Here is a 576,716-nt window from a genome sequence, read left to right as displayed (position 1 = left end):
CTGGCACCTGAAGTAGAGTTCTTGGGAAGGAGGATTGCGGCGGTCAGCATCAGGCTCACCAAGGCGAAGACGGAGGCAATCGAGAATGCATCGAGGCCGCAGAACGTGAAGGAGCTGCGGTCGTTTCGGGGACTCCTGAACTACTTTGGTAACTTCTTAACAGGTCTTAGCAGACTGTTAGAACCACTGCATGTTTTACTACTAAAAGGGGACGAATGGGTTTGGGGCAAAAGCCAAGAAAATGCCTTTATAAAAGCGAGAAAATTATTATGCTCAAACAAATTGCTTGTGTTGTATGCTCCATGTAAGCGTTTGGTACTAGCATGTGATGCATCGTCATATGGTGTCGGGTGTGTATTGCAACAAGCTAATGATTTCGGGAAACTGCAACCGGTTGCTTATGCAAACAGGAGTCTGTCTAAGGCTGAGAGTCTACAGCATGATTGAGAAAGAAGCGTTAGCTTGTGTCTATGGGGTAAAGAAAATGCATCAATACCTGTTTGCGCTAAAATTCGAATTGGAAACTGACCATAAGCCACTTATATCCTTGTTCTCCAAGAGTAAAGGGATAAATACCAACGCATCGGCCCACATCCAGAGATGGACGCTCACGTTGTCCGCATACAATTATGCCATCCGCCACAGGACAGACACAGAAAACTGCGTCGATGCTCTCAGTAGGCTGCCATTGCCCACCCCGGGGGTGGAAATGGCGCAGCCCGCAGATCTAGCCATGGTTATGGAAGCATTTGAGAATGAGCAATCACCCGTCACTGTCCGGCAGATCAAAACCTGGACAAGCTAGGACCCCTTATTATCTCGAGTCAAAAGCTGTGTGCTTCATGGGAGCTGGTCCAGTGTCCCAGTGGAAATGCAGGAAGAGATTAAGCCGTTCCAGTGGTGCAAAGATGAAATGTCTATACAAGCAGACTGCCTTCTGTGGGGCAATTGAGTAATGGTCCCCAAGAAGGGCAGAGACACCTTCATCAATGACCTCCACAGTACCCACCCAGGCATCGTAATGATGAAAGCGATAGCCAGAACCCATGTGTGGTGGCCTGGTATCGATGCGGACTTAGAGTCCTGCGTTCACAGATGTAATACATGCCGGCAGTTAAGTAATGTACCCAGGGAGACGCCACTAAGTTTATGGTCTTGGCCCTCCAAACCGTGGTCTAGGGTACACGTCGACTATGCAGGCCCGTTCTTGGATAAAATGTTCCTTGTGGTTGTAGACACGTATTCCAAGTGGATTGAATGTGAGATAATGTCGGCTAGCATGACCACTGCCACTACTGAAAGCATGCGGGCCATGTTTACCACTCACGGCTTACCCGATGTCCTGGTGAGCGACAACGCGCCAAGTTTTACCAGTGCTGAGTTCAAAGAATTCATGACCCGTAATGGGATCAAACATGTCACATCTGCCCCGTTTAAACCAGCATCCAATGGTCAGGCAGAGAGAGCAGTGCAAACCATCAAGCAAGGCTTGAAGAGGGTAACTGAAAGCTCGCTGCAGACTCGCCTATCCCAAGTCCTGCTTAGCTACCTCACGAGACTCCACTCGCTCACTGGGATCCCACCTGCTGAACTGCTCATGAAAAGAGCACTTAAGACAAGATTCTCGTTAGTTCACCCTGATCTACATGAACAGGTAGCGAGCAGGCGGCTTCAACAAAGTACATACCATGATAGTGCAAATGTGTCACGTGAGATTGAAATCAATGATCCTGTATTTATATTGAATTATGGACAAGGTCCCAAGTGGCTTCCCGGCACTGTCATGGCCAAAGAGGGGAGCAGGGTGTTTCGGGTCAAACTTTCAAATGGACTCATTCACCAGAAACACTTGGACCAAATCAAACTCAGATTTACGAACTATCCTGAGCAACCCACCTTGAACCCTACCGTTTTTGATCCCCCAACATACACTCCAGTGGCAACCGGCACCACGGTTGATCACGAAGCAGAACCCATCATCCACAGCAGCCCAGCAGGACCCAACACACCAGGCAGCCCAGCAAGGCCAGCTGCACAGCAGCCCAGCGAGGGCCCAACAAATGATTCAACAATACCAGCTTTCATTTCGAGAGGATCAACCAGGGCAAGAAGGGCCCCAGATTGACTCACATTGTAAATAGCTACACTATTGACTTTGGGGCGGGGGCAGTGTTGTTATATATGTGAACTTGTATTTACTCTGTACAGCCACCAGAGGGCTCATCCCCTGGAGTCCCAAGGGATCCCATAATCCCTTGGGAGCATAGGTATTTAAGAAGGCTTCACAGGTTGGAGAGGCACTCTGGAAACCTGCAATAAAAGACTAAGGTCACACTTTACTTTGAGCTCACAGTGTTCAGTCTGACTCTTTCTCCATACATAACAGTTACATTGGTCTTTTCCTAGATTTTTGTCGGCTAAACTTGTCAATGATTTTCGAGAAGTCAAGTCCTCTTAGTCCTTCACTCTCGATGCTCATGATTGAAAGACTTTATTAAGTCGATCTTTTCCCATTCGGTTCCTGACCTCATCTTTGATGCATTTTAGTCTTGAGAAAGACCGCTCACCATTGCAATTTGATACTATCATCGACAGATTTTAGAAAAGGTTTGGGAGAGGGCGTGTACTTGGAAGAATTGGTGCATTCTCAGCTCTGCTGACCTTGTTTGTTTGACATAAATTGAGGTTTGAAGCTCTGTTGAGTGTGCCACCAAGCTAGAAAACTGGATGAATTCACTTTCAATCATAGGTTCCAGATCTATGGGATAGGAACGGGCAGATTTACTGCGGCTTACTTGATCTCATAAGTCAAGAGAATGGCTAGCTTGGACAGGAATCCAAACTTACAGTTAATTTCCTTATATGTTTCAAGGCAACGTTTCAAGGTACTGATTAGCTGATCAATGATGGCAAGGAACACTTCAGTTTTGAATTGCTCCTTGGGTGACAGCACAGTGTTTTCAGCCTCTCTGTTATGTATGCAATAAAGGTACAAACTGAGTACTGTTTAACTGAACAAGGTACAACCTTGGCTCTGCATTATTACGGCCCAAAGTGCCTGACTCACAAAATGGCTGGTCTTTTATACCAGATCAGCACCATGTGCGTGCTGCTCAGTGGCCTCCAACAATGACACTATCTGGTGGCTACAAACAGCATGTACATACAGAACAACACCCTCCTCTGAGATCTTATCATAGTCTTTCATAGGTTGAAACGGTCCGGTGCTTTACGCTCTCGGGTTGACCGTCTCAGTTTGATTCCGGCTTTGGGTGAATGTTACATAGAAACATAGAAAATAGATGCAGGAGTAGGCCATTCGGCCATTCGAGCCTGCACCACCATTCGATAAGATCATGGCTGATCATTCCCTCAGTACCCCTTTCATGCTTTCTCTCCATACCCCTTGATCCCTTTCGCCGTAAGGGTCATATCTAACTCCCTCTTGAATATATCCAATGAACTGGCATCAACAACTGTCTGCGGTAGGGAATTCCACAGGTTAACAACTCCCTGAGTGAAGAAGTTTCTCCTCATCTCAGTCCTAAATGGCCTACCTCTTATCCTAAGACTGTGTCCCCTGGTTCTGGACTTCCCCAACATCAGTAACAATTTACCCGCATCTAACCTGTCCAGTCCCGTCAGAATCTTGTATGTTTCTATGAGACCCCCTCTCATCCTTCTAAACTCCAACGTATAAAAGCCCAGTTGATCCAGTCTCTCCTCATATGTCAGCCCGGCCATCCCGGGAATCAGTCTGGTGAACCTTCGTTGCACTCCTTCAATAGCAAGAACATCCTTCCTCAGATTAGGAGACCAAAATTGAACACAATATTCCAGGTGAGGCCTCACCAAGGCCCTGTACAACTGCAGGAAGACCTCCCTGCTCCTATACTCAAATCCCCTTGCTATGAAGACCAACATACCATTTGCATTCTTTACCTCCTGCTGCATCCGAATGCCAACTTTCAATGACTGATGAACCATGACACCCAGGTCTCATTGCACTTCTCCTTTTCCGAATCTGCCACCATTCAGATATTATTCTGCCTTCGTGTTTTTGCCCCCAAAGTGGATAATCTCACATTTATCGACATTATACTGCATCTGCCATGCATTTGCCCACTCACCTAACCTGCCTAAGTCACCCTGCAGCCTCTTAGCATCCCCCTCACAGCTCACACCGCCACCCAGTTTAGTGTCATCTGCAAACTTGGTGATATTACACTCAATTCCTTCATCCAAATCATTGATGTATATTGTAAAGAGCTGGGGTCCCAGCACTGAGCCCTGCGGCACTCCACTAGTCACTGCCTGCCATTCTGAAAAGGACCCGTTTATCCCGACTCTCTGCTTCCTGTCTGCCAACCAGTTCTCTATCCACGTCAGTATATTACCCCCAATACTATGTGCTTTGATTTTGCACACCAATCTCTTGTGTGGGACCTTGTCAAAAGCCTTGTCAAAATACACCACATCTACTGGTTCTCCCTTGTCCACTCTACTAGTTACATCCTCAAAAAATTCCAGAAGATTTGTCAAGCATGATTTCCCTTTCAGAAATTCATGCTGATTTGGACCGATCCTGTCATTGCTTTACAAATGCACTGCTATTTCATCCTTAATAATTGATTCCAACATTTTCCCCATCACCGATGTCAGGCTAACCGGTCTATAATTAGCCGCTTTCTCTCTCCCTCCCTTTTTTAAAAAGTGGTGTTACATTAGCTACCCTCCAGTCCATAGGGACTGATCCAGAGTCGATAGACTGTTGGAAAATGATCACCAATGCATCCACTATTTCTAGGGCCATTTCCTTAAGTACTCTGGGATGCAGACTATCAGGCCCCGGGGATTTATTGGCCTTCAATCCCATCAATTTCTCTAACATAATTTCCCACCTAATAAGGATATCCTTCAGCTAATCCTTCTCACTAGACAATCGGTCCCCTAGTACTTTCGGAAGGTTATTTGTGTCTTCCTTCGTGAAGACAGAACCAAAGTATTTGTTCAATTGGTCTGATATTTCTTTGTTCCCCATTATAAATTCACCTGAATCTGACTGCAAAAGACCTACGTTTGTCTTCACTAATCTTTTTCTCTTCACGTATCTATAGAAGCTTTTGCAGTCAGTTTTTCTGTTCCCGGCAAGCTTCTTCTCGTACTCTAGTTTCCCTCTCTTAATTAAACCCTTTGTCCTCCTCTGCTGAATTCTAAATTTCTCCCAGCCCTCAGGTTTGCTGCTTTTTCTGGCCAATTTATATGCCTCTTCCTTGGATTTAACACTATCCTTAACTTCTCTTGTTAGCCACGGTTGAGCTACCTTCCCCGTTTTATTTTTACTCCAGATAGGGATGTACAATTGTTGTAGTTCATCCATGTGATCTTTAAATATTTGCCATTGCCTATCCACCGTCAACCCTTTAAGTATAATTTGCCAGTCTACTCTTGGCAATTCACGCCTCAAACCATCGAAGTTACCTTTCCTTAAGTTCAGGATCCTAGTTTCTGAATTAACTGTGTCACTCTCCATCCTAATAAAGAATTCGACCATGTTATGGTCACTCTTCCCCAAGGGGTCTTGCACAACAAGATTGCTAATTAGTCCTTTCTCATTACACATCACCCAGTCTAGGATGGCCAGCTCCCTGGTTGGTTCCTCGACATATTGGTCGAGAAAACCATCCCTAATATACTCCAGGAAATCCTCCTCCACCGCATTGCTACCAGTTTGGTTAGCCCAATCAATATGTAGATTAAAGTCACCCATGATAACTGTTGTACCTTTATTGTATGCATCCCTTATTTCTTGTTTGATGCTGTTCCCAACTTTACTATTACTGCTTGGTGGTCTGTACACAACTCCCACTAGCGCTTTTTGCCCCTTGGTATTCCGCAGCTCCACCTATACCAATTCTACATCATCCAAGCTAATGTCCTTTCTTACTATTAATTTCCTCTTTAACCAGCAATGCCACCCTGCCTCCTTTTCCTTTCTGTCTATCCTTCCTAAATGTTGAATACCTTTGGATGTTGAGTTCCCAATCTTGGTCACCCTGGAGCCATGTCTCCGTGATGCCAATTACATCATACCCGTTAACTGCTATCTGCGCAGTTAATTTATCCATCTTATTCCGAATACTCCTCGCATTGAGGCACAGAGCCTTCAGGCTTTTCTTTCCAACACACTTTGCCCCTTTAGAATTTTGCTGTAATGTGGCCCTTTTTGCTTTTTGCCTTAGGTTTCTCTGCCCTCCACTTTTACTTTTCTTCTTTCTATCTTTTGCTTCTGCCCCCATTTTATTTCCCTCTGTCTCCCTGCATAGGTTCCCATCCCCCTGCTGTATTAGTTTAACTCCTCCCCAACAGCACTAGCAACCACTCCCCCTAGGACATTGGTTCCAGTGTGGCAGAGTCGGGAGAGGACGACCGATCCAGCGAGGATCACGATGAACGAGCAGGAGAAGCAAATCAACCTGAGGATGAAGAGGAAGTCTATGGGATGCACACCTCCGATAATGTTAAAAGTTGAACTTAACGGCACTCCAGTCTCCATGAACTAGACACGGGAGTGAGTCGATCAGTTATGAGCCAGAAGGCATTCGAGAGGCTGTGGAGCGACGAAGCACAGCGACCCAAGCTGATCCCGATTCAGGCAAAGCTGTGCACCTACACCAAGGAACTGATATCAGTTATTGGTAGTGCGGACATAAGAGTATTCCATGAGGGAGCAGTGCACGATTTACCACTATGGATTGTTTCAGGTGATGGGCCAACGCTGTTTGGTAGGAGATGGATGGGGAAGATTCGATGGAACTGGGAAGACCCCTGCGTACCTTCTCCGATGAACGATGTCTCCCCTTCTCAAAGGCTGAGCAAACCCTCACCTTCAGCTGAAAGGCATTGAAGTGCAGATCTATTTGCAGATCCCCGAGGCACAGGCCGCTCATCACGACCACGAGGAGGTAAAGTTCAACCGAGCAGTGGTACAGGTGCGGTACCCACTACCCGAAGCCAACAACCTCTTCACGACGATGGAAGAGGCTCCAGGTCGACCATGCGGAATGGGACTCCGGCCGAAACGATCAGGATGCGTTTTCCCGAAGCCAGAGGCAAAATCCCTGGAGAAGAAGATTGCGGCAGTCGGCATCACGGACACCAACGAGAGGATGTTCAGACCACGGGGCGAGTGTGCGTCCAGACCACGGGACGAGAAGGCGTCCAGACCACGGGACGAAGGTGTGTCCAGACAAGGGGACGAGAGTGCGTCCAGACCATGGGACGAAGGTGCATCCAGACCACGGGACGAGAGAGATTCCAGACCACGGGACAAAGGTGCATCCAGACCACGGGACGAGAGAGATTCCAGACCATGGGATGAGAGAGCATCCAGACCATGGGACAAAGGTACGTCCAGACCACGGGACGAAGATGCATTCAGACCATGGGACGAGAGAGCGTCTAGACCACGGGAGGTCGCTGCAACGGAACGGAGGAATGTGTTGCCCACCAAGGAAGACGACTGGGTTTGGGGCAAAGGTAAAGGGGCGGCCGCTGAGAAGGCCAGGAACCCACCATGCTTAAATACGTTGATTGCACTATGTAACCCATGTGAGCGGTCTTTCGCGGCCAGTGATGTACCATTACAACAAGCCAAAGTAGCGGGCGAACACCAACCGGTCGTATATGTGTCTGACAAAGTACTTATAACAAGTGATGTGTTATCACACGGGGTCGGGTGTGTTGTACAGCAAGCCGAAGTAGCGGGCGAACCCTAACCAGTTGTATATGTATCTAACAAAGTATTCGTAGCAAGTGATATGTTACCGTACGGGGCCAGGAGTGATGTGAGCAAGCAAAAGTAACGGGCGAGCTCCAAACGATTGAACATGTATCCAATAAGTTAACCAAGGCAGCAGCCTGTATTCACGGGACTAAAGAGATGTAGCAAAGAGTGTCCCAATATGTGCTCGAGTCAGACAAGCTGCCAATCCACAAGTTTGGGAGAGCAGAGGCAGCACTATCGATGCGTTGTTTCGAGAATGTTTAACAGTGCCTGTGCACTGTAACATAATCCGCCACGGGCCAGGCACTGAGAGCGGCACTAATACCCTCAGTTGGCTACCGTTGCCCACCACTAGGCGGAAACGCGCAACCTGCAGACCCCTCGCGGTCATGGAAATGCTAGAAAGCGAGGGTCCAACTGTAACGGCCCCCCAGTTTAGGACCTGGACCAGCCAGGATCCCATGTTAGCGCCGGCCAAAGGTGAACTGCTGGACAGGATGTTGCAACCTATACATCGCAAAAACAATAGGCCCATCCCAATGTTGCAAAGTAAGACAGGGCGGCAACACATAGTCGGTGGTCCCATACTACGGCCCAGGATCCATTGGGACCACTATGCCTCCCGCCACTACCGAAAGTCTCAAGCCCATTGTGGCCATTCTGGGCTTGCTAGACCTCATGGTCAGCGACAATAGCCCGGAGCAGCAGCCCAAATCACTAAACCAAGCACCATGAGTGTCACGGTAGACTCCCTACAGACCCAGCTATCCTGGTTGCTACACTGTCACCAGACAGAATCACTCAGAACCGAGCCTTCCGTTGGTGATCAACAGAGAATGCACCATGATCGCACGGCCCACCCCCTCCACACGACATCAGAATAAGTGATGTAGACTGAGTTCAGGGCCCCAGTTGGGCTACTAGCACTGTATTAGCCAAGGGGGGGAATGGAGTGTAGCTGATGAAAATGGAGCGTTTGATTGTAAAACCGTGTACTGGGCTAACACGTAAAGCATTTGGACGAGATCAAACTGTGAACTACAGATAACCAGGAACCACTGTAAAAGGACCTGGTCCCTCAGCGACCCACTAACACGATCGACTTCGCCGTCAACCACAAGGATGAACCCACCACGTCAGGACTTCAACCTAGGCGATCGACCCGGGGACGAGGGGCACCAAGTCGCCTCAATTTACAAATAACTTGCACGTAAGACTTTGGGGAGAGTGATGTTATGTATGTATGTAAACCTCACCAATGTGTAAGACTTGCAACCAGGGGGCACACCTGTGGGAGACCAAAGGATCACCTCTGCACCCTGGGACAAGCAGGTATAAAAGGTGATTCACCATGTTGCTTCCTCACTCTGAAGTTTGAATAAAGAGACCAAGGTCACAACAGTTTGAGCTTACAATACAGTCCTGTGGGTTTATTCTGAACATAACATCCACCACCACTAAAAACATCTTGCCCAGGAAGGGACCTGAAAAATCGACATGAATCCTGGACCAAGGTTTAGATGGCCATGACCACAGACTCAGCGACGATTCTGCTGGAGTTTTGCTGAGCTGCATGCAGGTGTTGCACTGATGCACACATGTTTCCAGCTCAGAATCAACTCCTGGCCACTATACGTGGGACCTGGCGATGGCCTTCATCATCACTATACCAGGATGTGTGTTGTGTAACTCACACAGAAGACGCACTTCGAGCATTTAAGTCTGAGTCCCACTCTGTCCAAATGCAGTAGAACCTCTTCCAGGTTGTTCAGATGTTCCTTGGAGTCACGACCGGTGATCAGGATGTTATCTTGGAACACGACGGTTCTGGGACGGACATCAGTAGACTTTCCATATTCCTCTGGAATATTGCTGCAGCCGAGAGAATTCCAAACGGGCACCGTTGGTAAATAAACAGTCCTTTGTGCGTGTTAATGCACATAAGTCTCTTTGACGTCTCGACCAACTCCTACGTCATATAGGCCGACGTCAAATCCAGTTTTGTGAACGACTTCCCTCCGGCTAGCGTCGCAAACAAGTCATCAGCCTTTGGTAACGGGTAATGATCTTGTTTCGAAACCTTTTTGATCGTAGCCTTGCAGTCTCCACAGATTCTGACTGTGCCATCACTTTTCAGCACAGGAACAATGGGGCTGGCCCATTGATTAAATTCGACCGGTGATATGATCCCTTCACGCTGGAGTCTGTCCAGTTCAATTTCGACCTTCTCCCTCATCAGGTGGGACTGCCCGAGCTTTATGATGGATGGGTCTTGCATCTGAGTCCACGTGGATCTGCACCTTGGCTCCCATGAAGTTGCCGATACCTAGTTCGAACAGCGAGGGAAACTTGCACAATACTCGGGCACGTGTATCTTCCTCCGACGACAACGCCTTGATGTCGTTCCAGTCGCATCTGATTTTCTCCAACCAGCTCCTGCCGAGCAGCGTTAGGCCATTGCCTGGAAAAATCCACAGCGGTAACTCGTGAACCGCATCGTGAAACGACACATTAATTTATGCACTGCCAATCACCTTTATCAGTTCTTTGGTCTACAAGCGCAGTTTGACGTTAACAGGGCTCAGCCTGGGCCTCACAGTCTTAGTATCCCACAGCTTATTAAATGCCCTCTCGTTCATGATCGATTGACTCGCCCCTGTGTCCAGTTCCATTGATACCGGTATCCCGTTAAACTTCACCTTAATCAAAATTGGTTTGCTCTTGTTTATGAAGGAGTACAGTCCATACGCTTCCTCCTCTGGCATCTCGGATTGCATATCCGGATCCGCGCTAGTCTGACTCTCATCCTCCACATGGTGCACCGCAGCTCGCTTGCTCACCTGTGGACACTTGCGCTGGAGATGCCCTACTCTCACACAGCCTTTGCAACTATATTGCTTAAATCGGCACTGCTGGTCCCGATGATTTCCCCCATAATGCCAACATGGAGAAGTCGGATACATTCCCGCTGGCGGACTTTGGGCAGCCACAGGTTTCGTGAACGCAGCCGGATAGGCCCTGCCATGTGCCGTTCTGCCGAACGCTGTATCATTCGCGAAAGCAGCCGGATAGGCCCTGCCATGTACCGCTCTGCCGAACGCCGAATCAATTGCATTTACAGTACTTGCCGAGGTTCGGTTCTTCACCGATATTTGCTTTAAACTCCTGTCCGTCGTCATACATGATTGAGCGATCTGGATGGCCCTTTTTAAATTCAACTCCTCCACCACCAGAAGTTTGCGCAGGATCAGCTCGTGGTTGTTACCGATAACAAAGTCGTCCCGCAGCATGTCTGCCAACACCGTCCCGAACTTGCACGGTCCAGCTAGATGTCTCAGGTCAGCAACAAATTCCACCACGCTCTGGTGCTCCGATCGAACGTGTGTATAAAACCTGTATCTCGAGATGATGATGCCATCATCTGGCTTGAGGTGCTCCCTTACCAATGTACACAACTCTTCATACGTTTTCTCTGTTGGATCACTAGGCATGAGTAGATTCTTTATCAGACCGTAGATCTTTGAACCGCACACAATGAGGAACACGACCCCGGCGCCAATCTGCATCGCCAACCTCCTTCATTTTGTTGGCCATGAAGTACTGGTTCAAACGGCTCACAAAGTCTTCCCAATCTTCTCCCTCCACGAATCGTTCAAAAATCCAATCGTGCTCATTTTGCAAACAAAGGTTCTTGTATCCTCATCGCCAAATGTTATGTCGGCAATAAAGGTACAAACTGAGTACTTTTTAACTGAACAAGGTACACCCTTGGCTCTGCTTTATTATGGTCCAAAGTGCCTGACTCACAAAATGGCTGGCCTTTTATACCAGAGCAGCACCATGTGTGTGCTGCTCAGTGGCCTCTAACAATGACACCATCTGGTGGCTACAAACAGCATGTACGTACATGACAATTTCCATCATCATAGCAGCGGTTGTGTACACGGACATGCCTCTGAGCTGAATTGTACTTGTTGTGGCCACACAGTTTAATCCGTGGGTCTTCGAACTCCTCAAATTCCATCTGCTGGGTCTTGACAAAATCGAGAAGGGACTCGAGTAAGGACAGCATGACATTCAGATCAAGCCGGTCTCTTGAAGCGAGAGATCGGTCAGGTGAAAGCGCTTCAAGACTTCTAAATAACAATGAGAATAACTGAATCCAGTTCACCCAGTTTGTCAAGCATCAATTGAGCTTCATTTCAGCATTCAACTTTCTGTTCCACTTCGCATATGGGAGTGTAACCTTTGAACAGGGTTGTCACTGCTTCAGACCTTGCTGACCATCGAGTAGCAGAAAGCTGTTTGATGACAGACAGCCCTAAAGGCTTTAGTTTTTTATAAAGCAGTCGCCAGCAATACGTCGCTGCAGAGAGAAAAGTGTACAACTTTTGTACAAGGTCTAAAAATCTGATGATCACTGGGCTGCATTTGGCACTGTTTTTCCCCACAAGGTTGAGTGAGGACGCTGCGCATGGTATAAACATCGCGTATGGGCATTGCTCTTTGATAATAGTTTGGGCACCAATGTATTTCCCACTCATATTTGAAGCATTATCATATGATTATCCGCCGCCAATTTTGTATGTTGATCCCTTTCTCATCCAGAAAGGCCAGTATTATTTCTACTATTTCTTGTTCAGTATGACCGATTATCGGCAAGAACTTTAGGAACCTTTCCTCAGGACAAGTCGGTAGAACATAGCGGATGACAAATGTCAGCTGATCTGAGTGTGTGACATCTGGCGTTGAATCAACAAATATTGAATATTTCGCTGATTTCAATTCCTGGATAATTGTCTCAAGTACTTTGCCACACATCAGACTAATCAGTTCTTCACAAGTGGTGGAAGACAAGTACAAAGTATGCCCCTTGCCTTTGTTGGCGAACCGCTTGATGTGTTCAGCAAGAAATGCATCGTAGTTTGCAAGAACCTCCAACAGACCCAGATAATTACCATTACTTGGAGACCCAATGATTTTGTCTCTGCCTCGCAATGAAAGACCTCGTTCACAGAGAAACGTTATCACACAGACAGCCTGCTCTAGCACCGCGCGTCAGTACTGCCATTCATTTTCAAACTGGAAAACAATATGACCATCCACACAATCAGTGCCTGCATGTCTAGTGCACATTATTACCATGGCTTCTCTATGCTGGTGGCTATTTTCGTGAGATGAAATCCTCGCATCTCCATGCTTCCAGCCATTAAATCCATGAGTAAAGTAGCTACGTGTTCGTGCTGTGCCATTGCAAACAAAGCAGTATTCTCTACCGTTTGATGGTGAATAACAGAGGCACATTCACTCCACATGTTCCCCTGTCAGCAGGTGCACACATGTGAAGAAGGACTTCGAACAGTATCGGCGACATCGGCGGCATGAATCACGCCGGAGTTTTGGAAGTCTTTATCACAGTTTCGGCAGTCCTCACTCCCTTTTGCAATCCATTGGGCCCAAGTTTCCACACGATAAAAAACGGGTGCCCCTCCGAGCTGGGCGCCCGTTTTTCGCGCCTAAAATGGTGTCAGAAAAAAAACGCGCGATTCTGGAGCGCTTTGCAGCTCCTTGTCTGTTTGGCGCGGCGCCCAGGGGGGCGGAGCCTACACTCGCGCCGATTTTGTAAGTGGGAGGGGGCGGGTACCATTTAAATGAGTTTTTTTCCTGCCGGCAACGCTGCGCGTGCGCGTTGGAGCGTTCATGCACACGCAGTGTGAAGGAAACATTGGCACTCGCCCATTTTTGTAGTTCTTTGTAGCTGTTTAATTTTTGAACATTTTTTAATAAAAGCACATTGCCATCAGCACTGAGGCTTCTAGCAGCCTTCTCACTGTCTCCTTCCCCCCCTCGCCCGCGGGAACGAACGGGCGCCTCCTCCCCCCCCCCCCCGCGCGGGAACGAACGGGTGCCTCCTCCCCCCCCCCCGCGGGAACGAACGGGTGCCTCCTCCCCCCCCCCCGCGCGGGAACGAACGGGCGCCTCCTCCCCCCCCCCCCCGCGCGGGAACGAACGGGTGCCTCCTCCCCCCCCCCCGCGGGAACGAACGGGCGCCTCCTCCCCCCCCCCCGCGGGAACGAACGGGTGCCTCCTCCCCCCCCCCCGCGCGGGAACGAACGGGCGCCTCCTCCCCCCCCCCCCCGCGCGGGAACGAACGGGCGCCTCCTCCCCCCCCCCCCGCGCGGGAACGAACGGGCGCCTCCTCCCCCCCCCCCGCGCGGGAACGAACGGGCGCCTCCTCCCCCCCCCCCCGCGCGGGAACGAACGGGCGCCTCCTCCCCCCCCCCCCCGCGGGAACGAACGGGCGCCTCCTCCCCCCCCCCCGCGGGAACGAACGGGCGCCTCCTCCCCCCCCCCCCGCGGGAACGAACAGGCGCCTCCCCCCCCCCCCCGCGGGAACGAACGGGCGCCTCCTCCCCCCCCCCCCGCGCGGGAACGAACGGGCGCCTCCTCCCCCCCCCCCGCGGGAACGAACGGGCGCCTCCTCCCCCCCCCCCCCGCGCGGGAACGAACGGGCGCCTCCTCCCCCCTCGCCCGCGGGAACGAACGGGCGCCTCCTCCCCCCCCCGCGGGAACGAACGGCTGCCTCAACTTGTGAGGCTGACTGCAGAATTCTCCGTGGCTGAAGCACTTTCACACAGGTCGGAAGATGGTTTATTTAATCTTTTCTTTGCTTATAAATGTTTATTCAGGTTGGATTTATTTGTATAATATTTGTAGAAGTATAAATAAGTATTTATTGTCGAATTTAATGACTTCCCTTCCCCCCCCCCCCCCCCCCACCTCGTTCTGGACGCCTAATTTGTAACCTGCGCCTGATTTTTTAATGTGTAGAACAGGTTTTTTCAGTTCTACAAAAATCTTCACTTGCTCCATTCTAACTTAGTTTGGAGTACATTTTCACTGTGGAAACTTTGAAATCAGGCGTCAGTGGCCGGATACGCCCCCTTTTGAAGAAAAAATTCTGTTCCAAAGTGAAACTGTTCTAACTGACTAGAACTGCAGAAAAAAAAATGTGGAGAATTGCGATTTCTAAGATAGTCCGTTCTCCACCAGTTGCTCCTAAAAATCAGGCGCAAATCACGTGGAAACTTGGGCCCATTATCTTATCATGTCTTCTGAGATATTGTCTCCACACAGCCCAATGTCATCTGCTCCCCCGCCGCCCCTTAATTCGTCCCTGCCTGGGACTGATGCTGGTGCATCCGGATTGCTCACTACAAAAGACAGAGGGAGAGCCTTCTGCTCCCACAGCATTGAAAATAAACATTGTGCAGCCAACAGCCCTGCTATACCTCCATGTATCATAGCATGTAGAGGTAGATTAGTATCCATAAGTTTGCTAAAGAATACTAATACCATAAGAGCTCAATGACATACAAAGACACAGTAAACTTGTCTCATTCATGCACTTGGTGGCACCCATTTCCATTCTATTATGCATGTGTGATACAACCATATTTTCATGCACAGATTTATCTTTTCACATCACAGTTCTGTACATGTACTCCATTAAAGACATAGGACACAATTAGCACACAGAAAAGGATCAACACAGTAATGCAAATTATTGTTGAATAAACGTTGCCATTGATTAAGGCATCATGCTCTCTATCGCTGTTCTCTAAACAATATGGATTTGTTAAAGGCAAATCATGTTTAACTAACTTGATTCAGTTTTTTGATGAGGTAACAGAAAGGGTTGACGAGGGCAATGTGGTTGAGGTCATATATGGATTTCCAAAAGGCGTTCGACAAAGTGCCACATAATTGGCTTGACAGCAAAGTTTAAGCCCATGGAATAAAAGGGACAATGGCAGCATGGATATGAAATTGGCTAAGTGACAGGAAACAGAGAGTAGTGGTTGTCATGTAAGTAAGCTTGGGGTTACTAGCCACTGGGTGGCGCCACTGTCGGAAGTCATTGGGCTGTACGCACGTGTGTGCTGCCCCGGTATAAAAGGAAAGCCATTATTTAATGTAATCACTTTGGGCCCTAATAAAGCAGAGTCAGGTTTGTACCTGTGTTAGTTTACAGTATTCAGTCTATCGAGTTATTACATACATAACGTTTGGTAATGAGGTAACTTAAGAACATTCGCATGCAAAAATGTGCACAATTGGAAATCTGGAGAGATTCGTGGAGAGAGAGGACAGGGCAGATTTTGTAGCTCGCCTGAACAAGTACTTCGTGGCCAACAAAATGGAGGAACCCACTGACGCAGTTAGGCACAGGGTGGTCTTCCTCACGGTTTGCGGTCCGAAAATCTATGGACTCATAAAGAATCTTCTCTCACCTGCAAGTCCAACAGACAAGGACTATGAGGAATTGTGTGCTCTGATACGTGACCATCTCAAACCAGAAGAAGGCATCATCATCTCACAATATCGATTCTGGGGATGTTGGGGAAGTCCAGGACCAGGGGACATAGTCTAAGGATAAGGGGTAAGCCATTTAGGACTGAGATGAGGAGAAACTTCTTCACTCAGAGAGTTGTTAACCTGTGGAATTTCCTACCACAGAGAGTTGTTGAGGCCAGTTCATTGGATCTATTCAAGAGGGAGTTAGATATGGCCCTTACTGCTAAAGGGATCAAGGGGTATGGAGAGAAAGCAGGAAAGAGGTACTGAGGTGAATGATCAGCCATGATCTTATTGAATGGTGGTGCAGGCTCGAAGGGCCAAATGGCCTACTCCTGCACCTATTTTCTATGTTTCTATGTTTCTATGTTTACAAGCACGTTCGTTCTGAGGACCAGGATGTGTCGGAATTTGTTGCCAACCTAAAATGTCTAGCTGGACCGTGTAAGTTCGAAAACGCATTGGGAGACATGCTGCAGGACTTCTTTATAATCGGCATCAACCACGAGATGATCCTGCATAAGCTACTGGTGGCAGAGATGCTGGATTTGAGCAAGGCCATCACGATTGCCCAGACATGCATGACAACTGACAAAAACCTAAAGCAAATATCATCGAAAAATCGGAACTCGGCAAGTACTGTAAACAAGATTGTGTCGTCGTTTGGCAGAGCTGCATATGGCTGGACCGACTCGACTGTGTATGCGAAACTTGTAGCTGCCCAAAGTCCGCCAACGAGAATGAATTCGATTTCACCGTGTTGGCGTTGTGGGGTAATCATCGGCCTCATCAGTGTCGGTTTAAACAATACATTTGTAAAGGCTGTTCAAGATTGGGGCATCTCCAGCACATGTGTCCACAACTGAGCAAGCGTGCTGCGACGTACCACATGGAGGGTGATGACCAGTATAGCGTGGATCCGGACATGCAATCCGAGATGCCAGAGGAGGAAGTGTATGGACTGTATTCATTCCTAACAAAGAGCCAACCGATAATGATTAATGTGAAACTTAACGGTGTGCCGATACTGATGGAGTTGGACACGGGTGCGAGTCAATCAATAATGAGCCAGAGGTCATTCAACTAGCTGTGGCATACTAAGGCTGTGAGGCCTAAGCTGAGTCCAGTCAATGCCAAGTTGCGTACTTACATTAAAGAACTCATAACGGTGATTGGCAGTGCAGTAGTCAAGGTGTTGTATGATGGTGCAGTTCATGATTTACCATTATGAATTGTTCCAGGAAATGGTCCAATGCTGTTCGGCAGGAATTGGCTAGAAAAAATCAAATGGAATTAGAACGATATCAAAGCGTTGTCTTCGGAGGATGATACTCCATGTGCTCAAGTGCTGAGCAAGTTCCCCTCTCTGTTTGAACCAGGCATCGGCAATTCACGGAAGCCAAGGTGCAGAGCCACATAGACTCGGATGCAAGACCCGTCCATCATAAAGCTCAGGCGGTTCCGTACATGATGAGGGAGAAGGTCGAAATCGACCTGGACATACTCCAGCGTGAAGGGGTCATATCACGGGTCGAATTTAATGAATGCGCCAGCCCCATTGTTCCTGTGTTGAAGAGTGATGGCACTGTCAGGATTTGTGGAGACTATAAGGTTACGATCAACTGAGTTTTGAAACAGGATCAATACCCGTTACCGAAGGCTGATGACCTGTTTGCAACGCTAGCCGGGAGGAAGTCGTTCACTAAACTGGATCTGACATCGGCCTACATGACGCAGGAGCTGGTCGAGATGTCAAAGAAAATTATGTGCATCAACACTCATAAAGGACTGTTTATCTACAACAGGTGTCCTTTCGGAATTCACTTAGCTGCAGCCATATTTCACAGGAACATGGAGAATCTACTGAAGTCCGTCCCTAGAACCGTTGTGTTACAAGATGACATCCTGGTCACAGGTCATGACACCACCGAAGATCTGAACAATGTGGAAGAGTTCTACATCGTTGGGACAAAGTGGGACTCAGACTGAAATGTTCGAAGTGCGTCTTCATGGCATCGGAAGTCGAATTCCTGAGGAGGAAAATTGCTGCTGACGGCATCAGTCCTATGGACTCGAAAACCAAGACCATCAAAAATGCATCCAAGCCTCAGAATGTGACGGAGCTGCGTTCGTTCCTTGGTCTACTCAACGACTTCGGTAATTTCCTACCCAGATTGAGCACTTCATTAGAGCCACTGCACATGCGGCTAAGAAAAGGCGACCACTGGATTTGGGGTACGTCTCAAGATAGAGCTTTTGAGAAAGCTACTAATCTGCTTTGCTCTAACAAGCTGCTGGTACATTATGATCCATGTAAGCGTCCAGTATTGACCTGTGATACTTCGTCATATGGAGTTGGTTGCATGCTCCAACAAGCTAATGCGTCGGGTAAACTACAACCTGTTGCATATGCTTCTAAAAGTTTGTCAAAGGTGGAAAGAGCCTACAGCATAGTAGAAAGAGAAGCATTAGCCTGTGTGTATGGGGTTAAAAAGATGCATCAGCACCTGTTTGGTCTTCGGTTTGAACTGGAAACAGATCACAAGCCACTCATTTCATTGTTTTCGGACAACAAAGGTATAAATAGCAATGCATCGACCCGCATCCAGAGGTGGTTATGATTATGTCATTCGCCATAGACCTGGCACCGAGAATTGTGCCGATGCACTGAGCCATCTGCCGTTGCCCATACCGGAGATGGAGACGCCACAACCTGCAGACCTACTGTTAGTTATGGGTACCTTTGAAACTGAAGGAATCCCTGTCATGGCTCAACAAGTTAAGACCTGGACCAGCCAGGACCTGATATTATCAGTTGGGAAATGTTGTGTCCTTAGTGGTGATTGGTCTGCCATACCAAAGCAAATGGGTGATGAGACCAAACCTTACAACCGTCACAAAGTCGAACTATCCATTCAGTCAGATTGTTTACTGTGGGGTAATCGTTTTGTTATGCCTAAGAAAGGCAGAGAGAAATTTCTACATGATCTACATAGCACTCATCCTGGTATTGTGATGATGAAAGCCATTGCCAGGTCTCATGTATGGTGGCCTGGAATTGACTCTGATCTGGAATCATGTGTGCATCAGTGCAACACTTGCATGCAGCTAATTAAAGCACCAGGAGAATCGCTGGGTCTGTGTTCGTGGCCATCTAAACCATGCTCTCGGATCCACATCGACTTTGCAGGTCCCTTCCTGGGAAAGATGTTTTTAGTTGTGGTGGATGCATATTCCAAGTGGATAGAGTGTATAATCCTGTCATCCAGTACATCCACAGCTACCATTGAGAGCCTTCGTGTCATGTTTGCCACTCATGGTCTGCCCGACATCGTTATAAGCGACAACAGAACTTGCTTCACTAGTCTGGAGTTCCAAGAGTTCATGAAACTCAATGGTATCAAACATGTGAGGTCAGCACCATTCAAACCCACATCTAATGATCAAGCAGAGTGTGCTGTCCAAACCATCAAACAGAGTATGAAACATGTAACTCAAGGTTCACTGCAGACTTGCTTGTCATGCATATTGCTTAGTTACATGACAAGACCCCAAACGCTTACCAGGGTCCCCCCCTATTGAACTATTGATGAAGAGAAGTCTCAAGAGCAAGCTCTCTCTTGTCCACCCTGACTTGAATGATCATGTTGAATACAATTGTCAAAGTCAGCAGTGGTATCATGATCGTGCTGCTGTGTCACGTGACATTTTTGTTAACGTTCCTGTGTATGTACTAAATTATGGTCAAGATCCCAAGTGGATCACCGGTACTTTTACGGCCAAGGAGGGTAACAGAATGTTTATCGTCAAGCTCAAGAATGGGCAAACATGCAGGAAACATGTTGATCAGATAAAGCTACGGCACACGGATGAACTGGAACAGTCTGAGGAAGACACAATCAGTGACCAACCACCTACCCTCAGTCATCAGAGGACTCTGCTGTCTTCAATGAATCTGGACTTTCACTCACTGACATGATCATTGCCACTCCCATCAGATCGGCTACCCAGCCCCCAGTCTTACAGACTCAGAACGCTCGCCCAAGGCTGGAGTTAAACTAAGACGATCAACTCGGGAGCGGAAAGCCCCGGACCGTCTCAATTTGTAAAAAGATTGTTACTAACATCTTAAAGGGGGATATTGTCATGTATGTATGCTTGGGGTTACTAGCCACCAGGTGGCACCACTGTTGGAGGTCATTGGGCTGTACGCACGTGTGTGCGGTCCAGGTATAAAAGGCAAGCCATCATGTAATGTAATCACTTTGGGCCCTAATAAAGCAGAGTCAGGTTTGCACCTGTGTTAGTTTACAGTATTCAGTCTATCGAGTTATTACATACATAACAGTGGTGACTGAAGGAAAGTATACAGTAGTGTTTCCCAAGGGTCAGTTCTAGGACTACTGCTTTTCTTGATATATATTAATAACTTGGATGTGGGTGTACAGGGCACAATTTCAAAATTTGCAGATGACACAAAACCTGGAAATATAGTGAACAGTGAGGAGGATAGTGATAGATTTCAAGAGGACATAGACAGGCTGGTGGAATAGGCAGACAGATAGCAGATTAAATTTAATGCAGAAAAGTGTGAAGTGATACATTTTGGTGGAAAGAACGAGGAGAGTATATAATAAACTAAAGGGTACAATCATAAAGCGGGTGCATGAACAGAGAGATCTATGTGCACTAATCGTTGAAAAGGTGGCAGGGCAAGTCGAGAAAGCAGTTAAAAAAGCTTACGGGATCCTGAGTTCATGAATAGAGGTATGAATAATAGTACAAAAGCATGGAAATTATGATGAACCTGTATAAAACACTGGTTCAGCCTCAACTGGAGTATTCTGGGCACTGCACTTTAGGAAGGGTGTGAAGGCCTTAGAGAGAATGAGTCCAAGGATGAGGGACTTCAGTTAGGTGGATAGACTGGAGAGTCTGTGGTTGTTCTCCTTAGAGCATAGAAGAGTGAGAGGAGATGTGAGAAAGGTGTTCAAAATCTATGTGTGTGCAGCCGATGATGCCAGGCCCTGGAGGAAGCCCGTAATTCGTGCATAACCCTGTCTTTGTGCTTCATAGTATCCACGGGGAAGAATATGAAGCCACTGAGTTTGGAAAAGAATGTATCTGCAACTTGGTGACTGCAGACCTGCACAGCTGATTGGCTGACACTACGGATGCAGTCCAGAATGACCCCAAGGTATAACAATTCATGGCCACAGTGGCTTTGACAACCATAGGCAAGGATATACATGAGCTTGTACTGGGCTGCAGTTGGTGCTGCAGCCAGTGACACAGCTCTATGACAGCCTCCCTGCTAATGCAGTGACTCCTGATACACTGCTCCTCAGTGAACTGCAGTTCTGGCTGGGTTATGTATGCATGTAAACCTTACCAATGTGTAAGACTTGCCATTAGGGGGCACACCTGTGGGAGACCTAAGGGTCACCTGTGCATCCTGGGGCAAGCAGGTATAAAAGGTGATTCACCATGCTGCTTCCTCACTCTGGAGTCTGAATAAAGAGACCAAGGTCATAACAGTTTGAGCTTGCGATATAGTCCTGTGGGTTTATTCTGAACATAATAAATTGGCGACGAGTAACGGATCATGAACTTTCACGCGGTAATGGCTGCCGTTGGTATTCTTGAGAAATTTGTTGAGGGTGATGATTGGGAAGCCTTCTTTGAGTGCCTCGACCAGTACTTTGTGGCCAATGAATTGGACGCGGCTGAAACAACGATCAAGCGCAGGGCGATTCTCCTCGCCGTATGTGGATCATCGGTATATGGCCTCCTCAAAAATTTGCTGGCACCGGTCAAACTAATGGACAAATCTTACGCAGAGCTGTGTACGCTAGCTAAGGAACACCTCAAGCCAAAGGAGAACATCCTGATGGCCAGGTACCACTTTTACATGCACCATCGCTCCGAGGGCCAGAACGTGGTGAGTTTTGTCGCCGACCTAAGACACCTTGCGGGGCAGTGTGAATTTGCAGGATCCTTGGGGGAAATATTGCGGGACTTTTTCGTGCTTGGAATTGGCCACGAGATCATCCTTCGCAAACTGCTGCCTGCCGAATCCCTAGATCTGAGCAAGGCCATCACGATAGCCCAAGCTTTCATATCCACGATCGATAACACGAAACAGATATCTTCACAGAATCGAAGTTCACCGGCAAGCACCGTGCACAAAATAATGTTTGCAGCAGGCAGAACAGCAGAGAGCAGGGTCCACACGACTGCAGAGGCCAGACCTAGGCCTAGAGTGACTCAGAGTCTGCCATGGGGCGTGAATGCGTATCCATTTGCACCATATTGGCACTGTGGGAGTAGCCATATAGCTCATCAATGTCGATTCAAGCCCTATGTGTGCAAGGGCTGTGGAACAATGGGGCACCTCCAGCGAATGTGCAAACAATCTCTGACTCACCACGTGGCAGAGTCAGGAGAGGACGACTGATCCGGCAAGGATCTCGATGAACGAGCAGGAAAGGCAACTGAACCCGAGGATGAAGAGGAGGTACATGGGATACACACCTTCACCACCAAAAGCCCTCCGATAATGTTAAAAGTTGAACTTAACGGCACTCCAGTCTCCATGGAACTAGACACGGGGGCGAGTCAATCAGTTATGAGTCAGAAGGCTTTTGAGAGGCTGTGGAGCGATGAAGCACAGCGACCCAAGCTGATCTCGATTCATGCAAAGCTGCGCACCCACACCAAGGAACTGATACCAGTTATTGGTAGTGCGGACATAAGAATATCCCATGAGGGAGCGGTGCACGATTTACCACTGTGGATTGTTTCAGGTGATGGGCCAATGTTGCTTGGCAGGAGGTGGATGGGGAAGATTCGATGCAACTGGGAAGACCTCTGTGTACCTTCTCCGGTGAACGACGTCTTCCCTTCTCAAAGACTGAGCAAACCCCCACCTTCAACTGAACCAGGCATCGAAGTGCAGATCCATTTGCAGATCCCTGAGGCACAGGCCGCTCATCACGACCACGAGGAGATAAAGTTCAACCGAGCAGCGGTACAGGCGCGGTACCCACCACCCGAAGCTGACGACCTCTTCGCGACGATGGAAGAGGCTCCAGGTCGACTAGGCGGAGTGGGACTCCGGCTGAAATGATCCGAATGCGTCTTCCCGACGCCAGAGGCAAAATACGTGTGGAGGAAGATCATGGTAGTCGGCATCACGGACAGGGACGAGAGGGTGTCCAGACCGTGGGACGAGAAGGCGTTCAGACCATGGGACGAAGGTGCATCCAGATCACGGGATGAGAGTGCGTCCAGACCACGGGACGAGAAGGCGTTCAGACCATGGGACGAGAGAGATTCCAGACCACGGGAGGTTGCCGCAACGGAACGGAGGAATGCGTCGCCTGGCAAGGCAGACAACTGGGTTTGGGACAAAGGTAAAGGGGCGGCTGCCATGAAGGCCAGGAATCCACGGCGCTCCAATAAATTGCACTATGTAATCTTTGTGAGCGGTCTTTCGCGGGGTTGGGGGTTGGGGGTACCGTACAACAAGTCAAAGTAGCGGGCGAACACCAATTGATCGTATATGTATCTGACAAAGTATTTGTAACAAGTGATGTGTTATCCCATGGGTTACAGCAAGCCAAAGTAGCAGGCGAACCCCAACCAATTGTATATTGTAATGTCTGTAAGCTTGTAATGTTTGTAGCTCCACACTGTGAATGTGGAGGTATTGTGTACTGCAACTGCAGGGTTAATAATAAATAGAGATTAAAATGGCAGGTGTAATTGGACATTTGGGGGAATATAGACATGACCGGGAACATTTTAAACCGTATGTGGATCAGCTAGCAATGTATTTCACTGCAAATAACACAACTGAAGTTCCGGACAATGCAGTCCAGAACTGGGCTGTGTTGGAATGTAAGAAAGCGATCTTCTTATCGGAGGCAGGTCCGACATTGTATGAAACCCTTGTAAATCTGCTTGTGCCTGACGAGCCAAAGGACACAACGCTCAAAGAGATTTCAACGAAGCTGGAGCAGCACCATAACCCCAAACCATTAGAAATTGCTGAAAGCTATCGTTTTGGGATTTGGAATCAAAAGGCTGATGCAAGTATCAGTGATTACATCATAGCATTAAAAAAGCTATCGATGCACTGTAATTTTGGAAACTTTCAAAACCGAACATTACGGGATCATTTTGTTTGTGGGGTGAAAAATGATGCGATCAGAAGAAAGTTATTGACGACGAATGAATTGACTTTTGAGATTGCTTGTCAGACAGCGAGGTTGATGGGCATGGCCGAACAATATTCCCGAGAATTAAATAATAATTACTGTCGTCAGTCAACCGAGGTAAATCACCTGCAGGTTCAAAGTAAAAGATGTGGGGGCCCAAAGTCTCAGAAACTGGAAATTCTAACAGAGCGTCGAAGTCGTGCTTTAGGTGCTTGGGACAACACATTGCTCAAAGTTGTCCATACGTGAAGGCAGAGTGTTTCTTCTGCAGGAAGACTGGGCATCTTGCGAAGGCATGCCGACTGAAGGGTAAACCAGCTTTCAAAGCTATGAGTCCAGTGTTCAAAGCTATGAGTAGAAATCCGAAGAGACTACATAGCTTGGAAGAACAACAACAGGACGAGGAGATGTTAGAGTTACATGTCATCAGGAGCACAAGGTTAATGAACAGCGATTCGGAAAGCATCAAAATCCACATAGATGTTGCGGGATTCAAGATACCAATGGAAATTGACACGGGTACATCCGTGAGTGTAGTACCGGAGTCACTGTACCTCGACAAATTGCGTGATTTCCAACTGGAGAAATCCAAGATAGAGCTGCGAGGCTACTCGGGAGAGAAAATTCCTGTGGTAGGTCGTATCACCGTACCGGTGAAAAATAAAGATCAATTTCAGAACTTGCCTCTAATAGTAGTGAAAGGAGACAAGTCTGCCTTAGCAGGAAGAAATTGGTTGAGCTCATTGAAGCTGGATTGGAGTAAGATTTTCTGTGTGGAAGTGACATTTTCATCAATGGATGAGGCTATCAAAAAGTATCCAAAGGTGCTCTGCGAATCGGGCAGTCCGATCCAAGACCTCAAGGCGAGTGTCAGGGTACAGAAGTATGCTAGATCGGTTTACTACAAGCCATATGCACTCGAGGAGAAAGTTGAGCAAGAACTCAAAAGACTAGAGACTGAGAACATTATTTGTAAGATAGATCGATGTAATTGGGCTACACCCATTGTTGTTGTAACTAAGTCCGATGGTAAGGTAAGATTGTGTAGTGATTATAAAGTAACTGTAAACCAGGTTCTAGAGGGTAATGTCCCCAATACACTGCCGAATATAGAAGATTTGTTCACAACACTGACAGGTGGTCAGATCTTCTCAAAACTGGATCTTACGAATGCCTATTTACAGCTTGAACTAGATGAGGAGTCCAAGTCATGTTTGACTATAAATACTCATCTCGGCCTATATCAATTTAATAGGCTACTGTTTGGAGTGTCTTCCGCCCCTGCCATATTCCAAGGGGTGATGAACCAGATTTTGCAAGGTATTGAAGGGGTAGTATGTTATTTGGATGACATACAAATTTCAGCACCAAATAGGAAAATTCATAAAAACATGTTGAATGAAGTCCTCAAACGGCTAGAGAAGCACAGAGTACGAGTGTCTGCTCGTAAGTGTGAGTTATTTAAAAACTCAGTGGAGTACTTAGGGTACAGAGTAGACAAAGATGGTTTACATCCAACCATGGAAAAATTGAATGCAATTAGAAATGCACCCACTCCCAGGAATGTCACTGAACTTCGTTCATTCTTGGGTCTTTTGAACTATTATGGGAAGTTCCTACCAAATTTGGCTACAGTATTACATCCACTGAATGAACTATTGAAAAAACAGGTCCATTGGAAGTGATTAAAAAAATGCGATACAGCATTCAAGGAGTATATTGCAAATGGATTGTCAAACCAAATAATAGATAAAGATACACATCCATTCTTCATTCGTAGGAATGAATTATCAGTCGATAAAGATTGTATCATGTGGGGTGCAAGAGTGGTTATACCAAATAAATTCAGGTCCAAATTATTAGGAGACCTCCATGACCAGCATCTGGGAATGTGCTTGACCAAGAGTTTTGCACGCAGTTATTTATGGTGGCCAGGTCTTGATAAAGATATAGAGTACATCGTGAGTCAGTGTACAACATGTCAAACAGTAAGCAAGCAACCACCACCAGTACCATTACAGCCATGGAAATGGCCTCATATTGATTTTGCTGAGTTGGAAGGACAACAATTGTTCATTGTGATTGATAGCCATTCGAAGTGGGTTGAGGTGTTTCCAATGTGGAAAATAACAACAAGTAAAACATTGGACATTTTACAAAAATTATTTTCTTCATTTGGCCTCCCTGAAGAAATTGATTCGGATAATGGACCACAATTTCGTTCAGAAGAATTTGCACAATTCACGAGCAAAAATGATGTGAAACATACCAAGGCTCCACCATACCATCCTGATTCGAATGGTGCAGCAGAGTGCAGTGTACAAATTGTAAAACGTGCCCTCATAAAACAAATGCTAGATGCAAATCCAAGGAAACGACAGTTGTCATTGGATCACAAATTGACTAACTTTTTGAGTACATATCGAAATACTCCTCATAAAACTACTGGTAGAACACCAGCAAACGACAGCCACGAATCAGATTCTCGTTGTTAAAGCCAAATTTAGCACAGTCTGTAGAAGAGACACAATTAAGACAGAAAGAGAATCATGATAGAGGTAGAGTAAAAGAGAGAAGTGTGAAATTAAACCAGAAGGTGAGAGTGAAAGACCATCACCCTCAATGGTTAAAGTGATTACTAGGAAGAGTGGTGAAGATATGTGGTCCTCGCACATATTTGGTGAAGATGTTTGATAATGGACAGGTTAGGTTTGTTCATATTGATTATATTTTACCTACAGATATGGAAGGAGTTGAAGGTGGGAATGATTCAATTATTTCTGACTCATCAGATAGTTTTGATACACCAGTAGCAAATCCTAAATCCAATGTACTGGAAACAAATCCAGGAGAGAATCAGAATGAAAGTCTGAGTCCGAGTCAGGAAAACAAAGAGCCTGAAGTTAGAGTGAGTTCAAATGAAAATCAAGGAAATTCCACGGAGGAAAACGTTCCTCAGGATGAGCCTCGAATGAATTTAGATTCAACACCATGTTTGGAAGATTCTGTTCGAGTGTGAAGGTATCCTCTTCGAAACAGAAAACAAGTGGTAAAGTTAAATTTGTAAATATGGAAAATAAAAGTTTATATCCTGTGTTATGTATAAACATGAAAGTTATGTATGATGTTTGTTATAATAACTTCTTCATTAAGGAGGGAGAAGTGTGATGTCTGTAAGCTTGTAATGTTTGTAGCGCCACACTGTGGATGTGGACGTATTGTGTACTGCAACTGCAGGGTTAATAATATAAGAACATAAGAACATAAGAATTAGGAACAGGAGTAGGCCATCTAGCCCCTCGAGCCTGCTCCGCCATTCAAAAAGATCATGGCTGATCTGGCCGTGGACTCAGCTCCACTTACCCGCCCTCTCCCCATAACCCTTAATTCCCTTATTGGTTAAAAATCTATCTATCTGTGATTTGAATACATTCAATGAGCTAGCCTCAACTGCTTCCCTGGGCAGCGAATTCCACAGATTCACAACCCTCTGGGAGAAGAAATTCCTTCTCAACTTGGTTTTAAATTGGCTCCCCCGTATTTTGAGGCTGTGCCCCCTAGTTGTAGACTCCCCAACCAGTGGAAACAACTTCTCTGCCTCTATCTTGTCTATCCCTTTCATTATTTTAAATGTTTCTATAAGATCAGCCCTCATCCTTTTGAACTCCAACGAGTAAAGATCCAGTCTACTCAATCTATCATCATAAGGTAACCCCCTCATCTCCGGAATCAGCCTAGTCTTTGTACCCCCTCCAAGGCTAGTATATCCTTCCTTAAGTAAGGTGACCAAAACTGCACGCAGTACTCCAGGTGCGGCCTCACCAATACCCTGTACAGTTGCAGCAGGACCTCCCTGCTTTTGTACTCCATCCCTCTCGCAATGAAGGCCAACATTCCATTCGCCTTCCTGATTACCTGCTGCACCTGCAAACTAACTTTTTGGGATTCATGCACAAGGACCCCCAGGTCCCTCTGCACCGCAGCATGTTGTAATTTCTCCCCATTTAAATAATATTCCCTTTTACTGTTTTTTTCCAAGGTGGATGACCTCACATTTTCCGACATTGTATTCCATCTGCCAAACCTTAGCCACATTCGCTTAACCTATCTAAATCTCTTTGCAGCCTCTCTGTGTCCTCTACACAACCCGCTTTCCCACTAATCTTTGTGTCATCTGCAAATTTTGTTGCACTACACTCTGTCCCCTCTTCCAGGTCATCTATGTATATTGTAAACAGTTGTGGTCCCAGCACCGATCCCTGTGGCACACCACTAACCACCGATTGGCAACCTGAAACGGATCCATTTATCCCGACTCTCTGCTTTCTGTTAGTTAGCCAATTCTCTATCCATGCTAATACATTTCCTCTGACTCCTCGTACCTTTATCTTTTGCAGTAACCTTTTGTGTGGCACCTTATCGAATGCCTTTTGGAAATCTAAATACACCACATCCATCGGTACACCTCTATCCACCATGCTCATTATATCCTCAAAGAATTCCAGTAAATTAGTTACACATGATTTCCCCTTCACGAATTCATGTTGCGTCTGCTTGATTGCACTATTCCTATCTAGCTATTTCTTCCTTAATGATAGCTTCAAGCATTTTCCCCACTACAGATGTTAAACTAACCGGCCTATAGTTACCTGCCTTTTGTCTGCCCCCTTTTTTAAACGGAGGCGTTACATTAGCTGCTTTCCAATCCGATGGTACCTCCCCAGAGTCCAGAGAATTTTGGTAGATTATAACTAATGCATCTGCTATAACTTCCGCCATCTCTTTTAATACCCTGGGATGCATTTCATCAGGACCAGGGGACTTTTCTACCTTGAGTCCCATTAGCCTGTCCAGCACTACCCTAGTGATAGTGATTATCTCAAGGTCCTCCCTTCCCACATTCCCATGACCAGCAATTTTTGGCATGGCTTTTGTGTCTTCCACTGTGAAGACCGAAGTAAAATAATTGTTTAAGGTCTCAGCCATTTCCACATTTCCCATTATTAAATCCTCCTTCTCATCTTCTAAGGGACCAACATTTACTTTAGTCACTCTTTTCAGTTTTATATATCGGTAAAAGCTTTTACTATCTGTTTTTATGTTTTGCGCAAGTTTACTTTCGTAATCTATCTTTCCTTTCTTTATTGCTTTCTTAGTCATTCTTTGCTGTTATTTAAAATTTTCTCAATCTTCTAGTTTCCCACTAACCTTGGCCACCTTATACGCATTGGTTTTTAATTTGATACTCTCCTTTATTTTCTTGGTTATCCACGGCTGGTTATCCCTTCTCTTACCGCCCTTCTTTTTCACTGGAATATATTTTTGTTGAGCACTATGAAAGAGCTCCTTAAAAGTCCTCCACTGTTCCTCAATTGTGCCACCGTTTAGTCTGTGTTCCCAGTCTACTTTAGCCAACTCTGCCCTCATCCCACTGTAGTCCCCTTTGCTTAAGCATAGTACGCTCGTTTGAGACACTACTTCTTCACCCTCAATCTGTATTACAAATTCAACCATACTGTGATCACTCATTCCGAGAGGATCTTTTACTAGGAGATCGTTTATTATTCCTGTCTCGTTACACAGGACCAGATCTAAGATAGCTTGCTATCCAGAACCAACTATATACAGAACCAGACAGATTCCGGAGAATTCCAAGAGAGCTGCCTGCCATGTTAGGAGCTGTGTGTGCTTGTGCTCTGTAAAGATATCACATATATGTATCTAACAAAGTATTCGTAGCAAGTAAGATGTTACCGCACGGGGTCGGGAGTGTTGTGCAGCAAGCAAAAGCAGCGGGCGAGCCCTAAACGATTGAACATGTATCCAATAAGTTAAACAAAGCAGCAGCCCATATTCACGGGACTAAAGAGACGTACCAAAGAATGTTCCAAAATGTGTTCGAGTCAGACAAGCTGCTCATCCCACAAGTTTGGGAGAGCAGAGGCACCAGTATCGATGCGTTGTTTCACGAAGGCCTAACACTGTCTGTGCACTGCAACATAATCCGCCACGGGCCAGACATTGAGAATGGCACTAATACCCTCAGTTGGCTATCGTTGTCCACCACCGGGGTGGAAACGGCGCAGCCTGCAGACCTACTCACGGTCGTGGAAGTGCTTGAAAGCGAGGGGTCAACCGTAACAGCCCTCCAGCTTAGGACCTGGACCAGCCAGGATCCCACGTTAACGCCTGCCAAAGTGGAACTGCTAGATGGGATGTGGCAACCTATCCGTTGCAGAGGCAAAAGACCCATCACTTTGTTGCAAAGTAAGGCAGGGCGGCTACACACAGTCGGTGGTCCGGGGCCCCCATACTACGGGCCAGGATCCACGGGGACCACTAGGCCTGTCGCCACTACCGAAATTCTCAAGGCCATTGCGGCCATCCTGGTCTTGCCAGAGCTCAGGGTCAGCGACAATAGCCCGGAGCAGGCAGCCCAAATCATTAAACCTAGCACCACACATGTCACGGTAGACTCCCTACAGACCCGGCTATCCTGGGTGCTATGCAGTCACCAGACAGAACCGAGCCTTCCGTAGGCCATCAGCAGAGAATGCACCATAATTGCATGGCCCCTCCACACGACATCAGAATAAGTGATGTAGACCGTGTTCAGGGCCCCAGATGGGTCGCTAGCACCGAATTAGTCAAGGGGGCGGAATGGAGTGTATGTGATGAAAACGGAACATTTAACTGTGAAACCATGTACCGGGCTAACAAGTAAAGCATTCGAACAAGACCAAACTGTGAACCACAGACAACCAGGAACCACCATGAAAGGACCTGGCCCCCAGTGACCCACTAACATGATCAGCCTCGCCATCGACCACGAGCATGAACCTACCATGTCAGGACTTCAACCTAGGTGATCGACCCGGGGACACAGGGCGCCAGATCGCCTCAACTTACAAATAACTTGCACATAAGACTTTGCAGGGGCGGGGGGTGTGATGTTATGTATGCATGTAAACCTTATCAAAGTATAAGACTTGCCACTAGGGTGCACACCTGTGGGAAACCTAAGGATCACCTGTGCACCCTGGGGCAAGCAGGTATAAAAGGTGATTCACTATGCTGCTTCCCCACTCTGGAGTCTGAATAAAGAGACCAAGGTCACAACAGTTTGAGCTTACGCTATAGTCCTGTGGATTTATTCTGAACATAACACTGGTCCTGTACACTTGTGTGGGGCAAGGCCTCCTATGAGCTTCTCTCCTTCTGCCTCTTCTCTCTTCAAATCTGCAGCCAGCTGGACTCTAGCCTCCTCCTCCTCTTCCAGCCAAAATGGCAGATCGAACACATTGAAACCAATCAGAAGTTGGCCAGAAGCCCCTGGTCAAAGATCCTCTGCTGTCTCAACAACAACAACATCTTGCATTTATAGAGCACTTTCAAAGGTACTTCACAGGAGCGTTATCAAACAAAATTTAACACCGGGCCACATAATGAGATATTAGGAAAGGAGATCAAGAGCTCAGTCAAAGAGGTAGGTTTTAAAGACTGTCTTAAAGGAGGAGAGGGTGGTAGAGAGAGGCGGAGAGGTTTTGATGAGGGAATTCCAGAGCTTAGGGCATAGGCAACTGAAGGCACGGCCACCAATGTTGGAGCAATGAAAATCAGGAATGCGCAAGAGGTCACCATTGGAGGAGTGCAGAGATCTCAGAGGGTAATAGGCAAAGTTACCCCTCATTTTTGGGAGGTGCACGGCCCCTTTAAGGGGCTATGTGGCTCATTCACAGTTGAAACTTGACATTGAAAAAGCTGGTCCCGGGCTGCACGGAACTGGCTGAGAGCTGCGCAGCCAGTTAGAGGGAAGGTTGGGCTGGAGGAGGTTACAGAGATAAGCAGGGGTGAGGCCATGGAGGTAATTGAACACAGGAAGAGAATTTTGAAATTGATGCATTGTTGGTCCGGGAGCCAATCTAAGTCAGCGAGCCCTGGGCTGATGGGTGAACGGGATTTGGTATGAGTTAGCATATGGGCAGCAGAGTTTTAGATGGGTTAAAGTTTATGCAGAGTGCAAGATGAGAGGCCAGCCAGGACTCACCAAATTACTTTGACAAACTATTAGGGGGAGAAATTAGGGGCATTTGCACCTCCGGTTAGTGGGGTGCTAACGTGGCGCAAATGACTTTTCGCCCGGGTCCAGCACCGCTACTGACACCTGCGAAATTCCCACTCCTACCGGTAGCGTCCTGCTCCGCTGCGGCCGTTCGCAGGGCGATAATTAAAAAGGAGGTTAGGAACGTAAAGAAATGGCCGACTTACCGGTGGGGGCCTTCTTGCTACTCGATCGCGGGGTCTGTGCCGCGATCGTGCAGCCCGGCACTCCGCTCCCTGATGGTCTAGGGATGGCCCTGTTTTCCGCCCATAGAGTCGACAACTTGGCCCTCCCCTTTATTGAAGGAGAGGGCCCTGTCTACGTGGAGCGTTATGCGTCCCACCATGTAGCAATGCGAACTTCACAGAGGATTTCTGCCCCGCTCCCAGCCCACTGAGCAAGTGAAGCATGATATTTTGCCTTCCACTTGCTCTCGGGGGCAGTAATCCAAATATTGGACTTCCGCGCCTGATGCTGGAACTCCCGCCTCGTGGCTGTTGCCACCAGCGACCCTCCCCCCTCCTCCCCCCCTGGCCTCAAAAAAAATCAAAAGCAGCACTGGCAGTCTGTAAAAAATGAATTAGTGATATCGTTGACAGCAGCTGATAATCCCTTTCAATAGCACTAGAAATGGTGCCCTTCAGCTGTTCTCATCCATGATCTCTGTGACTGATTTAGAATTGTTGAATAAAATGACAGAGGGGTTGAAAAGGGCATTTGCGTCTGTAAACATGCGCAGGACTCCAATTAGCATAATAGGGACCTGGTGATTTCAGGTGGGTTAACTGGATGTCTAAAAGGAACAAAGTGGCAACAGACGAACTCTGTGCGCGAAATGTACGTGCAAGATCTAGGGTTGCTTGGACCTATTCTTGGAGGTTCATGACATGACTACCTGCCTCCAATCAAACAGCCTTATTCAATTTGTTTTATACAAGTAATAAACAGTAGTGTTCAAAGAAAATGAAAAATTAAATCACCATTTTTTTAATGCTTCAATGATTTTCCTTCTGGGTGTTGCTCGCTGCACTGTCCAGGAGATTGATTTTTAATTCCCAGAGACACAAGGACAATCCTGGAGGGTTGGCAACCTTTGCAATTCACAACCCGATTTTAAGTGCCAAAGTGCTCAGTTCCTGGAGGTTAAACGAGTATTCCCGAATTGAAAATCACCTCCAGATCAGACCTGATATTATTCAGCCGAACAAAGAGGAAGATTCTGAATTATCAACATAGCACTGAAAGAAGGGAACACTAAAAGGCATTATTTAAATTGCTGACCTGCCACCAGGGCTATCCTCCCCACTAAATAGCTTGCCATTTGTCGACTATGTCATCTGGAAGGAACCTGCTTCATGACTTTGCTGCTCAGTCATTTCTCAACAGTTTTCCATATTCCAGCGTTGCATTCCTGATTTTTTTAAATCATCTATACGGGCTACGTTTAGCTGCTTCAGAAGTTGTTAATGGTGTAACACAATCAGGTGATATTTTGCCACTCAAGGGAATTTTGCATAAAATCACACTTAAAAGTTTTGTGCACATTTTATTAATGGGTTGGAAAAATTATTGACTCGTTTTGCCAAAACAAAGAGCAAAATATAGCCCTAAAAGCCTGCCTGATTCATTCACTCATTCATCATGGATACTGGTGGTATCCCCCACACAATAATTTATCATTGTTTATATGCTATTAATATACTTTTGCCTCCAGAAAACAATGCACACTGCTGATTATCTGTATCACCATATCATTATAAAGTTTATGATTTATTTATGCATTTGCTCATTCAACTTGGTGACTGACGCATTTTTTAAAGTCATTCATGGGCTTTGGGCGTTGCTAGCAAGGCCAGCATTTATTGTCCCTCCCTAATTGCCCTTGAGGAGGTGATGGTGAGCCGCCTTCTTGAACCGCTGTAGTCTGTGTGGTGAAGGTACTCCACGAGTATTCCCGAATGGAAGGTTAGGGAGGGAGTTCCAGGATTTTGAACCAGCGACGGTGAAGGAACATCGATATATTTCCTCGTCAGGATGGTGTGTGACTTGGAGAGGTCTTGGAGGTGATGGTGTTTCCATGCGCCTGCTGCTCCTGTCCTTCTAGGTGGTAGAGGTCACGGGTTTGGGAACCCTTTTGACAGTTCTGACGAAGGGTCATCGATCTGAAACGTTAACTCTGCTTCCTCTCCACAGATGCTGCCTGATTTGCTGAGATTGCCAGCATTTTCTGTTTTTATCCCTGCTTCTCTCAGTTGTGTGTGGCATTTTTTTTTTAAATTGAAGCAGTTCTAAAGGATTATGATGATCTTTAGCCTATTTGGGAACTGAATGATGCAGTGGATCTGACAGTAGCCTTTCACCTCTGAGTTCTGGGTTCAAATTCCATGAGGACAAATGGAATGAAAACCTCCTGGCTGTAAGAGTCCGATGTGAAACGTGTTTTGGCAATCCAATCCCCAGTGGAAATGGGCCTATAGCACCAAACTACTAAATGGCAGTCGTGCTTGGAGAGGCCAGAGTGTGCTGGTGTGGAAACGGTAAAATAGATCACACTGGTGCAGTAGGGGTGCTCCTCTGAGCTTGGGACTGAATCATGTTGTTGGGGAAGAATACAAGGAGCTTTATTCTGCATCTAGCAGTGCTGTATCTGACTTGGGAGTGCTTGATGCTGACACATGGTACCTGAAACGAGAAGTGTCCCATTCCCCAGCACTGACATCACTCATTTGGGTGAGCACAGAATTTTAAAATAAAATGTTTATCATTTTGCTTCAGTTTCTAATATTGTTTATTGTTTAAACAGTAATTACTGATGACATTTTGTTGGGAAACTGACTGGGTAGATTTGCACATGCTGATCCCCACATAATGGAATTGATTTTGACTTTGCACGATTCAATCTGTTTAAGACTTTGAAAAGAAAGAAACAGAACATGACCACTTTAAGTGTAAAGAGTTCTCAATGTATGATCAGTGTTGGCAACGGATAAAGATTTGTTAACAATAAAACATATTTTTAAGTGCAAATTATGTTAACTTTAATACAAGTCCTCTTAAAGCTTAAAAATTGCCACATACTGACTATAAGTGGAATTACTTAAAAATGAAAAATTTGTTGAACACTATCAGGTTACAGGTGAAAAGTTAGGGAGCGAGAACAAGATATTACATGGATTCCGTCATATTGGATGTGCAAAACTAATTGTTATTAGTTATTCAAGTCTGTTCAGCACACAATGCTAGATACGTTCACATTTGACCAATTCCTTGCACATTGTACCAGTATGAGGATTATTACATCCCTTCAACACGAAAAACAAAACAGGTGAATTAACAGACAAAATGTTAGGGTTTGAAGAAGGGACTCAAAGGAAATTTACAGACAGGGAGCAGGAAATAGTGGTGGAACCTGAATCTGCAGTGTTTCCGCTCCTTCCCAAATTGCCTGGGAATTCTTCATGCCCAAAAGAACTCTTGTCAGTTGACTCTTTCAATTAATCATTAAAAGTCAACCATTAAAGGGGCACAACCAATAAAACCTCCAAATTAACAAAAATTCAAATGAACCATAACAAATCAAACTAATATTTTGTTTCCGGTTGTGATGATGCACTCCAGTCCCTCCAGTGCCCACTGGTCATGGAAGGCTTCAAGCGTGCCGACGGACTCTGTGTGCTCCATCTCCAGGAACACCTGGCGTGAATGTAGCTGGGGAAAAGAAGCAGGCTGTTGGGCCGAACGACCCTCTCAACCGCCCTCTGCTTGGACCTGTTAATGGCCACTTTGGCCAGGCCCAGGAGTAGTCCTACGAGGAGGTCCTCTGACTTACCTGCTCCCGCGCACCCCCTGCCCCCCTTCCCCCTGCATCAGGTGCCCAAAGATCAGGAGCGCGGGACTGAAGTGCAACCAAAAATCGAGAAGCAGCCCCTTCAAATAGTAGAAAAGCAGCTGGAAACTCTCACACTCTGTGTATATATGGAACTCGGACTCCTCCAGGCCGCAGAAAATGCAGCCGTCCTGGTAGTCCGTGAACCAACTTAAAACTTTATTGCATGGGTGTTGTCAGCTGAGAGCTGATGTGAGTGAAGGGTAGTTGATCGCAAAGGAAATTGATTATCTTTCTATAAATACCCCTTTAAACCCTGTGGGGAAAGGATCACTTTTAATGTTTTTCTTGGTGCCACTCTGATTTTCCATACTGCTGTCGAGACAGGTGCCTCAGTTGCACCTGTACAGATGTGCGCCTCCTGTCCAGATAATGATCTCATCCCTGTGATTTGGGCAGAGCCTGCATTGCTGGTCATGGGCAGGGTCATGTTACTCTGCCACACTTCTGCCAGAATCCTTGCTCTCTGTCAGAGGTAGATAATACTGACATAGAACAGGAGAATGGTCAATTGGTGCAAAGAAAGTTTGTATGATCTGACTTTTGACTTCACATTGGTGTCAAGTGGGTTCATTACTCACATGGTTGACTAAAAAATTGTGCAAGGCACGATTGCCTGGTGATAGACAACTTTCACTGGGATCTCATAAATATTCTGTTTAGATTCCGTTCTTATTTAAGATTAAGATTACTTCCATGTTTGACCAAGCTTTTGGTCACCTGTCCTAATCTCTCCTTATGTGAATCGGTGTCAAATTCTGTTTGATAATGCTCCTGTGAAGCACCTTGGGTTGTTTTACTACGTTAAAGGCGCTATGTAAATGCACGTTGTTCTTGCTGTTGTTCTCCTATATTGTTCATTGTTACTGTAATGTATGTAGCACTCAAATCACTGACTCCACACAGTCTGGTGTTGTAGTAACTGCTGTGACCTTGGTCCTTTACTGTGTAACTCCAGAGTGCCCCTCAGGTGTGGTGGGCAGCCTTTTATACTCTGTCTCGCAGGTACGTTCGGGTCTCTCACCACAGTGCCCCTTGTGGCGCACCATTGTAACTGTACATTTAATGTACATGGACAATACATAACATCTCACTCCCCTCCCGCCAGTTCCAAAAGCAAATTGCCGGTAACCTCGGCCTGGTTCGTCCTGGTTAATTTGTGAGTGTGAGTCCATGACCATCCACTTCCATCTTCCCCCCCGCCCCGCCCCACCCCATGTAGATCATGCTTGCGATCCGGTGCAAGCATGTGGTATTTGCAGTCCTTACATGAGTAATATAAGTACACAAACATAATCTCCAGTAGAAAGCAGGTACACATGGACTGTACATTTGTATGCACTGAAGAGTTATATCAAAAGATTGCAGATACACTGAACAGTTATTAAATCCCAGCTCCAATTGGTGAGGTGTGGTGGCGGCATACTGCCTCTTTTTGTCCGAGGTAATGGGCTGTGCTGAGACAGGGTATCGCAACTGATGCATTGCCTCTGTTCTCAGAAAATAGTTGCCTTTTGCAGTTTGTCCGCAGCCGCTGAACAATTGCATAAATCACATAAAATCAGAAATCGCATTAATCAATTAGTCATGTTAGTCACAGATCCATTAACCCTTTTAACTGTGCATTGTGATATTAACTCTTTTTACCAATCATATCAATCATTTTAATCACAGTAATTATTTTTGTAAAGTCCTGTCCCTGCAAGCCAGATTCACACGAGGCACATACTGAAGTTAAGGTCACTCAGGACCTGCACCTTTATTACACAGCTCTCAAATGCCTCACTTAACTGAGACCTGTCCTTATATACCTGTCTGGGACAGGTATCCAGTGTCTCCTGCAAGTGCACCCCTGGTGGTAAGGTAAGCTTGTGGTTACAGGTCATCTCGAGTTACTGTCATGTATAGCATGGTAAGATACAGTTATGTACAGTAGTGTGAGATACATGACATCACCCTCCCCCAAGGTCTTATTGTCTTTATAGGTTCAGTCTCTCAGGTGGTCTATGCTCTCGCGTGGAGCGTCTTAGTTGTGGTTCAGTTGTTTGCCTTGGTGTCTGTTTTTCTTTCGGTGTGATTGCTGGTATCTCTCCTGGGCTGTCTGTTTCGTCCAGTATGATTGCTGGTATCTCTCCTGGGCTGTCTGTTTCGTTCAGTATGATTGTTGGTATCTCGCCTGGGCTGTCTGTTTCGATTGGTGTGATTGTTGGTGTCTCGCCTGGGCTGTCTGTTGAGATTGACCTTTCCTCAGGTTGTTCCCTCTTGTCTGTCCACCAGGTGTGGTGTGAGTTCCACGTTGTAGTCTGCTTCTGGTTCAGCAGTGTTGTTGGTAAATCTGCTTTTGACTTGGTCTACATGCCTCCGGCAGGTTTGGCCATTGTCCATTTGTATCACCAGTAGCCTGTTTCCTTCCTTTCATGTTACTGTCCCTGCAAGCCATTTTGGACCCCTGCCATAGTTTAGCACAAACACTTTGTCCCCTATCTCATTCCACCTCCCCCTCGAATTTCGGTCATGGTACTCTGTTAGCTTACGGCGCTTTGCCTCAACGATTTCATGCATGTCTGGGAGGATTAATGAGAGCCTTCTCTTTAAGGTCCGTTTCATCAATAGTTGCGCAGGGAGAACTTCAGTCAATGAATGCGGACGAGATCTGTATGCCAGCAGCAGTTGAGATAGGTGGCCCTGCAGCGTGGGACCTTGGATTTTAAGCATGCCTTGTTAAATGATCTGCACTGCTCACTCCGCCTGGCCGTTGGAGGCCAGCTTGAACGGTGCCGTCTTGACGTGATTTATGCCGTGGTCACTCATAAAATCTTGGAATTCTGCGCTGGTGAAGCACGGACCATTGTCACTGACCAATATGTCAGGAATGCCGTGCGTTGCAAACATAGTTCCAAGGCTCTCCACAGTGGTGGAGGTGGTGCTCGAGTTTAACATGGTGCATTCGATCCACTTTGAAAATGCATCTCCAACTACGAGGAACATTTTGCCCATTGATGGGCCCGCGTAGTCTACGTGTACCCGCGACCACGGTTTGGTGGGCCAGGGGCTCAGGGGGGCCTCCCTGGGGGCATTACTGAGTTGGGCACAAATGGTGCACCGTCGGACGCAGAGCTCCAAGTCCGCGTCAATGCCAGGCCACCAGACGTGGGATCTGGCTATGGCCTTCATGAGAACGATCCCTGGGTGCTCGCGGTGGAGCTCACGGACAAATGCCTCTCTGCCTCACAGAGACATAACTGCTCGGCTGCCCCACATCAGGCAGTCTGCTTGTCGTGACAGCTCATACATGCGCCCATGGAAAGGTTTGATCTCCTCGGGGCAGGCATCGCGAGCCTCTGCCCAGTCACCAGTTAGGACACATCTTTTTACTAGGGATAACGTGGGGTCGCTGGCCGTCCAGGCTCTGATTTGGCGAGCCGTCATGGGCGAACCTGTGGACTCAAAGGCATTGATTGCCATGACTATCTCACAGTCCTGTTCGTCAGACCCTTCCGTGGTCGCCAGTGGTAGCATGCTAAGCACTTCGGCACAGTTGTCTGTGCCTGGTCTGTGCCTTATGGTGTAATCGTAAGACGCCAGCATGAGTGCCCACCGTTGAATGCGCGCCGAGGCATTGGCGTTTATTGCCTTGCTCTCGGATAGGAGGACGTGAGGGGCTTGTGGTCGGTTTCTAATGCAAACTTGGCGCCGAAGAGGTATTGTTGCATCTTTTTGAGCACCTCCTTCTCCACCATTCCGTACCCGCGCTCCGCCCGCGAAAGTTACCTGGAGGCATAAGCTATGGGTTGTAATTTACCCGCACTGTTGACATGTTGTAAAATGCACCCGACCCCGTACGCTGATGCATCACATGTAAGAACTAGCTTTTTACCTGGATTAAAGAAAGTCAAAACACTGTTGGAACACAGAAGGTTGTGTGCCTTGTTGAAGGCGCGTTCTTGGGCGTCCTCCAAAACCAATCGCACCCCTTTCTGAGTAGCACGTGGAGATGCTCCAGCAGCATGCTTAAGTTCTGCATAAAGTTCCCAAAGTAATTGAGCAGCCCGAGAAAGGCGCGCAGGTCTGAGACATTCCGGGGCCTGGGTGCCAGGCGAATTGCTTCTGTTTTGGACTCTGTTGGGCGGATTCCATCAGTGGCAATCCTTCTGCCCAAAAATTCAACCTCGGGCACGAAAAACAGGCACTTGGATTTCTTAACTCTTCGGCCTACCCGATCCAACCGCTTTCGTACTTCCTCCAAATTGCGGAGATGGGAGTCGGTGTCCCTGCCCTGCCCGTGATAAGTATATCGTCTTGAAATACAACCGTCCCCGGGATGGACTTGAGCAGACTCTCCATGTTGCGCTGGAATATAGCAGCTGCTGACCTGATGCCAAATGGGCATCGATTGTACATGAAAAGGCCTCGATGTGTGTTGATGGTGGGCTTAGACTCGTCGGTCAATTCTTGCGTCATATACGCAGATGTGAGATCTAGTTTTGAGAAAAGTTTTCCTCCAGCCAATGTGGCAAATAAGTCCTCCGCTCTGGGCAGTGGGTATTGGTCCTGTAGGGAGACTTTGTTTATGGTAGATTTGTAGTCCCCACAGATTCGTACAGTTCCATCAGGCTTCATGACTGGGACGATGGGACTTGCCCAGTCGCTAAATTCCACGGGTGAGATAATGCCTTCCCGCAGAAGCCTGTCCAGTTCATGTTCAATCTTTTCCCTCATCACATCGGGCACAGCTCTAGCCTTGTGATGGACCGGTCTAGCATCCTGTGTGATGTAGATTTTGACTTTAGCCCCTTTGAAGGTGGCTGAAAGAGATGTTCAAATCGACTTAGAACTGTTGAGCAGGAGGTCCGTTCCTCTGATGACATGGCGTGAACATCATCCCATTTCCAGTTTAGTTTAGCCAGCCAGCTTCTCCCCAGCAGTGCTGGCAGATCTTCAGGGACAATCCACAGGGGGAGTCGGTTCACTGTCCCTTTGTGTGTGACTGAGAGCATGGCGCGGCCAAGGACTGGGACGATTTCTTTGGTATAGGTCCTTAGTTTGGTGTCGACCCTTGTGAGTTTTGGTCTGTTGCTTTTGTGCGGCCACAGCTGTTCAAATTGTTGAGCGCTCATGAGAGATTGACTCGCCCCCGTATCAGCTCCATGTTGACGGGTATCCCGTTGAGTAGGACCCTCATCATTATTGGAGGCGTCTTGTTGTAAGAGCAGTGGCCATTGATCGTGTTGATCCGCTGTACCTCGGTGTCCCGGGTACTGTCCCCACCGTCTTCTGGTCCGCTTTCCGACCCTTCCGATTCATATACCGTTTTTCTGCACATGCGGGCCAGATGCCCTGTATAGTCGCAGTTTCTGCAAACAGCATGCTGAAATCGACATACCCTCGATGAGTGCCTTCCCCCACATCTCCAGCACAGACCACTTCCATTGTTTCCACAGGATGAGCTGCGTCTGGCTGATCTCTCTAGAGCATCTCTCAGTTTGTAGTTGATTGCTCGCATTGTGGGTTGATGAGGTGTGAACGGCCGTTCATGTGGCCCTTGATGGCTTCTGGTGCCAATGCCTGCTGTTGAGGGCCTGTTCTCCTGCCTTTGTCTATGTGTGGGGGTAGCGGGTTGTTTCACACTGTGAACTCCTTGTTCCGATGTTTCGTTAGTTGTCGTACCCGCAGTGTAGATCAACCTCGTTTCTTCTTCTCCTGTCAAGAATGTCTGTGCAACCAGAGCTTCTGCCTCTAGGGTCAAGTTCTTGGTCTCTATGAGCTTTTGGAATATGCCTGCATGGCCTATTCCTTCAATAAAAAAGTCTCTCAGTACTTCTCTCCTTAGTTCATCAGAGAACTCACATAAGCTAGCCAACCTCCGAAGTTCCGCCACGAAGTCGGGTATGCTCTGGCCCACACAGCGTCTGTAGTTGTAGAACCTGTGTCTAGCCATGTGTAGGCTGCTCGCTGGCTTCAGATGGTCTTTTACCAGTGTGCTCAACTCTTCAAACGACTTGCTTGCTGGTTTCTCGGGTGCCAGCAGGTCCTTCATCAAGGCGTATGTTTTCGAGCCACAGCTGGTCAAGAGATGGACTCTTCTCTTGTCTGCCTTATCGTCACCTAACCAGTCTTTGGTTACGAAGCTTTGCTGGAGCCTTTCTATAAAGTCCTCCCAATTATCTCCAGCATTGTATTTTTCATCTGAGCCATTGGACGCCATTCTGTGGATTCTGTAATCCCGTAACTCGACGCCACTGTAAAGTCCTGTCCCTGCAAGCCAGATTCACATGAGGCACATACTGAAGTTAAGGTCACTCAGGACTTGGACCTTTATTACACAGCTCTCGAATGCCTCACTTGCCTGAGACCTGTCTTATATACCTGTCTGGGACAGGTATCCAGTGTCTCCTGCAAGTGCACCCCTGGTGGTAAGGTAAGCTTGTGGTTACAGGTCATCTCTAGTTACAGTCATGTATAGCATGGTAAGATACAGTTATGTACAGTAGTGTGAGATACATGACAATTTTAGCATCAAAATATTAACTCTTGTCATAAATCACGTCATCATACAAATCACAGTAATCATTTTGACTCACTCTTGCCCTTACAAAAGTCTCTTTGTGTGGACCGCCAACGGCATAAGGCCCCTTTAAGACTCCCGGGTACATTTCCCTTTTAAGACCCCATTTTGATTTTTCCACGAGGTTTCTACTGGGCGCCGCCATTTTAGGTGCTCTGCTGGTGCCTGCCTACCTCTCTCTGCAGAACTCTGCTGCCACGAGTCTCGCCTCCATCTTGAACTCGCTGTTCTGCTGCCTGTTCTCCCGCTCTCTCTCTCCCCGCAAACAGCTGCCGACCAAAGCGGCCCAGAGGAGTGCTCCGGCCACAGGCGGAGTGAAGAAGCCTCATCGCTACACACCCAGCACCGTGGCTCTGAGGGAGATCCGCCGCTACCAGAAATCCACCGAGCTGCTGCCTGCTCTCCCTCTCTCTTCTCCAGCTCGGTCGGCTCTGCTGCTGGTTCCAGCACCTCTTTCTCACTCTCAGACTTTGCAGAGGAGAGTCGATGGCTGCCACTGCTCTGCCCAACCCCACACACGCTTCCTTCGCTGCCATCCGATCCGAAGGTGGAGGCCTGCTCTGCCTGTAAACATGGGGGACAGCGGTCTGTGGAGGAATGAAGTCTTCCCAGCTCCCATGGACCTTCCCCATCCATCTCCTGCTGAGTAGCGTTGGCCCATCACCTGCAATGATCCACAAAGGTAAACCGTGCATCTCGCCACCGTGAGGTACCTGCACATCCACTCTGCCAAGAACAGGTATCAGTTCCTTGGTGTAGGTGCGCAGCTTTGCCGTGACCGGGACCAGCTTGGGTCGTGCAGCTGGGTTGATCCACAGTTTATCAAAAGTTTCCTGACTCATCAGCGACTGACCCGACCCCGTGTCCACTTCCATACTCACTGGGACTCCGTTAATCTTTATTTCCATAATCACTGGGGCCGAATCGTCGGTACACGTATACAGTCCAAACGCCTCATCTTCTTCTACCTGGGGCTGGGATGCCCGTCGAGCCAAACCGCAATGCTCCTCGCTGGATAGCAGATCATCTACCATCTCCTCAGCCACACGGTGAGTCGTGTTTCTTTTGCACATATGCTGAAGGTGGCCTTTCAGGTGGCAGGTATTGCACGTATACTCCGCAAACCTGCACCGGCGAGCCCCATGGCTTCCTCCGCAGCGCCAGCATGGTGCTACTCGATTAGCCCCCCTCGGCGGAGTTCCAGGACCCTGGGGTCCATGCTCTCTGCCCTGGGCAGAGCTATGTTCTGCAGTTTTGTCCGTGACGGGCGCTATCCTGTGAATAAAACCTGCCGGGTTCGAGACTGTGTGGATCATCTGCTTGGTGGTGCAAGTCGAGGTCATAAATGCCCGGCTGATGTTGATGGCTTGCTGCAGGCTGACTGTAGGTTCAGTAGATAGCAGTTTGTGAAGGAGACCCTCATGGCCAATCCCCATAACAAAGACGTCTCGTAATGCCTCGTCAAGATGTGTGCCAAAATCGCACGGCGCCGCAAGTCTCCTGATATCCGCAGCATATTTTGTGACATCCTGGCCCTCAGGTCTGCAGTGGTGGTAGAATTTGTGCCTGGCCGTGAGGATGCTCTCCTTCGGTTTCAGTTGGTTACGAATGAGTTCAATCAGCTGCTCATTGATTTGTCCTTGGCGTTCGCGGGTGTCAGCAAATCCCTGACGAGACGGTAAACTTCCTTGCCACAACTGGACAGCAATATCGCCTTACACTTCTCTATCAGTGCGTTCGTGTTCCCTGTCAGGTTGTTTGCTATAAAATAGTACTTGAGCCTTTCCGTAAAGGCATCCCAGTCATTACCCCTCTGTGAAATCCTTTAGCGTGCCCAAAGTAGCCATGATTGCGTGAAGAGCTCGTCCGTGTCCTTGTCGCCAATTTGTAATGTATGTAGCACTCAAATCACTGACTCCACACAGTCTGGTGTTGTAGTAACTGCTGTGACCTTGGTCCTTTATTGTGTAACTCCAGAGTGCCCTTCAGGTGTGGTGGTCAGCCTTTTATACTCTGTCTCGCAGGTACTTTCGGGTCTCCCACCACAGTGCCCCTTGTGGCACACCATTGTAACTATACATTTAATGTACATGGACAATACATAACAGTTACGATGTCCAATTTCAGGTTAATTTAATATCCTCCTGGACCACGACCCTGCTGCTGGTCTTGTTATGTACGTATATAAACTTCACCAATATGTATGACTTGCCACCAGGGGGCACACCTGTGGGAGACCTAAGGGTCACCTGATTTATTGAGGGTGATGATTGGGAAGCCTTCGTTGAGTGTCTCGACCAGTACTCCGTGGCCAACGATCTGGACAAGACTGAGACGGCGGTCAAGCGCAGGGCAATTCTCCTCACCGTATGTGGGTCATCGATATATGGCCTCCTCAAAAATCTGCTGGTACCAGACAAACCAATGGACAAGACTTACACAGAGCAATGCACGCTGTTTCAGGAACACCTCAAGCCAAAGGAGAGCATCTTAATGGCAAGGTATCGCTTTTACATGCACCATCGCTTTGAGGGCCAGAACGTGGCGAGCTTTGTCGCTGACCTAAGACACCTTGCGGGACAGTGCGAATTGCCGGATCTTTGGGGGAAATATTGCGGGACTTTTTCGTGCTTGGAATCGTCCACGAGATAATTCTTCGCAAACTGTTGTCTGCCGAATCCCTAGCTCTGAGCAAGGCCATCACGATAGCTCAGGTTTTCATATCCACGAGTGACAACACGAAACAGATATCTTCACAGAATCAAAGCTCACCGGCAAGTACTGTGCATAAAATAATGCTTTCAGCAGGCAGAACTGTACATGGCAGGGCCTACACGACCGCAGAGGCCAGACCTAGGGTGACTCAAAGTCCACCACAGGGCGTGAATGTGTATGCATTTGCACCATGTTGGTGCTGCGGGGGCAGTCATAGAGCCCATCAATGTCGATTCAAGTACTGTGGGTGCAAGAGCTGTGGATCAATGGGGCATCTCCAGCGAATGTGTGATAGAGAATTCAAGCAGGCTGCAAAGTTGAGAAAACACAAACCCTTGCCTACGTGAGAGCGAGCACATTGCATTAAGACATCAATCAACTTGACATTTCAGGGCTTTTGGCAGCGAATCAATTATGGGCTAACAACATATCAATTAAGCCAATAAGGTCAAAGGGGGCGAGGTCACGATTGTAAATTGACCCAGGATAAGCACAGCCATTTTTTGCCATGTGTTTCAGAAGGACAAAGGACCTGGCATAAAGCCAGCATTTGGTTGCAGCTGCCAGAATAAAGTTATGTTAAACTATCACCGGAGTTCGCATCTCATTGAAAATTAAGAGATCTAACAATTTTGGCGTCACGAACAGGATCGCTGAGGGAAGAAACTGAATTTTGGACATCGGACCTACATACTGAGGTAAGGACTCCTCTTTATAAAAGTCCTCGGTCAATTGTCTAAATTCACCTCCCCTTCTACGTGATTCCGAAAGCCTCCGGTTTGCGAACCCTCCGGCTGGTAGTCGGCTCGAGGTCCCATAGACGTCTAAACTTTGGCGGTGTGTTAGTTAATTCATCACCGACCCACTGATCGGCTGGAAAGCCTACGACTCGAGATCCCAGTAAAGAAATTAGTATTATGGCAGCAGAAGATAAGAGCAAAGAATTGCCTACAACTGTTAAAGGTGGGCAGGCACCACCTGAGATTTCGATAGACGAAATTCTCGAACAGTTGACAGAATACATAGAGCAACAATTCGACTTATCTAAAACCTGTATTAAGATCGAACAAAAATACGGTACCTCCAAAGGACAATGGTCCTTGGATGAGATCAAACGGGTCTGGGGAAAAACGACCCGTATGAAAAGTAAAGAGCGAACCAGATGGTCCCTAGCTGTTATGGGACAGATCCGACAGCGGAATGAAATTATAACACATTCCCAACATAATAGGGACCTGACCAGTACAAAGGACCAATTGCAAGTGGTTTTGAACAAATGAGACAGAAAAAGCTTGAACTTGAAAAGCTGGAAGCGGAAGTTAAAGATCTTAAAGGTGAAATTAAAGAATGGAAAAAATCATTAGGTCAAGAGACAGTAATAGGAAAAGAAAAATGTATCGGTCAATTCCCAGGATACCCATGTTTGGATAAATTAAAAGCGCAAACCCGAAGACACGACCAAGGAATAGATACGGATTCTGAATCCTCCGACAATACAGGGTCGGAGGATGAAGAATTAGGGGTGCGTTTTGCCCCGTTTAAAAAAAGACGAGTTGTGGTCAAATCAGAAGAGACTGCGGATGAGGGCGGATCCAAAAAAACAAAGAGAAGGGTGTATGCAGAATACTTAGTTCATGATCCGGCAGACCCAGAGAAAATTGATAAATGGTCCAAGGAGTTGCTCAATCCAAAGAAAGAGGGAGTGAAAATGTGGGACCAATTGGACCGCTTAAGAAATATATATCAACTTCATCCCTGGGACGGAGTGCAAATTTTGACCATAATTGTGCTAAAAACACAAGGAAGGAAATTGCACGACAAGGTAAAAGAAGCTTTGGGGCGGGATGAGCAGGAATTAAACGCAGGATGGGAGGCGATTAAACACTGGCTGCAAGCCTTCAGTCCAGCTAAGACAGACTGGGGAAAAATTGCAGCCTGCCAACAGAAAGGAACAGAGGAGGTCCAAGAGTATGACGAGCGGTTTAGATGCACGTGGCTAGAACATTCGGGTATGAATAATACGGATGAGGAAATGGATGAACAAGAGCTTGGACCCCTGAAAGCAGCTTTCGTGGCAGTTCTAAAGCCAGAACTGTCCAAAATGCTTAAGGTAGTGTTACCGGACTGAGAAGGTAGAGGAACTACCTTTGCAGCATTGGTGGATCGATGTAACCAATTAGATCGGGATATGGGAGCTAAAGTCCAAGCTGCGCAGGTTATGGAATGGAAATCCCAGGATTCCGATAAACAGTCATTAGGAAAATTACCCGGAAAATGTCATTATTGTGGGAAAGAAGGTCACTGGGCCAAGACGTGCAAGGCGAAACAGCAAGGTCACGACCGGGGAAGAGGACACAGCCAGGGATACAATTCAGCCAACAATCCAGGCTTGTCACAAGATAACGACCCCATAGAAGCATTTAAGTGACTGACAATACAACAACAGAAGAATTTACTTGGGATAGCAAAAAACGATTAGAGCCCATCCTGGTCCACCTCCTCGCACTAATACAACAAAGGGGAGATGGGCTATATATAACTGTGAGGGTGGGCGATAAGGATGTGGACTGTCTTTTAGACACAGGGGCAGAATTAACATGCTTACCCCTACAATATGGAAACTTTTTGCCGTTGGATGGTAGGGCACGTACAGCCTATGGAGTTGGGGGCCATAAAATGGAAATTAAAAGGACAACACCGGTACTTATAGGGCTGGGTCCACATGAACTAACCACGCCAGTCTGAATAGGCCTAGTAGATCATCCCCTTTTGGGAATGGACATTCTAATCCAAGTAGATTCATCGTTGCATTTCGAGGATGGTCGGGTGACATGGTCAATTAGAACTTTGAAGAAAGAAGAATTGAAGGAACACCCGATATGGGCTAAAGATAAGAATGATTGTGGCCTACTCCAGATGGAGCCTGCGTCATTTACCGGGACCAAGCCTCCATGCACTAAACAGTATCCCATCAGTCCAACTGCCATCGCGGGAATCTTACCGGTTATTCAGCAATTGGAGAAACAAGGGGTGCTTATTAAAACGCATAGCTCCTCCAATAGCCCCGTGTGGCGTTTGACCGTCAATTATAGGAAAGCTAACCAGTGTATTGATCAAAAAGCTCCTTTGGTCGCAGATCCCTCCACCATTTTTAATGCCCTCAAACCGGAACATAAATATTTCTCGGTTATAGATATGGCAAACGGATTTTGGTCGGTGCCTCTGGCACCGGAGGTTCGACAGTGGTTTGCTTTCACTGTCCAAGGACAACAGTATACTTGGACCCGGTTACCGCAGGGTTTCCACAACAGCCCTCCGGTATTCCACATGGCTTTACAAAGTCATTTGCGAGAATTACCTCCCCTGTCATCCACAGTCATCCAATATGTAGACGATATCCTGCTAGCTTCAAACACGGAAGAACATCATGAACACGATTAACGAGCTTTGCTGGACCACCTTTGGCTGAAAGGACATAAAGCCAGCATCGACAAAGCACAAATATCCCAAGAAGAGGTTCTATACCTGGGACAAAAGATTTCACAAGGAAAGAGAGAACTTACCCAGAAGTGAACTGCAGCCATTTGGGCTGCTAAAAAACCCACCACTATTCAGGAACTAAGGCCTTTTTTGGAATTGTGCAACTTTAACAGAAATTGGATTGACTCCTTCACACAGCTTGCTCAGCCATTGAATGATATCTTAAAGGGGAAACGTGCCTCTAAAGAAGCCATCACCCTCACTAAGGAACAGCAAGAGGCCTTCCTGAGTTTGAAAAAGGCTTTGTGTTCGGCACCGGCTCTGGGAATCCCCGACAGCGGTAAGCCATTTACCTGTTTGTCCATGAGAAAGAAGGATACATGACAGCTATACTGACACAAGAACATGGGGATCGACAAAGACCTATTGGCTATTATTCGGCAAAACTGGATGCGATAGCCCTCAGATGGGGAAGTTGCCTAAGGGCCATGGAAGCGGTAATGATCACTGCGGGTCTAGTCCTTGACCAAAAGCTGATTGTCAAGTATCCCCACACTGTACACACTTTGCTGTCTATGAATAGAATGTCTCAGGTGACGCCAGCTAGATGGACCCGCTGGACAGCAGTTTTGGAAGCTCCTAATCTCCATATCATCCGGGCCAGCCCGGTTAATCCCGCAGCTATGCTCCCGATGTCAGAATCGAGGGAGCAAGATGGGGGAGAATGTGAAGAGCATGACTGCGTGGAGATTTTAAAAGAAACAGAAGAAGCAGCCTTAGCAGCAGAGGAGCCTCTGCACAACCCAGACCTCATCCTGTTTACAGATGTTTCCTCCTTTGTTGACAGTGGTACCAGAAAAGCAGGATGGGCAGTTACAACCTTATATGAGGTAGTGGCAAAAGGATGTTTACCCTCAGGAACGTCAGCACAACAGGCCGAGTTACGGGCCCTGTCAGAAGCATGTCGAATAGCAGAAGGACAGACAGCTAATGTCTACACAGATTCGCGTTATGCTTTTGGAGTCGCTCACGACTTTGGTCTGTTATGGCGAAAAAGAGGATTCCTCACTGCTGCTGGTACACCTATCCGAAATGGAAAAGAAGTCCGAGACTTACTAGAGGCCATACAATTACCTCAGGAAGTGTCCATCCTGAAGTGTAAGGCCCATACCAAGGAAAATACCATGGAAGCACAGGGAAATGCCCTAGCCGACCAGGCAGCTAAAGATCCACCTCACATCTTCTGGGGGAACGCCCCCAGGACGCTCCCCCAGAAGAACCAACACAGATGTCCAGATTGAAAGCACTCAGGACTCTGACACGAGACCTTCAAACAATGCAAGGCAAGTGCTCCCGAGAGGAAAAATGGACATGGATTGGGGCAGGAATTAAGCTATGCGAAGATGGTGTCTGGAGACAAAGAGTTACCGACAAGCCAGTCGCGCCACAAGCGCTTATGCCTTTTTTAGCCCAACAGATCCACTCGTGGGGATACTTGGCCTCACAACAGATGACGGCACGGTTCCAGAAAAGCTGGTGGGGTCGGGGATTTAAAAAACACGCCCAGCTGGTAGCAGACCGCTGTGTGGTCTGCCAGAAAAATAATTCCGGACCCATCACGGTAATGCCCTAACTGAGGCCCCCTGCCCCTGTCGGACCATTCCAGCATCTGCAGGTTGATTATATATCTCTCCCTCCATGCCAAGGATACACTAACATTCTTGTCATGGTCGACAGATTCTCTAGATGGGTAGAAGCTGTCCCAACGAAAAGAGCCACAGCCAATCATACTGCAAAGGTCTTGTGTAAGGATTACATTCCCCGATGGGGAGTCCCGAGTAGCATTGACTCAGATCAGGGAACACACTTCACAGGTGCTATGTGCCAAGAAGTCTGTAAGTTACTGAATATTACGTGGGATTTACACTGTCCTTATCACCCACAATCATCAGGACAAGTAGAGCGAATGAATCGAACTCTGAAACAACGGCTTGCCAAATATCACCAAGAAGGAACACCATGGCCCCAGGCACTACCAATAGTGCTATGTAGCTTTTGGGCAACCCCGAACAGAACTACAGGTCTAAGCCCATTTGAATTTATAACAGGAAGACCCATGTCGCTGCCAGGAACTATCGATTTACGGAAAGCTGATGTTCACTTAATGAGTGACACTTTTTTATCATACTGTCAGGACCTAATCAATGCTATTAGTTCTGTTTCCCAACAGGCATCGGCAGCTTGGGGTAATCCACCCGAAGGAGGACACGACATAATCCCGGGAGTCTGGGTTTATGTGAAAAAGTTGCATAAAGAACCTTTGGGTGCCAAGTGGGAGGGACTTTACCAAGTATTATTGACCACCCAGGCAGCTGTTAAAGTCCAAGGAAGTAAAGCCTGGATCCATGCCTCACAAGTTAAACGAGCACCCGTAACTGAAGCTAAAATGTATAAATTTACTGTACTACTGACTAGGTATTCTAGGCATTTGCCTACTTCTTACTAGCCGACCCTCTGCACCAAAGGGAAATAGTAGAGTACCCAGGGAATTACACGTAAATACTTTTTTATATATGTCATACATTTATGCCAAACAAAGTAATATTTCTAGTTGTTGAGTGTTGCACATATATCTCAGATAGCTCCGAACAAATTACCCACTTAGCGGAGCATATCCAAAAGGAGGTAGAAAAGCTTAAGCAACCCCATCATTCACTTTGTGGAGCGGAGCCACTGAATGGCTAGATTCAACAGGAACTTCATTGGTGGAAGGTTTAATTCTATTCGTTGTAATTATTTTACTTTTATATTGTTTGTTTATATTGATTAAATGTTGTTGCAACCAGGCGGCTGTAGCTGCTGTCCCGCAGGTGAGACACCTTGCAGGTCCCAGCAGATCGTCTGTATATGGCACAGGGGTATGTTATGCTTAAGGGAAGGTTGTTTACTGGTTGAATTAAGATATTGATTTGGATTCAATTGGAATGAGGTTAATTAACCTACTAAAACCAGATTTTCATTGTGCCCACGATGGAATTCGGGTTGATGTAAATTTGTGTGGAAGCTACTAGTCCAGACATGTGGCGAAACACATCAACAAATTTTAGAAGGAAACTCTATTAACATGTATGAAATTATTTTGTAGAATGTTTAACCAGTGATACCTGATGTTTTATGATTCAGTTTGTGAAAGAATCAAAGTGGGGATTGAAAGAGAATTCAAACAGGCTGCAAAGTTGAGAAAACACAGAACCTTGCCTACGTGAGAGTGAGCACATTGCATTAAGACATCAATCAACTTGACATTTCAGGATTTTTGGCAGCGAGCCAATTATGGGCTAACAACATATCAATTGAGCCAATAAGGTCAAAGGGGGCGAGGTCACGATTGTAAATTGATCCAGGATAAGTACAGCCATTTTTTGCCATGTGTTTCAGAAGGACAAAGGACCTGGCATAAAGCCAGCAGTTTGTTGCAGCTGCCAGAATATAGTTATGTTAAACTATCACCAGAGTTCGCATCTCATTGAAAATTAAGAGATCTAACAATATGCAAACGACCTGTGACTCACCACGTGGCAGAGTCAGGAGAGGACGACCGATCCAGCGAGGATCACGCTGAACGAGCAGGAGAGGCAACTCAACCTGAGGATGAAGAGAAAGTATATGGGATACACACCTTCACCACCAAAAGCCCTTCAATAATGTTAAAAGTTAAACTCAACGGCACTCCAGTCTCCATGGAATTGGACACGGGGGGCGAGTCAATCAGTAATGAGCCAGAAGGTATTCGAGAGGCTGTGGGGCGGCAGAGCACAAAGACCCAAGTTGATCCCGATTCAGGCAAAGCTGCGCACCTACAGCAAGGAACTGATACCAGTTATTGGTAGTGCGGACATAAGAGTATTCCATGAGGGAGCGGTGCACGATTTACCACTGTGGATTGTTTCAGGTGATGGGCCAACGCTGCTTGGCAGGAGGTGGATGGGGAAGATTCGATGGAACTGGGAAGACCTTTGTGTACCTTCTCTGGTGAACGATGTCTCCCTTGTTCAAAGGCTGAGCAAGCCCCCACCTTCAATTGAACCAAGCATCGAAGTGCAGATCCATTTGCAGATCCCCGAGGCACAGGCCACTCACCACGACCACGATGAGGTAAAGTTCAACCGAGCAGCGGTACAGGCACGGTACCCATCACCCGAAGCCGACGACCTCTTCGTGACGATGGAAGAGGTTCCAGGTCAACCAAGCAGAGTGGGACTCCGACCGAAATGATCCGAATGCGTCTTCCCGATGCCAGAGGCAAAATCCCTGGGGAGGAAGATCGCGACAGTCGGCATCACGGACACGGACGAGAGTGCATCCAGACCATGGAACGAAAGAGCATCCAGACCACGGGACGAGAGTGCGTCCAGACCACGGGACAAAAGTACGTCAGACCACGGGACGAGAGAGCATCCAGACCACGGGATGTTGCTGCAACGAAACAGAGGCATGTGTTGCTCAGCAAGGAAGATGACTGGGCTTGGGGCAAAGGTAAAGGGGTGGCCGCTGAGAAGGCCAGGAACCCACTACCTTCCAATAAGTTGTTTGCACTGTGTAACCCATGTGAGCGCTCTTTCGCAGCTAATGATCTATTATCACATGGGGTCGGGGGTACCTTACAACAAGCCAAAGTAGCGGGCGAACACCAACCGGTCGTATATGTATCTAACAAAGTATTTGTAGCAAGTGATGTGTTATCACACGGGGTCGTGCGTGTTGTACAGCAAGCCAAATCAGCTGGCGAGCCCCAACCGGTTGTTCATGTATCCAATAAGTTAACTAAGGCAGTAGCCTGCATTCACAGGACAAAAGAGATGTACCAAAGAGTGTCCCAATATTTGTTCAAGTCAGACAAGCTGCCAATCTCACAGTTTTTGGAGAGCAGAGGCACTATTATCAATGCTTTGTTTCGAATATGTCTAACACCATCTGTGCACTGTAACATGATCCACCACGGGCCAGGCACTGAGAACAGCACTGATGACCTCAGTTGGCTACCGTTGCCCACCACCGGGATAGAAACGGCGCAGCCCGGTGATCGTTGTTATGGAAGTGCTAGAAAGCGAGGGGTCAACCGTAACGGCCCCCCAGTTTAGGACCTGGACCAGCCAGGGTCTCATGTTACCGCCTGCTAATGGTGAACCGCTAGACAGGATGTTGCAGCTTATCCGTCGCAAAGATGAAATGCTCATCCCATCAGATTGCCCCCTATGGGGCAACCCTGCAACTTTGCAAAGGAAGGCAGGGGGGGCTACACACAGTCAGTGGTCTGGGGCCTCCATACCATGGCACAGGATCCACGGGGACCACATGGCCTCCCGCCACTACTGAAAGTCTCAAAACCATATCGGCCATCCTTGGCTTGCCAGATCTTAGGGTCAGCGACAATAGTCCGGAGCGGGCAGCCCAAATCATAAAGCCAAGCACCACACATGTCACGGTAGACTCCCTACCGACCCGGCTATCCCGGGTGCTACGCAGTCACCGGACAGAATCACTCAGAACCGAGCCTGCCGTATGCTATCAGCAGAGAATGTATCATGATCGCACACTCCTCCACGCGACATCAGAATAAATAATGTAGATCATGTTCATGGCCCCAGATGGGCTGCTAGCACTGCATTAGCCAAAGAGGGGAATGGAGCGTTTGTGATGAAAATGGAATGTTTGTAATGAACTACAGATAACCAGGAACTACTGTGAAAGGACCTGGCCCCCAGCGACCCACTAACACAATCGACCTCGCTGACAACCACGAGGATGAACCCACCATGCCCGAAAGTCCGATCAAACCACTCATGCGGTCTGATCCGACCAACTCACCCATGCCAGGTCTTCAACTCGGGCGATCGACCCAGGAACGCAGAGCACCAGATTGCCTCAACTTGTAAATAACTTGTACATAAAACTTTGGGGGCGGGGGAGTGATGTTATGTATGTATGTAAACCTTACCAATATGTAAGACTTGCCACCAGGGGGCACACCTGTGGGAGACCTAAGGGTCACCTGTGCACCCTGTGGCAAGCAGGTATAAAAGGTGATTCACCATACTGCCTCCTCACTCTGGAGTCACATTAAAGAGACCAAGGTCACAACAGTTTGAGACTACAATACAGTCTTGTGGCGTTATTCTGAACACAACAGGTCTACGCTGCGCTGCTCCTGGGCCACAACCCTGCTGCTGTCCTCCGACCTCCCACTGTCCTCCGACCTCCCGCCGTCCTCCAACCGCTGGGCTCTCGCTGTCCTCTGACCTCCCGCTGTCCACGACCTCTCGCTGTCTTCCGATCTCCCGCTGTCCTCCGATCGCCTTCTGTCCTCCGATATCCCGTTGTCCTCCAAACTCCCACTGTCCTCTGACCTCTTGTGGGCCCGACCCTGCCGCTGGGCTCCACCCCACACCACCTCCTCAACATCTTCACCGAAGCGTACGAGAGCACGAACCTTACACTAAACATCCGTAAGACAAAGGTCCTCTACAAACTTGCCCCCGCCACATAGCACTGCCCCCCAGTTATCAAAATCTACGACGAGGCCTTGGACAACGTGGACCATTTTCCATACCTCAGGAGCCTACTGTCAACAAGGGCAGACATCGACGATGAGGTCCAATGCCGCCTTTAGTTTACCTAAGCAGCCTTCGGTCACCTGAGGAAGAGAGTGTTTGAAGTCCAGGACCTCAAACCCAGCACCAAGCTCATGGTCGACAGAGCAGTGGTGATACCCGCCCTCCTATATGGCTCAGAGACATGGACGATGTACAGCAGGCACCTCAAGACACTGGAGAAGTATCACCAATGCTGCCTCTGCAAGATCCTTCAAATGCATTGGCAAGATAGGTGCACCAACGTCAGTGTCCTCGCTCAGGCCAATATCCCCAGCTTCGAAGCACTGACCACGCTCGATCAGCTCCGCTGGACAGGCCACATCGCCCGCATGCCTGACACGAGACTCCCAAAACAAGCGCTCTACTCGGAGCTCTGACATGGCAAGCGAGTCCCAGGTGAGCAGAGGAAACGCTTCATGGACACCCTCAAAGCCTCCTTGCAAAAATGTAACATCCCCACCGACATCTGGGAATCCCTGGCCCAAGACAGCCCAAAGCGGAGGAAAAGCATCCGGGAAGGCGCTGCATATCTCGAGTCTCTTTGCCGAGAGCAAGCTTCGACAGCAGGAGGAGCGAGTGGCAACCCAGGCACCCCAACCTCCTGTTCCTCCAACAACCATCTGCCCCACCTGTGACATAGACTGAAGGTCCCGCATCGGACTCTGCAGTTACCTGAGAACTAATTTTTAGTGTGGAAGCAAGTCATCCTCGACTCCGAGGGATTGTCTATGATGATGATGAATTTAATACAATTGATTTAATATAAGTTGATTCCGGAGATGAGGAGGTTGATTTATGAAGATAGGTTGATTAGGTTGGAGTTCAGAAGGATTAGAAGTGATCTTATCAAAACATATAAGATAATGAGGGGTCTCGACAAGGTGGATGCAGAGAGGATATTTTCACTCAGAGGGGAAACTAGAACTAGGACGCATAGTCTCAGAATAAGGGACCACCCATTTAAAACTGAAATGAGGAAGAATTTCTTCTGGTTGTAAATCTATGGAATTCTCTGCCCCACAGAGCTGTGGAGGCTGGGTCATTGAATATATTTAAGGCGGAGTTGGACAGATTTTTGAGCGATAAGCGAATAAAGGGTTATGGGGAGCAGGCAGGGAAGTGGAGCTGAGTCCATGATCAGATCAGCCATGATCTTATTAAATGGCGGAGCAGGCTCGAGGGGCTAAATGGCCTACTCCTGCTCCTATTTCTTATGTTCTTATGTTCTTATTTGGTGCTGTGGGACATGCTGAGGACATGAAGGTGTGATATACATGTTTGTTCTATCTGTCTATCACTGTTGAGTGTGGTTATGTTGCTATTTTGGGTAGGCAGGCCCTCTCAAATATAACTCCCTACTTCTAGAGGCCTCCAATGATGACGATGTTTGAGTAACATTGCAAATAATATAATCTCGACTGAAACTGCCCTGAAACTAATGTACTTTCTATTGAACACAGCACCACTTAACACAAAAGAACTCAACTACTGAATGGACTCGTGCTTGGTTTCTTATGCAAGTTGTTGGTAAGGTGGAGACTGGGTGGAGTCTTTTTTTATTAATTCACTAAATTTGGGCGTCGCTGGCAATGCCAGCATTTATTTTTGATGTGACTATTTGTACGGGCCTTTTTCAGTCCTTCTGTGCCTGCGAGGGGAGAGAGAGAGCTTTGGGGCGGGGGTGGAGGGTGAGGGGTGGGGGGGCAGAGAGAGAGCCTGTGGGGGAGAGGGGTGGGGAGAGAGCCTGGGGGTGGGGGGTGAGAGCCTGGGGGGTGGGGGGGGGAGCGGGGGGAGAGAGAGAGGGAGAGCCTGTGGGGGAAAGAGAGAGAGAGTGAGCCTGGGGCGGGAGTGGGGAGGGGGGAGCGAGCATGGGGTGGGGGGTGGGGGGAGAGAGAAAGAGAGAGAGCCTGTGGGGGAGAGAAAGAGAACGAGAGAGAGCCTGGGGCAGGAGTGGGGAGTGGGGAGCGAGCATGGTGGGGAAGGGGAGAGAAAGAGAGAGAGTGTGTGGGGGAGAGAAAGAGAGAATCTGTGGGGGAGAGAAAGAGAGAATCTGTGGGGGAGAGAAAGAGAGAGATAGAGAGCTTGGGGCAGGAGTGGGGAGGGGAGAGCGAGTCTGGGGGAGAGAGAGAGAGAGAGCTTAGGGGGTGGGGGAGAGAGAGTCTGGCGGGGGCGGAGAGAGAGCCTGGGGGTGGGGGTGGGGGGCAGCTGGTAGGCAGAGGGGAGAGAGAGTCTGGGGAAGACAGAGACAGAGAGAGAGAACCTGGAGGGGAGAGAGAGAGAGAGAGAGCCTGGAGGGGAGAGAGAGAGAGAGAAACAGCTGTGGGGTGGGGGGCGGAGAGAGAGCCTGGAGGGGAGAGAGAGAGCTTGAGGTGCCGGGGGGGCGGGGGGAGGTGGTGGTGGGGAAGAGGGAGGGAGAAGAGAGAAAGAGAGTCTTGTGTCGGGGTGGGGTGGTGGTGGGGGGAGAGAGGTTCTTCCAATCCAGGTCACGACACTGTCACTATTCACCATACCCAATAAACCTGTTAACAATCCGTAACCCACACACAATGCCCCATTTATGGGGGGGGGTAAGGGGGGGCAGTAAGGTCATGCACTTGCGCTGGGGTAAGGGACTTTGGCTGGCACTTGGTGGCTTTTGGGAAGATCTATCCTTTGTGGCTTCTGAAGTCAAAATGGATTGAGTTACAATTTGTAAAGTCAGTCAGAACTTGGGCTAGGCAGTCCCAAGTACACACTTCACAGAAAATTCAGGGCGTGGCTTATCCTCCAAAAGGGACCAATCAGCAACAGTTGCAGTGAAATTGGAGAGCCAATCAGAAACAAGGGTAGTACAAATAGGCACATGAATTTCTTTGTCCATCCCTAATTGCCCTTGAGCAGGTGGTAGTGAGTCGCCTTCTTGAACAACTGTGATCTGCGTGGTGAAGGTACTCCCACAGTGCTGTTAGGGAGGTGTCATGTATCCTACATGGTTACTGCTTGTACTATTACACGGTGTACCACCAGAGAGCACCGCAGTGGGAGACTTGCAGGTTACCTGTACAGGTGTGCCTGGCTTAGTATAAAAGGCAAGCCACCAGGTGTGATCCTCACTCTGGAGTTATCAATAAAGGACTAAGGTCACTACAGTTCAAGTACAACACATTGCCTCATGGAGTCATTATCAGAGCATCTAAAGACGTAACAATTGGCGATGAGATTACGGACCTTCATGCGAAAATGGCTACCCTTGGTACGTTGCAGCAGTTCGCCGATGGTGAGAATTGGGATGCCTTTGTGGAGAGGCTCGCACATTTCTTCACAGCAAACGACCTGGCAGGTGATAATCCGGCCACACTGGCTGATAAGCGCAGAGCTATCCTGCTAACCACTTGTGTGCCCACTGTTTATGGTTTGTCAGAGACTTGCTGACACCAGCAAAGACATTGATCAAGATGTACAAGGAACTCGTAACCCTGATCCAGGAACAACTCAAGCCCAAAGAGAGCATCCTCGCAGCCAGACACCGGTTCTGCACCCACAGATGGCCCGAAGGCCAGGAAATCGCAAAATATGCTGCAGACCTCAGGAGGCTGGTGGCACCGTGTGATTTCAGCAACCACCTCACCGAAGCGCTGCGGGACATCTTTGTCATTAGAATCGGCCATGTGGGCCTTCATAAGCTACAGTCTGCAGATACCACAGTCACACTGCAGAAGGCCATCTCCGTGAGCCAGGCATTCTTGACCTCGACCTGCGGCTCTAGGCAGATGACTCATCCTCAGGACTCAAATCCAGCAAGTACTATGCACAGAGTGGCACCTTTTAGAGGCTGGACTGTAGAATGTGAACCTTCTCAGGGGAGAGAGAACAGGCCCCCGAGTCCCTTAACTCAGAGTCCATCGAGGGGGGCTAATCGAGTAGCTCCATGCTGGCATTGCGGAGGGAATCACAGGGCTCACCAGTGCCGCTTTAAAGACTATGTCTGTAAAGGCTGCAGCACCAAAGGGCCATGTCTAGTGAATGTGTAAAAGAAATATGACTCACTATGTTGATGAAGAGTCTGCAGATGGCCATGAATCCAGCGCAGATTATGAAACGATATGCAGAGAGGCAGCTCAGCCCCACGATGAGGTATATAGCATGTTTACCTGCACCACCGAGTGTTCCCCATTGAGGATGGAAGTCGAGATGAATGGCGTTCCAGTCTTCATGGAAGTGGACACGGGGGCGAGCCAGTCAGTAATGAATCAAGAAGCCTTTGAGAGGCTATGGGACAATCAAGCTGAACAATCCAAGTTGGTCCTGGTTCAGGCAAAGCTGCGCACCTACACCGATGAACTTATCCCAGTCGTTGGTAGTGCGGATGTAAAGGTACTCCATGATGGCGCGGTGCACAAGTTACCTCTGTGGATTGTTGCAGGTGATGGACCAACACTACTCAAAAGAAAGTGGATGGAGAAGATCCATTGGAGTTGGGAAGACTTCATCCCTCCAGTGATCGACGTCCTCCACGCTCAGAGGCAAAGCAAGCCCTCACCTGATACCCGGCACCGGAGAGCAGGCCAGCACAGCGCCCGAGGCACAGACCGCTCAGCACGACTGCGTGGAGAGGATCCAGCTGAGACGACCCAAACGCACCTTCCCGGCTCCAGTGGCAGGACTCCGGAGAAAGAAAATCGGATCCAAAGGCGACTTCCCAGCTTCGGTGGCTGAACCCGGGGAGAAGAGGATCGTCGCAGTCGACATCGTGGTTGGAGGAAAGATGGCACCCAAAACACGAGGTGAAGCGCTGAAGAAAAAGATGGCCGCGGCCAGACCACGAGGTGCAGCGCTGATGGAGCAACACGTGGCACCAAACGGAGAAGAGGATTGGGGTAAAGATAGCAAGGCTCTCTTAAAGGAGGCCTGCAACCCACCACACTTAAAGGGACAGTTCCACATTTTCAATCAATGTAAGAGCAACTGTGAGTTAGATTTAAGATGTGTAACTGATGATCAGAGTTGTGTCCATGCAATAAGCAAAGAAAAGGCGCGCGATCGCGATTGGAGCTACAGGTTATTTACAATGAGTAATGAAACGTTGTGCGATGTAAGATTTCAACTGCATTCAGTCAATGCAGTGGGCAGACACCCATCGGAAGCACACAGTCCAGTGAGCTACTCTGTTATATATGCATGCTTGTATTGTTATATGATGTCTGTAACACTGACATACTCACTTAGCTATACTCACCGCATCACTAAAGAGTTGGCTGATCACCAGAGCTCCGACACAGATGAAGATGAAGCTGATCAACCCCTGGAAGAAGAGTATGGAATTTATACCTGCTCCACCGAAAGTTCTCCGTGGACGATGGAAGTAGACATCGACGGGGTCCCAGTTTCCATGGAGATTGACACAGGGGTGAGCCAATCTGTGATAAGCCAAACGACCTTTGAAAAAATTTGGATGAAACCCGCCACTCGACCAAAACTATCTCCTGTCCAGGCGCAGCTGCTCACCTACACCAAAGGTAAAATCCAAATCGTTGGCAGCGTGGCGGCGTGATGAACAGACTCCCCCTGTGGATCGCTGCCGGCGACGGTCCCATGCTGCTGAGAAGGAATTGGATGAACCCGGTCCAAATCAGTCGAAGTGGCGACAGCCTCCGGGCTCCAGCTATCGACATCGAACATGGATCCATCGCTGCGCCCAGAGATCCCACTGTCCAGCTCGACTGCGCGGCAAAATCTCCAGGACCAAACCACGGCGAAATCTCCAGGACCGAAAACCCAAAATCCACCTTCCGGGCTGGGGTAGGACTCCAAGAGGCGAAGATCATCGAAAGAAATAGATTCCTGACGTCCATGGCCGAATCTGAGGAAGAAAAGATCATCACAGCCTACCTGGAGGAAAGCCAGAAGATGGCGGCTGCACCATGAGGAGAAAAACCTACAATCAAAATGGCCTCGACCAGACCACGAGGGGCAGCATTGGAGGAGCGACACGTGACACCGAGCAGCCAATCGGATTGGAAAGCGCCCTTAAAGGAGATCGGTAACCAAAAAAATTTAAAGGGACAGTTTCAACTTAAAGATGACAAAGACTTTAAAGCTAAAAATGCAGTAAAAGGGTGCAAATATGATAATGTAACCATGAATTGTGATGCTGGTGTAACTAATGTGAAAAATGAAATGAATGCTTGTGTAAGTAAGGTTAAGAACAAGCTTGTTATGTGTGATGATTATGACAGAGAGTTTGAAATGCCGAATGTGACCATGTCTGGTGAGACCATGATACCAAAAAGTGATGCAAATGCTGTTATTAACAATGTAAAGGCAGTCAATAATGTAGGCTCGATTATGTATGACCAGAGCCGTGGTGTCATGTATACAGGTAGAACACTGTTAAAGGACACTGGGTTCTACAAGGACCATGCAAATGCTAGAGGAATCCCCCCGTTGGAGACCTGCAAGTACAGCTGGCTACCAGACCATGTAGCCTGGACCTTTGGAACCAGTGTGATGCCCCAGTGGGAGCAGACCCACTACAGGGACAGTGGTCAATGGGCAGCACAGCCACCATCACTGGCAACCTGCCCCAGACCAGCCCTACATTCCCTGGCCACGAGGGCCAATATCAGGAGCGAGAGGCCAATACCCTCCAGCTTTCCTGGCAAACCCTGGGATGACCAGACTCTCATCCCAATTGGAGGACAAGGAGCCCACACAGTCCTGTGGCCCTGCCCACCACCACACAACTACCCACATCACAGAGTATGCACCCTACCCACTGCTGCAATGGTTACACCACTGAGGGATCCCACAACAGTGGCACGCACGTGGTCTGTGAGTGAAGGGGGGGGAAATGTATGAGGCCAGCCTCAAGTACAGGGATCACACCTGGCACCCACACAACCCTCACCACAACCTCCCATAGCCCACTACTGATCACCTCCCCAGGTCATTACAATAAGGGCTTGAAAAATGCTCAGGCGGGAGTGTATTATTTGCAGCTCCTCGAGTGAGGACACCAAGCTGTGAGCTCCCTTTTATACTGGGTTACCCCTAGTGTGTAGGTAACCCTTGACATGACATCACTCTCCAGCAGCAGCACCCTCTGGTGTACAGTAAGGTGTGTACAGTGTAAGGTACATTCAGTGTTACAGACATCATATAACAATACAAGCATGCATATATAACATACCCACTGTAGTAGCCTGCGTCCCTGGGACCAGAGTTATGCACCATGGAGTGTGGCCATAAGCAGCCAATACATACGAGCTGCAGAGCAAGCGATCTCAGGAGGGCAACAGCACCAGTATCGATACCCTGCCCGTGACTGGCTCCACCTTTCAGGCACCTGATGGCACCAACCGCCATGAGCCTGAAAGAGCAAACTGTGCCAAGACGCAGTTCCCAGACCCCATCGCCACCAAGGCCATATCCGGGAATGAAGGGTCACCCGCAACAGTTCTCCAAAATGGGACCGGGACCAGCCAGGATCCAAAACCAAACCACGCCCAGGCAAGCGAGTCAGCAGTTCCCTGTGCACTGCTAGACGGCGGCTCCTCAGGGAGCAGCAGCGACCTGGGGCGCAAGGAAAGGACAGGGAGGTCACAGGCATCTGTGAACCTGCCCGACGCAAGGAGCAACGGCAAAAGCCCCGAGAGCAGGCAACTTGAGCCAACCGGGTTCCTACTGCCAGCACTGGGCACCGCACGCCACCAGACTACCTGGACACCATCCAGCAGTTCTGGCACTAGCTTGTCCTTACAAACCTGTGCTGACACCCGTGCCGACTCCCAGTACATATGAAGAATGTATCTCACCAGTCGAATGTACTTGCCTCACAACTGAACCACAAATGTAATGATGTTAATGCAATTTTTTTTCTGGACTTGAATGTATATGAATGTAATGAGCCTCCAGCATAATCTATATCTGGGGGGCGAGAATGGAGTGGTCCTGGACACACACAAACAACAACTACCAGCACTCTACTGCCAACGAAACACCAACCACTCACCCAAGATAGAAACGACCCGCCAAGGGTCAACCAGATAGAGGTAAGCCCAGAGCACAGTCAATACAGAAGCGATTTGCACTAAAGGCTTTGGAGGGAGTGATGTCATGTATCCTACATGGTTACTGCTTGTACTATTACAAGGTGTGCCATCAGAGGACACCGCAGTCGGAGACTTGCAGATTATCTAGTATAAAAGGCAGGCCACCATGTGTGATCCGCACTCTGGAGTTATCAATAAAGGACTAAGGTCATTACAGTTCAAGTACGGCACATTGCCTCATGGAGCCATTATCAGAGCATCTAAAGACATAACAGGAGGGAGTTCCAGGATTTTAACCCAGCGACAATGAAGGAATGGTGATATATTTCCAAGTCGGATGGGGTGTGACTTGGAGGTGGTGGTGTTCCCATGTGCTTGCTGCCCTTGTCTTTTTAGGTGGTGGAGGTTGCGGGTTTGGGAGGTGCTGTCGAAGAAGCCTTGGCAAGTTGCTGCAGTGCATCTTGTAGATAGTACACACTACAGCCATGGTACACTGGTGGTGAAGAGAGTGAATGTTTAAGGTGGTGGATGGGGTACCAATCAAGCGGGCTGCTTTGTCCTGGATGGTGTTGAGCTTCTTGAATGTTGTTTAAGCTGCACTCATCCTGACTTGTGCCTTGAAGGTGGTGGAAAGGCTTTGGGGAGTCAGGAGGTGAGTCACTCACTGCAGAATACCCAGTCTCTGACCTGCTCTTATAGCCACAGTATTTATGTGGCTGGTCCAGTTAATTTTCTGGTTAAAGGTAACCCCCCCCCCAGGATGTTGATGATGGGGGATTTGGTAATGTTAATACCGTTGAATGTCAAGGAGAGGTGGTTAGACTCTCTCTTGTTGGAAATAGTTATTGCCTGGCACTTGTGTGACATGCATGTCACTTGCCACTTATCAGCCCAAGTCTAAATGTGTCCAGGCCTTGTTGCATGCGGCATGGACTGCTTCATTATCTGAGGAGTTGCGAATGCAACTGAACACTGTGCAATCATCAGTGAACATCCCCACTTCTGACCTTATGATGGAGGAAAGGTCATTGATGAAGCAGCTAAAGATGGTTGAGCCTAGGACACTGTCCTGAGGAACTCCTGCAGCGATGTCCTGGGGCTGAGATGATTGGCCTTCAACAACCACAACCATCTTCCTTTGTACTAGGCATGACTCCAGCCAATGGAGAGTGTTCCCCTGATTTCCATTAACTTCAGTTTTACTTGTACTCCTTGATGCCACACTCGGTCAAATTCTACCGTGATGTCAAGGTCAATCAATCTCACCTCACCTCTGGAATTCAGCTCTTTTGTCCATGATTGGACGAAGGCTATAATGAGGTTTGGAATTGAGTGGTCCTGGCAGAACCCAAACTGAGCATCAGTGAGCAGGATATTGGTGAGTAAGTACAGCTTGATAGCACTGTCGATGACACCTTCCATCACTTTGCTGATGATTGAGAGTAGACAGTTGGGATGGTAATTGGCCAAATTGGATTTGCCTTTGTTTTTGGACAGGACAAACCTGGGTCAATTTCCACTATGTCAGGTAGATGCCTGTGATATCTTTACAGAGCACACACACACAGCTCTTAAAATGGCAGGCTTTCTGTCCGGAAGCTACCGGAAGCTGCCTGTCTGTTTATTGTAACTCTGCAGCTGCAGTACACAATACGTCCACATCCACAGTATGGAGCTACAAGCATTACAAGCTTACAGCACTTACTGACATCACACTTCTCCCTCCTTAATGAAAAACCATCATAACAAACATCATAAATAACTTCATTTTTATACATATTTACAAATTTAACTTCACCACTTGTTTTCTGCTTCGAAGAGGATACCTTCGCTCTCGAACAGAACCTTCCAAACATGGTGTTGATGTCACACTCATTTGAGGCTCATCCTGAGGAACATTTTCCTCCATGGAATTTCCTTGATTTTCATTTGAACTCACTCTAACTTCAGGCTCTTTGTTTCCCTGACTTGGACTCAGACTTTCATTCTGATTCTCTCCTGGATTTGTTTCCAGTACATTGGATTTAGGATTTGCTATTGGTATATCAAACTATCTGATGAGTCAGAAATAATTGAATCATTCCCACCTTCAACTCCTTCCATATCTGCAGGTAAAATATGATCAATATAGACAAACCTGTCCATTATCAAACATCTGTACCAAATATGTGCGAGTACCACATATCTTCACCACTCTTCTGGGTAACCACTTTAACCATTTATAGTGATGGTTCTTCACTCTCACCTTCTAGTTTAATTTCACTCTTCTCTCTTTTAGTCTCCCTTTATCATGATTCTCTTTTTGTCTAATTTGTGTCTCTTCTACAGACAGTGCCAAATTTGACTTTAACAATGAGAATCTGGTTCGTGGCTGTCGTTTGAGAAACAACTCCGCTGGCTTTCTACCAGTAGTTGTATGAGGAGTATTTCGATATGTAATCAAAAAATTAGCCAATTTGTGATCCAATGACAACTGTCGTTTTCTTGGATTTGGATCTAACATTTGTTTTATGAGGGCACGTTTGACAATTTGTACAGTGCGCTCTGCTGCACCATTCAAAGCAGGGTGGTATGGTGGAACCTTGGTGTGCTTCACATAGAAACATAGAAACATAGAAAATAGGTGCAGGAGCAGGCCATTCAGCCCTTCTAGCCTGCACCGCCATTCAATGAGTTCATGGCTGAACATGAAACTTCAGTACCCCCTTCCTGCTTTCTCGCCATAACCCTTGATCCCCCGAGTAGTAAGGACTTCATCTAACTCCCTTTTGAATATATTTAGTGAATTGGCCTCAACTACTTTCTGTGGTAGAGAATTCCACAGGTTCACCACTCTCTGGGTGAAGAAGTTTCTCCTCATCTCGGTCCTAAATGGCTTACCCCTTATCCTCAGACTGTGACCCCTGGTTCTGGACTTCCCCAACATTGGGAACATTCTTTCTGCATCTAACCTGTCTAAACCCGTCAGAATTTTAAACGTTTCTATGAGGTTTTGCTCGTAAATTGTGCAAATTTTTCTGAACGAAATTGTGGTCCATTATCCGAAACAATTTCTTCAGGGAGACCAAATGCAGAAAATAATTTTCGTAAAATGTCCAATGTTTTACTTGTTGTTATTTTCCACATTGGAAACACCTCAACCCACTTTGAATGGCTATCAATTACAATGAACAATTGTTATCCATCTAACTCAGCAAAATCAATATGTAGCCTTTGCCACACCCTGGGAGGCCATTTCCATGGCTGTAATGGTACTGGTGGTGGTTGCTTGCTTACCAATTGACATGTCGTACACTGACTCACAATGTACTCTATATCTTTATCAAGACCTGGCCACCATAAATAACTGCGTGCAAAACTCTTGGTCAAGCACATTCCCAGGTGCTGGTCATGAAGGTCTCCTAATAATTTGGACCTGAATTTCTTTGGTATAACCACTCTTGCACCCCACATGATACAATCTTTATCGACTGATAATTCATTCCTACGAATGAAGAATGGATGTGTATTTTTGTCTTTTACCTGGTTTGGCCATCCAGTTGCAATATACTCATACACCTTTGACATCACGGGGTCACGTTTGGTTGCTCTATCAATCTCTTCAGCTGTGACTGGTAGTTCATCAATGTATGAAAAATAAAACACTTCTTCCCTGTCGGGTGTACCCTGTGATGGGGAAGGCAATCTAGACATTGCATCAGCATTACTGTGATCAGCTGATTGTCTGTATTCAATATCATATGTATATGCTGACAAAATCAAAGCCCATCTCTGCATTCGGGCTGCAGATAATGTTGGAACTGGGGACTTTGGATGGAGGATTGCTGTTAGAGGCTTATGGTCTGTAACGATGGTAAACTTACGACCATACAAGTATTTGTGAAACTTCTTGACCCCAAAAATTAATGCCAAAGCTTCCCTTTCAATTTGCGCATAATTTCTCTCACTGGCACTGAGAGTGCGTGAAGCAAAAGCAATTGGTCTCTCCTCCCCACTACGTGATACATGAGAGATCACTGCCCCAATCCATACGGAGAGGCATCACATGCTAGTTTAATCTCCTCAGATATCTCATAGTGAACTAACATGGTGCTCTCTACCAATTTGTTTTTACACTCCTTGAATGCTGTATCGCATTCTTTTGACCACTTCCACTGGACCTGTTTTTTAAAAAGTTCATTCAGTGGATGTAATACTGTAGCCAAATTTGGTAGGAACTTCCCATAATAGTTCAAAAGACCCAACAATGAACAAAGTTCAGTGACATTCCTGGGAGTGGGTGCATTTCTAATTGCATCCAATTTTTCCATGATTGGATGTAAACCATCTTTGATAACTCTGTACCCTAAGTACTCCACTGAGTTTTTAAATAACTCACACTTACGAGCAGACACTCGTACTCTGTGCTTCTCTAGCCGTTTGAGGATTCATTCAATATTTTATTATGAATTTGCCTATTTGGGTGCTGAAATTAGTATGTCATCCAAATAACATACTACCCCTTCAATACTTGCAAAATCTGGTTCATCACCCCTTGGAATATGGCAGGGGCAGAAGACACTCCAAATGGTAGCCTATTAAATTGATATAGGCCTAGATGAGTGTTTATAGTCAAACATGACTTGGACTCCTCATCTAGTTCAAGCTGTAAGTAGGCATTCATAAGATCCAGTTTTGAGAAGATCTGACCACCTGTTAGTGTTGTGAACAAATCTTCTATATTCGGCAATGTATTTGGGACATTACCCTCTAGAACCTGGTTTACGGTTACCTTATAATCACCACACAATCTTACTTTACCATCGGACTTAGTTACAACAACAATGGGTGTAGCCCAATTACATCGATCTATCTTACAAATAATGTTCTCAGTCTCTAGTCTTTTGAGTTTTTGCTCAACTTTCTCCTTGAGTGCATATGGTACGGAACGTGGCTTGTAGTAAACCGATCTAGCGCTCTTCTGTACCCTGACATTCGCCTTGAAGCCTTGGATTGGACTGCCCGTTTCGCAGAACACCTTCGGATACTGTTTGATAACCTCATCCATTGATGAAAATCTCACTTCCACACAGAAAAGCTTACTCCAATCCAGCTTCAGTGAACTCAACCAATTTCTTCCTAGTAAAGCAGTCTTGTCTCCTTTCACTATTATTAGAGGCAAGTTCTGAAATTGATCTTTATATTTCACCGGTACGGTGATATGGCCTACTACAGGAATTTTCTCTCCCGAGTAGCCTCGCAGCTCTATCTTGAATTTCTCCAGTTGAAAATCACGCAATTTGTCACGGTACAGTGACTCCGGTACTACACTCACGGATGTACCCGTGTCAATTTCCATTGGTATCTTGAATCCCGCAACATCTATGTGAATTTTGATGCTTTCCGAATCGATGTCCGTTAACCTCGTGCTCCTGATGACGTGTAATTCTAACATCGCCTCGTCTTGTTGTTCTTCTTCCAAGCCATGTAGTCTCTTTGAATTACTACTCATAGCTGTGAACGCTGGACTCATAGCTTTAAAAGCTGGTTTACGCTTCAGTCGACATGCCTTCGCAAGATGCCCAGTCTTTCTGCAGAAGAAACACTCTGCCTTCACGTATGGACAGCTTTTAGCAATGTGTTGTCCCAGGCACGTATAGCACGACTTCAACGTTCTGGTAGAATTTCCAGTTTTTGAGACTTTCGCCCGTGTCCGTCTTTTACCTTGAACCTGCAGGTGATTTACCTCGGTTGACTGACGACCGTAATCATTATTTAATTCTCGGGAATATTGTTCGGCCATGCTCATCGACCTCGCTGTCTGCCGAATCCCGAAACAATAGATTTCAGCAATTTCTAACGGTTTGGGGTTATAGTGCTGCTCCAGCTTCGTTAAAATCTCTTTAAGTGTTGTGTCCTTTGGCTCGTCAGGCACAAGCAGATTTACAAGGGGTTCGTATAATGCCGGACCTGCCACCAGCAAGAAAATTGCTTTCTTCTGTTCCAACACAGCCTGGTTTTGGATTGCATTATCTAGAACTTCGATTATGTTATTTGTAGTGAAATACATTTCTAGCCGATCCACATATGCTTTAAAACATTCCTGGTCGTGTCTATATTCACCCAAATATCCGATTACACCTGCCATGTTTAAGCTCTAGCTGTTCTCACCATGTGCTGTAGTTTACCTTGGATTTTGTAGCTTTTTTTTCAAAGACAGAAACTTCCAAAGTCTTCTGTCAGCTGGCTGAATCCTTCACCAACAAAATTTCAGCTTTAAACATCCGAAAAATCTCCATCCTCAGTCGCCAACTGTGATATCTTTACAGAGCACACACACACAGCTCTTAAGATGGCAGGCTCTCTGTCCGAAAGCTACCGGAAGCTGCCTGTCTGTTTATTATAACTCTGCAGCTGCAGTACACAATACGTCCACATCCACAGTGTGGGGCTACAAGCATTACAAGCTTACAGCACTTACAGACATCACAATGCCAGTGTTGTAGCTGTACTGGAACAGCTTGGCCAGAGGTGAGGCTAGTTCTGGAGCACAAGCCTTCAGCACTACAGCTGGTATGTTGGCGGGGCCCATAGCCTTTGCTGTATCCACTGCGCTCAGCTGTTTCTTGATATCACAAGGAGTGAATTGAATTGGCTGAAGATGGCTTTTGTGATGGTGAAACCTCATGAGGAGGCCAAGATGGATCATCCACTTGGCACTTCTAGCTGAAGATGGTTACAAACGCTTCAGCCTTGAAATCGTTTACACTTGCGTGCTGGGCTCTACTATCATGGGGATGTTCATGGAGCCTCCTTCTCCCGTTAGTTGTTTAATTGTCCAGCATCATTCACGAATGGATGTGGCAGGACAGCAGATCTTTGATCTGATACATTGAATGTGGGATCACTTAGTTCTGTCTGTAACATGCTGCTTCTGCTGTTTAGCATACATGTAGTCCTGTGTTGTAGCTACACCAAGTTGGCACCTCATTTTTAGGTACACCTGGTGCTGCTCTTGGCATGTTCTTTTATACACCTCATTGAACCAGGGTTGGTCCCCTCTGTTGATGGTAATGGTAGAATGAGGAATATGTTGGGATACCCATTGTGGTGGAATATAATTCTGCCTAGCTTACGGTCAAATAGCAATGATGACAACTTTATTATACTTTTTATATAGCACTCTCACCACTGAATCAGAAGATTAAGCATTCAAATCCCACTCCAGAGTCTTGAGCACATAATCGAGGTTGATACTCCAGTGCTGCATTGTCAGAGGTGTCGTCTTTCGGATGAGATGCTAAGCTGAGGCATCGTCTGCCCGGTCAGGTGGTTGTAAATTGCACGGGAGTTCTCTCCGGTGTCCTAGCCAATATTTTTCCCTTAACCAACATCATTTAAAAAAATAGATTATCTGGTCATTATCTCAGTGTTGTTTGTGGGACAATGCTGTGCGCAAATTGGCTGCCATGATTCCTACTGTGGACGTCCTGAGGCTGTGAAAGACGCTGTATAAATGCAAGACTTCCTTTCTTTATATGGAATTTTCATATCAGCAGTAAAAAATTACTTTTCACAATTCTAAACTTGGAGGTCCCCTAGCTGCTAAAAAAATTATGTGTAAGTTTAGAAGCATTGCAAGCATGAGGCAGCGATATAAATTCTCATGTATCTCATTGTTTACATCATCAAATGCCACAAAACAGACTGTAGTATGTGTAAAGAAAATGTAATCAACTTGATCAAATCAGAAACAGTGGTTAGGCAGTTTCGGAAACACATTAATTTTATGTATCCATTATATTATTCCTGCGACCGGGAGGAGGGGCCTCCGATTTCCTTGTGCATTTGCTCTTCCTGGACCCATAAGGAAATATTTATTTTAATTACAAACTTACCTTTGTGGGTGTCTTCGGTCCCTGATTCAGTCCCGCGCTGGGTTTGCCAGATGGGAAACTGCCTGCTGTTTCCCACTCAAGCCCCTAAGTAAACATTGCTGTTGGGTCCCGATTATGTCATCAGGACCAAACACGCATATGCTCATCCTTTCATTAGTTTAAAGACCTCAATTAAATCTCTTTGAAGTCTCCCCTTTTCTTGAGTAAAAAGCTCCAATCTTCTCAGCCTATCGTGGTAACCAAGGTCCTTTAAACAGATATCAATCTACTGGCCCTCCTCTGAACCTTTCTCGGGCCTTTATATCACCGATCGTGAAAGATCCAAAACTGGACACAATATTCTAACTGAGACCTGACTGACATCTTATACAAGAACAGCATACTGTTTCAAAAGCAAAATACTGCAGATGTTGGAATCTGAAATAAAAACAGAAAATGCTGGAAATCTCAGTGGGGCAGGCAGCATCTGTGGAGAGAGGAACAGAGTTAATGTTTCAGGTTGATGACCCTTCGTCAGAACTGGCGAATGTTCGAAAATAACACATTCTTAAGGAGCACTGAAAGAAGGAGGGGAAGAAAGAACAAAAGGGAAAGTCTGTGACAGGGTGGAAAGCAGGAGAGATTAGAGAGACAAAGGGGATGATGGGCCGAATTGAAATGGTAATAGCAGAAGTTAGAAAAAGATTAGTTAGATAGGGTGTGAATGGCGGAATAATGGGGGAAGGGAACCAAAAATGGGCAGTGGTTATGGTCTGAAATTGTTGAACTCAATGTTGAGTCCAGAAGGCTGTAAAGTGCCTAAACAAAAGATGAGATGCTGTTCCTCAAGCTTGTGTTGAGCTACATTAGAACATTGTAGGAGGTCGAGGATGGATGGGATAGAGTGGGAGTGGAGTGGAGAATTAAAGTGACAGGTGACCGAAAGCTCGGGGTCACGCTTACGGACTGAACGGAGGTGCTCCGCAAAGCGGTCACCCAATCTGTGTTTGGTCTCCCCAATGTAGAAGAGACCACGTCGTGAGCAGCGAATACAGTATACTAAATTAAAAGAAGTACCAGTAAATCATAGTTTCACCTGGAAGGAGTATTTGGGGCCCTGGATAGTGGGAAGAGAGGAGGTAAAAGGGCAGGTGTTGCGTTTCCTGCACTTGCACGGGAAGGTGCTGTGGGAAGGGGAGGAAGTGCTGGGGGTGACTGCGGAATGGACCAGGGTGTCGGGAGGGAGCGGTCCCTTCAGAATGCTGAGAGGGGAGGGGTGGGGAAGATGTGATTGCTGGTGGGATCACGCTGGAGATGGCGGAAATGGTGGAAGATGATCCATTGAACGTGGAGGCGGATAGGGTGATAGGTGAGGACAAGGGGAACCCAGTATACTGTTTCGTGCTTTGTATTTGATTGTCCTGGCCATACATCCTAGTACCCTATTTGCATTTGCTATAATCTTGCAAAACTGGTCATGAACCTTCAGAGATTCATGTATTACATTAGCGAGGTCTTTCTCCCGCTCAACAGTCTTAAATTCATAACCCTGCATGATCCAAGGTCAGCATCAAAGTTCATCATAAATATCCCCCTCTGGTCCTTGCACAAAATGTAACAGACTTGGTTAATGAGGGAAATGACGTGGATGTAGTGTACATAAACACTAGGAAAGCCTTTGACAGGAGATTATTAGAGATGATTTCTCTACCAGACTTCAAGGGTTAAATTACGAGGAGAGATTACACAAATTAGGGTTGTATTCCCTAGAATTTAGAAGATTAAGGGGTGATCTGATCAAAATTTTCAGGATATTAAGGGGAACAGATAGGGTAGATAGGGAAAAACTATTTCCGCTGGTTGGGGAGTCTAGGACAAGGGGGCAGAGTCAAAAATTAGAGCCAGATCTTTCAGGACTGAACTTAGGAAACACTTCTACAGACAACGGGTGCAACAAGTTTGGAACTCCCTTCCACAAACGGCATGATGCTAAATCAATTGTTAATTTTAAGTCGGAGATTGATAGCTTTTTGATAACCAAAGCTATTAAGGGATATGGGCCAAAGGCAGTTAGATTGCAGATCAGCCATGATCTCACTGAATGGCGGAACAGGCTGGAGAGGCTGAATGGCCTACTTCCATGATTAGGGGTATGGATTTAGGGGAGGACAGCAAATTTAAAAATTGGTTAGAAGGGCAAAAACAGACACATACACACAGAAATATTGACGAGCAGGGTGAGATTAGGTGATGAAGGAATTTATAAATGAGGATGAGGATTTTGAAGTTAATTCACTGGAGGTCAGTGAGGACAGGGTTGATAGGTGAGCAGGAATTATTACAGGACAGGTTGTGGATGGAGGATGTGTAGACAAGTTGAAGGTTATATAAGGAGGAGCATAGGTGTCCATTAGAATGTCAGCATTTGTGATTCAAATCCAAGCTGGAGGTCCTCTCTTCCCCCCTATGCCCACGCAAAACACAAATCAGCATCAGATTGGACCCCTTCCTGTCAGAAATAAATGAGAAACAGAATCCCTTCCTCACCCTCTCATCACGCTTCTTCCATGTGCAGTGGCTAATGCCTGGCCCTCCTCTTTGCACATTTCTAATGTAACTGGCGCCGATTGTTGCGTCTGTAAACTGGAAGCAGGATCTCGTGTGAGGACAGGAGGAGTGGGCCGAGGAAATAGAAAGCAAGGGGAGGGACAAGAATTTATAGCAAGGGAAGAGGGTAAGATGCAATCGGGAGGAAAATAGGGTTGGAGCCAGGATGTAAGGGACTAAATGGAGGGAGCAAAATGCATGGCAAGGGAAGAAATAGATGAGAAGTTGTTATGTATATAATGACTCAAAAGACTTGTTACTGTAAACTCACTCAGGTGTAAACCTGGTCCACTTTATTTGCGCCAAAAGTGACTACAAGACATGGTACCAGCACTTATATACCAGGGCCTGCACACACGCGCGTGTAGCCCGATGACCTCCGACAGTGGCGCCCCCTGGTGTCTAGTGACCCCAAGCATCAATACATGACAACAGCCCCCTTCAACATCTTAGTATCAGTCTCTTTACAAATTAAGACAGTCTGGGGCTTTCCGCTCATGAGTTGATCGTCTCAGTTCAACTCTAGTTCTGGCCGAGCGTTCTGAGTCAGTTATGACTGGAGGCTGGGTAGCCGATCTGATGGGAGTGGTAATGACCATGTCAGAGACTGAAAGTCCAGGTTCGGTAATGACAGCAAAGTCCTCTGATGAATGACCATTGGTTGGTTGGTCACTGACGGCATCTTCCTCAAGCGGTTCCAGTTCATCTGTGTGCTGCAGTTTCACTTGATCAACATGTTTCCTGCATGTTTGCCCATTCTGTTACCCTCCTTGGCTGTGACAGTACCGGCAATCCACTTTGGACCTTGACCATAATTCAGCACATAAACCGGATCATTGACAGAAATATCACGTGACAGAGCAGTATGATCATGATACAATTGCTGACTTTGACATCTGTTTTCAGCATGATCATTCAAATTGGGATGAACAAGAGAGAGCTTGGTCTTGAGACTTCTCTTCATCAGTAGTTCAGCAAGGGAGACCCCGCTAAGCTTGTGAGGTCTTGTCCTATAACTAAGCAATACGCGTGACAAATGAGTCTGCAGTGAATCCTGAGTTACACGTTTCATGCTCTGCTTGATCGTTTGAACAGCATGCTCTGCTTGACCATTAGAAGCAGGTTTGAATGGGGCTGACCTCACATGTTTAATACCATTGAGTTTCATGAACTCTTGAAACTCCAGACTTGTGAAGCGAGATCCGTTGTCGCTCACAACAATGTCAGGCAAACCATGAGTAGCAAACATGACACGAAGGCTGTAAAGTCCTGACCTTGCAGTACAGACTTATACAAGGCACATGCTGAAGTCAAGTTCACTCAGGACTTGCACCTTTATTTCACAGCTCTGGAATGCCACACTTGCCTGAGACCTGCCTTTATATACCTGTGTGGGACAGGTGTGCAGTGTCTCCTGCAAGTGAACCCCTGGTGGTAAAGTATGCTTGTGGTTACAGGTCATATCTAGTTACAGTTATATAGAGTGGTGTGAGATACATGACATCACCCTCCCCCAAGGTCTTATTGTCTTTATAGATTCAGTCTCTCAGGTGGTCTATGCTCTCGCGTGGAGCGTCTTAGTTGTGGTTCAGTTGTTTGCCTTGGTGCCTGTTTTTCTTTCAGTGTGATTGCTGGTATCTCTCCTGGGCTGTCTGTTTCGTTCAGTATGATTGCTGGTATCTTGCCTGGGCTGTCTGTTTCGTTCAGTATGATTGCTGGTATCTTGCCTGGGCTGTCTGTTGAGACTGCCCTTTCCTCAGGTTGTTCCCTCTGTCTGTCCACCAGATGTGGTGAGTTCCACATTGTAGTCTGCCTCTGGTTCTGCAGTGTTGTTGGTGAATCTACTTTTTACTTGGTCTACATGCCTCTGGCAGGTTTGGCCATTGTCCATTTGTACAACCAGTAGCCTGTTTCCTTCCTTGCCTGTTACTGTCCCTGCAAGCCATTTGGGACCATAGTTTAGCACAAACACTTTGTCCCCTATCTCATTCCACCTCCCCCTCGAATTTCGGTCATGGTACTCAGTTAGCTTCCAGCGCTTTGCCTCAACAATTTCATGCATGCCTGGGAGGATTAACGAGAGCCTAGTCTTTAAGGTCCATTTCATCAATAGTTGCACGGGGGGAACCCCAGTCAATGAATGCGGACGAGATCTGTATGCCAGCAGCAGTCGCGACAGGCGGTTCTGCAGCGTGGGACCTTGGATTTTAAGCATTCCTTGTTTAATGATTTGCACTGCTCGCTCTGCCTGGCCATTGGAGACGGCTTGAACGGTGCCGTCTTAACGTGATTTATGCTGTGGCCAACTATAAAATCTTGGAATTCTGCGCTGGTGAAGCACGGACCATTATCACTGACCAATATGTCAGGAATTCCGTGTGTTGCAAACATGGTTCTAAGGCTCTCCACAGTGGTGGAGGTGGTGCTCGAGTTTAAAATGGTGCATTCAATCCACTTTGAAAATGCATCGACGACTACAAGGAACATTTTGCCCATGAATGGGCCCGCATAGTCTACGTGCACCCGCGGCCAGGGTTTGGTGGGCCAGGGCCAGGGGCTCAGGGGGGCCTCCCTGGGGGCATTGCTGAGTTGGGCACAAATGGTGCACCGTCGGATGCAGAGCTCCAAGTCCACGTCAATGCCAGGCCACCAGACGTGGGATCTGGCTATGGCCTTCATGAGAATGATCCCCGGGTGCTCGCGGTGGAGCTCCCGGACAAACGCCTCTCTGCCTCGCAAAGGCATGACTACTCGGCTGCCCCACATCGGGCAGTCTGCCTGTAGTGATAGTTCATGCATGCGCCTATGGAAAGGTTTGATCTCCTCGGGGCAGGCATCGCGAGCTTCTGCCCAGTCACCAGTTAAAACACATCTTTTGACGAAGGATAACGTGGGGTCACTGGTCGTCCAGGCTCTGATTTGGCGAGCCGCCATGGGCGAACCTGTGGACTCAAAGGCATTGATTGCCATGACCATCTCACAGTCCTTTCGTCGGACCCTTCTGTGGTCACCAGGGGTAGTCTGCTAAGCGCGTCGGCACAGTTGTCTGTGCCTGGTCTGTACCTTATTGTGTAGTCGTAAGACGCCAGTGTAAGAGAAATTTGGCATTAGGAGTACCAGCGGGACTAGGGTTAAAGTGCTGGTTCCTGCACCGAACAATAAGGAGGTAAAAGGCCTCTCTTCGGCCTTGTACCAAGGCTCCAGAAGTTATCAATTCAATAATATTCCGGCAGGATACGATGTGAGAACCTAAACAGACATTGATAAGACCTTGCGAAGAGGCTCGAGGCAGACTCACGGGCACCAAGGAGAATCAACAAATTCTGACCTAATGAAGTCATTCTAGTCACAGCCTAAGGTGGTCACGAGTGTCTTGGCCTGTCAATCCAAAGTAGCACAATTAAGGTAGTCCAATTAGAGAAGTAGCACTGATAAGGTAGTCCAATTAGAGATCTAGGGAGGTCTTACCAGGGAACGGAGGGGTTTTTGAAATGTATAAAAGTTGTATGATTGTGCTGTTCGGAGAGCATCTCCACTCACAGGCGGCTGTGATAAGAGGTGTTCCCGGATGTTCGGAATAAAGATCGTTACACCTTGCAATTCGTCTCTGTCTGCTAACTCCGGGGGCTGTTACGCGGGTTGGGGCGAGCGTCGACCCTCTATATCAGGGGGCCCGCTCGTGGGAGAAGAAGCCTTTCCTCGCTCCCCTCAATACCAGCATGAGTGCCCACCGTTGAATGCGCGCCGAGGCATTGGCGTTTATTGCCTTGCTCTCGGAGAGCAGGGACGTGAGGGGTTTGTGGTCTCGAGGCGCGAGCGCCTCCTTTTCCACCATACCGTACCTGCGCCCCACCCGCGAAAGTGACCTGGAGGCATAAGCTATGGGTTGTAATTTACCCGCACCATTGACATGCTGTAAAACGCATCCGACCCCGTACGCTGACGCATCACATGTAAGAACTAGCTTTTTACCTGGGTCCAAAAAAGTCAAAACACTGTTGGAACATAGAAGGTTGCGTGTCTTATTGAAGGCGCGTTCTTGGGCGTCCCCCCAAAACCAATCGCACCCCTTTCTGAGTAGCACGTGGAGAGGCTCCAGCAGCATGCTCAAGTTCTGCATAAAGTTCCCAAAGTAATTGAGTAGCCTGAGAAAGGCGCACAGTTCCGAGACATTGCGGGGCCTGGGTTCGGTTTTGGATTCTGTTGGGCTGATTCCATCAGCGGCAATCCTTCTGCCCAAAAATTCAACCTCGGGCGCGAGAAACAGACACTTGGATTTCTTAACTCTTCGGCCTACCTGATCCAATCGCTTTAGTACTTCCTCCAAATTGCGGAGATGGGAGCCGTTGTCCCTGCCCGTGATGAGTATGTCATTTTGAAACACAACCGTCCCCGGGATGGACTTGAGCAGACATGTTGCGCTGGAATATAGCAGCTGCCGACCTGATGCCGAATGTGCATCGATTGTACATGAAAAGGCCTCGATGTATGTTGATGGTGGTGAGTAGCTTAGACTCTTCGGTCAGTTCTTGTGTCATATACGCAGATGTGCAATCTAGTTTCGAGAAAAGTTTTCCTCCAGCCAATGTGGCAAATAGGTCCTCCGCTTTGGGCAGTGGGTATTGGTCCTGTAGGGAGACTCGGTTATGGTAGATTTGTAAACCCCACAGATTCATACGGATCCATCAGGCTTCATGACGGGGACGATGGGACTTGCCCAGTCGCTAAATTCCACGGGTGAGATAATGCCTTCCCGCAGAAGCCGGTCCAGTTCATTTTCAATCTTTTCCCTCATCACATAAGGCACAGCTTTAGCCTTGTGATGGACTGGTCTAGCATCCTGTGTGATGTAGATTTTAACTTTAGCCCCTTTGAAGGTGCCCACACCTGGCTGAAAGAGATGTTCAAATCGACTTAGAACTGTTGAGCAGGACGTCCGTTCCTCTGATGACATGGCGTGAACATCATCCCATTTCCAATTTAGTTTTGCCAGCCAGCTTCTCCCCAGCAGGGCTGGGAGATCTCCGGGGACAATCCACACGGGAAGTCGGTTCACTGTCCCTTTGTGTGTGACTGAGAGCATGGCGCTGCCAAGGACTGGGCCGATTTCTTTGGTATCGGTCCTTAGTTTGGTGCCGACCCTTGTGAGTTTTGGTCTGTTGCTTTTGTGCGGCCACAGCTGTTCAAATTGTTGGACGTTCATGAGAGATTGACTCGCTCCCGTGTCCAGTTCCATGTTGACGGGTATCCCTTTGAGTAGGACCCTCATCATTATTGGAGGCGTCTTGTTGTAATAACAGTGGACATTGATTGTGTTGACCCGCTATACCTCGGTGTCCCGGACACTGTCCCCATTGTCTTCTGGTCCACTTTCCGACCCTTCCGATTCGTATACCAGCCGAGCTGCTGTTTTTCTGCACATGCGGGCCAGATGCCCTGTGTAGTTGCAGTTTCTGCAAACGGCATGCTGAAATCGATACCCCCTTGATGAGTGCCTTCCCCCACATCTCCAGCACAGACCGCTTCCATTGTTTCTGAAGGATGAGCTACATCTGACTGATCTCTCTTGAGCTTCTCTCAGTTTGTAGTTGATTGCTCACATTGTGGGTTGATGAGGTGTGAACGGCCGTTCATGTGGCCCTTGATGGCTTCTGGCACCACTGCCTAGAAACATAGAAACATAGAAAATAGGTGCAGGAGTAGGCCATTCGGCCCTTCTAGCCTGCACCGCCATTCAATGAATTCATGGCTGAACATGCAACTTCAGTACCCCATTCCTGCTTTCTCACCATACCCCTTGATCCCCCTAGTAGTAAGGACTTCATCTAACTCCTTTTTGAATATATTTAGTGAATTGGCCTCAACAACTTTCTGTGGTAGAGAATTCCACAGGTTCACCACTCTCTGGGTGAAGAAATTCCTCCTCATCTCAATCCTAAATGGCTTTTCCCTTATCCTTAGACTGTGTCCCCTGGTTCTGGACTTCCCCAACATTGGGAACATTCTTCCTGCATCTAACCTGTCTAACCCCGTCAGAATTTTAAACGTTTCTATGAGGTCCCCTCTCATTCTTCTGAACTCCAGTGAATACAAGCCCAGTTGATCCAGTCTTTCTTGATAGGTCAGTCCCGCCATCCCGGGAATCAGTCTGGTGAACCTTCGCTGCACTCCCTCAATAGCAAGAATGTCCTTCCTCAAGTTAGGAGACCAAAACTGTACACAATACTCCAGGTGTGGCCTCACCAAGGCCCTGTACAATTGTAGCAACACCTCCCTGCCCCTGTACTCAAATCCCCTCGCTATGAAGGCCAACATGCCATTTGCTTTCTTAACCGTCTGCTGTACCTGCATGCCAACCTTCAATGACTGATGTACCATGACACCCAGGTCTCTTTGCACCTCCCCTTTTCCTAATCTGTCACCATTCAGATAATAGTCTGTCTCTCTGTTTTTACCACCAAAGTGGATAACCTCACATTTATCCACATTATACTTCATCTGCCATTCATTTGCCCACTCACCTAACCTATCCAAGTCGCTCTGCAGCCTCATAGCATCCTCCTTGCAGCTCACACTGCCACCCAACTTAGTGTCATCCGCAAATTTGGAGATACTACATTTAATCCCCTCGTCTAAATCATTAATGTACAGTGTAAACAGCTGGAGCCCCAGCACAGAACCTTGCGGTACCCCACTAGTCACTGCCTGCCATTCTGAAAAGTCCCCATTTACTCCTACTCTTTGCTTCCTGTCTGACAACCAGTTCTCAATCCATGTCAGCACACTACCCCCAATCCCATGTGCTTTAACTTTGCACATTAATCTCTTGTGTGGGACCTTGTCGAAAGCCTTCTGAAAGTCCAAATATACCACATCAACTGGTTCTCCCTTGTCCACTCTACTGGAAACATCCTCAAAAAATTCCAGAAGATTTGTCAAGCATGATTTCCCTTTCACAAATCCATGCTGACTTGGACCTATCATATTACCTCTTTCCAAATGCACTGCTATGACATCCTTAATAATTGATTCCATCATTTTACCCACTACCGATGTCAGGCTGACCGGTCTATAATTCCCTGTTTTCTCTCTCCCTCCTTTTTTAAAAAGTGGGGTTACATTGGCTACCCTCCACTCCATAGGAACTGATCCAGAGTCAATGGAATGTTGGAAAATGACTGTCAATGCATCCACTATTTCCAAGGCCACCTCCTTAAGTACTCTGGGATGCAGTCCATCAGGCCCTGGGGATTTATCGGCCTTCAATCCCATCAATTTCCCCAACACAATTTCCCGACTAATAAGGATTTCCCTCAGTTCCTCCTCCTTACTAGACCCTCCGACCCCGTTTATATCCGGAAGGTTGTTTGTGTCCTCCTCAGTGAATACCGAACCAAAGTACTTGTTCAATTGGTCCGCCATTTCTTTGTTCCCCGTTATGACTTCCCCTGATTCTGACTGCAGGGGACCTACGTTTGTCTTTACTAACCTTTTTCTCTTTACATATCTATAGAAACTTTTGCAATCCGTCTTAATGTTCCCTGCAAGCTTCTTCTCGTACTCCATTTTCCCTGCCCTAATCAAACCCTTTGTCCTCCTCTGCTGAGTTCTAAATTTCTCCCAGTCCCCGGGTTCGCTGCTATTTCTGGCCAATTTGTATGCCACTTCCTTGGCTTTAATGCTATCCCTGATTTCCCTTGATAGCCACGGATGAGCCACCTTCCCTTTTTTATTTTTACGACAGACAGGAATGTACAATTGTTGTAGTTCATCCATGCAGTCTCTAAATATCTGCCATTGCCCATCCACAGTCAACCCCTTCAGTATCATTCGCCAATCTATCCTAGCCAATTCACGCCTCATACCTTCAAAGTTACCCTTCTTTAAGTTCTGGACCATGGTCTCTGAACTAACTGTTTCATTCTCCATCCTAATGCAGAATTCCACCATATTATGGTCACTCTTCCCCAACGGGCCTCGCACAACGAGATTGCTAATTAATCCTCTCTCATTACACAACACCCAGTCTAAGATGGCCTCCCCCCTAGTTGGTTCCTCAACATATTGGTCTAAAAAACCATCCCTTATGCACTCCAGGAAATCCTCCTCTACCGTATTGCTTCCAGTTTGGTTAACCCAATCTATGTGCATATTAAAGTCACCCATTATAACTGCTGCACCTTTATTGCATGCACTCCTAATTTCATGTTTGATGCCCTCCCCAACATCACTACTACTGTTTGGAGGTCTGTACACAACTCCCACTAACGTTTTTTGCCCTTTGGTATTCTGCAGCTCTACCTATATAGATTCCACATCATCCAAGCTAATGTCCTTCCGAACTATTGCCTTAATTTGCTCCTTAACCAGCAATGCTACCCCACCTCCTTTTCCTTTTATTCTATCTTTCCTGAATGTTGAATACCCTGGATGTTGAGTTCCCAGCCCTGATCATCCTGGAGCCACGTCTCCGTAATCCCAATCACATCACATCATGCTGTTGAAGGCCTGCTCTCCTGCCTTTGTCTGTGTGTGGGGGTAACGGCTTGTTTCACGCTGTGAATCCCTTGTTCCGATGTTTCGTTAGTTGTCGTACCTGCAGTATAGATCAACCTCGTTTCTTCTTCTCCTGCCAAGAATGTCTGTGCGACCAGTGCTGCTGCCTCTAGGGTCAAGTTCTTGGTCTCTATAAGCTTTTGGAATATGCCTGCGTGGGCCTATTCCTTCAATAAAAAAGACTCTCAGTACTTCTCTCCTTAGTTCATCGGAGAACTCACATAAACTAGCCAGCCTCCGAAGTTCCGCCACAAAGTCAGGTATGCTCTGGCCCACACAGCGTCTGTAGTTGTAGAACCTGTGTCTGGCCATGTGTAGGCTGCTCGCTGGTTTCAGGTGGTCTCTCACCAGTGTGCTCAACTCTTCAGACTTGCTTGCTGGTTTCTCGGGTGCCAGCAGGTCTTTCATTAAGGCATATGTTTTTGAGCCACAGCTGGTCAAGAGATGGGCTCTTCTCTTGTCTGCCTTATCATCACCCAACCAGTCTTTGGTTACAAAGCTTTGCTGGAACCTTTCTATAAAGTCCTCCCAATTATCTCCAGCATTGTATTTCTCTTCTGAGCCGTTGGTAGCCATTCTGTGGATTCTGTGATCCCGTAACTCGTCGCCACTGTAAAGTCCTGACCCTGCAGTACAGACTTACACGAGGCACATGCTGAAGTCAAGGTCACTCAGGACCTGCACCTTTATTTCACAGCTCTGGAATGCTACACTTGCCTGAGACCTGCCTTTATATACCTGTGTGGGACAGGTATGCAGTGTCTCCTGCAAGTGCACCCCTGGTGGTAAAGTATGCTTGTGGTTACAGGTCATATCTAGTTACAGTCATGTATGGCATGGTAAGATACAGTTATATACAGTGGTGTGAGATACATGACAAAGGCTCTCAATAGTAGCTGTGGATGTACTGGATGACATAATAATACACTCTATCCACTTTGAATATGCATCCACCACAACAAAAAACATCTTTCCCAGGAAAGGGCCCGCAAAATCGATGTGTATCCTCGACCATGGTTTGTATGGCCACAACCGAAGACTCAGCAGAGATTCCGCTGGTACTTTACTTAGTTGCATGCAAGTATTGCATTGATGCACACATGATTCCAGATCAGAGTCAATTCCAGGCCACCAAACATGAGACCTAGCAATGGCTTTCATCATGACAATGCCAGGATGAGTGCTATGTAGTTCACATACAAATTTTTCTCTGCCTTCAACACGATTGCCCCGCAGTACACAATCTGACTGAATGGACAGTTCATTTTTGCGATGGTTGTAAGGTCTCATCACACATCTCCATGGGTACTGCAGACCAATCATCACTGGGGACACAACATTTTACAACCGATAAAATAGGGTCATGGCTGGTCCAGATCCTAACTTGTTGAGCAGTGACAGGGATACCTTCACTCTCAAAAGCCTCCATTACTAACAGTAGATTTGCAGGTTGAGGCGTCTTCATATCAGGTGTGGGCAAAGGCAGACGACTCAGTGCATCGGCACAATTCTCAGTGCCAGGTCTGTGATGAATAACCTAATCATAGGCAGACAGCATCAACGCCCTCCTCTGAATGCGGGACAATGCATTGGTATTAATACTTTTGTTTTCCGAAAACAATGAAATGAGTGGCTTGTGATCCGTTTCAAGTTCAAAGCGAAGACCAAACAGGTACTGATGCATCTTTTTTACCCCACACATACGGGCCAAAGCTTCTTTTTCTACCATACTGTAAGTTCATTCCGCTTTTGACAAACTTCTCGAAGCATATGCAACAGGTTGTAGTTTATCCGACTCATTTGCTTGTTGGAGTACACAGCCAACCCCATATGATGAAGCTTCACAAGCCAATACAAGACGCTTACACAGATCATAGTGAACCAGCAGCTTGTTTGAACAGAGCAGATTCTTAGCTTTCTCAAAAGCTTTATCTTGAGATACACCCCAGACCCAGTTGTCGCCTTTTCTGAGCAGCATGTGCAGTGGCTCTAGTAAAGTGCTCAATCTGGGTAAGAAATTACCGAAGTAGTTGAGTAGCCCAAGGAATGAACACAGCTCCGTCACATTCTGAAGCCTGGGTGCATTTTTGATGGCCTTGGTTTTTGAATCCATAGGCCTGATGCCATCAGCAGCAATCTTCCTCCCCAGGAATTCAACTTCCGGTGCCATGAAGACACAATTTGAATTTTTCAGCCGGAGTCCCACTTTGTCCAATCGATGTAGAACTTCCTCAAAGTTGTTCAGATGTTCAGCAGTGTCACGACCTGTGACCAGAATGTCATCTTGAAATACGTCAGTTTGAGGGACGGACTTTAGTAGACTTTCCATATTCCTCTGAAATATGGCTACAGCCGAACAAATTCCAAAAGGACACCTGTTGTAGACAAACAGTCCTTTTTGGTTGTTGATGCAGGTAAGTTTCTTCGAAGTGTTGACAAGCTCCTGTGTCATATGGATCGACGTCAGATCCAGTTTAGTGAACGACTTTCCACCAACTAGCATGGCGAACAGGTCATCAGCTCTCGGTAATGGATACTGATCCTGTTTCGAAAATCGTTTCATCGTAACCTTGTAGTCTCCACAAATCCTGACAGTGCCATCACTCTTCAACACAGGAACAATAGGACTGGCCCACTCGTTAACCTCGACCGGTGATATAACCCTTTCATGTTGGAGCCTGTCAAGCTCAACTTCAACCTTCTCCCTCATCATATAGGGAACAGACCAAGCTTTATGATAGACAGGCCTTGCATCAGAATTCAGATGAATCTGCACCTTGGCTCCCATAAAACTTCCAATGCCCGGTTCAAACAAAGAAGGAAACTTCTTCAACACTTGAGCACACGAAGTGTCATCCACCAATGACGACGCTTTGATATCGTTCAAATTCCACTTGATTTTCTCGAGCCAATTCCTGCTGAACAGCGTTGGACCATTGCCTGGGACGATCTATAATGGAAGATCATGAACCGTACCATCATATGACACCTTGATGACTGCACTGCCAATCACCGGTATGAGTTCCTTAGTGTAAGTACGCAACTTGGCATTGGACTCAGCTTAGGCTTCACCGCCTCAGTGTCCCACAGCTTGTCGAATGTCCTTTGGCTCACTATCGACTGACTCGCACCCATGTCCAGCTCCATTGATACCGGCACGCCATTCAGTTTTACATTAATCGTTATCGGTTGGCTCTTTCCCAAGAATGAATACAGACCATACACTTCCTCCTCGGGTTGTGCATCCAGCCAGCACCGGACTGGTCATCATCAACAATGTGATGAGCGGCAGCACTTTTTCACAGTTGTGGGCATATTCTCTGAAGATGCCCCACTTTGAAACAGCCATTACAGATGTACTGCCTAAACTGACACTGATGAGGCCGATGATTGCCCCCACAACGCCAACAGGGTGAAATAGGATTCGTACCAGTTGGCTGACTTTGCGCACCTACAAGTTTCAAGTAAGCAGTCAAGTAGGCCCTGCCATAAGCAGCCTGTCAGACGACGACACAATCTTGTTTACAGTATTTGCCGTGGAGCTCCGACTTTTCAATGATATCTGCCTCAAATTATCATCAGTCATCATGCATGCTTGAGCAGTCACGATGGCCTTGCTCAAATCCAGCGTCTCTGCAGCCAATAATTTCCGGAGAATCACATCATGGTTGATGCCTATCACGAAGATATCTCGCAGCATGTCTTCCAACATGGTCCCAAACTTACACGGCTCAGCAAGACGTCGTAGGTCGGTAACGAATCCCGACACATCCTGGCCCTCAACACGAACATGTGTGTCGAAGCGAAAGCGTGATATGATGATCCCCTTGTTTGGCTTGAGATGGTCACATACCAAAGCACACAAATCCTTGTATTCTTTGTCCGTTGGAGCAGATTCTTCATGAGGCCATATATTCTTGAACCACAAACAGTGAGGAAAACCGCCTGGTGACTAACTGTGTCATCGTCTCCCGCCATGTTGTTGACCACAAAATACTGATCCAGGCGGTCGATAAAATCCGCCCAATCCTCGCCATCCACGAATCTCTCCAGAATTCCAATAGTGCCCATTGTGCATGCGAAGGTTCTTAAGTTACCTCGTCGCCAAATGTTAAGTATATAATGACTCAAAGACTTGTTACTGTAAACTCACTCAGATGTAAACTTGGTCCACTTTATTCTCGCCCAAAGTGACTACAAGACATGGTACCAGCACTTATATATCAGGTCCCGCACACACGCGTATGCAGCCAGATGACCTCCGACAGTGGCGCCCCCTGGTGTCTAGTGACCCCAAGCATCAATACATGACAAAAGTAGACAGAGAAAATTGGTGAGACAGCAGGTGAATGGCAGTGAAAGAGAGAGTAGATGTCAGTGAAGGGGAGGGGTAAGGGGGAAGAAGCTGGCAATGGAGCTTTTGGGTGGGGAGGAAGGAAAGTGTTAACTGAGAGATAGTGGGTGGGAGAATGCAAGTTACTATCATAACTGGGCAAGGACCAAAATTGACAGCATGAACTCAGAAGGGGAGGGAAGAGCACCAGCTCGAAAAGAGGAAAGCAAAGGAAGAGGAACAGCTTAACCCAGTTGGACAAGGAGGAGAGTGCCAGGTTAAACTGATAAGGGAAAGGGAGCAGACTGCCAGTGTGAACATGGAGGGTTGAAGATGAGAGTGTCTTTGTGAAAGGGTGGGGATTGGAAGGGGTGCAACCTCACTGCGAACCAGGTCTGGAAAGGGTAGAATGCCTTTGTGAACTGGAACAGTGAGGGGATGGATGTGAGAGTCACGGTTGAAAACATTAAAAAGTTTATTTGGTGCACCTGTGCCATAATTTATTTACTAAATGTTACTCCTCCTTAATTTAAAGTGCAAATATCATCTTCTTGTGCTTGAAGATCATTATAGAAATAGAAGTTGTTATGTTCTTGACGTTAATTATTTTTGCTTTAAAATTGTTCTATTATTTAATATCTATATCAATAATTTGATGATGTTGTAAATAAGCCAACCAGCCCATTATTTAGTTACATTGTTACCTGACTGAACTATTCATACATGTAGGTCTGCTGTGTTATACACACTTGCTGGGAGAGGGCGGTCTGGTGCATCGAGGCATAAATGCTGAGAACCCCCACCTTGGGACCTCCGTTACTGACCCTGCCAAAGTTCACGAGTTGTGGTGGAGTTCTCTCGCATTACATGTAAATGGTGGATGCCCATGATGTAGAGAGACCAGAAAGTCCTCAGTTGGGGAGGGGGAACCAGCGTTTCCTCCCACAGAATGAAGCTGGAGGTATGCTTAATGGCTCACTTTGTAAAAAGGGTTACTTTAAAATATGCATATTTTAAAAAAAGGACTTTGGAGTTCAAGACAACAATCCCGTGTCTCAACAGACCTCCACGAATCCTAAGCCAGATCTCTCTGAGGGCTGGGAAAGAAGGAACTCCGAGCATTGGGAATCCTCAGCTCCAGTCCCATCGCTCAACTCAACCTGCTAACCAGTTGGTCTTGAATATGGCAGGTGCCGTGGAATTTCCAAAGCAGAGTTGTGGCCCAGTGTATCTTGGTCTTCCTAGACTACTTTGCAGTCTTTTCGGTGCAATCTTGCCAGAGTTATAGTGGGAGTGCAGCAGAAGGGCCACAGATTATCAGCTGCACTGGCGTTACGCTCACATAAGACTTATTGTACTATTCAGAGTATCAATAAACTTTCATAGAGTTGATTCTGTAAATTTTCATCTCGCAAAAGGTGGTCCAATTCCTTTACATGTTTATGGTAATATGGCACCTTGTCCATTTTAAAAGTTCCTTGTAGCTTTAGCAAATTAATAGAAATGATGTTTCGTGAACTCTAGCCCAATAGGAACAGATGGTAACGAAGAAAACAAGGTAAAGAATAAAGGGATGTGGGATGAGAAAAAAAATTATCGGCAGGAAACACTGGGCTATCCAGTCAGCCTGGCCTGAAAAGATTATATTATATTGCTAGCCATGACATGTGCTCACTATAAGGCAGAGGTTCTCATTATATGACCAATGGGTTATGGTCCTGCAGGTCATTGAAAGTTGGCATGCAGTCATTGAAAGTTGGCATGCAGGTACAGCAGGCGGTGAAGAAGGCAAATGGCATGTTGGCCTTCATAGCTAGGGGATTTGAGTATAGGAGCAGGAAGGTCTTACTGCAATTGTACAGGGCCTTGGTGAGGCCTCACCTGGAATATTGTGTTCAGTTTTGGTCTCCTAATCTGAGGAAGGACGTTCTTGCTATTGAGGGAGTGCAGCGAAGGTTCACCAGACTGATTCCAGGGATGGCTGGACTGACATATGAGGAGAGACTGGATCAACTGGGCCTTTATACACTGGAGTTTAGAAGGATGAGAGGAGATCTCATAGAAACGTGCAAGATTCTGACGGGACGGGACAGGTTAGATGCAGGAAGAATGTTCCCGATGTTGGGGAAGTCCAGAACCAGGGGACACAGTCTTAGGATAAGGGGCAGGCCATTTAGGACTGAGATGAGGAGAAACTTCTTCACTCAGAGAGTTGTTAACTTGTGGAATTCCCTGCCGCAGAGAGTTGTTGATGCTAGTTCATTGGATGTATTCAAGAGGGAGTTAGATATGGCCCTTACGGCTAAAGGGATCAAGGGGTATGGAGAGAAAGTGGGAAAGGGGTACTGAGGTGAAGGATCAGCCATGATCTTATTGAATGGTGGTGCAGGCTCGAAGGGCCGAATGGCCTACTCCTGCACCTATTTTCTGTTTCTATGTAAGCCTCTGTTGTGACCGTTGATGGATTTTTGCATTTCTCAGCTCTCACACATCTTTGCTGGTCCTGATCTTAGTGACTTAACTTTAAAAGGATATACTATAAAGGAGTTCTCACGGAGCCCAATACGTTTTCATGACAATGTGTGCAACTTGTATCTGGATTTGGGGTCTGAGAGATTTGCATATTTGGATTGGTGGTTATAAGCCTTCAATTAAACAGTGTGACTTATTGCTCTCATAGCTGCTGTCCTGGATCCTGCTACTCTACAGTCTGTTTTTAGCAGTATCATATCCTTTACAAAATAAAATAATTAAAAAAATCTTTTATTAAAAGTAATACAAAAATACTGACATTCTTCAGAAAGGGAGAAGCAAAAGTAAATAAAAAAAACAGTACAAGGAGTGGGTAATAGAATTAAATTATAAGTTGGCCTCGAAATAAAACAAGAAATAAGAATGAGGAGTGAGAAATTAAATGCACAATCATAATCAGCTTCTTTTTGCACTTCGCTTCTTATGTTGGGCAATATATTCAGGCTGAAAAGCTCAGCGTTACACTTTACTGAAATCCTGGTGACAATCTTGGAGAAAGCAAATCACTGCTTGAGTTTGTCAGTCTCACCAACAACTAAGGAAATTTCAATGATGTAACAATTCTCAAAAAGATAAGAAGTGGGGGAGATCCATTTCTGTGCTTTGTTGTCCCTCTTCTTCTGGCCTCAGATTTGCAGTTGTGATCTTTCTTTCTTCTTCCAAACAAGGCAGTGCTCCATTAATGTGATTGGAAGTAGAGCAGAGCAAGATTGGCATCACAAAAGTGCTTTATATCTATCGTAATCCTATAGTACTTAAAGATGTCTTCCTATATAAAACACTTTCTCGGATCCTGGGCGACGTCAAGATGATTGGGGAGAATGCAGGCACCAGGAGAATATAGAGAATATAGCTTACAAGTCTCCGAGTCAATCTGGGAAGATTCTGAATCACCTACATGTAGTCCCATTCAACCGTCAGGCCTGTGCTCGCTGACCTCCATTGGCTCCATGTCCGACAACGCTTTGATTTTAAAATTCTCATCCCTTGTTTTCAAATCCTCACCCCTCCTTATCTCTGTAACCTCCTCTAGTCCTACAATCCTTTGAGATCGCTGCGCTCCTCCAATTCTAGCCTCTTGCGCATCCCTGATTTTAATCATTCCACCATTGGCGGTCGTGCCTTCAGCTGCCTAGGCCCTAAATTCTGGAATTTCCTCGCTAAACTTTTCTGCCTCTCTATCGCTCTCTTTTCCGTTAAGACACTCCTTAAAACCGACCTCTTTGACCAAGCTTTTGGTCATCTAATGTCATCTTATGTGGTTCGGTATCAAATTTTGTTTGATAATGCTTCTGTGAAGCTACTTGGGACGTTTTACTACGTTAAAGTTGTTGTTGTACTAGCTCTTGACTCCCAGTGTTGCAGCAAACCTCCTATCTGTGTTGCCCTTTCTGGGGCAGTGCAGTCAGGAGATTTGTCTGCAACATTGGGAGGAGCAGCACAAGTAATCTGGGATCCCCATAGGACACTTGTAAGGTCTAGAAAGCAATGGAAACTCAGAAAATACAGCGAGGGAGCAGACACAATTGCACTGCTTGTATGTTGCTTTGTATCTTTATCTTTTGCCTCCCTGAGTACCACATTAAAAAATTGTTTTAGCTGTGTAGACTCCAAATTAAAGAGTACTGTCTTCAGGCTAGAAAATATGTTTCTGACTGTTTCAAACCACATAACAAACCAACACAAATCTCTTTGAAATTCATCTTTGTGTCCCTTGCATGTAACCTCATTTTAATGAAAACGATGGGCCATTCTTCTTCACCAAGCAGTTTTTCATTAAACCAATGTCCCTTTAATTAGGCAGCATTTACTGAGTGAACCCTGGACATCAGATATACTAGCTCCGTAAAAATAGCTATCCCCATTCTGGCATCACTAGGCAACGGGTAAGCATATGGGGCAAAAGAATGTAAGCTTATCTGAGCACTGCCTTTGTTCTGACCAGTGGGGTCAGTCGTAGACTCATACAGCATGGAAGGAGGCCACTCAGCCTATCGTTTCTGTGCCGGCCCACTGAAAAAGCTATCCAATTAGTCCCACTTCCCTGCTCTTTGTCAATAACCCTGCAAATTTCTCCTTTTAAAGTATATATCCAATTCCATTTTGAAAGTTCTTATTGAATCTGCTTCCACCACCCTTTCAGGTAGTACATTCATGCATTCTTTTTATTTCATACATTTCAGTGGTGTGGTGCCTTTGACTTAACTGTCAACTGACTATTTGCTTATGTGCTTGGACGACCATAGAGATTGACTAAGCAGTGTTCACCAGTTTGTTGGGGAGGCATGATTGGCAGAGCGGGGATAGGGAAAGCCAACTCCAGCGGTATCCTACTCCTGACAAAATGTCTAGGACATGAACTTGTCATCACCAACACTTTGTTCCGCCAGAGGGACAAATACAAGGCATCATGGCAACCCTCGCACCTTCGCTCCAAACACTGGCACCTGCTCGACTATGTCATCGTCCGAGCCAGGGATCGCAAGGATGTGCACATCACCCACGCCATGACAGGAGCTGACGACTGCTGGACGGACCACCGCCTAATCCGATCCATCATCGACATCAACATAGCCCCAAAGCGGAGGGGGCAGCAGAAGCAGTGCTGCAAAAAAGTCAATTCCGGGGCATTTAAAGACCCAGCTACGAGAGCCCTATACAGCCAGCACCTCACAGCTAACCTGGTGTGCCTTGATGACCCCGAGACGTAGAATGCCCACAGCGCTAGGTCTGCCCTCCAGGCCTCCATAACCAGTGCCTGCGAAGAGACGCTCGGTCACTCAACCAGGAAACACCACGACTGATTCGATGAGAATGACCAGGAGATCCAAGAGCTAATAGATCGCAAGCGCATGGCATTTCTGAGCCTTGAGCAACAACCCAACTCGGGAGCAGCAAGGCAGCAGCATTATAGACGGCTCAAGGCTGAGGTCCAACAAAAAACCCGGGACCTAAAGAACAGGTGGTGGATGGAGAAAGCACAGGAGATACAGCAGCTGGCCGACAATCATGGTGTGCGAGGATTCTTCATCGCAGTCAAGGCCATCTATGGTCCAAACACCCAAGGCCCCACCCCACTGCTGGCCAAGAACGGGGAAATACTCATCAAGGACACTGAGACAGTCAGGACCTGCTGGAAGGAGCACTTCGAAAATCTCCTCAATCGAGACTCTGCCTTTGACTCAAGTGTTCTCGACTCCATCCCGCAGCATGCGACCCGCCACCAACTCAGTGAAACTCCAACGTTGCACGAGTTAGGCAAAGCCATAAAACAGTTCAAGAATAACAAGGCTATGGGTGCGAATGTAATCCCTGTTGAGGCGCTAAAGTATGGCGGAGAAGCGCTGTTGGCGCGAATGCATCTCTCTCATCTGGAGGGAGGAGAGCATGCTGGGAGATCTCAGAGATGCAGTGATTGTGACCATCTTTAAAAAAGGGGACAAGTCCGACTGCGGCAACTACAGAGGAATCTCCCTGTTATCAGCCACTGGGAAAGTCGTCACGAGAGTCTTCCTCAACTGTCTTCTCCCTGTGGCTGAGAAGCTCCTCCCGGAGTCACAGTGCGGATTTCGTCCCCTACAGGGCACAACGGACATAGAAACATAGAAACATAGAAACATAGAAAATAGGTGCAGGAGTAGGCCATTCGGCCCTTCTAGCCTGCACCGCCATTCAATGAGTTCATGGCTGAACATGCAACTTCAGTACCCCATTCCTGCTTTCTCACCATACCCCTTGATTCCCCTAGTAGTAAGGACTTCATCTAACTCCCTTTTGAATATATTTAGTGAATTGGCCTCAACAACTTTCTGTGGTAGAGAATTCCACAGGTTCACCACTCTCTGGGTGAAGAAATTCCTCCTCATCTCGGTCCTAAATGGCTTCCCCCTTATCCTTAGACTGTGTCCCCTGGTTCTGGACTTCCCCAACATTGGGAACATTCTTCCTGCATCTAACCTGTCTAACCCCGTCAGAATTTTAAACGTTTCTATGAGGTCCCCTCTCATTCTTCTGAACTCCAGTGAATACAAGCCCAGTTGATCCAGACTTTCTTGATAGGTCAGTCCCGCCATCCCGGGAATCAGTCTGGTGAACCTTCGCTGCACTCCCTCAATAGCAAGAATGTCCTTCCTCAGGTTAGGAGACCAAAACTGTACACAATACTCCAGGTGTGGCCTCACCAAGGCTCTGTACAATTGTAGCAACACCTCCCTGCCCTTGTACTCAAATCCCCTTGCTATGAAGGCCAACATGCCATTTGCTTTCTTAACCGCCTGCTGTACCTGCATGCCAACCTTCAATGACTGATGTACCATGACACCCAGGTCTCTTTGCACCTCCCCTTTTCCTAATCTGTCACCATTCAGATAATAGTCTGTCTCTCTGTTTTTACCACCAAAGTGGATAACCTCACATTTATCCACATTATACTTCATCTGCCATGCATTTGCCCACTCACCTAACCTATCCAAGTCGCTCTGCAGCCTCATAGAATCCTCCTTGCAGCTCACACTGCCACCCAACTTAGTGTCATCCGCAAATTTGGAGATACTACATTTAATCCCCTCGTCTAAATCATTAATGTACAGTGTAAACAGCTGGGGCCCCAGCACAGAACCTTGCGGTACCCCACTAGTCACTGCCTGCCATTCTGAAAAGTCCCCATTTACTCCTACTCTTTGCTTCCTGTCTGACAACCAGTTCTCAATCCATGTCAGCACACTACCCCCAATCCCATGTGCTTTAACTTTGCACATTAATCTCTTGTATGGCACCTTGTCGAAAGCCTTCTGAAAGTCCAAATATACCACATCAACTGGTTCTCCCTTGTCCACTCTACTGGAAACATCCTCAAAAAATTCCAGAAGATTTGTCAAGCATGATTTCCCTTTCACAAATCCATGCTGACTTGGACCTATCATATTACCTCTTTCCAAATGCACTGCTATGACATCCTTAATAATTGATTCCATCATTTTACCCACTACCGATGTCAGGCTGACCGGTCTATAATTCCCTGTTTTCTCTCTCCCTCCTTTTTTAAAAAGTGGGGTTACATTGGCTACCCTCCACTCCATAGGAACTGATCCAGAGTCAATGGAATGTTGGAAAATGACTGTCAATGCATCCACTATTTCCAAGGCCACCTCCTTAAGTACTCTGGGATGCAGTCCATCAGGCCCTGGGGATTTATCGGCCTTCAATCCCATCAATTTCCCCAACACAATTTCCCGACTAATAAGGATTTCCCTCAGTTCCTCCTCCTTACTAGACCCTCCGACCCCGTTTATATCCGGAAGGTTGTTTGTGTCCTCCTCAGTGAATACCGAACCAAAGTATTTGTTCAATTGGTCCGCCATTTCTTTGTTCCCCGTTATGACTTCCCCTGATTCTGACTGCAGGGGACCTACGTTTGTCTTTACTAACCTTTTTCTCTTTACATATCTATAGAAACTTTTGCAATCCGTCTTAATGTTCCCTGCAAGCTTCTTCTCGTACTCCATTTTCCCTGCCCTAATCAAACCCTTTGTCCTCCTCTGCTGAGTTCTAAATTTCTCCCAGTCCCCGGGTTCGCTGCTATTTCTGGCCAATTTGTATGCCACTTCCTTGGCTTTAATGCTATCCCTGATTTCCCTTGATATCCACGGATGAGCCACCTTCCCTTTTTTATTTTTACGACAGACAGGAATGTACAATTGTTGTAGTTCATCCATGCAGTCTCTAAATATCTGCCATTGCCCATCCACAGTCAACCCCTTCAGTATCATTCGCCAATCTATCCTAGCCAATTCACGCCTCATACCTTCAAAGTTACCCTTCTTTAAGTTCTGGACCATGGTCTCTGAACTAACTGTTTCATTCTCCATCCTAATGCAGAATTCCACCATATTATGGTCACTCTTCCCCAAGGGGCCTCGCACAACGAGATTGCTAATTAATCCTCTCTCATTACACAACACCCAGTCTAAGATGGCCTCCCCCCTAGTTGGTTCCTCAACATATTGGTCTAAAAAACCATCCCTTATGCACTCCAGGAAATCCTCCTCTACCGTATTGCTTCCAGTTTGGTTAACCCAATCTATGTGCATATTAAAGTCACCCATTATAACTGCTGCACCTTTATTGCATGCACTCCTAATTTCATGTTTGATGCCCTCCCCAACATCACTACTACTGTTTGGAGGTCTGTACACAACTCCCACTAACGTTTTTTGCCCTTTGGTATTCTGCAGCTCTACCCATACAGATTCCACATCATCCAAGCTAATGTCCTTCCGAACTATTGCCTTAATTTGCTCCTTAACCAGCAATGCTACCCCACCTCCTTTTCCTTTTATTCTATCTTTCCTGAATGTTGAATACCCCTGGATGTTGAGTTCCCAGCCCTGATCATCCTGGAGCCACGTCTCCGTAATCCCAATCACATCATATTTGTTAACATCTATTTGCACAGTTAATTCATCCACTTTATTGCGGATATTCCTTGCATTAAGACACAAAGCCTTCAGGCTTGTTCTTTTAACACCCTTTGTCCTTTTAGAATTTTGCTGTACAGTGGCCCTTTTTGTTCTTTGCCTTGGGTTTCTCTGCCCTCCACTTTTCCTCATCTCCTTTCTGTATTTTGCTTTTGCCTCCCTTTTGTTTCCCTCTGTCTCCCTGCATTGGTTCCCATCCCCCTGCCATATCAGTTTAAATCCTCCCCAACAGCACTAGCAAACACTCCCCCTAGGACATTGGTTCCGGTCCTGCCCAGGTGCAGACCGTCTGGTTTGTACTGGTCCCACCTCCCCCAGAACCGGTTCCAATGCCCCAGGAATTTGAATCCCTCCCTGTTGCACCACTGCTCAAGCCACGTATTCATCTGCACTATCCTGCGATTCCTACTCTGACTATCACGTGGCACTGGTAGCAATCCCGAGATTACTACTTTTGAGGTCCTACTTTTTAATTTAGCTCCTAGCTCCTTAAATTCGTTTCGTAGGACCTCATCCTTTTTTTACCTATGTCGTTGGTACCAATATGCACCACGACAACTGGCTGTTCTCCCTCCCTTTTTAGAATGTCCTGCACCCGCTCCGAGACATCCTTGACCCTTGCACCAGGGAGGCAATATACCATCCTGGAGTCTCGGTTGCGGCCGCAGAAACGCCTATCTATTCCCCTCACCATTGAATCCCTAATCACTATTGCTCTCCCACTCTTTTTCCTGCCCTCCTGTGCAGCAGAGCCAGCCACGGTGCCATGAACTTGGCTGCTGCTGCCCTCCCCTGATGAGTCATCCCCCTCAACAGTACCCAAAGCAGTGTATCTGTTTTGCAGGGGGTTGACCACAGGGGACTCCTGCACTACCTTCCTTGCACTGCTCTTCCTGTTGGTCTTCCATTCCCTATCTGGCTGTGGACCCTTTCCCTGCGGTACGACCAATTCGCTACACGTGATACTCACGTCATTCTCAGCATCGTGGATGCTCCAGAGTGAATCCACCCTCAGCTCCAACTCCGCAACGCGGTCTGTCAGGAGCTGGAGGTGGATACACTTCCTGCACACGTAATCGTCAGGGACACTGGAAGTGTCCCTGAGTTCCCACATGGTACAGGAGGAGCATAACACCCGACCGAGCTCTCCTGCCATGATTTAACCCTTATATACACTTAAATTGGCAACAACAATATTAAAAGTTACTCACTGATATAGAAGAGAAAAAAGAAAAACTACTCACCAATCACCAGCCAATCACTTACCCTCTTGGCTGTGACGTCACCTTTTGATTTCTTTCTACTTCTTTTTTGCCTTCTCCCTGTAGCTGCACAAGTCACGCCTTTTATAGCCCGCTCCACGCACCTCCTCGACGCTGCTCCCGACTGCCGCCGACGCTGGGCCCCGGACTCCCTGCTGTGCCTTTTATAGGCCGCTCCACGCACCTCCTCGACGCTGCTCCCGACTGCCGCCGACACTGGGCCCCGGACTCCCTGCTGTGCCTTTTATAGGCCTCACCACGCACCTCCTCGACGCTGCTCCCGACTGCCGCCGATGCTGGGCCCCGGACTCCCTGCTGTGCCTTTTATAGGCCTCACCACGCACCTCCTCGACGCTGCTCCCGACTGCCGCCGACGCTGGGCCCCGGACTCCCTGCTGTGCCTTTTATAGGCCTCACCACGCACCTCCTCGACGCTGCTCCCGACTGCCGCCGACACTGGGCCCCGGACTCCCTGCTGTGCCTTTTATAGGCCTCACCACGCACCTCCTCGACGCTGCTCCCGACTGCCGCCGACGCTGGGCCCCGGACTCCCTGCTGTGCCTTTTATAGGCCTCACCACGCACCTCCTCGACGCTGCTCCCGACTGCCGCCGACGCTGGGCCCCGGACTCCCTGCTGTGCCTTTTATAGGCCTCACCACGCACCTCCTCGACGCTGCTCCCGACTGCCGCCGACTCTGGGCCCCGGACTCCCTGCTGTGCCTTTTATAGGCCGCTCCACGCACCTCCTCGACGCTGCTCCCGACTGCCGCCGACACTGGGCCCCGGACTCCCTGCTGTGCCTTTTATAGGCCTCTCCACGCACCTCCTCGACGCTGCTCCCGACTGCCGCCGACTCTGGGCCCGGACTCCCTGCTGTGCCTAACAGCTGCAGGAAAAATGCAGGGAATAGCACCAGCTCTTATACATGGCCTTCTTCGACCTTATAAAGGCCTTTGACACTGTCAACCGCGAGGGTCTATGGAGTGCCCTCCTCCGTTTCGAATGCCTCCAAAAGTTCATCACCATCCTCCGCCTGCTCCATGACGACATGCACGCCGTGATCCTTACCAACAGATCCATTACAGACCCAATCCAAATCCAGACCGGGGTCAAACAGGGCTGTATCATCGTCCCAACCCTCTTCTCAATCTTCCTCGCTGCCATGCTCTGCCTCACAGTCAACAAGCTCCCCGCTGGAATGGAACTAAGCTATAGAACTAGTGGGAACCTGTTCAACCTTCGTCTTCTCCAGGCCAGATCCAAGACTACCCCAACCTCTGTCATCGAGCTACAGTAAGCGGACGACGCCTGCATCTGCGAACATACAGAGGCTGAACTCCAAGTCATAATCAACATATTTACTGAGGCTTATGAAAGCATGGGCCTTACACTAAACATCCGTAAGACAAAGGTCCTCCACCAGCCTGTCCTCGCCGCACAGCACTGCCCCCCAGTCACCAAGATCCACGGCGCTGCTCTGGACAACGTGGACCATTTCCCATACCTCGGGATCCTCTTATCAACAAGGGCAGACATTGCCGAAGAGATCCAACACCACCTCCAGTGCGCCATTCGGTCGCCTGAAGAAAAGAGAGTTTGATGACCAGGCCCTCAAATCTGCCACCAAGCTCATGGTCTACAGGGCTGTATTAATACCTGCCCTCCTGCATGGCTCAGTGACATGGACCATGTACAGTAGACACCTCAAATCGCTGGAGAAATATTACCAACGATGTCTCCGCACGTTCCTACAAATCCCCTGGGAGGACAAACACACCAACGTTAGCGTCCTTGACCAGGCCAACATCCCCAGCATCGAAGCACTGACCAAACTTGATCAGCCCAGCTGGGCAGGCCACATTGTTCGCATGCCAGACACGAGACTCCCAAAGCAAGCGCTCTACTCAGAGCTCCTTCACGCCAAACGAGCCAAAGGTGGGCAGAGGAAGCATTACAAAGACATCCTCAAAGCCTCCCTGATAAAGTGCAACATCCCCACTGACGCCTGGGAGTCCCTGGCCAAAGACCGCCCTAAGTGGAGGAAGTGCATCCGGGAGGGCATGGAGCACCTCGAGTCTCATTGCCAAGGGCATGCAGAAATCAAGCACAGGCAGCGGAAAAAGCGAGCGGCAAACCTGTCCCACAACCCTTTCCCTCAACGGTTATCTGTCCCACCTGTGACAGGGACTGTAGTTCTCATATTGGACTGTTGAGCCACCTAAGGACTAATTTTTAGAGTGGATTCCGAGGGACTGCCTATGATGATGATGATGGACTGCAGGGAATCAAATGTATTTATGGATCCAAGTTTAACCATGGTTACTCAATTACCCTTATTAACTTTAGTTTGGACAGGCCACCCATTTTAGCTGGACAGCTTAAAGGAGTGACAATGGGCTTTAATTACTCAATCATCCGTTTTTACAAAACAGGACATCGCTGTCAAGAGCAAGGGGACTGAGTGAGATTTATGATTTTAAAAAGTGAGATTGATCACAAACCCATACAGAGATATGTTTATTTTAGAATCTAAAACTCGGGGCCATACAGGATAGTCACTGATAAATCAATAAGGAATTCAGGAGAATTTTTTTTACCCATAGTGGTCAGAATGTGGAACTCGCTCCTATAAGGAATAGTTGAGGTATCGAGCATAGATGCATTTAAAGGGAAGCTAGATAAATAGGGAGAAAGAATTAGGATATATTGATAGGGTTAGATCAAGTAATGTGGACAGAGAGGCCTCAGAGAGGAGATTTACTCGAACAGTACCAGGAAATTAAATACTTCAGTTACATGGAGAGAATACAGAACATAAGAAATAGTAGCAGGAGTAGGCCATTTGGCCCCTCGAATCTGCTCCGCCATTCAATAAGATCATGGCTGGGATAGTTCTCCTTAGAGCAGAGAAGGTTAATGCTGTTATGTATGCAAACCTCACCTATGAGTAACACTTGCCACTAGGGGGCACACCTGTGGGAGACCTATGGATCGCCTGTGCACCCTGGAGCAAGCAGGTATAAAAGGCAGTCCACCATGCTGCTGCCTCACTTTGGAGTTATATTAAAGTGACCAAGGTCACAATGGTTTGAGCTTACAACAGTCCCGTGGAGTTATTCTGAACTTAACAACTGGCGACGAGTTACAGATCATGAACTTTCACGCGGAAATGGCTGCCATTGGTATTCTTGAGAGATTTGTTGAGGATGATGATTGGGAAGCCTTCATTGAGCGTCTCGACCAGTACTTCATGGCCAACGAGCTGGACACGGATGAGACGGCGATCAAGCGCAGGGCGATTCTTCTCACCCTATGTGGGTCTTCGATATATGGCCTCCTCAAAATTCTGCTGGCACCGGACAAACCAATAAACAAGGCTTACATAGAGCTGTGTATGCTAGCTCAGGAACACCTTAAGCCGAAGGAGTGCATCTTAATACACGCACCATCGCTCCGAGGGCCAGAATGTGGCGAGCTTTGTCGCCGACCGAAGATGCCTTGCAGGACAGTGCGAGTTTGCAGGATCTTTGGAGCAAATGTTGTGGGACTTTTTCGTGCTTGGAATCGGCCACGAGGTCATTCTTCGCAAACTGCTGTCTGCCGAGTCCTTAGATCTGAGCAAAGCCATCACTTTAGCCCAGGCTTTCATATCCACGGGTGACAACACGAAACAGATATCTTCATAGCATCGAAGCTCACTGGCAAGTACTGTGCATAAAATAATGCCTTCAGCAGGCAGAACTGTACATGGTAGGGCATACACCACCTCAGAGGCCAGGCCTAGGGTGACTCAGAGGCCGCTGTGGAGTGCGAATGTGAATCGATTAACACCATGCTGGCACTGCGGGGGCAGTCATAGAGCCCATCAATGTCGATTCAAGCACTATGTGTGCAAGGGCTGTGGAACAATGGAACACCTCCAGCGAATGTGCAAGCGACCTCTGACTCACCACGTGGAGAGGCAACCCAACCTGAGGACGAAAAGGAAGTGTATGGGGTACACACCTTTACCACCAAAAGCCCTCCGATAATGTTAAAAGTTAAACTTAACGGCATTCCAGTCTCCATGGAATTGGACACGGGGGCAAGTCAATCAATCATGAGCCAGAAGGCTTTTGAGAAACTATGGGGCAACAAGGCACAGATGCCAAAACTGAGCCTGATTCATACAAAGCTGCGCACTTACACCAAAGAACTCATACCGGTTATCGGCAGTGCGGCAGTAAAAGTATCATACGACGGAATAGTGCATGATTTACCACTATGGATTGTACCAGGCGATGGCCCAACGCTGTTCAGCAGAAGCTGGCTAGGAAAGATCAGATGGAACTGGGACGACATCAAAGCACTGTCTTCGTGGATGACACCCTGTGCGCCCAGGTGCTAAACAAATTCCCGGCGTTATTCGAGCCAGGCATCGGCAACTTCACAGGCACCAAGATGCAGATCCATCTTGTTCCTGGGGCATGGCCCATTCATCACAAGGCCTGAGCAGTCCCTTACATGATGCGAGAAAGTCGAGATCGAGCTGGACAGACTTCAACGAGAGGGAATCATATCGCCAGCCAGTCCAATCGTGCCAGTGCTAAAGAGCGATGGGACGGTCAGAATCTGCGGGGACTACAAGGTAACGATCAATCGGGTCTCGTTACAGGACCAGTACCCACTATCCAAAGCAGAGGACTTATTCGCAATGCTAGCAGGGGGAAAGTTGTTCACCAAGCTAGACCTAACCTCTGCATACAAGACACAGGAGCTGGCTGAGTCGTCAAAGAAATTGACGTGCATCAACACGCACAAAGGATTGTTCGTGTACCACAGATGCTCCTTTGGGATTCGCTCGGCTGTGGCCATCTTTCAGAGGAACATGGAGAGTCTGCTGAAATCGGTTCCATGCATCGTGGTGTTCCAAGACGTCATCCTGATCACTGGTCACAACACCACCGAACACTTGCACAACCTGGAGGAGGTACTCAAGCGACTGGACAGAGTGGGACTCAGGCTGAAATGCTCCAAGTGTGTTTTCCTGGCACCAGAGGTCGAATTTTTGGGGAGAAAGATTGCGGCAGACAGCATCAGACCCACGGACTCCAAGACGGAGGCCATCAAGAATGCACCCAGACCACAGAATGTGACGGAACTGCATTCGTTCCTGAGACTCCTCAACTATTTTGGTAACTTCCTCCAGGGTTGAGCACTTTGCTGGAACCCTTGCATTTATTGCTACGCAAGGGTGACGACTGGGTTTGGGGTAAATCTCAAGAAACAGCCTTTAATAAAGCCATAAACCTGCTGTGCTCCAACAAGTTACTTGTATTGTATGACCCATGTAAACGTTTAGTACTAGCTTGTGATGCATCGTCGTATGGGGTCGGTTGTGTGTTACAGCAAGCCAATGTGTCAGGCAAACTGCAACCGGTTACATATGCGTCCAGAAGTTTATCCAAGGCTGAAAGAGCTTAGAGTATGTTTGAGAAAGAAACGTTGGCATGTGTATATAGGGTTAAGAAAATGCACCAATATAATTTGGTCTCCGGTTTGAGCTCGACCACAAACCACTTACTTCACTGCTCTCAGAAAGCAAAGGTATCAATACCAATGCTGCGTCCCGCATCCAAAGATGGGCACTAACATTGTCCGCATATGACAATGTAATCCGCCACAGACCAGGCACTGAGAACTGCGCTGACGCTCTCAGTCAGCTGCCATTGCCCAGCACCGGGGTGGAAATGGCACAATCCACAGACTTGCTTCTGGTAATGGATGCTTTTGAGAGCGGGGGGGTCACCCGTCACAGCTCGCCAGATCAGAACCTGGACTAGCCAAAACCCTGTGCTATCGTTAATAAAAATCTGTATCCTCAATGGGAACTGGTCGGCGGCTCCCAGGAAAATGCAAGATGAAGTTAAGCCGTTTCACCGACGTAAGGATTGTCTCCTATGGGGGAATAGCGTGGTTTTGCCAAAAAAAGTCAGGGAAACGTTTATACGCGACTGTAAGGGGTTCTGGGGAGTGTTGTGCCTTGGGTGTCTCTCTCTGGGCTTCTGCCCTCACAGCTTATGCCTGGCTTGTGAGGTACCCTGAGTGCTGCAAGAGCACTCCTGGAGAAACTGTGTCCACAGCTTATGAAGGGGGTTTTGAGACTCGTGCGTCCCCACAGCTTATGACTAGCCTGTGAGGCACCTGTGAGTGTCAAACACTCCTAATCCCTTTCTTCCCTAGCCTGTGGCACACAGTTGAGCGTTTTCGAGGCACTCCTGGCTTCCCTTACACTGTTCTGACACAAGACTCACGATCAGATGTAATACAACAGAACTGAGACGAGGCGATTCCGAGAGGAATTTTAAGCTTCCAATTTATTTGACAAGGTATATCTCAACAAACAGCAATACACCAACAAAACAATCCCCCTAAATCCCACTAAACGGACACAACGAAAATTTTTACACAGGTTTAACAGCAGTGCAATGCCCAACCTTCCACCTTCCTGACCTAACTGAGTTGGGAGTTCTGGGGACCAGAGATTATACTCACCACAGCCTTTACAGTCTTTCCAGGTCAAAATGCGGTTTCGGAGTTCTCTTTTTGCTATCTTCAGGATCTTGAAGTTACTTTTTCAGTTATGATTTTCTTGGAAACTTAGTTGTTGTTGCTGTGGATCTATCTGAGTCCAGCTCTCAGGGGGAAATCCTTGTGGAAAAGAAAAGGTTCAGTCTCCAGAAGCGAAAGGAGGCAGAACTGATGCCGTCTCGGGATGGTGGTTTGCTTCTTCTGTCTTCGGTGTCTTCGGACACTGGTCTTCCTTCTGTGTCGAAAGGTTGACTGCTTGCTGGAACACGAGATTGGAACAACTTGTCGGGGCAGAAACCCCTTCTTATATCCAGCTATCCAGCCAGACTTTCGTGCTGAAATAAATCCTTCCCATTGGTGGGCTTGTGATTTTTGAAAAATGCAGCAGTGTTGGATTTCGCAGGGGGTTTTTCACTGGCCATCCCTGATGTTAACCTAATCAAGGGTTGAGTGGGTGTTAATTGGGTTGGCAGGGTGTGGGCCTCCTGTAGCCATTGTGTCGGCCCTTCCCCCAGATCGGGGGGCACTCAATCTAATGTTTATTTGTACTCCTCAAAAGAGTTGTAGAGCTGTCCCAAAAAACCCCCAAAAAACCCCACAAAAATCACCATAAAAACAAACAAAAAAAAACAAAAAAAAAGGGCACGTGAAAAGTGTTTGCCGTGTCCCCCAGATCGGGGGGCACTTGATTTAATGTTTATTTTGTTCCCCCCCAAAAGAGTTGTGTAGGCCCTTGGTTTGTTTTGGGTTCCCTCGTTTTCTTAAGACCTGCATAATATCCCTCCATAGTGTAAACGTGGGGGAGACAATAGCCCGGTATCGGTGATGAGTCAGTCCCGAGTTTTCGAGCAAGGGCACTCCCATTGGCTTGGAGTCCCTTGCTTCGGGCTGACTCTGTCCCACCATTGGCCCTCCAGTGTCCTCCCCCGTCCAATCACTGCCCTGCCAAGGCCACACCGTCTCGGTTTCAATCCACATCTGGTTATTGGTTCCCTGTTCCTTCCAGGACACTGGCCTGCTGCAGCACAGACAGATCCCACAGCTCTTTTCCTTCTGGGTAAAATGAGGGGTTTTCATCTTCCCCTACAGCGACCTACACAGTACCCAGCCAGGCATAGTCATGATGAAGGCTATCGCCGGGTCGCACGTTTGGTGGCCCAGCATTGACTCCGAATTGGATTCATGTGTACACCACGGCAACACATGCTCACAGTTGAGCAACGCACCCAGGGAGGCCCCGCCCTGAGCCTGTGGTCATGGCCCTCCAAACCATGGTCCAGGGTCCATGTAGATGTTGCTGGCCCTTTTCTAGGAAAGATGTTTCTAGTAGCAGTGGACGCTTATTCTAAATGGATTTGAATGTATAATAATTTCATCATGTACATCCACTACGACCATTGAAAGCCTCAGGGCCTTGTTCGCCACCCATGGTTTGCCCGACGTCCTTGTTAGTGACAATGGACCGTGTTTCACCAGCTCGGAATTCAATGAGTTCATGACTCGCAATGGCATTAAGCATGTCAAATCTGCCCCATTTAAGCCCACATCCAACGGTCAAGCGGAACCGGCAGTCCAAACCATCAAGCAGAGCTTGAAACGCGTAACAGATGGCTCCTTGCAGACCCAGTTATCTCGGGTCCTGCTCAGCCACCGGACGCGCCCCCACTCACTCACTGGAGTTCCCCCTACAGAATTGTTAATGAAGAGAGCACTCAAAACCAGGCTCTCCTTAGTCCACCCGAATCTCAATGATCACGTAGAAACCCGGCGGCACAGGCATAATGTGTACTATGATCGCGCGGCAGTATCGCGTGACATTGAGGTTAATGATCCGATGTTTGTTCTAAATTACGGTCACGGTCCCAAATGGATTGCTGGTACTGTCTTAGCCAAGGAGGGGAATAGAGTGTTTGTTGTTAAATTGTTGAATGGACAAACGTGCAGCAAGCACTTGGATTAGACCAAACTGCGATTCACGGACAACCTAGAACAAACTGAAGAAGACTTTACCATCTATGATGCACCAACACAGACCCAACCAGCAATCGACCTCGCTGTCAACCACGAGGATGAACCCACCATGTCCGACAGTCCAACCAGACCAGCCGCGCAGCCGTGCAGCAATGATCTGACCAACTCACTCTTGCCAGGACTTCAACTCAGGCGATTGACCCGGGAACGCAGAGCGTCAGGTCGCCTCAACCTGTAAATAACCTGTACATAAGACTTTGGGGGGAAATTATATTATGTATGCAAACTTCACCTATGTGTAAGACTTGCCACTAGGGGGCACACCTGTGGGAGACCTATGGGTCACCTGTGTACCCTGGAGCAAGCAGGTATAAAAGGCAGTCCACCATACTGCTGCCTCACTTTGGAGTTATATTAATGAGACCAAGGTAACAATGGTTTGAGCTTACCAGTCTCATGGAGTTGTTCTGAACTTAACAAATGGATGATTTAATAGATGTTCAAAATCATGAAGGTTTGATAGTTTCCAGTGGTAGTGGTAGAAGAGTCGATAATCAGAGGTCACTGATTTAAGGTCTTTGACAAAAGAACCAGAGGAGACATGAGGATTTTTTTTTAAACGCAGCGAGTTGTTGTGATCTGGAATACACCGCCTGAAAGGGCGGCGGAAGCAGATTCAATCGTGACTTTCAAAAGGGAATTAGATAAACACTTGAAAGGGGGAAATTTGCAGGGCTATGGGAACAGGGCAGGGGGAGTGGAACTAATTGGATAGCACTTTCAAGGAGCTGGCACAGGCACGATGGGCCGAATGTCCCGTTTGTAAAAGTCTATGCAATGTAATTTTAAAAAGAATGAGCTGCCACAAACCAAGTCACAATTTTAAATCAACATGCAAACGAGTGGCACATCTGCTTTCGATGGCCAGCGGCGCGCGAGGGCAGCACGCATATCTGTGGCTGGGGTTCCAGAATCTGGAACCAGCCGCCAGTAGACGTGAAGTGACCGGCGAGCTGGGCCGGCCGCCCACAAACAGTCACGTGCCAGCGAAGGTCTGGCGATGGGGGCGGGGCCGGATCCGCGCAGGCGTAATGAACAACCCCCCCCTCACTGGCGCCGAAGGGGCGAGTAAACAAGCAGGTGGAAAATAGCCTTTAGCGTAGAAATTTGGCCACAAGCTCGTCAGTTATAATAATTACATCCATGAAAAAAAAGCAGTGAGGTAGTTTATGTGTTTTAAAGTAAACATTTCCTCGCGTCGCAACTAAAACTTTCGAGTTTGGAGCCCCATAAATGTTGTAAGATTGACTCGGCTTCCCGAGTTCTTCATTGAGCATATCAGGCCTTGCAATTTTAACGTTTAATAATCTCCAAAATGTTCCAATTGATTTTGCCCTTTGAGTACTGGATGCAAATTTCTTGTTATGCACAGTGACTGCCACCTGCAGCTTAATTTTTAAAACCAACAAAGCCTGATTGATTGATGTGTTAAAATTGTACTTTATGGGAGTGATTTCTGCACTAAAATTGTTACGTCATCAAAAAAACACTTTAAATTGGAAACGATTACATATCCAGTTGCAAATATCGCGCATGACTTATTGAAAAGAAAACCCTGATGGAAACTTACTGTGTTTGAGAACATTTGTTTTTTGTGCTCAATAGTGAACCTCACCCAACCATCTTTAGTTTCATTTATACTGCAGATACATTCCCGTCAGTGGTCGAGGTGTAAGCTGCAGTATAAATGCAATTTGTAGGCTTAATCTCGCGTGAAGGCGGCCAGTTAGTTCATCCTTCCAGAAAGAACCTGTACTTTCTTTCCCCCCTTCAGAAAGAACCTATACTTTCTCTCCCGAGCCACCCCCCCACCCCACCAATATTGCAATATCTAATTTTTTTTCTTGCATGATTCCAGAGTTTTTCTCTCTGCCACTCTTGCTGGAAGTCCATTCCATGCATTGATAACTGTTACTCTCTATGAGGAAGAACTTCCTAATGCCAGTCCTAAATTAGCTGTTTGAACCTGTGTCCTCTTGTCCTGCTGCTTTTGCAATTTAGTTTGAAGTAATACTCCTTTTCTAGATTGTTTAATACCTTATATAAACTCTTATAACTCTGAGATCCCCTCTCAGTCTCCTGTTTTCACAGTTGAAAAGTCCCAGGTTTTTCTGTTGCACATAATTCAGAGGTCTGACACTAGAGGCTAAACTTTCCTTTCATTTTCGGCGATTTTCTCGGTGGTACAGCTATTTTTCCGCCCAGCAAAAGTTTCCCCCTTAGTTTTTCAATGGTATTATCTCAAAACGCCTGCTAGGACCAAACCGCCGCTGTGCACCACCGAGAAAATCGCCAGGGCGTAAGTTTAGCCTCAATGGAAGCCCGTCCAGATCGCCGAGGGAGCTGCCCTGTAAAAACTGCTTAAACAGGGCGGTAAGTGAGTACTCTGCAAAGAAAGGTAAGTTAAAGGTTCTTTCTTTATTTTTTTAAAATTGTAAAATGACAATTAGGCGTAAAAGTATCTTGGGAATGTTTTATAACTTTTTATTTTTTTTTTGTGAAATTTTTAAAAAAAGTTTCCCCCCTCCCTCGGCCCAACCGCAGCCTCGAACTAAATTTAAAAAAAAACGCCCGTTTTACTTAGTTTATTCTTAACTGTCGAGAAAACCGCTGAGAATAATGGTGCAAGCTCCATTTTCTCGCTGGGCGATTAGTTTTAACTTAAAAGTGGAAATTTTCGCCAGCGTTACTTACCAAACAGCAATTTTTCTGGGTGGGCAATCGAGTGTTGAGGGGCTCTCAGGAAAATCTAGCCCGAGGAATCAGACTTGTTTGTGGCATTACTGTGAGCTATCTCCAGTGTTTGAGTGTCTCCTTTGTGTCTGGGTGACAAGAACAGGACACAGTACTCAAGGTGTGATCTGACTTGCATACTACAGTTTGAGTATGATATCCTCTGACTTGCACTTCACTGTTTTGGTTATATGGTTCAGCATGGGACATACTGAGCATCAGTGCATTTTCCACCCTAGAATTGTCAGCTCCAGAACACAAAGGATCTATTCTTGGGCCTCGCCTCTTTTTCATCTTCAGGTTGCCGCTCAGTGACATTACCTGCAGGATGGAGTTAACTACCATAAATATGTTTTAAGACATTAGCTAACCTTGATCCCTCAACCACCTCTGTGCTGTCGTAGAACTGCTTGGTCAAAATTTCCTCCCAATTGAATATCAGGAGGAGCAAAGCCATTGTTTTGCACCACCACCATAAACTCTTCCCTTGACACTGATTCCGTTCCCTTGTATCATCATTCTGCCCGAACTAGACCATGTGAAAGCTTGACACCCTGTTCCACGTAGAGCTGAGCCTCGAACCCCACATCCTATCAATCACTGTTTCATTATCACTTCCTCCATATTCCTCTCCCCAGCCACTACCATTCCACCTCCGAACCTTTACTGCTACATGCTTTTGTCAGCTCTAGACTCGAATTTTACAATGTCCTCTTTGCTGGCCTCTAATCCTTTACACTCCATAAACTCCAAAAATCATCTGCCTCAATCCTGTCCTGCAGAAAGTCCCACTTGCCCATCATTCCCATCCTTACTGACCAACATTGGTTCATTTGCACCAGTGCATTGAATTTAAAATCCTTGTCCTTGTCTTCAAATCCCTCCAGGACTTTCTTTGCAACCTTGCATCCCCTTCAGTAATATTCCATCCTCATACTTTAGACTTTTGTCCATTCCCATTTGTCCAGGTACAGCAATAATCATGGGTGGTTTTAATCTTCATGTTGATTGGACAAATCAAATTAGCCTTGAGGAAGAGTTCATAGAGTGTATGCGGAATGGTTTCTTGGCACAATATGTTGTGGAGCCAACCAGGCAGCAGACTATTTTAGATCTGGTAATGTGTAACAAGTCTGAGTTAATTAATTATCTCATAGTGAAGAATCCTCTTGGGAAGAGTGATCATAGCATGGTAGAATTTCAAATTCAGCCTGAGGGTGAGAAAGCTAGATCTCAAGCCAGTGTCCTGAACTTAAACAAAGGCAATTATAAGGGTATGAAGGCAGAGTTGGTTAAAGTGGACTAGGAAAATAGATCACAGGGTAAGACTGTAGAAAAGCAGTGGCAAACATTGAAGAAGATATTTTATAACTCTCAGCAAAGATATATTCCAGTGAGAAGGAAAAGACTCTAAGAGAAGGATGAACCATCCGTGGTTAACTAAGGAAGTAAAGGATGGTGTCATAAGAACATAAGAAATAGGAGCAGGAGTAGGCCATAAGGCTCCTCGAGCCTGCTCCGCCATTCAATAAGATCATGGCTGATCTGATCATGGACTCAGCTCCACTTCCCTGCCCGCTCCCCATAACCCCTTATCCCCTTATCGTTTAAGAAACTGTCTATCTCTATCTTAAATTTATTCAATGTCCCAGCTTCCACTGCTCTCAAAGGCAGTGAATTCCATAGATTTACAACCCTCAGAGAAGAAATTTCTCCTCATCTCTGTTTTAAATGGGCGGCCCCTTATTCTAAGATCATGCCCTCGAAATCTAGTCTTCCCCCATCAGTGGAAACATCCTCTCTGCATCCACCATGTCAAATTGAAAACAAAGGCATACAATGTTGCGAAGATTAGTGGAAGGCCAGAATATTGGGAAATATTTAGAAACCAGCAAAGGACGACTAAAAAAAATGACAAAGAAACAGAAGGTAGCTTATGAGAGTAAAGTAGCAAGAAATATAAAATAGTAAGAGCTTCTACAGGTGTATAAATAGGAAGAGAGTAGCTATAGTAAACGTTGGTCCCTTAGAGGATGAGACTGGGGAATTAATAATGGGAAACAGGGAAATGGCAGAGACTTTGAACAAATATTTTGTATCAGTCTTCACGGTAGAAGACACTAAAACCATTCCAATAATTGATAATAAAGGGGATTTGGGGAGGGGGGGGACTTAAAACAATCACTATCACTAGAGAAGAAGTACTAGGCAAACTAATGGGTCTAAAGGTGGACAAGTCCCCTGGACCTGATGGCTTGCATCCTAGGGTCGTAAAAGAGGTGGCTGCAGAGATAGTGGATGCATTGGTTGTAATCTACCAAAATTCCTTGGATTCTGGAGAGGTCCCAGTGGACTGGAAAACCACGAATGTAACGTCCCTACTTAAGAAAGGAGGGAGACAGAAAGCAGGAAACTATAGACCAGTTAGCCTAACATCTGTCATTGGGAAAATGCTGGAGTCCATCATAAGGAAGTAGCAGCAGGTCATTTAGAAAATCATAATGCAGTCAAGCAGAGTCAGCATGCTTTTATGAAAGGGAAATCATGTTTGACAAATTTGTTGGAGCTCTTTGAGGATGTATCGAGCAGGGTGGATCATAATCATCATAGGCAGTCCCTCAAAATCGAGGAAGACTTGCTTCCACTCTAAAAGTGAGTTCTTAGGTGACTGAACAGTCCAATGTGGGAATTACAGTCTCTGTCACAGGTGGGACAGACAGTTGTTGGAAAGGGTGGGTGGGACTGGTTTGCCGCACGCTGCTTCCGCTGCCTGCACTTGTTTTCTGCATGCTCTCGGCGATGAGACACTAGGTGCTCAGCATCCTCCCGGATGCACTTCCTCCACTTAGGGCGGTCTTTGGCCATCGACTCCCAGGTGTCGGTGGGGATGTTGCATTTTATCAAGGAGGCTTTGAGGGTGTCCTTGAAATGTTTCCTCTGCCCACCTTGGGCTTGCTTGCCATGTAGGAGTTCCGAGTAGAGCTCTTGCTTTGGGAGTCTTGTGTCAGGCATGCGAACAATGTGGCCTGCCCAACGGAGCTGGTTGAGTGTGGTCAGTGCTTCGGATGTTGGCTTGATCGAAGACGCTAACGTTGGTGCGTCTATCCTCCCAGGGGATTTGCAGGATCTTGCGGAGACATCGTTGGTGGTATTTCTCCAGCGATTTGAGGTGTCTACTATATTTAGTCCACGTCTCTGAGCCATACAGCAGGGCGGGTATCACTACAGCCCTGTAGACCATGAGCTTGGTTGCAGATTTGAGGGCCTGGCCTTCGAACACTCCTTTTCTCAGGGGGCCGAAGGCTGCACTGGCGCACTGGAGGCGGTGTTGAACGTTGTCGTTGATGTCTGCCCTTGCTGATAATAGGCTCCCGAGGTATGGAAAGTGGTCCACGTTGTCCAGGGCCGCGTCGTGGATCTTGATGACTGGCGGTCAGTACGGTGTGGCGGGGTCAGGATAAAAGGGAACCAATAGATGTGTATTTGGATTTCCAGAAAGTATTCGATAAGGTGCCACATAAAAGGTTATTGCACAAGATAAGAGCTCACGGGGTTGGGGATAATATATTAGCGTGGATAGAGGATTGACTAACTAACAGAAAACAGAGAGTCGGGATAAATGGATCATTTTCAGGTTAGCAAACTGTGACTAGTGGGGTAGCACGGGGATCAGTACTGGGGCCTCAACTATTTACAATCTATATTAATGAAGTGGATGAAACGACCGAGTGCAATGTAACCAAATTTGCTGATGATACAAAGATAGGTGGGAAAGCAAGTTGTGAGGAGGACGCAAAGAATCTGCAAAGGGATATAGATAGGCTAAGTGAATGGGCAAAAATTTGGCAGATGGAGTATAATGTGGGAAAATGTGAGGTTATCCACTTTGGTAGGAAAAATAAAAAAGCAAATTATTATTTAAATGGGGAGAAATTACAAAATGCTGCGGCACAGTCGGATCTGAGGGTCCTTGTACATGAAACACAAAAAGTTAGCATGCAGGTACAGCAAGTAATTAGGAAGGCAAATGGAACGTTGGCCTTTATTGCAAGGGGGATAGAGTATAAAAGCAGAGAAATCCTGCTACAACTCTACAGGGCATTGGTAAGACCACACCTGGAGTACTGTGTACAGATTTGGTCTCCTTATTTAAGAAGGAATATACTTGCATTGGAGGCAGTTCAGAGAAGGTTCATGAGGTTGATTCCTGAAATGAAGGGGTTGTCATATGAAGAAAGGTTGAGCAGGTTGGCCTTTTACTCATTGGAGTTTAGAAGACCGCGAGGTGATCTTATTGAAACGTATAAGATTCTAAGGGGGCTTGACAGGGTAGATGCAGCGAGGATGTTTCTCCTCGTTTCGGAATAACGGGTCACCAATTTAAAATGGAAATGAGGGGGAATTTCTTCTCTGAGGGTCGTGAATCTTTGGAATTCTCTGCTCCAGAGAGCTGCAAAGCTTGGGTCATTGATTGTATTTAAGGTGGAAATAGACAGATTTTTGAGCGATAAGGGAGTCAAGGGTTATGGGGAATTTCCTCTCTAAATCCCTCTGGTTCTCCTTCTCTTTGCCCATCAGCTGGTTTCTTATCCATTCCCAAGATTTACTCTGAATTCCTACTGACTACGAACCTTTTGTGTGGAACCCTGTCAAATGCTTTTGCAAATCTAGGTCCACATCATAGTAGGGCTTCCTACTATACTTGGGTGCCACTTCTACAAAAAAGTTAACAAGGTTACCTCGACAGGATCTTCCCCTTCTGATCCATGTTGCTTACAAGGTGATTATTGTATACAGATAATCCTCAAGTTTATCCCTGATCGATTCTGTTATTTTACATATTATTGATCAGTCAACCAAAGGCTGTTGTCTGTTGGCGCATCTTTAAAATATTTTTACAGAAGATGCATCTCTATAAGGAAGGACTTCAGGGAAGTCATTTGTCTTCCAAGGGCCCGCTGGGTCATAAACAATTAGATACGCAGAAAAACAAGTCCATTTGTTTTTTTTTTGCCCTGGTATCTCTGGCTTGCAGAAGAGCCTGTTTTAAGAATCCTGTATCAAGCAAAATGGAGTTTTGAGCCTAGCCTTTCATGCTAGATTTGTCTGTATTTACTCCAGTGTTTCACAGAGAATTAACAACTGTGATATTACAAGAATAGAGTGACTGCTGCCAATAAACTCCCGGAAGCCATTAGAAACAACATAAGCCAATAGGAACACAAGTTCAACTCTAAATTTTTGTATCATTTTCTGCTCAGTTCGGCAACGCATAAATGTTAACCTTCATAAGCTGATAAAATTTTCTTCCCCTGATGTGTATCAGTTCGGCAGCAGCGATCTCTTTTCTCCACTTCCCTCCTTTTTCTCTCTTAACAATCTGGGAAGTCTGGTGAGAACGACCAAAAAAACCCACAAACTGCGCATGCACAACTACTTTATTTAATTGGCAGCAGTCACGTCCATTACAGAAATGTTATTAAAAAATAACATGATTACAGGAAAATTTTGTGCAATATGTATGTTTACCAAATTCATTAAAATTTTAATTCATCGGGTTTAACACAATTAAATGCTGCTCCTTTCTGTCTGTAATGCAGGAACACGTGACGAGTATATTCATTTCAGCAACTTTGATTGAAGTGTCATGTATACAGCTGTTAAGTACCATGCCATAGACTATCTTCATGAGGTAAAGGACAGGGATATTTGTATTCTGTATTTAAGACGTAGTAGTGTTATAAAGTGTTGGTGCACTCAAATCTTCTATCTATCTGAAAAAATAAATGAGCATCTCGAGTGTTGAGTGTCACTGAGTGAACTGATTAAGTTATGATATGAACAGTGACCAAGCCATAAGTCAAGATTGGTTTGATTCAATTTACTGAGGGGCTATATCAATAAGCGTTAACCTTTTTAAAATATGTATAAAATGAAATCACACGCTGAGACGATATATTTGTCAGATTTTCTCTATCTAGAAAATCCCTGTGTTCAAATGGTTTGTGGATCTCTGAAATTTGTAGTATTGAATATAGGTAGCAACAAATGCAGCACTCTTACTATCCAATGCGCCGCTTCTATTACAACATCACAGCAGCATATTACTCCAGGTGTATGATATCCTTGATATCGTAACAAGCTGACAGGAGTGGGGGGGTTGATGAGAATATTTTGATCGAAAATGGCAAATGAAAAGTGTGATTTAAAAAAAAATGTTGTTGAGACTTTAGAGAACAGGCAGTACCTGTGAATGTGATGAGGTGTCAGGAAATGGTGAGTCAGATATTCTATCTCACTTGGCTACATGCATGACTTATGGACCTTTAAGTCATGCCTCAGGATATTGCTACACACAGAAAAAAAATTCAAAGAGAAATACAAACTCTCCCAATGGTTCAGTTGGTAGCAAAGTTTCATGTGACCGCTATCATTGGGCTGTAGCCTGCGGGCCCAGAAGGCCCGACCAATTTTCATGATATCAGCCGTGGCCCAGTGGTAGCACACTCTGTCACAGTCAGAAGGTTGTGAGTTCAAGTCCCATTCCAGGCTAACATCTTAGTTCAGTACTGAGAGAGTAGACGTTAAACTGAATCCCCGTCTGACCTCACGGCACTATTTTGAAGAAGAGCAGGGGAGTTCGCCCCAAAGTCCTGGCCAATATTTATCCCTCAAACAACATCACTAGAAAAACAGATTATGTGGTCATTATCACATTGCTGTTTGGGGACCTGGAAGTGCAAGTCAAGGGAATAGTGCTTTCAATGAAAAGTACGTGCAGAATCATAGAAATTTACGGCATAGAAGGAGACCATTCAACTCATCGTGTCTTTGCCGGCCAAAAATGAGCTATCCAGTCTAATCCCATTTTCTAGCTCTCGGTCCATAGCCCTGTAGATTACAGCACTTCAAGTGCATATCCAAGTACTTTTTGAATGTGGTGAGGGTTTCTGCCTCTACCACCCTTTCAAGCAATGAGTTCCAGACCCCCACCATTCTCTGGGTGAAAAAGTTTCTCCTGAACTCTCCTCTAATCCTTCTACTAATTACTTTAAATCTATGTCCTCTATGCTAAGGGAAATAGCCACTCTTATCTAGGCTCCTCCTCACTTTATACACCTCAATTAGGTCTCCCCTCAGCATCCTCTGTTCCAAAGAAAACAATCCCAGCCTATCCAATCTTTCCTCATAGCTAAAATTCACCATAAAATATTTCCCCCATCTAGATAGATAAAAATTATCATCCACAACATAGAAGGTATTTAAGATTTAGCACAATTTCCTTCTCCTTGGGTACTCACTAAGGATAAATTTCTGATTTTGCATTCTCTGCACTCAGGCAAGAGCTACAAAACTGATGAGCCTGGTGCACATACACTTGATTTTTTTCCTCCACAGTCAAGTCTGTGTCAGTTGTCCTTTAGAGCAAAAGACTCCTGAGGGAGTATTTTGTGCTGGTCTAGCCCTTAAATTAAGTTGATAGCACATCTTGGCCCAATGAATATTTTGATCCTGGTGTTCGAGAATAAGGTCCACACTATTTGAAAGAAATAGGCCTGGAGATGGAGCACGTGGTATCCACCGGTACGTAGAAACATAGAAACATAGAAAATAGGTGCAGGAGTAGGCCATTTGGCCCTTTGAGCCTGCACCACCATTCAATAAGATCATGGCTGATCATTCACCTCAGTACCCCTTTCCTGCTTTCTCTCCATACCCCTTGATCCCTTTAGCCATATGGGCCATATCTAACTCCCTCTTGAATATATCCAATGAACTGGTATCAACAACTCTCTGCGGTATAGAATTTCACAGGTTAACAACTCTCTGAGTGAAGAAGTTTCTCCTCATCTCAGTCCTAAATGGCTTACCCCTTATCCTTAGGCTACGTCCCCTGGTTCTGAACTTCTCCAACATCGGGAACATTCTTCCTGCAACTAACCTGTCCAGTCCCGTCAGAATTTTATATATTTCTATGAGATCCCCTCTCATCCTTCTAAACTCCAGTGAATAAAGGCCCAGTCGTTTCAGTCTCTCCTCATATGTCAGTCCAGCCATCGCGGAATCAGTCTGGTGAATCTTCGCTGCACTCCCTCAATAGCAAGAACGTCCTTCCTCAGATTAGGAGACCAAAACTGTACACAATACTCAAGGTAAAGCCTCACCAAGGCCCTGTACAACTGCAGTAAGATCTCCCTGCTCCAATACTCAAATCCCCTAGCTATGAAGGCCAACATACAATTTGCCGCCTTCACTACCTGTTGTACCTGCATGCCAACTTTCAATGAGTGATGTACCACGACACCCACGTCTCGTTGCACCTCCCCTTTTCCAAATCAGATAATGTTCTGCCTTTGTGTTTTTGCCCCCAAAGTGGATAACCTCACATTTAGCCACATTATACTGCATCTGCCATACATTTTCCCATTCACCTAACCTGTCCAAGTCACTCTGCAGCCTCTTAAACATAGAAAATAGGTGCAGGAGTAGGCCATTCGGCCCTTCGAGCCTGCACTGCCATTCAATGAGTTCATGGCTGAACATGCAACCTCAGTACCCCATTCCTGCTTTCTCGCCATACCCCTTGATCCGCCTAGTAGTAAGGACTACATCTAACTCCTTTTTGAATATATTTAGTGAATTGGCCTCAACAACTTTCTGTGGTAGAGAATTCCACAGGTTCACCACTTTCTGGGTGAAGAAGTTTCTCCTCATCTCGGACCTAAATGGCTTACCCCTTATCCTTAGACTGTGACCCCTGGTTCTGGACTTCCCCAACATTGGGAACATTCTTCCTGCATCTAACCTGTCTAACCCCGTCAGAATTTTAAATGTTTCTATGAGATCCCCTCTCATTCTTCTGAACTCCAGTGAATACAAGCCCAGTTGATCCAGTCTTTCTTGATATGTCAGTCCCGCCATCCCGGGAATCAGTCTGGTGAACCTTCGCTGCACTCCCTCAATAGCAAGAATGTTCTTCCTCAAGTTAGGAGACCAAAACTGTACACAATACTCCAGGTGTGGCCTCACCAAGGCCCTGTACAACTGTAGTAACACCTCCCTGCCCCTGTACTCAAATCCCCTCGCTATGAAGGCCAACATGCCATTTGCTTTCTTAACCGCCTGCAGTACCTGCATGCCAACCTTCAATGACTGATGTACCATGACACCCAGGTCTCGTTGCACCTCCCCTTTTCCTAATCTGTCACCATTCAGATAATAGTCTGTCTCTCTATTTTTACCACCAAAGTGGATAACCTCACATTTATCCACATTATACTTCATCTGCCATGCATTTGCCCACTCACCTAACCTATCCAAGTCACTCTGCAGCCTCATAGCATCCTCCTCGCAGCTCACACTGCCACCCAACTTAGTGTCATCCGCAAATTTGGAGATACTACATTTAATCCTCCCCGTCTAAATCATTAATGTACAATGTAAACAGCTGGGGCCCCAGCACAGAACCTTGCGGTACCCCACTAGTCACTGCCTGCCATTCTGAAAAGTACCCATTTACTCCTACTCCTACTCTTTGCTTCCTGTCTGCCAACTAGTTCTCAATCCACGTCAGCACACTACCCCCAATCCCATGTGCTTTAACTTTGCACATTAATCTCTTGTGTGGGACCTTGTCGAAAGCCTTCTGAAAGTCCAAATATGCCACATCAACTGGTTCTCCCTTGTTCACTCTACTGGAAACATCCTCAAAAAATTCCAGAAGATTTGTCAAGCATGATTTCCCTTTCACAAATCCATGCTGACTTGGACCTATCATGTCACCTCTTTCCAAATGCGCTGTTATGACATCCTTAATAATTGATTCCATCATTTTACCCACTACTGATGTCAGGCTGACCGGTCTATAATTCCCTGTTTTCTCTCTCCCTCCTTTTTTAAAAAGTGGGGTTACATTGGCTACCCTCCATTCGATAGGAACTGATCCAGAGTCTATGGAATGTTGGAAAATGACTGTCAATGCGTCCGCTCACGGCCTTCCGCAAAAGTTGGGCACCGGAGAGACTGGAGTGCTTCATCATCCCCGGCAACCAAATTTTAATTTGAACCACTAATGTAAAAGTTAATTTGATTAATTTGTCGGTTTTAATGCGCCTCTAGTAGGGGGCACTTGATTTATTGTTTTACACAAAATAATTGAAAGAAATAGGACTTTGTTTTAATTGGCTCAACTGATATGGTAGAACTTGGCTCAATTGGTGGTACTTGTGGTGTCCTTACACCCTGCTATAGAATCACATCAGACATGTACTGCAGACAAGGTCACTGTGACCTGAACTTTTATTCCCAGGACCAAGAAGTAAAGTCCCCCCATGGGACCTCCCTTTATATACCTGGATGACCAGGTGAGGAGTGGCTCCCACAAGTTCACCCCCTGTGGTCAAGGTGTGCATTACTCAGGTGTATACAGTGTACAGTGTTGTTACATAAAGGTTACAGTTGTGCGAAGGTTACAAACATGACATCACCTCCCCCCAACGTCTTTGGGTCAAAGATTGAGTCTTTCAGGCGGTCGACGCTCTCTCGTGGAATGCCGCAGTTGGGGCTCTGGTGATTGGGCCTTGGCATGCATCTCTGTCGCCTGAGCTGATTCCGGGCTGGCCATAGGGACTGTGCATGCTGGTGAATGTTCTTGTTGCTCGTTCTCTGGCAGTGGTGTGGGTAGCATCTCATGATCTTCCTCAGGTTCTTCAGTGTCCATGCTGAACCTTTTCTTTACTTGGTCCAGATGTTTGCGGCATATCTGCCCATTGTTAAGTCTGACCACTATGACCCTAGTCCCCTCTTTGCCAATTACAGTACCCTCAAACCACTTGGGTCCCAAAGCATGATTGAGAACAAATACAGGGTCATCAATTTCTATGCATCACCCCACTGCATTGTGATCATGGCACTCGATTTGGGACTGGCGCTTGCCCTCAACAATGTCTGACAGGGCTGGGTGAATGAGGGACAGCTGCATTTTAAGCGTGCGTTTCATAAGTAGTTCCGTGGGTGGGACTCCCGTGAGCGAATGCGGGCGGGACCTATAGGCCAACAGGAGGCGATATTGAAGGGAGGGTCCTTAAATCCGGAGCATGCCCTGTTTTATGATTTGCACCGCACATTCCGCCTGGCCATTGGAAGCCGGCTTGAACGGTGCTGTCCTGACATGTTTAATACCATTACCCGACATAAACTCCTGGAATTCATAGCTAGTGAAACACGGGTGGTTATCGCTAACCAGGATGTCCGGCAAGCCGTAGGTCGCAAAGACCGTACGCAGACTCTCCACCGTGGTGGATGTCATGCACGAATTCAATATGATGTACTCGATCCATTTCGAGTATGCATTGACAACAATCAGGTATATTTTCCCCATGAACGGGCCCGCGTAGTCTACGTGAATACGTGACCATGGCCTGGTGGGCCAAGACCACGGGTTGAGTGGAGCTTCCCTGGGGGCATTACCCTGCTGAGCACACGTCGTGCACAATTCCCGGCCACCGTACATGTGACCGGGCAATGGCTTTCATTCGCACAATGCCTGGGTGCTTGCTGTGGAGTTCCCTGATGCATGCCTCCCTGCCCTTCTGGGGCATGACTACCCGGCTGCCCCATAGCAGGCAGTCAGCTTGAATGGCGAGCTCGTCCATCCGTCTGGAACGGCCTGACCTCCTCGGGGCACGCTCCGTGTGCGGGCGCCCAATCCCCAGTCAGGACACATTTCTTTATCAGGGATAGGAGAGGGTCTCTGTTGGTCCAGATTTTGATCTGGCAGGCTGTGATAGGGGGGCCTGCGGTGTCGAAAGCCTCAACGGCCATGACCATCTCCGCGCTTTGCTCCGACGCCTCCTCCGTGGTCGCCAGTGGGAGCCTGCTGAGCGTGTCAGCGCAATTTTCGGTGCCTGGCCGGTGTAGTCATACACAGCCAGTGTGAGAGCCCATCGTTGTATGCGAGCTGACGCATTGGCATTGACCGCCTTGCTGTCGGACAAAAGGGATGTTAACAGCTTGTCGTCTGTTTCTAACTCAAACCTTCTGCCAAAAAGGTACTGGTGCATCTTTTTCACCTCGTAGACACATGCGAGTGCTTCCTTTTCAACCATCCCGTACTCCCTTTCTGCTTGGGAGACCGACCTGGAGACGTAAGCCACAGGTTGGAGTTGGCCCTCATTATTGCTCTGCTGCAACACGCACCCAACCCCATAGGATGATACATTGCATGTCAAAACCAATTTCTTACAAGGGGTCGTACAGGGTCAATAACTTATTAGAACAAAGCAGGTTCCGCGCCCGATTGAAAGCGCGTTCCTGACTGTCCCCCCAAACCAATCGCAACCTTTATGCAGGAGCACGTGTAGCAGCTCCAGCAATGTACTTAAGTTCGGCAGAAAGTTCCCGAAATATTTCAATAGTCCCAGAAATGAACGCAACTCTGATGTGTTGCCAGGCCTGGGCACGCGACGGATCGCCTCCGTTTTGGATTCGGTAGGCCGTATCCCGTCTGCAGCAACCCTCCTGCCCAAAAACTCGACCTCTGGGGCTTGGACTTTTTAATTGCAAGCCTACCCGGTCCAGTCGGCGTAGCACCTCCTCCAGGTTGCGGAGGTGTTCCTCGGTGTCTCGACCCGTGATTAGGATGTCATCTTGGAATACGATTGTTCCAGGGATGGATTTAAGCAAGCTTTCCATGTTCCTCTGGAAGATAGCGGCCGCTGAACGAATGCCAAATGGACACCTGTTGTAAACAAATAGCCCCTTGTGCGTAGTGATGGTGGTCAGAAGCTTGGATTCTTCAGCCAGTTCCTGAGTCATGTAGGCTGAAGTGAGGTCCAACTTGGTGAACAGCTTGCCACCTGCCAGCATGGCAAAAAGATCTTCTGCTCTCTGAAGCGGGTATTGGTCCTGTAGTGACACTCGGTTGATGGTGGCCTTGTAGTCGCCACAGATCCTGAGCGAGCCATACGCTTTAAGGACAGAAACGATGGGGCTTGCCCAGTCACTGAATTCAACAGGCGAAATTATGCCTTCTCTTAGCAGCCTGTCCAACTCACTCTCAATTCTCTCACGCATCACATACAGCACGACTCTGGCTTTGTGGTGCACTGGTCTGGCGTCCGGGGTGATGCGTATCACTACTTTGGTACCCTTAAAAGTCCCGACACCTGGTTGAAAAAGTGTCTTGAATTTCTGTAGGACCTGTGAGCATGAACTTCGCTCCACAGATGAAATGGCATGCACATCCCCCCCCATTTCCAGTTCATCTCAGCTAACCAGCTCCTCCCCAAGAGCGCGGGACCATTCCCCGGGACAATCCAGAGTGGCAGCTGGTTCTCCGATCCATTGTGTGTGACCACCAAGTTTGCACTGCCTAGTACTGGGATGATCTCTCTGGTGTACGTCTGTAGCTGCGTATCAATGCGTTCCAATTTGGGCCTGTTAGCTTTGCGTGACCATAGTTTTTCAAATTGTTGGGCACTCATAAGTGACTGGCTGGCCCCTGTGTCCAGCTCCATGCGTACCGGGATGCCATTTAATAGAACTTTCATCATCATAGGTGGCGTTTTGGTATACGAGCTGTGGACGTCTGCAACATGAACCCTCTAGACTTCAGCGTCATTGCTTGGCCCCAAGCATCACCCTGCCTTGCAGACCCCTCGTCTGGTTCCTCTGTCTCGTAAACTAGCCTCACTATGGGCTTTCTGCACATCCTGGCCAGATGTCCCTTGAAGTTACAGTTTCTACAGATAAATTGTTGAAACTTACAGGTTTTTGCAGTATGTCTGCCACCGCACCTCCAGCATGAGCTGAGATTGTTGTGAACAAAGGAACTGTTAGCAGGCATTCCTCTCTGATTGTCTCTTTGATTACTCCTGAGCACTCTGTTACTGAGTGTCAATGGTCCCATCCCGGGACGCATTGTCCCTTGTGATGGCGTGAATTGCCGATCCCCCTGCCATTGTCTCTGTTGCTGGCCCACCCTAGAGTCTGTTGCTGCCTGGGCGGTGTCGAATTGCCCTTGCCTGCCTGCGGGGTTTTGAGTCTCCCTGGTCCATCACCACATTGGGACCAGGGCTGCGCGCGTAAATGATCTTGGTTCCCTCTTCCCCTGCCGTGAAGTTCTGGGCTATCAACGTTGCCCTTTCCAAAGTCAAGTCCTTGGTCTCAATAAGCCAATAAGCTTCCTGAAAATCCCGGCATGACCAATGCCCTCAATGAAGAAATCCCTTAACATCTCTTTCCCCTCCCCCCCCCCGCTGCAGGTGTCTGTGAACTTAGAGGCTGGCCAAACGGCGAAGGTCCGCAACGAAGTCCGATATGCTTTGTCCCTCCCGACGCCAGTGTGTATAGAACCAGTGCCGGGCCATGTGTATACTGCTCGCCGGTTTGAGGTGCTCACCGATCAAAGTGCTGAGCTCTTCAAAGGACTTGTCCGCCGGCTTCTCGGGTGCGAGCAGGTCTTTCATCAGCGCATACGTCTTGGATCCACAGCTGGTCAGCAGATGTGCCCGCCGCTTGCCAGCCGCTTCCTCTCCCAGCCAGTCCTTCGTGACTAAGCTCTGCTGGAGCCTCTCAACGAAGTCGTCCCAGTCCTCACCGACACAGTACCATTCCTCTGTGCTACCGGGGCCATCCTCGTGGGTTGTTGATTCCCGTTTCTCGTCGCCAAATGTGGTGTCCTTACACCCTGCTATAGAATCACACGAGGCATGTACTGCAGACAAGGTCACTGTGTGACCTGAACCTTTATTCCCAGGACCAAGAAGTGAAGTCCCTCCGTGGGACCTCCCTTTATATACCTGGATGACCAGGTGAGGAGTGTCTCCCACAAGTTCACCCCCTGTGGTCAAGGTGTGCATTACTCAGGTGTATACAGTGTACAGTGTTGTTACATAAAGGTTACAGTTGTGTGAAGATTACAAACATGACAGTACTCTTACCTCAAAGCTGGAAGACTGGGTTTAAGCCCCACTAAGGATTTGAACGCACAATTGCTTGCTTACATAACAACAATTACTTCACTTCAAAAATAAATTAATTGATTGTAAAGTGCTTTGGGATGTCCTGCAGGTGTGATAAGATGCTATGTACACAAAAGTTTTAAAAATGTTATTTTAAGTTGCATCTGTAAATCAAGAGCCCCCTGATCGGAAATACTTTTAAACTCTTAAATTTTTAAAACAACTTGGAAACCTTTGGGGAAATCTTTAACCCTGGAAGAAACTTTCCAAAACACCCCTCGGAACCCCAGCAGACAGCTGACCGTCCTAATGCCTGCCCCAAGCCTCAGGCCATCTACCATCAATGGCGCTACTCGGCGACGGGTTAGCGGCCAGCACCTTCCCGTAGACAATTAGACTTCTACAGCATTGCCTGGTCTTCAGTCGTCTTAGACTCCCTTGCCACTGGACCAAGACCTTGCTCAGCTAAGCCCGTGTGGTTGTCGGTGTGCAGCGGCCACCCCACATTAATAGAACTCATGCACAGGCATCTTCCACTTTGCTAATATGAAGTTCGGGACCTGGAACGTCAAGGCCCTCATGGACAATTACAAAAGCAACAGGCTGAAACGGCGCACCGCCATAGTTGCCCGGGAACTTAGACATTTTGACATTGACATCGCCGCCCTAAGCGAAACCCGGCGGGCAGGGGAAGGCCAGCTCAAGGAACATGGTGGAAGTTACACCTTTTTCTGGAAAGGAAGAATGCCGCCTTCATGGAGTCGGCTTCACCATCGAAAATGAACTGGTCGACTGCCTCAAAGACTCCCCCTGTGGGGTTAACAAACGCCTCATGACTCTTTGCCTTACCCTATCCCAGAACCAATGCGCCACAGTCATCGGTGCACACGCCCCAACACCCGATGCAACGGATGAGGCTAAAGGGGTTTTTTATTCCAAACTCAAGACATCCCTGTCCCGCGTCCCCATGGGCGACAAATTGATTCTCCTAGGTGACTTTAATGCCAGGGTCGGCAAAGACACAGCCCTCTGGGGTGGCATGATTGGCAGAGAGGGGGTAGGGAAAGCCAACTCCAGCGGTACCCTACTCCTGACAAAATGTCTAGAACAAGAACTCCTCATCACCAACACCCTGTTCCGCCAGAGGGACAAATACAAGGTATCGTGGCAACACCCTCGCTCCAAACACTGGCACCTGCTTGACTATGTCATCGTCCGAGCCAGGGATCGCAAGGATCTGCGCATCACCCGTGCCATGACAGGAGCTGACGACTGCTGGACGGACCATCGCCTAATCTGATCCATCATCGACATCAACATAGCCCCAAAGCGGAGGGGACAGCAGAAACAGTGCCGCAAAAAAGTTAATGCCAGGGCACTTAAAGACCCAGCTAAGAGAGCCCTATACAGCTAGCGCCTCACAGCTAACCTGGCGTGCCTTGATGACCTTGAGATGCTGAATGCCCACAGCGCTTGGTCTGCCCTCCAGGTCTCTATTACCAGTGCCTGTAAAGAGACACTTGGTCACTCAACCAGAAAACACCAGGACTGGTTTGATGAAAACGATCAGGAGATTCAAGAACTAATAGATCGTAAGCGCAGAGCATTTCTGAGTCTCAAGCAACAACCCAGCTCAAGAGATGCAAAGCAACGTTACAGACGGCTCAAGGCTGAGGTCCAAAAACAAAACCCGGGACCTAAAGAACAGGTGGTGGATGGAGAAAGCACAGGAGATACAACAACTGGCTGACAGCCACGATATGCGAGGATTCTTCATTGCAGTCAAGGCCACCTATGGTCCAAACTCCCAAGGCCCCACCCCACTTCTGGCCAAGAACGGGGAAATACTCATCAAGGACACCGAGGCTGTCAGGGCCCGCTGGAAGGAGCATTTTGAAGATCTCCTCAATCGAGACTCTGCCTTTGACTCGAATGTTCTCCACTCCAACCCGCAGCATGCGACCCGCCACCACCTCAGTGAAACCCCAACACTGCACGAGGTAGGCAAAGCCATAAAACAGCTCAAGAATAACAAGGCTACGGGTGCGGATGGAATCCCTGCTGAGGCACTAAAGTATGGCGAAGAGGCACTGGTGGCGTGGATACATGACCTCATCTCTCTCATTTGGAGGGAGGAGAGCATGCCGGGAGATCTCAGAGATGCAGTGATCGTGACCATCTTTAAAAAAGGGGACAAGTCCGACTGCAGCAACTACAGGGGGAATCTCCCTGCTATCAGCCACTGGGAAGGTTGTCGCTAGAGTTCTCCTCAACCGTCTTCTCCCTGTGGCCGAAGAGCTCCTCTCGGAATCACAGTGCGGATTTCGTCCCCTATGGGGCACAACGGACATGATCTTTGCAGCGCGACAGCTGCAGGAAAAATGCAGGGAGCAGCGCCAGCCCTTATACATGGCCTTTTTCAATCTTACAAAGGCCTTTGATACTGTCAACCGTGGGGGCTTATGGAGCGTCCTCTTCTGTTTTGGATGCCCCCAAAAGTTTGTCAACATCCTTTGTCTGCTCCACAACGATATGCAGGCCATGATCCTTACCAGCGGTTCCAATGCAGACCCAATCCATGTCCGACCGGGGTCAAACAGGGCTGCATCATCACTCCAACTCTCTCCTCAATCTTCCTCGCTGCCATGCTCCGCCTCACAGTCAACAAGCTCCCTGCTGGAGTGGAACTAAACTACAGACCAGTGGGAAGCTGTTTAACCTACACCGGCTCCAGGCCAGGTCCAACCTCTGTCGTTGAGCTGCAGTACGCAGACGACGCCTGCGTCTGCACATTCTGAGGCTGAACTTCAGGATATAGTCGATGTATTTACCGAGGCATATGAAAGCATAGGTCTTGCGCTTAACATCCGTAAGACAAAGATCCTCCACCAGCCTGTCCTCGCCGCACAGCACTGCCCCCCAGTCATCAAGATTCACGGCACGGCCCTCGACAACGTGGACCACTTCCCATTCCTCGGGAGCCTCTTATCAACAAGAGCAGACATTGATGCGGAGATCAACATCGCCTCCAGTGCGCTAGTGCAGCCTTTGGCTACCTGAGGAAAAGAGTGTTCGAAGACCAGGCCCTCAAATCTACGACCGAGCTCATGGTCGACAGGGCTGTAGTAATACCTGCCCTCCTGTATGGATCAGAGGCATGGATGATGTACAGGAGACATCTCAAGTCGCTGGAGATATATCACCAAAGATGTCTCCGCAAGATCCTGCAAATCCCCTGGATGGACAGGCGCACCAACATCAGTGTCCTCGCCCAGGCTAACATCCCCAGCAGTGAACCATTGACCACACTCGATCAACTTCGCTGGGCAGGCCACATAGTTCGCATGCCAGACACGAGACTCCCTAAGCAATTGCCCTACGCGGAGCTCCTTCATGGCAAACGAGCCAAAGATGGGCAGCAGAAACGTTACAAGGACACCCTCAAAGCCTCCCTGTTAAAGTGCGACATCATCACTGACACCTGGGAGACCCTGGCCGAAGACCGCCTGAGGTGGAGAAAGTGCATCTGGGAGGGCTTTGAGCCCTTTCAGCCTCAACTCCGTGAGCGTGACGAGGTCAGGCGCAGGCAGCGGAAAGAGCATGCGACATATCAGTCCTGTCCCCCCGCCTTCCCCCGACGAATGTCTGTCCCACCTTTGACAGGGTCTGTGGCTCTCGTATTGGACTGTTCAGTCACCAAAGGACTCACTTTAGGAGTGGAAGCAAGTCTTCCTCGATTCCGAGAGACTGCCTATGATGATGATGTTTAAAGGGGGGCACCAAAACCGACACGTTAAACAAATTAACTTTTGACGGTAATCTTAAATCAAATTAAAATTTGGTTGCCGGGGGTGATGATGCACTCCAGTCCCTCCGGTGCCCACCTCTCGCAGAAGGCCGCGAGCAAGTTTTTTCTTTTAATGAGTGACTCCTTGCACAGCTGTATCCTGTGCATTAGGTTGTTTACATACTTAAAATTGATGTGATTTAGTTAGGTCATTTAATTTAATTTCCATGATTGATAAAATGTTTGCACTTGTCATGTTAATGATTTGTTGTTACCTGTGTAGGCTTTGACCAGACAGAAGCTTACAGTAAACTGGTTACTACTTCCAGCACCTCATCACCTAGATCATATTGACAAATACTGTTATCAAGGTAGACTCAATAATGATATTTACAGGAGGCCATGGACTCGAGGTATGCCATTTTTTCTTTGACTTTTGTTGTATGTTAATTCACTTGCTGGACAGGAACATAAAAACATAACATAGGAGAATCACAACATTGCTTCCAAGTCAGCACTTTTATTCTTCCATGCTTCCATGTTGTTTATCAGTGCCAGGCTTCCTGTGTCAGTGGATTGTGGACTTCCCCACATCCACTGTCAATTGTACTTTGATTAGCTGGCAGGAAGTAGCATTTCTTGTATGTAGTGACTGGCCCGCCAGGCTGTCCCTGGAGATGGAGCATGCGGTGTCTACCGTTAGATTCGAGGCCTTCAGATGGGCACCGGAGGGACTGGAGTGCGTTACTACCCCCAGAAACCAAATTTTGATTTGATTTGTAAGGTTTTGTTAAACATTTTTGGTTAGTTTGCAGTTTCTAGTTGTTGTGCCTCTTTAACAAAGGGGCACTTGGTTTAATTGTATAATTTAAAAGAGTTGTCATGACTGGCCTCATTAGATTTTCTTCTCTCTTTTCAATGGGACACTGCTGCTTGGGTTAGATCCAATAAAATTGATGTGATCAAGTTCAGTGAGGTAAGATAAATACTTTCATTGGCTTTCCCTGGCTGTTTGTTAACAAGCTATTGCTACACAGACATTCACGCAGCCTGCATCGTAGAGTGGTTTCCATTATTTTACCTGTTGTTCAGTTAATGGTCTTTAGTTGCATGGGTCAGATTTTTTCCCGTTTTTTTTAAACATAAGTACTATATTTTCTTGCTTCTGATCCTGTGGATTAACTCCAACACGCAATAATTATTTCTTGAATATAGCCAGAAATCCCATTGTCTGGTTCACCAAGGAATTCACTAGTATTTGGTTCTTTTAATTTAGCAAATACTTCCTCCATATCTGATTTCACACTAGGATATTTTTTTCTACAGTAGTTGGATAGCAAGTCACTTCTTACATTTTAGTGAATACTTCAAGAAGATAGTAAGTAATTCTATTATTTTCCCTCATCTTGAATTACTACATCATTTTTCTTGAGTTCTAACTTCCTTCCAATCTACTTTCTTATTGTTACATCCCTATATCTAACATTCTTTGCTAATTTAATCTCTAGTGCTCTCTTTGCAACCGTAATGCCTTCTTTAATCTATTTTAACTGTTTCCTATACTACTCCCACATTTCATCCTCTTTTTTTCCCTGTAAGGAATAGTATCTTTCTGTCTTATTTTCACTTTAATTGGTCTATTTATCAATATTAAGGACTGCTCATTTATTTTTTGGGGTGTTTAGCTGCTTTTGCATATTGAATACTTTAAAAATGTTCCTGCCCTGAGTTATCTCTTTGCAATGCTTTATTTTAATATGTTCCTCCTTCCGTTGATGCTAGCCTTCAAATCATATATTTCTATTATGGTGCTCACAAGCTGATGGCCAGGTGATCCCTAAGACAATTTGGACTCCATTGTGTTAGGAAAGAGTTGTACATGACACTTACTAGTTCTGTTATTCATTGTATGCATTTCATTGGGGTGATTCTGGTTTGTAATGGGTGAGTTGAAGTCACCCTTTATTTATATAACTTTTTATTTCATCATTTGAAATCTTATGTATTTTTATCGTAATACAGAGAATGTATGAGTAGGAAGTTGGTTGAAGGACAGGAAGCAGACAGTTAATGGTTGATAGTTTAGCTTATTGGCTTTCCACAGCACAAATTATAAGAGAAATTTGAAGCTACTTAGTTTTTTATTTTTTAATCTTGTTGGGCCTGCAGTATATTTCCATATTTTTTCCAGATTTCTAGAATTTGCGATGTTTAAATTTTTTATCTCATTGTTTAAAAAGAATGATAATGGTCTAAATTATTTATGACAGGGACTGTGCTTTCTACATGCAAACTGATGAGTCATGCCTCGGTATTGACTGAATGGAAGAAACATGTCTGCACAGAAAACTTTCTTGAACGGTAATGGCCAAATGTTTGTTTCTTGTTTTTGTAATTTAAAAAAAACTATTCATTTGCCGGTGGGATTGTCCACGGGGATTTGGGAACAAATGCAGACTTTAGGTTAAGCGAGGTGATATGTCCTTACTATACAGTATAAATGCACACGAGGCCCATACTTGAGAGAAGGTCACTCTGTGTGACCAGTTACCTTTATTACCAAGACCTCAAGTGATGAAAGTGGGTGGAGCTTCCCCTTTTATACCTGAAAGTCCAGGTTAGGAGTGTCTCCCACAAGTTCACCCCCTTGTGGTCAATGTTCAAAAGGTATACAACTTAGGTCAGCTTATACATGGGTTACAATGCTGGTTGAATACATGACATCACCTCCCCCCCAAAGTCTTATTGGGATCACAGGTTAAGTCTCTGGTGGTTTACGCTCCCTTGCAGAGCGCCTGAGTTGGGGCTCCGGTTGTTGGGCACTGGCCTGAGTGTCTGCTGTTTGCGGTGCCTCAGGCCTGTCCGAACTGCCCACAGTGACTGGGCTCTCCTCCATTTGGTTCTGGTGTTCGGTCACCTGTGGTGGAGTAAACTCTACGTCGTGTTCTTCCTCTGCTTCTTCTATGGGGTTGCTGAACCTCCTTTTAGTTTGATCCACATGTTTGCGGCAGATTTGTCCATTGGTAAGTTTAACTACCAAAACCCTATTCCCCTCTTTGGCAATCACAGTGCCTGCAAGCCATTTGGGCCCTGCAGCGTAATTAAGGACAAAAACAGGGTCATTGACATCAATTTATCGTGCCCTCGCATTCCTGTCATGGTAGTCACATTGTGACTGATGCCTGCTCTCAACAATTTCTTTCATAGTAGGGTGTATAAGGGATAACCTGGTTTGAGCGTCCTTTTCATTAGCAGCTCTACGGGTGGAACCCCTGTGAGCGAGTGTGATCGGGATCTATTGGCCAACAGGAGGTGTGATAAGCGGTTTGTAGGGAACCCCCTTGGATTCTGAGCATCCCCTGTTTGCTTATCTGCACTGCTCGTTCCGTTGGCTGTTTGAGGCCGGCTTGAAAGGTGCCATTCTGACATGGTTGGTGCCATTGCCTGCCATGAAGTTCTGGAATTCAGTGCTTGTGAAGCACGGGCCATTGTCACTGACCAAGACATCCGGTAGACCATGGACGGCGAACATTGCACGTAGACTTTCTACCGTGGCAGAGGATGTGCTTGAATTTAAAATGGCACACTCAATCCATTTGGAGTAGGCGTCTACTACAACCAAAAACATTTTTCCCATGAAAGGACTTGCGTAGTCCACATGGATGCGTGACCATGGCTTGGCGGGCCAGGGGCTAAGGGGGGCTTCCCTGGGTGCGTTGCCCAGCTGAGCACACGTGTTGCACCTGCGAACACAAAGTTCCAGGTCTGCATCTATCCCTGGCCACCAAATGTGTGACCTGGCAATTGCCTTCATCATGACGATGCCCGGGTGCTCATTGTGAAGTTCTCTGATAAACACCTCTCTGCCCATCTGGGGCATGACTACTCAGTTTCCCCACAGTAGGCAATCGGCCTGAATCGAGAGTTCATCCTTGCGCCTATGAAACGGTTTAAATTCCTCAGGGCATGCCCCGTACCTGGCTGTCCAGTCCCCATTCAGGACACATTTCTTAACTAAAGACAGTAGAGGGTCTTTATTTGTCCAGACTTTAATCTGATGGGCTGTCGTAAGTGAGCCTTCGCTTTCGAAAGCTTCAACAGCTATGACCATCTCAGCATCATGCTCAGTTGCCCCTTCAGTGGTGGCTAGAGGGAGCCTGCTGAGTGCATCGGCGCAGTTTTCAGTGCCCGTTCTGTGCCGAATTGTGTAGTCATAGGCGGCAAACGTAAGTGCCCACCTCTGTATGCGGGCCGATGCATTCGCATTTATGGCCTTGTTGTCGGCCAAAAGGGATGTTAGGGGTTTGTGATTTGTCTCAAGCTCAAATTTCCTGCCAAACAGGTACTGGTGCATTTTTTTTACTGCATATACACATGCTAGTGCTTCCTTTTCTACCATCCCGTAGCCCCTTTCTGCCTGGGACAGACTTCTGGAGGCATAAGCTACGGGCTGTAACTGACCATTGGCATTCACATGCTGCAACACATAGCTGACCCCATAGGACGACGCATCGCATGTTAAAACAAGGTTCTTGCACGGGTCATATAACGTTAACAGTTTGTTGGAGCATAACAAATTGCGTGCTCTATCAAAAGCCCCTTTCCTGGCTGTCCCCCCAGACCCAATCGCGACCTTTGAGTAGGAGCACGTGTAGCGGCTCTAACAGCGTGCTCAATTTGGGAAGAAAGTTGCCAAAATAGTTCAGGAGCCCCAGGAACGAACGCAGCTCCGTCGTTTTACGGGGTCTGGGTGCTCTCTGGATCGCTTCCGTTTTGGACGCAGTAGGTCTGATCCCGTCTGTTGCTACCCTCCTCCCCAGAAATTCTACCTCTGGAGCTAAGAAGACACACTTTGCCTTTTTCAGTCACAGCCCTACCCGGTCCAGTCTGCGTAGCACCTCCTCCAGGTTGTGAAGGTGTTCTTCAGTATCACGACCCGTGATGAGGATGTCGTCTTGAAAAACCACCGTCCTTGGAATCGACTTGAGGCTTTCCATATTTTGCTGAAAGATCGCGGCAGCCGAATGGACATCTGTTGTACTCGAACAACCCCTTGTGTGTCGTGATAGTGGTCAGCTTCTTCGACTCACTCGCCAGCTCCTGGGTCATGTAAGCTGAGGTCAGGTCCAATTTTGAAAATAGTTTGCCACCGGATAGCGTCGCAAAGAGGTCCTCCGCTCTCGGTAGCGGGTACTGGTCTTGGAGTGACACCCGATTGATGGCCTTGTAATCGCCACATATCATGACCGACCCGTCCACCTTGAGCACCGGCACGATTGGGCTCGCCCAGTCGCTGAATTCGACTGCCGAGATGATGCCTTCCCTCAGCACGCGGTCCAATTCGCATTCTATCTTTTCCCGCATCACGTATGGCACCCCTCTGGCCTTGAGGTGTACTGGCCTGGCGTCCGTGTTTATGTGAATCACTACCTTAGCCCGCATGAAAGTGCCGATGCCGGGTTGAAATAATGAGTCAAATTTGTCCAGGACCTGTGAGCATGATACTCGCTCCACAGAAGAAATTGCATTGACATCGCCCCATTTCCAGTTCATGACAGCAAGCCAACTCCTCCCCAGTAGTGCAGGACCGTCCCCCGGGACAATCCAGAGTGGAAACCTGTTCTCCGAATCTTTGTGGGTCACGATTACCGTGGCGCTGCCTAGCAGCGGAATGATCTCCTTTGTATATGTCCGTAGCTGTGCATCAATCGGCAACAATTTTGGCCTCCTGGCCTTGGACACCCACAACCTTTTGAACTGTTTGATACTCATCAGGGACTGGCTGGCCCCTGTGTCTACCTCCATTGATACTGGGATGCCATTGAGGAGCACTTTCATCAGCGTCCTGATATATGAACTGTATATGTGCTCCACATGAACTCGCTGAACTTCAGCGTCCAGCGATTTCCCCCAGTATTCATTTGGCCTCGTAGGGCTTACATTGGGCCCGTGCTTCCTGCACATACGCGCCAAGTGACCGCTGACGTTGCAGTTTCTGCAGGTATATTGCTGATACCTGAAAGCTCTGGCTGGGTGTTCGCCTCCACATCTCCAGCATGAACTGGAGGCCCCGTTGTTGGAAACAAAAGGTCCATTACCAGTCGATCATCTCTGACTGTCTCTGTAACTGTCCTTAAGCGCACCATGAACAGGTGTTGATGGCCCCATTACTGACCGCATTGTCCATTGCGATGGCATGAATCGGCGTTCAGCTAGCCATTGTTTCTGTTGAATTCCCCTTTGGGTTCAACTACATGCTAGGGCATGTCCAAGTGCCCTTGTCTGCCGAGAGAACTGTGTGCCACGTTAACAATGTTGACTCCCTGGTTGTTTGCCGCATTTGAGCCCAGATTTTTATCATACATCATTCTGGTCTCTTCCTCCCCTGAGATAAATGTCTGGGCTATCAGAGCCGTCGCTTCCAAGGTCAAGTCTTTGGTCTCAATCAGTTTCCTGAAAACCCCAGCGGCCCGATGCCCTCAATAAAAATGTCTTGCAGCACTCCGCTCTGCATGCATCTGGGACCTTACATAGGCTCGCCAGTCGCCGGAGATCTGCCACGACGTCTGGAACGCTTTGTCCATCTCGCCGCCGGTGCGTGTAAAACCGGTGTCTCGCCACGTGCATGCTGCTCGTTGGTTTAAGGTGTTCCCCGATCAACTGACTGAGCTCTTCGAACGTCTTGTCCACCGGCTTCTCTGGCGCTAGAAGGTCCTTCATCAGGGAGTACGTTCTGGATCCTGCGTTTGTCGGCCGAATCCCTGTCCCAACCATTCCTTAGTGACAAAACTTTGCTGTAGTCTCTCAATAAAGTCGTCCCAATCATCACCAACACAGTACCTCTCTTCTGCGCTGCTAGTGGCCATGGTTTAAATCCCAGTTTCTCGTCGCCAATGATATGTCCTTACTATACAATATAAATGCACACGAGGCCCATACTTGAGAGAAGATCACTCTGTGACCAGTTACCTTTATTACCAAGACCTCAAGTGATGAAGGTGGGTGGAGCTTCCCCTTTTATACCAGAAAGTCCAGGTTAGGAGTGTCTCCCACAAGTTCACCCCCTTGTGGTCAATGTTCTCAAGGTGTACAACTTAGGTCAGCTTATACATGGGTTACAATGATAGTTGAATACATGACACGAGGCATTATTGGACCAAGCAGAGGAGGAGGAAGAGGGAAGACATGAAGAAGGAGAGAGAGGGATGGTGAAGGGGGATGATTAGGTGAAGAGGAAGGGGAATGGGGAGAGGAGGGGTATTAGAGATGGGGAGGGAATGAGAGAGAAAGGACTGAAATGGGACCTGGGGAATGGTTGAGAACTACCTCGGGGTGAGGAAGAGGGGCAGGGGGTTTGCTGGAAACATGCTCCATGGGGGTGGAGCAATAACTCCAATGGGGGCCCCTGTCAATATGGCTGGACGGGGACAGGATGCTTCAGAGCCAGAAGAGATTCCTTCTTTCATTCTCTTGTGTTCTCTCTCTCGCACACTCTCCTCCACAGCCAAGAGAGATCGAAATTTAATCTCATTGTGGGGAATTTCTTATTCTCTGCTTGTTCTGGTCATTTTGGGGGCTCTCGATGGTTTTGGTGATTTCCCATAGTGGAATCAAGGACTTGTACCTGCATCCTACCATTTTGTGGGACAGTCTGTTGATACAATAATATTAGAGAGAAACTATATCCTCTCGTTGGTTGGGGGGGGCGGGGTGGGGCGCGCATTACCTTAAAATTAGAGCTAGGCTGTCAAGGAGCCCTTCTTCACACAAGGGCAGTGAAAATCTGGAACACTCTTCCCCAAAAGTTGTTGAGGCTGCGGGTTAATTGAAAATTTCAAAACTAAGATTGATAGATTTATTTTTTAGGCACGGGTATGAAGGAATATGGAACGAAGTAAATAAGAATGGAGTGATTTATGTGCACGAACATTTTTGTGTCCTTTTGCGCATACGCGTCATGGACTCCGCCCCCTTTTTGCGCATGTGTGCTTGATTCGGTCGCGCATACGCAGTACGATATATGAGCAAGCCGGAAGTGAGGCTGAACCATGATCCACGTGGAGCTCATTGCCGCTCGAGCCTGGAGCTGGAGCTGCATCTAGGGATTTTGGGTTATCTTCAGAACTTTTGGTGAGAATAGCGCTGTGATTATTTACATGAACATTTTCGCAGCCTTCGAAGAGAGAGACTGGGGCAGAGAGAGAGAGAGAGAGAGGGAGAGACTGGGGCAGAGAGAGAGAGGGAGAGACTGGGGCAGAGAGAGAGAGACTGGGGCAGAGAGAGCGAGGGAGAGACTGGGGCAGAGAGAGAGAGGGAGAGACTGGGGCAGAGAGAGAGAGGGAGAGACTGGGGCAGAGAGAGAGAGAGGGAGAGACTGGGGCAGAGAGAGAGAGGGAGAGACTGGGGCAGAGAGGGAGAGACTGGGGCAGAGAGAGAGAGGGAGAGACTGGGGCAGAGAGAGAGAGGGAGAGACTGGGGCAGAGAGAGAGAGGGAGAGACTGGGGCAGAGAGAGAGAGGGAGAGACTGGGGCAGAGAGAGAGAGGGAGAGACTGGGGCAGAGAGAGAGAGGGAGAGACTGGGGCAGAGAGAGAGAGGGAGAGACTGGGGCAGAGAGAGAGAGGGAGAGACTGGGGCAGGCAGAGAGAGAGAGGGAGAGACTGGGGCAGAGAGAGGGAGGGAGAGACTGGGGCAGAGAGAGGGAGAGAGAGTCATGTATGTAACCACAATGTAACACCACTGTATTACTGTATACACTCAACCTAGATGCACACCTTGACCACAAGGGGTGAACTTGTGGGAGACACTCCTTACCTGATCACACAGGTATAAAAAGGGAGGTCCCACGCAGAGTCATCGTTTTTGGAGGTACCTGTGAATAAAGAGTTAAGGTCACAGAATGTGCCACGTGTGGTTTCATACTGTAGAGTAAGGACTTTACATTGGTGACGAGAAACGGGAATTCATGAACCACGAGAATGGCCACCGGTAGCACAGAGGAACGGTACTGTGTTGGGGAAGACTGGGACGATTTTGTCGAGAGGCTTCAGCAAAGCTTCGTTACGAAAGAATGGCTGGGGGATGCAGCGGCCGACAAGTGAAGGGCTCATCTTTTGACCAGCTGTGGACCAAAGACTTATGCGCTCCTGAAGGACTTACTAGCACCCGCAAAGCCGGCGGACAAAACCTTTGAAGAACTCAGCAAATTGATCTGGGAGCACCTCAAACCGGCGAATAGCATACATATGGCCCAACACAGATTCTACACCCACCGACGTCGTGAAGGACAGAGCATACTGGAATTCGTAGTGGACCTCCGGCGTTTGGCCAGCCTCTAAGTTCACAGACGCCTGCAGGGGGGAGATTCTAAGGGACTTCTTTATCGAGGGCATCGGTCATGCGAGAATTTTCCGTAAATTAATTGAGACCAAGGATTTGACCTTGGAAGTGGCGGCGTTGATAGCTCAAACTTTCATGGCGGGGGAGGAAGAGACGAAAATAATATATGTGCGCAATTCTGCCTCCAACGCGGGGATGGATCAGGGAGTCAACATCATCAATGTGACTCAGAGCCCCGTAGGCAGGCAGGGGCAGTCCGACACTCCCCAGGCAGCAATAGATCCCAGAGTAGGACTTCAACAGAGACAATGGCAGGCTGAACGGACATTCACGCCATCACAGTGGACAATGCGACCCGGGATGGGACCATTGACACCCACTAATAGGGTACTTAAGAGCAGTCAAAGGGACAGTCAGCGCGGAATGCCTGGCCATAGTCCCTTTGTTCCCAACAGTGAAAACTTTAACTCATGCTGGAGGTGTGGGGGAAAATACTCAGCTGGATCTTGCAGATTTCAACAGTTTGTCTGCAGGAACTGCAATCTCAGTGGCCACTTAGCTCGAATGTGCAGGAAGTCTGCAACCAGACTAATATGAGGCGGATGGACCAGAAGAGGGTTCTTTGAGGCAGGATGACTTTTGGGGCAAATCGATGGACGCCAAGGTTCAGCGGGTCCATGTGGCGAATATTCACATTTCATACACCAAAACGCCACCAATGATGATGAGGGTTTTATTAAACGGTATCTCAGTACGCATGGAGCTGGACACTGGGGCCAGCCAGTCACTCATGAGCGTTCAGCAATTTGAGAAGCTATCGCCACTTAAAGCCAGTAGACCCAATTTAGCACGTATTGAGACACAATTACGGACTTACACTAAAGAAATCATTCCGGTGCTAGGCAGTGCAGTGTTGGCTGTTACACACAATGGGTTAGTGAATCAGCTGCCGCTCTGGATTGTCCCGGGCAATGGTCCCGCACTGTTGGGGAGGAGCTGGTTAGCCGAGATGAACTGGAAATGGGGGGATGTTCACGCAATGCATCTGTGGAGCGAAGTTCGTGCTCACAAGTCCTGCAACAATTCGATTCACTATTCCAACCAGGCGTTGGGACTTTCAAAGGCACTAAAGTAGTGATACACATCACCCCGGATGCCAGGCCAGTGCACAACAAAGCCAGAGCGGTGCCATATGTGATGCGGGAAAAGATAGAGAGCGAATTGGACCGGCTGTTAAGAGAGGGCATCACCTTGCCTGTTGAATTCAGCGACTGGGCGAGCCCTATCGTTCCCGTCCTAAAAGCGGATGGCTCTGTCAGGATCTGTGGCGACAACAAGGCCACCATCAATCGGGTGTCCCTTCAAGATCAATACCCGCTCCCGAGAGCGAAGGACCTCTTCACCACGCTGGCAGGCGGCAAACTGTTCACCAAGTTGGACCTCACTTCAGCCTATATGATCCAGGAACTGGCCGATGAATCTAAACTACTGACCACCATCATCACGCACAAGGGACTGTTCGTTTATAACAGGTGCCCGTTTGGCATTCGATCAGCAGCCGCGATTTTTCAACGAAAAATGGAAAACCTGCTTAAATCTATTCCTGGAACGATCGTATTCCAGGACGACATCCTCATCACGGGTCGAGACACCGAGGAACACCTCCACAACCTGGAGGAGGTGCTATTCCGACTGGACCGGGTAGGCCTGCGACTCAAGAAGTCTAAATGTGTGTTCTTGGCTCCTGAGGTTGAGTTTCTGGGCAGGTTGCTGCAGATGGGACGAGCACCCAGGCCCTGCAACACATCGGAGTTGCGTTCATTCCTGGGACTGTTGAACTATTTCGGGAACTTTCTGCCGAACTTGAGTACATTTTGGAGCCACTACACGTGCTCCTGCGTAAGGGTTGCGATTGGTTTTGGGGGGACTGTCAGGAACGGGCTTTTGATCGGGCACGAAACCTACTTTGTTCAAACAAGTTATTGACCCTGTACAACCCCTGTAAGAAACTGGTTCTGACATATGATGCATCATCCTATGGGGTTGGGTGCGTATTGCAGCAGGGCAACGCTGAGGGTCAACTACAACCTGTGGCTTATGCCTCCAGGTCGCACACTCGAGCAGAATGGGGAAATGGGATGGTCGAGAAGGAAGCGCTTGCATGTTTCTATGGTGTAAAAAAAAAATGCATCAGTACCTCTTTGGTCGGAAGTTTGAATTAGAGACGGACCACAAGCTATTAGCCTTGCTGTCTGACAACAGGGATGTTATCAATGCCAACGCATCAGCTCGCATACAGCAATGGGCTCTCACGCTGGCTGCTTATGACTACTCCATCCGGCACCGGCCCGGCACTGAAAATTGCGCTGACGCGCTCAGCAGGCTTCCACTGGCCACCACTGAGAGGGCAGCAGAGCAAAGCGCTGAGATGGTCATGGTTGTTGATGCCTTTGACAGCGCAGGCTCCCCCATCACAGCCCGCCAGATCAAAATCTGGACAAACAGAGATTCCCTCCTATCCCTGATTAAGAAATTTGTCCTGACTGGGGATTGGGCGCCCGTACACAGAGCATGCCCTGAGGAGGTCAGACCGTTCCACAGAAGGATGGATGAGCTCTCCATCCAAGCCGACGACCTACTATGGGGCAGCCGGGTAGTTATACCACAGAAGGGCAGAGAGGCATTCATCAGGAAACTCCACAGCGAGCACCCAGGCATTGCCCGGTCACACGTTTGGTAGCCTGGAATTGATTCAGACCTGGAATACTGTTCGCAGGTGCACGACGTGTGCCCAGCTGGGTAATGCCCCCAGGGAAGCCCCGCTCAGCCCGTGGCCCTGGCCCACCAGACCATGGTCACGCATTCACGTAGACTACGCGGGCCCGTTCATGGGAAAGATGTTCCTTATTGTGGTAGCTGCGTACTCGAAATGGATCGAGTGTATCATTCTGAATTCATGCACGACATCCACCACCGTGGAAAGCTTACGTGTGATCTTTGCAACCCATGGCTTGCCGGACATCCTGGTTAGTGATAATGGCCCATGTTTCACAAGCTACGAATTCCGAGAGTTTATGTCGGGCAATGGCATCAATCATGTCAGGACTGCACCGTTCAAGCCGGCCTCCAATGGCCAGGTGGAACGTGCGGTCCAAATCATTAAGCAAGGTATGCTCAGGATTCAAGGACCCTCCCTACACTGCCGCCTATCGCGTCTCCTGCTGGCCTATAGATCCTGACCGCACTCGCTCATGGGGGTCCCGCCCGCAAAGTTACTAATGAAACGGACACTCAAAACTCGGTTGTCCCTCATTCACCCAGTCCTGACCAACATAGTTGAGGGCAAGCGCAAGTCACACATTCGAGGGGGAGATGTATAGAAATAAATGATCCTGTATTCGTCCTCAATCACGCCATGGGGCCCAAATGGCTTGAGGGCACTGTAATTGACAAAGAGGAGACCAGGGTCATCGTGGTAAAACTCAACAATGGTCAGATATGCCGTAAGCATCTGGACCAAGTTTTATAAAAAAGGTTCAGCATCGACACGGAGGAACCTGAAGAAGACCATGTGATGGAGCTCACAACACCGTCAGTGAACGAGCAACAAGAGCAATCAGAAGAATGCACAGTCCCTGCAGTCAGCCCGGACAGGCCGGAATCACCACAGGTGACAGACACTCGCGTCAATGTCCAACAACCAGAGCCCCAACTGCGGCACTCCACGAGGGAGCGTAGACCACCTGAAAGACTAAACCTGAGATCCCAATTGGGGGAGGGGGGGAAGAGGTGATGTCATGTATGTAACACAATGTAACACCACTGTATACACTCAACCTAGATACACACCTTGACCACAAGGGGTGAACTTGTGGGAGACACTCCTTACCTGATCACACAGATATAAAAAGGGAGGTCCCACACGGGGTCATCGTTTTTGGAGTCCTGTGAATAAAGAGTGACCTTGTCCCCAGAATGTGCCTCGTGTGGTTTCATACTGTAGAGTAAGGACTTTACAGAGACAGAGAGAGAGAGAGACTGGGGCAGAGAGAGAGAGAGAGATTGGGGAGGGGGGGAGGCGCGGGGGCAGAGAGGGAGGCACTGGAGCAGAGGCAGAGAGAGCAACTGGGGCAGAGAGGGAGGCACTGGAGCAGAGGCAGAGAGCGAGAGAGAGAGAGACTGGGGCAGAGAGAGAGAGAGAGACTGGGGCAGAGAGAGAGAGAGAGACCGGGGCAGAGAGAGAGAGAAGGACTGGGGCAGAGAGAGAGAGAGAGACTGGGGCAGAGAGAGAGAGAGCGACTGGGGCAGAGGCGGAGAGAGAGAGAGAGAGAGAGAGACACTGGGGCAGAGAGAGAGGGAGGGAGAGTGAGAGACCGGGGCAGAGAGAGAGAGAGGGACTGGGGCAGAGAGAGAGAGAGAGAGAGAGACTGGGGCAGAGAGAGAGAGAGCGACTGGGGCAGAGGCGGAGAGAGAGAGAGACACTGGGGCAGAGAGAGAGGGAGGGAGAGTGAGAGACTGGGGCAGGGAGAGAGAGACTAACTGGGGCAGAGAGAGAGAGAGACTGGGGCAGAGAGCGAGACTGAAAGGGACACTGGGGCAGTGTCATGTTGTTTGTAGCCACCAGATGGTGTCATTGTTGGAGGCCACTGAGCAGCACGCACATGGTGCTGCTCTGGTATAAAAGGCCAGCTATTTTGTGAGTCAGGCCCTTTGGGCCGTAATAAAGCAGAGCCAAGGGTGTACCTTGTTCAGTTAAACAGTACTCAGTTTATACCTTTATTGCATACATAACATTTGGCGACGTGAATACAAGAACCTTTGTTTGCAAAATGAGCATGATTGCACTTTTAGAGTGATTCGTGGAGGGAGAAGATTGGACAGACTTTGTGAGCTGTTTGAACCAATACTTTGTGGCTAACAAAATGAAGGGGGTCGACGATGCAGATCGGCGCCGGGCCATGCTCCTCACTGTGTGCGGTTCAAAGATCTACGGTCTGATAAAGAATCTGCTCATGCCGAGTGATCCAACAGAGAAAACGTACGAGGAGTTGTGTACATTGGTAAGGGAGCACCTCAAGCCAGACATGCTGCGGGACTTTGTTATCGGTATCAACCACGAGGTGATCCTGCGCAAACTTCTGGCGGTGGAGGAGTTGAATTTAAAAAGTGCCATCCAGATCGCTCAATCATGTATGACAACGGACAGGAGTTTAAAGCAAATAGCGGTGAAGAACTGAACCTCGGCAAGTACTGTAAATGTGATTGATTCGGTGTTCGGCAGAGTGGTACAAGGCACGGCCTATCCGGCTGCGTTCGCGAATGATTCGGCATTTGGCAGAGCGGCAGATGGCAGGGCCTATCCGACTGCGTTCCGCGAAACCTGTGGCTGCCCAAACTCCGCCAGCGGGAATGTATCCAACTTTTCCGTGTTGGCGTTGTGGGGGCAATTATCGGCACCAGCAGTGCTGATTTAAGTAATATAGTTGCAAAGGCTGTGTGAGAGTGGGGCATCTCCAGTGCAAGTGTCCGCAGATGAGCAAGCAAGCTGCTATGCACCACGTGGAGGATGAGAGTCAGACTAGCGCAGATCCGGATACACAATCCGAGATGCCAGAGGAGGAAGTGTATGGACTGTACTCTTTCATAACCAAGAGTAAACCAATTTTGATTAAGGTGAAGTTTAATGGGATACCGGTATCGATGGAACTGGACACGAGCGAATCAATCGATCATGAACGAGAGGGCATTTAATAAGCTGTGGTATACTAAGATTGTGAGGCCCAGGCTGAGTCCTGTTAACACCAAGCTGCGCACGTACACCAAAGAACTGATAAAGGTGATTGGCAGTGCATAAATTAATGTGTCGTATAACGGTGCAGTTCACGAGTTACCGCTGTGTATTTTTCCAGGCAATAGCCCAACACTGCTCGGCAGGAGCAGGTTGCAGAAAATCAGATGTGACTGGAACGACATCAAGGCATTGTCGTCTGCGGAAGATACATGTGCCCAAGTATTGAGCAAGTTCCCCTCGCTGTTCGAACTGGGTATCGGCAACTTCACGGGAGCCAAGGTGCAGATCCACGTGGACTCAGATGCAAGACCAGTCCATCATAAAGCTCGGGCAGTGCCGTATATGATGAGGGAGAAGGTCGAAATTGAACTGGACAGGCTCCAGCGTGAAGGGATCATATCACCGGTCGAATTTAATGAATGGGCCAGCCCCATGGTTCTTGTGCTGAAAAGTGATGGCACAGTCAGAATCTGTGGAGACTACAAGGCTACGATCAACAGGGTTTTGAAACAAGATCTGATCTGTAGTGTATGTAGGCACCTTTAGTAATGACTCCACGAGGCAGGGTATGGTACTTAAACTGCAGACCTGCAGTCGTTTATTAGCAGCTCCTGAGTGACCACAACAAGCTGTGTGTTCCTTTTTATACTGGGTTACCTGCCGTGTGCAGGCAACCCCTGGGTCTCCAGCAACAGCACCCTCTAGTGTATCGGTAAGGTGTGTACAGTACAAGAGTACATTCAATGTTGCAAGACAGTGTTACAGACATCACACAGTGAACAGTCATGCCTACACAACAAGATCAATACCCGTTACCGAAGATTGATGACTTGTTTGCGATGCTAGCCGGAGGGAAGTCGTTCACAAAACTGGACTTGACGTCGGCCTATATGATGCAGGAGTTGGTCGAGTTGTCGAAGAGGTTTACGTGCACTAACACGCACAAAAGACTGTTTATTTACCACAGGTGCCCGTTTGGAATTCGCTCGGCTGCAGCAATATTCCAGAGGAATATGGAAAGTCCACTGAAGTCCGTTCCCAGAACCGTCGTGTTCCAAGATGACATCCTGATCACCAGTCATGACCCCAAGAAACATCGGAACAACCTGGAAGAGGTTCCACTGCTTTTGGACAGAGTGGGACTCAGACTTAAATGCTTGAAGTGGCACCGGAGGTCAAATTCCTCGGGAGGAAAATCGCCACTGATGGCACCAGACCTACTGACGTGAAAACCAAAACCATCAAGAATGCACCCAAGCAGCAGAACGTGACAGAGCTGCATTCGTTCCTGGGTCTACTCAACTACTTTGGTAACTTCCTACCTAAATTGAGCACCTTACTTGAACCACTGCACATGCTATTGAGAAAAGGCAACAACTGGGTGTAGGGCGCATTGCAAGACAGAGCTTTCGAGAAAGCCACCAATCTGCTTTGCTGCTGGTACATTATGACCCATGTAAACGCATCGTCATCTGGAATTGGTTGCGTTTTACAACAAGCCAATGAGTAGGAGAAACTTCAACCTGTCGCGTACGCGTCCAAAAGTTTGTCTAAAGCAGAAAGAGCCTACAGTATGGTAGAAAAAGAAGCTTTAGCGTTTGTGTACGGTGTTAAAAAGATGCATCAATACCTGTTCGATCTGAGGTTCGAATTAGAGACCGATCACAAACCGCTCATTTCGTTGTTTTCCGAGAACAAAGCTATCAATACCAACGCTTCATTCCGCGTCCAAAGCTGGGCGCTGACCTTATCTGCCTATGATTATGCCATTCGCCACAGACCTGGCACAGAGAATTGTGCCGATGCTTTGAGCCAGTTGTCGTTGCCCATACCGGAGGTGGAAATGCCACAACTGACAGATTTAATGTTAATCATGGATGCTTTTGAGAGTGAAGGCACCCTTGTCACGGCTCAACAAGGTAAGACCTGGATCAGCCAGGACCCGATATTATTGGTGGTAAAGGGTTGCATCCTCAAAGGGGATTGGTCTGCCATACCTAAGCAAATGTGCGAGGAGGCCAAACCGTACATTCGTCGCAAGGACGAACTATCTATTCAAGCAGATTGCATATTGTGGGGCAATCGAGTTGTTGTTCCTAAGAAAGGGAGAGAGAAGTTTGTGCGTGAGTTACACAGCACACATCCTGGTATAGTGATGATGAAAGCCATTGCCAGGTTCCACGTATGGTGGCCAGAAATTGATTCTGAGCTGGAAGCAGGCATGCATCAGTACAACACTTGCTTGCAGCTCAGCAAAGCACCAGTGGAATCGTCACTGAGTCTGTGGTCATGGCCATCCAAACCTTGGTCCAGGATCCATGTAGATTTTGCAGGTCCCTTCCTGGGCAAGATGTTTTTAGTATGGTGGATGCTTATTCGAAGTGGATAGAATGCATAATCATGTCATCCAGTACGTCCACGACAACCATAGAGAATCTCAATGTCATGTTCGCGACACATGGTCTGCCTGACATAGTGGTGCGTGACCATGGGTCTTGCTTCACCAGTCAGGAGTTTCTGGAGTTTGTAAAACTTAACAGCATAAAACATGTAAGGTCAGCACCGTTCAAGCCTGCGTCCAATGGGCAAGCAGAACGTGCAGTACAAATTATCAAGCAAAGCATGAGAAGAGTAATCCAAGGGTCACTGCAGACCCGCTTGTCCTGCATACTGCTGAGTTACAGGACAAGACCCCACACGCTCACACGGGTCTTGCCTGCTGAAGTCATGATGAAAAGAGGTCTTAAGACCAAGTTATCTCTTGTACACCCGGATTTAAGAAATTGTGTTGGATACAGAAGACCGAGTCAACAAGGGTACCATGATCGTGCAACCGTGTCACGCGAACTTTCTGTTAATGATCCTGTATATGTGTTGAATTATGGTCAGGATCATTAACAGAAATCTCGCTGGTTTGCTGGTACGGTCATGGCCAAGGAGGGCAACAGAGCATTTGTTATCAAGCTCAAGAGTGGGCAAACATGCAGGAAACACATGGATCAAACGAAGTTGAGGCACACAGACGAACCCGAGCAGTCGGACGAAGAAACCGTCGACGACCAACCGACCAACCAACCAACCAGCAGCCTTCAGTGGACTCGAGGGTCATCAGTGAACCCTGAATTTCCATCACAAACTTGTTCAATAAAAATGGACTTGCAATGCCGGACATGGTCACTGCCACCCACAACAAGTCAGCCATCCAGCCACAACAGACTCCGCACATTCACCCACGGCCGCAATCGAACTGAGACGGTCAACCCGGAAGCGTAAAGCAATGGACCGTCTCAACATGTGAAAGACTGTGATAAGATCTCAGAGGGGGGTATTGTCATGTATGTACATTCTGTTTGTAGCCACCAGATGGCGTCATTGTTGGAGGCCACTGAGCAGCACGCACATGGTGCTGCTCTGGTATAAAGGGCCAGCCATTTTGTGAGTCAGGCACTTTGATGTAATAAAGCAGAGCCAAGGGTGTACCTTGTTCAGTTAAACAGTACTCAGTTTGTACCTTTATTGCATACATAACAGGCAGAAAGAGAGAGAGAGAGACACTGGAGATGTTATGTATGTTAACATTGTAACTGTATTAAATGTAGCCTATCTCCAAATTTGCAGATGACACTAAGTTGGGTGGCAGTGTGAGCTGCGAGGAGGATGCTATGAGGCTGCAGAGTGACTTGGATAGGTTAGGTGAGTGGGCAAATGCATGGCAGATGAAGTATAATGTGGATAAATGTGAGGTTATCCACTTTGGTGGTAAAAACAGAGAGACAGACTATTATCTGAATGGTGACAGATTAGGAAAAGGGGACCTGGGTGTCATGGTACATCAGTCATTGAAGGTTGGCATGCAGGTACAGCAGGCGGTTAAGAAAGCAAATGGCATGTTGGCCTTCATAGCGAGAGGATTTGAGTACAGGGGCAGGGAGGTGTTGCTACAGTTGTACAGGGCCTTGGTGAGGCCACACCTGGAGTATTGTGTACAGTTTTGGTCTCCTAACTTGAGGAAGGACATTCTTGCTATTGAGGGAGTGCAGCGAAGGTTCACCAGACTGATTCCCGGGATGGCGGGGCTGACATATCAAGAAAGACTGGATCAACTGGGCTTGTATTCACTGGAGTTCAGAAGAATGAGAGGGGATCTCATAGAAATGTTTAAAATTCTGATGGGTTTAGACAGGTTAGATGCAGGAAGGATGTTCCCAATGTTGGGGAAGTCCAGAACCAGGGATCACAGTCTAAGGATAAGGGGTAAGCCATTTAGGACCGAGATGAGGAGAAACTTCTTCACCCAGAGAGTGGTGAACCTGTGGAATTCTCTACCACAGAAAGTTGTTGAGGCCAATTCACTAAATATATTCAAAAAGGAGTTAGATGTAGTCCTTACTACGAGGGGGATCAAGGGATATGGCGAGAAAGCAGGAATGGTGTACTGAAGTTGCATGTTCAGCCATGAACTCATTGAATGGCGGTGCAGGCTAGAAGGGCCGAATGGCCTACTCCTGCACCTATTTTCTATATTTCCATGTATGACTTGCCACCAGAGGGCGCATCTATTGGAGGCCCATGGGCCACCTGCACATCTCGTGCAAGGTCGCATAAAAGGTTCACTGAGGTGGTGGTGGGTAGCATGCTGCGAGATGGAGCCGAGAACATTCGCGTCAAAGGCAGAGTCTCGATTGAGGAGATCTTCGAAGTGTTCCTTCCAGCAGGCCCTGACTGCCTCGGTGTCCTTGAACCAACACTGCACGAGATAGAAAAAGCCATAAGACAGCGTAAAAACAAGGCTACGGGTGCGGACGGAATCAGTGCTGAGGCATTGACGTATGGTGGAGATGCACTGCTGGCGCGAATACACAACCTCATCTCTCTTATCTGAAGGGAGGAGAGCATGCCGGGGGATCTCAGAGATGCAGTAATCGTGACCATCTTTAAAAAAGGGGACAAGTCCCACTGCAGCAACTACAGCGGAATCTCCCTGCTATCAGCCACTGGGAAAGTCGTCGCTAGAATCCTCCTGAACCGTCGTCTTCCCGTGGCCGAGGAGCTCCTCCCGGAGACACAGTACGGATTTCGTCCCCTACGGGGCACAACAGACATGATTTTTGCAACGCGACAGCTACAGGAAAAATGCAGGGAACAGCGCCAGCCCTTATACATGGCCGCCTTTGACCTTACAAAGGCCTTTGACACTGTCAACCGCGAGGGTCTATGGAGCGTCCTCCTCCATTTCGGGATGCCCCCACAAGTTCGTCCCCATCCTCTGCTTGCTCCACGACGACATGCAGGCCGTGATCCTTACCAACGGATCCACCACAGACCCAATCCACGTCCGGACTGGGGTCAAACCTGCGTCTTCGCCCCAACCCTCTTCTCAATCTTTCTCGCCGCCATGTTCCACCTCACAGTCAACAAGCTCCCCGCTGGAGTGGAACTAAACTACAGAACCAGTGGGAACCTGTTCAACCTGCGCCATCTCCAGGCCAGATCCAAGAGCACCCCAACCTCTGTTGTCGAGCTACAGTATGCGGACGACGCCTGCGTCTGCGAACATACATAGGCTGAAATCCAGGACATAGTCGACATATTTACTGAGGCGTACGAAAACATGGGCCTTATGCTAAACCTCCGTAAGACAAAGGTCCTCCACCAGCCTGTCCTCACTGCACAGCACTGTCCCCCAGTCATCAAGATCCACGGCGCGGCCCTGGACACCGTGGACCACTTCCCATGTCTTGGGAGCCTCCTATCAACAAGAGCAGGCATCGACAACGAGATCCAGTACTGTCTCCAGTGCAGCCTTTAGCTGCCTGAGGAAAAGAATGTTTGAAGACCAGGCCCTCAAAACTGCCACCAAGCTCATGGTCTGCAGGGCTGTAGTAATACCTGCCCTCCTGTGTGGCTTAGAGACATGAACCATGTACAGTAGACACCTCAAGTTGCTGGAGAAATATCACCAACGATGTCTCTGCAAGATCCTACAAATCCCCTGAGAGGACAGGCGCATCAACATCAGTGTCCTCATTCAGGCCAACATCCCCAGCATTGAAGCACTGATCACATGCGATCAGCTCCGCTGGGCAGGCCACATTGTTCGCATGTCAGACACGAGACTCCCAAAGCAAGTGCTCTACTCGGAGCTCCTTCACGGCAAACGAGCCAAAGGTGGGCAGCGGAAACGCTACAAGGACACCCTCAAAACCTCCCTGTTAAAGTGCGACATCCGCACTGACACCTGGGAGTCCCTGGCCCAAGACCGCCCTAAATGAAGAAAGTGCATCTGAGAGGGCACTGAGCACCTCGAGTCTCGACGCCGAGAGCATGCGGAAATCAAGCGCAGGCAGCGGAAAGAGCATGCGGCAAACCAGTCCCACCCACTCCTTCCCTCAACGACTATCTGTCCCACCTGTGACAGAGTCTGTGGCTCTCGTATTGGAATGTTCAGCCACCAAAGAACTCACTTTAGGAGTGGAAGCAAGTCTTCCTCGATTCCGAGGGACTGCCTATGATAATGATAAAAGGTTGTCTGCCATGCTGCTGAGGCACTCTGTCGTTGTATTAAAGAGACTAAGGTCACATCAGTTTTAGCTCACAGTACTCAGTCTTGTGGAGTTCTTCCATACTTAACAATTGGCAACGAGTAACAGATTACGAACTTTCATGGCTGCCGTTGGTATTTTAGAGAGATTTGTAGAGGGTGATGATTGGGAAGGCTTCGTTGAGCGTCTCGACCAGTACTTCATGGCCAACGAGCTGGATGGGGACGATAAAGCGATCAAGCGCAGGGCGATTCTTCTCCACCGTGTCTGGTTCCACAATATACGACCTCATCAAGAATCTGCTGGTACCGGAGAAACCAGCGGAGAAGAGTTGTTCGAAACCACCTCAAGCCGAAGGAGAGCATCTTAATGGACAGGTATCTCTTCTACACGCACCACCGCTCCGAGGGCCAGGACGTGGCGAGTTATGTCGTCAACCTGAGACTCCTTGCGGGAACTTGCGAATTTGCTGGATTTTGGGGGGAAATGCTGCGGGACTTTTTTGTGCTTGGCATTGGCCACGAGGTCATTCTTCGCAAACTGCTGTCTACCGAATCCCTAGATCTGAGCAAGGCCATCACGATAGCCCAGGCATTCATATCCACGAGCGATAATACCAGACAGATATCTTCCCAGCATCGACGCTCACCGGCAAGTACTGTGCATAAAATAACGTCGCTAGCAGGCAGAACTGCATATGGCAGGGTCTACACATCTGCAGCGGCAAGACCTAGGATGACTGAGTCCGCCATCGGGTGTGAATGCAAATCCATTAGCACCATCTTGGCGCCGCGGGGGTAATCATCGATCCCATCAATGTCAATTCAAGCACTATGTGTGCAAAGGCTGCGAAACAATGGGGCACCTCCAGTGAATGTGCAAGAGTGCTGCGACTCACCACGTGGCAGAGTCGGCAGAGGATGATCGATCCGGCGCGGATCACGCAGAACAAACAAGAGAGGCAACTCAACCTGAGGAAGAAGTGTATAGGGTACACACCTTTAAGAGCCCACCTATCATGCTGAAAGTCGAATTGAACGGCATTCCGGTATCAATGGAGTTGGACACGGGGGCGAGTCAGTCAATTGTGAGCCAGAAAGCTTTTGAGAAACTGTGGGGCAACAAGGCACAAAGGGCCAAACTGAGCCCGATTCAGATAAAGCTGCGCACCTACACCAAAGGGCTCTTTCCAGTCATTAGCAGTGCGGCAGCTAAGGTACCATACGATGGAGCTGTGCATGATTTATCACTGTGGATTGTATCAGGCGATGGCCCAATGCTGTTCGGCAGAAGCTGGCTGGGAAAGATTCGATGGAACTGGGACGACATCAAAGCACTATCTTAAATGGATGATCCAGCGTGCACCCAAGTGCTGAGCAAGTTTCAGTCGTTATTTGAACCAGGCACCGGCAACTTCACAGGCGCCAAGGTGCCGATCCATCTAGTCCCTGATGTAAGGCCCATTCATCACAAGGCTCAAGTGGTTCCATATATGATGAGGGAGAAAGTAGAGATCGAACTGGACACACTTCAACGAGAGGGAATCATATCGCCAGTCGAGTTCAACGAGTGGGCCAGTCTGATTGTTCCGGTGTTGAAAAGCGATGGCACGGTCAGAATCTGCGGAGATTACAAGGTAACGATCAACAGAGTCTCGTTACAAGACCAGTACCCACTACCCAAGGCGGATGACCTGTTCGCAACGTTAGTGGGGGGGGAAAGTCGTTCACCAAGTTGGACCTAACCTCCGCTTACATGACACAGGAGCTGGCTGAATCTTCGAAAAGATTGATGTGCGTCAACACGCACAAAGGACTGTTTATAGACCACAGATGCCCTTTTGGGATTTGCTCAGCTGCTGCCATCTTCCAGAGGAACATGGAGAGTCTGCTGAAATCGGTTCCGTGCACCGCTGTGTTCCAAGACGACATCCTGATCACCGGCTGTAACACCACCGAACACCTGCACAACCTGGAAGAGGTTCTAAGTTGATTAGACAGAGTGGGACTCAGGCTGAAATGCTCCAAGTATGTTTTCCTGGCGCCAGAGGTCAAATTTTTATGGAGCAAGATTGCGGCAGACGGCATCAGACCCACGGACTCAAAGACACAGGCCATCAAGGATGCACCCAGACCACAGAATGTGACGGAGCTGCATTCGTTCCTGGGACTCCTCAACTATTTTGGTAACTTTCTATCTGGGTTAAGCACTTTGCTGGAACCGTTGCACATGTTGCTACATAAGGGTGACAACTGGGTTTGGGGTAAATCTCAAGAGACAGCCTTTGAGAAAGCCAGAAACTTACTTTGTTCTAATAAGTTACTTGTACTGTATGACCCGTGTAAACGATTGTGCTAGCTTGTGATGCATCTTCGTACAGGGTCGGCTGTGTGTTACAGCAAACCAATGTATCAGGCAAACTTCAACCAGTTGCATATGCGTCTAGAAGTCTGTCTAAGGCTGAAAGAGCCTACAGTATGGTGGAGAAAGAGGCGTGAGCATGTGTATATGGGGTTAAGAAAATGCACCAATACCTATTTGGACTTCGGTTTGAGCTTGAAAACGACCACAAATCGCTCATTTCGCTGTTTTCAGAAAGCAAAGATATAAACACCAATGCTTCGTCCCGCATCCAAAGATGGGCACTAACAATGTCCGCCTATGACTGTTATCCGCCACAGACCAGGCACAGAGAACTGTGCTGATGCCCTCAGTCGGCTACCATTGCCTACAACCGGGGTGGAAATGACGCAGCCTGCAGACTTGCTCCTGGTCATGGATGCTTTTGAAAGCGAGGGGTCACCCGTCGCAGCTCGCCAGATCAGGACCTGGACCAGCCTGTGCTATCACTTGTAAAAAGTTGCGTCCTCAATGGGAGCTGGTCGGCCATTCTCGGGGAGATGCAAGATGAAATTAAGCCGTTTCACAGACGCAAAGATGAAATGTCCATCCAGTCGGATTGTCTCTTATGGGATAATCGCGTGGTTTTGCCAAAAAAAGGCAGGGAAACGTTTATACGCGACCTACACAATATCTACCCAGGTATAGTCATGATGAAGGATATAGCCAGGTCGCATGTTTGGTGGCCCGGCATTGACTCGGACTTAGAGTCATACATACACCGATGCACTAAGGAAGGCTCCATTGAGTCTGCAATCATGGCCCTCCAAACCGTGGTCCAAGATCCACGTAGATTTTGCTGGTCCCTTTCTCGGAAAGATGTTTTTAGTTGTAATGGACGCTTCCTCTAAATGGATTGAATGCGTAATCATGTCATCCAGCGCATCCACTGCCACCATTGAAAGCCTCCGGGCCATGTACGCCACCCATGGCTTGCCCGACGTCCTTGTCAGTGACAATGGACCGTGTTTCACCTGCTCGGAATTCAACGAGTTTATGAGCTGCAATGGCATCAAGCATGTCAGGTCTGCTGCGTTTAAGACCGCATCCAATGGGCAAGCAGAACAGGCAGTCCAAACTATCAAGCAGAGCTTGAAACACGTGAAGGAAGACTCCTTGCAGACCCGCTTATCTCTGGTTCTGCTCAGCCACCGGACGCAACCCCACACACTCATTGGGGTTCCCCCTGTAGAATTGTTAATGATGAGAGCACTTAAAACCAGGCTCTCCCTAGTCCACCAGATCTAAATGATCACGTGGAAACCCGGCATCACCGACAAAACGTATCACGATCGCACGGTTGTATCGCGTGACATTGATGTTAATGACCCTGTGTTTGTCCTGAATTACGGTCATGGTCCTAAATGGGTCACTGGCACTGTCTTGGCCAAGGAGGGGAATAGAGTATTTATAGTCAAACTATTGAATGGACAAATGTGCAGAAAACATTTGGATCAGACCAAACTACGGTTCACCGACAATCAGGAACAACCTGAAGAGGACATCACCATCATCGATCCACCAACACACACCCAACCAGCAATCGATCACGTCAATCAAGAGGATGAACTCACCATTCCCAACAGTCCTGTCAGACCAGCCACGCCGCAGTGCAGCAATGGTCCGACCAACTCACCCATGCCAGAGTTTGAACTCAGCGATCAACCAGGGAGCGTAGGGCCCCGGATCGTCTCAACTTCTAAATAATTTGTATCAAAGAATTTGGGGGGGAGGGGAGAGAGAGTGATGTTATGTATGTAAACATTGTAACTGTGTAAGACTTGCCACCCAAGGGTCACCTGCACACCTCGTGCAAGGGAGTATAAAAGGTTGTCTGCCATGCTGCTTTAGGCACTCTGGAGTTGTATTAAAGAGACAAAAGTCACATCAGTTTTAGCTCACAGTACTCAGTCTTGTGGAATTCTTCCATACTTAACAGGAGCAGAGGCCGAGAGAGGGACACTGGTGCAGAGAGAGAGAGCGAGACTGAGTGAGTCTGGGGCAGAGAGAGAGAGAGAGAGTGAGTCTGGGGCAGAGAGAGGGAGAGCGGGACTGGGGCAGAGAGAGATGGACTGGGGCAGAGAGAGAGAGAGAGACTGGGGCAGAGAGAGAGAGAGGGGGGACTGGGGGCAGAGGGGGAGAGAGAGAAAGAGAGAGAGAGCGAGACACTGGGGCTGGGGCAGAGAGGGAGGGGGGCGCGGGGCACAGAAGGGGGGGGGTGGTGGAGCAGAGGGGGGGGGTGCAGAGGCAGAGAGGGAGGGACGTCGAGGCAGAGAGGGAGAGAGAGAGAGAGGGACGCTGTTACGTATGCAAAAAAGGTACAAACTGAGTACTGTTTAACAACAAGGTACAACCTTGGCTCTGCTTTATTACGGCCCAAAATGCCTGACTCACAAAATGGCTGGCCTTTTATACCAGAGCAGCACCATGTGCGTGCTACTCAGTGGCATCCAACAATGACACCATCTGGTGGCTACAAACAGCATGTACATACATGACAATACCCTCCTCTCAGATCTTATCACAGTCTTTCACAAGTTGAGACGGTCCGGTGCTTTATGCTCCCGGGTTGACCGTCGGAGTTCGATTCCAGCCTTGGGTGAATGTGCGGAGTCTGTTGTGGCTGGATGGCTGACTTATTGTGGGTGGCAGTGGCCATGTCAGGAATTGCAGGTCCATTTTTATTGAACAAGTCCGTGATGGAAATTCCAGGTTCACTGATGACCCTTGAGTCCACTGAAGGATGTTGGTAGGTTGGTTGGTCGTCGACGGTTTCTTCATCCGACTGCTCTGGCTCGTCTGTGTGCCTCAGCTTTGTTTGATCCATGTGTTTCCTGCAAGTTTGCCCATTCTTGAGCTTGATAACAAATACTCCGTTGCTCTCCTTGGCCATGACCGTACCAGCGATCCATTTGGGACCCTGACCATAATTCAACACATATACAGGATCATTAACATAAATCTCGTGTGACACAGTTGCGCGATCCTGGTACCCTTGTTGACTTTGTCTTCTGTATTCAACATGATTACTTAAATCCAGGTGTACAAGCGATAACTTGGTCTTAAGACCTCTTTTCATCATGAGTTCAGCAGGCGAGACCCCTGTGAGTGTGTGTGGGGTCTTGTCCTGTAACTCAGCAGTATCAAAGACAAGCGGGTCTGCAGTGACCTTTGGGTTATTCTCCTCATGCTTTGCTTGATAATTTGTACTGCACGTTCTGCTTGCCTGTTGGACGCAGGCTTGAACGGTGCTGACTTTACATGTTTTATGCCGTTAAGTTTTACAAACTCCAGAAACTCCTGACTGGTGAAGCACAACCCATTGTCGCTCACCACTATGTCAGGCAGACCATGTGTCACGAACATGACATTGATATTCTCTATGGGTTGCTATGGACGGACTGGATGACATGATTATGCATTCTATCCACTTTGAATAAGCATCCACCACCACTAAAAACATCTTGCCCAGGAAAGGACCTGCAAAATCTACATGGATCCTGGACCAAGGTTTGTCTGCCAACACCATCCCAAACTTGCACGGTCCCACTAGACGTCTCAGGTTGGCACCGAATTCCGCCGCGCTCTGGTCCTCCGATCGAACGTGTGTATAAAACCTGTATCTTGAGATGATAATGATGCCGTCGTCTGGCTTGAGGTGCTCTCTTACCAATGTACACAACTCCTCGTACGTTTTCTCTGTTGGATCACTAGGTATGAGTAGATTCTTTATCAGACCGTAGATCTTTGAACCGAACACAGTGAGGAACACGGCCCGGCACCGATCTGCATCGTCGACCCCCTTCATTTTGTTTGCCACGAAGTACTGGTTCAAATGGCTCACAAAGTCTTCCCAATCTTCTCTCTTCACGAATCGCTCTAAAAATCCAATTGTGCTCATTTTGCAAACAAAGGTTCTTGTATTCTCGTCGCCAAATGTTATGTATGCAATAAAGGTACAAACTGAGTACTGTTTAACTGAACAAGATACAACCTTGGCTCTGCTTTATTACGGCCCAAAGGGCCTGACTCACAAAATGGCTGGTCTTTTATATCAGAACAGCACCATGTGCGTGCTGCTCAGTGGACTCCAACAATGACACCATCTGGTGGCTACATACAGCATGTACATACATGACAACCGTAGAGGCAGAGAGAGGGACATCGGGACAGAGAGGGGGGGACGTGGTCGCAGAGGCAGAGAGAGGGACGCGGTCGCAGAGGCAGAGAGAGGGACGCGGCCGTGGAGGCAGGGAGGGAGACTGGGGCAGAGAGAGAGACCCACACACACACACCCATACCGGGGTGGGGGCTGGAGGGAGTGAGAGAGAGACAGTGACTGGGGGGGATGTTGGGGGGGAGAGAGAGACTGGGGCGGGGGCAAAGATAAGAGAGAGAGACTTGGGGAGCAGAGAGGGGATGGAGGGGAGACTGGGCTGCAGGGAGAAATACTGGGAGAGAGACTGGGGGTGGGGGGGGGAGTGGGAAGAGAGAGCGAGCGAGAGACAGACACCAGGCAGAGAGAGGACAGAGAGAAAACTCGGAGAGGGGGTCAGGAACTCGTTGGGTAAAGAGCACGGAGAGCACAGTGCAAATGGGGGAAAAACGTGATCAAGGTATAAGGGGGGGTTTGAGAACGTGATCCAGATGGTAAGATGGATCACGTTCTTCCAACCCCACCCCATTTACACCCGCACCACGATCTCACTCTCCTCCCGCTAGACTGGGTTGATTTCTCAGAAAGCTCAGTGCATGTGTGACAAGTGACATCATTGGTGTAGACGAAATGCGGAAGTCACGACACTTTCACTTCATATCCAATAAACTTGTTAATGATTCGTGACTCTCACACACTGCTCTATCTATGGCACCGATGGGGGAGCAGGAGGTCAGGAACTTGTTGGGAGGGAGAAGGTCATGAATCTGTGGGGGAGGAATATGGGCTGGGGGAAGAATACCAGAAACATTGGGGTTGGGTTGGAAGAGAGAAGGTCAGAAACTTGGGCGGGGGAGCATTGGGGGAGAGGAGAAGAAAGGAAGGAACTTTGGAGGGTGGGATGAAAGTCTTAACCCACGAGAGTGAGCCCTGTCTGTTCCACGTGAGCTCTTCTATCTGGAGTCGGCAGTCAGAATGGCTCAAATTACACTTTGCTACGTCACTGGTTATGTAGGCAGGGCAGTTCTAATTATACATTCCAGAGAAACTGCTGGGTGTGTCTTATCCTTCAGGGGGACCAATTAGTAATCGTATCATGTGATAAAAGCGACCCAATCAGAGTTTTACGTGTTACAAATAAACACGTCCAAATAAGAAACAGATAAGTCATGATCTGATTGATGAGGCGAAACAGACTTGAGGGGCTGAACTACTCCTCTTTTAACTGTGTCGCTTCTTATCATTTTCAAAGAAGAGTGTGAATCTTGTGCATTCAAGCATGAATGTAACAATTAGGGAATTGAGTTGTACCAGTATATTATTTGAAAAATAGTGCATTGAAAACTGAGAGAGATCGACAGATGCTTATAACTCTAGCGGTTCATTAATGGAATGGTTGCTAAACTTGAAGGGGCAGATTTTAACAATTTTCTGGTTAGAGAAACCTTCCATTAAGGTTTCTGAACTCTCTCCAAGTCTGTTTAAATCTGATCTTGATAGTTAAACCCATTCTGGGTCAGAGGGTTATGTTGGTTGCTGTTCCTTCTGTGGTGAACTGCAGTGCAGCCAGACATTAGTGCAACAAATCATAGAAGTAAGACATGGGGTTATTCAGCTTCACCAGTCTCTTGCCTATCATAATGGGCATGGTGGCAGTAATCTTGTATATATGTCATTCTTCATACCTTTTAATCGCCTTACATTTTTTTATTTTGTTTTTCTAGAGTATATATTTATTCTATGGCATCTCAGATCGATGGTGACAGTTTTGAGATTGTGCCAAGTTCAAACCCAAACTCTCAGACTGACATGGAAGATATGAGCTCATTTTTAAGAAAAGATGTTATGCAGCTTGCAAATGATGAACAGGAGAAATTTGAGGTTATTAATCTTGCAGATGTAAAATCACAACCAGCAACAGGTAGTGTGTTAGTATTGATTGTATGAAAGCAATTGGATTCAGTGGCAATTAATAAATCTATTATTATTTGAATATAAACTATTTGTCTCAAAATGTTATTGATTTAATAGACAGGAATTCATTTAACTGAATATGTAAGATAATTTCTGTTAATGGAGGTGTTTACACTTTGGCTCTTACTGCTATAGATTTATTTGTAGATGTCAAAGATGGAGGTATTCATTCATCCCAGTCTTTTATTTACCATAATGTGCATGCTAGCCATAATATTGTGCACCCTTCAGTATGATACACTTTTGCTCGTCGTGTAAAATGTAACGTATAAGCCATGCATCTTGCAGGTTTTTATTACCAGTAAGCTTGACATGTGACAATAATGTTTTGATGGATGAAAATCTATCATAATACGTTCTATGTACTGTATTATGTACCAAGCATATGTAAATGCTGGAAGCATAAGCACTTTACTGTTAGATCGGTTCGTTTGAATAATTATGTACCTTTTGGTTTTGATTTTATCTGCAACAACTTCTGTAATTTAGTAGATTTAACCTGAAGTAGACATAGGCTGACTTGCAAATTATTATTGTACCTAATAGGAATGCTAAAGTTATTTATGTAATAAAATGTGATGAATTTCCACAGGGATTCCCCCGCTCGTCTGGTGTAACTTTGGCGGAAGAGTCGCGGAAACCACGAAAAAATGGAGGCTAGCGCTGTTCACACCATTTTCCTAGGGTTTCCGGGGCACTTCCACGAAAGTTATGGCTGACAATTGGGATAAATATGGATGAGGAAAGCCATTCAACCCATCTTAACATCCATTTAGAAAAACGTACAGTCCTACCCTCTTACATCACAGCATGCAACTGCGTCTTAAATGATTGCAAGCTATCTGCCCCAGCTACCCTGCCCAAAAGTTCATTCCAAGTGCTGATCATCTTTGTGTGAATAACTTCTTGGCATCAGTCCTAAATTTGCCTTTTTTACAGTTTGAACCTATGATTCCTGCCCTACTGTCATTGTTTACCTTGAAACAGTGCTTTGGATTTTACCTTTTCTATACCATTATAAGTTTATACACTTGCTCTCTGTTACCTTCTATCCCCTCCTTCGTGGTTGACAGGGCACTCGACTGGGTCTGTCCCATTTCCTGCACTTTTGCTTTCACCACTTTCCCTCCCTCCCAGAACCACAATAGGGTTCGCCTTGTCCTCACCTTCCAACTCACCAGCCTCCATATTCAACGGATCATCCTCCCCGCCATTTCTGCCAACTCCATCATGATGTCACCACCAAACGCATCTTTCAGTTAAAGGGGAGGGCCGCTGCGAGCTCTGCAGCCACTTTAGTGGCGTCCACTGGGCCACCAGGGAGGGCTTTGGCCTGGCCAGTGGCCCAGCACCCAAGAGGGGGTGCTGGGCTTCCTATTGGCAGCCCGGCCGTACCCGTGTCCGCCATTGTTGGACCAACTTCAGAGTTGGCCGATAATGAAAATAAAATGGCGGCCGCAGCGGTGCGCCCTCCCCTTTAAGAGCGGATGTGCCACCCAGCCATTGGCAGCTTTCCACTGGGTAAAGCTTTGAGGGCACCGAGTGGCGGCGGCTCCGTTGCTCGCGGACGGAAAGGGCTCGCCGCTCATTTAGCCTGTCTATTATCCCTTTGCAGATTGTGTCCTCCTCACAATTTGCTTTCCCACCCTCTTAGAGGCGGTAATGAACCTTAAAGAGGGGAGCAATTTCGGCCCCAATGTGTTTCATATCCTTTGATTACTATGAGCAATATTAAATTAGATCAACTAGTGTCATATAAAATTAGAGCAGTCATATGCATTGCAAAATGCATGATATTGCAGAAGAGAAATGTGAATTGCTGGTTTTGATGGTTTTCTATTGAAGCTTTGTACAAAAGTCCTAATGTATCTAATTACATTTAATTTTCTTACAGATTTTTTTCTGCATGATGAAATGGTATTTGCGGATTTCCTGTCAGAGTTTTGCAAACTGTTACCCAGGTTGCATAATCTCAATAGCAGATTGAAAATATATTCCTTAAAAGACCCGTTTGTAAATGCCGAAGGAGAACCTTTGTCTGAGAGAATGTTTTTCAGGTAAAAAAAAAAAAATTATTTTACCAAATGCAACTTAAGAACATAAGAAATAGGAGCAGGAGTAGGCCACCTGGTCCCTCGAGCCTGCTCCGCCATTTAATAAGATCATGGCTGATCTGATCATGGACTCCGCTCCACTTCCCTGCCAGCTCCCCATAACTCTTTACTCCCTTATTGCTCAAAAATCTGTCTATCTCCATCTTAAATTTGTTCAATGACCCAGCCTCCACAGCTCTCTGGGGCAGAGAATTTCATAGATTTACAACCCTCTGACAGAAGATATTCCTTCTCATCCCAGTTTTAAATGGGCGGCCCCTTATTCTGAGACTACGTCCCCTAGTTTTAGTTTCCCCTATGAGCGGAAATAGCCTCTCTCCATCCACCTTGTTGGGCCCCCTCATTATTTTGTATGTTTCAATAAGATCACCTCTCATTCTTCTGAACAATGAGTATAGGCCCAATTTACTCAACCTTTCCTCATAAGTCAGCCCCCTCATCTCCGGAATCAACCGAGTGAACCTTCTCTGAACAGCCTCCAATGCAAGTATATCCTTCCTTAAATACGGAGACCAAAACTGTACGCAGTACTCCAGGTGTGGCCTCACCAATATCTGTACAGTTGTAGCAGGACTTCGCTGCATTTATACTCTATCCCCCTTTGCAATAAAGGCCAACATTCCATTTGCCTTACTTGCTGTACTTGCATACTCACTTCTTGTGTTTCATGCATAAGGACCCACAGGTCCCTCTGCACTGCAGCACTTTGCACTTTTTCTCCATTTAAATTATAATTTGCTTTTCTATTTTTTCTGGCTAAGTAGATAACTTCACATTTTCCCACATTATACTCCATCTGCCTAAATTTTGCCCACTCACTTAGCCTGTCTATATCCCTTTGCAGATTTTTTGTGTCGTCCTCACAATTTGCTCTCCCACCCATCTTTTGTATGATCCGCAAACTTGGCCAAATTACACTCGGTCCCTTCATCCAAGTCATTAATATAGATTGTAAATAGTTGAGGCCCCAGCACCAATCCCTGCGGTACCCCACTAGTTACTGTTTGCCACCTGGAAAATGACCCATTTATCCCGACTCTCTGTTTTCTGTTAGTCAGCCAATCCTCTATCCATGCTAATATATTACCCCAATCCCGTGAACTTTTATCTTGTGCAGTAACCTTTTGTGTGGCACCTTGTCAAACGCCTTCTGGAAACTCAAATCCATTGGTTCTCCCTTATCCACCCTGCTTGTTACATCCTCAAGGAACTGTAGCAAGTTTGTCAAACATGATATCCCTTTCATGAAACCATGCTGATTCTGCTTGATTAAATTATACTTTTCCAAATGTCCCGCTACTGCTTCCTTAATAATGGACTCCAGCATTTTCCCAATGACAGATGTTAGGCTAACTGGTCTATAGTTTCCTGCCTCCTTTTTTAAATAGGGGCGTTACATTTGCAGTTTTCCAATCTGCTTGAACCGCCCCAGAATCCAGGGAATTTTGATAGATTACAATCAATGCATCCATTAGCTTTGCAGCCACTTAAAAGAAGACCCTAGGATGTAAGCTATCAGGTCCCGGAGACTTGTCCACCTTTAGTCCCATTATTTTACCTAGTACTACTTCTTTAGTGACAGTGATTGTATTAAGTTCCTCCCTCCTTGTAGCCCCTTGATTATCCACTATTGGGATATTTTTAGTGTCGTCTACCTTGAAGACCGATACAAAATATTTGTTCAATGTCTCTGCCATTTCCCTGTTCTCCATTATTAATTCCCCAGTCTCATCCGCTAGGGGACCAACATTTACTTTAGCTACTTTTTTCCTTTTTATGTACCTGTAGAAACTCTTACTATCTGTTTTTATATTCCGTGCTGCTTACTTTCATAATCAATCTTCCCTCTCTTTATCATTTTTTTAGTCGTTCTTTGCTGGCTTTTAAATGTTTCCCAATCCTCTGGCCTCCCACAAGTCTTGGTGACATTGTTTTCAATTTGATACCATCCCTTATTTCCTTAGTTAGCCACGGATGGTTATCCCTTTTACAGTCTTCTCATTGGGATATATTTTTGTTGCGAGTTATGAAATATCTCCTTAAATGTCTGCCACTGCGCATCAACCGTCCCATACTTCAATCTATTTTCCCAGTCCACTTTAGCCAACTCTGCCCTCATACCTTTGTAGTCTTCTTTATTTAAGCTTAGGATGCTGTTTTGAGATCCAACTTTCTCGCCCTCCAACTGAATTTGAAAGTCAACCATGTTATGATCACTCATTCCTAGAGGATCCTTTACTAGGAGATCATTTATTAAGCCTGTCTCATTATACAGTCATCATTATAGGCAGTCCCTTGGAATCGAGGAAGACTTGCATCTACTTTTAAAATGAGTTTTTAGGTGGCTGGACAGTCCAATACGAGAACCACAGTCTCTGTCACAGGTGGGACAGATTGTCATTGAGGAAAAGGGTGGGTGGGACTGGTTTGCCGCACGCTCTTTCCGCTGCCTGCGCTTGATTTCTGCATGCTCTTGGCGATGAGACTCGAGGTGCTCAGCGTCCACCCGGATGCACTTCCTCCACTTAGGGCGGTCTTTGGCCAGGGATTCCCAGGTTGCACTTTTAACGGCGGTTTTGAGGGTGTCCTTGTAACGTTTCTTCCCACCTTTGGCTCACTTGCCGTGAAGGAGGTCCGAGTGGAGCGCTTGCTTTGGAAATCTCGTGTCTGGCATGCGAACAATGTGGCCTGCCCAGCGGAGCTGATCAAGTGTGGTCAGTGCTTCAGTGCTGAGGATGTTGGCCTAGTCGAGGACGCTAATGGTGCGTCTGTCATCCCAGGGGATTTGTAGGATCTTGCGGAGACACATCGTTGGTGATATTTCTCCAGCGACTTGAGGTGTCTACTGTACATTGTCCATGTCTCTGAGCCATACAGGAGGGCAGGTATTACTACAGCCCTGTAGACCATGAGCTTGGTGGCAGTTTTGAGGGCCTGGTCTTCAAACACTCTTTTCCTCAGGCGGCTGAAGGCTGCACTGGAGTCGGTGTTGAATCTTGTCGTCAATGTCTGCTCTTGTTGATAAGAGGCTCCCGAGGTATGGGAAATGGTCCACGTTATCCAGGGTCACGCCGTGGATCTTGATGACTGGGGGGCAGTGCTCTGCGGCGAGGACAGGCTGGTGGAGGACCTTTGTCTTACGGATGTTAAGCGTAAGACCTATGCTTTTGTATGCCTCATAACTACGTCGACTATGTCCTGGAGTTCAGCCTCTGCATGTGGGCAGAAGCAGGCGTCGTCTGCATACTGTAGCTCTACGACAGAGGTTGGGGCGGTCTTGCACCTGGCATGGAGACGGTGAAGGTTGAACAGGTTCCCACTGGTTCTGTAGTTTAGTTCCACTCCAGCGGGGAGCTTGTTGACTGTATGGTGGAGCATGGCAGTGAGGAAGATTGAGAAGAGGGTTGGGGCGATGACGCAGCCCTGTTTGACCCCGGTCCGGTCATGGATTGGGTCTGTAATGGATCCTTTGGTAAGGATCACAGTCTGCATGTCGTCGTGGAGCAGGCAGAGGGTGGTGACGAACTTTTGGGGGCATCCGAAACGGAGGAGGACGCTCCATAGGCCCTCGCAGTTGACAGTGTCAAAGGTCGAAGAAGGCCATGTATAAGGGCTGCCGCTGATCCCTGCATTTTCCCTGCAGCTGTCGCGCTGCAAAAATCATGTCCGTTGTGCCCCGTAGGGGACGAAATCTGCAGTGTGACTCCGGGAGGAGCTCCTCGGCCACAGGGAGAAGACGGTTGAGGAGGACTCTAGCGACGACTTTCCCAGTGGCTGATAACAGGGAGATTCCTCTGTAGTTGCCGCAGTCGGACTTGTTCCCTTTTTTAAAGATGGTCATGATCACTGCATCTCTGAGATCTCCCGGCATGCTCTCTGATACGTCCTTACTATACAGTATAAATGCACACGAGGCCCATGCTTGAGAGAAGGTCAGTCTGTGACCTGTCCTTTATTCCTTAGCACTCAAGTGATGAAGGTGGGTGGAGCTTCCCCTTTTATACCTGAAGGTCCAGGTTAGGAGTGTCTCCCACCTAGTGGTCAGTGTTCTCACGGTGTACAACTTAGGTCAGTTTATACATTGGTTACAATGCTGGTTGAATACATGACATCACCTCCCCCCCCCCCAAAGTCTTATTGGGATCACAGGTTGAGTCTCTCTGGTGGTTTACGCTCCCTTGTAGAGCGCCTGAGTTGGGGCTCCGGTTGTTGTGCGCTGGCCTGAGTGTCTTCTGTTTGCAGTGCCTCAGGCTTGTCTGGACTGCCCACAGTGACTGGGCTCTCCTCCCTTTGGTTCCGGTGTTCGGTCACCTGTGGTGGAGTGAACTCTATATCGTGTTCTTTCTCTGCTTCTTCTATGGGGTTGCTGAACCTCCTTTTTGTTTGATCCACATGTTTGCGGTAGATTTGTCCATTGGTAAGTTTAACTACCAGAATCCTATTTCCCTCTTTGGCAACCACAGTGCCTGCGAGCCATTTGGGCCCTGCAGCGTAGTTGAGGACAAAAACAGGATCATTTACGCCCTCGCATTCCTGTCATGGTAGTGATATTGTGACTGGCGCCTGCTCTTGACAATTTCTTTCATGGTGGGGTGTATAAGGGATAATCGGGTTTTGAGCGTCCTTTTCATTAGTAGCTCTGCGGGTGGAACCCCTGTGAGCGAGTGTGGTCGGGATCTATAGGCCAACAGGAGGCGTGATAAGCGGGTTTGTAGGGAACCCCGTTGGAATCTGAACATCCCCTGTTTGATTATCTGCACTGCTCGTTCTGCCTGGCCATTTGAGGCCGGCTTGAACGGTGCTGTTCTAACATGGTTAATTCCATTGCCTGCTATGAAGTCCTGGAATTCAATGCTTGTGAAGCACGGGCCATTGTCACTGACCAAGATGTCCGGTAGACCGTGGGCGGCGAACATTGCCCGTAGACTTTCTACCATGGCAGCGGATGTGCTTGAATTTAAAATGTCACACTCGATCCATTTGGAGTAGGCGTCTACAACAACCAAAAACATTTTCCCCATGAAAGGACCTGCGTAGTCCACATGGATGCGTGACCAATGCTTGGCGGGCCATGGCCTAGGGCTAAGGGGGGCTTCCCTGGGCGCATGGCCCAGCTGGGCACACGTGTTGCACTTGCGAAAACAAAGTTCCAGATCTGCGTCTATCCCTGACCACCAAACGTGTGACCTGGCAATTGCCTTCATCGTGACAATGCCCGGGTGCCCATTGTGGAGTTCTCTGATGAACACCTCTCTGCCCATCTGGGGCATGACTACGCGGTTTCCCCACAGTAGGCAATCGGCCTGAATCGAGAGTTCATCCTTGCGCCTGTGAAATGGTTTAAATTTCTCAGGGCATGCCCTGTACGTGGCTGCCCAGTCCCCATTCAGGACACATTTCTTGACTAGAGACAATAGCGGGTCTCTATTTGTCCAGACTTTAATCTGACGGGCTGTCACGGGTGAGCCTTCGCTTCCGAAAGCTTCAACAGCCATGACCATCTCAGCACCATGCTCGGTAGCCCCCTCAGTGGTGGCTAGTGGGAGCCTGCTGAGTGCATCGGTGCAGTTTTCGGTGCCCGGTCTGTGCCGAATTGTGTAGTCATAGGCAGCTAATGTGCCCACCTCTGTATGCGGGCCGATGCGTTTGCATTTATGGCCTTGTTGTCGGCCAAAAGGGACGTTAGGGGTTTGTGATCTGTCTCCAGCTCAAATTTCCTGCCAAACAGGTACTGGTGCATTTTCTTTACCGCATATACACATGCGAGCGCCTCCTTTTCTACCATCCCGTAGCCCCTTTCTGCCTGGGACAGACTCCTGGAGGCATAAGCTACCGGCTGTAACTGACCCTTGGCATTGACATGCTGCAACACACACCCGACACCATAGGACGACGCATCGCACGTTAACACAAGTTTCTTACATGGGTCATATAGCGTTAACAGATTGTTGGAACATAACAAATTGCGTGCTCTATTAAAAGCCCTTTCCTGGCTGTCCCCCCAGACCCATTCGCGACCTTTGCGTAGGAGCACGTGTAGCGGCTCTAACAGCGTGATCAATTTGAGAAGAAAGTTACCAAAATAGTTCAGGAGCCCCAGGAATGAACACAGCTCTGTCGTGTTACGGGGTCTGGGTGCTCTCTGGATCGCTTCCGTCTTGGATGCAGTAGGGCTGATCCCGTCTGCTGCTACCCTCATCCCCAGGAATTCTACCTCTGGAGCTAGGAAGACGCACTTTGCCTTTTTCAGTCGCAGACCTACCCGGTCCAGTCTGCGTAGCACCTCCTCCAGGTTGTGGAGGTGTTCTTCAGTATCGTAACCTGTAATGAGGATGTCGTCCTGAAAAACCACCGCCCCTGGAATCAACTTGAGGAGGCTTTCCATATTTCGTTGGAAGATCGCGGCGGCCGAGCGAATCCGGAACGGACATCTGTTGTACTCAAACAACCCCTTGTGTCGTGATGGTGGTCAGCTTCTTCGACTCACTCGCCAGCTCCTGGGTCATGTAAGCTGAGGTCAGGTCCAATTTTGAAAAAAGTTTGCCACCGGATAGCGTCGCAAAGAGGTCCTCCGCTCTTGGTAGCGGGTACTGGTCTTGGAGTGACACCCGATTGATGGTGGCCTTGTAATCGCCACATATCCTGACCGAACCATCCGCCTTGAGCACCGGCACAATCGGGCTCGCCCAGTCACTGAATTCGACTGGCGAGATGATGCCTTCCCTCAACATGCGGTCCAATTCGCCTTCTATCTTTTCCCGCATCACGTACGGCACCGCTCTGGCCTTGTGGTGTACTAGTCTGGCGTCCGGGTTTATGTGAATCACTACCTTGGCCCCCATGAAAGCGCCAATGCCGGGTTGAAATAATGAGTCAAATTTGTCCAGGACCTGTGAGCATGATACCCGCTCCACAGAGGAAATTGCATTGACATCGCCCCATTTCCAGTTCATGACAGCAAGCCAACTCCTTCCCAGTAGTGCGGGACCGTCCCCTAGGACAATCCAGAGTGGCAACCTGTTCTCCGAATCTTTGTGGGTCACGACTACCATGGCGCTGCCTAGCACCAGAATGATCTGCTTTGTGTAAGTCCGTAGCTGTGCGTCAATCGGCGATAATTTTGGCCTCCTGGCCTTGGATGCCCACAACTTTTCGAACTGTCTGATACCCATCAGGGACTGGCTGGCACCCGTGTCTAACTCCATTGATACTGGGATGCCATTGAGGAGCACTTTCATCATTATCGGTGGCGTCCTGGTGTATGAACAGTATACGTGCTCCACATGAACTCGCTGAACTTCAGCTTCCAGCGATTTCCCCCAGTGTCCATTTCTGCAATTTCTGCAGGGATTTTGCTCATCTCTGCAAACTCCGGCTGAATGTATGCCTCCACGCCTCCAGCATTAGTTGCGGTTTGAAACAAAAGGTCCCTTGCCAGTCGATCGTCCCTGACTGCTCCTGTTATTGTCCTTGAGTGCACCATTAACAGGTGTTGATGGCCCCATTACTGGCCGCATTGTCCCTTGCGATGGCGTGAATCGCTGTTCAGCTTGCCATTGTCTCTGTCGAACTCCCCCTCTGGGTTCGACTACATGTTGGGGCATGCCTGACTGCCCTTGTCTGCCTGGAGAACTGTGTGCTGCTTTAACAATGTTGAATCTCTGTCCCAACCATTCCTTAACACAATACCTCTCGTCTGTTCTGCTAGTGGCCATGCTCGCGTGGTTTAAATCCCAGTTTCTTGTCGCCATTGATACGTCCTTACTATACAGTATGAATGCACACGAGGCCCATGCTTGAGAGAAGGTCAGTCTGTGACCTGTCCTTTATTCCTTAGCACTCAAGTGATGAAGGTGGGTGGAGCTTCCCCTTTTATACCTGAAGGTCCAGGTTAGGAGTGTCTCCCACCTAGTGGTCAGTGTTCTCACGGTGTACAACTTAGGTCAGTTTATACATGGGTTACAATGCTGGTTGAATACATGACACTCTCCTCCCTCCAGATGAGAGAGATGAGGTCATGTATTCATGCCAACAGTGTCTCTCCGCCATACTTCAATGCCTCAGCGGGGATTCCATCCGCTTCTGTAGATTTCTTGTTTTTAAGCTTTTCCTACCTCGTGCAGTGTTGGGGTTTTACTGAGGTGGTGGCGGGTAGCATGCTGCGGGATGGAATCGAGAACACTCGAGTCAAAGACAGAGCCTCGATTGAGGAGATCTTCGACGTACTCCTTCCAGCGGGCCCTGACTGCCTCGGTGTCCTTGATGTCTCCCCGTTCTTGGCCAACAGTGGGGTGGGGCCTTGAGTGTTTGGACCGTAGGTGGCCTTGACTGCGATGAAGAATCCTCGCACATCTTGCCTGTCAGCCAGCTGCTGTATCTCCTGTACTTTCTCCATCCACCATCTGTTCTTTAGGTTCTGGGTTTTTTGTTCGACCTCAGCCTTGAGCCATCTGTAATGCTGCTTTGCTGCTCCTGAGTTAGGTTGTTGTTTAAGGCTCAGAAATGCCTTGTGCTTGCGATCTATTAGCTCTTGGATCTCCTGGTCATTCTCATCAAACCAGTCCTGGTGTTTCCTAGTTGAGTGACCGAGCGTCTCTTTGCAGGCACTGGTTATGGAGGCCTGGAGGGCAGACCAAGTGCTGTGGGCATTCTGCATCTCGGGGTCATCAAGGCACGCCAGGTTAGCTGTGAGGCGCTGACTGTATATGTTATGTTCAGAGTAACTCCACAAGACTGTGTGCTGTAAGCTCAAACTGATGTGACCTTAGTCTCTTTAATCAAACTCCAGAGTGAAGAATCAGCATGGCAGACAACCTTTTATACTTGCTTGCACGAGGTGTGCAGGTGACCGTTGGGTCTCCAACAGGTGCTCCCCCTGGTGGCAAGCCTTACACCATTATAAAGTTTACATACATAACATCGTGCCCCCGCCGCCCCCCCCCCCAAAGTCTTAGATACGTTATTTACAAGTTGAGGCGATCCGGGGCTCTACGTTCCGGGGTTGATCGCCTGAGTTGAAGTCCTGGCGTGGGTGAGTTGGTCGGATCATTGCTGCACTGCAGCGCGGCTGGTCTGATTGGACTATCAGGCATGGTGGGTTCATCCTCGTGATTGACAGCGAGGTCGATTGCTGGTTGGGTGTGTGTTGGTGGATCATTGATGGTAATGTCCTCTTCAAACTGTTCTTGCTTGTCAGTGAATCGCAGTTTGGTCTGATCCAAATGCTTTCTGCATGTTTGTCCATTCAGAAGTTTGGCAACAAACACTCTATTCCCCTCCTTGGCTAAAACAGTGCCAGCAACCCATTTGGGACCATGACCCCCGTAATTAAGAACAAATACAGGGTCATTGCCCTTAATGTCATGCGATACAGCCGCACGATCCTGGTACATGTTATGCCGGTGACGCTGGGTTTCTACATGATCATTGAGATCCGGGTGGACTAAGGAGAGCCTGGTTTTGAGTGCTCTCCATCAACAATTCTGCCCCGGTAAGCGAGTGCGGTCGTGTCCGGTAGCTGAGCAGAACCTGAGATAACTGGGTCTGCAGGGAACCGTCCGTCACGTGTTTCAAGCTCTGCTTGATCGTTTGGACTGCCCAATCCGCTTGACCGTTGGATGCGGGCTTAAACGGGGCAGACCTGACCTGTTTGATGACATTGCAGGTCATGTACTCGTTGAATTCCGAGCTGGTGGAACATGATCCATTGTCACTAACAAGGACGTCGGGCAAACCATGGGTGGCGAACATGGCCCGGAGGCTTTCAGTGGTGACAGTGGACGTACACGATGACATTTTTACACATTCAATCCATTTAGAGTAAGCGTCCACTGCTAATAAGAAAATCTTTCCTAGAAAGGGGCCAGCGAAATCTGGACCACGGTTTGGAGGGCCATGACCACAGACTCAGTGAGGCCTCCCTTGGTGCATTGCTCAACTGTGAAAAAGTGTTACATTGGTGTACGCATGACTCCAATTCCGAGTCAATGCCGGGTCATTAAACTTGCGACCTGATGATAGCCTTCATCATGGCTATGCCTGGGTGGATACTGTTTAGGTCACGTATAAATGTTTCTCTTTTTTTGGCAAAACCACGCAATTCCCCCATAGGAGACAATCCGATTGAATGGACGTTTCATCCTTGCGTCGGTAAAGGGGTTTAATTTCATCTTGCATTTCCCCAGGAACAGTTGACCAGCTCCCATTAAGGACGCAGATTTTTTACTAGTGATAGCACAGGGTCCTGTCTAGTCCAGGTCCTGATCTGGCGAGCTGTGACGGGTGACCCCTCGCTCTCAAAAGCATCCATTACAAGAAGCAAGTCTGCGGGTTGCGCCATTTCCACCCCGATGGTGGGCAATGGTAGTCGACTGAGGGCATCAGCATAGTTCTCAATGCCTGGTCTGTGGCGGATTACATAGTCAAATGCAGATAATGTTAGTGCCCATCTTTGGATGCGGGACGAAGCATTGATAATACCTTTGCTTTTTGAAAACAGCAAGTGAGCGGTTTATGGTCGGTTTCGAGCTCGAACCGGAGTCCAAAGCGATATTGGTGCATTTTCTTAACCCCGTATACGCATGCTAATGCTTCTTTCTCAACCATACTGTAGGCTCTTTCAGCCTTAGTTAAACTTCTGGACGCGTATGCAACCGGTTGCAGTTTGCCTGACACATTGGCTTGCTGTAACACACAATTGACCCCATTATGAAGATGCATCACAAGCTAGTACTAAACGTTTACACGGGTCATACAATACAAGTAACTTGTTAGAACATAGCAGGTTTCTGGCCTTCTCAAAGGCTGTCTCTTGAGATTTACCACAAACCCAGTCGTCACCCTTACGTAGCAATAAATGCAAAGTTCCAGCAAAGTGCTTAACCCGGGTAGAAAGTTACCAAAATAGTTGAGGAGTCCCAGGAACGAACGCAGCTCCGTCACATTCTGTGGTCTGGGTACATTCTTGATGGCCTCCATTTTAGAGTCCGTGGGTCTGATGCCGTCTGCCGCATTCTTTCTCCCCAAAAGTTCGACCTTTGGTGCCAGGAAAACACACTTGGAGCGTTTCAGCCCGAGTCCCACTCTGGACAGTCGCTTTAGAACCTATTCCAGGTTGTGCAAGTGTTCTGTGGTGTCATAACCGGTGATCAGGATGTCGTCTTGGAACAGAACGGTGCGCGGAACCGATTTCAGCAGACTCTCCATGTTCCTCTGGAAGATGGCAGCAGCCGAGCGAATCCCAAAAGAGCATCTGTGGTCTCTGAAATGTCCTTTTTGCGTGTTGATGCAGGTCAATCTTTTCGAAGATTCAGCCAGCTCCTGTGTCATGTAAGCAGAGGTTAGATCCAGCTTGGTGAACGACTTTCCCCCCTGCCCCTGCTAAAGTTGCGAACAGGTCCTCTGCTTTGGATAATGGTTCTGGTACTGTAACGAGACTCGGTTGATCGTTACTTTGTAGACTCCGCCAGTTTGATCTCGACTTTCTCCAGCATGATATGTGGAACCGCTCGGGCTTGTGATGAACAGACCGTGCATCAGGGACTAGATGGATCTGCACTTTGGCACCTGTGAAGTTGCCGATGCCTGGCTCAAATAGCGCCGGAAATTTGTTTAGCACTTGAGCGCACGAGGCGTCATCCACCGAAGACAGCGCTTTGATGTCGTCCCAGTTCCATCGGATCTTTCCTAGCCATCTTCTGCCGAACACCGTTGGGCCATCGCCTGGTACAATCCATAGTGGTAAATTGTTGAGTCCTTAACTCTTGTAAACATAATCACATGAGGCACGTACTGCAGACACAGTCACTCTGTGACCTTCACCTTTATTACCTGGACCAAGGAGACCTGGCCCTGCGAGGGACCTCCCCTTATATACCTGAATCTCCAGGTAAGGAGTGTCTCCCACAAGTACACCCCCTGTGGTCAAGGTGTGCATTTCTAGTAAGTATGTACAGTATGTAGTGGTTACATGAGGGTTACAGTAGTATGCTGGTTACATACATGACATCACCTCCCCCCTCACGTCTTTTTGACTCAAAGGTTAAGTCTATCAGGTGGTCGACGCTTTCTCGTGGAGCGCCGCAGTTGAGGCTCTGGTGGCTGAGCCTTGGCATGCGTTTCTGTCACCTGAGGTGATTCCGGCCTGTCTGGGCTGACCGCAGGGACTGTGCATGCTGGTGATTGTCCTTGTTGCTCGTCCACTGGCAGTGGTGTGATTGACATCTCATGCTCTTCTTCATGTTCATCGATGTCTATGCTGAACCTTTTCTTTACTTGGTCCAAGTGTTTGCGGCACATCTGCCCATTATTGAGTCTGACCACTGTTTCCCTCTTTACCAATTAAGGTGCCCTCCAGCCACTTGGGTCCCAATGCATGGTTAAGTACAAATACCAGATCATCCATTTCTTTCCACCTCTCCCTTGAATTACGATCGTGGCACTCGGTTTGGGACTGGCGCTTGCCCTCAACAATGACTGCCAGGGTTGGGTGGATGAGGGACAACCGCGTTTTGAGCGTACGTTTTGAGTGGAACTCCCGTGAGTGAGAGCAGCCGGGACCTATAGGCCAGCAGGAGACGCGATAGATGGCACTGCAGAGAGGGTCCTTGGATACAGAGCATGCCTTACTTTAAGACTTGGACCGCACGTTCCGCCTGGCCATTGGAAGCCGGCTTGAACGGCGCCGTCCGGACATGTTTGATGCCACTACCCGACATAAACTCCTAGAATTCATGCCTGGTGAAACACGGGCCATTGTCGCTGACCAGAATGTCCGGTAAGCCGTGGGTCGCGAAAACCGTAAGCAGACTATCCATGGTGATGGATGTCGTGCACGAGTTTAATATGATGCACTCGATCCATTTCGAGTATGCATCGACAATTATCAAGAACATTTTTCCCATGAGCGGGCCCGCATAGTCCACGTGAATGCGTGACCAAGGCTTGGTGGGCCAGGGCCACGGGCTGAGCGGGGCCTCCCTGGGGGCATTGCACAGCTGGCCACACGTCGTGCACCTGCAAATCCAGTGTTTCAGGTCTGAGTCAATCCCCGGCCACCAAACATGTTACCGGGCAATGGCCTTCATTAATATGATGCCAGGATGCTCGCTGTGGAGTTCCCTGATGAATGCTTCCCATCCCTTCTGGGGCATGACCACTCAGCTGCCCATAGCAGGCAGTCGGCTTGGATGGAGAGCTCATCCATCCGTCTCTGAAACGGTCTGACCTCCTCCGGGCACGCCCCGTGCGTGGGCGCCCAATCCCCCGTCAGGACACATTTGTTTATCATGGATAGGAGAGGGTCCCTGTTGGTCCAGAGTTTGATCTGGTGGGCTGTGATGGGGGAGAATGCGGTGTCAAAAGCCTCAACGGCCATGACCATCTCAGCGCTTTGCTCCGCCGCCGCCCCCTCGGTGGTGGCCGGGGGAAGCCTGCTGAGCGCGTCAGCGCAGTTTTCGGTGCCTGGCTGGTGCCGTATGGTATAGTCATACGCAGCCAGCGTGAGAGCCCATCATTGTATGCGAGCTGACGCATTTGCATTGACCGCCTTGCTGTCGGACAGCAGAGAAGTTAACGGCTTGTGGTCTGTTTCTAACTTGAACGGTCTGCCGAAAAGGTATTGGTGCATTTTTTTCACACCATAAACGCAAGCGAGTGCTTCCTTTTTGACCATGCCGTACTCATGCTCTGCCTGGGAGAGCGACCTGGAGGCATAAGCCACCGGTTGGAGATGTCCGTCTCCATTACCCTGCTGCAACACACACCCAACCCCGTATGATGATGCATCGCATGTTAAAACTTGTTTTTTTACAGGGGTCATACAACGTTAACAGTTTGTTAGAAAAAAGCAGGTTCCGCGCCCTGTTGAAAGCCCGTTCTTGACAGTGCCCCCAAAACCATTTGCAACCCTTACGCAGGAGCACGTGTAACGGCTCCAACAATGTGCTTAAGTTCGGCAGGAAGTTCCCGAAATAGTTCAAAAGTCCCAGGAACGATCGCAACTCCGATGTGTTGCCGGGCCGGGGCGCATGACGGATCGCCTCTGTTTTGGATTCGGTAGGCCGGATCCCATCTGCGGCAACCCTCCTGTCCAAAAACTCGACCTCTGGGGCCAAAAACACACACTTGGCCTTCTTCAGCCGCAGGCCTACTCGGTCCAGTCGGCCTAGCACCTCCTCCAGGTTGTGGAGGTATTCCTCGGTGTCTCAACTCGTTATTAGGATGTCGTCCTGGAATACGATTGTGCTAGGAATAGATTTCAGCAAGCTTTCCATGTTTCTCTGAAAGATGGCGGCCGCCGAACAGATGCCAAAAGGACACCTGTTGTAGATGAATAAACCCTTGTGCGTCGTGATGGTGGCCAGTTCCTGAGTCATGTAGGCCGAGGTGAGGTCCAACTTAGTGAACAGCTTGCCACCTGCCAACGTGGCAAAAAGGTCCTCCGCCCTCGGGAGCAGGTATTGGTCCTGCAGGGACACCCGGTTAATGGTGGCGTTGTAGTCACCGCAGATCCTAACCGAGCCGTCCGCTTTAAGGACAGGAACAATGGGACTTGCCCAGTCACTGAATTCAACGGGCGAAATTATGCCCTCTCTGAGCAGCCTGTCCAGTTCACACTCAATTTTCTCACGCATCACGTATGGCACAGCTCTGGCTTTGTGGTGCACTGGTCTGGCATCCGGGGTGATGTGTATCACTACTTTGATGCCCTTGAACGTTCCGACACCTGGTTGAAACAGTGACCGAATTTTTGTAGTACCTGTGAGCATGAGTTTCGCTCCACAGATGAAATGGCGTGCACATCCCCCCCCCATTTCCAGTTCATCTCAGTTAGCCAGCTCCTTCCCAAAAGCACGGGGCCATTTCCCGGAACAATCCAGAGTGGCAGCCGGTTCTGTGACCCATTGTGTGTTACCACCATGTTTGCACTGCCTAGCACTGGAATGATCTCTTGGGTGTATGTCCGTAGCTGCACAGCTCCATCGTACGATACCTTCACTGCCGCACTGCCAATGACTGGTATGAGCTCTTTGGTATAAGTGCGCAGCCTGGTGTGGATTACGCTTAGTTTTGGCCTTTGTGCCTTGTTGCCCGACAGTTTCTCAAAAGCCTTCTGGCTCATAATTGACTGACTCGTCCCGTGTCCAATTCCATGGAAACTGGAATGCTGTTTAATTTGACTTTCAACATTATCGGAGGGCTTTTGGTGGTAAAGGTGTGTACCCCATAGACTTCCTCTTCAGCCTCAGGTTGAGTTGCCTCTCTTACTCGTTCAGCGTGATCAACACCGGATCGATTATCTTCTGCTGACTCTGCCACGTGGTGAGTCGCAGTATGTTTGCACATTCGCTGGAGGTGCCCCATTGTTCCGCAGCCTTTGCATACGTAGTGCTTGAATCGACATTGATGGGCTCTATGATTACGCCCGCAGCGCCAACATGACAATGGATTCGCATTCACGCCCCACGGCGGACTCTGAGTCATCCTAGGTCTGGCCTCTGTAGGCCCTGCCATGTACAGTTCTGCCTGTTGAAGGCGTTATTTTATGCACAGTACTTGCCGGTGAGCTTCGGTGTTGAAAAGATATCTGCTTAGTGTTATCGTTCGTGGACATGAAAGCCTGGGCTATCGTGATGGCCTTGCTCACATCTAAGGATTCGGCAGACAGCAGTTTGTGAAGAATGACCTCATGGTCAATTCCAAGCACGAGAAAGTCCAGCAACATTTCCCCCCAAGATCCGGCAAATTCGCACGGTCCCGCAAGGCGTCTTAGGTCGCCACATCCTAGCCCTCGGAGAGATGGTGTGTATAAAAGCGATACCTGGCCATTAAGATGCTCTCCTTCGGCGTGAAGTGTTCCCAAACCAGCGTACACAACTCTGCATATGTCTTGTCCGTTGGTTTCGTCGGTACTATGAGATTTTTGATGAGGCCATATATCGTGGACCCACAAACGGTGAGGAGAATCGCCCTGCATTTGACCGCGTTGCTGTCCGTATCCAGCTCGTTGGCCGCGAAGTACTGGTCAAGACGTTCAATGAAGGCTTCCCAATCATCACCCTCAACAAATCTCTCAAGAATACCAACGGCAGCCATAACTGCATGAAAGTTAGTGATCTGTTACTTGTCGCCAATTGTTATGTTCAGAATAACTCCACAAGACTGTGCTGTAAGCTCAAACTGATGTGACCTTAGTCTCTTTAATCAAACTCCAGAGTGAAGAATCAGCAAGGCAGACAACCTTTTATACTTGCTTGCACGAGGTGTGCAGGTGACCCTTGGGTTTCCAGGTGCTCCCCCTGGTGGCAAGTCTTACACCATTATAAAGTTTACATACATAACACTATAGGACTCTCTTAGCTGGGTCTTTAAGTGCTCCGGCATTGACTTTTTTGCGGCACTGCTTCTGCTGCCCCCTCCGCTTTGGGGCTATGTTGATGTCGATGATGGATCGGATTAGGCGGTGGTCCGTCCAGCAATCGTCAGCTCCTGTCATGGCGCCGGTGATGCGTACATCCTTGCGATCTCTGGTTCGGACGATGACATAGTCGAGCAGGTGCCAGTGTTTGGAGCGAGGGTGTTGCCATGATGCCTTGTATTTGTTCCTCTAGCGGTTCAAGTTGTTGGTGATGACAAGTTCATGTCCTAGACATTTTGTCAGGAGTAGGGTACCGCTGGAGTTGGCTTTCCCTACCCCCTCTCTGCCAATCACGCCACCCCAGAGGGCTGTGTCCTTGCCGACCCTGGCGTTGAAGTCACCGAGGAGGATCAGTTTGTCGCGGGACAGGGATTTTTCGAGGTTGGAGTAAAAACCCTCTTTGGTCTCATCTGTTGCATCGCGTGTTGGGGCATACGCACTGATGACTGTGGCGCATTGATTCCGGGATGGGGTGAGTCGAAGAGTCATGAGGCGTTCGTTAACCCCGCAGGGGGAGTCTTTGAGGGGGTCGACCAGCTTGTTTTTGATGGCGAAGCCGATTCCGTGGAGGCGGCGTTCTTCCTCTGGTTTCCCTTTCCAGAAGAAGGTGTAACCTCCACCTTGTTCCTTGAGCTGGCCTTCCCCTGCCCGCCGGGTCTCGCTTAGGGCGGCGATATCGATATCAAAGCATCTAAGTTCCCAGGCAACTATGGCAGTGCGGCGTTCTGGCCTGTCGCTGTTGAAGTTGTCCATGAGGGTCCTGACATTCCAGGTCCCGAACTTCATGATAGAGAAGTTGAAGATGTCTGTGCGTGAGTTCTTTTAACGTGGGGTGGTCGTTGCACACCGGCTACCACACGGGCTTAGCTGAGCAAGGTCTTGATGTAATGTTGTAATGAGCAACATTACACAGTACCAGATCTAAGATAGCCAACTCCCTGGTTGGTTCCGCAACATATTGTTCAAGGAAACTATCCCGGATACACTCTATGAACTCTTCCTCAAGGCTACCCTGGCCAATTTGCTTTGTCCAATCAATATGAAGGTTAAAATTGCCCATGATTATTGCCATTTCTTTTTTACAAGCCTTCATTATTTCTTGATTTATACTCCGTCCAGCTGCTGTTAGGGGGCCGAAAGACTACGCCCACCAGTGACTTTTTCCCCTTATTATTCCTTATCTCCACCCAAACTGGTCCAGCATCTTGATCTTCTGAGACAATATCGTTTCTCACTTATGCGCTGATCTCATCCTTTATTAACAGTGCTATCCCACTACCTTTTTCCTTTCTGTTTGTCCTTTCGAAATGTCAAATGCCCCTGAATATTTAGTTCCCAGTCCAGGTCACCTTGCAACCATGTCTCTGTAATGGCTATCAGATCATACCCATTTTTATCTATTTGTGCCGCCAACTCATCTATTTTGTTACGAATGCTACGTGCATTCAGATAAAAATCTTTAAAAAAAAATGTTTTAAAATTTTTTTCCTGCTTTGACCCCACTTTCTGATTTACCTTTATGTTTATACATTCTGTCCCTTCCTGGCACGCTCTGGTTTTCATTTCCTCCAGTGTTACCCTGCTCTATTGCCTTCTCCTTATTCTTTAACTTGGTAAATTTTCGCTCAGCTAAATCCCCCCGCCCCCCCTGCCCCCCCCACTAATTAGTTTAAAGCCCTCTCTACAGCCCTAGTTATTTGATGTGCGAGGACGCTTGTCCCAGCACGGTCTAAGTGGAGCCCATCCGAATGGAACAGCTCCCTCTTATCCCAGTGCTGGTGCCTGTGTCCCACGAACCAAAACCCATTTCTCCCACACCAGTCTTTGAGCCACATGTTTAACTCTCTGATCTTATTTGCCCTATGCAAATTTGCACGTGGCTCAGGTAGTAATCCCGAGATTATTACCTTTGTGGTTCTACTTTTTAATTTGGCCCCTAGCTACTCATAATCCCTCAGCAGAACCTCTATGTCGTTGGTACCCACGTGGACCACGACAACTGGACCTTCCCCCTCCCATTCCAAGTTCCTCTCCAGCCCCGAGGAGATATACTTAACCCTGACACCGGGCAGGCAACAGCCTTTGGGACTCACGCTCTCGGCTGCAGAGAACAGTATCTATCTCCCTAACTATACTGTCCCTTACCACTACCATATTTCTTTTTACTCCCCCCACTTGAATGGCCGCCTGTCTCGCGGTGCTGTGGTCAGTTTGCTCATTCTCCTTGCAGTCCCTGCTCTCGTCCACACACGGAGTAAGAGCCTCGAACCTATTGGACAAGAGCAAGGGCCGAGGCTCCTCCGTCACTACCGACTGAGTCCCCATAGCTGCCTCACAGCAAGTCTCTGCAGTTCGAGGAATTTTAGCTCTGTGTTGATGAGCTGGAGTCCAAGCTGCAGACACTGCGACAGATCAGGAAGGGGGAGAGTTACCTGGACGCTGTGTTCCAGGAGGCAGTCACACCCTCCTGTCGCTGACCATGGACCAAATTTGAATTAATTAATCTAAGGGGTGTAATCTAACGGTCGTGCCTCTTCTGGCGTTAATTGAGGCGGAGCGGTACTTTTAGCGCATTGAAGAAGTTTGCAGTTCCCGCCCAGAAATTCATCAGAATTGGACAAAGACCTGATGGGTGCTAAATCAGCCATTGCACACCAAAGCTGGGAGGGACACTAACGAAAATGCCGGTGCTAAATTTAACTGAGTCATTGCGTATGCGTCGAAACCTGGTTCAGATCCTGGGAAAAGCCGCGTCATTAATTTACGGCATAGTAATGCACACATTAAACTTTCAAAATCACTTTTTCTCAATCTGTACTCTTATTTCTGTCTGCCGCTGCAAATTCGGAGGCATACGCACCGTGCTCTCTGTAAACGTTGCACTGACTGTGACTTCCGAGGGAAGCGCTTCCTCATACCGTTAATGACTCAGCAAGCCTGTACCGACTCTTTTTCCAGACGTTCTCGGCGGCTGCACCTAATTTTCCGACCGGGGCACAAGTGTAGGCTTTGCACCAGGAATATGTCATGATTGGAGTGATCGTCAGTAGCCAGGCACTACTGATGTGTGCCCCCGGTGTGTCGCGAATTAATTTTTTGGTTGGGGCATTAAATACTGCGCTCCCAGTCAGTAACCTCTTACGCTCCCATTAACACCCCCTCTGGTCGCTAACTGAGGCGATAGACAACCGACAACCGAAAATCCAGCCCTTTAGACTTTCCACTTCACATCGCCCATTTATGGCCCATATATGGCCCAAAACGGACTTCTATTGCCCATTTTGAGCAAAAAGTGGAAACTAGGCTCAAAATATTGCCCGAAAAACAGGTGCCTAAGTTTCCATTTTGATCGTCGAGAAGATCGCCGAAATTATAGCCCACACAAGACCCATCCCAAGTTTCAGCATCTAGCATGCACTTTGCTGGGCCGATGCAAGGCCCAAAAGAGTACTGAGAAATAGTTGCTTTTTCTGGGCCTAAGAGATGGAAAATGGGCACTACAGACACCATTTTGACTTCAATGGAAGGGTGGAGGATTAGTTCTAATTTAATTAGAGAGTAGTTGTACTCAGAATATTGGGACAGGGAATATAAATAGGTATTATTACATTATTTTTTGTAAATATAATAGAATTTATTATGTTTTATCTATTGAATCTATTAAATAGCTTTTACATAGTGAAGTTATTTACTGATATTGTTGGGGCCTATCAAACTGACTGGTATACAGCGTAGAGAATAAAAAGAGTGCAGAGTACAGTGATTAGATATTGTTGAGAGATTATTAAAATTAGATATCAGCACACGACACACTGCTGCATTTGACAGGTGACTGAAGCTGTTTACGTCGTGGAGGGACTTCATAAGCTTCACAATGACCAGGGAGGCACAGACCGAGAGTACTTTTCGGTTTCCATAGAATAGCAGACTTCCCCAAGGTGGAGGGAGCAATATACTGTACGCACATTGCCCTCAAAGCACCCTTAAAGAACGCGCAGGTCTTTCGTAACAGAAAGGGGTTCCACTTGCTAAATGTGCACATTCAGATGTTGATTTACAGTTAGGGTTAATCAAAAGTTTCAATTGCGTGGGGTGTTCTTATTGTCTTGCCTGCACTGGCCTATCATCAGAATTTATGCTTATTTTATAAAGTTTAGTGTTACTAAAGTGTTACTAAAGTACTCGTATACTAAAATAATAAACAAATATGGAATAACATCTGTATAGTTGATAACTAATGTAACTAAGAGAGAAGACACACACAATTTATTGAATTAAATAATTTTTTTTTTATTAACAAATAGGAAAACGAATCTGGTAAACTATCTCTCCAACCTCCCGCACCAACCCACCCTTCCCTCAGATACACAAAATCTTAACGATTAACAATTAATCATTAATAACTGACAAAACAGGAACAAGAACAAGTGAACAAACTTTGTGAAAAAATGCCCCCCTCCCTACCTGTGCCACGTTTCCCTCCAAGTCCAGTCCCACCCCGTGTTCGTACCCCACCCACCCATTTTGGTCTATGCAGACCGACACCAAGACGTTGTGCAGAGTGGGACCGCAAGACTTCCTGCCGTGGTGGAGGTGACGGAGCGGAAGCGGAAGCCTGAAGCTCCACTTCTGAGTCAGGAGGAACCGTGTCCTCTGTACTCGCTTGCGTGCTCGGGGTCTCACTGCGAGCAGACATGACCCTTGGGGTGCAGCGCCGTGTCCAGACAGCAACGCATGCCGTAGGGCATTGGTTGCGGCTCTCTGCTGCCGAATGGCCTCCAAGGTCTCCCTTGCGGCCTGTGCTTGCTCGGAAGACCAATTGGAGAAGTTTGTGCAGAACTCACTCCAGGATGCTGGAAACTGGCTCCAGTTCGCAGAGAATCCCGCGAAACCCTGGATAAGGTCGCGACCATCTCCCTGCACAGGGATATCAAGCTCTCTGTCTGGCCCTCCATGGTAAGCGATTGCTCACCACGCTGACTGGACCTCCATGGGGTCGACGTTTGCAAAATGACGTGCCTTGGCGTCGCCACCTGCACACCGCTTGGTCCCGGTGCTTCTTCCATCTCAATCGAGATGGCCGCAGGTTGTTCCCCCCCCCCACCCCCCCCGCAAAAAAAAATTTCTTCCTCCGCCTCGTCCTCCTGCGAGCTGTTGGAGGGGTCTAGATTTGCGGATGTCTTGGCTACCGAGCATTGCTCAACGGACACTTGACCTTAGAAAGATGAATGAAATTTCTAAACAACTCATAACAATACATATCAATATATATCAATATTTCAATATCAATATTTTAATAACCCAAAACATTGCAATACTTTTCAAAACCACATATGCACAAGGGTTCATCAGGGTTAATATGGCCTCATTCGCAAATCAAGACTACATCGAAATTATTGAATTATAATTGCATAACATTACATGCGTAACTACGATATTTTTCATATGTATTTAGTAATGTTTGACACATTGCACATTTCCCATTACTTACGAGACTCAAGGGTGGACTCGGCCACGCCACAGGTCGTGACCGAACGGCTTTCAGGCCCCACAAAGGCCACCGCAAGCTCCTCATATGCATTAAGAGTGTGCACCGTCACGGAGCCGCCACCCATCCTTCTTTGCTCCGCATGGTTGATGCTTATTTTTTTCTGTAAATGATAATTTAACATTGCACGGCATAAACTACTGTATTTGACAATAAACATTGAAGACTGACAGATTTAAATGTTCAATTATTACATAACATTATAGTGTATATGAATAATTTTTATAATTATTCTAATTATAAACAGTAAGTAAATAATACATATGTATGATTTTAAATATGACAAATGTTTTAAATATTAAAATGCAACTTACTCTGGTAGCTGCAATATGAATAATTTTTAATACTATAACATGCAACTTACTATTAGGGTGAATAAATGTAATTTTTAATTTAATGTAATTTTTAAATTAATGTTATTACTTTACATTATAAATAAATAACTGAGGATTTTGTTTGCAATTTATAAACATCAAGTAAATAATACATAATAATTTATAAACATCAAGTAAATAATACATCATTTATAAACATGAAGTAAATAATACATATGTGTGATTTTAAATATGACTTTTAAATATGTTTTACACATAGACAATCCAACTTACTCTGGCAGCTGCCAGCAGGCTGTTCCATCTCTTGCGGCACTGGTCAGCTGTCCGCACCTCATTTGATGCCGATCTTACGAAATTGGCAATCTCCAGCCAAATTCGTCACTGGGCACGGGGTGGAGGTTTCCCACGGCCACTCCGTGTCAAGTCCTCCCATCTTGTGGCGACCATGTTTGCAAGGGCCTCGTTAGCTTCCTCACTAAAGGCTTTTGCCCTTTGCCTCTCCATCTCCCTTGGTTTTTGTGGTTCCATTGATGATTATTAACAGATTTAACAGATAGCTAATCGAAAATAGCTAGCAATACAATCAAATGTAATACAAATTTTTAATAGATTTCTCAAATTATCGAATATTTCTTCCTCACTGCTTCTCTCCTTCACTCCTTCTCTCTCCTCTCTCTCCCACTCTCTCCGACCCTCCTTGTGCTTCTGAGTATGTGCGATGACCCATGAGCTCTCCAAACGCGGCAAATAAAATCAACCCCCCCAAAAAAATCCCACACGTGCACACTAGCGTTGCTAGGAAAGCTTTTTTTTTACTTCCGTTTCACTTCCTCTTTTTTTGGGAGATCGTGAGAGTGCCGGAAAATCAGATCGCCCATTTGACATCGCCGGGGTAAGGCCGAGTGGAAAATCGCAAAAGAAAATGGGCCTTGTGCCGGCGATCAGCACGGGCGATACATTCCACATCGCTGGAATAAGGCCCATTTTTGGGGGCCTTAGCCACCTAGTGGAAAGTCTAGCCCCAGGTCTTTTTACAATTCAGCAATGTTCCATTTGAAGGAGAGGGAATTATTGAAGTAAGCAACCCCATGGCCTGTCTTGCACACTTGATCTTTTACCCCAACAGAGAACCAAACCTCTCAAAATTCATCATTCAATGGAAGGGATTATCAAGGCATCATATCAAGGAGTTACATAAAAGTTTGCTTCTACACAGCAAGTTGAATATCATAAATGTTCAAATCAGATGGTATGCTGATCACAGAGACTGAAAAATAAGGGAAAATAATAAGGGCAATATTACTCATTTAATTCTGAAATAACTAGTTCTGCCTACATGAATGAAGACTTGACAAACTAGATTCACTGAAACTGGCTTGGGAATGAATATATGTCAGTAAAGTAGAAGAATTCAAAGTATCAAGCCCTCTAAATTTGGTCAAACAGTAATTTTACCATCTAATTACTGCCTAGTAGAAATTGCAATTTATAGTGAAATGATAGGTCCAAGTCAACATGGATTTGTGAAAGGGAAATCATGCTTGACAAATCTTCTGGAATTTTTTGAGGATGTTTCCAGTAGAGTGGACAAGGGAGAACCAGTTGATGTGGTGTATTTGGACTTTCAGAAGGCTTTCGACAAGGTCCCACACAAGAGATTAATGTGCAAAGTTAAAGCACATGAGATTGGGGATAGTGTGCTGACATGGATTGAGAACTGGTTGCCAGACAGGAAGCAAAGAGTAGGAGTAAATGGGTACTTTTCAGAATGGCAGGCAGTAACTAGTGGGGTACCGCAAGGTTCTGTGCTGGGGCCCCAGCTGTTTACATTGTACATTAATGATTTAGACGAGGGGATTAAATATAGTATCTCCAAATTTGCAGATGACACTAAGTTGGGTGGCAGTGTGAGCTGCGAGGAGGATGCTATGGGGCTGCAGAGTGACTTGGATAGGTTAGGTGAGTGGGCAAATGCATGGCAGATGAAGTATAATGTGGATAAATGTGAGGTTATCCACTTTGGTGGTAAAAACAGAGAGACAGACTATTATCTGAATGGTGACAGATTAGGAAAAGGGGAGGTGCAATGAGACCTGGGTGTCATGGTACATCAGTCATTGAAGGTTGGCATGCAGGTACAGCAGGCGGTTAAGAAAGCAAATGGCATGTTGGCCTTCATAGCGAGGGGATTTGAGTACAGGGGCAGGGAGGTGTTACTACAGTTGTACAGGGCCTTGGTGAGGCCACACCTGGAGTATTGTGTACAGTTTTGGTTTCCTAATTTGAGGAAGGACATTCTTGCTATTGAGGGAGTGCAGCGAAGGTTCACCAGACTGATTCCCGGGATGGCGGGACTGACATATCAAGAAAGATTGGATCAACTGAGCTTGTATTCACTGGAGTTCAGAAGAATGAGAGGGGATCTTATAGAAACATTTAAAATTCTAACGTGTTTAGATAGGTTAGATGCAGGAAGAATGTTCCCAATATTGGGGAAGTCTAGAACCAGGGGTCACAATCTAAGGATAAGGGGTAAGCCATTTAGGACCGAGATGAGGAGAAACTTCTTCACCCAGAGAATGGTGAACCTGTGGAATTCTCTACCACAGAAAGTTGTTGAGGCCAATTCACTAAATATATTCAAAAAGAAGTTAGATGAAGTCCTTACTACTAGGGGGATCAAGGGGTATGGCGAGAAAGCAGGAATGGGGTACTGAAGTTGCATGTTCAGCCATGAACTCATTGAATGGCGGTGCAGGCTCGAAGGGCCGAATGGCCTACTCCTGCACCTACTTTCTATGTTTCTAGTAAGAATATGCTTTTACAATTGTAAAAATATAATGATTTGGTTGTGACTGTATTAGTCACTTACTGAAAGCATCCAGTCTACTGAGCCTACTGAACTTCAGGGATACAATCCAAGGGCACTTTGCTTACAATTCAGAGCAATTTATCTTAACTTTGTGTTACATTTTGGAAAGGCTCCAGGCTATTGTACATTGGTGCTCCAACAACAGTGCTGTGAACATTCCATGTTTGTTTATTTTTCAGCCTCGGCCACACAGGCCCTTGCTTCTGCAGATAGACACTAGCACAATAGTGCATTACTTCAGATAGAAACCATTTAGTACAGGACTCGACAAAGATACCCTAGAGATAGGGTTCTGACCGAAGAAGCTGGCAGCTACACTTGCTTTAAATATTGTTAAAATTGGTATGTCGTGTTTCCATTCAAAAGTCCTACATAAATGGGACCTTTGTGGGTTTTTAAAGGCCAAATTGCTTCTACCCAGTGGTCTGCTGAGACTACCTTGGAGTCCCCCTATTTACACCCCCACCCCCTCTCCAGTTTGCTGATGTCCCATTTTTGGCTGCAGCATTGCCACTGGTAGGAGGGTGTAATTACAGTGTGACAAGTTTTCAACAGTTGTTTCCCTTATATTTGTGGACATTGAATTTATAATGGAAATATAAAAAAAGGACAGATTATATGGCTTTAAAATGGCGACTGAATTATATCTGTGCTCTCGTCTAATTATGTGTATTCTGCCATCTAACTCCGCTTGATATGATGACTGCACTTTGGCTTGACTGTCTATGTGCATGTCATTGGAGATTGATGACACATACCTTTTGTAAAACTTCAAACCTCAATATTTAAAAAATCATATACTAGTGGATTCCCCTTTGCATTGCTTGTTAATTGTTTGTATGCCAGGTTCAATCTTTAGCTAGCAACTGGGACTGTTCATTCAAGGTCACTGCTCAAGTATTCTCTGTGGGAATTCAGGTGATTGTGATTGTAGCTTGTAGTTATAGTTGACCCCCATAAATTGCTTATAAATTTCAGGATGCAGGTCAGTAACTAGCTTTCTTTTTTTTAAATGGTTTTAGTAGTTGGAGGAAGCAAATTAGAGACATTGGCTGAAAATCCGCACACCTTCTGCTGTACTTCCCACATATGTCAGACAGGGATGTAGCATAAGTCCTGTGAATTTGGCTGGAATCTGACTACGCTGGGCACTGGGCACTGACCTGCACTGTGGCTTTAGATGGGGCCTTGTTTGGTGTGCAATCTCCATCCAATCCAAACAAGATCCCCTGCATCAGAAGGGGATGAGTGGTCTCCGTGCTGTGGACCTGGTACATTGGGTCAAAGGAAGCGTACCAGCCTCCCAGTTTGCAGAAATATGGTCCATCTGGGGGCCCAGTTCTGGCTCTTGGACTGGACCTCCAAAGACAGAAGTAAGATTTTAGGGATCGACCTCCTTTACAAGGGGGTCAATAAGCCCCAACCAGAAGGCTGATGGTTCTGGGGTATTCGTGAGCAGTGGGCCTCTGTCGCAATACATGCGCACCTCATGCCATGGTGCTTACCCAAGATGTGCTCATAGTGGTGTGGGCACCTGCCAGGAATATTTAAAATAGGAAACCTCTCCCTAACATTGGATATTGTGCTGGATCCAATACTTATGTTGGGATCAATAGCCCACAGTTTTTCAGGCTCATTTTGTGTAGAATTTCCAGTCAGCAAAGTTAACACACAAACACCTAAAACAGCAATACTAGAATTTTATTCAGAAGTTAGCCCCATTATTTTAAACAAGTTAATGCTGTATAAAAATAACATACACAGCAATGAACAAACATGTATCTGAACTTGGTCGTTCAGAATTTTATCCTTTTAAGTAATAAATTATGTGCATTACCTTGCCTGCTAAACCACTCAGTTAGGAAGCTTGAAACTAACAATTGCAGTGTTTGAATGCTCTTCAGTTGTAGTCTTTTTTGATGTATTGCAATGGTTTATTTTACATTCCAGGTGTTTATAAAATACTTTATTCTTGCATGTTTAATGTTCTTTTTGCTGATGGAAAATGACTGCCATGTAATATGCTATGTACAGCACTTGCTTGTTTTGACCATTTGCTGCACTGTTTCAGGTCCTGTATGCTCTATCCCTCAGAGAAGGATATTACTGCAAAAGCAACTGAAATGGTTTTGGTTGAGGAAGATTACAAATCATTTTCACAGCTGGATGATGAGGTACAATAACACTCAGATGTATAGGACATGTTTCGCTTTTGGTGGGCATTGTGGGTTTACTGCTGGTAGTGGAAAGATTTGGCACACTTGCCACAGCTTTATTGTACTCTTAACAGTAAGCCACATCTTTTAATAATATAGGTTTTGGTTGTTGTATCTGTCTCTCTCTCTTGCCTTTGTCTCTCGTTCTCTCTTGTGTCTGTCTCTTTCTCTCAATCTCTCCTTTTCTCTCTTCCTCCCCCAACCCAAGCTCAACAGGGTTCTGTGTCTCCACAGATTGTTGAAGGATTGAGGGGAGGGGGGGTGCAGGGAAATCAGGGGTATTTATAATTACGGTATCTCGAGTAATTACGCAGTACTCACCAGGATAGGTTTTTAAAAATGTGTTCCTGCGATGTTTGCGTCACTGGCAAGGCCAGCATTTATTGCCCATCCCTAATTGCCCTTGAGAAGATGGTGGTGGGCCACCTTTTTGAACCACTGCAGTCCTTGTGGTGAAGGTTCTCCCACAGTGCTGTTAGGGAGGGAGTTCCAGGATTTTGACACAGCGATGATGAAGAAACGGCAATATACTTCCAAGCCAGGATGATGTGTGACCTTGGAGGGCAACGTGGAGGTGGTGGTGTTCCCATGCGCCTGCTGACCTTGTCCTTCTAGGTGGGAAAGGTCGCGGGTTTGGGAGCAGCTACCGAAGAAGCCTTGGCGAGTTGCTGCAGTGCATCTTGTAGGTGGTACACACTGCAGCCACGATTCGTCTGTGATGGAGGGAGTGAATGTTTAAGGTGGTGGGTGGGGTGCCAATCAAGCGGGCTGCTTTGTCCTGGATGGTGTCAAACTTCCTGAGTGTTGTTGATCCAGGCAAGTGGAGAGTATTCCATCACACTCCTGATTTGTGCCTTGTAGATGGTGGAAAGGCTTTGGGGAGTCAAGAGGTGAGACATTCGCCGCAGAATATCCAGCCTCTGACCTGCTCTTGTTGCCACAGTATTTATGTGGCTGGTCCAGTTAAGTTTCTGGTCAATGGTGACACCCCAGGATGTTGATGGTGGGGGATTTAGTGATAGTAATACCATTGAATGTCACGGGGCGATGGTTGGACTCTCACTTGTCGGAGATAGTCATTTCCTGGCACTTGTGTGGCGCGATTGTTACTTGCCACTTATCAACCCAAGTCTGTATGTCGTCCAGGTCTTGCTGCATGTGGGCATGGACTGCTCCATTATCTGAGGAGTTGGAAATGGCACTGAATACTCGGCAGTCATCAGCGAACATCCCCACTTCTGACCTTATGATGGAGGGAAGGTCATTGATGAAGCATAGTGTTGATATAAGTCAGGTCCTGCCTCTTACTGGAAGCACTGCTTTCACACTCAGCTCCCAAAGCAGTTTCAGGCACTGCTCTTCCAGGTTTCTTTGTGCCATGGCTGACATTCTAAGATTGAGGCAGACCCCATCTCACCGAAGACTCGACCCGGCCTTGAGTCACACTCTGAAACCATGATCCAGCACTTGGCTCAGGTTCCTGTACCTGTACCTAGATCCTGACTCTGGTCTGGTATGCAGCAGTAAACTCTAGTTACAAAACTGGAGTTGGGGAGTGTGTAGTTTTATCACTGACTAATGGCAGCTCAGAAAATGAGAAAGTGTTTTGAAAAATAAAAATATATTCCCTTCCCTGCTGTCATCAACAGGGCCTGTCTGGCTCTCTCTTTCCTCCTCAACAAAGTCTCTCTTTTTGTGTCTCTGAAGGGTCTCTAGAGCGGATTCTGGTATTGTCAGTGGTTGAGTAACTATTTTTTAAAAAAGACTTGCATTTCTATACTGCCTTTCACAATCTCAGGATATCCCAAAGCGCTCAACAGTGAATGAAGTACTTTTGAAGTGTGGTCACTGTTGTATTGTAGGAAACGTGGCAGCTAATTTGCGCGCAGCTAATTTGCGCACAGCAAGGTCCCACAAACAGCAATGAAAATTACCAGATAATCTTTTTTAGTAATGTTAGTTAAGGGATAAATACCGGGAGAACTCCCCTGCTCTTCTTTGAAACAGAGCCATGGGTTTTTGACATCCATGAGAGTGGTTAAAATCTCATCGGAAAGACGGCATCTCCGACACTCCCTCATTATTGCACTGGAATGTCAGCTTAGATTTTGTGCTCAAGTGTCTGGAGTGGGACTTAACGTACTGACTCAGAAATAAGACTGCTACCACTGAGCCACAGCTGACGCATAGGCCGGAAATTTCTGGTGGAAGGCGGGTTTGGGGTGGGTGAGTCCCGATCCGGTCGGGAAGACGGGGATCAGGCTAAGGGAAGCATCGTGGGGGAGATAGGACCAGTGATGGGGCTGTGGGAAGCATTGGCGGGGGGGGTGGAGGGAAGGTCGGACAGAGATGACGGTGGGTGGGGGGAGGAGAGGAGGGGAAGAGAGAAGATTGGGGCTGGCCATTGGAGGATCATGGCCAGCCCTCAGCATCATCGCTGTGGGGGTGGCGGGGAAGAGGAGAAGGCCTTGGCAGGTGATCAGAGGCCTGGGCGGTGGAGGGGGAGGGGTGATCTTCGATCACAAGGGTTGAGTTAGGTAGGGTCCCTGGATCCAGGAGGTAAGTATAAAATCCACTTACCTCTTGGATCCAGCAGTACGGCCTCGCTTTAACTGTCCACATGCAGTTAAAAACAAAATGGAAGTTTAAAAGAAAAAGTCTTCCAGCCTCATTATGATATTTAAATTGACGTCCGCCCCCTAGAGTGAGTTGATCACTCGCCCCCCCACATCCCGCCTCCGTTAAAACCGGAAGTTAGAGGCGGGATCAGATTGGGAATCACATTTTTAACAATTTAAATACCCCCATGCTCCAAACACACCTCTTTTTTAGGTTAAAGTTCCCCCATAATGTCATTTTACCAGACCAATGTTTTAGTCGTCACTAAGAGGTGTGTATAAGTTTCTTGTACATTGCTGCCCTCTCTTGATTCGGGAAGGCTCTGCAGAAAATTGAACAATGAAATTATAATCGTCAAATTATTTCTTGTGAGGACTAAAGCAGCTTATTTGCTAATGTTTTACATAATCTAGATAGCACAAAACATAGTCATTTTTCAACAAACAGTGGGGGGAAAATTGCGGTCGGAGGCTTCCATCGTACGAACGCCTCCAACCCGAAAAAAATCTACGAAAGTACCTGGTGGTCCCGGAGGAACGTAGGATCCCGATTGGAGGCCTAGATTCGCTGTGCTGCGCACGGGGAGATGTCTTCAATGTACATACAAGCTGGAGTCACATGGACCTGGACCACCAATCACTATGCAGTCTTCTCATTGATAAAAATGGGAATTCCATTTGTACGAGTTCCCATTAGAGGTACTATCAATGAGAATAACCCCCTAAAACACCAAAACACAGCATAATAAATAAATAAAACACCTCACATATTTAAAATTAATTGAAATTAAATGTTTCAGAGAAAAAAAATATTTTTTGGAATTTTTTTTAAATGTGTTTTAATAGGGCTTAATAATAAACTTACCTTAACGGACAAGGTTTTTAATATGAAAATGAGTGTTTAAATTTAATTTTTATATCTTTTAAATCTCTTACGCTGCTAAAAGCTATGTGCCTGCTTTTACCAGACGTAAAAGTTTGAAGGACATTCGCTGGGCATGAGTTGGGCAAATAGCCCAATCTCTGCCACGTGAATATCCTTTTCCCGGGAATGCGGAGGATCTGTCTAGAGAAACCTTGACCGATCGGAAAGCCGGTTTTCAGCGCATGTGCATCGTGCCCCGAAAACCAGCTTTTGCGAGGCCTCGTCGGGTCCCTGCGTGCTTTGTATGGACCCAGTGAGGCCGGAATTTTCAGCCCAGTATATTTTCTTAACATACTAGTACAGGCATATCTCTCATGCTTACTGTAAATCAGACATTAACCATCTCCCTCTTGCATAACTCTGTCATCTTAATGTTCATGTTACTCTCTTTTTGACTTCTGCTTCTCTTCTTTTCTGCTGTTTGTTCTCTTGGGGTCTTCCAGATTCTTGATCGCTGTCTGTTTTCTTTATCTTTGTCTTTTTGGGTGGGAGTTAGTGGGTTGTGTGGCAGGGAAGGCTGCTATTTTGCAGTAACAGCAGGGTGCCGGGCAGGAGAGGGATCCCGTCAATGTTAAAAGCTGTACAGTCACAGTGCCGTTCTGGCACTTGAGGGATCAAGGCCACAAGCTGCATTTCCGGTGGCACATGTATGTGGCTGACTGGGGAGAGATTCCACCTGGGATAGAAACATTAGGAGGCGGAGAGGGAAAAAAACAAAGGGCTCGAAGGCATGGATGCTTGGGAGTGTAAGCAACTAGAGAGAGGGTGGGGAAAGGGTGAAGGTTGGGAAGTAAGGCGTTTTGTGTGGGGGCAGTAGAAGGAAGAGGGAAATGGTGCAGGACAGGAAGAGGCAGCTGGGAGGAAGGAGGGGTAGGAAAAGGATAAGGCAGAGGCGCTCATAGTTCCATTCCTCCCATAGTATATGGTAAATCTGGTTTTTAGCAGTAATCTAAATAAATTATAATGCTAGAAGCCCTTTTAAAAACTAATTCTAGTTCCTACCTTAGTCCTGGGTACATGTCAGTTTCCACAAATAAAGAAAGAAAAGGAAGACTTGTATTTATATAGTGCCTTTCGTGACCACCGGATGTCTCAAAACGCTTTACAGCCAATGAAGTACTTTTGGAGTGTAGTCACTGTTGTAAATGTGGCAGCCAACTTGGGCACAGCAAACTCCCACAAACAGCATGTGATAATGACCAGATAATCTATTTTTGTTATGTTGATTGAAGGATAAATTTTGGCCAGGACACGGGATAACTCCCCTGCTCTTCTTCGAAATAGTGCCGTGGGATCGTTTACGTCCACCTGAGAGGGCAGACCTTGGGGGAGGGTGATGTCATGTATCTTACATTATTATATATAACTGTATCCTAACATGCTATACATGACTGTAATATGACCTGTAACCACCAGCATACCTTACCACCAGGGGTGCACTTGCAAGAGACAGGTATATAAGGACAGGTCTCAGGCAAGTGCAGCATTCCAGAGCTGTGAAATAAAGGTTCAGGTCCAGAGTGACCTTGACTTCACTATATGCCTCGTGTGAATCTGTACTGAGGGGACAGGACTTTACAGTGGCGACGAGGATGGGATTACAGAATCCACAGAATGGCGAACAACAGATTAGATGAAAAGTACAATGCGGGAGACAATTGGGAGGACTTTATAGAAAGGCTCCAGCAAAGCTTTGTAACAAAAGACTGGTTAGGCGACGATAAGGCAGACAAGAGAAGAGCCCATCTCTTGACCAGCTGTGGCTCGAAAACATACGCTTTAATGAAGGATCTGTTGGCACCCAAGAAACCAGCAAGCAAGTCGTTTGAAGAATTGAGCACACTGGTAAGAGACCACCTGAAGCCAGCGAGCAGCCTACACATGGCCAAACACAGGTTCTACAACTACAGACGCTGTGTGGGCCAGAGCATACCCGACTTCGTGGCGGAACTTCGGAGGTTGGCTAGGTTATGTGAGTTCTCCGATGAACTGAGGAGAGAAATGCTGAGACTTTTTCATTGAAGGAATAGGCCACGCAGGCATATTCCGAAAGCTCATAGAGAGCAAGAACCTGACCTTAGTGGCAGCAGCACTGGTTGCACAGACATTCTTGGTAGGGGAAGAAGAAACAAGGTTGATTTACAATGCAGGTACGACAACTAACCGAAATATCGGAACAAGAAGTTCACAGCACTAAACAAGCTGCTACTCCGACACACAGACAAAACCGGGAGAACAAGCTCTCGACAGCAGGCAGAAGCCATCAAGGGCCACAGGAACGGCCGTTCACACCTCATCAACCCACAATGCAAGCAATCAACTACAAACTGAGAGAAGCTCAAGAGAGATCAGCCAGACGCAGCTCATTCTTTGGAAACACTTTGAACAATGGAACAGGTCTGTGCTGGAGGTGTGGGGGTGGGCACTTGTCAAGGGGATGTCGATTTCAGCAGGCTGTTTGCAGAAATTGTGAATATACAGGGCATTTGGCCCGCATGTGCAAATAAACGGCAGCTCGGCTGGTATACGAATCGGATGGGTCGGAAAGCGGACCAGAAGATGGTGGGGACAGTACCCGGGACACCGATGTACAGCGGGTCAACACGATCAATGGCCGCTGCTCCTACAACAGGACGCCTCTTATAATAATGAGGGTCCTACTCACCGGGATATCTGTCAACATGGAGCTGGATACGGGAGTGAGTCAATCTCTCATGAGCGCTCAACAATTTGAACAACTGTGGCCGCATAAAAGAGACAGACCAAAACTCACAAGGGTCGACACCAAACTAAAGACCTATACCAAAGAAATTGTACCAGTCCTCGGCAGCGCCATGCTCTCTGTCACACACAAAGGGACAGTGAACCAACTTCCCCTGTGGATTGTCCCCGGAGACCCCCCAGCACTGCTGAGGAGAAGCTGGCTAGTAAAACTAAACTGGAAATGGGATGATGTTCATACCATGTCATTAGAGGAACGGAACTCCTGCTCAACAGTTATAAAGCAATTTGAACATCTCTTTCAGCCAGGTGTGGGCACTTTCAAAGGGGCCAAAGTCAAAATCTACATCACACAGGATACTAGACCGGTCCATCACAAGATCAGAGCTGTACCCTATGTGATGAGGGAAAAGATTGAACACTAACTAGACAGGCTTCTGCGGGAAGGCATTATATCACCTGTGCAATTTAGCGACTGGGCAAGTCCCATCGTTCCAGTCATGAAGCCTAATAGATCCGTACGAATCTGTGGGGACTACAAATCTACCATAAACAGAGTCTCCCTACAGGGCCAGTACCCGCTGCCCAGAGCGGAGGACTTATTTGCCACATTGGCTGGAGGTAAACTTTTCTCAAAATTAGACCTCACATCTGTGTATATGACGCAAGAATTGACCGAAGAATCCAAGCTACTCACCACCATCAACACACATCGAGGCCTTTTCATGTACAATCGATGCCCATTCGGCATCAGGTCGGCAACTGCCATATTCCAGCGCAACATGGAGAGTCTGCTCAAGTCCATCCCGGGGACGGTTGTATTTCAAGGCGACATACTTATCACTGGCAGGGACACCGACTCCCATCTCCGTAATTTGGAGGAAGTACTAAAGCGGTTGGATCGGGTCGGCCTACGAGTCAAGAAATCCAAGTGCCTGTTTCTTGCGCCCGAGGTTGAATTTTTGGGCAGAAGGATTGCCGCTGATGGAATCCGCCCAACAGAGTCCAAAACAGAAGCAATTCGCCTGGCACCCAGGTCCCGGATTGTCTCAGAACTGCGCGCCTTTCTCGGGCTACTCATTTACTTTGGGAACTTTATGCAGAACTTAAGCACGCTGCTGGAGCCTCTCCACGTGCTACCCAGGAAGGGGTGCGATTGGTTTTGGGGGGTCGCCCAGGAACGCGCCTTCAATAAGGCAAGCAACCTTCTGTGTTCCAACTGTGTTTTGACTTTCTTTGACCCAGGTAAAAAGCTAGTTCTCACATGCGATGCGTCAGCGTATGGGGTCGGGTGCGTTTTGCAACATGTCAATAGTGCGGGTAAATTACAACCCATAGCTTATGCCTCCAGGTCACTTTCGCGGGCGGAGCGCGGGTACAGAATGGTAGAGAAGGAGGCGCTCGCGTGCGTGTACGGTGTCAAAAAGATGTACCAATACCTTTTCGGGGCGAAGTTCGCGTTAGAAACCGACCACAAGCCCCTCACGTCCCTCCTATCCGAGAGCAAGGCAATAAACGGCAACGCCTCGACACGAATTCAACGATGGGCACTCATGCTGGCGTCCTACGACTATACCATAAGGCACAGACAACTGTGCCGACGCGCTCAGCAGGCTACCCCGGCGACCACGGAAGGGTCTGACGAACAGGACTGTGAGATAGTCATGGCAATCAATGCCTTTGAGTCCACAGGTTCGCCCATGACGGCTCGCCAAATCAGAGCCTGGACGGCCAGCGACCCCACGTTATCCTTCGTAAAAAGATGTGTCCTAACCGGTGACTGGGCAGAGGCTCGCGATGCCTGCCCCGAGGAATTAAAACCCTTTCACAGGCGGATGCATGAGCTATCACTACAAGCAGGCTGCCTGATGTGGGGCAGCCGAGTAGTCATGCCTCTGCGAGGCAGAGAGGCATTTGTCCGGGAGCTCCACCGCGAGCACCCGGGGATCGTTCTCATGAAGGCCATAGCCAGATCCCAAGTCTGGTGGCCTGGTATTGACACGGACTTGGAGCTCTGCGTCCGAAGGTGCACCATTTGTGCCCAACTCAGCAATGTCCCCAGGGAGGCTCCACTGAGCCCCTGGCCCTGGCCTACCAAACCGTGGTCACGGGTGCACGTAGACTATGTGGGCCCATTCATGGGCAAAATGTTCCTCGTAGTTGTGGATGCATTTTCAAAGTGGATCGAATGCACCATTTTAAACTCGAGCACAACCTCCACCACTGTGGAGAGCCTCGCAATCATGTTTGCAACGCACGGAATCTCTTTGACATATTGGTCACGTCAGTGACAGTGGTCCGTGCTTCACCAGCGCAGAATTCCAAGACTTTGGGCCCAAGTTTCCACACGATAAAAAACGGGCGCCCCTCCGCGCTGGCCGCCCGTTTTCACGCCTAAAACGGCGCCGGAAAAAAAACGCACGATTCTGGAGCACCCTGCAGCTCCTTGTCTGTTTGGCGCGGCGCCCAAGGGGACGGAGCCTACACTCGCGCCGATTTTGTAAATGGGAGGGGACGGGTACTATTTAAATTAGTTTTTTTCCTGCCGGCAACGCTGCGCGTTGGAGCGTTCACGCACGCGCAGTGTGAAGGAAACATTGGCACTCGGCCATTTTTGTAGTTCTTTGTGGCTGTTTAATTTTTGAACATTTATTAATAAAAGCACATTGCCATCAGCACTGAGGCTTCCTGCTTACTGCCTGCCCCTCCCTCCCTCCCGTTCGCGGGAACGACGCCACATCGCTGAGCTGACTGTAAGGCTTCCACCTCAAGTGGAAGGCTGCTTGCTGCCTGCTTACTGCCTGCCTGCCTGCCCCTCCCTCCCTCCCGTTCGCGGAAATGACGCCACATTGCTGAGCTGACTGAAGCACTTTCACACAGGTAGGAAGATGGTTTATTTAATCTTTTCTTTGCTTATAAATGTTTATTCAGGTTGGATTTATTTGTATAATATTTGTAGAAGTATAAATAAGGATTTATTGTAGAATTTAATGACTTCCCTCCCCCCCCCCTCCCCCCCACCTCGTTCTGGACGCCTAATTTGTAACCTGCGCCTGATTTTTTAATGTGTACAACAGGTTTTTTCAGTTCTACAAAAATCTTCACTTGCTCCATTCTAAGTTAGTTTGGAGTACGTTTTCACTGTGGAAACTTTGAAATCGGGCGTCAGTGGCCGGACACGCCCCCTTTTGAAGAAAAAATTCTGTTTTACCTGACTAGAACTGCAGGAAAAAAAATGTGGAGAATTGCGATTTCTAAGATAGTCCGTTCTCCACCAGTTGCTCCTAAAAATCAGGTGCAAATCATGTGGAAACTTGGGCCCTATATAATTGACCACAGCATAAATCACGTCAAGACGGCACCGTTCAAGCCGGCCTCCAACGGCCAGGCGGAGAGAGCAGTGCAAATCATTAAACAAGGCATGCTTAAAATCCAAGGTCCCACGCTGCAGGGTCGCCTGTCGCGACTGCTGCTGGCATACAGATCTCGTTCGCACTCACTGACTGGGATCCCCCCCGCGCAACTGTTGATGAAAAGGACTTTAAAAACAAGGTTCTCATTAATCCTCCCAGACATGCACGAAATCGTTGAGGCAAAGCGCCGTAAGCTGACTGAGTACCATGACAGAAATTTGAGGGGGAGATGGAATGAGATAGGGGACAAAGTGTTTGTACTAAACTATGGCAGGGGTCCCAAATGGCTTGCAGGGACAGTAACGGGCAAGGAAGGAAACAGGCTACTGGTAGTACAAATGGACAATGGCAAAACCTGCCGGAGGCATGTAGACCAAGTCAAAAGCAGATTTACCAACAACACTGTGGAACCAGAGGCAGACTACAATGTGGAACTCTCACCACACCTGGTGGACAGACAGAGGGAACAACCTGAGGAAAGGGCAATCCCAACAGACAGCCCAGGCGAGTCAACAGCAATCACACCAATCGAAACAGACAGCCCAGGCGAGATACCAGCAACCACACCCAAAGAAAAACAGACACCAAGGCAAACAACTGAACAACAACTTAGACGCTCTATGTGAGAGTGTAGACCACCTGAGAGATTGAACCTATAAAGACAATAAGACCTTGGGGGATGGTGATGTCATGTATCTTTACATTATTATATATAACTGTATCCTAACATGCTATACATGACTGTAATAAGATATGACCTGTAACCACCAGCATACTTTACCTCCAGGGGTGCACTTGCAAGAGACAGGTATATAAGGACAGGTCTCAGGCAAGTGCAGCATTCCAGAGCTGTGAAATAAAGGTGCAGGTCCAGAGTGACCTTGACTTCACTATATGCCTCGTGTGAATTTGTACTGAGGGGACAGGACTTTACATCCACGGTCTCTAAATTGTCAGACTGCTTGTCCGACATCCAGTTCTGGATGAGCAGAAATTTTCTCCAATTGAATATTGGGAAGACCAAATCCATTGTTTTTCGTCCCCGCCACAAACTCCACAATATGACCTTGGTGTCATATTTGACCCTGAAATGAGCTTTCGACCACATCCGCAGTATAACTAAGACCGCCTATTTCCACCTCCGTAACATCGCCTGTCTCCGCCCTTGCCTCAGCTCTTCCGTTGCTGAAGCCCTGATCCATGCTTTTGTTACCTCTAGATTTGACTCTTCCAACGCACTCCTGACTGGCCTCATACATTCTACCCTACATAAACTCGAGGTGATCCTAAAATCGGCTGCCCGTGTCCGAACTTGCAAAAAGTCCCGCTCATCCATCATCCTTGTGCTCGCTGACCTACATTGGCTTCCGGTTAAGCATGCCTCGATTTCAAAATTCTCATCCTTATTTTCAAATTCCACCATGGCCTCGCCCCTCCCTATCTCTGTAATCTCCTCCAGTTGTGAGACGGGGACAGGTTGGTGGAGGACCTTTGTCTTACAGATGTTTAGTGTAAGGCCCATGCTTTCGTACGCATCGGTGAAAATGTTAACTATGACTTGGAGTTCAGCCTCTGTATGTGCGCAGACGCAGGCGTCGCCAGTGTACTGTAACTCGACGACAGAGGTTGGGACGGTCTTGGATCTGTCCTGGAGACGACGAAGGTTGAACAGGTTCCCACTGGTTCTGTTGTTTTAGTTCCCGCCACACAACACTGTCCCCCGAGTCATTAAGATCCACGGTGCAGCCCTGGACAACATGGATCACTTTCCATACCTCAGGAGCCTATTATCAACAAGGGCAGACACCGATGACGAGATTCAACACCGCCTTCGGCCGCCTGAGGAAAAGAATGTTCGAAGATCAGGACCTCAAATCTGCCACTAAGTTATGGTCTACAGGGCTGTAGTGATACCTGCCCTCCTATATGGCTCAGAGACGTGGACCATATACATCAGACACCTCAAATTGCTGGAGAAATACCACGAACGATGTCGCCGCAAGATCCTGCAAATCCCCTGGGAGGACAGACGCACCAATGTGGACGTCCTTGACCAGGCCAACACCCCCAGCATCGAAGCACAGATCACACTCGACCAGCTCCGTTGGGCGGGCCACGTTGATCGCATGCCTAACACAAGTCTCCCAAAGCAAGCGCTCTACTCGGAACTCCTACACGGCAAGCGAGCCCAAGGTGGGCAGAAGAAATGTTTCAAGGACACCCTCAAAGCCTCCTTGATAAAATGCAACATCCTCACCGACACCTGGGAATCCCTGGCCAAAGATCACTCTAAGTGGAGGAAGTGAATCTGGGAGGGCGCTGAGCATCTTGAGTCTCATCGCCGAGAACATGCAGAAGCTAGGAGCGTGCGGCAAACCAGTCCTACCTACCCTTTCCTTCAACGACTGTCTGTCCCACCTGTGACAGAGACTGTAATTCCCCTGCCACTGGATAAAGGCCCGTGTGATGGCTGATGTGCAATGGTCACCACACGTTAAAAATATTCTCATACAGGCATCTTCCACCCCCTCAATTGGAGTTCAGGACTGGAATATTAGGTCCTTCATTGAAACACCTGTGAACTCGTCTTCGTTTGAGGGACTGCCTATGATGATAATGAATCTCCTCCAGCCCCACAACACCCCCCCCCCCCCCCACCCCGGAGATATCTGTGCTCCTATAATTCTGCCCTCTTGAGCGTCCCTGATTATAATTGGTGGCTGTGCCTTCTGCTGCTTAGGCTCCAAGCTTTGGAACTCTCTGCCTAAACCTCTGCTCTACCTCTCTTTCCTCCTTCAAGATGCTCCTTAAAACCTACCACTTTGATCAAGCTTTTGGTCACCTGCGTTAATTTCTACTTCTGTGATTCGGTGTCAAATTTTTTATCTCATAATACTTCTGTGAAGCGCCTTAGGATGTTGAAGGCTGTATTATAAATAAAAGTTTTGTTGTTGTGAAGTTTGCTGCGACCCCACACTGTTAAACTCCGAGTTGCCCTGAGGTTCAGTGGTTTTAATTTTAAAACTCTGCATTCCTCTCCCATGTTCCACTCTGCCCCTACTATGGTGACTTCCTACAGTTTCCCGCCCACACCCTCAGTAATCTGCACTCCCAGGCTTGGAATGAGACCATGCACAACATCAAACTGTGCCACAGACTCCAGACAGCGGAGATAGAAGATCAGATAGTGATAATCGAAAATAACTTTCCTCGAGGTATTCTTTTTCTCTGATTTACCCAGGGAAAGGTAATTGCTGCACACTGATAAATTTACCCTTTTTTTTAAAATAGGAAAAGTATTTGTGAAAACATTCGCACATGACCCTCTGACAAAGGGGAAGTATGTTTTATGATTTTTCCTAGTGCAGAATCACATTTTGGAACAATTCTGTAATGATGTTTGAGACTCTTAATACAGTGGTTTGAGACTCTAATTCTGAGAGCAGTTACTGCTAAAAATGTTAGATTAAAGGACTGCTGACCAGGTTAAAAGATCCATTTGGCTGTATTGAAAGAGGATTTTAGATGGGTTCCTGTTTAATTCTCTTGTATGCACTGTAACATTCTCCATAGCTACTTGCATTTTTATCTTTTGCTGTTATTATAAGTATATTTCTTATTGTAGGTCAATAATGCTGATGTATCTCCACGCTTGTTTTTTCTGAGCAGCCTATATATTTCCAGTTCCAGGTGTAACTCCTACAACAAGGTCCCATAGTTGCCGACCCGGCATTCGGCGTGGCAGCCCCGACCTGCAAGAACCTTCAGCAGGTCAGGGCCTTCAAAGGAGCAGCATGGGGCCCGCCCTGGCATTCAGCACGGCGGCCACGACCTGCAAGGACCATCAGCAAGTCGGGGCCTTCAAAGCGTGAAGCGTACCACTTCAAGATACAGCGTGAGCCGGTTCAGGAGGGTGACGGCTGCATAGAGGGCGACTGGATTGGACGTCACAAAGGTCCAGATCGCTGATTGGAGCGATGGAAAGTACAGCAGGCGGGGCGAAGGAGTGGCAAGGTCGGGGCGAAGGAGTGGCAAGAGGTTGTAGAGCAACGTGAGTTACGGAGCCCAGAAGAGGCGTGGGCCCAAGAGCAGCATGGGCCAGCCCACACTGCAATATGTGTGCGCACTTGGGTCGGTGCAGCAGAGCTGGTCACCAGTTGTCTTGGTTAATCCTTGCCACTGGACCAAGACTTAGCTCTGTCAAGCCCGTGTGGTGGCTGGTGTGCAACGGCCTCTGCACGTTTTTTTTAAAAATCCACGCACAAGCATCTTCCACCCTTCAATATGCAGTTCGGGACCTGGAATATTAGGTCCTTCATTGAAACATCTGCGAACTCATCCCTTTTTGGCATGAAAGCAAGTCATCCTTGATACAAGGGACCGCCTATGATGATGATGATAGTTGCTTGGTCCACATATTTAAAGCAGGGAGAGAGGAGAAAAAAGCCTCTTGGTGCAACATCCTCCCTTCCAGGCTGCTTGGGTGACAACAACAACAGGGATCGTATGAGAGCAGTTCCATACGAAATAGCAGGCTCCACGATTTCATACAGCCTTGGAGCTGCTGAACCTGGGGAGATCGCACTATAACTTTTCAGAGTTGGAGCATGGACTGCTTTGCTGAAGGGAGTAGTTGAAGCAGAGACCTTTGGATCTTTGAAAAGAAAAGTGGATACATTTTGAAGCAGAGGAAGATATAGGGCTATTGGACGAGAGCAGCGTAGTACAATTAACCAAGAATAGCACAGACCCAATGAACTGTCTGGCCTCCTTCTGTGCTTTAAACTTCTATGTTTTTACTTTACCAATTACACAGAAGGACTGTCTTGTCTACATTTCAACGGTAATAATAGTATAGATGCATTTAAGAGGAGGCTAGACAAGCATATGAGGGCGAAGCGAACAGAGGGTTATGCTGATAGAGTTAGATGAGGAAGAATGGGAGGAGGCTCGATTGGAGCATTAATGCCGGCATGGACTGATTGAGCAAATGGCTGTTTTTATGCTGTATATGCTATGTAATAACTTGTGACTGAATTAATGTGATAAACATTGCAAATGACACGAACAGTTATTAATATTATCCCAACCTTGAGAAGCATTATTATCTTGAAAAAGCTGCTCCTTATGATATATACAACCATTTTTTTGTCAACACTATGCTGAAGGCCTTGAACGTGTTATCGTCTCCCAACTCCGTGCCCATCTTTCAATCGCCTCCGTGTTTGAATCTCTCCAAACAGGTTTCTGCCCCGCCAACCCCACAGCACTAACCAAATTTATAGATGACATCCTCTGTGGCTGTGACCGTGGTGCATTATCCCTCCACATCCACCTCAATCTCTTAGCAGCCTTTGACACAGTTGACCACACTTTCCTCCTCCAACGCCTCTCCTTTGTGCAGCTCACTTGGACTAAACTCACTTGGTTCCAGTCTTAATTATCTGCTTGTAACCAGAGAATCTCCGGCAGTCTTCTCATTCTGCCCCAATTACCTCTGGGCTCTTCCTAAGAACATAAGAAATAGGAGCAGGAGTAGGCCATTTGGCCCCTTGAGCCTGCTCCGCCATTCAATAAGATCATGGATGATCTGATCATGGACTCAGCTCCACTTACATAGAAACATAGAAAATAGGTGCAGGAGTAAGCCATTCGGCCCTTCGAGCCTGCACCACCATTCAATAAGATCATGGCTGATCATTCACCTCAGTACTCCTTTCCTGCTTTCTCTCCATACCCCTTGATCCCTTTAGCCATAAGGGCCATATCTAACTCCCTCTTGAATATATACAATGAACTGGCATGAACAACTTTCTGCGGTAGGGAATTCCACAGGTTGACAACTCTCTGAGTGAAGAAGTTGCTCCTCATCTCAGTCTTAAATGGCTTACCCCTTATCCTTAGACTATGTCCCCTGGTTCTGGACTTCCCCAACGTTGGGAACATTCTTCCTGCATCTAACCTGTCCAGTCCCGTCAGAATTTTATATGTTTCTATGAGATCCCCTCTCATCCTTCTAAACTCCAGTGAATACAGTCCCAGTCGATCCAGTCTCTCCTCATATGTCAGTCCTGTCATCCCGGGAATCAGTCTGGTGAACCTTCGCTGCACGCCCTCAATAGCAAGAACGTCCTTCCTCAGATTAGGAGACCAAAACTGAACACAATATTCCAGGTGAGGCCTCACTAAGGCCTTGTACAACTGCAGTAAGACCTCCCTGCTCCTGTACTCAAAACCCCTTGCTATGAAGGCCAACATACCATTTGCCGTCTTCACCCCCTGCTGTACCTGCATGCCAACTTTCAATGACTGATGTACCATGACACCCAGGTCTCGTTGCACCTTCCCTTTTCCTAATCTGCCGTCATTCAGATAATATTCTGTCTTCGTGTTTTTGCCCCCAAAGTGAATAACCTCACATTTATCCACATTATACTGCATCTGCCAGTCGTTTGCCCACTCACCTAACCTGTCCAAATCACCCTGCAGCCTCTTAGCATCCTCCTCACAGCTCACACCGTCACCTAGCTTAGTGTCATCTGCAAACTTGGAGATATTACACTCAATTCCTTCATCTAAATCATTGATATATATTGTAAATAGCTGGGGTCCCCGCAGTGAGCCCTGCGGCACTCCACTGGTCACTGCCTGCCATTCTGAAAAGGACCCGTTTATCCCGACACTGTGCTTCCTGTCTGCCAACCAGTTCTCTATCCACGTCACTACATTACCCCCAATACCATGTGCTTTAATTTTGCACACCAATCTCTTGTGTGGGACCTTGTCAAAAGCCTTTTGAAAGTCCAAATACACCACATCCACTGGTTCTCCCTTGTCCACTCTACCAGTTACATCCTCAAAAAATTCTAGAAGATTTGTCAAGCATGATTTCCCTTTCACAAATCCATGCTGACTCGGTCCGATCCTGTCACTGCTTTTGATGCGCTGCTATTTCATCTTTAATAATTGATTCCAACATTTTCCCCACTACTGATGTCAGGCTTAACCGGTCTATAATTACCCGCTTTCTCTCTCCCTCCTTTCTTAAAAAGTGGCGTTACATTAGCTACCCTCCAGTCCATAGGAACTGATCCAGAGTCGATAAACTGTTGGAAAATGATCACCAATGCATCCACTATTTCTAGGGCCACTTCCTTAAGTACCCTGGGATGCAGACTATCAGGCGCCGGGGCTTTATCGGCCTTCAATCCCATCAATTTTCCAAACACAATTTTCCGCCTAATAAGGATTTCCTTCCGTTCCCCCCTCCTCCTCACTCGACCCTCGGCCCTCTAGTATTTCCGGAAGGTTATTTGTGTCTTCCTTCATGAAGACAGAACCAAAGTATTTGTTTAACTGGTCCGCCATTTCTTTGTTTCCCATTATAAATTCACCTGACTGACTGCAAAGGACCTATGTTTGTCTTCACTAATCTTTTTCTCTTCACATATCTATAGAAGCTTTTGCAGTCAGTTTTTATGTTCCCTGACCAATCCCCATAACCCTTTACTCCCTTATTGCTCAAAAACCTGTCTATCTCCGTCTTAAATATATTCAATGACCCAGCCTCCACAGCTCTGGGGCCGAGAACTCCATAGATTTACAATGCTCAGAGAAGAAATTTCTCCTCATCTCAGTTTTAAAGGTGGCCCCTTATTCTAAGATAATGTCCCTAGTTTTAGTTTTCCCTATGAGTGGAAATATCCTCTCTACATCCACCTTGTCGAGCCCCCTCATTATCTTATATGTTTCAATAAGATCACCTCTCATTCTTCTGAACTCCAATGAGTATAGGCCCAATCTACTCAACCTATCCTCATAATTCAACCCCCTCATCTCCGGAATCAACCTAGTGAACCTTCTCTGAACAGCCTCCAATGCAAGTATATTCTTCCTTAAATACGGAGACCAAAACTGTACGCAGTACTCCAGATGTGGCCGCACCAATACCCTGTACGGTTGTCGCAGGACTTCTCTGCTTTTATACTCTCTTGCAATAAAGGCCAACATTCCATTTGACTTCCTGATTACTTGCTGTATCTGCATCTAACTTTTTGTGTTTCATGCACAGGGACCCCCACGTCTTTCTATACTGCAGCACTTTGCAATTTTTCTCCATTTAAATTATAATTTGCTTTTCTATTATTTCTGCCAAAGTGGATAACCTCACATTTTCCCACATTATATTCCATCTGCCAAATTTTTGCCCACTCACTTAGCCTATCTATATCCCTTTGCAGATTTTTTGTGTCCTCACAATTTGCTTTCCTACTCATCTTTGTATCATCAGCAAACTTGGCTACATTACACTCGGTCTCTTCATCCTTGGCTCCCTCCTCTTCATCATCTACATGCTGCCCCCTTGGTGACATCATCTGCAGATGTGGAGTCACCCTCCACATGTGTGCTGACGACATGTGTACCTCGGTGTTGTCAGGCAGCTTGTCCAACATCCAGTCTTGGATGAGGCACAATTTCCTCCAGCTAAATAGTTAACAGACTGAAATCATCATATTTAGTTTTGAACACCGTATCACTAATCTCCCCCAGCCCTATAAATACACTTCCCGAATTCTCTGTTCCTCAGATTCTGGCTTCTTGTGAATCCCCTTCTATTTTGCTCCACCATTGGCAGTCTTGCCTTAGCCCCTCTAGGCTCCACACTCTGGAATTGGCTAATCCAAACCTCTTCACCTCCCCTTCCCCCTTTAAGACCCCCCCCCCCCACCCACTCCACCTAAAACCCATCTCTTCGAGCAAACTTTTGGTCATCTCTACTAATTTCTCCTTCTTTGGCTTGGTGTTCACTTTTTTCTTTATGCCTCTGGGAAGATCCTTGCGATGTTTTATTCTACATTAATGACACTAATACATGGAGAAGGAAACCCCTCCATCCTCCCACAAGTAGAATTTGCAAAAATAAACTGGTTGTTTGATTGGAGATATCAACCTACCCACTGGGTTATTTTTATATATATAAATAAAGTGCATATTAGTTACCATTATTTACTACTTTGGGGCCTTTTTTTAAAATCAGAATTACTATTGTGGTCATCGGCAATGGGTGACAGGCTGCTTGGATTAAAACATGTGAACAGATGTGGAATTGTACCACATGATTTGAACAGTGGTGATATTCATATTTATTTTATTTGTTGCAGGAGAATATCATAGCTTGGTATTAGATCACTTCTTTATAGCTCTACTATATTACAGCAATATTAAAGTATGAACTTAAAAAAAAATCTTCCATTACAGTTAAATCTATTGGTTATTACTGTGGAAGAAATTGTTCAGCATATAGTCCATTTAAGTTTATTATTCTGAATTACTGCAGCAACTCGCCAAGGCTTCTTTGACAGCACCTCCTAAACCCGCGACTACTACCACCTAGAAGGACAAGGGCAGCAAGCGCATGGGAACACCACCACCTCCAAGTTCCCTGCCAAGTCACACACCATCCTGACTTGGAACTATATCGCTGTTCCTTCACTGTCGCTAGGTCAAAATCCTAGAATTCCCTCCCTAACAGTACTGTGGGAGTACCTTCACCACATGGACTGCAGCGGTTCAAGAAGGCGGCTCATCACCACCTTCTCAAGGGCAATTAGGGAGGGGCAATAAATGCTGGCCTAGCCTATGAACAATTTTTTTTTAATTGCTAAATATTTCTGACCGCTGAATGTAATGGAAAATAAGAGATAGAGGAATGGCCTGTGGTGTATGAGGCATTGAAGAGGATGATAAATAATGAAAGGAAAATATTAATAAATTAAATATAACAGTGTATCTTTTTTGACAGTCTTTGATGCTGCCTGTTGAACTGAATATCGGCAATACAGTGGATTTAAGTTGGATTAAAGGCACCTCACCACTTCCAGAAATGAAAGCTCTTTTACCGCTGAAAGTGGAAGATGTAACGGGTATTGATTCACATAAAGCGTTTGTAAACAATGGTAAGTTATGTGAGAGTCAATTTTGGTCTTGTTAATGCCTCGTTTTTCAGCGAGCGCTGGCAATAGCGAGACCAAAATCATTGTGCAGTACTTACCGCCCCAATCCCACCAATGTCAAGGCCTTCTCGATTTTGAAGCAGGCCGGGAAATAGTGGTCCAAGCGCTTCAACACACAAAAGATGGGAGTCTCATTGATTTAAGCAAAGGGTTTATAACGCACATTTGACCCCTATGCAATTTTCGTGATTCACTAGGAGGTGTGTGCCCTGCACAAACTCCGTCCAGTGGAACTCAACCTTGGACAGCTGAACCAGGGGTTCTTAAAGGGAACTCCTGGAGGCCGCTCAAACCCTACAGGTAGGTTCTTTTAACAGTTTTTATGGGGCCAGGTGAAGCAAGAGTGCTCAGCGTGGACCCACAAAAATCATACCGCCTGCTGTCGGACCCTCTGCTCCCTCCCCTTAATTAAATACTGCTGATTCAGCTCCATAGCAATAAGGCTACCTTAAATGGTCTTAACGCACCTGGGTTATGAAGAGGAAAATTGTCCACGTTTCCTGCTCCTGATCTGCAATCTGACCCTTGCTGGTGGTTATGAGTGTGTGGATGTTGCTTGAGGACAAGATTGGGCTTAGTCATGATTTCCCTTGCAGTCGAGTAGCCTGCTGGTGCTCTCTGTCAAATCTCAACCAAAAACAATGGTCACTTGAGCAAGGTACTGCAAGGCACCCTGAAGCTTTGTAATGCCATCCCAGAGGTCAACATGTTCTGGAGAAGAAGGGAGAAAATTGGGAGAGAGAAACTGGCAAAAAAAGATTGATTTATCTGATCAATGAAGTGTCACCTGTTTTTAAGTTTGGCTTGGTAGAAATGAACACTGAAATATCAAGGAGGCAGCAAAACCTGATGCAACTGTTCCTGTTTCCACAAATCGCAAGTCATAGTGAACATTCAGAGCTGCTGAGCTACTTTTTCTTGATGGCTGAAAGAGAAGTGTGTTGGTGGAAGTATCATGTGGCACCTTTTTTTTTAAGAAGCCAGGCATTTTAGATGGTCGAAAAAAAACTTTCGTGTAAAATTTGCATCTGGCAAAATGTTGTACTCCCAGATTAGCATATCACAGAGAACAAACAATAGTTCTATCCTTTATCAATTGGGAAAAATCAACTGACTTATGATTGAGAATTGCTTTTAAATGTCATTCAAATTAACTTTTTTTTCCATAGATTTTAAAGCTAAGTTTATGCTGGAATTAGAAATACTTGAATTATGTGGAACTTTAAATCATTTGTTGAACAAAAGTAATGAAGATGCTAATGAATCCACAGTGGAAGTAGTTGAAACAGGTAATGTTGTCTTGTACCGTGTTTATGTAAAACTGCATCATTTTATAAGTTGAGAGTATATGGTAGCTAACAGCAGATATTTTAGGAGCTTCCACGGCTAGATTGATTTGATGTAATTTATAACTTACTGAATTAAGAGAAGATTGTACTTCCACAGTAGATTAAAGATTAAGATTTTTCATTTTGTTAAAAATAAATATAGCGTTGATATATTTTGTCTTTATAAATTAAACCATTTTGGAAGCATCACTTTCTAAATCTTTTTCTGTAACTTGCATTTTAGATTTCTACATCTGTTTCAACTTAAGAACCTGATTCAAACTGATTAAAGAATCTGATAAATATATACATTAGACTAATTTCTGAATAGTCTGAAAATAATTATTATATACATTTGTGTGTGCACATGATAAACCTTTTCCTCCAATTTTGCCTCTTCATGACTCGTGCAAGGTACATTTCCATATGCAAAGGCCCACTATAGCACCATTTAATTCAGTCTTCAATTTCTTCTAAACAAATTCCAGACATTGTTATATACAGAACAAAGATGTGCTTAATAGAAATCAGTAACTGTGGTACAGGTTAATTTGCAAAAAAGAGGTATTTTGTCTAGAGTTGGTCTGGTAGTTGTTCCTCTAATTCTAGTCTCAATGGTTTAAAACACCTGCAGTTCAGATGTCAGTATCAAGCTTACGGCAGCACAGTGTTGCAAGTTTTTGTTCAGTTACAGGCTGGAGAGAGAGATAATTCAAGCTTTAACAATGCTGTGAGATTGGTTCAGTTTATGCATGACATTTCCTTTTTAATCTTACCTAGTCAGATATTCGAATCTGGGTAACACTTTTCTTGGATTTTTTCTGAATTAGGGAGTTAGTCTAGAAAAAAAGATCAGTTTGAAACTCCTAAAAGAGAAAAAAAAATCAGTTTGCATTTCCAAGAAACTGTTGAGAGTTATACGCAGCGCCTGATATTTCATTCCCTGACTGCAATGGAACTGAATATTAGGCGCTGTGTATAGTGGGTGGCCGATCCGACATCGCCCATTTTGCGCCACCGCCCGAGACATATTTCTAGGCCATAATCTTTTATAATTTTGTCCACTCAAGCGGCTCAATTTTCCCCAATGCCGTTTTTTGGAGCATTTGAAGAGTTGCGCCCATTTTTTGGGGGCCCGACTACGACAAAAAAAAAGTTGAAAATTTCCCCATATTAACTTGTGAATTTGGCCCGGCGCATATTGTCCTTAAGCTCTTTGGGCCAAATGTGCGCCAAAAAGATCGGTTTGCCAGGATAACGAGGGTCACACTGCGGGCTGAGACTGGAAAGTGAAACATACAAGACATTCTGGCCAGCTCACAGAAACCTGCATAAGCACCTTGCACATTGCAGCTATTTAAAGCAGCAGCTTACCAACATGAAAATATTAGAGTCTTTGTGCCAAAAGTCTATCCTGTAAACTGAATTGGAAAGGACCCCCACTCCCCCGCCAAGCCGATGCCCGGTGCTGCTCCTAGCCGAGGTCGAAAGGTCTCGCTGCCCCCAGAGCCGCTCCTAACCCAACCTGAAAGGTCTCCCTCTTCTTCCACCCACCCCCCCCCCCCCCCCCTCCCCGGAGCCGCTCCTAGCCCAGGCCGAAAGGCCCCACCCCCCCCCGCCGCCGAGCCACTGCCGCTCCTAGCCAGGGTGAAAGGCGTCCCCCTTCTCCCCCACCCCCCCCTTCCCCGGAGCCAGTGCTGCTCCTAGCCCAGGCTGAAAGGTCTCCCTCTTCCCTCGCCGGAGCCAGTGCCGCTCCTAGCCTGGGCCGAAAGCCTTCCCTCCCCCGTAGCCCATGCTGTTCCTAGCCCAGACCGAAAGGCCTCCCTCCCCCCCCAGCCCCTGGAGCCAGTGCCGTTCCTCGCCCAGGCCGATGGGCCTCCCTCCCCCCCCAGAGCCGGTGCCACTCCTAGCCCAGGCTGAAAGGGTGGCCAGACTAGACTAAATGCCCCAGATTAAAGTGAATTTGATTCATTAGAGATTAAAGACAAAAAGGAAATTGTTACAGTAATGGAGTTGTACTACAGGACCCGTAAATAAAAGAGGAATCTGTAGACAAATCAAGGGATTAAAGTCAGAACAACAGAATTATAGGAGGTTATAATTACCCACTCTCTCCCCCTCTCTGCTGTTGCTGTCCCGGCCGTGGAACTGGATCTTCTGGGCTGATTCTCTTACCTGCGCTGATTTTGTTAACTGCCAGAAGGTTTTTCAGAGCAGACACATACGCCGTCTTAAGAAAAATCGTAGTTGGCCAAACTTGCATAAATAACTAGAAATGGTGCAGATGGCAAGTTACGCCCCCAATGAGGTAAAGAAAATCGTAGCCTAAAAAATCGTACCTAAGTGAATTACGCTGATGCAGAAACTTTGCGAAAACGGAGCTTTTAACGTACTCCAAAAAAAAAACGGTGTACGTCAAAAAAATGGCGCAGATAATTGGGGAAAATTGAGCCCAAGGTGTTGGATAGAAAGATGTAGATATGTAACTATATTGTATGACTTTTACTTAATTGCTTGTTCACGTTTATCAAAATTAATTGGTTTGGTAAGGTTTGATGTGTTGCTCTACATCTTTGAAAACCAGGAATGAAAAGCAATTGAAAACAGGATGTACTATTCGTTTTCCTGTGCATGTTACTGAAAACTTGCTTAGATTTCAAGATAAGGATAGACACTCTTAAAGGTGTGGTGAATTAGGAGTGATTTGACTTATAAGAGTTGAAATAATCTAGGATAAGATAGTTGGAAAGACCCAAAAATGTAATACTGATGATAACAGATAATGGGCTAGAAATTCAGATTTTAGCGATTTCGCCCATTTTTGGGCGATAATCGTAGCAGTATTTTTTTTAGTGTCAGGGTAGCGCCATCGCTGGAGCTCGCAAAATTCGCCAAACGGTGACCAGCGATAGCGCTAAATTCAGCCTTGTGCACTGGAGCCAAAATTTGCGATCGATTTTTAAAAAAAAGAAAAAACAGACCTTCTGTGCATGCGTGAATTATTTTTCCACATTTCTTTTCCCCCCCCCCCCCACCCCCGATTTTTTTCTTCTTCCTGCGATTCTGGTCAGCTGTCCGGGTGCGCCCGTGCATGCGCAGTACTTCCAGGTCTGAATCAGCTGTTTTTCACAGACCAAGCAGGCACGATGGAAGGGGACTTCAGCAGGCAGAGAGCCCAAAAGTTCAGTTATGAGGCAAACGAGGTCCTCATCGTAGCTGTGCAAAGCAGATGGGGGATTTTAATAGGAGGGGTGCCGGTAAACCCCTTCCAGCTGTGCGAAGGCGTTTGTGGACCAGCGTGACCGAGGAGGTTTCCTCAGTCGATAATATCAAGAGGGACCATAAGCAGTATCGGAAAAAGTTCAATGACCATTGCAGGGTTGTCAGAGTAAGTAATATTTTTATTCATGCACTCGTTCATTACTTAAATTGCAAATCTGACACATGTTGGTATAGGTAGGATTAATGTTGCACCTTATTTGCCATGAATGATCATTACACATTAGTAAGACTGCTTTTTGACATCTTAAAAGATGTTTCTGCACTTCGATGTCTTCCTCATGAACCACCTGCAAATACCAGGGTCATTAGCACACAATATAGTATAAGTGCTTTGATGGCTATCTTTGTGTGCCACAAGAGCAGAAGGATCCTCTGGTAACCATTCAAATTGTCATCTTTTCAGGGAAAGTTGTCGCACAACCGCCGGGAGCAGAGGCGCACAGTCGGTGGTCCATCCTAGACACTGCCGTTAACGGATCTGAAGGAGCGCATGGCAGCTCTGATTGGTGCCTCAGGGAGGTCAACTACCCGTGGGGGTACTAATCTCCTGTTTGAAACTGAAGCTAAGTCCTGCAAAATCCCCAGGTTGGGTTGGGGCAATGTGATGTGGTATCTATGGGTTAGGGTTGGGGCAATGTGATGCAGAGTCTGTGGGCTACATATAATGCAGTAGAGCTGGTCCTTCAAATGAGCCTGTTATGTGACCTTCCTCATGTCACCCTGTCCCCTCCCCTGCTGCTAACCACTCGTCTGTTGTTCCCTATTTCCAGATGAGGAGGTGCCACATCCACCAATGGAAGCCTCCATCTCAGCCCATGTGGGGGTGCAGGAGGGGGATGACGAAGACACCGAGGACGAGGAACCTCCACGGGAAGAGGAAATTCATGAAGCTACTCTGGGGGGGTGGGGGGTGGGGGCCGATGCAATCGACATCTCTTTTAGCTGCGGCCAATAGCTCTAACCAAGAAGAGACATTCTCGGGCTTTGGCCAATCCGAGGCCCCGGATCCAAGTGGCGTGCAGCCACGCACTCCCAGGGTTGAATCCTGTATGCCGTCTCTCCAGAGGGTGAGTTGGCAAAGCCAGTCTGCTGACAGACAGGCAGATGCACACCTGGTAATAGTAGGACTGTCCAGGGAGAGCATCCAGCCCAGCCGACAGCTTCTGGAGGTCTTGGATGCTTTTCCCGCAAGCATTGCGGCACTATCCGTGGACATGAGGGATGGCATGTCGCAGATTGTTGCTGCGACGCGCGAGAACACCAAGGCTGTCAATGGCATTGCGCAATTGATGATCTCGATCTTTGGCACTGCAGTCCCCAGTGTCACAGCACCCAGACCTCATCACCTGTGTGTGGTGAGGCCGAGCAAGCGTCTTGCCACTCAGAAACCAGGCCTTCCATACCCCGAGCTTCTCCAGGGGATCCACGCATAGCGTCTCCATTGTCTATCTCCCTTTTACAGCAGCACTCTGGCCACGTTGCTGCACGTTGCTTGGGTACGGTCATGACACGAGTGTCGGGGCGGGGGGGGCGGTGGAGGGGGCCGCAGGTAAAAGACGTTTAGTGCAGGGGTTGTCCTTTCGTTGTTTTGTTGCAATTTCATTATTTTAGAAAAGTTTTACAAGTTTCTTAATTCTGTTAAGTTATAAATGTTCACAATGTTTAATAAATTTTATTCCAGTTTCCAAATTATGTTTACAATGTTTAATAAAACTTATTGAAGTTACTGTATATTTAATAAATTCTTTTGTTCACCTTAACCATTCCTGTGTAGTGTCTCATTTGCAAATAAGAGAGGGAATAGTCAACATGGTGGGATAGAGTGGGCAGGCAACGGTGAAACGTGCCGTTCACTGTTCAAGCAAAGCGATGAATTATGATCTGCTGATGTAAGGCTTTTGCAGTGGCGAAAGCGCCACAAGGCCTCCCCTGTGGTGGTGATGGTGGCATGGGTTCATCATCAAGCTTCTAATGGTCCTCCTAGTGGTTCTCCTCCCCCCCCCCCCCCCCCCCACCATCCTCCTCCTCCCTTCTCTCCTGAGGTGGTCCTGCAGTCCCCAGTGGCAAATCCTGTCCCCTCATGATGGCTAAGTTGTGTAGCATGCAGCACACTACAATGAACTCAGAGATCTGCTGAAGGGAGTATTGCAGGGAGCCTCCAGAGTGGTCCAGGGATCGGAAGCGCTGCTTGAGCACTCCATTGTCTTTTCGACAATGTTGTGTGTGGCTATATGGCTGTCATTATAGCGATGCTCGGCTTGTGTCTGAGAGTTGTGGGGGGGTGGGGGAGGGGGTCGTCATGAGCCAGGTAGCGAAGCCGTAACCTTTATCCCCCAGCATCCAGCTCTGGCCTTGTGACTGACGCTCGAACAGGTATGAGACACTGCTCTCACGCAAGATGAAAGTATCATGGATGCTCCCTGGAAATTGGGCATTTACTGCCATGATGCGCTGAGTATGGTCGCAGACGGATCTGTACGTTCAGGGAGTGGAATCCTTTTCAATTTCGGTAAACCTCTGGATCCTCTAAAGGTGCGCGCAGGGCGATGTGTGTACAATCAGTGGCAGCCTGAACCTTGGGGAAGCCAGCAATTTGTGCAAAACCTACAACCGTCCCTCCTTGGTCATTGAGAACTTTATAAAGCCCATTCTGTGTGCGTACAGTACAGTCGTCACCTGGCGAATGCAGCGATGAGTAGCGTACTGCGAGATGGAGCATATGTCCCCTGTTGATGCTTGAAAGGAGCCAGAGGCATAGAAGGCAAGTGCCGCAGTCACCTTCACCTTGACGGGCAGTGCAGTCCTGTTGCCGCTGGTAGGCTGTAGATCTGCCATTATCAGCTGACATATCTCTGTGAGCACCTCTTTTCAGAAGCACAGCCTTCGAACGCACTATGCCTAGGACAGGTGTAGGTATGATCGCTTTTCCCTGTAAACTCTTGAAGGATAAGGCTGTTATAAGATTCAAACTGTGAGTACTGTTTAACTAAGCAACGGACAACCTTACTTCTACTTTATTCAGGCCCAAAGTGCCTGACTCACAAAATGGCTGGCCTTTTATACCAGAGCATCACCATGTGCATGCTGCTCAGTGGCCTCCAAAAATGACACCATCTGGTGGCTACTAACAGCATGTACATACATGACGATACTCTTCTCAGATCTTATCACAGTCTTTCACAGGTTGAGACGGTCCGGTGCTTTACGCTCCTGCGTTGACCGTCTCAGTTCGATTCCAGCCTTGGATGAATGTGCGGGGTCTGTTGTGGCTAGTGGCTGGATGGCTGACTTGTTGGGGGTGGCAGTGGCCATGTCAGGAATTGCAAGTCCATTTTTACTGAACAAGTCCATGATGGAAATTCCTGGTTCACTGATGACCCTTGAGTCCACTGAAGGATGCTGGTAGGTTGGTTGGTCGTCGACGGTTTCTTCGTCCGACTGCTCTGGCTCGTCTGTGCCTCAGCTTTGTTTGATCCATGTATTTCTGCAAGTTTGCCCATTCTTGAGCTTAATAACAAATACTCTGTTGCCCTCCTTGACCATGACCATACCAGCGATCCATTTGGGACCCTGACCATAATTCAACACATATACAGGATCATTAACAGAAATCTCGCGTGACACAGTTGCGCGATCGTGGTACCCTTGTTGACTCTGTCTTCTGCATTCAACATGATTACTTAAATCCAGGTGTACAAGAGATAACTTGGTCTTAAAACCTCTTTTCATCATGAATTTAGCAGGCGAGTTCCCTGTGAGTGTGTGGGGTCTTGTCCTGTAACTCAGCAGTATGCAAGACAAGCGGGTCTGCAGTGACCCTTGCTTTGCTTGATAATTTGTACTGCACGTTCTGCTTGCCCGTTGGACGCAGGCTTGAACCGTGCTGACCTTGCATGTTTTATGCCGTTAAGTTTTACAAACTCCTGAAACTCCTGACTGGTGAAGCACAACCCATTATCGCTCACCCCTATGTCAGGTAGACCATGTGTTGCGAACATGACATTGAGATTCTCTATGGTTGCCGTGGACGTACTGGATGTCATGATTATGCATTCTATCCACTTTGAATAAGCATCCACCACCACTAAAAACATCTTGCCCAAGCAGGGACCTGCAAAATCTACGTAGATCCTGGACCAAGGTTTGGATGGCCACGATCACAGCAGCGATTCCGCTGGTGCTTTGCTGAGCTGCATGCAGGTGTTGCACTGATGCACACATGCTTTCAGGTCACAATCAATTCCTGGCCATTATATGTGGGACCTGGCGGTGGCCTTCATCATCACTATACCAGGATGTGTGCTGTGTAACTCACGCACAAACTTCTCTCTCTCTTTCTTAGGCATTACAACTCGATTGCCCCACAATATGCAATCTGCTTGAATAGACAGTTCGTCCTTGCGACGAATGTACGGTTTGGCTTCCTCGCACATTTGCTTAGGTATGTCAGACCAATACCCTTTGAGAATGCAACCCTTTACCACCGATAATATCGAGTCTTGGCTGGTCCAGGTCTTAACTTGTTGAGCCGTGACCAGGGGTGCCTTCACTCTCATAAGCATCCATGATTAACATTAAATCTACCGGTTGTGGTGTTTCCACCTCCGGTGTGGGTAACAGCAACTGGCTCAAAGCAGCGACACAATTCCCTGTGCCAGATCTGTGGTGAATGACATAATCATAGGCAGATAATGTCAGCGCCGAACTTTGGATGCGGAATGAAGCGTTGGTATTGATATCTTTGCTCTCGGAAAACAACAAAATGAACGGCTTGTGATCGGTCTCGAATTCAAACCTCAGACCAAACAGGTATTGATGCATCTTTTTAACACCGTATATGCACACTAAAGCTTCTTTTTCTACCATACTGTAGGCTCTTTCTGCTTTAGACACACTTTTTGATGCATACGCGACAGGTTGAAGTTTCCCCGACTCATTGGCTTGTTGTAACACGTAACCAATTCCATATGACAATGCGTCACAGGCCAAAACTAAACATTTACATGGGCCATAATGTACCAGCAGCTTGTTTGAGCAAAGCAGATTGGTGGCTTTCTCGAAACTATGTCTTGCTTGGATGACGTGGAATCTGTATGGGTGGAGCTGCGGAATACCAAAGGGCAGAAAACGCTAGTGGGAGTTGTGTACAGACCACCAAACAGTAGTAGTGAGGTTGGGGACAACATGCAATAAAGGTACAGCAGTTATCATGGGCGACTTTAATCTACATATAGATTGGGCTAACCAAGCTGGCAACAATACGGTGGAGGAGGATTTCCTGGAGTGTATTAGGGATGGTTTTCTGGACCAATATGTCAAGGAACCAACTAGAGGGCTGGCCATCCTAGACTGGATGATGTGTAATGAGAAAGGACTAATTAGCAATCTTGTTGTGCGTGGCCCCTTGGGGAAGAGTGACCATAATATGGTAGTATTCTTTATTAAGATGGAGAGTGACACAGTTAATTCAGAGACTAGGGTCCTGAACTTAAGGAAAGGCAACTTCGATGATATGAGATGTGAATTGGATGGAATAGACTGGCAAATGATACTTAAAGGGTTGATGGTGGATAGGCAATGGCAAACATTTAAAGATCACATGGATGAACTTCAACAATTGTACATCCCTGTCTGGAGTAAAAATAAAATGGGGAAGGTGACTCAACCGTGGCTAACAAGGGAAATTAAGGATAGTGTTAAATCCAAGGAAGATGCATATAAATTGGCCAGAAAAAGCAGCAAACCTGAGGAGTGGGAGAAATTTAGAATTCAGCAGAGGAGGACAAAGGGTTTAATTAGGAGGGTGAAAATAGAGTATGAGAGTAAGCTTGCCGGAAACATAAAAACTGACTGCAAAAACTTCTATAGATATGTGAAGAGAAAAAGATTAGTGAAGACGAACGTAGGTCCCTTGCAGTCAGAATCAGGTGAATTTATAATGGGGAACAAAGAAATGGCAGACCAATTGAACAAATTTTGGTTCTGTCTTCACTAAGGAAGACACAAATAACCTTCCGGAACGACTAGGGGACTGAGGATCTAGTGAGAAGGAGGAACTGAAGGAAATACTTATTAGTCAGAAAATTGTGTTAGGGAAATTGATGGGATTGAAGGCTGATAAATCCCCGGGGCCTGATAGTCTGCATCCCAGAGTACTTAGGGAAGTGGCCCTAGAAATAGTGGATGCATTGGTGATCATTTTCCAACAGTCTATCGACTCGGGATCAATTCCTATGGACTGGAGAGTAGCTAATGTAACACCACGTTTTAAAAAAGAGGGAGAGGAAACAGGTAATTATAGACCGGTTAGCCTGACATCAGTAGTGGGGAAAATGTTGGAATCAATTATTAAAGATGAAATAACAGCACATTTGGAAAGCAGTGACAGGATTGGTCCAAGTCAGTATGGATTTATGAAAGGGAAATCATGCTTGACAAATCTTCTGGAATTTTTTGAGGATGTAACTAGTAGAGTGGACAAGTGAGAACCAGTGGATGTGGTGTATTTGGACTTTCAAAAGGCTTTTGACAAGGTCCCACACAAGAGATTGGTGTGCAAAAGTGAAGCACATGGTATTGGGGATAATGTAGTGACGTGGATAGAGAACTGGTTGGCAGACAGTAAGCAGAGAGTCGGGATAAATGGGTCCTTTTCAGAATGGCAGACAGTGACTAGTGGGGTGCCGCAGGGCCCAGTGCTGGGACCCCAGCTATTAAAATATACATTAATGATTTGGATGAAGGAATTGAGTGTAATATCTCCAAGTTTGCAGATGACACTAAACTGGGTGGCAGTGTGAGCTGTGAGGAGGACGCTAAGAGGCTGCAGAGTGACTTGGACAGGTTAGGTGTATGGGCAAATACATGGCAGTTGCAGTATAATGTAGATAAATGTGAGGTTATCCACTTTGGGGGCAAAAACACGAAGGCAGAATATTATCTGAATGGTGGCAGATTAGGAAAAGGGGAGGTGCAACGAAACCTGGGTGTCATGGTACATCAGTCACTGAAAGTTGGCATGCAGGTACAGCAGGCGGTGAGGAAGGCAAATGGTATGTTGGCCTTCATAGCTAGGGGATTTGAATATAGGAGCAGGGAGGTCTTACTGCAGTTGTACAGGGCCTTGGTGAGGCCTTACCTGGAATATTGTGTTCAGTTTTGGTCTCTTAATCTGAGGAAGTATGTTCTTGCTATTGAGGGAGTACAGCGAAGGTTCACCAGACTGATTCCGGGGATGGCTGGACTGATATATGAGGAGAGACTGGATCGACTGGGCCTTTATTCACTGGAGTTTAGAAGGATGAGAGGGGATCTCATAGAATCATAAAATTCTGACGGGACTGGACAGGTTAGATGCAGGAAGAATGTTCCTGATGTTGGGCAAGTCCAGAACCAGGGGACACAGTATAAGGATAAGGGGTAAGCCATTTAGGACTGAGATAAGGAGAAACTTCTTCACTCAGAGTTGTTAACCTGTGGAATTCCCTACCGCAGAGAGTTGTTGATGCCGGTTCATTGGATATATTCAAGAGGGAGTTAGATCTGGCCCTTACGGTTAAAGGGATCAAGGGGTATGGAGAGAAAGCAGGAAAGGGGCACTGAGGTGGATGATCAGCCATGATCTTGTTGCATGGTGGTGCAGGCTTGAAGGGCCGAATGGCCTACTCCTGCACCTATTTTCTATGTTTGCAATGCGCCCCACACCCAGTTGTTGCCTTTTCTAAATAGCATGTGCAGTGGTTCAAGTAAGGTGCTCCATTTAGGTAGGAAGTTACCAAAGTAATTGAGTAGACCCAGGAACAAACGGTTCTGGGAGCAGACTTCAGTAGACTTTTCATATTCCTCTGGAATATTGCTGCAGCCGAGCAAATTCCAAATGGGCACCTGTGGTAAATAAACAGTCCTTTGTGCGTGTTAATACACGTAAGTCTCTTCGACGTCTCGAACAACTCCTGCGTCATATAGGCTGACGTCAAGTCCAGTTTTGTGAACGACTTCCCTCCGACTAGCATCGTAAACAAGTCATCAGTCTTCTGTAGTGGGTACTGATCTGGTTTCGAAACCCTGTTGATCGTAGCCTTGTAGTCTCCACAGATTCTGACTGTGTCATCACTTTTCAGCACAGGAACAATGAGGCTGGCCCATTCATTAAATTCGACTGGTGATATGATCCCTTCACGCTGGAGCCTGTCCAGTTCAATTTCGACCTTCTCCCTCATCTTATACGACACTGCCCGAGCTTTATGATGGACGGGTCTTGCATCTGAGTCCACGTGGATCTGCATCTTGGCTCCCATGAAGTTGCCGATACCCAGTACGAACAGCGAGGGAAACTTGCTCAATACTTGGGCACATGTATCTTCCTCCGACAACAATGCCTTGATGTCATTCCAGTCGCATCTAATTTTCTCCAACCAGCTGCTGCCGAACAATCCACAGCGGTAACTCGTGAACCGCACCGTTAAATGACACAATTTGTGCACTGCCAATCATCTTTATCAGTTCTTTGGTGTACGTGCGCAGCTTGGCGTTAACAGGGCTCAGCCTCGGCCTCACAGTCTTAGTTAATTAAATGCCCGCTCCTTCATGATCGATTGACTAGACCCTGTGTCCAGTTCCATCGATACTGGTATCCCGTTAAACTTCATATTAATCAAAATTGGTTTACTCTTGGTTATGAAAGAGTACAGTCCATACACTTCCTCCTCTGGCATCTCGGATTGCGTATCCGGATCCACACTAGTCTGACTCGCATCCTCCACGTGGTGTGTCACAGCTCGCTTGCTCATCTGCGGACACTTGCACTGGAGATGCCCCACTCTCAGACAGCCTTTGCAACTATATTGCTTAAATCGGCATTGCTGGTGCCGATGATTGCCCCACAATGCCAACACCGAGAAGTCAGATACATTCCCGCTGGCGGACTTTGGGCAGCTACAGTTTTCGCGAATGCAACCGGATAGGCCCTGCCATGTGCCGCTCTGCCGAACGCTGAATCAATCGCATTTACAGTACTTGCCGAGGTTCGGTTCTTCACCAATATTTGCTTTAAACTCCTGTCCGTCGTCATACATGATTGAGCGATCTGGATGGTCCTTTTTAAATACAACTTCTCCACCGGCAGAAGTTTGCGCAGGATCAGCTCGTAGTTGATACCGCTAACAAAGAAGTCCCGCAGCATGTCTGCCAACACCGTCCCGAACTTGCACGGTCCCGCTAGACGTCTCAGGTCGGCAACGAATTCCGCTGCGCTCTGGCTCTTCGATCGAACGTGTGTATAAAACCTGTATCTCGAGATGATGATGCCGTTGTCTGGCTGGAGGTGCTATCGCACCAATGTACACAATTCCTCACACGTTTTCTGTGTTGGATCACTAGGTATGAGTAGATTCTTTATCAGACCGTAGATCTTTGAACCGCACACAGTGAGGAACACAGCCCGGCACCGATCTGCATCGTCGACCCCCTTCATTTTGTTGGCCACGAAGTACTGGTTCAAACGGCTCACAAAGTCTGCCCAATCTTCTCCCTCCACGAATTGCTCTGAAATCCAATCGTGTTCATTTTGCAAACAAAGGTTCTTGTGTTCTCAGCGCCAAATGTTATGTATACAATAAACGTTCAAACTGAGTACTGTTTAACTAAGCAAGGTACAACCTTGTTTCTGCTTTATTCAGGCCCAAAGTACCTGACTCACAAAATTGCTGGGCTTTTATACCAGAGCAGCACCATATGCGTGCTGCTCAGTGGCCTCCAACAATGACACCATTTGGTGGCTACAAACAGCATGTACATACATGACAAAGGCCTCCTCCCCATACGTCTGTGAGTTCTTCGATTACGCTCAAAATGCTCTTGAATAAGCCTCCTTCCAGCTTGATGCTGCGTAGAAAAAGCAGCCAGGAATAATGGCAGAGCCCCCATTCCTTTAAATGTCCTTAAATATCCTTAAAAACGAACTATGAACGCACATAAAGCTCACTGAGTAAAATGCAGCCTTCCCCCCAAATCCTTTTATGCAATGATCTGCTCCGGTTTTCAAGATGGCGCCATTAGCGCCGAGTGCTCCCTGGATCCGACCTGGTAAGACTTGATTTTTTCGGGCGTGTTTTTGGGCGGGCGGTAAAAATGGCGATATCGGCAAATTTTCCGCCCACGACGATTGACGTTATAAAACGGCTAAAAAAACAGGTGGGTGTTCATTTTTAGCGCCATCATAAAACCGCTGCTGAATTTTCTGCCCAGGCACTAAGTTTTGTGTGACTCCTTTAGCGGCAAAAAAATTACCTTTCAGCTTCGCCATGGCGATAAACAGGCGCAAACCTGCCGAATTTCTAGCCCCTGGTGTTCTGATTTAGGATTGATCCAAAAATGAGGCAGCATCATAAAGAACAGCTTTTCCAAACCTCCTGTCCTGCAGAATTCAAATAAGACAAAGCAGCATGTAAGAAATATTAGCTCGAAAAGACAGTTGCCTGAGCTTTGAGGACCAGATAACCTGTAGGTGGCAGACATAGTTCAGTGTGGATTAATGTAAAATATTAAGTATAAGAACAATGACCCAAATTAGGGCGTGTTAAATGAAATGATCAAAAAAGAGATACAGATCAAGCATTTCCTACGAGCCGCTCCCCCGGAGCCGCCAAGCTTTCTGCTGCCCTTCCGCCAAAGTTACACTACTGAAGTGAGAGCAGCTCCAAGGAAATTCCTGGTTATGGAGATTGGATAAATCCATAAAATAGTCAGCACAGCACTTGGCTGCTCTGAAAAACAGGTCAGGTAAGGTAATGTATTGCTTTAGCATTGAAATAGATAGAGATCAAAAGAAGTCGGGATAGAAATTTGTCTTGGGCAGTTGCACAAAGCGGGTGGAAGTGAATCAGCCGCCCTTTTTTGCACTCCACCCGATTTCAAAATCAATCGAAAAATTCAGGCAGGACTGTTTGCGCTAGTTGTTTGCACTATCGTCCGTTGAGCGTAATTGACTGTTCTGTGCTACCACCCAAGACTGACTTATATCCTGTTGTGTTGCTGTAGAAATTGCTCAAATTGTGTTTCCAGTATTTTAGTAAGATTAACAGACAGTAAATCTGTTTTATAAAAGAAAAAGGAATATTAATTAAGGGGTATTAATTCATCTCTGCCCCTTCCATACACTTTCACATCAGCGTATTGGGTTACAAATTTACCATTCATGTCTAAGTTTTTAAGATGCCTTGCAATAAAAAGGCTAACGATCAGGAAAGCCTTGCAACAGTAGCCGAATCAAGAGCCAGTGAACCATCTTACACGCCCAGTCCAAATTGTATTAACCATTAGACAAGTCCAAGCCAATCACAATCGAAATACAATATCTAATGCCATCGTAAGGTTAAAGATGGAGAATTGCAAGTACTTGGGGGCGAAATTCGGTGGTTTGCGGCACCCGTTAGCGGTAACGGGCTGCTAAGCACCTACCGACGCTGCGACGCGCTGTCCTCGCCTCCTGAAAACTTCAATGGAGCGATGGGGATGGTGCTAAGGTAGCACTGCGCTACTCACGTGGTGACATCATCGAGTGTGCAACGCCCCTTTGGTGCTGCGGCGACAGCAAAATTGAATTGGATCGCCTGCTTTACTGGCAGGCGCTGTTCCCGGCGGGGAAAGCAGTCGGAACATAAGTGATCCCGGGCAGTATCGTTCGGAGAGCCAGGTAAGTTGTGAAATTTAATTTATTTAGCATCTATTTATTTATGGTAGCAGTGGGGAAGTGTGGGTGTAGGTCATTGAAATTTTCAGTAACATTTTTTTTCTCACCTTCAGGCGCCAGGGTGCCGGCATCCTAGCGGCAAAAGATTGAGTAGGCTTCCTGCGCTACCACTTCGTTGGCGCCCGAGGTGGAGCGTGGAACGATTCTCTTAGCTCTCCACTCTCCTCTTTGGGGAAAACAACTGAATTTCGTACTTTGAGGCGGTAGATACCACCCGGCGCTAAAGTTAGCGACCAGGCGGTGTCACCGCCTCTGCGGGTGGCACCAAATTTCCACCCCTTAGTTCTTAAGTGCATCACAGTCTTTCAATCTTAGCTGGAATTTTGTTCAGACAGCATTGCAGAACTGGATTAAATCCCCAAGATTGCAATACAGTTTAATAAGGTTAAGTTTGTATTCAATGTGCTCACTAATGGCACCAAACATTAGTAGCCGAATCAAGAGGATTAACTGTCACATGGCTCCCTTCCAAGGTGTCATTCAATTAGACAAGCGCTTGTCAGAAACTGATTGGCAGATGTCAATTGGCAGAACCTGGGTGATACATTTGTTTTTGTGAATGCTTAGTTGATGACCAGGATGTTAGGACCCTGATTGCCTTCAAGGCTGTTATGTTCATTAGTCCTTTTGTTGCCAGGTGAGGCACATCTTTGCTTAGTTCACTATTGGGACAGTGATCCCAACTGTTACAAGGCTTTCTTGATCTTTAGCCTTTTTATTGCAAGTGCCCAATTGCTTAGACCCTAACCTTGACAGGTCTCATTCATAACTAGCTGAACAAGCTGCATTTCTATTGACCTTCTAAGACCAGAATGTATAGGTATTTTGAGTTTCAGTTTTGTGGAACTTGAGAGATTAATCTTTTATTTTACACAATATCTGTAGTGTGTTTTAGAATAGCCAGTTATCTTGCAGTAGTTTAGGATTAAGAACAATGGGCTCAATTTTGGCCAGGAGTTGCTCCGTTTTTTTTGGAATAACTTGATTTTTCTGGCGTAACTTAAAAATCCCCATTTAGCACATTCAGTTTGCACCAGTGTAAGTGAGTTAGTTACGATTTTTTTAGTTTTGTTTTTTTTTCTCAAAAGTGGGTATTACCAGCCACCTATGCCAGTTCTGCCCATTTAGGCGACTTTGGCCAGCTAATAGTTACTCCAAATCTATTTAGGCCAGCGTATGTGGCCACTTCAGAAAACCCTTGCGGAGAGTTAAGAAATCAGCACAGGCAGGTACATCGGAGGCCATTTGGCCTGGGATAGGGGCGGGAAAGGAAACGGAGAGGACCTGCATCTAAAGCACCAACACTTACAAAGCACTAAAACCTTGGAAACAAAAAGTAATAAGCATTCGATAACAAATAAAAAATAGAAGTAAGTCGTATCTTCATCGTAAAACTCAGCCCGGAAAGGCAGCGGGCCGGCCGGTGCAGGAGGATACTCAGCCTGGGCTAGGGGCGGGAAGCCAGTCGGCCTGGGCTAGGGCAGGATGACAAGGCACCGGGAGGCCACTCGGCCTGGGCTAGGGTGGGATGACAAGGCACCGGGAGGCCACTCAGCCTGGGCTAGGGTGGGATGACAAGGCACCGGGAGGCCACTCGGCCTGGGCTAGGGGCGGGATGATAAGGCACCGGGAGGCCACTCAGCCTGGGCTAGGGGTGGGATGATAAGGCACCGGGAGGCCACTCGGCCTGGACTAGGGGCGGGATGACAAGGCACCGGGAGGCCACTCGGCCTGGGCTAGGGGCGGGATGATAAGGCACCGGGAGGCCACTCGGCCTGGGCTAGGGGCGGGATGATAAGGCACCGGGAGGCCACTCGGCCTGGGCTAGGGGCGGGATGATAAGGCACCGGGAGGCCACTCGGCCTGGGCTAGGGGCGGGAGCGATTGAACTGCCGACATCGGAGCACACAGAACGGCTGCAGCAAGCAAATGGAGAGGCTGGCAGGGGGGGTGATTGAAAGAGGGAGAGAGGCCACAAGACTCAAAGGGGGGGGAGGCGGAGAGAGAGGTCACAAGACTCAAGGGGAGGGGGAGGAGGAGGAGGGAGAGAGGTCACAAGACTCAAGAGGGGGAGAGGAGAGAACAAAAGACCTTTTGGTGTGATCCAAATACATACCTTGGGGGGAGAGAACTACGAACCTGTGCTGCCTGCTTTCCTACCGTTTTGACCTTCTTTGAAAGTTTAACTTTAACTATGGGGGCAATACTATCAATGCCATACCTTTTGTGTGTGTTCTGCATCATTGTGCTACGTAGGAGACAATTGATTAGAGCTCATGACATCAGGAACATCAGAACCCATAGGCTGCTGGGCAGGAGGCCTTACCCACCTCGGCAAATTTGAGTCAGGCGTTCGTACCTGGACCTGAATGATGCAGACTGTGTCAGAAGGCTGTGTTTCCGCAGAGAAGTTGTCCGTGAGATCTGTGAGTTGTTGAGACCAGACCTGCAGCCGAGAAGCAGCAGGAGGACTGCTTTGTCAGTTGAAGTGACGGTTACAGCTGCACTTTCATTCTATGCCTCGGGATCATTTCAAGCTACAACTGGAGATGTGTGCGCCATCTCTCAACATGCAATACATGTCTCCATTTGCCAGATCATGGCTGCACTGCGTGGAGGAATGACTTCATCAAGGTCCCAATGACCGCCCAAGCAATCCATGACAGGCTGTGGGGTTCTCAAGGATTGCTGGCTTCCCAAAGGTAGGGCTGCATTGATTGTACCCACATCGCCTTGCGAGCACCTTTGAAGGATGCCTAGCTGTTCAGGAATAGAAAAGGCTTCCACTCAGTGAATGTGCAGCTCGTGTGTGATAACATGCATCGCATCATGTCAGTCAATGCAACATACACTGGCAGCACCCATGATGCGTTCATCCTACGTGAAGGTGTTATATCTGACATGTTTGAGCAGCAGCCAGAAGGGCAGAGCTGACTAATGGGAGACAAAGGGTACAGCCTCGCCACCTGGCTCATGACGCCTCTACGCGTAACCCAGATGGAAGCTGACCATCAATACAACATGTCGCACATTATGACGTGCAGCATCATAGAGAGGACCATTGGCATCTTGAAACAGCGTTTCCGATGCCTGGACCATTCCGGAGGCTAATTGCAATACTCCCCTGAGATTGTCGGTCAGTTCACTGTTGTGTGCTGCATGCTGCATAACTTAGCCATCATGAGGCAGCAGCAGCTGGTAGTGGAAGAAGACGACCCACCTGCGGTGAGAATGGCTGATGATAATAATTTGGAAGATACAGGTGGCGAGCAGGAGGAGGAGGATGATGACGAGGATGAGGAAACCATGCAAGTGCCTGAGACTGGAGCACAATGTCAGAGGAGGGCCATCGTGCTCCTTTAATGATTACTCGAGCCTTGCGCCAGCAGCTCATCGGTGAATGCTTTACTGATGCCTGAGGGCTCAGCGACAACTATTCCGCATGGACATGTTTACTGTTTGGAGCTGTTCCTAAATGTTGTGTTGTGTTAATGGAACATGATTCAGTTTTAATGTACAATATATTTTATTCAAAAGTTAACAATGTACTTAACTTTCGTGTCATAAATTTATTCTTGTATCAAACTTTACTTTAATGTGACTTTAAGATCACTTAAAAACTTTAAGATCACTCACAAACTTGTAAAGTTACATAACTTACAAAAAACTTTCAATTTGAAAACACTTACACTCTAATATCACTTAAAAACTTTAAGATCACTTATAAAATTGTAAATTTACATAACTTACAAAATGTGAGAACATTTACACTCTAAGATCACTTAAACTTTAAGATCACTTATAAAGTTGTAAATTTACATAACTTACAAAAACTTTCAATTTGAAAACAATTACAACAGTAACATCAACAACAACAACAGCAGCAATGAAAGGCTGCACCCATCTCTCATCCCTTAGTCTAACACCGCCCGCTGCATTTGGTCTTGGACTCGCCACCACCCCTGCCCGCAGGCGGTGGCACAGTGTTTTCGGGCTTGGTACCAAGCTTAGTCCTTCTAACATCTCGGTGAATGTGCACTTCTTCATGGGTGGTGGTTGGGGGGGGGGGGTGGGGGTCAGGTGTTAATGTGGAAGGCACGGCTTGGATCTCTTCAGAGGCTGGTGTGGGGATTGCAGTGGGAGTAGCAGTTGATTCTGTCAATGGCACATGGTCTGTATGTGTTCCCTTATTGCAGCAGCTAACTCACACATGCCCTCCCTCATGGCCTGTGTCATTGCCAGTGTCGTCCTTTCCACTACCTTCAACATTCCCTCCCTCATGGCCACTGTCCTTTCCACTACCTCTGACATTCCCTCCCTCATGGCCACTGTCCTTTCCACTACCTCTGACATTCCCTCCCTCATGGACACTATTTCCTCACTGATGTTCCCGGACATCGTTCCCATTTCCCGTGCCATTACTGTTACTTCTCCCGACAGTCCCGTTACCTCATCACTCACCCCACTGATGGTGTCCGCGAGTGATCGAGTAAGGTCGGTGCTCTCCCCACGCAATGCCATGATCTGAACCACATCTGTGGCATCCTGCATCTCAGGAGAGCGAGGTCGATTTCTCCTTCCCCTCACCCTGGGTCTGCCTTGCGGCACCCCAGTGGGAGGCGCAGGCTCAGATGGTGGGGCCCTGGGTATTCCATGCTGCGTCCCACCACCACTGGGACCCGCAACTTCTGACGGTGGGAAACCATGGAATGTCGCACCAGAACTCAAACCACTAGTCACGGAAGGGGCTCCCAACGCCAACTCCAATAACGTGACCTCCCCAAGATCGGGTACAACAGTGTCCCCTTCATCAATCTCCATCCTCTCCCCCTCCCCCTCCCCCCCCATGCTGGTCTGGAGGGTTGGCTTGGAAGATGTTCTTGTGCTCAGGCTCGTCCACGTCTGAATCTTCTTCTGCATCTTCACGATTGGCATCAATGGTTAGCAGCAGAGGAGGGGACAGGATGGGTGGCATAAGTAGGCTCACACATAGCAGGCCAGGCAGCAGGTTGATTTGAAGGGCCACAATGAATTCTCAGGACTTGGCCCTCTCCCTCGCGTGTGGGTCCAGCTTGTGCAATACTGATTTTTTTTTCCCCAAGCAGGACCCATCAATGCAGCAACCCTCTCTTCCAAGGGTGTCAGTACATGCAGATTTGGCGGGCCTCCTCCTGTTCGATTTCTTTCCCTTTTGTTGTGGGACAATTTCTTCTGCAAAGATGAAAATGCAACTTTTTAGGAAGGGTGTCTTTCTGCTGGGTGGGACACATACAGCTGGTCACATTTACAATTGCAATTGCATTGAATAAATGAAAATATTACTCACACTAACGACTTGACCAAGGTCTTGCCATTTCTTTTTACACTGGCTTCCAGATCTCTTGGTGTTCACCAATGCGCAGAAATCTTCTGCAACTTGATTCCAGCGTTTCTTCATTTCTTTGGGTGGCACTTTTGTGCAACCTCTGCTGGTATCCAGCTCCTGCCATCTGTTCTCAATGACATTAACTAGTATCTCCACTTCTTCATGCAAGAAATTCTTCGTTCTTGGTGCACGTTGTTTCATTGCTGTATTGCTGCAGCTGCTCTGAGACACAGCACTTTTCCAATGCTCTTAGACACACAGTGATTTTTCCAAACACACAGTCCTTATTTTGCATGCAGCAATGGTTTACAGAAATATAACACTCCTTCTGGCATTTTTGAAGGCATGCAGCACTGATATTAACAAACAGAGTACTGCTTCTTGAATTCAGCAGTTAATTTAGTTCCACAGCACTCCTTCTGGCACCAAAACACAAGCAGCTACGTATCTCTTTAAAAATGGCCGATTGCCAACTTTCAGCGCTACTGCACATGCACGGACATCGGCACCGGACTCCACTGCGCATGTGCAGACGTCCCGGCACTGTTTACGGCGCAGGATGCTGGCTCCACCACCGACTCGACTGGCCACGCTGTGTGACCACAGGGAGGAGGCCGGACAGCGGCCAAAGTGGGGAGGAATTTTTTCACCGCATCTCCGGTAAGTACACTGAAAAATGGGGTGGGCCAAAATTGAGCCCATAAGAACATAAGAAATAGGAGCAGGAGTACACCACCTGGCCCCTCGTGCCTGCTTCGCCATTTAATAAGATCATGGCTGATCTGATCATGGACTCAGCTCCATTTCCCTGTCTGCTCCCCATAACCCTTGAGTATCACTCAAAAATCTGTCTATCTCCACCTTAAATATATTCAATAATCCAGGCTCCACAGTTCTCTGAGGCAGAGAATTCCATAGATTTACAACATTCTGAGAAGAAATTCCTCCTCATCTCAGTTTTAAATGGGCGGCACCTTATTCTGAGGCTATGTCCTCTAGTTTTAGTTTCCCCAATGAGTGGAAATATCCTCTCTGCATCCACCTTGTCGAGCCCCCAGTGGGCCCAAGTTTCTGGTGGAGTTGCTCCAATTTTCTTGGAGCAACTAGTTTAGTTTGGAGTATCTTAGAAATCACAATTCTCGGCACTTAGTTTGCTCCAGTTCTAGTGAGTTTTTTTTTTCAAAAGAGGATGTGTCCAGCCACTTAGGCCTGTTTTTCAAGTTTTGGCAGCAAAAACTTACTCCAAACTAACTTAGAATAGAGTAAGTGTCCACTTTTGTAAGTTCTGAAATACCTTACCTAGAGTTAAGTTTAGTGCAGGCACAGCTAGAGACAGCGGGGTGGGAAGCATTAAACACAAAGGACACATCAACATCACAACGGGGGGGGGAGGAGGGAAGTTAGAGGATTTTCCAAAGCACTAAACACCTTCACAACAACATTAAAGAAGCAAAGTACATTTAAAGCACTAAGAAAAGCAGTACATTTAAAGCACCAAGCATTAAACGAAGCACAAAAAGTAATAAGCAATTAATTAATAAAAAAATAGAAGGAACCCTGCATCTAAAGCACCAAGACCAAAGTAATAAGCAACCAATCAATAACAAATAAAAAATAGAAGTCCTACCTTTATGTGAAGGGAAGGTGTTTCTGTCAGCCTCTCTTCATGTCTCTGTCAGTGTCTCTCTCTTTGTCTCTGTTTCTGACAGTGACGGGTGGGCGGGGGAGAGGGGATGGGGAGGAGGAGGGAGGGGGTGGAGGGGAGAGTGGCTGAACAGGAGGGGGGGGGAAGAGGCTGTATGGAGGCTGAACAAATGATTACTGTAATATGCACTTCTGAAAACCTTCAATCTGAATGGCATTTCCTTTGATGAGCAATGAAAAATCTACATAGTCTGCATTATCTTGTTGCAGTCACGGTATTCTGCATAATAAAGAATGATTTTTCGTATGAGTATATATGAAGGAAACCTTTGGGAGTAGGAAATAACTGAACCATCAGGTTCAATTTTCACACTGCAGCATCTGCCAAAAATGTATCTGGGTTCAAACTAGATTACTCCTGATATGACCCAAATATTCTGCAGTCTTAAATATTTCTGTGATGTAGGTATCACTCAAATCACTGACTCCACACAGTTTGGTGTTGTAGTAAATGCTGTGACCTTGGTCCTTTATTGTGTAACTCCAGAGTGCCCCTCAGGTATGGTGGGCAGCCTTTTATACTCTGTCTCGCAGGTACTTTTGGGTCTCCCACCACAGTGCCCCTTGTGGTGCACCATTGTAACTATACATTTAATGTACATGGACAATACATAACATCTCACTTAACCCCGCCCCCCGACCCCCAGTTCCAAAAGCAAATTGACGGTAACCTCGGCCTTGTTTGCCCTGGTTGATTTGTGAGTGTGAGTCCATGACCATCCACTTCCCTCTCCCCCCCCCCCCCCCATGTAGAGATTATGCTTGCGATCCGGTGCAAGAATATGGAATTTGCAGTCTTTACATGGGTGATACAAGTACACAAACATAATCTCCATTAGAAAGCAGGTACACATGGACAGTACATTTGTATGCATTGAAGAGTTATATCAAAAGGTTGCAGGTACACTGAACAGTTATTAAATCTCAACTCCACTGGGTGAGGTGTGGTGGCGGCATACTGCCCCTTTTTGCCCGAGGTAATGGGCTGTGCTGAGACAGGGTATGGCAACTGGTGCGTTGCCTCTGTTCTCATAAAATAGTTGCCTTTTGCGGCTTGTCTGCAACCGCTGAACAATTGCATAAATCACATAAAATCAGAAATCGCATTAATCCATTAGTCATGTTAGTCACAGATCCATTAACCCTTTTAACTGTGCATTGTAATATTAACTATTTTCACCAATCATATCAATCATTTTAATCACAGTAATCATTTTAGCATCAAAATATTAACTCTTGTCATAAATCACGTCATCATACAAATCACAGTAATCATTTTGACTCACTCTTGCCCTTACAAAAGTCTCTGTGGGGACCGCCAACAGCGTCAGGCCCCTTTAAGACTCCCGGGTAAATTTCCCTTTTAAGATGCCATTTTGATTTTTCCACGAGGTTTCTACTGGGCGCCGCCATTTTAGGTGCTCTGCTGGTGCCTGCCTGCCTCTCTCTGCAGAACTCTCCTGCCACGAGGCTCGCCTCCATCTTGAACTCGCTGTGCTGCTGCCTGCTCTCCCGCTCTCTCTCTCCCCGCAAACAGCTACCGACCAAAGCGGCCCAGAGGAGTGCTCCGGCCACGGGCGGAGTGAAGAAGCCTCATCGCTACACACCCAGCACCGTGGCTCTGAGGGAGATCCGCCGCTACCAGAAATCCACCGAGCTGCTGCCTGCTCTCCCTCTCTCTTCTCCAGCTCGGTCGGCTCTGCTGCTGGTTCCAGCACCTCTTTCTCACTCTCAGACTTTGCAGGGGAGAGTCGATGGCCACCGCTACTCTGCCCAACCCCACACACGCTTCCTTCGCTGCCATCCGATCCGAAGGTGAAGGCCTGCTCTGCCTGTAAACATGGGGGACAGCGGTCTGTGGAGGAATGAAGTCTTCCCAGCTCCCACGGACCTTCCCCATCCATCTCCTGCTGAGTAGCGTCGGCCCATCACCTGCAATGATCCACAAAGGTAAACCGTGCGTCTCGCCACCGTGAGATACCTGCACATCCACTCTGCCAAGAACAGGTGTCAGTTCCTTGGTGTAGGTGCGCAGCTTTGCCGTGACCGGGACCAGCTTGGGTCGTGCAGCTGGGTTGATCCACAGTTTATCAAAAGTTTCCTGACTCATCAGCAACTGACCCGACCCCGTGTCCACTTCCATACTCACTGGGACTCCGTTAATCTTGACTTCCATAATCACTGGGCTGAATCGTCGGTACACGTATACAGTCCAAACGCCTCATCTTCTTCTACCTGGGGCTGGGATGCCTGTCGAGCCAAACCGCAATGCTCCTCACTGGATAGCAGATCATCTACCATCTCCTCAGCCACACGGTGAGTCATGTCTCTTTTGCACATACGCTGAAGGTGGCCTTTCGTGTGGCAGGTATTGCACGTATACTCCGCAAACCTGCACCGGTGAGCCCCATGGCTTCCTCCACAGCGCCAGCATGGTGCTACTCGATTAGCCCCCCTCGGCGGACTCTGAGTTCCAGGACCCTGAGGTCCGTGCTCTCTGCCCTGGGCAGAGCCACGTTCTACAGTTTTGTCCGTGACAGGCGCTATCCTGTGAATAGTACCTGCCGGGTTCGAGACTGTGTGGATCAATTGCTTGGTGCTGCAAGTCGAGGTCATAAATGCTCGGCTGATGTTGATGGCTTGCTGCAGGCTGATTGTAGGTTCAGTAGATAGCTTGTGAAGGAGACCCTCATGGCCAATCCCCATAACAAAGACGTCTCGCAATGCCTCGTTAAGGTGTGTGCCAAAATCGCACAGCGCCGCAAGTCTCCTGCTGTCTGCAGCATATTTTGTGACATCCTGGCCCTCAGGTCTGCAGTGATGGTAGAATTTGTGCCTGGCCGGGAGGATGCTCTCCTTCGGTTTCAGTTGGTTACGAATGAGTTCAATCAGCTGCTCATATGACTTGTCCTTGGCGTTCGCGGGTGTCAGCAAATCCCTGACGAGACGGTAAACCTCATCGCCACAACTGGACAGCAATATTGCCTTACACTTCTCTATCAGTGCGTTCGTGTTCCCTGTCAGGTCGTTTGCTATAAAATAGTACTCGAGCCTTTCTGTAAAGGCATCCCAGTCATTACCCTCTGTGAAATCCTTTAGCGTGAATCCAAAGTAACCATGGTTGCGTGAAGAGCTCGTCCGTGTCCTTGTCGCCAATTTGTAATGTATGTAGCACTCAAATCACTGACTCCACACAGTCTGGTGTTGTAGTAACTGCTGTGACCTTGGTCCTTTATTGTGTAACTCCAGAGTGCCCTTCAGGTGTGGTGGTCAGCCTTTTATACTCTGTCTCCCACCACAGTGCCCCTTGTGGTGCACCATTGTAACTATACATTTAATGTACATGGACAATACATAACAGTTTCAATGCCAGGTTTGAAGAAATAGTTATCGCAAATGCAATTTATCCAACTTCCATTTCAGGAAATCGTCTGACAAAGAAACTTCCACAAATTGAAGCCGCACACAAATATCTCAACTTCCCCCAATGCAAACACGCTGAGAAGCAAGGTTTCTGACTAATAGACACCTACAGGAGTGGAACTCACTGGAAATATAGGGGTCTCCCTCTATCACCTGCACCCTGCAGTATGCACACCCCAGGCTCGGCATTGGAACCCACCCCTCCGCCCCCCGCCCCCACAAAAAATGTGGATCCATGAATAATCTGAGTTAAGGAAGCCAGTTTCATTGAAGTAAAAATATAGCTAACCGGTTCAGTACAGTTTCACCAATATCCAATGGGTCTCTGCATTCCACTGTTAAGCCTAACACCTGGCCTTAAAAGTATAGGTCAGTACAAGGACACCATTTTGCAGCTTGGGTCTGCCTGCCTGCTCTTGTAGATATAATTCAAAGACAAACTGCTCTCTCCTCTGGCCCTCCAATCATTCTTAACCCCGGACCCTCGCTCCTCCAGCCCCCCAATTGCTTTAGGCACCCCTGCTCTCTCCTCCAGCCCTCCAATCATTTCAAGTGACCCCAATCCACGCTCCTCCATCCCTTCCCATGCTTCTCTCCCACCGATCACCTTCCCGGTCCCCACACCATTCAAAGACAGACTGGGGGAAAAATGCCCTGCTGAGCCATTGCACATGCGCGCATGCTCCTAAGCGTATGCGCAACACTGCCGGCACTCAGAAGAACGCTGATCCCTAGCCTCGCCCCCCTGCTGGCTGCAATCGAATTACTCCACCCCAGGGAGACTCCGCTGCGTCACGCCACGCTCCAGGACGACCGGAGAATTATCCGGTAAGATTTTGCCGCACTTTTTTTCCCCAGGCAGATTACAGAGGTGCACCGTTTTCAGCAGCATCGGAAACTTGGGCCCATTATCTTATATGTTTCGATAAGATCACCTTTCATTCTTCTGAACTCCACTGTGTATAAGCCTAACCTACTCAATCTATCTTCATAAGTCAACCCCCTCATCTCCGTAATCAACCTAGTGAACCTTCTCTGAACAGCCTTCAATGCAAGTATATCCTTCCTTAAATACGGAGACCAAAACTGTATGCAGTACTCCTGGTGTGGCCTCACCAATACCCTGTACAGTTGTAGCAGGACTTCTCTGCTTTTATATTCTATCCCCCTTGCAATGAAGGCAAACATTCCATTTGCCTTCCTGATTACTTGCTGTACCTGCATAGATGGGACCCAAATGTCTCCAAGAGTTGCCTTGTTTTTTTTGGAGTAAGTAGCTTTTTTTGGAGTAACTTAAAAATCGCAAATTTCCCCATTTAACTTGCTCCAATGTAAGTCAGTTAGTTAGTTTTTTTTCTAGTTTAGTTTGTTCTCTCCAAAAGGGGGCATGACAAGCCACTTATGCCTCTTCTGGCCATAGAAGCAAATTTGGCCAGCTGAAAGTTACTCCAAACTAACTTAGGCCAGTGTATGTGTCCACTTTTGTAGGCACAGAAAAACCTTACTTACATTTAAGAAATCAGCGCAGGTAGCCAGAGATAGGGGTGGGGGAAGTGGAAGGTGAGTTAGAGGATTCTAAAGCATTAAAGACCTTCACAACATCAGCACAACATTACAACATCTTCAGCACAACAGCTGCACAACATCATCAAAAATAAATGAAAGATAAATCAGCTACTGAAAATAGAGCAGTCCTACCTTGCTGACTACAGAACACACCGGCTAGCCCTCCTGCCAGGGCTAGGGGCGGCAGGCACACATGACTGTAGGGGTGAGGGATTTTTAGTTTTTACAGTTGACTCTAAATGTTGCGTGGTCCTGATGGAGCATGATTCAGTTTTGATGCAAAATATCTTTTATTGTAAATTTTACAGTGCACTTAATGACAACAACAACAACAGCAAAGAAAGGCTGAACCCATCTCGGGGAAAGTGCACTTCCTCATAGGGTCGGTGATGGTGGTGGGGGGGGTGGGGTTGGGGTCCGGCTTGGGTCTGACCGGTGGCTGGTGCGTGGATTGAAGTGGGAGTGACATTTGCGTCTCCGGCCTTTGTGCCCTTATTGCAGAAGCCAGCTCCCTCATGGCATCTGCCATCGTCTGCACACCCTCTGAAATGCCCACCCTCACTTCCCGTCTTAGTGCAGAGATTTCACCCGACAGTGTCGCGACCTCATCACGCACCCCACTGACAGCCGCCACGAGTGATCTTGTGAGGGCATTGGTCTCCTCACCCAATGAAACAACCTGATTAACCTCTGCTGAAGGCTGCATCTCAGGAGAGACTGGTCGGCTTCTCCTTCCCTTCGCCGTGGGTCTGCCAAGTGGCACCCCTCCAGTGCGAGGCGCAGGCTGGGACTTTGGGGGACTGGGTGTTCCAAGATGCATTTCCCGACCGCCACTGGGACCCGTGACCTCGGAAGGTGTGAACCCATGGAATGTTGCCAAGGAGCTCATGGAGGATTCTGGCAGTGTGATGACCTGTGCTATGTCTTGATCCTTATCGCGGTCAGCATTCTCCCGAGCACACATTTCCATGGACCCCTCCTCCCCCCACTCGCCTAGGTCTGGAGCGCACGCATCTGGATCCTCTGGTGGATCTTCAGGATCTTGAGGAGCGTCTTCTTCCACAAAATACAACAGAACAGTCAAATGGTTAGCATCACAGGAGGGGGCAGGATGGGTGGCATGAGTAGTCTCACGCGTAGCAGACCAGTCAGCAGGTTGATTTGAAGGGCGACAATGCATTTTAATGACTCACCCTCACCCTCGGGTGTGGGTCCAGCTTGCAGAGAGCTGATTCATTTTCTGCTGGTGCAACTCCATTTGGCGGACCTACTCCTGTTCTAGTTCTCTTCCTTTTGTTGTGGGGCAATTTCTTCTGCAAAGATGAAAATATTAATTTTCAGACATGGTGCGCTTCTGATGGGTGGGACACATACAGATGGTCACATTTAAAGGTGAAGATATTACTTGCACTCACTACTTGACCAACATCCTGCCATTTCTTCTTGCACTGGCTTCCAGATCTTGCGGTGTTAACCTCAGCGGAGTATTCTTCTGCAACGAGGTTCCATTTTTTTCTCATTACCTTGGGTGAGACCTTTGACGGACCACTCTTGCTGATATCCAGCTCCAGCCATTTCTCCTCAATTACAGTCACTAATTTCTCCACTTCCTCATGGAGGAAATTCTTGGTTCGTCTTGCACACTCTTGCGCCATTCGTCTATTGGACTCAAGCACAGGTAATGTTCAAAAATCACACTTCACATCTTTCTTACACCTATCCAGCACTCCTTTCCACTCCCTTAACCACACAAAAATCAATATTTTAACCTTACCTTTATATAGGCTCCATTACCAATGATTCTGAGGACGCTCTCCCTTTAATTGGTGGATTGCCAAGCTTCCTGTTGCACTGCGCATGCGCGCAAGCTGAACCACCCATTGCGCATGTGCACACGCTCAAACGGTCATGCATTCCCCTGCCGGCACTACACAAAACGCTGGGCCCAAGCCCTGCCCCCCTGCTGGCCGTGCTGAGTAAGCGCGGCCGAAGCTCTCCCCCCGCCCCCCCAGGCACTGCAGCGCCACACCGATGGATCTGGACCACGAGGGAGCGGCCAAATTGAAAGGTAAATTTTTGGTGCTTTTTTTCCTCCACAAAGTCAGCACACCACATCTAACCATGCCGCTCGAAGCGGCTGGGGCAATTTGGGGCCTAACTCTGTGTTTCATGCACAAGGACCCCCAGATCCCTCTGTATTGCAGCACTTTGCAATTTTTCTCCATTTAAATTATAATTTGCTTTTCTATTTTTTCTGCCAAAGTGGATAACCTCACATTTTCCCACATTATACTCTGCCAAATTTTTGCCCACTCACTTAGCCTGTCTATATCCCTTTACAAATTTTTTTGTGTCCTCCTCACTATCTGCTTTCCCACCCATCTTCGTATCATCAGCAAACTTGGCTACATTACGCTCGGTCCCTTCATCCAAGTCATAAATATAAATTGTAAATAGTTGTGAACCCAGCACCGATCCCTGCGGCACCCCACTAGTCACTGTTTGCCGACCAGAAAATGACCCGTTTATCCTGACTCTTTTTTCTGTTCATTAGCCAATCCTCTATCCATGCTAACATATCACCCCCAACACCGTGAACTTTTATCTTGTGCAGTAACCTTTTATGTGGTACATTATCGAATGCCTTCTGGAAATTCAAATACACCACATCCACTGGTTCCCCCTTATCCACCCTGCTCGTTACATCCTCAAAGAACTCCCAACAAATTTGTCAAACATGATTTCCCTTTCATAAAACCATGATGACTCTGCTTGATTGAATTATGCTTTTCCAAATGTCCCACTACTGCTTCCTTAATAATGGACTCAAGCATTTTCTCAACAATAGATGTTAGGTGAACTGGTCTATAGCTTCCTGCTTTTTGTCTGCTTCCTTTTTTAAATAGTAGCGTTACATTTGCGGTTTTCCAATCTGCTGGGACCGCCCCAGAATCCAAGGAATTTTGGTAGATTACAATGTTATAGTAATGAACAGACCCTGATATTTAGCTTTATACAGGTAGTAGGTATGTTATATAAATGTTGTATTGGATTGCACAAGCATGACGGCTGGAGATGGGCAAGAATTAGTCAGGGTGGAAGTGTATTTGCATGGGGATGTTTGGTAAGGGCAGCTTCAAGCTTGGCAGTGATGGTCCCCACAGTAAATTGAGCTATCACCGCTCATTGTGCAGGCTCATACATGAAGAATTGCCAATTGAATGAAGCACCAAAATGCTTCTGTTGATTCTAGGACCGTACGTACCTCAGCTTGAAGCTTCACTTTCAGGAGAGGAAAAGGGATGAAAAGTTATCAACTCTATTGACAAAAATGATAATACTATTTAAATGAAATGTCTGATTGACATGCTATCATTAATTATGTTTTCAGTTTGCTGTGACATTTTTAAATACATGGAAGTGGAAACTCCTCTGACTCCTCCATATTCCCCAGATTGTATGGAAATTACTTTATCAACGAAGGAACTGCATATGGAGGAACTTTGTCCACTGAAGTTTGAGTAGGTATAAAGTATACCTTTATCTGCTAATCCCACTTAATTTTCTGTACTGGCATTTGAAGGCTTTCTTGTATAAAGATTTTTATAGTTCGTACATGGAAATCTCAGTAAACAACCTGACCCATTGATGCCGACATCTTCACTATAACTCTCTACTTGAAGTTAACAATGTCAGATTATTTATTGACCAAGATGAATCATTCTTTTTCCAACCTCTGTATACATATAGGATATTTCTGACATCCCACGGGGCAAAACCATCTGGAGACAATTTCCCTGTAAAATATCCCTTTTATGTTGACTGTACATTTACAGCTTCACTCTGAGCTTCACCTTCAGTTTTATTTCTAATCAACTTGACTTTTTTGACTGGAAAACCCCAGGTAAATAATCATCTAGAAGCTTATCCATGTTAGATCATTGTTGCTACCAGCTTCTTCCAGCTGTTATGGTTCAGGGCTCTCACTTGTCCCTCATCGACAGTAAAGGCCATGCTGTTAAAGAGCACTTTTATGTTGCTATCCCATCTTGTTCTGGGTCTGTCCCGTGGCTTCTTCCATGTTAGTGGTGGTTTGGGGATGAATCTCGGGCCGTCAGACTCGAGGTGGTGCATGAGGTGTCTGTACCAACCTGAACAGTGGTGGTTGATTAGTCAGATTGCATACAGTCTCATTTAATATTTTGTCCTGAGGTTTAACCTTTAGTAGTGTGAGAAGTGATCTAGAATAGAATCCATTGATTCACCTATTCATTACTTTGGTGCGTGCCCACATTTATGAGCTGTATTCAAATATGGATATTAGTAATGTGCTGTAGAGCAGTACTTTGAAATTGTGACATCATATTAACTTCTCATGGATAATCTTCATATATGGATAGAGAGCGCATTGCGGTGCTCAAGAGTGCAAGGTTCCTACGGCAGTCAGGAAGACATTCCCCTTTGGAGGAAATCATGTTATCGAAGTAGGCAAGTTATGTTACTGAGTCCACTGTCGGGGATGGATTGTCATCTATTGTGAAGGTAACTGGATGATATCGTGTACTAGTGATTGCATCTTTATTGTGTTGGTGCTGACCTGATGACCAAGGCTAGTTGTCTCTTGGTCAAAGATTCGTGGAGCTTCGGTGAAGGTGTCCAGTTTCAGCCACATCTATTTTTTCTGTTGTTGGGGTGAGAGCACAGCTCTGACATGCTAAACTTTCAATTAAATGAAAATAGGGCTGGTTCTATGAAGGGCAGACGATCCACTTTGCCAGATTTTAGGTGAAAATGTACCCCCATATGTTTTGGCACCCTTGTGCTATTGAGGGCCTCAATACAGTCGCTGGTGAAATACTGAAGGTAACACTCACTACGAAGCTGGATATATGCAGTGGAGTGTCATGTTTGTAACCTTCACATAACTGTAACCCTTATGTAACAACACTGTACACTGTATACACCTGAGTAATGCACATCTTGACCACAGGGGGTGAACTTGTGGGAGACACTCCTCACCTGATCATCCAGGTATATAAAGGGAGATCCCACGCAGGGTCAGCACTTCTTGGTCCTGGGAATAAAGGCTCAGGTCATGTAGTGACTTTGTCTGCAGTACATGCCTCATGTGATTCTATAGTAAGGTGTAAGGACACCACATTTGGCGACGAGAAATGGGAATCAACGACCCATAAGGATGGCCACCAGTAGCACAGAGGAACGGTACTGTGTTGGTGAGGACTGGGACAATTTCGTTCAGAGGCTCCAGCAGAGCTTTGTAATGAAGGACTGGCTGGGAGAGGCAGTGGCTGACAAGCGGAGGGCGCATCTACTGACCAGTTGTCGATCCAAGACGTATGCGCTGATGAAAGACCTGCTCGCACCCGAGAAGCCGGCGGACAAGTCTTTTGAAGAGCTCAGCACTCTGATTGGTGAGCACCTCAAACTGGCGAGTAGTATACACATGGCCCGGCACCGATTCTACACACACCGGCGTCGGGAGGGACAAAGCATATCGGACTTCACTTCGTTCGCCGTTTGGCCAGCCTCTAAGTTCACAGATGCCTGCAGGGGGGAGATGTTAAGGGGTTTCTTCATTGAGGGCATTGGTCATGCCGGGATTTTCAGGAAGCTTATTGAGACCAAGGACTTGACTTTGGAAAGGGCAACGTTGATAGCTCAGACCTTTATGGCAGGGGAAGAGGAGACCAAGATAATTTACGTGCGCAGCCCTGGTTCCAACGTGGCGATGGACCAGGGAGTTAACATTGTAAATGAGATTCAGAATCCCGTAGGCAGGAATAGGCAATTCGACACCGCCCAGACAGCAACAGGCTCTAGGGTGGGCCAGCAACAGAGACAATGGCAGGGGGATCGGCAATTCACGCCATCACAAGGGACAATGCGTCCCGGGATGGGACTATTGACACTCAGCAACAGGGTGCTCAGGAGTAATCAAAGAGACAATCAGAGAGGAATGCCTGTCAACAGTTCCTTTGTTCACAACAATCTCAGCTCATGCTGGAGGTGCTGGGGCAAACATGCTGCAAGAACCTGTAGGTTTCAGCAATTTATCTGCAGAAACTAACTTCAGTGGACATCTGGCCAGAATGTGCAGAAAGCCCGTAGCGAGGCTAGTTTACGAGGCACAGGAACCAGACGAGGGGTCTGCAAGGCAGGGTGATACTTGGGGCAAAGCTATGGACGCTGAGGTCCAGTGGGTTCATGTGGCAGACGTCCACAGCTCATATACCAAAACGCCACATATGATGATGAAAGTTCTATTAAATGGTATCCCGGTACGCATGGAGCTGGACACAGGAGCCAGCCAGTCACTTATGAGTGCCCAACAATTTGAAAAACTATGGCCACTCAAAGCTAACAGACCCAAACTGGAATCCATTGACACACAGTTACGGACGTACACCAGAGAGATCATCCCAGTACTAGGCAGTGCAAACTTGGTGGTCACACACAATGGATCGGAGAACCAGCTGCCACTCTGGATTGTCCCGGGAATGGTCCCGCGCTCTTGGGGAGGAGCTGGTTCGCCGAGATGAACTGGAAATGGGGGGATGTGCACGCCATTTCATCTGTGGAGTGAAGCTCTTGCTCACAGGTCCTACAGAAATTCGAGCCACTTTTTCAATCAGGTGTAGGGACTTTTAAGGGCACCAAAGTAGTGATACGCATCACCCCGGACGCCAGACCAGTGCACCACAAAGCCAGAGCCGTGCCGTATGTGATGCATGAGAGAATTGAGTGTGAGTTGGACAGGCTGCTAAGAGAGGGCATAATTTCACCTGTTGAATTCAGTGACTGGGCAAGCCCCATCGTTCCTGTCCTTAAAGCGTATGGCTCGGTCAGGATTTGTGGCGACTACAAGGCCACCATCAACCGAGTGTCACTACAGGACCAATACCCGCTTCCGAGAGCGGAGGACCTTTTTGCCATGCTGGCAGGTGGCAAGCTGTTCACCAAGTTGGACCTCACTTCAGCCTACATGACTCAGGAACTGGCTGAAGAATCCAAGCTTCTGACCACCATCACTACGCACAAGGGGCTATTCGTTTACAACAGGTGTCCGTTTGGCATTCGTTCAGCGGCCGCTATATTCCAGAGGAACATGGAAAGCTTGCTTAAATCCATCGCTGGAACAATCGTATTCCAAGATGACATCCTAATCACGGGTCGAGACACGGAGGAACACCTCCACAACCTGGAGGAGGTGCTACGCTGACTGTACCGGGTAGGCTTGCGACTAAAGAAGTCCAAGTGTGTGTTTTTGGCCCCAGAGGTCGAGTTTTTGGGTAGGAGGGTTGCCGCAGACGGGATCCGGCCTACCGAATCCAAAACGGAGGCGATCCATCGTGCGCCCAGGCCCAGCAACACATCAGAGTTGCGGTCATTTCTGGGACTATTGAAATGCTTCGGGAACTTTCTGCTGAACTTAAGTACATTGTTGGAGCCGCTGCATGTGCTCCTGCGTAAGGGTTGTGAATGGTTTTGGGGGAACTGTTAAGAACGGGCTTTCAATCAGGTGCGGAATCTGCTTTGTTCTAACAAGCTGTTGACCTTGTGCAACCCCTGTAAGAAACTGGTTTTAATATGTGATGCATCATCCTATGGGGTTGGGTGCGTGTTGCAGCAGAGTAATGATGAGGGCCAACTCTAACTTGTGGCTTATTCCTCCAGGTTGCTCTGCCAGGCAGAACAGGGATATGGGATGGTTGAAAGGGAAGCACTCGCATGTGTCTACGGGGTGAAAAAGATGCACCAGTATCTTTTCGGCAGAAGGTTTGAGTTAGAAACGGACCACAAACCGTTAACATCCCTGTTGTCCGACAACAAGGCTGTCAATGCCAATGCGTCAGCTCGCATACAGCGGTGGGCCCTCACGCTGGCTGCGTATGACTACACCATACGGCACCGGCCAGGCACCGAAAATTGCGCTGACGCGCTCAGCAGGCTCCCACTGGCAACCACCGAGGGGGCGTCGGAGCAAAGCGCGGAGATGGTCATGGCCATTGAGGCTTTCGACACCGCAGGCTCCTCCATCACAGCCCGCCAGATCAAACTCTGGACCAACAGAGATTCCCTCCTATCCCTGATAAAGAAATGTGTCCTGACCGGGGATTGGGCGCCCGCACATGGAGCGTGCCCCGAGGAGGTCAGGCCGTTTCACAGACGGATGGATGAGCTCTCCATCCAAGCCGACTGCCTGCCCCAGAAAGGAAGGAAAGCATTCATCAGGGAACTCCACAACGAGCACCCAGGCATCGTGCTAATGAAGGCCGTTGCCTGGTCACATGTATGGTGGCCGGGAATTGACAGATCTGGAACACTGGGTTCGCAGGTGCACGACGTGTGCTCAGCTGGGAAATGCCCCCAGGGAGACCTCACTCAGCCCATGGCCCTGGCCCACCAGGCCATGGTCATGTATTCACGTAGACTATGCGGGCCCGTTCATGGGAAAAATGTTCCTGATTGTTGTCGATTCATACTCGAAATGGATCGAGTGAATCATATTGAATTCGTGCATGACATCCACCACCGTGAAGAGTCTGCATACGGTCTTTGCGATCCATGGCTTGTCGGACATCCTAGTTAGCGACAACGGCCCATGTTTCACTAGCTATGAATTCCAGGAGTTTATGTCGAGTAATGGATTCAAACATGTCAGGACAGCACCGTTCAAGCCGGCTTCCAATAGCCAGGTGGAATGTGCGGTTCAAATCATAAAACAGAGCATGCTCTGAATTCAAGGACCCTCCCTTCAGTACCGCCTGTCGTGCCTCCTGCTGGCCTATAGGTCCCGGCCGCATTCGCTCACGGGAGTCCCACCCACGGAACTACTCATGAAACGCACGCTTAAAACGCGGCTGTCCCTCATTCATCCAGCCCTGTCAGACATTGTTGAGGGCAGGCGCCAGTCCCAAATCGAGTGACATGATCGCAACTCAGTGGGGAGATGCATAGAAATCGATGACCCTGTATTCGTTCTCAATCATGCTTTGGGACCCAAGTGGCTTGAGGGTACCGTAATTGGCAAAGAGGGGAATAGGGTCATAGTGGTCGACTTAACAATGGGCAGATATGCCGCAAACATCTGGACCAAGTGAAGAAAAGGTTCAGCATGGACACTGAGGAACCTGAGGAAGATAATGAGATATCACCCACACCACTGCCAGTGAATGAGCAACAAGGACATTCACCAGTATTCACAGTCCCTGCGGCCAGCCCGGACAGGCCGGAATCACCTCAGGCGACAGAGATGCATGCCAAGGCCCAACCACCAGAGCCCCAACTGCGGCGCTCCACGAGAGAGCGTCGACCGCCTGAAAGACTCAATCTTTGACCCAAAGACGTTGGGGGGAGGTGATGTCATGTTTGTAACCTTCACATAACTGTAACCCTTATGTAACAACACTGTACACTGTATACATCTGAGAAATGCACACCTTGACCACATGGGGTGAACTTGTGGGAGACACTCCTCACCTGGTCATCCAGGTATATAAAGGGAGGTCCCACGCAGGGTCAGCACTTCTCGGTTCTGGGAATAAAGGTTCAGGTCACGTAGTGACTTTGTCTGCAGTACATACCTCGTGTGATTCTATAGTAAGGTGTAAGGACACCACATGAAGAGTGATTGATGTTGATGTAACCACTTAAGAGAGAATTGCTTATACCCCGAGGTGATATTTCTCCCCTAGCTAAATGACGGGATAGCCTATTTTTGTGTGGAGGCTGAACTTTTGTCAGGGAGTGTTTGTGACCATTATTCTCTCCTGTTTAACTATAGTTAATGCTACATTGACTAATTTTCTATCACCAAAAGATGTGCTGTTATAATTTGTCTTTGTACAAATCGTTTGAATAATTAATTCTGCAGTTTTCTGACATCTGGTGCATACACATATATGTTGTACAGTGTTATTCAGTGTCTTCTTTCTGATTTTAATATTTTCAGTTTTTGAATTTATAAAATTCAAGAACTATTAACGTAGACCAAAGTTTGCTTGTTTTCTTTTCACTTTTTCAGTACAATTTTATCTGGGTCAAGAAAAGATTTTCTGGAATTTCAGATATGGCAGTCAGAACATTACTACAGATCTTCTTCATTTCTGAGGTTGGAAGGTAAAGTTTTAAAATAAATTTATATATAATTTTGTTATAGTTGACGTGTCAACTACACTTCTGAACCTGTCATAATGGGAAGATAGGCACTCCATGCAGAATAACAAAATGTTTTGTACAAACAACATTGTATATAAGGCAGTTAGAAACATAGAAATTTACAGCGCAGAAGGAGACCATTTCGGCCCATTGTGTCCGCGCCGGCCGACAAAGAGCTGCACGGCCCTTGGTCAGCAGCCCTAAAGGTTACATATAAACCAATGAACAATGACGGAAAGGCAAAGAGCACCCAGCCCAACCAGTCTGCCCCACACAACTGCGACACTCCTTATACTGAAAACATCTACACTCTACCCCAACCGGAGCCATATGATCTCCTGGGAGAGGCAAAAACCAGATAAAAACCCAGGCCAATTTAGGGAGAAAAAATCTGGGAAAATTTCTCTCCGACCCATCCAGGCGATTGACACTAGTCCAAGAGATTACCCTGGCTGTATTCTAGTCCCTGCAGTACTTACCATTATATTTGCGCCGTCCAACAAAAGGTCATCCAGTCTAATCCCAATTATCAGCTCTAGGTACGTAACCCTGCAGGTTACTGCACTTTAAGTGCCCATCCTACTATCTCTTAAAAGTGGTGAGGGTTTCTGCATCCACCACTTTTTCAGGCAACGAGTTCCAGATCCCCACAACCCTCTGTGTAAAGAAGCCCCCCCCCCTCAAATCCCCTCTGAACCTTCCACCAACCACCTTAAAACTATGCCCCCTCATAATAGATCCCTCCACAAATGGAAATAGACCCTTATTATGCACTACGTCCAGAAGTATAGAATTTCCATAACATAATTGGGATGTGGTATAAACTTGCACATAGCAGTGACCTGTTTGCATCAGAGGAGAAGAACTCCAGGTGAGTCTATGTAAGAGATACTGGAGATAGTGAAGTCTGTGCTGATTGCCTCTTTGAAAATTGTGCTGGATAAATATATTTGAGATGAAACGAAAAAAAACTGAACACTGGAAATAAATATTAAAAATAGTTACTCCACAAAAAAATGTCTCTCGGAAACACTACTAAAAAGAAAATAATTGCCCACTTTCACAATTTTTTGAGCAAGGGAGTGATTGTTTGCTCTTGCTCTTTCAGTTTCAGTGAATAATGTACAATTTTCCAAATGTACTTATTTTAAAAATAGCAATTTTTATTTAATCATGTAGAATAAACTTACCAATAATAGCAAGGAAATTGTTAGTTTTTTTTCCGCCGGCATTATTCCAAAACACTTTGGATGGTCCAAAGTCAATTAATAAAGATTTTTAAAATTAAAAAGTAAAACATTTGTTTGAGAGTTATGTTGTGTTTGTGTGTGTATTTTATAAAGGGGGTTAGATCCCTGGGGAAGGGGCGCTTAGAGGTCTCAATTGTTATTGGTATGGTTGATTTGCAGTTGCTGCTTACTGTTTGCTATTGTGGCCATCTATTTTCTGATTTCTGCTGTTGCTGTCTTGAGCTTTTAAACTTGATTCAGCATTTATCCGACTCCTGGGGGGCGGGGGGGGTGCTCTCAGTGAGAGAGTGAGGGAATTGGAGCTGCAGTTCTTGTCCGTGGTGTGGCGGGGTATTCCTGTCAGCAGAGTAGGAGTGGTCGACAGGTGTAGGAAATGGAATCAGGAAATATAATCCAGTCTGAATGAAATCATGAAGATCAAAGAACAGTTTTATATGGTTTGCGCTGGGGTCATTTAAACATGGGAATGCTGTTGACCACCCTTTGTATTTCAGTTCCCTACTTTGTTGCTGATGAGTTGTCTATACAGATCTCGGGTATTTTAATTTTTTGCTAGTTTAGCACAGATTAAGGTAAGAGTTTACAAATGGGGGTTCAGTTATGTGAATTTTCATGCCACTTTTTAATGCCTGGATAGGGAAGGCAGAGGACAATAGCCTGTCACATAATATATTTTTCCCTATTGTACTCAATGAGTCACATATTGTTACACTCAGCACCGTCTTGAGGTGTATTACCATTTGAATTTTGAGAGATATAGCACCTTTAATGTAGAAAAACATCCTAAGGTACTTCAGGGGTGTAAGGCACATTGAAGATAGTTTCACTGCAAACTTAAGGCAACTGAACTTTCAGTCTTAAAGTGAAAAACAAAAAAAATCATTCAGGAAAAAACTTAATTTCACAGAAACTAGAAGTTATGGTATTCTATTGAATATTTTATTATTGCTTTTCATAATGTGATATCTGTACTAATAGTTTATTTTTGTTTTTGTAGAACCTCAGATACAAGAACATGCTTTCCACCATAAATCAATCTCTGAGTTGACTGAGCTGCTAAATGCCTCTCCAGAGGAGCTGATGAACAGCCCAGTAAAACGTTTATGGGGAGAATATATGAAAGTAACTATGGTTCAGACAGACATAGTGGAGCAACTGCACTCAGGCTATGATGAAACAAATGAGTTGCTGACTGCAAAACTGGAAGAATTTTTACCAATTACCATGGTTCAGTTAGAGAGTATGTTCATTGCTTATATTCCTTCATATCACGAGAAATGTTCATATTGACTCTGGTGAAAAAAGAAAGAACTTGCATTTATATAGCATTTTATTGTCACATCTTCTCTATGTCCCAAAGTGCTTTATATTGGATTTCTCAATGGCTGGATTTAGCGAATCCAAATTTTTGCACATTATGGCTCATTTGGTAGCACTTTCGCCTCCGAGACAGAAGGTTGTGGGTTCAAGTTCCACTCCAGGGACTTGAGCTCATTATTCTAGGCTGACATTCCAGTCCAGTGCTGAGGGAGTGCTGCACTGTCGGAGGTGCCGTCTTTCGGATGATACTTTAAACTGAGGTCCCGTCTGCTCTCTCGGGTGAATGTAAAAATTCCCATGACATTATTTCGAAGAAGAGCAGGGGAGTTATCCCCAGTGTCCTGGCCAATATTTATCACTCAATCAACATAACAAAAACAGATTACAGGTTGAACCTCCCTTATCCGGAACTCCCTTATCCGGAACCACCCCTCGTTCGGAATCATTCCCGGCCACTGGGTGGCGCATGTGCACAACGCGGCTGGTCAAAATCCTCAAAATATCACTGAAAAAAAAACTTGCCCATTTACACTTACAGACCCACAATAAATATACCCAAAATCCTCGCAAAATATCAATGTAAAAGAAATTACCCAACCTCGGAGCCAAAATCTTCGCAGCCCGCCGGCACCTCGGGGCCCGCCAACACCACACTGATTGACTGACAGTCGTTCCAGCCAATCGCCGCATGCACACACTGAGAACACGTGACCCCCCCCCCCCACCACCCTCCCTTATCCGGATCCAGGTCCCGAGAGTTCCGGATAAGGGAGGTTCAACCTGTATCTGGTCATTATCACATTGCTGTTTGTGGGAGCTTGCTGTATGCAAATTGCCATTTCCCACATTACAACAATGACTACACTCCAAAAGTACTTCATTGCCTGTAAAGCACTTTGAGACATCCGGTAGTCAAGAAAGGCGCCATATAAATGCAAGTCTTTTTCACATCTATGGCTGCTATAGCTATGGTGATATATTTTAATGTGTATTGTAATTGTAGTATAAATGGATCTTTAAACATAATTAACCGCTGCTTGAGCAAGACCAGCACTTCAGGAGTCAGTGACCCAAATAACCCCACTAACATCAATATTAAAGCAATATTTTAATGAGGAAAATAGATTTAGTACGAGAAGGGGTCATGAGCTTTTAATTCCTTTGAAATATGTATACTGATCCAGGTGAGGTGTTTGAACTGTGTTTTCATCATTCTAATTCTTGAATAAATATGATGTAATCATGCTTGAAACATGAATGATGCATTTATACTACGACAGGAGCATCAGCATAAAGTGGACACCAGTAATGGTGTGAATGTAACCTGAATGGAGTTGGGGACTGACCCTGATTGAAAGAGTCTTACTCCACTTCATCTAGGGTCAGGTTGGGTCTTAACACCAGATTTACACTCCACAAGTTCAGCATTGGTGAGAAACCAAAGCTACATTGCACTGACGTTAAGCTTGTAATCTGAATGTACCTAAAGTGACACTAACGTATTTCTTGGCCTTGTGCATTGCTGCGTGACATTGATGCATTGTGAAAAAGGTTCTGGCCACTGATGGTAAAGGTAAACCATAAATTTAGATGCCATACCTATTAAATTGAACAAGTTAAATTTAAAGGCTGCAGTTATATCTCCCACTTTGTTTTACAGAATATTCTGATAAAGCAGCATTAATTAATGAGAATAATAATGTTACCGTTAAAACATACCTTGAAGATAAAGAGGCAACATATTCCTGTGCATACCAAGGCACACATACTGGATATAAAGCATTACCTTTACAGTCACAAAATATATCAACCATTTCCCATAAGAGCTCCATCGATTCTGAAGATAGCTGTGGCACCAGGATAAAAACATACCAGGAAGACTGTGATCCTCTCAGCAACTTCATAATGCTACGGTCCAAGAAGGTCTCAGCTCCTTGTCAGACAAAAAGTGACAGTGAAAATCAGATCATCACCAGTAAGTTTATACATGCTTCTCTCCTATTTTAATTGAACTAATTAATTACGTGATTCTGTGTTTTGAGCCCTGAAGTTAAAATATAGTGAATAGAATTGTCCTTTGTATTTTATTGCTATTGCATGATAACGTTGCATAGCAGAATGATTACTTTTAATTTAATCTTTCTTTTGGGGACAATCACTACAGGTTTGTATTTTCCACAGTTAGTCACAGTTATGATGCATTATCATAACAACTTACGCCTGCTATTAAAGTCTAGTCCCAAGTAAAGAAGCTAATTTGTAGAAAGAACGTTGAACATTCTTTGAGGTAAAACATTTGGAGGAATGCTTCAATTGGTCTTAATGTTGTATCACAGTAGGCAAAGTGGCGATCAAGTCTGCTCCAAGACTTTCATTTGAGGTGATTGTCAGAATAGGATACTCTCTGGTGACAGTTGTGAGCTGTGTGATGGAACTCCATTGGGCAGGCCACATCGTCCGCATGCCCAACACAAGACTCCCAAAGCAAGTGCTTTACTTGGAACTCCTACACGGCAAGTGATCCCCAGGTGGGCAGAAGAAACATTTCAAAGACACCCTCAAAGCCTCCTTGATAAAGTGCAACATCCCCAACAACACCTGGGAATCCCTGGCCAAAGATCGTCCTAAGTGGAGGAAGAGCATCCGGAAGGGCGCTGAGCACCTCTCGTCTTGTCGCCGAGAGCATGCAGAAAACCAGCGCAGGCAGCGAAAGGAGCGAGCGGCAAACCAGACTCCCCACCCACCCTTTCCTTCAACGACTGTCTGTCCCGCCTGTGACAGAGACTGTAATTCCCGTATTGGACTGTACAGTCATCTAAGAACTCACTTTTAGAGTGGAAGCAAGTTTCGATTTTGAGGGACTGCCTATGATGATGATTATGTGTGATGGAGGGTTACACGAAGCAGATTAGTACTATCTAGCCTGCTGAGCTGATGAAACACAGAAACTTGCATAGTATGATGCAATACGACATTGCAATTGTGCTGTTGTGGGGAAGTTCCATGGGAAACCTGGATACCTCTGCATGGAAGTCATTCACAGACCAACATTTGTAAACCTCCTATTGCCCAGCTTACAACTCTCATTGCCATAATCATTGAATGGCACAGAGAGATCAAACAAAACTAGAGGGAAAATGTTATGGATGGATAAAGAGTCAGACTGAACACTGTGAACTCAAAGTGAAGTGTAACCTTAGTCTTTTATTGCAGGTCTCCAGAGTGCCTCTCCAATCTGTGAGGCCTCCTTAAATACGTGTGCTTCCAAGGGATTATGGGATCACTTGGGACTCAAGGGGATGAGCCCTCTGGTGGCTGTACAGAGTAAATACAAGTTTACATATATAACAGCACCCCCCTCCCCCCAAAGTCAATAGTGTAACTATTTACAATGTGAGTCGATCTGGGGCCTTTCTTGCCCTGGTTGATCGTCTCGGTGTGAAAGCTGGTATTGTTGAATCATTTGTTGGGCCCTCGCTGGGCTTCTGTTAAGCTGGCCTTGCTGGGCTGCCTGGTGTGTTGGGTCCTGCTGGGCTGCTGTGGATGATGGGTTCTGCTTCGTGGTCAACCATGGTGCCGGTTGCCACTGGTGTGTATGTTGGGGGATCAAAAAAGGTAGGGTCCAAGGTGGGTTGCTCAGGATAGTCCGTAAATCTGAGTTTGATTTGGTCCAAGTGTTTCCGGTGAATGAGTCCATTTGAAAGTTTGACCCGAAACACCCTGCTCCCCTCTTTGGCCACGACAGTGCCGGGAAGCCACTTCAGTACAAATACAGGATCATTGATTTCAATCTCGCGTGACACATTTGCGCTATCATGGTACGCACTTTGTTGAAGCCGCATGCTCTCTACCTGTTCACGTAGATCAGGGTGAACTAATGAGAGCCTTGTCTTAAGTGCTCTTTTCATCAGCAGTTCAGCAGGTGGGATCCCAGTGAGCGAGTGGGGTCTCGTGTGGTAGTCTGCAGTGAGCCTTCAGTTACCCTCTTCAAGCCTTGCTTGATGGTTTGCACTGCTCGCTCTGCCTGACCATTGGACGCTGGTTTAAATGGGGTAGATGTGACATGTTTGATCCCGTTACAGGTCATGAATTCTTTAAATTCAGCACTGGTAAAACATGGTCCGTTGTCGCTCATCAGTATATCAGGTAAGCCGTGAGTGGCAAACATGGCCTGTAGGCTTTCAGTAGGGGCAGCAGACGTGCTAGCCGACATTATCTCACATTCAATCCACTTGGAATACGCGTCTACAACCACAAGGAACATTTTACCCAAAAACGGGTCTGCATAATCGATGATACCCTAGACCACGGTTTGGAGGGCCAAGTCCATAAACTTAGCGGCGCCTCCCTGGGTACATTGCTTAACTGCAAGCATTTCTTACATCTGTGAACGCAGGACTCTAAGTCCGCATCGATACCGGGCCATCACACGTGGGATCTGGCTATCGCTTTCATCATCACGATGCCTGGGTAGGTACTGTAGAGGTCATTGATGAAGGTGTTTCTGCCGTTCTTGGGGACTACTACTCGATTCTCCCACGGAGGGCAGTCTGCTTGTATAGGCAATGGCAGACATTTATAGATTACATGGATGAACTTCAACAATTGTACATCCCTGTCTGGAGTAAAAATAAAAAGGGGAAGGTAGCTCAACCGTGGCTAACAAGGGAAATTAGGGATTGTGTTAAATCCAAGGAAGAGGCATATAAATGGGCCAGAAAAAGCAGCAAACCTGAGGACTGGGAGCAATTTAGAATTCAGCAGAGGAGGACAAAGGGTCTAATTAGGAAGGGGAAAATAGAGTATGAGAGGAAGCTTGCAGGGAACATAAAAACTAGATATGTGAAAAGAAAAAGATTAGTGAAGACCAACGTACATCCTTTGCAGTCAGAATCAGGTGAATTTATAATGGGGAACAAAGAAATGGCAGACCAATTGAACAGATACTTGGGATCTGTTTTCACTAAGGAAGACACAAATAACCTTCTGGAAATACTAGGATCCGAGGGTCTAACGAAAAGGAGGAACTGAAGGACATCCTTATTAGTCAGGAAATTGTGTTAGGGAAATTGATGGGATTGAAGGCCGATTAATCTCCAGGGCCTGATAGGCTGCATCCCAGAGTACTTAAGAAAGTGCCCCTAGAAATAGTGGATGCATTGGTGATCATTTTCCAACATTCTATTGACTCTGGATCAGTTCCTATGGACTGGAGGGTAGCTAATGTAAGCCCACTTTTTAAAAAAGGAGGGAGAGAGAAAACAGAGAATTAGAGACCGTTTAGCCTGACATCGGTGGTGGGGGAAATGCTGGAATCAATTATTAAAGATGAAATAGCAGCGCATTTGGAAAGCAGTGACAACATCGATCCAAGTCAGCTTGGATTTATGAAAGGGAAATCATGCTTGACAAATCTTCTGGAATTTTTTGAGGATGTAACTAGTAGAGTGGACAAGGGAGAACCAGTGGATGTGGTGTATTTGGACTTTCAAAAGGCTTTTGACAAGGTCCCACACAAGAGATTAGTGTGCAAAATTAAAGCACATGGTATTGGGGGTAATGTAATGTGGATAGACAACTGGTTGGCAGACAGGAAGCAGAGAGTTGGAATAAATGGGTCCTTTTCAGAATGGCAGGCAGTGACCAGTGGGGTGCCGTAGGGTTCAATGCTGGGACCCCAGCTATTTACAATATACATCAATGATTTAGATGAAGGAATTAAATGGAATATCTCCAAGCTTGCAGATGACACAAAGCTGGGTGGCGGTGTGAGCTGTGAGGAGGATGCTAAGAGGCTGCAGGGTGACTTGAACAGGTTAGGTGCAGTATAATGTGGATAAATGTGAGGTTATCCACTTTGGTGGCAAAAACAGGAAGACAGAATATTATCTGAATGGTGACAGATTAGGAAAAGGGGAGGTGCAACGAGACCTGGGTGTCATGGTACATCAGTCATTGAAGTTTGGCATGCAGCTACAGCAGGCAATGAAGAAGGCAAATGGCATGTTGGCCTTCATAGCTAGAGGATTTGAGTATAGGAGTTGGGAGGTCTTACTGCAGTTGTACAGATCCTGGGTGAGGCCACACCTGGAATATTGTGTTCAGTTTTGGTCTCCTAATCTGAGGAAGGACGTTCTTGCTATTGAGGGAGTACAGCGAAGGTGCACTAGATTGATTCCCGGGATGGCAGGACTGACATATGAGGAGAGACTGGATCAACTGGGCTTGTATCCACTGGAGTTTAGAAAAATGAGAGGGGATCTCATAGAAACATAAAATTCTGATGGGATTGGACAGGTTAGAGGCAGGAAGAATGTTCCCGTTGCTGGAGAGTTCCAGAACCAGGGGTCACAGTCTAAGAATAAGGGGTAAGCCATTTAGGACCGAGATGAGGAAAAACTTCTTCACTCAGAGAGTGGTTAACCTGTGGAATTCTCTACTGCAGAAAGTTGTTGAGGTCAGTACGTTAGATATATTCAAAAGGGTGTTAGATATGGCCCTTACGGCCAAAGGGATCAAGGGGTATGGAGAGAAAGCATGAAAGGGATACTGAGGTTGAATGATTAGCCATGATCTTATTGAATGGCGGTGCAGGTTCGAAAGGTCGAATGGCCTGCTTCTGCACCTAATTTCTATGTTTCTATGATTCTATAAACATTTTTTCTTTACGCCGCTGGAACGGCTTTATCTCTTCCTGCATTTCCACTGGGACATTGGACCAGCTCCCATGAAGCACACAGCTTTTGACTAGAGATAATAAGGGGCCCTGGCTTGTCCAGGTTCTGATCTGCCGGGCAGTGACGGGTGATTGCTCACTCTCAAATGCTTCCATAACCATGGCTAGATCTGCAGGCTGGGTCATTTCCACCCCCGTGATGGGCAATGGCAGCCTACTGAGAGCATCGGCGCAGTTTTCTGTGCCTGGCCTGTGGCGGATGGCGTAGTTGTATGCAGATAACGTGAGCGCCCATCTCTGGATGCGGGCCGATGCATTGGTATTTATCCCTTTACTCTCGGAAAACAGAGAGTAAAGGGATAAATACCTATGGTCGGTTTCCAATTCGAATTTTACCCCATGAACACACGCTAACGCTTCTTTCTCAATCTGTAGGCTCTCTCAGCCTTGGACAGACTCCTGGATGCATAAGCAACCGGTTGCAGTTTCGGAAAATCATTAGCTTGTTGCAATACACACCCGACGCCATATGACGACGCATCACATGCTAGTACCAAACGCTTACATGGATCATACAACACAAGCAATTTGTTTGAACATAACAATTTTCTCGCTTTTACAAAGGCATTTTCTTGGCTTTTGCCCCAAACCCATTCGGCCCCTTTCCATAGTAAGACATGCAGTGGTTCTAACAGTGTGCTAAGACCTGGTAAGAAGTTACCAAAGTAGTTCAGGAGTCCCAGAAATGACCGCAGCTCCGTCACGTTCTATGGCCTCGGTGCGTTCTCGATTGCCTCCGTCTTTGCATTGGTGGGCCTGATGCTGTCCGCCGCAATCCTCCTTCCCAAGAACTCCACTTCAGGCGCCAGGAAAACGCACTTCGAGCGTTTTAACCTGAGCCCTACGCGGTTGAGTCGACTAAGAACCTCTTCCAGGTACTGCAGATGCTCGACTGTGTTCCGACCTGTGACCAAGATGTCGTCCTGGAAGACCAAGTTGTGTGGGACCAACTTCAGTAAGCTTTCCATGTTTCTCTGGAATATCACTGAAGCTGATCGGATTTCAAACGGGCATTTGTTATAAACAAAAAGACCTTTGTGCGTGTTGACGGAGGTGAGGGCCTTCGATGATTCGTACAGTTCCTGCGTCATGTAGGCTGAAGTCAGATCCAGCTTCGTGAACGTCTTTCCTCCCGCCAGCGTTGCAAAGAAGTCGTCGGCCTTTGGTAGTGAGTATTGGTCCTGCAGGGAGAAACGATTGACAGTTACTTTGTAATCGCCACAGATTCTGATGGTGCTGTCTCCCTTGAGGACTGGGACGATAGGACTGGCCCAATCATTGAACTCGATCGGTGAAATGATGCCCTCTCTTTGCAGCCGGTCTAGCTCGATCTCTACCCTTTCTTTCATCATGTACGGTACTGCTCTCGCCTTGTGATGGATGGGCCGTGCCCCCGGAATTAGGTGGATCTGCACTTTTGCTCCTTGGAATTTCCCGATACCTGGTTCAAACAGTGAAGGAAATTTGTTTAAGACCTGGGCACACGAAGTGTCATCAGCGGGCGATAGCGCTCGGACGTTGTCGCAGTTCCAGCGTATCTTTCCCAGCCAGCTCCTGCCGAGCTGCATGGGACCATGGCCCAGTACCACCCAAAGTGGTAGCTTGTGCACCCCGCTCCATCGTAGGAGACCTTTACAGTAGCACTGCCGATTACAGAAATCAGTTCTTTTGTGCAATTTCTTAGTTTCGTGCGAACTGGAGTTAAGACTAGCCTAGAGGCCTTGTTGCACCACAGTCTGCAGATGACGCTAAGTCTGCAGATGACAGTAAACTGGGTGGCGGTGTGAGCTGTGAGGGGGATGCTAAGATGGTGCAGGGTGACTTGGGACAGGTTAGGTGAGTGGGCAAATGCATGGCAGTTGCAGTATAATGTAGATAAATGTGAGGTTATCCATTTTGGGGGCAAAAACATGAAGACAGAATATTATCTGAATGGCGGCAGATTAGGAAAAGGGGAGGTGCAACGAGACCTGGGTGTCATGGTTCATCAGTCATTGAAGATTGGCATGCAGGTACAACAGATGGTGAAGAAGGCAAATGGTATGTTGGCCTTCGTAGCTAGGGGATTTGAGTATAGGAGCAGGGAGGTCTTACTGCAGTTGTACAGGGCCTTAGTGAGGCCTCACCTGCAACATTGTGTTCAGTTTAGTCTCCTAATCTGAGGAAGGACGTTCTTGCTATTGAGGGAGTGCAGCGAAGGTTCGCCAGACTAATTCCAGGGATGGCTGGACTGTCATATGAGGAGAGACTGGATCAACTGGGCTTTTATTCACTCGAGTTTAGAAGGATGAGAGGGGATCTCATAGAAACGTATAAGATTCTGACGGGACTGGACAGGTTAGATGCGGGAAGAATGTTCCCGATGTTGGGGAAGTCCAGAACCAGGGGACATAATCTAAGGATAAGGGGTAGGCCATTTAGGACTGAGATGAGGAGAAACTGCTTCACTCAGAGAGTTGTTAACCTGTGGAATTCCGTGCCGCAGAGAGTTGTTGATGCCAGTTCATTGTATATATTCAAGAGGGAGTTAGATATGGCCCTTACGGCTAAGGGGATCAAGGGGTATGGAGAGGAAGCAGGAAAGGGGTACTGAGGGAATGATCAGCCATGATCTTATTGAATAGCGGTGCAGGCTCGAAGGGCCGAATGGCCTACTCCTGCACCTATTTTCTATGTTTCTATGTCGTTCGAAAGTCTTTTTGCCCATGATGGACTGGCTCGCGCCCGTGTCCAGCTCCATTGACACCGGGAGTCCATTTAGCTCAACATTCAGCATTATCGGGGGACAACTTGTAGTGAATGTGTGCACCCCATGTACCTCTGCCTCCCCGGTCTGAGGCTCTGGTTCGTCGTGATCCTCCGTGGAACTGTCCTCCTCTGCAACATGGTGGTTTGCAGGTTTAACAGGATTTGCAGCTCGCCTGCACACTCGTTGGAGATGTCCCATTGTTCCACAGCCCTTGCAAACGTATCCTTTGAATCGGCATGAATGAAAACGATGATCACCCCCGCAGCGCCAGCAAGGTGTTAATGGCCTTGCATTCATCACCCTTGATGGTGGACTGTTGGGACATCTGCAGATGTGCAGCTGCAGGTATGTGTGACCTGCCCTGTACGTTACGATTTGAAAACAACATCACTTTGTTCACATTACTTGGAGCAGCACTTGTGTGCTGAGAGATTTGCTTCGTATTGTCACTGGTGACAATGAACGCCTGGGCTATCGCTATGGCCTTACTCAAGGTTGGGGTCTCGACAGTCAAAAGTTTGCAACGTATGGTTTCGTGGCCAATGCCAAGTCTCTGAGCATGTGCTCTAAATGTCCTTCAAATTCGCAATGTCCTGCAAGGCATCTTAGCTTGGCGACATAACTCGCCACTTCCTGGCCTTCTGACCTTTTGTAGGTGTAGAACCGGTACCTCGCCATCAGAACGCTTTCCTTCCGGTTCAAATGGTCTCAGACCAGTGTGCACAAATCGTCATTGAATTTCATCGTGGGTTTCGCTGGAGTGAGCAGATTCTTCATGAGGCCATACATTGGTGCCCCACAGATGGTGAGGAGGATCGCCCTTCGTTTGGCAGCGTTCTCTTCCCCATCTAGCTCGTTGGCCATGAAGTATTGGTCGAGTCGCTCCACAAAAGTTTCCCAATCATCTCCCTTCGAGAATTTCTCCAGGATGCCCACTGTTCTCTGCATCTTTGGGTTCGCTATCTGTATCTGGTCGCCAGTTGTTATGTATGAAGAAAGAGTCAGACTGAACAATGTGAGCTCAAAGTAAAGTGTGACCTTAGTCTTTTATTGCAGGTCTCCAGAGTGCCTCTCCAACCTGTGAGGCCTCCTTAAATACCTGTGCTCCCAAGGGATTATGGGATCCCTTGGGACTCCAGGGGATGATCCCCCTAGTGTCTGTACAGAGTAAATACAAGTTTACATATATAACAAAGTACTGCAATTTTATAGTTCAACCATTTGTTCTGTAGGTCTTGGCTTCCTGGTTCTCTCAAATAAAGTTTATATAATCTTCCAAGAGACCTTCAAAACTATAAACACGATTTTCCTTGGAAACCCCTCTGCATGCACGTGAATCAGGTAAAGTGCTACACTAGGCTAGACCTGTAAATCCTAGGATTTGCAGATGCAGATCATTTGAATGACCTCGACCTTGCAGCAAGGTAGATTGCAATTACAGTAGAACTTTATATTTTGAAAACTGTTACACGCTACAAATACTTATGATACATCAAAAAAACTAGTACCCATAACCATTATATATAAATCCAGTGGCAAGAACAGTACATGACACGCTGAAGTACAGAAGGGCCAGCAGCTCTTAAATATCTTAAAGGGGAACTGACTCAAAATTACAAAGATGTTAGAAATAGATGCAGTAATCATGACCATCTTTAAAAAAAAAGGGGACAAGTCCGACTACGGCAACTACAGAGGAATCTCCCTGTTATCAGCCACTGGGAAGGTCATCGCTAGAATCCTCTTCAACCGTCTTCTCCCTGCGACTGAGGAGCTCCTCCCGGAGCCACAGTGCGAATTCCGTCCACTACGGGGTACAATGGACATGATCTTTATGGCGCGACAACTGCACGAGAAATGCAGGGAACAGCACCAAACCTTGTACGTGGCCTTCTTTGACCTTACAAAAGCCTTTGACACTGTTAACCGTGAGGGACTATGGAGCGTCCCCCTTCGTTCCGGCTGTGCCCAAAAGTTTGTCACCACCCTCCGCCTGCTCCATGACAACATGCAAGCCGTGATCCTGACCAACGGATACACCACAGACCCAATCCATGTCCGGACCGGGGTCATGCAGAGCTGCGTCATCGCGCCAACTTCTCAATCTTCCTCGCTGCAATGCTCCACCTCACACTCAACAAGCTCCCTGCTGGAGTGGAACTAAACTATAGAACCAGTGGGAACCTGTTCAACCTTCGTTGCCTCCAGGCCAGATCCAAGACCGTCCCATCCTCTGTCATCGAGCTACAATATGCGGACGACACTTACCTCTGCGCACATTGAGAGGCTGAACATCAAGTCATAGTCAACATCTTCATTGAGGCGTCCGAAAGCATGGGCCTTACACTAAACATCTGTAAGACAAAGGTCCTCCACCAACCTGACCCCGCCACACAGCACTGCCCTCCCAGTCATCAAAATCCGCAGTGCAGCCCGGGACAATGTAGACCACTTTCCATACCTCGGGAGCCTATTATCAGCAAGGGCAGACATCGACGACGAGGTTCAACATCGCCTCCAATGCGTCAGCGCAGCCTCCGGCAGCCTGAGGAAGAGAGTGTTCGAAGATCAGGCCCTTAAAACTGCCACCAAGCTTATGGTCTACAGGGCTGAGAGACGTGGACCATATACAGTAGACACCTTAAATCGCTGGAGAAATACCACCAACGATGTCTCCGCAAGATCCTGCAAATCCCTTGGAAGAACAGACACACCAACGTTAGTGTTCTCGATCAGGCCAACATCCCCAGCATCGAAGTACTGACCACACTCGACCAGCTCCATTGGGCGGGCCACATTGTTCGCATGTCTGACACAAGACTTCCAAAGCAAGCGCTCTACTCGGAACTCCTACACGGCAAGTGAGCCCCAGGTGAGCAGAGGAAACATTTCAAGGACACCATCGAAGCCTCCTTAATAAAATGCAACATCCTCACTGACACCTGGGAATCCCTGACCAAAGACCACCCGAAGTGGAGGAAGAGCATCCGGAAGGGCGCTGAGCACCTCGAGTCTCATTGCAGAACATGCAGAAATCAAGTGCAGACAGCGGAAGGAGCGTGCGGCAAACCAGACTCCCCACCCATCCTTTCCTCCAATGACTCTGTCCCACCTGTGACAGAGACTGTAATTCCCGTATTAGACTGTACATTCACCTGAGAACTCACTTTTAGAGTGGAAGCAAGTCTTCCTCGATTTCGAGGGACTGCCTATGATGATGATGATATTTTGAAAACTGTTACACGCTACAAATACTTACGACACATCAAAAAAACAAGTACCCATAACTATTATATATAAATCCAGTGGCAAGAACAGCACATGACATGCTAAAGTGCATAAGGGCCAGCAGTTCTTAAATATCTTAAAGGGGAACTGGCTCAAATTTCCAAAGATGTTAGAAATAAGATACAAAGTCAGTTGGAATCCAGCTTTGAGAAACCTGTATGTTATTGTGCTGGATTGAAATAAGAAGCCATCAGTGGCTACATTGGGACAGGTGCAAGTGAAACCAAACAATGGCAATCTCCCAAATATGGAATTGAGGGATGGAAGATGGAATGGTTGATTTTATTGAACAGAAGGGAGGAGTGAGGAGACAAACAATTTGATTTCTGTAGCACTTTTAACACAGACAACTGTCCCATGGTGCTTAAAAAGAGGAAGAAAGAACTGACAACCAAGCCTTAGTGGGAAAGTTAGGTGATTGAAAGCTTGTTGGTGATGGGGAGAGGGATGTAGAGAGACAGAGGTGTTTAGAAAGGAAGTCCTTGAGAATAGGGTTGAGACGATTGAAGGCTGTGCCACCATTGGTGGCATGAATAGAGGGGGAAGTGACACACGAGAACCAAAGGGCACAGGAGGGGAAGCAAGGCTGAAGCGGATTGCAGACATAGGCTAGAGTGGGCCTTGGAAATTATTTGTAGATGAGGACAATGATTTTAGATTCATTGCTTTGGGGGATGGGGAGCAGGTGAGAGTGATGGGTAAGCAAGACTTTGTGTGATGCAGGATATGGGTGGTGGAGTTTTAGACAAGTTGATAGGAGATGGAGGCTTTTGTAAATATCGAGTCTAGAAGTGAGGAAAGCATAGGTACTGTTTCAGTAAGGAGGGTGATGTTGCAAAAGTGAAAGTTGTCATGTATTCAACTGTCATTGTAACCCATGTATAAACTGACCTAAGTTGTACACGTGAGAACACTGACCAAGGTGGTGAACTTGTGGGAGACGCTCCTAACCTGGACTCTCAGGTAGAAAAGGGGAAGCTCCACCCACCTTAATCACTTCAGTGCTGGCTAATAAAGGTTACCTTCTCTCATGTATTGGCCTCGTGTGCATTTATACTGTATAGTAAGGACATATCATTGGCGACGAGAAGCTGGGATTTTAACCACGCGAGCATGGCCACTAGCAGCACAGACGAGAGGTACTGTGTTGGTGATGATTGGGACGACTTTATTGAGAGACTACAGCAAAGTTTCGTCACTAAGGAATGGCTGGGACGGGATTCGGCCGACAAACGCAGGGCTCTTCGCCTGACGGTTTGTGGGTCCAGGATCTAGCGCCAGAGAAGCCGGCGGACAAGATTTTTGAAGAGCTTAGTAAATTGATCGGGGAACACTTTAAACCAGCGAGCAGCATGCACATGGCGAGACACTGGTTTTACACGCACCGGCGGCGAGAAGGGCAAAGCGTTCCAGACTTCGTGGCAGACCTCCGGCGACTGGCGAGCCTATGTAAGTTCCCAGATGCATGCAGAGCGGAGATGCTGCGAGACTTTTTTATTGAGGGCATCGGGCATGCTGGGGTTTTCAGCAAACTGATTGAGCCCAAAGACTTGACCCTGGAAACAGCGGCTTTGATGGCCCAGACATTTATCTCAGGGGAGGAAGAGACCAGAATGATGTTTGACAAAAATCTTGGTTTAAATGCAGCAAATGGACAGGGAGTCAACATTGTTAATGCGGCACATAGTTCTCCAGGCAGACAGGGGCAATCGGATATGCCCCAGCATGTAGTCGAACCCAAAGGGGGAATTCAACAGAGACAATGGCTAGCTGGACGGCGATTCATGCCATCGCAAGAGACAATGCGGCCAGTAATGGTGCCATCAACACCTGTCAATGGTGTGCTTAAGGACAGTTACAGAGACAGTCAGAGACAATCGACTGGTAATGGACCTTTTGTTTCCAACAACGACTCATGTTGGAAGTCTGGAGGCAAACACACAGCCAGAGCTTGCAGGTATCAGCAATATACCTGCAGAAACTGCAATGTCAGCGGTCACTTGGCGCGTATGTGCAGCAAGCCTGCAGCCAGGTTGATGTACAAGGAGGGCGGGGACGATGTAAGCCCTACGAGGCCAACTGGACACTGGGGGAAATCGCTAGAAGCTGAAGTTCAGCGAGTTCATGTGGAGCACATATACAGTTCATACACCAGGATGCCATCGATAATGATGAAAGTGCTCCTCAATGGCATCCCAGTATCAATGGAGCTAGACACAGGGGCCAGCCAGTCCCTGATGAGTATCAAACAGTTCGACAAGTTGTGGGCGTCCAAGGCCAGGAGGCCAAAATTATTGCCAATTGATGCACAACTACGGACATATACAAAGGAGATCATTCCGGTGCTAGGCAGCGCCACGGTAGTCATGACCCACAAAGATTCAGAGAACAGGTTGCCACTCTGGATTGTCCTGGGGGACGATCCCGCACTGCTGGGGAGGAGTTGGCTGGCTATCATGAACTGGAAATGGGGCAATGTCAATGCAATTTCTTCTGTGGAGCGAATATCATGCTCACAGGTCCTGGACAAATTTGACTCACTATTTCAACCCGGCATTGGCACTTTCATGGGGACCAAGATAATGATTTACATAAACCCGGATGCCAGGCCAGTACACCACAAGGCCAGAGTGGTGCCATACGTGATGCGGGAAAAGATAGAAAGCGAATTGGACCGCCTGCTGAGGGAAGGCATCATCTCGCCAGTCGAATTCAGTGATTGGGCGAGCCTGATTGTGCCGGTGCTCAAGGCGGATGGGTCGGTCAGGATATGTGGTGATTACAAGGCCACCATCAATCGGGTGTCACTCCAAGACCAGTACCCGCTACCGAGAGCGGAGGACCTCTTTGCGATGCTATCCGGTGGCAAACTTTTTTCAACATTGGACCTGACCTCAGCTTACATGACCCAGGAGCTGGCGAGTGAGTCGAAGAAGCTGACCACCATCACGACACACAAGGGGTTGTTTGAGTACAACAGATGTCCATTTGGGATTCGCTCAGTCGCCGCGATCTTTCAACGAAATACGGAAAGCCTCCTCAAGTCGATTCCAAGGACAGTGGTTTTTCAAGACAACATCCTCAGCACGGGTTGTGATACTGAAGAACACTTCCGCAACCTGGAGGAGGTGCTACGCAGACTGGACCGGGTAGGTCTGCGACTGAAAAAGGTGAAGTGCGTCTTCCTAGCTCCACAGGTAGAATTCCTGGGGATGAGGGTAGCAGCAGACGGGATCAGACCTACTGCGTCCAAAACAGAAACGATGCAGAGAGCACCCAGACCCCGTAACACGACAGAGCTGCGTTCGTTCCTGGGGCTCCTGAACTATTTTGGTAACTTTCTTCCCAAATTGAGCATGCTGTTAGAGCCGCAACACGTGCTCCTACACAAAGTTCGTGAATGGGTCTGGGGGGACAGCCAGGAAAGGTCTTTTGATAGAGCACGAAATTTGTTGTGCTCCAGCAATCTGTTAACGCTATATGACCCATGTAAGAAACTCGTTTTAACGTGCGACGTGTCATCCTATGGGGTCGGGTGTGTGTTGCAGCATGTTAATGCTAAGGGTCAGTTACAGCCGGTAGATTATGCCTCCAGAAGTCTGTCCCAGGCAGAACGGGGCTACGGGATGGTAGAAAAGGAAGCGCTTGCATGTGTATATGCTGTAAAAAGAATGCACCAGTACCTGTTTGGCAGGAAATTTGAGCTGGAGACAGATCACAAACCCCTAACGTCCCTTTTGGCCAACAACAAGGCCATAAATGCAAATGCATCGGCCCGCATGGGCACTCACGTTAGCCGCCTATGACTACACAATTCGGCACAGACCGGGCACTGAAAACTGTACCGATGCACTCAGCAGGCTCCCACTAGCCACCACCGAGGGGACAACCGAGCATGCTGCTGAGATAGTCATGGCTGTTGAAGCTTTCAAAAGCGAAGGCTCACCAGTGACAGCCCGTCAGATTAAAATCTGGACAAATAGAGACCCGCTACTGTCTTTAGGCAAGAAATGTGTCCTGAATGGGGTCTGGGCAACCACGTACAGGGCATGCCCTGAGGAATTCAAACCATTTCACAGGCGCAAGGATGTACTCTCAATTCAGGCCGATTGCCTAATATGGGGAAACCAAATCGTCATGCACCAGATGGGCAGAAAGATGTGCATCAGAGAATTCCACAATGAGCACCCGGGCATTGTCATGATGAAGGCAATTGCCAGGTCACACGTTTGGTGGACAGGGATAGATGCAGACCTAGAACTTTGTGTTCGCAGGTGCAACATATGTGCCCAGCTGGGCAATGCGCCCAGGGAAGCCCCCCTTAGCCCCTGGTCCTGGCCTGCCAAGCCATGGTCACGCATCCATGTGGATTACGCAGGTCCTTTCATGGGAAAAATGTTTTTGGTTGTAGTAGACGCCTACTCCAAATGGATCGAGTGTGACATTCGCAATTCAAGCACATCCTCTGCCACGGTAGAAAGTCTACGGGCAATGTTCGTCGCCCATGGTCTACTGGACGTCTTGGTCAGCGACAATGGCCCGTGCTTTACAAGCATTGAATTCCAGGACTTCATGGCAGGAAATGGTATCCACCAAAAGTCCCTGGATTCTGGAGAGATCCTAGCGGACTGGAAAACTGCAAATGTAACGCCCCTATTTAAGAAAGGAGGGAGACAGAAAGCAGGAAACTATAGACCAGTTCGCCTAACATCAGTCATTGAGAAAATGCTGGAGTCCATTATTAAGGAAGTAGTAGCAGGACATTTAGAGAATCATAATGCAGTCAAGCAGAGTCAGCATGGTTTTATGAAAGGGAAGTCATGTTTGACAAATTTGCTGGAGTTCTTTGAGGATGTAACAAGCAGGGTGGATAAAGGGGAAACCAATAGATGTCGTGTATTTGGATTACCAGAAAGCATTCGATAAGGTGCCACTTAAAGGTTATTGCACAAGATAAGAACTCACGGGGTTGGGGGTAATATATTAGTGTGGATAGAGGATTGGCTAACTAACAGAAAACGGAGAGTCGGGATAAATGGATCATTTTCAGGTTGGCAAATGGTAATTAGTGGGGTACCACATGGAGCAGTGCTGGGGCCTCAACTCTTTACAATTTCTTTTAATGACTTGTATGAAGGGACTGAATGTAATGTAGCCAACTTTGCTGATGATACAAAGATAGCTGGGAAAGCAAGTTGTGAGGAGGACGCAAAGAATCTATAAAGGGATAGAGATAGGCTAAGTGAGTGGGGAAAAATTTGGCAGATGGAGTACATTGTGGGAAAATATGAGGTTATCCACTTTGGTAGGAAAAATAAAAAAGCAAATAATTATTTAAATGGGGAGAGATTACAAAATGCTGCGGTACAGTGGGATCTGTGGGTCCTTGTACATGAAACACAAAAGGTTAGCAGGCAGGTACAGCAAGAAATTAGGAAGGCAAATGTAATGTTGGCCTTTATTGCAAGGGAGAAGGAGTATAAAAGTAGGTAAGTCCTGCTCCAACTGTACAGGGAGTTGGTAGGACCACACCTGGAGTACTGCATACAGTTTTGATCTCCTTATTTAAGGAAGCATATAAGAACATAAGAATTAGGAACAGGAGTAGGCCATCTAGCCCCTCGAGCCTGCTCCACCATTCAAGAAGATCATGGCTGACCTGGCCGTGGACTCAGCTCCACTTACCCGCCCGCTCCCCATAACCCTTAATTCCCTTATTGGTTAAAAATCTATCTATCTGTGATTTGAATACATTCAATGAGCTAGCCTCAACTGCTTCCTTGGGCAGAGAATTCCATAGATTCACAACCCTCTGGGAGAAGAAATTCCTTCTCAACTCGGTTTTAAATTGGCTCCCCCGTATTTTGAGGCTGGGCCCCCTAGTTCAAGTCTCCCCCACCAATGGAAACAACCTCTCTGCCTCTATCTTGTCTATCCCTTTCATGATTTTAAATGTTTCTATAAGATCACCCCTCATCCTTCTGAACTCCAATGAGTAAAGACCCAGTCTACTCAATCTATCATCATAAGGTAACCCCCTCATCTCCGGAAGCAGCCTAGTGAATCGTCTCTGTACCCCTTCCAAGGCTAGTATATCCTTCCTTAAGTAAGGTGACCAAAACTGCACGCAGTACTCCAGGTGCGGCCTCACCAATACCCTGTACAGTTACAGCAGGACCTCCCTGCTTTTGTACTCCATCCCTCTCGCAATGAAGGCCAACATTCCATTTGCCTTCCTGATTACATGCTGCACCTGCAAACTAACTTTTTGGGATTCATGCTCAAGGACCCCCAGGTCCCTCTGCACCGCAGCATGTTGTAATTTTTCCCCACTCAAATAATATTCCCTTTTACTGTTTTTTTTCCCCAAGGTGGAGGACCTCACATTTTCCAATATTGTATTCCATCTGCCAAACCTTAGCCCATTCGCTTAACCTATCTAAATCTCTTTGCAGCCTCTCTGTCTCCTCTACACAACCCGCTTTCCCACTAATCTTTGTGTCATCTGCAAATTTTGTTACACTACACTCTGTCCCCTCTTCCAGGTCATCTATGTATATTGTAAACAGTTGTGGTCCCAGCACCGATCCCTGTGGCACACCAGTAACCACCGATTGCCAACCTGAAAAGGACCCATTTATCCCGACTCTCTGCATTGTGTTAGTTAGTCAATTCTCTATCCATGCTAATACATTTCCTCTGACTCCGCATACCTTTATCTTCTGCAGTAACCTTTTGTGTGGCACCTTATCGAGTGCCTTTTGGAAATCCAAGTACACCACATCCATCGGTACACCTCTATCCACCATGCTCGTTATATCCTCAAAGAATTCCAGTAAATTAGTTAAACATGATTTCCCCTTCATGAATCACAGAAACATAGAAACATAGAAAATAGGTGCAGGAGTAGGCCAATCGACCCTTCTAGCTTGCACCGCCATTCAATGAGTTCATGGCTGAACATGCAACTTCAGTACCCCATTCCTGCTTTCTCACCATACCCCTTGATCCCCCTAGTAGTAAGGACTTCATCTAACTCCTTTTTGAATATATTTAGTGAATTGGCCTCAACAACTTTCTGTGGTAGAGAATTCCACAGGTTCACCACTCTCTGGGTGAAGAAGTTTCTCCTCATCTCGGTCCGAAATGGCTTACTCCTTATCCTTAGACTGTGTCCCCTAGTTCTGGACTTCCCCAACATTGGGAACATTCTTCCTGCATCTAACCTGTCTAAACCCGTCAGAATTTTAAACGTTTCTATGAGGTCCCCTCTCATTCTTCTGAACTCCAGTGAATACAAGCCCAGTTGATCCAGTCTTTCTTGATAGGTCAGTCCCGCCATCCCGGGAATCAGTCTGGTGAATCTTCGCTGCACTCCCTCGATATCAAGAATGTCCTTCCTCAGGTTAGGAGACCAAAACTGTACACAATACTCCAGGTGTGGCCTCACCAAGGCCCTGTACAACTGTAGCAACACCTCCCTGCCCCTGTACTCTAATCCCCTCGCTATGAAGGCAACATGCCATTTGCTTTCTTAATCGCCTGCTGTACCTGCATGCCAACCTTCAATGACTGATGTACCATGACACCCAGGTCTCGTTGCACCTTCCCTTTTCCTAATCTGTCACCATTCAGATAATAGCCTGTCTCTCTGTTTTTACCACCAAAGTGGATAACCTCACATTTATCCACATTATACTTCATCTGCCATGCATTTTCCCATTCACCTAACCTGTCCAAGTCGCTCTGCAGCCTCATAGCATCCTCCTCGCAGCTCACACTGCCACCCAACTTAGTGTCATCCGCAAATTTGGAGATACTACATTTAATCCCCTCGTCTAAATCATTAATGTACAGTGTAAACAGCTGGGGCCCCAGCACAGAACCTTGCGGTACCCCACTAGTCACTGCCTGCCATTCTGAAAAATCCCCATTTACTCCTACTCTTTGCTTCCTGTCTGACAACCAGTTCTCAATCCATGTCAGCACACTACCCCCAATCCCATGTGCTTTAACTTTGCACATTAATCTCTTGTGTGGGACCTTGTCGAAAGCCTTCTGAAAGTCCAAATATACCACATCAACTGGTTCTCCCTTGTCCACTCTACTGGAAACATCCTCAAAAAATTCCAGAAGATTTGTCAAGCATGATTTCCAGCTGACCGCTCAAGCTGACCGGTCAAAAATTCCCTGTTTTCTCTCTCCCTCCTTTTTTAAAAAGTGAGGTTACATTGGCTACCCTCCACTCGATAGGAACTGATCCAGAATCAATGGAATGTTGGAAAATGACTGTCAATGCATCCGCTATTTCCAAGGCCACCTCCTTAAGTACTCTGGGATGCAGTCCATCAGGCCCTGGGGATTTATCGGCCTTCAATCCTATCAATTTCCCCAACACAATTTCCCGACTAATAAGGATTTCCCTCAGTTCCTCCTCCTTACTAGACCCTCTGACCCCTTTTATATCCGGAAGGTTGTTTGTGTCCTCCTTAGTGAATACCGAACCAAAGTACTTGTTCAATTGGTCTGCCATTTCTTTGTTCCCCGTTATGACTTCCCCTAATTCTGACTGCAGGGGACCTACGTTTGTCTTTACTAACCTTTTTCTCTTTACATATCTATAGAAACTTTTGCAATCCGTCTTAATGTTCCCTGCAAGCTTCTTCTCGTACTCCATTTTCCCTGCCCTAATCAAATCCTTTGTCCTCCTCTGCTGAGTTCTAAATTTCTCCCAGTCCCCGGGTTCGCTGCTATTTCTTGCCAATTTGTATGCCACTTCCTTGGCTTTAATACTATCCCTGATTTCCCTTGATAGCCACGGTTGAGCCACCTTCCCTTTTTTATTTTTACGCTAGACAGGAATGTACAATTGTTGTAGTTCATCCATGCGGTCTCTAAGTGTCTGCCATTGCCCAACCACAGTCAACCCCTTAAGTATCATTCGCCAATCTATCTTAGCCAATTCATGCCTCATACCTTCAAAGTTACCCTTCTTTAAGTTCTGGACCATGGTCTCTGAATTAACTGTTTCATTCTCCATCCTAATGCAGAATTCCACCATATTATGGTCACTCTTCCCCAAGGGGCCTCGCACAATGAGATTACTAATTAATCCTCTCTCATTACACAACACGCAGTCTAAGATGGCCTCCCCCCTAGTTGGTTCCTCGACATATTGGTCTAGAAAACCATCCCTTATGCCCTCCTCCACCGTATTGCTTCCAGTTTGGTTAGCCCAATCTATGTGCATATTAAAGTCACCCATTATAACTGCTGCACCTTTATTGCATGCACCCCTAATTTCCTGTTTGATGCCCTCCCCAACATCACTACTACTGTTTGGAGGTCTGTACACAACTCCCACTAACGTTTTTTGCCCTTTGGTGTTCTGCAGCTCTACCCATATAGATTCCACATCATCCAAGCTAATGTCCTTCCTAACTATTGCATTAATCTCCTCCTTAACCAGCAATGCTACCCCACCTCCTTTTCCTTTTATTCTATCCTTCCTGAATGTTGAATACCCCTGGATGTTGAGTTCCCAGCCCTGATCATCCTGGAGCCACGTCTCTGTAATCCCAATCACATCATATTTGTTAACATCTATTTGCACAGTTAATTCACCCACCTTATTATGGATACTCCTTGCATTAAGACACAAAGCCTTCAGGCTTGTTTTTATAACATCCTTTGTCCTTTTCGAATTTTGCTGTACAGTGGCCCTTTTTGTTCTTTGCCTTGGGTTTCTCTGCCCTCCACTTTTCCTCATCTCCTTTCTGTCTTTTGCTTTTGTCTCCTTTTTGTTTCCCTCTGTCTCCCTGCATAGGTTCCCATCCCCCTGCCATATTAGTTTAACTCCTCCCCAACAGCACTAGCAAACACTCCCCTTAGGACATTGGTTCCGGTCCTGCCCTGGTACAGACGGTCCGGTTTGTACTGGTCCCACCTCCACCAGAACAGGTTCCAATGCCCCAGGAATTTGAATCCCTCCCTGCTGCACCACTGCTCAAGCCACGTATTCATCTGCGCTTTCCTGCGATTCCTACTCTGACTAGCACGTGGCACTGGTAGCAATCCCGAGATTACTACTTTTGAGGCCCTACTTTTTAATTTAGCTCCGAGCTCCTTAAATTCGTTTCGTAGGACCTCATCCCTTTTTTTACCTATGTCGTTGGTACCAATGTGCACCACGACAACTGGCTGTTCTCCCTCCCTTTTTAGAATGTCCTGCACCCGCTCCGAGACATCCTTGACCCTTGCACCAGGGAGGCAACATACCATCCTGGAGTCTCGGTTGCGGCCGCAGAAATGCCTATCTATTCCCCTTACAATTGAATCACCTATCACTATCGCTCTCCCACTCTTTTTCCTGCCCTTCTGTGCAACAGAGCCAGCCACGGTGCCATGAACTTGGCTGCTGCTGCCCTCCCCTGATGAGTCATCCCCCTCAACAGTACTCAAAGCAGTGTATCTGTTTTGCAGGGGGATGACCACAGGGGACCCCTGCACTATCTTCCTTGCACTACTCTTCCTGCTGGTCTTCCATTCCCTAGCTGGCTGTGGACCCTTCTCCTGTGGTAAGACCAACTCGCTACACGTGTTGCATCTGCTTGATTGCACTATTCCTATCTAGATGTCCCGCTATTTCTTCCTTAATGATAGCTTCAAGCATTTTCCCCACTACAGATGTTAAACTAACCGGCCTATAGTTACCTGCCTTTTGTCTGCCCCTTTTTTAAACAGAGGCGTTACATTAGCTGCTTTCCAATCCAATGGTACCTCCCCAGAGTCCAGAGAATTGTGGTAGATTATAACGAATGCATCTGCTATAACTTCCGCCATCTCTTTTAATACCCTTTTAATATACTTGCATTGGAGGCAGTTCAGAGAAGGTTAACAAGGTTGATTCCTGAGATGAAGGGGTTGTCATATGAAAAAAGGTTGGGCCTATATTCATTGGAGTATAGAAGACTGAGAGGTTATCTTATTCAAGGTTGGCATGCAGGTACAGCAGGCGGTTAAGAAAGCAAATGGCATGTTGGCCTTCATAGCGAGGGGATTTGAGTACAGGGGCAGGGAGGTGTTACTTCAGTTGTACAGGGCCTTGGTGAGGCCACACCTGGAGTATTGTGTACAGTTTTGGTCTCCTAACTTGAGGAAGGACATTCTTGCTATTGAGGGAGTGCAGCAAAGGTTCACAAACTGATTCCCGGGATGGCGGGACTGACATATCAAGAAAGACTGGATCAACTGGGCTTGTATTCACTGGAGTTCAGAAGAATGAGAGGGAACCTGATAGAAACGTTTAAAATTCTGACGGGGTTAGACAGGTTAGATGCAGGAAGAATGTTCCCAATGTTGGGGAAGTCCAGAACCAGGGGTCACAGTCTAAGGATAAGGAGTAAGCCATTTAGGACCGAGATGAGGAGAAACTTCTTCACCCAGAGAGTGGTGAACCTGTGGAATTCTCTACCACAGAAAGTTGTTGAGGCCAATTCACTAAATATATTTAAAAAGGAGTTAGATGTAGTCCTTATTACTAGGGGGATCAAGGGGTATGGCGAGAAAGCAAGAATGGGGTACTGAAGTTGCATATTCAGCCATGAACTCATTGAGTGGCGGTGCAGACTCGAAGGGCCGAATGGCCTACTCCTGCACCTATTTTCTATGAAACGTATGAGATTCTGAGGGGGCTTGACCGAGTAGATCCAGAGAGGATGTTTGCCCTCGTGGGGGAATCTAGAACTAGGGGGCATCGTTTCAGAATAAGGGGTTGCCCATTTAAAATGGAAATGAGGAGGAATCTCTTCTCTCAGAGGGTTGTGAATCTTTGGAATGCTCTACCTTCGAGAGTTGTGGAGGCTGGGTCATTGAATATATTTAAGGTTATTGAACGATAAAGGAGTCAAGGGTTATGAGGAGCGGGCAGGGAAGTGGAGTTGAGGCCAGGATCAGATCAGCCATTATCATATTGAATGGCGGAGCAGGCTCGAGAGGCCAAATGGCCTATTCCAGCTCCTATTTCTTATGTTCTTATCACAGATGATGAAGCAGAGATGCTGTGACAGAGGTGTGCCATCTCCTTCATGAAGACCTGCATTGCTGCTCAGCCATCCACACAGCATTACCAATGGCATATTAGGTCACCACAGCCTCGACTTTTATGCCACGGGACATAGAAATATCGAAACATAGAAAATAGGAGCAGTAGTAGGCCATTCAGCCCTTTGAGCCTGCACCGCCATTCAATACGATCATGGCTGATCCTCTATCTCAACACCATATTCCCACTTTCTCCCCATACCCCTTTGATGCCTTTTGTGTCTCGAAATCTATCTATCTCCTTCTTAAATATATTCAGTGACTTGGCCTCCACAGCCTTCTGTGGTAGAGAATTCCACAGGTTCACCACCCTCTGAGTGAAGAAATTTCTCTTCATCGCAGTCCTAATTTTCCTACCCCGTATCCTGAGACTGTGACCCCTTGTTCTAGACTTCAAAGCCAGGGGAAACATCCTCCCCACATCCAGTCTGTGCAACCCCATTAGAATTTTATACATTTCAATGAGATCCTCTCTCATTCTTTTAAACTATAGTGAATACAGGCCTAGTCGACCCAATCTCTCCTCATATGACAGTCCTGCCATCCCAGGAATCAGTCTGGTGAACCTTCGCTGCACTCCCTCGATGGCAAGTATATCCTTTCTTAGGTAAAGAGACCAAAACTGCACACAATACTCCAGGTGTGGTCTCACCAAGGCCCTGTATAACTGTAGTAAGACATCCTTGCTCCTGTACTCAAATCCTCTTGCAATGAAGGTCAACATACCATTTGCCTTCCTAACTGCTTGCTGCACCTGTATGTTTGCTTTCAATGACTGGTGTACAAGGACACCCAGGTCCCTTTGTACATCGACATTTCCCAAGCTATCACCATTTAAATAATACTTTGTCCTTATGTTTTTCCTATCAAAGTGGATAACATCACATTTATCCACGTTATACTGCATTTGCCATATGTTTGCCCACTCACTCAACCTATCTAAATACCCTTGTATCATCTTTGCATCCTCCTCACAACTCACAATCCCACTTAGTTTGTCAGCAAACTTGGAAATATTACATTTGGTTTCCTCATCCAAATCATTTAGATATATATTGTGAATAGCTGGGGCCCAAGCACTGATCCCTGTGGTACCCCACTAGTCACTGCTCGCCACCCCGAAAAAGACCCGTTTATTCCTATTCTCTGTTTCCTGTCAGTTAACCAATTTTCAATCCATGCCAGTATATTACCCCCAATCCTATGTGCTTTAATTTTGCACACTAACCTCTTATGCGTGACTTTATCAAAGGCCTTCTGAAAATCCAAATACACTACATCCACTGGTTCTTCCTTATCTATTCTATCAGTTACATCCTCAAAAAACTGAGTAGGTTTGTCAAACACAATTTTCCTTTCATAAATCCATGTTGACTTTGTCGAATCCCATTGATATTATCTAAGTGTCCCGTTATCACATTCTTTATAATAGACTCTAGCAATTTCCCTACTACTGATGTTAAGCTACCCGGTCTGTAGTTTCTTGTTTTCTCGCTCCCTCCTTTTTTAAATAGCCGGGTTACATTTGCCACCCTCCAATCTGCATAATCTATAGAATTTTGGAAGATGACAACCAATGCATCCACTATTTCCATGGCTACCTCTTTTAGTACTCTGGGATGCAGATTATCAGGCCATGGGGATTTATCGACTTTCAGTCCCATTAGTTTCTCCAGCACTATTTTCTTACTAATAATCATTTCCTTTCATTCCTCTTGCTCACTAGACCCTTGATTCCCTAGCATTTCTGGGACGTTATTTGTGTCCTCTTCCGTGAAGGCAGAACTGAAGTATTTATTTAATTGTTCTGCCATTTCCTTGTTCTCCATTATAAATTCTCCTGTTTCTGACTGTAAAGGACTACATTTATCTTCACTAATCTTTTTCTTTTTACGTACTTGTAGAAACTTTTGCAATCGTTTTTTATGTTCCTTGCAAGTTTACTCTCAATCTCTATTTTTCCCCTCTTAATCAATCTCTTGGACCTTTTTTGCTGAATTCTAATCTGCTCCCAATCCTCAGGCTTGCTACTTTTTCTGGCAACTTCTTATGACCTCTCTTTGGATCTAATATTATTCTTAATTTCTTTTGTTAGTCATGGTTGGGCCACTTTTCCTTTTGTGTTTTTGCGTCAGAAAGGAATGTATAACTGTTGCAATTCATGCATTCGTTCCTTAAATGTTAGCCATTGCCTATCCACCAGTCATGCCTTTTAACGAATGTTCCCAATCTATCATAGCCAATTCATTCCTCATACCTTTGTAGTTTCCTTTGTTTAGATTTAGGACCCTATTTTCAGATTGGACTACTTCACTTTCCATCTTAATAAGAAATTCAATCATATTATGGTCACTCTTCCCTAAAGGACCCCACACAACAAGACTGTTAATTAACCCCTTTTCATTGCACAATACCCAATCTAGGATAGCCTGTTCCCTAGTAGGCTCCTCAATGTACTGGTCTAAAAAACCATCTTGTACACACTCCAGGAATTCATCCTCCACAGTATTATTACTAATTTGGTTTGGCCAGTCTATATGTAGATTAAAGTCACCTACGATTACTGTAGTACCCTTGTTACATGCATCTCTAATTTCTTGTTTGATGCCATCCCCTACATTACCACTACTGTTTGGAGGCCTACAGACAACTCCCACCAATGTTTTCTGTCCCTTGGTGCTCCTTAGCTCCACTGATTCTACATCTTGATTTTCTGAGCCAATATCCTTTCCCACTATTGCTCAGATTTCATCCTTTACTAACACCACACCACCCCCTTTTCCTTTTTGCCTGTCCTTCCTAAATATCAAATATCCTTCGATATTCAGTTCCCAACCCTGGTCACCCTGCAATCATGTCTCTGTAATTGCAACTATATCGTATCCGTTTACATCTATTTGCGCTATTAATTCGTCTACCTTATTACGGATGCTTTGTGCATTCAGATACAGTGCTTTTAAATTTGTCTTTTTAACATTATTAGACATCTTAACATTATTTTGTACTATAGCCCTATTTGTCTTATCGCTATTTTTTCTTAGCTGGACCCTATTTGTTAGCGACCGCTTTTATTTGTATGCTCTGTCCCTTCCTGACATCGGGGCCAAGTTTCGGCCTGAGTTGCTCCTGTTTTTTTGGAGCAACTGGTTTAGAATGGAGTATCTTAGAAATTTGAATTCTCGGCATTTAGTTTGCTCCAGTTCTAGTCAGTTAGAACAGTTTCACTTTGGAACAGAACTTTTTTTTCAAAAGGGGGCGTGTCCGGCCACTTACGCCTGTTTTCAAAGTTTAGGCAGTGAAAACTTACTCCAAACTAACTTAGAATGGAGTAAGTGAAGATTTTTGTAAGTTCGAAAAAACCTTGTCTACACTTTAGAAAATCAGGCGTAGGTTACAAATTAGGTGTAGGGAATGGGGGGGGGGGGGGTTTAAAGGGAAGTTTACAAACATTAAACGCTTCAGTTTTACAAATAAAGAGCCATCATTAATAATAAATTATAAATACATCAATAAATCAACCAATAAATCAATCAAAAATAATTAATAAAAAATTAAAAAAATTTAAAAAACCAATAAATAAAACATTTTCTACTTACCGACTGCAGCACCGGGAGTCCTCCAACAGCATGCTGGGACGGCCCCCCCAGTGTGTCTCTGTCAGTGTCTCTATCTCTCTGCCTGTCTGTGTGTGTGTCTCTCACTCTCTGTCTGTCAGTGTCTGTGTTTCTGACAGCGAGGGGAGGGGGAGAAGGGGGGTGGGAGGGGGAGAGAGGGGTGGGGGGGAAGGGGGTGGGGGGGAGATGGAGTGGGGTGGGGGGATGAGGAGGAGGGAGTGGGGAAGGAGGGGGTGAGGGGGAGGAGGGGCAAGGAGAAGGGGGAGGAGAAGGGGGAGAGATGGGGAGAAGGGAGAGAGGAGGGAGGGAGGGAAGGAGAGAGGAGGGAGGGAGGGAAGGAGAGAGGAGGGAGGGAGGGAAGGAGAGAGGGAGGGAGGGAGGGAGAGAAGGAGAGAGGGAGGGAGGGAAGGAGAGAGGGAGGGAAAGAGAGAGGGAGGGAAGGAGAGAGGGAGGGAGGGAGGGAAGGAGAGAGGGAGGGAGGAAGGAAGGAAGGGAGGGAGGGAGAGAAGGAAGCTGAACGGCTGGGCCCAAGACTTCAGGCTGGATTTACAGGTAGGTGGCGTCGGGTCTCGGGGGGGGGGGGGGCGTCGCGGAGGTCCGGGGGGGGCGGGGGGGAAGAGTCGCGGAGGTCCAGGGGGTGGGGGGGAAGCGGAGGTCGGGTCGGGTCCGGTCGGGTGGGAGGAGCCTTATCCATGCAGCCCCAGTGAGGCCATTCGGCCAGGGCTAGGGGCTGCGTGCTTCTGGCCCCTTCCACAGTTTTGGGCGCCTGGAGCTACTGCACATGCGCGCCCACTATAGCGCGCATGTGCAGAGGTCCCGGCACTGTTTTCAGCGCAGGGACTTGGCTCCGCCCCCAACTGCTCGTGCTGCGCCGCGCCCAGCTCCAGAGGGCCTGCAGGGAGCCGGAGAATAGGTAAGTTTTTTTTAGGAGCACTTTGTGGCGCGAAAAACGGGCGTCCCAGTCCATAATCTGGTTATCCTTACCACAATCACGTTCCTGCATTGCTTCCTTTTCTTTTCTCTTTAGCATTATAGATTTCTCTCCACTGGCACCCTTCTCCCTACCCCCTTATTTAGTTTAAAGCCCTGTCTACTTCCCTAATTATTCGATTCGCTAGAACTCTGGTCGCAGCATAGTTCAGATGTAGTCCGTCCCCACGGAACAGCTCTCTCTTTCCCGAGTATTGGTGCCAGTGCCCCACGAATCAAAAACAGAAAACAACAAAAAGGACCTATAGGTACTCTACAGAAATCATGACAAGAGTCAGCCTCTTTGCCATCCACTGTTGCATTAAGGAGATATTTGAAGGTCTATTTCATCACACACCCAGCAACATACATTTCAGCCCCAACAATAGTAACAGAGGTGGCTTATTGATTGTTTCCCCATTGTGTAGGGCATCACTGACAGTATGCAGGTTACCATTTATGCACCAATAATCCTATGATGCACCTAAAATAGCAAGAATTATTATTCTATTCACTTGATCACTGCCAGAACCTATCACATGTACCTGAAGAGTATGCATGAATCTGAGGCATCAAACGTCATACAGCTCTGCCTTCATTAACTGCACCCTCTGCTAGTTCTGCATCACCAGTTTATTTCCTCATTCATATCACTATATATTTGATATGAGGGTTAGGGGTATCTGCTTATCAAGTGATCTTCCCACCATTCTGTGCATCATCATGGGCAGTCCCTTGAAATCGAGGAAGACTTGCTTCCACTCTAAAAGTGAGTTCTTATGTGACTGAACAGTCCAATACGGGAATTACAGTCTCTGTCACAGGTGGGACAGACAGTCGTTGAGGGAAACGGTGGATGGGACAGGTTTGCCGCACGCTCCTTCCGCTGCCAGCGCTTGCTTTCTGCATGCTCTTGGCGATGAGACTCGAGGTGTTCAGCGCCCTCCCGGATGCTCTTCCTCCACTTAGAGCGGTCTCTGGCCAGGGACTCCCAGGTATCGGTGGGGCTCTTGCATTTTATCAAGGATGCTTTGAGGGTGTCCTTGAAACATTTCCTCTGCCCACCTGGGGCTCACTTGTGTAGGAGTTCCAAGTAGACTGCTTGCTTTGGGAATCTTGTGTCAGGCAAGCCCGCCCAACACTGTGCATCACAGCCTCACTCAGTCTCCAACTTCAGCAACTGCAGACACCAATTCCAAAGCAATATCAATATAAATCAATTCTGATTCTTAGCCAGTGGATCTACTGGTATTGGTCCAGTGTCACAGATATGTTTTCACAAAAATAAGGCATCAAGCAAGTAGCCTCCATAAGGAATTTCAGTAAAGGCTCATTCGTTATCAAGAGACTAATATTGCTGCAGCTGAAAATAGTTTTGTTTGTGTCATCCCTCCCTCTCTCTATAACCTCATCCAGTCCGACCACGCTCCTCCAATTTTGTCCTCTTGCGCAACCCCAATTTTCTTTTCTCTACATTGGCATCTGTGCCTTCACCTGCCTAGGCCCTAAGCTCTGGAATTTCCTCCCAAAACCTCTCCTCATCTCTACCTCTCAATCCTACTTTAAGATGCTCCTTTGATCAAGTTTTTGGTCACCTAATATCTCCTTATGTGGCTCAGTGTCAAATTATTGTTTGATAACGCTCCTGTGAAGCGCTTTGGAACATTTTACTATGTTAAAAGCACTTTATAACTGCAAGTTGTTACTATTGTGAGATTGTGACTCTGAGCAAGATTGGAGTCGATTTCGCCCCCCACCCCGAGTGATGTTAAAGCGGCCAGCCGCCACCCGATAGTTCCCATGGGAAACCAGATCCATTTTCAGTAACTCTTTGAGGACTGAAAACGTGCAGCAATATTGGGCAGCCCGGTCATTCTCCAAGCTGGAAGAAAGTTTCTTGAGGGGTCCATACTCAAGAGGGGGAGGGCCCCGGTGTGGCTGGAGCCCAGGTTGTTGTTGTGGAGCCCAGAGGAGCATTCCTGCTCCTTCCAGCCCCACAAAAAAAATTATTAAAACTTACCTACTGAGCTCCTCACAATTATCAGGGAGCTACCACAATGGGCCCAAGTTTCGGGCCGCGCCTAGAACGGTGCAGCCCCGACCTGGACGCCCATTTTTCGCGCCCGAAAGTGCGCCTAAAAAATATCTGCAGATTCTCCGGCTCCCTGCAGGTTCTTTGCAGCTCAGCGCAGCGCAGCACGAGCTGTGGGGGGCGGAGCCAGGTCCCTGCTCTGAAATTAGTGCCGGGACCTCTGCACGGGCGTGCTACAGTAGGCGCGCATGTGCAGTAGCTCCAGGCGCCGAAACTGTGTGGGAGGGGCCCGAAGCACACAGCCCCTAGCCCTGGCCGAGTGACCTCACTGGGGCTGCGAGGATCAGGTTGCACCTCCCTCGTCCAGGACCCCCCAGCTCAGGGTCCGCTTCCCCCAGGACCCCCCCACCCCCAGCTCCCACTCCGATGACCCCCCCCCCCCAGCTCCCGCTCCCCTCCCCCCCACCCCCGTTCCGACCCCCCGCCAGCTCCCGCTCCAACGACCCCCCCCCCCCAGCTCCTGCTCCGACGACCGCCCCCCACCCCCCCAGCTCCGGCCTCCCCTGGCCACCTACCTTTAACTCCTTCGGCGGGGCCCGCCCGCCCGGCATCTTGCTGGGGGTGGGCCCCGCCCAAGATTGGGCCCGGCTTCTTCACATCAGCCGGGCCCGTTCAGCCTCCTCCCTCCCTCCCTCTCCCCCTCCCTCCCTCTCCTCCCCCTCCCCCCTCCCCCCCATCACTCCCCTCCACCCCTCCCTCCCCTCCCCTCCCCCCCTCCCCTCCCCTCCCTCCCCTCGCTGTCAGAAACACAGACACTGACGGACAGAGAGAGAGACACTGACACTGACAGACAGAGAGTGAGAGAGAGACACACAGACCGACAGAGAGAGAGACACACAGACAGACATAGAGAGAGAGACACACTGGGGGGGCCCCATCCCAGCACGCTGTTGGAGGGCTCCCGGTGCTGCAGTCAGTGAGTCGAAAAATTTTTATTGATTGATTTTTTAATTTTTTTAATTTGTTATTAATTTTTTTTGATTGATTTATTGGTTGATAAATTGATGTATTTATCATTTATTATTGATGATGGCCCTTTATTTGTAAAACTGAAGTGTTTAATGTTTGTAAACTTCCCTTTAAACCCCGTCCCCCCCCCCCCATTCCCTACACCTGATTTGTAACCTATGCCTGATTTTCTAAGTGTAGGCAAGGTTTTTCTGAGCGTACAAAAATCTACACTTACTCCATTCTAAGTTAGTTTGGAGTAAGTTTTCACTGCCTAAACTTTCAAAACGGGTGTAAGTGGCCGGACACGCCCCCTTTTGAAAAAAAATCTGTTCCAAACTGAAACTGTTCTAACTGACTAGAACTGGAGCAAACTAAATGTCGAGAATTGCAATTTCTAAGACACTCCATTCTAAACCAGTTGCTCCAAAAAAACAGGAGCAACTCAGGCTGAAACTTGGCCCCTTTGTTTCTGCTGGGCGGGTGGCCTCCGGATCAACCCCATTTTGTTTTTTTTTGGCTGATCTAAAGTACGAGCTGTGTATTTATCCATGGCATTGAAAGTAGACTCTCTTTAAATTTCTTGTTTAAAAATTGTATATGCAGATGTGTGTGGAATTCACCATGTGTTTTACTTATATTTTTTGCAATTTGCCGTTCCCTTTATTTATTGAAAAGCGTTTTGCGATTAATTTCCTGAATTGTGAGCCGTTAAGTGTCTTGGTTTTCTATTTCAGGTGATGGAAATGTTTACAGCATTGCAGTGAGCAGTGAATCAGTGACACCACAGATAGATTCTGTGCAGGAAATAAGCCAGCAAGAGCTAAACAGCACTTTGTTAGAAGTTCAAGCATCAGGTATTTAAGATTTCTTTGACATTTTAATGTAGAAATCATCACCAAATTAGGAAAAAGTGGGTGCTTCTGCTTGCTGTCTCTTAACATTAAAAATTGCTACACAGCGAGTAGAGCTCTGCACATTTCTTTTTGTGGCGAGCTCTTTTATCATTGAGCTCAGTATGGGGTGCAGTTGGCAGTATAACTTGGAACTGCAGCCTAAATACAAGGCTTTGCTGGCTGGTCCTAATCTACTTGCCAAGAAACCTGGATGCATCAATGTGCTCCCTGTCACCGTGCAATTAAAAGGTACAATGGCTTCATAAAATATGTACTTGAATGTAAAAAAATCAATAAAAATGAACATGGAAAGAACAAATAATAAAAAGCAGTTTCGAACTAATGAATACAATAAAACTACATTAATCAATGTGATTTATAATTTTGTTGACTAGAAATACCTTTCTTTTCTGCTTGCAGATAGCCAGTGTCAAGCATACTATCTTTTGGAGGCCACAGCAACCTCTGTGCTCCAGCACTTGAAGGGCTGTGCTATTCATAAGGCTGGGACAGGAACATTTAGTACACTTGCTTTTGACCACACTAGGTTTTTCCTAAAGCATCAGGAGAAGGTAGTGAGTGATGGTGTTAAACAAGGTTAGTTTTAAACTTTTTCCCCACATAAGAAATATTTACTAGGAGACACCAAGTAAGATTTATAGTAGACAAAAAGTGCAGCAAATGTAGAAAATTAATAGCTACGAAAAATGTGTTGCATATTCCAATTGTTTATTCTTCATAAGCCATTGCTCTCAGTTATGCATCCTGAGTGATGTAGCATGTCGTATAGTTTGAAATAAATACAGGCTTTCTATATGGATTCAACAAAAAATTCACTTTTCTTACAAACAACATTAACTTATTACCAAGAAATAAGTTATTCACTAATCTCAGTTAAAAATCTGGAACCTTCCCATTTTAGTAAGTGCAGATGAGTTTAGTTTCAATTAAAGGGGCAAGATGTTGTGCAAAATCGTGTTAAATAATTCATAAAAAGGAAGTTATACAATGTTGTATTTGTCAACCATAATGGAAGTAAGGGTCTTGAAATGCCTTGGTTCTATATATAAAACAAAAAGCATCTAAAAGAAAATTAAAAGAGGTCACAAAGCTTCCTACTTCAGGATGAAACCTCCTACGGACATAAGAAAACATCAGACAAGAAAAGACCAGCTGATCCATCTAAGAAGAAAAAGGAAAACTTGCATTTACACAATGCTTTCCATGACCGTAGGAGATTCCAAAGCGCTTTACAGCCAGTGCTGTTGTAATGTAGGACACCAGTCTCTCCCATACAGTTGTGATGCCTTATGCATCACGTCAAGTGACTCCTTGCCCTCTAGGTGCCATGTAGTCTCATGGGAGAGACACAAAAAAACCAACGCCAATTAGGGGAAAACATCTGGAAAATTCCTTTCCGATCCCTCTAGGTGATCAAAAGTAGTCCAGGAGACCACATTGAATTTGACTTATTATTTGGTACCGACCTCTTGTATAATGTGATCTATGCCACAGCCTGCAATCAATCCAGCTCTCTCTAACTGGTAAAAGTAGAAGTGGTCCACACCAAAACAAATTGCCACCAAGGTGAAAGGTATCAAATAAATAACTTACCTGGGCAGAAAATAATGGTGTAAAATTTCCACCTATTGGGTATGGGACACAATCAACACAATCCTCAGATTCTGGTAAGTCATTTAAAAAAAATATTTAATGTTTTTGCCAGTAGTGAGAAATGAAAAAAGCACAATGTATGCTACTTTGATGGCATGTGCTGTCTAAAAACATAGGGCTAGACTTTCCACTATGGTCGCTATCGCCCAAAAATGGGCCTTAGTGCTTTTTTTATTTTTCAGAATCAATGGAATATCGCCCATTTTTTTTAAACGCTAGTTTCGCCTTTTTAATTTGGGCGATAGTCTTAGCGATGTGAAATGGGCCTTAGCGATGTATTCAGTCATGCAAGGCTGGCGTCCATAGCAACGGCCGTTCTGCGCATGCGCGTTTTTTTTTCAGACAAAGAACTTTTCCCATATGGGTTGACAGAGAGAACAGGGGACCTGGTCCCCATCAATAACATAATACAATCTTTCGTTTATTCTAGCCCCTGTTGCTTTATAAAATAAAATCTATCAGCCAACTGAGGTGAACTCCATTTCCTTCCTCATGAGATGACATTCCCTAGTTCTGCTTCTACTTGTACTGTGGACCAGGGGGGGGAGGAAATCCATGATTAATATTAACCCTGACATTACAACAATGTACTTCTTTGTAAATTTTCTCATTTTATTCTCCCATCTCTATTTTGCAGCATGTGATTCGTGATCAATACACTATAAATCGCTATAAATGCCCTTAATTTTTCCTCAACAAATACAAATGTGATTAGATGTTTGACAAGAGTCAAAAAGGCCCTTAAAATCACTCACAAATTGATTCGCCTGACAGCCTTTTATTACAGATCCTCCCCGTAGTGCCGAGTAGTGCCAAGTTATTGCAGCTTTTCTTCAGTGTCTTTTTGGTCAGCAATCATTTGGGCGAATTGTCAGCGAAATGCTGAAAGTAGCGCTCGGCGATAATCTGGGCCATAATCAGGCGCAAGTTTCCATTATAAGCACTATTCTCGGTCTTGCATGATGATGAAGTCCCATTTTTTTTTAAAGTAGGCCGGGTGATGCAGCTCATTCATGTGTGCCAAAAGTTGGGCTGGTGAGAAATGGGCTATAATCAGGTGCTAGTTTCCACTTTTCAGCAAATATGGCCGATAGCCTGCATCTCAGCTCTTATATGGACGATAAATGGGCGATGATGTGCCGAAAGTCTAGCCCTATTTAGATATAATGGCCTGGATTTTGCCTTGTAATAACGGCGAAACTGCCAGCGTTCGCCATCGTTACCCTGTGAAACTGACAGCAACTTCTGGCGTCCTCACTGTGGACATCCAGAAGTTGCTGTCAGTGATTCCCCGCTCCTCCACAGGATGCGCTGTTGAAATCTTCACAGATGGAAATCTTAGAAATCACTTGAATTGATGTGAAATTACACTTTTTATGCACAATTCTCGCTGTTAAAACCCCCCAAAAAGTTAAGCTTTATTGAATGAAGTATAACTGGATTTTTAATAGTGCATAATTACTGCTGAACAACCTCTCTGGCCCTGAAAAGCTAACTTTATATTTGCAGACTGTCAAATTTCTCCATTATGATAAGAATTCCATAGATTTTTAAAATAATAATAAAACATTTTTTTTAAGTTTGTTTGATATTTTAGCATCTACCTTAATCCCAAGTGTATGTCTTTATTTCGCTCCATGTAAAATGATTAAAAAGTGAAGGATAATCGGTGCTTTTTATTTATTGGTTTGCTGTCTGTGAGAACTCTTCAAATGTGATTGGCTGCTTAGCCTGCTTGCTGACATCACTGTTGCTGGACGCCAGAGATCCCCTATAGATGGCGTTAGAATGAAATTAACGCCGATAAAGGTGAAATCAACGCCACAAAGATCACTAGATTTGTGAGCAGCTTTCTTCGCGGTCAGCAGCGAGAGCTATTACTTTACCACTGACTGCAAAATCTGGACCAATGTTTAGTATCCAGTTTCATCAGCATCACAGTAGTTATTTTTAAAGACTAATTAGCTCAATGTGTTATGTTGCTTGCTTCCTACAAATTATTTCCTCAATAAATTCCTATTTCAAAGTGACATTCTTAAAGAAGTGTTCTGTATCTTCAAGGACAGTTGCTCCATATTCAGTTCATTAGCATAAAACGGCACTGTATTGCTAGAAGAGGATGAAGTTGATAAAGAGGATTAGAATGGGATTGATGGCCACAGCCCTTATAGTCCATATCCCAGCCAGAAGAGTTCAGTGGCCAAAGGACATTACACTACTTCAAGGATATTCTTGTCGACCACCTCTGGAAAGGATTGATAAGTCTTGAACACATGATGCGATACATCAGCTAAGGAATGGGTCACACAAGTTGTTGCCTCAACACTTTGAGCTAACATCTGGAGCTTAGAGGAGGCATGGCATGTCCTGAAACCTCAGGGCATTGACCGTTTCTTGAAGCTTTGCAGTTTGGTTTCCACAAGATGCACAACTATAACACTGCTTTGTAGTGTATGTTGCTTGTATTTTGGGCACTATCAGATAAACAAGTAGCCTTTCTGGTCAGTTTGCTCACTACATTTCGAGATCTCTGCACTCCTCCAATTCTAACCTCATGAGCATCCTGGATTTTAATCGCTCCACCATTGGTGGCTGTGCTTTCAGCTGCGTTGGCCCTAAGCTCTGGAATTCCCTCCATAAACCTCTCCGTCTCTCTACCTCTTTCTCCTTTAAGATGTTCCTTAAAACCTACCTCTTTGACCAAGCTTTTGGTCATCTGCCCTGATATCATCTTCTGTGGCTCGGTTTCAAAAATATTTTTATTGATATTGCTCTTGTTAAGTGCCTTGGGACATGTTGCTACATTAAATGTGGTCTATAAATGTAAGTTGTTGTTGTTGTACACTGGTGGGCGGAGTATCGGCGGGGCAGGTCTCCAGTCATCCTGGTTAACCCTTGCCACTGGATAAAGGCCTAGCTCTGTCAAGCCCGTGTGGTGGCTGATGTGCAACGGTCAGCACACGTTAAAAAAAACCCACGCACAGGCATTTTCCACCCCTTCAATTGTTGTTCAGGACTGGAACATGGGGTCCTTCATATGTGAATTCATGTGAAAGCAAGTCATCCTCGTTCGAGGGACCGCCTATGATGACACTGGTGTGCAATCAGCTGCTTTATACCACACAGCTCAGTGAAATCTCCACTTGGTAATCTACCAAAACATCTGAAAACCAGACAGGTAGAATTGTTTGGACATCCCTGAGTACCACAGTAGCCAGTTCAGAGGATGATCCTGTGAAAGAGCCTACCAGTGAATCATCATTCCCAAGTTTTCAGACAGTTAATTTTAATTTATTTTTGTAAATATATTTTAAGCAATAATAGTACCTGCGTATTTATTTTACTTGAGAAATATAGGTCATTTACCCTATAACTTTCAACAATTTATTTTTATAAGAAGTGACCATCTCTTCTAGGTCCATAATTTTTTTCTTAAATGAATTTTATGTAGTAATTTTGATCTCAAACATCATTCTAGCACTTGAGTTTGCTACCTCTCCAGGTACGAGTCTCAAACCAGTAGCATAATGACACTGAGAAAGTACAAGGATTTTAAAGTTGGACCGCTCAACCTCAGTCAAATCATGTCACAGCAGGATACATGAGACTCGGTAACACATAGCTGGAAACATCTAAAATATAAAGAATGGTACTGGGGACCTGTTTACACCAAAAATCACAGTACTAGATATGCTAATGCAGAAAATAACTTTCTTTTGCTTCTGTTCTAGATAAGCATGATGAAAATGAAGTTCACTTGTACAAGCATGCAGCACTCCTTCATCTATTGGTGACTGTTCGTGATCTTCTGTTGATGTGTGACTTGGACACTGCTATAGGTATAAAGTACAGTAGCAAATGGATTTCTGTAACTGAGTCAAGATTAAAAAAATGAAGACAAGACCAAATAATTCAGTTCTGCAAAATAATTTTTCTGAAGGCGACAAGCCTTGTGTAGAAATACTATTTTTCCGGCTGAGTTTTTATTTTGGATTTATCATTATCAACCTGTAGATTCATACCTGATTAAGTTGTAAATAAATAATATATATGTGGCCAACAATATGTACACTTGAAGAGGGGAAGGATGGTTTCAAAATGTTCCGACAAGCCATCCAGTCAACAACTGGCAAAACTCATTGCAAATAGAGTTTTCCTAAATGCTTAATGTCCATTGCAGATTTTAACATTTTCATGTTTTCTATCAGATTTTTTCTAAGAATGTTTTAATTCTGTGTATTAAGAAATAGAATCGAAACAAAGTAGGTATCCGCAAATTCAGTGTATACAAAACTTGTATTGAATGATAAATTTGGAATCTTGTATTTTGTCATATAAATGACACTAATTTTCAACGGGTTTATAATTATCATTTGTGTTCCACTTGGAAGATCTCCCATCAAATTACATTAATATTCATGTTATTACTGTGCAAATTGACTTGCATAACAGAAGACATAAAATATTGTTAATATTATTTCCTAAACCTCAGCACAACCATTAATATTTTAAACAAAAAATTGAAGCAATAGGAGAGACATGTTTTTGTTGCTATCTTACTTGTCTTTGAAACTTGGATGTAATATAAAAGACTAGTGCTGTCCATTCTGCACGGTCTCCCAAGCATCTTTTTTCTAATTGCCATTTATTTAATTTTTCACTTTCAGGGTATTTGTTCAGAGCCAAAGAAATGTATATAAGCACTTTGGGTTCATGTTTAGATGATATTTGGAAGAAACTCAGAATTGTTCAATATGTCAGTCAGAGTAAGCAAGAAAGCAACCCCAAAGTAACCGAACTTCAGAATCAGATTTTAAGGTGGATACAAACTACTCACACAAAAGAACACAAGGTATGAACCATTTTAGAGGCTGTCCTTTATTTTAAAATATGGGGACTCAAGAGCTTTGAGTACTTTTTGTCATTCATGTTACATTCTGAATATAAGTAATGCAATGATAGCTTTCAATGTAATGAGTAGTGGGTAATTTTTTACATGAACACTGCTCAAATATTAAATTAAAATGTAAGAAGCATATCATGCAGCACTCAATATTAACAATTGTGTCACAGGCTTTTTCATTTCCACCCATCTATACTCTAATCTTTATATAATTTGTACTACACGCAAAAACCAACATCAGAAAATAAGAAGGTTTTGAGCTGAAGAGGCATCTGCTTTTAGATGAAATGTAAAGCTGAGGTCCATTCAGTCTTTCTGGTTGATACAGATTGTGGAGTTTTGATGTTCCGTTGAGAATGTTGAGAAGATGAAGGCTAAATGGAGGAGTTAAGTTTCAACCACATTTCCATCTGTTGCATGAAATACAAAACATTTTCTGGTCCTGCTTTCATATTAGTAAGAGTTTTCATTCAATAATTAGTGCTGTTGTGTATGGAGAAAGAGTCAGACTGAACACTGTGAGCTCAAAGTAAAGTGTGACCTCAGTCTTTTATTGCAGGTCTCCAGAGTGCCTCTCCAACCTGTGAAGTCTTCTTAAATACCTGTGCTCCCAAGGGATTATGGGATCCCTTGGGATTCCAGGGGATGAGCCCTCTAGTGGCTGTACAGAGTAAATACAAGTCCACATATATAACAACACTTCCACCCAAAGTCAATAGTGTAACTATTTACAATGTGAGTCGATCTGGGGCCCTTGTCCTGGTTGATCGTCTCGGTGTGAAAGCTGGTGTTGTTGAATCATTTGTTGGGCCCTCGCTGGGCTGCCTGGTGTGTTGGGCCCTGCAGGGCTGCTGTGGATGATGGGTTCTGCTTCATGGTCAACCGTGGTGCTGGTGGTCACTGGTGTGTATGTTGGGGAATCAAAAAAGGTAGGGTCCAAGGTGGGTTGCTCAGGATAGTCCGTGAATCTGAGTTTGATTTGGTCCAAGTGTTTCCGGTGAATGAGTCCATTTGAAAGTTTGACCTGAAACGCCCTGCTCCGCTCTTTGGCCACGACAGTGCCGGGAAGCCACTTGGGACCTTGTCCATAATTTAATACAAATACAGGATCATTGATTTCAATCTCGCGTGACACATTTGCGCTATCATGGTATGCACTTTGTTGAAGCCGCCTGCTCTCGACCTGTTCATGTCGATCAGGGTGAACTAACGAGAACCTTGTCTTAAGTGCTCTTTTCATGAGCAGTTCAGCAGGTGGGATCCCAGTGAGTGAGTGGGGTCTAGTGTGGTAGCTAAGCAGGACTCTGGATAGGCGAGTCTGCAGTGAGCCTTCAGTTACCCTCTTCAAGCCTTGCTTAATGGTTTGCACTGCTTTCTCTGCCTGACTATTGGACGCTGGTTTAAATGGGGCAGATGTGACATGTTTGATCTTGTTACGGGTCATGAATTCTCTGAACTCAGCACTGTTAAAACATGGCCGGTTGTCGCTCACCAGGACATCGGGTAAGCCGTGAGTGGCAAACATGACCCGCAGGCTTTCAGTAGTGGCAGCGGACGTGCTAGCCGACATTATTTCACATTCAATCCACTTGGAGTACGCGTCTACAACCGCAAGGAACATTTTACCTAAGAACGGGCCTGCATAGTCGACGTGTACCCTAGACCACGGTTTGGAGTGCCAAGACCATAAACTTAGCGGTGCCTCCCTGGGTACATTGCTTAACAGCAAGCATGTATTACATCTGTGAACGCAGGACTCTAAGTCCGCATCGATACCGGGCCACCACACGTGGGATCTGGCTATCGCTTTCATCATTACAATGCCTGGGTGGGTACTGTAGAGGTCATTGACGAGGTGTCTCTGCCCTTCTTAGGCACCACTACTCGATTGCCCAACAGAAGGCAGTCTGCCTGTATAGACATTTCATCTTTGCACCACTGGAACAGCTTTATCTCTTCCTGCATTTCCACTGGGACACTGGACCAGCTTCCGTGAAGCACACAGCTTTTGACTAGAGATAATAAGGGGTCCTGGCTTGTCCAGGTTTTGAACTGCCGGGCACTGACGGGTGATTGCTCACTTTCAAATGCTTCCATAACCATGGCTAGATCTGCAGGCTGCACCATTTCCACACCCGTGATGGGCAATGGCAGCCTACTGAGAGCATCGGCGCAGTTTTCTGTGCTTGGCCTGTGGCGGATGGCATAGTTGTATGCGTACAATGTGAGCGCTCATCTCTGGATGCGGGCCGATGCATTGGTATTTATCCCTTTTCTCTCGGAAAATAGGGATATAAGTGGCTTATGGTCAGTTTCCAATTCGAAATTTAGCCCAAACAGGTATTGATGCATTTTCTTTACCCCATAACCACATGCTAATGCTTCTTTTTCAATCATACTGTAGGCTCTCTCAGCCTTAGACAGACTCCTGGATGCATAAGCAACCGGTTGCAGTTTCCCAAAATCATTAGCTTGTTGCAATACACACCCGACGCCATATGACGACGCATCACATGCTAGTACCAAACGCTTACATGGATCATACAACATAAGCAATTTGTTTGAGCATAACAATTTTCTCGCTTTGACAAAGGCATTTTCTTGACTTTTAACCCAAACCCATTCGCCCCCTTTTCGTAGTAAGACGTGCAGTGGTTCTAGCAGTGTGCTGAGATCCGGTAAGAAGTTACCAAAGTAGTTCAAGAGTCCCAGAAACGACCGCAGCTCCGTCACGTTCTGTGGCCTCGGTGCATTCTCAATTGCCTCCGTCTTCGCGTTGGTGGGCCTGATGCTATCCACCGCAATCCTCCTTCCCAAGAACTCCACTTCAGGCGCCAGGAAAACGCACTTCGAGCGTTTTAACCTGAGCCCAACGCGGTTGAGTCAATTAAGAAACTCCTCCAGTTTCTGATGGTGCTCGACTGTGTTCTGACCTGTGACCAAGATGTCATCCTGGAAGGCCACGGTGTGCGGGACCGACTTCAATAAACTTTCCATGTTTCTCTGGTATATCGCCGCCGCTGATCGGATTCCAAACGGGCATCTGTTATAAACAAAAAGACCTTTGTGCGTGTTGATGCAGGTGAGGGCCTTCGATGATTCCTCCAGTTCCTGCGTCATTTAGGCTGAAGTCAGATCCAGCTTCGTGAACGTCTTTCCTCTGCCAGCGTTGCAAAGAGGGTATTAGCCTTTGGTAGTGGGTATTGGTCCTGCAGGGAGAAACGATTGATAGTTACTTTGTAATCGCCACAGATTCTGACGGTGCCGTCTCCGTTGAGGACTGGGACAATAGGACTGGCCCACTCACTGAACTCGATCGGTGAAATGATGCCCTCTCTTTGCAGCTGATCTAGCTCGATCTCTACCCTTTCTCTCATCATGTACGGTACTGCTCTCGCCTTGTGATGGATGGGTCGCCCCCCTGGAATTAGGTGGATCTGCACTTTTGCTCCTTGGAATTTCCCGATGCCTGATTCGAACAGCAAAGGAAATTTGTTTAAGACCTGGGCACACGAAGTGTCGTCAGTGGGCGATAGCGCTCGGACGTTATCCCAGTTCCAACGTATCTTTCCCAGCCAGCTCCTGCTGAGCAGCGTGGGACCATCGCCCGGTACCACCCAGAGTGGTAGCTTGTGCACCGCTCCATCGTAGGAGACCTTTACGGTAGCACTGCGGATTACAGGAATCAGTTCTTTTGTGTAAGTTCTTAGTTTCGTGTGAACTGGAGTGAAGATTGGCCTTGAGGTCTTGTTGCACCACAACCTTTCGAAAGTCTTTTTGACCATGATGGACTAGCTCATGCCCGGGTCCAGCTCCATTGATACCGGGAGTCCATTTAGTTCAACATTCAGCATTATCGGGGACAATTCATGGTGAATGTGTGCATCCCATATACCTCTGCCTCCTCAATTTGAGGCTCTGGTTCGTCGTGATCCTCCGTGGATCTGTCCTCCTCTGCATCATGGTGGTTTTCAGGTTTAACAGGCTTTGCAGCTCGCCTGCACACTCGTTGGAGGTGCCCCATTGTTCCATAGCCCTTGCAAATGTACTCTTTGAATCGGCATGAATGTAAACGATGCTCACCCCCGCAGCGCCAACAAGGTGTTAATGGCCTTGCATTCATCACCCTTGATGGTGGACTCTGAGACATCTGCGGACTTGATGCTGCAGGCATGTGTGACCTGCCATGTACGTTACGATTCGAAAACAACATCATTTTGTTCGCAGTACTTGTAGCAGCACTTGTGTGTTGAGAGATTTGCTTCGTATTGTCACTGGTGGCAATGAACGCCTGGGCTATCGCTATGGCCTTACTCAAGGTTGGGGTCTCTACAGTCAAAAGTTTGCAAAGTATGGTTTCGTGGCCAATGCGAAAAAGTCTCTGAGCACGTGCTCCAAATGTCCTTCAAATTCGCAATGTCCTGCAAGGCGTTTTAGCGCGGCGATATACCTAGCCACTTCCTGGCCTTCAGACCTTTTGTTGGTGTAGAACCGGTACCTCGCATCAGAACGCTTTCCTTTGGGTTCAAATGCTCTCGGATCAGTATGCACAAATCGTCGTATGATTTCTCCCAAGGGTTTCGTTGGAGTGAGCAGATTCTTCATGAGGCCATATGTTGGTGCCCCACAGATGGTGAGGAGGATCGCCCTTCGTTTGGCAGCGCTCTCTTCACCATCTAGCTCGTTGGCCACGAAGTATTGGTCGAGTTGCTCCACAAAAGTTTCCCAATCATCTCCCTCCGAGAATTTCTCCAGGATGCCCACTGTTCTCTGCATCTTTGGGTTCGCTATCTGTATCTGGTCGCCAGTTGTTGTGTCTGGAGAAAGAGTCAGACTGAACACTGTGAGCTCAAAGTAAAGTGTGACCTTAGTCTTTTATTGCAGGTCTCCAGAGTGCTTCTCCAATCTGTGAAGCCTCCTTAAATACCTGTGCTCCCAAGGGATTATGGGATCCTTTGGGACTCCAGGTGATGAGCCCTCTGGTGGCTGTACAGAGTAAATACAAGTCCACATATATAACAAGTGCACTTTATGTGCTAGAAATTTTTAATGTCATTTTTCTTGAACAGGTATTAATCATTATCAGGATGGATTCCGACTGTGTTAGAGCTACACTTACGAACAGCCTCACCAAAGTAAAAGGTGAGACATAAGGTTTGGTTTGTCAGATTATCTCTTAATTCTCGTTCTTCTACTAGTTGGGTTAGTCATGTTACACTGTCATATATACATAGCTCGCACAAAATACACTTTAGTTTCCCAAAACTTGGTCTCCTGTTCACATGTACAGATACAATCGGAGCAGTGTTTGCTGCAAAAATAAACTGTATGTTACTGGGCCTTTCCTGTTCCATTCAGTGATGTGCCTCTTATAGTTTTTGTAAAAGATAACATTCCATGAGATACATTGAAGTAGTCATTATCTTCAGAAAAGTATAATATATCTCAGTGCTTACATGCTTGCTCATCTCTAAATGTGTCACGCTTACATTTTTTAGACTTAAAACCAGCTGCAATTTTTCCTGAAGAAAATGCCACTTTGAGTCGCCAGAAAGTTTTAAGCTGGTTGGTAAAGTTATACTTTGAATTGTTGTTTCTCAAATTATGCAGAGGTCCATAGGAAATCAGGCAGAGATTGTTGTAGGCAGTATATAGTCATCTGATTACTTAGATCATAGCTTAAATATTTAAGGACTAAAAGGTGTATAATTTCTGTTGGTACCATACTGTTTAATGTGTTTATGTAAAAATTCTTTGTCTTGCATTAATACAATTGTTCCCATTTAAAATAAACTGATTAACAACTGTGTTTAAAAAAAGTATATGAAGGAACTTTAAGCAAATTCATTAAACACTAAAGAAAATTACATCCTAAAACTAAGGAATAACTGAATGCTTCCCATGATTTTACCTTTTGTTGAAGAAAAAATATTGGGGTACATTTCCTGACTGGCACTTTTCCCATATGAATGCTTAATATTTGTTTCAAATTAGTTGGTATCTATATTTTTTAAAAAGAGCTCACTCAGGATTTAGTATGAATGCGTTGTGTTTGTATAAGAACAGCTCCAATCTGAAAATATTCGCTGGTGCCATTTATTCGAGGGATGAGCTAGCAGTGGGTGTGTTTGATTTCAAGTTGGAAGGCCACATGGGTCAAGTCCCATGGCTGCTCTTCATTCTGACTCTCACTTCAAGTGGGGAGAGTTCTCTCACCTCTCCGTCATGCCTTTAGAACGCACTGCAGAGACAGGGTGCTTCATCTTGGGACACAAGAGTACTCCTCCTGCCCTGACTTATTTTTATCGCCAGTCAGTTACAAAGGAGTATAAGTAGCCATGGTGAAACCTGCTCCCTCGATGCCTATGGGTGAAGGCAATTGTGAGGCTGATGATTGGCATTGTTGGGAAAGAGATAAAAGGCAAAATATAGGGAGCAAAATGTTTTGAAGTGACTGACCTTGTATGTTAATGTCAGATTTGCACAGCAAACACATGCTTTAAATGCCAGAAGTACTTTATGAATAAAATGGAATATTTATCTTGTTACCCTGTACAAGTTCTTTTAAACAATTGTAACCAGTTTCTTGTCATACAGTCTGCAGGTGTGTAATTGTGCAGATAGATCAGTTCATGTTTATACAAATGTGCAAGATCAAATGGCTGGAAAAGTATATAGTTTCATAAAGAATCGTTATTTTGAGTTTAGAGGATCTGATTAAAAATTGGTGTAATTCGTGTTAGTATTTTTTAAGTTCCTTTTGTTCATTTGTGCTTATTTACGATGCACAAAATTAGGGGCACTGGGATTTTCTATGGGTTAGAAATTGGCCTCCTTTGCTCCCCCCCCCACCCCATTAGCGCCTCCAGAGGATGATAACGGGGCGCTACTGGCTCTGTGACCAGGCGTGGCGAGAGTACCAACGGCCACAAAATTCCCGTGGAGGCTTGCAGCGGTAGTAACCCCTAGCGCCCTGAACCCGAACTTCATTTCCGCCCCCTGCAGCATAGCCAGGCGTCAATACCGGCAGCTGCAGGAGGTGTTGTTAGGGATGTCGGCCGCTTGGGGAGTGGTATTTAAAGGCGATGATGGTTGGGTAAGTAAAAAAATTATTTTCAGGCCCAAGGTTATTTTTTTTTTACAATCTGTTAGAGTGCTTTGGGCTGATCGTTGCGGATCGTAACTGCTGTCGGCGATGAGGGACATCGACTTCATACAGAGCCTGCAGCAATGGCCCTTCCCTTTAAATGAGGGAAGGAGCCACCGTTCCCAGCAGCGCTGCCCTCGACATTGGGCACCGCTGCACCGCTACTGACCCTCTTGCCAGCTTTAGCGCTCCAAGGGAAGTGGTAGTGCTTGATTTAGTGCTCCACTTCCTTCCTAGAACTCTAAACCGGAAGTTCGCGTCGGAGTCACCCACGTAGCGCCCGCCGATACTTTTGCGGTACCGCAAAAGTTATCGCCCAAACTAGGTGCTACGCAATTTCTTCCCCTATATGTGTAAGGATCCATAGCTGTCATAGTACGCACATGCACAAACTATTGATATTCAGCTCAAAGTGTGCTCAAGTGATAGAGGTCAGATTACATGTGTAATGGCTAGTAGTAATTTTTAATTTAATTTTTTTTCTTTTGTTTTTATTCATATATGAAAGTAACATAAAATCAGGAGAGGAATAGAAATAAGGGTGATGGAAGCAAGAGACACACCAATTGACTAGCTTACCAAATTCATTATTTACATATTCCTCACTCACAGGCTGCTCTCTTTCTGTCATTCTACTAGAAGAGCAGTGAGTGTCAGACTTCTCCAGGACTCTGATGCCAAATCTGTCCTGTGCTCCATTGGCAGAGGCATTTTTTATTGTTGGATGAAATGATTAATGTAAATTTTACCTGTCCCAGAGATGAGGTGTCATGTGAGGATCTGGTCGACATCTAATCAAAAGTCATTAGCTAATGGGTTACATCATCATCAACTTGCACTTGTATAGCCCCTTTAACATAGTAAAATGTCCCAAGGTGCTTCGCAGGAGTGTTATCAAACAAAATTTGACACCAAGCCACATAAGGAGACATTAGGGCAGATGACCGAAAGCTTGGTAAAAGAGGTAGGCTTTTTTTTAAGGAGCATCTTATAGGAGGAGAGAGAGGTAGAGGATCAGAGCGGTTTGGAGAAGGAATTCCAGAGCTTAGGGCCTAGGCAACTGAAGGCATGGCCACCAATGGAGAGGCGATGAAAATCAGGGATGCGCAAGAGGCCAGAATTAGAGGAACGCAGAGGTATCACAGGCTTGTAGGGCTGGAGGAGGTTACAGAGATAGGGAGTGCAAGCCCACAATAACAAGATTGTGAAATAAATTTCTTAGTCTGCTGCACAATTAGCAGGAATAATTGCTTATGATACTAAGTAGGTTATAGCTATTAGTAGCTCATATTAGTGTGAATATCCGTAACACAGTCTCCAATCCAGCTCCATTGTTAGGTGTTCTGTGATAATGGTAAATAATTTGTAACAATATACTCCTCATTCATTCTTTTTTGTCATGCCATGATTATCTGCATCGTCCATTTCCAGCCTGGAAAGACATTCCTGTTTGGTAGCATACAGTCATCACATTGGAGCAGATTTCCCTTGGGTTCAGTTCTCTTTGGTGGTAGAATACGATTACATGGAGAATTCGTGCTGGGCTGAGCTCAGTAAGCAGCAGAATATAAATCATATGATCTTTAAAACCATACTTCCTAAAGGTCCAGAAGCAGGTAACAATATCTGAAAAGAAAGTCTATTACAATTATTACATGAGCTCTTCATTTATTAAATTAATCTTGAATTAATTTCAACTGTTTTAAAATCAACCTCATTTCTATCATAGATTGCTGTGCAGCATGTACATATTTTTATAAATGAAGAAAACTTCATGATTTGAGTGGTAATAGGATTTTCACCTTACTGAGAGTAAACAGGCTACTGCTTCCCTGGGGGAAATCATACTATTGAGTTTTCAGTTCAGTAACCTAAATCCTGCCCAGGCAGTTGCTGCTAAGTTGATTCTCAGTAGAATCTGAGGGAAAATATACAACTTAAAAAAAGATTAAATCGGGCATATCATGTGGCAGTAGCTCACTGTCCCTCCCACCGCCAAGGCAGAGAAAGTGGTGTAAAGCTGTGATAACCGCATAGATAATTTACATGCAGCTTCTGCAATAATACAAGAACATGAACTATAGAAGGGTCTGTACAGTCCTTTGTCCTATTGCCCCAAACATGGGTCTTAATTCAGCCTCAGAATAGCACCTCTTAGTACATTTCAGATCAAAAATCTTCGACTTCTCTGACTGAGACTATAGTTTAGTGCCAGTTTTTGCCAAGTTCAGTATAACAGTACATTTGGCTGCACAGTGTTTGCATGTATAATAGATCCTCCTTTAGAAAAAAAATGTTACTGTAATGAGTAATAGTTCCTTTTTGTTCTTTCGGAGATATGTTAACCATTAAGTCTGAATTCCTGTTGATGGAGCTGCAGATTCCGTATATGTTCCTGATGTCTGAAGGCTTGTTGAATACTCCAACCATGCTCCAAATTCTAGAATCAAGGTACCTTTTACAATTGTCTTGACTAGCTATTGATTTATAAAATGCTTAGATGGGAACAATAAAATAGTTACAATAAATTCAGTTATTTTCTCCCTCTTGTGCATTTTAGTCCTCCATCCCCCTTTTATCACCAATACCAATGTAAAGAGGGCAAGCAAGCAACTTACTCCCTGGTCTTTGCAGTAGTTTTGATCTTCCAGAATTCCCTAAATTCTAGAATGGTCCCCATGGATTGGAAGGTAGCAAATGTAACCCTGTTGTTCAAAAAAGGAAGGAGAGAGAGAACCAGGAACCAAAGGCCAGTTAGCCTGACATCAGAAGTAGGAAAAATACTGGAACCATTATTAGGGATGTGGTAACAGGGCACTTGGAAAATCACAATATGATTAGGTAGAGTCAACATGGTTTTATGAAAGGGAAGTTGTGTTTGACAAATCTATTAAAGTTTTTTGAGGATGTAACTAGCAGGGTAGATAAAGGAGAGCCCGTGGATGTAGTGTATTTGGTCTTTCAGAAGGCATTCGATAAGGTGCTACTTAGGAGGTTGTAACATAAGATTAGGGCTGATGGGATTGGGGATAATATATTAGTCTGCATTGAAGACTGGTTAAAGGATAGAAAACAGAGAACAGGAATAAATGGGGGATTTTCTGGATGGCAGGGTGTAACTAGTAGAGCGCTGCAAGGATCGGTGCTTGGGCCTCGGCTATTTACAATCTATATCAATGACTTAGACGAGGGGACTGAGTATAATGTATTCAAATTTGCTGATGATACAAAGCTAGGTGAGAAAGTAAGCAGTGAGGAAGACACAAAGAGGCTGCAAAGGGATATAAACAGGTTAAGTAATTGGGCAGGAAGGTGACCACCTTAAACATTCACCCCCTTCACCACCGGCGCACTGGCTGCAGTGTGTACCATCTATAAGATGAACTGCAGCAGCTCGTTGAGACTTCTTCGACAGCACCTCCCCAAACAAGTGACCTTTGCCACCTAGAAGGACAAGGGCAGCAGGCTCATGGGAATACCACCACCTCCAAATTCCCCATCAAGTCATAAACCCTCCTGACTTGGAAATATATTGCCGTTCTTTTATCATCGCTGGGTCAAAATCCTGGAACTCCCTACCCAACAGCACTGTTGGAGTAGCTTCACCACATGCAGCGGTTCAAGAAGGTGGCTCACCACCACCTTCTCAAGGGAAATTAGGGATGAGCAATAAATGCTGGCCTTGCCAGTGATGTCCAGATCCTGTAAATGATTTTTAAAAAGATGGAGTATAATGCGGGGAAGTGTGACATTATCCACTTTGATAGGAAGAATGGAAAAGAATATTTTTTAAAAGGTGAGAGACTAATAAATGTTGTTATTCAGAGGGATTAGGGTGTCCTTGTACACGAATTACAAAAAGTTAACATGCAGGTACAGCAAGTAATAAGGAAGGCAAATGGTATGTTAGCCTTTATTGCAAGGAGTGTAAGAGTAAGGAAATCTTGTTGCAATTATATAGGGATTTGGTGAGACCACACCTGGAATACTGTGTACAATTTTAGTCTCCTTACCCAAGGAAGGATATACTTGGTTTAGAAGGGATGCAACGAAGGTTCACTAGATTGATTCCTGGGATGACAGTGCTGTCCTATGAGGAGAGATTGAGTAGAATGGGCCTATACTCTCTGGAGTTTAGAAGAATGAGAAGTGATCTCGTTGAAACTTATACATTTCGCAGAGGGCTTGACAGGGTAGATGCTGAGAGATTGTTTCCCCTGACTGGAGAGTCTAGTACTAGGGGCTATAGTCTCAGGATAAGGAGTCGGCCATTTAGGACTGAGATGAAGAGGAATTTCTTCAGTCAAAGGTTTGTGAATCTTTGGAAATCTCTACCCCAGAGGTCTATGGATGCTCAGTCATTGAGTATATTCAAGACTGAGATCGATAGATTTTTGGACTCTAAGGCAATCAAGGGATATGAAGATAGTGCGGGAAGGTGGAGTTGAGGTAGAAGATCAGCCATGATCTTATTGAATGGAGGAGCAGGCTCCAGGAGCAATATGACCTATCCTGCTCCTATTTCTTGTGTTATTATGCTCAGGGAGGTGTGCAAGAGCTATGAGGGAAACACTGATGGGTAAATTTTACAATTCAATCTCTCCTGTCTAATTTTATTCAATTTCAATAGATTAAAAATTGTGCGGATCAATCATGGGACATGATGACCTACGTCATTTAAGCTCCTAATATTGTGACTCAAAGGTCTGGACCAGGGTAGCTAAATCGTAAAATTTAAAGCAAATCATTTTTTTTTAAATCTATCAATGATAGGTCAGATACTAGGTGTTAAATACATGATTTAAAGGCAGTAACATATCTCATAGTTCAGTTAACATTATAAACTATGAGAGCAAAGTGTGAGCGATGTATTTACACCACCAGAATTCCAGTTATACACAACCTTGAAACATACCTGTACATATTTGTTAGTCTCTTTTCATGCATTAAATAATAAAAAGTCTTGCCAGATATGATTTGAGAAAGATAATGAAGGTGTACTTTGGGTGTCATCTGTTAGAACCCTTAATAAAGCATAAGCTCTTCTATGGCAAATGCTTTATTGTGTTTTGCATGTGTTATGCAATACTTTTTCTGTGGCTGCATGGCTTATGTTTGACCTGATAAACATAAGAACATAGGAAATAGGAGCAGGAGTAGGCCATTTGGCCCCTCGAGCCTGCTCCGCCATTCAATAAGATCATGGCTGATCTGATCATGGAATCAGCTCCACTTCCCTGCCCGCTCCTCATAACCCTTTACTCCCTTATCGCTCAAAATTCTGTCTATCTCCACCTTAAGTATATTCAATGACCCAGCCTCCACAGCTCTCTGGGGCAGAGAATTCCATAGATTTACAATCCTCTGAGAGAAGAAATTCCTCCTCATCTCAGTTTTAAATGGGCGGCCCCTTATTCTGAGACAATGGCCCAGAAATCCCAGTTTCTTCTTCCCACGGGCGTTCGACTAAAAATAAGAGAAAAGATGCGCATCTACCTTTTGGTCGAATGCCCACCAGAGATCCTGGACTCGAGGCCTCCTCGTCTTGCACAATGGAGCGCGTTCACGTTGGGACGTCCGCAGGAGTCACGTGGGCCTGGACACCCAATCAAAGTAAAGTATTTTCTCATTCATAGTAATAGGAGTTTCGTAAATCTGAAACTCCTATTACTATGAATGAGAAACACACCCAAACACTACATAAAACATTTTTTAAAACTCATATAAATAAACTCATATAAATTAAAATTGACACAAATGATTTTTAAAGAAAAAAATTTGCCGACTTTTTAAAAAAAAGTATTCATTATGGTTAAAAATAAATGTAACGAAGTGATGCAGAGAGCAAAATTAACCAGAACCCCCCCCCCCCCGCACACCGCTGTGTTTGGGCTCATTCGAAAGGAAATTTAATTTGGAACTATCTACCGAAAAGTTTGGAACTCTAAAGTGCTTATGGAAGAAATTACGAACTTTAATAAAATTATGAACTTTTACAAGACAAATTCAAGGCTGTGAGCGGACCTAGGGAACAAAAGAAGCCCACTTGATTATTGGAACTGTCTGGGTGTGAGGACTGAGTTAACCTGTCTGGAAGAATGAGTATTTGGAAATCATCCTCCACAAGAGACATTACCATCACAATATCACCCAGAGATAGCTCCCCATCAACATGGGTCTGGACAAACCATTTCAGCATATACATCACAAAGAGGCCCAATCCAGCCTGTATGCGAAAGACTAAGCACAAAAGGACATTGCAATTACCAAACTAATATTTCCATCAGGAAGGAGTTTTTGAACATCAACCCACCCAAGACATATCAACTTTAACGAGCCCGACAAAATATTACAAAGAAGAACCAAGCCCGCCAAAATTATACAAAGGATTGTGAACAGATTGGGCGGCAAGATTAGAACACTGAAATCATATAACTGGCCACTGTTTTCAACAGAAGTTAGAGAGAAGCGAGAGAGGGAGGAGAAAGAGGGGAGAGAGATGGTTGCTACTACCTCATCAAGACAAGGAGAGAAACCAACGCGACAGTTGTAAAACTAACTTCTTCAGTCTCGAAGTCTTGAAGTCCTGAAGGAAGGAAGAACATCACCATCTACCATTAACTATCAAAAGGATTGGTCAAGCATTAAGTCCCTGCCTGCCCTGGAGTCTAACCTAGCCAGAATTAGGTATTGGGAGGTGGGAGGTATAATTTTACTGCAACCCCCTTTGAATGTGTAGTGTATGGTACTTTATTAGAGTGATTTTTAAATTTGACCTTGTACCTTTCCTTGTATTGTCCTTTATTAGAGTGATTTTAAGTTTGGCCGTGTATTTTTCTTACTAGAGTAATAAGCCCGTATTACCTTGACTGTAATAAAACCAAAGTTCTTTGCATCAAACCAGCATCCTCTGCACTTTTGTCACACCCCCCAAATAAATCCAGAGTACAGAACCCAAGGGAGGGGAAGCGATTCGAAACCGCTCAAGTTAGTCAGAAGGGAACCTGACCCCCTCATAGAGACCACACAGAACACATCCCACACCCGACCCCCCACCCCCCACCCCCCACCCCACCCTTACAAAATGGAGACCATGGCACGACTCTGGTACACGGGGTGTGATGTAAAGAGTACTGGTTTGAGGCAAAGAACCAAAACAGAAGAGAGGATATCCTCCTATGTGTATAAGAAAGTGAATGACACTAAAGAATGGGTGCTTAGTCTATTGCGCGCTGAGCGTCTGGCTGACGCTGCAGCCCAGTGGACAGCAAGTAAAGATCACAAAGAAGCAGTAGAGAAAGCAATTTGGTTGGTCTGTCTATAGCGGCAGGTCCAACTGCTAGACAGAATGAATGAAACATTACAGGCAGAGTTATGGGAATGCGCAGAGAACTATCAGGAAAGGGTTATGTCAGAAGAGAGATTATCAGGAGAACTCCGTAAGCTAAAACAGGAAAGGACCCAAATAATGAAAGGTTTAAAAACAGTCAGGACTATTTTCAATGTCAGGTTACCAAGGCCAAAAGTATTGAAAAGTCACTAAGGGAGGAAAGCACTTGCCTCACCCTACAAGTAAAAGAGCTCCAGGAAAGATTAAAGGATGTGCAAGCAGCGTATCAAGTAGCTAGCACTAATGGGTTTGAATCGGGAGACCACGGTCCCTGCCAGCAACAAATTAAATGTTTAAACCTTGCTCTGTCCAAGGCAAAAGGCATGGTATGCCTAATAAGCCCAGGTACAACCCAGGTAAACCTGGAAGAGAAGGAAGAAACTACCTGCCCACTACCTGTGGACCGGTGACTACACCTGCGCAGCAGCAGGAGGGGCAAATCAGTTGCGGGGCGGAGAGGGATAGTGAACCACCACCACCTGTAGCACTGAGTTTCAGCTCAGCTTGGCCGCAGGGAGGAGAGGGAGGCGAGCCAGAACAGGGAGAGCCAGAACCAGGGCCAATGTGCCCGGTCCGGCAACAGAAGTTTGGCCCGCCCACCCTAAACGGGGGTCCAGGGCCCCTGGAAAGTCAGTTTGTGGTCCCCCACATTCCCCACCAGCTTAGGGCTATGATAAGCCACCTGGGAAAGCTAACTCCAAAGGGAGACCCCTCGGTTCACTTCGTGGAAGTGGAACAGGCAGGGGATATTAATGGGTGCAATGATGCAGTAATGGCAAAGAAGCTTCTCCTATCTCTAGACAGCAAACTGTACCAGTCCCTCTCGACTGAGAGCAAAAGAGAACAGAAAACACTTGCTGCCATCCAGAAAGACATTTTAGAAGCTATGGGCTGCAATGATGGGAGTCTCTTCTCTAGAAGTAGAGAAAACGGTGCAGCTCACAGGAGAAACCCCACAGGCTTTCGCAGACTGACTGTGGCCGGTGTACAAAAGCGCCTGCGGTGGGGACATAGACAGAGATCACTTAAACCCGGATGAATTAACACACTGGCCCCGAAGCCTAGTAGCTAACAGTTTACCCAGAATAAGAACCAAGGCTGAGGCCTGGTTCGACCCCAGAGATCCCCAAGCCACAGAACAGGGAGTGCTTAGACAGCTGACACTAGCTTACAGAAACGGCAGAGGGACAGAAGAGCACCCACAAAAGGGAAGGGTTCACGAAATCCGACCTAACCAAGACAAGAGGGAATGGCGCCATGAGGGGGGCAACTCCTCCCATACAAAACGTACTTGCTTTGGGTACGGAAAGAGTGGGCAATGGAGAAGGGATTGTAAAAATCCTTGTAAGAATAGCGTAGGAAAGAATTCTCCAGCCCCTGCCCAAAAGACCGAGACAGATAAGCCAGACCCTCCCCCATTCATTTGAGACCTTTTTAACTGCGCTCCGAGCCATGTTAGATGGCCCTGGGAAGGTAGCCACCGCCACCGGTACCGAGATCCCATCTGCACCCTCCCAACCAAAACAGTGACTAGGACAGGCACAGCCTGTCCACCTGTGTGCCCTCAAGTATGATGCGTGGGGGAGACCGACCGTACAGATGGAAGTGGAAAAGGTGAAAGGGACTTACCTGCTGGATACCAGTACCTCAAGCACCCTTGTCTATGCAGCTAACCCCGCTGCCTCACCTCTGTCTAACGGGGTCCCCTACAACTTGTGGGTTTCACAGGCACTGAACAGACTGACTCATTCTCCGTTCCGCTCTCCATTCATTTAGGTATACTCCACACTAAGTGGATGTGTCCTGATGAAATGGGAGCAGGAAGGGAGAGGGATCCTGGGGGTTGACTTCATCCTAGGCCATGGGATCCGAGTGGATTTAAGAAACCACTGTCTTTGGGGGTCAGTCTGTACGTGACAGGAGAGTGGGGTGATGGTTATCCCGGGAAAACAGGGAAAAGGGACGGTGTACACCATGAAACCAAAGGAGGGTTACGACCTTGAATCACTGGTCAGTAACACCCCGATAGAATATCAAGAATATGTGAGGAAAAACCTTGCAGCTTTTGCCACTCACAAACACGACTGTGGGAGAATAAACGGGGTCGAGGTTAGCATAAATGGGGACCCCATGACCCGACTGCAGAAAAAGTACAACTTCCCTAGGGAGGCGGAGGCAGACATGGAAACAGCCTTGGGTTCTCTGGTTAAACAGGGGGCATTGAGACCAATAGCTACCCATGTGAACTCTCCATTGTGGCCGGTTAAGAAACCGGACAACTCCTGGAGAGCCACGGTGGACTATCGAGTACTCGACTGTAACATCCCCGCCTGTGCACCCACTGTTGCTGCTGTCGCCGACCTCATTGGAAGTATCCCAGCCTCTGCGACCACCTTCACGGTGCTGGATATTTCTAACGGGTCCTGGTCCATACCTTTAAGAAGGGAAGATCAGTACAAGTTTGCTTTTACCTTTAAAGGACAGCAATACACTTGGAACTGTCTCTCTCAGGGCTTCCACAACAGCCCCAGTATTTTCCATCAGTGTATGGCCAACTGTTTAAAGAGTTTCAGCAGACACCAGCAGTTAGTACAGTACGTAGATGACCTGCTCCTGTTCACCGATTCTTGCTCCCACTTCATCAGGACACATTCACTTAGTATGGAGTATACCTAAATGAATGGAGAGCGGAACGGAGAATGAGCCAGTCTGTTCAGTGCCTGTGAAACCCACAAGCTGTAGGGGACCCCGATAGACAGAGGTGAGGCGGCGGGGTTAGCTGCATAGACAAGGGTGCTTGAGGTACTGGTATCCAGCAACTAAGTTCCTTTCACCTTTTCCACTTCCATCTGTATGGTCGGTCTCCCCCATGCATCATACTTGATGGCACACAGGTGGACAGGCTGTGCCTGTCCTAGTCACGGTTTTGGTTGGGAGGGGGCAGATGGGATCTCGGTACCGGTGGCAGTGGCTACCTTCCCAGGACCATCTAACATGGCTCAGAGCGCAGTTAAAAAGGTCTCAAACGAGTGGGGGAGGGACTGGCTTATCTGTCTCGGTCTTTTGGGCAGGGGCTGGAGAATTCTTTCCTACGCTATTCTTCCAAGGATTTTTACAATCCTTCCTCCAGTGCCCACTCTTTCCGTACCCAAAGCAGGTACGTTTTGTATGGGAGGAGTTGTCCCCCTCGTGGCGCCATTCCCTCTTGTCTTGGTTAGGTCGGATTTCGTGAACCCTTCCCTTTTGTGGGTGCTCTTCTGTCCCTCTGCCGTTTCTGTAAGCTAGTGTCAGCTGTCTAAGCACTCACTGTTCTGTGGCTTGGGGATCTCTGGGGTCGAACCAGGCCTCAGCCTTGGTTCTTATTCTGGGTAAACTGTTAGCTAGGGGGAGGAGCATGGCCCACTGCTGGCTGAGCTGCTGGAGCTGCTGAAAGAAGAGGGATTTAAAGTAAACCCCAAGAAGGCACAGATCGGCCTGAAGGAAGTAAAATTCCTGGGACTGGCTGTGTGCGCTGGGGAGAGAGCCATTGACAAAGCTAGAAGGGAAGCAGTGCAGAAGTTACCCGCCCCCAACACAGTAACAGGAGCAAGATCTTTTCTAGGGCTCACCGGGTACTGCAGAGATTTCATTGAGGATTATGCAGCCACAGCAGCCCCTCTGCTCCGACTCCTACACAAGAGAGTGGAGTGGAGAGCGAGGCAACATTTATCCAACTCAAGAAAGACCTGCAGACCGCGCCAGCTCTAGGGGCCATAGATGGGGGTAAAGAGTTTTTCCTGGAGGTAGCAGCCAGTGGGGACAGCCTGAGAGCAGTACTGCTCCAAGAGCGGCACGGCCGGCTGAGACCAGTGGTCTACTCCTCCAGGATACTCACTGATGTGGAGAAGGGATAGTCCAACTGTGAGCGGCACCTCCTAGTCACTCACTGGGCTGTAAAAAGATCACTGATTTTCACAGAGGGTCCCCTATCACACTCCTTACCCACCATACGCCCACCCAAATGCTCCTGGATGGGAGAATCAAGGACGGGACAGTGAGCAGTGCCCGCATTGCTCGCTGGACCCTGGTCCTCTCTCAAATAGACCTAAGGGTAAAGGGTCTCTGCGAGCCAAGACTCGCAGCCAACATGATTTATCCAGGGTCAGCCCACCGGTGTTCCGTAGAAGGGGTATGGGAAATTAACATAGGCTTTCGGGCTGGGTTACACCCCACAGGCCGAGAGATCTATGTGGACGGTTCAATCACAGTATCTGCGGGTGAGTGACTCACAGGCTGCGGAGTTTATGATCCCAAGGCAGGCATTGCCCTGGTGATTAAACTCCCCAGTACTATGAGTGCCTAGCACGCTGAACTGTCTGCAGTGGTGTACGTAGTCACACACCCCAAAGAATTCCCTATCCCATACACGATTTGCTCAGACAGTATGTTCACATGCAATTCGTGTACGGAGTACCTGGCTATTTGATCCCGCTGTGGATACACATCTGGCAATTAAGCCCCTACTGGAAAAGATCATGAAAGCCGTAGGGGAGGAAGGGAATATCTACATAAGGTGAAGGCACATTCCACCACTGAACCCCGTAACGAGGGAAACCAGCAGGCTGACATGTTAGCCAAGCAGGGGGCCCGCACGGGCAAAGTCTGGGATCCGTACAACTCAGGACCCATAGCAACAGTCGGGCAGGATGGGGACGGCAGGGAAGGCAGGGATAGCTTTGCCCCTGGACCTAAAAACGGTCCAGACCCAAGACCCCGTCCTCAAAACTGTCCTGAACACGCTAGCTAAAGGGGAAAGGATAGATGGCCCGTACGGCACCGCAGCCATTGCCATTAAAGAAAGCATGCTGTTCAGGGGGAAGCAATGGGTAGTACTGCAACATCACCGGAGAGAATTCCTCCAGCTGACCCACGAGGGTCCAGGAGCAGGACACCCCGGACCTGAGACCACTTGGCAATGTGTGGAACAGGCAGGGTGGTGGCCAGGACTCAGGGAAGACGTTTGCGAGTTCTGCGCTAGCTGTCTGGTGTGCGCGGCCAACAACCCCGACCCCCAGAAAAGAAAGGTGTCTATGGGACATATCAGGAGGGTAGAGGGGCCCTGGAAGTCGATCCAAATCGATTACATCGGGCCCCTACCCACCGCCCAGGGAGGTTACAAGTATTGCCTAGTCTTGGTGGATATATTCACCAAATAGGTGGAAGCCTTCCCATGCCGAACAGCCACTGCCCTGGGAACAGCTATGATCCTGGTCAGAGAAGTGTTCTCTCGATGGGGACTACCACAATACATGGAGTCCGACCAAGGGAGTCACTTCACCGGGTAGGTGATGCAGGAGACCCTTAAGGTACTCGGCATCAAAGGGAAATGGCATGTCACCCACAACCCGCAGTCATCCGGGCCTGTGGAGCGTTTAAACATCACTATCAAAGAAAGGCTGCGCAAAGAGACGGGGACTCACCCAAAGGGTGGGTAGAGGTTCGACCACTGGTCCTCATGGTGATCCAGGCCAGCCAGTCAAAGAGCACGGGATACTCCCCGTACGAGCTCATGACCGGCAGAGCCATGAGAACCCCCACCCATGTGTTAGCCCTGGAACTCATGGAAGGTCAGCTTAGGGAAGTGAACCGGGACAGCTTTGTCAGGAATCTGTTTGAACACCTTAAACAGATTCACTGGCAGGCTGCTAACAACATGGGAAAACAGCATCGGAGCAACCGACTGCTGCTAGAACCCCGCAAGCACCATGAGTGGGAGATAGGGGACCAGGTCACGGTGAGGAACTACGCTAGAGTAGGGGTCTTTGAGGCACTGTACATGGGACCGTACCACATTGTCGACAAGGCAAGCCCCATGGTCTATGCCATAAAATTTCCCCGCTGAACAAAGTGGTTCTACAGAAATCAGTGCAAACTTTTCAAACCAGGGGCTGCAGTTAAACGTAAGGGACAGCCAAAACCTGTAAACCGTGCTAAAGACAGGGACCCCCAGCCAACAGCCCCCGACTGTGGAAATCCCACAGGGGACGTGGCAGATCCACAGACTGCACCTAGAGGGGCGGTGGACTGTGTTACTGGAGGAGCTGTCCCCCCAATCATTTGGGACTCGGACACACCTCCAGCAGCCGGAGCCTTAAGAAGAACTCCCTGCACACCACGGCCAAAGACACCGTGGTCACCAGCACTCCAATTTAAATGGTTCAGCCCCGGGAGAGGGACCAGCCGCAAAAGGGTACCTAAGGTCAGAGACCAGCCCGCGAGCAGGGACACCCAGACGGTAGCCTTGGGCAACGAGGGACCCTCAGAAGAGATAGTGGTGGACCAGCCACCAAGTGAGAGTCCCCAGCCTGTAGCCCGCAACCAGGCAGCCACTCCCAAAGGAGCGGTGTGCTGCAGCACCGGAGGGGACGTTCCCCCGATAGTGTGGGACTCAAACCCACGTCCGGTCAGGGTACTTAGGGTTAGACGGTGCAGACCAATCTATTACCTACCTCGCTGGACACCCAGTGGGAGAAGAAGAAAAAGAGAATGCAGGAATTAACCTGGCCACCCGGAGACGGGTGGCAGATGTACATATATAGCGATGTGAATTTAAGGATGTTTAGCAATATGAATTTAAGTATGTTTAGTGAATAAGTTTAGAATAGTGTAAGATTTATCTGTATAATGATTAAGTATATATGTATTAGTAACTGGGATAAGGAAAAGAATCTACCTGTGCAGCTGTTAAAAGAAGCACAGGCCGGGTAATGCCCAAGAGTAAGAAGAATCTATTAAGGAAGCACCGGTAAGATAAGAGCAAAACGACTGTGAGATAAAGTTAAAAGCAATCAGTCCACAAGGAACTGAATAAGACAGCCAGTCGATTAAAGACGACACTATGTCTGAAAAGACTATGAGCCCAAATTGGAACTCAGTCACCTTTGTCAAGCCAGAGAGCTTTCTCAGAGCTAGACAATCAGTTTTATGTGCCCCTACAGGAGAGAGAGCAGCATGAGAAGGATCCTATTTCTGCTCGCCCTGATAAGGATGAGCAGCAGCGACCGAGGAGACGTGGAAGAATCCCTCATTTACGGGTGTTCAGGAGGAAGAACACCGATCGTAACCGCCGGGGGTGGCCCCCGAAACGTGGAAGAACTCGCCGTTTACGCCCACGAGGGAAGATGGCCAGGGTGGCTGGGATCTAATTCTACCCACTACTCCAACCAGGAAGGTTTTACCTACGGGGAGGCCTCACTTCCATGCCCCCGGATGCGGATCATCGCTGCCCGAGTCAGTGTTACAGAGGGAAAGCGTGTGTGTTTGACTTGCAACGGGAACATTCCCCTGGGAAAATGGTGGTGGCTCAGAAAACTCAACAAGGACGAAAGGGACCAAGAATCGGACTGGGAAAGACTCGGTAATGATACGTACCGCACCATCACAGGGACATGGGGAGGAGTGACAGTGTGTTGAGACAAATGGTGGGAATCCGAACAAGGAATTTATGTTTGCATGTGGGGATCAGAGAATATTTGTCCCGCAGGCATATCGATCGCCTTCGCCAGACAAGGGCAAGATGAAGGGGAAGGGATGGGGTGGGATTCTAGCCTACACGGGTGCGCGGTCCCACACTCCCCACTCCCAGTTATCGCCACCGAACTTGTCATGTATTCAACTATCATTGTAATCCATGTATAAACTGACCTAAGTTGTACACCATGAGAACATTGATCACAAGGGGGTGAACTTGTGGGAGACACTGCTAACCTGGACTCTCAGGTATAAAAGGGGAAGCTCCACCCATCTTCTCCACTTCAGTGCTGGCTAATAAAGGACTGGTCACAGAATGACCTTCTCTCTAGTATGGGCCTCGTGTGCATTTGTACTCTATAGTAAGGATATATTATTGGCGACGAGAAACTGGGATTTAAACCACACGAGCATGGCCACTAGCAGCACAGACGAGAGGTACTGTGTTGGTGATGATTGGGACGATTTTATTGAGAGACTACAGCAAAGTTTCATCACTAAGGAATGGCTGGGACAGGATTCGGTCGACAAACGCAGGGCTCACCTCCTGACGGTTTGTGGATCCAGGACGTGCTCCCTGATGAAGGTCCTTCTAGCGCCAGAGAAGTAAATTGATCAGGAAACACTTTAAATCAGCGAGCAGCATGCACATGGCGAGACACTGGTTTTACACGTACCAGCGGCGAGAAGGGCAAAGCGTTCCAGACATTGTGGCAGACCTCCGGCGAGCCTATGTAAGTTCCCAGATGCATGCAGAGCAGAGATGCTGCGAGACTTTTTTATTGAGGGCATCGGGCACGCTGGGGTTTTCAGGAAACTGATTGAGACCAAAGACTTGACCCTGGAAACGGCGGCTTTGATGGCCCAGACATTTATCTCAGGGGAGGAAGAAACCAGAATGATGTTTGACAAAAATCTTGGTTTAAATGCAGCAAATGGACAGGGCGTAAACATTGTTAACGCGGCACACAGTTCTCCAGGCAGACAGGGGCAATCGGACATGCCCGAGCATGTAGTCGAACCCAAAGGGGGAATTCAACAGAGACAATGGCTAGCTGAATGGCGATTCATGCCATCACAAGGGACAATGCGGCCAGTAATGGGGCCATCAACACTGTCAATGGTGCATTTAAGGACAGTTACAGAGACAGTCAGAGACGATTCACTCGAAATGGACCTTTTGTTTCCAACAACTGCTCATGTTGGAGGTGTGGAGGCAAACACACTGCCAGAGCTTGCAGGTATCAGCAATATACCTGCAGAAAATGCAATGCCAGCGGTCACTTGGCGCGTATGTGGAGGAAGACTGCAGCCAGGTTGATGTACGAGGAGGACGGGGACGATATAAGCTCTATGGGGCCAAATGGACACTGGAGGAAATCACTGGAAGCTGAAGTTCAGCGAGTTCATGTGGAGCACATATACAGTTCATGCACCAGGATGTCACCGATAATGATGGAAGTGCTCCTCAATGGCACCCCAGTATCAATGGGGGCCAGCCAGTCCCTGATGAGTATCAAACAGTTCGACAAGTTGTGGGCGTCCAAGGCCAAGAGGCCAAAATTATTGCCGATTGACGCACAGCTACGGACACCCAGAAAGAAGATCATTCCGGTGCTAGGCAGCTCCACGGTAGTCGTGACCCACAAAGATTCAGAGAACAGGTTGCCGCTCTGGATTGTCCCGGTGGACAGTCCCGCACTACTGGGGAGGAGTTGGCTTGCTGTCATGAACTGGAAATGGGGCGATGTCGATGCAATTTCTTCTGTGGAGCGAATATCATGCTCACAGGTCCTGCACAAATTTGACTCACTATTTCAACCCGGCATTAGCATTTTCATGGGGACCAAGGTAGTGATTCACATAAACCCGGACGCCAGGCCAGTACACTACAAGGCCAGAGCGGTGCCGTACGTGATGCGGGAAAAGATAGAAGGCGAATTGGGCCGCCTGCTGAGGGAAGGCATCATCTCGCCAGTCGAATTCAGTGACTGGGCGAGCCCGATTGTGCCGGTGCACAAGGCGGATGGGTCAGTCAGGATATGTGGTGATTACAAGGCCACCATCAATCGGGTGTCACTCCAAGACCAGTACCCGCTACCGAGAGCGGAGGATCTCTTTGCGATGCTATCCGGTGGCAAACTTTTTTCAAAATTGGACCTGACCTCAGCTTACATGACCCAGGAGCTGGCGAGTGAGTCGAAGAAGCTGACCACCATCACGACACACAAGAGGTTGTTGGAGTATAACAGATGTCCATTCGGGATTCATTTGGCCGCCGCGATCTTTCAGCAAAATATGGAAAGCCTCTTCAAGTTGATTCCAAGGACGGTGGTTTTTCAAGACGACATCCTCATCACGGGCCGCGATACTGAAGAACACCTCCACAACCTGGAGGAGGTGCTACACAGGCTGGATCAGGTAGGTCTGCGACTAAAAAAGGCGAAGTGCGTCTTCCTAGCTCCAGAGGTAGAATTCCTGGGGATGAGGGTAGCAGCAGACGGGATCAGACCTACCGCGTCCAAAACGGAAGCGATCCAGAGAGCACACAGACCCCGTAACACGATGGAGCCGCATTCGTTCCTGCGGCTCCTGAACTATTTTGGTAACTTTCTTCCCAAATTGAGCACGCTGTTAGAGTCGCTACACGTGCTCCTACGCAAAGGTCGTGAATGGGTCTGGGGAGACAGCCAGGAAAGGGCTTTTGATAGAGCACGCAATTTGTTATGCTCCAACAATCTATTAACGCTATATGACCCATATAAGAAACTTGTTTTAACGTGCGATGCGTCATCCTATGGGTTCGGGTGTGTGTTGCAGCATGTTAATGCCAAATGTCAGTTACAGCTGGTAGCTTATGCCTCCAGAAGTCTGTCCCAGGCAGAAAGGTGCTACGGGATGGTAGAAAAGGAAGCGCTTGCATGTGTATATGCAGTAAAGAAAATACACTAGTACCTGTTTGGCAGGAAATTTGAGTTGGAGGCAGATCATAAACCCCTAACGTCCCTTTTGGCCGACAACAAGGCCATAAATGTAAATGCGTTGGCCCGCATAAGAGGTGGGCACTCACGTTAGCCGCCTATGACTATACCATTTGGCACAGACCGGGCACTGAAAACTGCGCCGATGCACTCAGCAGGCTCCCACTAGCCACCTTCGAGAGGGCAACCGAGCATGCTGCTGAAATGGTCATGGCAATTGAAGCTTTCGAAAGCGAAGGCTCACCCGTGACAGCCCGTCAGATCAAAGTCTGGACAAATAGAAACCCGTTACTTTCTTTAGTCAAGAAAGGTGTCCTGAATGGAGACTGGGCAGCCACGTACAGGGCATGCCCTGAGGAATTTAAACCATTTCACAGGCGCAAGGATGAACTCTCGATTCAGGCCGATTGCCTACTATGGGGAAACCGAGTAGTCATGTCCCAGATGGGCAGAGAGGCGTTCATCCCGAGAACTCCACAATTAGCACCCGGGCATTGTCATGATGAAGGCAATTGCCAGGTCACACATTTGGTGACCAGGGATAGATGCAGACCTGGAACTTTGTATTTGCAGGTGCAACACGTGTGCCCAGCTGGGCAATGCGCTCAGGGAAGCCCCCCTTAGCCCCTGGTCCTGGCCCACCAAGCCATGGTCACGCATCCATGTGGACTACGCAGGTCCTTTCATGGGAAAAATGTTTTTGGTTGTAGTGGACGCCTACTCCAAATGGATCGAGTGTGACATTCTCAATTCAAGCACATCCTCTGCCACGATAGAAAGTCTACGGCAATGTTCGCCACCCATGGTCTACCGGACGTCTTGGTCAGTGACAATGGCCCGTGCTTTACTAGCATTGAATTCCAGGACTTCATGGCAGGAAATGGTATCAACCATGTCAGAACGGCACCGTTCAAGCCGGCCTCAAATGGCCAGGCAAAATGAGCAGTGCAGATAATCAAACAGGGGATGCTCAAAATCCAAGGGGGTTCCCTACAAAGCCGCTTATCACGCCTCCTGTTGGCCAATAGATCCCGACCACACACGCTCACAGGGGTTCCACCCGCAGAGCTGCTAATGAAAAGGATGCTCAAAACCAGAGTATCCCTTATACACCCCACCATGAAAGAAATTGTTGAGAGCAGGCGCCGGTCACAATGTGACTACCATGACAGGAATGCGAGGGCGCGATGTATTGATGTCAATGACCCTGTCTTTGACCTCAACTACGCTGCAGGGACCAAATGGCTCGCAGGCACTGTGATTGCCAAAGAGGGGAATAGGATTCTAGTAGTTAAACTTACCAATGGACAAATCTGCCACAAACACGTGGATCAAATAAAAAGGAGGTTCAGCAACCCCATAGAAGAAGCAGGGGAAGAACACGTTGTAGAGTTCACTCCACCACAGGTGACCGAACACCGGAACCAAGTGGAGGAGAGCCCAGTCACTGTGGGCAGTCCGGATAGGCCTGAGGCACCGCAAACAGCAGACACTCAGGCCAGCGCCCAACAACCAGAGCCCCAACTCAGGCGCTCTACAAGGGAGCGTAAACCACCAGAGAGACTTAACCTGTGATCCCAATAAGACTTTGGGGGGGAGGTGATGTCATGTATTCAACTGTCATTGTAATCCATGTATAAACTGACCTTAGTTGTACACCGTGAGAACACTGACCACTAGGTGGTGAACTTGTGGGAGACACTCCTAACCTGGACTCTCAGGTATAAAAGGGGAAGCTCCACCCATATTCTCCACTTCAGTGCTGGCTAATAAAGGACTGGTCACAGAGTGACCTTCTCTCTAGTATTGGCCTCGTGTGCATTTGTACTGTATAGTAAGGACACATTAGAACTAAGAGCACAAATTAAGAAACCCCTGCCCACAACCCCGCCAATATGCACAGTAATAGAAAGGTATCCTACCATCACCAAGGGACCCGGGAACAGATTAGTATTGGTACCGACCGAAAGGTGTTATATCAGGGGGTACATTATGCAGTAGCTTCAGTAATATTAAACCTTACCGAAGTACACCTGCCTGCATGGTGTCCGAAGAAAACAGAGCTGCTATACGAGGCCCTAATTAGAGACATATTTAAGAAATTTTATGAGTTAGACTTTGGAAATGTAGACAAAGCAGATCTATACACCCTCAACGCTAGGGACACCATGGACTCGGGGAGACCTCGAAGGGGAATCATAAACGATGTTTTCACTACCTACAATACAGCATCCTCTGTAATAAATAACCTAGATGACATAGAACTGCAAACACAGATAAACAGTTTAAAGACCCAATTGAGGAAAATCCTAAAACAGGAGAACACTGTAGTAGGATCAGAACTACACGAGGACCAGGCTATGACTGTCCATTTAAAAGAAATAGTGGCTCTGCTGGAAAAACATGCACAGACAGTGAATGCACTTATACGGGAGGATAGAAACGCTTCTGACCAGGCTGCACAGAACGAGGTGTGCGTATTGTATGGGGCATGGTTGTTGGGCGTGGGCCGCAACAACCTGGAGGATTTAAAACAAGGTGTAGTCCCCTCTTTGATCAGGAACAAGCACCTCGCAGCCCTCCACCCGTACAGCAATTCACTAAGCCAGTGCCAGCTCCGCCTAGCCACTAAAGCCTATCCTGTCCCAATAGACTGTGGGAAATCTAACCACACAATTATGGGAATAGTACTAAGGATGCCGGTCATGGGTGGGACAGCCCGACCCGCACCAGTATACCGGGTGGAGAACATTGGAGTTATTCAGGGAGGTGCACACATTCGTTTCGCAGCGGTCCTACCCTATGTCATAAAGTGGGAGCACGCTGTAAGGGGTACTGACCTCTCCGGGTGCCGGAGCTGGGATGCACACGTAATATTTTGTCCCCAGTACTTAAGTGCCCATTCAAAGTCACAGTGTGGGTTTAAAGCTGCTGGCGCACAGCCTGTTAACTGCACCATGGAAGTAATGACACAAGACCATGTCCCTCCACAGGTAGCATACATAGTGTGTCACCACCAGTGCGCCCCATTACCAACATGGACACTTCTGGTGTCCGGTAAGTGACAGCAGTTTTTGCTTCAAACCTGAGGCATCAGTTCAAGTGGCCCAGGAACGGATTGTCCCCATTCCTGAACCCTCCACTGTCCACCTCACTGTGAAGGAAAACATTACAAAGCTGCAGGATTATGTTGTACATTTTGGCTATGCAATTCCCCCTCTACCCGAACATCTTACCGCTCTGCTAAAAGCTGTAATTATCTCACAAAAACACTTCTATACTCTAGAACAGAAAACCATTGAGATAGGGAAAAAGATTCTTGAGATCACCATTCCGCCTTGGTGGGACCTTTTCAGAAATATAGAGGTCCCAGTCTGGATCCGAATTGCTTCCCACACATTAGTTATTTGTCAACTCGCGATTATACTTTATTTATGGTGTCTCACTTGCCGAGTGAAACGCAGAGGCCGTCAGGTCAGGCACCAAAGGGTGCTGTACGCTCCTTGGCCGAACTTGGGAATCGTGCAGGGAGGGTAAACACCATACTACCATGCTTAATTTGTGTTTGATTTTACCTGCTGTAACCCGCAACATCGCAAGTGTTGTAAGAGTGTTACTTAAATGTTTTGACTATGTACCTTTATTTTACTGAACTTAAAACGTGTTTGACTATGGACCTTTATGCTATATGGGAATGTGTTTCTATATGTTTTAATTTTATTTTACTTTAAGTTGTGTATAACTGTATACCGTCATTTTACTGTGAAAACCGTGTAAAAGAGGGACATCATACCCCCTCTATGCTATAACCGAATTGTAATGACTATATTTGCCTCTATATTGCATTGAATTTCAAAGGGGGATGCAGGGTAATGTTTAGCCAGTATAAATGCAGGGAAGGTTGACTCTCGGGAGCAGGAATTTTGCTTACCTTGTTTGACACTCAAGGAGTGTAGAGTGTCAACAGGGAGGACTGCAGAGAGCAAAATTCACAAGAACCCCCCCCCCCCCCCCCGTGTTTGGGCTCATTCGAAAGGAAATTTAATTTGGGACTATCTACCGAAAAGTTTGGAACTCTAAAGTGCTTATGGAAGAAATTACGAACTTTAATAGAATTATGAACTTTTACAAAACAAATTCAAGCCTGTGGACGGACCTAGGGAACAAAAGAAGCCCACTTGATTATTGGATTTGTCTGAGTGTGAGGACTGAGTTAGCCTGTCTGGAAGAATGAGTATTTGGAAATTTTCCTCCACAAGAGACATTACCATCACAGTATCACCCAGAGATAGCTCCCCATCAACATGGGTCTGGACAAACCATTTCAGCATATACATCACAAAGAGGCCCAATCCAGCCTGTATGCGAAAGACTAAGCACAAAAGGACATTGCAATTACCAAACTAATATTTCCATCAGGAAGGAGTTTTTGAACATCAACCCACCCAAGACATATCAACTTTAACGAGCCCGACAAAATATTACAAAGAAGAACCAAGCCCGCCAAAATTATACAAAGGATTGTGAACAGATTGGGCGGCAAGATTAGAACATGAAATCGTATAACTGGCCACTGTTTTCAACAGAGGTTAGAGAGAGGAGAGAGAGGTGGTTGCTACTACCTCATCAAGTCAAGGAGAGAAACCAACGCGACAGTTGTAAAACGAACTTCTCTAGCCTCGAAGTCTTGAAGTCCTGAAGGAAGGAAGAACATCACCATCTACCATTAACTATCAAAAGGATTGGTAAACATAAGTCCCTGCCCTGGAGTCCAACCTAGCTAGAATTAGGTATTGGGAGATGGGAGGTATAATTTTACTGCAACCCCCTTTGAATGTGTAGTGTATGGTACTTTATTAGAGTGATTATAAGTTTGACCTTGTACCTTTCCTTGTATTGTTCTTTATTAGAGTGATTTTAAAGTTTGACCTTGTACCTTTCCTTGTATTGTCCTTTATGAGAGTGATTGTAAGTTTGGCCGTGTATTTTTCTTACTAGAGTAATAAGCCTGTATTACCTTGACTGTAATAAAACCAAAGTTCTTTGCATCGAACCAGCGTCCTCTGCACTTTTGTCACACCCCCCCAAATAAATCCAGAGTACAGAACCCAAGGGAGGGGGAGCGATTCGAAACCGCTTAAGTTGGTCAGAAGGGAACCTGACCCCCTCATAGAGACTACACCCCCCCCATCCCCCCTTACAGTGGACAGGGTTTCTAAAAATGTGTTTTTTAAATTTAATTTAATTATATTTTTGTATGTTTTTAAACTCTTACGCCTGTAAAAGTAGGCTATGCTCCTGCTTTTATCAGGCGCAAGAGTTTTGAGGACATTTGCTAGGAAAAATATCCGTAAATCCCGCAATCTTGCCCTGGCAAATGTCCTCGCTCCCGAGATATGGAGGATCTGTCAAGCCAGAAACTTGACAGGTCGGGAAAGCCGATTTTCAGAGCATGCGCACTGCATTATTTAGCATCATAATGGAAATAAAGAAAGAAAAATGAGAATATTATCTTCAGTTAATATGTTTTCCCAATAATCAGAAAAATTGTAGGGTTATCAATTTTTTTATCTGTAGTGCAAAATATGCTGTTTCAGATCCTTAGAAGGCTAGTATATTCTTGGGGCTTGAGCAATAATAAATAAATAGCGAGCCAATTACATATGTTGGTAACTTGTGTCGATTATTTGTTCACTGTTTGTCTTAAACTATTAGATCATTACAGTATCACATTACTTCGTCTATGTTTAATAAAAGGACAAGCACTGGCTCCTTGAGGAATTATTATAGCATAGTCAGAAAGCTGATACTAAAGTTGCTGTTTCATTATCAGCATAAAATGGGCCTGTTTCAAAGCAAAGTTTCAGATTTCAGGCTATTTATCACCTTGGTTTTTCCAAGTGCTGAAGCCTCTGTCTTCCCTCACCCCCCTCTTCTCCCCCCCAACCCCATCTTTAATTATGGCAAGAGGCTACAAGCACAAGTGGTTGGCAGTGTTATTTGTATTAGTGTTGAAAATGTTTAATGCATTGTATCGTGTCCATCGGCCTATGATTATTAATGTACCTGAAAGATTACCTGGATATAAAAACTCTATTGATATAATTGGTTCACATTATAGGTACAATATTACTCTTTTGGAGAGAACTACTAATGAGATGCTACGCTTGTTTGGAGGAACCGATCACTATGCTGTTATTACAGTGGATGAATGCACAGCTATAATAGTGCAGGTATGAAGAAAAATAGTATCAATGATCAACAGGAAATAAACTAATTTTCGAACAAAACTTTCACTTTGGCTTGATAGCATGAAGGGATTGATTAATCTGGCCTTCTTTGACTGGAAGCTGGACAGGCAGAGCACAGGAAGTGCAGGAAAGCAAAAATCCAGTAGATTGGAAGAGCTGTAAAAAAACAACAAAGGGATACCAAGAAAGTAATAAGAGGCACAAAAAGTGTGTATGAAAAAAAAAGTTGCAAGGGATATCAAAGCTAAGTAAAAATGTTGATGAATATGTTGAGCGTGGCAAGGAGGAATGCGGGTCCATTAAAGACATGTAGGCGATACTATAATGGATAATAAGGAAATGACAGACTTGTCAAATTATATGTTTTCACAGTAAAGGAAGGGGACAAAATACCAGCGGTACAAGGGAACCTAAAAATAATTCAAAGAGAGGAACTTACTGGATTTAGCATAAGTTTTAAAAAACTGAGTGACTGCTGCCAACAACCGGATGCAAAAATATGTGGTGGTTTAAGTTTGAATGTATAATAATATAATCATATCGCATGCCTAAATTTATGGCATCTAAGGAGCAATGGGTTGGTTTAATAATGTATAATAGCATGGGTTGGTTTAAGTATTGTATGATATTTTCGCTGGGGAATAGTTGCAGAGATTTATTTGACGCAAGTTCCGTGTGAAGGGAAAGGAGAAGAAAATTAATAAAAATGGACGTTCGCCGTGTCTTGTTGGCGCAGATTTTCTTTTTCTGATGTGGCTCTGTTCGGCAGTAGCGATCTCTTTTCACCACCCCTTCCCCTCCTTTCTCTCTGGAAGTGTTTTCTTCGTAATGGCAACAATATTTTCTTTTCAGTTAGCGAACAACTAAATAAACACTGAAACTGTGCATGTGCAACTACCTCAACTGTGTTGGCAGCAGTCGTGTCCTTTTAAAAAAAAATTTTTTTTAATTGCATTGGAGAAAATAATGGGACTGACAAATCTCCATGACCTGATGCTTTCTACCCTAGGGTATTAAAAGAAACACATAGGGATAATTGCAGAAGTGTTCATCATAATTTGCCAAAGCGCTCTAGATTCGGAAATTGTGCCCTCAGAAAATTCAAATGTCACTCCATTGTTTAAGAAAGGAGAGAGGGAGAAAACATAAAGCTTACAGACCTGTCAGTTGTGGGGAAATTACCAGAATCTACCATCAGGGACAGAGTGACTGAACATTTGAACAAGTACACGCTGAAGGATGAAGGATTTGACTAATCTAGATGAGTGTCTATGGATGTTGTCTATCTGGACTTCCAGAAGGCATTTGATAAAGTTCCATACAAAAGATTACAAAATAAAAGTGCACTGAATCGGAGGTAGCCTTGTGACATGGGTTGGTAATTTGTTGGGAGGCATGAGACAATAGGGATAAAGGGAACGTACTCTGATTGGCAAAATGTTGGGGTAGAGTTGCATATCCAAGTTTGCAGATAACACTAAGTTAGGCACAGTAAGTTGTGCAAAATCAATAAACTGTATTAGCCACTTAACATTAAAATAATAATGCTACAGGAGTATTAACTGCTTGTATTTATTAGGATATTGAAGAGCTGAATACTGAAAAAGCATCGGATTTTATTATTCGAAGACTAACAATACTGGCACTACAGTACAGCTGTTGCTGGCTCATTTTCTATCCAAAACTAAACCTAAGCTCACAGTAAGTAGAACATTACATTTTAACACGTCAGTTGATCATTCTTCATTTGTTTTCCACATGCACTATAGATATTCTCAAAATCAGTGACACAAGCACGTGTTTCAGTTTTAGGTTTAGTACTTGATTCCTTTTAGTTCTGAACATAACAAGATTCTACATTTTTCCAGCATGATGATGCTCCAAAATACTTAGCCATGATCAAAATGTATGACAGGTTCAAACTCACAGCTTCCCATATCAGAAACTAGACACTTTACCATAAGAAGGGAGGGTAAATTAGTGGATCACTTTTGCACATCTCCTATTACCCATTTCAACAGCAATATTACATTGAGTCTTTTTTTTAATTCATTCCGGGATGTGGGTGTCGCTGGCAAGGCCAGCATTTATTGCCCATCTCTATTGCCCTTGAGAAGGTGATGGTGAGCCGCCTTCTTGAACCGCTGCCATCCTTTTGGTTGAAGGCACTCCCACAGTGATGTTAGGGAGGAAGTTCCAGAAATGAAATAACTGCATTTAAAATAAAAAGTGGAGATATATTAAATAAACTACTCAAAATCAAAGAAGAAAAAAACCCTGTTCCAGATGGATTAGATCCACTCGTTTTAAAATAATCTAGGGAAGAGATGGCAGAGGCATTACTACACATATTTAATAATTCATTAAAAAAAGGTGTAGTGTCGGAGGACTGGTGGATAGCTAACATGACGATATTTAAGAAGGGAGATAAAACATGTCCAGGGAACAATAGACCGGTCAGCTTAGCATCGATGGTTGGAAAAATAATGAAAGCCCTACTAAAGGAGAAAATAGAAGAACATCCAGAAGCCAAAAATATAATAATGAATAGTCAGCATGGATTTCAAAAGGGAAAGCCTTGCTTAACCAACCTCATGGAATTTTTTTGAAGAGGTAATGGACAAGAGAAAATGGACAAGGGTAATGCAGTAGATGTAATTTATCTAGATTTTCAAAAGGCCTTCGATAAGGTACCACATAATAGACTAATGAATAAGGTCAGAGAATGCGGAGTCAGGGGACACGTAGCAGAATGGATAGCTAGCTGGTTTCAAGACAGGATGGTTGGGGGGAGGATAGTTAATACTGAGAGGACCAACAAATTACAAGAAGACTTTAATAAACTTGCAGAATGGGCCTATAATTGGCAAATTAAATTCAATACAGATAAATGTGAGGTATTACATTTTGGTAGGAAGAATAGTGAGGTCACTTATTACTTGGTGGGTGCGAGTCTGAGTGGGGTAGAGGAGCAAACGGATCTCGGAGTACAAATACACTAAGCACTAAAAGTAGCGACACCGGTTAACTAGGCCATAAAAAAGGCAAACCAGGCACTAAGGTTATTTCTAGAGGGATAAAATTGAAAAGAAGTGAAGTTATGCTAAACTTGTCTCGAACCCTGGTTAGACCACAGTTAGAGTACTGTGTACAATTCTGGTTGCCATATAAAAAGGATATCAAGGTACTGGAGAGGGTGCAGAGAAGATTTATAAAGATGAAACTAGAAATACGAGGGGAAACGTATCAGGAAAGGAGGAACAGATTGTGTCTCTTTTCTCTTGAAAAAAGCAGGCTGCAGGTTGACCTAATAGAGGTTTTTAAAATTGTGAAAGGTTTTGATAGAGTGGATACAGAGAGAATTTTTCCACTTGTGGGGAAGAGCATAATTAGAGGTCATCAATATAAGATAGTCACCAAGAAATCCAATAAGGAATTCAGAAGAAACTTCTTTACCCAAAGAGTGGTGAAAATGTGGAACTCACTACCACAGGGAGTGGTTGAAGTGAATAGTATAGATACATTTAAGGGAGGATAGATAAGCATATGAGGGAGAAAGGAATAGAGGGTTATGCTGAGTTAGATGAGGAAAGACAGGAGGAGACTCAAGGAGCATATACGCCAGCATGAACTAGTTGGGCTGAATGGCCTGTTTCTGTGCTGTATATCCTATGTAACCCTATTTAGACTCTTATTCAAGCAGTATGTGGCCTCCTTATTCTTCCTGCCAAAATACACCACCTCACACTACCAGATTGAAATTCATTTGCTAATTAAACGCCCATTCTGCAAGTTTATTCATGTCTTTTAGCATTTGTCGCATTCTTCGCAATATTGCTAGAAATGTCTGATTTGATCTTCTTCCTTCCTTCTAAGCTGAGGAAATATGTATGGCCCTGGTATACTTAAACTGAAAGTTGAATAAAACAATAAATTGTTTAAAATAAGGAACAAAATGTCATAATTTATATAAGTTGCAGGAAAGCATTTATTCTGTCTCTGATGGGTTCATCATCATAGGCAGTCCCTCGGAATCGAGGAATACTTGCTTCCACTTCCAAAGTGAATTCTTTGATGGCTGAACAGTCCGATACAAGAGCCACAGACCCTGTTACAGGTGGGACAGACATTCGTCGAGGGAAGGGGTCGGTGGGGCTGGTTTGCCACACGCTCCTTCCGCTGCCTGCTCTTGGCCTCTTCATGCTCTTTGCATTGGGACTCGAAGAGCTCGACGCCCTCCCGGATGTACTTTCTCCACCTCGGGTGGTCTTCGGCCAGGGTGTCCTAGGTGTCAGTGGTGATGTCGCACTTTACCAGGGAGGCTTTGAGGGTGTCCTTATAACGTTTCCGCTGTCCTCCTTTGGCTCGTTTACCATGAAGGAGCTCTGCATAAAGCATTTGCTTAGGGAGTCTCGTATCTGGCATGCGAACTATGTGGTCTGCCCAGCAAAGCTGATCAAGTGTGGTTAGTGCTTCAATACTGGGGTTGTTAGCCTGGTCGAGGACACTGATGTTGGTGCGCCTATCCTCCCAGGGGATTTGTAGGATCTTGCGGAGACATCGTTGGTGATATAGCTCCAGCGACTTGAGGTGCCTTCTGTACATCGTCCATGCCTCAGATCCATACAGGGGGGGCGGGTATTACTACAGCCCTGTAGACCATGAGCTTGGTGGTAGATTTGAGGGCCTGGTCTTCAAACACTCTTTTCCTCAGATGGCCGAAGGCTGCACTGGCGCACTGGAGGCGATGTTGAATCTCCGCATCAATGTCTGCCTTTGTTGATAAAAGGCTCCTGAGATATGGGAAATGATGGTTATGTTTCTGGTGAATGACTATTGTGCAACATGTTCCATCAAAGAGGTACCAAAAGGCTGACGCTACAAAATGCTCATTCTCATTTCACCTGTTCCTTTCTAATGCTCATTCTCATTTCACCTGTACTTCATTGGAGCACGTGTGTATTTCTATATCTTCATTACCTTTACAGGGTACACATAAGAAAACAACTAAACATTGATTTTACTCTGTCAGTTTGGACAATAAATTCATACGACCAAGCTACCAGCGCAGAAACACGCATGGGGCAGAAGCTCTAAGTCCGACCTGCTCTTACCACAAGCAAGATTCCGTGCTGGTAGCAGAGCATCATGAAATAATCCGCACAAGTTATTTGATTTTAATTTTTGGAATAATTTCTCCTGACCTGTTATTTCCTTTCCTTTCAGGTACTGTTTTAATGGGAGAGTGTTTCACAATCTTGCCTTGATCTATGCAGCTTTAGTACCATTTGTGCTGAAATCAGAGGAAACTGAAGTCAAGGTACATATATACATAACAATGAATCTGTTAAGTCAGTGAAATTATTTTTTCTCGGGAAATTTAAAAAAAATGCAGAAGTGTTTACTATGTAATGTGCTTTACTGTGTAAAGTGCTAAGTGTCCAAATGGTAGGAAACCCTAAATATGCACTTACTTTTCCTTTAAAGAAATGCCCTTGATAGAATTGGGAAGTTACTTTTCAAGATAGATCCTACAATTAATTTGTGACAACTTGTTCACATCTGTAAGCAAACCTCAAGCTTGTGTCTATATTGTTTCGTTGATGTAGTTTTACTTACTATTGTTGCTGCGTAAGGCATCTATTAATATTTTAAATCTACATGATAAATTTCCGCAAAGATTCTCCAGTTCATCCGACACAACTTTGGCAGAGGGGCCACGGAAACCCCAGAAAAATGGCATAATTGGAGTTAACACCAATTTTCCGGGGGTTCCGCGGCTTTTCGAATTAAGTTACGACGGACAAATGGGAGAACCCTTGTGGAATTAGGGTGAATCACGCAGTGCATTTATGCGCCAATCGACTGCCACAAGGTGATAAGGTGCAGGTGACAGTTGTGATTCTCCATTACTCATTTGCTACCCTTCTCTGAAAATGCTAATCTTTTTATAGAGTCTCAGTTGCTATATTAGCTGCGATCAGCTAATTCAGCAGAGACTAGGAATTGAACCTGGGACTTTTTAGTCTGTTGGCTTAGAGGCTTTTTTAACACTAGGTTATCTGGGGAGCTTTTTTGAGTTTTCATCAGGGATAGGAATGAAGTAAAGGCCAGCTACTCTCCACAGGAAAGGAGGACAAATTAGACAACCCAGGTTATTTTTACTCAACTCTTTGCTGCTGACTCAAGAGTAGCATTTACACACACCACGAAGGAAAGGCTTCTGCCTGACCCTCCACTGAGAAATAATAGCTAGGGAAGGGCGAAGAGAGAGAAACTAAACTCATTCACATCTGATGGAAGCACTAGGCAGTGATGATTTCCATTTGTAATACAAAGGAGGGAAACACCGCCTCTTAAAAGTGTTTCTTGTCATTTGCATCCTATGAATGTTGGACACCAGGGCTGCCTTTTAGGCACTGGCATGCAGAGTTAAGAGGTCAGGGTGGTGGTACCAGGCAAAACTTAGAGGGGCATGTGCCAGTGTCAGCACAGGCCTCATCAGGTAAAACAAAACTTTTGAAGATAACATTTTTTTTGTTAACGGGCAGCATGCCAGCCACCTCTTGTTCCCACTGCAGCAGGCTCTGCCCTGTACTGACGTGACTCTCCACCAGAGTCCAGGGAGCACGTCTCCAATATGTTACAGACCCAGTAACACAACTAGTGTCGGGAGCATCTAGGAACCGGATGCAACTTCTGCCCTGCTCCGCTCCGCCAGTGAGGCACCCCAATCGGGGGAAGAGGATGAAAAGTTTATGCCTACTTCTCTATCCAGTCAACCAATTACTGTTTTGCAGACAGCTCTTTTCTACATCTGTTATATTTTCAACTTTCCCCCTTATCATATTGATGGACATGTTCTCCTGTGCTACGGTAAGTGAAATGCAATTAAATTGTTTTTCTCTTTTTTGCCTTTATCTGACAAGAATGTTTAACAGGGTATTATGTGAAGTATTTGATGTTACTGCCATCAGCAGAAATCTCACTTGGATAATTACAGTCACTTTGTTTTGGATTGCAATCAGCATGTGTATGCACTGTGCCAGTAATTTACAGCATTTCTCTTGCTGGAGAGTGAGGACTAGCCCAGCACTAATAAAAAAGTTTCCTAAAACTGTAAGTCCTCCAGTGAGAGAAAGCAACAGAAAATATTTGCAAATTGGGTGTGAAAAATGAGATAAATGCAGAAGAAAGGGAGAAGTCAGAGTGGAAAAGATAGGAAAAAGAGGAGAGAAGACAGAGAATACATTAATGCTACTTCGCCATTTTCCTATGCAGCCTGCTGCTCTTTGTCATGTCACTTCAGTGATGTACCTTGTGACTGAAAACTTCACACCAAGGATTTGTCCATTCATTGAAAGGCCCTGAAAGTATTGCACAATAGCTCATTCTCCAGTACCTCTCTTTGCAGAGGTTTAGCTTTGCGAGCATTAACATTTTACAGCATTGCAATGATTATATTTTTAACAGGGGCTTGTACAGTCGGCGTGTTCAGCTCATTGGCAATGCTTAAATTTAGTGTGTGAATTAAAGTACCAGTGAACCGAGCGTGTGTCAAATGTTAGAGCAGCTGGTCTTACAAATGCAACATGTGCTCAGCTTCGCTCAGCATACTGGCACTTTAATGCAAATGATAATTTGAAGATACTTACTAATGGTATGACCAGTTTATGCAGTAACTAGTGTAAGCAGTTCAGTTCTGACCCCAAAATATGGTTTACAACTTCTCCGTTTATTTGTATTTGACCAAGTCTAGATACACACTATCTTTAAGCAGTAGACATGCAGAGAAATAAACAATACTATCGCATGTTCTTTCCCCGGGTCGAGACGAAACCTTGTATTGTTTCTTTCCAATCCTGACTCCCTACAACTTGTTAAGAAAAGCTTAGGATCTGCATCGTCTATTTCTCAAGAACACTGTCAGTGATAATTCATTATGGCATGACAAGTGTTGTTGTGAACAAGACCCCACCCAGAAAACAACAGGTGCCAACTTGTGTTCATCCTTTTCTTCTATTTGTTCCACTCCTTATCTCAAAACTGCCTTGGCTAGCTCATTGTACGATGTGGCCATGAAAACAAGTCAAGAGACATGAATCTTGTACATCCTGCTGCTTCAGCAAACACTTAAACCATAGTGTCAAGCTAATTTGTACTCTGACAAATCAAACCCTGAAGCATCCTGGGAATCAACAAGTTTTAACCATTTCATTTAGTAAAAAGAAACTGAAAAATTTAATCATATGAAATTAAATCAAATCCTAATCCTATGTTTATATGTACAGGTATACATAACTAGGGCTTCTTACACTAGTTGGAAATTGCCTTCATACTTTTGGAAAGCTGGGAGGTAGCACACTAGTACTTTAAAACATGCCGGTGATTAAACTTATGTGCGGGCGAAGGGAGCAAGTAACTGAGACTCCAGGAAAACATTCCTCCGCAATTGTCAATAATTTAAACAATTCTTCCGCATTTCTACTGTACTTTTCATCAATTTTTCGCACACCAAATCATGCCCTAATTAGAGGTAATAACAATATGAAAGAGTTTACATGACAGCCAACCTTCCTTCACTTGTTCATAAGAACGTAAGAAATAGGAGCAGGAGTAGGCCATTTGGCCCCTTGAGCCTGCTCCACCATTCAATAAGATCATGGCTGATCTGATCCTGGCCTCAACTCCACTTCACCGCCCGCTCACCATAACCCTTGTCGAAATATCAACTCTCAATATATGACTCTAACACAATCAGCTCCGGTAGATGTTCCTTTAATAATTTTTACTTGCAGCAAGGAAGAGTCTCACTCAGGTCAAAGGCTAAGCAAGGTATTTATACAGTGAAAAACAAGTTATGGTTCCGTCCTGTGAATTGGTTCTGCCCTTGCAGACAGCGAAAACAGATAAAGAGTTAATGATTACCACATCCTTGTCTTGACATTTTCCCAAATGTCTCCTTTGTCAGTGTTTTTGGTGGGCTAATCAGCAATAACTCGATTAGGGTGTGATAATATGCTATCACCGGCTTTGCATTGTTTTAGGATTGTCCAGTTTCCTGGCCAGTTATTTGGGCCCATGATTTCCATAGTGGTTGATTGGGTACTTGGCTTCTTGTATATTATGGATGAGTTCTGTACAAGAGATAATGGCTGGTAATTTGATTATCTCTTAGGGGGTGAATTGGTGCTGCATCTTTACAACCTTTATCCAGCCCTTCTACGGTCTGGTTAAGCGACAGACTATTGATAATACAGGGGAGCGCAATGGGTGGTACTTATCTCAGCAGGACAATCTTAATGTTGTCTGGTGGTTATTAATCAGCTATCAGCAGTTTCAGTCAGGGTTAGCATGTTTATGCAAACAGACTGTCTGCTGCAGAAGTTTCTAGCAGGGCCTGGACTCCATTTTGTTTTATGGCAAAAAGGGTACAAAAAACAGTGTAATGCAACTTTAAAAATACATTTCCACATTCCCCCCTTTTGTCCTTCACAAGGACAACTTAATCCATTCTAATCTTGCATAGTCTTTCTATTTCCATTTCCACACAAGAACCTTCAGTAGTTGTTGCTACCATAATCCGAGCAGTGGTCTCAGTTGGTAGCACTGTTTTTCCCAACCTGGCACAGCAACACTTAACCAAGACAAACAAAAGATATAGGGCGAAGACTACCAACAAGAATATGATCAAACCCTGTACCAAAGATCTCCCTAGGGATCCCAACCATCCTGATGCCCAATCCCACAAGGTGGTACCGTCCTGGCCAATAGTTTGTTTGTACTCTATTACCTTTTTCCTAATATATTCAGCAAGACTGCCGATCTCTTCTGACTTATCCGGGATATACGTACAGCATTCTTCACCAATTAACGCGCATGTCCCTCCTTCTTTGGCTAGGAGATAATCTAAGGCCATACGATTTTGGAGAGCCACTGTTCGAATGGCTACCATTTCGCCATTCACCCCTTCGAAGGCTTGGGAAGTTGCATTGGCTACTGATTCTACTAAATTAGCCAGTTCCCGTAATTGCCATTCGGTTGATGCTATTCCATAGGGTGGTATCATTACCTTGACTATTCCATTTAGCCATGCCAAATCCCGTTTAAGTCTATGAGTTCCATAGGCATCCCTTTGTTGTCCTAATAAAGGGTACCACATATCCTAAGTAACAGGACCCTGTCCAATTGGCTGGTAACCATGGGTAGGCTTTATGGCCACAAATAAAGTAAGTGCAATTATAAGACGTCAGCTTTTGGTCCTTTTATGCCATCCATACTCAAGTGGTCTCCCCGTCCCACCCTTCACCTGAGGCCTTATTATGGACCATCATCCAGTTAACGGTTGCTATCTTTCTCCCGTCAGTGAGATTTGTTATGGCTTGCCATTTAGTCATTTGGGAACACTTGCTGCGTCCCATTTCTGGTCCTTTAGTCTCATTACTCACTAGGCATATTATACCTTCAGGATTTCCGATTCCGGGAGTAATACTTAGGAAGGGTGGCTGACGGTTATTATTATAATTTGGCTGGTACCATCCCTGGAAGGTTGTACGTTTATACCCTGCTGACCTCCATTCTGTTAGATCCTTCATTTCTGACACCTTGGTTAGGTTTGTCTTATTTTGCACTATCAACCATTCTACCATTTCTGATTCATTAAAGGGGATGGATCTTAGGGGAATACCCCCTTCGGAGTGGACAGGTACATGGGAACATATCCAACAACTAGACAAGTTTCTTTCTTGAACATACTTATGACTCAGTGCCATAAATACATTTACCTACAGTTCCCTTTGTTCGTGTTTCTGTACCCCTGGAATTATCAATAACGCAAAGCAAAACCCTGTCAAGCATAGCACTATCAGTCCCCATAGTCCGTACAGTTCCTTATTCGGTCTTCCTTTTTCTGTTCTTCTGGTTCCTTCTTCCCTTCCTCCTGGTCGGGTGCCCTCTTGCAATGGGAAGCATGGATCCATGTCAGTCTTTCCTTTACCTTGATTGCAGTATTGGTCGCCAGCAAGACCTGGTATGGTTCTTCGAATCTTGGTTGTAGACTGCTTTTTCTTTTAAAGATTTTGATGTAACCGAATTCCCCGGGCTCCAGGTTATGACACTTCCCTCCCACTGGTTCGACTTGAGCTTCTTTTACCTGCAAATGAAAGCTGGAAATACATTTGGTTAGTGCAATACAATAATTCAACATATTTTCTTCCATTTTGTGGATATCCATTTGTTTTGCAGTAAACGGTGCTGTAAAAGGTAGTCGTTGGGGACGTCCCATAATTATCTCATGCGGTGACAGGCCTGTTGTTCTGTTGGTTGCAGATCGCATTACCATCAAGGCTAAGAGCAGCAGTTCTACCCGTTTTAGTCCAGTGTCATTACATAATTTTGCCAGCTTATTTTTAAGCATTCCATTATATCTTTCAACAAGTCCAGCTGATTGTGGATGATAACTGCAATGAAAATGTTGGTTAATCTGTAAAGCTTTACACATTTCTTTTATAACAGTTCCCATGAAATGTGACCCATTATCACTAGAAAGCTTAGCAGGGATTCCGAAGCGCGGTACGATTTCTTTTAACAAAAATTTAGCAACAGTAGTGGCATCGGCCTTTTTACATGGAAAGGCTTCAATCCATCTAGAGAACACATCTACAATAACTAATACGTACTTGAATCCCATACACATAGGTAATTCAATAAAATCCATTTGTAAATGTACAAAAGGCCCCATTGGATTTGGGTGGGAGGCAGATTCTACTTTCTCCGTCTTACCCGGATTCATTGTCTGACAGATAACACAATTTTCACAGATTTGTTTTGCAATTGCCAAAATACCTGGCGCATACCAAGCTGCCAAAATATAATCTGCCATCCCTCCTTTGCCCGCATGTGTGAATGTATGAACACATCGGGCAATCCATGGAAGTAAGGATTTGGGCGCCACCACCCGGCCGTCATGGTGAACCCATATTCCTTCTGGATTTTTATAACATTGATCCTTCATCCAGGTCAACACCTCCTCCATATTGGCCTGTGTCTGGAAGGCCAGCACATCACTAATAGTGGGTGGCGGATCTGAGCAATTATTTTTCTTAGTGGGAACAATGACACCTGCATCCCCCCTTTTGACAGAGCTGATTACTTAGCTGCATTATCAGCTCTGGTGTTTCCAAGTGCTACCTCATTCAACTGGCCTGTATGTGCTTGGCATTTGATAATGGCAAGTTTTAAGGGGCATTGACTGGCTCTCAGAAGATTTTCTACTTGTTCTGCATTCTTGATAGTGGTTCCTGAAGAAGTCAGGTACCCGCGAATTTTCCAAATTTGTCCATAGTCATGTGTTACCCCAAAAGCATACCTGGAATCAGTGTAGATATTAACTGTTTGTCCTTCAGCCAGAATACAGGCTCGAGTTAATGCAAACAATTCGGCTTGTTGGGCTGAAAAGGAGTCTGGAAGAGAGGCTGTTTTGACAACATTAAACTGGGTTACAATTGCATAAGCCGCTTTAGGTTGGCCCCTATCATTTCGTAAGGCTGATCCGTCAACATAGTACACTAGATCAGGGTTACACATTGGTACATCTGTTAAATTGATACATGGTTTAGTCACTAATTCGGTTACCATTTCACATGAATGGGGTTTCCCGTCTTCTTCCATGGGAGTAGAGTGGCTGGATTTAAGGTGGTACATCTTTTAATGATAAGATTCGGATTTGATAACAGTTCAAGTTCATATTTAGTGGTTCTTGCAGAAGTTAGGTGTTGAGTGGTACATTTAGTAAGTAAAATCTCGACAGAGTGTGGGATATATAAAACGGTTCGATGATTTAGAGTTATTGTCTAAGCCTATTGTACAGCGTAATAAGCTGCTGCCAAAGAAGGAAGACATCCTGGTAGTCCGTGTGCCACTGGGTCTAGTTGGGTACTGAAATACGCTATCGGTCGCTGCCTGTCCCCATGTAACTGAGTCAAAACAGATTGTGCAAAACCCGACTTGTGATGAACAAATAAGTTGAATGGCTTAGTGTAATCTGCTAATCCCAAGGCTGGTGCTTAAGATTCTGGAAAGCATTCCGGGATACTTCATTCCAAATCAACTTTTCTGGTAGTGAGGGCATGGATATGTCTAACAATGGTCTAACGATCTCGGAATAACTCATAATCCATTGCCTGCAATATCCTGACATGCCGAGGAAATGTTTCATTTCTCTCTTGATTACTGGTAGTGGAGCAGAGCAGATTGCTTTTACTCGGTCTTGTGTCAATTGTCTCGTATCTCTGACCAATTCGTGTCCTAGATACCGAACCCTTTCTGAGACAAGTTGTAACTTCGCCTTTGACACTTTGTATCCTTTCGAGGCCAAGGCTTTTAATAACACAAGAGAATCTGTTTCGCAGGCTAATTTGGAGGGTGAAGCGAGCAGTAGGTCATCAATATACTGCACAAATGTAGAACCTGCTGGTAAAATTACATCTTCCAGATCCTTCTTTAAGCATTGTGAAAATAGTAGGACTTTCGGTAAATCCCTGTGGGAGTCTTGCCACGTATATTGGCGTCCTTTATATGTTGAAGGCAAACAGGAATTGGGGCTCTGGGTGAATAGGTATTGAGAAAAATGCCAAACATAGATCAATCACTGTATAATACGTTGAGTTTGCCGGAATTCTAGTAAGTATAGTCGCAGGATTGGGCACCACCGGATAAGTTGGGAATACAGATTCATTCATGGCTCGTAGGTCTTGGACAAATCTCCATTTGTCACTATTGGGCTTCTGAACCGGAAAAATCGGTGTGTTACACAGACTTCTCATTTATGCTCATAGTGATTCACAGAATGCAAAGTACTTGTTTTATAATTGTGTGCCCAACTTCTGTTTTAGAAGCTGAACATCAAAAACTCCAATCTTTTGCTCTGTAACTTCAATTTTATGATACAGTGTCTCATAAATTACATCTTTTTAAGCTTCAGCTTCTGACGCAGCAGTTGTGTAACTTTATTAAAAAGGCTTCCAAACCCAAGATTTTCCAATACAACCAAAATGTTTATCAAGGAGAATCACTTGAAATATCTCAAAATCCCAATTCAAATATTGTACTGCCAATCTTTTATTTAAAACTCTTTTTACTGAGCTAGAAGCTTTCGTGTCAAGGTTTTACACAAGAAAAATGGGGGTGTCTTTCCCCAGCCTCGAGATTCACACAGGCTTTTAAAAAAAAAGGCATTACAACTTCCCTTTTCCGTTCTTTATTTCATTCCTAGACTAAATTTATTGTCTTTCAACCCAATGTAATCAATGATTGCATGTTTTCTTTTGATAAGTGAGCGTGTCGAAATTTTTTCTTTTAAACCAACAAGACCACGCTTTTTAAAAAATCTTTTGCTCAACAAGCCTATCCTTTGTGCATTTCCTAGCTCCGTAATTTATCGTCCGAATAAATCCACACCTGCGTTTCTAACTTAAAATGTAATTCAATTCTAGGTTCACAATTTCTTAAAACTTCCCACATACAGGACAACACTACAAAGGGTTAAAAAAAAACTTCACTCTGTCCGAAAGAATGGGTGGAGCTAAAACAGCACTCAGCTCCACCACTTTCTGAAGCAGGCTTTCAGACATATAAAAATTCATTAATTCCCACCTCAAATATTCCGCAGTCAAAAATCACACAAGCACTCTCATTCAAAGACAGATATTCACAAAAGTCTCTCTTCATTCAACAAAGCTTATTGTTTGGCCAGCTCTATTTTTGGATCCATACGTCACTTAAAATAGTCATTATCAGATTTTTTTTTTATTTCTTACATATTGATTTACTTCCTCTATTAATTTTACGTGGGCTCGAAGAATCGGAACCCAGGCCTTTTCTATTACTTTCTTTTTTTACCTCTTCTACCAGGGTCTCTGTCTATAAGACACTCCTCGAGACATGTTATTCTTTCTAAATTAAATGAACCATCGGGTGGAAAAGGCCTGTTTTCACCCTTAGTCCATTTTACCCATTTTTTTAGGTGGTCAATTGAAGACTGATCAGAATTCTGGAGCATAAAATAGGCTGGTGTGCCCTTTGGTGGTGTTTTACTTGCCCCGGCACCCATTCTGGATGATTAAGATTTTTCACAGTTTGTGATCTCACAATCCTTTCGGTCAACCGAGTTCTCTACGCCCACTTCTCCTGGCCGTCACATGGCCTGAAAAGGCTCTTAATTCGGGCTCAGTCTGGGTGTGTGAGATATGTTGACACGAACCAACCGTAGTTGATCAATCAGTTACTGTTTCTTTTCTCAATCAATCCTTGTTTTTTTTTCCCGAATCACTCTTCCCGTTTCTCTAATTGCAATGTCGCACAAAAGTATTGAACATAACAGTATAACAAGGACAACTAGGACAATCAACATTCAGGCGGGTATACAAATCATAGCCTTAAACTCTATCTAAACAAATAGTCAATTCTCAGTCTGCGTTGTACGCCACTACAGACCGAGTCCTCAACTTACCTTAATAAAATTTATGGTCCTATCACACAAGGACCCGGATGCTATCACACAAGGACCCTGTCCCTTCTAAAGCAGTCCTATCGCACAAGGAACTTTCCTTTAGGGACTTGTATTATCCTGTAAAACAAGGATAATTCCCTTTATGGTCCTATCACACAAGGACCCTGTCCCTTCTAAAGCAGTCCTATCGCACAAAGAACTTTCCTTTAGGGACTTGTATTATCCTATCAAACAAGGATAATTCCCTTTATGGTCCTATCACACAAGGACCCTGGTCCTATCACACAAGGATCATCGATCGATAGCGCTCTTTTTACCTTTTACTAATGAAGATCTCCCCGGGCTGTTTCAAGATCGGATATTTTCAGGATCAGAGCCCTTCTGCCTACAAGCTGAGAAGGAAATGATTACAAAAATAACTTTAGCTCTTAAGTGTCGAGTCTCGTAGATCGCAGTACCTCCACTGTGGACAACAGATTACATATGCGATTCAACAGTAAAGAGATCTCTTGCGAGCAAAAGGCTCACCTTATTCTGGCCAGTGAAGCCCTTCATTGAAGAGGCATATGCCGGCATCTGTTTACTCACAGGGTGGAGAGTAAGCGATCTCGGTGGAACCTCCAAGAAATAACGGTCGAAATCTCGACTCTCAATATACGACTCTAACACAATCAGCTCTGGTAGATGTTCCTTTAATAATTTTTACTTGCAGCAAGGAAGAGTCTCACTCAGTCAAAGGCTAAGCGACGACTCCCAATGTGATACAGTTTCACAAGGTATTTATACAGTAAAAAAACAAGTTATGGTTCCATCCTGTGTATTGGTTTTGCCCTTGCAGTCAGCGAAAACAGATAAAGAGTTAATGATTACCACATCCTTGTCTTGACATTTTTCCCAAATGTCTCCTTTGTCAGTGTTTTTGGTGGGCCAATCAGCAATAACTCAATTAGGGTGTGATAATGTGCTATCACCGGCTTTGCATTGTTTTAGGATTGTCCAGTTTCCTGGCCAGTTATTTGGGCCCATGATTTCCATAGTGGTTGATTGGGTACTTGGTTTCTTGCATATTATGGATGAGTTCTGTACAAGAGATAATGGCTGGTAATTTAATTATCTCTTAGGAGGTGAATTGGTGCTGCATCTTTACAACCTTTATCCAGCCCTTCTAAGGTCTGGTATAGCGACAGACTATTGATAATACAGGGGAGCACAATGGGTGGTACTTATCTCAGCAGGACAGTCTTAATGTTGTCTGGTGGCTATTAATCAGCTATCAGCAGTTTCAGCCAGGGTTAGCATGTTTATGCAAACAGACTGTCTGCTGCAGAAGTTTCTAGCAGGGCCTGGACTCCATTTTGTTTTATGGCAAAAAGGGTACAAAAAACAGTCTAATGCAACTTTAAAAATACATTTCCACACCCTTGACTCCTTTATCGTTCAAAATCTGTCTATCTCCACCTTAAATGTATTCAATGACCCAGCCTTCTCAACTCTCTGAGATAGAGAATTCCAAAAATTCAAGACCCTATGAGAGAAGAAATTCCTCCTCATTTCCCTTTTAAATGGGCGACCCCTTATTCTGAAATTATGTCCTCTAGTTCTAGATTCCCCCATGAGGGGAAACATCCTCTCTGCATCTACCCTGTCAAGCCCCCTCAGAATGTTATTCATTTCAATAAGATCACCTCTCATTCTTCTAAACTCCAATGAATATAGCCCTAACCTGCTCAACCTTTCTTCATAAGACAACCCCTTCATCTCAGGAATCAATCTCGTAAACCTTCTCTGAACTGCCTTCAATGCAAGTATATCCTTCCTTAAATAAGGAGACCAAAATTTTACGCAGTACTCCAGGTGTGGTCTTACCAATGCCCTGTACAGTTGTAGCAGGACTTCCCTACTTTTATACTCCATCCTCCTTGCAATAAAGGCCAACATTCCATTTGCCTTCCTAATTACTTGATGTACCTGCATGCTATCTCTTTGTGTTTCATGTACAAAGAACTCCAGATCCCTCTGTACAACAGCATTTTGTAATCTGTTTCCATTTAAATAATTTGCTTTTTTATTTTTCCTACCAAAATGGATAACCCCACATTTTCCCACATTATACTCCATCTGCTAAATTTTTGCCCACTCACTTAGCTTATCTATATCCCTTTGTAGATTCGTTGCATCCTCCTCACAATTTGCTTTCCCATCTATCTTTGTATCATCAGCAAATTTGGCTATATTACACTCGGTCCCTTCATCCAAGTCATTAATATAAATTGTAAATAAAATATTGGTAGATTATAACCGATGCATCCACTATTACTGTAGCCCCTTCTTTTAAGACCCTAGGATGCAGGCCATCAGGTCCAGGGAACTTGTCCACCTTTAGAGCCCAAATTTGGCCCTCCGGTTTTTTCGGCACACCTCTGAGCCCCCTGTCAACATTTTACATCAGAAGCAGCGCCAAAAAAAATCCGTGCAATCATGGCCGATTCTCGGGCCATCTGTGGAGCTGGCGTGGCGCAGAAGAAAGAGGGGGGGGGGCAGAGCTAGTGCCGGGACCTCTGCACATATGCGTTAGAGTCTGCGCACATGTGCAGTAGCTCCTGGCAGGCCATTTCTCTTAACGCGCACTGCAGGCTGTGTGGGAGGAGCCGAAGCACGCTTCCCTAGCCCTGGCCGAATGGGCTCCCTCATCGGCGGCCCGCTGCGTTCCCTAAGGTAGGACTTCTATTTTTTATTTGTTATTTACTGATTGATTTTGGTGCTTTAGGTGCAGGGTTCCTTCTATTTTTTTTATTTATTGATTGCTTATTACTATGGTCTCGGTGCTTTAGGTGCAGGGTTCCTTCTATTTTATTTGTTAATAAATTGCTTATTTTTGTGCTTTATTTGGTGCTTGGTGGTGCATTAAATGTAGTTACTTGCGCCGATTCCTTAACTGTAAGTAAGGTCTTTCTGTGCGGACAAAAGTGGACACATATGCTGTCCTAAGTTAGTTTAGTACAATTTTTTTCTGGCCAAATTGGCATAAATGGTATAAGTGGCTGGGAATGCCCCCTTTTGAAAAAAAAACTGACCTAACAAAAAACCTAATTAACTCACTTACACTGGCGCAAATTAAATGGCCATATTTGCAACTAAAATGATACACCAGAAAAATCAAGTTACACCAAAAAAAACGGTGCAACTCATGAGGAAATTTGGGCCATTTTTCTCTAGTGATAGTGATTGTTTTAAGTTCCCCCCCCTCCCGCCCCCTCCCCGCCAATAGCCCCTTGATTATCAATTATTGGAAAGCTTTTAGTGTCTTCTATCATGAAGACCGATACAAAATATTTGTTCATTCAAAGTCTCCGCCATTTCCCTGTTTCCCATTATTAATTCCACAGTCTCATCCACACGTTTACTTTAGCTGCTCACTTCCTTTTTATATACTTGGAGAAGCTATTACTGTCTGCTTATATATATATATCTTGCTAGTTTACTCTCATAAGCTATCTTCTCTCTTTTTAGCATTTTTTAAGTCTTTTGCTGGTTTCTAAAGGTTTCTCAATCTTCTGGCCTTCCACTGTTCTTTGCAACATTGTATGCCTTTTTTTTCAATTTGATACCATCCTTTACTTCCTTAGTTAGCCACGGATGGTTCATCCTTAGCTCAGAGTCTTTCTTTCTCACTGGAATATATCTTTCCTGAGAGTTATGAAATATTTCCTTAAATGTTTGCCACTGCTTTTCTACAGTCTTACCTTTTAATCTATTTTCCCAGTCCACTTTAACCAACTCTGCCTTCATACCTTTGTAATTACCTTTATTTAAGTTCAGGACACTAGTTTGAGACCTAGCTTTCTCACCCTCAAACTGAATTTGAAATTCTACCATGCTATGATCACTCTTCCCAAGAGGATCCTTCACTACGAGATCATTAATTAATCCAGATTCGTTACACATTACCAGATCTAAAATAGTCTGCTCCCTGGTTGATTCCACAATGTATTGTTCCAAGAAACCATCCCACATACACTCTATGAACTCTTCCTCCAGGCTACCTTTGCCAATTTGATTTGTCCAATCGATATGAAGATTAAAATCACCCATGGTTATTGCCATACCTTTCTTATAAGCATCTATTATTTCTTGGTTGATACTGTGTCCTACAGAGTAGCTACTGTTTGGGGGCCTATCAGTGACTTATTTCCCTTATTATTTCTTATTTCCACCAAACTGATTCTACATCTTGATCTTCTGAGCCAATATCATTTCTCACAACTGCATTGATCCCATCCCTTATTAACAGAGCTACCCCACCTCCTTTTCCTTTCTGCCTATCTGTCTCTTTCAACAGAAAATGTTCAGTAAGATTTAATTGTGAATTCCCATGTTGGAATCAGTTTTATCACTAACATAAATTATTGCAGGTATAACATTTAATATCTAACTTATAAATCTAGATGATTATGTTGACCTGCAGGAACAAGATTTATTCCAAAATCTGCTTTGTAAAAGCAGACCTTAAGATGCTTAATACAGTTCACCGAGTTATTTATAATTCTAGCAATTTTGTTCTCACCATACCTTTAGGTTGTAATTGCACCAGGAATTGCAGAGACAACCCAGGTGATTCGCCAAATAGCAGATTTCACTTTGATTTCAAGCAACCGGGATCCATTCACATGGCTTGACAGGTCTTGGCTTTCTACTCTTCCAACTGAGGTCTGTATTTTATGTAACAATTGAGGAGTATTATTTGTAATTTTATTGTTGACCCCTAGAGGACAGTCATTACTCATCCAACTGAGATTTACATGAAATATCCATAGGAGAGTTAACCACACCTAGTGGAGAGTGGCTGCTTGCTCCCTCTTGCTAATGCGACAGTAAGATCATTGCTCACCTGAAAATCGACCAAATTTATGCCAATATTAAAATTAACTATCAACAGAAAGAGAGATGTTTGCATTATTTTCTCCCTGTAGATCTTTTTACACATACAAAAGAACCTATAATATTGCATTTAGGTGAAAGAAACAAAAAAATCCAAGAAGCTAATAAAACACAAATGTATCAAATATTGAGCTCATTTTGAACAACTCATGCAAATTATTAGGGGGAAAAATTTATAGAATATACACACTCCTTCCAAACACTTTGTTGTGAGGGGGAGCTCTGCATCAATATATTCTTCTGTCAATGATGCAGATTTATAACTTTTTAGAACTCTCATGAACTTGTTCAGGATGATAGAAGGGCAGCAGAACGGGACTTCCATCTATAATATTGTTCTTGATATTATTCATCCTATACAAGCTCCAAAAGGACAAAGACGTATCATCCACCTCTGTTTTCTGTCTCTCGCCAATTACGTATCCTCGCTACCACTGCCCCTTTAATCCCATAGGGTTCAATTTTGCTAACCTGTCTATTACGTGGTACTTTATCAAACGCCTTTTCAAAGTCCATATACACAAGAGCAACCTCATCACTACCCTCATCAACCCTCTCTGTTACTTCAACTTTATTCCTAATCTCAATTGTCATTGTGTGGAATACTCAAGTGGAGAGGCGGCTTCTTGCTCAGGGATTGAGTGACGATCATTTACAAGAATTACTATTCTTGCACACTGCCAGTTTCAGAGCAACATTGGCAAATCCCTGGGGGTGGGTTGTCACTCACTCTTAGTCATGGACAGTGCAGGATATGCAAAGACCCAGTTCGGGAAAGGTGAGAAATAATTATTGTTAAAAGGGCGTGTTATCTCTTGTATGATCACAGTGAAATCTCTATTTTAATCAATAAAGGAGCCCAATAAGGTGAATTCCCAAGAAAAATTACTTTAGCAGTTATAACAGAAGAACATAAGAATTAGGAACAGGAGTAGGCCATCTAGCCCCTCGAGCCTGCTCCGCCATTCAACAACATCATGGCTGATCTGGCCATGGACTCAGCTCCACTTACCCGCCCGCTCCCCATAACCCTTAATTCCCTTATTGGTTAAAAATCTATCTATCTGTGATTTGAATACATTCAATGAGCTAGCCTCAACTGCTTCCTTGGGCAGAGAATTCCACAGATTCACAACCCTCTGGGAGAAGAAATTCCTTCTCAACTCGGTTTTAAATTGGCTCCCCCGTATTTTGAGGCTGCGCCCCCTAGTTCTAGTCTCCCTGACCAGTGGAAACAACCTCTCTGCCTCTATCTTGTCTATCCCTTTCATTATTTTAAATGTTTCTATAAGATCACCTCTCATCCTTCTGAACTCCAACGAGTAAAGACCCAGTCTACTCAATCTATCATCATAAGGTAACCCCCTCATCTCCGGAATCAGCCCAGTGAATCATCTCCAAAGCTTAAGAAAGGTGACCAAAACTGCACGCAGTACTCCAGGTGCGACCTCACCAATACCCTATACAGTTGCAGCAGGACCTCCCTGCTTTTGTACTCCATCCCTCTCGCAATGAAAGCCAACATTCCATTCGCCTTCCTGATTACCTGCTGCATCTGCAAACTAACTCTTTGGAATTCATGCACAAAGACCCCCAGGTCCCTCTGCACCGCAGCATGTTGTAATTTCTCCCCATTCAAATAATATTCCCTTTTACTGTTTTTTTTTCCAAGGTGGATGACCTCACATTTTCCAACATTGTAATCCATCTGCCAAACCTTAGCCCATTCGCTTAACCTATCTAAATCTCTTTGCAGCCTCTCTGTGTCCTCTACACAATCTGCTTTCCCACTAATCTTTGTGTCATCTGCAAATTTTGTGACACTACACTCTGTCCCCTCTTCCAGGTCATCTATGTATATTGTAAACAGTTGTGGTCCCAGCACCGATCCCTGTGGCACACCACTAACCACCGATTTCCAACCCGAAAAGGATCCATTTATCCCGACTCTCTACTTTCTGTTAGCTAGCCAATTCTCTATCCATACTAATACATTTCCTCTGACTCCGTGTACCTTTATCTTCTGCAGTAACCTTTTGTATGGCACCTAATCGAATGCCTTTTGGAAATCTAAATACACCACATCCATTGGTACACCTCTATCCACCATGCTCGTTATATCCTCAAAGAATTCCAGTAAATTAGTTAAACATGATTTCCCCTTCATGAATCCATGCTGTGTCTGCTTGATTGCACTATTCCTATCTAGATGTCCCGCTATTTCTTCCTTAATGATAGTTTCAAGCATTTTCCCCACTACAGATGTTAAACTAACCAGCCTATAGTTACCTGCCTTTTGTCTGCCCCCTTTTTTAAACAGAGGCGTTACATTAGCTGCTTTCCAATCCGATGGTACCTCCCCAGAGTCCAGAGAATTTTGGTAGATTATAACGAATGCATCTGCTATAACTCCCGCCATCTCTTTTAATACCCTAGGATGCATTTCATCAGGACCAGGGGACTTGTCTACCTTGAGTCCCATTAGCCTGTCCAGCACTACCCCCCTAGTGATAGTGATTATCTCAAGGTCCTCCCTTCCCACATTCCCGTGACCAGCAATTTTTGGCATGGTTTTTGTGTCTTCCACTGTGAAGACTGAAGCAAAATAATTGCTTAAGGTCTCAGCCATTTCCACATTTCCCATTATTAAATCCCCCTTCTCATCTTCTAAGGGACCAACATTTACTTTAGTCACTCTTTTCCGTTTTATATATCTGTAAAAGCTTTTACTATCTGTTAATTGTACTCCACATGTATATGGATCATGCTAACTGTTCAATCACAAGATAGTTCCTACAAATGTTGTCTTGTGATTTTGCATATTAGTGTTTGTCTTTGTGCTAACAATTTGATTGACTTTATATACTAAATGCATTTCTGTTATTATAGGACGAGAAACAGTTACTTGATTTCCCCAGTTTAAATTCACTGGTCGCACAATTAATGTTGAAAAAAGCTCCATCAATTTTATGGCTGCTGTCAGCAACTTTTAATGAACTGCAGGATGTCCTACCTGAGGTGCCAGGAAAAGTTCTTAAGGTCCAGCATTTATTTAGATTGGAATAAATTTAGTAATATACTAAGGTTAAAGGCCAGTTATAGACACAATGGCAGATGCAGGTATGGTAGATCAGTGGTTCTGTTACTGGATTAGCAATATAGAGGCCTGAACAAATAGAAACATAGAAACATAGAAAATAGGTGCAGGAGCAGGCCATTCAGCCCTTCTAGCCTGCACCGCCATTCAATGAGTTCATAGCTGAACATGAAACTTCAGTACCCCCTTCCTGCTTTCACGCCATACCCCTTGATCCCCCGAGTAGTAAGGACTTCATCTAACTCCCTTTTGAATATATTTAGTGAATTGGCCTCAACTACTTTCTGTGGTAGAGAATTCCACAGGTTCACCACTCTCTGGGTGAAGAAGTTTCTCCTCATCTCGGTCCTAAATGGCTTACCCCTTATCCTTAGACTGTGACCCCTGGTTCTGGACTTCCCCAACATTGGGAACATTCTTCCTGCATCCAACCTGTCCAAACCCGTCAGAATTTTAAACGTTTCTAGGAGGTCCCCTCTCACTCTTCTGAACTCCAGTGAATACAAGCCCAGTTGATCCAGTCTTTCTTGATAGGTCAGTCCCACCATCCCGGGAATCAGTCTGGTGAATCTTCGCTGCACTCCCTCAATAGCAAGAATGTCCTTCCTCAAGTTAGGAGACCAAAACTGTACACAATACTCCAGGTGTGGCCTCACCAAGGCCCTGTACAACTGTAGCAACACCTCCCTGCCCCTGTACTCAAATCCCCTCGCTATGAAGGCCAACATGCCATTTGCTTTCTTAACCGCCTGCTGTATCTGCATGCCAACCTTCAATGACTGATGTACCATGACACCCAGGTCTCGTTGCACCTTCCCTTTTCCTAATCTGTCACCATTCAGATAATAGTCTGTCTTTCTGTTTTTACCACCAAAGTGGATAACCTCACATTTATCCACATTATACTTCATCTGCCATGCATTTGCCCACTCACCTAACCTATCCAAGTCACTCTGCAGCCTCATAGCATCCTCCTCGCAGCTCACACTGCCACCCAACTTAGTGTCATCCGCAAATTTGGAGATACTACATTTAATCCCCTCGTCTAAATCATTAATGTACAATGTAAACAGCTGGGGCCCCAGCACAGAACCCTGCGGTACCCCACTAGTCACTGCCTGCCATTCCGAAAAGTATCCATTTACTCCTACTCTTTGCTTCCTGTCTGCCAACCAGTTCTCAATCCACGTCAGCACACTACCCCCAATCCCATGTGCTTTAACTTTGCACATTAATCTCCTGTGTGGGACCTTGTCGAAAGCCTTCTGAAAGTCCAAATATACCACATCAACTGGTACTCCTTTGTCCACTTTATTGGAAACATCCTCAAAAAATTCCAGAAGATTTGTCAAGCATGATCTCCCTTTCACAAATCCATGCTGACTTGGACCTATCATGTCACCATTTTCCAAATGCGCTGCTATGACATCCTTAATAATTGATTCCATCATTTTACCCACTACTGAGGTCAGGCTGACCGGTCTATAATTCCCTGCTTTCTCTCTCCCTCCTTTTTTAAAAAGTGGGGTTACATTGGCTACCCTCCACTCGATAGGAACTGATCCAGAGTCAATGGAATGTTGGAAAATGACTGTCAATGCATCCGCTATTTCCAAGGCCACCTCCTTAAGTACTCTGGGATGCAGTCCATCAGGCCCTGGGGATTTATCGGCCTTCAATCCCATCAATTTCCCCAACACAATTTCCTGACTAATGAAGATTTCCCTCAGTTCCTCCTCCTTACTAGACCCTCTGACCACTTTTATATCCGGAAGGTTGTTTGTGTCCTCCTTAGTGAATACTGAACCAAAGTACTTGTTCCATTGGTCTGCCATTTCTTTGTTCCCCGTTATGACTTCCCCTGATTCTGACTGCAGGGGACCTACGTTTGTCTTTACTAACCTTTTTCTCTTTACATACCTATAGAAACTTTTGCAATCCGCCTTAATGTTCCCTGCAAGCTTCTTCTCGTACTCCATTTTCCCTGCCCTAATCAAACCCTTTGTCCTCCTCTGCTGAGTTCTAAATTTCTCCCAGTCCCCAAGTTCGCTGCTATTTCTGGCCAATTTGTATGCCATTTCCTTGGCTTTAATACTATCCCTGATTTCCCTAGATAGCCACGGTTGAGCCACCTTTCCTTTTTTATTTTTACGCCAGACAGGAATGTACAATTGTTGTAATTCATCCATGCGGTCTCTAAATGTCTGCCATTGCCCATCCACAGTCAACCCCTTAAGTATCATTAGCCAATCTATCTTAGCCAATTCATGCCTCATACCTTCAAAGTTACCCTTCTTTAAGTTCTGGACCATGGTCTCTGAATTAACTGTTTCATTCTCCATCCTAATGCAGAATTCCACCATATTATGGTCACTCTTCCCCAAGGGGCCTCGCACAATGAGATTGCTAATTAATCCTCTCTCATTACACAACACCCAGTCGAAGATGGCCTCCCCCCTAGTTGGTTCCTCGACATATTGGTCTAGAAAACCATCCCTTATGCACTCCAGGAAATCCTCCTCCACCGTATTGCTTCCAGTTTGGCTAGCCCAATCTATGTGCATATTAAAGTCACCCATTATAACTGCTGCACCTTTATTGCATGCACTCCTAATTTCCTGTTTGATGCCCTCCCCAACATCACTACTACTGTTTGGAGGTCTGTACACAACTCCCACTAACGATTTTTGCCCTTTAGTGTTCTGCAGCTCTACCCATATCGATTCCACATCATCCAAGCTAATGTCTTTCCTAACTATTGCATTAATCTCCTCTTTAACCAGCAATGCTACCCCACCTCCTTTTCCTTTTATTCTATCCTTCCTGAATGTTGAATACCCCAGGATGTTGAGTTCCCAGCCCTGATCATCCTGGAGCCACGTCTCCGTAATCCCAATCACATCATATTTGTTAACATCTATTTGCACAGTTAATTCACCCAACTTATTGCGGATACTCCTTGCATTAAGACACAAAGCCTTCAGGCTTGCTTTTTTAACACCCTTTGTCCTTCTAGAATTTTGCTGTACAGTGGCCCTTTTTGTTCTTTGCCTTGGGTTTCTCTGCCCTCCACTTTTCCTCATCTCCTTTCTGTCTTTTGCTTTTGCCTCCTTTTTGTCTCCCTCTGTCTCCCTGCATAGGTTCCCATCCCCCTGCAATATTAGTTTAACTCCTCCCCAACAGCACTAGCAAACACTCCCCTTAGGACATTGGTTCCGGTCCTGCCCGGAATGATCTGGATATATGAATTCAAATCCCACCATGGCAGCTGGGGAATTTAAATTCAGTTAATTAAATAATTATAGAATTCTTTTTTAAAAAGCTAGTATCAGTAATGGTGACCGTGAAACTATCGGATTGTCGTAAAAACCCATCCGGTTCACTAATGTCCTTTAGGGAAGGAAATCTGCCACCTTTACCTATATGTGACTCCAGACCCACAGCAATGTGGTTGACTCTTAACTGCCCTCTGAAATGGCCTAGCAAGCCACTCAGTTGTAACAAACTGCTACGAAAAACAATGATGTGAATAAAACCGGACAGACCACTGAGCATCAACCTAGTCACTGGCTTCATACATGACAGAAGCTCACCCAGCCCAGTCGACCCTGCAATGTCCTCCTCACTAATATCTGGGGACTTGTGCCAAAGTTGGGAGAGCTATCCCACAGACTAGTCAAGCAACAGCCTGACATAACATACTCACAGAATCATACCTTTTAGCCAACATCCCAGACTCATCTATCACCAGATGGCGGCACAGTCCCTGGGAGTCTGCAACATTGACTCCGGACCCCGTGAAGTCTCATGGCTTCAGGTCAAGCATGGACAAGGAAACCTCCTGCTGATTACCACTTACTGCTCTCCCTCAGCTGATGAATCAGTACTACTCCATGTTGAACACTACTTAGAAGAAGCACTGAGGGTAGCAAGGGAACAGAATGTACTGTGGATGGGGGACGTCAATGTCCATCGCCAAGAGTGGCTCAGTAGCACCACTACCGACCGAACTGTCCAAGTTCTGAAGATCACCATTGACCAGAAACTTAACTGGACCAGCCACATAAATACTGTGGCCACAAGAGCAGGACAGAGGCTGGGCATTATGCAGTGAGTATCTCACCTCCTGACTCCCCAAAGCCTTTCCACCATCTACAAGGCACAAGTCACGAGTGTGATGGAATACTCTCCACTTGCCTGGATGAATGAAGTTCCAACAACACTCAGGAAGCTCGACACTATCCAGGACAAAGCAGCCCGTTTGATTGGCACCCCACACATCATCTTAAACATTCACTCCCTCCACCACTGGCGCACTATGGCTGCAGGGTGTACCATCTACAAGATGCACTGCAGAAACTCTCCAAGGCTTCTTCGACAGCACCTCCCAAACCTGCGACCTCTACCACCAGTAGGTGCCTGGGAACATCACCATCTCTCAAGTTCCCTTCCAAGTCACATATCCTGACTTGAAAATATACTGCCGTTCTAGCATCGTCGTTGGGTCAAAATCCTGGCATTCCCTCCCTAACAGCACCTTCACCATATGGACTGCATCGGTTCAAGAAGGCGGCTCACCACCATCTTCCCGGGCAATTAGGCGGGGGCATTAAATGCTGGCCTTGCCAGCGACACCCACATCCCGTGCATCCATTTTTTTTTAAATGCACTGGAGCACATTACACCGAATTGGGCTCTAACGATATCGGAATAATAGTATAGTGTTGTATCTTTCTTCATTTATAGTTACTTGTTTTGAAAAAACACAAGTTGAATTGTGAAGCAAACTGATAGGGGGTGATTTTAACCCTACTTGCTCAGCACAAACCTGGCGAGTGGGATCGCAGCATCTGCGATTTTAACCTGCCCATCTGAGCAGGCAGCAAGGACACACGCCTGGAGCCAAAGCTTATGCATGTTGCGGCCCAATGACATCATTGAGACTCGACTAATTTTAACTCCAGCTGAGCAGGGAATCAACCTGGAGTTAAAATCTGGGCCATTATGTCATCTGTGTTGTTTTGACAGTTAGAAAAGATCAATACTAATGACGTGTGAGACAGTGATTCTAATTTCTAACACGGATGGGACAGAAGTGGAGAGAAAGTGATAGAAAGGCAGATAAGCAGTTTGCTTCTTCATTCTAATTTTTTTTTGAAAGGTTGTATTTTGGAAGCAAATGAAACATCTTTGAAGGAAACAGATGGGTGATGGGGAGGCAGTAAACTTGGATGAGGCTGAATGGGACTGTGGCCTCTCCACCCAATCTTGGGGGAGTGAGTAGAAGTAGAGAGGGAGTAGATAGAAAATAAGGGTGAGGTAAGTAACCGTGGAGCAATGGGTAGGGCAGGCTATGGTGGTTAAACAGCTAGTTCAAAGGGAAAGAGGTAAGGATAGTGTTGGGAGTGAGGGAATGAAAGGAAGTGGCAGGGGAGTGTGAAAGTGAAGGGATGGGGGTTTGAGGGGTGAGGTAGCATGAGTAATTTTGTGGGGAGCCTCAAAAACTCAAGAAGGGAGTCGCAGAGACGCACATTTTCCCCACAACCTCCACCTCCGCTGTTAATGGCACCTTTTGCCACCACATCACTCACCTGAAAGAAATAAACAGAGGCTCTGAAATTCCAGGGGATTCTTTAAATCTCCCATCATAACTCCAGTGGAAAACTAGTGTAACCCCCTGAGAAACAGCTGAACACTGCCAGTTACACAAGTTTTCTGGGGATTCCATCCGTCTCCTGCCAAAGTTACAGCAGGAAACTGGTAGAATTTCTTTGGAATTTCAGGTCCCAAGAGAGAGGACAAAAAGAAGATTTATGGGGAGAGAAGCCGATAAGGAAGAGCGAGAGAAACAGCTACACAAAGACAACGCGTCAAGTAAGAGAGTGACTATATTCTCCGATCACGAGCTTATTGTGGATGATTGTATTAACATTCTGGCTTTGACTCAAATCAGGCTCACAGGTGGTCATACCAAAGCCTCCCTATCTAGCTATATGTTCTATTACCATCCCTCCTCAAACCACTGCAGTGGCATTGTAGCCCTTATCACTAACTCACACCTTGGTCGCTTCCCCCACTTCTCTGGCATCTTCTCCTTTTGAGCACCTCACCTTGTTCCACATCTCACTTCCCATTTAAAATTTTTGTTGTCCACTGTCCTCCATCCAGAGTTTCTCCCTGAGATATTCTTCCTTTCTTCCCTCAGCTTCTGCACTAAGCCGCTCCTCATCTTCATCATTTCAATCGCTATCTCAGATTCCCTTGCCCTCTTCCCACTCAATGTACTGCCTTTGTGTCCCCTTACGGCTAAAAGGATCAAGGGGTATGGAGAGAAAGCAGGAAAGGGGTACTGAGATGAATGATCAGCCATGATCTTATTGAATGGCGGTGCAGGCTCGAAGGGTCGAATGGCCTACTCCTGCACCTATTTTCTATGTTTCTATGTTTCTAAACCTCTCCCTTCCTATAAACTCTCCAATCCATATTCATAGTCACCCCCTCGACATCTCCTGTAGCCTCTCTGCTCCAAGTGGCCTTGATCAGTGTTAAATTTGCCTATATTGCTGGGTTTAGCACATTTGCATAAAATGGACAAGCACCAGGCATGATTAACAATAATAACCTGAATTTATATAATTCCTTTAAACATAGAAAAGTATCCAAAGTGCTTCACATAGACGTAAGGAAATAATGGATGCAAAGCCAAAAGATATTAGGAGGGGTGGACAAAAACATGGCCAAGGTGGTGGGCTCGAAGGAGGGTCTTAAAGGAAGAGAGTGAAGTGGAGAAGCAGCGGGCTTGAGGAGGGATTTCTAGATGTGTGCAGCCTAGGCAGCTGAATCACGAACACCAATAGTGGACAAAGGGAGGGAAGAATGCCCAAGAGGCCAAAGTCAGAGTGACAGAGGATTGGTTATAGTGCTGCAGGAACTTCAGGAGGTAAAGGAGAAGGTCTTGGAGGGATTTAAACACAAATGCGAATTTTAAATCTGAGACATTGGATGACCGGGAACCAATGTAGGTCAGCTAGATGGGTGATCAACAAGTGAGACTTGGCACAGGATAGTAGAGTTTTTTATGCGCTGAAGTTTATGGAGGATGGAAGGTCAACCAGGAGAGCATTGGAGTAATTGAGACTGTAGGTGACACACGTAAGTACGAAGGTTTCAGCGGTAGATGGGATGGAAGCGAGTAATGTTACAGAAGTGGAATAAGGTGATCTTTGTGATGGAGAGGATATGGGGTCAGAAGCTCAACTTTGACGGTCAAACAAGAGGCCAAGATTGTGAACCGTCTGTTTCAGCCTTAGACGGTAGTTAGGGATGGGTTGGGGTTGGCAGGTGGTGTACAGCAACACAAAGAGACAGATGCTGAGTCTTCAATACAACCTGCTGAAGGAGGATATGGAGCTTCTTTTTCAGGCTTTTAACAATGTCCATGCTAGATTGCAGTCTGGCAATGCCATTTTGCATAATATTACGTAGTTGAATTGGCACAATTGTCAAAGAGAATGAGCTCTGTATTCACCATTCTGGTGTAAAACCAGCAAATATCTTCTATATTACTGTATAGAATTGCCTTTCAGAAGTCTCAATTTATTTCAAGGTCTTCCAGAGCAGGCCTCCAGCTAGAGTGCTATTATTCCAATGCCAGGTCCTCCCAAAGCTCATCGCCAGTGCTGTGTAAACTTGAATAGAACAAAATGACAGAAAAATAATTTTGCTTGTATTGATTTTAGTCTGAAAATGTAGATTAAGGCCTAATCCAGTATGATTTATACCACCAAAGGAGAATAACATGTAACAGTTTGAAATTTACAGTATTATATGTTAATTATATTACCCCTACCCATAATAATTGGCCGAATTTATGTTTTTATTCTACCAGTGTAAAATATTTACTGATATGTTAAACATATGTTGGAATATGCTAACTTGTATTAATACCATCCAAAGTAGTCTTTATGTCTAGACTGCCATTTTCTGTATGAGAGCAAATCATCCAAAAGAACTATTGTAAACCACACGTGCTACTTTCTTTCCTGCTAGCATTTTCTTTTACTTTTTTGTGATGCTATAATTGGTAGATTTTTGAAAATATCATTACAACATTTTTTTAAACTGTCAACAGACAATTTAAAGACAACTTTGCAAGTGTTTGGAATCAGGTGACAGACCACTTGGGTCTATGTTGTGATTAAGATGTTCCCTAAGTTTCCATTGTATATTTTAATTCTCTTGAAACTCACTTATTCTTCATATGAAAATTGTTGTTCTAGCTTTTCAGTGAGATTACTGCATTGCATAGGCTTAGCTCATCTCAGGAATCAAGAAAATCGCAAGAGGAATTGCCTTCTGAAAATGCTGTGTTAAGCTTCACATCTCCCATGTCTGAAATGGATGACCATCAGCTCTACCCAGACTATGAAATATTGAGGAGTATTCACTCTACCAAAGATAGACCTGAAGAATCAGAAGGTCTGGAAATGACTAATGTTCATAGACCAAGGGATCTATGGGAGTCTGGGAACGTTTTCTCAAATGCACAACCTCAGAATTTCAGACCAGTTTTTGAAGCCAGGGCTGCTACCCTTTCACCATGCTACCAGTTGAATAATCACAAGCAATCAAAAGTGAGGCAAATGGCAGAAAATCTGATAAATGAGAAAGATGCTCTACCTCACTGTCTTGAAGGTTCTGGTTATAATGTTGAAGTGCAATATCAGGACACTACAGGCTCTGGGAACACTGTTCCCATTGTAAATTCTCACCAAATAGAACCACTGAGCAACAAGTTGTTTGATCATTTGAGTCATTCAGTATTAAAGAATAGCTCAGATCTTGGGGAAACTGACATTTATTTTGAAAAGAGCAAAATGCCTTCAGTGGAACAATTTTACTTGGGTGAGCACACCTCCACTGCAGGACATAAGTATCAAAAAAGAGCAAAAGAGGCGATGGGCATCAAAGCAAGCAGTAACACACAATATGACTTATTCACTCAGCAATGTGTGGATGTTCTTAACTGTGAGTTGAGAGACGAGGCCCATGACCTTACAACAATGCAGAAGGAATTGGTCGAGACACATCACCCAGTACTTTCTCATCAGGTTTTTCCAGCCTTATCTGGAAAACATTTGGATGATTCAATTTATCCTTTCAGTGAACCTCTCTGTCACCAACGTAATAAAGCTGTAGGGACTAATCATGAACAGATGGCATATGTTAAATCTAAATTTACAGATTATGACTCACTTAATAGTGAGTATACATGTGTTGACACGGCTGACATTTGTCGTAGTGCTTATTTTCCCCTTACGGCAACTGACTTCTGCAGTGAAATTGTAGAAGCACCGGCCTTCAATCATGAATCAATTAGGAGAAAAGGACAGAAAAGACAACATGCTGGGACTAAAGTGAATGAGTGGATAAGGTCACCTTCAACCAGCATAGATGAATCTTTATCTGATACAACAGCATTTTATACATATTCAGCAACTTCATTAGGTAAGTACTAAATGTGTTTGTCTTATTGTAACTGTGTGCCTGTTTATCTCACATTTTAACTCTGTCTTCACCTCTTTCTGTTTTGTCATTTTTTCCTCAGTAACTGGAACTTCTAATGTTTAATAAGGTTTTAAACCAAATAAAAACATCAGAAAATATGTATTCCACAGGTGTAATTCCCACTGAGCCTATTGGAGCTAATTTGTGATATGGGTTAGCTTAAGAATATACACCATCCCACCCCAAACGGTTCAACATAAACTGGGATGGCCGGAAGTGGCCATGTGCAGGAACCAGTCATAAGACTCTGAATTCAGTGTTTGCAGACAGTTCCTAGAAATGTAGCAACCAGTGCTGGCAGACCCAGGACCCTCCTCTCGTTGCTGATAGACATCAGGAATCCATTAATGAGCAAAACTCAACATTTTACCCCTTCCCAGTTCTGCCAAGCCTCCGGTTCTTTGTCCATAATTCTGACAAAGCCCAAGTTCCCCTTTCATAGTGATGGCAGACCAAAGGACCACCCCCATGCTGCCAAATCTCAGCCGATCCACCATAATGCTCCAGGATCACCCCGGAGCTATCGAAGCCCAGGACTGTCCTGTAGTGGTCTTATGCAGGGCAGCTTTTAAAAATGCACCTAAGTAACTTAAAGCTGACTTCTGATCATGGCCAGGAACGGATGATGGCCTCAGGATACCTGCCTCTTGCAGTGGCACATTTCCTCCCTGTTCTCCGCCCCCACCCTACTCCTATCCCTGATCTCCAAGCCAATCCCACTGTACGGAAATCTGCATTCCTAGCCATGATCTTCAAGTTGCTTAAGTACATTTTTTAAAACTGTTCTACTCGGCTTGAAATAAAAAGAGAAAATGCTGGAAATGCTCAGCAGGCCAGGCAGCATCTGTGGAGAGAGAAATAGGGTTAACGTTTTAGGTCGATGACCTTCCTGTTCAGCTTGGTTCAGTTGTCCATGCCCTGTTGAGTCAGAAGATTGTAGGTTCCAGCCCCACTGCAGATTTGAGCATATGGTTTAGGATGACACTTGCAATGCTGAGGGAGTTTGTCTTGTTGGAGGTGCTATCTTTCCATTAAACAGTATAGTCACGCTCTGTCTGCCAGCTCAGGTGAAACCTTTTGAAGAGGAGAAGGGAGTTGGCATGCCTAACATTCCATCTTCATCAAATACCACCATGACCCAGGGCAGCAGGACTGGAGTGTGATTCTTGCTGGGGAGGGAGGGGGGTGTTGGAGAGACACAATCTGCGGGTTTCTACTTCATTGAAGATGCTTCTTAGGTCAGCCGCTGTAACATGGGGGTGTGTCTGGAAGCGTTCTTGAGCTACCCCAGGCGGTTCACCTAGCACAAACCTAATAAGACAAGTGGCATATATCTGCTGAGAGCAGACATAGGTTCTGTTGTGGGCCTACTGAATTACCCAAGAGTCATCTGTTCCCTAAGGAGAATTTTAAAAATTGTGGCCAATTTACTTCAGCTTGATTTGAGCCTAGAGTGACCCCTCTCAGAGCAGGAGGGTGCTGCTCTGGGTTTCAGCTGCTCAGTGGGGTGGATACCTCTAGTACATGCTACAGGTATAAGCACCTGCCTCACTGCCCCAACTATTCTAATGATCCCCTCCCCCGGATATGGGACAGGGTCAGGCCTGCCATAGTTCCATCACACTGAATGAGTTTGTCAGTTATCTGGCATTCCTTTTGCTCTTTTCTGAGTCTTAGCTGTGTGTAAATTGGCTGGCATGTTTGCCTACATAACAACAGTAACTGCATCATGTTACGTTTAGAATAACTCCACAAGGCTGTACATTTTAAGCTCAAACTGTTGTGACGGTCTCTATTGTAACTCCCAAGTGAGGAGGCAGCATGGTAGACTGCCTTTTATACCTTCTTGCCAGGGTGTGCAGGTGACCCTTGAGTCTCCCACAGGTGCGCCCCCTGGTGGCAAGTCTTACACATTGGTAATGTTTACATTCATAACATTATTCCCCCCCAAAGTCTTATCTACAAGTTATTTACAAGTTGAGGCGATCCGGGGCTCTGCGTTCCCGGGTTGATCACCTGAGTTGAAGTCCTGGCATGGGTGAGTCGGTCAGATCATTGCTGCACTGCGGTGTGGCTGGTCTGATCAGATTGTCGGGCATGGTGGGTTCATCCTCGTGGTTGACCGCGAGGTCGATTGCTGGTTGGGTGTGTGTGGGTAGATCAATGATGGTAATGTCCTCTTCAAACTGTTCTTGGTTGTCAGTGAACTGCAGTTTGGTCTGATCCAAGTGCTTTCTGCACGTTTGTCCGTTCAAAAGTTTGACAACAAATACTCTATTCCCCTCCTTGGCTAACACAGTGCCAGCAACCCATTTGGGATCACAACCATAATTAAGAACAAACACAGGGTCATTAACTTCAATGTCGCATGATACAGCCGCGCAATTGGGGTACATGTTATGCCGGTGACGCCGGGTTTCTACATGATCATCGAGAGCCTGGTTTTGAGTGCTTTATTCATTAGCAATTCTGCAGGGGAAAGCAAGTGGGGTCGCGTGCGGTAGCTGAGCAGAATCCGTGATAACCGGGTCTACAGGGAACGGTCCGTCACATGTTTCAAGCTCTGCTTGATGGTTTGGACTGCCCGTTCTGCTTGACCATTGGATGCGGGCTTAAACGGCGCAGACCTGACATGCTTGATGCCATTGCGAGTCGTGAACTCTTTGAATTCCGAGTTGGTGAAGCATGGTCCATTGTCACTAACAAGGACGTCGGGCAAACCATAGGTGGCGAACATGGCCCGGAGTCTTTCAATGGTGGCAGTGGACGTACATGACGACATTATTATACATTCAATCCATTTAGAGTAAGCGTCCACTGCTGCTAGGAACATTGTTCCTAGAAAGGGGCCAGCGAAATCTATGTGGGCCCTTGACCACGGTTTGGAGGGCCATGACCACAGACTCAGTGGGGCCTCCCTTGGTGCATTGCTCAACTGTGAGCAAGTGTTGCATTGGTGTACGCATGACTCCAATTCCGAGTCAATGCTGAGCCACCAAACATGCGACCTGGCGATAGCCTTCATCATGACTATGCCTGGGTGGGTACTGTGAAGGTCGTGTATAAATGTTTCCCTGCATTTTATTGGCAAAATTACATGATTCCCCCATAGGAGGCAGTCTGAATGGATCGACATTCCGTGCTTACATCGGTGGAACCGCTTAATTTCGTCTTGCACTTCCCCTGGGACCGCCGACCAGCTCCCATTGAGGACACAGCTTTATACTAGTGATAGCACCAGGTACTGGCTAGTCCTGGGTGACCCCTTGCTCTCAAGGAGCAAGTCTGCGGGTTGCACCATTTCCACCCCGGTGGTGGGAATGGTAGCTGACTGAGGACATCCGCACAGTTCACAGTGCCTGGTCTGTGGCAGATTCTATAATCATACGCAGATAACGTTAGTGCCCATCTTTGGATGCGGGACAAAGCATTGGTGTTAATATCTTTGCTTTCTGAGAACATCAAAATGAGCAGCTTGTGGTCGGTTTCGAGCTCGAACCGGAGTCCAAATAGATATTGGTGCATTTTCTTAACCCCGTATACGCATGCTAATGCTTCTTTCTCAACCATACTGTAGGCTCTTTCAGCCTTAGATAAACTTCTGGATGCACATGCAACCGGTTGCAGTTTGCCTGACACATTGGCTTGCTGTAACACACAACCGACCCCGTACGAAGATGCATCACAAGCTAGTACTAAACATTTACATGGGTCATACAATACAAATAGCTTGTTAGAACATAGCAGGTTTCTGGCCTTGTTACAGGCTGTCTCTTGCGATTTACCCCAAATCCATTGTCACCCTTGCGTAGCAATACATGCAATGGTTCCAGCAAAGTGCTCAACCCCGGTAGAAAGTTACCAAAATAGTTGAGTCGTCCCAGGAACGAATGCAGCTCCGTCACATTCTGTGGCCTGGGTGCATTCTTGATGGCCTCCGTCTTGGAGTCCGTGGGTCTGATGCCGTCCGCCGTAATCTTTCTGTCCAGGAATTCGACCTCTGGCGCCAGGAAAACACACTTGGAGCGTTTCAGCCTGAGTCCCACTCTGTCCAGTCGCTTGAGAACCTCTTCCAGGTTGTGCAAGTGTTCGGTGGTGTTGCAGCCAGTGATCAGGATGTCGTATTGGAACACCACGGTGCGCGGAACCGATTTCAGCAGACTCTCCATGTTCCTCTGGAAGATGGCCGCTGCCGAGCGAATCCCAAAGGGACATCTGTGGTATATGAACAGTGTTGATGCACGTCAATTTTTTTGAAGGTTCAACCAGTTCCTGTGTCATGTAAACAGAGGTTAGATCCAGCTTGGTGAACAACTTCCCCCCTTCTAGTGTTGCAAACAGGTCATCTGCTTTGAGTAGTGGGTACTGGTCCTGTAACGAGACTCGGTTGATCGTTACCTTGTAGTCCCCGCAGATTCTGACTGTCCCGTCGCTCTTTAACACCGGAACAGTTGGACTGGCCCACTCGTTGAACTCGACTGGCGCTATGATCCCCTCTCGTTGAAGTCTGACCAGCTCGATCTCGACTTTCTCTCGCATCATGTATGGAACTGTTCGGGGCTTGTGATGAACGGGTCATGCATCAGGGACTAGATGGATCTGCACTTTGGCACTTGTGAAGTTGCCAATGCCTGGCTCGAATAACGATGGGAATTTGTTTAGCACTTTGGCACACGAGGCGTCATCCTCCGAAAACAGTGCTTTGATGTTGTCCCAGTTCCATCGGATCTTTCCTAGCCAGCTTCTGCCGAACAGCATTGGGCCATCGCCTGGTACAATCCATAGTGGTAAATCATGCACAGCTCCATTGTACGATACCTTCACTGCCGCACTGCCAATGACTGGTATGAGCTCTTTGGTGTAAGTGCGCAGCTTGGTGTGGATCGGGCTTAGTTTTGGCCTTTGAGCCTTGTTGCTCCAGTTTCTCAAAAGCCTTCTGGCTCATAATTCACTGACTTGCCCCCATGTCCAATTCCATGGAAACTGGAATGCCGTTTAATTTGACTTTTAGCATTATCGGAGGGCTTTTGGTGGTGAAGGTGTGCACCCCATACACTTGCTCTTCAGCCTCAGGTTGAGTTGCCTCCCTTACTTGTTCAGCGTGATCCGCACCAGATCGGTTATCTTCTGCCGACTCTGCTACGTGGTGAGTCGCAGCACATCTGCATATTCGCCGGAGGTGCCCCATTGTTCTACAACCCTTTCACACGTAGTGCTTGAATCGACATTGATGGGCTCGATGATTACGCCCGCAGCATCAACATGGTGCTAATGGATTCGCATTCACGCCCCACGGCGGGCTCTGAGTCATCCTAGGTCTGGCCTTTGTGGGCGTGTAGGCCCTGCCATGTACAGTTCTGCCTGCTGAAGGCGTTATTTTATGCACAGTACTTGCTGGTGAGTTCCGATGCTGCAATGATATCTGTTTAGTGTCATCGTTCGTGGACATAAAAGCCTGGGCTATCGTGATGGCCTTGCTTAGATCTAGGGATTCGACAGACAGCAGTTTGCAATGAATGACCTCATGGCCGATTCCAAGCATGAAAATGTCCCGCAACACTTCCCCCAAAAATCCAGCAAATACGCATGGTATATGCAAATATGCAAGTATGCAAGGCGTCTTAGGTCGGCGACATAGCTCGTCACGTCCTGGCCCTCGGAGCAGTGGTGCATATAAAAGCGATACCTGGCCATCAAGATGCTCTCCTTCGGCTTGAGGTGTTCCCGAACCAGTGTGCACAGCTCTTCATATGTCTTCTCCGTTGGTTTCATCGGTGCTAGCAGATTTTTGATGAAGCCATGTATCGTGGACCCGCAAACAGTGAGGAGAATCGCCCTGCACTTGATCGCGGTTTCTTCCTTTTCCAGCTCGTTTACCACAAAGTACTGGTCAAGACGCTCAATGAAGGCTTCCCAATCATCACCCTCAACAAATCTCTCAAGAATACCAACGGCAGCCATAACTGCCTGAAAGTTCGTGATCTGTTACTCATCGACAATTGTTACGTTTAGAATAACTCTACAAGGCTGTACATCTGAAGCTCAAACTGTTATGACCTTGGTCTCTTTATTGTAACTCCCAAGTGAGGAGGTAGCATGGTAGACTGCCTTTTATACCTTCTTGCCCAGAGTGAGCAGGTGACGCTTGGGTCTCCTACAGGTGCACCCCCTGGTGGCAAGTCTTACACATTGGTAATGTTTACATGCATAACACATCACACTGGCTGTGAAGCACATTGGGACTTCCTAAAGATGTGATATGACACAGAAACAGGTCATGCAGCCCAACAGGTCCATGTCGGGGTTTATGCACCACATGAGCCTCCACCCACCCCTCTTCATCTCACCCCATCAAAATATCCGTCTATTAGGTGTCAACTGTGGATCAGTCAGAAGGTTGTGGGTTCAAATCCTACTCCAGGGACTTGAGCACATAAATCTAGGCTGACACTCCAGTGCAATGCTGAGGGAGTGCTGCACTGTCGGAGGTGTCGTCTTTCGGATGATACATTAAACCAAGGCCCCGTCTGTCCTCTCAGGTGGATGTAAAAGATTCCATAGCCACTATTTCGAAGAAGAGCAGGGGAGTTATCTCAGGTGTCCTGGCCAGTATTTATCCCTCAATCAACATAACAGAAACAGTTTATCTGGTCATTATCACATTGCTGTTTGTGGGTGCTTGCTGTGCTTGATTAAAGATTCCATTATCTTTCCTATCACCAACATTAAACTAATTGGTCTGTAGTTCCCTGGGCTTGTTCTAGATGTATATACATGTGCAATTGCTTTCTTAAGTTCTTTCTTAAGTTTCTTAAGTTCAGCCATGAACTTATTGAATGGCGGTGCAGGCTCGAAGGGCCGAATGGCCTACTCCTGCACCTATTTTCTATGTTTCTATGTTTCTTAGCCAGTCCAATTCACAGTTGGGTTTACAGAGGTGAGATTTCCTTAATGGGTTCAAGGATTCACCATGCTAGCTCAGGAATCTCCTGACTGCCAATGGAAGACTTTTACTATTTTAAAGTTTCAGGAGAATGGAGAAGAATTCTCCTTCACAAATTTTGTTGCAAATGGGAAACGATCACAGTGAACTAACTTAAAAAAAAAAGGTGATGGTGGCTGCTTTTGACCCAGGGCAGAAAGTGTCAATGACTTCCCAATCTGCAAATTTCCTGACCAAATAACAATTAAATTCCAAGTAACTTGAGTATAAGTTTACTTACAGAATTATGACCTTCAGCATTTAAAAAAAGCCAGTCTGACCTATAAGTGGCCTGAGTATTCATTTCAAGAAATCAAAACAGTTAAAGGGACACACAAACCTACAATTTAACAGCATTACGTGGTATAATTCTCCTCGGCCTTTTGGCCCTCCGGCCTTTTGGCTAAGATCATGCGTAACTGACCTGACAGGGGAGTAACCATGACCAGAAAGTGGTTCTCCCTGGATCAGGAAGGTGGTTCTCCTATGCTTTTTGGAAATAGGAGGTGGGTGGGGGGCACACATCCACCTCCATGGCACGAACCTGGTATTGCAGTACTTCCAGGAACAGTGCTTTGGCTCTAGGCCTTTTGGCTAAGAGCATTGGCGCAGAGTGATCCTTGAATGGGCCCAAGGTGACCTCTGGCGTTTGTAATCTGACAAGATGATCTGACAAAGAATTGGAAAGATTGGCAACGAATAAATAAAAAATGTTTTTAAAAATTCTCCTTGGCCTTTTGGCTAAGATCAAGTGTAGTATCTGTTCTTATCAGTTTAATATCCCCTATGGGGACCTGATATTAAATTGTTTTTGGACAGGGGGCTGGAACAGGGGCTTGCCCCGTCCACTCCATGCACCGACCTGGTATTGCAATATTTCCAGGAACGATGCAACCTCGCCTCTTGGCCTTTTGGCCTAAGATCAAATATATTGGCGCAAAGTGATCTTTGGCGTTAGAGTTAATCTGGAAAGAAATTGGACATAAAAAAAAAAAATTCTCCTGTTATAAAACAGTGTACCCTCTGACTTACCGAGGGCAGAGCTACTGGAGATTTGCTAGTAATATATGAAAATTGACAGATCTACATATACTTCCTTGCTAATAGTAAAAGTTTTAATGAATATATTAAGAGTGTGACTAAGGGAGATGTGGGCTCATTAAAGACAGACGTAGGTAATATGGTAATAGATAACAAGGAAATGGCAGATTTATTAAACAAATACTTTGCAGCTGTTTTCACAGTAGAGGAAGAGGATAAAATACCAGTGTTAGAAGAGAAACTAAAAATAAATCAAGGGGAGGAACTTTATATTGTATTCACAGTAAGAAACATGTTAATAGAGAAATTAATGGGTCTTGGGATAGATAAATCTCCTGATGGTTTTCACCCCAGGTTATTAAAAGGAAGTAGGTCAGGAATTGCAAAAATGTTAGTTATAATCTTTCAAAGCTGTCTTGATTTAGGAATTGTTCCATTACACTGGAAAATTGCTAATGACACTGTATTGTTTAAGAAGGGTGGGAGAGAGAAACCAAAGAATTACAGGCCTGTCAGTTTAACATCAGTTGTGGGAAAGCTACTAGAATCAGTCAATAAGAATAGAGTGAATAAAGACGTGAGCAAATATGAGCTGATTGGAGGGCCAACGTGGCTTTGGTGAAGGAAAGTCAAGTCTAACTAATTTAGTTGAATGTTTTGAGGAGGTCACTAATAAAGTAGATAAAGGAATGTCTATGGATAATATCTAGTAGACTTCCAGAAGTCATTCAATAAGGTTTCATACAAAAGATTATTGCCAAAAATAATAGCACATGGAATTGGAGGTAGCTTGTTGACTTGTGTTTGAAATAGGTTGGGAGGTAGGAAACAGAGAGCGGGGATAAAGGGTATGTACTCAGATTTGGCAGGATGTGTTTCCAAGGGATTTATTCTGGTGCCTCAACTTTTCACCATATTTATTAATGACTTGGATGAAGGAATAGAGTTGTAAATCCAAGTTTGCAGATGACATGAAATTAGGAGGGACTGTAAGTAGTGCTGATAGGACCAGGAAGTTTTAAAGGGACATATAAATGAGTGGGCAAAACTATGGCAAATGGAGTTTAATGTGGGCAAGTGTGAGATCATCCACATTGGAGTATTTTCTAAATGGCGAGAATCTAGGAACTGGAGAGGAGCAAAGCAATTTGGGGGTCCAAGTACACATTATTTAAAGCTTGTGGACAGAGTACAAAACCCCTCCAAAAAGGCTAATGGAATATTGGCCTTTATATCAAGGGGATTGGAATACAAAGGGGAGGAAGTTATGCTTCAGTTGTATAGAGCCTTGGTCAGACCCCATCTGGAGTACTGTGTTCAGTTTTGGGAATCACCTCTCAGGAAGGACAATTCCAAGGATATCAAGACTTTGTTCATCTTCCATAGAAACAGAACGTTGGCTTAATCTATTAATAAGCAACATCTTGCTCAATGATCTGTTATATTTCTATGCTGCTATCATCTGGCAAGTAGAGAGACTTAGAGAGTTAAAAATTCATTTGACTGCTGTGGTGGTATCAAATGTCATGAACACACTGGATCAATGTAGGTCAAGTGATTGCACATGTATCCTGAAGTATTTGAGATTAATGCTTATGTTCTTGGAGAGTAATCAAAGGCTGGTATTTGTCTATTTTAAGTTTTTGCCAAGTATTGAGTTCAAAGTTTGAAAAATTAAATGAGAAAAGTAAGTTACATAATGCATTACTATTTACTCCTTAAATTGCCTACCAGTTTAAGTTACAAGGGCAGGAAGACCAGAACGTCTGTTTAACAGTGGTTAATGGCTTCCTTCATCAGCTGAGAATAGAACCTCTTGTGCCTTGTCTCAGCTGATCAAGGAACTCTGTTCCTCAAAATACACACATCGTCACCTTGAACTTTTAGCATGATGACTGTTTCTAAATTTTAGTAACACTGGTTTACAGACTTAATTGAGAGACAGCAAAACATGCATTTGAACATTTGAGATTAGGATTCAAACTCAGATCCTCAAAATAAAATCCCAACACCCCCCCCCCCCCCCACTAGAGATACTGGGCTGTCTTGTAAATACTGTACCAGATGTAAATTTTTAAGTCATACCTGTTAATGGGTTTGAACAATGGTATTTATGCTATGCAAATACATATTTGCATTTCAGACTTTGCATTGGAGAGGCCACAAAGCTGGTTTGTGAATGAATTAGATAGCTCACTTCTACAGAAGAGAGTGTTCCTCTGAGTCTGAGGTTAAGGCATATTGTAGTGTAGTTTATCACAAACTTACATTTGCAGGCTCGGATCTACGATATGTGAATCCAGCAGCTACACTCAATGAGTTTCATTAGTTCCCTGCAAGGCCAAGGCGTTCCTGGCAGGTAAAAACAAACACAACCCATCAAGTCATGTTGAGCAACTTTACTTCTTGTTGTTGAGCATTAAAGCTAGTTTCTTTAGGAAGTCTTTTGTAAAAATAAAATAAACTCTTAAATCCTCACAGGATGAGGTGACCTTTATGCTGGAAGATTCTGAAAGCCACATATACTTAGAATGCATACGTTACATGGGAAATTCTGCAAAATATAGATGCTGAGAAAGCACACCTGGTTGAAAACTCTGGCAATTATGAGGTTAAAAATATCCAGTTGAAGTCCAGGCCTTTGAGATAGTCTGTTAACTTGTAGTAAAATCTTTGATGGAGGTATTAAAGACACAACAAACACTTTAATGAGTAAATGTAATCATGTTACTGCAATATATATATATTTATATTTATATGTTGTTTACAACCTTACTTTGGATATTAGCAAATTCAGTTACTGAGGAAAAAATTGTATTTTTTCCCAAAAAGTATTTTGAGTGATTTGATTAGTTCAATGAAATATTGCGGCAAAGGGTTACAGCAAAATGTTGATATGCTTAGATAGGGTTTTCTCATTGTAAAGGTTTACATAAGAACATAAGGAGGAGGAGTAGGCCATTTGGCCCCTCGAGCCTGCTCTGCCATTTAATAAGATCATGGCTGATCTGATCTTGGGCTCAGTTCCACTTTCCTGCCATACATTACATATGAATTCTTCCATTATAATAGTGTGGTACAGGAATTGAGGTTTGGGGAAAGAAAGTGACATATGCAAGATTTTTAATAGTATAGCGGGAAAATTGAAAGATTTTGAAGTAACTGTAATTAAAATGGAGACTGTCACAAGGTCAGATTGTTTGTGAAAAAGCAAACACGTTTGCTTGATCAGGTAAATAATCCGATAAGAGGAAATTATGTGTATGAAGGGGCACAGATCATACATTGGCTACAACATGAGTACTTGGGTATGTAAGGCCTAGATAGGTTGTGAACTATGTTGCTTGAAATAGCATAATGTTCAAGATGCTCCATTGAGTATTTGAAAGTAGTTCTATTGACAGTTCTGTGACCAGAGACCCCCCTCAGGCTGGCATAAATATAGCAGGTATTTGGCAGCATTTTCAATTCACCTATATTAACAGGTGATTGCAGCGAGACAGTGACTGCAGTGGTGTGCATTTATGTAAAAAAACTCATCAAAACTCACAAGTTTGAGATATCAAAGACGACCGCGACAGCATTTTACTAGTCTCTGAATTTATATCTTGGGATTTGAGCATACAAGCAGTTAACACACCTGTTTAAATTCTGCTCTTTACTGTTTTAATGGAGGAATTAAAATTGAATGGACTAACACCTCTGCTAAAACAGTAGAGAAATCTAAAACAGTAGAGAAATCTTCAGCCAGATGGTTTAAGCATTCATACATCTGGTATCCCACAACATAATTTCAGAGACCCAGCATATTTTCATGGCCTTTCTTTTTTCAATTAGAACTGCGTTGCAGAATTTTACCAGAAGTGAAGAAAAGACGACTAGCCTATGAAAAGGTTCCTGGAAGAATTGATGGGCAGACTCGTCTCATATTCTTTTAAAGCAGTTTTTGAGAAATGTTCTGTTTTTCTTCAAGATCTGTTTTAACTTGGTAGTTATGTAAATTTAAGCGTTGACAGATTTAACCAACACAATGTATTCAATTGTGTGTTACCAGTTAAAATATTAGATTAACTTTCATATGTATGCTGAACCCTTTTATGGTAATTACCATTCATGATATTGGACAGAGGTCCAGTTTAACTTTCTCTTTAATGCCATGTTGAAGTTGTGCAAATGAAAAGTAATAAGTAAATATGACATGAAATGATCTTGTATGAATGATTGGTCCTACTTATCCTTATCTGCCATTGAGGCAGTAGGTACAGAATCATTGCAAAGCTCATTCCAATGTATTAAGAAAATTCCATTCAAAACAACTTCCCTTGTTACTCAGTTTCTTTTCTCTATTTAAATGGGATATACTGCAAAGTAAGGATGGAGGAGTTTAGAATACAGCTCCAAATTTGGATATTCTCAGTCAGGCAGTACTTATAACCAGGCGGATTCCAGGTGCAAACAATGACTTGTCATCACATACCTCCCCAGCACTCCTCGGACTATCTGCCCATTGTCACTCTTCTATTCAGGTCGTACAAGACAGTCCCACTATCTCAATTTTTGTTCAATCATGATTAAAGGGACTGCTTGGAATGTCCTTCCCTTTAAGTATTCGGGTCTAAAAACTACACAGCTACCACAATGTCACCAAGGTAATTTGTCATTATTTAGAATCAGTTTAATTTTTGCCCACGATCCTAGTTTTTTTTTAAAAAAGCAAAATATTGCATATGCTATCAATCTTAAATAGAAATAGAAAATGCAGTAAACACTCAGCAGGTCAGGATACGGTTGACGTTTCAGGTCGATGACCTTTCTTTCATCAGAGCCCTGACAAATGGGCATTGACCCGAAACATTAACCCTACCTTCGCTCCACAGATGTTGCGTAACCTGAGCGTTTCCAGCAGTTTTTTTAATATCAGGATTGTAGTGCTGTGCTATGCCTGAGAATCTGGGAGAGATATTAGCATATCTTAGCTGCTGGAGAACTGGCTGTATTAGCACATTACCTTTTCACTTCTGTGACCCAAACCAGAATGAGGCAATTTTTCTCTTCCTGTTAGCTGAGTATTTGGCCACTAAATGCATAGACAACGTCACAGTAAACGTTAGGCCCTTGCACTTCTATTACTCTACTATGAATCAAATGTTTGTGGATTCAAGCCCAATCCCAGCATAGAGCTGTACTCACAGGAAGTGTGGGCCATTGAGTCTGCACAATAATGTTGTAAGCTCTATCTCCACCCCATTCTCCCTTTGAACACAGCTTCCTGTTGGGGGGACATAGAATTAGCCCTAAAATCTAGGCTAAAAGTTCAGTACTGAGGGAGTGCTGCATTATTGGTAGAGCCATCCATGGGATGAGAAGTCCCTGGCTGCCTATACTAGTGCTTCAGGTAGACAGTACAGCAACCATGACACCATTTGAAAAGCAGCAGGGCATTCTCCTAGAGTCCTGGTCAACATTCCTTCCTCAAATATCACCTAAGAAATGACTGAGCCATTCATCTCACTGCTGTTTGAGTGATCTTGCTGTATGTAAAATGTCTAACAGCAGCAATTGAACATCGAAGTAGTTCACAATATGTTAAAAGATTTAGGGTGGTCCAGGGAGGTAAGAGCTGTATAAATGCAAGTTATTTGTACCTCTGACAGGGTTGTGTATAATGTGTATACAAAATGTACTTTTTTTGCCCTCGTTGCAGCTATTAAAACTGGTCTGTGATTTCCAAGCGTGAGTTGACTGTCCAGAGGTAATGAACGATGAAAGGTTAGCATGATGGAATAAAGAATAAGCATCTTTAGTATAAGAAACCGTAGAAAAATAGTTTCCGCATGGACATTCGTGTGCACTCCGCAGAAGGTGATTTAAAAATACTGAGGGAGGAGGAAGTAATTTGTAATGAGGAAAATATTAACCAAGTGACATGCAAATACCATCCTTGCATTTAGATCTGATGCAAAATAATTGCCGTAATTGAGATTTATGCATGATCTAATGATGACTGGCTCCTTTTGTTTGCGGTTAGCAATGCAAATGTGCAGTGCGACTCATACAAGGAAGCAAATGCTGCTCAGGGGTGTTAAATTAAAACCTCCTGACAGCACTGTGACAATTCAGTTTTGTGTTTTTTTTTTAAAAAGTAAGTACAATCTGTTCTATTCACATTTGTCTGTTGCAACAGAATCAATACTTTATTTTCCTCAGTGCACACATTTAAAGGTTTCTCATACGTAAAGGCTACATTCCACTGCACAGCTGTCAACTTATTCTTGCCTCAGCTTCTGTGCATCCTTAACTCATCTGGCTAGATTTAAATTTTGAAGCTTCTGGATACAGCAGAGAAAAATCAGGAGGGGAAGATTGCACACCGGCCCATTTCCATTAATGGTAGGACAATTGGGAAGCCCCCAATATGTGCATATGATCCTCCCCACTTGATTTTTCCCTGCACTATGCCCAGGTGCTGCTGTGTACCCAAATAGTAAATCAGCCCAATACTTAACGCAAAACTGCAGTTGTTGCATCCTACGACATGTGATTGCTTTTTGGGGGGATTGGGGCACGAGTAGTGCAAGTGACTTGGGAATAATAAATAATAACAAATTCTGCAAATACACAGCAGGTGTGTCAGCATCTGAAAAAAAAGCTAGATTGACATGTGGGTGTGGGCCCTTTGTCAGAAATGAGAACTGAAGAAATGCAACCGGTTTCCAGTTCAGACAGCAGGTCTACAGACATTAGCCTACCTTTTTCAACTCGGATGCTGGTGCGTCTTTCCAGTAAGATGTGTTTTTATTTCAGATTTCCACACTCTGGCAGATTTAAGTGGCTACCTACTGTTAGCCACTGGACCAAGTGTCATCTGGAATGAAATAACTGGTAATTGTAACAAACATGTTAGCACATTCATATGAAATTCCTCTGTGCATCAACATGTTCATTACCAATTCCACAAACAGAACTGCACAGGCTCAGCCACTCCACTTTTGACAGTAGTTAGTTATTGTCCTTGTCCATATTATAGTAATAGAAGTTCCTACACATCAATATGTAAACTTTCCAACCATTTATCAGTGACCTGACTTGCACTGCATGTTTTTTTTTTTAACATGCCACTAAGATGGAAAAATAGGGCAATCATTCATTATGTGCCAAGGATCCACATGTACATCTGGGATCAGGCCTAGTGCCATAAAACAATGATCTCATTTAGCTGACAAGCAGCACAGGGTGGGTGGGTGGCTGTAATTTGTCCAAACTTTGCTTTAGCTGGAGAAGGAGGAGGGGAAAGAGGAGTTGGCAATGTAGCGAGCTTTCTCTCTCCCTAACCCCCATGAGCACCTTTCTCCAAATAAGGAAACTAATTTTCTTCAGGATTCCTGCTATGGTACTAGAGGATCAAACAAAACTGTCAATCTGTTTTTGTTACCCAAGGCGTCAGTTATGTATTACTTAACAAGAGTACAGTGACAAACCGTAAGAGACTTCATCCAAATTTTGAAACACAAATAGGAATATTACAGCTATGACTTCTTCACTAGTACATACCCCAAGTAGAAGGATGTGAATATCTATGGTAAGATCAAGGCCATTTCCTTTTCAATTGTATTGCAGTTATTTGTGTAAGTTAGCCAAGCTACATGGCTTTAAAACTATGATAATGAACTTCCTTCAGCCTTCTGACCAAACAGCAGCTGCTTCAGCTAACGACATCGGAAAGTCTCCTTGAGAAAACCAAAAATACACCATTTATAAAGAGGCACCACTGCTTTAACTATGGGTAGTGAACATCAGTTTCTGCTCGACAATCGAAACAATTTATGTTGTCAGCTCTGAATGCTAAATTTGTGCCAAGTAAATGAAACTTTTTGGCTAGCTAGATACTGGTCAGATTTGAGAAGGTTTGGAAATGATGTTCCCAGGGGTCAGTCGGTGCTGGGTCCACTTTTGTCCTCACAATCTGTGGATGTTAACCGTGGCTCAGTGAGTAGCATACTCGTCTGAGTCAGAAGATTGTGTGCTCAACTTGAGCACAAAATCTGGGCTGACACTCCAGTGCAGTACTGAGGGAGCGCTGCACTGTTGGAAGTGCCGTCTTTCAGATGAGATGTTAAACTGAGGGCCTGTCTGCCCTCCCAGGTGGATGTAAAAGATCCCAAGGCACTATTTTGAAGAGCTGGAGAGTTTATTCTTCATCAATATCATTAAAACAGATTATCTGATCGTTATCATATGTCTGTTTGTGGGACCTTGCTGTGTGCAAATTGGCTGCCGTGTTTCTTACATGACATCAGTGACTACACTTCAAAAGTATCTCATTGGTTGTAAAGTACTTTGGGATGTCCTGAGGTGAAAGGCACTATATAAATACAAGTCTTCCTTTTTTAAATAAAGGCTTTGGTATAAGGAGCAATATAGTGACATTTTCTGAAGACATTGAAGCAGGGGGTTGAACAAAGTGAGGACAACTGTAAAAGACTTCAGAAGGGCATGGACTGGTTATCAGAATGGGGAGAAGTGTCAGATAATACATTTTGGGAGGAAAAACAAAGAACACACTCAGTAGGAAATTGAAGCGTGTGGACAAACAGGTCCAAACTATACAAAAACTTTGGTGGGATACACAGACAATGAAACTATCCTCATCGAAGTCTTGGAACTGAACATGCACCAGCTAACTAGAATGTGCATGTGTTACATATAACAATTCAAATACTTACTAAACGGATTACCAAACTCCGAAAGGGATTAAACCACTGAATCCTTTGTGTAATTCAAAATTATATATCTGACATGGAATTATCATATTTAATCATTAAATTGTCACTCATACTAAATGTATTAGGTTTACACACACGTTCAGCAGCAGAAGTTTAAATCATTTCATTTAGGCCTGTGCCGGTGTATCACACACAGAAATTTTGGCTGATCGAGGCTATAAACCTGCTGTGAAATTGGTGCCAATACAGCATCCATATCCAGGTAGGCTACAAGTTGAACTTCAAATAGCATTTGAGATTTCAGAATTTCGTGGGCAGACGGTTTGATTTACTAGCTATTTCACATAACACAATAGACATTTTAAAAAATCATCTTTCAAAATAAATTTAATGAATCCATACAAATGTGCTACATAATAGCTGCAATTAGTTAGTCATACAATTAATAATGAGAGGAAAATGTAAGGTATTCGTGGCAGTTGGTTCCTAGCCATGTCACAGCATCTCAAAGGCTGTTTGCAATTCTTTGGGATGATGTAATGAATAACATTCAAGCATTGCTTTTTTTTTAAATGACTCTTTCTTTTGGTAAAATATAAAGTTAATACTGTAAAGGTCTAAGCTAGGTCTGTGACTTTTTTCCCCCCATTGCAGTAAAAATAAGCATGGCACACACGTGAAGTATGCTCAACAGTGCTCCTATGTCCAGCTGGACAATGCACCCATTCAATAAGTGGCTTCATTTTTCTTTAAAAAACTTCACTTCCTCTTTAAAAACAAAATGAAACGCATCACTAATGCAGATAGATACTAAAATATAGCAGAGTTGGTGCTAGATTTTGCAGGTTTTTTCACTCATAGTTCATCTAGAACTCTAATTTTAAATCGTTATCATCACCGACAAGAACCCTTCCCCCAAGAGCGCACCAGTTATTTGACTTATTAGCCTGTTAACCATTGTAGGTTTAACTCATTTATTGGAAATAACCATAAAAATTTGAAATGCAGGCACAATTTTTTTGTTTTCTTTTTAAGTTATGGCAAAATTCCCAATAGCTTTACATGTAAACAACCTTTCGTTCTTAAAACAACGCACACTTACTACAAATTGAAAATAAATGTTTATGCCATCACCTCCCCCTCTACTCTTAACCCAGTTAGAATATTCTTCTAATAAAAATTCTATTTTCCCCAAAAGGTAGCATACAGCCGGATTAGTAGGTAACTGTTATAACGACACTAATAAATACAGAAATATTTTGGCAGAAAGAAAAGTTAACAGCTTAGAGAAAATGTTCTTCATAAAGAGGCAGCATTAGTCATAGTCAGGCTTCTTCCAAAGGTGCCCAATTTCCTGCAAGAGAGGGAAAAGAGACTATAAATATTAATCAGCATATCCTAAGGAAATAACGGTAAGTAACAACAGATTACTGACAGATCTTAAGAGCAGACATTGACGACGAGATTCAACACCGCCTCCAGTGCAGCCTTCGGTCGCCTGAGGAAAAGAGTGTTTGAAGACCAGGCCCTCAAATCTGCCACCAAGTTCATGGCCTACAGGGTTGTAGTAATACCCTCCCTCCTGTATGGCTCAGAGACATGGACCATGTACAGTAGACACCTCAAGTCGCTGGAGAAATACCACCAACGATGCCTCCGCAAGATCCTACAAATCCCCTGGGAGGACAGACACACCAATATTAGCGTCCTCGACCAGGCCAACATCCCCAGCATTGAAGCACTGACCACACTTGATCAGCTCCGCTGGGCAGGCCACATAGTTCGCATGCCAGACACGAGACTCCAAAGCAAGCGCACTACTCAGAACTCCTTCACGGCAAACGAGCCAAAGGTGGACAAGGGAACGTTACAGGGACACCCTCAAAGCCTCCCCGATAAAGTGCAACATCTCGAATCGCATCCCTTTGTTCGAATTCTTCCATGGCCCTGGGAGTCCCTGGCCAAAGATCGCCCTAAATGGAGGAAGTGCATCCGGGAGGGCGCTGAGCACCTCGAGTATCATCGCTGAGAGTATGCAGAAATCAAGCGCAGACAGCGGAAAGAGCGGGCGGCAAACTTGTCCCACCCTCCCTTACCCTCAACGACTATCTGTCCCACCTGTGACAGGAACTGTGGCTCTCGTATTGGACTGTTCAGCCACCTAAGAACTCATTTTAAGAGTGGAAGCAAGTCTTCCTCGATTCCAAGGGATTGCCTATGATGATGATGATGACGATAGTTTTGAGGGAGAGGGTGGCTTTCAGGCATAAGAAGCATGCAGAGAAGTCTCAAGTGCTAATGTAACTTCTCAATCACTAGGGTTTTTAAATAACACATCCTGTTGGCAGTGTTCTATACGGATAAATACGGCTGTAAATATTGTTTTATGCAACATTGGGTTTTTTAAAGCTCTGGAACTCTTATTTAAAAACTCTGCTGTCCGTGTCCTAACTCACACCAAGTCCTGTTCACCCATCACCCCTGTGCTCGCTGACCTACATTGGCTGCCTCTATTTAAAAATTCGCACCCCCTTATTCGAATCCCTCCATGGCCTTGTCTCTCCCTATCTCTGTAACCTCCTCCAGCCCTACAACCCTCAGGGATCTCTGCATTCCTCCAATTCTGGCCTCTTGCACATCCCCGATTTTAATCGTTCCACCATTGGTTGCCTTGCCTTCAGCTGCCTAGGCCCAAGCTTTGGAGTTCCCTCCCTAACAATCTCCCCATCTGTACCTCTTTCCATGTTTAAGACACTTCTTAAAACCTATCTGTTTGACCAGGTTTTTGGTCATCTATCCTAATATCTCCTTGTGTGGCTTTGTCAAATTTTTGTTTACTACTCTGAAGGCCCTTGGGTTTGTTTTACTACGTTAAAAGCGCTATACAAATGCACGTTGTTATAACATGACTTGTGATGCAACTTGTGTCGGTATTTGATACTCCCATTGAAAGCAATGCCATTCCCTGCTGTTAACAGTTGATCAATGGGATTGAGTATAGGGATGTTAAATACTTATCATCTCCCATTTTTTTGGTGCAGCTTTTTTTTAAAAAAGAGAACAATTCTATAAAAGCACCGAGGAGGTGTTTTCTATGCTAAAGGCGTTATATAACTGCAAGCTGCTGGTAGCTCTGATTCTCTGATCTGTGCTCCCTACATGCATGGTTCCCCGCTTGGATTACAGAATTAGCCCTACAGCTTCAAATATCCAAAACAGGAGGCCAGAGGGCATAACTCAAGCAGGATCTGCCTCATAATGGTCTCTTATATGCGGGGAAGATAGTAATAGACATAGCCTAGTGGAATGGATGATTATATGACAGATGAAATACAACGAAGGTGTGAGGTGATACATTTTGGTAGGAAAAATGAGGCGAGGTCATACACACTAAATAGTACAATTTTAAAGGGGTTGCAAGAACAGAGAGACTTAGGGGTGTTTGTGCACATATCTTTGAAGGTGACAGGACAGGCTAACAAAGAGGTTAATAAAGCATATGGGATCCTGGGCTTTATAAATAGAGGGATAGAGTACAAAGGCCAGGAAGTTATGCAAAACCTGTACAAAGCAGCAGTTCGGCCCCAGCTGGAGTATGTGTCCAATTCTGGGCTTCACACTTTAGGAAGGGTGTGAAAGGTTTGGAGAGAGTACAGAAGAGATTTGCCAGAATGGTTCCAGGGATGAGGGATTACAGTTCAGTGGAGACGCTGGGGTTGTTCTCCTTAGAGCGGAGATTTGATAAAGGTGTTTAAAATCATGAAGGATTTAGATAGAGAAAATAGAGCAACTGTTTCCATTGGCTGAAGGGTCGATAACCAGAGGGCACAGATTTAAGGTGGTTGGCAAATGAACCAGAGGTGACATGAGGAAAAACTTTTTTACGCAATGAGCGGTTAGGATTTGGAATGTACTAACTGATAAAAGTGGTGGACATAGATCCAATAGTAGCCTTTAAAAGGGAATTAAATAAAATACTTGAAGGAGAAAAAATTGTAGGGATTATGGGGAAACAGCGGAGGAGTGGGACTAACTGGATTGCTCTTCGAAAAGAGCCAGCACAGACTCAATGAGCCGAACGGCCTCCTTCTGTCCTATTCTATTCTATGCACTCAAGTTTTGCAATTCTAAAACAAACACGAGAGAATCCATGGGAAAATTAGTTCTATAAACGTAACCAAAACATCAGGACTCAATGTCCATTTATTTCCTTAATAAATCCTAATGCCAGTATTAATCATTTAACATATTCTTTTGAGAGGATTTTCTCATTTTCTCTCCTCCGCTAAAAGTAGCAACTCCTGCTAGAATCTCTTGGTACCCTGCCCAATCGTGCATGAGTGTTAGCAGGCTATTCCACTATGGGAGGAAGAGCATCACAGCTGTACCCAACCCTAATCCTGCCCCCTCATAATTAAACCCAACCCTATTTCTGTCCCCTCATAATTAAACCCAACCCTAATCTTGGCCTCATTCACAATTAAACCCCTAATCCTGTCCCCTCAATTAAACCCAACCCTAATCCTGACCCCTCACAATTAAATCCAACTCCTAATCCTGACCCCTCACAATTAAACCCAACCCTAATCCTGGCCCCTCATAATTAAACCCAACCCTAATCCTGACCCCTCACAATTAAATCCAACTCCTAATCCTGACCCCTCACAATTAAACCCAACCCTAATCCTGACCCCTCACAATTAAATCCAACTCCTAATCCTGACCTCTCACAATTAAACCCAACCCTAATCCTGTCCCCTCAATTAAACCCAACCCCTAATCCTGTCCCTTCACAATTAAACCCAACCCTAATCCTGTCCCCTCAAAATTAAACCCAACCCTAATCCTGCCATCTCATAATTAAACCCAACCCTAATCCTAATCCTGTCCTCATTCACAATTAAACCCAACCCAACCTCAATGAACATCCACACAAGTACACTTCTCACAGGAGCCACTGGAACCCTGGCTGATTTTTACTATCACTGGCCCAGGGGCATTGGGACGAATTGTTGCACTCCTGTTCCAGACACGATCGGCTAATCTTGTACAGACTTAATCTGGATCCTTCAGAACTATACAGCTTAGTTATGTGCTGCCTTTGGGCAGAAACTTAAATCCCTGATAATTTTTTCAATTAAAGTAAATGTTGTTGATCGATTGTCTTTTAAATGAAAAAGTCTCTAGATCATTTTTTTTTTTGGAAATTCGTAGCCAATCGTTCCAATTCTTTGTCAAATCACAAACGCCAGAGGTCACCTTGCACACGCCAAGGATCACTCTGCGCCAATGCTCTTAGCCAAAAGGCCTAGAGCCACTGCACCGTTCCTGGAAGTACTGCAATACCAGGTTCGTGCCATGGAGGTGGATGGGTCAGGTCCCCCACACACCTCCGTGGAGGTGGATGGGTCAAGCCACCCCACCCACCTCCTGTTTCCAAAAAAGCAAACATATACCTTCCTGATCCAGGGAGAACCACCCGGAGGTCATGGTGGCTACTCCCCTGTCAGGTCAGTTACGCATGATCTTAGCTAGATCATTATTAAAGAAGCAGTAGCAGGACATTTGGGAAAGCATAATTCAGTCAGGCAGAGTCAACATGTATTTATGAAGGGGAAGTCACGTTTGACAAATTTGCTGGAATTCTTTGAGGATGTAACAAACAGGGTGGATAAAGGGGAACCAGTGGAAGTGGTGTATTTGGATTTCCAGAAGGCATTTGACAAGATGCCACATCAAAGGTTACTGCACAAGATAAAAGTTTACGGGTTTGGGAGTAATATATTAGCATAGATAGAGGATTGGTTAACTAACAGAAAAGAGAGTCGGGATCAATGGTTAATTCTCGGGTTGGCAATTAGTAACTACTGGGGTGCCGCAGGGATCAGTGCTGGGACCCCAACTATTTACAATTGATATTAATGACTTGAATGAAGGGACCGAGTGTAACATAGCCAAGTTTGCTGACGATACAAAGATGGGAGGAAAAGCAATGTGCGAGGAGGACTCAAAAAACCTGCAAAAGGACATAGGCTAAGTGAGTGGGCAAAAATTTGGCAGATGGACTATAATTTTGGAAAGTGTGAGGTCATGCACTTTGGAAGAAAAAAATCAAAGAGCAAGTTATTATTTAAATGGAGAAAAATTGCAAAGTGCTGCAGTACAGCGGGACCTGGGGGTCCTGGTGCATGAAACACAAAAGGTTAGTCTGCAGGTACAGCAAGTGATCAGGATGGCCAATAGAATCTTGGCCTTTATTGCAAAGGGGATGGAGTATAAAAGCAGGGAAATCTTGCTACAGTTATACAGGGTATTGGTGAGGCCACACCTAGAATACTGCGTACAGTTTTGGTTTCCATATTTAAGAAAGGAAATGGTTGAATGTTCAGCCATGAACTCATTGAATGGCGGTGCAGGCTAGAAGGGCCGAATGGCCTACTCCTGCACCTATTTTCTATGTTCTATGTTTCTATGATATACTTGCTTCGGAGGCAGTTCAGAGAAGGTTCACTAGGTTGATTCCGGAGATGAGGGGGTTGACTTATGAGGAAAGGTTGAGTAGGTTGGGCCTCTACTCATTGCAATTCAGAAGAATAAGAGGTAATCTTATCGAAATGTATAAGATTATGAGGGAGCTTGACAAAGTGGATGCAGGGAGGATGTTTCCACTGATAGGGGAGACTAGAACTAGGGAGCATAATCTTAGAATAAGGGGCTGCCCATTTAAAACTGAGATGAGGAGGAATTTCTTCTCAGAGGGTTGTAAATCTTTGGAATTCACTGCTTCAGAGAGCTGTGGAAGCTGGATCATTGAATAAGTTTAAGACAGAGATAGACAGTTTCTTAACCGATAAGGGAATAAGGGGTTATGGGGAGCAGGCAGGGAAGTGGATCTGAGTCCATGATCGGATCAGCCATGATCGTATTAAATTAGGCTTGAGGGGCTGTATGGCCTACTCCTGCTTCTATTTCTTATGTTTTTATAGAAGAATCCGATGATTGTTTTGCCCAGAACTTTTCTGTTCAGTCCCACCATGTTGTGAAAATCTGACTCTGCTCATTAAACAAGTGAAGCTCTTGGCCATTACGACAGCAACTCAAACTGACAGTGAAGCTTTAGGCTTGACACAAGTTGCATTAAACAGTTTCTCATTACTGTGATTCTTAGAAAATGGGTGAGAAGTAGCTCATACGTATTATGAAAAGACACTTCCAAAAAAACCATGAAAGGTCATATAACTATATATTCCAATGATGATGATGATGATGATGATAATAAGAGTATATTGGAAGACAGCAATGACTTCAGTGACTTAATTCAGCAACTTGTGCTCAAAACAACTATTTTAAGGCTTATAAAATGAGCATGAGTCTTTCAGACAGAGAAAGGTACAAGAAGCGGTTAACATTAATTAAAAAAATTATAGGCAAGCTGAAGTGAATCTAGAAAGACGGATGGTTGAACATACTCGAAATAATAGGAAAACATTTTTACATAGAATTACATAGACTGTACATCACAGAAATGTGCCATTCGGCCATACTAGTCTGCTTATATGCTTATATTTCAGGTCTGAGGGCAGTTAGAGAACAAACTGGACTGTTGTAGGGTGACTTGGGTAGAATTAATAAATGGCGACAAAGGCTTGGCAGGGAGTTGGGCAGATACTTTACATCTGGTTTTAACTGTTAGAAGGTTGGCTCGCACATAAAACTAAAACTCAAATGGGTTTCTTACATATCTCAAAAGGAAAAAGGTACAGAACTAAATTATGGGGATGCAAAGTGGAAAAAATTCCAGTGCCAGATTTAATTTATCCTGGGGTACTGAAGGAAATGGCTTAGAGTGTGACCTGGCTGTGACCATGGCTATGTTAAACATGCAAAATAAATACAAGTTGTTGTTGTTGGTCTTATTGCAGAAAACTATGGCTGCAATAATAGGACTATACAAGACTTCATCTGGAATACTGTGTACCTTTTTGACCCCGCACCCCTGCCATCACCTTCGAACTGTAGATGAATATTTGGCTCTAAAGAAGGTGCTACAGAAAAGGGAAATGTGAACAACATCTGGCCCAAGTACAGTGAGCCATGGAGACAGACTTCATCCCTTGCATTCCAATTCACTGGAAGGGTGTGGACATAAGAGTTAATCTGGTTCCGATCTTCAAAATCATTAAGGGCATCGATGATATGTATAGATTGATTGAGGTGAAAGAGCTGAGTAAATGAGGAAGTAGGAAGTGAGGTTAGAAGTGCAGAAGTTTTTTCTCAGCAGGTGGTTAATCTGTGGAAGAGCATTCCAGAGGTGGCAGTGAAGAATTACTCTTTTTCAGCCCTTCAAGGCGGCGTTGCCTGCATTTCTTTTGAAAACATAACATAAGAAATAGGAGCAGGAGTAGGCCATACGGCCCCTCGAGCCTGCACCGCCATTCAATAAGATCGTGGCTGATCTGATTTTGGCCTCAACTCCACTTTCCTGCCTGTTCCCTATAACCCTCGACTCCCCCATAGTTCAAGAATCGGTCTATCTCAGCCTTGAATATATTCAATAACTCAACCTCCACAGCTCCCTGGCATAGAGAATTCCAAAGATTCACCACCCTCAGAGAAAAAAATTCCTCCTCATCGCCGTCTTAAATGGGCGACCCCTTATTCTGAAACTATGCCCCCTAGTTCTAGATTCCCCGAGGTGAATATCCTCTCAGCATCTACCCTGTCAAGACCTCTCAGAATCTTATGTGTTTCAATAAGATCACTTCTCATTCTTCTAAATTCCAATGAGTACAGGCCCAACCTGCTCAACCTTTCCTCATAAGACAACTCCTTCATCCTAGGAATCAACCTAGTGACCTTCTCTGAACTGCCTCCAATGCAAGTATATCCCTCCTTAAATAAGGAGACCAAAACTGTATGCAGTACTCTAGATGTGGTCTCACTAATGCCCTGTACAGTTTTAGCAAGACTTCCCTAATTTTATATGCCATCCCCCTTGCAATAAAGGCCAACATTCCATTTGCCTTCCTAATAACTTGCTGTACCTGCATGCTAACTTTTTGTGTTTCATGTACAAGGACCCCCAGATCCCTCTGTGCCGCAACATTCTGCAGTTTCTCTCCATTTAGATATTATTTTGTTTTTCTATTCTTCCTACCAAAGTGGATAACCTCACATTTTCCCTACATTATACTCCATCTGCCAAATTTGCCCACTCATTTAACCTGTCTATATCCCTTTGTAGACTCATTGTTTTCTCACAACTTGAATTCCCACCCATCTTTAAATAGTCAGCAAATTTGGCTACAATACACTCGGTCCCTTCATCCAAATCATTAATATAATTGTAAATAATTGAGGCCCGAGCACTGATCCCCATGGCACCTCACTAGTTACAGTTTGTCAACCTGAAAATAACCCATTTATCCTGACTCTTTTTTCTGTTAGTTAGTCAATCCTCTATCCATGCTAATATATTACCCCTAACACCATGAGCTCTTATCTTGTGTATTAACCTTTTATGTGGCACCTTATCGAATGCCTTTTGGAAATCCAAATACACTACATCTACTGGTTCCCTTTTATCCACCCTACTCATTACATTCTCAAAGAACGCTAATAAATTTGTCAAACATGGTTTCCCTTTCATAAAACCATGTTGACTCTGCTTGACTATTATGATTTTCTAAATGTCCTGCTACTACTTCCTCAATAATGGATTCCAGCATTTTTCCAATGACAGATGTTAGGCTAACTGGCCTTTAGTTTCCTGCTTTTTGTTTCCCTCCTTTTATCCGCTGGGACCTTTCCAGAATCTAAGGAATTTTGGAAGATTACAACCATTGCATCCACTATCTCTGCAGCCACTTCTTTTAAGACCCTCGGATACAGGCCATCAGGTCCAGGAGACTTATCAGCCTTTAGTCCTATTAGTTTGCCTAGTACTTTTTCTCTAGTGATAATGATTGTTTTAATTTCCTCCCTCCGTTTTGCCCCCTGATTTTCTACTATTATTGGGATGCTTTTAGTGTCTTCTACCGTGATACAAAATATGTGTTCAAAGACTCTGCCATTTCCTTGTTTCCCATTATTAATTTCCCAGTCTTATCCTCTAAGGAATCAACATTTACTTCAGCTACTCTCTTCCTTTTTATATGCTTGTAGAAGCTCTTAACTGTCTGTTTTTATATTTTGTTCTTGTTTACTCTCAATCTATTTTCTCCCTATTATTTTTCTAGTCATTCTTTGCTGGTTTCTAAAATGTTGCCATTCCTTTTGGCCTACCACTAATCTTCACAACATTGTATGCCTTTTCTTTCAATTTGATACCATCCTTAACTTCCTTAGTTAGCCACGGATGGTTCATCCTTCTCTAATCTTTCTCAATAGAATATATCTTTGTTGAGAATTATGAAATATCTCCTTAAATGTCTGCCACTGCTTATTCTACCATCTTACCTTTTAATCTATTTTCCCAGTCCACTTTAGCCAACTCTGTCTTCATATTTTTGTAATTGTCTTTATTTAGGTTTAAGACACTAGTTTCAGACCCAAGTTTCTCACCCTCAAAATGAATGTGAAATACTATCATGTTATGATCACTCTTCCCTAGAAGATCCTTTACTATGAGATCATTAATTAATCCGGTCTCATTACACATTACCAGATCAAAAATAGCCTGTTCCCTGGTTGGTTCCACAATGCATTGTTCTAAGAAACTGTCCCGAATACACTCCATGAATTCATCCTCAAGGCTACCTTTGCCAATTTGATTTGTCCAATCTATATGAGGATTAAAGTTGCCCATGATTATTGCAGTACCTCTCTTACAAGCCTCCATTATTTCTTGATGTATACACTGTCCTACAGTGTAGCTACTGTTAGGGGGCCTGTAGACCATCCCACCAGTGATTTCTTTCCCTTGCTATTTTTTATCTCCGCCCAAACTGATTCTACATCTTGATCTTCTGAGCCAATATCATTTCTCACTACTGTACTGATCTCAACCTTTATTAACACAGCTACCCCACCTCCTTTTCCTTTCTGCCTATCCTTCCGAAATGTCAAGTAACCCTGACTATTCAGTTCCCAGCATTGGTCACCTTGCAACCACATCTCTGTAATGGCTGTCAGATCATACCCATTTATTTCTATTTGTGCCATCAATTCATTTATTTTGTTATGAATGCTGCATGCATTCAGATAAAGAGCCTTTAATTTTGTCTTTTTACAATTTTTCTGACCCTATTTGCTGGCGCACTATGTTTGTACACTGTCCCTTCCTGTCACACTTCAGTCATCATTACCCATATTGCTACCCTGCACTATTGCCTTGTCCTTTCTCTTTAACTTTCTAAATTTCCTCTCACTTGAACCCTCCCCCCCCGCCGACTATTTAGTTTAAAGCCCTATCTACAGCCCTAGTTATTTGATTCGCCAGGACACTGGTCCCAGTGTGGTGCAAGTGAAGCCCCCTCCCTTTTTCCCCAGTACTGGTGCCAGAGCACCATGAATTGAAACCCATTTCTCCCACACCAGTCTTTGAGACACTTGTTCAACTCTCTGATCATATTTACCCGATGCAAATTTGCTCGCGGCTCAGGTAGTAATTCAGAGATTATTACCTTTGTGGTTCTGGTTTTTAATTTAGCCCCTAGCTGCTCATACTCCCTCAACAGAACCTCTTTGTTTGTCCTACCTATGTCATTGATACCTACTTGGACCACGACAACTGGATCTTTAACCCCTTCCACTCCATGTTTCTCTCCAGCCCTGAGGAGATATGCTTAACCCTGGCACCGGGCAAGCAACACAGCCTTCGGGATTCACGCTCTAGGCTGCAGAGAACAGTATCGATCCCCCTAACTCTACTGTCCCCTACCACTACATTTCTTTTTACTCCCCCAACTTGAATGGCCCCGTGTACCACGGTGTTGTGGTTAGTTTGCTCATCCTCCTTGCAGTCCATGCTCTCGTCCATACAGGCTGTTGGACAAGTGCAAGGGCTGAGGCTCCTCCAATGCTACCTTCTGGATTCCTATACCTACAAATTTACAGTACAAAAGCGGCAAGATTTTGGGCAACAGCCACTTGGCTGAGGTCTCCTCGGGTTTGCCATTGAGTGGTCAGAGAGGAACTTTTGACAGAGGTTCCTGAATTGGCTGCGGGTCTTTCTTTTGGTTCTCCCAGGAGGCTAGGGTCGGGGGGTGGGGAGGTGGTGTGGAGGGATGGGGACACAGGAACATAAGAAATAGCAACATGAGTAGGCCATACGGCCATTCGAGCCTGCTCCGCCATTCAATAAGATCATGGCTGATCTGATCATGGACTCCACTCCACTTCTCCGTCCGCTCCCCATAACCCCTTATCGTTTAAGAAACTGTCTATTTCGGTCTTAAATTTATTCAATGTTCCAGCTTCCACAGCTCTCTGAGGCAGCGAATTCCAACCCTCAGAGAAGAAATTTCTCCTCATCTCAGTTTTAAATGGGCGGCCCCTTATTCTAAGATCGTGCCCTCTAGTTCTAGTCTCCCCCATCAGTGGAAACATCCTCTCTGCATCCACCTGGTCAAGCCCACTCATAATCTTATACGTTTCGATAAGATCACCTCTCATTCTTCTGAATTCCAATGAGTAGAGGCCCAACCTACTCAACCTTTCCTCATAAATCAACCCCCTCATCCCCGGAATCAACCTAGTGAACTTTCTCTGAACTGCCTCCAAAGCAAGTATATCCTTTCGTAAATATGGAAACCAAAACTGCACGCAGTATTCCAGGTGTGGCCTCACCAATACCTTACATAGCTGTAGTAAGACTTCCCTGCTTTTTCACTCTATCCCCTTTGCAATAAAGGCCAAGATACCATTGGCCTTCCTGATCACTTGCTGTACCTGCATACTATCCTTTTGTGTTTCATGCACAAGTAACCCCAGGTCCCGCTGTACTGCATTTCTCCATTTAAATAATAACTTGCTCTTTGATTTTTTTCTGCCAAAGTGCATGACCTCACACTTTCCAACATTATACTCCATCTGCCAAATTTTTGCCCACTCACTTAGCCTGTCTATGTCCTTTTGCAGATTTTTTGTGTCCTTCTCACACATTGCTTTTCCTCCCATCTTTGTATCGTCAGCAAACTTGGCTACGTTACACTCAGTCCCTTCTTCCAAGTCATTAATATAGATTGTAAATAGTTGTGGTCCCAGCACTGATCCCTGCGGCACCCCAATAGTTACAGGTTGCCAACCAGAGAATGAACCATTTATCCCGACTCTCTGTTTTCTGTTACGAAGGCCTATGGGCCCCAATAGCCTTTTCTCGTTCGGAGTACATAACATAACACAAACTGCTGAACGCAAGGGCTACTTGGTGTACCTGGTTTTAGAGAAGGGAGCAGGACCGAGGTTCTCTGAAGGGGTTGCTTCCTGCAGGTAATCCTACCAACAGTGCATCTTTGCAGGCATTCTGGACACAATACTGCTGGAGTTCTGTGGCAGCCTGTGAAACCTGGATTTGAAAACAAAGTTTGTCTTGTCAGAAATTGCATTTCACACACAAAAACAGAGAGAAGCAAGGTGTCTGCCCTGGAGATGGTGGAGGAAAGAGAAAGGAGAACAAATTCGGACTAAATCAGTCTTTAAAGATTCATGTTGATGTTAATGTTTCTGAGTGCAGCAATACATAGCAGTGCCTTGCTTAGTCACACTTTTGTGTTTAACCTTCAATCATTGCAGCATGGGCAGGCCCTACAAAATTATACATTTCAAAAAGTTCAATGCATTTTTCTTGGTAAAGAAATGCCATCATCATAGGCAGTCCCTGGAAGCGAGGATGACTTGCTTCCATGCCAAAAAGGGATGAGTTCACAGGTGTTTCAATGAAGGACCTAATATTCCAGATCCTGAACTACATCGTGAAGGGTGAAGATGCCTGTGCTTGGATTTTTTAAACGTGTGGTGGCCGTTGCACACCAGCCACCACACAGGCTTGACTGAGCTAGGTCTTGGTCCAGTGGCAAGGATTACCCAAGACTAACTGGAGACCAGCTCTGTTGTACAGACCGAGTGCGCACACATATCGCAGTGTGGGCTGGCCCGTGCTGCCCCTGGGCCCTCGCCTGTTCTAGCCACCAGATTCATGCCTCGCCTGGGCCCCGGTCACTTCCCTCTACAGACTCTTGCCGCTCCCTCGCCCTTCGTGTTGTGCCTGTCCACACTGCAGTCAGCGACCTGGCTTTGTAGCCATCGCCCTCCTGCAGCAGCAAGCGCTGCTCCCTGCAGTGGTATGCCGTCGCATGCTGCTCCCTCCAATGGCCCCGGCCCGCTGATGGTTTTGCAGGCCGGGACCGCACCGATTTCCGGGCCGGGCCACCACACGCTGCTCCCTCCAATGGCCCCAGCATGCTGATGGTCTTGCAATGCCATAGAGGCGACAGGAATCCATGAGCTCCCTATTTATAAATTTTAAAGGAGAACATGACTCATCGAGAATACTGAGTCACATTCTCCTTTAAAGTATATGAATAATGAGCTAATGTATTCCTACAGCTCACATTTACACCACAATAGATTTTGAAACACTGGAATTAACATTGAGAAATTTTATAACAAGGTCTTTCTTCGCCTGAATTGTAGAATGATACAGCACGGAAGGAGGCCTTTTGGCCCAGCGTGCCCGTGCCAGCTCTTTGAAAGAGCTATCCGATTAGACTCACTCCCCTGGTCATTCTCCAGAGCCAAAGTGTGCTATTTTTCAGAAGATTGACATTATAATTTCACTTCTTGTTCCACCTATGTCTGCTTTTCATAATAGCAATTCCATGAGACTGTGAGGCTGCTTTTATACACTGGAAATATTACACCATCCACACAGAACCTCCAACAGGAGTGAAGTCTCACTCTACTCAAGTTCCCCAATCTGAGCTTCGCCAAATGGCTGTAACTGACTTGTGACTCCTTCAAAACCACAGTGTTTTGTCTTTTATAGTGTAAGTTTTTTTAAAAATCCATTTGTGCCACTGTTTAGTGCAAATGCAAAAAATAAATAATCTAACCAAAATCTGCTCAGTGCAGAACCCAAATTATTTTCCCTTTTCTCCCCCTCCACAAAGTATCAGCTGAGAGATAGTAGCCAATGGCACGGAGCTTCACCCTCCCTCAGACTCCGTTTAGAACAAGCAGGGTGAGGATCAGGAATCACAATCTCAAACCCAAATCCAACTACTCAGTCCAGAGTTGGATTACAGCCACTGTTGCTAATTAATTTCTCCAAGAGTGGGGCACAGTTTTATTTTTGTTGCAATAATAATGCAAAGAAAGAATGCCCATCTTAAGTTAAGAGATTGTAGTGAAGCAACAGTCCTATGGTCATGCGGATAGAGCAGCAAGCTGAAGCTGGGTAGGCCAGGCTCAGACATCATTGCCTCCCTTTCCACACAAGCTGTGCATAAACACAAACTGCAGCCTCATACAAGAGGCCAGTTATTTTAACCCAGCAGCTCCCCTCACCCCCCCCCCCCCCCGCCTCTCTCTTTAGGCAGTCCCTCAGAGTCAAGGATGACTTGCTTCCATGTTATGAGTTCTCAGATGACTGATGAGTCCAATGCAGTCTCCACCTACTTAAACAATCAGATACCGGAAATCATTTATAAGATCTGGTGACATCTGCAAGAATATATTAGGCACTTTACAACCTTCCAGACTCAACATTGAATTCAATAACTTCAGGTCATAACCACTGCTCCCATTTTTTTCAGACAGTAGGTGCTGGTAATGGTTCTGCTGTTGCCTTTTACACCTCCTTGAAACCCATCTTTTGTTTCTTTACTTGTCTCATTATCACTCCCTTTTGCCTCGCACCATCATCCCTTTTGTCATTTAATTTCTCCTGCCATTCAACCTATCACAGACCGTCGCTTTGTTCTTTCCTCCCCTCCACCTGCTTATAAACTGTTAAATCTCCAACTTCTTCCAGTTCTGATATTGGGTCATTGACCTGAAATATTAAATCTCTTTCTCTGTCCACAGATGCTGCCTGTCCTGCTGAATGTTTACAGCATTTTCTGTTTTTATTTTATGCAAGATCTGTTTTTATCTTATCTAAGAATATGGATATGCTTTTACATTGCTTTTAATATGGAAGGACAGAACAGCTACTGTAGGAAATCAAAATTGCTTTAAATTGTGTGCTCGCAAATATTTTGATCACAAGTGACATGGATATGACACTGGAGAAGGATGAAACTTGATACAATGGAATAGGATATCGACTAGGATATGCCCCTAAGGTCGTGTGTGTTCAGCAATGTTTGCTGACCATAAAATGCCCACCAAAGTTGAAATAATATAAAAGTGGGATAAAAAAAGCAAAACTAAGTTAGGAACCTCAGCTATCTTCAAGGCGAGGTGCAATGAACAGCCTGGCTAGACATCGCTCATGATTCCCGGGAAGTCCAATACACACAGGTTTCTAGATTTGGGATGCCTGTAGTATCATATCTTCAGATGAATGTTTTGAAATATTAATAACTGAAGTTAACTGTCAGACATATTACTGTCTTGAGCTTTCATGAATCTCGATAAGGATTATCCAACATCGCAAATAAAACTAAAGCAGTTTACAACTGATCCGAAGAAGCTCAACACCATCCAGGTCAAAGCAGCCCGCTTGATCGGCACCTCATCCACCACCTTAAACATTCCTCTCCCTCCACTCCCGTCACACCATGGCTGCAGTGTGTACCATCTACAAGATGCACGGCAGCAACTCAGCAAGGCTTCTTCGACAGCCCCTCCCAAACCCGCGACTTCTACCACCTAGAAGGACAAAGGCAGCAGGCACATGGCAAGACCACCAGCTCCAAGTTTCCCTTCAAGTTACCCTCCTGACTTGGAAATATATCACCGATCCTTCATCATCACTGGGTCAAAATCCTGGAACTCCCTCCCCAACAGCACTGTAAGTGCACCTTCACCACATGGACTCCAGCGGTTCAAGCCGGCGGCTCTCCATCACCTTCTCAAGGGCAATAAATGCTGGACTTGCCAGTGAAGCCCACATCCAGATTTAAGGTAATTGGCAAAAGAACCAGAGGGGAGTGAGAGAAGCAGAAATAGTAGTTTTCAAAAGGGAATTGGATAAATACTTGAAGGGAACAATTTGCAGGGCTATGGGGAAAGGGCAGGGGAGTGGGACTAATTGGGTAGCTCTTTCAAAGAGCCAGCACAGGCACGATGGGTTGATTGTCCTCTCTATGTTCTATCATTCTATATTAGAATAAAGCCAAAAACTGGATGTTAAATTTGAATGGTAAATTCGGCCTTAATGTAGAGCTTCAAGAAGCGGCTTCTTTTAATTCTTCTGAATTTTCTTTCTAATGTTTACACATTTTTTTTAGGTAAGAGTGGTTAGAATATAGAGTAGTTGAGGCAAATAGCATAGATGCATTTAAGGGAAGCTAGGTAAGTACGTGAGGGAGAAAGGAACAGAAGGATATGCTGATGGGATTAGTTGAAGAGGGGTGGGAGGAGGCTTGTGTGGAACATAAACGCCAGCATGGACAAGTTGGGCCGAATGGCCTGTTTCTGTGCTGTACATTCTATCTAAAACACAGACCTTCCTCTAACAGAAGCATGAAGCAGTCTGGGACACAATCCCTGAACTCCGTCAATCCCACTCAACTAGTTCTTTGGAGACATCATTGCGACAGTGTCCCCGTCCCCAATAGAACATTTCTCTTCAACCTAGGGCCATCACAGTTCTCAAAATCAATCATATTTGGAGGAGTGCGTGAGGAAAAGCAAGGAACATAGAATCATAGAAATTTACAGCATGGAAGGAGGCTATTTCGACCCATTGTGCCCGCGCCGGCCGACAAAGAGCTATCCAGTCTAATCCCACTTTCCAGCTCTTGGTCCGTAACCCTGTAGGTTACTGCACTTTAAGTGCACATCCAAGTACTTTGTAAATGTGGTGAGGGTTTCTGTCTCTACCACCCTTTCAGGCACTGAGTTCCAGACCCCCACCACCCTCTAGGTGAAGAAATTTCCCCTCAAATCCTCTCTAAACCTCATATTACTTTAAATCTATGCCCCCTGGTTGTTGACCCCCTCTGCTAAGGAAAATCATCATCAAAGGCCGTCCCTCGGAATCAAGGAAGACTTGCTTCCACTCTTAAAATGAGTCCTTAGGTGGCTGAACAGCCTTGCGCTTGATTTCTGCATGCTCTCGGCGATGAGACTCGAGGTGCTCAGCGCCCTCACGGATGCATTTCCTCCACTTAGGGCGGTCTTTGGCCAGGGACTCCCAGGTGTCGGGTGGGGATGTTGCACTTTATCAGGGAGGCTTTGAGGGTGTCCTTGTAAAGTTTCCTTTGCCCACCTTTGGCTTGTTTGCCGTGAAGAAGTTCTGAGCAGAGCGCTTGCTTTGGGAGTCTCGTGTTTGGCATGCGGACAATGTGGCCTGCCCAGCGGAGTTGATCAAGTGTGATCAGTGCTTCAATGCTGGGGATGTTGGCCTGGTCGAGGACGCTAATGTTAGTGCGCCTGTCCTCCCAGGGGATTTGTAGGATCTCGCGGAGACATCGTTGGTGGTATTTCTCTAGCAACCTGAGGTGTCTACTGTACATGGTCCATGTCTCTGAGCCATACAGGAGGGCGGGTATTACTACAGCCTTGTAGACCATGAGCTTGGTGGCAGATTTGAGGGCCTGGTATTCGAACACTCTTTTCCTCAGGTAGCCGAAGGCTGCACTGGCGCACTGGAGGCGGTGTTGGATCTAGTCATCAATGTCTGCTCTTGTTGATGATAAGACGCTCCCAAGGTATGGGAAATGGTCCACTTTGTGCAGGGTCGGGCCGTGGATCTTGATGACTGGGGGGGCAGCGTTGTGCGGCGAGGACCTTTGTCTTTCACCTTTGTATGGGAAATAGGTCCTTCCTAGCGACTCTATCTAGGCCCCTCAATTTTATACACCTCAATAAAGGTCTCCCCTCAGCCTCCTTTGTTCCAAAGAAAACAACCCCAGCCTATCCAATCTTTCCTCATAGCTAAAATTCTCCAGAGGATGTTGCCTGGACAGTGTATGCATTTGGACACAATATTCAAATAAAGTCTTATCTTTTTTTCTACAGAATGTGCATCAAAAAAAACATGAAAATTGCTAAGTTGTAATCAAGATACAGAACAGTACCAAACCTTTAATATCTCGCCCCAATCAACTGAAAGGCATTTCGGATCAGCAAGACAGTGCATTTACTATTAAATGCACTGTAAAAGAATTTAAACAGGTACATGTTAGCACTGATGTTCCCTTTAATATTTTTTGGGGTGTGTAGCCTGCACAGCCCATTCAGATTTCCACATATGCACAGTTTTTCCTCATTGTTAAGCTGGAATGCTGCCTACGCGGGATCTCCAGACAGGCACACATCTCACCGGGAACACTAGTTACCACTGCTCCTTTTCCTGTACACCACCCTTTCTTTTCCTGTATTTCTTTCCCTGTACGTTTTTCAGTGTACGCACACAGAAGTTATAGAAAGAACCTCAATATACTGTTACTTTTTTTACAACTTGCTATATTCCCACATTGCCCTGTTTTAAAAAAAAATTAAAAGCTGAACCTCTTCCCGACCATTTCTCCTTGCTGTTTTTCAATTTATTCCTCATCCCTTTTCATTTCTCTATCCTTCTGACTTATTTTCCATTGCCCTTCCATTCCTGACCCCGATATAACCTGAAAATCTCTGATGGTCGTTTCCGAAGTTTACCAGATGCAGAACCCTCCCCCGCCAACACCCCGCTCCCCTCCCCGGCCCCAGAAACGAGCACTTGTGGAAAATCCTTCCCGTGTCCGAACAGAAATCCTCTTGGAGACAGAAACAGTAACCCCTGCCTCAGAAAATTATTCATGGAATTAAACAGAACATACAGCACAGAATAAGACCATTCGGCCCAACTGGTCCATGCCAGTGTTTATGCTCCACACGCACCTACTCCCACCCCTCTTCGACTAACAATTTATATTTATATAGCACCTTTAACGCAGCAAAACATCCCAAGAAGCTTCACAGGAGCATTATCAAACAAAATTTGAAACCGACCCACATAAGGAGATATTGGGACAGGTGGCCAAAAGCTTCGTAAAAGAGGTAGCCTCTTAAAGGCGGAAAGGTTTAGGGAGGGAATTCCAGAGCTCAGGGCCCAGGCAGCTGAAAGCATGCCACCAATGGTGGAGAAATGAAAATTGCAGATGTACAAGAGGCCAGAATTGGAGGAGCGCAGAGATCTCGGAGGGTTGTGGGCCTAGAGGCGATTACAGAGATTGGAAGAGGTGAGACAATGGAAGGATTTGAAAACAAGGATGAGAATTTTAAAATTGAGGCATTGTCAGTCTGGGAGCAAATGTAGATCAGCGAGCAGAGGGGTGATGGGTGAACAGGACTTGGTGCGAGTTGGGATAGAGGCAGCAGAGTTTCGGATGAGTTCAAGTTTATGGAGGTCAATCATCTCCTACCAAAGCAAAATACTGCAGATTCTATTTCAAGTTATCTCCTTATGTGTCTTGGTGTCAAATTCTGTTTGATAATCGCTCCTGTGAAGTGCTTTGGGACATCTGACTATGTTAAAGGCACTATGTAAATGCAAGTTGTTGTTTAAGATCAAACTCTTTCACTTAACAGCGGTGCGTTAATTCCTAACCTTCACAAATAGTGTGTGTAGAGAGAATTGCAACCAAATTGTCTAACTAATTGGGGGAAGTGGGGGAGGAGTTTCAACTATCTCTTGGCCACAACTCCAGTGCCTGATAAGGGAAGTGTTATCTCACCAGTGCTAAAAATGATCCTTCAAGTTGTGAGGCAGAGCATGTGGCAATATAAAACCCAGTATCGGTCAGCCAGCCTGCAGTTTATGTGACGGGGTGTTTTTTTTTCTCCTTCTCTAAGATTTACTGCATTTAAAAAGTTTTAATAATACATGGAACCGCAGAATCTCTCTGCAAACTAAAAGGGACCCTGCTCTCAGTTCTCAAATTTAGAACAAAATCTAAAGTCTAAATGACAGTGTCTGGTGTGCAGTCTGGTCTCTGCTGGACTAGTGGTTAGGATTTGGCACTCTCATTGCCACGCTGTTCAATTCCCGGTCATGAAATTAATTTGGGGGTACTATAAGTTGGAGGTCATTAAAAAAACATACTGGATCATTTTGCTTCATAACAGAGGTATCGAGCACAATAGCAAAGACGTTATACTAAACCTTTATAATTCACTGGTTAAGCCCTAGCTGGAGTATTGTGTCCAATTCTGGGCACCACATTTTAGAAAGGATGTCAAGATCTTGGAGAGGTTGCAGAGAAGATTTACTAGAATGGTGCCAGGGACAAGGGACTTCAGTTACCTGAAAAGACTGGAGAAACTGGGGTCGTTCTACTTAGAGCAGAGAAGGTTAAAGGGAGATTAAATAGAAGTGTTCCAATTCATTAAGGGTTTTGATAAGAGCAAATAAGGAAAAACTGTTCCCAGTGGCAGAAGGGTCAGTAACCAGGCACAGATTTAAGATAATTGGCAAAAGACCAGAGGCGAGACGAGAAGTTGTTTTTTAAACGCAGTGAGTTTTTGTGATCTGGAGTGCATTGGCCGGAAGGACGGTGGAAGCAGATTCAATAGTAACTTTAAAAAGGGTATTGGATAAATAATTGAAGGGGAAAAAATTTGGAAGACTATGTGGGAAAAAGCAGAGAAGTGGGATTAATTGGCTAGTTCTGCAAAAGAGCCAGCACAGGCACGATGGGCCAAATGGCCTCCTTCTGTGCTGCACCAGTTTATGATTCTATGAACTGAGCACTTGCTCAAATATGCATTAAAATGTTGTTGAACGTAAGCTGGAAAAAACAGCATAAATATGACAAATATTTGACATATGCCAAGTATATTTTTATATGCTATGAAGGACCTAACAATGTTAAAAAATGTCAAATAATTTGAAAAATGTTTTTTCCCAGTGGCAATACAACACAGTTTAAAAACTAGGTCCAAGCATTTGTTATGGTGTGACATCTCATGTAAGATCACCAACCTACTGCGACATGGGTGGTTTTTCGCCTCGCAAATCCTCAATACAGCAGCTTGGAAAATCTAATTTTCAGGTCAGTAATCATCTCGGGAGTCAGCCAATTAGAAAGCGAAACCATAAAAGGGATTATTATCCCCAAATGTGACGGCCTCATAATTTCAGAAATAATTTCACCATTCCAAGCTTGCCCGCCAACTGAGTCACTCCAGCACGAATGGGGCTAATTTTCAGAGACAGCAGCTAATAGCGCCATTAATATTACTATTCCTGCAAGCTAACGGGTTAGCAGATTAATTGCATCTAATTATCTGGGCAATTATGGTGCACTTCGCACTGCCTTGAGAACATGCCTGGCAACTTCTAATCCTTTCTGGGACAGGGGCTGGGGGAAAGAGACAAAAGAAAAAAATCTCTAATATTTCTTCCTTGCAGAAGAATGCAAAATATATTTGAGTGGTGACACGGCTGTAACATGATCAACAAGGGTATGATTTATATTCCACTTGAGGTTTTCCCTGTGCATGCCCTTTAATTTTTAACTATATATCGATGTGCCGAATGGCTTCCTTCTATGCTGTATTATTCTATGATTCTATCTTGGAATAAGTATTAATAACAAATTAGGTATCTGGATTTGCAGCCCCTTATACTGCTGGTTTAAGGAATTACAGGGTATACTAGTTAAAAAAAGAGAGTATGATACGATTATGCAGCAGGTCCAGAGAAAAGGCTATTATGGGTGACAAAGCCAAGGCAGGTAGATGGAGTTAAGATATAGATCAGTCATGATCTAATTGAATGACAAAACGGGCTCAAGGGGCTGAATGGCCTACTTCTGTTCCTATGTTTCTAAAAGGAAGCTTAATATTCATTCCTCTCTTCAGATATGGACAGTCCTTGCATTTTTGTTTTAAATTTCCAGCATTTTTGTTTTAAATTGTAGGGGTTTTGTTAAATTTATACGACTAGTCTCTGTTCTTTGAGGTACCAGCAATCTGAACAGTCAAATTCTCATCCTCTTCCTAGTTTTTAAATGTAATACACAGCTGGAACAGTACAACTCACTCACGACACGCTGCCATTATGAAATCACTTCCACATCCACTCTGCACAGCTGCAGCAAGACTTGTTTTAAGGAGAGGAAAAATTAATTAAAAGTCAAGGTCCCAATTTTTCGTAATTGTAGAATTACATAGAACATACAGCGCTGAAACAGGCCACTTGGCCCAACCAGTCCATACCGACGTCTATACTCCACGCGAGCCTCCTCCCATCCTTCCTCATCTAACTCTAAAGCATATCCCTCTGTTCCCTACTCCCTCATATTCTTATCCAGCCTTCCTTTAAATGCATTTATACGATTCGCCTCAACCACTCCGTGATAGGAATCCTACCATTCCCATTGTGTATAGATGCAGCGTCCCGAATCCGGAACCCTCGGGACGAGGCTGTTCCAGATTCCGCGTTTTTCCAGACTTTGGAACATCTTTCTGACGTTACGAATCTGGAAACACCTGAGCCCAGGTTCAGGTATTTCTGGATTTCGGAATGTCAGAAAGGCGGAGGCTGGGGGGGGGAGGGGGTGCGCTTGCCGAGGAGCTGTTTGGGTTGCCAACCGTGTCGATGAGGTCGTCGAGCGGGCCACACTGCCGAGGAAGTATTTGGGTGGGCCCCGCCAAAGAGGAGCTGGTCGGGCGGCCCCAACGCGGAGGCCCCGAGGTAAGGGCAGCAGTGGCGAGGTGAGGCCTAAGGTCGGGTAGCAGCGGTGGCAAGGCGAGGCCCGAGGTCAGGCAGCGGCGAGACGAGGGGCGGTGAGGCGAAGCCTAAGGACGGGTAGCAGCGAGGCAAGGGGCGATGAAGCGAGGCCCGAGGTTGGGCAGCGGCGGGACCTTGAGTCGGCAGGTCCGGATTCCGGAACATTTTACGGATTTCGGACGACCCTGCCACCAATCGGTCCGGAGTCTGGATTCCGGAACTCCAGATTTTGGACGCTGTACTAAGGAACGAAGGAAGAAAAAAATACTTACATTTATATAGCACCTTTCAGGACAATCGGATGTCTCAAAGTGCTTTATAACCAATGAAGTACTTTAAAAAAAATATATATAGTCACTGTTCTAATGTGGGAAATAATGGCAGCCAACTTGCACACAGCAAGCTCCCACAAACAGCAATGTGATAATGACCAGGTAATCTGTTTTTGTTATGTTGATTGAGGGATAAATATTGGCCAGGACACCAGGGATAATTTTCCTGCTCTTCTTCGAAATAGTGTCATGGGGTCTTTTACATTCACCCGAGAGGACAGATGGAGCCTCAGGTTAACATCTCATCCGAAAGACGTCACCTCCGACAGTGCAGCGCTCGCTCAGCACTGCACTGGAGTGTCAGCCTAGATTTTTGTGCTCAAGTCCCTGGAGTGAAACTTGAACCCACAACCTTATTTTGTTTAAAATAAAATGGTTTTGGAGCAATAAAGCAGGGAAGTCTTGCTACAGCTATATTAGGTATTGGTGAGGCCACACCTGGAATACTGCGTGTAGTTTTGGTTTCCATATTTACGAAGGATATACTTACTTTGGAGGCAGTTCAGAGAAGGTTCACTCGGTTGAGTCCGGGGATGAGGGGGTTAATTTAAGAGGAAAGGTTGAGTAGGTGCTTGACAAGGTGGATGCAGAGAGGATGTTTCCACTGATGGGGGAGACTAGAAGTAGAGGACATGATCTTAGAATAAGGGGCCGCCCATTTAAAACAGATATGAGGAGAAATTTCTTCTCTCAGAGGGTTGTAAATCTGTGGAATTTGCTGCCTCAGAGAGCTGTGGAAGCTGGGACATTGAATAAATTTAAGACAGAAATAGACAGTTTCTTAAAACGATAAGGGGATAAGGGGTTATGGGGAGCGGGTGAGGAAGTGGAGCGGAGTCCATGATCAGATCAGCCATGATCTTATTGAATGGTGGAGCAGGCTCGAGGAGCCGTATGGCCTACTCCTGTTGCTATTTCTTATGTTCTTAATGTAACATGTATACAAATGTACACACTGTGTATAAAGGCGACTCGCTTCACAACCTCTATTTTCTAGCCAAAACAAAAATCTGAAATACTCATGACGTGCATACAGCTCCCCAAAAAGTAACTAATTTTTTTGTTGTTGTGCACCTGTAAAGCATGCACTCCCATGTTCTGCCACCAGGGAGCTCATCCCCTGAAGTCCCAAGCGATCCCAGCATCCCTTGGGAGCACTGTATATAAGCTAGCCCCTAAGGCCTGTTCCTCACTCTGGAGTGTCTTATTAAAGACTGAGGTCACTGTTACTTTAACCTTCCTGTGTGCAGCCTCATCTGTGTTAGGAACACGATAACTGGCGACGAGAATACGAATCCAACGCATAGATGCAGCAAACTGTGAGCATCCTGGAGAAGTTCTCAGAGGGTGAGAACTGGGAAGCATATGTCGAACGGCTAGACCAGTACTTTGTGGCCAACGAGCTGGACGGAGAAGGAAGCGCTGCAAAAAGGAGAGCGGTCCTCTTCACAGTCTGCGGGGCACCGACCTACAGCCTCATGAAGAATCTTCTGGCTCCGGTGAAACCCACAGATAAGTCGTATGATGAGCTGTGTACACTGGTTCGGGAGCATCTTAACCCGAGGGAGAGCATGCTGATGGCGAGATATCGGTTCTACACGTGCCAGCGATCTGAAGGTCAGGAAGTGGCGAGCTACGTCGCCGAGCTATGGCGACTTTCAGGGCAATGTGAGTTTGATGGCTACCTGGAGCAGATGCTCAGAGACTTTTTTTGTACTGGGCATTGGCCACGAGACCATCCTACGAAAGCTTTTGACTGTAGAGACACCGACTCTCAGTAAGGCCATTGCAATAGCACAGGCGTTAATGTCCACCAGTGATAACACCAAACAAATCTCTCAGCACACAAGTTCTAGCAATGTTCATAAATTAACTGGAACTGTTTTTGCGAGCAGAAATGTACAGGGCAGAAACCACGATTCTGCATCTGCCAGCAGGCCTCAGGTGAGCCAGATGACTCAGAGTCCCCAACAAAGGATGAATGGAAGGCAATTCACACCTTGTTGGCGTTGTGGAGGCTTCCATTCAGCCTATTCATGCCACTTCAAAGAGTATGTTTGCAAGAGCTGTGGAACAATGGGGCACCTCCAACGAGCTTGCAAACGAGCTGCAAGCTCTGCAAAACCTGCTAACCACCACATGGCAGAGGAAGATTGGTCCATGGTGGATCAGAGCAATTTCGAGCCTCAGAGAGAGGAGGCAGATGCTGAAGTACACGGGGTGCACACATTTGAGACGAAATGTCCACCTATAATGTTAAACATAAAATTGAATGGCTTACCCGTAGCCATGGAACTGGACACTGGCGCTAGCCAATCCACCATGAGTAAAAAGATGTTTGAGAGACTGTGGTGCAACAAGGCATTCAGACCAGCCCTGAGCCCCATCCACACGAAACTGAGAACGTACACCAAAGAGCTTATCACTGTCCTGGGCAGCGCCATGGTCAAGGTCACCTACGAGGGCACGGTGCACGAACTGCCACTCTGGATTGTCCCGGGCGATGGCCCCACACTGCTTGGAAGGAGCTGGCTGGGCAAAATCCGCTGGAATTGGGATGACATCCAAGCACTATCACATGTCGATGAGGTCTCATGTACCCAGGTTCTGAACAAATTTCCTTCCCTTTTTGAGCCAGGCATTGGAAATTTTTCCGGGGCGAAGGTGTGGATCCACTTGGTCCCAGAGGCACGACCCATTCACCACAAGGCCCGAGCGGTACCTCACATGATGAGGGAGAGAGTGGAAATCGAGCTGGACAGGCTGCAACATGAGGGCATCATCTCCCCAGTGGAATTCGGCGAGTGGGCCAGCCCGATTGTTCCAGTACTCAAAAGTGATGGCACAGTCAGGATTTGCGGCAATTATAAAGTAACCATTAATCGTTTCTCGCTACAGGACCAATACCCGCTACCTAAGGCAGACGACCTATTTGCGACGCTGGCAGGAGGCAAGGCGTTCACCAAGCTCGACCTGACTTCGGCCTACATGACGCAGGAGCTGGAGGAGTCTTCGAAGGGCCTCACCTGCATCAACACGCACAAGGGACTGTTCATCTACAACAGATGCCCGTTTGGAATTCGGTCGGCTGCAGCGATCTTCCAGAAAAACATGGAAAGCCGACTCAAGTCGGTACCACACACGGTGGTCGTTCAGGACGAGCTGTCCATTCAGGCAGACTGCCTGATGTGGGGTAACCGCGTAGTGCTACCAAAAAAGGGCAGGGAGACGTTCATCTAGGATCTCCACAGCACACACCCGGGTATAGTAATGATGAAAGCGATAGCCAGATCCCACGTGTGGTGGCCCGGTATCGACTCTGACTTCGAATCCTGTGTACGGCAATGCAGCGTGTGCGCTCAGTTGAGCAACGCGCCCAGAGAGGCACCACTAAGTTTGTGGTCCTGGCCCTCCAGACCATGGTCGAGGATCCATGTCGACTATGCGGGCCCATTTCTCGGTAAAATGTTCCTGGTGGTGGTGGATGCTTTTTCAAAATGGATTGAATGTGAAATAATGTCGGGAAGCACCGCCACCGCCACCATTGAAAGCCTGAGGGCCATGTTTGTCACCCACGACCTGCCTAACATACTGGTCAGTGACAACGGGCCATGTTTCACCAGTGCCGAATTTAAAGAATTCATGAACCGCAATGGGATCAAACATGTCACCCTGGCCCCGTTTAAACCAGCCTCCAATGGGCAGGCAGAGTGGGCAGTACAAACAATCAAACAGAGCCTTAAACGAGTCACAGAAGGCTCACTCCAAACCCGCCTGTCCCGAGTACTGCTCAGCTACCGCACGAGACCCCATTCGCTCATAGGGGTGCCCCCGGCTGAGCTACTCATGAAAAGGACACTTAAAACCAGACTCTCGCTGGTTCACCCCAACCTGCATGATCAGGTAGAGCAGGCAGCAGCAACAAAATGTAAACGATGGTCGCGCCACTGTGTCACGGGAAATTGGTCTGAATGACCCTGTGTATGTGCTAACCTATGAACATGGTCCCAAGTGGATTGCGGGCACGGTGATAGCTAAAGAAGGGAATAGGGTGTTTGTAGTCAAACTAGACAATGGACAAATTTGCAGAAAGCACCTGGACCAAACAAAGCTGTAGTTCACAGACTGCCCTGAACAACCCACAGCAGACTCCACCTTTTTCCACAACACACACCCTAAGGATCAACGACACCACGCCGGACCAGGAAATCAAACCCATCACACCCATCAGCCCAGCAAGGCCAGGCTCACCTAGCAGCGCTGCAGGGCCAACAACACGCCAGCCCAGCGAGGGCACAGCCAACACACCAGAACAGACATTTGTACCGAGGCGGTCCACCAGGGAGAGAAAGGCTCCCGACCGCCTCACCTTGTAAATAGTTTTCACTTTGACTTTGGAGTGGGGGGGGGGGGGGGGGGAAAGTGATGTTGTATATCTGTAAAGCATGCACTCCCATGTTCCGCCAGCAGGGAGCTCATCTCCTGAAGTCCCAAGGGATCCCAGCATCCCTTGGGAGCACTGTATATAAGCCGGCCCCTAAGGCCTGTTCCTCACTCTGGAGTGTCTTATTAAAGACTGAGGTCACTGTTACTTTAACCTCCCTGTGTGCAGCCTCATCTGTGTTAGGAACACAATAGTTTTAATATGTGCTGTCCCCTCCACAAGCTGCTGCCACCACTAAAGACAGACTAGGAGTGGAAATTTGAGAGAAGGGAGGCAGATAAATGAGTGTGTGGGAACTGAAGAGTCTAGGATGAACAGAGGAAAAAGAATGGGCAGGTGAGTGCGTTCCTAGATTGACCTACAGCATCATCCGTCCCAATGACGTATATAAAGTGATTTCAACCTGTACTCTCCAAATTTCAACCTCCGAACAGTGACTCAAATTTCTAACCTTGTACACTAGTATACACAGTAACTCCTGACAAATACATCGACTTCCATCTGCCTCGTAAACAGTGTCTTAGAATGCTTGTGCGTTCAAGTCCCACATAGAAAATAGGTGCAGGAGTAGGATATTCGGCCCATCAAGCCACTTCAGAGACTTGAGCACAAAATCCAGCCTGACACTCCTAGTGCAATGCTGAGCGAGTGTTGCACTCGTGCAGGTGGCGTCTTTCGGATCAGACGTTAAACCGAGACGCCGCCTGCCCATTTGGGTGGACATAAAAGATCCCATGGCACTATTTTGAAGTTCGCCCCAGTGTCCTGGCCAATGTTCCCTTTAAGCCGAGCAGCCGGTGAGACAGCTTTTAAATTGAAAAAAAAGCGCACGCATAGACTTTTAAAAGGGGTAATAAAGGGAACATTGGTTGAGGATGGTCATTACCTGGCATTTATGTGGTGTGAATGTTATCTGCCATTTGTCAATCCAAGACCGTATGTTATCTAGTTTCTGCGGTCACTCTGACAGCCATCACAGACCCAATCCGGATCAGGGTCAAGCAAGGCTGCGTCATCGCACCAACAGGGGAAGAGTGACCATAATATGGTAGAATTCTTCATTAAGATGGAGAGTGACACAGTTAATTCAGAGAGTATGGTCCTGAACTTAAAGAAAGGAAACTTCGATGGTATGAGACGTGAATTGGCTAGGATAGATTGGCGAATGGTACTTAAAGGGTTGACAGTGGATAGGCAATAGCAGACATTTAAAGATCACATGGATGAACTTCAACAATTGTACATCCCTGTCTGGAGTAAAAATAAAACAGGGAAGGTGGCTCAACCATGGCTAACAAGGGAAATTAGGGATATTATTAAATCCAAGGAAGAGGCATATAAATTGGCCAGAAAAAGCAGCAAACCTGAGGACTGGAAGAAATTTAGAATTCAGCAGAGGAGGACAAAGGGTCTAATTAGGAGGGGAAAATAGAGTATGAGAGTAAGCTTGCAGGGAACATAAAAACTGACTGCAAAAGCTTCTATAGATATGTGAAGAGAAAAAGATTAGTGAAGACAAACATAGGTCCCTTGCAGTCAGAATCAGGTGAATTTATAATGGGGAACAAAGAAGTGGCAGACCAAATGAACAAATACTTTGGTTCTGTCTTCACTAAGGAAGACACAAATAACCTTCCGGAAATACTAGGAGACTGAGGGTCTAGCGAGAAGGAGGAACTAGGAAATCCTTATTAGTCAGGAAATTGTGCTGGGAAATTGATGGGATTGAAGGCCGATAAATCCCCGGGGCCTGATAGTCTGCATCCCAGAGTACTTAAGGAAGTGGCCCTAGAAATAGTGGATGCATTGGTGAATATTTTCCAACATTCTATTGACTCTGGATCAGTTCCTATGGACTGGAGGGTAGCTAATATAACCCCACTTTTTAAAAAAGGACAGAGAAAATAGGGAATTATAGACCGGTTAGCTTGACATCGGCAGTGGGGAAAATGTTGCAACAATTATTAAAGATGTAATAGTAGTGCATTTAGAAAGCAGTGACAGGATCGGTCCAAGTCAGCATGGAATAATGAAAGGGAAATCATGCTTGACAAATCTTCTGGAATTTTTTGAGGATGTAATTAGTAGAGTGGACAAGGGAGAACCAGTGGATGTGGTGTATTTGGACTTTCAAAAGGCTTTTGACAAGGTCCCACACAAGAGATTAGTGTTCAAAATTAGAAGCACATGGTATTGGGGGTAATGTATTAACGTGGATAGAGAACTGTTTGGCAGACAGGAAGCAAAGAGTAGGAATAAACTGGTCCTTTTCAGAATGGCAGGCAGTGCCTAGTGGGGTACCGCAAAGTTCAGTGCTGGGGCCCCAGCTATTTACAATATATATTAAGAATTTAGACGAAGAAATTGAATGTAATATCTCCAAGTTTGCATATGACACTAAGCTGGGTGGCAGTGTGAGCTGTGAGAAGGATGCTAAGAGGCTGCAGGGTGACTTGGACAGGTTAGGTGAGTGGGCAAATGCAGTATAATGTAGATAAATATGAGGTTATCCACTTTGGTAGCAAAAACAGGAAGGCAGAATATTATCTAAATGATAACAAATGGTACAGCAGGCGGTGCAGGCGGCAAATGGCATTTTGGCCTTCATAGCGAGAGGATTTAAGTATCGGAGCAGGGAATTCTTACTGCAGTTCTACAGGGCCTTGGTGAGGCCACACCTTGAATATTGTGTACAGTTTTGGTCTCCTAATCTGAGGAAAGATGTTCTTGCTATTGAGGGAATGCAGCGAAGGTTCACCAGACTGATTCCCGGGATGGCAGGACTGACATATGAAGAAAGACTGGATCGACTAGGCTTATATTCACTGAAATTTAGAAGAATGAGAGGGGATCTCATAGAAACATATAAAATTCTGATGGGATTGGACAGGTTAGATGCAGGAAGAATGTATCCGATGTTGAGGAAGTCCAGAACCAGGGGTCACAGTCTAAGGATAAGTGGTAAGCCATTTAGGACCGAGATGAAGAGAAACTTCTTCACTCAGAGAATTGTGAAGCTGTGGAATTCTCTACCACAGAAAGTTGTTGAGGCCAGTTCGTTAGATATATTCAAAAGGGAGTTAGATGTGGCCCTTACGGCTAAAGGAATCAAGGAGTATGGAGAGAAAGTAGGAATGGGGTACTGAAGTTGTATGATCAGCCATGATCATATTGAATGGTGGTGCAGGCTCGAAGGGCCGAATGGCCTACTCCTGCACCTATTTTCTATGTTTCGATCTTCCTTGCTGCAATGCTTCATCTCACCCTTAGCAAGTTCCCCGCTGGAGTGGAGCTAAATTATAGAACAAATGGGAATCTGTTCAACCTCCGCCAACTCCAGGCTAGATCCAAGGTCGTCCGATCCTCTGTCATTGAACTACAGTACGCAGACGACGCTTGCATCTGCACACACTCGGAGGCCGAACTCCAAGCCATCGTCAACACCTTCACCGAGGCGTACGAGAGCATGGGCCTTATGGTAAACATCCGTAAGACAAAGGTCCTCTACCAACCTGATCCTGCCACATAGCACTGCGCACCCCCCCCCCCCCCCGATTATCAAAATCCACGACGAGGCCTTGGACAATGTGGACAATTTTCCATACCTCGGGATCCGACTGTCAGCAAGGGCAGACATCGATAACGAGGTCCAAAACCGCTTTCAGTGTACCAGCGCTGCCTTCGGTCGCCTGAGAGAGAGTGTTTGAAGACCAGGACCTCAAATCTGGCACCAAGCTCATGGTCTACGGGGCAGTAGTGATACCCACCCTCCGATATGGCTCAGAGACGTGGACCATATACAGCAAACAGCTCAAAATGCTAGAGAAATACCACTGGCGCTGCCTCCGTAAGATCCTGCAATTCCATTGACAGGATAGACGCACCAACATCAGTGTTCTCACTCAGGCTAACATCTCCAGCATCGAAGCACTGATCACATTCGATCAGCTCCGTTGGGCGGGCCACATCGTCCGCATGTCCGACACAAGACTCCCAAAGGAAACGCTCTACACGGAGCTTCAACACAGCAAGCAAGCCCCAGGTGGGCAGAGGAAACGCTTCAAGGACACCCTCAAAGCCTCCTTGAGAGAGTGCAACATCCCCACCGACTCCTGGGAATCCCTGGCTCAAGACCAAAATGGAGGAAGAGCATCCAGGAGGGCGTTGAGCACCTCGAGTCCCATCGCCGAGAACAAGCAGAAACCAAGCGTAGACAGCGGAAGGAGCGGTGTCAATCCAGGCTTCCCACCCACCCTTTCCTTCATCAACTGTCTGCCCCACCTGTGACAGAGACTGTAGGTCCCACATTGGACTCCTCAGTTATCTGAGAACTCACTTTTAGAGTGGAAGCGAATCATCCTCAACTCCTAGGGACTGCCTATAATAATGATGATACATCCATTCAGCATGAGGATGACAGGAGGGTTGGTCATCAGAGGATACAGATTTAAGATAATTAGTAAAAGAACCAGAGGGGAAATGAGAATTTATTTTAACGCAGCGAGTTGTTACAATCTGGAATGCATGGCCTGAAAGGGTGGTGGAAGCAGATTCAATAGTAACTTTCAAAAGGGAACTGGATAAATACTTGAAGGGGAAAACATTATAGGGCTATAATGAAAGAGCTGGGGGAGTGGGACTAATTGGAGAGCTCTTTCAAAGAGTCGGCACAGGCAGGATGGGCTGAGTGGCCTCCTTCTGTGCTGTATCATTCTATGTTAGTTGGAATTCTACATTGAGTAGAGAACTAGACTTGGAAAGGATTCCCAGCTCAGGGACTCTTTCCAGTTTTTACTGAGGCTGAAACGAGTAATTTGCTGTTTAAAAAAAAAGTGTGTGTGGGGACCCGCAGCAAATATTGACACACTCCTAGGGAATTCCCTGTCCTAACTTCAGAAAAACATTAGTTCCCCAAAAGGGAATAAGTGCCTTCATTGCAGAAAACATTTTTACTCAGATGCTAACAGAACGAACAGGTCAACGGGAAAATACTGAAATCGGATGACATCATAGAGCCCAGGGACCCCAGTTTCAAAACCCATGTCAATTAAATTTGACTGTTATAACTTTCAAACTGTGCACACTTTTATTTAAACCACACATCTTTAAATATTTATTTATTTGAATTGCTGCTGAATACTTTAAAATTGAAACTAAAGAATGCTACATATGGAACTGTAGAACAGTTCCCATATTTTTGGACTCGGAAATAAAAAGCACTTTCTTTTGGGGGATGGGGAAGATGCAAAAATGCTCCTGCAGTCCCCCTCAAAAGGGGAACAACTTATAATCCCTAAACTAAGTGATTACAACAACATTGCATTTATATAGCGCCTTTAACCTTGCAAAAAGCCCCAAGGCATTACCACATTCAATGTAAATGCCACCTGCCTCCCATTTTCTCAAAGGAAATGTTTTTGCATAATGGCACAGAAAATATTGCGCTCAAAATTCCACATTGCCTTTTTTTTGTGCTATTTAAGATTAACGGCCGATTTTTTAAGCCAAAGTAGCGGCAAAAAAAATCCGAAGTTTCACCATTTTTCTTTTTGAATTTGGCACAGTGCAGAAAGAGCTTAGCTTGTGTGGGTGGAGCTAATTGATAGCGCCGAAAAACTGAAGCCCCGTTCTGCGCATGCCCAAGCATTTAGGTTTCCTGGGTAACGTGTAATTGTAAAGCTTTACTCTGTAGCTACCCAGTGCTGATTTTTCCCGTGCCGACCCGCTGAGATTTCCAGCATTTTCTATTTTTATTCCAGATTCCAGCATCCAGTATTTTGCTTTTGTATCCGTGCTGTTCCTGCCCTGGGAGTGTTTAGATTCTGAAACTCCCCATCTCAGCTAACGGCTCGCAAATGGCCCGCCATAGCCGCCCCTATCTCTGGCCGATTGCTGCCCCCCCCCCCCGCCCCCGCCTCCGTTGCCGCCCTTATCCCTGACTGAAAGGCTCCCCCATTGCCGCCCCTATCCCTGGCTGAAAGGCCCCTGCTGCAACCGCCCCTATCCCTGGCCGAATGGTCCCCCCTCCCTCCCCATTGCCACCCCTCTCCCCGGCTTGGCTTCCACCTCCCCCCCCCCCCGCCCCCAGGCTTCTTTGGAAGCCGAGCACTGAGCTCCTGTGTCCGGCCGAGGAAGCGAAGCTGACAGCCGGCACTCCAACCCTGTGTGCCTCGAGCCTGGTGAGCAGCGGTTCGGTGGTAGAATTTCAACTCGCAATTTACTGCAATAAATAAAGTTTCTCTTTTCCCTCCGCACAAACAAACATTTTGAATTAGTTGGGATATTATACAATTCTTGTTACCTCCCTCCAGAACCTATAACTCAGCTCCAATAAACAAGACGGCGTCTGTAATGTCGATTTCTATCCGACTCAGTAAGGTACGGTTTTACAAAGCAGTCCCCAGCGCCATTTTTAAAAAATCCTTATTGGCAAAACACGCAGAAATGGCCAAAAATAGCGTTATGGGTGGGTTTGACCCCGAGTGACGTCATAAAAATGTTAACAAAAAAAACCGTCAGTTATCTATTAAGGACGGGGTTATAACATTGGCAAAACTTGCAAAATTAAGTTAGCTCCAAAACACACTTAGCTCAAAAAAAAATGGAGCTAAATGATGGTGAATTTTGGGCCCATTATTGCCTCTCCACCAGGCGACCCCAGATTTAGTCCCTGGGTTTTAAGTCACTTGAGCACACTGGCCATTGCTGAAGAGAGAGTTCAGCCAGACCACAGTCAGGCAGCTATAAAGAGAGAGTCCCTTAGGTTGTTCGATCTCAAGAAGCAATCTCAACCTGTCCCATCCCACTAGAATGGCCTCTTCTATCCTTCAGTCAGGTCAGCAGACGGCTCAGAGTAGGGAACCTGGTTGCAGTAGCCTATCTGGTACAAAGCAATTCCCAGGTGGAAAGACATGAAAGCATTTAAAATACTCTTTCACACATTTCAATTTAAAATATTTCATGCTCTTGACAAATTAACATGTGACTTACATTATCAATACTATAGGATATTTTTTCAGGGGGGGAAAAAAAACTCAAAAAAACCACAAGACAATTGGTAGCTGCTGTCCCTGAGGGTTATTTTCGGTTGCATTTATATTGTGCTCATGGGGTGCATTTACACAAGATTAGCATTGGGACAATTTCCACTTCACACAGACACCAGACTTGCAAATAAAAACAGAAATTGCTGGAAACACTCAGCAGGTCAGGCAGCATCTGTGGAGAGAGAAACAGAGTTAACATTTCAGGTCGATGACCTTTCATCAGAACTTGCAACGGTAACTCATGACCCAATCTAACTCTGGATCGAAGCTTGGTGGCAGTTTTGAGGGCCTGGTCTTCGAACACTCTTTTCTTCAGGCGGCTGAAGGCTGCACTTGCGCACTGGAGACGGTGTTGAATCTCGTCGTCAATGTCTGCTCTTGTTGATAAGAGGCTCCCGAGGTATGGGAAGTGGTCCACGTTGTCCAGGGCCATGCTGTGGATCTTGATGACTGGGGGGCAGTGCTGTGCGGCGGGGACAAGTTGGTGGAGGACCTTTGTCTTACGGATGTTTAGCGTAAGGCCCATGCTTTCGTACGCCTCAGTAAATAAGCTAACTATGACTTGGAGTTCAGCCTCTGTATGTGCGCAGACAAAGGCATCGTCCGCGTACTGTCGCTGCCACCAAGCTCATGGTCTTCAGGGCTGTAGTAATGCCCGCCCTCAGAGACATGGACCACGTACAGTAGACACCTCAAGTCACTGGAGAAATACTACCAACGATGTCTCCGCAAGATCCTGCAAATCCCCTGTGAGGACAGACGCACCAACGTTAGTGTCCTCGACCAGGCAACATCTCCAGCATTGAATCACTGACCACACTTGATCAGTTCCGCTGGGCAGGTCACATTGTTCGCATGCCAGACATGAGACTCCCAAAGTAAGCGCTCTACTCAGAACTCCTTCACAACAAACGAGCCAAAGGTGGACAGAGGAAACGTTATAAGGACACCCTCAAAGTCTCCCTGATAAAGTGCAACATCCCCACCGACACCTGGGAGTCCCTGGCCAAAGACCACCCGAAGTGGAGGAAGTGCATCCGGGAGGGCGCTGAGCACCTCGAATCTCATTGCCGAGAGCATGCAGAAATCAAATGCAGGCAGCGGAAAGAGCGTGCGGCAAACCAGTCCCACCCACCCCTTCCCTCAACGACTATCTGTCCCACCTGTGACAGGGACTGTGGTTCTCGTATTGGACTGTTCAGCCACCTAAGGACTCATTTTGAGAGTGGAAGCAATGATGATGATGATGATGGATCGAAGCAGTGTGTAGTGTGTGAATCCAGTGTGGTGGTCATTCTGGGTTACGGAGAGTTCAGGGGGGCTCTGTAGCACTTGTTGGGCTCTTTCTAAATATACCTTACAACAACTTGTATTTATATAGCGCCTTTAACAAAGTAAAACAGCTTCACAGGAGCTCTATCAAATAAACTTTGACACTGAGCCACATAAGGAAATATTAGGACAGGTGACCTAAAGCTTGATCAAAGTAGGTTTTAAGGAGCGTCTTAAAGGAGGAAAGATAGAGAGACGTAGAGGTTTAGGGAGGGAATTGCAGAGTTTAGGGCCAATGATGGAGCATTGAAAATCGGGGATGCGCAAGAGCCAGAATTGACGGAACGCAGAGATCTCGGAGAGTTATAGGGCTGGAGGAGATTACAGAGATTGGGAGGCGCGAGGCCATGTTGGGATTTGAAAACAAGGCATTGTAGGACCGAGAGCCTATTGTAGGTCAGTGAGCACAGCGGTGATGGGTGAACGGGACTTGGTGCAAGTTAGGATATGAGCAGCAGAGTTTTGGATGAGAAGTTTACGGAGGGTGCAAGGTAGGAGAATATAAATGTTTAAAGAGTGGAGACTTTCCCCACTAGACAGCGGTTTGGACAATGCAGCACTCCCTTAATACTGTGCCAAAATATCAGCCGAGATCACACTCTTAAGTCTGGATTGGTAGGTGAACCTACAAACCTCTGGCTCAAAGGCAGGAGTGCGACGAACAACCAAACTAGATAAAAATGGATGTTATTCTGGCTGCCTCTAATAAAACACAAGTAGCCTTTTACAACACATCAAAAAGTTCTTCATTGACTGTAAAGCGCTTTGGATGTCCGGATGTCCTGAAAGGCGCTATAGAAATGCAAGTTTTTCCACTCTCATCCATTGAAATGACCAACTGTTGGGGAGATAGCTCTGCTGGGGGCAGCCTGGGTTCGAGTTGCAGCCAGGCGGGAGCAAAACAACATAAAGAGGAATTTGCCTGGCTGCAACTCGAAATGCAGTGCCGTCTCTCCGATCCGCGGGGAATGCAAACCAGAGTGAGACCCCCAGTGTGCAAGCTTGGGCTCTTAAAGCTCAGGACATCGGTGCGCTGGATAATCACCCCGGGGGAGCTGCCGCTGCCGCTGCCGCTTTTGTGTTGATGGCACACCTTCAAAAAAAACTTTGCGAAGCTAAAACCCAACTTTGCGTCCATATAAAGAAGAGTGGGTACTTGCAACCCCGTGCAGGGAACAAAGCGGAGATGCACAACATAACTTTATATGGACGCGATCCATCACTTTTGCTCCCTGCCCGTTATAACCATGCTCTTGTAACCGAAGTGTGCGCCGTGGAAGATAGGTTTGTGGGCGGCTGCTTTGCACGGGAGTCCTGGTAATGCAAGGCTGGCGGCCGCTCCCATGGAGCGAGCACTTTCCCGGCGCCTTCTGCAACTCACCTTCATCCTCTCGATCCCCGCCTCGAACTTCAGTTGCTCCACCATCCGCTGCATGCTCGACAGGCTCGAGTTTGTACTCATGCTTTTGTTGTTGTTGGTTTTTTCTCTCTCTTGCAAACAATTCACGTTATTTTTATATTCTCTCTCTCTCTCTCTCAAATGCTGCTGCTCTGACTCCCTCTATTCTTACTCTGTACCTTGCAAATGCTCCGCCCGGACTCCCACTATCGGAACTGATGTCATTGGGATCCTCCGGAGGGAAAGGACCAACTACATAAAAATACCCCTCTCTCACTGTTAACTCTGTCAATGAACACACAGTGGGACTCTTTGATCAGCCTCCAGCAAAGGCGCTCACCCTGCCATCTACTGGCTCACTGCAAGGTTTGCAGCAGTAAAAAGACTTGCATTTATATAGCACCTTTCGCTACCTCAATGTCCCAAAGCACTTTCCAGCCAATGAAGTACTTTTAAACTGTAGTAACTGTTGTAATGTAGGAAACAAGTCACTCAACCAGGAAACACCAGAACTGGTTTGATGAGAATGACCAGGAGATCCAAGAGCTAATAAATCGCAAGTGTAGAGCATTTCTGAACCTAAAACAACCCAACTCAGGAGCAGCAAAGCAGCATTACAGACGGCTTAAGGCCGAGGTCCAACAAAAAACCCGCGACCTAAAGAATAGATGGTGGGTGGAGAAAGCACAGGAGATTCAGCAGCTGGCTGACAGCCATGATGTGCGAGGATTCTTCACCGCAGTCAAGGCCACCTATGGCCCAAGGCCCCACCCCACTGCTGGCCAAAAACGGGGAGACACTCATCAAGTACACCTAGGTAGTCAGGACCTGTTGGAAGGAGCACTTCGAAGATCTCCTTAAACGAGACTCTGCCTTTGACTCAAGTATCCTCGACTCCATCCCACAGCATGTTACCCGCCACCATCTCAGCAAAACCCCAGCCTTGCACAAGATAAAAAAGGCCATCCACCAGTTCAAGAACAAGGCAACGGGAGCAGATGGAATCCCCGCAGAGGCACTAAAGTATGGGGGAGAGGCACTATTGCATGACCTCATCTCTCTCATCTGGAAGGCAGAGAGCATGCAGAGAGATCTGAGAGATGCAGTAATCGTGACTATCTTTAAAGAAAGGGGACAAGTCCGACTGCGGCAAATACAGAGGAATCTCCGTTATCAGCCACTGGGAAAGTCGTCGCTAGAGTCCTCCTCAACAGTGGCTGAGGAGCTCTCCCGGAGTCACAGTGCGGATTTTGTCCTCTACGGGGTACAACGGACATGATTTTAACAGCGCAACAGCTGCAAGAAAAATGCAGGGAACAGCACCAACCCTTGTACATGACCTTCTTTGACCTTACAAAGGCCTTTGACACCATCAACCACGAGGGACTATGGAACGTCCTCCTCTGTTTCAGCTGCCCCTAAAAGTTCATCACCATTCTCCGCCTGCTTCACGACGACATGCAAGCTGTGATCCTGACCAACAGATCCATCACAGACTCAATCCATGTCCGGACCGGGGTCAAGCAGGGCTGCGTCACTGCGCCAACCCTCTTCTCAATCTTCCTTGCTGCAATGCTCCGCCTCACGCTCAACAAGCTCCCCGCTGGAGTGAACTGAACTACAGAACCAGTGGGAACCTGTTCAACCTTCATCGTCTCCAAGCCAGATCCAAAACCGTCCCAACTTCTGTCGTCGAACTACAGTACGTGGACGACGCTTGCGTCTGCGCACATTCAGAGACTGAACTCCAAGTCATAATCAACATCTTCACTGAAGCGTACAAAAGCATGGACCTTACACTAAACATCCGTAAGACAAAGGTCTTCCACCAATCTGACCCCGCCACACAGCACTGACCGCCAGTCATCAAGATCCACGGCACGGCCCTGGACAACGTGGACCACTTTCCGTATCTCGGGAGCCTATTATCAGCAAGAGCAGACATCGACGACAAGATTCAACATCGCCTCCAATGTGCCAGCGCAGCCTTCGGCCGCCTGAGGAAAATAGTGTTCGAAGATCAGGCCCTCAAATCTGCAACCAAGCTCATGGTCTACAGGGCTGTAGTGATACCCGCCCTCTGTATGGCTCAGACATGGACCATATACAATAGACACCTCAAATCGCTGGGGAAATACCACCAACGATGCCTCCGCAAGATCTTGCAAATCCCCTGGGAGACAGACACACCAACGTTAGCGTCCTCAATAAGGCCAACATCCCCAACATCGAAGCACTGACCACACTCGACCAGCTCCGTTGGGCAGGACACATTGTTCGCATGTCTGACACAAGACTCCCAAAGCAAGCGCTGTATTCGTAACTTCTACACGGCAAGCGAGCCAAGGTGGGCAGAGGAAACATTTCAAAGACACCCTCGCAGCCTCCTTGATAAAATGCAATATTCCCACCGACACCTGGGAATCCCTGGCCAAAGACCATTCATTCTAAGTAGAGGAAGTGCATCCGGGAGGGCGCTGAGCACCTCGAGTCTCGTCGCCGAGAGCATGCAGAAAACAAGTGTTCCTTCAATGACTGTCTGTCCCACCTGTGACAGAGACTGTAATTTCCGTATTGGACTGTTCAGTCACCTAAGAATTTACTTTTAGAGTGGAAGCAAGTCTTCCTCGATTTCGAGGGACTGCCTATAATGATGAATGTAGGAAACGCAGCAGCCGATTTGCACACAGCAAGGTCCCACAAACAGCAATGTGATAGTGACCAGATAATCTATTTTTAGTGATGTTGATTGAGGAATAATGTTAGCCAGGACACCGCGGACAACTCCCTTGGTTTCCTTAAAATAGTACCATGGGATCTTTTATATCCACCTGAGAGAGCAGACAGGGTAGTCACTGTTATAATATAGAAAGACAGAAAGCGCCCACAAATGAACGGAGGTGCTGTCTTTCAGCTGAGATGTTAAATCTGAGACCCTGTCTGCTCTCTCAGCTGGATATAAAAGATCCTATGGCACTATTTTGAAGAGCAATAAAGTTATCCCAGATGTCCTGGACAATATTTATCCCTCAATTATCACTAAAACAGATTATCTGTTCATTTGTGGGAGCTTGCCGTCTGTGTTTTCTACATTACAACAGTGACTACACTTCAAAAGTATTTCAGTGCCTGTAATGCATTTAGGATGCCCTGAGGTTGTGAAAGGTGCTTTATAGAATGCAAGTCTTGATAGGAGGTGGGTGGGGGGCTTGACCCATCCACCTCCATGGCACAAACCTGGTATTGCAGTACTTCCAGGAACGGTGCTTTGGCTCTAGGCCTTTTGGCTAAGAGCAAAAACATTGGCGCAGAGTGATCCTTGAATGGGCCCAAGGTGACCTTTGGCGTTTATGATCTGACAAAGAATTGGAAAGATTGGCAACGAATAAAACATTAAAAAAAAAGTCTTTTAAGCCAGAGGCTTGTGAGTTCAAATACCAATCAAGACTTGAGAGCTTAATATAGGCTGGTGGTACTAAGCGAGTACTTATTGTCAGAGATGCTGTCTTTAGAGGAGATATTAAGCGAGTTCGCCCACTATCTTATCCTTCCATTACACAACACCAGGTCATTTGTAATTTGTGGGACCAGGTTTTGGTTTTGCTACTTAAAAGTAATTAAACAGTACTTCAAAACCAATTGGCAATTGTGATGAGTCTTTTATGTAAATATGAGCTATTTCTTTCAAAATGCAAGGATCAGGACAATGTGTGTGAACGCAAGATGGGGCTCGGATCAGCCTCCAGCAAAACGCAGGGGCATAGAATGATACAGCACCAAAGGAAGCCATTCAGCCCTGTGCCATCTTTGTTGGAACTATCCAATTCATCCTAATTCCCTGCTCTTTCCCCATAGTCCTGCAAAAAAAATTCCTTCAAAGTATTTATCCACTTCTCTTTTGAAAGTTACTATTGAATCTCCTTCCACCATCCACTCAGGCAGTGCATTCCAGATCATAACTCGCTATTTACAAAAATGTTTCCTCGCCTCTGGTTCTTTTGCCAATCGCCTTAAATCTGTGTCCTCTGGTTACCAACCCTTCTGCCACTGGAAAGTTTCTCTATTTATTCTATCAAGTCTTCTTTGATTTTGAGGGACTGCCTATGATGATCATATTGTCGCAACAGCCCAGAATTGATATAGTTAAAGGCCGTTTGGAACTTGTTCCTGGGACATCCCAGAAAAAACGATTTGCTGTAGTAGTCAAAGATGCTTATTCTAATTAAAATATTTTTTCTATTTACGTGCTGTGGAAGATGGGAGTAGCACATCCTTGCCATAAATGGTACTCCTACATTATAAGTGATTAAAAGACTCATTTATATAGCGCCTTTCACGACCACTGTACATTTCAAAGCCCTTTACAGCCAATGATGTGTAATCACTTGTGATGTGGGAAAGGTGGCAGCCAATTTGCACACAGCAAACTCCCACAAACAGCAATGTGATAAATGACCAGATAATCTGTTTTGTTATGTTGATTGGGGATAACTCCCCTGCTCTTCAAAATAGTACCATGGAATCATTTATGCCCACCCGAGAGCAGAAAGGACCTCAGTTTAACGTCTCATCTAAAAAAACAGTACCTCCAATAGTGCAACATTCCACTTGAGTGTCAGTCTAGATTTTTGTGCTGATGTCCCTGGAGTGGGACTTGAACCCACAACCTTCTGACTTAGAAGCGAGTATGCTACGCACTGAGCCACAGCTGACTAGACTTCAGTAAGAACTTGTTTGGCTTTAAAGTGCTTTGGGACATCCAGAGGTCATGAAAGGCACTAAATAAATGCAAAATCTTTCTCTGTCTTCAACCAAGGGTCTATTGCCATTACTGTGCCAGCCAATGGCCAAGGGAGAGTGGGGGGGGGGGGGGGGGGTCAGGACTATACAGCAGTCTATTTTACAGGAAACAAAGCAAGCATCAAAGCAGAGCCAAGCCTCTTTACATACAATTTAAAGTCTATCAACTCCAGCAGCATCTCCCAATAAAAGGGTGATTTCTCCAGCAAAATGCAGTATGGTATAGTTACATAATACAAATTGTGCGCATAAAATCAATCCCAGTCGCAGCAATCCAGGTTTGATTTATCCAATTATTCCATTCTGGTCAGGAATAGCAGCATCACTACATGCAGCTCTCCTTCAATTTGAAACTGCCTTCAAAGTTTACACTGCAGCCAATTATTCCAAAATGAACAAGAGTGCATCCTACGTGTAAAATTCATCAGCGATCCAAGCCCAAGTTTTAATTGACTGAAAGCCATTTTTTTTTTCCACTGAATAATTTGTTTTTAGTTTATGGATTGCAACCAAGATTATTTTCAAAGTTGAATACTTGAAATTTCCATTTTTTGTAGCGTTGGTTGGTGTTTGAAGAAATCCTGATCATGTTGCCTAATGTCCATTTCAGCCCAAGTACCCTTTTAATGACACAAGTGTTAATTACTGTCAATTAACCCCTCTGGCATTGAAAATTAACTATTACAAGTGCAGAGTCTTATTCCTTCAGGTTTTAATTGTTGGAGACTTTTTAAATGCTATGTTTCCTTTCTGTCTCCTTTCCCCCCCCCCCTCTTAATCCAATCTTCGTTTCCCCTCTCTGTACCTGATTTGCCATTGACAGTTTAAATCCCTGCTATCATTAGGTCACTTTCCCTTCCTACCCATATCAACTCGCACTTACAGCAACTTGCCCGCATAAAATCAAAAAACCTAAACCTGCAAGATTCATTCCTACAGCTAATTATGGCACATTCTCTCTCAGGGCCTCAAAACTGTGGAACTCCTTAACTCAGTCATCTCTTCCGACAGGCTTTTAAAACCCAAGTGTTGTACCATTTACCATTCCTTATGGATCTACTTACTGATCTCTGCTGCTCTTTTTAAACCTAGATGTCGTGAACTACATGATTTGCACCCTCAGCTAAGTAAAATATTCAGTCCACATGATATAACATTCATTTTAAATACATTCAGAAATATTACTTTATTTAAAACTTGTGAAAAGACAAGCACACATGGTAAAACAATGTTCTACCAAAGTAACAAACTTCTAATTTACAATCCAGTGTCGTTATATGCAGTAGACCAGTTACAGCAACAAGATTACTAGACATTTCCTTCTCTCCTCAATTGGGCTAACTATTAACCAGCAACCTGGGCTCCCAATCTACAGGATTAGGAGATTGGCTGCTTTGCATGGGCTCCAGTATATTGTCTACAAATTCACACAGGGTTTTCTCAATGAATGGTAGCATTGACACCTGTGCTGTTCAATGTATAGTTTAGCTGGTGTTTTAATCTTTGAAGGCAAACTGTGCTTGTGATACTTCACATGGCTTTATTTATTTTTTTTAAATCCGGTGTTAAAAATATAAATGTTCAAAGTTTTCACTTGTAGACTATATGGTTGCCCATTTCAGATTATAGATGGCTATTTAACACAAAAAAAACCCACACCAGTTTGAGTAAAGCAGCAATAAATAAATGTACTAGTGCGCAGTTACTTTTAATTGATTGATCCTTTTTTCTCCTCATACACACGCCTAGAAATGCATAATCACATCATGGAGGTCCTGATTAAAGATCCCATGTACTCAAATAAGGTTTGCCCAATTTTGAAACAAATATGATCAATAAATGTTAACAGAATGTGTACGAGTTTTTAAATCTGCCAGTTAGGATTAGGCTTCAAAGCAGATCTAATGTCAGGCTTTCAACATAAAAGTTTACATCAGACTTCTACCTATAGAGAAATTTACATTCTATAAATTAAAAGCACTTCTGAAGATTTAATATGTCAAAACCATGCTGCAATATTCTTAATAGGTTTTAGATAAAAGCAAAAAGAGCAAGTTAATGACAATTTAAATATATAAAGCATATACATAAACTAAAAAAAAAAACTTGAACAATATCATTGAACCAGTGCAGAAAATCAGACACAAATAATTGCATTAGAGACAGCTGCAAAGAGGTCATGCAACAAGATGTTGATATGAATGTTACAATTTATTGCATTATTCACTGGCATCAGTCACAAGAATGCCAAGAGCGAGCTATAAAGACCGCAACAAAACACAACAGAAATCTCAAGGTCGTGTGTGTAAATATACAATTAGTGAAATGCCAATGTTTTACCAGTCAGATTCATATATTTTAGAGAACCACTACAGCTCAAGACAGCTTCCTTATATGCTGTTAATTGGAAACAGGAGGTACATTGGGCTAATGGGTGTAAATGTAAATTTAACCACCGATATTTGCACTGGGGTGGAAGGACTAAATTCTTCCTCACACATGGTTGTATAATGTTTGCATGTCCTCACATGGTGGATGGAGTTTGCAAGCACAGACTCTGCATACCCTAACCCACTGCTCAACATTCCAGGTGTTGCAACTGGCTCAACGTTGATTTAAAAAACATTCCTGCAATATCCTTAACATCCCTCAGCTCCAAAGCTTTGCCTGTCTAAATATTACACCAATACACATCTCAATTCAAGATGCGCATGGAATACACTACTCCTTCCAGATGTCAAAAGCAAAAGTTCAATAGAATTTCACATTTCTGTATGTTTACAGTATCCCACATAAAACAATACATCCAATCATCCTGTTTTTCCAAATAAAGCAAACAAAACTAACATTTCTCACCAAAAACAAAGCCATATCTCTGTGGCGTAGGGGAAAAAGAATATTCTGTGTCCCTTTATGTATGCCATGTTATGTGGTAGTAGTTTAAAAAAATCTCAATAGATGCATTTAAAAAGACAGATCTCAATCAAGACTTTACAACAGCAACTTACATTTGTATAGCACCTTTAACATAGTAAAATGACAAGGCACTTCACAGGAGCATTATCAGACCAAACTTGACACAGGTGACCAAAAGCTTGGGCAGAGGTAGGTTTTAAGGAGCAACTTACAGAAGGGAGAGGTAGAGAGGTTTAGGGAGGGAATTCCAGAGTTTACGGCCTAGGTAGCTGAAGGCATGGCCACCAATGGAAAGGCAAAGGAAATTGGGATTGTGCAAGAGGCCAGAATGGGAGGAAGAGAGAGAGATCTCAGGGCTGGAGGGATTTGAACACAAAGATGAGAATGTTAAAATCCAGGTGTTGCTGGACTGGGAGCCAATGTAGGTCAGCAAGCACAGGGGTGATGAGTGAGTGCGACTTGGTGAGAGTTGGGATGCGGGCAGTGTTTTGGATGAGCTCAAATTTACCAAGAGTGATAGGTGGGAGGCTGCCCAGGAGAGCACTGAATAGTCAAGTCTGGAGGCAGCAAAGGCATGGATGAAGGTTTCAGCAAACCCTGCTATACAAGAATACAGATTAGTAGACATGCTCTACAAGATTCTCATTCTCATCAGCTGGTGTCAGTCAGCAGTGTGCTGACTTCCCATTGATTGGAATATTGTTATTTCCAGGTCTCTAGAGGAATCCTTCTATTAAAGGATCATTCTGCAAAGAAAAGTTGTTAAATAATTATATGGAACAGAAAAACAAATACTTTACACTGAACAACCCCTACAGTTACATTTTTCTTTAATAAAATGGCGGCTTCAAAAAAAACAATTTGTTTAGAGTAACATTAAATAAATGTGTAAAACAAATGCTTTAAGGTATTGCAAACTATTTTAAACATTCAAGCTAAGATTTGGCATATACACACACAAACTAAATGTCCTTACAGCATTTAAAGTACGTATAAAATGGGGAATTCACTGAACCAAGTTTAGAAAAGCAAGCAGCACTAAATCTCCACTTGATCAATTATAAAATATTTTAACTTTAAAGAAAAACACAACTGAAAGGAAAAACCTGCACAACAGATCAGGTGCATTTTTCAGGAATACCTCCAAATGATGTGGCAGCACAGAATTCAAAGAGTACATTCCTACCCTTTTTAGAAAAAGGTCATACCATATTGTCTCATTTCTGTGACATGACATTCTATGACATTCAGCCAATATTACACACAAATCTACTAAAATGAAGACAGGGTCAGATACTGCTTTACTCCACAATTTCACACCCTGTTGTAATTAAGTCATTATAAGCCAAAAGGTTTTGGTTTATTATTCATCAGACAAAACAGTTCAGCCTAATCCTATCCTCACCTGCCATCCACACAGCGCACTTACCAGCAGGGGTAGCTGAATAGTTAGGAGCAGCAACCCTAGCTGATGTTCTTTTCTAACCATGGGGGCTTGTGGCAATTGTACATCACTACCCCCAATTGAGGTCCTGTACGGTTCTCATTTACAGTGATGGGAAAACTACCTCTTTGACCAAGCTTTTGGTCACCTGTTCTAATATTTCCTTCTGTGGCTCAGTGTCAAATTGTGTCCAATTGTGTGCCTATGAAGCACCTAGGGACGTTTTACTACATTAAATGCAAGTCTATGTTGTAGTAATCAAATCTCAGACTTGAGATAACCAATCACTTGAGCTTTATTCTCACAATATGAAACTTTTGTGAACTGCATGTGATGTTTTGTGTTCCAAATCCTAGCTGCAGTTTACTAATGAAAAGCAGGTTTATTCACCAGTAAAGCAAAATTGCATTCACTCAATATAATAATGCAGCTACCCTCTCCCCAATAAAGTATTCTCAGTATTAGTATAAAACAAGACTGTCACTTTTTAGTGCTAGTGTCTGCTGCTGAATAGGAACGATTACCCATTTTAAAGGGTGTGTAAATCTACAGTGGATTAACACTTGCATTTCACAAAGATTGAACAGTGACATTCTGACCCATCGGTTGTGCTTTATTTTATTAATGCATGCTTCTGTATTGTGTATACAGATGTTAATCCTCAAAGTTTAGAAATGGAAAAGGTGGCAATTCTATTTGTTTTTTAGAAAGCAAAAACAATCTTGTGCCTCCAATGCTTTGTATTTTAAATTAAAAGTTCAATTTCAAAGACAATTGATTTTGACATTTCACATTCAAAAGCTGCAAGGACAAAAAAAAAACTTCACAAAATTTACATCTGGAAAAAGTTCTGTATTTGTCCAGGATTTTGGGTTTGGGGTGGACATTTAAGGAAGGTATAAAGGATGGATAGCTTCGAATAAAATTCTATTTTATCTAATTCCATTTAGTCCAATATCAATAGGTACAAGTCTGGAAAAATGCAATCCTGACCCAAGCATACAGTTGAGATGCAGAGTAACAATCCACTTACTGCATTTAGAAATTTTAATAAAACATTTTCTCGCAAACTAGCTTGTGGTTAACTGGGATCAGCTATACAATAGTTCCATATCCGGCACTGCATTGCTAACTGGAGGCACTAATTTAGTACAGCACAGGTTCGATCATGTCCGTGCTCATAAAGCAGAGATCAGCTGTGTTTGGGCTTTTGACACTGAGCTATTGTCTGTACTTTTACAGTGACAGCTACATAACACTGGGGTTCTTGGCTTCATACTAATGCCCAGATTGATTCAATTAATCTGAAATTATAATGCTAAATGTATTTTTTTTAATGCCAAATTAAGGCAATGAGCATGGGTAGATAGCAAAAATGCTAAATGAAGATCCACTTTAAATTACTGCAACAGGTGGGAAGAGACATTAAGGACACGGCAAGAAAAATGGTTATTTTAATAGCTGCATCAAATTTGTCTAAACTTCAGAATAGTAGCCATTGTCCTCAAACTGTCTAATTAAGTGGAAGTTACTATAGAACCATAAGGAAACAAAAAAGAATCTTAAAATCCTTCCTAAGAGGCAAGGTTAAAAGAACTGAGATGACCAAAAGAAATGCAAACTTGAGAAGCAAATTAGAGATGTTTTAGAGAACTAAGTAAAAATGACTGCATCCAAACGTGAACAGTGTACAAAGGGGATGCAAGCAATAAATACGATAAATATAAACTGTAACTTGCATCATTGTGTTCACAAATCTGTTGCATGCAATTGAGCTGCAGATTTATTTAGTATATATAACATTAGCTCTAACTTGCAGGCACCCAAAGAGCTTCTGCCGTCTGGTCTGGAACATTATCGTTTAAAATTCCACCCAGAAAGCTAAATAACCATTAAATGATCAAATATCACATTTTCATTTTTATTTCAATGACATTTTAACTTACAACTACAAACTCGAGTGAACAAGGATCAATGATTTAACTGATCCTTGACGATGCAATTTCCATCTTGTCTATATATTAATATACACATATACATAATATATATATATATATATTATGTATGTATATGTATATACATACATAATATATATTTTATTATGTATGTACGTATATACATACATAATATATATTTTGGTATGTATGTATACATAAATATATATTTATGTATATATATATATATACACACATACATAATATATATATTATATATGTACATATATACATACATTATATATAGTGAATAAGCAACCAATGATTTTCAAAAACATCTGTCCACTTTAGTCCTTCCAGTTCAAAATATATAATTTGAACAGAAATAATGTAGTCAGACCCTTCATTAAATATCAGTACACATTCCACTAATATTTGGAAACGCACCTTTTTTTGGATGAACCTAAATGGTAATAGGGCTGTAAATCTGTTGTATAAACTGAATCCTGAGCTATTAGATCAATGATATTCATATTCCATTATCAAAATAGTTTTTTTTGTATATAAAGACATTTGTTGTAAACAGTGGTGTAAGGCAGAGGTATTTAGTCATCTATGAAGGTTAGCCTCCCTGGGCCCTCATTTTTCATCCACCGTCGATATCGTTTCCACCGTGGATCTGAGGCTACTTTCTTTTTAAGTTCTTCCTCTTGCTCCAGCTTATAAACCTAAAATGTAAAAAAAATTATATATATATAAAAAATATACACACACACACACAAATTAAATCCTCACAGAGGTTGCTCCCCTTTGGCTCAGTGAGTTGATCCAGTGAGTAGTTAAGCCAGACAGACCAAGGTGGGCCAGGGTTGACCTTTGGTTTGAGCTGATCGTAAATAGGGCCAGCAGTATAAGTTCTACAATTGGCCGCAGTGCAGTTGGGTTATGGAGGGGGAACAAATAGATAGGGTTCTCACTCGAGCAGAATTCGGTGAATCCTGCTTGAAGTGTATGCACATGGGATGTCGGAGAAGGAACGGATCAGGCTTGGACACTATCCCTTAGGAACAGGAAGCCATTTAGCCCCTCCAATGATATCGTGGCTGATCTATATTCCCTCTACATCCCCTTCCTAAGCTATCACAGTCACTGTCAATGGCTACCAGAAGGTAATTCACCCATTAACAGTACCTCAGCAAAGGAGTCAGCAAGTTCAGAGGTGCAGGAAAGATGACAAAACGGACAAGAAAAAGACCTCATGTACAAGATGAATTCTCTGATGGGAGAATTTTCCTAACAAAAGTTAAATCAGTAACTATAACAAAATTGATCAGTTTGACACCACAACATTTGTAGAAGGATGGAAAGCTTTTAAAACAACTGGATGCTTTGTCTAAATCTTACACTCGTCACTGTGCAGTAACCTTTGACTTAATGTGTGTGTCTCAGTCCACCATACGCAACACAGATACTACAAATATTTGAGACAAAGTATCTCCACTACAGATATTTGAGACAAAGTATCTCCACTACAGTGCTTCCACATGATTGAAGGTTCTTAAAGACCAGGGTTTTATTTTTGTACATTTTTACAAAACTCATTGTGCTCTAGATTACAATATTCAATGCTTACCTCAAAGTTCTCCCTTAACCATAGCTTCCGCTCAAGAAACGTCTCTTTCTGATGATCTTCAAGACTATCAAACTGGCCTCGTGACATGCTCATGTTTTTTCGGATAATGTACAACTTCTCTTCCTCTCCATACTCCTCTCCTTTTATGTGAAAGCGGTAAATCCATGTACAATACCAGATTATATACCTACAGATGTAATAAGGAGCCAAAATGATTTGGAAAAGGAGTATGTCATATAGCCTTGGTTTTTGATAGCCCCCTTTAATGTCAATGTTATTTTTGATAATGTCTTTAATGATTTCCTCCTCCTCCTCTTTGATTTCTTCTTTTGAGCGTCTGTTTTTTCCTTTCTCTTTAGTTTTGTTAAGTAGACCTTGCTGCTTAGCAATTTCTGTAGCCTGGATTCTATACTTTGGCACAGTGGTGAGATAATGAATGGCCTCGCTGTAACTGCTCCACCAGCTGTAGTACTGCAACAACAAAAATTCAAAATATACATGAGTACAGTGCAAAGAACTACCAGTTAAAGCCATAAATTGATTTACAAAAATACAGGAGCCCCAAAACATTACATCCAAGAATTAAAATCCTGAATACCACTTTCAACAACAACTTGTATTTATATAGCACCTTTAACGTAGTGGAACATCCCAAGGTGCTTCACAGGAGTATTATGAGATTTTAAAAAATTGACACCAAGCTGCACAAGGAGAAATTAGGACAGGTGAACAAAAGCTTGGTCAAAGAAGTAGATGTTCAAGGAGGAAAGAGAGGCAGAGAGGTTTAAGAAGGGAATTCCAGAGCTTAAGGCCTAGGCAACAGAAGACATGGCCACCAATGGTTGAGCGATTATAAAATGAGGGATGCACAAGAGGGCAGAATTAGAGGAGTGCAGACATCTCGGGGGCGGGGGGGTTGCGGGGCTGGAAGAGATTAGAGATAGGGAGGGGCAAGGCCATGGAGGGATTTGAAAACATGAGAATTTTGAAATCGAGGTGTTGCTTAACCGGGAGCCAATGTAGGTCAGCGAGCACAGGGGTGATGGGTGAGTGGGACTTAGTTTCTAAAAGAAAGCTACTTACTTTTGGTATTAATGCATTTTATTTTAATTAGTTAATCGCCTATCACATTGCCCATGAGATGTAGGGACCAGTTTGGAAGGAATGGCTGACAATTTAAAAAAAAAACACAGGTATAGATAGGAGTTTATTTGCTATATTACTATAGATAGTAATGGCTATATTAAAAAAATCTTCTACAATCTTGCAAACTATTCTCTGCATCTGAATGGGACAGCAACCTTTAGCCACATTAATTTAATTGGATCCCAAGGTCTCTAGACATATTTAAACAGTAATAGGCGACTGCATCATCTTAGTGGGCTGCCAGTGAGACCTGCAGCAAATATCCACACACAACACATTCGTAAGATAACTGAAAATGAGGAAGGCCATTTAGCCATCTTAATTCATCCGTCCAGAATGATCCTATAGTTTGAGAATGACCCTTTCCACAGCCAATTGGTTGTTAATTGATTCTACTGTTTGTGCTTGCGCTATTCATCAGGGTGATCAAGCAGGCAATTCCTGATATCATTCTCAAATTCACCGTTTATTTATTTGAATCTGTGATCCTTGTTCTACCCTCCCAGTTTAATTGAAAGTAATTCTGAGTTTACCTGTAGTGCCATTTAAATTCATATATATTCATATAGGCTGAAAAAAAGAGTCAAGTCTCTCTCATCTTTCCCCATAACTTAGACCTCGAACACTAGGATTAAGCCTTGCAGCCTTTCCTTACACAGCCTTCGATGCTCAAATATGTCCCTTGGACACAGTACTTGAGCTGTGGCCTGACCACAGAACCAGTTTGACCAGAACGTCCTGCTTTGTATTCTACTATTTTGGCTATATAACTCAGCATTCTGTTGGCTGTGTCAATTAATGTTCTGCATTAATTCAAGACACCAAAGTCTCTTTCAACTTCAACCATTACTATTTCAGCCCTATTCGAGGAGTACTCATTTGTTCTGCCTCAATTTCCCTGTAAACTTCTCTGCTCTAAGGAGTACAATCCCAGCTTCTCTAGTCTCTTGACACAAGAATCAAGAGTTCAATTCTCAAAGCAATTCATAAATATTTTCCATATTGATTACTTATGTTATCTTATAAGCTGGAAGCCAAGAGCAAATATAGTTGACAGTGGAATAATTAGGATAACCGAGGAACCGAATTAACAGACGAGAACATCTTATTGCCGAGATTATGTCAGAGGAAGTTGGGTCTGCTGATTGGGATCTATTAAATATCGCATTTATGCACATTTCGAGGCGCGAATGCTTACTGTACCCATTGCTCAAATAGTGTTGCACTTGCGTGTAACAGCAAAACACATTTTTGCATAACTACTTTACCTGAAAGAGTGATATCGCACAGACCGTCACCATTATAACTATCCTGACGTCCACTTTGGGTGCTAGCCTTCTCCTGTAGTAATGATAGTAGTGTCTGTAGAATTCATCAGGGTGATCAAGCATATAATCATAATCCTTCCGGGCTTCATCATCCTTTAAGGAACAGGGTTAAAAACAAACTGCAACGTTATTAACTGCTTCATAATTTTAAGCTCATATTACAAACTACTAACTGCCTCAAAAATACCGCCAAACTTTATGCAACATGTATTTGATATTTTCTATGTTAAACAAATTGTAAGTAGAAAGTGCAGTATGAAAATCATCGCACAGATGTAGCAAGAAATGCAGGACTAGGTTTCCACACTTAGTCACAAATCTATCCATTTAATATACAGTAGTACTAATATCAAACATAACACACATAACACACATATGGAACAGGTGCACTGCAGGCTTCTCTTGTCAAACATTTTTTTTTTAATGCAACTAAATCATGGCTAAATATTCTTGCCGATGAAAGTACTCGAGATATATGTTCCATAAAGAAAATGCACAAAGGTGACAAGAAAAATCCAGTTATTCTACAGTTCCAATTACCTGCTTTTGAGAATACCTTTGATTTTAGTCTCACAACTGAGAGAAACTAACAATGACAGGTCTTAAAATGTTCATCCTGTAATTGCTGGGGGCACAAGATGGAGAAATTCTACTGGAACAGAAGCTGGAATGAAATGAGTCTGACAAGACTATTGCATGGATCAGCACTTGGTAATTAACCTCTCAACATGTACATATAAAGGGCAGTGTGTGCTGCTGGTACAGGGTATTCCATCAAGACCTTCTGAATTAATGGGCCACTCCTAAGTACACAAGGCTTTGGACAAGAGTTAAAAAAAAAAAGATGCAGGTTTCCTCTGCAGCCTGTAAATAGGGCTGCAGTAATCCATCACATTCTTGCATATAGTTTTACTCTAGCAGTGCTCAATGAGCACCAGTTTTTACATCTTCAGCAACTCTTGTTTGCATTCCATTTCCCACTGTCATAACCTAAACTCCCACAAACTGGAAACTGTTAACATTGTTCCCTACAAAAGGTATTCTATACATTATCTTTTGTTTTTAAAGGTCAAAGTTAGCAACCCTAACTTATCGGAGGAAGGATATACTTGTCATAGAAGGGGTGCAACAAAGGTTCACTAGGTTGATTCCTGGGATCAGAGGGTTGTCCTATGGGGAGAGATTGGGCCTACATTCTCTGGAGTTTAGAGGAATGAGATGTGATTTCATTGAAACATACAAGATTCTGAGGGGGATTGACATGGTAGACACAGAGATTGTTTCCCCTGGCTGCAGAGTCTAGAACTAGGGGACACAGTCTCAGGATAACGTGTCGGCCTAAGACTAAGATGAGGAATTTCTTCGCTCAGAGGGTTGCGAATCTGTGGAATTCTCTACCCCAAAGGGATGTGGATGCAGAATTGTTGAGTATTGTCAAGGCTGAGATCAATAGATTTTTGGACTCTAGGAGAATCAAGGGATATGGGGATGAGGCAGGAAAATGGAGTTGAGATTGAAGATCACCCATGATCTTATTGAATGGCAGAGTAGGCTCAAGGGGCCATTTGGCCTACTCCTAATATGTTATGTTCCAACAAATCTGTGTTCATGCAATAAATAAGAAAACCAAATAAACTAGGAAGGTCCTAGGTTTGACCTGCAATTTGTGCTGAGTTAGCTGATCTCAGCTGGGGTGGTGGTATAGGTACTCTCACCTCTGAGGAAATCGTGAGATGAAGCCTCATTCCAGATCTTGCACACACAAACGAGGCTGTCCTTTCACTGAACTACAAGGGAGAGCTACATTGTTTGCCTGTTCAGGTGGACGTACAAGATCCCATGACAGTATTCGAAGAGGAGCAAGAAGTTAGTGCCTTGGCCACCATTTATCCCTCAGCCAACACCACCAGAACAGATTAACTGGTGATTTAGCTCACTGCCATTTGTGGGACTTTGGTGTATATAAATTGGCTGCCCTATTTGCCTACATAACAGTGACTGTCTTTCAAAAGTAATTAATTGGCTGTGAAGTGCTTTGGGACATCCCGAGGATGTGAAAGGCGCTATATGAATCTCGAGACCTCTGGGTTAGGAAAGTAATTGAAGCTTGCCATCAAGATCTCTATCCAATGACCGATATTGGAACAGTGGACCAGATCAGGCTTCACTGTCAAGGCATTCTTCTCCTCCCTCTCCCACCCAGGTCAAATGGCATGTCACTCCTCACATCAAGACTTACACAATAAACCACTCAGGAATGTACCAAAGAGTACCAAGAAACACAGCAATGTGCCAATACTTTAATGAGAAGAGAAGGGAGGGGATTTTATTTTATTTTTTTAAAAACATGCATGGAAAAATAGAAAGTGTGTTGTTTTTTTAAACAGAGATTAGGAAGTGTTGGTGTTCAGAGGGACCTGGGTGTCCTTGTGCACGAATCACAAAGTTAAAATGCAGGTACAGCAAGCAATTAAGAAAGCAAATGCTATATTGGCCTTTATTAGAAGAGAATTCTGTTTTTCTATTTTTCCTACTAAAGTGGTTAACTTCACATTTCTCCACATTATGGGCCCAAGTTTCCACATGATTTGCGTCTGATTTTTAGGAGCAACTGGTGGAGAACGGACTATCTTAGAATTCGCAATTCTCCACATTTTTTTTCTGCAGTTCTAGTCAGGTAGAACAGTTCTACTTTGGAACAGAATTTTTTCTTCAAAAGGGGGCGTGTCCAGCCTGATTTCAAAGTTTCCACAGTGAAAATGTACTCCAAACTAAAGTAGAATGGAGCAAGTGAAGATTTTTGTAGAACTGAAAAAACCTGTTCTACACATTAAAAAATCAGGCACAGGCGGGCGGGAGGGAGCCTACCGAACGCCGGGGTGGGAGAGAGAGGAAAGGGAGCCGACCGAACGCGGGGGGTGGGGGGAAAAGAGGGAGCCTACCGAACGCGCGGGCGGGAGGGAGGGAGCCAACCGAACGCGGGTGGGGGAGGGAGGGAGCCAACCGAACGCGGGTGGGGGAGGGAGGGAGCCAACCGAACACGGGTGGGGGAGGGAGGGAGCCAACCGAACACGGGTGGGGGAGGGAGGGAGCCAACCGAACACGGGTGGGGGAGGGGAAATGGAGCCGTTCCAGACGGCTAGCGGGAAAGAGAGAAGGCTGAAGAAGCCTCAGAAATTGAGGAGCCATTTCCCGACGGCAAAAGGGGAGGTCGTCGGGAAACAGCTGCCTCAACTTTGAGGCTTCCTGCACCCTTCTCACTGCTACAAGAAGCCTCTGTGCTGATGGCAATGTACTTTTATTAAAAAATGTTCAAAAACTAAACAGCTACAAAGAACTACAAAAATGGCCGAGTGCCAATGTTTTTTTCACACTGAGCATGCGCGAACACTCCAACGCGCACGTGCAGCGTTGCCGGCAGGAAAAAAACGAATTTAAATAGTACCCGCCCCCTCCCACTTACAAAATCGGCGCGAGTGTAGGCTCCGCCCCCCTGGGCGCCGCGCCAAGCAGACAAGGAGCTGCAAAGCGCTCCAGAATCGCTCGTTTTTTTTCCGGCGCCGTTTTAGGCACGAAAACGGGCGCCCAGCTCGGAGGGGCGCCCGTTTTTTATCATGTGGAAACTTGGGCCCTAAATTCCATTTGTAGTACAGGTACAGACAGGTGTAAGAGCAAACATGCATTTTTTTTTTAATTCTTGATTTGTTTTCCCCATTTCCCTTCTCATGAAAGGATTGGCACATTGCTGGGTTCCACAGGCCCCAGGAACCCTTTGGTAAATTCCTGAGTGGTTTATTGTGTAAGCCTCGAGGGTGGTAAATCTTTGGAATTCGCTACCCCAGAGGGCTGTGGATGATCAGTCATTGAGTATATTTGAGACAGAGATCAATAGATCTTTGAATATTAAGGGATCGAGGGATATGGAGACAGTGCAGGAAAGTGGAGTGGAGGTAGAAGATCAGCAATGATCTTATTGAATAGCAGAGCAGGCTTCAGGGGCCGAATGGCCTACTCCTAATTCTTATGTTCTTATGAGTAAACCATTGGGAAGACAATGAGCAATGATTCAACTTCACATATCCTTCCTCTTTCTACAAGGAACTGCCTCACGTCTGCTCGGATCCTCTCCTCCAAAGTTTCCACGATCAGAAGTTTGACAAATAAAGAATCGTAGTAATATTATGATATTTTTAAATTGAGGGTGCTTTGAAACTGCACTATTGTTGCAACAAAATTAAAAATCCTTATTCATGGTAGATTAATATGAAAAGCAGCGAATGAATATTTGTGCACACACTTTACAATTTCATGCTTTAAAATAGCATAAATGATACTTATGGAAATAAGATCAGTAGTTTAACTCAAATAAAAGATATGAGTGAGGTACAAAGTCTAGAAGGAGAAACAGATAAAAATCTGTCTAAAAGTGACAGTTGCTAATCTTCCATGCAAACCAAAACAGTTTGTTTCTCAACCAGCTATTACAAATTCCAAATGCTTTAAAATTAACTATGTAACCAGCAGTGATGCATGTTTTCTTTTTCCAGCAACTGACTCCTGAAAAGAACCAAGAGCAACAGCAAGTGTGAATAGAGCTAATACAGGGTGCCAGCCCAATGCACGCACCAAACCTAATAACCCCCCCAAGTGCATGCCCCCAAGCCCTCCCCCGGTGTATGCCCCCAAGCCCTCCCCCGGTGCATGCCCCCAAGCCCTCCCCCGGTGCATGCCCCACCAGTGCATGCCCCAAGCCCCCTCCCCCAATGTATGCCCCAAGCCCCCCCCAATGTATGCCCCAAACCCCCCCCCCCCGCAATGTATGCCCCACCAGTGCATGCACCAAGCCCTCCCCCAATGTATGCCCCACCAGTGCATACCCCTAGTGCATATGGCCCTCCCCCGGTGCATGTCCCCAAGCCCTCCCCCGGTGTATGCCCCCAAGCCCTCCCCCGGTGCATGCCCCCAAGCTCTCCCCCGGTGCATGCCCCCAAGCCCTCCCCTGGTGCATGCCCCCAAGCCCTCCCCCGGTGCATGCCCCCAAGCCCTCCCCCGGTGCATGCCCCCAAGCCCTCCCCCGGTGCATGCCCCACTAGTGCATGCCCCAAGCCCCCCCCCCAATGTATGCCCCAAGCCCCCCCCGCAATGTATACCCCACCAGTGCATGCCCCAAGCCCTCCCCCAATGTATGCCTCACCAGTGCATACCCCTAGTGCATATCCTAACTCCCACCACCCCCACCCCATTCTACTCTTTTCCTGACCTTCAAAGTCTCGTAGGCGGTGGCGACCAGTAGGAACTTCTCCTCGGGTCTTTCGGTGACCTCGCTCGGTTTGTACCGGTCCGGGTGGTAGCGCCGGGCCAGCTGCCGGTAGGCGCGGGCGATCTCGCTCTTGCTGGCGTCCCTGGTCACCCCCAGCACGTCGTAGCAGGAGAGGACGCCGCAGTACAGCCCTTCCACCAGGCCGTCCACCCGGCCCAGCAGCCAGCACGACTGCAGGACGAAGGAGACGGCGCAGAGCCGGAGCAGCGGCTGCAGCAGCCCCTTTCCCGGCCTCGCCGCCGGCGCCATGTCAGCAGGCTCGTTCCGACGGCGCCGCACATGCGCATAGCCTCCGCTTCTACTCCAGCCCACGTGGGAAGTGGCGTGTGCGACACGTCCCAATTTCAAACCCCAACTGTTGTTCGCTACGGCGCGCAGGCGCAGACAGACGTCTCCCGAGCAGGCCATTCAGCCCATCGTGCCTATGCTGGCTCTTTAAAAAGACCTATCCCATTTCCCCGCCCGCCAAAGTCCTGCAAATTTCCCCCCCATTTAAGTATATATTCAATTCCCTTTTTGAAAGTTATTGGGGCTGAAATCACGGTTCTGGGTTTCCCGCGGGCGCTTGCCTGAAAATAGGAAAAAAATTCCGCGCCTGCCTTTTGCTCCAGCGATCGCGTCCATGTCTTAGAGATTCGCAGGGAGAAGCTGGAGTCACGTGGCACTGGACAGCCAATGAAGGTTCAGTATTTTTGTTCCTAACAATGGGAACTCCGTAAGTAGGAGTTCTCATTATTATGAAGTTCCCATTATTATAGAAACATAGAAAACATAGAAAATAGGTGCAGGAGTAGGCCATTTGGCCCTTCGAGCCTGCACCGCCATTCAATGAGTTCAAAGTTCATGGCTGAACATACAACTTCAGTACTCCATTCATGCTTTCTCGCAATACCCCTTGATCTCCCTAGTAGTAAGGACTACATCTAACTCCTTTTTGAGTATATTTAGTGAATTGGCCTCAACAACTTTCTGTGGTAGAAAATTCCACAGATTCACCACTCTCTGGATGAAGAAGTTTCTCCTCATCTCAGTCCTAAATGGCTTACCCATTTATCCTCCGACTGTGACCCCTGGTTCTGGACTTCCCCAACATTGGGAACATTCTTCCTGCATCTAACCTGTCTAAACCCGTCAGAATTTTAAACGTTTCTATGAGATCCCCTCTCATTCTTCTGAACTCCAGTGAATACAAGCCCAGTTGATCCAGTCTTTCTTGATATGTCAGTCCCGCCATCCCGGGAATCAGTCTGGTGAACCTTCGCTGCACTCCCTCAATAGCAAGAATGCCCTTCCTCAAGTTAGGAGACCAAAACTGTACACAATACTCCAGGTGTGGCCTCGCCAAGGCCCTGTACAACTTGTAGTAACACCTCCCTGCCCCTGTACTCAAATCCCCTCGCTATGAAGGCCAACATGCCATTTGCTTTTTTAACCGCCTGCTGTACCTGCATGCCAACCTTCAATGACTGATGTACCATGACACCCAGGTCTCGTTGGACCTCCCCTTTTCCTAATCTGTCACCATTCAGATAATAGTCTGTCTCCCTGTTTTTACCACCAAAGTGGATAACCTCACATTTATCCACATTATACTTCATCTGCCATGCATTTGCCCACTCACCTAACCTATCCAAGTCGCTCTGCAGCCTCATAGCATCCTCCTCGCAAGCTGTTAGCCACAGGACCCACAGTCACTCTGACAAAGGCCATCGCCATCAGCCGGGAATATATGACCTCGACCTGCAGCACCAAGAAAATAATCCACACAGTCTCGAACCCGGCAGGCACTGTCCACAGGATAGCGCCCACCACGGACAAAACTGCAGAACGTGGCTCTGCCCGGGGCAGAGAGCACGGACCTCGGGGTCCTGGAACTCAGAGTCCGCTGAGGGGGGCCAATCAAGCAGCACCATGCTGGCGTTGTGGAGGAAGCCATGGGGCTCACCAGTGCAGGTTTGTGGAGTACACGTGCAATATCTGCCCCACGAAAGGCCACCTTCAGCGTATGTGTAAAAGAAATCGGAGTCACCATGTAGCTGAGGAGATGGGGGATGATCCACCATACAGCGAGAAGCAGGCAGAAGATGATGAGGTGTTGGGACTGTGCACGTGTACCGACGATTCGCCCCCAGTGATAAGGGAAGTAAAAATCAACGGAGTCTCTGTGAGTATGGAAGTGGACACGGGCTCGGGTCCGTCGTTGATGAGTCGGAGAACTTTTGATAAACTGTGGATTAGCCCAGCTGCACGACCCAAGCTGGTCCCGGTCACGGTGAAGCTGCATATCTACACCAGGGAACTGATACCTGTTCTTGGCAGAGCGATGGTGCAGGTATCCCACGGGGACGAGACGCACAGTTTACCTTTGTGGGTCATTGCAGGCGATGGGCCGATGCTCCTCGGCCAGAGGTGGATAGGGACGGTCCGTGGGAGCTGGGAAGACTTCAACACTCCACAGGCTGCTGCTCCCCGGGGTGCTGCCGTGCCCCGGGTCCCCAGAGAGCAGCGCCGACCGAGCTGGAGCTGCAGCCTCAATCCACCCACAGGCAAGCCCCAGCCCCGGACCTCACATAGATCCTGCAGCCTCAGCCCCCACAGGCAAGCAGCCCTGCAGAGAGGGGCCGAGTGAGGGGGGGGTGAGCCGGCAGGGTGCGAGGGATCCAGGATGGCCGGCGGATCGGAGGGGCCCACGCAGAGGGAGAGTCGGGCGGCGGCAGCAGCTGGAGGTCGGCGGCAGTAGTTGGAGGTCGGCGGCTGCAGGAGAGGCCACGACGGCCGCAGGGGAGGCGGCTACGGTGGCCGCCAGAGAAGCGACGACGACGGCTGCAGGAGAGGCGGCAAGTCAGGTGGCAGCGGAGGGGAGCGGAGGCTGTGACGGCGGAGAGCATCCGGAGCGGCGGAGAGCAAGATGGCGGCGGCATCGTGTCCAGAGCAGCAGAGCATCAAAGATGGCGACCCCCAAGGAGAAGCCTCGTGGAATCCTCCTGCATTAAAGATGGCGCCTTAAAAAGGACATGCACCCGGGAGTCTTAAAAGGGCCTTAGCATGAGGTGGTCCCCACAAAGGACTTCTGTAAGGCAGAGCAAGTCTAAAATGAGCTATGTTAATGTGAGATGGCGAATTTATAATAAGAATTAATTTTTTAATGGTGAATGGCCACTGTATTTGTGTAAAATAATGGATATGAAGTACAATTAATGATAAGGGCTAACAAGAAAATCAGGGATCTGTTACCAGTAAATAACTAGTTAATGTACCATACTAACGCACTGTCTATGCCTACCTGCCTTCCGTTGGACAAGTGTGATGTTGTGTATTGATGTATGTATCGTCGTCCTGCGTTCTGGTGGTGGGGAAAGGTGATATTATGTATTGATGTGTGTATCGTCCTGATACCTTAAATGTAATGTAAGCACAATGCTACACCACAGAGGGCGCTGTGGTGGGAAACCTGGAAGTACCTGCAACCAGCACTATAAAAGGCTAACCACCACACCTGAGAGGCACTCTGGAGCTGAACAATAAAGGACGAAGGTCACAGCAGTTAGATTTACACCAGTCAACCAACATCATAAAAAGCATATTATCTAGTCATTATCACATTCCTGTTTGTGGGACTTTGCTGTGCAAACTTCTTTGCCCGTTTCCTACATTACAACAGTGACTACACTTCAAAAGTACTTCATTGGCTGTGAAGTGCTTTGGGATGTCTTGAGGTTGTGAAAGGCACTAAATAAATGTAAGTTCTTTTTTTATCATACTGAATGGATAACTGAATATGTATTGATCCTGCTATAATAAATGCATTGGTTGCGATTGGAGTCAGCAGGGCTGAGATAGCATCAACTCCAACTGAACTGGCCATTACATAAGAACACAAGAACATAAGAAGTCATAGCAGCGCATTTGGAAAGAGGTGACATGATAGGTCCAAGTCAGCATGGATTTGTGAAAGGGAAATCATGCTTGACAAATCTTCTGGAATTTTTTGGGGATGTTTCCAGTAGAGTGGACAAGGGAGAACCAGTTGATGTGGTGTATTTGGACTTTCAGAAGGCTTTCGACAAGGTCCCACACAAGAGATTAGTGTGCAAAGTTAAAGCACATGGGATTGGGGGTAGTGTGCTGACGTGGATTGAGAACTGGTTGGCAGACAGAAAGCAAAGAGTAGGAGTAAATGGGTACTTTTCAGAATGGCAGGCATTGACTAGTGGGGTACTGAAAGGTTCTGTGCTGGGGCCCCAGCTGTTTACATTGTACATTAATGATTTAGACGAGGGGATTAAATTTGCGGATGACACTAAGTTGGGTGGCAGTGTGAGCTGCGAGGAAGATGCTATGAGGCTGCAGAATTACTTGGATAGGTTAGGTGCTGGGCAAATGCATGGCAGATGAAGTATAATGTGGATCAATGTGAGGTTATCCACTTTGGTGGTAAAAACAGAGAGACAGACTATTATCTGAATGGTGACCGATTAGGAAAAGGGGAGGTGCAACGAGACCTGGGTGTCATGGTACATCAGTCATTGAAGGTTGGCATGCAGGTGCAGCAAGCGGTTAAGAAACCAAATGGCATATTGGCCTTCATAGCGAGGGGATTTGAGTACAGGGGCAGGGAGGTGTTACTACAGTTGTACAGGGCCTTGGTGAGACCACACCTGGAGTATTGTGTACAGTTTTGGTCTCCTAACTTGAGGAAGGACGTTCTTGCTATTGAGGGAGTGCAGCGAAGGTTCACCAGACTGATTGCCGGGATGGCGGGACTGACATATCAAGAAAGACTGGATCAACTGGGCTTGTATTCACTGGAGTTCAGAAGAATGAGAGGGGACCTGATAGAAACGTTTAAAATTCTGACGGGGTTAGACAGGTTAGATGCAGGAAGAATGTTCCCAATGTTGGGGAAGTCCAGAACCAGGGGGTCACAGTCTAAGGATAAGGGGTAAGCCATTTAGGACCGAGATGAGGAGAAACTTCTTCACCCAGAGAGTGCTGAACCTGTGGAATTGTCTACCATAGAAAGTTGTTGAGGCCAATTCACTAAATATATTCAAAAAGGAGTTAGATGTAGTCCTTGCTACTAGGGGGATCAAGGGGTATGGCGAGAAAGCAGGAATGGGGTACTGAAGTTGCATGTTCAGCCATGAACTCATTGAATGGCGGTGCAGGCTTGAAAGGCCGAATAGCCTACTCCTGCACCTATTTTCTATGTTTCTATGAAACAGGAGCAGGAGTAGGCCATACTGCCCCTCAAGCCTGCTCTGCCATTTAATATGATCATGGCTGATCCGATCATGGACGCAGGTCCACTTCCCTGCCCGCCCCCCATAACCTCTTATTGCCTTATCGGTTAAGAAACTGTCTATCTCTATCCTAAATTTATTCAATGTCCCAGCTTCCACAGCTCTCTGAGGCAGTGAATTCCAGATTTACAACCCTCAGAGAAAAAATTCCTCCTCTTCTCAGTTTTAAATGGGCTGCCCCTTATTTGAAGATTATGCCCCCTAGTTCTAGTCTCCCCTATCAATGGAAACATCCTCTCTGCATCCACCTTGTCCAGCCCCTCATAATCTTATACATTTCGATAAGATCACCTCTCATTCTTCTGAATTGCAATGAGTAGAGCTACTCAACCTATCTTTATAAGTCATCCGGAATCAACCTAGTGAACCTTCTCTGAATTGCCTCCAAAGCAAGTATATCCTTTCGTAAATATGGAAACCAAAACTGTACATAGTATTCAAGGTGTAGCCTCACCAATACCCTGTATAACTGTAGCAAGACTTCCCTGCTTTTATACTTCATCCCCTTTGCAATAAAGGCCAAGATTCCATTGGCCTTACTGATCACTTGCTGTACCTGCATACTAACCTTTTGTGTTTCATGCACCAGGACCCCCAGCTCCCGCTGTACTGCAGCACTTTGCAATTTTTTTCCATTTCAATAATAACTTGCTCTTTAATTTTTTTCTGCCAAAGTGCATAACCTCAAACTTTCCAACATTATACTCCATCAGCCAAATTTTTGCCCACTCACTTAGCCTATGTCCGTTTGTAGGTTTTTTGTGTCCTCCTCACATATTGCTTTTCCTCCCATCTTTCTATCGTCAGCAAACTTGGCTACGTTACATTCAGTCCTTTCATCCAATTCGTTAATATAGATTGTAAATAGTTGACGTCCCAGCACTGATCCCTGCGGCACCCCACTAGTTACTGATTGCCAACCCGAGAATGAACCATTTATCCCAATTCTCTGTTTTCTGTTAGTTAGCCAATCCTCTATCCATACTAATATATTACCCCCAACCTTCTGAACTTTTACCTTTTGTGTGGCACCTTGTCAGATGCCTTCTGGAAGTCCAAATACACCACATCCACTGGTTCCCCTTTATCCACTCTGTCGTTACATCCTCAAAGAATTCCAGCAAATTTGTCAAACATGACTTCGCCTTCATAAATCCATGTTGACTCTGCCTGACTGAATTATGCTTTTCCAAATGTCCTACTATTGCTTCTTTAATAATAGGCTCTAGCATTTTCCCAACCATACATGTCAAGCTAACTGGTCTATAGCTTCCTGTTTTTTGTCTGCCTCCTTTTTTAAATAGGGGCGTTACATTTGCAGTTTTCCAATCTGCTGGGACATAGAAACATAGATAGAAACATAGAAAATAGGTGCAGGAGTAGGCTATTCGGCCCTTCGAGCCTGCACCGCCATTCAATGAGTTCATGGCTGAACATGCAACTTCAGTACCCCATTCCTGCTTTCTCACCATACTCCTTGATCCCCCTAGTAGTAAGGAGTGCATCTAACTCCTTTTTGAATATATTTAGTGAATTGGCCTCAACCACTTTCTATGGTAGACAATTCCACAGGTTCACCACTCTCTGGGTGAAGAAGTTTTTCCTCATCTCGGTCCTAAATGGCTTACCCCTTATCCTTAGACTGTGACCCCTCGTTCTGGACTTCCCCAACATTGGGAACATTCTTCCTGCATCTAACCTGTCTAACCCCGTCAGAATTTTAAACGTTACTATGAAATCCCCTCTCATTCTTCTGAACTCCAGTGAATACAAGCCCAGTTGATCCAGTCTTTCTTGATATGTCAGTCCCGCCATCCCGAGAATCAGTCTGGTGAACCTTCGCTGCACTCCCTCAATAGCAAGAATGTCCTTCCTCAAGTTAGGAGACCAAAACTGTACACAATACTCCAGGTGTGGCCTCACCAAGGCCCTGTACAACTGTAGTAACACCTCCCTGCCCCTGTACTGAAATCCCCTCGCTATGAAGGCCAACATGCCTTTTGCTTTCTTAACCATCTGCTATACCTGCATGCTAACCTTCAGTGACTGATGTACCATGACACCCAGGTCTTGTTGCACCTCCCCTCTTCCTAATCTGTCACCATTCAGATAATTGTCTCTCTGTTTTTACCACCAAAGTGGATAACCTCACATTTATCCACATTATACTTCATCTGCCATGCATTTGCCCAGCACCTAACCTATCCAATCACTCTGCAGCCTCATAGCATCCTCCTTGCAGCTCACACTGCCATCCAACTTAGTGTCATCCGCAAACTTGGAGATACTACATTTAATCCCCTCGTCTAAATCATTACTGTACAATGTAAACAGCTGGGGCCCCAGCACAGAACCTTGCGGTACCCCACTAGTCACTGCCTGCCATTCTGAAAAGTATCCATTTACTCCTACTCTTTGCTTCCTGTCTGCCAACCAGACCTCCCCAGAATCCAGGGAATTTTGGTAAATTACAATCAATGCATCCACTATCCCTGCCATTACTTCTCTTATGACCGTAGGATGCAAGCCATCAGGTCCAGGGGATTTATCTGCCTTTAGTCCCATTATCTTACTGAGTACCACCTCCTTAGTGACTGTGACTGTGATTGTGTTAAGTTCCTCCCCCGCTATAGCCCCTTGACTATCCACTGTTGGGATATTTTTAGTGTCGTCTACCATAAAGGCTGATGCAAAATATTTGTTCAGAGTTTCTGCCATCTCCATGTTTCCCATCACTAATTCCCCAGTCTCATCCTCTAAGGGACCAACATTTACAAAGACCGGCCTAAGTGGAGGAAGTGCATCCGGGAGGGCGCTGAGCACCTCGAGTCTCATCGCCAAGAGTATGCAGAAATCAATCGCAGGCAGTGGAAAGAGCGTGCAGCAAACCTGTCCCATCCACCCTTTTCCTCAACAACTGTCTTTTCCACCTGTGACAGGGTTTGTGGCTCTCATATTGGACTGTTCAGCCACCTAAGTCATTTTAAGTCTTCATCGATTCCGAGTGACTGCCTATGATGATGAGGATAGACTATGCCCACATGTGACTTTTTCCCCTTATTGTTCCTTATCTCCACCCAAACTGTTTCAACATCCTGATCGTTTGAGCCAATATCGTTTCTCACTATTGCAGTGATTCCATCCTTTATCAACAGAGCTACACCACCTCCTTTACTTTCTGTCTGTCTTTCCGAATTGTCAAGTACCCCTGAATGTTTAGTTCCCAGTCTTGGTCACCTTGCAACCACGTCTCTGTTATGGCTACCAGATCATACCCATTTGTAACTATTTGTGCTGACAGCTCATCTAATTTGTTACGAATGCTGCATGCATTCAGATAAAGAGCTTTATAATGTGTTTTCTTACCAGTTTCTCCTGCTATGGCCCCAGTTTCTGATACACTCTGATGTAGTGTCATGTATTTAACTATCATTGTAACCCATGTATAAACTGACTAGTTGTACACTGTGAGAACATTGACCACTAGGTGGTGAACTTGTGGGAGACACTCCTAACCTGGTCTTTCAGGTATAAAAGGGGAAGCTCCACCCACCTTCATCACTTCAGTGCTGGAATAAAAGTTGCTGGTCACAGAGTGACCTTCTCTCAAGCATGGGCCTCGTGTGCATTTGTACTGTATAGTAAGGACATATCATTGGCGACGAGAAACTGGGATTTAAACCACGTGAGCATGGCCACTAGCAGCACAGACAAGAGGTACTGTGTTGGTGATGATTGGGATGATTTTATTGAGAGACTACAGCAAAGCTTCGTCACTAAGGAATGGCTGGGACAGGATTCGGCCGATAAATGCAGGGCTCATCTCCTGACGGTTTGTGGGTCCAGGATGTACTCCCTGATGAAAGACCTTCTAGCATCAGAGAAGCCGGTGGACAAGACTTTTGAAGAGCTCAGTAAGTTGATCGGGGAACACTTTAAACCGGCGAGCAGCATGCACATGGCGAGACAGCGGTTTTATACGCACCGGTGGCGAGAAGGGCAAAGCATTCCAGACTTCGTGGCAGACTTCTGGCGACTGGCGAGCCTATGTAAGTTCACAGTTGCATGCAGAGCGGAGATGCTGCGAGACTTTTTTATTGAGCGCATCGGGCACGCTGGGGTTTTCAGGAAACTGATCGAGACCAAAGACTTGACCCTGGAAACAGCGGCTTTGATGGCCCAGACATTTATCTCGGGAGGAAGAGACCAGAATGATGTTTGACAAAAATCTTGGTTTAAAGGCAGCAAATGGACAGGGAGTCAACATTGTTAACGTGGCACACAGTTCCCCAGGCAGACAGTGGCCATCGGACATGCCCGAACATGTAGTCGAATTCAACAGAAACAATGGCTAGCTGAACGGCGATTCACGCCATTGCAAGGGACAATGTGGCCAGTAATGGGGCCATCAACACCTGTTAATGGTGTGCTTAAAAACAGTTACACAGATAGTCAGAGACGATCGACTGGTAATGGGCATTTTGTTTCCAATAACGGCTCATGTTGGAGGTGTGGAGGCAAACACACAGCCTGAGCTTGCCGGTATCAGCAATACACCTGCAGAAATTGCAATGTCAGCGGTCACTTGGCGCGTATGTGCAGGAAGCCTGCAGCCAGGTTGATGTACGAGGAGGACGGGGACGATATAAGTCCTACGGGGCCAAATGGACACTGGAGGAAATCACTGGAAGCAGAAGTTCAGTGAGTTCATGTGGAGCACATATACAGTTCATGCACCAGAACGCCACCGATAATGATGAAAGTGCTCCTCAATGGCATCCCAGTATCAATGGAGCGAGACACAGGGGCCAGCCAGTCCCTGATGAGTATCAAACAGTTCGACAAATTGTGGGCATCCAAGGCTAGGAGGCCAAAATTATTGCCAATTGTGCACAGCTACGGACATACACAAAGGAGATCATTCCGGTGCTAGGCAGTGCCACGGTAGTTGTGACCCACAAAGATTCGGAGAACAGGTTGCCACTCTGGATTGTTCCGGGGGACGGTCCCGCACTACTGGGGAGGAGTTGGCTTGCTGTCATGAACTGGAGATGGGGCGATGTCAATGCAATTTCTTCTGTGGAGCGAATATCATGCTCACAGGTCCTGGACAAATTTGACTCAATATTTCAGCCCGGCATTGGCACTTTCATGGGGACCAAGGTAGTGATTCACATAAACCCGAATGCCAGGCTAGTGCACCACAAGGCCAGAGTGGTGCCGTACGTGATGCGGGAAAAGATAGAAGGTGAATTGGACCACCTGCTGAGGGAAGGCATCATCTCGCCAGTCGAATTCGGTGACTGGGCGAGTCCGATCGTGCCGGTGCTCAAGGCAGATGGGTCGGTCAGGATATGTGGTGATTTCAAGGCCTCTATCAATCGGGTGTCACGCCAAGACCAGTACCCGCTACCGAGAGCGGAGGACCTCTTCGCAACACTATCCGGTGGCAAACTTTTTTCAAAATTGGACCTAACCTCAGCTTACATGACCCAGGAGCTGGCGAGTGAGTCAAAAGCTGACCACCATCACAACACACAAGGGGTTGTTTGAGTACAACAGATGTCCGTTTGGGATTCGCTCGGCCACCACGATCTTTCAACGCAATATTGAAAGCCTCCTCAAGTCGATTCCAAGGACAGTGGTTTTTCAAGACGACATGCTCATCATGGGTTGTGATACTGAAGAACACCTCCGCAACCTGGAGGAGATGCTACGCAGACTGAACCGGGTAGGTCTGCGACTGAAAAAGGTGAAGTGCATCTTCCTAGCACCAGAGGTAGAATTCCTGGGGATGAAGGTAGCAGCAGATGGGATCAGACCTATTGCGTCCAAAACAGAAGCGATCCAGAGAGCACCCAGACCCCGTAACACGACAGAGCTGCGTTCGTTCCTGGGGCTCCTGAACTATTTTGGTAACTTTCTTCCCAAATTGAGCACTCTGTTAGAGCCGCTACACGTGCTCCGATGCAAAGGTCGTGAATGGGTCTGGGGGGACAGCCAGGAAAGGGCTTTTGATAGAGCACGAAATTTGTTGTGCTCCAACAATCTGTTAACGCTATATGACCCATGTAAGAAACTTGTTTTAATGTGCGACGCGTCGTCCTATGGGATTGGGTGTGTGTTGCAGCATGTTAATGCCAAGGGTCAGTTACAGCCGGTAGATTATGCCTCCAGAAGTCTGTCCCAGGCAGAACGGGGCTACGGGATGGTAGAAAAGAAAGCGCTTGCGTGTGTATATGCTGTAAAAAAAGAATGCACCAGTACCTGTTTGGCAGGAAATTTGAGCTGGAGACAGATCACAAACCCCTAACGTCCCTTTTGGCCGACAACAAGGCCATAAATGCAAATGCATCGGCCCGCATACAGAGGTTGGCACTCATGTTAGCCGCCTATGACTATACAATTCGGCACAGACCGGGCACTGAAAACTGCGCTGATGTACTCCGCAGGCTCCCACGAGCCACCACCGAGGGGGCAACCGAGCATGCTGCGGAGATGGTCATGGCTGTGAAAGCTTTCAAAAGCGAAGGCTCACCCGTGACAGCCCATCAGATCAAAGTCTGCTCAAATAGATACCCGCTACTGTCTTTAGTCAAGAAATGTGTCCTTAATGGGGACTGGACAGCCAAATACGGGGCATGCCCTGAGGAATTCAAACCATTTCACAGGCGCAAGGATGAAGTCTCGATTCAGGCCGATTGCCTACTATGGGGAAACCGAGTAGTCATGCCTCAGATGGGTAGAGAGATGTTCATCAGAGAACTCCACAATGAGCACCCGGGCATTGTCATGATGAAGGCAATTGCCAGGTCACACGTTTGGTGGCCAGGGATAGATGCAGACCTGGAACTTTGTGTTCGCAGGTGCAACACGTGCGCCAAGCTGGGCAATGCGCCCAGGGAAGGCCCCCTTAGCCCCTGGTCCTGGCCCGCCAAGCCATGGTCACGCATCCATGTGGACTACGCAGGTCCTTTCATGGGAAAAATGTTTTTGATTGGAGTAGACGCCTACTCCAAATGGATCGAGTGTGACATTCTCAATTCAAGCACATCCTTGGCCACGGTAGAAAGTCTACGGGCAATGTTCGCCGCCCATGGTCTATCTGATATCTTGGTCAGTGACAATGACCCATGCTTTACAAGCATTGAATTCCAGGACTTCATGGCAGGAAATGGCATCAACCATGTCAGAACGGCACCGTTCAAGCCGGCCTCAAACGGCCAGGCGGAACAAGCAGTGCAGATAATCAAACAGGGGATGCTCAGAATCCAAGGGGGTTCCCTACAAAGCAGCTTATCACGCCTCCTGTTGGCCAATAGAACCCGACCACATTCATTCACAGGGGTTCCACCCACAGAGCTGCTAATGAAAAGGATGCTCAAAACCAGGTTATCCCTTATACACCCCACCATGAAAGAAATTGTTGAGAGCAGGCGCCAGTCACAATGTGACTACCACGACGGGAATGTGAGGGCACGATGTATTGATGTCAATGACCCTGTCTTTGTTCTCAACTACACTACAGGGCTCAAATGGCTCACAGGCACTGTGATTACCAAAGAGGGGAATAGGATTCTGGTAGTTAAACTTACCAGTGGACAAATCTGCCGCAAACACGTGGATCAAACAAAAAGGAGGTTCAACAAGAAGCAGAGGAAGAACACGATGTCGAGTTCACTCCTCCACAGGTGGCCGAACACCGGAACCAAGTGGAGGAGAACCCAGTCACTGTGGGCAGTCCGGACAGGCCTGAGGCACCGCAAACAGCAGACACTCAGGCCAGCGCCCAACAACCAGAACACCAACTCCAGCACTCTACAAGGGAGCGTAAACCAGCAGAGAGACTTAACCCGTGATCCCAATAAGACTTTGCGGGGAGGTGAAGTCTTGTATTTAACTGTCATTGCAACCCATGTATAAACTGACTAGTTGTACATTGTGAGAACATTGACCACTAGGTGGTGAATTTGTGGGAGGCACTCCTAACCTGGTCTTTCAGGTATAAAAGGGGAAGCTCCACCCACCTTCATCACTTCAGTGCTGGAATAAAAGTTGCTGGTCACAGAGTGACCTTCTTTCAAGCATGGGCCTCGTGTGCTGTATAGTAAGGCCATATCATATAGATTCTGTCCCTTCCTGTCACGCTCTGGTTTTCATTTTCCCCAATGCTACCCTGCTCTATTGCCTTCAGCTTGTTCTTTGAGCTTTTAGGTTTCTGCTCACCTGAACCCTCCCCCCCACTAATTAGCTTAAAGCTCTCTCTGCAGCCCGAGTTATTCGGTTCGCCAGGACCCTAGCCCCAGCACGTTCCAAGTGGAGTCTGTCCTGACAGAACAGCTCCCTCTTAGCCCAGTACTGGTGCCAGTGCCCCAGAAACCAAAACCCATTTCTCCCACACCAGTCTTTGAACCACGAGTTTAGCTCTCTGATTTTATTTAACCTTTGTAAATTTGCTTGTGACTCAGGTAGTAATCCAGAGATTATTACCTTTGTGGTTCTGCTTTTTAATTTGGCCCCTAGCTGCTCATAATCCCTGAGCAGAACCTTTTTGTCTGTCCTATCTATATCGTTGGTACCTGTTGTGTATGGAGAAAGAGTCAGACTGAACACTGTGAGCTCCAAGTAAAGTGTGACCGTAGTCTTTTATTGCAGGTCTCCAGAGTGCCGCTCCAACCTGTGAAGCCTTCTTAAATACTTATGCTCCCAAGGGATTATGGGATCCCTTGGGACTCCGGGGAATGAGCCCTCTGGCGGCTGTACAGAGTAAATACAAGTCCACAAAAAAACATTTCCCCCGCCAAAGTCAATAGTGTAGCTATTTACAATGTGAGTCAATCTGGGGCCCTTCTTGCCCTGGCTGATTGTTGTTGAATCATTTGTTGGGCCATCGCTGGGCTGCTGTGCAGCTGGCCTTGCTGGGCTGCCTGTTGTGTTGGGCCCTGCAGGGCTGCTGTGGATGATGGGTTCTGCTTCGTGGTCAACCGTGGTGCCGGTTGCCACTGGTGTGTGTGTTGGGGGATCAAAAAAGGTGGGGTCCAAGGTGTGTTGTTCAGGATAGTCTGTAAATCTGAGTTTGATTTGGTCCAAGTGTTTCCGGTGAAAGAGTCCATTTGAATGTTTGACCCGAAATACCCTGCTCCCCTCTTTGGCCACAACAGTGCCGGGAAGCCACTTGGGACCTTGTCCATAATTCAATACAAATACAGGATCATTGATTTCAATCTGACGTGACACATTTGCGCTATCATGGTATGCACTTTGTTGACGCCGCCTGCTCTCTACCTGTTCATGTAGATCAGGGTGAACTAACGAGAGCCTTGTCTTAAGTGCTCTTTTCATGAACAGTTCACAGGTGGGATCCCAGTGAGTGAGTGGGGTCTCGTGCGATAGCTAAGCAGGACTCGGGATTGGTGAGTCTGCAGTGAGCCTTCAGTTACCCTCTTCAAGCCTTGCTTGATGGTTTGCACTGCTCTCTCTGTCTGACCATTGGACGCTGGTTTAAACGGGGCAGATGTGACATGTTCGATCCTGTTACAGGTCATGAATTCTTTGAACTCAGCACTGGTAAAACATGGCACGTTGTTGCTCACCAGGACATCGGGTAAGCCGTGTGTGGCAAACATGGCCCGCAGGCTTTCAGTAGTGGCAGCGGACGTGCTAGCCGACATTATCTCACATTCAATGCACTTGGAGTACGCGTCTACAAACACAAGGAACATTTTACCCAAGAACGAGCCTGCATAATCGACGTGTACCCTAGACCACGGTTTGGAGGGCCAAGACCATAAACTTAGTGGCGTCTCCCTTGGTACATTGCTTAAATGCGAGAATGCATTACATCTGTGAACGCAGGACTCTAAGTCCGCATCGATACCGGACCACCACACGTGGGATCTGGCTATCGCTTTTATCATTACAATTCCTGGATGGGTACTGTGGAGGTCATTGATGAAGGTGTCTCTGCCCTTCTTGGGGACCACTACTTGATTGCCCCACAGAAGGCAGTCTGCCTGTAAAGACATTTCATCTTTCCGCCGCTGGAACGGCTTTATCTCTTCCTGTATTTCCACTGGGACACTGGACCAACTCCCGTGAAGCACACAGCTTTTGACTAGAAATAATAAGGGGTCCTGGCTTGTCCAGGTTTTGATTCCCTGGGCAGTGACAGGTGATTGCTCACTCTCAAATGCTTCCATATCCATGGCTAGATCTGCGGGCTACGCCATTTCCATCCCCGTGGTGGGCAATGGCAGCCTACTGAGAGCATCGACGCAGTTTACTGTGCCTGTCCTGTGGCGGATGGCGTAGTTGTATGCGGACAACATGAGTGCCCATCTCTCGATGCGGGCCGATGAGTTGGTATTTATCCCTTTACTATTGGAAAACAGGGATATAAGTGGCTTATGGTCAGTTTCCAATTCAAATTTTAGCCCAAACAGGTATTGATGCATTTTCTTTACCTCATAGACACACGCTAACGCTTCTTTTTCAATCATGCTGTAGGCTCTCTCAGCATTAGACAGACTCCTGGATGCATAAGCAACCGGTTGCAGTTTCCCGAAATCATTAGCTTGTTGCAATACACAACCGACGCCATATGACGACGCATCACATGCTAGTACCAAACGCTTACATGGATCATACAACACAAGCAATTTGTTTGAGCATAACAATTTTCTCGCTTTTACAAAGTTATTTTCTTGGCTTTTGCCCCAAACCCATTTGCCCCCTTTTCGTAGTAAGACATGTAGTCATTCTAGCAGGGTGCTGAGACCTGGTAAGAAGTTACCAAAGTAGTTCAAGAGTCTCAGAAACGACCGCAGCTCCCTCATGTTCCGTGGTCTCGGTGCGTTCTCGATTGCCTCCGTCTTCGCGTTGGTGGGCATGATGCCGTCCGCCGCAATCCTCCTTCTCAGGAACTCCACTTCAAATGCCAGGAAAACGCACTTCGAGCGTTTTAACCTGAGCCCCACGCTCAGGTTTGAGCATCGACAAAGAACCTCCTCCAGGTTCTACAGGTGCTCGACTGTGTTCCGACCTGTGACCAAGATGTCGTCCTGGAAGACCACGGTGTGCGGAACCGACTTCAGTAAACTTTCCATATTTCTCTGGAATATCGCCGCTGCTGATCAGATTCCAAACGGGCATCTGTTATAAACAAAAAGACCTTTGTGCATGTTGATGCAGGTGAGAGCCTTCGATGATTCCTCTAGTTCCTGCGTCATGTAGGCTGAAGTCAGATCTAGCTTTGTGAACGTCTTTCCTCCCGCCAGCGTTACAAAGAGGTCGTCGGCTTTTGGTAGTGGGTATTGGTCCTGCAGGGAGAAATGATTGATAGTTACTTTGTAATCGCCACAGATTCTGACTGTGCTGTCTCCCTTGAGGACTGGGACAATAGGACTGGCCCACTCGCTGAACTCGATTGGTGAAATGATGCTCTCTCGTTGCAGCCGGTCTAGCTCGATCTCAACTATTTCTCTCATCATGTAAGGTACTGCTCTCGCCTTGTGATGGATGGGTCGTGCCCCAGGAATTAGTTGGATCTGCACTTTTGCTCCTTGGAATTTCCCGATGCCTGGTTCGAACAGCGAAGGAAATTTGTTTAAGACCTGGGCACATGAAGTGTCGTCAGCGGGCGATAGCGCTCGGACATCTTTCCAGTTTCAGCGTATCTTTCCCAGCCAGCTCCTGCCGAGCAGTGTGGGACCATCGCCCGGTACCACCCAGAGTGGTAGCTTATGCACTGCTCCATCGTAGGTGACCTTTATGGTAGCACTGCCGATTGCAGGAATTAGTTCTTCTGTGTAAGTTCTTAGTCTCGTGCGAACTGGAGTTTAGACTGGCCTTGAGGCCTTGTTGCACCACAACCTTTCGAAAGTCTTTTTGCCTATGATGGACTGGCTCGTGTCAGTGTCCAGCTCCATTGACACCGGGAGTCCATTTAGTTCAACATTCAGTATTATCGGGGAACAATTTGTGGTGAATGTGTGCACCCCATGTACCTCTGCCTCCTCTATCTGAGGCTCTGGTTCGTAGTGATCCTCCGTGAATCTGTCCTCCTCTGCAAAGTGATGGTTTGCAGGTTTAACAGGTTTAGCAGCTCGCCTGCACACTCGTTGGAGGTGTCCCATTGTTCCACAGACCTTGCAAACGTATCCTTTGAATCGGCATGAATGGAAACGATGATCACCCCCGCAGCGCCAACAAGGTGTTAATGGCCTTACATTCATCACCCTTGATGGTGGACTCTGAGACATCTGCGGACGTGTCGCTGCAGGTATGTGTGACCTGCCATGCATCTTACGATTCGAAAACAACATCACTTTGTTCACAGTACTTGTAGCAGCACTTATGTGCTGAGAGATTTGCTTCGTATTGTCACTGGTGGCAATGAATGCTTGGGCTATCGCTATGGCCTTACTTAAGGTTGGGGTCACTACAATCAAAAGCTTGCGAAGTATGGTTTCGTGGCCAATGCCAAGTACGAAAACATCTCTGAGCATGTGCTCCAAATGTCCTTCAAATTCGCAATGTCCTGCAAGGTGTCTCGGCTCGGCAACATAACTCGGCACTTCCTTGCCTTCAGACCTTCTGTCATCAGAATGTTTTCCTTCGGGTTCAAATGCACTCGGAGCTGTGTGCACAAATCGTCGTACGATTTCTCTGTGGGTTTCGCTGGAGTGAGCAGATTGTTCATGAGGCAATACATTGGTGCCCCACAGACGGTGAGGAGGATCGCTCTACGTTTCGCAGCGCTCTCTTCTCCATCTAGCTCGTTGGCCAGAAAGTATTGGTCGAGTCGTTCCACAAAAGTTTCCCAATCATCTCCTTCCGAAAATTTCTCCAGGATGCCCACTGTTTTCTGCATCTTTGGGTTCGCTATCTGTAGCTCGTCGGCAGTTGTTGTGTATGGAGAAAGAGACAGACTGAACACTGTGAGCTTAAAGTAAAGTATAACCTTAGTCTTTTATTGCAGGTCTCCAGAGTGCCTCTCCAACCTGTGAGGCCTTCTTAAATACCTGTGCTCCCAAGGGAATATGGGATCCCTTGGGACTCCGGGGAATGAGCCCTCTGGTGGCTGTCCAGAGTAAATACAAGTACACATATATAACAGTACCCATGTGGACCACAACAACTGGATGTACCCCCTCCCACTCCAAGTTCCACTTCAGCCCTGAGGAGATGGCCTTAACCCTGGCACTGGGGCAGGCAACACAGCCTTTGGGAACTCGCGCTCATGGCAGCAGTGAACTGGATTTATCCCCCTTAATGATACTGTCCCCTACTACTACAATGTTTCTGTTGTGTATGGAGAAAGAGTCAGACTGAACACTGTGAGCTCAAAGTAAAGTGTGACCGTAGTCTTTTATTGCAGGTCTCCAGAGTGCCTCTCCAACCTGTGAAGCCTCCTGAAATATCTGTGCTCCCAAGGGATTATGGGATCCCTTGGGACTCCAGGGGATGAACCCTCTGGTGGCTGTACAGAGTAAATATAAGTACATATTTAACAACACTCCCCCCCCACCCCTCCTCCAAAGTCAATAGTGTAACTATTTACAATGTGAGTCGATCTGGGGCCCTTCTTGCCCTGGTTGATCGTCTCGGTGTGAAAACTGGAGTTGTTGAATCATTTGTTGGATGCTCGCTGGGCTGCTGTGCAGCTGGCCTTGCTGGACTGCCTGGTGTGTTGGGCCCTGCTAGGCTGTTGTGAATGTAACCATTGTGCCAGTTGCCACTGGTGTGTATGTTGGGGAATCAAAAAAGGTCCAAGGTGGGTTGCTCAGGATAGTCCGTGAATCTGAGTTTGATTTGGTCCAAGTGTTTCCGGTGAATGAGTCCATTTGAAAGTTTGACCCGAAACACCCTGCTCCCCTCTTTGGCCACGACAGTGCAAGGAAGCCACTTGGGACCTTACCCATAATTTAATTCAAATACAGGATCATTGATTTCAATCTCGCGTGACACATTTGCGCTATCATGGTATGCACTTTGTTGAAGCCGCCTGCTCTCTACCTGTTCATGGAGTTCAGGATGACCTAACGAGAACCTCGTCTTAAGTGCTCTTTTCATGAGCAATTCAGCAGATGGGATCCCAGTGAGTGAGTGGGGTCTCGTGCGGTAGCTAAGCAGGGATAGGCAAGTCTGCAGTGAGCCTTCAGTTACCCTCTTCAAGCCTTGCTTGATGGTTTGCACTGCTCTCTCTGCCTAACCATTGGACGCTGGTTTAAACGGGGCAGATGTGACATGTTTGATCCCGTTACGGGTCATGAATTCTTTGACCTCAGCATTGGTAAAACATGGCCCGTTGTCACTCACCAGGACATCGGGTAAGCCGTGTGTGGCAAACATGGCCCGCAGGCTTCCAGTAGTGGCAGTGGACGTGCTCGCCGACATTATCTCACATTCAATCTACTTGGAGTACGCGTCGACAACCACAAGGAACATTTTACCCAAGAATGAACCTGCATACTCGACGTGTACACTAGACCACGGTATGGAGGGCCAAGACTATTGTGTTCCTAACACAGATGAGGCTGCACACAGGGAGGTTAAAGTAACAGTGACCTCAGTCTTTTATAAGATACTCCAGAGTGAGGAACAGGACTTAGGGGCTGGCTTATATACAGTGCTCCCGGCACTGTCATGGCCAAAGACCATAAACTTAGCGGTGCCTCCCTGGGTACATTGCTTAACTGCGAGCATGTATTACATCTGTAAACGCAGACCATAAACTTAGCGGTGCCTCCCTGGGTACATTGCTTAACTGCGAGCATGTATTACATCTGTAAACGCAGGACTCTTAAGTCCACATCGATACCAGGCCACCACACGTGGGATCTGGCTATCGCTTTCATCATTACGATGCCTGGGTGGGTACTATGGAGGTCATTGATGAAGGTGTCTCTAGCCTTCTTGGGGACCACTACTCGATTGCCCCACAGAAGGCAGTCTGCCTGTAATGACATTTCATCTTTGCGCCGCTGGAACGGCTTTATCTTTTCATGCATTTCCACTGGGACACTGGGACACTGGACCAGGTTTTGATCTGCCGGGCAGTGACAGGTGATTGCTCACACTCAAATGTTTCTATAACCATGGCTAGATCTGCGGGCTGCGCTATCCCCGCGGTGGGCAATGGCAGCCTATTGAGAGCATCAGCGCAGTTTTCTGTGCCTGTCCTGTGGTGGATGGCGTAGTTGTATGTGGACAACGTGAGCGCACGTCTCTGGAATGTGGGCCGATGCGTTAGTATTTATCCCTTTACTCTTGGAGAACAGGGATACAAATGGCTTATGGTGAGTTTCCAATTCGAATTTTAGCCCAAACAGGTTTCGATGCATTTTCTTTACCCCATAGACACAAGCTAACGCTTCCTTCTCAATCATGCTGTAGGCTCTCTCAGACTTAGACAGACTGCTGGATGCATAAGCAACCAGTTGCAGTTTCCAGAAATCACTAGCTTGTTGCAATACACACCTGACGCCATATGACGATGCATCACTTGCTATTACTAAATGCTTATATGGATCATACAATTGTTTGAGCAGAACAATATTCTCGCTTTTACAAGGGCATTTTCTTGGCTTTTGCCCCAAACCCATTCGTCCCCTTTTCGTAGTAAGACATGCAGTGGTTCTAACAGTGTGCTGAGACCTGTTAAGGAGTTACCAAAGTAGTTCAGGAGTCCCAGAAACGACCGCAGCTCTGTTACGTTCCGTGGCCTCAGTGCGTTCTCGATTGCCTCCGTCTTCGCGTTGGTAGGCCTGATGTCGTCCGCCGCAATCCTCTTTCCCAGAAACTTCACTTCAGGTGCCAGGAAAACGCACTTCGAGCGTTTTAACCTGAGCCCCACTCGGTTCAGTTGACAAAGAACCTCCTCCAGGTTCTGCAGATGCTCGACTGTGTTACGACCTGTGACCAAGATGTCGTCCTGGAAAACCACGGTGTGAGGGACCGACTTCAGTACGTTTTCCATGTTTCTCTGGAATATCGCCACCACTGATCGGATTCCAAATGGGCATCTGTTATAAACAAAAAGACCCTTGTACGTGTTGATGCAGGTGAGGGCCTTCGATGATTCCTCCAGTTCCTGCGTCATGTCGGCTGAAGTCAGATCCAGTTTCATGAACGTCTTTCCTCCCGCAGCGTTGCAAAGAGGTCGTTGGTCTTTGGTAGTGGGTATTGGTCCTGCAGGGAGAAATTATTGATAATTACTTTGTAATTGCCACAGATTCTGACGGTGCCATCTCCCTGATAGAACTGGCCCACTCATTGAACTCGATCGGTGAAATGATACCCTCTCTTTTCAGTCGGTCTAACTCGATCTCTACCCTTTCTCTCATCATGTGCGGTACTGCTCTCGCCTTGTGATGGATGGGTCGCGCCCCTGGAATTAGGTGGATCTGCACTTTTGCTCCTTGGAATTTCCCGATGCCTGGTTCCAACAGCGAAGGAAATTTGTTTAAGACCTGGGCACATGAAGTGTCGTCAGCGGGGGATAACGCTTGGACGTTGTTCCAGTTCCAGCATATCTTTCCCAGCCAGCTCCTGCCGAGCAGTGTGGGACCATCGCCCGGTACCACCGCCGCATTGAACACGCTCCCCGGTGGTCCAGGTAGGACCCTTTTTTGCTGCAGAGTTTGCAGCTTGGGCCCCTTCCCTTTAATGAGTGCTACGTGGCCCAGTGCGTAGCGCTGCACCCTGCTCCTGACTCATCTGCCGCGCTAGCGCCCAAAAAGGAAGCGGAGTGCTTCACTTCCGTTCGGGGGCGGTGTCATGTATCTTACATTATTATATATAACTGTATCCTAACATGCTATACATGACTGTAATAAGATATGACCTGTAATCACCAGCATACCTTACCACCAGGGGTGCACTTCCAAGAGACAGGTATATAAGGACAGGTCTCAGGCAAGTGCAGCATTCCAGAGCTGTGAAATAAAGGTGCAGGTCCAGAGTGACCTTGACTTCACTATATGCCTCGTGTGAATCTGTACTGAGGGGACAGGACTTTACAGTGGCGACGAGTTACGGGATTACAGAATCCACAGAATGGCGAACAACGGATCAGATGAAAAGTACAATGCGGGAGACAATTGGAAGGACTTTATAGAAAGGCTCCAGCAAAGCTTTGTAACCAAAGACTAGTTAGGCGACGATAAGGCAGACAAGAGAAGAGCCTATCTCTTGACCAGCTGTGGCTCGAAAACATACGCTTTAATGAAGGATCTGTTGGCACCCGAGAAACCAGCAAGCAAGTCGTTTGAAGAATTGAGCACACTGGTAAGAGACCACCTGAAGCCAGCAAGCAGCCTACACATGGCCAGACACAGGTTCTACAACTACAGACGTTGTGTGGGCCAGAGCATACCCGACTTCGTGGCGGAACTTCGGAGGTTGGCTAGTTTATGTGAGTTCTCCGATGAACTGAGGAGAGAAATGCTGAGAGACTTTTTCATTGAAGGAATAGGCCACGCAGGCATATTCCGAAAGCTCATAGAGACCAAGAACCTGACCTGAGAGGCAGCAGCACTGGTTGCACAGACATTCTTGGTAGGGGAAGAAGAAACGAGGTTGATTTACAATGCAGGTACGACAACTAACAAAATATCGGAACAAGAAGTTCACAGCACTAAACAAGCTGCTACCCCCACACACAGACAAAACCGGGAGAACAGGCTCTCGACTGCAGGCAGAAGCCATCAAGGGCCACAGGAACGGCCGTTCACACCTCAGCAATCCACAATGCGAGCAATCAACTACAAATTGAGAGAAGCTCAAGAGAGATCAGCCAGACGAAGCTCATTCTTTGGAAACACTTTGAACAATGGAACAGGTCTGTGCTGGAGGTGTGGGGGTGGGCACTCGTCAAGGGGATGTTGATTTCAGCAGGCTGTTTGCAAAAATTGTGAATATATAGGGCATTTGGCCCGCATGTGCAAAAAACCGGCAGCTCGGCTGGTATACAAATCGGATGGGTCGGAAAGCGGACCAGAAGATGGTGGGGACAGTACCCGGGACACCGATGTACAGCGGGTCAATACGATCAATGGCCGCTGCTCCTACAACAGGACGCCTCCTATAATGATGAGGGTCCTACTCAATGGGATATCTGTCAACATGGAGCTGGATACGGGAGCGAGTCAATCTCTCATGGGCACTCAACAATTTGAACAACTGTGGTCGCATAAAAGAGACAGACCAAAACTCACAAGGGTCGACACCAAACTAAGGACCTATACCAAAGAAATCGTACCAGTCCTCGGCAGTGCCATGCTCTCTGTCACAGACAAAGGGACAGTGAACCGAATTCCCCTGTGGATCGTCCCCGGAGACCCCCCAGCACTGCTGGAGAGAAGCTGGCTGGCAAAACTAAACTGGAAATGGGATGATGTCCATGCCATGTCATTAGAGGAACGGACCTCCTGCTCAACAGTTATAAAGCGATTTGAACATCTCTTTCAGCCAGGTGTGGGCACTTTCAAAGGGGCCAAAGTCAAAATCTACATCACACAGGATGCTAGACCGGTCCATCACAAGGCCAGAGCTGTACCCTATGTGATGAGGGAAAAGATTGAACACGAACTAGACAGGCTTCTGCGGGAAGGCATTAATATCAACTGTGGAATTTACCGACTGGGCAAGTCCCATCGTCCCAGTCACGAAGCCTGTGGGGACTACAAATCTACCATAAACAGAGTCTCCCTACAGGACCAGTTCCCGCTGCCCAGAGCGGAGGACTTATTTGCCACATTGGCTGGAGGTAAACCTTTCTCAAAATTAGACCTCACATCTGCGTATATGACGCAAGAATTGACTGAGGAATCCAAGCTACTCACCACCATCAGCACACATCGAGGCCTTTTCATGTACAATCGATGCCCATTCGGCATCAAGTCGGCAGCTGCCATATTCCAGCGCGACATGGAGAGTCTGCTCAAGTCCATCCCGGGGACGGTTGTATTTCAAGACGACATACTTATCATGGACAGGGACACCGACTCCCATCTCCGTAATTTGGAGGAAGTACTAAAGCGGTTGGATCGGGTAGGCCTACGAGTCAAGAAATCCAAGTGCCTGTTTCTCACGCCCGAGGTTGAATTTTTGGGCAGAAGGATTGCCGCTGATGGAATCCGCCCAACAGAGTCCAAAACAGAAGCAATTCGCCTGGCACCCAGGCCCCGGAATGTCTCAGAACTGCGCGCCTTTCTTGGGCTACTCAATTACTTTGGGAACTTTATGCAGAACTTAAGCACACTGCTGGAGCCTCTCCACGTGCTACTCAGAAAGGGGTGCGATTGGTTTTGGGGGGATGCCCAGGAACGCACCTTCAATAAGGCATGCAACCTTCTGTGTTCCAACTGTGTTTTGACTTTCTTTGACCCAGGTAAAAAGCTAGTTCTCACATGCGATGCGTCAGCGTATGGGGTCGGGTGCGTTTTGCAACATGTCAATAGTGCGGGCAAATTACAACCCATAGCTTATGCCTCCAGGTCACTTTCGCGGGCAGAGCGCGGGTACGGAATGGTAGAGAAGGAGGCGCTCGCATGCGTGTACGGTGTCAAAAAGATGCACCAATACCTTTTCGGGGCCAAGTTCGCGTTAGAAACCGACCACAAGCCCCTCACGTACCTCCTATCCGAGAGCAAGGCAATAAACGCCAACGCCTCGGCGCGAATTCAACAGTGGGCACTCATGCTGGCATCCTACGACTATACCATAAGGCACAGAACAGGCACAGACAACTATGCCGATGCGCTCAGCAGGCTACCCTTGATGACCACACATAGGTCTGATGAACAGGACTGTGAGATAGTCATGGCAATCAATGCCTTTGAGTCCACAGGTTCACCCATGATGGCTCGCCAAATCAGAGCCTGGACAGCCAGCGACCCCACGTTATACTTAGTAAAAAGATGTGTCCTAACCGGTGACTGGGCAGAGGCTCGCGATGCCTGCCCGAGGAATTAAAACCCTTTCACAGGTGCATGCATGAGCTATCACTACAAGCAGACTGCCTGATGTGGGGCAGCCGAGTAGTCATGCCTCTGCGAGGCAGAGAGGCATTTGTCCGGGAGCTCCACCGCGAGCACCCGGGGATCGTTCTCATGAAGGCCATATAGCCAGATCCCACGTCTGGTGGCCTGGTATTGACGCGGACTTGGAGCTCTGCGTCCGAAGGTGCACCATTTGTGCCCAACTCAGCAATATCCCCAGGGAGGTTCCACTGAACCCCTGGCCCTGGCCTACCAAACCGTGGTCGCAGGTGCACGTAGACTATGCGGGCCCATTCATGGGCAAAATGTTCCTCGTAGTTGTAGATGCATTTTCAAAGTGGATCGAATGCACCATTTTAAACTCGAGCACAACCTCCACCACTGTGGAGAGCCTTGCAACCATGTTTGCAACGCACGGAATCCCTGACATATTGGTCAGTGACAATGGTCCGTGCTTCACCAGAATTCCAAGACTTTATAATTGACCATGGCATAAATCACATCAAGACGGCATCGTTCAGCCGGCCTCCAACGGCCAGGCGGAGAGAGCAGTGCAAATCATTAAACAAGGCATGCTTAAAATCCAAGGTCCCACGCTGCAGGGTCGCCTGTCGCGACTGCTGTTAGCATACAGATCTCGTCCGCACTCACTGACTGGGATCCCCCCCCCCCCCGCGCAACTGTTGATGAAAAGGACTTTAAAAACAAGGCTCTCATTAATCCTCCCAGACATGCACGAAATCGTTGAGGCTAAGCGCCGTATGCTGACTGAGTACCATGACAGAAAGTCGAGGGGGAGATGGAATGAGATAGGGGACAAAGTGTTTGTACTAAACTATGGCAGGGGTCCCAAATGGCTTGCAGGGACAGTAACGGGCAAGGAAGGAAACAGGCTACTGGTAGTACAAATGGACAATGGAAAAACCTGCCGGAGGCATGTAGACCAAGTCAAAAGCAGATTTACCAACAACACTGCGGAACCAGAAGCAGACTAATGTGGAACTCGCACCACACCTGGTGGACAGACAGAGGGAACAACCTGAGGAAAGGGCAATCCCAAAGACAGCCCAGGCGAGTCAACAACAATCTCACCAATCGAAACAGACAGCCCAGGCGAGATACCAGCAACCACACCCAAAGAAAAACAGACACCAAGGCAAACAACTGAACCACAACTCAGACGCTCCACACGAGAGCGTAGACCACCTGAGAGACTGAACCTATAAAGACAATAAGACCTTGGGGGAGGGTGATGTCATGTATTTTACATTATTATATATAACTGTATCCTCACATGCTATACATGACTGTAATAAGATATGACCTGTAACCACCAGCATACCTTACCACCAGGGGTGCACTTGCAAGGGACAGGTATATTAGGACAGGTCTCAGGTAAGTGCAGCATTCCAGAGCTGTGAAATAAAGGTGCAGGTCCAGAGTGATCTTGACTTCACTATATGCCTCGTGTGAATCTGTACTGAGGGGACAGGACTTTACAGGCGGTAACCCCAATTTCTCACGAGAGGCGAGACTTCTGCACTAATATTATCGCTTCCAGACCAATGAACTCTCATGTACGCCAACCAAAAATGACTAGCAAAAGCTTCCTAAAAGCTGACACAGTCCCCAAAAAGCTGCAACTCAAAAGCAGCTCTAGATATAGACCTATGACACATGTAGGCAAGTGATCGTGAATTCCACGTCACTGCTTCATTCCTGGAAGAGCAAGGAGTGGGTGTCCTGGCCACTTGTATTCATGGACAGTGACACCATGCCCTATCCTAGGGATGAGCTCATCAGGATGTTCAGGTTTGGTGCACGTGCCTCCAAACTGCAGTCCATTAGCTATGGGAGAGAGTAACAGTGTCCAGGAGATTCATCCCTTATTTCTGGAGACTCCAGGACAATCCTGGAGGGTTGTTAAATGGTAACCCTAGCTAATCGTCCCACCTAATCCGGGATCTTTGCTCAGTGCCCTGAAACCACCCTTTTGGATGAGATGTTAAACTGAGCCCCATCTGCCCTCCCAGGTGGACGTAAAAGATCCCAAAACATTATTTTGAAGAAGCACAGGGGAATTCTCCTTGGTGTCCTGGCCAGTATTTATCCCTCAACCAACATCACTAAAACAGATTATCTAATCATTATCACATTGCTGTTTGTGTTGGAGGAGGAAAAGATCCAATCCACGTCCGGACTGGGGTCAAACAGGGCTGCGTCATCGCCCCAACCCTCTTCTAAATCTTCCTCACCGCCATGCTCCACTTCACAGTCAACAAGCTCCCCGTTGGAGTGGAACTAAACTACAGAACCAGTGGGAAGCTGTTCAACCTGCGCCTTCTCCAGGTCAGGTCCAAGAGCACCTCAACCTCTGTCGTTGAGCTACGGTACGTGGACGACGCCTGCGCCTGCGCACATACAGAGGCAGAACTCCAGGACATAGTCGACGTATTTACTGAGGCATAAGAAAGCATGGGCCTTACGCTAAACATCTGTAAGATAAAGGTCCTTCACCAGCCTGTCCTCACCGCACAGCACTGCCCCCCAGTCATTAAGATCCATGGCGCAGCCCTGGACACCATGGACCACTTCTCATATCTCGGGAGCCTCCTATCAACAAGAGCAGGCATCGACGACGGGATCCAACACCGCCTCCAGTGCGCCAGTGCAGCCTGAGGAAAAGAGTGTTTGAAGACCAGGCCCGCAAAACTGCCACCAACCTCATGGTCTTCAGGGCTGTAGTAATACCCGCCCTCCTGTATGGCTCAGAGACATGGACCATGTACAGTAGACACCTCAAGTCGCTGGAAGAATATCACCAATGATATCCCCACAAGATCCTACAAATCCCCTGGGAGGACAGACGCACCAACATCAGCGTCCTCGTCCAGGTTAACATCTCCAGCACTGAAGCACTGACCACACTCGATCAGCTCCCTGGGCAGGCCACATCGTTCGCATGCCAAACACGAGACTCCCAAAGCAAGTGCTCTACTCGGAGCTCCTTCACGGCAAACAAGCCAAAGGTGGGCAGCGGAAACATTACAAGGACACCCTCATAGCCTCTGTGATAAAGTGCGAAATCCCCACTGACACCTGAGAGTCCCTGGCCAAAGACCGCCCTAAGTGGAGGAAGTGCATTCGGGAGGGCGTTGAGCACCTCTAGTCTCAATGCCGAGAGCATGCAGAAATCAAGTGCAGGCAGCGGAAAGAGCGTGCAGCAAACCAGTCCCACCCACCCCTTCCCTCAACGACTATCTGTCCCACCTGTGACAAAGTCTGCGGCTCTCGTATTGGATCGTTCAGCCACCAAGGAACTCACTTCAGGAGTGGATGCAAGCCTTCATGGATTCCAAGGGACTGCCTATGATGATGATGAGGCTGTTTGTGGGACCTTGCTATATTTAAATTGGCTGCCGTGTTTCCCTACATTACTGATATGTCCTTACTATACAGTATAAACGCACACGAGGCCCATACTTGAGAGGTCACTCTGTGACCAGTTACCTTTATTACCAAGACCTCAAGTGATGAAGGTGGGTGGAGCTTCCCCTTTTATACCTGAAAGTCCAGGTTAGGAGTGTCTCCCACAAGTTCACCCCCTTGTGGTCAATGTTCTCAAGGTGTACAACTTAGGTCAGCTTATACATGGGTTACAATGATAGTTGAATACATGACATCACCTCCCCCCCAAAGTCTTATTGGGATCACAGGTTAAGTCTCTCTGGTGGTTTACGCTCCCTTGTAGTGCGCCTGAGTTGGGGCTCCGGTTGTTGGGCGCTGGCCTGAATGTCTGCTGTTTGCGGTGCCTCAGGCCTGTCCGGACTGCCCACAGTGACTGGGCTCTCCTCCACTTGGTTCCGATGTTCGGTCACCTTTGGTGGAGCAAACTCTACGTCGTGTTCTTCCTCTGCTTTTTCTGTGGGGTTGCTGAACCTCCTTTTAGTTTGATCCACGTGTGCGGCAGATTTGTCCATTGGTAAGTTTAACTACCAAAACCCTATTCCCCTCTTTGACAATCACAGTGCCTGCAAGCCATTTGGGCCCTTCAGTGTAATTAAGGACAAAAACAGGGTCATTGCTATCAACACATCGCGCCCTCGAATTCCTGTCATGGTCGTCACATTGTGACTGACGCCTGCTCTCAACAATTTCTTTCATGGTGGGGTGTATAAGGGATAACCTGGTTTTGAGCGTCCTTTTCATTAGCAGCTCTGTGAGCGAGTGAGGTCGGGATCTATTGGCCAACAGGAGGCGTGATAAGCGGCTTTGTAGGGAACCCCCTTGGATTCTGAGCATTTCCTGTTTGATTATCTGCACTGCTCGTTCCACCTGGCCATTTGAGGCCGGCTTGAACGGTGCCATTCTGACATGGTTGATTCCATTGCCTGCCTGAAGTCCTGGAATTCAGTGCTTGTGAAGCACGGGCCATTGTCGCTGACCAAGACATCCGGTAGACTATGGGTGGTGAACATTGCCCGTAGACTTTCTACCGTGGCAGAGGATGTGCTTGAATTTAAAATGGCACACTCAATCCATTTGGAGTAGGCGTCTACTCCAATCAAAAACAATTTTCCCATGAAAGGACCTGCGTAGTCCACATGGATGCATGACCATGGCTTGGCGGGCCAGGACCAGGGGCTAAGGGGGGCTTCCCTGGGTGCGTTGCACAGCTGAGCACATGTGTTGCACCTGTGAACACAAAGTTCCAGGTCTGCATCTATCCCTGCCCACCGAACGTGTGACCTGGCAATTGCCTTCATCGTGACAATGCCCGGGTGGTCATTGTGAAGTTCTCTGATAAATACCTCTCTGCCCATCTGGGGCATGACTATTCGGTTTCCCCACAGTAGGCAATCGGCCTAAATCAAGAGTTCATCCTTGCGCCTATGAAACGGTTTAAATTCCTCAGGGCATGCCCCGTACGTGGCTGCCCAGTCCCCATTCAGGACACCTTTCTTAACTAAAGACAGTAGCGGGTCTTTATTTGTCCAGATTTTAATCTGACAGGCTGTCACAGGTGAGCCTTCGCTTTCTAAAGCTCCAACAGCCATGACCATCTCAGCATCATGCTCAGTTGCCCCTCAGTGGTGGCTAGTGGGAGCCTGCTGAGTGCATCAGCGCAGTTTTCAGTGCCCGGTCTGTGCCGAATTGTGTAGTCATAGGCGGCTAACGTAAGTGCCCACCTCTGTATGCGGGCCGATGCATTCGCATTTATGGCCTTGTTGTCGGCCAAAGGGGAAGTTAAGGGATTGTGATCTGTCTCCAGCTCAAATTTCCTGCCAAACAGGTACAGATGCATTTTTTTTACTGCATATACACATGGTAGTGCTTCCTTTTCTACCATCCTGTAGCCCCGTTCTGCCTGGGACAGACTTCTGGAGGCATAAGCTACCGGCTGTAACTGACCATTGGCATTCACATGCTGCAACACACACCTGTCCCCATAGGACGACGCATTGCCGTTAGAACAAGTTTCTTACACGGGTCATATAACGTTAACAGTTTGTTGTAGCATAACAAGTTGTGTGCTCTATCAAAAGTCCTTTCCTGGCTGTCTCCCCAGACCCAATCACGACCTTTGAGTAGGAGCACGTGTAGCGGCTCTAACAGCGTGCTCAATTTGGGAAGAAAGTTACCAAAATAGTTCAGGAGCCCCAGGAATGAACGCAGCTCCGTCGTGTTACGGGGTCTGGGTGCTCTCTGGATCGCTTCCGTTTTGAACGTAGTGGGTCTGATCCCGTCTGCTGCTACCCTCCTCCCCAGGAATTCTACCTCTGGAGCTAAGAAGACTTTTCAGTCGCAGCCCTACCCGGTCCAGTCTGCATAGTACCTCCTCCAGGTTGTGGAGGTGTTCTTCAGTATTGTGACCCGTGATGAGGATGTCGTCTTGAAAAACCACCGTCCTTGGAATCGATTTGAGGAGGCTTTCCATATTTCGCTGAAAGATCGCGGCGGCCGAACGAATCCCGAATGGACATCTGTTGTACTCAAACAACCCCTTGTGTGTCGTGATGGTGGTCAGCTTCTTCGACTCACTCGCCAGCTCCTGGGTCATGTAAGCTGAGGTCAGGTCCAATTTTGAAAAAAGTTTGCCACCGGATAGCGTCGCAAAGAGGTCCTCCACTCTTGGTAGTGGGTACTGGTCTTGGAGTGACACCCGGTTGATGGTGGCCTTGTAATCGCCACATATCCTGACGGACCCATCCGCCTTGAGCACGATCGGGCTCGCCCAGTCACTGAATTTGATTGGCGAGATGATGTCTTCCCTCAGCAGGCGGTCCAATTCGCATTCCATCTTTTCCAGCATCATGTACGGCACCGCTCTGGCCTTGTGGTGAACTGGCCTGGCGTCCGGGTTTATGTGAATCACCTGCTTGGCTCCCATGAAAGTGCTGATGCCCGGTTGAAATAATGAGTCAAATTTGTCCAGGACCTGTGAACATGATACTCGCTCCACAGAAGAAATTGCATTGACATCGCCCCATTTCCAGTTCATGACAGCAAGCCAACTCCTCCCTAGTGGTGCGGGACCGTCCCCGGGACAATCCAGAGTGGCAATCTGTTCTCCGAATCTTTGTAAGTCACGACTACTGTGGCGCTGACTAGCACCGGAATGATCTCCTTTGTATATATCCGTAGCTGTGCGTCAATCGGCAATAATTTTGGCCTCCTGGCCTTAGACACCCACAACCTTTCGAACTGTTTGATACTCATCAGGGACTGGCTGACCCCCGTGTCTAGCTCCATTAATACTGGGATGCCATTGAGGAGCACTTTCATCATTATCGGTGGCATCCTGGTATATGAACTGTATATGTGCTCCACATGAACTCGCTGAACTTCAGCTTCCAGCGATTTCCCCAGTATTAATTTGGCCTCATAGGGCTTACATCAGGCCCATCCTCCTCATACATCAACCTGGCTGCAGGCTTCCTGCACATATGCGCCAAGTGACCGCTGACGTTGCAGTTTCTGTAGCTATATTGTTAATGCCTGCAAGCTCTGGCTGGGTGTTTGCTTCCACACCTCCAGCATGAGCTGGAGGCCCTGTTGTTGGAAACAAAAGGTCCATTATCAGTCGATCGTCTCTGACTGTCTCCATAACTGTCCTTAAGCGCACCATTACCAGGTGTTGATGTCCCCATTACTAGCCGCATTGTCCATTGCAATGGCATGAATCGCCGTTCAGCTAGCCATTGTCTCTGTTGAATTCCCCCTTTGGTTTCGACTACATGCTGGGGCATGTCCGATTGCCTTTGTCTGCCTAGAGAACTGTGTGCCGCGTTAACAATGTTGACTCCCTGGTCGTTTGCCGCAGTTGAGCCAAGATTTTTGTCATACATCATTCTGGTCTCTTCCTCCCCTGAGATAAATGTCTGGGCTATCAGAGCCACCGCTTCCAAGGTCAAGTCTTTGGTCTCAATCAGTTTCCTGAAAACCTAGTTTGCCCGCTGCCATCAATAAAAAAGTCTCGCAGCATCTCCGCTCTGCATGCATCTGGGAACTTACATAGGCTCGCCAGTCGCTGGAGATCTGCCACGAAGTCAGGAACGCTTTGCCCTTCTCGCCGCCGGTGTGTGTAAAACCAGTGTCTCACCATGTGCATGCTGCTCGTCGGTTTAAAGTGTTCCCCGATCAACTTACTGAGCTCTTCGGATGTCTTGTCTGCCGGCTTCTCTGGCGCTAAAAGGTCCTTCATCAGGGAGTACGTTCTGGATCCATAAACCGTCAGGAGGTGAGCCCTGCGTTTGTCGGGCGAATCCTGTCCCAACCATTCCTTAGTGACAAAACTTTGCTGTAGTCTCTCAATAAAGTCGTCCCAATCATCACCAACACAGTACCTCTCTTCTGTGCTGCTAGTGGCCATGCTCGCGTGGTTTAAATCCCAGTTTCTCGTTGCCAATGATATGTCCTTACTATACAGTATAAATGCACACGAGGCCCATACTTGAGAGAAGGTCACTCTGTGACCAGTTACCTTTATTACCAAGACCTCAAGTGATGAAGGTGGGTGGAGCTTCCTCTTTTATACCTGAAAGTCCAGATTAGGAGTGTCTCCCACAAGTTCACCCCCTTGTGGTCAATGTTCTCAAGGTGTACAACTTAGGTCAGCTTCTACATGGGTTACAATGATAGTTGAATACATGACAATTACAATAGTGATTGCATTCCAAAAGGTCCTACATTGGCTGTGAAGCAAGTTCGGACATGCTAGACGCTAAGCTGTTGAATTCCCTCCCTAAACCTCTCTGTCTCTGTCCCTCTTTTTCCTTCTTTATGATGCTCCTTAAAACCTACCTTTTCACCAGTTTTTGGTCACTGGTCCTAGTATCTCCTGATGTGGCTTGGTGTCAAATTTTGTTTTAAAGCACTAATGTGAAGTGCCTTGGAACATTTTACTACATTAAAGACACTATATAAATGCAAGTTCTTTCTTTCATAGCCCAAATTGTCTGAGATAATACCTTTGTGGGCCATGGCAGGACAAGTGCAAATCAAGGTCTGCCGGACAGTGCAGAAGTTTGTAAGTCTTAGAAGGCAGTGCATACATTCTGTGCATGTAGATGTAGAGGAATTTTTCACTTGTGGGGGAAGTCTAAAACTAGAGGTCATAAATATAAGATAGTCACTAATAAATCCATTAAGGAATTCCAGAGAAACATCTTCACCCAGAGAGTGGTGAGAATGTGGAACTCGCTACCACTTGGAGTAGTTGAGGCGAATGACATAGATACAATTAAGGGGAAGCTAGAAAAACATATGAGGGAGGAAGACATAGAAGATATGCTGAAATAAAAACAGAAAATGCTGGAAATACTTAGCAGGTCAGGCAGCATCTGTGGAGTGAGAAACAGAGTTCATGTTTCAGGTCGATGACCTTTCGTCCGAACTGGAAAAAGTTAGAGATGTAACAGATTTTAAGCAAATGCAGGGGTGGGGAAAAGAACAAAATGGAAGGTCTGTGATAGGGTGGAAGGCAGGAGTGATTAAATGAAAAAAGGTATGATTGTACAAAGCACAGACACTTTACAGCCTACTGGACTCAACATTGAGTTCAACAATGTCAGACCGTAACATCTGCCCCTATTTTATCAGATGGCAGCAGTTGATGATTCTGCCATTCCCATTTACACGCATCTTTTGTTTCTTTACTTGTCGCATTACCATCTCCTTTTGCTTTAGCCCATCACCCCTTTTGTCATTTAATCTCTCCTGTCAGCCACCTAATCACAATCCTTTTGTTCTTCCCGCCCCCAACCCCCATCGACCTGAAACATTAACTTTGTTTCTCTTTCCACAGACCTGCTGAGTATTTCCAGCATTTTCTGTTTTATTTCAGATTTCCAGCATCTGGTGTATTTTGCTTTTGTAGAAGGAGATGCTGATAGGGTGAAATAAAAAGGGGTGAGAAGAGGTTCTTAAGGAGCATAAAAACCAGCATGGACCAGTTGGGCCGAATGATCTGTTTCTGTGCTGTAAATTATATGCAGTATTCCAGGTAACACGTTCAACTCAACAGTAACAAACGGTCCCTTTAAGAGCAGCTCCAAGTGGGAACCTCAGACTAAATGAGATGACGTCACTGCAACGAGACCCGCCTATTATTAGTGACATACTCCCACTTAGGCCGAGGACCCGTTTGGAAGTCGGCGCAGAATTTGCCTGAACGAGGAAAATATTTTATAATTTTACAATACAAGGCTGTTGTTTGTGCAACAGTTGCTGTACGTTGCAGTTTAAGTTTTTTAAAACACACACATATATATCTACTGATATAATGTGTAAAGCTGGGGGCTGACACTTTGAATGAACGGTCGGCAATTGGCGCCAAAATTCAAAGTGACGGCAGGAGCTCGAGCGGCGAGTCGGGCTCTCACCTGATTGAAAATAAAGGTCGGAATAAAATATAAATTATAACAGGGAAAAATGTACGTCAAGTCCATCATCATCGACGGCTTCAAGTCTTACGCGCAGAGAACAGAAATCAACGGCTTTGACCCGCTCTTTAACGCCATTACCGGCCTGAACGGCAGCGGCAAATCCAACATCCTCGACTCCATCTGCTTCCTGCTGGGGATCAGCAACCTGTCCCAGGTCAGTGCGTCCCCTTCCTCTTCCCCAACCTGTCCTAGGTCAGTGCGTCCCCTTCCCCAACCTGTCCCGGGTCAGTGCGTCCCCTTCCCCAACCTGTCCCGGGTCAGTGCGTCCCCTTCCCCTTCCCCAACCTGTCCCAGGTCAGTGCGTCCCCTTCCCCTTCCCCAACCTGTCCCGGGTCAGTGCGTCCCCTTCCCCAACCTGTCCCAGGTCAGTGCGTCCCCTTCCCCTTCCCCAACCTGTCCCGGGTCAGTGCGTCCCCTTCCCCAATCTGTCCCAGGTCAGTGCGTCCCCTTCCCCTTCCCCAACCTGTCCCGGGTCAGTGCGTCCCCTTCCCCAACCTGTCCCGGGTCAGTGCGTCCCCTTCCCCTTCCCCAACCTGTCCCGGGTCAGTGCGTCCCCTTCCCCAACCTGTCCCAGGTCAGTGCGTCCCCTTCCCCTTCCCCAACCTGTCCCGGGTCAGTGCGTCCCCTTCCCCAACCTGTCCCAGGTCAGTGCGTCCCCTTCCCCAACCTGTCCCGGGTCAGTGCGTCCCCTTCCCCAACAAGGAAGGTGGCTCAACCATGGCAAACAAGGGAAATTAGGAATAGTGTTAAAACCAAGGAAGAGGCATATAAATTGGCCAGAAAAGGCAGCAAACCTGAGGACTGGGAGAAATTTAGAATTCAGCAGAGGAGGACAAAGGGTTTAATTAGGAGGGGGAAAATAGAGTATGAGAGGAAGCTTGCAGGATGATCATTCAACCTCAGTACCCCTTTCCTGCTTTCTCGCCATACCCCTTGATCCCTTTGGCCGTAAGGGCCACATCTAACTCCCATTTGAATATATCTAACAAACTGGCCTCAACAACTTTCTCCGGTAGAGAATTCCACAGGTTAACCACTCTTTGAGTGAAGAAGTTTCTCCTCATCTCGGTCCTAAATGGCTTACCCTTTATTCTTAGACTGTGTCCCCTGCTTCTGGAACTCCCCAGCAACGGGAACATTGTTCCTGCCTCTAACTTGTCCAATCCTGTCAGAATTTTGTATGTTTCTTTGAGATCCCCTCTCATTCTTCTAAACTCCACTGGATACAAGCCCAGTTGATCCAGTCTCTCCTCCTATGTCAGTCCTGCCATCCCAGGAATCAATCTGGTGAACCTTCGCTATACTCCCTCAATAGCAAGAATGTCCTTCCTCAGATTAGGAGACCAAAACTGAACACAAGATTTCAGGTGTGGCCTCACCAGGGCTCTGTACAACTGCAGTAAGACCTCCCTGCACTTATACTCAAATCTGCTAGCTATGAAGGCCAACATGCCATTTGCCTTCTTCACCGCCTACTGTACCTGCATGCTAAACTTCAATGACTGATGTACCATGACACCCAGATCCTGTTGCACCTCCCCTTTTCTGAATCTGTCACCATTCAGATAATATTCTGTCTTCCTGTTTTTGCCACCAAAGTGGATAACCTCACATTTATCCACATTATACTGCATCTGCCATGCATTTTCCCACTCATCTAACCTGTTCATTTGGAAAATGGTGACATGATAGGTCCAAGTCAGCATGGATTTGTGAAAGGGAGATCATGCTTGACAAATCTTCTGGAATTTTTTGAGGATGTTTCCAATAAAGTGGACAAAGGAGTACCAGTTGATGTGGTATATTTGGACTTTCAGAAGGCTTTCGACAAGGTCCCACACAGGAGATTAATGTGCAAAGTTAAAGCACATGGGATTGGGGGTAGTGTGCTGACGTGGATTGAGAACTGGTTGTCAGACAGGAAGCAAAGAGTAGGAGTAAATGGGTACTTTTCGGAATGGCAGGCAGTGACTAGTGGGGTACCGCAAGGTTCTGTGCTGGGGCCCCAGCTGTTTACATTGTACATTAATGATTTAGACGAGGGGATTAAATGTAGTATCTCCAAATTTGCGGATGACACTAAGTTGGGTGGCAGTGTGAGCTGCGAGGAGGATGCTATGAGGCTGCAGAGTGACTTGGATAGGTTAGGTGAGTGGGCAAATGCGTGGCAGATGAAGTATAATGTGGATAAATGTGAGGTTATTCACTTTCGTGGTAAAAACAGAGAGACAGACTATTATCTGAATGGTGACAGATTAGGAAAAGGGAAGGTGCAACGAGACCTGGGTGTTATGGTACATCAGTCATTGAAGGTTGGCATGCAGGTACAGCAGGCGGTTAAGAAAGCAAATGGCATGTTGGCCTTCATAGCGAGGGGATTTGAGTACAGGGGCAGGGAGGTGTTGCTACAGTTGTACAGGGCCTTGGTGAGGCCACACCTGGAGTATTGTGTACAGTTTTGGTCTCCTAACTTGAGGAAGGACATTCTTGCTATTGAGGGAGTGCAGCGAAGATTCACCAGACTGATTCCCGGGATGGTGGGACTGACCTATCAAGAAAGACTGGATCAACTGGGCTTGTATTCACTGGAGTTCAGAAGAGTGAGAGGGGACCTCATAGAAACGTTTAAAATTCTGACGGATTTGGACAGGTTGGATGCAGGAAGAATGTTCCCAATGTTGGGGAAGTCCAGAACCAGAGGTCACAGTCTAAGGATAAGGGGTAAGCCATTTAGGACCGAGATAAGGAGAAACTTCTTCACCCAGAGAGTGGTGAACCTGTGGAATTCTCTACCACAGAAAGTAGTTGAGGCCAATTCACTAAATATATTCAAAAGGGAGTTAGATGAAGTCCTTACAACTCGGGGGATCAAGGGGTATGGCGTGAAAGCAGGAAGGGGGTACTGAAGTTGCATGTTCAGCCATGAACTCATTGAATGGCGGTGCAGGCTAGAAGGGCTGAATGGCCTGCTCCTGCACCTATTTTCTATGTTTCTATGTTCAAGTCATCCTGCAGCCGCTTAGCATCCTCCTCACAGTTCACACCGCCACCCAGCTTAGTGTCATCTGCAAACTTGGAGATATTACATTCAATTCCTTCATCTAAATCATTAATGTATATTGTAAATAGCTGGGGTCGCAGCACGGAACCATGCGGCACCCCACTGGTCACTGCCTGACACTTTATTCCTACTCTTGGCTTCCTGTCTGCCAACCAGTTCTCTATCCACGTCAATACATTACCCCCAATACCACGTGCTTTAATTTTGCGCACTAATCTCTTGTGTGGGACCTTGTCAAAAGCCTTTTGAAAGTCCAAATACACCACATCCACTGGTTCGCCCCTGTCCACTCTACTAGTTACATCCTCACAAAATTCTAGAAGATTTGTCAAGCATGATTTCTCTTTCATAAATCCATGCTAACTTGGACCGACCCTGTCAGTGCTTTCCAAATGCGCTACTATTTCATCTTTAATAATTGATTCTAACATTTTCCCCACCACTGATGTCAGGCTAACCAGTCTATAATTCCCTGTTTTCCCTCTCCCTTTTTTAAAAAGTGGGGTTACATTAGCGACCCTCCAATCCATAGGTACTGATCCAGAGTCTATAGACTGTTGGAAAATAACCATCAATGCATCCAGTATTTCTAGGGCCACTTCCTTAAGTACTCTGGGATGCAGCCTATCAAGCCATGAGGATTTATTGGCCTTCAATCCCATCAATTTCCCTAACACAATTTCCTGACTAATGAGGATTTCCTTCAGTTCTTCCTTTTCGCTAAACCCTCGAACCCCTAGTATTTCCAGAAGGTTATTTGTGTCTTCCTTAGTGAAGACAGAGCCAAAGTATTTGTTCAGTTGTTCTGCCATTTCTTTGTTCCCCATTATAAATTCACCTGATTCTGACTGCAAAGGATCTATATTGGTCTTCACTAATCTTTTTCTCTTCACGTATCTATAGAAGCATTTGCAGTCAGTTTTTATGTTCCCTGCAAGCTTCCTCTCATACTCTATTTTCCCCCTCCTAATTAGACCCTTTGTCCTCCTCTGCTGAATTCTAAATTTCTCCCAGTCCTCAGGTTTGCTGCTTTTTTTTGGCCAATTTATATGCCACTTCCTTGGATTTAACACTATCCCTAATTTATCTTGTTCGCCATGGTTGAGCTACCTTCCCTGTTTTATTTTTACTCCAGACAGGGATGTACAATTGTTGAAGTTCATCCATGTAATCTATAAATGTCTGCCATTGCCTATCCACTGTCAACCCTTTAAGTATCATTTGCCAGTCTATCCTAACCAATTCATGCCTCATACCATCGAAGTTACCTTTCCTTAAGTTCAGGACCCTAATCTCCGAATTAACACTGTCACTCTCCATCTTAATAAAGAATTCTACCATGTTATGGTCACTCTTCCCCAGGGGGCCTTGCACAACAAGATTGCTAATAAGTCTTCCCCCCCCCCCCCCCCCCCCGCCTCTGAATTTTCCTCCTGGTTCTTTTGCCAATAACTTAATTCTGTGTTCTCTGGGTACTAACCCTACTGCCACTGGAAATATTTACTCTGCCAAAACCCTTCATGATTTTGAACACCTCTATAAAATCTCCCCATTACCATCTCTACTCTAAGGAGAACTACCCCAGCTTCTCTGGTCTCGGCACATAACTGAAGTACAAATAAAATAAAAGTCTAAATATTTAAACTAATATTATACCCTGCATTGGTGCACTAATTGCTATAATTCTAAATCATACATACTAGCCTACATAACTCTCAACTTGACCAGCAGTTCCAAAAAAGCAGCCATTTCACTATTAAAAACAGAAAATGCTGGAGATACTCAGCAAGTGAGGCAGTATCTGTGGAGAGAGAAACCGAGTTAACGTTGCAGGTTAATGAGCTTTCATTATAATCACCAGCAACTAAAACAGCCCTGGGGATAGGCCTATGACCAGAAACAATGCTTTATGGTGACACAATAAGTTAGATTGTTTTATTATGCAAGAGTCTAATATTTTCACCAGTGTTTTGAGCTTATAGTTTACAATTTGTATCCACAGTGTGTGTTTTTAAAAAAAGAAATCTTGTGCAACATCATCTGAAAACACAATGTCAGATTCCACATATACTCTGACGATACCCAGCTCTACCTCGCCACCATCTCTCTCGATCCCTCCATTGCATCTGATTTGCCACTCTACTTGTTTGATGAGCAGAAATTTCTTCCAATTAAATATTGGGAAGACCGAAGACTCTGTTCCCTCGCCACTGATTCCATCCCACTCCCTGGCCACTGTCTGAGGCTGAACCAGACTGAACCGTGGTAATCTATATGGCTAATCTGAGCTGAGCTTCAGACCCCATATCCTCTCCATCACCAACACAGCTTACTTCCACCTCTGTAATATCATCCATCTCCACCCATGCCTCAGCCCATCTGATTCTCAGACCTTCATTTATGCTTTTCTTGCCTCCAGACTCAACTATCCTCTCGGCTTATCCATTTTCCACCCTCCATAAACTATGCTCTCCTGGCTGGATGCTCATCTTGCATCTTTCGTAAATTTGAGCTCGGCCAAAGCTCTGCTGCCTGTACCCTGACTCGCACCAAGTCCCACTCACCCATCACCAATGTTCCCGTTGAGGTGCGTGGCCACGCACCAATTACGAGGTCCTGCACTGGCTGCTCACCAACGTTGAGGCTAGAAGAGATATTGTGCTTGCGTGGCTGCACAGCAAATTTAAAAGGCCCGCGCAGGGAAGAAAATTAGTGAACATTGCCCATAATCCCTATGTTCACTGACTGACTTTGGATCCTGGTCCGCCAACGCCTCAAATTTACAATTTTAAAGCTTGTTTGCAAATCCCTTCGTGACCTTTCATGTCCCTTTTCCCTTTTATCTGTAACCTCTTCTAGCCCTACAACCCTCCGAGAATTCTGCGTTCCTCCAATTCTGGCCACTTGTGCATCCCCACTATCAGTCGCCCTGCCATTGCTGTAGGCCCTACGCTCTGGAATTCCCTCCTTAAACCTCTCCGCCTCTCTTCCCCCTCTCTCCTCCTATAAGACTCTTCTTAAAACCTATCTCTTTGACCAAGCTTTAGGTCACATGTCCTAATATTTCCTTATGTGGCTCGGTGTCAAATTGTGTCCTTTGAAGCGCCTTGGGATGTTTTATTTTGTTGTGTAGCATCTTCCCAGATGCTTTCTAAAAGTAACTGGTGTTCCCAATGGAAATGTAATGCCACTTTTCACAACAAGGGACAAAGGGAGTGATCTTGCAGTAATTTTAAGTTTATAAAGGGGTTAAGAGGTTTATTGTTTTATTGTTTCTAAGCGTCCTTGATGAGTACACCTCCGTTCTTGACCAACAGTGGGGTAGGGCCTTGGGTGCTTGGGCCGTAGGTGGTCTTGACTGTGCTGAAGAATCCTCCCACGTCATGGTTGTTGGCTAGCTGCTGGATCTCCTGTGCTTTCTCCACCCTTTGGGTAGTGGGTTTTTTGTTGGACCTCGCCCTTCAGCCATCTATAGAGCTGCTTTCTTGCTCTCGAGTTGGGTTGCTGCTTTAAATTCAGAAATGCCTTTCGCTTGCGGCTTATTATCTCCTGGCCGTTCTCGCCAAACCAGTCTTGGTGTTTCCTGGTCGTGTGACCGAGGGTCTCTTCGTAGGTGCTGATTATGGAAGCCTTGAGGGAAGACCAGGCGCTGTGGGCACCCTGCATCGTCGAGGGTCGGCAGGTTGGCAGTGAGGCGCTGGCTAAATAAGGCTTTTTTATCAGGGTCTTTGAGTGCCTCTGCGTTGATTTTCCTGCGGCATTGTTTCTGTTGCCATTGCTGTTTTGGGACTATATTGATAATGACGGAGCGGATTAGGCAGTGGTCCGTCCAGCATTCGTTGACTCCTGTCATTACTACTAGGGAAATCAAGGGGTATGGTGAGAAAGTAGGAATGGGGTACTGAAGTTGCATGTTCAGCCATGAACTCATTGAATGGCGGTGCAGGCTAGAAGGGCCGAATGGCCTACTCCTGCACCTATTTTCTATGTTTCTATGTCATAGCGCGGGTGATGCGCACATACTTATGGTCCCTCGCTTGGACGATGACGTTGTCGAGCAGATGCCAGTGCTTGGAGTGAGGGTGTTGCCATGATGCCTTGCTGCAATGCTTCATCTCACCCTCCGCAAGCTCCCCGCTGGATTGGAACTAAACTATAGAACAAATGGGAATCTGTTCAACCTTCGTCGCCTCCAGGCCAGATCCAAGATCATCCCATTCTCTGTCATTGAACTACAGTACGCAGACGATGCTTGCATCTGCGCACACTCTGAGGCCGAACTCCAAGTCATCGTCAACACCTTCACCGAGGCATACGAAAGCATGGGCCTTGCGCTAAACAAAGACAAAGATCCTCCACATGACCCCCGCCACACAGCACTGCGCCCCCGGTCATCAAAATCCACGGTGGGGCCTTGGACAACGTGGACCATTTTCCATACCTCGGGAGCCTACTGTCACAAGGGCAGACATCGATGACTAGGACCAACACTGCCTCCAGTGCGCCAGCCTTTAGTTGCCTGAGGAAAAGAGGGTTTGAAGACCAGGACCTCAAATCTGGCACCAAGCTTATGGTCTACAGGGCAGAAGTGATACCCGCCCTCCTTTATGGCTCAGAAATGTGGATCATATACAGCAAACATCTCAAAGTGCTGGAGAAGTACCACCAGCGCTGCCTCCGCAAGATCCTGCAAATCCATTGGGAGGACAGACGCACCAACGTCTGTGTTCTTGCTCAGGCCAACATCCCCAACATCGAAGCATTGACCATGCTCGATCAGCTCCGTTGGGCGAGTCACATCGTCCGCATGCCCGACACGAGAATCTCAAAGCAAGCGCTCTACTCGGAGCTTTGTCACGGCAAGCGAGCCCCAGGTGGGTAGAGAAAACGCTTCAAGGACACCCTCAAAGCCTTGTTCATACAGTGCAACATCTCCACTGGCACCTGGGAATTCCTAGCTCTAGACCACCCAAAGTGGAGGAAGAGCATCCGGGACGGCGCTGAGCACCTCAAGTCTCTTCGCTGAGAGCAAGCAGAAATCAAGCGTAGATAGCTGAAGGAGCGGCGTCAACCCAGGGCCCCCCTCCAACCACCCACCTTTTCCTTCAACCACTGACTGCCCCACCAGTGACAGAGACTGTAATTCCCGCAGTGGACTCTTCAGCCACCTGAGAACTCACTTTTAGAGTGGAAGCAAGCTATCCTCGACTCTGAGGGACTGCCTATGATGATGATGTACTGTATATTTCTTTGGTGCACATTGATTTAGAAATTATTTGAGTGGTAATCAATAGGTTTTATGGAAACCAATGTCATTGACTGAGTTAATTTTGAGTACTAATTAAACTCTGCTGCTTAATCAGGGAGCAATATAAAATTCAAAATGTTTTTGATTTTGAAAAGGTGTTCATGCTGAAACTTTCATTGATTTTTTGTTTTCTGTTATAGGTGCGAGCCTCCAACCTTCAGGATTTGGTCTACAAAAATGGACAAGCAGGGATTACAAAAGCCACTGTTTCAATTACCTTTGACAACTTTGACAAAAAGCAAAGTCCTCTGGGCTTTGAGACACATGATGAAATTACAGTCTCAAGACAGGTACTTTTCCAATGTTTTTATTCTATTTAAAATTTCACATTGCTGCAATGAAAACAGTGAATTTTATTTAACGATACTTTTTTTTTAGGCAACTACGGGAGATTAAACATTGAGTTGTTAGGAAGATTTCGATGTAACATCCCCTTTCCACTTTTTTTCCCCACGCCTTCCCTTTTCGGCTCTTGAATCCCTGTTCTGCATTGCGGGGTGGATTCCGTAGCACTGGTGCAATAAATAATTGTGAACAAATTGCAGTTTTCAACTTAATATCTGGGCTGCTGGACTTTCCCCGATGGTCGGGAAAGATGGGTATAAGCCAATAATTGAGGCATCTGTGACCAAGCAGATAACAACTTTTGCTTCCAGACGAAGGATTTATATTTGACTGATTTATATTTGCTACTGTGGTGGCTGGTGTGCAACGGCCACCACACATTAAAAAAATCCACGCACAGGCATCTTTCACCTTTTCAATATGCAATTTGGGACCTGGAATATTAGGTCCTTTATTGAAACATCTGGGAACTCATTAAACTCATCACTTTTTGATGTGGAAGCAAGTCATCCTCGATTCGAGGGACCACCTAAGAAGAACAATAATTGCTACTGAGAGCATCACGGTCTTGAGGTGGTGGCAGAAACCACCTCTAAGCTAGTTTTGCTGGCTCCTGAAGCAGGAGTGTTGCGTCTTTTACAGCACTGCTGTATTTCTGTTGTGTTTAGTGTCGCAGACTACACCTGCAAATCTTTACGATCTATGAACCAAAGTGTGACCTTGCACAATATTGGGTAATGTAGCAAACCCAGGAGTTGAACAGAAATGCTTTTACTGTAGTTAACTTATTTGATATGTCAGGACCTGTCTTGTGAGCTAGACATGGGGAAAGTGGCTGAATAAACAACGTTTTTTAGGCTACAAACTATAGAACCAGTTCATTAAAAGTAGCAGTAGACAATATAGCAGATTGCATGTGGGTTTCATTGAACCCATAGAGTCTATAGCCCCTGTCTGCATGGACTTTAATAACTGGAACAAGATTGTCCAAGATGCACTATCTGTCCCATTTTGATAGTCAAGCAAGAACAGAGGCAATCACATCCATGTTAGGGCTGAGAAACTATGTAGGATTATTTCACCTTGTGTTTTACAGCTGGAGAATTAAGTTCTTCATCTTGAGTGAAGGATAACGATAGATTTAAGGACTCAAGAATTAGGAGTAAGCCATATGGCCTCTAGCCTGCTCCTGGCTGATCTTCGATCTCAACTTTTCCTTGAGCAGTATGTAACGGAATCAATCAGGGGGCAGGCTATCTTCGATCTGGTCCTGTGTAATGAGACAGGATTAATAAACAATCTCTTAGTAAAGGATCCCCTGGGAATGAGTGACCATAGCATGTTTGAATTTCAAATTCAGATGGAAGGCGACAAAGTTGGATCTCAAATCAGCGTACTAAGCTTAAATAAAGGAGACTACAAAGTTGTGAGGGCAGAGTTGGCTAAAGTGGACTGGGAAAATAGATTAAAGTGTAGGACAGTTGATGAACAGTGGTGTACATTTAAGGAGATATTTCATAACTCTCTCAAAATATATTCCAGTGAGGAGGAAAGATAGCCATCCGTGGCTATCGACATAAATAAAGGATGGTATCTAATTTAAAAACAAGGGCATACAAAGTGGCCAAAACTAGTGGGAGAACTGAAGATTGGGACGTTTTTAAAAGTCAGCAAAGAATGACTAAAAAATGATTAAGAAAGGGAAGATAGACTATGAAAGTAAACTAGCACGAAATATAAAAACAGATAGCAAGAGTTTTTATACGTATATAAAAAGGAAAAGGGTGGCTAAAGTAAATGTTGGTCCCTTAGTGGACGAGACCGGAGAATTAGTAATGGGAAACATGGAGATGGCAGAAACTCCTGAACAACTATTTTGTATCAGTCTTTATGGTAAAGGACACTAAAAATATCCCAACAGTGGATGGTCAAGGGGCTAAAGCGGGGGAGGAACTTAACACAATCACAATCACTAAGGAGGTGGTACTCAGTGAGATAATGGGACTAAAGGCAGGTAAATCCCTTGGATCTGATGGCTTGCATCCTAGGGTCTTAAGAGAAGTAGCGGCAGGGATAGTGGATGCGTTGGTTGTAATTTACCAAAATTCCCTGGATTCTGGGGAGGTCCCATCAGATTGGAAAACTGCAAATGTGACGCCCCTATTTAAAAAAGGCAGACAAAAAGCAGGAAACTATAGACCAGTTAGCTTGACATCTGTGGTTGGGAAAATGTTGGAGTCCATTATTAAAGAAGCAGGACATTTGGAAAAGCATAATTCAGTCAGGCAGGAGTGGGCATGGATTAATGAAGGGAAAGTCATGTTTGACAAATTTGCTGGAATTCTTTGAAGATGTAACGAACAGGGTGGATAAAGGGGAACCAGTGGATGTGGTGTATTTGGACTTCCAGAAGGTATTTGACAGGGTGCCACATAAACAGTTACTGCACAAGATAAAAGTTCACTGGGTTGGGGGTAATATATTAGCATGGATAGAGGATTGACTAACTAACAGAAAACAGAGAGTCAGGATAAATGGCAACCAGAGAATGAATCAGTCAGTAACTAGTGGGATGCCGCAGGGGATCAGTGCGGGGACCCCAACTATTTACAATCTATATTAATGACTTGGATGAAGGGACCGAGTGTAACGTAGCCAAGTTTGCTGATTATACAAAGATGGGAGGAAAAGCAACGTGTGAGGAGGACGCACAAAACCTGCAAAAGGACATAGACAGGCGAAGTGAGTGGACAAACATTTGGCAGATGGAGTATAATGTTGGAAAATGTGAGGTTATGCACTTTGGCAGAAAAAAATCAAAGAGCAAGTTATTATTTAAATGGAGAAAAATTGCAAAGTGCTGCAGTACAGCGGGACCTGGGGGTCCTGGTGCATGAAACACAAAAGGTTAGTATGCAGGTGCAGCAAGTGATCAGGAAGGCCAATGGAATCTTGGCCTTTATTGCAAAGCGAATATAAAAGCAGGGAAATCTTGCGACAGTTATACAGGGTATTGGTGAGGCCACACCTAGAATACCACGTGCAGTTTTGGTTTCCATATTTAAGAAAGGATATACTTGCTTTGGAGGCAGTTCAGAGAAGGTTCACTAGGTTGATTCCGGAGATGAGGGGTTGACTTTTGAGGAAAGGTTGAGTAGGTTGGGCCTGTACTCATTGGAATTCAGAAGAATGAGAGGTGATCTTATCGAAACATATAAGATTATGAGGGGGCTTGACAAGATGGATGCAGAGAGGATGTTTCCACTGATAGGGGAGACTAGAACTTGGTGGCATAATCTTAGAATAAGGGGCTGCCCATTTAAAACTGAGATGAGGAGGAATTTCTTCTGAGGGTTGTAAATCTGTGGAATTCGCTGCCTCAGAGAGCTGGGTCATTGAATAAATTTAAGTCAGAGACAGTCTTAACCGACAAGGGGTTATGGGGAGTGGGCAGGGAAGTGGACCGGAGTCCATGATCGGAACAGCCATGATCGCATTAAATGGCGTAGCAGGCACGAGGGGCCGTATAGCCTACTCCTGCTCTATTTCTTATGTTCTTAACTCCACTTTCCGCCTGACCTGCATATCCCTTGATTCCCCAAGAGTCCAAAAATTTATCCATCTCTGCCTTGAATATACTCGACGATTAAGCATCTACAGCCCTTTGCGGTAGAGAATTCCAAAAATTCTCAACCCTTTGATTTAAGAAATGCCTTCTCATCTCTAATATTAGACTCTCCACTCAGGGCGGGGGTACACCCTCTCCGCATCCACCTTGTTAATCTCCCTCAGAATCTTGTGTTTTAATGAGATCACCTTTAATTCTTCTAAACTCGAGAGAATGGCCAGACCCAATCTACTACATCTTTCCTCACAGGGCAACCCTCATCCCAGGAATCAATCTAGTGAACCGTCATTGCATCGCCTCCAAGTATATCCTTAGTCAGATCAAGAGACCAAAACTGTACACATTATTCCAGGTGTGGTCTCACCAAAGCCCTGTACAATTGTAACAAGACTTGCTTACTCCTGTACTCCAACCGCCTTGCAATAAGCCTTCCGTTTTGCTTGCTGTACCTGCATGCTGACTCTCCTGTATGAGGACACCTAATTCTCCCTGAACACCATCAACTAATAGTTTCTCACCATTTAAAATATATTCAGTTTTTCTATTCTTTCTACCAAAGTGAATAATCTCACATTGTACTCCATCTGCTACCTTATTGCCCACCCACTTAACCTGTCTATACCCCTTTGCAGGCTCTGTGTCCTCCTCACAGCTTACTTTCCCACCTAGCTTTGTATCGTCAGCAAACTTGGATACATTACATTAGGACTCTTCAGCTAAGTCATTTAATATAAATTGTAATTAGTTGAGGCCCAAGCACTGATCTTTGTGGCACCCCACTCGAAAATGACCTGTTTATCCCTACTCTCTGCTTTCTGTCCGTTAACCAATCCTCTATCCATGCTAATATGAGCCCTTATATTGCCTAACAACCTTTTATGTGGCACCTTATCGAATTCCTTTTGCAAGTCCAAATGTACTATATCCACTGGTTCCCTTTTATCTATCCTGCTAGTTACATCCTCAGAAACTCTCATTAATTTGTCAAACACAATTTCCCTTTCATAAAACCATGTTGACTCTGCCTAATCATATGATTATTTTTCTCCCTTTCTCCCTCCCATTCCCACTCTGACGTTTCCACGTTTGGTCTCCTGCAGTGCTCCAGCCTTGTACAAGGTTAATGTCAGGAACGGAAACTGGGCAGTCAGCAGCTCTGTGAATTTTGCCTTTAGCAATTCCAGCCCTCTATTATTTCCACCCTTAAGGAAGAAAGAACATGCATTTATGTAGTGCCTTTCACAACCTTGGGGTGTCCCAAAGCACTTTACAGCCAATTAAGTACTTTTGAATGTAGTCACTGTCAATGTTCCCCATCATTTTTGGGGGCCGCATGGCCCATTCAAAATACCATGTCTGCGCATTTTTACTGTTTAAAAGCCGGCTGCGCTGGATCCCGGAGTGCGGCCACACAGCTTGAAGGGAATGTAGGTCACTATTGTAATGTAGGAAAATGCGGCAGCCGTATTGTGGAAAGCGAGATCCCACAAACATTAATGACTTAAATGACTAGATAATCTGTTTTGGTGATGTTGCTTGAGGGGCAAATGTTGGCCAGAATGCTGGGAGAACTTCCCTGAAATATAGATGGGGGTGATTTGATTGAGATTTTTAGGATTTTGAAAGGAATTGATAGGGTAGATAGAGAGAAACTGTTTCTACTGTTGGAGGAGTCTAGGATAAGGACACCTTAAAATCGAAGCCAGGCCATTCAGGAGAAAAGCTAGGAAATACTTCTTCACAAAAAGGGTTGTAGAAGTGTGGAACTCTCTCCCACAAAAAGCAGTAGATGCCATCTCAATTGATTTTAAATCTGAGATTGCTAGATTTTGCTTGCCAAAAGTATTAAAGGGTATGGAACCAAGGCTGGTGGGTGGAGTTAGGATACAGATAGCCATGTTCTCATTGAATGGCGGAATGGGCTGAATGGTCTACTCATGTTCCTATGTTCACCCTTCCCTATATTTTTCTATCAGTTTCACGTCCCACCGTGTTTCCTTTTATTATGGAACTCTTTACTCTTTCTATTGCCATTTCTCAGTCTGACTCTGATGACCATTATATATCTTCCATGACTTTTTAACCTCTTTTCAGCCTTTTTGGAAAAAAGTCTGTTCACAGACTATGTTCCCTGTCAGCTGCGCTTTGTTCTGCGTGGCCTGTTACTTTTAATTCCTTTTAAATTTCTGCACATGCGCAGTATTTACAAGTGGTCTGCATGGGACCTTGCAGATTGCTGCATAGCCGCGCAGCTGAGGGGGAACATTGTTCACGGGCTATTAAATCCATTAGCTGGCTTAAAAAAAGATTATTCACAGGATGCGGGCGTTGCTGGCAAGGCCAGCATTTATTGCCTGTCACTAATTGCCCTTGAGAAGGTGGTGGTGGTGAGCCGCCGCCTTGAACCGCTGTAGTCCTTGTGGTGAAGGTACTCCCACAGTCCTGTTAGGGAGGGAGTTCCAGGATTTTGACCCAGTGATGATGAAGGAACAGCGATATATTTCCAAGTCAGGATGTTATGTGACCTTGGAGGGGTAGTTGGAGGGGATGATGTTCCCATGCGTTTGCTGCCCTTGTCCTTCTAGGTGGTAGAGGTCATGGGTTTGGGGGGTGCTGTCGAAGAAGCCTTGGCGAGTAGCATCTTGTAGATGGTACACACTGCAGCCACGGTATGCCGCAGCCACAGTATTGATGTGGCTGGGCCAGTTAAGTTTCTGGCCAATAGTGACTCCCAGGATGTGATGGTGGAGGATTCGATGATAATGCTGTTGAATGAATGTCATGAGGAGGTGGTTAGACTCTCTTGTTGGAGATGGTTATTGCCTGGCACTTGTGTGGTGCAAATGTACTTGCCACTTAGCAGCCCAAGCCTGAATGTTGTACAGGTCTTGCTGCATGTGAGCACTGACTGCATCATTATCTGAGGAGATGTGAATGGAACTGAACACTGTGCAATCATCAGAAAACATCCTCATTTCTGACCTTGTGTTGGAAGAAAAGTCGTTGATGAAGCAGCTGAAGATGGTTGGGCCTAGGATGCTGCCCTAGTAATAGTAGTTAACATACCTGACTCTTGATCTTTACCATTGCAGTTCTGAAAGGCCTAAACTCCATATTAACAAGCCTACTGCGTAGTTTCAACACTTAATTTCAGTTCTCCAACATTTGCAGCTTTTTAAAAAAAACTCTTGATCTTTTCCTGTGCTGCCATTTTCTCTCCTCTTTGATATGGACAGTGTTATAAAAGAGCTATCTTGTCTTTTTTCAGTTCTTATATAGGGCCTGTGCTTAAAATATTAATGTTTTTTTCAGATTTTGTTGGACATCCTATTTTGTGTTCATATTTCTAATTCAAACATTTAAAAAAAACTTTTTATCTGTTTTATGTAAACCGTTCTTAAAAGTGCATGAAAACAAATACATTTTCACAAAGTGTGTTTTACAAGCAGTCCTAATTAAAATCAATATTGCACAAACTCATTAAACAACACTGATCACTTATTTTTCTAATCCTGGACTGTCAGTGGAATTGATTGGTGTTTATCTGATAAAATGGGATGAAGGTGGTTGGATTGTTTGAGGAATTCACCATTCTGTTGCTATTGCACTGTGATTTATGTAAAAGATTGAGATTGCTTATGTAGGTTTTTAGACGTACAGTATCTGCAGATTTCTACATTGACTCTTAATTGCACTTCAGATATGTTTTTCTTTAAAAAGCTGTGTTTTTGAAATTATTGTATTCATATTGCAAGGCATTTATAAAACTTCATTTTTCAGGTGGTAATTGGTGGGAGAAACAAGTACCTAATTAATGGTGTGAATGCAAACAACACCAGAGTGCAAGATCTCTTCTGTTCAATTGGCCTGAACGTCAACAACCCGCACTTCCTTATCATGCAGGTTTGTACATTTAGATGCAAGTGCTTTTCATCTAGCAATACGTTAAGCCAATAAATGTGGGAGCTGTTGTTTTGTGTACTAAATAGTGAAAAACTAATGCAAATCTTGCCAGAATGCTGTGCTATACAGCACTCTATTTTGTTGGACCATTTACATAATTATTTGCAGCTTCATGAAGATTTGGAAAAGAGCAGAGAGAAATGGAGGAGAAATTGAAAGGGATGTAGACAATTAAAGGGTTAGGCCTCGGCTCCAGTATTGTGTTCAATTCTGGGCACTCCACTTTAGGAAGGACATCAAGGCCTTGGAGAGGGTGCGGAAGGGATTTACTAGAATAGTACCAGGGATGAGAGACTTCAGTTATGTGGAGAGATGGAGAAGCTGGGTTGGTTCTCCTTGGAGAGATTTAATAGGGGTGTTTAATATCATGAAGGGTTTTGATAGAGAAACTGTTCCCAGTGGCAGAAGTGTTAATAACCATGGACATAGATTTATGGTGATTGGCAAAAGAACCTGACTAAACACTTTTTTTACACAACGAGCTGTTGTGATCTGGAATGCAGTGCGTGAAAGTGTGGTGGAAGCAGATTCAGTAGTAACCTTCAAAAGAGAATTGGATAAATACTTGAAGAGAAAACAAATACAGGGCGATGGGGATAGAGCAGGGGAGTGGGACTAATTGGATAGCTCTATCAAAGAGCCAGCACAAGTACAATGAGCTGAATGGCCTCCTGTGCACTGCGTACTATGGGTCGTGGACGTCAATATCGATCACCAAGAGTGGTTAAGTAGCATCATCTCTGACCGAGCTGGCTGAGTTTGAAGGAAATAGCTGCCAGACTGGGCTTGCAACAGGTGGTGAGAGAACCAACAAATGGGAATAGCCTATTTGACCAGTCCTCACCAATCTACCTCTTGCAAATGTGTCTATCCATGACAGTATTGGTAAGAGTGGCCACACAACAGTCCTTGTGGAGACAAAATTCCATCGTCGCACTGAGGACTCTCTCAATTATGGTGTGTTACTACCCCCGTACTATGTGGGGTAGATTAAGAACCGATCTAGTAACTCAAAATTGGGCATACACGAGGTGTTGTGGGCCATTACATATGGATATGATTATGATCTGTTGTTTAGGCCAGGAAAACAACAGCAGCATGTATTTTATAGCGCCTTTAACATAGTAAAACATCCCAAGGTGCTTCACAGGAGTGTTGTCAAACAAATTTTGACACTGAGCCAAAAAAGTAGATAATTAGAGCAGATGACCAATAGCTTGGCCAAAGAGGTAGGTTTTAAAGAGCATCTTAAAGGAGGAAAGAGAGGTGGAGAGGTTTAGGGAAGGAATTCCAGAGCTTAGGGCCTAGGCAGTTGAAGGCACAGCCACCAATGGTGGAGTCATTAAAATTGGGGATGTACAAGAGGCCAGAATTGGATAAGTGCAGAGATCTTGGAGAGTTGTAGTACCGGAGGAGGTTACAGAGATGAGGAGAGGCGAGATCATGGAGGGATTTGAAAACCATTTTAAAATTGAGGCGTTGCTTAACTGGGAGGCAATGGAGGTCAGCGAGCACAGGGGTGATGGTTGAACAGGACTTGGTGTGAATTAGAACACGGGCAGCAGAGTTTTGGATGAGCTTACATTTATGGAAGATGGGAGGCTGGCCAAGAGTGTGTTGGAATAATCAAGTCTAGAGGTAACAAAGGCACGGATGAGTGTTTCAGCAGCAGTTAAGCTGAAGTAGGGGTGGAGTCAGGCGATCATTAAGGAGTTGGAAATCGGCGGTCCTATGATGCCGAGAGAGAGATGGAGTTTGCGGCGGGGACCAAAGACAGTGGCGTCGGTCTTCCCAATATTTTGTTGGAGAAAATTTCTGCTCATCCAGTACTGGATGTCGGACAAGCAGTGTGGCAATTTAGAGACAGCGGAGGGGTTAAGAGAGGTGAAGGTGAGATAGAGCTGGGTGTCGTCGGCATCCATGTGGTACCTGTTTTCGGATGATGTTGCCAAGGGGAAGCATGTAGATGAGAAATAGGAGGGGGCCCAGAATAGATCCTTGGGGGACACCAGAGGGAACAGTGTGGGAGCGGGAAGAGAAGCCATTGAAGGTGATTCTCTGGCTATGACTGGATAAGAATAGAACCAGGCAAGTGTAGCCCCAACCAGCTGGACATCGATGGAGAGGCGTTGGAGGAGGATGGTGTGGTCAACTGTGTCAAAGGCTGCAAGCATGTCGAGAAAGGCAAGGAGGGATAGTTTTCCACAGTCACATAGGATGTCATTTGTGACACTGATCGGGCTGTTTCAGTGCTGGGGCAGGAACCTGATTGGAGTGATTCAAACATGGAGTTCCATGTGGGAGATGTTGTACTTCAAGTCCTGTATCATTTGAATATTTTATGTTCCTGTCTTTCAGAAAGGAATTTCCTGCACTCATCTCTCTCTTTCCCCGCCCCCACCCCCACTCCATGGTGTAAAATGTATATATTTTTTTAAGAGACAAATCTATAATCCAGATATCGATGAACGAAATTTCTGTTGACATTGGATCAAGTAAATGTTTAAAATCATGAGGTTGTACAAGTTTTGTTTTTTCAAAAGAGCTGTGCATAAGCCCTGCCTGCATCAGTAAGAAATTGTGCCTTTCCATTCATAGCAGTAGCGGGGGTGCTATACCACCATTTAAATATGGGATGTGCATTGTAGAGTTACAGGCTTAATGAGGTTAGCGACGACAAAAAAATATTCAACTGTGGAAGCCTATTCTTTTCCATCATGGCTGTTCCAAATGTGGCTTCAATATATAGCATTTGAAATACTAATTCAACATTTTTGGGGGAAAATTATAGCACAGCTTGGTGATTTGACATGTGACATGGAGTGGGATGAATAATGGGTTATGTTCATGATATCAATAATTCTAGCTTGGCCATCAGGCGAAGCCCCTGAGTTGGGAGGGAAAACTCGGTAAGCAGTCACTCAGGTTGGTGTACAACTAATTGAGAGCTTGAGCACCCTTCTCAGAAGTTGGAGCAGTGGTCTGCTTGCTCTCTTCACCAAAGAATGCAATATGGGCAGGGGAATATTGATGGAAGTGGAGAGGAGAAAGTAATAGTTGGAAGAAAAATATAATCAATTAGCGAATCAGACACACAAAATTGTGTAAACTCCCCGTTGTATTCAGGAAGGCTTCCTACTTTACAAGTATTGTATCACTTTATCTGTCATGTGCATGTCTGTGGATTGCAGATTATAAAGAAAGAGATTATTTTGCATACGCTGCTGCATTCAGGTATTGCTGATTGTAAGTTATATAAAGGTTTCAAAGCACGTGATCTTTTTAGAGATGGCCTTTTAAAATGTGTTTCTATTGTAAATGTGTCAATGAATTTAATGAAACATGGTATTAAAAATGTTATACAGTTTGAATGTATGTTTGAATATTGAAAAGGTGGCAACATTTTAATTGAAAACCATTTCTTACATTTTATACATTTTATGTGCTAAGTTTTTAAAATAACATTCATTTTGCTTTTAGGGTCGTATCACTAAAGTTCTGAATATGAAGCCTCCAGAAGTAAGTATTCTATTTGTCTGTTTCCTGATACCATGAATTACCTGTATAACCCATGTGAATGGTAGCTCTGACCTGAGTGGATTTGTCGTGTTTTATACTCTTAATTCTTTCAGACTGGTACACGGTGTTGGAGAGGTAGCATCTGCAAAACTGAGTTGCCAGAGTTGAGTTGCAGGAGCAGTAGGTCGGCTGTGAACCCCCATTCCAACCTGTGGGACTTGGTTATAAGCAAAAGAGATCTCGAGCTGAACATAGCCGAAGAAGCAAGTGCTTAGCATTTAGAACGGTTAAGAGGTAGTCTATTCCATAACTTAACTGAAAAGGGAAGTCCGGGTTCCTCATTTAACAGAATAAAGGGGGATTCAGGCTTGTTAGAATGGCAAATAATCTGAATGGATGAGCAGTTTCTGTACCTAGGTGAGCTGGAGCTAGTGAGCAAGTGCTTTGCATCTATTATGTATTTCTCTTTTTCATCCATACTACCATCACATGCACTCTATTACTGAATAGCTGAGATGGGGAACCTATGGGGGGAATTGCTTTGTGTACCGTTGTCCTATCAGTGCTTGGCCCAGAATATTAATTATTCAGATATGTTCCATCTTCCTTCTCCGAAAGAATTAACCTTGCAGTGCTTTTGAGGCTGCCGTTACCTGCTATATACCTCCTCCTTACAGGGCTCGACAGGGTAAATGCAGGGAGGATGTTTCCCCTGGCTGGGGAGTCTAGAACAAGAGGTCATAGTCTCAGAATAAGGGGTTGGCCATTTAGGACTGAGATGAGGAGAAATTTCTTCATTCAGAGGGTGATGAATCTTTGGAATGCTCTACCCCAGAGGGCTGTGGATGCTCAGTCGTTGAATATATTCAAGACAGAGATCAAGAGACTTTTGAATATTAAGGGAATCCAGCATTTATGGAATAGTGCAGGAAAATGGAGTTGAGGTAGAAGATCAACCATGATCTTATTGAATGGCAGAGCAGACTCAAGGAGCCGAATGGCCTCGTCCTGCTCCTATTTATTATGTTCTTAGAATCATAGAATGGTTACAGCACGGAAGAAGACCTTTTGGCCCGTCATACCCGTGCCGACTCTCGGCTATTCTTACTCCTCTGCCTTTTCCCTTTAGCCCTGCAATTTCTTTTCCTTCAGATAATTATCCAACTCCCTTTTGAAAGTTAAATTGAGTCGGCTCCACCACCCTTTCAGGCAGTGCATTCCAGATCTGAACCACTCGCTGCGTAAAATTTTTTTTCTTGCATCGCCTTTGGTTCTTTTGCCAATCACCTCAAATCTCTGTCCTCTGGTTCTTGACCCTTCTGCTAATGGGAACAGTTTCTCTCTATCTACCCTGTCCAGACACCTCATGATTTTGAACATCTCAATCAAATCTCCTCTCAATCTTCTCCGCCCCAAGGAGAGCATCCCCAGCTTCTCCAGCCTAACAACGTAACTAAAGTCCTCATTCCTAGAATCATTCTCGTAAATCTTTTCTGCATCTTCTCTAAGGCCTTCACATCCTTCCTAAAGTGTGGTGCCCAGAATTGGACACACTATTCCAGTTGGGGCCAAACCAGGTTCACCATAATTTCCACACACCAGTACTCTATACCTCCTATTTATGAAGCCCAGGATCCCGTAAGCCTTTTTAACTGCTTTCTCAACCTGCCCTGCCACCTTCAACAATTTATGCACACATACCCCCGGGTCTCTCTGTTTATGCATCCCCTTTAGGATTGTACCATTTAGTTTATATGTCATAATGCTTTCTTTCTTTCTACCAAAACACATCACTTCACTCTTTTCTGTGTTAAACTTCATCTGCCACGTGGTTGCCTATTTCACCAGTCTGTCTGTCTTCTTGTATGTGATAAAGTTGTATTCGTGTGTAGAGAAGGTTTAAAGCTGCATGTTACAAATCTTCAAATAAATGAGTTCCATTTTAAGTCTGCTGAGTTATGTTGCTTTTACAGCACATACACTTTGATTCATGCATCCGTGGTTTATAGAAAAAAAGCGTTCATGCTAATCAGTTATATGCTGAATGTACTATCGGTTGTGCCAGCATAGAGTTCACAATCCCAGGTCTGCAGGCTGTTAATGATGTGACCTATACACTGGGTTTACAACTGGTCTTTTTATTTTATAATGTGCAGCTTGGAGTACTCTGTTGTAAAATAGTTTTGATATTGTCTGTTTATAGGACAATACTGAACCTAATTGTTCATTCTTGTTCCTTAGATTCTATCTTTGATTGAGGAAGCAGCAGGGACCAGAATGTACGAGTGCAAGAAGTTAGCTGCCCAGAAAACAATTGAGAAAAAGGAGGCCAAACTGAAAGAAATTCACACGGTAAATCGGTTGTCCCCATTGCAAGTGAAATAATAATGTAATGTTAATGGCACAGTTTTCCAGCATTTTCTGTTTTATTTCAGATTTCCAACATCTGGAGTGTTTTGCTCTGGAGCATATCCCCCAGAACTATGAAGAGACAATAGGACCTAATCGGTCCTATTTATGTTATAAGGACACGAGAGTGATATATTCACATTTTAACAATTGTGGAAATCTGAGATGGACATAGAGATCTACCACTCTGTTAATGATAGGCTCCACAAAAGCCTAATGCATGAATCTTGATCTGTTACTGAGCCAAACATATTGGGAAGGCTGCTGCTTCGATTCCCAGTCTGTCCTGACAGCTCCTCTCATGTGGGTGACAGTGGAGGCACTACAATTGACATCAGCATATCCATGAACTAAAGAGGAAAAGCATTAGTTGGGACTTCTACTTCTAATTAACATCTACAAGGATGTGCGAGAAGTAGATGAAGCTTGTCTGTACTCCTGCAATTCAATAGCTGACTGCTTATTGTTGAGGGCCCTGCATTTGGGTGAGGTACTGGCAGTGCCCATGGTTTAGCCCAGCATGAATCAATGCCTTCATAAGAAGGGGTATGGGAGAAAATTGAGATTTAAAAACAATTCTCGTCAGGACTAGGAGACGGGACTGTGGGTGTCATTATTTTAAGTTCAGTGTTGTTCCTCAAGTTACTGCTTTGCCAGTAGCACTGTTCTCATGATGTTCAGTGATTTGTGCTATTGAATAAATATCAATTCTACATGTTTTTCTGGCATGCTAACATTTTGGAAAAGTGGTGGATTATATGGATATTGGGGGTTCAAATCTATCGGAAGCTTTTTGGTATTCTCTAGTTTGATACTTTAAAGGTGCATGAGAGAGAGAGAGAGAGAGAGAGGAGGGGGAGGAGGAGGGGGAGGAGGAGGGGGGGAGGAGGAGGGGGGGAGGGGGGAGGGAGGAGGGGGGAGGAGGAGGGGGGGGAGGGGGGAGGAGGAGGGGGGGAGGAGGAGGGGGGGGAGGGGGGGAGGAGGAGGGGGGAGGAGGAGGGGGGGGAGGAGGAGGAGGAGGAGGGGGGGGGGAGGAGGGGGGGGGGAGGAGGGGGGGGGGGGAGGAGGGGGGGGGGGGGAGGAGGGGGGGGAGGAGGGGGGGGGGAGGAGGGGGGGGGGAGGAGGGGGGGGGAGGAGGGGAGGAGGAGGGGGGGGGGAGGAGGGGGGGAGGAGGAGGGGGGGGAGGAGGGGGGAGGAGGAGGGGAGGAGGAGGGGGGAGGAGGAGGGGGGAGGAGGAGGGGGGAGGAGGAGGAGGAGGAGGGGGGGAGGAGGAGGAGGAGGAGGGGGGGGGAGGAGGAGGAGGGGGGGGAGGGGGAGGAGGAGGGGGGGAGGGGGGGAGAGGGGGAGGGGGGGGAGGAGGAGGAGGAGGGGGGAGGAGGGGGGGGAGAGGAGGAGGGGGGGAGGAGGAGGGGGGGGAGGAGGGGGGGAGGGGGGGTGAGAGAGAGGGAGGGGGGGAGAGAGAGAGAGGGAGGGGGGAGAGAGAGAGAGGGATGGGGGGAGAGAGAGGGGGGGAGAGAGGAGGAGAGGGAGAGAGAGAGGGAGGGGGAGAGAGAGAGGAGAGAGCGTGAGGGGGAGGAGGGAGGAGGGGGGGAGGGGAGAGGGAGGGGGAAGAGAGAAGGAGAGAGGGAGGGGGGGAGGAGAGAGGGAGGGGAGGAGAGAGGGAGGGGGGAGGAGAGGGGAGGGGGGAGAGAGAAGGAGGAGGGAGGGGGAAGAGAGAGGGAGGGGGGAGAGAGGAGGAGGGAGGGGAGGGAGGGAGGGAGGAGGGGGAGAGAAGGAGGGAGGGAGGGGGGGAGAGAAGGAGGGGGGGAGAGAAGGAGGGGGGGAGAGAAGGAGGAGGGAGTGGGGGAAAGAGAGGGAGGGAGGGGGGGAAGAGGGAGGGAGGGGGGACGAGAAGGAGGGAGGGAGGGGGGAGAGAAGGAGGGAGGGAGGGGGGGAGAAAGCAGGGGGGGGAGAGAAAGAGGGAGGGGGGAGAGAAAGAGGGAGGGGGGGAGAGAAAGAGGGAGGGGGGGAGAGAAAGAGGGAGGGGGGGAGAGAAAGAGGGAGGGGGGAGAGTGGGAGGGAGAAGAGAAGGGGGGAGGGGGGGAGAGAAAGAGGGAGGGGGGAGAAAAGAGGGAGGGGGGGAGAGAAAGAGGGAGGGGAGAGAAAGGGGGAGGGGGGGAGGGAGGGGAGAGAAGGAGGGAGGGGGCGGAGAGAAAAAGGGGAGGGAGGGGAGGAGAGAGAGGGGGAGAGAAGAGGGAGGGGGGGAGAGAGAAAGAGGGAGGGGGGAGGGAGAAGGAGGGAGGGGAGAAAGAGGGGGAGAGAAGGGGGGGGGGAGAGAGAAAGGGGGGAGAGACGGAAGGGGGGAGAGAGAGGGGGAGGGGGGGTAAGAGGGAGATGGGGGTGAAGAAAAAGGGGGGGAGAGACGGAATGGGGGAAGAGAGAGGGGAGGGGGTAGAGCGGGGAGGGGGAGGGGGTGGAGAGAGGGAGGGGTGAGAGAGAGAGAGAGAAAAGAGTGGGGGGTGGGGATGGAGAGAGAGAGGGGAGGGAGGGGTGAAGAGATAAGGGGAGGGGAGATGATTCAGTCTGGACTAGGATCTGGGGCCCGGAACTTGGTGGAAGCGGGGTCTGGGGAGTTGGACCGGCATAGGCACCGGGCTCGGGGCGGGCTAGGCAAGCAGACCGGCAAGCCCTTCGACCAGGGCGAGGAGCGGGACAGACTTTAATAATTGGAGGTAAATTGCTGCAGTATATTTTAATGTGTTTTTAAGTTGATGCAATATATTTTAATGTGTTGCGAGCTGGCTGTATGTTTCACTTTGCAGCCTCAGCCCGCATTGTATCCCTGATTACTGTGGCAACCCGATCTTTTTGGCGCAGCTCAAGACTCCACCCCGAAGGCCATGCCAAAATGAAAAAATGCAACGGGGAAACTTAGACATTTTTTTGGCGTACTTGGGGGCCCCAAAAAAAAGGGCGTAAATCTTCAAGTACGCCAAAAAAAAGCTTTGGGGAAAATTGAGCCAGGTTGCATCATTTTGCAGGTGTTCGCTTAATGCTGACAATTTCTGATTGTAGCAATTCTACTGTTTTCCTTTTTTTTTAAAATAGGATTTTATGATTCTATAGATAGCATGACATAGTAATGTTTGTTAGCATTGATACCAATAAAGTTATTTTTAAGTGAAGCCATGTTTTTTTTTTCTCATCATATGGCTTTAATTTGGCTGCTATCAGTAGCAGTGCTACTTGCAGCCCTTTCTGCGGTCCTGTCTCCCTTTTGGAACTGCAATCCTGCTCCATATACACATGCCCATAGTTACTCCGAATGCTTCCCTGACTGAAAACTTTTCCCCTCAACTCCCTAAGCCACCATTACCAATATGGCCAGCCTGCTCCAGTTCCAAGATTGCCCCATATCACACACTAATGAAACCATATCACACACTAATGAAATGTTCTCAAATCTATCCTTCGCATATTTTTTGGCACTCTCCAAATATTGGCCCTGAATTTGCGGTAGGAGGTCTACCAGAAGAATACACCTCCGAACCGGAATAAAAATCTGATCTTATCTGGTGTCTCCGGAGCTTTGGACTCTTCTGCTCCTGGACCTGCAGGTGTACGCATGCGTAAAGGCCCACAGATCCTACAGCACATGTGGTTCACAAGTGTCCCTGGGATCATGTGGGCGGTCAACCAATCAAAAAGGGGGATTCCTATGATGCTTATGGGGATTCCATTTATGTACGGACTCGCTAAGAATATTAGAAATCCCCAAATGGATAAGAAGTCACACCACTTAAATTAAAAATAAATGTTCTCCTGTTCAAAATTAATTATGAGACCCTTTAATTAAGCACTTAAAATAAAAGTTTAATATTTTGAAAAATAATTTTAAACATTTTAAAACAGGCCAACATTTACCTAAACTCATTTTATGTATATGTTTTAACCATTTATTTTAACCCCTGTTCTGGTAAAAGTGTAATGTCTGTAAGCTTGTAATGTTTGTAGCGCCACACTGTGGATGTGGACGTATTGTGTACTGCAAGTGCAGAGTTAATAATAAACAGAACCAGGCAGATTCTGGAGGCTTCCGACAAAGCTGCCTACCATGTTACGAGCTGTGTGTGCTGTGCTCAGTGAATATATCACAAGAAGGCCTTAAGTCTGCTTTTACCAGGCTTCAGGGTTTAGTGGGCAGTAGCTGGGCAAATAGTCCAACTCTGCGTCAGCGAAGTGTTTTTGCAGCGGATACAGATGATCTGTCAATGAAAAACTTGATATCGCAAGTTCCGGGTTTTCACGCACACGCATTGTATGCAGAAACTCAGAACTAGCGAGGCCATTCTGAGCGAACGCCATCATCGGCCCCGCAAAATCCAGGCCAACATACGTTGCATTTAATTTTCTTTTATTTAAAAGAAAATTGCACAAGAATGGTCTTTCATTGCAGTTCATTAAGGACACACAGTTTTGTTAAAATGCACACAATGGATAAATGTTGTGCTGTATATTATGTGTTCTGTGTTACCAAATTTGCCTAAATCATTGATGCATTATCTTTGGTTGCGTAATTAATTTTAAGAACTTAAGAAATAGGAGCAGGAGTAGGCCATACGGCCCCTTGAGCCTGCTCGCCATTCAATAAGATCATGGCTGATCTTTTACCTCAAATCCACTTTTCTACCCGATCCCCATATCCCTTAATTCCCTTCGAGTCCAAAAATCTCTCGGTCTCAGCCTTGAATATACTCAATGACTCGGCATCCACAGCCGTCTGATGTAGAGATTTCCAAAGACTCACCACCCTCTGAGTGAAGAAATTTCTCCTCATCTCTGTCTTAAATGGCCGACCCCTTATTCTGAAACTATGATCTCTAGTTCTAGACTCTCCAGCCAGGGGAAACAGCCTCTCAGCATCTACCCTGTCAAGCCCTCTAAGAATCTTGTGTTTAAATGAAATCACCTCTCATTCTTCTAAACTCCATTGAATTTGAAATAATTTAAAGGTGTAGGGCATCTGGATAGTAACTGAATTTTTTTTTTAAACTGCCTCCAGAATACCCAGAAGCAGCTGGCAGGGTTAATGATAGCAAGAGTCAGTACAATGCTCTTAGATTTATTTTTGAACTGTTGGTGAGTAGTTGGTGACTAATGTGAATGTTGTTAACTCTGTTGGAATCTTGTGCATGGTGCATACTGCTTAGGTGCTGTATGGAGTATTATAGAATATAAAAATGATTTTTCTATTGATATTGAAGTACCATGTTAAAATTCAATATTTCTAAGTATTAAAAATATATTTTATTTTACTATGTTACAACAGCTCAAAAATCTTATGCATTTTAATTCCTGAAACAAAGTAGTCCACCTTCAGCTTGATCTTCTAATTTTGTTTTTACTGGACCTTTTGTATTTTAGATTCTAGAAGAAGAAATTACTCCAACTCTTCAGAAACTGAAGGAGGTATGTATTTAATGATTTCTCTAATGGAAAAGAAGGTAATAACATGCATTTTTTGCATTTGCTGTATAATCAATGATTTGGAAATCATTTGTAACATTTCAGAAAATTACCTTAAGTACTCCCACATTTCCCACAGTTACTTTCACTTGCCTTCAGTCAACAGAAAAGGAAGATCTATGTTCTTTTAATGAAGTATTACTTTTCCCTTTAAGGCTAAAAAGGATGCTGATCTGCATTGTTTCCTGTAGAACTGCTCGCTGAGGGATCTGGAGTTGACTACAACTGTGCAGATCACAACTGAATATGGAAACTTAAAATGTTCTCCCCTTACACTGCAAATCCTTCTGTCCCTCCCCATGTATACATACCCTGTCTTTTTTAGACTTAAAGTTTATCTCAATTTTTATAATGTGTTGATGCTCTTCCTCTCCAGTGTAACCTCAACAACTTTATCCCATGTTTGGTTGAATAATACAGGGGAGAAAAATCCCAGGCTTGAACCCAGATTTGTGCTAAATTGCTCACAGGATAAGGATATTACAATTGGCCTTAAACACTCCTGGGTTATAGAGGGAGAAAATTGGCTAGGGCTGTTGCTATTGATTGCTATCTAACTCCTCCTTCTCCTCCTGGAAGTCAGTGCGTGTGAAAGTCCTTTTGAGGATTGGGCTGGTCTCTGTTGTGATATCTCTGTGTTGAATTGCACGCTGACACTCAATGTTGAGGCTTGCAGTGAATGTTTACCACTTCTAGAAGGTGACCAGATTCTACGTAACTGTACTCCAATGAGGAGAGATGATTGGTAGGGGTGGGGAAAGTTCTGTTGAGATTGTCTAATTTAGCGAAGCCTTTGTAAACACTTACTCGTGTCTGACTAAATTGAAATGCTGGACTTTGTTTACATTTTTCTTTAAATCAATAATGCAATGTAAAGTTACTGAGAATTAATGTCGTCTAGTATAAAACAACAGCTTGCATTGTAGTAAAACATCCCAAGGCTTGTCACAAGCGAGTAATCAAACAAAATTTGACACCGAGCTGCATAATGAGATATTAGGGCATCAAAGCTTGATCAGAGGTAGGCTTTAAGGAGCTGAGATGTTTAGGAAGGAAATTCCAGAGTGTAGAGCCAAGGCAGCCAATGTTGGAGCGATGAAAATCTGGATGCGCAAGAGGCCAGAATTGGTGGAACGTAGAGATCTTGGTAGGTTGTAGAGCTGGAGGAGGTTACAGAAATACGGAAGGGTGAGGCTATGGAGAGATTTGAAAATGGAGATGAGAATTTTAAAATTGAGGGACCCAGTGTAGGGCAGCAAGCACAGGGGTGATGGGTGAACAGGACTTGGTTCAAGTTAGAATGCGAGCAGCAGAGTTTTGGATGAAAACATATGTTTTTAAATACATTTCAATATGTATGTGCGGTAAAATTTGAAAATGGTTTTCTGTAGGTCACTGTATTAAAACATTTGAATGCGTGTATTTTAATTTAAAGACTTGCTATATTTTGCTTGTTAACTGTCTGATAATTACAATGCCCCATTCTGATTGTTCATATTTTGTAACTTGTAGGAAAGATCCTCATATTTGGAATTCCAGAAAATAACACGCGAGATAGAACATCTTACTCGACTGTACATTGCATATCAGTTTGTTTGTGCAGAGGAGACCAAGATGCGCTCTGCAGAAGATCTAAAGATGATGCAAGACAGTATCTGCAGACTTCAGGAAACCACTGCAGACAGTGAAAAGAAAGTGAAGGAAATCGGCAAAGAAGTGGCTGAGTTGGAGAAAATACGAGACAAGGTATACACTAGATGTAAAGCACTAATGGACTTCCATTGTGATCAGGCAATATTGCAGCAAAGTGTTTGGTCTAATGATAGATGGTACATGCATTTTGCTTGTACTCTTGGCTAGTCCCTGTTGAAAATTGCGCACTCAAGAATAAAAGGATTTCGGGAACGTTGCACTGATGTAAAATCTTGGAATATTTTTTGTATTTCTGGATTACTAGCTCAAGACAGCAAGCATTGAATATGGATAAAAATAGAAAATGCTAGAAATACTCATCCGAACTGGTTATTGACCTGAAACGTTAACTCTGTTTCTCTCTCCACAGATGCTGCCTGACCTGCTGAGTATTTCCAGCATTTTCTGATTATTTCAGATTTTCAGCATCCGCAGTATTTTGCTTTTGTATTGAATATGAATAATTCTGGTTCCTACTGGTCTGGATGCTCTAGTCACAACAAGCAGTTGATTTCCACCCCTCCCCCCATCACTTATCTAGATTACTGTCTTTTCTCCAATTTTCTCCTTTATTGCTATTTTCATTGGTTAATCAGGCTCATGTAGAATGTTGTTCCTGCTCTTTGCTTTTTTTTAATTTAAAAAATAGGGGGGTGGGGTTTACACCAAGCCTCTTTCATTTGGATAGCTTGAAATTGGGATTTGTTGTCTTGCAGGAAGTTGGTGGAGTGCTTCAGTCTCTGGAGCAGACGGTTGCTGATGCTCACCGTTTGGATGCCAAAGTGCAAAGTGCACACGATTCCAAGAAAGACAACCTCAAAGCTGAAGAAAAAAAACGGAAAACACTCGTCAAAAGTATGGAGGAGGTGAGGCAATCATTAAAAGAAATTCATCCCGGTGGTTGGCGGAGTAGGACTTTAAAACTGATCTTGATTTTATATAGCAGTTGGGGACGGGAAACAAATGGTGGCCTTGCCAGTGACGCCCACATCCCATGAATGAATTGGGAGGAAAAATTGTTTTATATTTTTCTCTTTTTTTTCCCCCTCTCTCTCTGCCACCCCCTCAGCATGTTTTCCCTGTCTTAAAATATACTCGGACATGTCTTCTTTCAGTGCAACATTCATCATTTAGTTGCTTTGTTCAAAACACTCAATTTACCTATTTGAGTGTAGGAGAGTTTCAATGCCAGTTGAATGCGGCATTTGAACTTAAAATGCTGGTATAATTTGTCAAATTCCAGGGAGTAGCCAAATTTTCAATTGTATGTCTGCTGGCCCACACTCTATCCACTTCTAATGCATATACCTACAAAAGCATCACGGTCAAATGCAAAATATTGCCTCAAGCAAAAATTGCATCTAGATCCAGTAACTGCTGTCTGTATTTTTTTCAGGATGCTAATGCTCTTGTAGCTAAGGAAAAGGAAGTGAAGAAAATCTCTGATGAACTGAACTCTCTACAGGAGACTAGTCAGAAAGATGACAAGACCCTGGTCGCTGCTCAGCAGCACTTCAATGCAGTTTCTGCTGGCCTCTCCAGTAATGAGGACGGAGAGGCAGCCACTCTTGCTGGCCAGATGATGGCTTGCAAGAATGATATAAGCAAAGCAGAAACAGAGGCCAAGCAGGTTTGTAAACCATGCTGTGTTCTGAGACTGCTTTTAGATTGCAGCTAGGGTTCGTGCTGTTGTGACACTGTTCTTACAGTAGATGATTAATGGGTGATATAAATGTAATCTTTTAAATGCTATCGTTGAGATAACTTGTTTTTGCAGCGATTCGCTCTTCATCAGCACCAAGTTGTCTTGTTGCCCACAGGCTGTAAAATGTCAACCTGAAAATCATGTTACAATTAATCTACTGGAGTGGCTAGATAAAACCATGCTGTTCAGCTTCCTGACCTGCTAAAAATGGCATTTTGGAACTATTTATAAGCTACTGAAGGAATGATTTCTTAGGTTGTAGTTCCATGCAAATATGAGGATGGGGAGGCAGTGAAAATGAAGTAGAAAAGCTATTTAAAGTAAGTTAAAATAGAATATTTAGGTAATAAGTAATGAAAAATAAAAGTTAACATACTAAGTATAGAAGAATTACATAGAATATATGGCACAGAAACTGGCCATTTGGTCCAACCAGTCCATGCCAGCATTTATGCTCCATTTGAGCCTCCTCCTGTCTTTCCTCCTCTAAGTCTATCAGCATAATCCTTCATTCCCTTCTCCATTATTTCCTTGTCTAGCCTCCCCTTTGAAAGAAGTGATGAGTTGAAAACATAGTCTTAATGACAGAATGATGATGATTACAAGTACCCATAGTGCTAAGGTGGTATGCAATGACAGCAATATAGGGGGAATTATTTTAGTATCAATATGTTAATACTGATATTTAAAACATACACGTACAGGAGGATCCCAGGATTCCCAGAAGCTACTGGAAAATTTCCAAAAATCGCTTGGCCATAATGAAAACTATTTTGAGATTCTTCATCCATTTTAGTTTTGTTCATAATCATAGAATAGTACAACACAGAAGGAGGCCATTCAGCCTATCAATTCTGCGCTGGCTCTTCCGAAGAGCAATCCAATTAGCCCCGCTCTTAGCCTGAGAGAAGTACAACAAATAAAGATGTAACCTCTTTATATCCATCTGTACATATGTGACCATTTAGAGAGAGTTATTGACAAGCTGCAAGTTGACTTTTTTTTGCTTGGCAGAAATGATCAAATATTACCAATTTGTTTTTCTAAAATGAACTTTAACAAAACCTAAAATCACATTCCCAAATGTATTACTGTTCTGCTGTAGGCTCAGATGAAATTGAAACATGCCCAGCAGGAACGGAAGACCAAACAGGCAGAAGTGAAGAAGATGGACAGTGGTTACAAGAAAAACCAGGATGCTTTTGAAGCTGTTAAAAAGAACAGAGAAAAGCTAGCAGCAGAAATGCAGAAACTGAATTATGAAGGTTTGCAGGGTTTTTGAAAATAATTGTACTGTATCAATTTTGACATAATCTAGTCATGTTACAGAGGAGTATTACTTGTGCCTATCTCTTTCTCGTATTTCAGTTTTGGGATTACTTTTCTCTTGTATTTATGGTTACAAATTCAATTTATTATTTTTCTACTAAATATATCTCGGTGAGTGCTCATGTTGGCAGTATTTATATATATATATATATATATATATATATTCCATTAGTATGCCAGTTCTGGTTGATTAAAAGGTAACCTTCAGCTGACTTCTGTGTTTTCTACTAAATATGAGCATGGAGTGTACGGATCAATAATGTGTGAGCAGAAGAATCAGAATCTTATTATTTAGTGCTAAAATGTATTCGAACTTTCCCCCCCCCCCCCCCCCCCCCCCAAAAGATGGGAAAGAGGAGAAACTTTTGGACCAACGTCGAGGACTGTCGCGAGCTGTAAACAAACTGAGAGAGTCTTATGAAGTGTTGGTGGTGAAGTTTCCTAGTTTGAGTTTTGAATACAAGTAAGTTTGTGCTATCTCCAGACTTGAGGTTGCATAGAGCAAAGCCACTCTTTTCTGCTGGCAATATCTTAAATAAAAATAAAAAATAGATGCCCTTAAATATTTTGGTGTACTATACAATAAGCAGGCATGCATTGCTAAAACATTTTGGACTTTTGAATTGGATGGCAATAGCTTGTCAAAACATTGCAACAGTACAGGTGGTGTATGTTGCATTTTGAAATCTATTGCTAGTTGTGTTTGACTTTCCATTCTTCAGCATGTATCGGGATTTGATTCTACAGCTGGTTTAACATCTTTCTAAAGTACAATAGACGCTATGTACTGCATGTTATATTACTATGTTAAGCATACTTTTTCTGCATCCTGGACATTTATTGATAGAATAGCTATCTTTATTAGATAACCAAACCACATTTGGTGCTTTGCAGGAATCTTATCAAACTTGTGGGGAAGAGGTTACAAGAAGTGACGTTTTAATATTTAACTATTTAGTATCTATTGCTGAAGACTTTATTTTTAAATTTGTAAATGAAAGCAAAATTTTGAACTTCTCTTTAGGGATCCTGAAAAAAATTGGGACTCTAATCGTGTGAAAGGTCTTGTTGCCACACTTCTCTCTGTGAAAGATGTCTCCACAGCGACAGCTTTGGAAGTGGTTGCTGGAGGTCGTCTGTATAATGTTGTGGTGGACACAGAGGTAGGTGACGAGCACAGATATTACAAGTATATTAGGTCAGGCCATTGTTTCTGGAGTCAATTTGAACTGCTGTCATTGCAAATGTAAGCTACAGTATCTTTTTTTTGTAGGTCTTCGGTGATTGTAATTTTTCTCCAAAAATTAGGAGAATGACGACTTACTCAACGCTGTTTCTTTGTTTAGGTAACTGGCAAGAAACTTTTAGAAAAAGGAGACCTTAAACGAAGATACACTATCATACCGCTCAACAAAATTTCTGCCAGATGTATTAATGAGAGTGTTGTTAAGGCAGCCAAAAATCTGGTAAGCTTTATTAAGATGTTTGTACTGAAACCGGAAACTTTAGATGGTCCTCCATGTACTGTCTGCACTCGCGTGTGTGTGTGTTTTTATATGCTTTTTATATAAGTTTAAAAAGTGTTTATGTGCATATTTAAACCGTCCCTTAGCCCTGTTTGGGTCAAAACTATTCTGTATGGTAGGTGATTTGTAACTGCTATGACCATTTAGATTATGAATTTGCTCGATGCACTCTTATAAATGGGAACAATAATGATCATAGTAGTTGATGCCATTATTGCAAGTAATGCTTAAAGGTTACCAGCCAACAGCAAGTTTTTTCTTTACACTAGTAATAGCCAGTGTCAGTTGTGACCAGTACACTCTGTGTATGATAGTTTGTAGCTTTATGGATTTTCTTAATTTGTCTGTTCATTCTCATTATATCAGAGAGGAGATGAGAATTTTTTAATGCAGCAAGATGTGATGAACTGGCATGCACTGCCTGGAAGGTTGGAGCAAGCAGATTCAATAGTAGTTTTCAAAAGGGAATTTGATCTATTCTTGAAAAGGAAAAATTTGTAGTGCAATGGGGAAAGAGCAGGGGCGTGGGGCTAATTGAATATCTCTTTCAAAGAGCTGACAAAGGCACAATGGGCTAAATGGCCTCCTTCTGTGCTGTATGATTCTAGTGACTACTTTGAAGTGAAGCCATTCTTGCCATATCTTCTACTCTTATGTATTAAGTGTAAGGGACCACAATTTGCAAGAAAGCATCCATTGGTCATTTTTATTGACTGCAATATAAAAAAGGCTTTTTGGAGGGGTAATCCAGTTAGCCCAAGTCTTCCCCAAAGGATGTATCTTTGATCAGGATTTTTGTTAAATTAGATGTAGTGAAAATGTTTCCACTTGTGGGGTAATCTGAAATTGGAGTTCATAAATAAAAGAATCATTAATAAATCCAATAGCGAATTCAGGAAAAACTTCTTAGCGAGTGATAAGGATGTGGAACTCGCCACCACATGGAGCAGAGGCGAATAGCATAGATGCATTTAAGGGAAGCTAGATAAGCACATCTTGATGAAAATGGGTGAGAGGAGACTCATGTGGAGCATAACCAGCATAGACTTGTTGGGCCGAATGGCCTGTTTCTGTGCTGTAGACTATAACTTTGTAAAACTCCGATGTTCTAAAGTGTTTGCTGTTACATAGCTGTTTGTAGTTTACATATTCTACATTTTCTTTATTTCAGGTGGGTGCAGACAATGTGCACACGGCCTTGTCCCTGGTTGGATATGAGCATGAATTAAAGAAGGCAATGGAGTATGTTTTTGGGTCTGTGTTAGTGTGTGACTGCTTGGATAATGCCAAGAAGGTGACCTTTGATCCTCGGATAATGACACAGACGGTCACTATTGGTGGTGATACTTTTGACCCACAGGGAACATTAAGTGGAGGTGAGCCGGTTCTTCTATTTAGCACAGGTTGCTAAAATACTGTTTTATATTCATGCCATTTGCTGTTTTTTATGTAGTGTGCAAGAAAGGAAGTATCCTGGAACCATACTGAGAGTACCTCAATTTGGCAAATTGTCCTCTGCAAGAACCAAAACAAAAATTTGTCTCTTCTGATTCCATAATAAGTGATAAAACTTGATGGTAATGGAATGGAAGAAACTGACTAACTTAAATAAGAATAATTATAACGTTGTGTTGGGCAAAATAATGCTCAAAACCTAAATGACTGGAAACTTAATTTGGTTACCTTGATTAAATGTGACTATCACAAACTTAAAGCTCAAACTATTATATATGCTGTATATAAATTTGTATGTTTTTAGGCTCATGGCTAAATATTAATTTTTTGCGCTCGATATTTTCCTTGGGTACAGCATTGCAAACCACTCCTGTTAGTGACCCTCTGCTCCCTACAATCCGCAATGTGCCATTAACTGCTCAACATCTAGGTAAATGACATTAGTCCAGAGGTCTAACCGAGAACCCTCATCACTGTATTCTGTTTACTGAATATGTTACATGCCCTCATGTCATTTTCGTTTGGTGGTTAGATTAAGCATTCCATCAGCCATGGTTTAGTATATATGCTTCTAGTCAGAATTATTGAACTATAAACCAATTAAATAAATAGTTGTAAATGCAAACAGTAGATTTACAGTAACTGTATTGTCATGATATTGAAAACAACAAAGATACTTCTCCTGCATAGCATAGAACTGAACCTCAAACACGTTCCTTGAGTACTTTTACAGGACGGCTCGCTAATGTGGAGTCTCTGAGTGCCGTTAGATTGACTCGGAACATGTTGGCCTCTGATATACTGTCCATGATCCTCTTTTGCAGATGCAGTGAAATGAAGTATATATATTTTTTTAATGTGCATCTCTCATAGGTACAAGTAGGTGATCAGCTAGTCACAAGATTCAAAACAATGTTTGCCCACACAATTGCAGCTGTAAATCATATAATATAATTCAAGGAGAGTTGCAGCAAATTAGTTATTGAGCTGAATGGCTGCGAACCCCAACATGGTGGCAAGCATTTCCTGCCCGCCTTCCTTTTCCTCCCCCACCACCCCCTGGGTTACTGCTGTAAACAAGCCAATTGACACCTGTCTATAACCACATTTTCAAACACAATGGGCCTAGCAATCAGCCACCGAGTTATAAGCTGGTCAAACTCTCTTACTTGAGTTGTTGAGTATCAATTAGGCCAAGGCATTTTCTGAAAGTATCCCTGGGTATATAACTTTTCATGTACTGTCACAAAAGAAAAAGACCAAAAATAATACACCATAGACAAAAATTCTCTAATTTTTGTCACCACTAGTGTCAGTGCAGTAGAATGCTATGTCAAGCAAAAGTCTCTGATAGTTTCATAAAATTAGGTCATATGCATTTTTATCAGGATACTTCATTATTTGGTACTATAAAATGGAGGTCTGCTTCCCCGTTTCCATTGTATTGAAGTTTGTGCACTACAGTGGACAAGAAAACTTGCTTTTACACGTTGCTTTTTTATTATCCTTTGTAAAATATTTGTACAGTGTTTGGGTAGGTTTAAGATTTGTGACCCACTTATCACCCATTGTTAACTTTAGTTGTGTACTAATTTTGTTAACCAGGTGCTCGTACACAGTCTGCCTCTGTGCTGGTTAAACTCCAAGACCTGAAGGATCTCCAGGAAGAGCTCAAATCTAAACAAGCTCAGTTGCAGCAAGTGGATAAGGAGCTGGCGAGTCTCAAGAATATTGTAGAAAAGTACGTCTGTTTCTTGGATTATCAAAATATTATCTGTTCTACCTGTTTAATAGTTTAAGATGCTTGTATTCCACTATTTCAGAATCTTTCTGGACTGCAAAGATAACCACCAGCTTCTATTCTCCACTGCTAACCATCTTAAACCCTTCTCCCCTGTCTCCTCAACCCTCATCTCCGACAAGAAGTGTGAGGAGCTCATGGACTTCTTTGGATGATCTCAATCTTGGAAATATTCAATTGCTTCTGCCACTTCCCTTCCTTCTCCTAGCCCACTGGGCCAAACTTCCTCTAACGTTTCCCCCTGCTCCAGCCCTGAATGCACATTTTTTCTCTAGTTTCTCTCTGATCCCCCTCCCCCCCCTCCCAATAATCTCTCTGCGTTCATGTCCATGAGACCCACTTCCTGCACCCTTGACCCTATTCCCATTAAACTGCTGACTAGCCAACTTCCTAATCTGACTCCCATGTTAGCTGACATTATTAGCTGTTCTCTCTCCTCTGGTACTGTCCCCCTCTCCCTCCTTGCAAAGTACTGCCCCATCTCCAACCTCCCTTTCCTTTCCAAAGTCTTTGAATGTGTTGTCATCTCCCAAATCTGTGCCTATCTTTCTCGCAACTCCTCCAGTTTGAATTCCTCCAGTCAGGTTTTCACCCCTGCCCGGTACTGAAACTGCTCTCATCAAAGTTACAAATGACATCCTTTGTGACTGACAAAGGCAAACTATCCCTCCTCATCCTTCTTGACTTGTCTGCAGCCTTTGACACGATTGACCACCCTATCCTTCTCCAATGCCTCTCTATTGTTGTCCAGTTGAGTGGGACTGCACTCGTCTGGTTCCATTCTTATCTATCACAGCCAGAGAATCACCTGCAATGGCTTCTCTGCCTAACCCCGCATCATTACCTCTGGTGTCCCCCAAGGATCTATCCTTGGTCCCCTCCTATTTCTCATCTACATGCTGCCCCTTGGCAACATCATCCGAAAACACAGCGTCAGTTTCCACATGTACACCGATGACACCCAGCTGTACCTCACCACCACTTCACTTTGACCTCTCCATAGTCTCTAAATTGTCAGACTGCTTGTCCGACATCCAGTTCTGGATGAGCAGAAATTTTCTCCAATTAAATATTGGGAAGACCGAAGCCGTTGCTTTCAGTCTCTGCCACAAACTCTGTTCCCTAGCCACTGACTCAATCCCTCTCCCTAGCATCTGTCTGAGGCTGAACCACATTGTTCACAACCTTGGTGTCATATTTGACCCTGAAATGAGCTTCCGGCCACATATCCACAGCATAACTAAGGACGGCGATTTCCAACTCCATAACATCGCCCGTCTCCGCCCTTGACTCAGCTCATCTGCCACTGAAGCTCTCATCCATGCCTTTGTTACCTTTAGATCTGACTATTCCAACGCACTCCTGGCTGGCCTCCCACATTCTACCCAACGTAAACTTGAGGCCATCCAAAACTCAGCTGCCCATGTCCTAACTCGCACCAAGTCCCATTCATCCATCACCCTGTTCTCGCTGATCTACATTGGCACCCGGTTAAGCAATGCCTCGATTTAAAAATTCTCATCCTTGTTTTCAAATCCTTCCATGCCCTCGTCCCTCCCTATCTCTCTCATCTCCTCCACCAACCCTCCCCCTCCCCCCCCCCCCCGCCCCCCGAGATATCTGCGCTCCTCTAATTCTGCCCTCTTGAGCATCTCTGATTATAATCGCTCAACCATTGATGGCTGTGCCTTCTGCTACCTAGGACCTAAGCTCTGGAATTCCCTGCCTAAACACTGCTCTTAAAACCTAACTCATTGTCTGCCCAAATTTCTCGATGTCAAATTGTTTCTTATAATACTCCTGTGAAGCACTTTGGGACGTTTTACTACGTTAAAGGTGCTATATTAATACAATTTGTTAGTCTAAATCAGCAAACTTTCAACAAGTTACAATTATTTGACTTTTTTGATGCTCTTTCCCCCCCCATGCAAAGAAAGAACGTGCATCTGTATAGCACCTTGTCAAGCCTCCCGGAAACCTCCAATGTGCTTCACATTCAATGAATTGCTTTGAAGTGTGCTCACTGTTGTTTTCTTGGCAAAAAATCTATTAACAGCAATGGGATGAATAAGTAGTTAATCGATTTTTGGTGGTGTTTGTTGAGAGAAAAATGCTGGACAGGAAACTAGGAGAAAGAACTCTCTGTTTTTCTTCAAGTAGTATTCTTCTAGGATTTTTAATGTCAACCTGAATCATTGGAACAGGCAGATGGGGCTTCTGTTTAATGTCCCAACCAAAGAAGGGTACTTCAAACAAAGTAAGTAGTCCCTCAGTACAACACTGGTGTCAGCCTAAATGTTGGGCATGAGAACTGGAGTGGGCTTGAAGGCACAATCTGCTGACTTGGCCATAAATGTTAGGAACTGAATACTTAGCATTTTCAATGTAGTCACCAGTGCTCCAATGTCGTATCAGCATTCTACGTGTTCTTTGGTCATCTCTATTCAATCAGGCCTGCTCCTGCGTCCTTGGTTTTCTGCTTCACTAATGGGAATTTTTCAGTCTACTTTGTGCTAGCATCGATCTGTTCTACTGGTTTCCATTCTGCTCCACTGCTGCCAAAAGGCTGCTTATTGCCTGTTTCCCATTGTTGCTGACTCTATTCAGCCCTCTGCTGATGTACCAGATCTGTTGATATGCACTACTAATCATTGAGGCCGCCAACCACCTTCGCTGAACCTTTGGATCAACCTATGCTGTCTCAGACCCATCTTGTCCCATTACCACCCCGTTGCACCATCATCCCTTTTGTTCTCAATCCTTCTCCCCCTCTTTCCCTGCCTATGTATTTGCTTAAAACCTATTACATCTCTAACTTCTAGTTCTGACGAAAGGTCATCGACCTGAAACATTAACTCTGTTTCTGTCGCCACAGATGCTGCCTGACCGGCTGAGTATTTTCTGTTTGTATATGCTAGTTCATGATGAATTCTCCTATGCCTTCTCCTGTCTCCATTTTCCACAGGAAAATCTCTAACAGTGTTCTCTGACCCTCAAACAACTCCTGGACTCATTCACCATCCACATCTGTCTCCGAATCTGGATATTAGTTTATCAGTGCTCCAAGATGAGACCAGCCGATCTACTTCATTCCACCACAGGACCTCTGCCTTTAGTTAGGACTCCCAACTGTCTAGCCTTTGGCCTTCCGTTCGCCACAATACTTCTGCAGCTGTCGATCTACTCGATCGCTCCCTCACTTTTGATGCGCTTGTCTCCAGTAAAAGCCTAAGTCTCTTCCTTCATGGCCCTTCCCTTTGGTACTGCCCCCATCTTTGCTCCCTTGAGTTTGAGGGATACAGACTTGAACGTATATGACACACATCTGGTTTAGCCATTCATTGCTAAATCTAACTGGACCACAATCTAACTATCACACAAAGCACTATTGAAGCCTGCTCTCCTCTGCCAAAACTGCTCACGACTTCAGGGTCATCCTGAAATGCAAAGATAACCCCCAGTTTCTTTTCTCCACCATCAACCTTCCTTAAGTGGCTCTCCACTGCCCACTCCACCTCCATCTCCAACAAGTGCTAGGAGCTCTTAGACCTCTTTGGCACTAAGATTGAGACCATCTGTTCAGCTGCCTGTCTCATTTCCTCCTTCCCCATGCTACCAAGCAATGCCTCCCCCAAGAATCCTCCTGCCTTAGCCCTGGACCCACATCTTTCTTTAGAGAGAGTGCAAAATGTTTGAAGTTTCCACAGCTGAGCAATGTTTTTTTTTATCCATTCTGTTTATTACTGAAACTGTTGTTAGCAATCACTCCTATTTAATCTTGCTTGTGTGAGGCCAAGTGGCTGCTGTGACTTTGGAAAATGGGACACTCTCTTCCTCTGTTTCTGAATGAATATTTTTCTATACAGCCTGAAACACTATCTTGCATCCTTCAATTCCCCTTCGCCTGAGCCATGCTGAGCTATTCGATTCTAACCTTTTCTCATGTTCTTGATTTGCAGCTCAGGTAGTATTAATGCTGTTTCTCATTACTGAAGAACCAGGAGGGAGTGGCAAAATTGGGGCTGCTACCTGGCTGCTGGAAAGAGTTTTGCCTTGGCATGCGCATACCTTTGGTCTTTTGTTGACAAATTCTTTTGTATTGGGTCAGGTTTAGAGTACAGGTTTGTGGTGGATTAAGATTTGGTGACATAATGAAAAAGTACAAACCTAGTCAACGAGCAAGAAGAAAATAACCTACCATACAGAAACAATCTTCTCTGCACACAGCATCTGTTTTGGCTGAAGTAATTCAGTAAATAGTCTCCTCTTCTGCATTACATTTGGTACAATGCTATAAATAATGTAAGTTTTTTTTCATATACCTTTTCAGGTACCGAGAGTTGAAACTGCAGTGCGAGTTAAAATCTCAGGAGGAAGAACTACTGCTGGTAAAGCTTCAGCAGAGCTCTTACCACAAGCAGCAGGAGGAGTTTGAAAGCCTTCAAAAAACTATTGGTACTGACTACAGTGGCTGAATGGGAGTGGGGGAAAGGGTGAAAGTTTTCATGCATGCAGGATACAGTCAAAAGTACACTCCAGCATAAGATTTTACAAGTCCTTGATCTGGAGCCACCAAAAATGTTTAATTTAACATGGCTAATTTGATAACTGCTACCTTGTTTGCATAATTTCTGGGAGCAGGCACTGAAGCATGATGGCCTGTACTGGCTCTCTCTCTCTCTCTCTCTCTCTCTCTCTCTCTCTCTCAATACGCCCTGATTTACTAAAAGCAGTAAACCGCAGCAATGGGTGCTGAGGCTGTCCTGAAAAATAATGGAATCTATTCTAAAGAGTAGGCTGGAGAAATACCTAGAAAATTTTAACTTGAACAGCCAGCATGGCTTTTTACTGATGAGCCTTATTTATTTGAGAAATAATATCAAATAGGTTACAGATTAAATGGGTAATGGCTTTCTAAATGGCATCATGTATTTGAATACAAGAACATAAGAAATAGGAGCAGGAGTAGGCAAGATCATGGCTGATCTTCTACCTCAACTACACCTTCCCGCACGAGCCCATATCCCTTGATTGCCTTGTTATCCAAAAATCTATCGATCTATGTCTTGAATATAATCAATGACTGAGCATACACAGCGCTCTGGGATAGAGAATTCCAAAGATTCACAACCCCTGGAGTGAAGACATTTCTCCTCATCTCCATCCTAAATGGCCGACCCCTTATTCTGAGAATGTGACCCCTAGTTCTAGACTCTCCAGTCAGGGGAAGCATCCTCCCAGCATCTACCCGGTCAAGTCCTTTAAGAATTTTATGTGTTTCAATGAGATCACTTCTTATTCTTCAAAACTCTATGGAATAAAGGCCTAGTCTACTCAATCTCTCCTCAAAGGAACATAGAAATTTACAGCGCAGAAGGCCGTTTCGGCCCATCGTGTCCGCACCGGCCGACAGAGCCTCACGGCCCTCGGTCAGCAGCCCTGAAGGTTACATGTAAACCAATGAACAATGGCGAAAAGGCAAAGAGCAACCAGTCCACCACACAACTGCGACACCCCTTACACTGAAACATTCTACACTCCACCCCAACCAGAGCCATGTGATCTCCTGGGAGAGGCAATAACCAGATTAAAAACCCAGGCCAATTTAGGGAGAAAAAATCTGGGAAACTTCCTCTCCGACCCATCCAGGCGATCAAAACTAGTCCAGGCGATCACCCTGGCTGTATTTGATTCCCTGCAGTACTATGTTTCTATGTTTACCATTATATCTGTGTCGGCCAACAAGAGGTTATCCAGTCTAATCCCAATTACCAGCTCTAGGTCCATAACCCACTTTAAGTGCCCATCCAACTATCTCTTAAAAGTGGTGAGGGTTTCTGTATCCACCACTCTTCCAGGCAGTGAGTTTCAGATCCCCACAACCCTCTGCATAAAGAAGCCCCCCCTCAAATCCCCTCTAAACCTTCCACCAACCACCTTAAAACTATGCTCCCTCGTAATAGACCCCTCTACCAATGAAAATAGGCCCTTACTATCCACTATGTCCAGGCCTCTCAATATTTTGTACACCTGAATGAGGTCTCCTCTCAAGCTTCTCTGTTCCAAGGAGAACACACCAGCCTATCCAATCTGTCCTCATAACTAAGATTCTCCATTCCGGGCAGCATCCTAGTAAATCTCCTCTGCACCCTCCCTAGTGCAATCATGTCCTTCCTATAATACGGCAATCAGAACTGCATGCAGTACTCCAGCTGTGGCTTGACCAAAGTATTATACAATTTAAGCATAACCTCCCTGCTCTTATATTCTATGCCTCGGCCATTAAAGGCAAGCATTCCGTATGCCTTCTTAACCACCTTATCCACCTGGCCTACTTTCAGGGATCTGTGGACAAGCACTCCAAGATCCCTTTGTTCATTTACACTATTAAGTGGTCTACTGTTTAATGTGTATACCCGTTCCTTATTAGCCCTCCCAAAGTGCATTACCTCACACTTCTCTGAATTAAATTCCATTTGCCACTGCTCTGCCCACCTGACCAGTAGATTGATATCCTCCTGCAGCCCTCTTCATTATCAACCACACAGCCAATTTTAGCATTATCTGCAAACTTCTTAATCATACTCCCTATATTCAAATCTAAATCGTTGATATATGCCACCAACAGCAATCAGTCTCGTGAGCCTTTGTTGTAGTCCCTCTATGGCAAGCATATCCTTCCTTAGGTAAGGATACCAAAACTGTACAGTACTCCAGCTGTAGTCCCATCAAGGCCTATATAATTGTAATAAAACTTCTTTACTCTTGTACTCCAATCCCTTTGTATTAGAGGTTAACATACCATTTGCTTTCCTAAGTGCTTTCTGTATGTACATGTTAACTTTCTGTGATTCATGTACAAGGACACCTAGGTCCCTCTGAATACCAGCATTTTCCAGTCCCTTGCCATTTAAAAAATATTCTGCTTCAATATTTTTCTTACCAAAGTGAATAACTTCACACTTCTCCATAATTATATTCCATCTGCCATGTTCTTGCCCACTTACTTAACCTGTCTATATCCCTTTGCAGCATCTTTGTATCCTCCTCACAGCTTACTTTCCCACCTAACTTTGTATCATCAAATTTGGGTACATTGCACTCAGTCCCCTCATCTAAGTGATTGATATAGATAGATTGTAAATAGCTGGGGCGTAAGCACTGATCCTTGCGGTACCCCATTAGTTACAGCCTGCCAACCCGAAAATGTCCTGTTTAATAATGTGATAATGACCAGATAATCTGTTTTAGTGATGTTGGTTGAGGGATAAATATTGGCCAGGGACACCAGATAGAACTTAATGCAGTTTAATGTCGCATCCGAAGGATGGCACCTTCGACAGTGCAGCACTCCCTCAGTATTGCACTGGAGTGTCAGCCTAGATTTTGTGCTCCAATCTCTGGAGTGGGACTTGAACCCACAACTTTCTGACTCAGACACGGGTGTGCTACCACTGTGCCACAGCTGAACTTTAAAAAAATTTTTAATGAGGCTCCTTGTAGAAAAACTTCCAATTAAACTTAAAAAATAACATCTAGTGTGGTGCATGGTACTGTATAAGAAGTTGGTTTTAAAAAAGTATGAGTACTCGTGAGAATTGTAATATCAAACTGGGGGAAGATGTTGAGCGGAGTTCCCCAGGGATCAGTTTCTAATCGGCATAAATGACCTGGATACAGAAACTTAACTGTAAACTTCTCAAATACAAACCAAAAGGAAATTAATGAGCATCAAAAATAAAGTACTCGAGTTACAGCTATGCAAAACTAGCAAGAATATTGATAGTTATTGCAGAAATATGGCTCATTGCACAATTGGAGCTAAAAGTAGGAAGCATCTTGTAACGTGCAATCTACAAAGTTGGACGAGTTACATATTGATGGAAAATTATATAGCAGCTCTAGAAAGGGTGGGAATAGAAGCCGATAAAGTTGTGTGTGTGTGTGTGTGTGTGTGGCGGACGGGGGGGGGCGCGGGGGGCACGGAATAGGCCTTCATACTTAAGGAAGTGGCCCTGGAAATAGTGGATGCATTGGTGGTCGTTTTCCAACATTCTATAGACTCTGGATCAGTTCCTATGGATTGGAGGGTAGCTAATGTAACCCCACTTTTTAAAAATGGAGGGAGAGAGAAAACAGAATTATAGACCGGTCAGCCTGACATCGGTAGTGGGGAAAATGTTGGAATCAATTATTAAAGATGTAATAGCAGCGCATTTGGAAAGCAGTGACAGGATCAGTCCAAGTCAGCATGGATTTATGAAAGGAAAATCATTCTTGACACATCTTCTAGAATTTTTTGAGGATGTAACTAGTAGAGTGGACAAGGGAGAACCAGTGGATGTGGTGTATTTGGACTTTCAAAAGGCTTTTGACAAGGTCCCACACAAGAGATTAGTGTGCAAAATTAAAGCACATGGTATTGGGGGTAATGTATTGATGTGGATAGAGAAACTGGTTGGCAGACAGGAAGCAAAGAGTTGGGAATAAACGGGTCCTTTTCAGAATGGCAGGCAGTGACTAGTGGGGTACCTCAAGGTTTAGTGCTGGGACCCCAGCTATTTACAATATACATTAATGATTTAGACGAAGGAATTGAATGTAATATCTCCAAGTGTGCAGATGACACTAAGCTGGGTGGCAGTGTGAGCTGTGAGGAGGATGCTAGGAGGTTGCAGGGTGATTTGGACAGGTTAGGTGAGTGGGAAAATGCATGGCAGATGCAGTATAATGTAGATAAATGTGAGGTTATCCACTTTGGTGGCAAAAACAGGAAGGCAGAATATTATCTGAATGGTGACAGATTAGGAAAAGGGGAGGTGCAACGAGACCTGGGTGTCATGGTACATCAGTCATTGAAAGTTGGCATGCAGGTACAGCAGGCGGTGAAGAAGGCGAATGGCATGTTGGCCTTCATAGCAAGGGGATTTGAGTATAGGAGCAGGGAAGTCTTACTGCAGTTGTACAGCGCTTTGGTGAGGCCACACCTTGAATATTGTGTACAGTTTTGGTCTCCAAATCTGAGGAAGGACATTCTTGCTATTGAGGGAGTGCAACGAAGGTTCACCAGACTGATTCCCGGGATGGCAGGACTGACATATGAAGAAAGACTGGATCGACTAGGCTTATATTCACTAGAATTTAGAAGAATGAGAGGGGATCTCATAGAAGCATATAAAATTCTGACAGGGTTGGACAGGTTAGATGCAGGAAAAATGTTCCAGATGTTGGGGAAGTCCAGAACCAGGGGTCACAGTCTAAGGATAAGGGGTAAGCCATTTAGGACTTCTTCACTCAGAGAATTGTGAACCTGTGGAATTCTCTACCACAAAGTTGTTGAGGCCAGCTCGTTAGATATATTCAAAAGGGAGTTAGATGTGACCCTTACGGCTAAAGGGATCAAGGGGTATGAAGAGAAAGCAGGAATGGGGTACTGAAGTTGCATGATCAGCTATGATATTGAATGATGGTGCAAGCTCAAAGGGCCGAATGGCCTACTCCAGCACCTATTTCCTATATTTCTACGTTTCATTCAGTGATGGTGTACCCTGCAAGTGTACTCGTATTCAAAGAGCATGCTTTACTGAAGCTGGCTATTTGTACAGTACTGTATTCAAAGAGTCAAAATTCTCTCAACCTTTGAGGCCGTGTAAGGAGCATTAAGAGCCTTGTTAGAGCTGTTCATTTCAGTCAACCTGGCTCCATGGCTGAATTCTGTTTTTAATCTGCTCACTTGATTATGAATGCTGGGATTTGCTGCTCTGGCCTTTGGGAATCTCTTAAAAGTATATTTATTATTGCATCTAAAGTTCTGAGTTTTGGATTTCTTATCTCTATTGTATTTGATACATAACTTCCTGATGGTGTTTGGAACTGCCTTTTATTGCATTTCAAAACCTTTTTTCCATAATTTATTTCCCAGAATCTTTCTGACAGCTGGCTTGTCATTTGCAAAAAGTGATAAAAAGTGATGGAGCACAGTTAAGACCTTAAGATGTGTCGCACTACATGGCATGAGCTTAAAATGATGTTGTTCTTGTGCTCTCTCTCCTTTAATTCTAGGTGAGTGCGAAGAGACGCTTAACAAAACGAAAGAAGTACAAAAGAAGGCTGAAGAAAAGTACAACATCTTGGAAAACAAGATGAAAAATGCTGAGTTTGAGAGGGAAAAGGAACTGAAGGAAGCTCAGCAGACGCTTGATGATGCCAAAAAAAAGGCGGACATATCCAATAAGAAGACAAAAGGAAAACAGCAGGTGCATAACATTGCAATGAGTTGTGTAGTTTCTCTTAACCCCAGTTTGTCTCTGGATAGTACGATGTCGGTCAGTTGTGTTGTGTGAAGTGAAATTCTGTTGGGGAATGACTCAGCAAATTGAAACTTTCACAGTTCTGAAAATTTTTTCTGTAATTTCTGCAACAAAAAATGAGCTCACTAGTGCACCTTTGCGTGATGCGGAGAGAAAATTGGATTGGGCATCTCTTGTGTCCCCAAGAGCAGCATCAGCGATGCCCTGTGAGCAGGTTGTTCAGATGGCGAAGGTGGATGATGGGAGGAACGTGCAATGGGAACTAAAACTAGATGCGAAGGAGAATACTGATTCTAAGACGTTACGTTCTGCATACCAAAGCAAAAGTCATCCACTTTGAAAATCATAGGGACGCCTAATTGAAAGATGTTTCAGCTTGCTTTATGACTCCACTTGAGCAGGTCATACAAAAATGCTGCAGCATCCTTTCCTTTGACAGCATGTAGCTTGCCTAAAATAATGTTCATCTGGTAATAGTTAGATATTCCACAATTTCCATTGAGTCGTTTGCTCAAAAAAAAGTGCGAATTTGTCAAAACTTATTTCAAAATTTCACAGTTTTACTTCCACTCCCAAAGGTCACAAAAGCTGGTTCCAGTTATTTGTCCTTTTTAATGCATGTTTATTCAGGGTGTAGGTGATGCATCTTCCAAAATGAGGTGTGGTAGAATAAAGGAAAATCTGTCCCATGGCTTTTGCTCTCTGTTGCTAGTTTATGTGTTTTGTATCTGTAGGAAATGGACGCTCTGCTTTTAGAACTAGAAGAGCTGAAGCGTGAGCAGACTGGGTATAAACAGCAGATTGAGGCTGTGGATGAAGCCATTAAATCTTACAAAGAACAGATTGAAAACATGGCTGGAGAAGTGGCAAATAATAAGGTATTAACATTTAAAATAGGAAACTATAAATAATCCGCATACAGGAGGCTATGTGATCTAGTTGATTATGTCTTGTTTCTTTTAGGAAGCTGTGAAGAAGGCTCAGGATGACCTGGCGAAACAAAAAGAAGCCATTAAGTCTCAGAATAAGGAGATTCAAATCAAAAACAGTTGTATATCAGAATTAGTAAAACAGAAGAATGAAGCTCAGTTGAAAATTCAGGAATTGGAACACAACATTAATAAGCATAAACGTGACACTGCTGACGCTGCTGCTAAAGTAAGTGCAAGAAAATAAGTGTACAATTAATAATCGTTTGAACATTTAGCTAGTATAATGCATTCAGCGAGTCATGTAATGGAGAGGTTATCACTTAATACAATTGCAAATCGATAGTGGTGCTGCTTTGGGTTTACAAAGTTCTGGGTTCAAAAATGAATGGAGTATGTATCACGTGATTGGTGAGATGATTGTTGTCTGTTCTAGCTATCCTGAAGGAATGTTGGCGGTCCTACAGTAGACTTCCAGTGACCTCCTGGTTATGATTCAGCTAATTGCTTGGAGTGCAAATTCTGCACACTGATGCTGATTTCTGCTTCCAACTTTCCCATAGAGTCCAAAACACTGGCACTAATATAGAAGCCACAGCTTCCCTGGCACTGTCTATAAGAAACGTGGCAAGACAGCTGTTCCAAATGCAAGCTGCTTTCCAGAAAATGCTGTTGCTTAGAAGCATGGTGACCTAAATTATACACAGTGATTTGAATGTGGCCTGAATAATGGATCAAAAGTTTCAGTATAGCTTTGCAAATTTCCACTTCCAATGCTTTATGACTTACCTTTCCACATTGTCTTCACATTGAAGGTGACAAGTTAGTTGTCATTCTCTGTTTCCTATCCAAGTCTTCCTATGCTAATTCTATTACCTTCATTGTATAACTATGCTCATTTTTTTTACAACTAGTATACACTACTTTACATAAAATGTGACTGCTAATTGTCAACCTAATTGCATAACTGATCTAAATCCATGGCAAATTGTTTAACTGCATTCTCTATCCCCACTGTTCTCCCTTTGGTGTTGAATGCAAATTGAGCAAGTTTACAATTGGTTTCTACATCCAGGTCATTTATATAGATCAAAAACAATAGAGGTTCAAGCACTGACGTTTGTGGTGCTCCAGACAACAACACCCTTCTCTGACCACCTTACCTGGCTTTTACAAGCAGTTTGTTTCTTTTTTTTTATAATCCAACTGATACTTAAAAATCATGGGAAACAGGTGGTCTATATGAAAGTCCAAATGAATTAATAAATAGGCCCACTGGTTTATAGTGACTAAATAAAGTTGTATTTTTATTACATGGCACTGCATGATTTTGTAGGATTATTAATGTTTTGGCCATTTTGACCATTTTTCTATGGAAAACACAAACCAATGGCTGCTATCAATGTTCTTCCATGCTTGTACCTGTTTTAAAACCTCTTCAAAGCAGTCATGGAATACTATCCAACAACAACTTGCATTTATGTAGCATTCCTTGCATACAAAGAGATATCGCGGGACGTTGGATAGCAAGAGTGTGCTGAGGAGGAAAGGGAAGACTGTCGGGAGGGGGTGAAGCACAGAGCAGAGTGAAAAGAGGTTGAGAGAGAGATTGAAAGATCTCATGTATACTTGCATAAATCCAGAGGCAGGCACATATGTTGAGCAACAATTAGGCCAGTGTTGGAAGGGCGGAGGGTGCGTTTGATGGCGGGGCTAGAGATTAGAGATAAGGAGCAAGGCCATTGAGTGGATTTGATGGTGAGGAGGACTTCAATAAATTTGCTGAAGCACAGCAAGTCAATGCAATTTGGTGAGGACAGGAGCTATTAGGATCTGTGCCCAAGTGTAACTTGTAGTTAGTGGAAAGGGGAAGGTCGGCCAGGACAGTATTGGAGAAGTTTAGTTGTGACATAAGTATGGGCTAGGGTTTCAGGGGGAGAGATAGTCGACACTGACTGTTAGAGGTAAAACTGAACAGATATGGGAAATGAAGCTGCGCTCCGGATTGACCAATGCATCAAGATTCTGTCTCTTTGGAAGCTGGATGGGGTAGGAGGCTGGAGGTGTAGATAGGTGTTTGTGGGAATCCGAGGGCTCCATATGGTGACCATATGCTGGAGGAAGACCATTTGAGACAGTTGCGACAGGCCTGTGGTCAATGCACAAGGCGGAGAAGTAGAACTGAGTGTTGGTGCTTTAAGTAGATATATGCTATAAAGGTTTCCCATCACAAAGTTGCTGATGCATGATTTCCTGCCCCCTTCCCTCTTTGGCTACCTCCCAGTGCCAGGCCTAATCTGCGAGGAACTTGGCATCTTTATTAAAATGAGACAGACCCTAGCAATCCTGGGTGGGTCAGCACCCATGCAATTACACGGGTACTAGCCCCACCAGAGCCACACGCTGACCCAAAAATCGGTAGTTTTCGGTTAAATGAAAGTGTAAGAGTTTTAAATTATTTACAAATTCCACTCCTGGTGCAAATGAGCACAGACAATTGAACATAGAAAGTAAGAAAGTGTTCTCATAAGTTTCATTTAATAGTCAGCATTTTGTTGTTATCTGCCTAAACTGGAAACGACTTATTTTCTTCACAAATCAAGTGTTTAGTAGGATTTGCTTAATTAGAAGTTGGAGTTGGACTGCTGGTCTTCACAATGACTCTCTTCCTTTTCTTGTCCTATTTAAAAATTGTGCAGGTGACCAGAATGCTGAAAGAGTACGAGTGGATTACTTCTGAAAAACACCTCTTTGGCCAGGCCAACACGGTCTATGATTTTAAAGCGAACAGTCCTAAAGAAGCAGGCCAGCGGCTGCAGAAGCTTCAGGAGAAAAAAGATAAACTGGGCAAAAATGTCAATGTGAGGGCAATGAACATGCTGAGCCAGGCAGAGGAGCGGGTATGACTTTACTTTTAAATCTCTTCTAGAGTGCAAAAGAAACAAAAGCAGATTTGGAGACCCACATGATTTTTTTTGTTTTTGTTTATATTCATTCCTGGGATGTGGGCATTGCTGGCAAGGCCAGCTTTTATTGCCATCCCTAAATGCCCTTGAGAAGGTGGTGGTGAGCTGCCTCCTTAAATCGTTGCAGTCCGTGTGGTGAAGGGAGGGACTTCCAGGATTTTGAACCTCTCTGCAATGTTCTGTTCCCTGCAAGTCGGTTAGTGCAGTTGACAGTGGGAGAACTATTTTTCCTTGGTCTGCTGCACCGTTACTATAAAAGCACCTTAAGTCGGCTCTAAATGTAAATTATTTGGGTTCTCTAGCATTGCATTTAATCTTGAACAAATATCTCTGAAACAAAGATAATATTATATGGTATTGAACAGCCTGTGCATTGTAGGAGCTTATAGGTAACTCGACTGTTTCGCATGAAAGAGCTTTTTGTAATGCACTGCCAATGATGTGATATGTTATTCCATAAGCGGGTATGTTTCGCTAGTTCTGCTATTAAAGGAGCATTTCAATGATTAAGTGCAAGGAATGATGTGCATGCACTCCGACATCAGTCCCCTGCAGCTGTTTTTCTTTTCTAACATAGTAATTACAGAGCTTCATCGGAGCCATGTATATTTTTGGGTTGAGGGAGTGAATGTTTTGGGGGTTGTTTTGCAACACATCTGTCCCATGGTGTTTGGAACAGTTCTGTGTTTGTTTCACTTCCTGTCTTGGCATCCCCCACTGAGTATTTGTTTTGTTATAAACAAATAACCCATAGGACACAAAAGGCTGCCAGAGAACACTGTAAGCAGAGCGCGGGAGTATTCCTGTAGGGGAATCTGTAAGGGAGTCCCTAACTCCTACATAATTCTAGTGTGTGTGTGCCATTTACTATTATGTGTGGGTTTCCTATTGAAGTGACCGAGGATTGTATTCACTCCTATACTGAAGTTCACCTATGTGACCCTGTGAGTAACTTTCACCATCATGATAGGCAATAATCAAGTATGAAGTTAATTAACATCAATGTCGTCACGGATGTTCATTTATAAAACAGCCTTGATGAAAACTGCAGATGCCAGTCTTGAACGTCCAATTATTGATGTGTGCATGAAAGGTGCAATTGGATGTGAGAAACGTTCATGAAATTTGAGTGGGCTCCCTTTATGCTTGTTTACAGTACAATGATTTGATGAAGAAAAAGAGAATAGTTAAAAATGACAAGTCAAAAATTCTTTCAACTATTGAAGAGCTGGATAAAAAGAAAAATGAAGCTTTGAATGTTGCATGGAAACAGGTAAACACTCATTTATATCTCAACAGTTTTTTGTGGGGAGGGAAGGTTTTTTTTGTTCTTGAAGATCTGGAATATATAAGGCACAATGAGCAGAAATATAGTGAATAAACCTGCTATTGAAAGCTAAAGTAATACAGCTTGTTGTCTTAAATGTCAACCAATAACAAAGTTAGGCCTAGTATTAACTAGTCAGTTGTCCCAGACTGAAGTTCCCAAACCACCTTGGAATTTGCAGGGACAATCTTCAGCCATTAATATTGTGTGATCCTGACTAGTTGGTGGTTGACCAATTTTTAAAAAGCAGCTACTTTTCCCCCCCTCCCTTCTTATCCTGCTCTTCGCTCCTCTCCCCCTTTCCATTTAGGGTGTAGCTTTAAAAAAGACATCTGTTCTCAAAATAAATGGGAACCATCCTGGCTAAGGGGCCTGGAATAAGACAATTGACTTTCAGTTTGGAATAGACTGAGAGTTGTGATATTCCTCAAATTGTACCTGTGGACTTTAATATACAACTTCAATGCCTGTGCCCTTTTTTTTAACCTGTGTGAATTCACTGTTTTAAAACACAACCCTTGGATATAACTCAGTCCCAAAATCCTTTCCTTCTAAAATGATTTACAAAAAATGCTAAAACATTGCAGTGATATTTTTAGTACATTTTTCACATGTCGAGACATGTCCTATTTAGTTCAGGTGACTGTGGCCTGCACCTATAGACTGTTATTGACTTCTGAAGTCCATAAATCTGTAAAGAAGTGGAGGTACTGAATTAATTTGCTAATCAGTTTGTGACTGAGCAGAATACACAACTTGATGTGTAGCTAACAGAACAAGTTCATTTTAACTAATGTACCTTGACCCTGGTATATTGGCTGATGTAGTAATTCATGTAATCCAAGTTAACTTTTTATTTAATTTAGGTAAACACAGATTTTGGCTCCATTTTCTCCACACTGCTTCCTGGGGCAAATGCCATGTTGGTTCCTCCTGAGGGCAAGACTATTCTAGATGGACTTGAATTCAAAGTAGCCCTTGGAGATGCCTGGAAGGACAATCTCACTGAACTTAGTGGCGGTCAAAGGTCTGTCTCTCTTTTTTATTAGATTTCTGGATATTAACTAGCTTTTAATGTAAATGCTCCCCCCCCCCTCAATTTGCAGCTCTAGTGCCTTGCTTACCAGTAGCTTTCTTTTATCTATAAACCTAAGTTTTCCCCCTCAGTAATGTACTATCAATAATTGCTGTCATTTCTGTTTAAGAATGCTATAAAGATTTGCCATCTACCTAGCCAGCATTCTTGTGAGCCTGGACTATAAGCATCAACTTGGCCACAATTCTGGAAGAGACATGGGTATACTGCATATCTCCATTCATGCAGGCAGATCTATGTGCTAGAATTGGTATGAGACCATAATTTTCCTCTGCTTACAAATTCCAGTTAACCCATCATCGTGTTCTCAAATTCTTTTTTTATTATTCGTTCATGGAATGTGGGGGTTGCTGGTAAGGCCAGCATGTATTGCCCATCCGTAATTTCCCTTCAGAAGGTGAGCTTTTTATATTGTTACTTTGAAAACAAATTCACCTTTTTTCTTAAAAAAAACTCCCAGAAGTAATGCCAAGGTAAACCAGCCAGCAGTTGCCCCCATTCTGCTCCCACATCCATGTGTTGAAATTCCAGTAATCCTCATTTGAATTATGTTACAAAATTAGTGTCCAAGACAAGAGATCAGGCAGTTTAAAAGAAAAATATAGAAAGGATGAGGTAATGAAGTTGGCAACGGATCTTGTGCACCTGGAAACTTCTCTGGTTGTAAACAGAGAGCTGAAGTTTGAGAGACTGACGCCACCCAGTGGAAATAGTGAGAGTGGAATTCTCCCCCACTGTTGAGAGAATTGTTGTTACCCCAACTTATTGCCTAGGGACTCAATAGTAAGTTGGCTGGGGGCAGCATCCCAACTGAGTCTACCTTATTCTCGTCTAACATGTATGTTACAGTGGGGGTCACTGGATAGCACTCGGGAATAGGAACCCTGATTGGGCCCTGATAATTCCTTGTCTAAACCCCTCTACCTCGCTTTCCTCCTTTAACATAGAAACATAGAAAATAGGTGCAGAAGTAGGCCATTTGGCCCTTCGAGTCTGTACCACCATTCAATATCAAAGCTGATCATTCACCTCAGTACCCCTTTTCCGCTTTCTCTCCATACCCCTTGATCCCTTTAGCTGTAAGGGCCATATCTACCTCCCGCTTGAATATATCTAACGAACTGGCCTCAACAACTCTCTGCGATCGGGAATTCCACAGGTTAACAACTCTGAGTGAAGAAGTTTCTCCTCATCTCAGTCTTAAATGGCTTACCCCTTATCCTTAGATTATGTCCCCTGGTTCTGGACTTCCCCAATATCGGGAACATTCTTCCTGCATCTAACCTGTCCAGTCCCATCAGAATTTTATATGTTTCTATGAGGACCCCTCTCATCCTTCTAAACTCCAGTGAATACAAGCCCAGTCGATCCAGTCTCTCCTCATATGTCAGTCCTGCCATCCCGGGAATCAGTCTGGTGAACCTTCACTGCACTCCCTCAATAGCAAGAATGTCCTTCCTCAGATTAGGAGACCAAAACTGAACACAATATTCCAGGTGAGGCCACACTAAGGCCCTGTACAACTGCAGTAAGACCTCCCTGCTCCTATACTCAAATCCCCTAGCTATGAAGGCCAACATGCCATTTGCCTTCTTCACCGCCTGCTGTACCTGCATGCCAACTTTCAATGACTAATGTACCATGACACCCAAGTCTCGTTGCACCTCCCCTTTTCCTAATCTGCCGCCATTCAGATAATAATCTGCCTTCGTGTTTTTGCCACCAAAGTGGATAACCTCACATTTATCCACATTATACTGCATCTGCCAGTCGTTTGCCCACTCACCTAACCTGTCCAATCACCCTGCAACCTTTTGGCATCCTCCTCACAGCTCATACCGCCACCCAGCTTAGTGTCGTCTGCAAACTTGGAGATATTACACTCAATTCCCTCATCCAAATCGTTAATGTATATTGGAAATAGCTGGGGTCCCAGTACTGAGCCCTGCGGTACCCCACTAGTCACTGCATGCCATTCTGAAAAGGACCCATTTATCCCGACTCTCTGTTTCCTGTCTGCCAACCAGTTCTCTATCCATGTCAGTACACTACTCCCAATACCATGTGCTTTAATTTTGCACACCAATCTTTTGTGTGGGACCTTGTCAAAGGCCTTTTGAAAGTCCAAATACACCACATCCACTGGTTCTCCCTTGTCCACTGTACCAGTTACAACCTCAAAAAATTCTAGAAGATTTGTCAAGCATGATTTCCCTTTCATAAATCCATGTTGACTTGGACCGATCCAGTCACTGCTTTCCAAATGTGCTGCTATTTCATCTAAGAGGCTGCTTAAAACCTACCTCTTTGACCAATCTGCCTTAATTTCTCCTTATGTGGCTCGGTGTCAAACTTTTTGTCTCATAATATTCCTGTGAAGCGCCTTGGGATGTTTCACTACGTTAAAGGCACTATACAAATCAAGTTGTTTTCATACAAAAATAACAGGCAGGAAAAGACCAACAGGTCCATCAAGCCTGCCTCACATTCCTGATATCTGGAGCATTGCAATTGGACGTTTCCTATCCCCCTGCAGCCATGTAATCTCCCAGGAGTGGGGAAAAAAACAAGCAAGAAACCCAGGGCCAATAAGGGAGAAAACAAACTTTGAAAAATTCCCCTTTGACCTCAGACCAGTCCCGGAGAGCACTTAGATATTTTGTTTGTTATTTATTAATCCACTTGCCTTCAATATGATGCGATTTCTGCCCCAGTCAGAAACCGGTTCAGCTCCCTCTTGAAGGCAGAGAGACTGCACCCACCTCACCAGCCGGCAACACATTACTCTCTGGGAATAGAAGAACCGCTCGTCTGTTTCTACTTTGAGTAGTTTAAATACATGTCCCCATGTCCTCCCCAATCTGTCAAACTGGAATACTCTATCAATAAGCATGCAAGCCAGCCTTTTCATTATCTCTATCTAAGTCTACGCCACTCTAGAGTAAATATAGGGTCTTTAAGCCTATATGAATAAAGTTCTTTCAGCTGGGAATCATTCTCTTGAATTTCCTCTGAACTTTTTCCAAGGTCACAGTATCACCTACCATGTGAGGGGGCCAAACTTCCAATTTTTTCTGTACCCAGTACTTTTTTCTGTTAAATCCTTCTACTTTTTTCAGTTGTCCATTACGTGGTGTAGATGCATATTTCAACAATTGATTTTTCAGATCAATTTTTGAAAAATATTAGATATGCTTATGGTGTCAGGTCATAAGAACATAAGAATTAGGACTAGGAGTAGGCCATCTAGCCCCTCGAGCCTGCTTCGCCATTCAATAAGATCATGGCTGATCTGGCTGTGGACTCAGCTCCACTTACCCGCCCTTTCCCCATAATCCTTAATTCCCTTATTGGTTAAAAATCTATCTCTCTGTGACTTGAATACATTCAATGAGCTAGCCTCAACTGCTTCCTTGGGCAGAGAATTCCACAGATTCACAACCCTCTGGGAGAAGAAATTCCTTCTCAACTCGGTTTTAAATTAGCTCTCCCGTATTTTGAGGCTGTGCCCCCTAGTTCTTGTTTCCCCTACCAGTGGAAACAACCTCTCTGCCTCTATCTTGTCTATCCCTTTCATGATTTTAAATGTTTCTATAAGATCACCCCTCATCCTTCTGAACTCCAACGAGTAAAGACCCAGTCTATTCAATCTATCATCATAAGGTAACACCCTCATCTCCGGAATCAGCCTAGTGAATCGTCTCTGCACCCCCTCCAAAGCCAGTATATCCTTCCTTATGTCATAATTTTTTTTTTAAAGTCGCTATTGCAGTAATATAAAGACTTTTTAAAATTGCAAGTATTTTGCCCATAATTTACTCTTTGATGCAATGTCATGCCATATCAAGTCAAAATGATTCAAGCAAATTAGCACTGTTAAATAGTAGAAAAAGGACCTTTTGCCAACCCTAACCAAGGCTTATGAAATAAGCAATGGCTGGGATTTGATTGAGAAGAGATGCATATTTAGTTAATATTTGATCTGTTCAAATCTATGGACAACTGATTTTTTTCGTTTAGGTTCTATTGTACTAACAGAATGTGATTTGTTCTGCATTTATAATCCGTAGGTCGCTGGTGGCTCTGTCTCTGATCCTGGCCATGTTGCTGTTCAAACCTGCTCCAATTTATATTCTGGATGAAGTAGATGCAGCCCTGGACCTCTCTCATACCCAGAACATTGGACAGATGTTGCGAACACATTTCCAGCACTCCCAGGTATGTTGTGTACAGTTAATGTAAAAAGAAATGAGAAGACCAGTTAAAAGTTTGATGTGACCTGAATTTAATTTTAAACAACTTGCCAGTTGCATCCTACAATTCCTATTCCCTTACATAAGAAATAGGAGCAGGTGTAGGCCATACGGCCCCTCAAGCCTGCTCCGCCATTTAATACGATCATGGCTGATCCGATCATGGACTCAGGTCCACTTCCCCGCCCGCTTTCCATAACCCCTTATTCCCTTATCGTTTAAGAAACACTCCATTTCTGTCTTAAATTTATTCAATGTCGCAGCTTCCACAGCTCCCTGAGGCAGTGAATTCCACAGATCCACAACCCTCTGAGAGAAGAAATTTCTCCTCATCTCAGTTTTAAATGGGCGGCCCCTTATTTTAAGATTATGCCTTCTACTTCTAGTCTCTCCTATCAGCGGAAACATCCTCTCTGCATCCACCTTGTCAAGCCCCCTCATAATCTTATACGTTTCGAGAAGATCACCTCTCATTCTTCTGAATTCCAATGAGTAGAGGTCTAACCTACTCAACCTTTCCTCATAAGTCAACACCCTCATCTCTGGAATCAACCTTGTGAACCTTCCCTGAACTGCCTCCAAAGCAAGTATATCCTTTTGTAAATATGGAAACCAAAACTGCATGCAGTATTCCAGGTGTGGCCTCATCAATACCCTGTACAACTGTCGCAAGACTTCCCTGCTTTTATACTCCATCCCCTTTGCAATAAAGGCCAAGATTCCATTGGCTTTCCTGATCACTTGCTGTACCTGCATACTAACCTTTTGTGTTTCATGCACAAGTACCCCCAGGTCCCGCTGTACTGCAGTACTTTGCAATCTTTCTCCATTTAAATAATAACTTGCTCTTTGATTTTTTTCGACTAAAGTGCATGATCTCACGTTTTCCAACATTATACTCCATCTGCCAAATTTTTGCCCACTCACTTAGCCTGTCTGTCCTTTTGCAGATTTTTTGTGTTCTCCTCACACATTGCTTTTCCTCCCATCTTTGTATCGTCAGCAAACTTGGCTATGTTACACTCGGTCCCTTCCTCCAAGTCGTTAATATAGATTGTAAATATTTGGGGTCCCAGCACTGATCCCTGCGGCACCTCACTGGTTACTGATTACCAACCTGAGAATTAATCATTTAGCCCGACTCTCTGTTTTCTGTTCGTTAGCCAACCTTCTATCCAAGCTAATATATTATCCCCAACCCTGTGAACTTTTATCTTGTGCCGTAACTGTTTATGTGGCACCTTGTCAAATGCCTTCTGAAAGTCCAAATACACCACATCCACTGGTTCCCTTTATCCACCCTGTTCGTTACATCCTCAAAGAATTCTAGCAAATTTGTCAAACATGACTTCCCCATCATAAATCCATGCTGACTCTGCCTGACCAAATTTTGCTTTTCCAAATGTCCTGCTACTGCTTCTTTAATAATGGACTCCAACATTTTCCCAACCACAGATGTCAGGCTAATTGGTCTATAGTTTCCTGCTTTTTGTCTGCCTCCTTTTTTAAATAGGGGTGTTACATTTGCAGTTTTCTAATCTGTTGTGACCTCCCCAGAATCCAGGGAATTTTTGTAAATTACAACCAATGCATCCACTATCCCTGCTGCTACTTCTCTTAAGACCCTAGGATGCAAGCCATCAGGTCCAGGGGATTTATCTGCCTTTAGTCCCATTATCTTACTGAGTACCACCTCCTTAGTGATTGTGATTGTGTTAAGTTCCTCCCCCCTATAGCCCCTTGACTATCCACTGTTGGAATATTATTAGTGTCCTCTATCGTAAAGATTGATGCAAAATATTTGTTCAGTGTTTCTGCCATCTCCATGTTACCCATTACTAATTCCCCGGTCTCGTCCTCTAAGGACCAACATTTACTCTAGCCACTCTTTTTTGATTTTTATACCTATAGAAACTCTTGTTATCTACTTTTATATTTCGTGCTAGTTTACTTCCTCTCTTGCTCCCATTTTCTCTGCTCCTTTCCTTCTCCTCTCCCCGCTGTTGCCTCCTTCACCGTATTCCTCTTCCCTTATCTCCCCTCCCATTCCTGAAACATTGATTCCTTGCTGAGGCAATGTTCCATGTGTGCCTGAAGCCCCCAGTTGCACAAGTGTTATTTTGAGTGTCGTTGGGCTGTTTGACAGTGGGAACATCACATTTAAATATGCTACTATATATACTTGAATATGGAACCTTCCTGCATACCTCTGTTGTTCATTACTTTAATCAGCTCAGCAATTGAGGAACAGCTGAATTTTGCATAGAAAATAGGTGCAGGAGTAGGCCATTCAGCCCTTCGAGCCTGCACCATCATTCAATATGATCATGGCTGATCATGCAACTTCAGTACCCCATTCCTGCTTTCTCTCCATACCCGTTGTTCCCTTTAGCTGTAAGGGCCACATCTAGCTCCCTTTTGAATATATCTAACGAACTGGCCTCAACAACTTTCTGTGGTAGAGAATTCCACAGGTTCACAATTTACAGAGTGAAGAAGTTTCTCCTCATCTCTGTTCTAAATGGCTTACCCCTTACCCTTAGACTGTGACCCCTGGTTCTGGACTTCCCCAACATCGGGAACATTCTTCCTGCATCTGACCTGTCCAATCCCATCAGAATTTTATATGTTTCTATGAGATGCCCTCTCATTCTTCTAAATTCTAGTGAATATAAGCCTAGTCGATCCAGTCTTCATATGTCAGTCCTGCCATCCTGGGAATCAGTCTGGTGAACCTTCGCTGCACTCTCTCAATAGCAAGAATGTTCTTCCTCAGATTAGGAGACCAAAACTGAACACAATATTCAAGGTGTGGTGTCACCAAGGCCCTGTACAACTGCAGTAAGACCTCCCTGCTCCTATACTCAAATCCTCTTGCTATGAAGGCCAACATGCCATTTGCCTTCTTCACCGCCTGCTGTACCTGCATGCCAACTTTCAATGATTGATGTACCATGACACCCAGGTCCCGTTGCACCTCCCCTTTTCCTAATCTGTCACCATTCAGCTAATCTGCCTTCCTGTTTTTTCCACCAAAGTGGATAACCTCACATTTATCCACATTATACTGCATCTGCCATGCATTTGCCCACTCACCTAACCTGTCCAACTCACCCTGCAGCCTTTTAAGCATTCTCCTCACAGCTCACACCGCCACCCAGCTTAGTGTCATCTGCAAACTGAGTTCAATAGCTGAGCAGGAAAGTCCCAGGTTTGATTTTCGCGTCCATGTTTAGTTACCTGATCTCGGTCAGAGCGCATGGTTAGGTGTTTCAATTAGTCTCCGTGTCACTGGGTTGAGGATTTAAAATTGCCCAAGATTCTTGCTGCTAATCGTCCAGAAAACTGCTGGCAATGCATGTCAAGATGTTGGATGAGGAAGGATGACTCGGCAATTGAATAGCCTGCCAACACTCACTGTCAAGGTTCACACGTGGACCTGCCTCGTTGAGTTACCAGAGGTAATGGCCCGGATTTTGCGGTAGGTAATGACAGCAAACTGTCAGAGTTCGCCATCATTACCCCTCTGAAACTGACCGTAACTTCAGGATTTAGCACGTGCACATCTAAGCACAGAAATCCTGAAGTTGCGGTCAGTGATTCACTGCTCCGACACAGGCTGCGTTGTGGGCCCCACCTTCCATAGCCGGTAATCAGTGGAACTGATGAAAGTTGAGCTTTTCTGCGCTGCTATCACTGTTAAACACCCCTAAATGCTAAGCCTTTTTGGAATAGGTATAACTGGGGATTTAACAGTGTATTGATTACTAAACAACCATTCTGAAAATTTTAATTTTTATATTCGTGGAATGTCACATTTCCCCATCATAATAATAATTTTTTTTAATTGTAATTTTTAATTTTTTTACAATCTTTTGAAGTTTTTTTTCCCCATGGTATTTCAGCTTCTATCTTAACCCCTTGTGTATGTCCCAATCTTTATTTTGCTCTCTAACAAATCTGCACTTTAAAAAGCGCAGATAATCGGTGATTTTCAGTTCCTGGTTTACTGTCTGAGAATTATTCAATGTGATTGGCTGTTTAGACAGCTTGATGACATCACTACAGCACTATGCTAAGAATCCCCTCGAACAATCCCTGTCCCGAGTCCCAACGAGTGATCAACTGATTCTCCTTGGCAACTTCAACGCCAGAGTCAGAAAGGACACTGATCTCTGGAGAGGTGTGATCGGCAGCGAGTGGGTAGGGAAAGCCAACTCCAATGGCACCCTCTTCCTGACAAAACGCTTAGAACACGGCCTCGTCATAACCAATACCCTGTTCCGTCAGAAGGACACCTTCGCTCCAAGCACTGGCATCTGCTAGACTACGTCATTGTCTGAGCGCGGGACAGCAAAGACGTGCGCATCACCTGCACCATGACAGAAGCTGACAACTGCTGGACGGGCCACCGCCTAATGCGCTCTGTCATCAACATTGCCCCAAAATAGTGATGGCAGCAGAAACAATGCTGCAGGAAAATCAATGCCAGTGCACTCAAAGATCCTGCAAAGAAAGCCCTATTCAGCCAGCGCCTCGCGACCAACCTGACGACTTCCAGAGACGCAGAGTGTTCAGTGCCTGGTCAACCCGCAAGGCTTCCATAACCAGCACCTGCGAAGAGATGCTCGGTCATTCGACCAGGAAACACCAAGACTGGTTCGACGAGAACGACCAGGAGATCCAGGAACTAATATGCCACAAGCACAAGGCATTCTTGGACTTGAAGCAGCAACATAACTTGAGGGTAAGAAAGCATCTCTACAGGCGTCTGAAGGTCAAGGTCCAACAGAAAACCTGCGACCTAAAGAACAAATGGTGGGTGGAGAAAGCTCAAGAAATCCAGCAGCTAGCTGACAGCCACAATGTGCGAGGATTCTTCAGCGCAAACAAGACGACCTATGGCCCAAGTACCCAGGGCCCTACCACACTACTGGCCAAGAACGGAGAGGTGCTCACCAAGGACAGAAAGGCAATCAGTGCCCGCTGAAAGGAGCACTTCAAGGATCTCCTCAACCGAGATTCTGTCTTCGACGTAAGTGTTCTTGACCATGCCACCCGCTACCATCTCAGCACAACCCCAGCCCAGCACGAGGTTGAAAACACCATCCGACAACTGAAGAACAACAAGTCATCAGGAGCAGATGGAATCCCCGCTGAAGCACTAAAACATGGCGAGAAGCATGACTGGCGTGGATCCATGACCACCTCTCTTATCTGGAAGGAAGAGATCATGCCAGGATACCTCAGAGATGCTGTAATCGTGACCATCTTCAAGAAAGATGACAAGTCAGACTGCTGTACTTAGAGGAATCTCCCTACTGTCAACCACCAGGAAAGTTATCACAAGAATCCTTCTGAATCGCTGCCTTCATGTGGCTGAAGAACTCCTCCCAGAGTTGCAATGCGGATTCCGCCCACTAAGGGGCACAATGGACATGATCTTCACTGTGCGGCAGATTCAAGAGAAATGCAGGGAACAACACCAATCCTTGTATATGGCCGCCTTCGACCTCGCAAAAGCCTTCGACACTCAACCGTGAGGGATTATGGAGCATCCTCCTCAGATTCGGCTGCCCTGAAAAGTTTGTCACCATTCTCCGCCTGCAAGCCGCGATCCTGACCAATGGATCCACCACAAACCCATTCCACTTTCGGACCGGGGTCAAGCAGGGCTCCGTCATCACACCAACACTCTTCTCGATCTTCCTTGCTGCAATGCTCCCTGCTGGAGTGGAGCTAAATTACAAGACAAACGGGAATCTGTTCAACCTCCGCCGCCTCCAGGCCATATTGAAGATCGTCCCAGCCTCCATCACCGAACTACAGTACACAGACAACGCCTGCGTCTATGCACACTCGGATGACGAACTCCAAGCCATCATCAACACCTTCACCGAAGTGTATGAGAGCATGGGCCATTACACTAAACATCTAAGACAAAGGACCTCTACAAACCTGCTCCCGCCACACAGCACTGCTCCCCGGTTATCAAAATCCACGACAAGGCCTTGGACAACGTGGACCATTTTCCATACCTTGGGTGTCTACTGTCAATAAGGGCAGACATAGACGACGAGGTCCAACATCGCCTTCAGTGTGCCAGTGCAGCCTTCGGTCGCCTGAGGAAGATGGTGTTTGAAGACCAGGACCTCAAACCCGGCACCAAGCTCATGGTCTACAGAGGAGTAGTAATACCTGCCCTCCTATATGGCTCAGAGACATGGACTATGTACAACAGGCACCTCAAAACTGGAGAAGTACTACCATCGCTGCCTCCGCAAGATCCTGCAAATCCATTGACGGGATAGGCGCACCAACATCTGTGTCCTCGCTCAGGCCAATATCCACAGCATCGAAGCACTGACCACACTCTATCAACTCCGTTGGATGGGCCACATCGTCCGCATGCCTGACACAAGACTCCCAAAACAAGTGCTCTACTCGGAGCTCCGATACGGCAAGCGAGCCTCAGGTAGGGAGAGGAAACGCTTCAAGGACACCCTCAAAGCCTCCTTGAAAAAATGTAACATTCCCACCGACACCTGGGAATCCCTGGCCCAAGACCACCCAACATGGAGGAAAAGCATCCGGGAAGGCGCTGAACACCTTGATTCTCTTCGACGAGAGTAAGCTGAAGCCAAGGGTTGACAGCGGAAGGAGCGCATGGCAACCCAGGCACCCCACTCGCCTGTTCCTTCAACCACCGTTTGCCCCACCTGTGACAGACTGTAGGTCCCGCATTGGACTCTTCAGTCACCTGAAAACTCATTTCTAGTGTGGAAGCAAGTCATCCTCGACTCCGAGGGACTGCCTATGATGTTGATGACTATGCGAAAAACCATAGTTCTTGCCACAGAGATTGCGAGATCTCTGTGGGCAGCTTTCTTCGAGGTCAGTGGCGATCGCCATTGCATCATCACTGACGGCAAATTACGGGCTAATATCTCAACAAATCTCGATGCTTTAGGCAAAGAAGCAACTGTGAATGGAGTTGCAGTGGCTAAGGATGAAGCTGAAAGAGACTTGGGAATCTTTGTAAACTGGAGCTCAATGTGTCCAACCAATGTAGAGCAGCAATCAATAAATCCAACAATACGTTGAACTACTTGGCTGAAACAGTAACGTACAATTCATAGTCATTATGGCACAGAAGAAGGCCATTCGGCCTATCGAGTCCATGCCGGAGTCCAAATCATGATCAAACTATATAGTTTTCTGGTCAGCATCTGTTTCTGGTTGCTAAGACACAAGGAAAAATATTTGAGCGATGGAGTGCTGGAGGAGTGCCACCAGGTTGGTTGTTGGTGGCAAAGCTCGGCATTGTGAGAAAAGACTGGAAAACTTGGGCTTCGATGGCTCGTGTCAATTTTTGTCTGATTATGTTTCTGTGAAGCTTCTTGCGATGTTTTACTACGTTAAAGGTGCTATATAAATGCAAGTTAGGTTTCTTTTTGTAGCCTGGAAAGTGGGTGTCCAAGGGGAAGTCTTGTAGAAAAGGAAAATCTGAAATATTACTTTGTTAAATAGTGAGAGTAAGACACGGAGACCTGGATAGAAACTAGTTTTTAAAAAAAAAAAGTAAATTTAGGTCTTCTTTGGATCAACTTATGGAATCGACTTCCAGGCTGAGGAAAAGGCAGAAACCCTGGAATTGTTTGAGCAATAATTGGGGGCTGAACAGGGGAGATCTTCAGACCTTCCTGGATGGTTAATCTAATATGGGCCAACTGGCCATCCTCATCTGTAACTACCTTGTGAATTCTGGGGTAGTTAAAAAATTGATAAAGTGGGTGGGGAAGAACTGCTGGTCACTGATGTGATTTTTATTGGTTGGGGGGGGAGGGGAGAGACTAGAGGAAATTTGGAACTTAGAAGGATTAAAAAAAAGGAAAGTTCAGATGGAAGATGACCATTGCCATATGTGTTTTTTCCTGCTGTGAAGACCTGATAGCTGGTCATGATATAATTATGGATGAGAAAGGCCATTCAGCCCATCTTAGTTCATCCATCCAAAAGACCGTAAAATCTCCCCCTTGCAACATTCAGGTTGGTTCTTAAATGTCTTCAGTTTTGTTTTGCCTCCACTATTCTATCTTGGATCTTGATCACTCTATAAGGAGAAGAGCTCATTGACACCAATCCTAAATTTATCTTTTACTCGTTTGAACCTCTGTCCCCTTGTTCTACTCCCTCAATTTAAGGTAGTGATTTTCCATACTATTTACTATTGTATTTATTTCTATAAGATCACTTCTCCATAGCTTCTGAAAGCCCACATTTCTTCAATTTTTCCTGACAACTCAGACCTGTAACACTTGTAAGCCTTGTAATTATCTCCTGCACTGCATCCAACCCTTGAATCTGCCTTGTATCTTGGGAATCGGAGTCAGCGAATGGAAGAGGTAAATTATCATTGTAACACAAGTGAAATTCCATTCTCATTCTGCAGCTAGTTACTTTGGTAGTTATTTTGTCTGTGCTGCATCTTTTTGGCAGGATAGGATATGGGAATAACTTTTTTTTTAAAACTACACCCTATTAAGGTAACTTTTTTTTTAAAACTCTGCAGTTTATCGTCGTGTCACTGAAAGATGGCATGTTCAGTAATGCTAACGTCTTATTCAAAACCAAGTTTGTGGACGGCGTGTCAACAGTCGCAAGATTTGCTCAGAGCCAGAATGGTTCAGTTACGCCTAATCACCTTCCCGGTCAAGCAGATAAAAAAAAAACAAAAGACAAGAGGAACAGACTGCAAATATAGGTCTAAAACCTGCACAAGTTTCTCACAAATGGCTGTATAGAACTCTGCATGCTGTCTTCTGTGTATGTAAGACTGTACAGTGAAATCACTTCCTTTCTCTTTTTTTATATTTTCGTGATGCTTTTTAAAATGTACTTTTAATAAACTCCCTTTGAATGTTGCTTTTTCCTCCTAATTATGAAAGCTTTTAATGCACAACAGTAACTTAAAAAATATGTAGATTATTTCTTGCATCAATGTTCAAAAATACTGATGGCCAAATAGTTGGAGACAGCTGAAAATTAAATGCGTTTTTGATATAAACTTAAAACGATTTTATTTTATGTGATAGGAAAGTGAAAGAATGATGTACAGTATGTAAGTTTATGCTTTTAATTAGCCTTCATGCCTCCTGGCTCAGTTTACGATCTTATGTCAATTGCTTCTTTCCCACTCAACACAACTGCTGCATATTTCTCTCGCACATCTGGACATGATACAAGATAAAAGTTGTCATTTGGTAGGCGATCCTCCTCTCGGGCTTTTTCTCTTTTTAAATCAGTACTGTTGTGATCATCTTGTTCCCATTAAGTTCCATATACACTTTTAAGTTTCTCATCCCTACATCCCCACTATTGAAACCAAGATTCATCTCACAGTATTGAACTCAAACTGATTCTTTCCCACAACCTCAACCACAGAACTCCTTACATCCCCAAGTCTTGCCGCCTTCCTATAATCTTCAGACATTTAAACTCCATGCTGTATTACCTGATGATTTGTTCTCCTGATTTACCTCTTTGCTTATGTTTTTTTCACTTTGGTAGTGCCTTTTTCATGGACCTGCACCTTTCACCATGACTTGTCAATAATGCATTAAAAAAAATTGAACAACCTTAATTTTTGTTTTAGGTTAATGTCATATTTCTACTATAGTGGTTATACACAATCTGCACTTGTATCCTTCCTGTGTGCAGTGTTGCTGATTGGGAAATGCAATTTTACACAAGTCCTGGAAGTAATGAAAATGCCAGTTTTAAAGGAAATCGGGGTTAAAAATCAATTGTCATAATGATCTTTGAACAACTTAAAAGTGACTAAGTTTATTTTTTTAAATAGTTATTTTTCTTACTCTTTTACAGGTTCTTGTCATGTTAGCTATTTTTCTGGCTGGGGGCTATGGGATATATATTAGGTATTTCAGCCCTCCACCAACAACACTAAGTTCCGACTAGTTGCTTGGAGTTAAGAAGTAGGACTTCTTCAGAGTCAATTTTCTCTCCATCCCCCAACTTAGGCCGTATAGAGTTATAGTTTCAGAAATCATATTCTGCCTTCTCTGGATATTGTACACCAATGCACCTGTCAGATAATGATCTAGAAATTGTATTTTTCACCAGAAGTATATTACCACAGAAAAGGTTGCAATAACCATGTTAAATAATAGTAACCTGGTCCACTCTAATATTTCTCCATACTATTAATGTGCTCCTATCTTAAAAATATGAGGGTTGTTTATACTCATTCAGTAGATATTGCCTTCTGAGGTTTCAGATGCTACAAAAGTCAGTACCCAGGCATGAGCCTGAGCTGGAGATGTGAAGCAGCTGGCCTGAAGCTCTGGCATTAACATTTGTAATGTCCCCATTGGTTCAATATACCCCTGGTAATCAGCATGCAGAGAAATGGAAATCCAAACCTCGAGATGACTGCTGAAGTTAAAATTAGAACCATTAAATATTTCATTAACGTTCAGATTCATTGAGTTGTAATTTTAAGTTAGACTTTTATTACATCTGTAGTGGAGACTTGCTCAATTAACGTTACTGCAACTATCAAGGCACTCTTGCAATATTTCTCGCAAACCTAAGCTGTCACCACTGCTAGAGACACAACAGGCAGATTTCTACTTGCTACCTACTTATCAACAGTGAATACCATAGCTTTATGAACTTTGATGTGATGACTGATCCACATCCGATGCAATTAGATGTGGAGATGTTTTAGATTTGGTAACTGATCTACTCCTTGGCACTTCTGTCCTCTTCAGAGAAATGAGGAGCTGATTTCTTGGCGACAACATTGTTGAGTCTCTTCCCTTGCAGATATGGATTCACACTCTGGAAATAAAAGGAATATTTTAGTATCTAATGTCTATATTGAAATAGTATTGATTAAAATTTATATATTTGCTTAGGGGGTGATTTCGGCAGCATGCTCAGCCGCTAACAAACCTCCAAGGTGGCTAAGATGGGGTTTTGAGCTGAAAAGTTTAGTCTGTCTTAACAAGACACCATCTTGGTAAAGGTGTTGAAGCCTGCGCTGGGAATAGCTGACCGGAGGCTTGTTAAACAACTGATTGACACTTACAATACCTGTTAGCTCTCATTGAAGAGGCATTTAGTGGCTAGTGCTTCAACTCATGTCCTCTCCTAACAGCGACCAGTTGTGTGAGAGTAAACACGGCATTAATGTCAATCTCAAGCGTTACTTAAAAGGAAACTCAACAGTTCATGCTCACTTGCTGTTGGAGCTGTGAAGGGGACCTCTGAAACACATTGGGAGACCTTCTGGGACACTTTGTCAAGACTACACCAACAATCGAGCAATATTTATTCCAGGAATTCTGAGGACTTCTAAAAAGAGTAAGTGCTGTGCTACTCTATTGGACACCTTCTAGGAGTCACCAGGAGAAAGGGAATGCTTGGTCATGGGCATCATGCTAGGATCCCCCTTGGTCTGGACGAGGAACGGGAGGAGGATATGAGGCCAGGCAGAGCAGCACCAGCTGTTGCAGGAGAGGGACAGGAGAGTGTGGTGACGTCCTTCCTGCACCCCCTTGTGGATACAGGATATTTCTTCTCGGGATATCTTCCACCAGCACCTCTTAGTTCTGCATCTGAAACCTATGTACCCACTTCCTCGGTTCAAGAGGCATCCTGCAACGTGCCTCTGTGTGCCAGCCAGAACGCTCCACAGCTTCAGTGGAAGTGGGTACGAAAAGGCCACATGTAGTGCTCCATGGAAATTGCATAATCAGCACTTGAGTGCTAAACCTGCTGGTTTCTGGTTTAGCACCTCCAGGCAAGTTCAAATTATGAGAATCAGCACCAAAATTGTGTGCTAAATCCAGACTTTCAAATGGGCATGTCTTATTAGCACTGCACCTATTAGCACCTGTTGCTACTCCTTATCCAAAATAATCCCCTTAGTCATATAATGGCAGTCTATTAAATATAAAACAGTATTCAAAATAGTCATAGTTTTTATTTTAAAATATTCATTTCCCCCACCCACCCCCCCCACCCGGCTGCATCTTTATCATACACCGTTCCTGACCTGAGGGTAGCTAAGCAACTAGCTCACAGACACATGCCAGTATCAAGTTACAGCTCGCTGATGGGTTAGCAGGAACAGGTCAGGGTAATTAATGCTGCTTTTTTTTCCCCCTTGGGGAAATGCCTGACCATGACTTGGTGCCTCTCGGACAGCTGCGATCAGTAACTCTATGCTGTGGATAATCACTGGTGGCATCCTATATCTCTATCCTTAATGGCAGAGCGCCAATGTACTTTGCATCACAAATGCTATTGATGACTCTTAATTAAAAAGATTTCAATTTTGACTGTCTTCAATTTTAATGTTGAATGAAATGATTGAGGTTGGGGGTTAACTGAGATTGTACTGTTCAAGCTTGCAGTAATTCTTGGGTGTAGAATAGACTGTGTGACACAAGTTGATGCGTTGGTGACTTATGCATCATCTACACCTAAAGAAATTGAAATTGGTCAGTCCCTTGGTATTTAAACAAGCAGCCGATGTCGGAAAGCTGACGGATTCTTTATTTCTGAACCAGGAACAAAATGATAGCAAATGGAAACAGTAAAGTTTCTTAAAATCTAATTCCTTCATTGTGCTCTTTTAAAGTCTTAATTTCCTGCTGAGCAAGTGCATGGTGTTACCACGTGGGAAGATATGTTTGAGCTTCAGCCAGAGGTACCCCTGTATATTGAAATATTTACAGGAACAGGAGTTGGCCATTTAGTCCTTTGAGCCTGTTCCACCATTCAGTGAGATCATGGCTGATCTGTGACCCAACTCCATATACCCGCCTTTACCCCATATCCCTTAATATCTTTGGTTAACAAATCTATCAATCTCTTGTATTTATTGCCTGTAACAATTGGACATTTTACATGAGAAATCCCAATTCCTACAAGCAGTTGGGGGTCATCTAACCCAAGGTGGAAAATTAGAGCCAGATGGGTATTTATTAATAAAAATTAGTCCACACTTATAGAGCAAATCCAATTATTTTATATACTGAACTTTAGATATGATTGACTGACGAAAATGTCTTTTTTTAAATATTGCTTGCTGACTGACTGCTCAGACATGTTTTGCCTGTTAAACCCCAAGAGTCTGACCATAGTGTTCTGACACTTTATTAGGTGTCTACAATTTGTGGCGCAAGTTCCCAAAACAACAATGTGCTCATAATCTACACCTAATAAATTAACTTGCTGCAGAAAGAAATGGAAGTAGTGCAGCCAGCTATTTAAAAGCTAACGTCCATTCAGTCCTGTGGAGGGGAGGAGTGTACCAATACATACAGAATGATGGTGCTAGACATCAGCATTTTTATTAATTTAAACAATTATTCCCAACCCTGAGCCATTCAGCAGTCTGCTAAAGGTAAATGGACAACCTGCTTCTCAGTTTAAATTTGTAGAATATATTGATACATTTACTACACTAGAGACTGCAGATTTAGTGAGCAATTACTGCATATTATATTAAACTTAAATGTTAATAAAGAAACTGAGGGTTCTGCTTGGGACCATTTCTTCAGGCATTGATTCATGGCACATTCGGCACAATAATATTAACTTGGATAAGTCAATCAAAAAAAACTTGTGCAAGGATTGATGCAATCAGTTGAGGTAAACATCAATGGCCGGAATTTAAAGTGGGTAATAACAGCGAACCCTTTGAAACTGGCCGCAACTTCGGGATGTAGCGCATGCGCATCGTAACACGGAAATCCTGAAGTTGCGGTCAGTCATTCACTGCTCCTACACGGGTTGTGCTGTGCTGACCTCCCATAGCCGGAAATCAGTGAAACTGTCAAAAACTTCAGTTTCTCCGCAGTAATACCGCTGTTAAACACCCCATTAAAAGTTAGGTGTAACTGGGGTTTTAACAGCGTATTGACTGATAAACAAACATTAATGGCCCTGAAAAACTAATTGTAATTTTGTGGAATGTCAAATTTCTCTCTCAATAAAAATTACAATTTTTAAGAAACTTTAAAAAAAATTGTTCATCTTTATTTCAGGTTTACCTTTTCCCCATATGAAAGCCCCAATCTTCATTTTGCTCTCTACCATTTTTAAAACGTTATTAGAATAAAAGGAGCTTCTTTAAAAGGGCGATGGGGCCTCGGGGGAGTGCAGCCAGAGCCAAGTCCAAGGCACCACGGGTGGCTTAGCTGCACAGGGGAGAAGGATGATGAATAAAAGAGCTGTAGTGGTAGGGGATTCATTAGTTAGGGGACTAGAGAGGAGTTTCTGCGGCCGTAGACGTGATCCCAGGATGGTATGGTGCCTCCCTGGTGCCAGAATCAAGGATGTCACAGAGCGGACGCAGGGCATTCTGGGGGGCGGGGTGGGGGGAGGAGGAGAGGATAAACGGCTAGAGGTCGTGGTCCATATTGGGACCAACGACATAGGTAGGAAGAAGGATGAAGTCCTGCAGGCAAAATTCAGAGAGCTAGGAGAAAAGTTAACGGGTAGGACCTCAAAGATAGTAATCTCCGAGTTACCACCGGTGCCATGTGCTAATGAGTATAAGAATAGAGAGGATGAATGCTTGGCTGGAGAGTTGGTGTAGGGGGGGGAAGGCTTTAAATTCCTGAGTCATTGGGACCGCTTCTGGGGGAGATGGGACCTGTACACACTGGACGGGTTGCACCTCAACAGCGCGGGGACCAATATACACGGGGAGTTTTGCTAGTGCTGTTGGAGAAAGTTTAAACTAGCTTGGCAGGGTGATGGGAACCTGAGGACAAATTCAATAGGGAAGGAAGTAAAGCTGAAATTGGATAGCAAGAATTTAGAAAGTGAATCTGTAAGACAGAGGAAACAAGGGTTAGTAAGTAGTAATCAAGGAGGTCTTCCTGTGCTAAATGGTATATACTTTAATACAAGGAGTATAGTGAATAAGGCGGATGCGCTAAGAGCACAGGTAGACACTTGGGAGTATGACATTATAGCCATTACAGAGACATGGCTGAAAGAGGGGCAGGTTTGGCAGCTCAATATTCCTGGTTACAGGATTTTTAGATGAGACAGAGAAGGGGGTAGAAAAGGTGGGAGGGGGGGGGTCACGGTATTGATTAAAGTAACTATTACAACGGTGAGGAAGGATGATATGTTAGAGGGATCATCAAATGAGGTTGTATGGGTCGAATTGAAAAATGAAAAAGGTGCGATCACACTGCTGGGTGTGTATTATAGATCCCCAAACAGTGGGAGGGAGATAGAGGAGCAAATATGTCGGTAAATTTCTGTGAAGTCCAAAACCATAGGGCAGTAATAGTAGGGGATTGTAACTATCCTATTATTGATTGGGACAAATATAGTGTGAAGGGTATAGAGGAATTCTTAAAATGCATTCAAGATAACTTTTTTAGTCAGTATGTAACAAGCCCAACACGAAAGGGGGCGGTTTTGGATTCCGCTTTGGGAAATGAAGCTGGGCAGGTGGAGGGGGTATTCGTGGGAGAGCACTTGGATGCCAGTGACCATAATTCAGTCAGATTCAAGTGAGTTCTGGATAAGAACAAGGATAGACCAGGAATAAAAGTCCCAAATTGGGGAAAACGCTAACTTTGCTAAGTTGAGGAGTGATTTGGCCACAGTGGACTGGAAACAGCTACTTGTGGGTAAATCAGTGTTGGTACAGTGGGAGGCATTCGAGGAGGAGATCCATAAGGCTCAGGCCAAACGCGTGCCCTTAAAGAAAAAGGCTGGGAATAATAATTCTAGAACCCCTTGGATGTCTAGAAGGCATACAGAATACAAGAGCAGGGAGGTTATGCTCAAATTGTATAATACTATTGTTAGGCCACAGCTGGAGTACAGCGTGCCATTCTGGGTCGCCGTATTATAGGAAGGACGTGATGGAGAGGGTGCAGAGGAGATTTACTAGAATGCTGCCTGGAATGGAGAATCTTAGCTATGAGGACAGATTGGATAGGCTGGGTTTGTTCTCATTGCAGCAGAGAAGGCTGAGAGGAGACCTCATTGAGGTGTTTAAAAATTTGAGGGGCCTGGATATAGTGGATAGCAAGGGCCTATTTCCCTTGGTGAAGAGGTCAATTACAAGGGGGCATAGTTTTAAGTTGGTTGATGGAAGGTTTAGTGGGGATTTGAGGGGAGATTTCTTTACGCAGAGGGTTGTGGGGGTCTGGAACTCACTGCTTGGAAGGGTGGTGGATGCAGAAACCCTCACCACATTTAAAAAGTGCATGGATGAGCACTTGAAGTGCCGTAACCTGCAGGGTTACGGACATGGAACTGGTAAGTGGGATTAGACTGGATAACCACTTGTTGGCTGGCGCAGATACAAAGGTGAATACGGCCAGGGTGATGATCTGGACTAGTTTTGATTGCCTGGATGGGTCGGAGAGGAATTTTCCCAGATTTTTTTTCCCCAATTGGCCTGGGGTTTTTTTTTGCCTCTCCCAGGAGATCACATGGCTCCGGTTGGGGTGGAGTGTAGAATGTTGCGGTGCAGGGGGTGTCGTAGTTGTGTGGGACGGACTGGTTGGGCCGGATGCTCTTTACCTTTCCGCCATTGTTCAGAGGTTTATATGTAACCTTCAGTGCTGCTGACCGAGAGCCGTGTGGCTCTTTGTCGGCCGGCGCGGACACGATGGGTCGAAATGGCCTCCTTCTTTGCTGTAAATTTCTATGTGTACTTCCTTGTTCCCTGTCTGAGAATTCTGCATTGTGTTTGGCTGCTTAGACAGCTTGTTGATGTCTCAGCAACTTGCTAGCAATGCCCATATCCCGAGAATGAATCAAAACAAAAAATTATTATATTGTATGGTACAATTTTAAATATTGCTTTTCAATGTAAAGTACAATGGAATTCCCGTTAAACTACACAGAGATTGGGAAATCTTTATGGGATGCTTTCTGCGGGGCCAGTGGCAAGCGTCTTTGTTTCGACGCTGACTGCAAATTACAGGCCATTGCACTTCACAAAAATTGAAAAGAAATATTCAATGCTCAAAGCTGTACCATACAATATGATTTTTTTTTAATTCACTCTCGGGATATGGGCATTGCTAGCAAGTATTACCCATCTCTAATTGCCCTTGAGAAAGTGGTGGTGGTGTGTCTTGTTGATATTCTTGGATATAAAACAGCCACAAACACCATCAAATCATGCTGCTATGGGTTATATCAGCAATTGTATAAACCCGTCATTATCAGACAGTAGCACTACTATCTATAACATGAATTCACATTTTCTAAAAGCAATTTTCTTTTTGCAAAATGACACCAGCAATTCTTGAATAAAAAATCTATTGAGAAGTTGGATGGCTTTTTGCACATAAAAAGTTTGAATTATTGAATAACTTGAATTAATATAAATAACAGAAAAATGTGAATTTAAATGATCAGATTTTGAATCGAGCAACTTTGAAGTAGGAGACGTAGGGCCCAAGTTTCGAGCCGCGCCTAGAACGGCGCAGCCCCGACCTGGACGCCCGTTTTTCGCGCCACAAGTGCGCCTAAAAAAAACTTCCAGATTCTCCGGCTCCCTGCAGGTCCTCTGGCCCTCGGCGCGGCGCAGCACGAGCTGCAGGGGTGGGAGCCAGGTCCCTGCGCTGAAAACAGTGCCGGGACCTCTGCACATGCGCGGTACAATGGGCGCACATGTGCAGTAGCTCCAGGCGCCCAAAACTGTGTGGGAGGGTCCGAAGCACGCAGCCCCTAGCCCTGGCCGAATGGCCTCACTGGGGCTGCGTGGATAAGGCTCCTCCCACGCCCAGCTCCTGTTTCCTCCCGACCCGACTCGACTCCCGCTCCCCGGACCCGACCTGACTTGACTCCCGCTCCCACTGGACCGCCACCTCCCTGACCCGACCTCCGCTTCCCCCGCTCCCGACCTTCCCCCACCTCCCGACCTCCCCCCCCCCCCGACCAATCTCCGCCCCCGATCCGCGCTCCCGACCCCGACTGCACCTACCTGTCAATCCGGTAAGTCTAAGCTCAAAGTCTTGGGCCCGGCCCGTTCAGCCTTTCTCTCTCTCTCTCTCTCTCCCCTCTCTCTCTCTCTCTCTCTCCCTTCTCTCTCCTTCTCTTACCCCCTTCCCCTCCCTCCCTTCTCTTCCCCCCACCTCCCCTCCCTCCCTCCCTTTTCTCACCCCCTTCCCCTCCCTCCCTTCTCTTCCCCCCCCCTCCCCTCCCTCCCTCCCTTCTCTCACCCCTCCCTTCTCTTCCCCCACTCCCTTCTCTCACCCCTCCTCCCTCCCTTCTCAACCCCCCTCCCCTCCCTCCCTTGTCACCCCTCTCCCCCACTCCACCCCCTCTCCCCCACTCCACCCCCTCTCCCCCACTCCACCCCCTCTCCCCCACTCCACCCCCTCTCCCCCACTACACCCCCTCTCCCCCACTACACCCCCTCTCCACCACCCCTCCTCCCCCTCCGCTCCACCCCTCGCTGTCAGAAACACAGACAATGACAGACAGAGAGTGAGAGACACAGACAGACAGACAGAGAGATAGAGACACACTTGAGAGGCTGGGGGCATCCCAGCACGCTGTTGGAGGGCTCCCGGTGCTGCAGTCGGTAAGTAGAAAATGTTTTATTTATTGATTTAAAAAAAAATTATTTCTTATAAATTTTTTTTTGATTTTATTGGTTGATTTATTGATGTTTTTATCATTTATTATTGATGATGGCTCTTTATTTGTAAAACTGAAGTGTTTAATGTTTGTAAACTTCCCTTTAAACCTCCCCCCCCCACCCATTCCCTACGCCTGATTTGTAACCTACGCCTGATTTTCTAAAGTGTAGACAAGGTTTTTTCGAGCGTACAAAAATCTTCACTTACTTCATTCTAAGCTAGTTTGGAGTAAGTTTTCACTGCCGAAACTTTGAAAACAGGCGTAAGTGGCCGGACACGCCCCCTTTTGAAAAAAAAATTCTGTTCCAAAGTGAAACGGTTCTAACTGACTAGAACTGGAGCAAACTAAATGCCGATAATTTGAATCTCTAAGATACTCCATTCTACACCAGTTGCTCCAAAAATTCAGGAGCTACTGAGGCCGAAACTTGGGCCCGTAGAGTGTATCTCCACACCATGTTGCAGAAAGTGCATGGGTCACAGATCTATTTAGAGTATTCCGATTTCTCAATAGCTACAGAGTGGAAAAAGGGTAGAAATCACGGCAGTTACTACAGTACAAAAATGGCCGAAAAGTAAGGGGGAGAGAGAAAAGACAATCAGAAACCTTAGAAGACGAGGAGAGTGACAACAAAAAACTAGTATCAAGGAGATGCAAATGCAGAGGAAAGATTAATTAATATGAATGCATGGGGTCATAACTTTTTGGAACTTTTTCTAGTGTTTACATTCACATTTCTATGGAAGCCTACATAGAGGAGTGATACAGGATCATTAGAAGAGTATGAAATAGGAAGTCAAATAGGCGAGTGCTCAGGTCCAGATCACTGGAGACGTAATGATGCAGAAGAGTAATCAGATTTTTTTTTTCTTCTGAACTCCAATGAGTATAGGCCCAACCTACACATCCTTTCTTCATAAGTCAACCCCTTCATCTCAGGAATCAACCTAGTGAACCTCTGAACAGCCTCCAATGCCAATATATCCTTCCTTAAATACGGAGACCAAAACCATACGTAGTACTCTAGGTGTGGCCTCATCAATACCCTGTACAGTTGTAGCAGGACTTCTCTGCTTTTATACTCTATCCCCCTTGCAATAAAGGCCAACATTCCATTTGCCTTCCTGATTACTTGCTGTACCTGCATACTAACATTTTATGTTTCACGCACAAGAACTCCAGTTCTCTCTGTACTGCAGCACTTTGCAATTTTTCTCCATTTAAATTATAATTTGCTTTTCTATTATTTCTGTCAAAGTGGATAATCTCACATTTTCCCACATTATACTCCATCTGCCAAATTTTTGCCAACTAACTTAGCCTGTCTATATCCCTTTGCAGATTTTTTGTGTCCTTCTCACAATTTGCTTTCCTACCAATCTTTGTATCATCAGCAAACTTGTCTACATTACACTCGGTCCCTTCATCCAAGTCACTAATATAGATTGTAAATAATTGAGTACCCAGCACTGATCCCTGCAGCACCCCACTAGTCACTATTTGCCAACCGGAAAATGACTCATTTATCCCGACTCTCTGTTTTCTGTTAGTTAGCCAATCCTGCTAATCTATTACCCCCAATCCCATGAGCTTTTATCTTATGCAGTAACCGTTTATGTGGCACCTTATCGAATGCCTTCTGGAAATCCAAATACACCACATCCACTGGTTCCTCTTTATCCACCCTGCTCGTTACATCCTCAAAGAACTCCAGCAAATTTGTCAAACATGATTTCCCTTTCATAAAACCATGCTGACTCTGCTTGATTGAGTCATGTCCTGCTACTGCTTCCTTAATAATGGACTCCAGCATTTTCCCAACGACAGATATTAGGCTAACTGGTTTATAGTTTCCTGCTTTTTGTCTGCCTCCTTTTTTAAATAGGGGCGTTACATTTGCGGTTTCCCAATCCGCTGGGACCTCCCCAGAATCCAGGGAATTTTGGTAGATTACAACCAATGCATCCACTATCTCTGCAGCCACTTCTTTTAAGACCCTAGGATGTAAGCCATTATGTCCAGGGGACTTGTCCATCTTTAGTTCCATTATTTTACCGAGTACTACTTCATTAGTGATAGTGATTGTATTAAGTTCCTCTCCCTATCGCCCCTTGATTATCCACTATTGGGATGTTTTTATTGTCTTCTACCGTGAAGACCGATACAAAATATTATTTCAACGTCTCAGCCATTTCCTTTTTCCCCATTATTAATTCCCCAGTCTTGTCTTCTAGGGGACCAACATTTACTTTAGCCACTCTTTTTTCCTTTTTATGTACCTGTAGAAACTTACTATCTGTTTTTATACTTTGTACTAGTTTACTTTCATAATCTATCTTCCCTCTCAATCATTTTTTTAGTCATTCTCTGCTGGCTTTTAAAAATTTCCCAATCCTCTGGCCTCCCACTAGTCTTGGCCACATTGTATGCCTTTGTTTTCAATTTGATACCCTCCCTTATTTCCTTATTAGTCATGAATGGTTATCCCTTCGCTTACAGTCTTTCCTTCTCATTGGGATATATTTTTGTTGCGAGTTATGAAATATCTCCTTAAATGTCTGCCACTGCTCATCAACCGTCCCATACTTTAGTCTATTTTCCCAGTCCCCTGTTCTGCCATTCAATGAGATTATGGTTGATCTGTGACCTAATTCCATAAACTTGCCTTTGGCCCATACACTTTAATACCTTTAGTTAACAAACTAAAGTTAGCTATCGATCTCAGATTTAAAATTAAAATTGATCTAGCATCAATTGCCGTTTGCAGAAGAGAGTTCCAAACTTCTACCACCCTTTGTGTGTAGATATGTTTCCTAATTTCACTCCTGACTCTAATTTTTAGACAATGCCCCGTAATCCTCGAATCCCCAACCAGCGGAAATGGGTTTTCTCTATCTACCCTATTTGTTCTTAATATCTTGAAAATTTTGATTAGATCATCCCTTAACCTTCTAAATTCTAGTGATTACAACCCTAATTTATGGAATCTCCCCTCGCAACTTAACACTTCAGTTCATGGAGGTGGGAGTTCGTTGGTGAGGCGGGAGATCGAGGAGCCAGAGGCCTATAAAGGCCCGTGAGCGGGGAGTTCGTGGAGGCGGGAGTTCATTGGTGAGGCGGGAGGTCAAGGAGCCAGAGGCCTATAAAGGCCCGTGAGCGGGGAGTTCGTGGAGGCGGGAGTTCATTGGTGAGGCCTATAAAGGCCCGTGAGCGGGGAGTTCGTGGAGGCGGGAGTTCATTGGTGAGGCCTACCAGTGCAGCTGCAGCAGGGAGGCAAAAAGAAGTAGAAAGAAATCCAAAGGTGATGTCACAGCCAAGGGGGTAAGTGATTGGCTGGTGATTGGTAAGTAGCTTTTCTTTTTCTTTATCTGTAAGTAACATTTTAACATTGTTGTTGCCCAATTAGGTTAATCTACGGGTTAAATCATGGCAGGAGTGCTCGGACACGTGTCATGCTCCTGTACTATGTGGGAAGTCAGGGACTCTTCCGGTGTCCCTGACGACTACGTGTGCGGGAAGTGCATCCGCCAGCAGATCCTGACGGACCGCATTGTGGCACTGGAGCTGCGGCTGGGTGAACTCTGGAGCATCCACGATGCTGAGAATGACGTGAATAGCATGTTTAGCGAGTTGGTCTTACCGCAGGTAAAGGGTCCACAGCCAGATAGGGAAAGGAAGACCAACAGGAAGAGCAGTGCAAGAAAGGTAGTGCAGGGATCCCCTGCGGTCATCCCCCTGCAAAACAGATACAACGCTTTGAGTAGTGTTGAGGGGGCTGACTCATCAGGGGAGGGCAGCAACAGCCAAGTTCATGGCACCGTGGCTGTCTGCTGCACAGGAGGGCAGGAAAAAGTGGGAGAACGATAGTGATAGGGGATTTAATTGTAAGGGGAATAGATAGGTGCTTCTGCAGCCGCAATCGAGACTCCAGGATGGTATGTTGCCTCCCTGGTGCAAGGGTCAAGGATGTCTCGGAGTGGGTACAGGACATTCTGAAAAAGGAGGGTGAACAACCAGTTGTCGTGGTGCATATAGGTACCAACGATATAGGTAAAAAACGGGATGAGGTCCTACGAGACGAATTTAGGGAGCTAGGAGTTAAATTAAAAAGTAGGACCTCAAAAGTAGTAATCTCAGGATTGCTACCAGTGCCACGTGCTAGTCGGAGTAGGAATCGCAGGATAGTTCAGATGAATACGTGGCTTGAGCAGTGGTGCAGAAGGGAGGGATTCAAATTCCTGGGGCATTGGAACCGGTTCTGGGGGAGGTGGGACCAGTACAAACTAGACGGTCTGCACCTGGCAGGACCGGAAGCAATGTCCTAGGGGGAGTGTTTTCTCGTGCTGTTGAGGAGGAGTTAAACTAATATGACAGGGGGATGGGAACCTATGCAGGGAGACAGAAGGAAATAAAATGGAGTCAGAAGCAAAAGATAGAAAGAAGAATAGTAAAAGTGGAGGGCAGAGAAACCCAAGGCAAAAAACAAAAAGGGCCACGTTACAGCAAAATTCTAAACGGGCAAAGTGTGTTAAAAAGACAAGCCTGAAGGCTCTGTGCCTCAATGTGAGGAGTATTCGGAATAAGGTCGATGAATTAACTGCGCAGTTAACGGGTATGATGTAATTGGCTTCACGGAGACATGGCTCCAGGGTGACCAAGGCTGGGAACTCAACATCCAAGGGTATTCAGCATTTAGGAAGGATAGACAGAAAGGAAAAGGAGGCGGTGTGGCATTGCTAGTTAAAGAGGAAATTAATGCAATAGTAAGGAGGGACATTAGCCTGGATGATGTGGAATCGGTATGGGTGGAGCTGCGGAATTCCAAAGGGCAGAAACTGCTAGTGGGAGTTGTGTACAGATCACCAAACAGTAGTAGTGAGGTTGGGGACAGCATCAAACAAGAAATAAGGGATGTGTGCAATAAAGGTACAGCAGTTATCATGGGCGACTTTAATCTACATATTGATTGGGCTAACCAAACTGGTAGCAATGCGGTGGAGGAGGATTTCCTGAAGTGTATTACGGTATGGTTTTCTAGACCAATATGTCGAGGAACCAACTAGAGAGCTGGCCATCCTAGACTGGGTGATGTGTAATGAGAAGGGACTAATTAGCAATCTTGTGCGAGGCCCCTTGGGGAAGAGTGACCATAACATGGTAGAATTCTTTATTAAAATGGAGAGTGACACAGTTAATTCAGAAACTAGGGTCCTGAACTTAAGGAAAGGTAACTTCGATGGTATGAGACGTGAATTGCTAGAATAGACTGGCAAAGGATACTTAAAGGGTTGACGGTGGATAAGCAATGGAAAACATTTAAAGATCACATGGATGAACTTCAGCAATTGTACAGCCCTGTCTGGAGTAAAAATAAAACGGGGAAGGTGACTCAACTATGGCTAACAAGGAAAATTAAGGATAGTGTTAAAGTCAAGGAAGAGACATATAATTTGGCTAGAAAAAGCAACAAACCTGAGGACAGGGAGAAATTTAGAATTCAACAGAGGAAGACTAACGGTTTAATTAAGAGGGGGAAAATAGAGTACGAGAGGAAGCTTGCAGGGAACATAAAAACTGACTGCGTAAGCTTCTATAAATGTGTGAAGAGAAAAAGATTAGTGAAGACAAACGTAGGTCCCTTGCAGTCAGATTCAGGTGAATTTATAATGGGGAACAAAGAAATGGCAGACCAATTGTACAAATACTTCGGTTCTGTCTTCACGAAGGAAGACACAAATAACCTTCCGATTGTACTGGGGGACAGTAGGTCTAGTGAGAAAGAGGAACTGAAGGATATCCTTATTAGGCGGAAAATTGTGTTAGGGAAATTGATGGAATTGAAGGCCGATAAATCCCCGGGGCCTAATAGACTGCATCCCAGAGTACTTAAGGAAGTGGCCCTAGAAATAGTGGATGCATTGGTGATCATTTTCCAACAGTCTATCGACTCTGGATCAGTTCCTATGGACTGGAGGGTAGCTAATATAACACCACTTTTTTTAAAAGGGAGGGAGAGAGAAAGTGGGTAATTATAGACCGGTTAGCCTGACATCAGTAGTGGGGAAAATGTTGGAATCAATCATTAAGGATGAAATAGCAGCCCATTTGGAAAGCAGTGACAGGATCGGACTAAGTCAGCATGGATTTATGAAAGGGATATCATGCTTGACGAATCTTCTGGAATTATTTGAGGATGTAACTAGCAGAGTGAACAAGGGAGAACCAGTGGATGTGGTGTATTTGGACTTTCAAAAAGCTTTTGACAAGGTCCTGCATAAAAGATTGGTGTGCAAAATCAAAGTGCATGGTATTGGGGGTAATGTACTGACGTGGATAGAGAACTGGTTGGCAGACAGGAAGCAGAGATTCGGGATAAACGGGTCCTTTTCAGAATGGCAGGCAGTGACTAGTGGAGTGCCGCAGGGCTCAGTGCTGGGACCCCAGCTCTTTACAATATACATTAATGATTTAGATGGAGGAATTGAGTGTAATATCTCCAAGTTTGCAGATGACACTAAACTGGGTGACAGTGTGAGCTGTGAGGAGGATGCTAAGAGGCTGCAGGGTGACTTGGACAGGTTAGGTGAGTGGGCAAATGCATGGCAGATGCAGTATAATGTGGATAAATGTGAGGTTATCCATTTTGGGGGCAAAAACACGAAGGCAGAATATTATCTGGATGGCGGCAGATTAGGAAAAGGAGGTGCAACATGACCTGGGTGTCATGGTTCATCAGTCACTGAAAGTGGGCATGCAGGTACAGCAGGCGGTGAAGAAGGCAAATGGTATGTTGGCCTTCATAGCTGGGGGATTTGAGTATAGGAGCAGGGAGGTCTTACTACAGTTGTACAGGGCCTTGGTGAGGCCTCACCTGGAATATTGTGTTCAGTTTTGGTCTCCTAATCTGAGGAAGGACGTTCTTACTATTGAGGGAGTGCAGCGAAGGTTCACCAGACTGATTCCAGGGATGTCCTATGAGGAGAGACTGGATCAACTGAGCCTTTATTCACTGGAGTTTAGAAGGATGAGAGGGGATCTCATAGAAACGTATAAGATTCTGACGGGACTGGACAGGTTAGATGCGGGAAGAATGTTCCCGATGTTGGGGAAGTTCAGAACCAGGGGACATAGTCTTAGGATAAGGGGTAGGCCATTTAGGACTGAGATGAGGAGAAACTCTTTCACTCAGAGATTTGTTAACCTATGTAATTCCCTGGCACAGAGAGTTGTTGATGCCAGTTCATTGGATATATTCAAGAGGGAGTTAGATATGGCCCTTATGGCTAAGGGGATCAAGGGGTATGGAGAGAAAGCAGGAAAGGGGTACTGAGGGAATGATCAGCCATGATCTTATTGAATGGCGGTGCAGGCTCGAAGGGCCGAATGGCCTACTCCTGCATCTATTTTCTATGTTTGTATGTTTCTAAGTCCGGGTATCATTCTGGTAAACCTATGCTGCACTCCCTCCAAAGCCAATATATCCTTCCTAAGGTGTGGTGCCAAGAACTGCTCGCAGTGCTTCAGGTCTGGTTTAACCAGGGTTTTGTATAGCAGCAGCATAACTTCTACCCCCTTCTCCCCGCCCAGTTTTTCCTGTATTTGCGGCACTCAGGTAATCCAATATGTCCAGGTGCAAGACCAAGAAAATGTATCCCAAACTCTCTAGGATGATTAGCCATATGATTTTCCCTATTCCCTTCCCTCCACTCTACTTGGCATCTCCCACAGTGGCATAACTGAGATTGAAAGTGTAGAGCAATCAACTACAACCCCCACCCATAGCCAGTTACAGTTTCTCCAAGTAAGGCTGTCATTCTTGTGCCAATCTGTGCTGCATTAAGAGTAGTTTTGCACTGTGGTCCCTTGCCCACTAATAACTGAAATAAAATTTGGGTTGTAGCAGTTTGGTCTCCCCAATGTAGAGGAGATCGCGAATACATTGGGGATCTCCAAAATTGCAAGAAGTACAAGTATATTGCTGTTTCACCTGGTAGGAGTTTTTGGGGACCTGGACAGTGGGAAGAGAGGAGGGAAAAGGTATTGCATCTCATGCACTTGCACGGGAAGATGCAGTGGGAAGGGGAGGGGTGCTGGGGTTGATTGAGGAGTGGACTAGGGTGTCACGAATGGAGTGGTCCCTTCTGTTTCTCTCTCCACAGATGCTGCCCGACCTGCTGAATATTTCCAGCATTTTCTGTAATTTCAGATTCCAGCATCCGTGGTATTTTGCTATTGTTTTTCTTTTTGAAGATGTTGACTGACCTGCTGTGATTTTCCAGCATTTTATGTTTTTATTTCAGATGTGGAGTTTTTTCTTTATATCTGAGTAGTGACTGTGTTGAGCCTGTCTAACTTCATTTCACAGCAAACTGAAAGAGACTATCAGGCTGGGCTGGGTAATCAAAAGGTAAAGGGACAGCGAGTAAGTTCAATGGTACACCTTTGTGCTTTAAAAAAAAAAATTCTTATTCTGTGTAAATATTCTTCAAAACTTATTTTTGATATTTGAAGAAAAAAAAATGGCCTTTTTGGTAAATTATGGAAAATCATATTTAGATCAGTGAATGGATTACAAAAATATAGAAACCAACTACAGGAAGGAAAATCCAAAAAATTACCCTTCTTCTCCTTGGTGCACCTTTCGCATTTCCATACAACACATTCTTGTTCTGTGAAGGAATTCAGACACAAGTTTAAAAAAAAGACTTATATAGCACCTTTCATGACCACTGGACGTCCCAAAATGCTTTACAGCCAATGAAGTACTTTTTGAAGTGTAGTCACTGTTATAATGTAGGAAACATGGCGCACATCAAGCTCCCACAAGCAGCGATGTGATAATGACCAGATAATCTGTTTTAGTGATGTTGATTGAGGGATAAATATTGGACAGAACACCAGGGATAATTTCCCCTGCCTTCTTCAAAATAGTGTCATAGAATCTTTTATGTCTACCTGAGAGAGCAGACAGGACCTCGGTTTGACGTCTCATCCGAAAGATGGCGCCTCTGACAATCCAGCACTCCCTCAGCACAGCACTGGAATGTCAGCCGAGATGTTTGTGCTCAAGTCTGTGGATTGGGACTTGAACCCACAAGCTTCTGACTCAGGCGAGAGTGCTACACACCGAGCCACAGCTGAGATCTAAACAGAGCACAACATATTGACTATAACAGATGATAAAACCCCAAAATGTTCTTTCTGTGTTCCTTGCAATGACAGCAAGCTAACATTGTAGCAATGACTATAAATATTTACTCAATGGTGTTGTAAGCCAGTTTATCATTTATGTTTACCTTACATTTACAAGAAAAACAACTGTAGCTTACGTTTGATGGCCAATGGCTCCTACTGAAACACTGCTTATAGCTTAGCCAAACAATGGATGATTGAAGGGCAGCTGTTTAGGAAATCATATCACAAATAGACCAGTAATGTAAAACAACATGACATGAGTGAACCTACTTATTCAATTCCCTGCTGAGAGGACAGCCTTGGTCACAGAGATTTGCTCACAGGCCATATAATGCCACTTCAACCAAGGTCTATATTTGAGCATGAGTGGTCATCTTCTATTGCTAGGGTGTCCAGATTACATCCTGCAGCCATATCCATCCCACATGTTCTGGGATACCAGCCCAGGAAATCTCAGTCCCTAATCCTGCATTTTCTATTTTGGCCTACTTTCGCACTTCAACTGTGTTTACTCCATTTTTAGGTTTGGCTTCTTGAAATTTGGGGTCCTAAATCCACCACTGGGGGAGCATCCTTTTCCAATCGTGCAGGGCTGCAAAGTTCAAATGTAACATTTAGCAATGCGGAAATCTAGTTTAAATCTGAAAGTATTGAGAGAAAAACAATCCAGTAAAGGTATGGAGAGTAAGTAGCACCAGAGAGAAGGAGAGCAGAAAACTACTTCCACCTCCATAACATCGCCTGTCTCCGACCCTGCCTCAGGTCATCCCATTGCTGAAACTCTCATCCATGCCTTGGTTACCTCTAGACTTGACTATTCCAATGCTCTCCTGGCTGGGCTCCCATGTTCCACTCCACCCCCACCCCCCCGCCCCCCCACCTCCATAAACTTGAACTCATCCAAAACTCTGCTGCTCATGTCCTCACTCCCACCCAGAGTCCTGTTCAGCCATCACCCCTGTGCTCGCTGACCTGGCAAGGCTTCAATTTTGAAATTCTCATCCTTATTTTGAAATTCCTCCATGGCCTTGCCCCAACTATCTCTGTAACCTCCTCCAGCCCTACAACTCTCCAAGATCTCTGGGCTCCTCTAATTCTGGCCTCTTGGGCATCCCCGATTTTCATCGCTGTACCATTGGTGGCTGTGCCTTCAGCTGCGTCAGCCCTAAGCTCTGGAATTCCCTCCCTAAACCTCTCCACCTTTCTACCTCTCTCTCCTCAAAGATGCTCCTTAAAGCCTACCTCTGACCAAGTTTTGGTCACAGGTCCCAAATATCTCCTTATGTGGCTCGGTGTTAAATTTCTTGTCTAGTAATGCTCCTGTGAAGCACCTTGGGTCGTTTTACTACATTAAAGGTGCTATATAAATGTAAGTTATTGTTGAAGCACCAGCAAGAATAGCAGGGAGCATTGGTAGAGATAAGAAGAACAGGGAGCAGAAGTGGAGATAAGGAGCAGTAGAAACAATACGGTAAGCAAGGAACAGACGGCCAGCAAATAGAGGTCAGCTAAGTTGATGGCCTCTATACTACCTCTGGCTTTTATGATTTCAATTTTTATTGGAGTTTGCATAAACCTTCCAGATATAAAAATATCTAACTAGAAAAAGTTTTGTGAACTGTCTACCCCTTGAATTTGGTGTTTTATATTCAGTTATTAATTTGTTGAATACGGGACTCCATTGGACGCAACAGAGAAAAGTTTTGGAGACCCAGCTCGACTGAAATAGCAGCAATGAACTTTGTTTTTATTGTTCTTGTGAGACTGAGCGACTGACTGGATTTCCAGACACCCTTCATTTAACAGCCTGTGTGCTTATTTCAAACATGGCACTGAGTTGATTTTACAGATTAAGTGAGGGTAAGTGAATTGCATTTGTTCCCACATGTATGTCTCATTAATGCTTCATTGAGAATTCATAAGAACATGCCGAATATGCAATGCATCGCAATCTCTCTCCCTTTCGGGTGCTGGTACTCCTGCTCCACACCAACAGCAGGTTCTGTTTTCTTTTAGACTTCTAGCATTTGTGTTTATCTCCACCAATAAGAATATTGTGGTCCATTTATCGCAATCTTTTAGTTTCAATGGAATGTAATGCAGATTGCTTACGTGATGTTTGCGCTTCTAACGTCACCAGCGAGGTTATTGAAATAACATTATTTATGCAATGCGTGGCTGCAATTTGAGCTGAAACAGCCTAAAATGAACAACTTGAAGAAAGAAGATTTACTCAATGAACTGGAGTCAACTGATCAAATGGTTCATCATAATTAAGTTGGTCTAGCCAGATGAGCTGACCAAATAACGTGCAGAGTACAGGTGTGCAATTACGAATGTCAAATAGAAATAGAATGTATTCTAGTGCTTACCCATTTCCCCATCGCTGGATAATCGTGCTCTGGATCAAAGAGGTGTTGATGGACCTGGTATTCGCTGCTGAATTTGGCTGTGTCAGGAGTATTTTCCAGGCACCCGTCAGCAGCTGAAAGCAACCATACATTTTCCTGAATGTTTCATCATCTCATGCATCGATGTCAGTTTGAACCTGGTTTATTTATTTATTTATTTTTATTAATTTACGGGATGTGGGTATTGCTAGATTGCTAGCAAGGCCAGCATCTATTGCTCTTGAGAAGGTGGTAGTGAGCCACCTTCTTGAACCGCTGCAGTCCATGTGGTTAATTTACTCCCTCAGTGCTGTTAGGGAGTTCCAGGACTTTAACCCAGCGACGATGAAGGAACGGCGATATATTTCCATGTCAGAATGGTGTGTGACTTGGAGGGGAACTTGCAAGTAAGTGGTGATGTACCCATGCACCTGCTGCCCTTGTCCTACTAGATGGTAGAGGTCGCGGGGTTGGGAGATGCTGTTGAAGAAGCCTTGACGAGTTGCTGGAGTAGATCTTGTAGATGGTACACACTGCAGATACGGTGCGCCATGAAGAATAGTTTCAATTAATAAAGTGAGCAAGGCAGTTCCAGTGCACACCACCAAAAGAACCAGGGCTTTCAATAGCAGCTGTAACTTAAGTCTGAAGCCTTTTGTAAAAAAAACAATAAGGAGACATGGCGTTGCCCCGTGTCATCAACCAAAAACAAACAAATGTGCCCCCCTTTAAAGGGACACACTATTAAAGAACTTAACTATAAAACCAAAGGATAACACTGCAGATGAGAGGCAGGCAGAGCGCCCACCCCCATAGGCCACAAGCAACATGGACCTGTGGATGGTCACCTTGGCCAGGCCCAGGAGGGGACCTATGATAAGGTCCTCCAAATTGGCCATCCCCGCGCCCCCCCCCACCCTACTCTGCACTGTGCGGCCAAAGATCAGGAGTGTGGGAGTGAAGCGGAGCCAGAAGTTGAGGATCAGCCTCATCAGATAATGGAAGAGGGGCTACAACCTCTCACATTGGATAAAAATATGGAACAGGCTGCGAAAGTTACAGGCAGCCTGAGAAGGGGGATTTAATAATGGGAAATGTGGAAATGGCTGAGACCTTAAACAATTATTTTGCTTTGGTCTTCACAGTGGAAGACACAGAAACCATGCCAGAAATTGCTGGTCACAGGAATGTGGGAATGGAGGACCTTGAGACAATCACTATCACTAGTGGGGTAGTGCTGGACAGGCTAATGGGACTCAAGGTAGACAAGTCCCCTGGTCCTGATGAAATGCATCCCAGGGTATTAAAAGAGATAGCGGAAGTTATAGCAGATGCATTTGTTATAATCTACCAAAATTCTCTGGACTCTGGGGAGGTACCAGCGGATTGGAAAGCAGCTAATATAATGCCTCTGTTTAAAGAAGGGGGCAGACAAAAGGCAGGTAACTATAGGCCGGTTAGTTTAACATCTGTAGTGGGGAAAATGCTTGAAGCTATCATTAAGGAACATCTAGATAGGAATTATTTTGCTTTGGTCTTCACAGTGGAAGACACAGAAACCATGCCAGAAATTGCTGGTCACAGGAATGTGGGAATGGAGGACCTTGAGACAATCACTATCACTAGGTGGGTAGTGCTGGACAGGCTAATGGGACTCAAGGTAGACAAGTCCCCTGGTCCGGGACATCTAGATAGGAATAGTGCAATGAAGCAGACGCAACATGGATTCATGAAGGGGAAATCATGTTTAACTAATTTACTGGAATTCTTTGAGGATATAACGAGCATGGTGGATAGAGGTGTACCAATGGATGTGGCGTATTTAGATTTTCAAAAGGCATTCGATAAGGTGCCACACAAAAGGTTACTGCAGAAGATAAAGGTACGCGGAGTCAGTGGAAATGTATTAGCATGGATAGAGAATTGGCTGGCGAACAGAAAGCAGAGAGTCGGGATAAATGGGTCCTTTTCGGGTTGGAAATCGGTGGTTAGTGGTGTGCCACAGAGATCGGTGCTGGGACCACAACTGTTTACAATATACATAGATGACCTGGAAGAGGGGACAGAGTGTAGTGCAACAAAATTTGCAGATGACACAAAGATTAGTGGGAAAGCGGGTTGTGTAGAGGACACAGAGAGGCTGCAAAGAGATTTAGATAGGTTAAGCGAATGGGCTAAGGTTTGGCAGATGGAATACAATGTCGGAAAGTGTGAGGTCATCCACCTTGGGAAAAAAAAACAGTAAAAGGGAATATTATTTGAATGGGGAGAAATTACAACATGCTGTGGTGCAGAGGGACCTGGGGGTCCTTGTGAATGAATCCCAAAAAGTTAGTTTGCAGGTGCAGCAGGTAATCAGGAAGGCGAATGGAATGTTGGCCTTCATTGCGAGAGGGATGGAGTACAAAAGCAGGGAGGTCCTTCTGCAACTGTACAGGGTATTGGTGAGGCCGCACCTGGAGTACTGCGTGCAGTTTTGGTCACCTTACTTAAGGAAGGATATACTAGCTTTGGAGGGGGTACAGAGACGATTCACTAGGCTGATTCCGGAGATGAGGGGGTTACCTTATGATGATAGATTTAGTAGACTGGGTCTTTACTCATTGGAGTTCAGAAGGATGAGGGGTGATCTTATTAGAAACATTTTAAATAATGAAAGGGATAGACAAGATAGAGGTGAGAGGTTGTTTCCACTGGTAGGGGAGACTAGAACTAGGGAGTACAGCCTCAAAATACGGGGGAACCAATTTAAAACCGAGTTGAAAAGGAATTTCTTTTCCCAGAGGGTTGTGAATCTGGAATTCTCTGCCCAAGGAAGCAGTTTGAGGCTAGCTCATTGAATGTATTCAAGTCACAGATAGATTTTTAACCAATAAGGGAATTAAGGGTTATGGGGAGCGGGCAGGTAAGTGGAGCTGAGTCCACGGCCAGATCAGCCATGATCTTGTTGAATGGCGGTGCAGGCTCGAGGGGCTAGATGGCCTACTCCTGTTCCTAATTCTTATGTTTTTATGAGTCTGTAAAATAGCTTTACAAGTGTATTAGATGGGACTGCACAGGGTAACACGCTCCACCCCAGATCCCCAATGGAATAGAGGAGGACCCCTGGGTAGAGAGCCCTCCACAAACGACAAGATGGCACATGCCCAGATGCAAGAAGAAGGCAAGGAAGTGGAAAGCATGCAGGAGCAGCCCCTACAGGAAATCCCTCTGCGCAGTGTGGAATGGCATGGAGGTAATTTCTGAGTGACGGCTCAGGCAATGAGGCTCACGTTCCCGAGGGCAAGTTCAGACAGGATTGCTCCACACGCTCGAGCCTACTTGACACACGCTGTGGAGTCAGGGCTTCTCAAGTCTGAAGCAAATTGCTCTCAGGGATGGTTTTCTGTTTTGGCTGCGGACAGGCTGAGTAACTGGATTTCTCATACCTATCCCATATTGCTCAGTTGTATGCAAGGACCTTTTCCTAAACACTGAAATGTAACCATCCAGGGATACAGTCAAACCTAAGACCTTCCTGGTCAGTATGGTGTAGCTACTGCCTGCTTTAACCAGCTGAGCCACAGTTCAACCATTGGTAGATTTCTCATAAAATATTGAATAGATATTGCTCAGAATAATGCCATTCTCTGTTTTCAATACCTACATCAATTTCATAGATACAAATATGAACTGACATGTCTGAAATCTTACATTCAATCATGAGCAAATCCAGCCTTGGATGAATTGCAGTAACATATTCTTGCTGGCATCAACAGTAATGTTTAATGAGCAACACTGAAATGTTACGATGTTTAATTCCACTTTTGTAATACTATTTTTTTTAATGAGATTTGTCATAAGTGTTCAATTGTTGCTTTGTATTGAAAGTGAAGGAGCCTCTCCTGAGGTGTGTGAATTACCTTTTCTTCCCAGCGGGCAGGGGTTAGGTGGATCCGGATATCCTTGATCTTGATTGAAATTCTTTGGTATGTTATCTCCAGTGAGCTCTGCCACGATGTTGGGAATGTTGCCGTAAGGGCCTAGGTGCTGCAATCCTTCATGAGCCCCTCCTAAAGACAACACCAGTGGGGGGGGAAAGGGGCTTTACTACACTCTGCTCCATATAGATAGTTTAATACATATAACATTCATTAGTAATCACAGCACAATGCATTGATATGTTTGCAGTGAAATGGGGAAAAAAAATCAAAATATTGAGATATACTGTTACATGGATTGGACTGTGCACAGGAGAGGCTGTTTAACAATTGTGAAAAAGACAACTTTAATTGGTAATAATTCAGCAGCAAAATAAATGCGTTTTTTCTTCCCAGGATTAATGCTTGATGGAGAGTAGAATTGAACTCTCCAAGTATGTGTGTGGTACAGAAATACAACTCTATCAACAGATGTCTTTATTTTCTGAAGGTGCTGTATTCCTTTTCAAAGTTCAGATGCGTCTTCCTGCAAATTGTTCACATTTCCCTCATTTCCTGAACATAAGAATTAGGAGCAGGAGTAGGCCATTCGGCTCCTCAAGCCTGCTCCGTCATTCAATAAGATCATGGCTGATCTCCTACCTCAACACCACTTTCCTGCACTGTCACAATATCCCTTGATTCCCTTAGTATTCAAAAATCTAGCGATCTCTGTCTTCAATATACTCAAAGACTGAGCATCCACAGCCCTCTGGCATAGAGAATTCCAACGATTCACCTCTGAGTGAAGGGGTTTCTCCTCATCTCAGTCCTAAATGGCCTTATTCTGAGAATGTGACCCTGGGTCTAGGCTCCCCAACCACAGGAAACATCCTCCCTGCATCTACCCTGTCAAGCCCTGTAAGAATTTTGTATGTTTCAATGAGATCACCTCTCATTCTTCTAAACTCTATAGAATATCAGCCTAATCTACTCAACATCACCTCATAGGCCAATCTCCCCACCCCAGGAATAAGTCTGGTAAACCTTCGTTGCACTCCCTCTATGGCAAGTATATTCTTCCTTGGGTAAAGAGACCAAGACTGTACACAATACTCCAGGTGTGATCTCACCAGGGCCCTATATGATTGCAGTAAGATATCTTTACTCTTATACTCAAATCTTGTTGTAATAAAAGCCAACATACCATTTGCTTCCTTAATTGTTTGCTGTACCTGCATGTTAGCTTTCAGTGATTTGTGTACAAGGACACCCTCGTCCCTCTGATTACCAACATTTCTCAATCTCACCATTTAAAAAATACTCTGCTTTTCTATTTTTCCTACTAAAGTGAATAACTTATCATTTCTCCACATTATATTCCATTTGCCATGTTCTTGCCTACTCACTTAGCCTGTCTATATCCCCCTTAAAGCCCCTTTGTATCCTCCTCGCAACTTACATTCCCACCTTGCTTTGTATTGTCAGCAAACTTGGATACATTACATTTGGTATAGATTGTGAATAGCTGGGGCCCAAGCTCCGATCTTTGCGGTACCCTACTAGTTACAGCCTGCCAACCTGAAAATGACCCGTTTATTCCTACTCTTTGCTGCTTTGCTGTCCGTTAACCAATCCTCAATTTGTGCTAGTATATTACCCCCAATCCCTAACAGTCCAGGCGCCTGGATTTTATCCCTGATCTGTGCGGAGCTAACTGATCCGTGTAGGGGGCTGAGGAAGGGGAGCTGAAATTGCCACCAGCATCTCTGGATTAGGGAGGGAATATTGACCATGGCTCCCACTCCTGATCAGTATCTGGAAGTCACCATCATAGGTAGTCCCTCGAACGAGGATGATTTGCTTCCACATGAGTTCACAGATGTTTCAATGAAAGACCTAATGTTCTAGTCCTGAACTCCAATTGAGGGGGTTGAAGATGCCTGTGTGAATTTTTTTCACATGTGGTGACCGTTGCACATCAGCCACCACACGGGCTTGACAGAGCTAGGCCTTTATCCAGTGGCAAGGGTTAACCAGGACGACTGGAGACCTGTTCTGCTACACTGACCTATTGTACACACATGGCAGTGTGGGCAGGCCCATGCTGCCCCTGGGCCCCGTACCCTTATTCGCCCACGATGTTCCAGGGCCCGGCGCTCCAGCTCACAATACCACGGTCGATGACCATACTGCAATTGATGGCCGTTGACCGCGGCGGAGGCCCCCGATGAGGACTCGACAGCAGCGTCGTCGTCATGGTCGGATGCCACATCGCGGCGATGGGGGCCGCTGACAGGCTGCTCCGCCATGGCTTCACCCAGATAAATTATAAACACTCAGTAGTTGTAATATTTTCTCCCTCCGTTCAACCAATTTTCGAACCAGTGCAAAATCTTAATTGAGAAATTCTACGTCAGGACCAAGCTTTGAAGTAAGACTTGCATTTATATGGCGCCTCTCACGACTACGGGACATCTCAAAGCACTTTACAGCCAATGAAACACTCCTGGAGTGTAGTCACTGTTGGAATGTGGGAAACATGGCAGCCAATTTGTACACAGCAAGCTCCCACGCACAGCAACGCAACAATGACCAGACAATCTGTTTTTGTTTTGTTGATTGAGGGATAAATATTAGACAGGACATATCTCCCCTGCTCTTCTTCGAAACGATGCCATGGGAATCCCCACGTCCACCCGAGAGAGCGGAAGTGCACATTAATCAACAGCAGCAACGGCCTAGCTGTTCCACTTCCCCCTTCTAAACCTCTATAGAAGAGGAGGGTAGGGGAAACGATGACAAAAAGGTGTGGGGGAGGGAAAGATCGTGCCAATTAACTTAAAGTGATATTTAAAACATAAATTACAATTTTTCAGAACCACCCAACAGGTCGGGCAGCAGTTTCCGTTTCTATTTCTATTTCAGATTTCCAACATTCACAGTATTTTGCTTTAGTTGCAGTGTTTTAATTCACTGCCACTTCTCTTCCAGTAGTGCCCCACCTCGAAGAAGTTCTGCTCTTTCTCTCCCGACGGGATTTACGTTTGTCTCTTTTACCTTGTTCACCTTCGTTGCTTTCTGTTTCCTTCTCGTATTTGATCAGACATCTACTCGGGTTCTGTCTGACCTGCTGACTCTTTCCAACATTTTTGTTACAATTTTCAGATGTGGTTTTAAACTATAATAAAAGCATCAGTTTGTGCAACAATGTTGTACTCCTGGTGCAGGGGTGTATAGCAATATAAAGGGTATATATGGGTATCAATGTTCCCTCTAAGCTGCACGTCCGCGCAGTACCAGAAAAGGTCCTGTGCAAGCTGCTCACCGACTTCGCCACTAAATACCGTGCATGTGTGCAGATTTAAAGGGAGCATGTGCTGAAAGAAACAGGCTGCGCAGAACAAAGCGCAACTTACAGGGAACATTAGGGTATGCTGAGTAATCCCACTTTTTATTTTGGAGGTGAGAGTATCTGGATTTTTTGACAGTGTGTAATGGAGCGAATACTTAGGTGTATGAAATATATCCACTTCTCATTTTTAGAGACTAACTTTTAATTAGGATTAAACAATAGAACAGCGCTCCTCACTTCAAACCTAAATGGCCTGTCTCTCATGGGATCCATAACTACACCAGATACGGACTCCAAAAGCACAAAATGGCAGTTGCCATGAGGACAAGGTGATGTGGGCAGCCATCTTATGATGAAGATTGTAAGGTAGTAACAAAGAGCTTTTTTTACTCATAATATTATGCTATCAGAATTCATTTTAGAGACCAAAGCCTAGGAATTAACTTTGGCAATATTAGTGAATGAATGATCAATGGGTTGGTATGGCATTTCTTCGTCTTTTTTTCGTTCATGTGATATAAGCGTCACTGGAAAGGACAGCATTTGTTGCTCATTCCTAATTGCCCTTGAGGAAGAGGTGGTGAGCCACTTTCTTGAACACTGCAATCCTTATGGTGAAGGTATTCCCACAGTGCTGTTAGGAAGGGATTCCAGGATTTTGACCCAGTGACGATGAAGGAGCGGTGATATTTTTCCAAGTCAGGATGGTATGTGACTTGGAGGGGAACTTGGAGGTGGTGGTAGGCCCTTGTGTTCTAGGGGGTAGAAGTCACGGGTTTGGGAGGTGCTGCCGAAGAAGCCTTGGCGAGTTGCTGCAGTGCATCTTGTAGATAGTACACACTGCAGCCACAGAGCATCGGTGGTGAAGGGAGTGAAGGTTTAAGATTGTGGATGGGGTGCCAATCAAGTGGGTTGCTTTGTCCTGGATGGTGTCGAGCTTCTTGAATGTTGTTGGAGCTGCACTCATCAAGGCAAGTGGAGAGTATTTCACACTCCTGACTTGTGCCTTGTAGATGGTGGAAAGTCAGGAGGTGAGATATTCGCCACAGAATACCCAGCCTCTGACCTGCTCTTGTAGCCACCGTATTTATGTGGCTGGTCCAGTTAAGTTTCTGGTCAATGGTGACCCCCAGGATGTTGATGGTGGGGGATTCGGCAATGGTAATGTCGTTGAATGTCAAGAGGCAGTGGTTAGACTCTCTCTTGTTGGAGATAGTCATTGCCTCGCATTTGTGTGGCTTGAATGTTACTTGCCACTTATCAGCCCAAGCCTGAATGTCGTCCAGGTCTTGCTGCATGCGGGCATGGACTGCTCCATTATCTGAGGAGTTGCGAAGGGCAATCATCAGTGAACATCCCCACTTCTGACCTTATGGCGGAGGGAAGAATTTGATGAAGCAGCTGAAGATGGTTGGGCCTAGGCCACTGCCCTGAGGAACTCCTGCAGTGATGCCCTGGGGCTGTGATGATTGACCTCCAACAACCACAACCATCTTCCTTTGTGCTAGGAATGACTACAGCCAGTGGAGAGTTTTCCCCCTGATTCCCATTGACTTCAGTTTTACTAGGGCTCCTTGATGCCACACTCAGTCAAATGCTGCCTTGATGTCAAGGGCAGTCACTCTCACCTCACCCTGGAATTCAGCTCTTCTGTCCATGTTTGGGCCAAGGCTGCAATGAAGTCAAGAGCCAAGTGGTCCTGGCAGAACCCAAATTGGGCATCGGTGAGCAAGTTATTGGTGAGTGCTGCTTGATGGCACTGTCAATGACACCTCCCATCACTTTGCTGATGATTGAGAGTAGCCTGTTGGATCAGTAATTGGCTGGATTGGATTGTCCTGCTTTTTGTGGAGAGGACATACCTGGGCAGTTTTCCACATTGTCGGGTAGATGTGAGTCTTGTAGCTGTACTGGAACAGCTTGGCTAGAGGCACGGCTAGTTCTGGAGCACAAGTCTTCAGCACAATAGCCGGGATGTTGTCTGGGCCCATAGCCTTTGCTGTATCCAGTGCGCTCAGCCGTTTCTTGATATCACTGTGGAGTGAATTGAAATGGCTGAAGACTGGCTTCTGTGATGGTAGGGACCTCAGGAGGAGGCCACTCGGCATTTCTGGCTGAAGTTAGTGCGAACGCTTCAGCCTTGTCTTCTGCACTCGTGTGCTGGGCTCCGCCATCATTGAGGATGGGGATATTCATGGGGCCTCCTCCTCCCGTTAGTTGGTTAATTGTCCACCACCATTCACGACTGGATGTGGCAGGACTGCAGAGCTTTGATCTGATCCGTTGATTGTGGGATTACTTAGTCCTGTCTATAGCACGCTGCTTCCGCTGTTTAGTCTACTATCTTAATAGAGATTTAATTCACCGTTTAAATAACCACCCTAAGGCCTCCATTACCAAAATGGACAAAGGAATATTATACAAATATTACAGATTCCCTAGTGGTTAAGATTTGGTGCTTTCACTGCCACTGCCCGATCAGGGAATGTGACTTTCTTTTTGCGGAGCAGGCTCCAAAGGCCGAATGGCCTACTCATGCTGCTATTTCTTATGTTCAAATACAATATGCATTTGTCTGTTGACCTAAATATTTCTGCTGGTGATTTTAAGAAAACAAGTTGAGTATCACAAGAAATAACTTGAAGCGAGCCAAGAGTAAGAATATTATACCAGAATACTCACCGTTATAGTTTTCTGTTCAGTTTAGTTTTATATTCTCTCACATGAAGCAACATACAAACCATAAAATATTTCTGTGTATAAAAAGGGGGTGATTTTCTGAGTACATAGTGGTAGGTAGCTTCACCCATTGGGGGCACAGATTGAAAATCACAGGCAGCACTCCACTATCTGCTGTTGGCAGGAGAGATTTCTGTCACAAATTGGAAAATTGGTCCAAAGAGTTTACTTCAAAATGCACCAACTAAAAGTGTCAAAAATCTGAAATATTCAGATGAATGGAGAGGCACACAGACCTCCCCATCCCAGAAATAAATCTCATGTATGATGTACAGTATACTCACTCGAACAGCACTGTCGTGGTGTAGTCTCAGATAGCTGCCTCTAATATCATAAACACACTAGTCTAATTTTCCTGAAGGTTATTTATAAACTTGCTGACATCAGACATAAAAATAGTTTGAACTTTGAGTCATAATTATGAACTCGTCAAATCTCAGCCAGGACACTGGTGTCTGCTTCATTACAACAACAACAACTACTTGCATTGACATAGTGCCTTTTATGTAATAAAACATACCATGGTACTTCACAGGAGCATTATTAGACAAAAATTGAAAGGGGAACTGCATTGTAGGAGCAATTATTTTCAATGTTAAATTTTACTTTTTTTTACTTGCAGCTTTTTAAATAAAAATCTTTACTGATCTTTACTGTTAGGAGAGAAAGATTGCAACCCCCCCCCTCCCCCCCCCCCACACACACACACACACACACACACCATCACCCCTATGGAGCTCTGCCATTCAGATTGGGGGCAGCACTTCTTTCTACTACCACTGAACAGCTATATTCAAAAAAAGAGCTGATGGTACTCGCTCAGGAAACATTCTCTCTGAATTGGTATCTGGCAAATGAAGAGCACCAATATCACCTGTTTTTCCATAGCCGCTCATTGTCAGATATGCCAAATCTCCATTGTTTTAAAAAGTATCTTTGCCTAAATCATTTCATAACAAAAGAAAGAAAGCCTTGCATTTATATAGCGCCTTTCATAGACCTCAGCATGTCAGAAAAGTGCTTACAGCCAATGAAGTACTTTTTAAAAGTGTAGTTACTGTTGTAATGTAGGAACTTCAGCTGCCATTTTGCACACAGCGAGGTCCCACAAACAGCTTGAGGGATAATTATTGGCCAGGACAATATGGGGGAAAAATTAATCGCCGCCATGAGAGTTGCCACTGTAACTGGCAACTCGGGTTAATGGCTGCTAAAAATGGACGAAGCACAAACTGTGAAAAAAATCGCGCTGAGCGCTAACTTATTGCTAGGCCCTCCAGAAAGAACAATGTGGGATGACATCACCGAGGCCATCACGCCAGCAGTGTCGCCAGTGTCACCTGGCTCCAGTGCCCAAAGAAGCTTCATGACCTCAGACCAGTAGTCAAGGTCAGTGAATGCATCTTCAAAAACCATCTCCTACCAACTGAATTACTGGCCTCATACACTGCTCAATGCACATCTCCCCCCGAGTCACTCAGTTACCACAATCTGTAACAATCATGAGGCATATCTTTTGTTCCTGGCCTCCCCTCACCCCCTTGGAGGAGATAATGCAAGCCATTTTTGGCAGGGACATGGCTGGGCCATTGGCCAGCGGCGGGGCAGTAAGAATACAAGATGCTAGTATCCTCATATATTATCCTCCTTCTGGCATGCACCTTTTGCTTTCCCGCTTGCCCCTCACCACAATTCTATCCTTGTGCCTTCCTCATTTCACATACCCAAGAAATGCAGCCTTCCCAGCCAGTGGTTGGCCAAGAAGAGGGAGAGGAAAGTGAAGAAGAAGAAACGCTGTTACTTGATTCAACAATCCCAGCCACCAGCTCCTCAAGGTCGACCAGCAAGGCCATTTGCAGTGCCCCCATTGAATGTCAGCAGCCTTCCACCAGTCATGCTGCTGCCACTGGAGTAGCAGTGCGTCACATCAGTAGGATAGGCAATGCTCACAAAACAGTCACTAAGAGAATGCATAAGGGTGATGAGTTGATTTCATGATGTCACATTGGATGGGTAGATGTAAAAATTTGGATTGGAAAGTGTAATATATGTAGCACTCAAATCACTGACTCCACATGGTCTCGTGTTGTAGTAACTGCTGTGACCTTAGTCCTTTATTGTGCAACTCCAGAGTGCCTCTCAGGTGTGGTGGGCAGCCTTTTATACTCTGTCTTGCAGGTACTTTTAGGACTCCCACCATAGCGCCCTCTGTGGTGCACCATTGTACTTATACATTTAATGTACCTGGACAATACATAACATCTCACTTCCCCCCCCCAGTTTCAAAAGCCATTGCCGGTAACCTCGGCCTTGTTCATCCTGCTTGGTTTGTGAGTATGAGCCCATGACCATCCACTTCCCTCTTTCCCCCCCCCCCCCCCCCCCCATGTAGAGATTATGCTTGCAATCTGGTACAAGCATGTGATATTTGCAGTCCTTACATGGGTGATGAAGTACACGAGTATAACCTCCAACAGAAAGCAGGTATACATAGACAGTACATTTGTATGGTACGTATGATATATGGTACAGATGATATGTCAAAAGGTTGCAGGGGCACTGAACAGTTATTTAATCCCAGCTCCACTGGGTGAGGTACGGTGGCAGTATACCGCCCCTTTTTGCCCGAGGTGATGGCTGTGCTGAGGCAGGGTATCGCAACTAGTGCATTGCCTCTGTTCTCAGTAGTCGCCTTAGCGGCTTATCTGCAGCTGCTGAACCATTGCATGAATCACATAAATTCGGAAATCGCATTGGCCCCTTAGGCATGTTAGTCACGGACCCATTAATCCTTTTACTTGTACCTCGTGGTATTAACTCTTTTCGTAAATCATTCATATCCATCATTTTAAACACACTAACCATTCAGCATCAAAATATCCTAAATCACTACATCATACAAATCACATTACACATTTAGATTCGCTCTTGCCTTACAAAAATCTTTTTGTGTGGACCGCCAATGGTGTAAGGCCCTTTTAAGGCTCCCGGGTGCATTTCCCTTTTAAGACGCCATATTGTGGTTCCCACAAGGCTTCCCTTGAGCGCTGTCATTTTAGTTGTACTGCTTGCTTTTGTTCTTTGCAGCCACGAGGCTCGCCACCATCTTGAGCTCGTTGGCCTGACGTTTTTCTGCAGTTAAGAAGGGATAGAGGGGATAAAGAAGAGAGGAAAAAAAAAAGAAAAACGGCCAAGAACGAGTCGCGGACCTGACTGATACTGCAGCCGCCGGAACGGCTCCTCCTGCCATCGCCGCTCAAACCAAGGCTCCCAGCAAGAAGAGGAATGTGATGAATGGCTCCGTGAAGCAGATCAAGGGCACGGGCGTCTCGGACACCTTCAAAATCGCTACGACGGATCTCTGGGGAAAGAAGGTGAAGAAGCCAGCAGCCAAGAAATCTCCAGCGACGAAAGCAGCAGCCAAGAACGATGCGATCAGTTATAGTCCCTGTGGCCTCTGTAACTGCTGCTGTATCTGCCGCTCTGGCTCATATGCCCACCCGAGTAGCTGTCTCATTCTCCCGAGTAATGCCGGCCACCTCCGTGGCCTCCTCTGCCGCCTCTCCTGCGGCCGCCATAGCCGCCCGACTTTTTTTCCGCGCGGCCCCCCCCCCCCACCCCCCCCCCCCCCGATTTGTCGGCCGTCGATGGGTTTGCCGTTCAACGCCTGCTCTTCTAGGATCTGCTCGTCTGTGTGTGGCTTCTTTCTCCTCCAGCTCGGTCGCGCTGCTCTTTGGGAACCCGGGGGACAGCGGTCTGTGGAGGAATGAAGCTTTCCCAGCTCCCACGGACCTTCCCCATCCACCTCCTGCTGAGAAGCGTTGGCCCATCGCCTGCAATGATCCACAAAGGTAAACCGTGCGTCTCGCCACCGTGAGATACCTGCACATCTGCTCTGCCAAGAACAGGTATCAGTTCCTTGGTGTAGGTCCGCAGCTTTGCCGTGACCGGGACCAGCTTGGGTCGTGCAGCTGGGTTGACCCACAGTTTATCAAAAGTTTCCTGACTCATCAGCGACTGACCCGACCCCGTGTCCACTTCCATACTCACTGGGACTCCGTTAATCTTGACTTCCATAATCACTGGAGCCGAATCATCGGTGCACGTGTACAGTCCAAACACATCATCTTCTTCTACCTGCTCCTCGCTGGATAGCAGATCATCTACCATCTCCTCAGCCACACGGTGAGTCAGGTTTCTTTTGCACATACGCTGAAGGTGGCCTTTCGTGTGGCAGGTATTGCACGTATACTCCGCAAACCTGCACCGGTGAGCTCCATGGCTTCCTCCGCAGCGCCAGCATGGTGCTACTCGATTAGCCCCCCTCGGCGGACTCTGAGTTCCAGGGCACCAAGGTCCGTGCTCTCTGCCCTGGGCAGAGCCACGTTCTGCAGTTTTGTCCATGGTGGGCGCTATCCTGTGGACAGTGCTGCCGGGTTCGAGACTGTGGATCATCTGCTTGGTGCTGCAAGTCGAGGTCATATGTGCCCGGCTGATGGTGGTGGCTTGCTTCAGGTTGACTGTAGGTTCAGTGGATAGCAGCTTGTGAAGAAGACCCTCATGACCAATCCCCATACCAAAAACGTCCCGCAACGCCTCGTCAAGGTGTGTACCAAAATCACACGGCACCGCAAGTCTCCTGAGGTCCGCAGCATATTTGGTGACATCCTGGCCCTCAGGTCCACAGTGGTGGTAGAATTTGTGCCGGGCCGTGAGGATGCTCTCCTTCGGTTTCAGTTGGTCACGAACGAGTGATCAGCTCCTCATATGACTTGTCCCTGGCACTCTCGGGTGCCAGCAAATCCCTGACGAGACAGTAAACCTCATCGCCACAACTGGAAAGCAATATCGCCTTGCGCTTCTCTCTCAGTGCGTCCGTGTTCCCCGTCAGGTTGTTTGCTGTGAAGTAGTACCGAGCCTTTCCGTAAAGGCCTCCCAATCATTGCCCACCGTAAAATCCTTTAACGAGCCCAGAGTAGCCATGGTTGCGTGAAGTTCGGCCGTGTCCTTGTCGCTGATGTAATGTATGAAGCACTCAAATCACTGACTCCACACGGTCTCGTGTTGTAGTAACTGCTGTGACCTTAGTCCTTTATTGTGCCACTCCAGAATGCCTCTCGGGTGTGGTGGGCAGCCTTTTATACTCTGTCTTGCAGGTACTTTCAGGTCTCCCACCATAGCGCCCTCTGTGGCACTCCATTGTACTTATACATTTAATGTACCTGGACAATACATAACAGAAAGTTTGTTTTGTGTTGGCCTTTATTTCAGCATCGTGGCCAAGAGACGCTGTGATGGTCAGTAACAGAAGGTAAGGTGTGGGACTAAAGTTGAAAGGGGAATTGGGGTTGTGGTCACTGGGACCGCAGGCAGATGATTCCATCCCGGCTAGAAAGGGGCTATCTGGGTTGCATCCGTCCTTCAGCTTCCCCCTCTTCTGTTTCCTCCTCTTGGGCTTCCTCCTCTTCCGTGTCTTATTCGTCCCTCTGCGAGCGGATGCTGTAAATCTGAAGTGACAGCATAAAATGCTGGAAATACTCAGCAGGTCAGGCAGCATCTTGACCTGAGATGTGAACTCTCTCCATGGATGTTGTCTGACCTGCTGAGTATTTGCAGTATTTTCTGTCTTCTCAGAGGTATTCCTTTACCATCTGAGGCCTTGCAGTATCCAGCAGCACTCCTTACACACTTAAAAAACTTTTAACATCTATTACAGCAAGCCACTACATCAGTAAAATAAAAAAGACAGTCCAAAAGCTTAAATGCAAACTTACCTGAAAGATGTGTGTTTCCCTTTAAGAGGTGCTGACAGTGCCCCTGTGAGTCTGCTGAACGTGGGTTTGCCTGGCGAGCTTGGGATCCAGTACTGGACTCAGCGCAAAGGTCCAAATTCACTGCGGTGACATTAGGTCGGCGGCACACGCCAACTGACATCACCTCACACTAATTTTTCTTTGCAGGGATACTTCTTAATAGTAGCGCTACTGGGCCTTGGAAAATTAGGGAGGCCACGGGACCCGCCACCAACTGGCGAAAGAGCGGCGGCTACCTTCTTTGCGCAACTTTTTGCCGGTAACGGGTGGCATAAAGCCCCTGAATTTTCAGCCTTTGATTCTTAGAAATAATGCCATGGGATCTTTTACGCCCACCTAAGAGAGCAGACAGGGCCTCGCTTCAACATCTTATCCAAAGCCATACGCCTCTGACAGTGCAGTACTCCCTCGGTACTGCACCAGGAGTATCAGCCTAGATTATGTGCTCAAGTCTCTGGAGTGGACTTCCAGAAGGCATTTGACAAGGTGCCACACAAAAGGTTACTGCACAAGATAAAAGTTCACAGGGTTGGGGGTGATATATTAGCATGGATAGAAGATTGGCTGACAAACAGGAAACAGAGAGTCGGGATAAATAGTTCATTCTCTGGTTGGCAATCAGTAACGAGTGGTGTGCCGCAGGGATCAGTGCTGGGACCCCAACTATTTACAATCTATATTAATGACTTGGAAGAGGGGACTTAGTGTAACGTAGCCAAGTTTGCTGACGATATAAAGATGGGAGGAAGGGTAATGAGTGAGGAGGACATAAAGAGGCTGCAAGAGGACATAGACAGGCTAAGTGAGTGGGCAAGAATTTGGAAGATGGGGTATAATGTTGGAAAATGTGAGGTCATGCACTTTGGCAGAAAAAAAAATCAAAGAGCAAGTTATTATTTAAATGGAGAAAGATTGCAAAGTGCTGCAGTACAGTGGGACCTGGGGGTACTTGTGCATGAAACACAAAAGGATAGTATGCAGGTACAGCAAGTGATCAGGAAGGCCAATGAAATCTTGGCCTTTATTGCAAAGGGGATGAAGTATAAAAGCAGGGAAGTCTTGCTACAGCTATACAGGTATTGGTGAGGCCACACCTGGAATACTGCGTGCAGTTTTGGTTTCCATATTTACAAAAGGATATACTTGCTGTGGAGGCAGTTCGGAGAAGGTTCACTAGGTTGATCCCGGGGATGAGTGGGTTGACTTATGAGGAAAGGTTGAGTAGGTTGGGCCTTTACTCATTGGAATTCAGAAGAATGAGAGGTGATCTTATAGAAACGTATATGAGGGGGCTTGACAAGGTGGATGCAGAGGGGATATTTCCACTGGTGGGGGAGAATAGAACTAGAGGGCATAATATTAGGATAAGGGGCTGCCCATTTAGAACTGAGATGAGGAGAAATTTATTCTCTCAGAGGGATGTGAATCTGTGGCATTCATTGCCTCAGAGAGCTGTGGAAGCTGGGACATTAAATAAATTTAAGACAGAAATAGACAGTTTCTTAAACGATAAGGGGGATAAGGGATTATGTGGAGCCGAGTCCATGATCAGATCAGCCATGATGTTATAGAATGGCGGAGCAGGCTCGAGGGGCCTTATAGCCTACTCCTGTTCCTATTTCTTATGTTCTTATGTGGGACTCGAACCCACAGGCAAAATGCCACAGCTGACATTGAAACTTTGGCTGTGATTTTATGAACCTTGGCGGGCAACGTCAATGACTGGTCCTGAACCCCGCTGCTGGCTCTATTCCGGCCTCTGAAATGAATTTCCCTTGATTGGGTATGTTTCCCAGCCAATTAGAAGAAGCAGGTCTGATGACATCATTGGATGACGTGTCATCAGCCGGTTTCCTTAAAGAGACTATGGCCAATTTTATTTTGACATTTGTGCTGTCAGTGTTCTACAGCATTGAGGTACTGCAAACACTGACAATGACTGCAAAAGACACAGGGCTGCACCCAGGCTCTCCCATGACTCCCTCTATATGCTTATGGAGGGAATCACAATACACAGGGAGGTCCTCTTCCCTTCCCATGTGTGGATGAGACCTCCCCAGGACACCAACGCAGCCTGGTTGCACATTGCAGAGGAGGACACAAGCAGGGATGTTGTCCGGAGGAGCTGGGTGCAGCACCATAAACATTTCAATGATTTCAGTAGATCACAAAACGTTAGTACAAAGCCCACTCAACCTCATCCTGCTGTGCCTCTCATCATATCCCCATCACTCTGCCTTCCCTACTCTTTCCCTGCACTTCCTTACTCACACCAGTTTACCTTGCACCGCCACTCATTCCTCTATATCTACATTATCACATCCCCATCTCACTAGCCACCCCTCATACTTACCTTTATCTTAGTGCAATCATACTAACTAACAAGGAACTTGTGTCTGCTATGCAATGTTCATGTAAAGTTTCTGTTAATGTGGTGTCAAACATTGAAACCTTTATTTTCAACACTTTGCGTTCTTGGACAGATTTGAGTTCACCTTTGGAAATGGCTTAGTGAGTTTCAGTGAATGGTGAGACATAATGGTACCCCCTGCGATGGTCATGTGTGTGAAAGGAATAGCTTGGGCATTGTAGGGATGCTTTATGATGTTGGTGTGAGGTGGTGCCAACCAGGGTGGCAGCCAGGGTGTACAACGTCAACTGAAGTAAATCTGGCCATACTGAGGCCATCCCTGGTCTCCCAGGTTTCAATGTGGTCTGGCACTGATGCCCTGTGTCCTGTGCAGCATCAGTTGATTACAATGACGATTGGTGTTGTGGTTGGTGCTGCTGGTGTGCCTGATGATGCTGATGTTGGGAATGATCATGGTTGGATTCTGAGGACCAAGGTGAGAGAGTTTCAAGGGCATCCATGCTGATGGAATAGATGGCAGGTAAAGTAGAGATGACAGAAGTGATCTGTCAATGGTGGGAGAGGTAATGAGTCAGACTGGAAGGAGACTTGTGTGAAGACTTGCAGCATCCCGAATCTGTAGTGGAAATGCTGTTTAGAGAAGCTAGTGATTAAGGGCACATTTCGAAACCAGCTGGGAACTTTGACTTGACATTTGAAGCTGTCAACTTATCAGCTGATTCAATGGCCACTGATCTCCTGCTTCAGCTTCACAGATAAGGTCTAGGCACAGCAGGAAACCAGTGGGTGACCTGTCAAAATCAAAAATCATTGATAAGTGGCTATAAACAAGCCACTAATGATTTTAATTGCTTCCCCGCCATTGGCAGACCCGACATTGGGAAGTTCAGTGTGCACAATTTGACACCAATCCCATCTGCTGAGCACCGGCAAAATTCCGGCCTTTGCCGTTGCCACGTTGAATATGATTAGCAACGTAGAGAGTATCAGTTAAATGGTTAAATATGATCTATTTCTTCCGGCTGAATGAAACATTTCTAGCTGTAATTGCCTGTTAGTTCAGGGTACCAGTTAGCTGTGTTTGTTCATAAGTGCAGAAATAACACGTCTCCAGCAGTGCTTGGTTACATGCAGTAAGAAAATGTCTCCTATTGGCTTAACAGAAAAGCTTACTAAGACTTACGCAGTGCATGCTTTTTTTGCCATTTATGGAAATTATTATGTGCTGCACAGTCACGCAAACTGTGGCAAATTGTCTTTTGCTTGTGTTGTTAATTGCTATGAGTGGTCACCAAACTCTGCGAAGTCCCAGAAATTCATCTTCGATTTCAGACTCCAATTTAATTTGACTTGATCTTTCAATGAGCGGGATCTTAACATTCAAAATTCCTGTTCGACAGTTCACATTTTGGACTTAATTTCTCCATATCATCATCATGTTCTGGGGAATATTAAACATGAACTCAAAGTGGCTCAACTCCCTTTGCCCATGCAGTCAAGGATACAAGAGAGTGGTGCTTTATGATTTTCATCTTTGTGCCTGGAGCAAATGCAACATTTTTAAGTGGCGGTGAAGAGCAAATTTTTTTGAACCATTTTACAGGCCAATTTCACAACAAATTTTATCAAGAGATTTTTTTTCATTAAAGAGCAGTGGCACTTGCATTCATGTGAGTATTGTCATGTTTAAAAGCTCACTGACTTCATGAAAGATTCTTTGCTGAAGCCTTTTTTACTTGTTCATTAATGCACGGGCAGTGACCTGCCACATCAGGCACAACGTTATTGAGTTGAAAATTAACTATGCAAATTCTGTCTCTTCTTTCCTAACAATCATACGTTTGACAAGTAATATCGTGAAGGCAGTGCTCATGGAATAAATGCAAAGGGTGCAATTGTGTGTGATTCTGCATCTAAAATAGAGATGCCACAGACTATAATTTGCTGTACTTATTAATGAAAATGGATCTTGATGTTTCTTGTGTTTTTGATTCCTACATTACAACAGTGACTATACATTTAAAAAAAGTACTTCAGTGGCTGTAAAGCGCTTTAGGACATCCAGTGGTTGTGAAGGATGCTCTATAAATGCAATTCTTTCTTTGTCTGAAGGAGATATTTAGCAGTAGTGTGCATGGGTAGGGCAGCTGGTTTATTTTTTTTCAAAGTTTCCTTGGAATTGCTTTGTGTTATCAACAGTTGCTCTGTTTAGGTGAGCAGAGGCTGTCGGACCATCACCAGATCGAAGATCTTAGCTTTAAGAAAAGTCAGGGATAAGAAAAGACCATTAAATCTCACTTACAGTGGCAGTCATGGTTCAGTGGGTAGCACTCTCACTTCTGAGTAAGAAGGTTGTGGGTTTACCTCCCACACCAGAGACTTGAGTACATAATGCAGGCTGACACTCCAGTGCAGTACTGAGGGACTACTGCACTGTTGGAAGTCTGTCTTTCTGATGAGATGTTAAGCCAAAGCCTCGTCTGCCATCTAAGGTGGATGTAAACGATTCTATTTTGAAGAAGAGCAGCAGAATTCTGCCCGGGGTCCTGGCCAACATTTATCCCTCAACCAACATTAAAATAAGATGATCTGATCATTGTTGTTTGTGGGAGCTGGCTATGTGTAAATGGACTGCCATGTTTCCTACATTACAACAGTGACTACATTTCATTGGCTGTGAAGTGCTTTGGGACATCCTGAAGTTCTGAAGAGCACTATATAAATGCAAGTGTTTCTTTTGCATCCCTCAAGTGCACCATTTCTCCCATCATAACATCTCATGGTATTTTGAATAACCCCAGTGTTTTTCACTCTTCGTAGAATCATATACATTTACAGCATGGAAGGAGGTCATTTTAGCCCATTGTGTCCATGCCGGCCGAGAAAGAACTATCCAGCCTAATCCCACTTTCCAGCTCTTGGTCCGTAGCCTTGTAGGTTGCGGCACTTCAAGTGTATATCCAGGTACTTTTTAAATGTGATCAGGGTTTCTGCCTCTACCATCCTTTCAGGCAGTGAGTTCCAAGCCCTCACCACCATCTGGGTGAAAACAATTCCTCTCAAATCCCCTCTAAACTTCCTACCAATTACTTTAAATCTATGCCCCCAGGTTGTGGACCTCTCTAGGCCCCTCATAATTTTATACACCTCAATAAGGTCTCCCCTCAGCCTCCTCTATTCCAAAGAAAACAAACCCAGCCTATCCAATCTGTCCTCATGGCTAAAATTCTCCAGTCCAGGCAACATCCTCATAAATCTCCTCTGTACCCTCTCTAGTGCGATCACATCTTTCCTGTAATGTGGTGACCAGAACTGCATGCAGTACTCTAGCTGTGGCCTAACTAGTGTTTGTACAGTTCAAGCATAATGTAAGGTTATCTTACGTAATTTAATACTTTGAACCATAGAGATTTACAGCCCAGAAGGAGGTCATTGTGCCTGTGCTGCCTTTTTGGTGGAGAAATCCCAAACTAAACCCACTGCTCCATGCTCTCTCCATAACCCTATATCTTCTGCTTCAAATATTTACCTACTCTTCCCTTAAAAGATAGAGCAGTCTTTGCCTCAACTAATTCCAGTGGCACAGCGATCCAACTCTATGTGAAGACATTTCTCCTCACCTCTCTCCTCACTCTTTCAGTGACAACTTTAAATCAATGACCCCTTGTCACTGACTCTGCAACCTGAGGAAATACCCTCTCCCTTGTCACCCATTAAACCCTTGCTGACGCTAAGATGCTGCTTGTTTAACATCATTCAAGACCTGATGTTAAACAAGCAGCCGGACAGTGGTTGTGGGTAAGAGAGAAGTAGTGGCAAAGTATTGTTAGACTTGTGAGTATAAACACCAGCACGGACTAATTGTGCCGAACGGCTTATTTCTGTACTGTAAATTCTATGTAATTGTCAGCATACATATAGAAGCTGACTCCATGGCTGCAGATGATGTCATCAAGGGACAGGATGTGATGAGAAAAAAGGACGAGGCCAAGGACAGATAATTGAGGGACTCCTGAGGTGACAGTGCAAAGGAGGGAATAGAATCCATTACTAGAGCTGTGTTGGCTGTAATTGGTTGGGAATGGGACCATGCAACAAAATGTTTTAGGATTTTCAAGAGGAAAGGAAGTTAGAGATAAAAAGAAAGACTTGCATTTATATAGTGCCTTTCACGACCGCTGGATGTCCCAAAGTGCTTAACAACCAATGAAGTATTTTTTGAAGTGTAGTCACTGTTGTAATATAGGAAACACAGCAGTCAATTTGTACACAGCAAGCTCCCACAAACAGCAATGTGATAATGACCAGATAATCTGTTCTAGTGATGTCGATGAGAGATAAATATTGGCCCAGGGCACCGGGGAGAACTCTCCTGCTCTTCTTCGAAATAGTGCCATGGGATTTTTTACGTCCACCTGAGAGAGAAGACGGTTTAACGTCCCATCCGAAAGTCGGCACCTCCGACAGTGCAGCACTCCCTTCACAACCTTCTGACTCAGAGGTGAGGGTGCTATCAAATGAGCCACGGCTGACACACATCATTGACGACAAGACGACAGGTGGGCTTTGAAGGACAGAAGGATGTTTCTTGTAGAAAGGGAATTGTTATAATGTCAGCTAGTATGGGAGACAACAATGGTAGTTGAGTGATTGAGTTAAATGGAGAGGAGAATTAGGGAGAAAGAAGTGGGTCTAAGAGAAAGGCTTGGAGACCAGGACTGTACACAGTGTTCTAAATGCGGCCACGCCAATGATTTATAAAGTGGCAGGATTACCTCACAATTCCAGCTGTATTATAAATACAAGTTTTGGTATTACAATTTTTTAAGTTACTTCAATAAAATTCATCATCATAGGTGGTCCCTCGAACGAGGATGACTTGCTTCCACATGAGTCCACAGATGTTTCAATGAAGGACCCGATGTTCCAGATCTTGAACTCCAATTGAGGGGATGGAAGATGCCTGTGCGTGGATTTCTTTAACGTGTGGTGACCGTTGCACATCAGCCACCACACGGGCTTGACAGAGCTAGGCCTTTATCCAGTGGCAAGGGTTAACCAGGATGACTGGAGACCTGCTCTGCATCGCATTTATAGCACAGAAATTGGCTATTCGGTCCAATAGGTCTATGCGCTTCCTTCACATATGTATGTTGCGGCCTGATAACATAATTGAGCCGGTGTTTCTGCTCCACACGAGCCTCCTCCCACCCCTCTTCATCTCACTCTATCAGCATAACCTTCTATTTCTTTCTCCCTCATGTAGTAATCTAGCTCCCTCTTAAATGCATCTATGCCATTCGCCTCAACCATTCCATGTGGTAGTGAGTTCACATTTTCACCAAAGTTTCTCCTGCATTCCCTATTAAAAGATATAACTACTGTAAGAATTATTTTTATGTTATCTGATGTCACACTCAAAATATTTTCTGGGAGTTACTTTTATTTTGCAAATCAAAACAAAAAAAACCCTTAGGTACCTGCACACAACATGACGATCTGCCGAATATTGCTAGAACCCATTACCTTCAATGCTCTGTGGCCCGACCAGATTCGTTGCTTGGTGAGCTGGATATTCGACTCTAGGCCGAGCGATGCCTAACTGCTCCATGACTCCATGCAGCAATCGTTGGATGTCTGCTTCAGTCACCTTGTCTGGATCGCGGGAGCTGTGACCTGAAGCTAGAGCCAAGCCGACCACTGTCAGCATTGCTGCCTTGAACATGATAGCCGAGGGCATGGAAACCTGCAGGCAGAAGGAGATATATGACTGACAAGACAACGAGTAAATGGGCCAATTTCTTTCACTCACCATCTACAGCATTCACTACCAGCACCTGAAATTAAATCCACTCCTGCAGAACAGAAACAGCACTGTGATGAGCAATGAAGTACAGAACATAATATTAAATTGGCAGTCTAAGAATAGAGCAGCATTAGCACAACAAATATTACTAAATATTAGTGAAATGTGTCTCTCCATTGCATTTCTATCATACATTTAAAGCAGTTACTGCAACGTTGGGTTTATATTTTTTAATAACCCGATTTTCTTATCGTAATATGTACCTATGTTAGAGTTAAACATTTACAAAATGCACCAGCCACCAGGACTTACCTTTGACAAGGTACGGTTTCTTGGCAAATGCGTTCTTTGAAAAATAGACAGGAGTATTATTTTTGCAGCTTGTGCTAGCTCCTTTTATCTGCTGTGAATAATTAATTCACAGTTGCCAAGGCAACAGAGCAATGACATCACCTGCCAGCAGGACCAGCTGCTGCAGTGAATTTTCCATTTGTTTTCACCAATGCAGCAACTAAGGATAGGATGAGAGCAACGTGGCTGCTTGACTGTCACTCTTAAAAGAACATCATTTACCTTTTCATTATCTGTGAAGTACTTTGCCAGTGTACATTTGTTTAAAATCTGGCTCATCACTAACTGGTCTCTGTGATGTATGTGTGAGGGCTAGATTGCCCCCTGCAGGATCTGAAAGGATGCCTGGTTACAAAATGGCAGCTGCCATCACCAGTCTAATGGCTACTAAGATGGTGACCAAATCAGCGACAACTCTTAATATTCCCACAACAGTGGGAATGGGCAGGATCCTGGAATGATTCCTATTCTGAGTACAATAGTTGGAACAGAGAATGGATAGAGAGTATGGGTGTTGGAACTACTCCTAAGCTCCACAATGTGGAGTGTTTTACTTCAATCTTAAAAAAACTTTGGAAATGTGTCACAGGTCTTTGAGAAGGGGCAGGGCCAATGATTGTAGACCTTTGGTTGGTAGCTTGTATCCAGAAGCCTCTGACTGTGGGCTTTAATGTGTGATTA

General features: G+C 45.7%; 5 protein-coding genes and 1 pseudogene across 15 annotated transcripts; 3 read left to right on the top strand and 3 right to left on the bottom strand.

The window, feature by feature from the left end:
• The first annotated feature begins 107,071 nt into the window (after window positions 1–107,071).
• Window positions 107,072–366,174, top strand: LOC139269036 (protein shortage in chiasmata 1 ortholog). 9 transcript variants are annotated; one of them, XM_070888030.1, is made up of 28 exons: window positions 107,072–107,182; window positions 127,787–127,916; window positions 128,830–128,881; window positions 129,774–129,864; window positions 157,454–157,650; window positions 159,598–159,760; window positions 187,061–187,163; window positions 206,685–206,838; window positions 208,065–208,184; window positions 238,704–238,833; window positions 245,358–245,452; window positions 247,739–247,981; window positions 249,722–250,036; window positions 281,297–281,416; window positions 281,876–282,052; window positions 286,861–286,968; window positions 287,797–287,981; window positions 293,102–293,174; window positions 293,531–293,597; window positions 296,611–296,795; window positions 297,516–297,634; window positions 319,185–319,292; window positions 320,890–321,011; window positions 324,537–324,630; window positions 339,394–339,525; window positions 342,646–342,795; window positions 351,133–352,360; window positions 364,281–366,174. In XM_070888030.1, the coding sequence occupies exons 4-28, from the start codon at window positions 129,800–129,802 to the stop codon at window positions 364,379–364,381; spliced, it is 4,554 nt and encodes a 1,517-aa protein (XP_070744131.1). In that variant the 5' UTR covers window positions 107,072–107,182; window positions 127,787–127,916; window positions 128,830–128,881; window positions 129,774–129,799; the 3' UTR covers window positions 364,382–366,174. The 9 variants fall into 9 exon arrangements, with proteins under 9 accessions (XP_070744131.1, XP_070744104.1, XP_070744121.1 ...); XM_070888003.1 differs by lacking the exon at window positions 128,830–128,881 and adding an exon at window positions 114,354–114,445; XM_070888039.1 differs by lacking the exon at window positions 107,072–107,182 and adding an exon at window positions 128,446–128,479 and having other exon boundaries at window positions 127,864–127,916.
• On the top strand, window positions 360,124–360,301 carry LOC139278731 (U2 spliceosomal RNA; annotated as a pseudogene).
• Window positions 366,175–369,537: 3,363 nt separating the features above from the next.
• gng10 (guanine nucleotide binding protein (G protein), gamma 10) lies at window positions 369,538–407,837 on the bottom strand. Its single transcript, XM_070888107.1, has 3 exons — window positions 407,529–407,837; window positions 382,542–382,673; window positions 369,538–370,520 (listed from the first exon to the last, which is right to left on the bottom strand). The coding sequence occupies exons 1-2, from the start codon at window positions 407,607–407,609 to the stop codon at window positions 382,548–382,550; spliced, it is 207 nt and encodes a 68-aa protein (XP_070744208.1). The 5' UTR covers window positions 407,610–407,837; the 3' UTR covers window positions 369,538–370,520; window positions 382,542–382,547.
• A 6,616-nt stretch (window positions 407,838–414,453) lies between these two features.
• dnajc25 (DnaJ (Hsp40) homolog, subfamily C, member 25) lies at window positions 414,454–429,147 on the bottom strand. 2 transcript variants are annotated; one of them, XR_011594153.1, is made up of 5 exons: window positions 428,008–429,147; window positions 422,688–422,840; window positions 420,274–420,744; window positions 419,088–419,368; window positions 414,454–416,008 (listed from the first exon to the last, which is right to left on the bottom strand). XR_011594153.1 is itself a non-coding variant. In XM_070888088.1 (4 exons), the coding sequence occupies exons 1-4, from the start codon at window positions 428,473–428,475 to the stop codon at window positions 419,246–419,248; spliced, it is 1,215 nt and encodes a 404-aa protein (XP_070744189.1). In that variant the 5' UTR covers window positions 428,476–429,147; the 3' UTR covers window positions 418,970–419,245. The 2 variants fall into 2 exon arrangements, 1 of the variants encoding a protein (XP_070744189.1); XM_070888088.1 differs by lacking the exon at window positions 414,454–416,008 and having other exon boundaries at window positions 418,970–419,368.
• A 33,868-nt stretch (window positions 429,148–463,015) lies between these two features.
• smc2 (structural maintenance of chromosomes 2) lies at window positions 463,016–531,945 on the top strand. Of its 2 annotated transcripts, XM_070887964.1 has the most exons (24): window positions 463,016–463,474; window positions 471,830–471,979; window positions 479,443–479,565; window positions 483,106–483,144; window positions 485,386–485,496; window positions 490,957–491,001; window positions 492,571–492,804; window positions 493,467–493,616; window positions 494,147–494,380; window positions 495,561–495,720; window positions 496,130–496,247; window positions 496,809–496,947; window positions 497,131–497,250; window positions 498,482–498,686; window positions 500,371–500,506; window positions 504,897–505,021; window positions 510,629–510,822; window positions 511,611–511,754; window positions 511,840–512,034; window positions 514,505–514,705; window positions 515,928–516,044; window positions 516,965–517,125; window positions 521,265–521,412; window positions 530,020–531,945. In XM_070887964.1, exons 1-24 carry the CDS (start codon window positions 463,307–463,309, stop codon window positions 530,209–530,211), a joined length of 3,609 nt encoding a protein of 1,202 aa, XP_070744065.1. In that variant the 5' UTR covers window positions 463,016–463,306; the 3' UTR covers window positions 530,212–531,945. The 2 variants fall into 2 exon arrangements, with proteins under 2 accessions (XP_070744065.1, XP_070744076.1); XM_070887975.1 differs by lacking the exons at window positions 463,016–463,474; window positions 471,830–471,979; window positions 479,443–479,565; window positions 483,106–483,144 and adding an exon at window positions 483,369–483,438.
• LOC139269031 (neuroendocrine protein 7B2-like) lies at window positions 531,819–575,618 on the bottom strand. Its single transcript, XM_070887988.1, has 5 exons — window positions 575,405–575,618; window positions 555,604–555,753; window positions 551,684–551,796; window positions 548,735–548,785; window positions 531,819–532,310 (listed from the first exon to the last, which is right to left on the bottom strand). The coding sequence occupies exons 1-5, from the start codon at window positions 575,616–575,618 to the stop codon at window positions 532,212–532,214; spliced, it is 627 nt and encodes a 208-aa protein (XP_070744089.1). The 3' UTR covers window positions 531,819–532,211.
• Window positions 575,619–576,716: the final 1,098 nt, after the last annotated feature.

This window comes from Pristiophorus japonicus, chromosome 1 (genome assembly GCF_044704955.1).
Source record: "Pristiophorus japonicus isolate sPriJap1 chromosome 1, sPriJap1.hap1, whole genome shotgun sequence".
In the NCBI taxonomy this organism is placed as follows: domain Eukaryota; kingdom Metazoa; phylum Chordata; class Chondrichthyes; family Pristiophoridae; genus Pristiophorus; species Pristiophorus japonicus.
This window is presented reverse-complemented; position numbering and strand designations above follow the sequence as displayed.

Excerpts from the sequence above, each read along its gene's own strand:
- smc2 (XM_070887964.1), top strand. The coding sequence starts at position 463,307 with ATGTACGTCAAGTCCATCATCATCGACGGCTTCAAGTCTTACGCGCAG. Across the intron at positions 471,980-479,442 it reads AAATTACAGTCTCAAGACAG|GTGGTAATTGGTGGGAGAAA; the intron begins GTACTTTTCCAA and ends TTCATTTTTCAG. Across the intron at positions 511,755-511,839 it reads GAGAAGTGGCAAATAATAAG|GAAGCTGTGAAGAAGGCTCA; the intron begins GTATTAACATTT and ends TGTTTCTTTTAG.
- LOC139269036 (XM_070888003.1), top strand. The coding sequence starts at position 114,401 with ATGTATACAGCTGTTAAGTACCATGCCATAGACTATCTTCATGAG. Across the intron at positions 127,917-129,773 it reads CAGGAGGCCATGGACTCGAG|GGACTGTGCTTTCTACATGC; the intron begins GTATGCCATTTT and ends TATTTATGACAG. Across the intron at positions 245,453-247,738 it reads TTCATTTCTGAGGTTGGAAG|AACCTCAGATACAAGAACAT; the intron begins GTAAAGTTTTAA and ends TTGTTTTTGTAG.
- LOC139269031 (XM_070887988.1), bottom strand. The coding sequence starts at position 575,618 with ATGCCCTCGGCTATCATGTTCAAGGCAGCAATGCTGACAGTGGTCGGC. Across the intron at positions 555,754-575,404 it reads CGGGCCACAGAGCATTGAAG|GAGGGGCTCATGAAGGATTG; the intron begins GTAATGGGTTCT and ends TGTTGTCTTTAG. Across the intron at positions 532,311-548,734 it reads GTGCACCAAGGAGAAGAAGG|AGTGTGAATCCATATCTGCA; the intron begins GTAATTTTTTGG and ends TTTTATTTCCAG.
- gng10 (XM_070888107.1), bottom strand. The coding sequence starts at position 407,609 with ATGAGTACAAACTCGAGCCTGTCGAGCATGCAGCGGATGGTGGAGCAA. Across the intron at positions 382,674-407,528 it reads CGGGGATCGAGAGGATGAAG|GTTTCACAGGCTGCCACAGA; the intron begins GTGAGTTGCAGA and ends TTTCAAATCCAG.
- dnajc25 (XM_070888088.1), bottom strand. The coding sequence starts at position 428,475 with ATGGCCTGCTCGGGAGACGTCTGTCTGCGCCTGCGCGCCGTAGCGAAC. Across the intron at positions 422,841-428,007 it reads CCGCCTACGAGACTTTGAAG|GATGATGAAGCCCGGAAGGA; the intron begins GTCAGGAAAAGA and ends TGTTCCTTAAAG. Across the intron at positions 420,745-422,687 it reads GTGCGATATCACTCTTTCAG|TACTACAGCTGGTGGAGCAG; the intron begins GTAAAGTAGTTA and ends TTGTTGTTGCAG.